Below are 576,716 nucleotides of genomic sequence, written 5' to 3' on the forward strand. Positions count from 1 at the left end.
AGCAAACGGCACCAGCTATTCCTTTCTGTAAGTTTCGTAATACAAGTCGATGTGGCTCTGCAAGTTTAGACAATTCGTCTTGTGGAGCTTCTTCAATTTTGAAACTCCTTATAGCTTCTGATGGTGTCTCCAGCATTAGAAGACGAAATGTTAGCACAGAAACATGCAGTGGACCATGGCCTAATACCCACAACAGAAAAATTAATTGGTCGACCGACGTGGCCGTGCGGTTCTAGGCACTACAGCTGGAGCCGAGCGACCGCTACGGTCGCAGGTTCGAATGCTGCCTCGGGCATGGATGTGTGTGATGTCCTTAGGTTAGTTAGGTTTAATTAATTCTAAGTTCTAGACGACTGATGACTTCAGAAGTTAAGTCGCATAGTGCTCAGAGCCATTTGAACCATTTAAACCTTTAAAAAATTAATTACATGAGTTTTTCCTCTTTCTTGTATGTTTAAAATAGTCAGTTATTTAAAAAAAGTCTATATTTCCTGCTACTTCATAAGCTGATACACCTAAATCTTCCTCTTTACTCCACAAATCATTTTTACTGAATGATACATAAAAGTTAGTTCCTGTTACATTCGTGAATGCAGCGATTAAATAATGCCACTCTGCAACCCTAACTGCTTCTGAACGATCTCTATGGAACAGTTACGTAGAGGGCTGAAGAAAATCCTTGGCTTCTACGCTGATAGATGGATATTGGAGTTTTCCAAGCATGTTATAGAGAAATAGAGAGGTGTATGACGTCTTGCCTTAAGTTCTGTCAGTTCAGATTTTTCAACATTTATGTTATCCTCCCGCCAGTCAAACAAGCCCTTGACCACTCACGCCATCACTCACCTATTGTTAGTACTGCCAAATTTCAAAAAGAAACATGACTTTTCTAGAATGTAAGAATTTTTGACACATTGACTGCTATGAGGCCACCAGTGACGCAGCAGAGTCGCCTGCTGCGACCTCCAGCGGCCACAAGGTACCAAACATATTGTCGCAGAAGATGTTCACTCATACAATCACTCTGGTGTATTGGTTATGATACTAGACTCTTATATGGAGAGTCGTGAGTTCAAAACTCACCCAAACTGTAAAATTTTAACTTCTATATTTGGTTCGAAGACATTCTAGAAGTATCCACAAATATCAAGAATCATTGTAACGGAATGTTCTGTGACTGTATATATACCGTATGTAGTCTGGCCATAGGTAGTTCGATCCGCGCTCTTGTATGTGCAAGTGCTGAATAAACGTCCGTTAAGTGAAGTTAGCGTTCGTCATTCATCTAATTACACCTTCTCTACGTGACATTATTCTGGTGGAGACGTTGGGTATTGGAACTTGAGATGCGCACATTATAGACGACACAGTGGCTCCCATCAGGCCACGACAAAGCCGCCGTTTATTAGCGAGAAACGCGAGTTAGAGCCATATTTAACAGATCGAAATCTACCGGAGACAGAAAAGAACAGGACGCTACGATGACAGCAGCCGTGTGCCTCCACATGAGACATCCTTCCGGGTACTCTGGTGAAGATGGCTAAGATCCAAACAAGCGGCTGAATGTATATGAGCTATAGCCAAATTTAACAAATGGGATGACACCGTGGGTTTGGCTAACGTATTTTTCTACTTGGCGGGCACTGCCAAGCAGTGGTATAAGAACAACGAGAAGTTCACAAACTAGGAAGTATACCACGCGGACTGCACAAGTGTTTCGGCGACACACAACAAAAGAAGTGCAAGGCTGAAGATAAATTAAAGTGCAGGGCACAGCGTCCAGAAGAAACTACAGCATTTTACATTCAAGATGTCTTGGAGCTGTGTAAAATAGAGGATCCTAGAATGGAGGAGGAAGATAAGGTTGCACATCTCATGAAGGGTGCTGCTGAGAACATGTATCAAGCCCTACTCCTGAAAAAAAGGAGGTTTAGACAGCAGACGAGTTCATAAAATGGTGCCGGTATATCGAGACAATGCATCAAAAAATAAGTACACGCAAGAAGTTTGGATGGCTTCCAAACGTGGTATCGATGTCGGTGATAGAGTAAGCAACTGATTTCACAAGGTTCTTCGTCAGATAGTGAGAGAGGAAGTTCAGAAGGCACTTGGATTGCACGGCGAGCAAAATACCGAGACGCTTCAAGAGGTCACAAAGGAGGAAGTGAAACAGACATTGAACCCAATCTCTCGTCCTTCATTTTCCTTTAAAACGGTGAAAAATTCGAGACCCAAGCAGAGTTACGTTCCTACAATGCCGCATGAGGAACCTGTTTGGGCACCAAGGAAGACTGATGTCTAGAGGGCCCAGGATAACCAACCAGTATGTTTCCACTGTGGACGACCGGGACATGTGGTACGCTATTGTCGATATAGGCGGCGGATATTTGATGACGCTCGCGCCAGAAGACAGCAGACCAATCTTAGCCGACGCCAACTCCGTGACGACGAAGATGAACAAGAAGATGTGGGTGCAGGACGACGTAGGTCACCGTCGCCGCAAGCTAGCCGCTGGAGAGGATGCTCCCCAACACGCCAATCAAGGTCTCCATCGCCGTTTAGAAGCTCCATCCGATTACTTAGCCGCCACAACCTGGAAAGCTAAAAGGTGCGACCTTCCTTGGGGGACGGGGGGGGGGGGGGAGGGGGGGGAGGCCACTGAAGACAAAAATCCTCCGTCGTCGATCACTACAAAAAGATAGGTAACTACGTCGATATCCTCGTGGATGGTCGACCATCCCAAGCTCTTGTGGACTCTGGAGCATCATATTCAGTCATTTCGGAGAAGTACCGTCGCCAGTTGCAGAAAACCGTATTTGTCAACAACAAAACATCTCTGCTGAAGGTGGCTAATGGAAAATATGTAAAACAAACAGGAAGATGTGTCATTTGTGTGGGTATAAGTGGCTATACACAGCCCTTAGAATTCGTCGTCTTACAAGAGTGTAGTCATGACGTCATTCTCGGATGGGACTTTTTGAAAGCTTCTCAGGGAATTATAGATTGTGGTCGCTCGAAGATTATGCTAGACAAGATGAGATACTGTGGACAGGAAGATGTGCATCCGAGTGTGTGGAGACTATGAGTGCTGGATGAAGTGGTCATTCCTGCAGTCAGCGCTAGGAAGATAACTGTCATGTGTCATACCATGCAACCCATGGATCTTGTAGTGGGATGTAAGAGAAACATACCACTGAAGAATAACTTGGTCATCCCAGCATCTGTCATCTCGTTTAAGAACGGATTCGGTGAATTGAGGGTAGTTAACTGTCTCCGAGAAGCGCAGATCCTTCCAAGACGCATGTGTGTAGCAAATGCTGAGCCGTTAATTGCAGAACAGCTGACGATCATAGAAACCTCCCATGCCGAGTCTGTGGGCGAAATTAGCATACCACTACGAGACAAGATCTTCTATCTAGACTACCGCCAGATCTCACTAGGGAACAACAGAAGAAGCTACTTGCCATTCTTCAAGAGTTCTCTGAATGCTTCAATCTACAGGTGAAGATCAAATTAGACAAATCGACGGTGCAGCACCAGATTAGCACTGGGGACCATCAACCAATAAGCCAGAGAGCATAATGTGTGTGAGCAACAGAAGGTCGAATAAATCGCGACGATGTAGAGAAAATTATGGAGAATGACATCATTCAGCCTTCACAGAGCCCATGGTCGTCACCAGTGGCCCTGGTCAGAGAAGGATGGCAGTTGGCGCTTTTGTGTTGATTACAGGAAGCTTAATAAGATAACTAAAAAGGATGTTTACCCTCTTCCACGAATTGACGATACACTCGATTGTCTGAAGGGGGCTAAGTTTTTCTCAAGCATGGACATGTACTCGGGATACTGGCAAATCTAAGTAGCTGAGGCTGATCGTGAGAAAACTGCATTCATCATCCCTGGGGGCCTGTATGAGTTTAAGGTAATGCCGTTTGGTTTGTGTAATGCACCAGCAACTTTTGAACGGATGATGGATAATCTTCTACGTCACCTGATGTGGACGATGTGTCTTTGTTATTTAGATGACATTATAGTGTTCTCAGAGACATTTGACGAACACGTAAAAAGACTTACAGGTGTTAACCAGAGCTGAGGAAGCTGGGCATTTAGCTCGACTCCGCACGCTGCAGGCTCAAGAAAACGATCGCCTAAGGTATGACGCGAGCCACCGCCGTGTCTACCAGCCTGGTGACCTCGTCTGGATCTTCACTCCTGTTCCGAAGATTGGTCTCTCTGAGAAGCTCCTCAGGCGCTACTTTGTATCTTATAAGGTTGTAAGACAGTTGTCTGATGTTACTTATGAAGTTGAAGATTTCAACCTCGACACAAGACGACGAAAGATCAGAGATACGGTCCACGTCCTTCGAATGAAGCCCTATAAGGATCCTGTAACCCAGGGTAAATTCGAAGCTCCAGCGACAGGCAACAAGCGGAAAGGTGACGAAGAGCACAGCGGCAAAGGAAATTCTAAAAAGATCACCGCCAGGGCGAACATCAGTCATCTGGAGTCGGAGTATGCACGACCTATGACTCGTTCCCAGACTAGGAGGACGTAACACCGAGACGCTGTTCTCTTAAGGAAGGTGCAATATCGCAGGAAAACAAGAATAGCGCTGTCACTGTGGTGTAGCAGTTATGATACTAGACTGTTGTATGGAGGGTCGTGAGTTCAAAGCTCACCTAAACTGTAAAATTTCAATTTCTATATTCGGTTCGAGAACATTCTAGAAGTATCCACAAGTATCAAGAATCATTGTACTGGAATGTTCTGTAACTGTTTATATACCGCATGTGTTCCGGCTGTAGGCAGTTCGCTCCGCACTCTTGTATGTGCAAGTGCTGAATAAACCTTCGTTAAGTGAAGTTAGTGTTCATCATTCATCTAATTACACCCTCTCTTCGTGACATTATTAAAAAGTATTTATAACTTAAGTACTTCACTTTCAAGACATTCGTCACAGGTGGTAAATATGAAAAAAGGTTGAACTGCTGTGTATGCGCTTATAAAATGCACCATTCTTTAAAACGTGGTATTTTACTGTGAATGAAGTCACACTTTCTCCTCCCAAACGCTTTTTCGCTACTTTGACGAGATTGTTATTCAGTTTACGTTATGTTGAAGGTTTTGTCAAGTAGTCTGTCATGTGTGCGTTTGATCCTACGTATTTCTAACAGAATGAGATTGATATGTCATAGTGATGACATTCGATCGTATTCAGGAGGACAGTGATGCAAACCCTCGTCCACTCTAACGATTTGGACGACTAAGAGTGTGTGAAGTGTATGTGCAAACTTGCCACTTCTCTTATACACGTCGACTTACTTGGTGTACACAGCCGATCTTCTTCCCTGGATAGCCGGTTTCTGGAATGTCTATAAACTTCTTCTCCAAAGAATGACGCTTGTTACAGGAACCTTTAAGACTCTTTCTCTCTGCTTGTGGAATAATTAGGTACTCGAAGAATACTTTTCAACAGCTATCGGTATATCTGAGCTTCATAAAGAACAAATGGTTCAAATGGCTCTGAGCACTATGAAACTCAACATCTGAGGTCATCAGTCCCCTAGAACTTAGAACTACTTAAATCTAACTAACCTAAGGACATCACACACATCCATGCCCAAGGCAGGATTCGAACCTGCGACCGTAGAGGTTGCGCGGTTCCAGACTGTAGCGCCTAGAACCGCACGGCCACACAAGCTGGCCATAAAGAACGTTTGACTTCTTGTAAGTCACTCTTATCGTCTCACATTAGAAACAGATTTAAGTACTTTTTAGAAAGGAGTTGGCTTAACAACCATAACTCTATTACAAACAAATCGTAAAAAACGTCTTGCCTCCAGCAAGTCCAAGATAAGAGTTTTTTCAGAATTCCGAATCTCAAATGTTCGTGTTATTTACGACAATGATCACTGATGCGGTTAACACAGAATAACTTAGAAGTTCCATAGTTCTTCCTTGCTCTTTTACTACGACTTCCACGGATCGACCGACAAGTACGTGTCGGTGGCGTTAGGCCGTCGTGCCTACAGTCTTCTCACAACAAACTTCAAACCTGCACACACAAACATACGACGTGCCAAATGCAGGCTATTATCATCCCACTCTCAGATCTAAAATATCGTGTGTTCCAGACGGTAGAAGGCCGAGTGGTTCTAGAATTTACGCCGAAATTCTCGAAACACAACACCACACATCCACACAACCTTCCCCTACACAAGTCTCTAATGAAGATATTGCCGATAGGAACAACTCTTGTCTTCCATCCAGCACTGTTCCTAGAAAGTCAATTATAGCTGCATCATCCATACTCAGACTCAAGGTCTTAGGTGCTGCATTAATTCTTCTAGTGCTTTATACTGCATCTGAAAGAGGTAAGATCATGTTTCTAAGAGTTTGCTATATTTTATTTGTTATATTTCTTACTCTTACGAACTGTGTTCGTCAGAGCCCTAAGAACGTCCATGAACGCAAGTGTAACATTTCTTAGCTACCAGCCCAATGTATTGGTTTTGGTGTCTGTCGTGTTACAAGTTTTTTAAATACTACCACCATAACAGGCTGAAACACAAATGTAGACCCAGACCTGGACCCAGATCTGCAAAAACATCCTTTGTCTCAGGCATCGAAGTGCCAGTATTCCGGAACCTGGATTCTGACATCATAGAACCTGTCGCAGTATCTCAAGTCTGGACCTGTATGCAAGAATTCTGCACTGCTATAAATAGTCCAACAGCTCTGAGCTGGATTACAACATCAAAGGGCAAGCACCAGTATTTCATCTTTGGGCCAGTATGCCACACTATCTGAAGTCTGGGACCGTATGCCGAAATTCTGCACTGTTGTAATTAGAAGTCTGACCTGGAATGTGATGTCATAGAGCTGCTCGGCATGTTCGATCGGCGTCCTACATTCCAGGTCAGCCACCTTGGATTCTTATGTCATAGTTAGGCTGCCACTCGTATTCCAAGCCACAGATTCTGACGCCGTAGAGTCTGTCCCACTGTTCCAAGTCAGCCTTCATGACAATGCAGCACTTTGAATTTCCCGTTAATGTATACTTAGGATGACAAAGAGAACAGTGAGAAACTTAACATCAGTATTGATTGTCACAAAGTAGATGAAGTTAAGGAATTCTACTACCTAGGCAGCAAAATAACCAACGATGGATGGAATGAGAAGGACATCAAAAGCAAAATAGCACTGGCAAAGAGGACATTCCTGGCCAAGAGAAGTCTACTAGAATATAACATAGGCCTTAATTTGAGGAAGAACTCTCTGAGAATGTACGTTTGGAGCATAGCATTATATGGTAGTGAAGCATGGACTTTAGGAAAATCAGAACAGAAGACAATCGAAGCATTTGAGATGTGGTGCTACAGATGAATGTTGAAAATTAGGTGGACTGAGAAGATAACAAATGAGTAGATTCTGTTCAGAATCGGAGATGAAAGGAATACACTAAACTCTTGCTAATCCGACCCTCAGTACTACGGCATCTCAGTAATCCGGCCCACGTTCAGCCTCTAGTCACTCAAGCATAAAAGACGCATACAATAGTGAATTCTCGCATGCAGAAATGTAGTTAGTTAACTATAATGTTAAACGGTGCTATATGTGTTTGAAATTGTGGCTTTCTTTACAGTTTGGTATCATGGCTTCTAAAAGGAAACAATTTATGCTAGATTTCAAGCAGAAACTCGAAATTAGACATTGCTACAGGGTACAATGCTTGAGGAGCATCAATTTATGATCAAACTTTAACAGGCAAAGAGATAATCAAAAGCGCACAGGAAAGTTAAGAGATGAAGAAGAGTACAAAGGAGGAGAGAACATGAAGATATTTCACACTGCTGGTGCTCAAGCTGCAGACATCTTCCAGAAGTACATTATGCATCAATCATAAACAAGTAGTACCAACATAATGCTTCTAAAGCTGTTGTGTGATGCAACATAGTATCATCACATATCGTCATTTCGAAAACTAAAAATTTGGGAAGTCTTCTGTAGTGAGTGATACTAATGTATATGTACTGATTCAAGGACTAAGTTTGTCATGAAAATGAATGTACCATGGGGTTTAATAAAATATCATCCTTATGTGTTTATACTAAATTTAAGACACTGAAAGTTATCCTGATATGGGATACCACAATGAAAGTTAGCCTGTCGTGCAGACTATTTGTAATGATTGAGAATGTAATAAAATTTATTGACAACATTTATTTTTTAAAAGAAAAACAGACAAAAATTATAGTTATTGATCGAATACTGTGAACAACAAACGGTTGTGTTAAGAGATCAATGGACAAGGATCCTGGGAGGCATAAGTGAGTGAAGTACTCTGGTCCTAAAAGGTGGATAACGCAATCTGAACTGATCTGACGCTGAGCAGACTTTGAGTGATCAAATCTACTGAAGTTTATATAGGTGCAGATGAGAGCAAGTGGCTATTGAGATCTGTACACTCTGACAAGGCCGGAGCAGCAGTATATTACCCTGATTGCTTTGTGTGGTGATGTAAATTGAAGATGGCAAGAAGTGTGCGGTGGTGGCGAGACGTGGAGCCAGCACTTGTGAACCGACCGCCGCCAAGAAAGAAATGCAGAAATCTCACGGTGTAGTGATCAGGCAGACGGATCTCAATTCATTCTCTACCAGAGCCCTAAAATCACAGTAGATTTCAGTGTGTGACACACCTGTTCAGATGTTGTACCAACGACCAATTTGGGTCACTTATATGACAGAGCACACAAGGATACCAAACGTTGAGACTGGTAAACCAAAAACGAATAAGTGTGCTTTCAGCAAATGAGTAGTCAAAGACGTTTGAAGTCACACTGTCAGTACAGTAAGAACTTCACCACAGGCTCTCCAGTCTAACTACTTGCAAGTGAAGTCAGTCTCAGGACAGGTCCCAAGCACCAACCACACATGTCAGAGCTTCAACCAGAAGATGCTTCCAGACATAAGTCCAGAACACAAGAGCCTCACACCTCACCAGTTAAAAAATTCCTTTTTTCTGTACAATGCACGAATGACAGCGCCTTCACCTTGTCTTGAACCAATCACAGGGCTTTAGAGGCGCTACATGACAGCACAAACTCATGTCGAACCAGAACAAGAGTTAAGAAACATGTGTCTCTGGAAAAAAAAGAAAGCGCCAATTACTGTTTTTTTTTAAGTTTTTGCGGAGGAAGAAGATGTTTTTCTCTGAAGTCGTGTTGCTTCCCTCAGCAAAAAGCGAACAGATACAATCTTAAAGACCTTTATCTAAATCGCCCATGCCTTGGAGCTTGTTAGTCCTAGCTATAAGGTGTAATAAAAATTCTATTTATAAATGTTTCTCAGACACCAGAGTTTCTTATACAACCGAGACAGCCATTAGAAGTGAGTCATAGGCATATCTGCAGTATTGGCAAACACGAAAACTTGTGAATTTTTGTTCAACTTGGCTCTGCACACAATGCCTGATTTATGACTCCACTGTGTAGATGCGTCTCTTCAGTCCATAGACCCCAGCCCAGCCTTCAGCTGGTGCCAATGCAGGTATAGATGCATTGTCCTGCTAGACACCTATCTCAACTAGGGGCTGCTCTGTCTGCCCTGTACAGCTGTGGGCCTGTCTGGCAAGATTCACTGAGGGATGCTTTCAAATTCCAACATGTCATTTCTACGAACTAAGAACCATAAAAATACCTCATGCTTTTAGCGCCCTACCAGGCTCCATCAACATCTGCTCAGGCCGTTAACTTTCTAGAGTCTCGCTCAAGGTGCATAAGGTTGTAATAAAATCTTTAATAGTTTTCCATATATGAAAAATAGGTGAGAGAGTAACTTGTCCTCTCTCAATACTCTCCATAATCTGGCACTTTCGCTAATCTGGCACCAATACGCACAAGGAATGGCCGGATTAGCAAGAGTCTAGTGTATGTGGAAAACACTGACAAGGAGAAGGGACCGGATGATAGGACATCTGTTAAGACATCAGGGAATGACTTCCATAGTACTAGAGGGAGCTGTAGAGGGCAAAAACTACAGAGGAAGACAGAGATTGGAATACATCCAGTAAATAATTCAGAATGTATGTTGCAAGTGCTGCTTTGAGATGAAGAGATTACCACAGGAGAGGAATTCGTGGCAGGTCGCATCAAACTAGCCAAAAGACTGTTGAATCAAAAAAAAAAAAAAGAAGGATAAGAGCCTTGCTTCCTTAGGAAACACAATAGCAGAATTGGGTTATTTTTTGAATGTCACACCAAAATTTGAGTTTTCCCCAATATTTGTATTTCCCATCATTTGAAACATAGAGCAATTGGCCTTTGTCAGAAGGGGCTGGGATGGGGGATGGGGAAACCCCATGACTTATCAATAATCGCATGAGGCGGCAACATCCTTTGCTGGGCTCGTTCTCTTCTTACTATACTACTTTTGAGTAGCATTACTCTCACATGGTGTGATTTGATACCTAGACTGTGTGACATTCGAAATCGAATCATAACTAGAAATTGTGTGGATTGTAATGAGCAGAACAGCGTCAAACTTGGGTAAAAAAACTAGTGATTTTGGCTTCATATTACAAACATAGTGCAGCAAATGACGGAAAAGAACAAATATGAAAGAGAACACTTGGTTTGAGACTTGTAAACTGACAATACAGCAGAGCATCATCTGATTTCCTGCTGGATTAAAGATAACACATTAGAAAACACAGCATGAGAAACTGTATTGCCAATTAATACTGTTTTTGATTATTACAGTTTATGTCGAAAAATATGTTACAAACTTGTGACCGATTGGTGGTCTCAAGAAGATTGCAGAAATAGATGATTCCACACAACAACTTGGAAATCGAAAAAGAACGACTTCTCAAGAACGAAGCTGAACAGATTTGGGTATTTGGATGTACAGAAAGAAAATCTAGGAAATATTTCATCGTTAAAATACATTCCAGGACTAAACGAACTTTAATGGCTGTTATTAAGAACTTCGTCTTTGGCAGATAGAAATCGTGCAATACTTCGAAGAAACAAGGGTTTCCCCAAGAGTCTGTCAACCATTCTGTGGAATTCATGTCTTCTGAGGATACGTCTGTGCACACTCAGAACATCAAGCAATTATGGGAATTCTCAGATTCTCTATCGAAAGAGAAGGACAACCATGATATCGAGATGGATTGTGTATTTTCCACTACATGTACTTCCACAATTTGAATTTATTTGGTATAACACTTCCCTGTGAGACTTTGTCAATTTTCTTAAGAGATATTGCTATCTGGCTATAGAAAGAAAGAACTGCTGGCGACATACACATCACACGGAATTATACAGGACGAAAATATCGTTGCACAGCAAGGTCCATATTGTTCATCTTATGTCGATATAGTCGCCATTGTTGTGAACAAATCGATATTGTTAGAAGCATTGTGAGCTGAAACTGGCAGATGACTTGCTTTCTTGATGCTGCACATTTTGGTGATTTTAATCGAGATAAACTTATGCTGCAGTGTTATTTTTTGGCACTCCAGTGTAGAAGTGTGCACAGAATCAACTAAGTGAAAAATCCGTGCAATACGCACGTTTATTTACATATAAAACCCGTCTTATGAATTTTCCTTTCTGTGAGACCGCGATTTAAAGTTCTAGATTCGCATATTTTACTGTTCGCGTCTTTTGTGTGTAATCTTTTATCTGATTGCATCAATACCAGTTTGTATTATGATATATTGTGAAATTTCGGACATTCGCGAGTGCCGCGATAAGTTTATAATGTTATCGTTAACTGTAGGCTTAAACTTAATGGTGCTCTCTTAAAATTTTTGAGAACAGTAGGCCTGTACTCGTTCAAAACAATCGTTCTCTAGTTTCATTGTGCAAATACGTGAGATAAAGGTTATTTTGAGAATTTTCGGACACCACAAAACTATGGTTCCGTAAATTACCGGTAAGGGCGTTTTGGATACGTAATCTATTTCATAGCAAATCAGCGTTTGCGGTTCACGGTTATGCCAGATAATATATCAACGCTGAACTTCATTGTACATAAGCGCAAATAAACGTGCGTTTTTGAGAATTCTTTGCGTAACATACAAGCAATTTATAGCGAATTGGCGTTTGTGAATTAGTAACTGTAGCAGGTTTCATTACTAACGTATTGCAGTATACCCAGTTTTTCCTTAAAGAGGAGCAGCCCTATATATTATCTCCCTTTATCATAAACTAGCTGCAGTACCCAGCTTCGTTCAAGGAGCTGGATGAGATTGTGTGGTAGTCGGAATAAAAGGATAAACTGTAAGGTATAAGAGGTAAAAAAATTATTGAAATCATATTGTAACTATTTTCAATACTTGTTTGTAAACAAAAGTTTTCTTTTTTTATCCGAGGTACCTATGTACAAATTTTTCAAACTTCCTACTCGAGAGCAAGCTACTATAATTGACCTTGAGAGAAGCAGGAGTCTTTGAGGTTGATGTTGCAATATTTAAAAGTTTCTCCTAGCGCTTTGTTAATTGTAAAACTGTAGATTGATTTGATTGAAAATTGCAGTCTTTTAAATTGGAATGGCTGTTCAGTAGATATCAGTGGTATTCTGGGGATAAATAGTGTGTGTTCCTTGTACTGCCCAGTCATAAGTTTGGCTTTGATGATGCTATTTCATAGCTGTTTGGTGATCATCTTTGTTCCATTACATAGTTTTGGTTAGTTGATTAGTATGATTGGAGATCCAATTTTAAGTCAAATGCAGTGTAATGGCGTTCCTGATACTTTCAAAGAGTTCAGATATTCTGTAGGGGAGTTCACATTTTCTTCAATGTTTACCATCATGTAAGTCGATTTGTATATTCTCTCTACATTGGTAATTTTCTTTTGAATATTAAATTTGGTATCATCGACAATATTATTTTTAGTTCCTATAATTGTCTTTTCAGACAGCCAATCAAGATTGGTATAGTTGTGAAAAATGTTTTGATAAATTTGGTTGATGAGTTTGTTTTCAGCAATGGCTATGTTGCAGAAATCACTATTGAGTTTAATGAGGCTGGCCATATGGCCATTAGGATATGTGTCTTCGCCTATTTGTAAAAGTCGTTTAACAAAATGTGCTGTTACTTCAGCTTTCGGTAGTTCAGCTCACATACCTATCTGTATGTGTGGCCAGAGATGTGATTATTTAAAAGGATGCATTGATCTCATCTGCTGGTGTTGACTTGGAGATAATGGGAATTGTTTTCCGAAAATCTACTGAGAGTATGAGTAGAGTTCTTCCTCTCACTTCAGGGTTTCCTCACAAGTCTTGTAATGTTCTGTCCATGGCTTCAAGTGTTTTTTATGTGCTTCATCTCAGTAGATAATTTTAGCTTGGTTTACAAGTTCGCCCCGTTTAGATGATCTTGAGATCTTACATACCAGGAATTGTTCTTCGGTTATACTAAATGGTAGTTGTAAGACGGAATGGGTAATTCTTCCTCCTTCCATAAGTGTGGCTGCAATACCGGATGATGCTAGTGTAAGTGCAAGGTGTTGTTTAGCATGTACTTCTGGCAGCAGTTGATTTATTAGAAACGTTCTCCTTAGTGCTGCCTGGTGCATCCAAGTAAATAATTCCGCCATTGCCGTCGTCGATCTGATTCATGACAATGTTGTGAATTTCCTTTTGATTGTCGCTGAGGAGTGTTTTGTTGTGAGCAATGTATTCAAGTGGTCCGTTGATGTTGTAGCTTATTTTCCATTGAAATTTCCAAGGATGGTACACTGATAGCATCCTTTAAAGGTGCTTGCATCCCAACTTGTACTACGATCTGGCTTTTATTACTTAAGATTTCTCTTCTAGAAGAAAGAGTGTTTCATTGAAGATGTCATCACTGAATTCGCTGGTCAGTTCAGGATGAGCTTGTCGTATGTGGTACAGAATGTCATCAATCATACTCCCTTTGAAGCAGTCCCATAGCTGTGTTGGATTCGATGGGCTACATATTGTTAGAATTATGGTGAATAACTAGCCATCTGTTCAGCTGAGGCTGTGAGTTAGGCTTCTTGTAGTGTTAATTCCCAATGGCTGTCGTTTTCCAGTAGTACTAAGCGTTGACACACTTCTCTGTACATCTGACATAGGTAACCATCAACGGTCTTGAGATCTGTGAAACTTGTTGTCCCCCGTATTTCGCGTAGCAACATCTGGAGATAGAAACATTCTTTTCATCATTCCTAGATGATTTTCCACTGGAATTTCTTATTTTCATCGTTGACAGCTTTTTCTTGCTGTGTTCTGTATATAATAGGTGGGATGTCGACTTTTGTAACGTTTTTTGAATGGATCCGTTTGCCACTGTTGGTAAATAACTGCTAATGTTATGTTCTGAGCTGGTTCGCTTACAATTTTTCTGGCGCTGTTATTGTAAAGTAATCTCTGTCTATTCTCCAAATGTATTGCTACATGTAGCACAGCCATGCGGAGTGGCCGCGTGGTTTGAGGCTGATGAAAAATATTATTTAAAGGCAAGAAAACATTTTATTAGCTTTGTAATTACACCCTGGATACGAAAAAAACAATTTACTGTAAGAAAATACACAGAAGTTACACACATGCCAAGAATAAAGATATTGACAGCAGAGTCATGGAGCAGCACATAAATATAGACGTCAAGGAATTTTTTCTTTTCTTTTAACACTTCCTCCAAAAGAAAAAATCATGAAATTATTGCTTTGTCTCTTGCATTCCAATTTCTGAACATAGAAAATTAAATCGAACTCGTCAAGAGGTTTCGTCAAAATATCTGCCAACTGGTTGTGTCCATCAATGTGTTCCAAGAAAATCTCACCGTTCAGATATCTTTCACGAACTTAGAAATGTCGGACCTCTATATGTTTAAAACGTCGATGATATTCTGAATTTTTTGCCAACTTCAATGCACTAGCATTGTCAATGTAAAGAACTGGAGGCTGCCCCGACATTTCCACTAATTCTGATAGCAGACGACGTAACCAAACTAACTCTTTTGCTCCTTCACTAGCTGCAATTATTTCCGCCTCGGTTGTGGTTGTGGCCACTACTTTCTGCAACTGACTTGTCCATGACACTGCACCACCTGAGTACTTTGCAAGAATTCCAGTTGTTGAGCGCCTTGTTCGGTTATCACCTGCGAAATCTGCATCAGCGTAAATCTTTAACTCTTCTTTTTTATTATATACAATTCCAAAATTTAAGGTCCCTTTCAAATACCGGAAAATGCGCTTTACTCTATTCCAGTCTTCAGTGGTTGGTTTCTCCATAGCTCGAGCAGCTTTATTGACTGCAAAAGTGATGTGTGGACGAGTTACTGTTGAAAGGTACATGAGACAACCGACTGCTTCACGGTAGGGTACAGATGACGAAACTTCTTCGTTTTGATTATTGTCCTCACGTCCAATAGGAGTTGAGATTGTATTGCATTCTGCCATTCGAAATCTTTGTAGAATTTCTTCTGTGTATTTCTCTTGACTTATCATTATTGCTCCATCTTCATATTGCTTTATTTTTATGCCAAGAAAATTGTCAAGACTGCCAGTTGTTATTTCGAATTCATGTTGTGAAACATCCATAAAAACAGCAATTTCTTTCTTGTTACTGCCGACAATCAGGCCATCATCAACGTAGATTGCCACATAAAGGCTATTTCCATTTTGTCTACGATAAAATAGGCATGGGTCTGCATCACTGTTTGAAAAACCAGCTTTCTTCATCAACTCAACAAAACGTTTGTTCCAGCAACGTGGCGCTTGCTTCAACCCATAAAGACCTTTTTTTAAGAAACATACTCGGCCAGTACCATCTTCGAAACCTTCTGGTAGTTCCATATATACTTCATCTTCAAGTATTCCATTCAAAAAAGCTGTCTTTACATCGAATTGTTCTAGCAGCATTTTCTTTGAAGCAGCTACAGCCAACAGAGTTCGTATGGTGTCATAACGTGCCACAGGGCTAAAGGCGTCGTCATAATCAATTCCTGCTTTCTGAATACAGCCTTTTGCAACCAATCTGGCTTTAAAGCGAGTACCTCCATTGACTGCGACCTTTCGCCGTAGAACCCAGCGGTTTTGCAATACTTTGGCATTCTTCGGACGGTCAACCAGCACCCAGGTATTGTTTTCCTTAAGTGATTGAAGTTCTTCACAAATAGCTTGCATCCATTCTTCCTTCTCGTTTGACTGCAATATTTCTGAAAAACAGTTTGGATCTTTGTATCCAAGTGCATCAACTTTTGTTGCCATACAAAATTCACCACTTTCCATCCAGGTTGGTTTTCTTCGTTGTCTTTTATTCTTCCGTTTCTCTTCATTAGAAGATTCAGCAGCTTCTGCTTTTAGAAATTCTCATAATTCTTTATTTTCTTCAGATTCACTCGACTCTTGACTTTCTCTAGAATCGAGAGTGCCAATTTTTTCTTGAGTTTGGCTTCCTCCAGAAGTGTACAGCCTAGGAGATTTACATTGGTCATCTTTAGATGAATTCGGATCATTAAATTCTTCCCGAGGGACTTCAAATTCAACATGATCACTATGTAAATCACAAACAATTTCTGGCTTGAATTTTACATCGTGACTCAACACCACTTTTCTTTTATTGCTGTCACGAATGTTCTGTGGACACTCTGCTGCCCAGTGACGTAATTGTTTGCATTTATTACACGGAAACTTCTGTTTTAATTGTGACTTCGTCATCTTTACTTGCTGATTACTTGTTTGCCGTTTTCTTGTTTTAGAAACGACAAAAGCTGCACTTCCATTAACGTCTTGTTCACGCAGTTCAATAGTGCAGAGTTTTTCAATCAATAAATTAAAGCTTTGCTTTTCTGTCGGTATCGTATCCCAGAGATCCTTAAAATTGTCGTAGTATTTTCCCAGTGTAGACAAAATTCGACCATTTAAGATTCTTTCAGATAGCGTCCATTTAAGATTCTTTCAGATAGCGTATTTTCTTCATGTTTTGATAATTCATCGTTCAGGTCCACAAATAACTTTTGCAGTTTGGCCACATGTGCACTAATATCTTCCGATTCATCACGTTTAACACGGAAAAATGTTTCAATCAACATATTCAAACGCTGAGTACTGCTACGGGCGCGTAATTTGTCCCAGATTTCTTTAGCATTCTTGCACGTTAAGACGAGTTCTGCAACAGGTTTACTTAGCGCACTTGCTATAAGACTTGCTGCCTTTGCGTCGTCCTTGTGCCATTCCACATACGCTTCTTTTTGTTCACTTGTCGCATCTTGCGGCACCTCTACACGTTCACGTGTACCGTTAATAATATCTTCTAGTCCATATGAACGTAGCACCATAGAAATATGCCATTTCCATTTGGCCCAGTCGTCAGGTCCTTCAAGCTTATCAATGCTGACCTTATAATCGCCGCTAGCAGTCATGTTTCTTTACAGACATACGCTCATTTCAAATATTGTTTTAATTAAACTGTGTTGTTTGCCTTTACACGTGTACTGGGCCCATAACCTGATGAAAAATATTATTTAAAGGCAAGAAAACATTTTATTAGCTTTGTAATTACACCCTGGATACGAAAAAAACAATTTACTGTAAGAAAATACACAGAAGTTACACACACGCCAAGAATAAAGATATTGACAGCAGAGTCATGGAGCAGCACATAAATATAGACGTCAAGGAATTTTTTCTTTTCTTTTAACAGAGGCGCCATGACATGGACTGCGCGGTCCCTCCTGCCAGAGGTTCGAGTCCTCCCTTGGGCGTGGGTGTATTTCTTGTTCCTAATATAAGTTAGTTTAAGTAGTTGGGACTGATGACCTCAGCAATTTGTTCACTTAGGAACGTTTGAACATTTTTGAACATGTTGCACAGTTGGTTTGCATTCATGTATTGGAAAACGGAAATGCCATGCCATTCCGTTACTGTTGACGTATCTTATCATTCGGTACATGAGGATCTCGTCGTTTCTGTTTTCTTGTTCGCTGTTTTCAGCTATTTCAGATACTGCCTGCCACTGCCTTTGTTCACATACTTACAGACATATTTGATGTTTCGCTGAACTGCAGCATTCTACGTTTATGTGTTCTGTGTTCTTGTAACATTTAAGAAAGTAGTGTGTTATTTGGTAATACCCACTGATTATGTATTTCCAGTTCGTTGCTGCCTCGGATTCGTATTTTTGCTGTGAAGCCACCATTTTTGATCCATCGTGTTCCGTATTTGCGATAGCCATCAACTATGGCTTTTGTGTCGTCCAAGTATGATTTTTGTGCACATTTTCCATCACTCACACCAGTACACAGTGAATTGATATTTAATGGGCCGAATGGTCCGTGAATCATGGTTTCCACTACTATGTCATGCATTTTGGGATCATATTGTTGATTGGAAAATCCAGTTTGGATGATTTTGTCGATATTTCTAGGATGAATTCTGTCGTGTAGCCATATGAGATTGTGTGAGTGAGGCAGTCCTCGTTTTTGCCATTCGACTTTGTGCATCCAGCATCTAACGGTTCCAAAGACCTGGTAATTGGGGATGACTTTAATGAATCTCATATGTTTTGTGTAATACATAAACAATTAGCTATAATAATTATTACAAAAATACAAAGAACACCTAAAACAAGCAGAAAGTTATATGTGTTCAGCAAACTAGATAAAAATTAGTAGTGTCATATCTCAATTAGGAAACTGAAACTTTCAGCACAGGACAGGAGCAAGCAGAGGAACTATGGCTCACGTTTAATAGAATAGTTGACCATGCACTGGACAGATATGCACCCAGTAGAAGAGTTCATAGTGGGAGGAGACCTCCATGGTATACAGTCATTCTAAAGAAACAGAGATTACTGCATAATAGGTGTATAACAAAGCATAAGGCTATGTATAGAGAGATAACTGAATGAAACACGTTTGGCTGTCAAGAGAGTAATGCGTGATGCCTTCAATGACTGCTGTAGCAGAATATATTCAAGTGATCTTTCACAGAATCCAAAGAAATTCTGGTCATATGCAAAAGCTATTAGTGGCACCAAAGTTAGTGTCCAGTCCCTAGCAAAAGAGACAGAAACTATAATTGATGATGGAAAAATGAAATGATCATATGGCATTGTTGGCTGGGATGTCCCATTTGGGTTCAGTCACCAAGTGCAAGTCTCATTTCATTCGGCGCCACATTGGGCGACTTGTAGCTGATGATGATAGGGACACCGCAACCCCCAGTCCCTGAGTGGAGAAAATCTCCGACCCGGCCGGGAATCAAACTCGGACCCAGTGCATGGGAGGCAAGTTCGTAACCACTCAGCTAAGCAGGCAGATGAGGGTGGTAAAGCAAAAGCTGAAACGCTTTACTGCGTTTCGACTTTCCATTACGAAGAAAATGTAGGAGAATTGCCACAGTGTAAATCCTGTACCATTGAAAAGATTAATGAAATAAATATTAGTGTGAGCAGTGTTGAGAAATAGCTGAAATTGTCAAAATTGAACAAAGCAACAGTGTCCAATGGAAGCCATGTCAGATTCTATACTGAATTTGCAGCTGAGTTAGCCCCTCTTTTAACTATAATCTGTCTTGAACATAAAACAATGCCCAGGTCAAGGAAAAAGAGCACAGATCACACCCATCTACACAAAGGGTAGTGGAAGTGGTCGACATAACTATAGACCAATATTCTTTATATCGATTTGTTGTAGAATCTTGCGACATATTCTGAACTCAAACATAATGAGGTACCTTGAACAGAATGACCTCCTTAATGCCAACCAGCATGTATTTCGAATGCATCGATCATGTGAATCCCAACTCACACTTTTCTCACACGACATACTGAAAGATAGCATAGTATTTCTTGATTTCCAAAAAGTAGAGATATAAAATGGATTGACCACATGGGCTCACCTGCGGGTAAAGTAGGTGGTATATTTCGGTTTATTGGTAGTATGTTGGAGAAGTGCAATCAATCTACAAAGGAGACTGAATAGAAACTGGTTCTAGAATATTGCTCAAGTGTGTGGGAGCCGTACCAAATGGGACAAACTGGGGATATTGAACGTTTACAGAGAAGGGCTGCACAAATGGTCACAGGTTTATTTAATCTGTGGGAGAGTGAGTAACACCGAAAATGCAGATGAAATACTTTCTGAACCATCCAAAAATATGTCGTTTAATATCTATTGATAACCTGAGTATTGGAACAAGGGGAATGCTACCCCAAAGTACCGCTATCCAAGATAGTGGCGATGACGTCTTCCAAGATGGCGGATTTTGATGGGAAGAAGGTCAATTGTGCTACCTCCACTAATCTAACACCCCCCCAGGAAATGGCAGGAAATTCAAATTCCAACATAATAATGCGTCATACCTATGAAAATGGCGGGAAAAACGGACTTGTCTTTATTACTTAATCAATTTCAAGCAGATGTGTTCTCCACTGGGTTTGGACTCCAATTGACGTAGTACACAGCGCTATCGCTAGAGGACGCCACTGGTTTAGTTCATATTCTCGCCAGCAGAGGGTGCCACCTTTACGTCAGAACATGACGCATGTACCATTATTCAAGTGTATCAACCACGTGGTGTAAGATTGTACACTTGGCGTGCCTCCACTATCCTAACCCCCTCCCCAATAAAAATTGCGTGAAGTTCAAATTCCAGCGCGATAATAGTGGGAAAAACAGACTTCTCTTTATTACGTAACCAATTTCAAGCATGTGTGTTCGCCATGAGGTCCGGACTCCAACTGGTTTAGTTAATATTCTCGCCAGCAGAGGGTGCCACCTTTACGTCAGAACATGACGCATGTACCATTATTCAAGATGGCTGCACCCACTGTGTCCACCACAACGAGGTACAGAGCTCAAGTGGCTTAGTTCATATCGTGAACCCCAGTGGACCCTACCGTGCTGTCGCGTGGTGACACATGATCGTCTGCTCTCTCTCGCGCGCGCTTTTTACCGGCCACGCGCTGTGCTGCCGGCCCATGGGCGTCTGACCGCTTACGTCACACACCCTCGGCCGCCACCTCCTTACACGCCCCAGACATAAGTCTTCTTCTGTAAATATATAACACCCACATCGCGCATATAACCTAACAATTACCTAAGTACTTAACTGCATTTCAGTTTTAATCATACTAAATAATTCAATTTACAATTTCATATAGGTATGAAAAGGTGTTCAACTATCTAATTTCAACTAATTTTCAAGGTTAAGACCGCCACCTCTTCCTAGGAACCGGCACCGAGTTTGAATTCTGGCAGTAATGGAAGGTCACTTGCGCTTTCCCTACCAACCTAAGAAAACTGTGGAAGAGAAGGACACTTGTACTAAACCTAGCCACCCGACCGCCACTTCCTCCCAGGAACCGGCGCCAAGTTTCAATTCTGCCAGTAAACAAAGCTCACTTGCGTTTTCGCTACCAACATAAGAAAATTGCTGCAAACGAAGCTCACCACCACCACTAACGTAAGTCGCCAGACCGCCACCTCTTCCTAGGAGGGGGTGGTAAAAGGACTCAGCCCACACTAGGCTGATTGAGAGAGAAAGGAGTGTACTTTATTTATTTGGGGGCAATTTATTTAGGGATGGAGTATATGTATCACAGAACACATGCTCTGACATGCCCCACAGCATACTGACCTGCAAACTACTCCTACATAACTCTTGTATAAGGCTCTACACACACTCTTGATCATTGTAAACTGTCAAAAATAACAGATTGCACAACCTATTAACATGACTGACATCACAAAGTGCAGCTTAAAACAAGAAAGAACACATTAAAATAGTAATCCCCATGTACAATTGTGCGTATTGGGTCTCAGTGTTGTTAGAAGAAGGAGAAGAAGAAGAAGACGACTATAAAGAATTACTGCTACCCAAGTATCTGCTCCACGATGACTGGCGACATCCCCAGAAACTATTTGTCTGGAGAATGGGCTGCTAATATGTGTCAGCACATTTGCCCAGCATTCATCATCATCGAATAGGCAGAAACCTGTGACACTAGTAATGCAAGCATTCAGACAGGTATGTGTGTTCAATGATAGTATTGTTAGAAGAATAAAAAGAACTGCTACTCATGTATGCATTCCTCAATGACTGGCGTCATTACCATTCAAATCACTGTAGAGAATAGTGTTGGCTCTACTACTACAGCACTCTCCTACACATCATCCTGATCATCATCAGTGGTAATTGCTATGGGAGACTGCATTGGCGTTGCTTGATTGGTTATGGGGCTCAGCTGGGCACCAGATCCATCCTCAAAAAATGGTTCAAACGGCTCTAAGCACTATGAGACTTAACATCTGAGGTCATCAGTACCGTAGACATAGAACTAATTAAACCTAACTAACCTAAGTATGACCTGCGACCATAGCAGCAGCGCAGTTCTCGACTGAAGCTCCTAGAACTGCGCAGCCACAGCGGCCGGCGATCCATCCTCATACCAACTATGTCACTGAATATTTAACATCAGATGGAAACAGAAAGCATAATGTTAGATAACTGCTTTATTATTCACACACTTAGTGAGGGAGGGATGAAGAGAAACTGGTATTGGAAATCTATATACATATGAGTAAATGTCCACAAAATTTTTGAAATGAACATATGGAATTCAGATGCAAGTACTAACTCAAATAATTTATAGAACTTATAGAACATAAAAAGGATAAATCAGAGATGACATATGCAACAACCAAAGATAATCATGACAAAAAACTTAGTGAAACAATATCGCTGTTCATCTGTATAATCTTTGTAAATATGTAATGTTGTAAGGGCAGAACTGTCAATCTACCACCAAGCCATAATTAATATGTTATTTTCAGTATATTTAAATCATTTTCCATCCAAACAAAACACTGGCAGCTATAAGACAGTTCACTAACGACGTAATGTGGACGTTACATCATTCTAGAAGTGAGTATAATATAGTCACTTTATATAAATGACGCTCACATTTATACATAGTCTCACTTATGTATGCAGGTACTTGACAGTGGCGATAAATGTCGAAATAGTCTGTCGTTACACATCAGTCTAGGTATGAAGGAAGAACAGAGATACAGGAGAGGGAATGCTGGGATTGTTACTACTGAGAAGCACTAGAGAGTTGCGCCAGCCAGTCTATTCAAGAGGGGGTGAAAGGAATGTTTGGATAGCTACTGAGAAGCACCAAAGTGTGACTCTGAACAATCTACTTACTAGCAGAAGGAAGCGAAGTGACTCCCATCTGCGATCAGACTGGAATGACCGTTAGCGCCGAAGCGTTCCCTTTATATAGGCGATAGCCATCTATTTCAGACAATATAACTGCTTAGTCAGCTTCATTCCTATGTGAGTAGGCACTAGTGAATCAGTGGCTGTCTGCTGTCACTCTGCAGCATCCTGTGACCAAAAGAATGGTAATTCCTTCCGTCACTCTGCGGCAGCACTATCATGTTGGTGTTATTGTATTCCAGTGCAAGTGTGCGATACGTCATATTCAAGGTAGTACGTGGGCAGCAGAGCATCCGGCGGTGAATAATCTTCTACCAGCAGTTTACAGGTCTCCCCATTATCAGCCATGTACTCACATGCCGGCAACCACCAATGAAGGTACTGCCACCGCTGCAGTCAGCAGACTCTACCCATGTGAGTGCGATATCATTGGCTTGTTGAGTCCTTTCTGGGCGCTGCTGCTGCTGTCCTGGCCTTGCCTGAGATTTCGCTACTATCTGCTGACTACTACGCATATGACTGCTATATCGCTGATAACCATTGCAAACCCAACTGCTAGTGCTGACCAATCGCTTCGGGCGGCGGAGACACCATGCACTCTCACGTGACACAGCCATCGCAGTGATGGCTAGAAAGAAGATCCAATTTTCAGAAGAAGTGTGTATCTCAGTTAACGTATTAGATCATTGGCTACTTACTGGAACGAAGAGGCTCGGGTTGGCCCTCGGATACAGGCGGATGTGCACAGGTGGCGCTCCTAGAAAGGTATTGAGGAAGCTTCAGGAATTATAGCTCCAGTACACAGTGAACAGCACAGGGAACATATAATGAATATTTGCCTGAGCCCTTTAAGAGTACAAGGAGGAGAAGGAAGATGATGTGAATAAATAAATAAAACAGTTTTTAAAAACGGACGATTTCATTTATTGATAATCCAACTTTAAAGTATTTGTACAATTTTTGAGGCACAAATATAATCACGTAAGTTTCTGTACTTTCTCCTGAATCTCTGAATAGCTGGGCGCTTGTAATCTTCAGGTTTTTGTAAAGTCGCAAAGCCACAAGACCTTTATATGACCTTCGATGTAAACAACGTTGTCCAAAGACATTTTAGATTCAAAGCAATGTCACAATTTCTTCAAACTGCAGTCTTTCTTCATCCCAGTGCTTTGTGTGTTGATTGTGGGTTAACTAAGCTGCTGTCTGGCGGGTTTGTCTCTCGGTACTGTTAAAATCGATTTATCTGAAGCGACGATTTTTGAGAACGTTGTAAATACTCGTTCACTGTTTTCGAATGCATGGAATGCAACATCTTTGAACACAAATAGAGCATTCAGGTTCGAAATTGATGTAGATACGAAAGTTCTGACCGTTGATGTGATTCCAGTGTTTCTTGTGTAGTCGACTTTAACGCCATTAAGATCACATCGTATTTCTTGAAATAAGGACGCATTAAGTGATAGTCATGAAGTTTCTACTGGAACATCTCCATCATTCTTCACAAATGTGCCTTCCATGTATAGGAAACTTTTGCCAGTGATTGATAAATCATCTCTATGCTGATTCAGTATTCGTATCCCACCATTTTTACTGAACATCAACACAGCAAAAGGTTTGCGAATGATGTATTGTTGATGAGTGATTCGTTCAACGTATTGAACTGGTGTTATCATTTCAAGTGACGTCATTGCGAGATTTCAGTCCTATTGAACTGAAGAGCTTGTAATTCTGACGTCTTATCCCCTTGTACTTCCTCTGCAGATCCTACTGGTGTGTGCCCTATTTTTATACTTTATTTCCGTTGCGCTGCTGCTGCTTCAAAAAAAAGTCATATCACGCTTCCCTATCCATGAAAATCAACCATTTTCCTGTTCTGGTCAACGATGCTCAGCTCAAGACTGTCTAATATATGAAAAGTCACCGGGAGATGTACTGGACTCCTGTTCCCTGTGTTAGTATTTGAAAGAACCCGCAGCTGGTATGTATTAATCAGCCACTGATGTATCAATATGTCACGATATTACACTCGATACAGACCGTACTAACATGTAGAATATCCACTGGTTGATCAGACTTGTTAATTTTCTCAGTATTATTAGCCAAAACTTGACTCCTCGAGAAACCATGTATTAAGCCTATTGTGCCATCCCAGCTAAATTCTGTTGTATTTTTTGCGGTTTTATCTCTGTTTTATTTATTTATTTTATTTATGCATTTATTTTACCTGGCAAGATTAGGGCCTTCAGGCCCTCTCTTACACCTAACCAGGCATACTCAGATTCAACAAATTTCAGTTTCTACAGAACATTAAGGGCATATAACATGTTATACAGTATTAATGTTAAAGAAAAAAAATAGAGATTATAAAAGTAGTACAATGATAATTATAACAATCAAAAAATAATTATAACAATCAATAATAATAATAATAATAGTAATGACTATGTATATGAAAGTAAACATATTTTTCTTTTATGAATGTCAGTCCTATTGCTAATTGGGAATTTTCTCGTTACATATTCTTGCAGCTTCTGAGTTATTCTCATCAAGCAGAGACATAAGATGATAGAATGGGGTGAAAGAGATATAGAACAGGTGGATAGGTTAGAGGAAGAGAAATAGAATGGTAAAATTCGAAGCTATGATGGAGAGGAGAAAGAAAGAGATGAGAGGGGCACAACAATGGTGGCTATACCGTCCCTAATATGTAAGTCTTGAGTTCCCTCTTGAATGTTGAGTAGTTCTGGATAAGACGCAGATCACAGGGGAGCGCGTTCCATAGTCGTATGGCTGAGATGGAGAATGACACGGAGAAAGATTTTGTGTTATGTAGAGGTACAGCCAAGATGCTAGACGTATCCAATCTGGTATTGCGGTTGTGGAATGATGATATGTGTTTAATGTGAGAAGATAAGTATTGGGGGCACCAGTGGCTAAGAAATCGATGAAGTAAGCACATCGTGTGGAGATCGCGTGCCTTATGTGGGTGTATCCAACCCAGCTGGGAGTATGAAGGACTGATATGATCATACAACCGTATATTGCACACGTATCTAACACAAGCATTCATCACTAGCTCGAGGCGTCTCTAATTTTCACTATTTGTGCCGTGTTGAACTACATCACAGTAGTAAAGATTAGGCAAGACTAATTTTTGTTTAACATGGGTTGGAGATATTTTTCTAAATTTTTGAATTGCATGTAGGGAGGAGAGCGATTTCCAGCAAGCTGTGACTGTTTGTTCTTCCCAGTTTAGGTGTTCATCCAAGATTATTCCAAGGTCTTTTACTGTTTTTTGGTATGGTAGTTGGGTACCATTAAGGAGTATTTGAGGGACTGTTTTGCAAAAGCACCGACTGATTAACTTTGGATGAGATATAAGTATGACCTGGGATTTCTTGGGGTTTAGTTTCAGACCAAGGTTCTGTGCCCATCGAGAAACAGAGCAAAGATCTGCGTTCATACTCGCTACTGCGTCAGCAATGTTCTTGGGGCTTGCACTTATGTACAGTTGGATGTCGTCAGCATATAGATGGTAGTTGCAGGAGTGAATCACTGAAGAAATATCATTAATGTACAGTGAGAAGAGTAATGGACCAAGGACGGAGCCTTGGGGAACTCCAGAGTGCACGTTTTTCCATGATGACTTTTCCGACCCACAAATGACTTGTTGATTTCTGTTTTTAAGGTAGCTGTCGAACCAGTGTATTGCGCTGTTTGAGAAATTCAGCTTTTTAATTAGTTATATCTCAAAGTCAACTGTATCAAAAGCCTTGCTAAAGTCATGCCGTGTTGGGATGGTAGCTTCACGTCTTTCCATAGCATGTTTAATGTCATCAGTTACTTTGATTAATGTAGTTGCTGTACTATGGTGCTTTCGAAAGCCTGACTGATATTTGTTGTGGATGTTATGAGTTTTGAGGTAATCTGTCAGCTGTTCATGGACGATGTATTCTAGGGCTTTAGATATTGCAGGTAGTATGCTGATCGGCCTGTAGTCACCTGGCGACTTAGGGTTGTCAGTCTTGGGTAAAGGTTGAATTAAACTTTGCTTCCACTCAGTAGGATATGTACCACTGACAAGAGACAAGTTGAAGATGTCTTTGATAACTGGAGTAACAATGTCTACAACGTTCTTAATCATGCCAATGCTCACTCCATCATTTCCTAATGCCTCGGAAGAGATTCTCATAATTGCCTTGTGTACTGTGCCGGTAGTGACATGTTTTAGGAAAAACTTGTCTCTCAAGAGATTGATATCTTGGGGCTGGTAATTTGTCGCTGCGTGGCAGTTTACAGCTGTTGAGAAGAAATCATTTAATTCTTCTGCAGACACTTGATAAACAGCGTCAGATCTTCGCTTCCCTATACCGAAACTGCGCAGCTTTTTCCACAGTGCAGCAGGTTTTGATATGCCGCATACGACAGAGTGGGCATGTCTGATTTTGGCATTCCTCACGCTTTACTTGGTTCTATTTCGGAGTTTCCTATAAGCTTCGTACGCCTCGGGAGTTGGGTTACGCTTGAAGGCCCTATGTGCAGCATCACGTTTATTCATTAACTGGCGTAATGCAGTGGTGAGCCACGGAGCGGGAGCTCTCTTTACCTTGACAGTGCGTTGAGGAGCATGTTTATCATACAGTGCAATAATTTTGCGAAATAATTCCCGAATTTTTCCGTCTAGAGTCGGTTCATTGTTATATCATGCCAAGGGATGTTTGAGCAATCCTTTTGAAGAGCGTCATGGTTAACATTTTTTAGGTTTCTGTAGGTTACCAGGTGAGGTTTTTCTTTGGTAGTATGCACTGAGTAATTTAAGAATATCACGTCATGAGCAAAGAGTCCCGGAGCGGAAGTCTGATAGGCGCGAATTATTTTATCTGGTTGCTTTGTTGCTATTATATCTATGAGAGTATGGCTGTGTGGCGTGTGATGAGTTGGGTCCAGCGGTGTTAAACTCATATCATTGGAGTGGAACAGTCTCCTTAGTTTCTCTGCAGAGGGAGATTTTAACTGTAAGTCGATGTTTGTGTCGCCCATAATGATTATGTGTTCATACAGTGTCACGAGCGAGGACAGGGCAGACTGAAAGGAGGACATAGCACAGACGTTTGGAGGTTTATAGATTACTCCAATTAGCAGTTTCTGATTTGATGTATTTATTTCGAAAAACAAGACTTTTTTTAAATGTATTAACTTCTGAATATAAGTCAGATCCTTTTGAATTTGAGTGTCAACGTTCTAAAAGCCAGATAGAGTTTGAACAACATTCCCACTTCATAGGTGAAGTTTATTGTTCGCCTCAGTGATATTTGGAATGCAGTTATAAGTTTCCAGATCGATCTATGCAGCACTCCACTCACCGTAACTTTGGACTTAATAGAGACGACCACTCTTTTAAAATCAGAGTGTGCGACATGACATCTGGGTTGGTGAACTCGAGACGATCTAATATCTCAATAGTCGCTGGAGATATAGCGGACTGCTGGGAACCTCAACGAGTTTGTGTTCTGGTGCCAGCACAGGAAAGAACCCATAGGTGGCTTATAGTAATCAGGTGTCGATGTAAAAATTCGTACGATTTTACAGTCGACATAGATCGTACTAACGAGTAGAATATCCACTAGTTGATCTGATTCGTAAATTTTCTCAGTATTAGAAGTCAAAACTCGATTCCTCGAGAAACCGAGTATTGATCCTGTGGTTCCTTTCCAGCACATGTTTTCTCTTTCTTTTCTCTATTTTTAATGTATTAACGTTTGCACATCAGTTAGATCCTTTTACAGATCGTTCTACAATTGCATTTAGATCATCAATTTTCTAAAAGCCAGAAGGTATCTACACAACCTTGTCGCTTCCTAGGCGAAGTTTATTGTTCACCCCAGAGATATCTGGAACGCTGTTATAAGTTTTCAGACCAGTCTAGGCAATGTTGTGCTCATCATTGCTTAGTTCTATGGCGGGAGTAATCTGCACTTAATACAGATGAGCTTTTTAAGTCAGGGTGTACAACGTGTATCTGTGGCTCAATTGATGTGGTAATGCGCATGCTGTTTGTTTCTATGCATATGTCGGAAGTAACGTTAACAAATATCTCCAGAGATATGAATAAACGTCTTGGTAGAGTCGAAAACAGTAGACAACACAGCTATTTGGTTTCATTCTTTTGGCAGTTGGAAATAACCCATGTCAGTCAAAGTAGAGCACATTATTCTGTTTTGTTTTAACATACGCAACTCAGAGCACTCCTCTGACTTCTAAACCCAGGGTCCCACATTTCTTGCATTTCCTATTCTCTTCGGCAAAGTATTCCACATAAACACAACATGAAATATTGGGATATCGAGTTTGTAACCTCCCCACCGTAATTTATACTGAATGACAATATTATTTAAGAATGCCAATGGACATTGCGCTAAGTGTAACCTGTCCACTGAAATTTTAAAGACAGAAATAATAAATGAATGGGAGCCAAACGTAACCACCCTGCAATTAAATTTAATGACAATAAAAGTGAGAATCGCAATCTGACTCAAGTATAAGTTCTTCATAAAAAAATTAAAGTCCATTCAGTGATAAGAAAATCTCAGTGACAATAATGATTCAATTAAACCGAAATCTCGGTCTTTGGCCCTGTGCAAAAATCAAAATTAAATTCTTACCTCATTGCAACATCTAGTCAAATTTCTGCTCTTGTTGTTGCGCACCGCTTGGAGGAACTGCATTGCAAATAATAATATTCCCTTTTTTCTGTAATCTAATTGAAAACTGAAACTTTTGTTTAAGGGAAGTGGACCGAAATAGTTACTTCAATTAAATGAAAATTTTATGTAAAATTGCTTTTGAAATCAAAGTTATTATTGGGGGCACTTGTTGAAAATTAGTTACAATAGTTAAACTTTACATTATCCGATGATTATCTTAATCAACAGTATACCTCATTCAGCATCTTGACCAGTGTTGTCGCCAGACCACATCACACAGTCCCACTGGACTGCTACCACTGACCGACCGCTCTGCATGACGACTACTAGCGTACTGCACGCAACGACTACTGACAGAGTACTGCCCTCAACTAGACAGAGCTACAGACTCGCAACGACTGACTGACGGACTGAGAACCGCTCGCAACACTCGCGCGGTCAAGCGCATACTCTCTGGTCACAGATGCTACAATGCCTCGCCATCGCTGCTATGTTACATACATGTTTCATAACCCTCCACTGGGGGGGCAAAAATTTGGCAGCGATGGTGAGTCATTTGGACTTGCCAAGCGCGGCAAAATTTTTCTTTAATTAACAAAATTCTACAACTTACAGAATATTTAAATGTTGTGCACACGCACTAAGTACAAAATATATCAGACAAAGACAAAATGTGAGTACAAAACATAGTAGCAAATCAGAAAAATGTATATACAAATTATTTGACAGATAACAAAGTGCACAGGCACTGAAAAAAATTCTTTAGCATATTCAGAACAAATAAACAGACTGGCAAAATATTATGTTGACAAGTGACATGAGTGCACATGCACTGCAGTTGAGAACATAGCAGTAATTGATGAAATGTATGTACAATTAGTAACAAATGACATAAGTGCATACGCATTAAAGTATTGAATATACAGAATAGTAGAAATCATATTGAAAAATGAGAAAAGTGTACAGGCACTGAAGTTTAGTAGAAAACATATTAACACCTAACAGAAGTGCACATGCACTGTAGTTCAGAAAATAAAATGTATATACAATATAAAAGACAAAAGTGCACATATACTGTACTTCAGAACAAATAAAAAAAAATGTCTTTAGCATTTTGGCAATAAATAAACATAATAGCAAAAAAAATATCATGTCGACCAGTGACATAAGTGTACTCGCACTGGAGTTTAGCGAATCGAAAAAAAATGTATAACCCATGAACATAAATAATGTTAGCAAAAAATGATTTTCACTATGTGACAAGAATTAGGATAGGAAAGGGAAGGATTGCATCATGGTTGTAGCACTTTAGATTGCACACAGCTGTTTTGAAAGTCCATATCTTTCCACAGAAGTACAACACCAAGTGACACAACTTGAAGTTCTTTTCCCCTCAGAATTTATCAGCGTAGCCAAGACACTGAACTGTCGTATTAATGTTTCATGTTTTCATTTTGGCAGTACATTAGGTACACCAAACAGTGGGACCATAATAACGTCTTCATCGCTCACGGTGGTGGACAGCATGTCGTGTCAACACCACGCTCTTACACGGCACATCAACGTAGAATTAGTGCAAAACCAAATATAGTGCTCCATGATCACTAGGATAAACAGGACAAATGGACATCGCAGTAATTCAGGGTAGTTAGCTCATGAGGTGAAGGACATTAAGTCACATAATATTGTCAATTACAGTAGTAGTTTGCGGCATTCATAGCCCAGTTATTGAACATTTCTGTACCATGTATGTAGTATTACAGAAAAATGTTCATTAATTGTTTTACATAGAATCAGTAATCTTCTTTTCCTAGTTACAAAGCATTATTAAATAATCGCATTCTTTTCCAGTTACAAAGTATAGCATAGTTAATTAATCATCTGTCATTCTAATATAGTATTAATCATTAACCTTCTCCTAATTACAAAGCATCATGAAACAATCGCATTCTTTTCCAGTTACAAAGTATGGCATAGTTAATTAATCATTTGTCATTTCAATAGTAATAATCATTAGCTTTTTCCTAATTACAAAGCATTATTAAACAGTCACATTCATTTCCAGTTACAAAGCATAATTAAGAATCATTAGCCTTCTTCTAATTACAGTTAATTAATCATTTGTCATTCCAATATAGTATTAATCATTAACCTTCTCCTAATTACAAAGCATCATGAAACAATCGCATTCTTTTCCAGTTACAAAGTATGGCATAGTTAATTAATCATTTGTCATTTCAATATAGTATTAATCATTAACCTTCTCCTAATTACAAAGCATCATGAAACAATCGCATTCTTTTCCAGTTACAAAGTATGGCATAGTTAATTAATCATTTGTCATTTCAATAGTAATAATCATTAGCTTTTTCCTAATTACAAAGCATTATTAAACAGTCACATTCATTTCCAATTATAAAGCATAGTTAATTAATTAATCATTTGTCATTCCAATAGTAATAATCATTAGCTTTATCCTAATTACAAAGCATTATTAAACAATAATTGAACAGTCGCATTCTTTTCCAATTATAAAGCATAGCATAATTAATTAATCATTTGTCTTCCAATAGTAATAATCATTAGCTTTTTCCTAACCACAAAGCATTATGAAACAATAGCATAGTTAATTAATTATGTGTCATTCCAATCTAGTAAGAATCATTTGCCTTCTTCTAATTACAAAGCATTATTAAACAGTCACATTCATTTCCAATTACAAAGTATGAACATTGAAAACAAGAGCTAATTAATGGCATAATTAATAACAATTCATTAAGTCATTATTAAAAATCAGTTAATTATAGTCATAGCATTAATAATCATGGGGATTATAAGTAGTCTCATTACAATAACAGTGGCAATTACTAGCCAGTTACTAAGCATTATATTATATATATGTGTATTTTTGTTGTCTCATTAATAAGTCATTACTCAAGTGACATACTATTCAGAGCTAATCAGTATTATTCAGAATTTTCTCAAACTGGTATTACTATTTGGGACTGTTAATACATTTTTTTTTGTTAGCAATGCATTGCATTGGGATCGATAATTAATTGCTGAGGCATAACACTTTTTGCTTTTGACCTATTGCTGCAAATGAGGATAGGTAACGTCATTCGTCATGAGTCAGCTGTAGCAAGGTTATGTAACAAGGCAGTATATGTGATTACATTTATAAATGGTAAACACAAATGGGTAAAAAAAATAAAAATGCAAGTACTAGAACAGGTATAATAAGTAACAGTTTTAGTAAGTATCATGACAAGCATCTCCTGGAAAAAATACAAAATGGATTATTGACCTGAAAGAAGAAACGCACACTATGCTGAAAAGTAGTGAACTTCGAATTAACAGGTAGTGAAATGTGTATAAAATGTGTTCCATAGCTGTCCTTTCCAAAACTTTCCGTCATCCTACTATGCAATATAACACCTGCTGTCAAAACAAACTGCAACAAATACTTAAATAACTACATAGCATAAATATAAAACTCCAACATTATCCTCATCTGTAAAGAAAAAAACTTCATTATCAATCACTTCATTATCCATATTATCATAACTTCACTATTATCATCACCTGTAAATAAAAACTTCATTATTCATAATACCATATCGTTCATCATTATTCATCAGTATTCATTATCATCTGCAAAAAATCACTTCATTACTCATTATACAACTATTCCTTATCTCTAGCATATTTCATCACTAAAACTAAGATGTGTAGTTCAGTCTGACAGCCTGCATCAATCACCTTGTATTCTGAAAGAAATAATTAGTTAAGACTGCTATTCTACGATGAGTATAGTATATTCTTGTTAATGCTTGTTAATCCTGATCCATTTACTCTTCCTCATAAAGTTATTGCATCTTCTTTCGTTTATTCCGTAGGTGAAATTCCCATTTCTGTTGAATTTATTTCTTACACGCACCATTTCTTTCTGAAATTGATGAACAGAGATTAATGTCCTGCATTTAAATCATATACCCACTAAATAATGACTGGTTTATGGTAACATAATTAACCATACAGCATAACATGACAGAAAACGTAATATGTCAAAGACATTGACAGTGTTCAAAGCCAAAAAGTACAGAGAATATCACAATGCAGCAGCAAAAATGTAAAACAGTCACGAACTTGAGGTGTCATAGAGCAACAAAAATGTCAAAGTCAACTGGTGTGTGTTATATCTTAACTATTTCACAGTGCATACAAACAAAACTTGAAAACAATCATACACACAAAAAAGTGGAAAATGTGTACGGTCTGATGTGTAACGACAAGAAAAGCGACCTGCTAACCTTACCTTGCCGGGCACTTGCCAAGAAAAAATGCGATAATCATCAGTAATTAGTCAGGTGAAATAATTGCATAAGTAAATGGCATCATAGCATGTTACATCATAAAGTGGTTTCACTCAATAAATGGTTTAATGTTTGAGATATGGTGGTTGCCTTTCGATTTTCTGGTTCTCAAAGTTTCGACGTGTACAACATTGGGGTGAGGGATGCTGCGAATCCGATATGGACCTGCATATAGAAGTTCAAATTTACTGCACTTACCTTTTAATTTACTGGATAAATAGTGTGTACGTACTAATATCTTCTGTCCAACGTGAAAGTCGCGGCGTGTACAAACCTGTTTTTGCTGTCTTCTTCGACGCTCTGCGGCACGTTTGATGTTGTTCAGCGCAATGTCAATTATTTCGTGGTGTCTTAGTCGACGACATTAGGGAAGTTTACTAATTCTTTAATTTTGTTCGGTGGTTCAACGTTTTTGAGTATAACAGACGGAGATAGCATAGTGGATTCATTTGGAATGGAATTAATTACGTCTTGGAATGAGAGTATGTGTGTATCCCAATCAATATGTCTTTTGTGGCAGTATATTCGGCACAGTTTACCAATTTCTTTCATTAACCGTTCACAGGGGTTCGAAGAAGCGTGGTACTTGGATATATAGATCGGAGAAATGTTTCTGGCTCGCAACATGCGTGTCCATACACTACTACGAAATTGTGATCCATTGTCGGAAATTACTTTCATCACATGCCCTACATGAAATAGAAAATGTTTTACAAATGCTTTCGAAACAGTTTTAGCAGTAGCTTTACGTAATGGAGTGAAAGTAACAAATTTTGAAGTGAGCTCAACAGCGACAAAGATGTAGCAAAAACCTCTGTTAGTTCTCGGAATCGGACCAAAAATATCTACAGCGGCCATCTGTCTTAATTTAACAGGTATAATGGGATATAATGGAGGAATATGTGAAGTGGTGTCTGATTTAGCTTCCTGGCAAATTTTACAAGACGCTAAAACTCGTCGTATACGTTTCTCCATGTTAGTAAAATAAGAGTTCTGTCTCAGTATAAGAAAACATTTTCGTGCTCCGTAATGTGCGTAACTTAAATGAGTGTACCAAATTAATTTGTTAACCAGTTCGTCAGGAATGCATAAAAACCAATTGTTGCTGTCAGGATGAGAGCGGCGAAACAGAATGTCATTGCGTACAGTGTAGTGGTTCCTAATCGTAACATTTTTCCTATCTTGCCAAAGGTGTTTAATTTCTTTCCACACATTGTCCTTATTTTGCTCTTTTGCTATGTCCTGTAATGACGATGAAATAAAGTTTTCAAATGCAACTTGCTGAATGTACATGACACTGAAATTTGTTTTGCAGAAGTTGGTTGCTACGTCTTGCTGATTGTTGCCGAGAGAACGCGATAGTGCGTCTGCTATAACATTTTGTGTGCCGGGAATGTGGACAATCGTAAAATTAAATTCTTGTAAATATAGTTTCCATCTACTTAACCTGTCGTGAGTGAATTTAGCCGAAAGTAAAAATTGTATCGCTCTGTGGTCTGTGTAAACGGTGGTATGTCTGCCATAAAGAAAGTGCCTAAATCTCGTAAAAGCCCATACAACACATAATGTTTCCAATTCTGTAACGGAATAATTTCGTTCAGCAGGTGACAGAATGCGGCTTGCAAATGCGATGTTTTTAATAACTGTTGAACCATCTTCAATTTCCTGGAAAATATGTACGCCTAAAGCGGTGTTAGAACTGTCGGTGGCAATGGAAAAATTTCTAGTAAGATCGGGGTGCGATAAAAGTGGAGCATTCAACAAAGCATGCTTCAGGTTCATGAATTCAGAATGTGCTTGCTTATCCCAAGACCAAGTAGTGTTTTTACCTGTTAATTGGCATAGTCTAGGCGTGTCTAAAGCGGAATAATGAATAAATTTACGAAAAAAGTTAATTAAGCCCAAAAAACTGCGTAATTGCTTCTTCGTCGTAGGAACAGTAATGTCACGTAGAGCTTGAAGTTTTTCCGGATCAGGTGCAATGCCTTCTGCTGAAATTACGTGTCCAAGAAATTTTATGGAAGTTTTGCCAAAGTGCGATTTACTAAGATTAACTGTAAGTCCTTGTGCATGGAAAGTTTGTAACAGTTGTTCAAGAATCAGATTGTGTTCAGACCAGTTAGCTTCTGCGATAAGAATGTCGTCTACATACGTCGTAATTCTGTCTTTAATTTCTGTCGGAAGTATTGTGTTCAAACCGCGAATAAAAGCTGCAGAAGAAATAGTTAATCCGAACGGTAATTTGCAAAATTGATAACAGTCGCCAAAACAAAGAAATGCTGTGTATTTTCTACAATTCGGATGAAGTTGAATTTGCCAAAATCCCGATTTCAAATCTAATGTGGAATAAATAGCTGTACCATGAAATTTCTGTAAAAGTTCCTCTAGTGTCTGTGGTCGATCTGTTTCATTAATAATAATGTCATTAATGTGACGTGAATCAAGTACAAGGCGAAGTGAGCCATCTTTTTTCTTAACAATATGTAGCGGGTTTATGTACGGACTAACTGCTGGTTCTATAATTCCTTGATCAAGCATATCCTGCAATTCTTTTTTAACTTGTTCTCTGTGAATATATGGAATGGGATAATGCTTTACTTTAAATGTATCGTGCTGTTTGACTTGAAATTCATACATAAATCCGGACATAGTACCAGGAACATTGTCAAAAACTGGAGCTTGCTGTAAAAGAATTTTGTGTAACTGCGTTCGTTCGTCGTCTGTAGTTGCACTGCTCTCTTTAACCTTATCGGAAATCATTTGCATTACGTCGTAGTCAACTTCATCTGGAGTATTATAGTTGTGCACGTACGTATCTGTGAACAATGTGGGATTACAGGCTATGTTACGTGTTGCGGAAATGACCTCTGTGCGGTTAATTGTTTGTTCTTCCGCAGATAGTGAGTGCTGAAATTCTAAAGCCAATTGTACATTTTCATCCTTTAACATTAAATAAGAATTTTGAAAATCGATAACTGCGTCGTGTTGTACCAGAAAATTCGTACCTAGAATAACGTCTGTTGTCAATAAAGGAACAATCCAAAAATTTGAGTGGAAAGTATGACCTCCAATACAAAATGATAAATGCGTCTGTAATTTAACGTCTACACCTTTACTCGATACTGCTCCTTTTACTTTCGTCTTGCCTAAAGGTAATGTCGGATACGTATTCTCCTTGTTGCACTCGTTGAAAGTCTCCTCATTTATTACAGATATAGGTGAGCCGGAATCAATTACTGCTGAGAATTTCGATGAACCAATTTTAATTTCGTTAACAGGATGTGAAATAGATTTCTGAACAAATGGTCTTTCCTGCAAGAGAGTGTCTCTGATATCGTCAAAAGTAATTACATTTTCGTGAATAACATTTTGCGTGTCAAAGGTAGTGCTTGTGTTATTAGAAGATGCGTCCTGTGCAGTATTTAGTCAGATTCTATCTGACGTATTATTATTATTAGCAGGATTCTGTGGCATTTCGACTATTTGAGCTGTCCTATTACTTCTTCCAGACGTGTTGCGCTCTGGATGGTACCTACTGTCGGGTTCATTCATGAGAATATGTTCTTGCATATGATTTTGCTGTTGGTGAGACCGACTGTTGTTATATGTACGCTGATAATTGTGCTCATCGTTCTTACGTCTGTCGTGAAAGTCATTCCTATACGGTGCATTACGATAGCAATTGAAATACTGTCTTCTTTGTACGTAGTTGTTTCCTTGCTGCCGTACGTTACTATTTGTTGGATCTTGGACTATATGCGCACGCGGCGGAACATTAAAGCCTGATTGACCTTGTGCATTCCATTGTTGGTTAGGTATGCTAACCGGCTGGTTTTGATGTTGTTGTTGTGAAATACCTCTATTGTTACTAAAGTGTGGTTCCTGTTGCTGAAAATTTTGACGATATTGATAATTAGAATTTTGGCTGTTATTAGAGTTTTGGTAGTAGTCGTTCCTAAAGCGTCTGTTATCTTTCCTATTGAAATTACGTGTCTGATCATAATTGCTGTACTTTTGTTGACCTTGGTTATTATACGAAAAGTTTTTGTTTACAAAAGAATAATCAGATTGCTGTACTTCCAAGAGCTGTAAAAGATCTCTGAACGCTGAAATATTTTCTTTTTGCTGACCTGTTAGAAGTGACACTCGTAATGACCGTGGTAATTTGGAAATGCATAATTGTATAAGTGCGGATTCACTGTACGGCTCACTCAGGTATTGGTTTTGTTGTACCATGTGCTCAAAAAATTGCGTCACACTGGGAAAATTTGAGTTCTCGTAATTCGGCAAACTAATTAACTGATCTTTAATTCCGCGCTGTGTCGTCTTCGACCAGTACGCTGACAGAAAAGCATTCTGAAATTCCTCTACTGAGTAGCATTGCCTCGCGATCGGTCTCATACGGGTTGCCGGTTCGCCTTCCAAAAAACTGCAAATAAATTCAAGTTTATGTGTTACAGGCCAAGTCGGTGGAAGAGCAAAGCTAAATTGTTGAATCCAATCCAGTGGGTGAATCTGCGTTCTATCGTTTTTAAAAACTTTAAACTTTCTCACTGACAGAAAATGTTTGTAGTCGAAATTATCATCTCTGTGTAATGGAACAGGTTCAGGATCGTAAGAGAATCTATTGAACTGTGGTTGATCGGAATCTAAGTCCCATACTCTCTGTAGATTACCCAAATTATACGCGCTGCGTGAGTCTGACACATGTTCAGAAAGTGACGTCTGTTGTGGTATGTTATTAACTGAAATGTTTTTCATCTCTGTTACTTCTTGTTGTAAATTTGAGAACTTCCTACGTAACGTGTTGTTAGATGAATCGATCTCATTAATTGTCTGCTGTAAATTTTGAAATTCAGGTGTTTGGTTAAATGAAACCGGTGCAGTATCGTCTGATTTATTGTCATTAGTATTTCCGATAACATCAATACGACTGGCCAATTCATCACATTTTTCAGTCAGTATTTTAACCTGATCGTCGGTTTTAGAATCAGACGCATTAATCTGTTTTTGCAACTTACGCGTAGTTTCGCTCAGTTTTTTAACATCAGCTTTGATGACATCGCAATCCTGTGTTAGTTCTAATTGTTCGAATCTGTCTGTCACTGTTTGAATATTTACTGTGTGTGTATCTGTTTTTGATTTAAGATCAGAAATTTCATCCCTTAATTCCGCGTTCAATTGTTCTATGGTATTAATTTTGTCGGACACTGTAGTAATATTATTGTCTACATACGTCTTCGCTTTCGCGAACATTTTACGTTTGTCTTCTTGTCTCTGTGCTGTGATTGTTTCCATTACTTGTCGTTTTATTTTGTTTTGATCCTGAATAAATTTACGGAACCGCGTATCACTGTTTTGTATGTGAAGATTAAAGCGTTCGTCAATCTGAGTGTTCTGTTGTTCGAATTTCGCGTCGATCTTTTCATCCATTGTGCGCGAAAGTTCTGCTGTCATTGCTTTAAGCTCGTCCCGTAGTTGTGTAGCTTTTTCAGAGCACTGTTTAGCGACTCCGCTAATTTCGTCTCTGAGTGTTTCTGTTGCGGCTGTTTGCATTTCCCTTAATTCTTGCGCAACAGACTTTATTTCTTCGCTATTTTTTTGTGAATAAGCCTCAATTTCCACGCGCAACTGTTCCTTAGTGTCATGGCACTGCGCGGCAACGGCTCTAATTTGTTCACTGAGCTGTCTGGAATTGTCGTCTAATTTTTCATTCTGTTGTCTGACCTGTTCACTAAGTTGTTTGAGATTTTCGTTATCTTGTTTGTTATCTTCCCTAAGTTGTTTGACCTGTTCATTAAGTTGTTGTTTGAGATTTTCGTTATCTTGTTTGTTATCTTCCCTAAGTTGTTTGAAATTGTTGTCTGTTTTCTCACTCTGTTGTTTGATATTTACACCAATATCGTTCTTAAACTGTAACATTATTGTCATAAATTGATCCAAACTTAAAGTAGCTGTTGCATTCTCAGTACTCTGTGATGGAGTACATGCAATTGTCCCGATTTGTGTGACCATTTGGTCATTTTGCAACTTACAAAAAGGATTATCAGTCGGATGTACACTGTCAGACATTATTTCGGAATTAAATGAATCCGTCCTACTTTGTGTGATCTGTTCATCTTCATTAGACAAATTTGTCTGCTCGTCACGTGAATTTACTAAATCGGTTGTGTTAAGCTCGGCAGCACTCATTACTGTAGACCGCTCCGCGTCATCAATTGTCGTCAAATTAACAGACGAGACAATTGAGTTCGTTTGTTCATCATTAAGGTAAAACTCATCATTAGTGGTTGTAATGCACTGATTGTTAGTGAACGCAGGATTGTCATCATTACACTGCGTGTCACATGTCCTATCGGTAAAGTTGTTTAAATCGGTAGTTTCGTTCGTAATACCTCGCGATACACTATTCACAGTCTTTCGCGGCATTTTTACAGTAGTCACAATTATTCAAAAACAAATAAGCACAAATGCAAAAGCAACACACAAATACAATAGAGCAACGAATTGCCGTTGACCTGTAGAAAGAAAGTCACAAGTTAATAAAAGCGTTGCGCCAAATCCTAATTATATCTAAGCAAATAAGAGCAGATATCTGACTGTTGCTCAAAAGACTCTCAACGAAATACGATCCTGGACTGGGTGTCGCCAAGTGTAACCTCCCCACCGTAATTTATACTGAATGACAATATTATTTAAGAATGCCAATGGACATTGCGCTAAGTGTAACCTGTCCACTGAAATTTTAAAGACAGAAATAATAAATGAATGGGAGCCAAACGTAACCTCCCTGCAATTAAATTTAATGACAATAAAAGTGAGAATCGCAATCTGACTCAAGTATAAGTTCTTCATAAAAAAATTAAAGTCCATTCAGTGATAAGAAAATCTCAGTGACAATAATGATTCAATTAAACCGAAATCTCAGTCTTTGGCCCTGTGCAAAAATCAAAATTAAATTCTTACCTCATTGCAACATCTAGTCAAATTTCTGCTCTTGTTGTTGCGCACCGCTTGGAGGAACTGCATTGCAAATAATAATATTCCCTTTTTTTTTTTTTTTTTTGTAATCTAATTGAAAACTGAAACTTTTGTTTAAGGGAAGTGGAACGAAATAGTTACTTCAATTAAATGAAAATTTTATGTAAAATTGCTTTTGAAATCAAAGTTATTATTGGGGGCACTTGTTGAAAATTAGTTACAATAGTTAAACTTTACATTATCCGATGATTATCTTAATTAACAGTATACCTCATTCAGCATCTTGACCAGTGTTGTCGCCAGACCACATCACGCAGTCCCACTGGACTGCTACCACTGACCGACCGCTCTGCATGACGACTACTAGCGTACTGCACGCGACGACTACTGACAGAGTACTGCCCTCAACTAGACAGAGCTACAGACTCGCAACGACTGACTGACGGACTGAGAACCGCTCGCAACACTCGCGCGGTCAAGCGCATACTCTCTGGTCACAGATGCTACAATGCCTCGCCATCGCTGCTATGTTACATACGTGTTTCAAGTTTCTTGGCGAATTTAAACAGATCAGTATCGGTAAATGGTCTGTCGGTTAATCCAGATAGGGAACTTTTTTGGTGTAAAACAGCCCAAAAGCTTTTTATAGGGTTCAAATATAGTTCTTCGCCGATAGTGACGGCCTTCCTCACCCTATCGTGCCTTTTAGGTTCCTGTAATTGCTCCTAATCGTTTTGCACATTCTTCATTGTTCGGGCTATGATGGTAGTTCCACCTGCCAATGACTCAGTGGCCAATAGCCCAGATAACGATGGAATTACGAAAGGGATAATTCCACAAGAAAACTTAATATCGACAGAACCCTAGGCATTTTAACATGACATCTTACTACGACCTTCTTCTTTTTTTCTTCTTCAAGACGCTTTTTTCCACTACCACCACTGATTGCATACATTTTTAAACACCCTGTAAGTTCCTTCTTCTGTAGTGTGCGATAGGCCTTGTTTGTTATTTGTTTGTAATTTATTCTGTCACCCAATAAACGTTTGGTAAGCATTGCTTTATCATCTGTGAATGCTGCTATACATTGTCCTACGCCAATGTGCGTTCTTCGACGTATTTGATTGGCTTTATCGACTAAAATTCCATTTTTGGCTTGACGTTCTGCAAACCTTGATTTTCAGCAGACGCTGGATCATACTTCTAACACCTCATCAAGTAGATAAATCCCCTAACACCATGAACCAGGTCCTTTATTAGTTTCGTTGCAGCTCCAAAGAAATTGTATCCAACAAAACGAACTTCAGCTAACTGTTTATCGAGAATACCACCACAACCTCTGCTGATGCCCTTCATAGCATTCATGGTATGCTACTGCACGGTCTGACGTTTGCTCGCTCTGTTAAATACAAAGCATGAGCATCCACCCAACTGTTTTGTGATGCTGGAAAGCCAGCCACTTCACTAAGCTGCTATTCCCACAATGCCTTTTGACATGCCCTACGAGTAACACGTCCAGTTCCGAACATTTCTGTAAGTTCTCTGCGTAAAAACTCCCTGTGATTTGTTCAACATCACTACCCTTTAATATGTAAGTCCTCGAGGCGTCCCCCCCCCCTCCCCCCGCCTTTGAGACACAATAAGTATGTCTGTCGACCAGTTATTAGGAAGGTACAACTTCTCAAATGCAGTTTTGTATTTCGAAATATGCACAAAACCACCTACACTGAAGTTTTGCTTATGTGGATAATGGTTCAAATGGCTCTGAGCACTATGGGACTTAACATCTGTGGTCATCAGTCCCCTAGAACTTAGAACTACTTAAACCCAACTAACCTAAGGACATCACACACATCCATGCCCGAGGCAGGATTCGAACCTGCGACCATAGAGGTCACGCGGTTGCAGACTGAAGCGCCTAGAACCGCAAGGCCACGCCTTACGTGGATGCACTATGTTAATAACACTTTATGCTATATTTAGAAGCCCATTGTCACATACATCGATTGGCCTCACCTTAATCGTATGATGTTCCGTTCGATTGTACTCCACAATAATTTGTGGGAGAATGTCTAGCCATCAGTATGAACCACAAAGATAAGGTTGCATCCACACATGGGTTTTAATCGTCGTGTTCAAACGCTACACAATACTTGCCCTCATGTGGGAGAATGCTGAAGAGTCGTTTATTCCGTATCTCCCCATTACCGACTTGAAAAACTTGTAAAATTCACCCCTGCAGTCGCCTTGCAGGTTGTTAGGACATTGATTCATACCAACCCGCAAAAATTTTTCAAACGCTTGCACTATAGCCCCTCCTAGTCTTTGCCTTCACAGGAAGTGCCCTGGCGAATTTGGAATATGTACCTGTATCTATGAGCAATTAAACACATTTTAACCATTTACTCAATCGTATGTTCTCATGACCATGAGATCGGCCTGCCATATATCACCTAAACCACGTACTCTGACTCATCTGTCTGCGCTGGAACAATTTGGAAGCAAGCCTGTGGAGTTCGTGGAACACTGTCTTTGTTATTGGTTAATAATGTGTCTTTCTCGAAGCTTCAAAAGAGTGCTATATATATCACTATGTTCACCTCTTAACAATTAACAGTTCTGTCATAATGTTGATGTATTTCCTACTGTTTAGACTTTTTAATTTTTCGTTTGAAGTGTTGTCTCATCTATATGCGTCAGTCATACATAATATTTTGGCATATGATCTCTTCCCATTTGGCTAAAACTTTTAAGGGGTCGATGTTTTTAGGAATATTACTCCACTAAATCAGATGTTTGCTCAAACTCCCTATCTCCAACATCGATGGTGTCCTTTTTTAATGTTATAGGAGGTAGCTTTCCCAGCATGCACGACAAACCTCGAATGAACTCATATGTCTGATGTAATTCGCTAGCACTGTAGAAGTTGGTGAAGTCAGCCATAGAATATCTTTCATCTTCTTCTTTTCTATCTCCATCTGATGCTGCCACCGTGTGTGATCACTGTTAAATAGTTTCTGTTATGGGTCTAAAAATTTCAGAGAGGGACTGTTTACGATCAGTTGTCCAAGTTTCAAGAGTCGCAGTTTGCGACAAATAGCTTTCCATGCCTCTATGACCTTACTGTTTGTTGACATTCTGTCGCATATTGGATGGGATGATTAGTGGAATAGAACAGGCTGTTTCGAAACTTCTAAGGATGCTGCCGAAGAGATTAGGCGTGACAAGTGGCGCACCTTGACTCGAGAGCTCCATCTAAGAAGTCCAACTTAACATCACCTCAACTTAAAGAAATGCTCTACGAGAATTGAGAGGAGACCAAGACATCGTCATCTTACCTGATGACAAAGAAACTGCTTCTGTGCTTCTCTCACGTGCAGAAAATAATAGCAAGATTAACTGCTCGACGACCCTGTACACAGTAAATTAAAAAAATGATCTGACGGGTAGAATCCAGAGAAAGACTTTGGAACTCATCAGGAAGCGCTCGATTCCAGCGCAATTCACTAAGCGTTTGCGTCAACAGGCTGCAGTGCCTCCTAGTCTTTATGGTCTACCCAAGATCCATAAGAATTGCATGCTTCTCCGTCCCACTATAAGTAAAATAGGAGCACCAACTTCTTTTGTTGCCAAATACACTCCTGGAAATGGAAAAAAGAACACATTGACACCGGTGTGTCAGACCCACCATACTTGCTCCGGACACTGCGAGAGGGCTGTACAAGCAATGATCACACGCACGGCACAGCGGACACACCAGGAACCGCGGTGTTGGCCGTCGAATGGCGCTAGCTGCGCAGCATTTGTGCACCGCCGCCGTCAGTGTCAGCCAGTTTGCCTTGGCATACGGAGCTCCATCGCAGTCTTTAACACTGGTAGCATGCCGCGACAGCGTGGACGTGAACCGTATGTGCAGTTGGCGGACTTTGAGCGAGGGAGTATAGTGGGCATGCGGGAGGCCGGGTGGACGTACCGCCGAATTGCTCAACACGTGGGGCGTGAGGTCTCCACAGTACATCGGTGTTGTCGCCAGTGGTCGGCGGAAGGTGCACGTGCCCGTCGACCTGGGACCGGACCGCAGCGACGCACGGATGTACGCCAAAACCGTAGGATCCTACGCAGTGCCGTAGGGGACCGCACCGCCACTTCCCAGCAAATTAGGGACACTGTTGCTCTTGGGGTATCGGCGAGGACCATTCGCAACCGTCTCCATGAAGCTGGGCTACGGTCCCGCACACCATTAGGCCGTCTTCCGCTCACGCCCCAACGTCGTGCAGCCCGCCTCCAGTGGTGTCGCGACAGGCGTGAATGGAGGGACGAATGGAGACGTGTCGTCTTCAGCGATGAGAGTCGCTTCTGCCTTGGTGCCAATGATGGTCGTATGCGTGTTTGGCGCCGTGCAGGTGAGCGCCACAATCAGGACTGCATACGACCGAGGCACACAGGGCCAACACCCGGCATCATGGTTTGGGGAGCGATCTCCTACACTGGCCGTACACTACTGGTGATCGTCGAGGGGACACTGAATAGTGCACGGTACATCCAAACCGTCATCGAACCCATCGTTCTACCATTCCTAGACCGGCAAGGGAACTTGCTGTTCCAACAGGACAATGCACGTCCGCATGTATCCCGTGCCACCCAACGTGCTCTAGAAGGTGTAAGTCAACAACCCTGGCCAGCAAGATCTCCGGATCTGTCCCCCATTGAGCATGTTTGGGACTGGATGAAGCGTCGTCTCACGCGGTCTGCACGTCCAGCACGAACGCTGGTCCAACTGAGGCGCCAGGTGGAAATGGCATGGCAAGCCGTTCCACAGGACTACATCCAGCATCTCTACGATCGTCTCCATGGGAGAATAGCAGCCTGTATTGCTGCGAAAGGTGGATATACACTGTACTAGTGCCGACATTGTGCATGCTCTGTTGCCTGTGTCTATGTGCCTGTGGTTCTGTCAGTGTGATCATGTGATGTATCTGACCCCAGGAATGTGTCAATAAAGTTTCCCCTTCCTGGGACAATGAATTCACGGTGTTCTTATTTCAATTTCCAGGAGTGTCTTTGACAATCACTATTGGGACCTCTCGTAGGCAAGTGCGACCGTCATATTCGAAACTCTGAAGATTTCATAAGTCGTCTGAAAACTCTAAGATTGCAATCGTCGGCTCTCTTAGTAAGTTTTGATGTTATGTCTTTATTTACAAAGGTGCCCTTGCAGGACTCTTTACAACTCATTAGCAACATGTTTGAGGAGGACATAGTGGCATTATTTAAACACGTGCTTACTTCAACATACTTCTTATTTGGTGACCAATGTTTTCAACACGTGAATAGTGTCGCCATGGAAAATCCTCTGTCTCCTGTGGTGACCAGTTATTTTCTGGGGGACTCGGAAGAAAAATCACTACAGTCAGCCACTCTCAAATCATTTTGTTTTCTGCGATATGTCGATGATACATTTGTGATGTGACCACACGGACTTGATACTCTACCTACGTTTCTTCAGCGTTTAAATTCGCTCCATCCGAATATAAACTTCACAATAGAAGTGGAAGAAGATGGTACTTTACTTTTTTTTATGTTTTGGTACGAAGGAAGGCAGATGGAACCTTCGGACACAGCGTCTACCGCAAGCAAACGCACACAGATCTATATTTGCAGGCCACATGCTGCCATCATTCTGCACAATGGAGTAGTGAAATTACGTACGTTTGTTCATAGAGCCCATTTGGTATCTGATCCTGAAAGCCTGTCGAGTGAAATACAACATCTGAAGACAGTGTTCCGACAACACAGTTATTCTGAGAGACAGATACGTAATGCATTCAGGCCCAAGCGAGTTCAACCTATAGAGCAGATTGAAGATACGAAGACACCTGGCACTTTGGCATTTTCGCTGTATTTTGGTACCATGTCGTTAAGAATCGGAAGAATTCTCGGAAGATATTACATTAAGTGTGTTTTTCGACCGTCTGCAAAACCGAGGAACCTGTTGGGTTCGGTTAAGGATGATCTTAGCCTGAGGAAACGAGATGTGTACAAGATTCCTTGTCAATGTGGGGCAGCATATTTAGGCCAGACATGTCGCACAGTACAAGAACGCTGCGATAAACGTCAGCGTCATACACGCCTACGTCAACCGGAAAAGTCGGCAATTGCAGAACACTGTCTAAATAAATGGACATCGCATGATTTATGAAAAGACGGATGTTTTATCCCCGGCATCATCTTTCTGGGACTGCGTCATTAAGGAAGCCGCACAACCGATAATCTCATCAACACGGATGCTGGATTTCAACTGAGCACTGCCTGGAACCTTGCATTAGTTGCTATCACATAACGAAGAGAAAATTAAGTTGTTTTCGATAACACACCCGTCATAAATTTGGTCTAGTATAGTTTCTGGTGAGTGACGTCTGGCTGAATTATTAGTCTAGTATAGTTTTCTGCGAGTGATGTCTGGCCGCATTGTTAGTAAATATAGCGTACAACTCACGCTCGAGAGGGCCGCTCTGCGATTTTTGACAGAGGGCGCTTTAGTATGGCGCCATCTATTTGCAAACCATAGCGCATGCGTCATTTCCATGCCTGCGCATTCTTCGCGCGCGTGTTCTATATACAGCGTATCGACGTGCAGATACCTTCAGTCGCACATAGCCACCAGCAAGACTGAACCACCTGAAAATGTCGGATAGTTGCTCCGAGGAAACATTGTGGAATTTGCACAACATCATCAGGCGACAAAAATGTGAAGACTATTTACAAAATATGCGCTGGGAAAGTTTGAAAAGTCACAATATGCATGTTATATACTCTGGGAGTGGATATTTGTGATGATTCGTAAGTCTTCCATCTCAGATTTAGCTAGATATACTTGTAACGTCGCAAGTTATTACGAGATGACATTCGTTGCAGTAAGGCACTCAGCCGTTTGGTACGTTGGCTGCAGGATGACTGCGTTTTTTTCGCTTTGCTCACAGCACAGCTGACGCTGCCTGCCGTGAGAACTGCATAGAGTAACATTCAGTCGGTACGAAAATTCATATCCTCTACGAATCTGAATAATCCATATTAGTTATTATTCGATTTTGTTCAAATTTGGTACACAGCCTTTTGTCATTAATGGAATGATGCTGTCAAAATTTCAGATTTTTATTTATTATAGTTCTGGAGATAATGAAAATTATCTAAAGTCCTAAAACCGAAGCTTATGTGTTAAAACCCAGTTAGGAACAACAACAAATTGACTTTCATTATCATTTGAAGCCATTACAAAGTCATCCGTGCATAAAATCAATTAATTAGAATTTTCTTTCAAAACGTTTAGTTTCTTTACATTACGTAAAACAAAAATCGCTCAAAATTATTATTTGCTTATAATTTTGCTGTGTGTGTGCATGAGAATGATTGAGAGAGTGTGTGTCGGACATACATTAAAACTTGATATGTCATTTATGTAAAACCTTGTACAAACGAACGAACTGAGGGAAAGTTATGGTACAACCACGAATCAGATGACGTATGTCGGTGTGAGCTTGCTTTTCTATAAAAGCAGCCGGAATGAAAGTTGAAGGCGTAATAAGTTTATTTATCAATTTAGAGAGTATTTTGCACTTCGCTTATTTTGATTAAACAATATACTAGAAATTGAAATTTTAATGGCACTAATTACTATGAGATTAGTGATTGGATAAGACAAGTTTTGCCGCGAGAATGATCTGGAAGGAACATTCTGATTGGTCGTTTAGATCAACAGCCAATTAGAATTAGGCTGTTCCCGCGCGAATATAGTGAGGTGGGCAGAGAGTTGCTTGCTAACCGGCCAACGGATAACACCATGTTAGATAGCTCCGTAAAAATAGTCTGTAAGATGAAGAACTATAGTGCCTGCCCAGACGCGGGAGATTGCTGCGTTGCCAGTTGCACACGACGCACGCGCCAATAGAAGCAGCGCCATAGTATAGCATAGTTCGCAAGCTTACGTGTAGGGGGGAGCGCGCAGTTCATGAAGTAAAGCCACCACGGTCGCATTAACCCTTTCGCTGCTACAAAGACGTGCTCCCTGCATTCCGCGCTGTGCGCGATTTTGTCACTGCACTGCTCGCCTGTGCAGACACGTGTTCTGACTGCTTTGACACTCTTATCAATCGATTCCACAAAAACTATTTGGCCCAAAAATTGGATTTTTACACATCTTCTTGACTGATACCTTCCCCCCATAAATGACTTAATTTTGTTTCGATGTTCAACGCAGTTATTATGCAGCATTAAATATAGTAAACCACAGCAAGAAATTTTGATGAGTTTGCAGAGGTAAAAGTCCATAGAGTATGGTCGATTTTAGTTGCCACAATGTTGAGAATGAAATGTGGACAAGATGCCTAAATTTCATATAAAATTTACTTTATAACAATAGCTCATTTAAGTACCACATAGATGTCGTATATAATATTGAGAAATATTCTGTCTTTCGTGACTGTAACAAAAGTTTTGTTTACACTGAGCACGTTTGGCTTTATTTTAAAGCACTTCAATCAATCAAAAGGAAGTGGACAAAATACATTAAACAAAACTGTGGACTTACAAAAACATTAGGACTTGAATATACCGTCTATCAGTGAAGTGCTCTGAGGTATGTCAAATATAATTTTTGTGTGTGGCACACACGAACATCATTTATTTGCTAAAACACTGATCTGCCAACACAAACGTTGAATATTGTGTTACCGCAGCACAAAACTACGAAAGGTGACTTGGCAATGAAGGAGACAAAATACTGTCCACTGAAGATGCTTCAAAAGAGAGAAACGCGTCTGGTCTAAGTAAGTCCCTTATTACAGTTGCAGAAGAGGAATATATTTCAGTACCATTGGTAAAACTGGGACTGTGAAACAAAAACGAGAAAGAGAACATGAGTACCATTGTGTGTGTGCCATACCTTTCCTTGATTGAAGTGCTTTAAAATAAAGCCAAACGCGTCCGGTGTAAATAATACTTTTATTACAGTCGCGAAAGAAGGAATATTTCTCAATATTACGTACGACACCTATGTCGTACTTAAATTAAATGAGATATTGTTATACAGTAAATTTTATATGAAATTTAGGTATCTTGTCCACATTTCATTCTCATTATTGTGGCAACTAAAATCGACCATACGGAAAGTAAACGCTATGGACTTCTACCTCTGCAAACTCTTCAAAATTTCGTGCAATGGTTTACTACATTTAATGCTGCATAATAACTGCGTTGAACATCGAAACAAAATTAAGTCATTTATGGGGGGAAGGTATCAGTCAAGAAGACGTGTAAAAATCAAATTTTTGGGCCAAATAGTTTTGTGAAATCGAATGATAAGTGTGTCAAAGCAGACACCATGTGTCTGCACAGGCGAGCAGTACAGTGATGACAAAATCGTGCACAGCGCGGAATGCGGGGAGCACGTGTCTGCAGCAGCGAAAGGGTTAATGAAGAGACAAAGCACTAGAAATTTCAAACAATTGCATTCAAACGAATATAATTCGTGAAGTAAGGCACTTCGATATTGTTTTTAAATAATAAAATATTAAGCACCGCATAAGGTTTGAGCTCAAGCCTTTCGCGTAGCAGTTCAACACCTTAACCGTTACGCTAACGCACCTCGTCTGACTACATAACGCCATGAGGACTATAACACGTCACGCAAAATACTGACAAACACTGTTGGTATGGCTATGAATTATTCACGCTTCGTCGAAGTACAATAGGAAATAAACAATTACCGCTGTTCTTTATTGCGAAAAAGCGGTTCGTGAAAGTGATACAAACACCTTTCCTTGCTATCGCCTGAATTAGGAGTCTTATTGCTTGTTTGGTTTAATTAATTAATAGAATATGAAGCAATTGGTATAAAGAATGCTTTTTCCAAACTTTCTATAAAAGAATGTCTGCTATCAAGACATTGCTTTTGTTCTATTACTTTATTTATGACTGAACGTTTCTCAAACTGAAGACACTCGTCCATGCTCTGCACTGCAGTCGAGATGTGGCAACGTCGTTCTCTGTTCATTGGCTGACTGTGACGTCAGATGCGCAGAACGAACCTAAACTCGGCCGCCAACATAAATGACGCGCACTTTAGTGAGTTCATTTCGGCTAGAATGTGTCGGGACTGAAGTGACTGGAGTTACGAACATTTTAATGAAAGTTTGGTGTTTCTAAATTAAATAGTTGGAGATTTATGAGCGTGTGAACTTTCTGGTCGTAGTAACAATTCCCCGTGGCATATTTCGTGCTCTGTGCGGAATAATTTGACGATCACTTCTTAATAAGAGACCATTGAAACGACCGAATGTTTAACTCGCGAAGAGTCGTGGGTCTGTGACTGTTAGATCTTGGATTAGTCGGGCCGGACTTGCAAAAATTCTGGCTGCTTTTCGATTATAATGCTGTTGTACAGACAGTGAATTTTGAAGAATAAAGTTCACCATATTAAATACGGACTTGATAGATATTTCATGAGTTTCCGTATGAATAAAAAAGCAGACTCAATCTAAATTTTAAATGCTTTCTGCAAGCAGACTGCATCTCCCGATGCCCGATGTTTTAAATATGAACTTTCGGGTACTGACTTTCAACTTGAGTTACGCAACGTCTGTGTAGTAGGTAGTTGTTTCATCAACGCTGCTTTACACTGCCTAGCACGTATCTGCTACTACACAGTGAAGGGATCTCAGAAGGGAGGAATGTCGAGGTAGGTGGATTTTCGATAATGGAGAGAGAGAAAGAAGACTACCGACCCCGCCCCGCCGCAGACTCTTTCTACTGTTTCCCCCATCAAGGACACATACAATTCATTTTTCATAACTGTTTCCGTGACAACCCGGTCCAGTACCGTTAATCGTGCATTGACACTTCAGTTGAGTTTCAGTTCTTTCCTCTAATGTGCATCACATCATTGGATTTTATGATTCAACTCTTCAACCTACATAACTCCAGACTTGAGAATGATATACAACTCTATTAATCGTGAGCCGTTTGCTTGCTCACCTCGCCGGATTTTGTCACTCAGTCAGACTTACCTTTCGTACCTGCTGTCTTGATAATGCTATCCAATTCCATTATCCTTGAGTTGACTGCTTGCTCACTTCGCTGAATTTTATGATCCAGCCTGTCACATCCAAAACATTCAACATTTAATAAATTTTAACCAAATATCCATTGACACTATGTTTGTCTAAATTGCTTAAAGCGTTAGTGAGTTATCAATTTTTAAGCATCATTTTACATACAAAACATTTAACATTTGATAAATTTTAAAGCAAGTCTCGTATGGAGGATGCGTCTTCACTCACAACTCGGCTAATTTTTGTCTTTAAAACCGTATGACTGGTATTCTATCACTGGTTTGGTTTAGCTTTTACTTAAAGTTTCTCTTATATTTTCCTTAGTCAGCTAGTTTGGCCACGATGGTTACCCTCTGCAGTGAATTCAGCTGAGATTCAAATTTCCCAGCCCCTGTCTTGGTAGCGCTATCCAATTTCGCTAATTTGTCGATCTATAAGAGTATGTATGGCTTCTACTTCATCCCATCCACGCGAATTTGTCCATAGCCCACAATATACTAACATAGTTATGCTTTGGTACACTGCCTTTTATGCAGAAACTCACTGAAGTTTTGTCTGTATCGGCCTGCATTTAGTTTTTAGTCTTATCAATAACCAGAATACTGCGAGTTATTCCAGCAACCCTCATATACGGTGACGAATTCATTGAATGATGTGTCAGTTCCTACATGAGACTGTTAAATATGCCTCAAATTCAGATTGCCTTCTGGAAAGCTTATAATAAGGTTCACATTATCCTGGTGTCCGCTCCCAGTAGCTGAGTGGTTTGCCGGCACGGTAGCTCAGCGTTTTCGGCCAGAGGGTTAGCTGCCCTCTGTAATAATAATGATAAAACTGAGTGAATGGATCAATAACGAACTTCAACGGGCGTCAGAGGACATCCGCCTCGAACAATTGAAACGAACTTCAACGAACAAAATGAGATTAAAAAAAAAAAAAAAAGGCGTCAGTGCGACAGAATGTCAATCCTAAGGGCCCGGGTTCGGTTCCCGACTGGATCGGATATTTTCTCCTCTCAGGGACTGGGTGTTGTGTTGTCCTAATCGTCATCATTTCATCCCCATCGACGTGCAAGTCGCCGAAGTGGCGTCAAACCGAAAGACTTGCACCCAACGAATGGTCTACCTGACAGTAGGCCCTAGTCACACGACATTTACATTTATTATCTTGGTCCAATTGTTTTGGGATTCTTGAATATGTCTGGCTGAAATTAAATGTATCGACTTTGAGACAGTACATACTGAAAATGAATACGAAAAATTTTAACAACAGACAGGGTCATGCATGTGTATCCTGTTATAACACTGGCAGCCTAGTCTGCATATGTTGTTATAGCCAGGACAGCGTGGTTTGACAGTTGTGGGGTCATGTCAGGTCAGACGAGCTTAGAAGCTTGGTCAATAAGTGATGACAGCCTTTACACACGATGACTGATGGAGCTTGAAGCATGAGAAGTCCTGACTGCAGGTTAGCTAGCCAGATGCTCTGAACACTTGATGAGGAAATCACCACTACAGGAGGTAGCCATCAAGGCCAAACTGACTGACTAAAGAAAATATGAAATACGGGAAACTTTAAATAAAAACTAAACCTGTGCTGGCATAAGGTGTCGCCAACACACCGGTCAGCAAAGATGTATCGTGAAGATCTATAGTAGGCACTGGATCAAGTGCACCTATCACAAGAGAGGCCAGAGACAGACTCACAAGCAACACACCACCAATGCCCTCTCGACCCCATGTACTAAGGCTGACGCCACTGGCTGGTGGGTCTCAGTCACTACCTACTGACAGACTTACTCGACTCATTACTCCAAGTTGGCATCTGTCATTCATTCGCAGATTGGTATTGTTCAGCACAGGCTATGCCAGTACATAGCATCCAGATATGTGTCCATAGCACAATTACCTATATTGCCTGCAAGAGGACTATTACTACTGAGCTTGTAGCACAATGCATAGACTCTATAAAGTTAAGTAGGAGCTATCTGTTCATGTAAATAAAGAACCATGTTAGTCCATGTGTGCATTTATGTTGCAGAAATAGGATACCAGCCACCCATAATAACATCCTCTTCCTTGCTTCCTAAGGTACAAGACAAAATCAGTGATAGAGAAACCAGTCACAGGGTTTTAAAGAAAAAAATGACAAGTTGTGAGTGAAGACGCACCCTTCATACGAGATTTGCTTTAAAATTTATTAAATGTTAAATGTTTTGTATGTAAAATAATGCTTAAAAATTGATACCTCACTAACACTTTAAGCAATTCAGACAGACATAGTGTCAATGGATATGGTTCAGTGAGTATTTTCAAACTGTTCTAATAGATTTTCTGTGAATATTCCGCATTTCAAATTACAGGCTAGAATGTATATTCCGAGTATGGAAAAGTGAATTTTCTGCCAAATAGTAAAAGTACAGGCAGCATTAGTAAACAGAGACAATTAGAGATGTTCGACTGTAAAAAATTTAATTTTTTAATATTTCTAAGTGTTGTAATGACACAAACGAGCGTTCACATAAACAAAAACATCATTAAAATTTCACAAAAACTAAGAGCTCACAGCATTCAACAGCTGATGAAATCTAGTTTCAAATTCATGTATAATATATCTACATAACATTAAATTTCTAGTTAATACACATTTTAGAGAGTCGAAAATGCTTGAGTTGACTCTTGTTCAGTACGAGCCTATACGTTTCGGGAGCAATTTTCGTGCAAGTAGACTGGGATTTTGGCTCTCAGTAGGATTCGAGCTATTGTAGAGACAGGTTGTTAATTGTGGCTGGAAGCCGCCTCATGTGTGTAACCGAAATATTTTCTAAGTGTTCCGTCTCTCAAAAGTTTCGCCTGTGACGATCGCGAGGAACTCTGAAATAATGTTAGCTTGTTCGTACTTACAAGAAATTCACGTCATATGAACGGATGGTTGGGACTTGTAAATATTTCACGAGTATTGATGGAGAAGAGTTCGAAGCATCGTACAGCGTTTCGACTCTGAATAGTACTGACAACTCTGTCTAAACATCTATGAACTGTTCTGCAGTTAACTTTGATGGTGATCTGCAATTTAAAAAAATCGTTAGTTCGCAATAATAGAACTTTTTCTTAGAAGTGTGCTGTATAACTTTGAATAATTTTCTAGGCTTTGCTAAGGGTTAGGCCAAAATGTGATGCTGGACGACCTACTTAGGTTCTCGCACTGACAGATATTATTCCAACAATAAACTGTTTTGAATAGTATAAAAGCATGTTTGTTTTTTATAGATTAAATGCAGTCTTGAAAAGTGAGAAATGAACATTATTCCACCTCCACTTCCAGCCTGCAATTTTAATAAATTTGTGACTTCCATCATTTTACAGTTAAATGTGATGGATGCGTTGGATGGCCCCAGGACGTGGCGAAGACAATATTTTGAGATCCAACTACACATTGGGAAGCTCTATGAATAGTGTCTTTCTTCTTTTATTTAATTTTTCATTCATGCTGAAACACATGAGGCCTCTCGAGTCGAAAATTGTTGAAGCGACAGTTAAAAACATCAATAATCATTTACTTTTTCATTAAGCAGGTAGCAAGAAGAACAGAACATTGTAAAAATAAAACATTTTTTTCTCCCTCAGTGTCGCAACTTGTAAATGACAACAAAGCAAAAACGTTTCCTAACCTCATCCTTGCTTTCCATTGTGAGTTCATCAAATATCAATACCCTGTTTGGCTTTACTTGTTCAGGTGGCTTACTTATTCGCTGAACATCGGATACGGCGCTCCCTAATGCCATACTACTCTCCTGCAATAGCTGATATTTTGGATATATATATATATGCTAGAAGCAGATCCCTCAGAATGACTTTATGGTACTAGAACAAGGTTAGTTCTCCTAAATCTGAAAATCCTATAATTAAAGGACGTATTTTATCGGCAATTAAAGAGCCATTCTTCTTCTTCCTCTACCTTCCATGTTCATAGTTGCAGGACCAGTTCGTTACCACAAGATTCTTCTGAAAGGGTGTTTCGTCCATTCTGCCATGACGACTATTACACACACACACACACACACACACACGCCGCATGAGATTAGCCGAGCGGTCGAGGGCGCTGCAGTCATGGACTGTGCGGCTGGTCCCGGCGGAGGTTCGAGTCCTCCCTCAGGCATGGGTGTGTGTGTTTGTCCTTAGGATAATTTAGGTTAAGTAGTGTGTAAGCTTAGGGACTAATGACCTTATCAGTTAAGTCCCATAAGATTTCACACACACACACACACACACACACACACACACACACACTAGCAAGCAGGGTATTTTGTAAAGAACATACATGTAACTCCTAAACTTTTAAAACACTTATGTAATGCAGAGTATATGGACAGACTTAAGTACAATTGTAATCCTGTGCCTATGTCTGGCAAACTTGGCTCATTCATTTCTAGCAACATGCTGGCACATCATGAATCGTGCAACTGAGCGACGTTTTCTTCCAATGGTCGCGGAGGGTGCGTGAGCAGATTCCACCAGTTTACTTCACAGTGTCTCGTAGAATCGCTGGATATCCGATTACCACCTTGGTCAACAGTCTACATCATACTTAATGACTTGTGTAAATTAGATTCTTTAATTCTCTTCATGCAGATATACACACTCTCTGCAGTTAAATATTTTAATTGTTGCAAGGTTAGAGCTCTGCTGCGACTGTATGATCTCCTGGCATTGCTGACTACGAGTGAATGTTGCTGTGGAACAATACAAAAATATGCATTGACATATCACATAGGCGATAACAATGACCGTCACATAATATAACTTTAGCATCATAAAATCGTGGACTTTTCAAATACAACCACCAAATGGAACTCCCAGTTGGATATCATACCAACGCTGATGTGTTTACTGTCTGTGTTGTTTAAACTGTTGATAATGTTAAACAGCATAAATAAAATGTAATGTGGCTGCTTCAGCTCCGCTGCTGCCATGCACCTCTAATTTGCCCTTTGCCAGTTTGATCATGACTGGGTGAACTATCCATCAATCACTGTTTGTATAAATTACTTGCAGCAGTGCATGTAACTTTCAAAACATAAAATCAGAGTGTAAAAGACGACTACTCCGGAGTTCGTCATCAGGAGGTAGTGATCACTTGGGGAACGACTGTGCTTGTCTTTTACTTATGTGAGGGCAGTGATATTGTACTGGGAGTGAAGTCTGCTTGTGCGCCATTCAAGAGAACTGTGACTTCACGATTCTGGTATATTCAAGAAAACGACATAATGTAGAAGTTCCGAATATTCTTGAATATGTTATAATGATTCAGCTGATGATTAGTAGCTTCCAGGATGACGACGAGTGACTTACTAATACCTATTCCACGTTCAAGTGACTGAAATGACGAAAGAATTATAAAATACTGTTGGATATTAATAGGAAAGTTTCTGAAAGACATAACACTTTGGAGGCTGCCTACTTGGAAGAATATGGCATGGGAAACCGGCCGTTTATGCTGTTATTTAAAGCATTATTGGCACATATGTAATTGATGTATCTTCAAGAGTAATATATACCAGAAAGGACCAAGTTGCAAGATTTATTTTTCAATTTCGAAATAATGATGACAGAAAGCATACTTAATATCCCAAGAAAAAAGTGCTACGTTAGATATGAGAAATCTTGCTCTTGACCTGCAAAAGTTCCTTATTCCATCAACAAACATGACGTATAGAATTACAGCAAGCTTCGAAACCTAACGTGTACACACACAAAATTATACGTCAATGCGATCATTTTGGCTCAGCCCATCGCAGTAGCAGCTGTTAGGTTTGCTAATGTTTCTTACTAAATAGTTGTAGAAATTAACAACAAAAGGCAGCACCAGTCAAGGTGCAGGTAGAGAGAAGTCCCTACACCGTTCTCCTACAAAATGAATCCACTAGTGATGGGCTAAACTGCGATTTTCCGATATTAGTGATTTCCGTGAATGCTACTTTTCAGCATCTGTTATTCTTAACTGTGATTTGTCATAGTTAAGGAAACCAGGTATTGTATCCATCCGCACTCTACCACTGCTATTTCTGCGATTTCTGCTACTTCTGCGATTTCTGTGACTCCTGCGATTGCTGCGACTTTATCACCATATAATTGATAAAGCCAGAACTCCAAAATCAGTGATTGATAGTTTAGAGGCACCTATTTGTATTCGTTGCTTTTTCAAGTCAAATGCAAATTTTAAATGTTCAAGTGTGCAAGAAACTTACCTTAATTCCTTTGGTGTCCCGTAGATATATACAGGGTTGATATAAACAAGCTAGCTGTCATGTCAACAAAGTGAAAGATTAGTGAAATTACGAAGGAAAAGAACTGAATTTAAGCTTGTCAGGTCCATTGTAGTTTACACATGTGCTTTGTTTTTAAATTGTACCTATCAATTGACATTCAGTGTGGCAGATAACAGCAATTTACAGGGTAACACGACAGCTCAGTGATTAATATAATAATCTAAATAGCCTGGACTTGGATAGGGAACTTTGCTTTAACAAATATTGAAAGCTTTAAGTACTTATAATTCAATCACTGTAACAGGCGTTCACCCAGAGAGCTCTTCGCGTTGGATTGATAGGAAATCTAAAGTCAAATCACAGAAATAAAACCATACAATAAAACTTTATAGTGCATCAGAATTTCAAGTATATACACTCCTGGAAATGGAAAAAAGAACACATTGACACCGGTGTGTCAGACCCACCATACTTGCTCCGGACACTGCGAGAGGGCTGTACAAGCAATGATCACACGCACGGCACAGCGGACACACCAGGAACCGCGGTGTTGGCCGTCGAATGGCGCTAGCTGCGCAGCATTTTTGCACCGCCGCCGTCAGTGTCAGCCAGTTTGCCGTGGCATACGGAGCTCCATCGCAGTCTTTAACACTGGTAGCATGCCGCGACAGCGTGGACGTGAACCGTATGTGCAGTTGACGGACTTTGAGCGAGGGCGTATAGTGGGCATGCGGGAGGCCGGGTGGACGTACCGCCGAATTGCTCAACACGTGGGGCGTGAGGTCTCCACAGTACATCGATGTTGTCGCCAGTGGTCGGCGGAAGGTGCACGTGCCCGTCGACCTGGGACCGGACCGCAGCGACGCACGGATGCACGCCAAGGCCGTAGGATCCTAAGCAGTCCCGTAGGGGACCGCACCGCCACTTCCCAGCAAATTAGGGACACTGTTGCTCCTGGGGTATCGGCGAGGACCATTCGCAACTGTCTCCATGAAGCTGGGCTACGGTCCCGCACACCGTTAGGCCGTCTTCCGCTCACGCCCCAACATCGTGCAGCCCGCCTCCAGTGGTGTCGCGACAGGCGTGAATGGAGGGACGAATGGAGACGTGTCGTCTTCAGCGATGAGAGTCGCTTCTGCCTTGGTGCCAATGATGGTCGTATGCGTGTTTGGCGCCGTGCAGGTGAGCGCCACAATCAGGACTGCATACGACCGAGGCACACAGGGCCAACACCCGGCATCATGGTGTGGGGAGCGATCTCCTACACTGGCCGTACACCACTGGTGATCGTCGAGGGTACACTGAATAGTGCACGGTACATCCAAACCATCATCGAACCCATCGTTCTACCATTCCTAGACCGGCAAGGGAACTTGCTGTTCCAACAGGACAATGCACGTCCGCATGTATCCCGTGCCACCCAACGTGCTCTAGAAGGTGTAAGTCAACTACCCTGGCCAGCAAGATCTCCGGATCTGTGCCCCATTGAGCATGTTTGGGACTGGATGAAGCGTCGTCTCACGCGGTCTGCACGTCCAGCACGAACGCTGGTCCAACTGAGGCGCCAGGTGGAAATGGCATGGCAAGCCGTTCCACAGGACTACATCCAGCATCTCTACGATCGTCTCCATGGGAGAATAGCAGCCTGCATTGCTGCGAAAGGTGGATATACACTGTACTAGTGCCGACATTGTGCATGCTCTGTTGCCTGTGTCTATGTGCCTGTGGTTCTGTCAGTGTGATCATGTGATGTATCTGACCCCAGGCATGTGTCAATAAAGTTTCCCCTTCCTGGGACAATGAATTCACGGTGTTCTTATTTCAATTTCCAGGAGTGTATAAGAAAATAGCACTTAAATAAGTCTAATTACGAATGAAATGTATTTTGTTTACACTTTAGACTGCAATCAGAATGATTAGTACACCTGTAGGCGACGCAGCCGGCATTCTTTTTATCAAAACACTTCACGACTACATGGAATGAAACGACCAGAAGCTAATGTTTGGGGGTAGCTAACATGGCGGACCTTCAGTTGGGTAGGCTTCAAGTTTGTGACATCATGACAACTCCTCTTATTTTTACATCCATGGTAGCAACTAAAAAGCGCAGTTAAAAGTGCTATCTGTTGCCCAAAGTTTATACTACGCTCTTTCTCTGCGATACACCTGTCGATTCCGAATGCATTTTCTTTGACAAATTGCAACTAGAAGTCGCAAGAAGTTACCATTCTTTTCCTTGTGCCATCTGTTGACCGACGTTCGTACTTCGTTATAAGAACCTTGTGCTTCACGAGATCAATGTACTGTCTGTGCATATTATATGACGACATTTACATTCAGCACCGGCTATGGTTGGCCAAACACAGATGTGACCCTGAATGTATTATATCAATAAGAAGTAACATTGCATTTTTTTCCTGAAAATATCATTTAGAGACAAGTTTACAAAATATGTGTTTGATTCTCCTTCCAATATGACAGTTGTGGTTAATACTCCACGTGCCTACAGGACTTTGCAGTGTTATCACAGCAGAACTCAGACTTCTGTATAAGTGTGATGAAATGAAAACAATAGTATTAAGTCATGTGAATGACTCACTTCTGTTCCGACACAGTTCAAGACTCTGGAGAAAAATTTTACACCTGGCGTTCTACATGGCAATTGCACACACAAGAACCTTTTGCTGACACTACAACCACCTACATAAGTATGCTTTTCCTTGGTTACCTTCAAGTAACTGCACTTAAACTATTCCTGATTTAACTGGAAGATCTGTACTACCCACTTTCATATCAACAGCCTCAAAATGCATACTCTACACCTTGGGTTATGTTACAGGTCAGTGACACACCAAACTGTGGTGGTGGCGGGGGGGTGGCGGGTGGGGGGGGGCGGGGGGGGGGGGGCGGCGGCAGGTCACTCCCCAACAAGTGTTTACCAATAATTAAATGGCGACAAATTTACGGGTATAGGACGGCTTAACATGTGAAGAATGAGATTTTCATTATTCACTCACTGTATTTAACATTTATCATTCCTTTAAAATCGCATAACAATTTCAATTAAACACAGTTCAATCACTCATTCTGCACACTTATTTCATAATTGTGGCACTTTTAAACTGCAAATCCTCTAAGAGCTGTCTTGAATCTTCACGATTCCCTCTCAAGAGCCTTCATGTGGATAGATACGAACAGCAACCAGCAGTCATAGTTGGAACTGCATCTGTAAAATCACAAGGATCATTAAACATTTTTGCTGTCACTAATTACAAGCAATGTAATTGACAGAGTAGTACTACTAATATTTGCTGTAATGAACATCACTCAACTGGGGAATGTTTCACATTTGCAAGGACGATCTCATTTAAGTAATTAAGATCATTGAAACACTTAGAAACTAACCTCTCGTCTGACGAAGACAGTCTAAAGACGCAGTGGCAATTGCTCCAGATCTGTTGACAATGATATTCTGAATTATCGCTTTACTGAGTGACTCAAATGTAGTTCGGATACCTGTGAACATAACAATACGTGAGAATTCGTTTTCTTAACACAAACTATTACGGTATTGTATGGCTACTTACATATTAATTACACTATTAATATTTTCACAATTGTTTCTTTAATATAAATGTAAAACATACTTACTAATGACAGTTTTGTTGAGATGCAATTTTCTGTGTGAACAAGTGCAACTCGCGCATCGCTAATATTGTGGCCTAATCTATTCTCGGGCATGGTCTTTTTAGCTCAAAATTGTGGCCCAAGCTATGCTACGGCGTGGTACCGTGTTAAATGCTATAGACTGCTAACTGTTTCCTACACAGCTTATACATCTGCTTTGTGACATTTCATATAGATTTAAGTTACTGCCTCAAGTGTTTAAAAATAGTGTGCCTCTGCCTACATATGGGCCTATCTATAAGCATTATGCCTTAATGGTCGATGCCAGATGGCCCTCCTCCTATTAAACTGCATTGTGGTGATTGTAAAATGGAAAATAATAAATGATTTTCTCCTACTCAACGTACTTTTGTAAAAATTAATAGCAGGGTGTAGACACAGCAGTTAGGCAAGTACGTGAGCCACAACTGTTATTTAAATGAGAATCAGTTGGGTCTTGCTCCATTCATTACTGATATATGAGCTATCCCACAGGCGAGTGACAGTCGGTTATCGTGCACCTGATAAGCTGCTAGTTTGTCAATGGGCAGTCAGCATAATTGTATAAAACAATCATTCAGTATTGTTTGACTCAGTGACAGCAGCAGAGAGCAGTAGCCAGCGCGTCTTTCGAGGTAGTGCCGTAGGTAATACAAGGTCTGCACAGTAGGGGGCAGCAGTGGAGGTGGTAGGTTTGGTGCGGCTCCAGGTATGAGGCTGCGCGCGCGCCTGTGTGTGTGTGTGTATTTACATATATTAATAGGTGCTTGGACTGGACATCAGTGGGTAGGTATCCATGAATGAAACAATTCTTTAAGAAACTTCCTGGCAGATTAAAACTGTGTGCCGGACTGACACTCAAGCTCGGGACCTTTGCCTTTCACAGGCAAGTAATTGCTCTATCATCAAAGGTCCCAAGTTCAAGTCTTGGTCGGCACACAGTTTCAATCTGCCAGGAAGTTTCATGTCAGCGCACACCCTGCTGCAGAGTAAAAATTTCATTTTAGAAACATCCCCCAGGCTGTGGCTAAGCCATGTCTCAACAATATCCTTTCTTCCAGGGGTGCTAGCTCTGCAAGGTCTGCAGTAGAGTTTCTGTAAAGTTCGAAAGGTAGGGGACGAGGTACTGGCGGAATTCAAGCTGTGAAGACGGGTTGTGAGTCGTGCTTGGGTAGATCTGGTTGTATAGCACTTGCCCGCAAAAGGCAAAGTCCTGAATTTGAGTCTCAATCTGGCACACAGTTTTAATCTGACAGGAAGTTTCATATCAGTGCACACGCTGCCGCAGGGTGAAAATATCATTCTGCAAACATCCCCCAGGCTGTGGCTAAGCCATGTCTCTGCAATATCCTTTCTTCCAGGAGTGCTAGTTCTACACGGTCTGCAGGAGAGCTTCTGCTAAGTTTGGAAGGTAGGAGACAAAGTACTGGTTGAATTAAAGCTGTGAGGAGAGGTTGTGAGTTGTGCTTGGGTAGCCCTGACAGTAGAGCACTTACCCGTGAAAGGCAAAGGTCCCAAGTTCGAGTCTCAGTCTGGCACACAGTTTTAATGTCACAGGAAGTTTCATATCAGTGCACACGCTGCTGCAGAGTGAAAATTTCATTCTGGAAATTCTTTAGGAAAGCATACAGTGCTTTGCAAATTTTTTATACATGTTTCATTGCAGTGTGGCACCACAAATTTTTGAAAACAGTTCCCTTCTTTAGGCCTTAAACCCAGCCTGTACGGCATTCAAGCCAGTAGGCGACATCACTCACATACGAATTCCCTCTGTGAACTCACCCTCTGCAATCTTTTCAGGTTTCTACAGTTACACATTTTGCCACAAGGGGTGTACAGAAATCTGAACACTGCTTGACTCAATTCACTGTAAAAGTATTTTTGTTCATATATTCTACAAACTCAAAGTAAGCAGCTCTTACATATGGCTGCCGATGGCACAACTGTTCTGTCATGATTGAGACTACACAGCACATATCATCCAATACCCCAACACTTGAATGTTTAAGTATATATTCGGTTCCCATGAACTTAATTCTAACAAGGCCTCACTATACATATCAACTATGATGACTTTATGGTCTAACATTTGAATGTCAATCGATGCACATAAAGGATCATACTCGTCTATCATGTTACTCTATATATAACATATTATACTACTCATATATTACCACTCGTACCATGAATATTAAACTATGAATGAACATGTTGTGCATTTTCTACTTCATTATCCGATTCCAGGTCCACCTTTACTCATTTAGTCCACGTGCAGTAACTTTATATGTGTTGGTGAACAGTAGTATTCTTGATGGGTGACTTGCCTCTGGTTCTGCAAGCTGTGGCAACTCCAATGGTGACATCTGCTGCTGCAGCTGTTGTGGTAGTGGTAAAATATAGCTGAACCACAAAAGATGTGATAAATCAGGAAGCCCAACTGGCGGCTGCAGCTGCTGCGGCAGCGCTGCCAGTAGTATGTGGGTGTCTTTGTTCAACCGTTATGCTACCACCAGTTCAGGCACACATTGTGCTGCTGGAACAATAACAGACCATAAGTGTAATTGAATATATACATATTTGTTAATAACAATATTAACAATTATAATAATTATATTAATATTGTTAGATACTTACTTTCAGAGCTGACAGTCTTATTCCTCTTGCACCTGGAGGCACTAGGTAATCCCTGCTGGTGCTGCTGGTAGTTAATCATCTGATCAGTATGATGATCAGACCTCAGATGAGGGGGGCCTCAGACAGCTAGACTCATGATTCAATAAAAGGAAGGGAGAGTTTGATTCATTTGGTCCAGGAGTTTTGCGCTATTTCATTGTGCTCCCATTTGCTGAGAGAGATAGGGGGGGTTTCCTGCCGGTTTTATTGCACATGAACACTATAAATAACTTGCACAAGTGCCTACGGTGTGTGGAGGTTTCCCCTGCATAACTTAGAACAATTCCCGCTGGTCCCCAGGAGGGTCGTTGGAGAACAGCTTGAATACAAGGAGCTCAAGTGGTTAACATGACACTGGAGGTGCATCCTATCACCAGATGCGATAAGATCGTTATTTCAGGCCAAAATCTCTTTGATAACCAATTGGTATTGGATGCACGTAGAGGAATAGAAGAGCAACAAGAGGGTGAAGATGGATACATGAACACCGTTTTATCAAGTGTCACAGTGCTAGAGAATTACATATGACCTAACATGTCGAGATCATCCTTATATGTTTATAAAGCTACATATACACACAATGAAAACACCATCACATTGGAGACAAGGAGCTTGAGCAGACACCTGTTTCAGTGGCACTAATATTCCTGAAAACATCGAACCTCAAAAGAATCTGCTGAAACAGAAGAGATCATTTGCTGAAATATTACATGATTAACACAAATAGACGAGACAACACTCAAAAATGACATAAAGTCGAAACAGTAGGAAAAACATAAACAGTGGGAGATCGTTGCTAAATGGTGAACACAGCGAAGGCCATGGCGTTGACATTCAGCACAAATAGCTGAACATATTACCTCTACAGTATATAGGCTATACTATGTGTTGTGCCTCGCCGATCTTTCAAAGTGCCGCCGCGCAGTTATGCGCGTCCTCTACATGCGGCGTTGTCTGCCAGCCATGCAGCAGCAGCGCCACCTAAGCGGCCATCCAGCAAGCGTCCGTTAGACTTAGAGACCCTGTTATTATTTGACTGTTAAAGTGTACACACGTCTTACTCTGTTTACTTGATCTGTGACTTTCATGTATTGCGTCTTCCTTGAAATATATTTGTTCAACTTGAAGTTATAACAATTGGCGACGAGATAGTGATTTTTCTTTTCCATCGTAGACCCACATGTTTCCATGGCTACTTTAGAGCAACTATTGCAAGTTCTCATAGAACAGCAAACGCTTCTCACAAATGCGATTCGTGATTTCGTCGCGGCATCAAATGCGTTGTCTCTACCTACTTTTCCCCCTTACGACGAGAAGGCGGAAGACTGGTCTGATTACGAAAAACGTCTTCGACAGCATTTCTTGGCATTTCATGTCGCGGACGAACAAACATGTAAGTCTCTGTTCCTTTCATGGATTTCGCCTCAAATGTATCGGTTGTTATCGCAATTGGCTCCTTTAAAAGATCCTGCATCTTTGTCCTTTGCTGAAATGTGCTCACTTCTGTCCGTCTATTTTCAAAAGCAAACGCATATGGTAGCCTCTCGTGTTGCCTTTTATCCTTGTCAAAAACAACCGAATCAATCCTATCGCGCTTGGTTGCTGAACTTCACGGCCTCAGTAGAAACTGTCAATTTGTTACTGAAGTTCACAAAGAATCCTACGCCGATTCCATGGTACGGGATGCTATTATCCGATCGGCGCCCCGACAAAGAAGTTAGCAACGTGTCCTTCAGTTGGCAAATCTGATATAGATGAAGTCATATCCATCGCTCAGCCTTTTGAAATGTCTCGCGCCGCTGGAGCGCAAATAGAGGCATAGGGCGACGTCGGGGAAATACAACCTCTGTGCGATGTTGACGAAACGTATGGCGTGTCCCCGCCGGCCGACGTGGCCGCAGTACGCTCCCAACCGACGCTCTAGCGACAGCGAAACACAGGTAGTGACGTAGTTCACAGAAGTTACCACCTCCAATTGAAGGTGCTGCGAGTATTATCTTTGAAGACGAAATTTGTGTTTGTTATTGTTTTCGTCGAGAGATGCCTTGTGGAACTTTTGTAGTAACTTAGTAATAGGTTTTGTGGTATTGTGATTTCTAAGAGATGAAAAGCGGAACGCAAAATTATCGGAGAGAAAACAGAAAACGTAACATACAATCGCATTCTGGGAGGCAAACAAGCTGATCGGTTAAAATGATTGTGGTTAGAATATCATATTTTCTCATAGAATATAAATGTATAGCATTTATTTAATACTGTGACGTATGTAGTCAAGCTGCACATGTAGTGTTGTACTCATGAATGTTATAACCGGCAGATTTAGTTTCATAGCTGTGTTGTATGTAACAGTCGTTTAAACATGTTGAGATGTTAATTAATGGAGTTGTTGGACTTTATTGTTAGTCACTGATGTATATAGCGATGAAACTGGCAAAAAACACGAAGAGAAATGCAGCAAAACTGGAGATACTGTGGGAAATTCGCATTTGCAAAATAAGATGCTGAAATAGCAGGTAAGGATTCAAATGAATGTCTCGCTTGACATTCAGAAAATTCGTAAAACAAATAAGTGTCTAGTAAATTCACTCTTCATTATTAATCATAAGGACAATTAGGGATTAAATGGTTTAGGATGTAAGTATTAGAATTTCAATGTTAGAATGGACAATTTTTAGATCTTACGTGCGCTGCTTAGAAAGAAAATGCTGTAGGACAGATTGAATAAAGGTATTCTGTTTGTGGACCAGTACAGTGAGAAAGATATTCTAAGTGCAAAGCAGGCAGTACTCACCTTTTTGGGTTGTTCCAAAAAGATTCAAACTCTGAACAAATGTTCAGACAGTAATTGAGTTTCATTCTTGATAATTTAATCCTGTTTTCTTGTCAATTGGCAGTCATTGCCTCATCACTATTTCGTACACGAGACTAAGGCGAGGTTATTAGCACAAGGTCATGTGCTGATGCTACACCCATCTGCTTTGACCCGTAATGTCATGGTGGCCCTTGATGTTTTTGAGTCTTTGTCTTTGTAGATTGTGTGTTGTAGTATTTGGTGGCCCTCTGTTGTGCTGTATGTTTGTCAGTGAGTAGTTTGACATCAATTTAATGTTTTATGTTGGCATTGAAAGAATTTGTGCTGGCTTTCTGGTGAGATACTTTGAATTTGCATATTTTAGCTGATGGATTCATTTTTATGTTTGGAAATATTATTGCCGTGTGTTTCTTGTGGTCAGAGATTTAATATTTTTCTTTTTTCGTCAGTTGTGAGGAAGATACAGACATTTATGAGTAGCTCATTGCTTGTTGCGATGGGTGAAGTTGTTTGTGTATATTGAGGGTCAACAGAAGCGTCCGATCTTACCCGTCGGCTTTGACCCGTGACGTAAGCGTGCTGTGGTGTGTGACGTCATTACGGCGCGGAGTTTGATTTGCGATTGTGGCGTGTTTGTAGATGTCTTGTTTTTGTTTGTCGTGCTCTCTGGTGGTGTGTTCATGGTTTTCGTTTGTTTCGTGTGGTGGGGTCAGTTTTCTGTTGCTCAGGTGTTGGATTTGAAGCGGAATGCGGCCGCGGCAGCGGCCGCCTATGATTCGAAAATATTGATTTGACACTAATGAACATGTATACGTAATATGAAGCAATTTGATGAACATATTGATCTGTAGCGTAGCCCACTTGAGGTTAGGTTGGGAGTTTTTTTTTTGGAATGCGGCCGCGGCAGCGGCCGCCTATGATTCGAAAATATTGATTTGACACTAATGAACATGTATACGTAATATGAAGCAATTTGATGAACATATTGATCTGTAGCGTAGCCCACTTGAGGTTAGGTTGGGAGTTTTTTTTTGGAATGCGGCCGCGGCAGCGGCCGCCTATGATTCGAAAATATTGATTTGACACTAATGAAGCCTGTGGGGGGATGGGGGGGCACTGCAGACTCCCCCCACCGCATAACGACACATGATGATCAAATTTTGAAAAAAAATGAAAAATTTTTTCCGTACCTGCTAAACTGCATAAGTGCCGATGTATGTAGGTGTAAGGGAAGCTTTCGTTTCTTAGTTTTCTATTGGGGGATGTGATCGGTAGGTTCTGTTGAGCTATATAGGTTAAGGGAAGTGTCCGATTATGGATAGGAATGTGTTTTTTGGTATTTGGTCAGTTTTGTGATGTTGATTTATTTCGTTGTTTTGCGTGGTTTTGAATGGCGGTCGGTGGCTACATTTCTGTATATTTAGTTTCTCCGCACCCAAAAACCCCTAATTTCCCACGCTTGTCCCGTTACAGTCATTAGGCTTCTTGTGAAACTTGTGTATTTCAGTGTTTCCAATACGTATGCGATGTTTTTATATCCGCCACATTGGAATTGTTTATAGTCGTTTCCGCGGTATTTGTGACGTCATGGGTCAAAGCCGACGGGTAAGATCGGACCCTTCTGTATTTCCGTATATTGAAATTGGTGATGGTGTAGGTTTTCATGAATTTTCGGGATTTCCTTGTTAGTGTGTGGTAATTGTTGGAATGTTATTGGTAGGTATCATGGGTACTGATACGATCGTTGTTTAGGATACATTTCTGATATTAGTCATGTGAACATGGTTTGGTTTGTTGTACTTTGTTTTAGATAGAATAAGTGAAAGTGTTGTAGCTAGGGCTTTGCTTGAGCTTTGTGGGTGAAGTGAAATTTGCAACACTATGTTTTAGAGTGGTTGGTTCGTGGTATCGAGAGCTTTGTTGGAGCTTTGTAGCTGAAGTGAAAATTGTGTTGAGTTTTTGAGTTCTGTATGGGTTACTGGTATTGTGGTCTTCATTTGAGATGTATAGGTCACGTGAAATTTACAACACCAATAGTTTTCATTTTCGTAATTTTTTTGTTAAATTTTGAGTATATTGTGTAGGCTACTTGATTTTTTTGGGTGAATACTTGTTTTTCAGTGATGTCATTGCCAATGAGAGGAAGAAATTACTATTCTTTTAAAATTGTGATTGTTTATTTATGTCATGCCACATTAGTAAATGTATATATTGTGAAGGTGCTGTGAGACTGCTTAATGCCTTGAAGATGCACCCACAAAATGACAGTTGTTAAACACTAGCATCTATCTCCAGCTTCTCAATGTGATCAGATTAGCTGGATATGTGCTTCAGCATGTGACAACTTAATATTTGTGCATATGTAGATTATTTTACTCATGGGTACTTCATTGAATGTTCATTTGTATATCATTGGCAACAGAGTGGTGTACTCTACATACAAAATTCATGTTACTAATCAGTACATACTTAATACTTTTCTAATGTGACATGTTGTAATGGTATTCTACTTACGTTTGATCTTTTCTATACTGCCAGGTTCTATCAAAAAGTATCTGATAATTCATTCAGTATACCTTTGATTTATTTTCAGAAACACATCACAAATCCAGTACCACACCAGAACTACAAGATTGTACAACCAAACGTTCTCTGCCACCACCATATATATTTTTGGATGGTTACTAAGGATAGGCCATGGCGTATACTGGAGATCATTGTTTTATATTTTATCATCTGAGCCAAATTAATGTGTCTGTTAATATATTAATGTTATGGCACTGACAATAGTAGTATCACAGATACACTTTAAGAAAATGAAACATGTTACATTCTGCTGTGAAAACCCACTGTCATGTAGTGTTTATAGAAGTGAATGACACTTGTATCTTTTGTGTTGGAGTTACTGCTGCAATGAATGTGATTTTTTTAGTATGACATGTTAAACACAACTGCAGTAAAATAAATTTGTTTATTGCAAAAGGAGTTATGTCTTTTACATATACTGTTTTGTCTCATTTTATATGTGTGTTGTTCACAATCCCTGCTCCCATCCCCACCCATAGAAAGTAATTACAGAATCATTGCATAATGTCATATCATGTGTGCGTATGTCTTGGAAGAGGGTGCGGGAGGGGAGTGCACACACTTTTAAGAAGAGTTTATTGGTCCATCCACTAATGATTATAGGTCCAAGGATAATATTTTTTGACTGAGTTGCTTACATTTCTTCAAAAGCAAAGCTGTGAAAAATATGAAATTAAAATATTTTGTGATTGGCTCTGCATAGAATTTTGCACGTTTTGTTATAATATATTTAATTACTCAACATTTATTCACTTACTGTGAACTGTTAGACATCAGCAGTTTTAGGTACAAAACTATACCTATTGGTGACATGAATATTTCTGCCGGACTGTGAATTGAACCTACATTTCTCTCTTCTTGTGACAAAATATTCCATGAAGTTCTTGGTTTGCAGTCAGATGTTACTGAACAAGTCTTTTGACTGCATAACTTCCAGCAATGGGGTCGACCGAAGCGTCCGATCTCACCCGTTGACTTTGACCCGTGACGTAAGGCTGCTGTGGTGTGTGACATCACGACAGCGCGGAACTTAGTTTGTGAGAGTGGCGTGTTTGTAGGTGTCGTTTTGATGCAATCGGTGGTGCTCTCTGGTGGTGTGTTAGGTGATGTTTTTGGTTTAGTTTGCGAGTGTGGAGTTGTGTGTGAATTTTGGTAAATTGCTTTTTTTATGTCTTTGGTAGGTATGGATATGACTGACAGGGTCAACAGTTTTCGGTTGTCGGCTATGATGGGGGACTGTGCTTTGTATCTAATAAAATTTCTTCAGCTATTCGGATTTTTGGATGATGTCGTGAAGTGTTCAGTATGTCGTGAAGAAAGTAGGCTTACTTAAAGTTCCAGCGTCTCGGACCATGGACGGCTGTATGTGGAGATGTCGTAAGTATAACAGGTCAAGGGAAGTGTTCGATCCCAATGTGTGGCGGTGAATGTTGGTATTGGTATCGGGAGATGTTTTTGAGCTGTATAGGTCAAGGGAAGTGTTAGGTCCTAGTTTATGGGATCGGGAGCTGTTGTTGAGCTATATAGGTCAAGGGTAGTGTCCGATTCCAGATGATATTGTGTTTAGTGGTATTTGGGGAGTTTTGTGATGTTTTTTTTTTGTTGTTGTTTTGCGTGGTTTTGTATGGGGTGGGTGTCTAAATTTGTTTATATTTAGCTTGTCCCCACCCCAAAAACCCTCTATTTCCCGTGCTTGTCCCGTTAGTGTCATTAGGCTTTTTGTGGAACGTGTGTGTTTGTTTTTCGATGTATTTTCATCCTAATAATGTGTACATAACAACTTTATGTGCGCTGTATTGGAATCGTGGTTTATGGTCATTTCCGCCATATTTGTGACATCATGGGTCAAAGCAGACGGCCGGGATCGGACGCTTCCATATTTCCCAGCAATGTGAATGGGATGAAGAAGTACTGAATATTCATCTGTCCTAGAAACCTCAGCAAAGTTCCACTGTATCTATGTTTAGAATAAGGTATAATGAGCCAATTGTAACTCACTCAGCCAATAATACACAGCTTCTTATTGTATGTGTTTCAATAGTGTACACCATGTTGATGGCATTACTGGTCAAAACAGGCAGGTGGAGCCATGACTTTACACCTATCTATCTTTTATAATTGAGAAGTAGATCACTTTATATAAATTGATTTTGTTCTTCGATATAGATTGTGTGTGTTTTGATTAGTTAAAAATAATGTTGTGGTCCAAGGACCATTGGTCTGTTTCTATCAAAATGGTGTAGATTACTTTGGATTTACACTCTGTGTCTTTGTTTATGGCTACATACTGGCTATTTACAGATTACTAGCTAGCTTATTGGCTGAAAAGTAATGATAATGAACATACTGGTCTCTGTCACTGCTCATCTATTTTTAAATAGGACAAGCAATCATTGTAGTCTTTTTATACCACAAGGTTTTTGTTAAATATCCATCTTTAGAGCACAAGTTGCCAGGAGAAGCAATTTCAGTTCAGATTTAAATTTGTGTCAAGGTTTACAGCAGCCAGTTGCCTTTGGTTTTATTCTTCACTTTCTATTTACCAAGGCTGGCTTTAAATTAACAAGCCATTTATCATTAGATGGTACATATTTATTGCATATTTGCAGCATTCTTGTGGCTCATGTAGTTATGGCAAGAGAACGAAACCTATATGCACCGAATGTGGTTAGAAGTATGAGCAATTCACAGCTGCAAAACTCCAACAAAGCTGCAAACATGCAATAAATATGTACCATGATAGTGATTCAAAACTGGTCTTGGTAAATAAAGATTGAAAAATAATACAAAAGGTGGCTGACAGTAATTTCTGGAAAGTTTTAATTTTTTAACTTTTTTTTTTGGCACCTCTCAGATTATATTAGTGGGACAGTAAGAAAAAAACTTTTGTGGCTATTGTTGAACACTTTTGTGAACCTTTGGCAGACTTAGTGTTAAACAGTTATTATGTTTTCTTCTAAATTTTGATTCAAATAACCTCTTGGTTGACAGACAGCTATGGTGGCACAGGGTCATTCGTTATATACATCATTTCACATACTTAGAATGAACAAGAGCTGCACATGCAATGAAAATAGAGCAAAACATACATTCAGATTACTTTTATTGTTGTCATTGTCAGCAGCAGTGGGAAGTACATCAGTGTGGATGGTGGATAGGGGAACAATTGGCTCTCACCTTCCTGTGTATCGTACTGCAGCTGAGAAAGCTGTTTGGTGCCTAAAAAATCAGTCATTATAGCGGGCACATAGGTGTCAAGAAAGAACAGCAGTTGGCTGACTCTTAGTCACTGCCACAATCACAGAGTTATTTTAATCAAGGTGTAGTGTGGTTGTGAAAAAATCAGTTCAAGCTGAAATTTGATCTGCGCTATCAATACAAGACAGAAATATAACTTTTGTGTAAACTTTGCATCCTTAACAAGGATTTAACAAAGTTATGTACTATGGTATGAAGATATCTGAGAAGCTCCCATCTAACATACAAGTAATTAGTTATCTCAGCAAATTCAAAGGAAAATTTAAAACATATCTCATTAGTGACTCCTTCCACTGATTATCTTAGGATTTGATTCCTTCTTTAGATGGATGGCAGGTAGTGTGTTGTAAACTGGCCTATGTAATTACATATTTAGGTTACTGTTTTCTTTGAAAAAATACTTGATTAATGAAGTCAATATTAAGTTTCTTAGAAGACATCCTGCAGCTACCTAATATAACTGAAGTAGCAGGAGCTTTCTTTCTAATTCACTAGGACACATTTAACTGGCATAAACAGAACTGGCATTAAGCAGTATTGTGATAGTTTCTTGTTAATATAGTGTACAGCTTAAGCAATGTTTGGTTGTCTTTTGTTAATGTTTACCTTCACTTGTTAGGTTCACCTTCTTGGTGGTAGAGTAGAAGAAATTTCTATTCTTGTTCACCTTTTTGGTGGGATGTACAGAATATGATGAATGAGTAGAATAAATTTCTGTTCTTTTGAAATTGTGATGGTTTATTTTTGTCAAGCCATGTTAGTAAATGTATATAATGTGAAGGGGCTATTAGAATGCTTAATGCCTTGAACACGCACCTACATAATGACTGTCGGTAAATCCGTAGCATCACTATCTTCAGCTATCCAGTTGCAATGTTAATGCAATACATAATCAGAGTAGCTGATTATATGTTCTACCATTTAACAACTTAATATGTGCTCAAATGTAGGAGTTTTTACACCTTGGTTCTTCATTTGAGATTGATGTGCACCTCACTGGTGCCAGAGTGGTGCACTCTACATACAAAATTCATGTTACTGATCAGTACATACTTGATTCTTTTCTAATTTGGCATGTAGTGATGTTTTTCTAATTTGACATCTAGTGATGTTATTCTACTTATGTTTATTCTTTCCATTACTGCCAGGTTCTAACAAAAAAATATTCAATAATTCATTCAATATCTTTGATTTATTTTCAGAAGCACATTGCAAATCCAGTACCACAACAGAGTGACTACAGGATTGCACAACCAAATGTTCTCTGCCACCACCCTACATTTTCTGGAATAGTTACTAGGGATAGGCAACAGCCAGTACCCAAGATAATTATTTTTATTTTACCGTCTGTTCCAAATTAATGTGTCTGGTAATATATTAATGTTATGCCACTGTAGTAGTATCATAGATACACTTTAAGAAAATGAAATGGTTTACATTACACTGTGAAAACCCACTTTCATAAAATGTTTATTGATGTGGATGACACTTGTATCTCTTGTGTTAGAGTTAGTGTTGCAGTGAATCTGATTTTTTAGTAGGACATGTTAAAAACAACTGCAGTAAAATAAATTTGTTTATTGCAAAAGGAGTTATGTCTTTTACATATGTTGTCCCATTCTATATGTGTGTTGAAAAGTTATGAAATTAAAATACTTTCTGATTGGTTCTGCATGGAATGTTGAATGTTTTGTTATAATATATTCAATTATTCAAAATTTATTCGCTTACTGCGAACTCTTAGACATCAACTGTATTAGGTATATTAGTGACATATGAAAATTTCTGCTGGACTGCAGCTTGAGCCTCGTCAAAGGTTCACTGGGTATATGTTTAGAATAAGGTATAGTGAGCCAGTTGTAACACGTTTGGCCAGTGATACATAGCTTTTTATTTGGCATGTGATCAGTTCTTTTTCTTTGATTCTTTCCACACATTACCTCTCCTCTGCTTGAAACTTCAGATTGATCAGTCTGTGAGAGTACATAATGGGCTATGAAAGTGAACACTTGTTTACTACAGTTTCTTCTAGATATGTTCAGTTTGGTTTGACCTTTTGGATGTGACATGATCTTGAAGAAATAAAACATGTAGAAGTAGTAACAGTTATGACCAGTGCCTGATTTATAAAAAAGAAGAGGTACCAGTACTGTGACTTACCATAGGTATCGGTATGGCATACCATCACAAATCAAGCACTGGTTATAACAAAAGCAGTTGTTGGTTTAAAATAGTGATGCCAGTAACTGTACCTGGATTGCTTTGTCTTCTCACAGTAATGGGAAAGGAAGATTTATGTTTGACAGTATTATGAGGAGGATAGTTGCTACCCACCATATAGTGGAGTTGCTGATTCGCAGATAGGCACAACAAAAAGACTGTCGGACACAGCTTTCGGCTAAACAGGTCTTCATTAGATTTAGACAGCACACAACACAACATACAAATGCAACTTGCGCAGACGTGGCCACAGTCTCTGGCTCACATTCTGGCCTTGGCAGCCAGAGACTGTGGTCAGGTATGTGTGTTTGAGTTGTGTTTACGCACACTGCCACTGCCACTGCCACCCAAAGAAACTGATAAGCAAAATTGGTCTTATGAATTTTTGTGAGATGGAGGGGGGGGGGGGGGGGGTTGGAGGCAGAGGGGAAGGTTTGCACTGCTCACATGAAAAACTCTATCTTAGTATGCGTTAATTAAGAAATCCCAACATAATCATGGATCTGCCATTATAGATTTGTCATTGAGTCAACATAGCAGAATTAAAAAATAATTTGAAAGTGATGAATGAAATCAAAATATTTTGTGATTGGCTCTGCATGGGATCTGAATGCTGTCACATTTGTCTTTTTTTGTTGTAACATATTTGGTTACACTGATGCAAAACTTCTGAAAGGACACACAAGATGAAAGCTCCATGAAAACAAGACTGATGGAAAAAAGTAAGTTAACTGTTTAGTATTTCATAAGTTATCACCATAGCTGTGAATACATTTATGCCCCTGTGAGACAAGATGGTCAGTTGCTTCATGGAAAAATGCGGTGTTCTACAAAACCGTGATTGTACCCATGTGTGCACCTCTTGGTGTGAACCAAACAAATGGCCAAGAATGTTTCTTTAGGGCTCCAAAAATATGGAAATCACATGAGGAAAGATTGGGACTGTATGGAGGTTGTGTGAAGGCTTCCCAGACAAAACTCTGCAGTATAGTTTAAGTAACCTACCAATAAAACACCTGCCAAGGCTGTATAGAGTTCATTGTAGAAGTTTCGCTGGGAAACACATATTCTCCGTAAAGTCCCAATCTCTCCCCGAGTGATTTCCATATTTTTAAACTGTTGAAGAAAGACATTCATGGCTGTACCTTTTGCTTCAGATAAAGAGGTGCGTGCCTGGCAACATTTTTCCACAAAGGTGTTGACCATTGTAAGGCTATTACAGTGGAATAAATGTGTTAACAACTATGGCAAGTACTTCAGTATTAATGAATAGTTTACTTACTTTTTTCCACCTTTTTCGTATTAATTTGACTGTCCTTGTATGCCACTCTCTTAAGTCTGCTTTTGTAGATCTGTGTAATATGTACACAAGTGCTCTATTTTTATTTTACAGTATTTTATTTTTTTAAATACCGTGTTCCCCTCAGGAACTTGCAGCTGTGTACTGGGTTAAAGATATCCCAAATTTGGTAGGTTTTTCATAATCCAGCTAGATTATCTGCAGTGCTAAAGCAATCAACAGTAGCTTCATAAACACTGATTGACATGCACCATTTTGGATTTGAGAACTGTTCACTCACTTTTTTAAGGTGGGGACAGTAGAATACATACTTCTATTGTACAGATGAGGAACTTGAAACTTAGTAAGTTGGAGTAACTCCATTTGCTATAAAGCTACTCCTTAGATAACTTCCTTATTTCTTTTTAATATTTTGCTGGTAGTAGATGTACCACATTTACATAAAGCACCAAAATTCCTATTTAACTGATGTTTCAGTAAAATTCATTATCTATCAGTTTAATTGAGTTCTGCTAATGCCAACACTTTATGTGCTCTTTTAAGAGAAATCTGTAATTTGCTTTATTCATATGCCATATGCTCAGGAACATATTGTGAGCTAACAATTGTTTATTTCCAGAATGACATAAATTATTTGAAAGTCCTCATTTCACTCTAACAGTAAACATTTTATTATTTGTGAAAAGTCATTAACTAAAATGTTATTCATAATTAAAGTTTCCACACCCAGAAAATAATGTTATTATTTGGACCCTTAAGTATGTTTATAAAATCATAGGTGTAGTTATAATTTTCTTGCTGTAATTTTTCTGAACTAGAAAATAGCTTTGGTTATCAGAGTAATTTGACAATTAAGATATGGAGACAACTACTATCCTGTTAAATTTACAAGAGGCTTGGTAAATTCGATGGCAGTGTGCATGATATGAATAAAATTATCCACCCAACTTTTTTTTTATTTCCCAATCATCTGTCACATAGATAAACCAAATTATTAGTTGCTTCCCCATAATGTCATTGCCACTAATTTCAAAATTATTCTCTTTATATAGCAATAGGAATTTAGGTTCTAGTAATTGTTATAGTAACTTCTCCACGACAGAGTCATGACTAGCTATTTTCATCTTAATATCTCAATGTAAAAATCCATAGAGTACCCTCATCCGTTCCACATTTCATTGTCAAATGAGCAGATCTTACTGTTACTGTAACTCAGTGTAATTATTTAATGAACTTGTCTGGAAAATCTGTCTGTAGTCATCCACATTACTTCTCTGTGTTAAGGTGTTAGTAAAGCTTCAGTGACTGAGTTCTTGCAAATGCTATTTTCTGAAGATTTACTTTTTTGTAGACTTGGATGACAACTTTGCCATGGAAAGAACCTGCCACTGTTTAGAGTTCAAGTGTAGTAGCTGACTTGGTCTATTTGACTATAAAAATAGTTACAGCAGAAGTCAATCTTCATCGTTGTGTGTTTTGGCACTAAGAAATGTTAAGTAATCTCAAGTTTAAATCAATGATGTCATGTCCATCACTGAACTAGACTACATCTTCAACCAATTTCAGAGAATGAGACTTCAAAAGTTAGCATTATGAAAGAATACCAGCAATATAACCAGGTCAGTTATGTTACATAGTGTGGTTAGCTTTTCACTGGGCAGCTGTAGAATCCCTAATGATGATGAAAAGCTTCCTAATTATGCACTAAACATAAAATGTGGCTACCCATACAACAAAGTATGAGAGGAGTGCACATTAAAAAAAGCATTTTGTAAGCAACTTCCTTTCCAACTGGAAAAACAGGTTGCCCAAAAGTGCAATACTAAATGCTATACTGTACAGTGCACTCATTGACACTTGAAGTGTTTGTTTCTATTTCATGAAGTAAACAAATCATATGAGGAATGAGTCCATTTTGTAAAGATTTCTATTCTTCATGTACAAGATATGCGTGTAAGAGTTACTGTTAAGTCAATTATGGTTCATCAGGCAAATTTAGGAAAACTAAAATTACAAATGGGGACTAGACACCTATACAAAGTGTTAATATGCACATCTTACAACAAAATTATGGAGTAGTCTACATACTAATGCCATGAGTTTGTTGAGGCGATGAATCCATAAACAATAAACACATTCCACGTACAGGAAACTTTGGCTAAATAGTGTTATACTGCTGAAGGCTAAATGGAGTAAATAAAAAAAGTCCATGAAACCTTTTACTGCATTTGCGTAACTTTCTGGATTAAAATTATCTTTCACAGATGAATAATATTGAATTCAGTTTGTGTTAATCACCAAAATTTTAATTAATTCAGGGAAAAGCATTATAGCTCTTGGATCAAACAATGAAAATCAAAATTATGTGCATTTTATGTACTCATGTACAACTGACAAAAAATATTTGTGTAAACATTTGTGTGTGTGTGTGTGTGCGAAATAAGTTAATTTTCTCCAAGGACTGCCCAAATGCTTCAATATTAGTGTCTGGCATACAGTAAAAAAATAGTTATAATTTTTAACATGGGCTATAACAGTGCAGCAGCTTCCATTGGATTTTTTAGGCTTGCATCATCCACACTAAGGACACTGAATTGCAAAAGTACTGTAAGCCCACCAACCTGATTTATGTAGTCTCTTCTATGATGTCTCTTCGGTAGCACATCATTTTGAAGTCATAAAGTGGAAAATCTTAATGCGTTCAGGATGGTGTTTGCAAAAAAAATGTACACACAGCCACAATTTTGGTTTCACTTTTTCATATATTGTCTTCAAGGTCCCATTGTTGGCTGATGACCAATTTCTTAACGTCATATGAAAAAAAAAAAAAAAAAACTACACAGGATAGACTATAATTATTAACAATGATTTGTTTAGTAAAAAGTGTAGTGATCTAGGACTTTGGAATAGTATATGGAATCATTTTACGCATCTGTATTGGAATTAATCCATTTATGGGGACAAGCGCAATACTGATCATCATGGGAGATTACACAATTTTCATAAGTAATGGCTCAATCAGTTAATGAAGTAAGCCACCATGTGCATAAGAATTGTAGTAACAGAAGTGCTGCACTCAGAGATGAAATCTAATAAGTACAGAGTCAAAATTTGCAATGTAAAATGTGTCTACTTCTGAACTTTAATGATACTTATCTTGTGAGTTAATGTTTTCCACAAAATTTTAACTATGTTAATGAAAAGTAGGAATGCTAGTCTTTACAATGAGTGGTATCATAATGAAAAGTAGGATGACTAGTCTTTACAATGAGTGGTACCATCCTTACCAAATCTATTTATTAGCTCAAAATATTTTCACTGCTATTTACTATAGTAAAATTTTTAATCAGATATAACTTTTAATTATCATGGTTTCAAACAAAACCACTTGTATTTTTGCTGTCAGATACTGAGACTACAACTGTACCAATGAAACCTGAACTAAATAACAAATGGGCACATTTATGCCTACATCACATACAAATAATACTGAAAATCAGAACCAAGACACACCCAGAGACAGAAAAGAGAGAAAAAATTATTGGTAGTAGTTGGGGTGTAATTAGAGCAGGTGGTGGATGCCAGCTTGATATGCCGCAGTATGCCAGGACCATCCTCCATGATGTGTACAGTTGTAGCTTATCTTCACTGAGCCAGTGTTCATTAATACATAATGTAGTCTTCTTGTTTACACCTAACAGAATGCTAAGAATACCAATTTTATTTTTTAATGACCTGGCATTTATATATAAGAGTAATCATGAGTCATCACCACAAAGGGGTAAAGGTGGATTCTTAGGCAGCAGCACATTATTGTCTTCACTTTATACATAGTCTTCTGTTACAAGGACATTGCGTTCATACAACAGCATCGAATCCAGATGCTCCCAGCAAAGTAATTTGCTCAGAACCACCCTTAAAAGAATCACTGTTCTGGCAGACTCCTCATACAATGACTTCTTTGTTTTCATCCAAATTCTGTGTATTTGTTTTTTGCAATGTCCTACTAATATAATTGAGCATTTGTAATACTGTCCTATGAAAGAAATGTAATTGTTTCCTTTTTCATGGATTTGTCTATGCAACCGTAGCAGTAAGAGTGAATATGAAAACATGACCAAAGGATGTAATATTTAAATTTTTAGTCACTGCATGGAATATAAACAAACAGTGATATACTGAAGTCATATAATAATACCAGTTAGATCTTCTCAGCTATTTATCATGAAATAAACTAGAACTATTTATTGTATGTGGTTAAAAGACAGTATGACATTCTCCCTCTGCATTTTTTTGTAGATTACATTCAATGCATGTCATGCACTCATGAGATACTTGTTTGTTATCCTGTATGTGCTTTCTGAATTTACCTTGCAGCTCATTTTTATAACAAAAAGTGCACTAAATATCGCATGAACATAGACATCACACTGCTCTACGATCAATATGTTACATCTAGCTCCAAATAGCTGGGCAGCCACACAGCCCCAGGTGTGTCTACCTTTTTGTTACAAAGGAGTGACCCTCTTAGTATACTGTAATCTGCTGAGCAGTGTGCTTAGTGCACTATCAGCAGTTGCATTAATTGATAATTGGGTGATTTTCTTATTAGCCACTACAGTCAGTTATATTATTACTCATACTGGGGTGAGCTGTCTGTATGATCTTTTGCAGACTCACTAACTGTAGCTTAGGAGTTCTGCTTCATTCATTGAACTGAATCCCCCCTACCAGATAGTGCTCACACACCACTTCCACTGTACCCATCCATACAATACTATCTGCACATGTAAGCGACGATACTTTACTCTTAACACAATGCTTTCACATTCAGCTTGGCCACAAGTAACCAAACTGTCACCTAGCCACCCTAACCTTATCCTCTGCTTACACTACAGATCAGTCATCGCAACAAAATGCCTATTCAATCTTGTTATGTCAGTGTTCATTTATGGTGATAAAGAAGGTGTTTACACAACCTGAAAATTAATTTGCATAAGAATAAAGCGTCTGAAATGTAGTGTTACAGAAGAATGGTGAAGATTATATGGCTATACCAGATAACTAAATAGGTGGTACTGAATAAATTTGGTAAGAAGAGAAATTAATAGCACAAATAAAAAAGAGGACTGACTGTTAGGACACATCCCGAGGCATCAAGGAATCATCAAGTCAATTTGGTAGTGGTGGGAAGCGGGTGTGATAAAAATTACAATGGTGCACCTATGTTTGACTACTGTAAGCAGGTTCAAATGGATGGAAGTTGTGCCTTATAACAAAATGTAATGGAAGCTGTGCCTTATAACAAAATGTATCCAAGTTTCCTGAATAAATTAATTACAGTTACAGCCAATGCTTTTAAGGGGAGTTGGAATGCCCTATCTCGCCAATGTTAAATTTGCTAACTTTGTGTACCTTTTTCTTTGGAACTATTATCTTCAGAACTTTGAAATTCTGGCAGAGGTTTTCAGCATATATTGTGAGCCCACTGAACTAGAACCAATGTTTTCTTTTTGTTGGTATAGTATTTATGAATTTTTTACCATTAAGCCATTTTTTATTGGAAAAAGTATAACATAAACTTCCCTAGTTCAGAGAATAAGCCAGTTCTTGTCATGATTCTAGTTCAGTGGCCTCTTTGAACTGTTTTGCAGCATTTCTGAAAATTTGAATGTTGTTGGTTGAGTGGTTTATGAGATAAAGGTACATGTAACACTAAAAATGTCAAATGCCAGAAAATGCGATTAAAGTAATTTATTATGAAAATTCACAAATACCTTTTATTCTATTATCAAAAGTGTCCAGCAGAGTAATCAGGGTCATCTTCTAGTTCTTCTTCTTCACCTAGAAGCTTTCTTCTCCTTGCTGCCCTTGCTTTTTTTGTATTAAATTCAGCTGCATACTGAGCCTTCCTTACTCGCACGCTGTCCAGAAGCTGAAGACCTCTGATGGTGTTGATACCAGGAGCAATGCCGAGCCTTGCCATGACCTTTAGCCTACCCATATGACCATCATTGAATGAAATAACAGCATCACTGACTCCCCATTTCAATGTTTTTATCCCAACAAATACATTCTTAGGTACACGAGTCCAAATGAGGTTGTTGAACGACTCGTTTTGATTCTGGGTACAACCATGAAGACATTTTCGCAGAAGATCAGGATGCCCCAAGTCTCTATATATTGGTTTAATTACTTCCATAACAGCCAATGGAATATAATTTTTATGGTGATAAGGATCCCCAGTAGCTTGAGATTTTCTATAATTGCACCATGACTGAGGACCATCTGGACAAGCAAAATGTTGAGGATTATCATCAGTTGATGATCGATGTAAATATGTGGCCCATACAGCTTGTCTCATTTCCTGCAAATTATTTGCATTATTTCTTATTGCCATACCATAGTATTGTTGTAATTCATTTATAATTTTATCTGACAGGCGACCTCTAATGGTTTTACCATCTGACAAAATTTTGTCCTTCAGATTCTGTTTCAGTTTCCTTAGACGAGTGCCCATTCGTTTCTGAACATGACCGACACATTCTAGTTTAGTTATTGTCTTATTGACATATGGCATGGATTCTGTAACACTTTTGTATGCCTTGGAGTCCCCATCTCCAAGGAATTTTGTGTAAAATACTCCCCGTTCTTTTTCTGATCTGCTAAACATTTTCACAGCAGCGGCAGCCTCCATGCCTCCACTCGTACCTTCATAATTCTTGCTACATATGTGAGCTGCTTCTATCTTACCAGATGCACAATGGTAACAATGTTTAGTGAGCACTTCATAGTCCAAAACTTTACCGCTGTCCACACTAGTAACAGTAGCAACAGCATTTTTGGATGTGTGACCCCTTTTCTGCCAGGTTCCATCAAAAGCAACAGGGATATCTGGGTTTCCTTCATTTATATATTTTGCTTCACTGGCAGCAGCTTTCATTGATAAATCTGCTACAGACTGAACAGCATCTCCTATCACTTCAGTGTAATTGTCAATTTTAGCAGGTGGAGGTGGAAGATTCATTATGGCACAAAATGTTTGAGCAGCAGTATGTCCTTTACCAATTGCTCTCATTGCATACATTAGCCTGATATTACTCTCAAACAAATTGCTACTGCATGTTTTAGAGCTCCAAAAACAGGTCTCATTTTCACAACTGGCACAAACTATAGCAATTTTGCAGGAAAGTCCTATAGATTTTGTTATGTTCATATCAAAAGAACCTCCACAAAGATTACAACACAAACATTTCTTCATAAACTCAGTAAAAACAGGAAAGTCGACTAAAACATATTGTTCATTAGAAGCTTCATCTGTAATTTCACTTGCACAGTTTGATAACTTCTTTTTTGATGCACTGGTGGGCGTGTCTCCTTCACACATCTCAGCTGTACAAACGTCAGAACTTTCACCAGCATCAACAGGTGCTGAAGCAGAATCACTTGAACAAACGTTATTTGTAAATCTATTACCGCGAAACTTTCGCTTTTTAAATAATGATGCACTCCTAGGCATCGTAGAAACTACGCACTCACCACTGAAAGTCAAAACAAGACAGATAACAAACTCCAAATGAGCGACAAACTAAACTCGAGGCTCAAAACAAACACTCACAGATCAAAAACTGAACAATAAACACAGCTAGTCGTAAAAACAATGGTACCTATGGAAGGATCAAAGATTCTACAACTGAAGAGTGAAATCCACAGCCTTCTATATGTAATGTTTTCGGAAATGCGAAGATTTAAATGTGTACAAATCACAAGATGGGTAACTTTGCTGGGCGCACATGTAATTTTGAAAAATTAAATAAAAATACTTCCAATTGGAATTTCTTAACAAATTTTGCACCATTTTAAGCAGAAAATTTCAAATTAAGTTATAAGGTTAAAAACTGAAAATGTGAATTTTTTCCATTTTCCGGCATTCCAACTCCCCTTAAGTGTGATATCCTCACAGACTTGTGCATCAGTACAAATTGTCAGGATTGCTTCTAAAGGGTATCAAATATACATTTGTATCATTATTATTTTCAATTAACTATTCTCAATTCAAATATTTACTATCAACAAACATTTTATATAAGAGTCAGTGGATGTAGACCCATTTATAACATGGTTGAAGGCCAATGGTACTGACTGGCTGCTGTGTCATCCTTAGTCCTTAGGCATCATCAGGTGTGGATACAGAGGGGCATGTGGATCATTGAATATTTGTGGAATGACTCTATAACTGTAATGTTCAGTCAATTTGTATTCTAAGCATTTTTATAGTAATTGTATCTCAGACTGGGATTCATTCATTGAGTTTCTGCTCTAAATCCTACAGTGAAAATTGGGATTTCTCTGAAGAATCTAGAAAATTGCATACTTCTTGCAAAGTGGCATCGAACTTGGTACCAAGTGTGGCCCCCATTTCAAACAGAGGAGGGATTTTTGACACTGATTTAGCATAGCAGTCTTTATGATAACAGTCTTCTGCAGCTACTGAACACAAAATATTGTTGATATGTTCAGCAACTTTTCTGCAAAAATTATAATTACATTTCTGTGCTTTCTCAGGCAGTGTGTTTTTCAACGTTAATTGTATCATTGCCTTCAATATCTTAGTGAAACTCTTGTGAATGGGGTTCAGTGATCTGGAAAAGTGTCTAACACCAGCAGCCAGATGTGTGTCAAAAGATGTTGCTGAGGTCTTCCATCACAGCACTGTGTAGCAGCAGAGCTATCAGGCAGGCATTGAAACCCTGTGGCTGCATCATGTTTACTGCAACAAATAAACTACAGTGGTGCTATCTTTTTGTTTGGTCATGAGCCTACTCAGTTACGGATATGAGATGACAGTGTAAACTTTCACAAGAGAAACTACACTCCCCCCCCCCCCCCCCAAAAAAAAAAAAAAAAAATCCCCTCACAAAACTCTAGACAGGGCACTCACCAGCCATACACCATGAAGTGAACTGTCATAACCATCTCTCAACCACATCATTTACATTAGCTATGGCTTAAGTCACACAATCAAGTCAGTGCCCCCAACTAGACATTTCCATTTCAATCACAGAAATTTTGTCATTAATATTATCTTGTTAAATACACAGAAACAGAGTCTCTATGAAGAAGTTATTTTTCCCAAACATGTTTGCAGAAATAAGTAAATTATTGCCCAGATCATACTAAAATGATGGATTTATTGCATCAGAAGACCTGAAATTCTCACAACCTTTGCTCCTGAAGCATAAACCAGTTAACTAACATAGCTGTATGATATGTTACATTATTTTAAACTGTATCCATCCAAGACAAAAGAAGTGACTTCATTTTTGTAGGTTTATATCCAAATCAGTTGATGGCCACTGATAAAGAATTTACATCATTGTACTATGCATCTGATAAACAAACGAATTCACAGTCTTAGCAACAACCCTTTTCATCTTCTGTAACTCTCTTACTGTAATGTTACTGGAAACTTATTACCTACAGATGTACTGTCACTGAAGAAACAAATACAACATAACTGACTTTGCTTTTGCATAAATGCAAAAATGTGCACAGGGGCAGGTCATTGTTGTGTGGAGAGCAGCTCTTGTACCAAGACTTCAGCTGATGGAAATTGGAATGATCTCTTCAATGACAAACTGTTGCTCACTAGAAATGGTGCATCAACTTGGAGATCTGCCTTGATAGTTATTCACAGTGCAAGACACTCCACCAATTGTTGATTCTCTGCAAGCCTTCCTGCACTTTGCTGCAGTCTTCCAGCTTCTCGGCCTCCATACAGACAAATAGCCTCACATAACTATTGAAGCTCCAGTTATGCAGTATTTCATTCTTTTGCAGTTACATTGAGTTTCCACATTTTTTACCTTGTTTGACTCAAGCAGTATATTTTCTACCTTTATTTGCAATGTAAAAAAAATGAAAATCCACCATTCTGGCAGAAATAGCTGTGCCACGATAGCAGCTGAAGAAAATCAGGAAAGGAAAGCAGATAAATGGAAATAAATAATAGCCATGAAATCAAACTTAGTATCCTTCAGTTGTAACTAAAATCTTTTATATATATGCATTTAGTTTAGGAATAATTCTCAAACATACTGATGAACAGACACTGTCATGAATTTCAAATAAGAAGAAAACTTCTACTGTGAAGACACTGTGTGTAGTGTAAGCCAACTTTTGGTCAAAGAATCTGTCAATTTAATACCAGTTTCAAGTTAATGCACTGAACAAATTTCCTCTCTGTTTATTTTCTTTACTTATCACTAATTCAGTTTGAGGCAACATTCAGTTGGCTGCTATTCAGACACAGATCTGATGTGAAAAGCTTTGAGGAAGATTGTGTCCATCTTGATGGAGACCACATAGTAAGAGATAAGCTCTGTCTGTTAGTAGAAATCTGATAGTCTGTCCTTACTATTATGGTCAATGGTACATTAAACACTAATCTTCACACAAAGGAAAATCCATTACGTAATAATGACAATGTTATGAAAAGGGTAGTTGCTACTCACCACATAATGGAGATACTGGATATATGTAGTCTAATTGTGATAAATGCCTGTTTGGCTGAAAGCTCTGTTTGACAATCTTTTTGTTGTGCCTAACTGGGACTCAGCATCTCCACTATATAATGGAAAGCACCTATCCTTTTTATATTATTGTCAAACAATCTTCCTTTTTTATTGCTGTGAGATGACAAAGCAATCCAGATACAGTCAGTGTGACTATTTTAAACCACACAATTGCTTGACTTGTGATGGATTACCATACTGATACCTCTGATACAAAACCATTAAAATAATGTTTTAAGACAATAATAAAAAACAGTCCATGGTAGGTCACAGTACTGGTACTACTACTTTTTTACAAATCAAGCACTGGTCATAACAGTAGCTACTTCTGCTTTTTCTATTTCTTCAATATCATGTCACATCCAAAATGACAAACCAAACAATATATCTAGAAGAACTTAGTGTTCATTTTCAGAGCCCATTATGTACTCTCACAGACTGATCAATCTGAAGTTACAAGCAGAGCAGAGGTGATGTGTGGAAACAATCAAAGGAAAAGAACTGAACACACGACAAATAAGAAGCTGTGTACCATTGGCTCATTATACCTTATTCTAAACATATATACAGTGAATCTTTGCTGAGGTTTCTAGGACAGATGAATATTCAGTATTTCTTCATCCCATTCATACTGCTGGAAGTTATGCAGTCAAAAGACTGGTTCAGTAACATCTGACTGCAAACCCAGAACTTCATGGAATATTTCCTCACAACAAGAGAGAAATGTAGGTTCAAGTCGAAATCCGGCAGAAATTTTCATTCTTCTAATAGGTATTACATTTGTACCTAATACTGCTGATGTCTAACAGTTCACAGTAAGCGAATAAATGTTGAGTAATTGAATATATTATAACAAAACATTCAACATTCCATGCAGAGCCAGTCACAAAATATTTTAATTTCATATTTTTCACAGCTTTACTTTTGAAGAAATGTAAGTAACTCAGTCAAAAAATATTATCCTTGGACCTATAATCATTAGTGGATGGACCAATAAACTCTTCTTAAAAGTGTGTGCACTCCCCTCCCGCACCCTCTTCCAAGACATACACACACGATATGACATTATGCAATGATTTTGTAATTACTTTCTATGGGTGGGGATGGGAGCAGGGATTGTGAACAACACACATATAAAATGGGACAAAACAATATATGTAAAATACATAACTCCTTTTGCAATAAACAAATTTATTTTACTGCAGTTGTGTTTAACATGTCATACTAAAAAAATCACATTAATTGCAACAGTAACTCCAACACAAGAGATGCAAGTGTCACCCACTTCTATAAACACTACATGACAGTGGGTTTTCACAGTGGAATGTAAAATGTTTCATTTTATTAAAGTGCATCTGTGATACTTCTATTGACAGTGCCATAACATTAATATATTAACAGACACATTAATTTGGCGCCGATGGTAAAATATAAATAGTAATCTTCGGCATACGCCGTGGCCTATCCTTTGTAACCATCCCAAAAAATATAGGGTGGTGGCAGAGAGCGATTGGTTGTACAATCCTGTAGTTCTGGTGTGGCACTTGATTTGTGATGTGTTTCTGAAAATAAATCAAAGGTATACTGAATGAATTATCAAATACTTTTTGGTAGAACCTGGCAGTATATAAAACATCAAACATAAGTAGAATATCATCACTACATGTCAAATTAGAAAAGTATGAAGTATGTACTGATTGGTAACATGAATTTTGTATGTAGAGTACACCACGCTCTCGCCAGTGAGATACAAATCAACATCCAATGAGGTACCCATGAGTAAAATCTTCTACATCTGAACAAATATTAAGTTGTCAAATGCTGGAGCACATATCCAGCTAATCTGATCACATATTACATCAAACTGTAAGTGAGAAGCCGGAGATAGACACTAGTGTTTAACAACAGTCATTTTGTGGGTGCATCTTCAAGGTATTAAGCATTCTCACAGCACCTCCACAATATATACATTTACTAATATGGCATGACGTGAATAAACAATCACAATTTCAAAAGAATAGTGATTTCTTCCACTCACTGGCAATAATGACATCACTGCAAAACAAGTATTCACCCTAAAATCAAGCTCACAAAATACTCAAAATTTAACAATAAAACATACAAATATGAAAAATATTGGTGTTGTAAATTTCATGTGACCTATATATCTCAAATGAAGACCTCAATACCAGTAACCCATACAGAACTCAAAAACTGAACACAATTTTCACTTGAGCTACACAGCTCCAACAAAGCCCTCGATACCACAAACCAACCACTCTAAAACATGGTGTTTCAAACTTCACTTACTCTATCTAAAACGAGGTCTCAGTACAACAGACCAAACCATGCTCATACGACTAATATCAGAAACTTCCCCATTGTAAAAGCAATGAGCTACTCATAAATATCTATATTTTCTTCACCACAGAAGAAAAATATTAAATCTCCAACCACAACAAATGGCCCTAATATTTCCAAACATAAAAATGAATCCATCAGCTAAAATATGCAAATTCAAAGGAACTCACCAGACAGCCAGCACAAATTATTTCAATACCAACATGAAACATTCAATTCATGTCAAACTACTCACTAACAAACATACAGCACAACAGAGGGCCACCAAATACTACAACACACAATCTACAAATACAAAGACAAAGACTCAAAAATATCAAGGGCCACCATGACATTACGGGTCAAAGCAGATGGGTGTAGCATCAGCACATGACCTTGTACTAATAACCTCGCCTTAGTCTCGTGTAGGAAATAGTGATAAGGCAATGACTGCCAATTGACAAGAAAACAGGATTAAATTATCAAGAATGACACTTAATTACTGTCTGAACATTTGTTCAGAGTTTGCATCTTTTTGGAACAACCCAAAAAGGCCAGTATTGCCTGCTTTGCGCTTAGGAGATCATTCTCACTGTACTGGCTCACAAACAGAATACTTTTATTCAATCTGTCCTACAGCATTTTCTTTCTAAGCAGAGCACCTAAGATCTAAAAATTGTCCATTAACATTGAAATTGTAATACTTACATCCTAAACCATTTACTCCCTAATTGTCCTTATGATTAATAATGAAGAGTGAATTTACTAGACGCTTATTTGATTTACGAATTTTCTGAATGTCAAGCAAGACATTCATTTGAACCCTTACCTACTATTTCAGCATCTTATTTTGCAAATGCGAATTTCCCACAGTATCTCCAATTTTGCTGCATTTCTCTTCCTGTTTTTAGCGAGTTACGTTGCTATTTACTTCAGTGACTAAAAATAAAGTCCAGCAACTCCATTAATTAACATCTCAATATGTTTAAAACAGAGTTACATGCAACACAGCTATGAAACTAAATCTGCCAGTTACAACATTCGTGAGTACAACACTACACGTGCAGCTTGAGTACATACGTCACAGTATTAAATAAATGCTATACATTTATACTCTATCAGAAAATATGATATTCTAACCACAATCATTTTAACCGATGAGCTTGTTTGCCTCCCAGAATGCGAATGTATATTACGTTTCCTGTTTTCTCTCCAACAATTTTGCGTTCCGCTTTTCATCTCTTAGAAATCACAATACCATAAAGCCTATTACTTAGTTACTACAAAAGTTCCACACGGTATCCACCACCTCGATGAAAACAATAAAAAACACAGATCTTTCTGCCCAGTGCCTGCCAAAAATTTCGTCTTCAAAGATAATACTCGCAGCACCTTCAAATGGACGTGGTAACTTCTGTGAACTACGTCACTTCCCGTGTTTCACTGTCGCTAGAGTCTAGTTCCCAAGCACAGCCTCGGCCTAACCGTAAACAAACCTCTAAGAAACTGCAGCAAAACCCATGGCAACTTCCTTCATGTCTGCGGTGTTTTACGAAACATTCACGAGAAGATTGTCCACAACGTTGGGCCGTGTGTCACAAATGCAAAAAAAAGGGTCATGTGTCATCCGTTTGCAAATCCGACCGCATACAAGATGTTCATGAATATGACGCTGATTCTGATTTTGTGTTGTCTGTCAATTGTACTTCTTCCCTTTCAGGGAAGTTATTCCTCACTGTCCAAATACTTGGTCGAGATGTTCACATGCAGGTGGATACTACTGGTTCTGCTGCTACTATCATCAATTCTCAGACGTATCTTCAGTTGGGTTCTCCAATCCTGTCACCTGTCACTAGGCAATTATGGACTTACAATAAACAGAAGATTTCTCTCTTGGGACAATTTGATGCTGAGCTATCTTACAAATCTGTCGTTTGCACTGTTCCCATATTTGTGGTCGACCATAGTAACGCGGAGAATCTTTTTGGTTTCGATGCCTTTCACGTTTTTGGGTTCTCCATAGATGACTCTGTGAATATCGTCTCTGATACTATTCCTTATGCTCAATTGGATTCCTTGTCGACGACATTTTTGTCCCTTTTTTCTCCTGGGTTAGGCCGTGTAAACGACTTTGAAGCTCATATCATGCTCAAACCCACTGCTCGGCCTAAGTTTTTTCGAGCTCGGCCCATTTCTATGGCCCTTCGTGATCAGGTCAAACGGCAGTTGGATCGTCTCACTGCTTCAGGGGTCTTGCTTCCTGTCACTTCCCGTGAGTGGTCCTCTCCTGTCATTGTCGTTGCTAAGCCAAATGGTGATATTTGTCTCTGTGGCGATTTCAAAGCCACTGTAAATGCTCAATGCCTTATCGACACTTACCCTATGCCTCGACCTGAAGAATTGTTCTGGTCCTTAACACACCTTTCGACCTCTATCAATACCAATGATTGCCATTCGGGGTTGCCAGCGCCCCTGCTCTTTTTCAGTGATTCTGGAACAATTATTGCTCACTGTCCCTGGGTGTATAAATTACCAGGATGACATTGTTGTCACTGGCTCCACCACTGACGAACATCTTCAAAATCTCCACACACTTTTTCATGTCTTACAGACTGCCAGTCTTAAGCGTAATCTTCAGAAATCAAAATTTTTTTCAGGCATCTATCATGTACTTGGGGTTTCAACTCTCTCGGGATGGTATTCGTCCACTTCACCAAACTGTCGCTGCGATCGATGCCCTTCCTCGCCCTACATCTGTTAAGGAACTGCAGGCCTTCTTTGGGAAAATAGCATACTATCACAAGTTTTTTCCATCTGCTGCTTCGGTGGCTCAGCCGTTAAATCGTCTGTTGCATAAAAACGTACCTTTTCACTGGTCCGCATCATGCGATGCGGCTTTCCAGAAATTGAAGACTATGCTGAAACAGGGCCCGTGCCTGGCCACTTATCGACCTGGCCAATATCTTGTTGTTGTCACGGATGCCTCTCAATACGGGGTCGGTGCAGTCCTTGCGCACCTTTTTTCTGACGGTTCTGAACAACTCATTGCTGTTCTGAACAACTCATTGCTTATGCCTCCAAAACGCTCACAGATGCCCAACAAAAGCATTCTCAAATTGAAAAAGAAGCTTTAACCATTATTTATGTGCTCTTCATAAGTTTGGTGTTTTTCTCTATGGATCCAAATTTCATCTGATTACGGATCACAAACCACTTGTTTCCTTGTTTCATCCATCAACATCACTTCCCGACAAGGCACCGCCTCCAGCGTTGGGCTCTTTACTTGTCTCGTTTCAATTATGAGATTCATTTCCGGCTGACGGCTCAACATGTGACTGCTGATGCACTATCTCGCCTTCCCATGGGTCCTGATCTGGCATTCGATAGGGACGCACTTTTGTGTTTCCACCTGGATGTTGCCGAGCAGCGGGTTGTGGATGCGTTCCCCGTCACCAGGGACCGGCTGGCGGCTGTAACAGATTCTGACCCTACCCTCTCCCTGGTTTTATGTTGTATTCAGAAGGGTTGGCCAGATCATCCATCCTCTAAGAATTCTGATCCATTGCGGAACTACTACGCTTTGCGTTACCGCCTCACGACTAGGAATGGTATTATCCTCCTTTCTACAGACAATGCTTCGCCGCGTGTTGTGGTACCTGCATCTTTGCGTGCTTCGGTCTTACGCCTCCTTCACCAAGGGCACTGGGGTGCCTCTTGCACAAAATCTCTGGCGTACTGTCATGTGTACTGGGCCGGCATTGACTCCGAAACTGCACATATGGTCGCTGCCTGCGGCCCTTGTGCATCACAGGCCGCCGCCCCGAAGGCATCTTTGTGACTGGGGCCTTGACCGGAGAAGCCCTGGGAGCGTATTCGTGCTGACTTCGCGGGACCTTTTTTAGGTACTTACTGGCTTCTCGTTATTGACGCCTACTCTAACTTTCCTTTCATTGTGCGTTGCACGTCGCCTACCACTGCGGCAACCACCAATGCTCTAGCTCACATTTTCTCTTTGGAAGGCCTTCCCTCTACTCTTGTTACTGATAATGGCCTGCAATTTGCCTCTTCCGATTTTGCGGATTTTTGTGCCCGTCACGGCGTCATGCATGTCACGGCCCCTCCGTTCCATCCACAGTCAAACAGTGAGGCTGAACGACTGGTCCGCACATTTAAGGCTCAGATGAGGAAACTCCCACACGCTACTTCATCTTCTACGGCCTTCCACCTCATGGCCGTGAGTGCCTTCACTTGGCTGGTTCACTGCCGCCGACCTTGTATGGGTACGGGGATATGGCAGGCAGCCAAAATGGAGTTCTGGTCGCATCTTATGACACCGTGGCAAAAGCCTGTATGAAATCCAGACGGACACGGGTGTTGCAGTGCGTCATTCGGACCAGCTTCGGCCTCATGTGCCGGCAACGCCTGTTCCGGATGCCGCTACACCACCTTCGGCTCTACCTGATGCTCGGGATACTGGAATCTCTCATTACTCACAGCGCAGTCCACTCACCATCATATCGGTGTCAGCACAAGAATTGACGCCACCAGGAGACATGCCTAAGCAGGAACCAGATTACCATCATCTGTTGGAGCAACTCCACTCGCCTCCTTCTCCTACGGACGCGGATACGTCGCCCATGGCTCCTGTTATAACAACCGGACTTGCCGCAACGGGCAGATTGGTGCACGGGCCCCCAGCAGATTCAACCCCCATGTCTCCTGTCATCTTGACCTGTTATCATTGGGGACACTTCCATCCGTACGGGAAGCCTACTCCTCAAGACTTTACGGCCAGTCAAAAAACACCTATGGATGTTAGCAATCTACAGGCCACCTCCATCAAGACCTGTGCAAAAAATTCAAAGGGGTGAAAAGTGTTGTGACTCACCAGTCTTTCAAAGTGCCACTGCGCAGTTACGCGCATCCTCTACATGCGGCGCTCTCTGCCAGCCATGCAGCAGCAGCGCCACCTAAGCGGCCAGCCAGCCAGCGGCCACTAGACTTGGCCCCAGTTATGATTTGACTGTTAAAGTGTACACACATCTTACTCTGTTTACTTGATCTGTGACTTTCATGTATTGCATCTTCCTTGAAATATATTTGTTTAATTTGAAGTTATAACACTATGATGATCCTAACAAAGTCATAGACTGACTATAGCTACTAACAGCATTGACACAGTATGGCGTACAGCTCTCACAGATGAAATAATATCAATCATTTCGAAGCTTCAAGACAGACGCATCAATGAATAATAGTAAGGACTATGGCTCTTGAACTACACAGGACTGCTCGCAAAAGATTCTAGTGCAGACAAGTCATGATACATGGTTTGGATGGTTTATGGGAGACTGATCTCGTACATATCAGACGATACGATCGAATAAAGGGTCCAAATATATTTAAAAGATCGTAGATATGTAGGAGGACTGTTACACAGGTGCTGGAACAATTGCAGCACCCCAGTATGAATGGGTGTCGTGACAACAAGGTGACTACAGAGGTAATTTTTACAATAATTATTTCAAGTAGGTAGTGGAACAGGAAGGAAAAATATTTTAGAGGTCAGGTAACCATAGCTAAAATTCCACATAGTGAATACAATCTTATGCACTGGCTGTTAAAATACTTTTACTACAAAGTCACTATCAGTTCCATGTTAGTAGAGATACATCTTGAGGTGATGACTGTTTATAAAACTTGTCACCTGAAGATGTATCTCTACTGATTCAAAACCAAAAGTGACTTTTTAATAAATGTATTTTAGTAGCTAGTATGGAATAAACCACTATTCGATATTCTCCCACATGAAAGCGATATTATGTAGCATCTGAACAGGACCATTGAAAACTGCATGTGCATGCAATTTAATCTTCACAGTTCATACATGCAGTCAGACATTCTACCACAAATTACTGGGGAGTATATTCAAACTGAACACTGTACGATTAAGATGAGTCTATCAATGTATGTGACAACGGGCTCCAAAACAGCCATTGCAGAAGGTTTTATTCAACATGTGGGATTTTGGTTGTGGTTACCCAACCTCTAAAATAATATGATGGCTTACTGTTCCATTACCAACTTGAAAAACTTATTGTAAAAATCACCTCGCCTTGTTGTCAGGACACCCACTCACACCAGACAAGATGATGGATGCATGGAAATTTAGAGAGCCAGCATCTGAGGCTGGCTGCATAACAGTTCTCCAGCCACCAACATATGAGACCAACCAGGGAGTTGCATGAAATCATTCTCCACACCATAACATTGCTGCAGAGTATTTGCTTTGAGACATTCCACACTGTACATGTTGATGGCTGTCTGATGGGGCATAAAATGAGATTCGTCTGAAAAGGCTACCACTGAATTGTCATTGTGGAGAGACTGTTGGTATCCCATTGGTTCATCTGGGTAATCGATTGCCCCAAAGTTGCATTCTATTCACCTCTTCGCTGCCGTCGATCACCCCTGTCATGTATGGCTTATGGTGTACCACAGTTGCTTTGGAGCCAGTTTTGGATAGCGTCATTTTGTCACGCTCAGTATACTTTAGCCATGGTGCCACACAAACAGTTTACAAAATTAACCATTTCAGAAATGCTTCCACCCTTGGCCTGAAAGCCAATGATCATGCCCTTTTGGATGTTAGATACATCACTCCATTTCGGTATATTGACAATGACTGCACTGTTTTCCGCATATCTCAACACATTGCCAGTGCTCGCACCTGCCATTGCAGTGATTATTGAGTGTTGACAGTGAACATAGGTGGTGGTCACATTAATGTGGTTGGACTGTGTACATCCACTGTACTGTATGAGTAGTATACTACAGTGGTAGTAAAATGCAGTTCTATAAAATTCACTAGCAGGTCTTCTGTTAAAAGCTGCTAAAGTGGAGTCTTCCATTAAATGCAAGAAAAGTATGAAAACTGGATGTGAACTAAAATAAAGTAGAATACGGGCAATATACTTTCAGTGCATTTGAACAGAGCAGTTCAAACTCGGGTTTGCAAGCAGGAACAAATTTACATAAACTCACAGAACACTATGTGACGAAACCAGCTACTAATTTATATCAAACAAAAACAAATATGGAGTCATTTACTACACAAAATATTTTGGTAGCTTGCATGAAAATAAGAAGAAGAAGACAAACACTGTTATCCATTGCAATAAATAATGCATTTTTGTATAATCTGACATCGAATTGATTACACAAAATTAAACAGTTTCACAGAACAAAAACTTGTTCATATTCTTACATCATCGCATACACAATATAACATAAAATATCTGCCATGTTGGACAAGGAGATACAAAAGTACTCTCATGAAAGTAAATTACTAAAGCAATAATCTTCTGAAAATGTAAGCTTTACCAAGAACTGTTTCCCCCCAGCCTGAAGACAAGACTTCCACTCTCCTCATGAAAAATGGATGCAATCTCTGGGATGGAATTAATGAAGATGCATAATGTATCCTTTGCTGCATATGCTACTTCTTTTTCATACATCATCACACTTTTTAAGTATCCCCATAAAAAGTAATTTTCTGGATTTACATCTGGAGAGCATACTGGGAATCCACTTTAATCAATCAAATTACTGGCAAAAATAGTGCTAATGTTATGTCTACTTGTCTGCTCCAATGAGCACGAGAACCAGTCTCATGGACCACATATTCAGTCTAGTAGCAATTCAACATATTCGAATAATTTTGGTTAATTTTCCTGACAGTTGAGGTCATAGGATGTTTGGTTCAATTAATTTGTTACCAATAATCACACAGCAGTTGTTCACCGAAAACTGAAATTTCAGTTTTCTTTCTGCCTGTCTGTTTTTACTCGGAGAGTGCAGATCTGAATTTTGCGTGGCTTCAGGTGGTTTTAGTTATAGTAATAAGTATTTTTGAAGCAAGTGATAAGAATTATATCTGGTTTCATTTCTAGGAAATCTTGCAGAGAACTCTTCCATCAGATCCTTGTTATTTTGACAACTACTTCACAATATAAATGGTGTTTCAAAGTTTTTGCATCAGATGGCTACAGGTGTTTCATTGCCCCGTGAGGAACAACTTTTGTTACAGATAATGTGTTCACTGACATTGTCTGGTAATACTAGGCATATTTTTACTGTCAGTTATGCTCCTGAGAAGCAGCAAGAGACTGGCACATTAGAGTATACATATGCACTATGTATTGCCTATAATCCAGTCATCTGCCTGTGGTGGAACCCTGCCCCTACTGCAAAAGGTAGTATCACAACTACTGCAGCTGAAGGCATGTGCACTTCATTACTTAGTATCCCACAATGCAGCTACATCATTGCTGCTGTAAGTTTAAACAGTTGCATACTGATGTTGACTGCACATCATCTACCAGACTAGTCATGAACTTATTATTTCTCGGCACCTAAGGATTTGCCATATGCTGGAGCTAGAGGCACTGGACACTTAGTGTGCATGTGTCTCAGGAATGCTTCCCCAACTGGTTACAGACATATAGTGCGCTGTTCCAGAGGCTGTGCAAGTATGAGATTTTCCACCCACAGCTGGAGTGCATGAACACAGGATGTGTTCATGCACTGTAATTTCAAGAGGAAGTCCTGGACAGAGTTAACGTGAATTTGTCTACAATCACACGAGCGATTGCAAGAGATAGGTTCCACTTGCAAGAGGTGTAGACCCTTGGATCAGCTGACTCTGAGTCCTGTTGGGATACATCCACTTTTACCAGTACCATTCACCATCCGCTGCACTTTCAGAGAGGTATGCTGCAGTGGCTGTCCAAGCAGCTCATTGTCCTGGCACACCAAAATTGTGACTCCTGAGACAGAGCCAACACTCGCTAGCTGCAGAGCTGGAGCTGAAACCAGAGGCTCCAAAATCGCCACTGGTGCGAGTCTATAACACTGGGTGCATGTGCCAATTTAACTCTAGTGCCTATTACACTGTAAACCACCAATGGACTTTATCTATGCCTAAGTCAGCTTCCTAGACTCATTCTTCATCATGCTGTTAACTATTTCATACTGTGTCACCACCCAATATTTGGATATGCTGTGCTGTTGGAGTTCATTTTTGATTACACTATGGACCTGCAGCACTGCACTGGTCAAGAACCATGCTATGATATTGGTACTGTCTTTGGCTGCCACTTTCCTGATTGTATCCTGTGCTATCTTGTCTTTGGTTCCATAAACAGGTTAACTGTCCAGTGTTTGTGTGTGTCACGTGGACCAACATTCATATGCGGTTTTCATACTAGTTTATGCAGCAATACATTGCTGAGCCATTCCTTGCAGCACATGTATCGTTTACACACAAAGCGTGTTTTACAAGGGACAGCTATGAAAATACCGACAACAGCCATGTGTGGGCAGAAGAAAATCAACATGCAATTGTGACCACACATCATTAATATCATTTTTCACTAAATGCATGGACAGGAATCATCGGCGAACATATTACTGGACCTATTAAGTTTCCAGCTCGTCCAGACAGCCGAATGCCTGACAGCCTTCTGACGAATGACCTACTCAAGCTGCCAGAAGGTGTTCAGCTGAATGTATGAGTGAAAATGTGGTTTCAAATTAATGGTGCATCAGCATTTTAACCATTGTGTACGCCAGCACCTCACTCACACTTCTGTGTGAATCTGATTGGGAGAGGCACCCATATGCCATAGCCAACAGTCTCACAACCTACCAGTCGACTTCTTCTTATGAAATCACATCAATAGTAATGTATGCTTATGCGTGTAGAACACTGTGACATTCTCATTGAATGAATACAGGCAGCTTGTAATGCCTCTTAAACTGCTCTTTGGCCAGTACCTTCAACAAAGTTAACAAGGCAATTAATCGGCACTACAAAGTCTGTAAACAGATGGAAGGTTAACACTTAGAGCACCTGCTTTAGGTTAAAGTGACTGTTGTTGTTGGTTTTTTTTTTTTTTTTTTTATGTAACATGACCCAAATAGACCACATTTATGGTTCAAGACTGAATTGTACATTTTGTAAACCAATCGGACACTGCCGTTCTCTTAGTTTATTCAGTTTCACATCTATTTATTTCTTTAAACATTCTGCAGCAAAAAGCTTGGAGTACATAAGCTGAAACAGATTTCAAATATTTTTTCTTTCTTTTTTCCTTTTATCATGATTATTTTCTCTTGGAGCATTACTTGGTTCAGACATGCTTTTTAATACCTAGTCGTAATGAAAAGATGTGTAGTTGCTCGGAAAAGAAGTAGACTGTTGTGATGAAATTGTACTGTCTTACATTGTTTAAAATTCATAATGCACTGAACTAGCAGGGTCTATTAAACAGGTGTGTTGTATCTTCATAATACCTACCCCAGTAAATTGCTAGAGTAATTTTCATCAACAGAAAAAGTGAAGAATGAGTGTCTAAGTAGGGAAAAGATATTTTAGAAGCAAATCAGAAGCTTTAGATTTTCTTGATTTACCTCCTTTCATGCAGAGCAGACAGCTGAAACACCCTGATGCATTAATATCATTCATTAACAATTAACAGTCTGTTTGGGGAGGGGGGGGGGGGGGGGTCACGGACGGATATATATACTAGAACCAAAAAGCGACTCCTACAAAATCTTCAATGGCTTAATAGTGGTACAAAAATGAGGAAAACACATGTTTACACATATTTCACAATATGTTAGATATCTTGTAGGTACTTTAATACTGCTTTATTTCCTCTCTGAGAACTTTCAAGGATGTTTCCTGTAGGGTTTACATTTTTAGCAGTTGTTTTCCTGCATTGTTCCTGATAACTGTGTGAAAGAAGTTCTGGAAGATCTACTAGCCACTGTGTTGTACTATACAAGATTTTGTTTTTATTAGATTCATGTGGATTCTTGACATAAATAAAAAGCAGCAACTGTCCACTATTACATATTCTACTTATTAAAAATGACAGGTTCATTTTCAGATGGTTGGTCACATTTGTATGCTGTCATTTACATAGTGCTAACCATATTATGATGGCAGTTTCCGAATGATGAAAATTTCTTTGGTTGTGGTGCTCTGTAGCAATGATTGAAACTGGAAAAAGTATTTTTTTGTAACAGATCTAACACAAGTTGGAATAATATAGCCAACTTTGCAAGAGGACAAATGTTTTATTTTATGCTACGCACATAAAAAAAACCTGTACTGATGTTTTCTGATTTGGCAAATTGTATAAATAATAGCACTGGGTTCTTTCAGTAAGAGTCCACATGCATTTTTTAACAGCCTCACAAAGGATCAAGATTTTTGTTTCCCCTCACCCATACATCAGGCAGGTCCCTCTCACCCAGGGATCTGAATACCTACTCTTGCTTCCGCAACTTCCAAAACCTATTCCTCCTTCCTCACTGTTGAAGCAACTAACCATTCTGAAAGCTAGGAATACTTTTCTTTTAATTTTATTGAGTCTTCTCAGAAATATATATTGATTTTTTTAGATTAATGTCTAAGAAACAAAAATAACATACTGTACCAGATTGGTTTGGTAATAATAATTGATAATGTAGTCTCTGATGGAAACTAAGACATGGGATAAATAGTTAAGAGGTAGTATGGAAATGAAACAGAAAAAAATATGAATGCTTTATTAGCTTAACATAAAATCATTTGCCATCATTATAAATAAACAAAATTCACAAAAAAGTTATTTACATGAAATATAAACCAACGCATCATCACAATTAGGAACTCCTGTATCAAGTGTTAAAAAATAGTTACAAGCAGACAAAGAAACCCAAATCATACATTGATTTATATAAAACAGTTTTGTTTTTGAAAAATATAGATTGTTCTTCTACATAAAACAAAAAGGCACCAACATCATTCTTAATGAGCTGGTTCACTTAACCTTTGGTGAGGCTTATGTGGTGTACTTGAAACGCTGGATGAAAGGCCACCTGTGAAACATAAATAAAGATTTATTACATGGAAAACTGGAGGTTAAAAACTATTTTTCCAACTTTAATCTGTCTTACATAAAAAAAGAAAGCTTCAGTAATGCACTTTTATGATTCAGTGCTGAATAAAAACTTTTCAGTTACTCTTTCCCTCGAATTAAAGCACAATGAGGTTCAAAGTGTGGGTTCAACTACAGTAGCTGTTAACAGTTTTTGGTCATTTATGTGTTTATTGTGAAAATATCTTTAATTTTCTACTCACCATATAACGGAGATGCTGAATTGAGTTGCAGTTAGGCACAACAAAAAGATAAAAAGTGTGGTTTCAGTTGCCTGAGACTGCAGTTGTGTTTGTGTATTTGACAAAGGCCTTAATGGCTGAAAGCTTTAACTCTGAGTAGTTAGTTGTACCAGTCTATCCTGGATTTTCTATTGTTTGTTTTATCTTTATTTTGCTACATTTCTTCGCACCAATTTAAAACAGCTTTTAATGATATTTGAAATTTTCAGGTCAAACTTGCACATGCTGTGAATATTTACAGCTACATTGTTGTGCATCTTTATTCCCATGACATTTGAAGCAATATGAAGTAACATTATTCTAACATTAATGATGGGCAGTCAGAAATAGGATGTCACAGACATACAATACAACAGACTATTGCAAAGATTCCCTGTGATTATCAATTCAGAGGTCATTAGTTTCTGTCAGTTTCTTACAAACAAACATTTTGTGAATTGCTTTTAGTACTTACTTTGTTTGTTTTCGAGCTATCTGCAAAAAAAAAATAATGACTAATTAAAATCAATATTTCAATAAGAATGCCATAAGGTGCTTTTAGGAGGCATACGTAAATTTTCACTTCTTTCGAAATATATGGTTTCCTCTTTTTCATGTGTGTAAAATTTCCTAGATTTTCATTTATAACATTTACAATATGTTCCAAGGTGTACGTAATGTCAGGTATTGCTGGTTTATTAAAATGTTCAGATGAAATACAAAAACACCCATATGCTCTCTGCAATAGTTGTGAAACCTTATGTAAATATTTTCAGTAAATGTACTCTCTCAGCTACAAATTCAAGTACCTTCAAACTACATTTTAAATTGCTTTGGGGAGAAAAAAGGACTGTGAATATTATAGTAACAGAAACAGGAATGACTGAAAACTAATGTCAGAATATGCCAGAACATAAGCAGCATCTCGTGATGATTCCACACAGCTCTAAATGCATTTCCATTAATAAATGGCTGACATGCGTATGGTATACAGGTCTGTGGATGGAAAAGAACGAGCTACAATGTGAGAGTATCAACAGTGCTTTCTAAACTAATTTTCCGTGCAAGTATGCGTGATACAGGCCGGAATCGAACAGTGCAAACTTCTGTAATGTAGGTTGACATTCTGTGAGATGTTGAAGGCACTCCACATACTAGTACACAATATACTGCACACATCCTTGGTGTCAGACATAATCAACAGCTACATCCTTTCATCTTCAGCACACGGTAGCACTAGCACTGGAGATTTTCCTCTATGAATGCAGTTTGCACAATGTTTTTTACAACAGACTGTCCTGCACCTCTCATTACTGGCCGAGGTTTTATACACTGACAAATCTTTGTTTACTCTTGAAGGCTATTTCAATATTCATAATTCACATGTTTGGGCTCATGTGAATCCACGAGGTACTTGACCTCGTGCTCATCAACAGCGATTAGGTGTTAATGTGTGGGACGGCATTCTCAGTGATAGGTTGACTGGACCATGTGTTCTTCCATTTGGAAGTGGTCGTAGGTATTGCATCTTTGTGGAACATGTGTTGCCAGAACTGCTGGAGGATGTACCTCTGAATGTCAGTCAAAGGATGTACTTCCAGTGCAATTGGGTGCCAGCCCATTTCAGCAATGCTGTGAGGACTCCTCTAAGAGCCACCTTTGCGAATCAATAGATCGGTCGAGGTGGTCATATGGCCCGACCACTCAGGTTACCCGACCTCACGTGTCTAGATTTCTTCCTCTGGGGACCTATGAAGCTGCTGTGTATGAAACTGTTGTGTAAACAAAAGAAGACCTCATCACTAGAACTGTTTTTGCTGTTGGTAACACAGTGGATATGCAAGGAATCTTTGCACAGACATGACAGTCAATGGTGTGAAGATGTACAGCGGACATACAGGCCAATGGCTGCATATTCAAGCAGTTCCTGTTAATTCTACTGTCGTAATTAGCATGCTAAACTATCTTCTGTGTAAAGCGTCTCTAGCACCATAAATTGCCATCAAGGGCCAAATATACCATAGCTAAATATACCTGTTTTGATGGTCTCTACCAGATGTATTAATCTGAATTAACAGTTTTGGAACAACCTGTATACACTACAATGATTCAGTAAAGATTTTACAGCTGCATGCTGAAAAGTAATGCCTCTAAATTTTTATGTGAAAGCCCTCAAATATTTTTTTTTAATTTTTATTTTTTTTATTTAAAAATAACTTTATTAACATTCTACATATTTACTCCTCATGTCTACATACTTTTTCCTCAACAGTCACTCTGGAGACGAACCCAATTATCACAATGAGAGACCAATTTTCTGATACTATCCGTCACTGTAGAGTGTTTGACTTTGTTGACAGAGCCACAACCTCACTTCTACTTGCACTCCTTCATCACTATCAAAGTGAAGTCCTCAAAGGCATTCTTTATGTTTTCAAAATGGATGAAAATCAGATGGGACCAAGTCGGGAATGTAAAGAAGATAATCGATACCAACGAACCCAAGGCATTGAATTGTTGCAGATGCGGCAGTGCTTCTGTGTGGTCTGGCATTGTCGCGTCATGTGGACAGACTCTTCAAATTCGCGCTTTCAGTTTTCTGAGGGTTCTGCAGGCCGAAGCTCCACACGTTGAACATCTCAGAAGACTGTGAGCACGACTGCCTGCTGGTGGCACGGTCTTTAACGTTTTTTTTTGCATCGGTGATCCTTTGTGGTAGAACTTCATTGATAATGTCTTGTTTTCTGGATCAAAATGATGAAACCCGCTTTCATCACATGTCACAATGTTGTTAAGGAACCCATCACACTCTCACTCAAAACGCAAAACAAATTGTTGACAGATGTCCAATCATCTCTGTTTCAGGTCAGGAGTGAGCATTTGAGGAACCACTGTGCACACTGTTTTTTGTATCATGGTTCAGCAATGTATAACTATAGACGTCAGCATTTGTCTGAAAATCTGCAAGGTGAGCCATGATACATATGTCATTTGCAGACTAATAATTATAGCTATCACAGATCATACATTTTTGCATTGGACAGCACCTCCAAGTACATGTGGCAAGAGCAAGCCTTCAATGCTTATTTTCCCCTGGGCAGCAGGTCAAGTGATGATGTATGGACACAAATTGGTTAGTCTAGACTGACAGGGATAGTGTGAGAGCTGCAGTTACAGCTATGCAGAAAAATCGGGTAAAAATGTGCTCCTGTATCTGTTATACAGAATTGTCTCTGTGAAGGATGGTGTGTTATTCGGATAGCCCTCTTCTGTAACTAAAAACATTGATTTAGCTGACAAGTGGTAGAACCCCAAAATATTACTCAGTATGTTTCACAAGACTGAAAGCAGTCAAAATATGCCATCCTGCCTAATAGTAAAATAGGCTAAATTGAGTTTCTGCACATGCTTTATTACACTGCCATTAAAACCTTTGTCTCCATCAACATGAATCCCTAACGATTTTGTAAATGTCTATGGCTTTGTAGACCACCACCAAACCTAGATTTACATTTTGATTTAGTTTCTCAAATTATATTTAATATCTTTTACTTAATTTAATGTCAACCTGTTTGCACTGAATCAAGAGTGGACATATGTACACAGCAATTGCTTTGGCACACTTATTATTACACCAGTATCATCTGCAAATAGCATGACAATGGCTGCAGTATCTGAGATATGAATGCCATTTATATAAACAAGGAATAATGTGGGACCTAGAACACTGTTTGTATTACTCCTACTTCAACTTTTTTTGCCTCTGATACTAAACTGGTTTTTTGGTTGAGTCAGTTGACTTCAGTTCCACAATGTGTGTTCTGTTTTGTAGGTATGATTCAAACCACTTTTTTCATGTCACATGAATACTTAATGCTTCCACTTTTTCTGAAATGATGTTATGATTGACAGTATCAAGTACCTTGGAGAGATCAAAATTTACTACTACTCTGCTATTGCTTTTTTCTAGATTTTTTTATTACATGTTCAATGTAGCACATTTTATTGCTGTTTCTGTGTTTCTACCTGCCTGGAAGCCACGCTGATCTGGTTAGTAACTTACAGCCATTTACCTATTTAGTGATTTGATGCTTTATTAATTTTTCTAAAATTTTGGCGAATATTGGAAGCAGTGATATTGGCCGATGGTTTTCCATCTTATACTTGCCATTTTTTAGAATAATAGCTTCACTTTCGAGATTTTCAGCCTTTCTGGAAACTCTCTTTCACTAAATGATAAGTTGGCTATGTATGCCAAGGAACTTGCAACCCGTAGAGCTGTCTTGATTATGCCAGACACCGACACCTCATCTACTTACAATGGAACAGCATTACTTTACATTCACACTGTGCTGCTGACACCTGAACTGATTGATTAATTCATATGTAATGATTGTACAGAGAGAAATGTGAATAAACCACTGTAAAAGTATATTTGGCTTAGGAACTGCACATTTATTTCATTGTTGTATAATTAAGAATATAAAACACATCAATTTGTAAAGTCAGAAGTCTTCCTTAGAATTTGAGGAATAATTACTAAGAAGAACATAAAATTCTGCTGAGTAACTGAGGAAGCCATTAGGCCAGAAGAGAGCCAAGCTCTTGCCCTTGTCATTCTATTTTGTACACACTTTTTCTATGAAAGAAAATGCACAACAGGCACACCTGATGGACAGTGTCGAGACAAGGTTGACACGGACGTCTTACCATTTTCTGTTTTCGTGAACACCTTTTATGTACGACAAAGTAAGCTATGGACATAATTAACTGTAGAGAGAAGCCTGCCAGTAGTGTTATTACAGTGAGGTCATGTTTTGGTTCACTCTGCAAGGCTTTAAATATTTGTGCTAACATTGGTACAAACTATGGAGAGTCAATAATTAGCATTCCTCCATTAAAAAGTCATCTCATGCAAATCACAGTCATGGAAGCAAGACATTTCCCGGCTAAAATATGGTGCTGCAAGAATTGTGCCACCTTACTTCAAGGATGTTTCTCAAACATTATGGAGACTCATCCATCTAATTAACAGGAGATGTGAAGAACTTGCAGAAGTATTTTTGCACCACATTCTCATCTTTACTGCTTCTGATAAGACAAGCTAATGACATTTTACTTCATTAGTCCTATACAGGAGAGCCAGACTGTGTTAGCATAGACAGAGTTGAAAAATGCTGTGGTTCATTATACTGAAAGTTAATTTACACCAGTTTACTATTTCATTTCAAGTACCTATCATCCTGTTACTTAAATGCTATCTTAAAATTACTGTTTTTTATGTGGAAAAGTAACAACAATGAATGCCTTGCATGTGGTTTATTAAAGTAAGAAAGTGGTCACACAAATTTGATTCATTTAAATTCATTTACTTGAAATCTCAAGATTAAAGTAACTTAAGTCTGATGATAATTGCTAACTTCAGTTTTGTTGTGCAAAGTTTGTGAAGTAATGTTTACGAAAAACAACAGTTAAAAGGCATGTCATTACAGATCTTGGTAGTTTTTTTCTGGTGCAAAAAGCAATGATTAGATTACAGGAATTATAAATTCATTAACTGTTATCTATTATAAATTCATTAACTGTTCTAGGTCAAACAAAGAGACTTACTCTCAAAATACGTTCCTTAAAGACACGGCGAACCAGTATTAGTGAGTAGAATAATCTATTTTCACAAGAGGAAAACTCACAAGGTGTCTGTCACTGTGTTTTAGTGGGAAATATTAATTATCACAATGTATGGTGGTACAACATGCAATGTGTGGTTTTCATGAGCAATAAAAAGGGTGGAAATGATGTTTATGTTGATCTCTATTCCAATTTTCTGTACAGGTTCTGGTACTCTTGGAAATATGAACCATGGACCTTGGCACTGGAGGGTAGGCTTACATTCCTCAGCGAATCAGATAACCGTACCGTAGGTGCAATAACAATGGGGAGGTATCTGTTGAGATGCCACACAAATGTGTGGTTCCTGAAGAGGGGCAGCAGCCTTTTCAGTAGTTGCAGGGGCAACAGTCTGGATGATTGACTCATCTGGCCTTGTAACACTAACCAAAACGGCCATGCTATGCTGGTACTGTGAATGGCTGAAAGCAAGGGGAAACTACAGCTGTAATTTTTCTTGAGGGCATGCAGCTTTACTGTATGGTTAAATGATGATGGCGTCCTCTTTGGTAAAATATTCTGGAGGTAAAATAGTCCCCCATTTGGATCTCCAGGTGGGGACTACTCAGGAGGACATTGTTATCAGGAGAAAGAAATCTGGCATTCTACGGAACGAAGCATGGAACATCAGCTCCCTTAATTGGGCAGGTATGCTACAAAATTTAAAAAGGGAAATGGATAGGTTAAAGTTAGATATAGTGGGAATTAGTGAAGTTCGGTGGCAGGAGGAACAAGACTTCTGGTCAGGTGAATACAGGGTTATAAATACAAAATCAAACAGGGGTAATGCTGGAGTAGGTTTCATAATGAATAAAACAATAGGAGGGTGGGTAAGCCACTACAAACAACACAGTGAATGCATTACTGTGGCCAAGATAGACATGAAGCCCATGCCTACCACAGTAGTACAAGTTTAGGTGTAAGATAGATACTGCCTACAGGAAAATTAAAGAGACCTTTGGAGAAAAGAGAACCACTTGTGTGAATATCAAGACCCCAGGTGGAAACCCAGTTCTAAGCAAGGGAAAGCAGAAAGGTGGAAGGAGTATATAGAGAGTCTATACAAGGGTGATGTACTTCAGTACAGTATTATGGAAATGGAAGAGAATGTAGATGAAGATGAAATGGGAGATAGGATACTGCGTGAAGATTTTGACAGAGCACTGAAAGACCTCAGCTGAAACAAGGCCCCGGGAGTAGACAACATTCCATTAGAACTACTGACAAAACTCTACCATCTGGTGAGCATGATGTATGAGACAGGCGAAATACCCTCAGACTTCAAGAAGAATCCCAAAGAAAGCAGGTGTTGACAGAACTGAAAATTTGACAGATGTGAAAATTACTGAACTATCAGTTTAATAAGTCACAGCTGCAAAATACTGAAGCAAATTCTTTACAGACGAATGGAAAAACTGGTAGAAGCTGACCTCGGGGAAGATCATTTTGGATTCCGTAGAAATGTTGGAACACGTGAGGCAATACTAACCCTATGATTTATTTTATAATATAGATTAAGGAAAGGCAAACCTATGTTTCTAGCATTTGTAGATTTAGAGAAAGCTTTTGACAATGTTGACTGGAATACCCACTTTCAAATTCTGAAGGTGGCAGTGGTAAAATACGGGGAGCAAAAGGCTATTTACGTTTTGTACAGAAACCAGATGGCATGAAAGGGAATTAGGGGTTGGGAAGGGAGTGAGACAGGGTTGTAGCCTACCCCTGGTGTTGTTCAAATCTGTATATTGAGCAAGCAGTAAAGGAAACAAAAGAAAAATTTGGAGTAGGAATTAAAATCCATTGAGAAGAAATAAAAACTTTGAGGTCTGCTGATGACATTGTAATTCTGTCAGAGACAGCAACGGACCTGGAAGAGCAGCTGAACATAATGGACAGTGTCTTGAAAGGAGGATATAAGATGAACATCAACTAAAGCAAAACGAGGATAATGGAATGTAGTTGAATCAAATCAGGTGATGCTGAGGGAATTAGGTTAGGAAATGAGACACTTAAAGTAGTAGATTTGTTTTGCTATTTGGGGAGCAAAGTAACTGATGATTGTTGAAGTAGAGAGGCTATAAAATGTATACTGGCAATGGCAAGGAAAGCATTTCTGAAAAAAGAGGAATTTGTAAACATCAAGTATAGATTTAAGTGTCAGGAAGTCGTTTCTGAAAGTATTTGTATGGAGTGTAGCTATGTATGGAAGTGAAACATGGATGATAAATAGTTTGGACAAGAAGAAAATAGAAGCTTTCAAAATGTGTGGTGCTGCAGAAGAATGCTGAAGATCAGATGGGTAGGTCATGTAACTAATGAGGAGGTATTGAATAGAATTGAGGAGAAAAGAAATTTGTGACACAACTTGACTAGAAGAAGGGATCGGTTGGTAGAACATGTTCTGAGGCATCAAGGGATACCAATTTAGTACTGGAGGGCAGCATGGAGGGTAAAAATCGTAGAGGGAGACCAAGAGATGAATACTATAAGCAGATTCAGAAGGATGTAGGTTGCAGTAAGTACTGGGAGATGAAGAAGCTTGCACAGGATAGAGTAGTATGGAGAGCTGCATCAAACCAGTCTCTGGACTGAAGACAACAACAACAACAGTTGGCGATAGTAGCAACCTTTTTAATAAGCTTGTGAAACTAACTGGGGAGAAACTGGATAAACAAAGTCAGAAGACAGACAGCCAGATTGGGAAATAATTGAAAAACAGTGAGAAATTATGCAAAAAATCAAATAGTTTCAATACAAAGGAGAGGCAGTGTCAAGCACTAAATTGTATCAGAAAAGGTCTAGATGATGACAAAGTCCAGGTAGAGAAAATTGTAGAGATAACTGAGGGGTTAGAAGGGGCTTTAAATAATTTTAAAATGTATGTAAACACAGAGTGTAGTAAGTTTGAAGCTCATATTAGTTCTGCAGAAACTAAAACTGAGAAGGTACAAAACAAACTGATGAATGAGGCAGAGAGCAATGACAAGAACCTAAAATTCTTACATTCTATGATAAAAAATAAGAGTGACAGTATAAATCCCAAATTGATTGAATCAAACAGAATATTTAATGATGCATTAATAATATTTCAAGTGTTACGGCAAAGTTAGATGAAATATAACCAGGAATTTTTGTAGTAACAACAGTAGTACTTTGACTGGTATAAACATGAAGAACTTTCCTGGAGAAAACAAACTCCACCCCAGGACTTTTTTTTTTACCAATGTAGGGATAATGTTACGAACAGTGTATGTCAGACAACTTTAAAATTAAATTTTTAAAGAAATTTTTAAATAGGGAAGCACTGCCGTGGGCTAATCACAATATACATACAGATATGACTTTCACAAAATCCAAAAAAAGTTTTTTTTTTTTTTTTTTTTTTTTTTGAGCAAATTTTGGTCTGAAATCAAACAAGCTATTATTAACTCACAATTCTTTAATGTCTTATGTTTCCAAGAAGGTAGCATCTGCAGGGAAGATTTTGTGAACAACAACTAAAACACCTGTATACTTAGATAAACTGTTAGATGAGGCAATACAAATAGATGCATCTTTGGCATTTGCCACATGCTGTGCAGTGGGGGTTAGTATAAGGGCCAGATGACTCTAGTGAACAATTTTTAAAATATGTTCATAAAAGTAGACATGGAGTGGGAAAGAAATAAGAGACAGAGGGATAGGCAAAGGGAACATGGATAGTATCAGAATGGGAGAGGGTGGGGGATGGCCCAATGATCATCAACAAGACAGACAAAAGGAGAGAGATCAAGAACAATTATATATAACAGTAATAGGATGGATAACTATTGGAATGAAGATGCATAGATGATGACAGGAGAAATAATAGTTAGAGTGATAGACAAAGGGACAATGAAAGGGGTCGTGAGCAAAGAAGTAGGCAACGGGAATGTAATGATGGAAACAGATAACAGGAATTTTGGAAATAGAAGAAAGGGATTGGGAAAACTAAACCGCACCGCCTGTCGGTTTGGGGTGAGAGAAAATAGATATCAGAATCAGGCTAATAATTTTAGGAGAGAAGGGGAAATTTTCAGAGGGTGTTATACAGTAGAGATTACAGTAGTTCACACCAGGTAAATAGGATAGAGTGCTGCAGGAATTTTGGGGAGATGTATCAAAGGAAATGAAAGAGGTAGAAAATAGGAAGAAGAGGGCTGAAGTTGATCGTGAAGATGATACATTGACAAACTTATTTGCTTGTAACTATAACAGGGTTTTGATTAGCAAAATTAGTGATGATAATTGTTATGAGTGAGGTCTTGATAGGTTACTGAGTGATGGAGATACAGAGGGCAGTGGTGAGGTTGAATGTGTTGAGATAGAGGGGTGAGAAAATATCTAAATCGCATGGCAAGTTAAAAAAGAGAGTAAGAGAGAGAGGGAGATATACTGGGGATAGGCAAAATAATATGAACAATGGTAGTAATGGGATGGTTGTGTTTGGCGGTCAACAACACAGGTAAGGCACTTGTTGTGCGGGACTGTGTGTGTTCAGTATGGACTAGGCATCAGTGCAGGTTGTTTACGAGTAGTGCACACTTCATATTTGCATTCAGAGGCCACAGTTGACTTTCAATAAAAGACCTAACAGAGTTCCAAAGAGGGCAGTTTGTGGTGGCCTGATTAGCTGGAGCATCAGTAACCAGGACAGCCAACTTACTGAATGTTTCAAGAGCAACTGTTTCAAGAGTCATGACAGCCTACACAAAACATGGAAAGACATCATAGTGCAAATTTAATAGTAAGAGCAAATCAAAACTGAATGACAGAGATCATTGTATGCTAATAAAAATTGTGTCAAAACAACACAAAACTATGGCAGCTAAAATGACTGCAGAGCTCAATAACCATCTCTGAGACACAGTATCTATTGACAATGTTCGCCAAGAACTCCGTAAAGTGAATGCTCATGAATGAGCTGCTATACCAAAACCATTAGTGACGACTTCCAATGTAAAGAAGTGTAAAACATCCTGGATGGCTGATCAGTGGAAACATGGCATGTGGTTCAACGAGTCAACGTTTTCGTTATTTCCAACGTCAGGCTGGGTTTACATATGGAGAATGCCAAAAGAAGCCTACAATCCTGACTGCTTGATTCCAACAGTTAAGCATAGAGGTGGAAGTGTCATGGTTTGGGCAGTCATTTCATGGTATTCTGTTGGTTCTATCATTACTCTCAAAGGCTGTGTTACAGCCAACAATTATGCGAATATTTTAGGTGATCAGGTGCACCCCGTGATTCAAATGTTGTTCCCCAACAATGATGTCATATTTAGAATGATACTGCACCCTTCACACAGCCAGGACATTACAATCGTGGTATGAGGAGCATGCAACTGAACTGCAGTGCCTTCCCCAGACTTGAACATTATTGAACCCTTACAGGCATTATTAGAGCACAGACTCCAGAGTAGATTTCTGTCTCCCTCGTCACTGCTGGAGTTAGAAGAGGTTCTGACTGAAGATGGCATAACATTCTACTGGAGAGTATACCACCATTATTGCCAATATTCCAAGAGAAATCACAGCTGTACTATGGGCAAAAGGGGATCCAACCCCTTATTAATAAAATGTTTCCAAGTAAGTACAGTGTTCACATTATTTTGCCTAACCCCTGTACAATATGTGCATATTGTAAACCCCTTCCCTTGAAAATTTCTCTCCTTCATATCTCCTCTGGGTTGCCACAGATGACAGTCACTAATATCATTCATACTACAATTGCAGTACACGTGAGGTGCCTATTTGCTTCCACTGCCTTCAGTGGAATGCATAAGTTCTAATTAATGTACACCAACCTGCACTCTTCTGTAGCCGTTGTCACCTGCGCAGAAAATGGCATGTACGCCATGAATCTGTTTTCTTGAGGTTATATATAATAAACTCTATACAAGGCACTGATATTTTATAAATAATTAAATTTCAAATTAGTTTATGTACACAGGATGCCACTTGCTTTTTATAAACAGAATATGTGAAACTGCACGATTATATTCCACTTTATGAATCACAAATAATATCCAATCTTCATACTTTCTTAAAAACAAAACAATGAACTGCATATCTGCGTAACTGCTATCAAATTGTTCTCAATTACATGTCCATATAACCACACACTGCTAATAAAGTCCAAACCTGACGGCAGACAACACATCTGTCTTCCGAGACTGCCAGTACAGCTCTGATCTTGCAGACAAACCGCTTCGCCCACCATCTAAGTTAGGCCTGATCCGAAGAGCTCCATAGTGCTTTGTCTGCCTTTTCATTTACCAACTGTTCACTATTTTGCTGACAATTAACAACTGTGAAATAATTGAATGATAGCGTGCTATTGAGAGATGCTTTAACAATAAATACGTGTAAATAAGCTATTTCGTTTTTCTAACATTAATAACAGAAGATTATCATTTTGCCATGCAACTTCCAAACACAGCAGCCAATCTCAAAGGAGGACCACAATTTAGCTTATCTTTCTCACAATACCCTTATCAAACAAACCATCTGTCATCAGTACCTCACATCACGTTATGTCATCTTCCCATTGCTGCCTTCACAACTGCTCTAAGTAGAGCTTCTTGAAGCTGAATATGATGGCTGTAAAGCCAGAAATATTACAATCTACATCTACATACATACTCTGCAAGCCACCGTACAGTGTGCGGCAAAGTGTACCCTATACCACACCTAGCCATTTCCTTTCCTGTTCCACCAACAGATAGAGCGAGGGAAAAACTACTGTCTATGTACCTCCATATGATCCCTAATTTTTCATATCTTATCTTCGTGGTCCCTACATGAAATATACATTGGTGGCAGTACAATCGTTCTGCAGTCAGTCTCAAATGCTGGTTCTTTAAACTTTCTCAGTAGTGTTCCTTGAAATGAATGTCTTCTTCCTTGCTGGGATTCCCACTTGAGCTGCCGAAGCTTATCTATAGCACTTGCATGCTTATCGAACCTACCGGTAACAGACCTAGTAGCTCGCCTCTGAATTGTTTCTAAGTCTTCTTTCAATCTGGCCTGGTGTAGATCCCAAACATTCCAGCAGTACTCAAGAACAGGTCGCACTAGTGTCTTACACACAGTCTCCTTTACAGATGAACCACACTTTCCTAAAATTCTTTCAATAGACCAAAGTCAACCAATCACCTTCCCTATCACAATCCTCGCAAGCTCATTCCATTTTGTATTGCTTCGGAACATTAAGCACAAATACTTAAACGATATGATTGTGTCACAAAGGACACTACTAATGCTGTAGCCCAATTATGGGTTTGCTACCATTCATCATATCAACTACAAATTTTGTCTAGGTCATCTTGTATCAATGTACCATCACTTATCTTCGACACCTTCCTGTACACCACAGTATCATCAGTGAACATCTGCAGATTGCTGCCCACCCTGTCTGCCAGATCATGTATGCATATAGAAAATAGCAACAGTCCTATTACACTTGTGCGTCCTCTTCTGAACCGGAAGTGCAGCAGCCTTTGCTTTTTCAGCATTTTCCAAATTTCATTATTACACCAGAGCACAATTTACAATCTGGACAGGACCGTTAGTAAGTATAATAATAATAATAATAATAATAATAATAATAATAATAATAATAATAATAAATAATAAATAATAATAATAATTATTATTATTATTATGTTCTTTCCTTTCTCAGACCTTAGGTCTGGTTAAAATTGGAAAGTGACGCGGACCTTCATCAAGCGTAACTTCCTTTTAACTGTACAGTATATGTTACATTGCATATAGGAACTTTCGGGTAATTGAACAAGTGTCAATAATTACAGATTTCTGTAGTTGTATATATAAGTTTGGATGTAGCTGTATTGCATTGATGTACTGGTGGATATTGTGTGGTATGACTCCTGTAGTTGATAGTATAATTGGTATAATGTCAACTTTATCCTGATGCCACATGTCCTTGACTTCCTCAGCCAGTTGGATGTATTTTTCAATTTTCTCTCCTGTTTTCTTTTGTATATTTGTTGTATTGGGTATGGATATTTCGATTAGTTGTGTTAATTTCTTCTTTTTATTGGTGAGTATGATGTCAGGTTTGTTATGTGGTGTTGTTTTATCTGTTATAATGGTTCTGTTCCAGTATAATTTGTATTCATCGTTCTCCAGTAGATTTTGTGGTGCATACTTGTATTTGGGAACATGTTGTTTTATAAGTTTATGTTGTAAGGCAAGCTGTTGATGTATTATTTTTGCTACATTGTCATGTCTTCTGGGGTATTCTGTATTTGCTAGTATTGTACATCCACTTGTGATGTGATCTACTGTTTCTATTTGTTGTTTGCGAAGTCTGCATTTATCTGTTGTGGTATTGGGATCTTTAATAATATGCTTGCTGTAATATCTGGTGTTTATTGTTTGATCCTGTATTGCAATCATGAATCCTTCCATCTCACTGTATATATTGCCTTTTCTTAGCCATGTGTTGGATGCGTCTTGATCGATGTGTGGCTGTGTTAGATGATACGGGTGCTTGCCATGTAGTGTTTTCTTTTTCCAATTTACTTTCTTCGTATCTGTTGATGTTATGTGATCTAAAGGGTTGTAGAAGTGGTTATGAAATTGCAGTGGTGTAGCCGATGTATTTATATGAGTGATTGCTTTGTGTATTTTGCTAGTTTCTGCTCGTTCTATAAAGAATTTTCTTAAATTGTCTACCTGTCCATAATGTAGGTTTTTTATGTCGATAAATCCCCTTCCTCCTTCCTTTCTGCTTAATGTGAATCTTTCAGTTGCTGAATGTATGTCATGTATTCTATATTTGTGGCATTGTGATCGTGTAAGTGTACTGAGTGCTTCTAGGTCTGTGTTACTCCATTTCACTACTCCAAATGAGTAGATCAATATTGGTATGGCATAAGTATTTATAGCATTTGTCTTGTTTCTTGCTGTCAATTCTGTTTTCAGTATTTTTGTTAGTCTTTGTCTATATTTTTCTTTTACTTCTTCTTTAATATTTGTATTATCTATTCCTATTTTTTGTCTGTATCCTAGATATTTATAGGCATCTGTTTTTTCCATCGCTTCTATGCAGTCGCTGTGGTTATCCAATATGTAATCTTCTTGTTTAGTGTGTTTTCCCTTGACTATGCTATTTTTCTTACATTTGTCTGTTCCAAAAGCCATATTTATATCATTGCTGAATACTTCTGTTATCTTTAGTAATTGGTTGAGTTGTTGATTTGTTGCTGCCAGTAGTTTTAGATTATCCATGTATAGCAGATGTGTGATTTTGTGTGGGTATGTTCCAGTAATATTGTATCCATAATTTGTATTATTTAGCATGTTGGATAGTGGGTTCAGAGCAAGGCAGAACCAGAAAGGACTTAATGAGTCTCCTTGATATATTCCACGCTTAATCTGTATTGGCTGTGATGTGATATTATTTGAATTTGTTTGGATATTAAGTGTGGTTTTCCAATTTTTCATTACTATGTTTAGGAACTGTATCAATTTAGGATCTACTTTGTATATTTCCAATATTTGTAGTAACCATGAGTGGGGTACACTATCAAAAGCTTTTTGGTAATCAATGTATGCATAGTGTAGTGACCTTTGTTTAGTTTTAGCTTGATATGTCACCTCTGCATCTATTATCAGTTGCTCTTTACATCCTCGTGCTCCTTTGTAACAGCCTTTTTGTTCTTCATTTATAATTTTGTTCTGTGTTGTATGTATCATTAATTTCTGTGTAATGACTGAAGTTAATATTTTGTATATTGTTGGTAGGCATGTTATGGGGCGATATTTAGCTGGGTTTGCTGTGTCTGCTTGATTTTTAGGTTTCAGATAAGTTATTCCATGTGTAAGTGTATCAGGGAATGTGTATGGGTCTGCAATGTAACTGTTAAATAATTTAGTTAGCTGTGAATGTGTTGAGGTGAATTTCTTTAGCCAGAAATTTGCTATTTTATCTTTTCCAGGGGCTTTCCAATCATGAGAATTAATTGCTTGGGTGACTTCATGTTGCAAAATTATCACTTCAGGCATTTGTGGTATAATCTTGTACATATCTGTTTCTGCTTGTATCCACCGTGCATGCCTGTTATGTTGTACCGGGTTTGACCATATGTTGCTCCAGAAGTGTTCCATGTCTGTTATGTTTGGTGGATTGTCTATTTTAATGTGTGTGTTATCTATTGTCTGGTAAAATTTCTTTTGGTTTGTGTTGAATGTTTGGTTTTGTTTCCTTCTATTTTCACTTTTTTTGTATCTTCTAAGTCGTTTGGCCAATGCTTGTAATTTCTGCTTCTTTTCATCTAATTGCTCTATCACTTCTTGTTGTGAGATTTTACCTAACCTTTTCCGTTTTTTTTTTCTGACATTTCATTTCTTATAAATTGTGTTAGCTGTCCGATGTCTTTTCTCAGTTTTTCTATTCTGATCTGTAGCCTGTGTTGCCATGCTGGTTTTGTGGGTTTCTTCTGTGTGTTGGTTGGTTCTGATCTCTGCCTAGTGTGTATATTTAGTGTAGTGAGTGCTCCTATATAAACCAGTAGTTGTAACTCTTCCATAGTTGTGTTTTCATTTATTTTGTTGTGTATGATTGTGTTGATAGTTTTTATTGTTGTTTCGACTTGTGGGTTATTTGGCAGTCTATGCAAGAATGGTCTAATGTCTGTATTTGTGTCTTTGTATTCTATATATGTCAGCTGAAATTTTTCTTCTACATCTAACATGTGTGTCACTTCGTGTTCTATTTGTGCTTGTTCTGGTGGCTGTCTTAAGATTTCGTTTTCCTCTGACTGTTTAATTGATGCGTGTTGTTCTTTGTTTGTTTGCTCTGGGATGTTTGAGTCCATTACTGTATTTTCTTCTTCTTCTGATTGCACATTATTTTGTTCCAGTATTTGTTGTACTTGTTGTTTGATGTTTTCTAATTCTGACTGGGGTATCCTGTTATTTTTTATTATTATACGGACCTGATCAGCTAGTCATTGTTCTGTTAAAAATTTTAATTCTGGGTATCTGGTAATAAATGCTGTGTATACTTGTGATCTGTATCCAGTTGTGTTGGTTCCTTGGTTTGTTGCTTGGTAATAACAGAACATGAGGTGTCGATTAACTTCATCTGACCATCTCATCCTCTGTCTTTGTTTTCCTTCTAGGGTGGTTGCAGGAAGCATATCCTGCAAAACACCTCTATTTGGATTTAAATCATTTTCCAGTTGGCTAGCAGTGTTGTTACCATTGTGGGCGGGCATGATGGCGCTTGTCCGAGGCTTCTTTAGTTCTGTCCTGAACCAACTAATCACACTAAAAGGGGGGTTAGCCCTATTAGTGGTTTGTTCTTTTCGTCGCCTTTTACGACTGGCAGAACATACCGGAGGCCTATTCTTTTCCCGGGCCTCCATGGGAATTATTATTATTATTATTTTTATTATTATTATTATTAAGGTAACAATGTTGTTGTTGATGTTTCTGATGTTGATGTTATGCTTTGAAAAGAATCAGATGGGATGATTTATGTTGAGATTATAGAGAAAATATTGATGAAAGATTATGACAGAAGCAAAATTGTAGGTCTTAATGATAATTTAGTGAACAATATGTAAGTACACAATGATCTGCTTATATCAGTCAATATCAGTGAAATGGCGTCCACTTGCCCTGATGCCAGCAAGTGAAGTGAGCAGATTAGTGATGAGATACTGAAGGTTACTTGTGATTATTTTGATGTTGTTGATAGTGGTAATGGTAATGAAATGCCTGTTTTGAAGGGAATTTGCCATGAGATGTATCAAAAATGGGGTGGTGATGAATTCCGAGCCTAATGAAGAGCCAATAGATGGCAAAGTTATGTTGGAAAGCTTACAGACTCTGGAAAGTGGAAGATCAGTAGAGAAAGAGAAAGGTTTGGGTTTCAGAGAGATAGAAGAGGATTTGTCATATGAAGATGGAAACGATAATTATTGTGATGTACAGGGGAGTTCACGTATTTGTGTTCAAAATGATAATTGGGGGGGGGATGCTAAAAGTGCCACTGGAAAAAGTAGTTAAGTGATTACCAGAAAAGTTCTGTTATTTTTCAAGATAAATGATGTTTCTTTTGTGTAAAGATGTTTAGTGAATGAGACTCTGAATGAAGGTTTAATACTGGGAATGAATTGGATGTCACGGCTAAAGTTGGTTTTAAACAGGATGAGGTGACATTGTCATTTACTGATCCTAAGAGAGGAATTTCTGGCGAGACAGACATTACAATGATAAATAACAGTAATAGCAATGAACTCAGAGAAAGGAGGGTGTGGGGTGGGGGTGTCTTTAGAGGAATTTGATGATAGAGGATACCATAAGGAAGATAAAGAATTTTGTGACTGGGAAACAACTAATGATTCTTACACTGAACTTGTAGCAAAAAAATAGGGGATGCTGAAGCTTTGAATACAGAGAATAAAGATGAACTAGAATTTTTTTATGGGAATATAATGATATTTTTGATGAGAGACCAGTAAAGTGAAGACGCATCAATGTAAACTAAAGCTGAAACCTCATGAACCGTGTTTCATGTAGTAACCACATGTACGAGAAAGGTTGCTGATAGGGAGTTAACGGAAAATGCAAGAGTGGAGGGTAGTGGATAGAAGTTTTAGATAATATGATAACTCATTTGTGGTAGTTTCTAAATGAGATGGCGGGATTAGGCTAGTTCTGGACTTGAGGCATTGGAACAAGTACTAGGGGCGGCATCGGGAGATCGCCCAGAAAACGTGGATGAGTTACTGAACAAATTTGAGAATGTAAAATACATGACTAGTCTTGACTTTCATCATACTGAATTAGACTCTAGAAAGTATACTGCATTTTTATATTATGGCAAATGTTTCCAGTATTGTGCAATGCCATTTTGGTTGAATGTTTCTGTAGCTGAATTTACTATGGGTTGGATTTTGGTTTGGAAAAGTAATTGTTAGCCAAATTAACTATTAATGTAGATGACATTCTATTATCTATTATACCCCGAGTCACGTAGGATGGCACTTCCGTGCATTGAGGTGGAGTGATAGGGAAATGTGGAAGGGATGAGGTTTGTGCATGTGTGGCAGAAGAGAGTGGGCAAACGAAGTCTGCGTTGCTGAACTATGTTGCTGCGGGCAACAATCTTACTTCACATGTTGAGGTTGTGTCCACTGCTCCATGGCAATCGTCTGAGTGACGTCAGAAGGCAAGAACAACTGATGCCACTTAGAGTGCAATTTTTCTCAAAACGACACGTGCCTACTGACAAGATCATTGAAAAAGGTTGCACTAATTGGCATTTATTGTGATTTGGCCAATATTATAAATAAAAAATATAATACATAACAAAATAAACTTCACAGGCAAACAAAAATCATTAGATTTGTTTGGCAACTGTTTCTAATCTGTACAATTTTTTTAAAATGTGTATAATGCACCTATGAGAGTGTGTTTCATTGCAGTTCAATGTAAATCACTATGCATTAAAAAAGAATTACTGGTGGCAAAGACCAGTGCAACAGACTATCATATAAATTGACAGTATATTATCATATTTCTCACTGTCAATACACATTATGAGTGTAAACTAATTCATTTGATAATATAGTGGGAGAACGCATTTATGATCCATTGAACGAACTAACAATTAACCATTTTCTGTGAATAGCTCAATGGAATGCTGACCGATAATGTCGAAAACCACCGATATCTCGACAGGTAACCCTCGCTTTCATTTTATGGCATTTTCCAGTTCATGTCTTGAAAATGAAAGGGGTTTACATGTCAAAATATTGGAGTTTTTGGTGAATAACCAAGAAAGGTCATTATTTTACTTTGTAATACCATCTGCTATCCAAGTACATGTCACCCCCCTGTCAAAGTCTTATTTCTGAAACTTTTCAGCGTGCTGCACACAGTGTGCCCAGGCTGAAGGGGACACTGTCTATTGCTTCATGTGCAACATTTCAGTGTCTGTTTTCTTGAAAGTTTTGTTTTTTTCCTCACATAGCTTGTAACCTGTGTGCAATTTAATTCTATTGGATTATGCTGATAGCGATATGTGGGTAAACGCAAAACTGTGTGACCACTTCTCATGCGAGAAAGTAAAATTTGTACATTCTGTCACATGACTTTTATAAATTAAAGAGCTGCTGGAGTTCAGCACTAGTCTGTCTTATATTGTCCATAATATTTTTATTTTTCAGCAAGAGCACAACATTCCCTCTTTCCTGGTGCTCATATTTGGTCATTTCTCTGTAACAGCTGAATGATAACTGGCATGGTAATTACAATGACTGACTTGGAAGCAAGGTATGGCAAGAATTGTCCAGTGAACCACTACTTGATAGTGACAGCGGTTATTTCCAAATGGTAGTCAGTATAGTCACTACTGTTTTTCTTACACGAAAATACAAGTTTACTGTCAGGAATAAAATCAGAAGAAGACCCAGTATGCAGAACAAGTACCTGAGAAACTTTCCTATGGGAACTTTAAAACTGCCAGTACCATCACTCATTTTCCAGCAGGTATTTGTGGAATAATTTTGATTCACCCACACGTCATCAATATAATATACTATAGAACTACCTCCTCCTCTTGTATCATGCATCTTCATAAGGGATGTGGTTTGTGCTGCTGCTATATCACTTCTTTCAATTAAAAACTCTCTTCTTAATATATTTGAAACCAACGTTTTTTAAAATTCTTTGCACTGATGAAGCACTACCTTTGAAACCACTTTGTTTAGGCATAACTGCAACAAGCTTTTGTAGTGCTGAGTATTCCCTTCTTATATACATTTCAAAAATGGAGCACTTTAAAATATCATCATCTAAATCATCTATTTGTATTAAAGGTTTCTTGCGATTTCAATGCTTTTCAGGCAACACAAAAACAAATTTTACTGAGGTTTATACAGCTCCAACACTTTTATTTGCTACTATCTATACAGTTATCTTGCCGACATGTGCTTCTGCAGTTTGTTCTCGAGTCTTCAAAATGTCAAAAATAGAAGTATCGCTTTCAGATTCACAGTTGAAAAAGTTATAAATGCAGTACATAAATCTCAACTGCTTGTGAAGCATCGACATCTTCTTCTACACGATTTCTTTGCAATTCACCATTAAGTGTCTGGCAGAGTGTTCATTGAACCAGCTTCAAGCTATTTCTCTATTGTTCCACTCTTGAACAGTGAGTGGGGAACACTTTACTCCTTCCGTGCAAGCTCTAATTTCTCTTATTTTACTGTGATGGTCATTCCTCCCTATGTAGGTGGGTCCCAACAAAGTATTTCCACACTCTGAGGGGAAAGTTGGCGACTGTAATTTCAGGAGAAGATCCTGCCACAAAGAAAAACACTTTTTTCTATGATTGCCAGCCCAATTCATGTATCATATGAATGGCAGTTTCTTCCCTATTTCATGATAATACAAAACCAGCTACCCTTCTTTGAACCTTTTTGATCAATCCTATCAGCTTTGGATCCCACACTGGCAGCAATAATCCAGAAGAGGGTGGAAAAGTGTGGTGTAAGTAGTCTCTTTAATAGACCTCTTGCATTTTCTAAGTGTTCCACAAATAAATTGCAGTCCATGGTTTGCTTCTCACAAAGTGTTACCCAAGTGATCATTGCAATTTAAGTCATTTGTCATTGTAATCCCTAAGTATTTAGTTGAATTTACAGCCTTTAGGTTTGAGTGTTTTATCCTTTAAACTGAAATTTAGTGTATTCCTTGCAGTACTCATTGGTTCTTTTCATTCTTTAGAGTCTGCCACTTTTCTCACCATGCAGACATCTTGTCTAAGTCTTTTTGTAATTTTTTTTAATCATCTGATGACTTTATAAGATCGTAAATCACAGCGTCATCTGCAGACAGTCTAAGAGGGCTGCTCAGATTGTCTCCAAGATCATTTATTAGATCTGGAACAGAGGAGTGCCTATAACACTTCCTTGCAAGAGCCAGATATCACTTCTGTTTTACTCGATGATTTTCCATCAATTACTACATACTATGACCTTCCTCACAGGAAATCATGAATCCAATTGCACAACTAAGACAATACTCCATCGGCACGAAATTTAATTAAAGTTGCTTGTGAGGAACTTCACGTTTATTGCGTCACCTGATATATTCATTTGGAAATCACACTAAATGTTTACAGACACAATTTCACAGCTATACTGCTACAAGAAAGTAACATCGACTTCTAAATGAATAATTCAGTCGCTCTGTGAAAGAAACTGCACTGTCATGAAATACGGCAACAGTACAGCATGCAGGAGAGATATTCTCACGGTGTAGTTTGTAACTCGCAGCTAGCCACTTGGAAAGAGAATGAATCTTACTGGCTGCTAGAAGTTAATGGTGGGGGATGCACAGAACAGCTGAAAATAGGGCCACCGTCCTACACAGCGCAAACTATAACACCTGGAATGATCATACAAGAACTTAAAGGGAAATTGGGGAGAAACTGAGACAGGGAATAACAGAGAAGGGAATTTTGCCTGACAATGAGAAAATTTGAGCCACTGCAAAATTTCCTAAGCCTAAGTGTAAGGGGGAGCCAAAATCATTCTTCAGTCTTGTAGGATTCTACAGAAAGTACATCATAACTCAAGATTCAAATGCGCCTTGGTTAAACAATCTGTTGAAAAAGAATAATATGTAGGAATGGAGAGGGGGAATGCCAATTGCCTTTGATAAGATAAAGAACAACTTGGTAAGAATGAAATTCGACAGAAACCAGATCTTTCTTTGGCATTCTGTTTAATGATGATAGCAGTGATTCAGGCTTGGGTGCCCACTTGTTTCAGGAAAAGGTAGAAAATGGGGTTACAGGTCATCATTCAGTTGCATTCACAAGCAGAACATTACAGAAACATGAGAAGAATTACATCATCACAGAAAAGGATAGTAATAGAATGGGGGTTTAAGAAATTCAGGAATTATTTTCTCATAAAGTTACAGTTTTTCAGAGCATAAAGCCATAAGTTATATTCAAGAATGTAAGCTGTATTATCAGAAGACCTCTCTGGGGGACACCACCTTGACGAAGCACTGTCCATACAGGTGGAGAGGCTTGCGTATCTGAATGAAGCTGAGGGCTATGCCGAAGGTAGAGGACCTACTGCCAGAAAGGCCTCAGCTAATGAATCAGACTAAGAGTGTTCCACAACGTCCCATCTTCCCTATCCACTCCTAGTTCTTACCCAATTCCCTTTCACAATCCAAGGTGTGATGCGATCTGTGCTGAGGGCTGCGTGGCACATGGGAAGATGTGTCGCAAACAGAGCCTCAGGGATACCGGGCGACCTCCCTGAGTAAGTAGCTTTACACTGTGCGGGATATTTGTGGTGTGGACCATGTAGATCCCCAAATCTCATGGTACCAATGTGGACATGACTAAAGAAAATAAATTAAAACAAACTGAGGGGTAAACTGAGACATCAGACACCCAAACATCAGGGTTGGGGCTGATGGAAGATGTTCCCACTACTGAATCAGGGTCTAGATCTGACCCAGAAGTGGGAATTGTAACCGAGAAGTTGGACCAGATCAAGCTTAAAGCCTTTTCTGGGGTCCAGAGGAGGAAACTACGCAGGGAAGAGAAAAAAGGAAGGGAAAGAATGGCTTCCTACAGACAAGTGGAGGGAATTAAAGGGGCTTGAACCTAAGCCTCCCAAGAAAAAACTGTCTCAGGTTGAAGGGGATACGCAGACCCCCACAATGTCAAAGACAGGCAGCAAGAGGATAAGGGAGGAATCTAGGACTCCCTCCTCGCTGGATAAGCAAGCCCGAAAATACCGAGGCAAGAATTAGGGAAACAGACCTATAGTACTGCAGTCTTGGTTTTTAAGATAGCAGTTATCCAGGACAGCTATCCACTGGTAGCAATCACATCACAGTAGGAGGAACTTGTACAGATGGCCCTCTTTGAAAGGACTGGGGGGTTGGGGGAGGGGGGGGGGGGACACTGGTCCAGGACCCAACTTCAGGAGGGTGTAACTAGATCATGGTGCCCTCATTTTTCTTCTGTCAGGGGGTGCACATGATGGAATGGCTTAAGGGCAAGGTGCCCATGATATCCCCGTGGAAAGATGCGAATCTTGCCAGTCAAGATGGCAGCAGAGCTTCTAAGCCCGCAAAGGTATCAATATGGGTACCAAAGATCCTTAAGGATGTCTTCCCTAAGACTCTGTTCAAGAAAATAGGGGCCCAGAACCCAAAAGCCTTGAGAGAAGACTGGAGAGTGATCAACCAGAAGGTTGTGCCAGAAGGACGAAACCTGGTTGTGGAAGTCGGAGAGAAGTCCCTGAAGGCGAAGTGAGAGCAGGACCTAAAATTGTTTTTAGGGTCCTCGCAGGTCACCGTCAGGTGTATCAAAGACCTTGAAGGCAATGATGGCAGCAAGGCGGAGACTGGAGGTGCTGTAGATTAATCTGCAGCACAGTGAAGGGCTTCTGCTGCCGTGAGCCACTGCCTGGGGAGGCAGGAAGTGGACATGGCCTTGATACAAGAACCCTACTTACATAAAGGGGGCATATTGGGCCTCGATGGCACTGGAGATAAGCTGGTTTATGCTAGAAATCTAAGAAACTACAGAACATGCATCTACGTATGAAATGGAATTTCTTTCATGCCAATGATGGCTTTCTGCTCCAGGGACCTAGTGACCATTAGAATGCAGCAATGTGAGGAAGGTATCACAAGGGAAATTGTTTTGGCCTCAGCATACCTTCCTTATGAAGACAGCGCTCCTCCTCCTTTGGATGTGAGGAGACTGGTATCCTTTGGATGTGAGGAGACTGGTAGAAGCTTGCGATCAGCAAGGTGACCAACTGTTTGTGGGATGTGATGCCAACGCCCACAATCTAGTGTGGGGCAGCAAGGACACCAACAGTAAGGGAGTACCTCCTTTAATTTCTTTTAGCTAACAACTTGCAGGTCCTGAATAGGGGCAATGAACCTACATTCAGGAATAGCAGAAGGGAAGAAGTAACTGACATAACCTTTCGTTCCATGATGATGGGCAGCAATGTCAAACAATGGCATGTGGCGTTAGAGCCATCCTCATCGAACCACATGAACATTAAATTCAAGGTTGAAATGGGAAACAGACAGATCATGACCTATAGGAATCCCAGGAAAACAGACTGGGAGACATACAGGACGGACCCTGATTTAGGCTTATCAGAAATTAAAACCTTAATAAGGAATCCTGTGGAATTTGAGGAAGTAGCAGAGGCTGTTACCTCTGCCATAGTGACTTCACATCAGGACAGGTGGGCAATCACCAAGAAATGCACAAATAGGAGTGTGCCTTGGTGGAATAACGACTTGGAAATGCCAAGGAAACAGGTACGGTGACTGTTTAATATTGCGAGACCTAAAGGACAATGGGCAAAGTATCATGAGGCCCTTGTCAACTACAACCTTGCAATCAGACAAGCAAAGGAGGGTTCCTGGAAGTCACTCTGTGAGGAAGTGGAGAGCACAGCTGCTCAAGCCAGACTTCACAGAATCCTCATTGGGTGGTGGGAACATTCCAACCATTCAAGTCACCTGGCCCAGACAGAATCTTTCCAGCTCTCCTGCAACAGGCACGAGAAAATCTCAGAAGAGTCTTATGCAGGTTATTCAGGGTTAGCCTAGCAATGGGAATCATTCCCAATGCTTTGAGTGCAGTGAAGGTTGTCTTCATCCCAAAGACAGGGAGAATTGATCATACCAAGGCCCAGGATATGAGACCAATCAGTCTGTCCTCATCCATTCTCAAAAAATTGGAAAAACTGGTTAATGCATGTGTTGGGGAGAGAAGGCTAATTGAAGCTCCTCTAAATTCAAACCAACACGCATTTCAACCAGGTAAATCATGTGAGACAGCTTTCCATCAACTTTTCGGGAGGGTGGAGAAAGCACTTCACTTCCAAGAAATAGCCCTCTGTATCTTCCTGGACATCAAGAGGGACTTCAGTAACATGACCTTTGATTCAATGGTAAGGGCAGCAGCAGTGCATGACCTAGGGACCAATATATGTAGGTGGACCAGAGACACACTTAGTGGAAGGAAGGTATAGACTACCATGATGAATGAAGAGATGGTAATTAACACCACTAGAGGTTGCCCACAAGGAGGAGTTCTGTCCCCTTTACTGTGGAATCTAGTGGTGAACGAACTCACTAAGGAATTAAATTCCAGACAATGTTTCTGCCAAGGATACGCAGATGACCTTGTCATAATAATACTGTACTTGGCAAATTAACTGACAAAGATAGGAATATGGCACAAGGAGGATTGGACATTGTGCAAGACTGGTGCATTAAACAGGATCTAAGGGTTAATCCTAAGAAGACTTTTGTGGTGCCATTCATGAAGAGGCATATCCAACACTCAAGTTGGAATCTTAAGCTCTTCAATGAAACTCTACCTGTGAAGAGGACAGTGAAATGTCTAGGGGTAACTTTAGATGGAAAATTAACATGGATCCCTAACATTATGAGCATCTGCTCCAAGGCGAAAAGTACTCTAGTGAGTACCAGAAGGGCTTGTGGTAAAAACTGGGGCCTAAGCCCCAGAGGTATGCACTGGATACACACCACAGTGGTTAGACCTGGGATTTCCTACGGGGCCATAGTGTGATGGAAGAAGGTAGAACAGCGAGCTGCAGCTAAGGAGCTTGCTAAGGTGCAGAGACTGGCCTGCATAGCCATAACAGGTGGAATTAGCACCACACCAACTGCTGCGATGGAAGCCGTGCTGGACATGCTTCCACTAAACCTTTGGGTCAAGATGGAGGCAGCAGCTGAGGCATACAAACTTAAAACTGGTAAAAACTAGATCTCAGTGGGATATCCAGAATCACACACTAAGATAGTGAGTGAGGTAAATATAGGAATGGCTGGGGAAATGCCGGGTGACTCCCAACTGCTTCAACAAGCCTTACAATATAATAATTAGAGGCGGGGAGCAGTGGGGAAAAACAGTTTGACACCATATGGGAGACACTGTTTGGTTCACCGATGGGTTGAAATCAGACCAAGGCATTGGGGCAGGGGTGCATGGGGTTCAGCCAAGACTAGAGGGCATCATCTCTCTAGGAAAACTGGCCTCCGTATTCCAAGCCAAAATTACTGCAATCAGGGTATGTGTGGAGGAGAAAATGTGTAGGTGCTAAAGGACTGTAGCATCTGCATCTATTCAGACAGCTGGGCTGCCCTGAAATCACTGGCAGCTCCTGCAACGAGATCTAAGACTGTTGCAGATGCCACAGGGCTCTGGTGGAGCTAGGGAGAAGCAATAGAGTAAACTAATGTGGGTCCCTGGCCATTCAGGGATCTGTGACAATGAACAAGCTGATAGACTGGCCAGGATGGGGGCAACGACTCCATTCATTGGACCGGAACCTGTCCTGACAATCACCAAGGCTATGATCAAACTAGCATTGGACCGGAACCTGTCCTGACAATCACCAAGGCTATAATCAAACTAGAACTACAGAACTGGCTTAGGAAACAGCATGTAGACTATTGGACCAAGGTCCATAAACAAAAGCATGGTAAGGTAATGATGCCCAAGCCATGATTTAAAAGAAGCTCTGTAATCCTGGGATTGAACAGGAAAGAGATCAAACTCATGACTGGACTGATGACCGGCCACGGGAATTTCAAAAAACATCTGCACGCAATGGGTATAACAGAAGACCCTAAATGTAGGACCTGTGATGAGGGTGAAGAAACCACATCACACCTAATCTTTGAATGCATGGCACTGGAGAGCAAAAGATACAGAACCTTCGGGACAAGTAGACCTGAAGAAATTGGGGGAAAAAAAGGGGTAAAGGGAGCGATACCACACAATAAACTTGGTTTTGGTGTGGGCAGTGGCAGGTTAGACCAAAGCTGTTTTAGCTTCCGTGTCAAAATGAAATGAAATCAAATCAAATCAAAATCACAATATCTACAGGTGGGCAGTTTACCTAAAACAGTTTGGTTACACAGTGGAGTATACTAAAGGAAAAGAGAATGTTATTGCTGATCCTACATCTAAGTAACCAGGGGAGGATGGTGCTTAACATGGAAATAGAAATCAAGAGACAAATTTCAAAATTATGTATGTGAAGGGAGTGAAAGACGAGAAAGATAGTAGGAGCATTTGCAATCAATTGAGAAGAAACCAAAATCACAAAGATCATAGGAAATTAGTTAAAAGTTACTTGGGGAAGAAAGGTTATGAGGAAGTGCAAATGTTGTTGTTGTTGTTGTTGTTGTTGTCGTCGTCTTCTTCTTCTTCTTCAGTCCAGACACTGGTTTGATGCAGCTCTACATGATACTCTATCCTGAGCAAGCTTCTTCATCTCGCAGTACCTACTGCAACCTACATCCTTCTGAATCTGCTTAGTGTATTCATCTCTTGGTCTCCCTCTACGATTTTTAGCCTCCACACTACCCTCCAATACTAAATTGGTGATCCCTTGATGCCTCAGAATATGTCCTACCAAGCGATCCATTCTCCTAGTCAAGTTGTGTCACAAATCTCTCTTCTCCCCAATTCTATTCAATACCTCCTCATTAGTTATGTGATCTACCCATCTAATCTTCATTATTCTTCTGTAGCACCATATTTTGAAAGCTTCTATTCTCTTCTTGTCCAAACTATTTATCATCCATGTTTCACTTCCATACAAAGCTACACTCCATACAAATACTTTCAGAAATGACTTCCTGACACTTAAATCTATACTCAATGTTAACAAATTTCTCTTCTTCAGAAATGCTTTCCTTGCCATTGCCAGTCTACATTTTATAGCCTCTCTACTTCGACCATCATCAGTCATTTTGCTCCCCAAATATCAAAAATCATTTACTACTTTAAGCATCTCATTTCCTAATCTAATTTCCTCAGCATCACCTAATTTAATTCGACTGCATTCCATTATCCTCATTTTGCTTTTGTTGATGTTCGTCTTATATCCTCCTTTCAAGACACTGTCCATTATGTTCAGCTGCTCTTCCAGGTCCGTTGCTGTCTCTGACAGAATTACAATGTCATCAGCAGACCTCAAAGTTTTTATTTCTTCTCAATGGATTTTAATTCCTACTCCAAATTTTTCTTTTGTTTCCTTTACTGCTTGCTCAATATACAGATTGAATAACATCAGTGATAGGCTACAACCCTGTCTCACTCCCTTCCCAACCACTGCTTCCCTTTCATGCCCTCGACTATTATAACTGCCATCTGGTTTCTGTACAAATTGTAAATAGCCTTTCGCTCCCTGTATTTGACCCCTGCCACCTTCAGAATTTGAAAGAGAGTATTCCGGTCAACATTGTCAAAAGCTTTCTCTAAGTCTACAAATGCTAGAAACATAGGTTTGCCTTTCCTTAATCTATATTCTAACAAGGGAACCTCCCCATCGCACCCCCCTCAGATTTAGATATAAGTTGGCACACTGGATACGCCTTGAAAAACTGAACACAGATCAATCGAAAAAACAGGAAGAAGTTGTGTGGAACTATGAAAAAGGAAGCAAAATATTCAAACTGAGCTCTAGTAGCCTTGATGTTGCCTATCTTGCACATGGACTACTCAGTAGTCTGTAAAGAATTCGTGTTAGTATTTTGCAGCTGTCTCTTATTAAACTGATAGTTCGGTAATTTTCACATCTGTCAACATCTGCTTTCTTTGGGATTGGAATTATTATTTCTTCTTGAAGTCTGAGGGTATATCGCCTGTCTCATACATCTTGCTCACCAGATGGTAGGGTTTTGTCAGGGCTGGCTCTCCCAAGGCTGTCAGTAGTTCTAATGGAATGTTGTCCACTCCTGGGGCCTTGTTTCGACTTGGGTCTTTCAGTTCTCTGTCAAACTCTTCACGCAGTATCATATCTCCCATTTCATCTTCATCTACATCCTCTTTCATTTCCATAATATTGTCCTCAAGACCATTGCCCTTGTATAGACCCTCTATGTACTACTTCCACCTTTCTTCTTTACCTTCTTTGCTTAGAACTGGGTTTCCATCTGAGCTGTTGATATTCATACAAGTGGTTCTCTTTTCTCCAAAGGTCTCTTTAATTTTCCTGTAGGCAGTTTCTATCTTACCCCCTAGTGAGATACGCCTCTACATCCTTACATTTGCCCTCTAGCTATCCCTGCTTATTATCAAATTTACATAGGTATGTTATTCTACAGATACAGATAGAAGTTAACAACCAAACATGTATAGAGGTTATTTGCAAAGTGGAATTCCTAACAAACAGATGGACCTAGTTGGTATGGATATATATGGTCAATTGCAAGACACAAAAGGAAGATACTGTTATATATTTGTCATGGTAGACTTATTTTCTAAATTCATTTAACATTTTCCTTTGAAGAAAGCTACTGGTGGAAAAAGTATATCCACAATTACACAAGACTATTGTCACACTGTTGGTATTTCCAAAACTATTCTTTCTGATAATAGGAGTCAATCTAAGTCAGAAGTCTGGTAGCATTTTACTGATGATAATTACATAAAACACATACTTATTTCTATTTATTCCTTATCTTGTATTCCTACTAAGAGACATATGAGGGAGATACGCCGTTTGTGCCGAACTTACTGCAGCAAAGAGCGCTCAAAGTGGATAGATTACATTGGTTGCTTTGAATGTGTAATAAAGAGTTTACAACACACCTCAACTGGTTTTTCCCCATATGAAATTTTATATGATAAATCTGCCTACATTATCAATGAATTAGTTGAATTTCTGTCATGTAAGAGTATTTCTGCAGCTGAGAGATAAGACTTAGTTAAGAATACCATGGAACAATACTAAAGTAAAAGAAAACAGAGAGAAACCAGCACAGTTCAAGATTGGAGACCTCATGTTTACTAAGAGCCATGCCATGTCAAAGTTTATAAACAGTGAGATTGAGAAAGTTTTTGACATATACATTGGGCCATTTGAAATTTGGAAAATCCACATCCAAATGCATACAGACTTATCTGTTGAAAATTTAGGAAGCTTTACGAGCTTAGGAATGTAAAACAACTGAAATTATAGAGACAAACAAACTTCACTGATGACTAGTATATACTATTTTGTTTACTTGAAATTTCATGATAAGCTACATTTTGCACTGCTTCAGGGGGATGCACTCGTTGTGCATCATGTATGTGGCAAACAACGGGCCCCAGCCATGTGATACTTGCTTCTGCAGTGACAAATTTCTGTATCACATATTTTCTTAGACTATCCTTTATCTCTAACTTGTACACCTATGTACACATATGCTGAGGGTCTCACCAAGGTCTTCACGGACAGGCACTAGCTCCCAGACCTAGTTGCAAACAGATCTCCCATGCCATTTACCCTCACACCTTCAATACTCCCACCAGCCCCAAGAACCAGCCACAAAGGAGTGTCCCCTTCATCACCCGGTAACACCCTGGACTGGAACAGCTGAACCACCTCCTTCGGCAGGGCTTTGATTACCTATCGTCGCGCCCTGAAATGAGGGACATCCTACCTGAGATACTTCCCACCCCTCCTAAAGTGGTGTTCCTTCATCCACCCACTCTCCACATCATCGTAGTCCATTCCTATGCCACTCCCAATCCCAACCCCTTGCCAGAAGTATCATATCTCTGTGGAAGACCCAAGTGCAAAACCTGCCCATCCACCCATCCCATACTTCCTATTCCAGTCCTGTCACTGGTTCATCCTATTCTATCAGAGGCCGGGCCACCAGTGAAAGCAGCCATGTCATTCACCAGCTCTGCTGTAATGACTGCACAGCTTTCTATATTGGTATGTACCAACCAGCTGCTCACCAGGATGAACGGACACAGATAAACTGAGGCTAAGAGCAGAGTAGACCACCCTGTGGCACAACACACACCTGAACATAACACACTTGATTTAAATGCCTGCTTCACCACCCAAGCAATCTGGATCCTTCACTCCACCACCAGTTTTTCTGAACAATGTGGATGGGAGTTATCCTTACAACAGTCTCCACTCCTGTAACTATCCTGGTCTCAACCCATGCCAACATACTGTCTCCACACCCTCCACCCAACAGTTTCTATCCCCTCTGTCCTGCCATCTCCTCCCCATTCTCATCTACCACTCTGTTTATTTGCATCCCTCTGCCACTGTTGTCACACAGTGATGTACTTCGGGCAAATGAGAGACTGTTTGTTTACTCTTAGGACAATTTATCTTTGACTTGTTGTATTGTATGTTCTGTGACTATGTAATAAAGTGTTGTTAGACTGCTAATCGCTCTCTACTGTGATTCACGAAATAAGAATTTGGTGCCGAAACCCGGGAGGCAATTTCCACGATTGTCGTTGTGAAACACGTATTCTGGACGCACGTCATGCAGCAATACTACGAGGGGGCTTACTGCAACGATTTGTCACACCACGCAACAAGCTCTTCAACGACAACCACCTGCATACACAGTTAAGTTCAATTGAATTATCACGCAACATGTTTTGTAGTGCCATTTGTAAAGGCAACTGACAGCATTATTGCCGCTGTGTACTGCTATTGTCGCTGTTCGATTAGCGCTTTAACGAATTATCAGAACCTATGCTACGCCTGTTGGTTGTTTATTACTAGTGCTGTCATCTAGCGACCATCAATTGAACTACTTCGACTAGCGATCCAAAGATAACGTCTTACTAGGACCAGCTGATCGCTAGCCGACACTGCTTTAAACTTTCGAGTAATCGGACGGAGTGGACATGCAGAACCACAAACCAGAAGCACAATTACACTCTCTAAAGAGAAAACGTATGAGAGAAAGAGCAAACATTACGCGACTCGTAGCGGAAGTTGCAAGGTTGTCAGACACATCGGAAATTGCGGATTATAAATATTACAATAACAGATTGGGAAGTGTTCTGAACCGCCTCGTTAAATTAGATGAGGATATTCACGAGTTGTTAGACGATGACGAATACGAAGAAGATGTTCTTAAATGCGAAGATTATATAGACACCGCGAAACTCACAATTTCTCGATTGTCTCACGAAATAGAGTAACAGCTTGCGAAACCAGTAGCAGACATAAAGATTCCCGACAATCCGCCGGTACAATCTGTAACAATGAGTGTTCCCACAGCTTCAGTAAAAATTCCGCCGATCAAGCTTGAGCCTTTTTGGTTGGTTGGTTGGTTTTGGGGAAGGAGACCAAACAGCGAGGTCATCGGTCTCATCGGATTAGGAAAGGACGGGGAAGGAAGTCGGCCGTGCCCTTTGAAAGGAACCATCCCGGTATTTGCCAGGAGCGATTTAGGGAAATCACGGAAAACCTAAATCAGGATGGCCGGACGCGGGATTGAATCGTCGTCCTCCCGAATGCGAGTACAGTGTCTAACCACTGCGCCACCTCGCTCGGTTGAGCCTTTTTCAGGCGATCTCGAGACATGGGCACGATTCTGGGAGCAGTTTGAGCAGTCGGTTGACAATGATCCGACGGTAACTACAATTAATAAACACATCTTTCTTCGCGGCTATCTCTCGGGAGAACCAAAGCATTTAGTGGACGGTATTGCGGTGACGGCCGAGACGTACGCAGAGACGAAGAGGATTCTCCGAGCGCGTTATGGCAACAAGGATCAAATAATTCAAGCCCATAAAACCAATTCAGCTGTCCACCCCAGAGAGGAACTTAATTCAACATTCATTGAATGCCAGCGACGTATTCAAGCTCTCCGAAAACTTGGGGAAGACGTGAACAGATACGGCCGAATCCTCGCGCCGAAAATTTACGGACTTTTCCGGATGACATATGCCGCCGCTGGATAATTCACACCAAGCGTACGGGAATATCTGAAGGGGACATTTTGCAACTGATGGAGTTTCTGAACGAGGAAGCCGACGGGGTGCTTACCATGCAGAAGATACGTGGTGAATTTTCCAGCACTTCTAGTAACCTTCCCACAGCGTCCACACTTCACGTACACGCGAAATCTAAGAGATCGACTCTGAAGGATACCAGCGTAAAGAAAACACTCTGCGTCTTTTGCGAATCTTGCGATCATTGGGTGCAAGACTGTATGAAGATCGTACACGTTAACGATCGAATAGATAATTTGAAACTAGCAAACAGATGCTTTCTTTGTCTTCAACGTGGGCACAAAGTGTCAAATTGCAAAAAGAAAGAAAAGGCTCAGTGTGTTAACTGTAAAAAACTGCATCATAAGTCCATTTGTGAGGAACGAAAGGATATTATGGGTCCTGCAGGTCAGACAAACGTTACTTCCTAGGGAAAGGTATCTGTCACTCCCCACGGATACACGTACGTTCAGACAGCCCAAGTATGCGTCTCAGGACCTACAGGACTGAGCAGGACAACGCGATGTCTACTGGATGCAGGTAGTCAGTCCAGCTTCATAGCAAAATCGCTGATTGATGATCTGAAACTGCAAACGGTAGACCGACAAGAACTAACCGTTTGTTCCTTTGAATAAAACCCTACACGCCCACACCACCACAGGCTTGTTCAGTTTAATATGAAAGGGCTTTGGCAGAATTCTTCAGTGCCACTTACTGCCTTCGAAAGTACTCACGTTATTTCTCACCAGCCTTCAGTTCCACAACATATAAAGAGTTTACCGGATGCATATAAGATTATGCTAGCAGATCCGAAAACCGATTCAACAGAAGATCTTCCCATGAAGATTCTTGTAGGAGGCGATTTTTATTGAAAGATAGTGAAGCACAATTCGCCCATACGCATCTCTGAAACCTTAGTGTTAGTTCCTTCTCTGTTTGGCTGGATACTTAGTGCTAACAAGTCACAAGCCTGTATGCAAGCAACCATGGTAAATTTTGCTCAGACTGACCGATCTCCTCTGCACTCGCACAATAATTTCAGACTCTTTTGGGACTTGGAAACTATAGGGATTACTGCCGATCAGGATCTACCTGTGAACAACAAGGAGACAAGACTTCTTGAAGAGTTTAGAGCATTTTGCTCTATAAAGGATCATCGAGCAGTGGTTACACTTCCCAAAGGACAACATACAGTGCTTTTGAGTAACAGACCGATCGCGAAAAAACGATTCAAGCACCTTAGGGAGAGATTTCAACGTCAAGAGACCTTTAAGCAAATGTATTTCGATCTTATGCTAGACTACATTACGAAGGGGCAAGTAGAGGTCGCTCCCACCCCACTCTCAGGGAAGGAGATATTTTATCTCCCTCATCATGCAGTGAGGAAGGAAAAATATGGAACCACTAAGAGGAGAATAGTCTTTGACGCCTCATCTCACGAAAACAATGTACCTTCTCTGAATGAGGTATTAGAAGTAGGAGATTCTGGAAATTTTGCTGCGTTTCAGACTACATTCTACAACTATTGTCGTGGACATCACACAAGCTTTCCTTCAATTAACCTTGAACGAAAAGGACAAACACTTGACCAGATTCTTCTGGTTCAAAATTAGCCAGGATCAAACAGGAAATCTTCAAACGATGGACGAACTAACAGAATACCATTTTAACAGACTCCCATTCGGCCTGACGTGCAGCCCAATTTTACTTTCTGCAACACTAAGAGAACTTGCCGACAAGTGTATGACAGCATTTCCCACCATAGCGCCACTTATAAACAATACTGCGTGCATGAACGACTTTGTAATATAAGTAGAAGGTGATAATTTGGTGATAACTATATACTATGAACTTGTAACCCTAATGAAATTGATCAGTCTCCCATTATCAAAATGGGCTACCAACTGTGAACAACTCCACACTATCTGGAGGGCAGAAGGGAAGAACTCCACATCCAGACTCAAGTTTCTGGCATAGACTGGAACACCGCAGGTGACTACTTCTGTATCGATCCTAGCGAAATCATCAGAAGGTCAGAAGAGCCAGCCACCAAACGACTCCTTTTACAATGTACGGCTAAATTTTATGACCGACTCGGACTGTTTTCCCCTGTTTCTCTTGTTGGGAAATTGCTATTCCAGGACACATGGTGCCGAAGAATTGGCTGGGATGAACTTATGCCCTGGGACTTAGGGGCACGATGGCGCACTTGGATATCTAGCTTACCTTCATTGTCACATATACGTGTCCCTAGATTGATAGCTACAGCTCATGGAAGAGACTCTCAGCTGCACGTATTCTGTGACGCCTCGGAAAAGGCATATGGAGCAGCTTTGTACATTCCTACCGTCTTAGATGATGACGTCATAACCCATTTAGTCTGTAGCAAGAACAGACTAAGAAGGTGACATTGCCTCGACTCGAACTTTTAGCGGCAGCGCAACAGACTTTAAAATTGCCCATGCGATATTGTGGACGGATTCTAAAATAACACTAAGTTGGATTCGCTGTGATCCTAACAGATGGAAGACCTTCGTTTGTAATCGGGTAACTGAGATACAAACACACACAACTCCCACGCAATAGAATCAATGCTCAGGACCAGAAAGTCCTGCTGACCACCTCCCACGTGAACTCCTTGGCTATCAAATGAATTTTCTGAATATTTGGTGGCATGGGCCACCTTGGCTTACACGCCCTCCTGAATGCTGGCCAAATGATACTCCAATGATGGTACGACTTCCTCCAGAAGAAAAGAGGAAGAAAACCCAGAGCCAAGTCTTGTCGATATCTACGCCAACCAGCCTTTTGAACTTACTTAAATTCAGCTCATTCTGGAAGCTCATTCGTATCACAGCATGGACTCTCCACTTCCTACACAATGTTCGTCAGAAGAATAAATCTTCAGGAGAACTTACAGCCACCAAATTATCAGCAGCCAAAATGTTTGGATTCGAGTGGGCCAGCGAGTTTCCTTCCCCAGCGAATTAAATGCACTTCAGAATAACTTACCACTACCAAGAGAGTCAAAAATCGCACGATACAATCCTTTCATAGAAGATGGAGTGATACGTCTAGGAGGTCGACTGCAGTGCACTAGCCTAAATAGGGAACAAAAATATCCTGTACTCCTTGACGGTTCTCACCACTTCACACTATTGGTTATTCAAGAGACACACATCCGCCTACATCATTTTGGCGTTCGTTCTGTACTGTCCGAACCACGCGGACTACCCCAAACGATATATACAGATAACGCGAAAACATTCCACCCCACAAATATGGAACTAGCCCAACTTTGGAAGGCACTAACCACCACAAAAACTTATCAGTTCCTTGCCCACCATGGTATTACTTGGAAATTCATTCTCTCCCGGGCGGCTTGGTGAGGAGGATGGTGGGAAAGAATGGTGGGACAATAAAGCGTTGCCTACGGAAGGTATTGGGACTCGCGAACCTCACTGAGGAACAACTGAACACCACCTTGATCAGTATTGAAGCCGCGGTGAACTCCAGGCCCATCACACCAGGAGATGATTGTGATGCACTCACACCTTCCCATTTTTTTTACGGGAGAAAAACGACTATTCCGACGGGACCAGAGCCGTCAGCGAACACCAATTTAACAAAGGAATTCCGACTGAGACAGCAAATCTGTGACAGTTTTTGGACCTGCTGGATTAAAGAATACCTATTGGCACTCCGGACTACCATGAAGTTAAACGCCCATCGGGACGAGTCATCCCCTTTCGCCCTGGCGACATCGTGCTGATCCAAGAGGACCTTCATCCGCGACATATGTGGAAGAAGGCCATGATAGAAAAGGTACTACCAGGAAGAGACGGTAGGATAAGGACGATAATACTCCAGACACCAGATGGTCCCATCATTAGTCGTCCTGTGCAGCTGGCTGTACCTTTGGAGGTCAAACAGGGTGGGGAGAATGTCACAGAGTGATGTACTTCGGGCAAGTGAGAGACTATTTGTTTACTCTTAGGACAATATATCTTTGACTTGTTGTATTGTATGTTCCGTGACTATGTAATAAAGTGTTGTTAGACTGCTAATTGCTCTCTACTGTAATTCACGACAACTGTATCTGTCACATCTTTCCCTCCTCCTCTCCTTTTTTGCACCGTTTTTCCCCACCTCCCTGCTCCACAGCTTCCTGATGCTGCATCTCTTGGCAGTCTAGTCCCTGCAAACTCCACCAGACAGCATTTGTCTCTCTCCCCACCCATACACAACTATCCCTTCCTCTTCCCCTTCCCCTTCCCTTTACCCTTCCCCTTCCCCACCACCACCTCCAGACTGCTGCTTACATCCCACGTGACGTTGCATTCCAGTGTGTGTGTGTGTGTGTGTGTGTGTGTGTGTTTATTGACGAAGGCTGTGGCCGAAAGCTATATAAGAGTTTCTTGATTGTGCCTGGTTGCCTCGTGATGTGTCTTGTGTCTTCTTTACGATAAGTAGCAATCTGTCTTTTCCTATGTTAACATTCCTACCTGGAGTTTCCACTATTTAGTTTTTGCACACCTATGAATATATACATAAATACACTTCTCTATTTGGCTTGTGTACTTTGATATATGCATATACTAGGTAGACAATGGAACTTTCATTGTGAAGATATACTTGGTTTTCCCTACACATATACTTGAAAATGGTTGAAATGGCTCTGAGCAGTATAGGACTCAACATCTGAGGTCATCAGTCCCCTAGAACTTTGAACTACTTAAACCTAGCTAACCCAAGGACATCACACACATCCATGCCCGAGGCAGGATTCGAACCTGCGACCATAGCGGTCGCACAGTTCCAGACTGAAGTGCCTAGAACCACACGGCCAGACCAGCCGGCCTACACATATACTGCTCTTATAATATTTATACTGGCTATAATTATGCCATGTTACGAAGGGAAGGTTTTGCTTATACTATGTCATGGACACATACCTATATCTTTTGTCTACTGAAAGTTTATGATTTATGGGCTAACTGTACTCTGCCAGATGTGTGGCAAACTACTTGGTGCAACCATTTGAGACTTCAACACTTCTTACTTCAATGTTACACAGTATTAGATCAGCAATCAGAAAGAGAGTCTTACTGCATTTGTTTTGATAAGACATGTATTTTCAAATATTTTGGTCCACATACCTAGACAATTAGTTATTTACAACTGAGAAAACTTTAAGTTCAATATATGGAGGGGATTTTACATACACGCCTTGAACACACAGTTACTTATGAGTGGAAGATTTATTTAGGTATGCTGAGCACAGTGATACACTGATGATTATGGATATTGACATCTTGGATATTCGGGAATCCAGCCGGATGTTCTCGTTGTTCTCGCACGATATTTCAACAGCGTGCCTCGCTGTCTTCTTCAGGTGCTACCTGAGACTGGTCCTTGGGTCGATCGAGTCCAGTATTTATGCCTGGGAGGAGCTGGGCATTCCCTAATGGACCCCTCCAGTCGCAGATGTTTCGACTGCCGTCGGCACCCGTTCTGGCAGTCCTCAACAGATGTGGTTATCATCTGAGGTATGTCAGACCCGGTCTGAGATGTTGGGTACTCTATCTCCTGTCTGTTACTATGATTTCCACTTCTGTTTCGTGCCGGGCACTCCCTAATCGGTCCACGCCGCGTCGTGTGTTCCGTCTGAGGTCCGCGCCCGCCAGATGCGGCTACATTGTCCCTCTCTGGTCGCTGGTGTTCCTTCCGCCATCCGCGCCCGGCCTGGCCGTCTTCTGAAGTCGAGTTCATGATCTGGGGTGTATCAGATCTGGTCTCACGGCTGTTCTCTCGGTCTCCACTTCTATTTCTTGTAGAATCCCGGAGTGTCCTGCGTTGAGTTTTCACAAGCTCAAGCGCTGGATTCCAGGCGGTGCTGATTTGATATCCCGAGTCACGGTTGATTAGATTGTCTGTGACCTTAATCTCAACGGCTTCTTTAATGACACTGTCCCAAAATCTTGAGGTCTGTGTCACAATCTTGGTGTCATTGTAATCCATTGAATGACCAAGTTCCAGACAATGCTCTGCTATGGCTGATTTAGTTGCCTGCCTGAGTCTGGTATGTCTCTGGTGTTCTTTACACCTGATGTTCACAGTTCTGGTGGTCTGGCCAATGTATGACATCCCACACTGGCATGGTATGTTGTAAATACCTGGCTTGCGTAGCCCCAGGTCATCTTTTACATTCCCCAGCATAGCCCCAATTTTGGTGGGTGGGCAAAATATGCTCTTGATGTCATATTTCTGGAGAATCCTGCTGATCTTGGCAGAGAGAGGTCTGGCATATGGCAGGTATGCCATCTTCTTTGCCTCTTCTGGTTCTTCTTCTTGATCCTTTGGCCGGTTAGCAGGTTGAAGTGCCTTTTGGATATCTCTAGAGGAGTACCCATTCCTGCTGAACACTGACTGTAAGTGTTCTATTTCTGTGGCCAGACTATCAGGATCTGACAGAGTTTGTGCTCTGTGGACCAGTGTTTTGAGCACTCCATTCTTCTGTGCCGGATGGTGGCAACTGCTGGCTTGAACGTATAAGTCAACGTGCGTAGGTTTGCAGTACACACTGTGTCCAAATGTGCCATCTGCCTTTCTCTTCACCAGAACATCCAAGAACGGAAGTACTCCATCCTTCTCCATTTCCATTGTGAACTGAATGTTCGAATGGCAAGAGTTCAGATGTAGCAGGAACTCATCTAACTTCTCTCTACCATGGGGCCAGATGACAAAGGTATCATCCACATACCGAAAAAAGAACTTGGGCTGATATGTGGCTGAAGAGAGTGCCTCCTCTTCAAACCTTTCCATATATAGGTTGGCCACCACTGGTGATAGAGGGCTGCCCATAGCCCCATATAGGAAGTACGTCGAGGTGAGTACAAGCCTGAATAGATCAAGGAGAGCCCCATCAAACTTCTCTCCAATAAGCTCAAGTGACTCCTTCAGTGGTACCCGTGTGAAGAGAGACACCACATCAAAACTAACCATGATGTCTGTGTCTGTGATGTGTTGCTGGCCCAGTCGTTGCAGGAAATCCTCTGAGTTCCGGATGTGATGTGCACATTTACCCACATGTGGTGTCAACATCATCTTCAGGTATTTCGCAGTAGGGTAAGTTGCTGCGCCAATATTGCTGACAATAGGTTGCAGTGGAACCCCATCCTTATGAACCTTGGAGAGTCCATAAAGTCTAGGTGGTGCTGGCACTTTGGGACGCAGCTTCTTGATGACTTGTTCAGGCAGGCCCGTCTCCTTCAACAGAGCCCTGGTCTTTTTGTCCACTTTCTCTGTAGGGTCGCTTGCTATTGACCTGTATGCAGGATCCTCCAGAAGCTGTTGCACCTTTCTGTCATATTCTGTTTTCTTTAGGATGACTGTGGAGTTCCCCTTGTCTGTGGGCAACACCACAATGCTGTCATCCTCCCGGAGACGCCTCAGTGCCACACTTTCATCACCTGAAATGTTGGATTTGGGTGGCTTGGTCTTGGTGAGCACCCTGCAGGTCTCTCTTCGGATCTCTTTGGCCACACTAGAAGGTAGCGTGTTTGCCACTTGCTCAACTGTACTGATGAAGGCTGTGATAGGCACGTTTCCAGGGGTCACTGCGAAATTGAGGCCCTTGCTAAGTACTTTTAAGGTGGTCTCATTGAGCTGCTTGTCACTTAGATTGACCACCGTGCGTGTGTCCCCAGTCTGTTGCGCCTTGTTGTTGAGGTGCTCAAACTTGGCTAGTTGGCGTGCCATTGACTTCTTGCTGGTGCATTCTGCTAGAGACCAGGAGGCACCGTCAACCTGGTCCTAGTCTTGAGTGGTCAAGGAGGCTGCTATAGTTAGGTGAAGATACAGCAACTCCATGGACACAGTGTGTACCGCAAACCTACGCACACTGACATACCTACAAGCCAGCAGTTGCCACCATCCGGCACAGAAGAATGCAGTGCTCAAAACTGGTCCACAGAGCACAAACTCTGTCAGATCCTAATAGTCTGGCCACAGAAATAGAACACTTACAGTCAGTGTTCAGCAGGAATGGGTACTCCTCTAGAGATATCCAAAAGGCACTTCAACCTGCTAACCGGCCAAAGGATCAAGAAGAAGAACCAGAAGAGGCAAAGAAGATGGCATACCTGCCATATGCCAGACCTCTCTCTGCCAAGATCAGCAGGATTCTCCAGAAATATGACATCAAGAGCATATTTTGCCCACCCACCAAAATTGGGGCTATGCTGGGGAATGTAAAAGATGACCTGGGGCTACGCAAGCCAGGTATTTACAACATACCATGCCAGTGTGGGATGTCATACATTGGCCAGACCACCAGAACTGTGAACACCAGGTGTAAAGAACATCAGAGACATACCAGACTCAGGCAGGCAACTAAATCAGTCATAGCAGAGCATTGTCTGGAACTTGGTCATTCAATGGATTACAATGACACCAAGATTGTGACACAGACCTCAAGATTTTGGGACACTGTCATTAAAGAAGCCATTGCGATTAAGGTCACAGACAATCTAATCAACCGTGACTCGGGATACCAAATCAGCACTGCCTGGAATCCAGCGCTTGAGCTTGTGAAAACTCAACGCAGGACACTCCGGGATTCTACAAGAAATAGATGTAGAGACTGAGAGAACAGCCGTGAGACAAGGTGTCTGACATTGGAGACCAGATCTGGATTCCCGAATATCCAAGATCATGAACTCGACTTCAGAAGACGGCCAGGCCGGGCGCGGATGGCGGAGGGAACATCAGCGATCAGAGAGGGACAATATAGCCGCGTCTGGTGGACATGGACCTCAGACGGAACACACGATGTGGCGCGGACCGATTAGGGAGTGCCCAGCACGAAACAGAAGTGGAAATCATAGTAACTCAGGAGATAGAGTACCCAACATCTCAGACTGGGTCTGACACACCTCAGATGATAACTACATCCATTGAGGACTGCCAGAACGGGCGCCGACGGCAGTCGGAACATCTGCGATTGGAGGGGTCCGTTGAAGCTGAATCTGGCGGGTACGGACCACAGATGGAACACTCGACCCAGCGCAGACCGATTAGGGAACGCCCAGCTCCTCCCAGGCATAAATACTGGACTTGATCGACCCAAGGACCAGTCTCAGGTAGCACCTGAAGAAGACAGCGAGGCACGCTGTTGAAATATCGTGCGAGAACGACGCAAACATCCGGCTGGATTCCCGAATATCCAAGATGTCAACAGATCACCAGGAAAACATGAAGAATTACATTATGGATATTGTTCATTACACTAAGCTATGGTACTTTGATAATAATAAGGAGAAGATATTGCTATTTGTTTGTTCAGATCACTACTGCATCCAGTTTTTGTATTGTCATGTAAGATGCTTGATGAATAGATACACATACAGATGAAGAATGATGACAAGTATTGAAAATATTTTACATTTTGTTTCTGAGGTTATGAGTTATTGTTTATGGCATTAACACAAAGGAGAGATAATGATAATGGATGTGTGAAGTAGTCTGCTGCACTCGGAGAGACATTAGTGACCAATCATATCACTGCACTACTCTGTACTCAACACTGCATTTTGTTGCTGCAGAAACATAGAGACAGTAAATGTAGGCTCTCTTTGTTTTTCACTCATGCTTTTGAAACATTTCTGGACGAATGGAGAGAAGGACAGGTTTACATATGGTTTTAGTTTGAAGTCTGAGCTTTTATTGATTATACAATCATGCAGCTACATCACCAATGTAGTCAACATCACCACATTTAGTAGTAGGCATCATTACCAAAAAATTTACATGTAAGAGGTAATAGTTACTTCTGTTTATATGTACATGCTTGAATTTGAGATTTATGAAATGACTGTTCATTGCCAGACACATGACGTACACATCAACATTACTGTGTGCAAACAGGAATTTTACTTAGGTTTAGGTATGGCAATTGTTGAATTCCAATTTATCAATTATATTTGAAATATGCACTAGCACAAATTGTTAGAACACTACTGATTTACATTACTTATTTTGTATATAAAACTGATATTTGACATCTTATGTGATTGTACAAACAGAGGGAATTTTTATTTGAAACCTGTTTACTTACACATACCGTATGACTGAGATTGAGATCATTCTAGAAGGAATATGCACTATTGATGATTTGCTACATATTGGAAGGAGAGAACTGTTATTTTACTTGAAATGTCTTGTCATAGGAAGGAAGGGAACTTATACTGATATGATCTGTCCAGGAAGAAAAGATGTATTTGGAATGTAAATAATCTACAATGGGCAAATATTGATAGCTATTATATGTGCTTTTAGCAAATGGGAATCTGGGTATCCCGTTACGCTGGCCAATGGTGCGATGTATATAGGGATTACATCAACTACTCTCGCGTCAACTACAGCCTGAAGATGACATATTGAATGGCAGAAACTGGTTACAACAAAATAAATAAAATCATAAGGATGGCTGCAGGCGTTTTATTTTCTCACAATAGTAAATGGCCATCATTCCAAAGACCTCCTGCCAAAAGAATGGATATACAAAAACTTTTATAACTACTGCGTTTACAGACTAGTGATAACAACTGCTGCAGGAACATGAGCATTGGGTTCCGAGTCAAGGCAGCTTTAAGGGGAAATTCTGACAAGCTATAACGTTATATGTTGAGTGAAGGAAGAATCTGAAAGTTAATTGACAGTCTTACAAATAAATTTAAAAACAATTAAAATAATAACTGTCTATACATACCAGACAATGTCAAGTTCTTCAATCTTGACTCCAGTTTTTCGTGGTCTTTAGATTCAATATCTTCATCATCACTGATTTCTGGTTCAAATGAAAGACTCAGGTTCCCCTTTGTGACATGCGGAGGAGATGCCTGCTCTGACCCTGACTGGTCTAACTGCAGCAGCTGAGCAAGTTCAGCTTCCAATTCATCTTCTGATTCAGTACCACCATCAACAGTTTGTCCCAGCGCCGCTTCAACTTCTTTCTGGACATCCAGCATCTGAAATAATTTTTTATAAATTTATCACTTTCGCTCAGTCACTAAAAAATACCTAATGCATTTCTGATATAAGTAGTGAATAAAATGAAATAAATTTTGAAATGAAACTTTACTTTCCTCAAGCACATTCCTAAGAATCTCTTAGTGAGTTTTAGCACAGTAAAAGAGATATAGTAGACTTATTGTAGAAACAACTCTTAGGATATTAATATGTACCTTTTCTTCCTGTCTTTTCTCTTAGAGATGCACTAAAATCATTGTCGAATTTAGAAAGTAGGAGATAGGTAACCAAAAACATAGCTTATTCCACTTGAAAAGTATCAAGTCGATATCTGAGATTTTTGCACCATTCAACGAGTTTTATGCTCCACTCAACAAATTAATCAGCGTTAGTAGAATGTAAATTTTTCAGTTCATTATATGCTGTAGAAAGATGTGGAACACTAGTGCACAGTCTGGTGGTTTGGACTGTATACCACCATCTCTCCTCCCTTACAGTCTGACACTGGAAACACTTTCCACTGTGAAGATTAAGACAAGTTGTATGGTGGCGAAGTGCCACTATATATTCACAAGTTAATACACTGAAGACAGAAGAAGCTCTGTTCACAAATTTCTAAAACAATTTCCTGCTCTCCCTAAATCTATCACTGCTACCTTTCACAAAACTGAACTGCTGTTAGTTTAGTAATGCATTAATTTGCAGACTTTGCCAAATTAGTATATAATGAAGAAATATTATGTTCTTATAGCTCTGTGGAAATTTCCAGCTCTTTACATCTAGTCTGGACACCAGCCGGAGACAAACATAGAACAACGCTAACAAAGCTGATGATTTCTATACTGGTGAAAGTTATGAACCTGTTACCAATATGGTCAAATTTTCAACTGATGTGGAGTCCTAATGACTGTTTTTGTCCCCTTCAACCATATCTCAAAGTATGTGTTTTTGACAGTTCTATCTGCACTTTGGCACTAATCTTGTGTTTCAAATTTTTGTCCAATAAACTACGCACCTAATTCATATTGTTCTGTATCCAGACTACAGAAAATGCTGCTGCTACTCACAAGATAAGAAAACTCACAAGAACTCGGTGCAATACACTCACAAAAATAACATGCACTTTATCAAGCAAACACCACTAACAAGCAAGGGACTTGTTAACAACTGAAAGAAGTGACAATGTTTTGCCCCTTATTTCGTCTAAGCCCTTGTGAAACCCTCACTCAGTGGTGACACATTATGTATTGCAGTGCATTGTAGCAAGACATTTACAAACTTACCTCAACACTACAACATTAATATTAAACATCAATTAATGGTGCATAGAGGAGTTATAGGGGCATGGATCTGAGTGTGAAGGTTCAGCCACTCTGTTGATTCTCCTTCATTGTAAGCAGCAGAACATGAACTCCATGAGAAGGTTTGTATGACCCCATAAGGCTGAATTAACTGACCTTTTGGAAGCTTTTCCCTTGAAGGTATGGAGAACACCTCAGAGAAAACAGACATACTACAATGTAAATGCTCAAGATAAATGAAGATGTAACTCTTAGATCATAAGTAAAGTTTGATATGGTTGGATGTATTGATTGATGTAAAACACACACACACACACACACACACACACACACACACACACACACACACACACACACACAGAATTTGGCACCTTACTGAAGCATGAGAAAACTGTGGTTCTGGAAAGAAGGGTTTCGGTAAAGTTTTTTGGAATTATTTGGAAGAAACACTTTGTTACCAGGCAACTCAAGAATCAACACTGGAAATTATATGAGGGAGCACTCACTGTGTAGTGTCCCAAAAAGCTATCTACCAAAAACGAGTTAGTAACACTGTAGATAATAAGAAGAAATTTTCACAACCAGACAACTGTTGTGAGTATTTATAAATCATTCAAATGACACGCATGTATGTATCAGTTACAACACAGACGAGTTAGTGGTGGGTCTGGTGAGGAAGAGTAGCACGGGATAGCAACAGGTTGATTGCACGACTGCAGTTCAACTTGACACACCGCCTACGGTGGTGCAAGTTTTTATACCACATCACGTCAGCTGCTCATAGCCAGCACAGCAGCTGCCTGCCACAACTTCTCAACATGACACACTACCTTCATCTGTGCAGTCGACGGCAGCATCCAAAGTTTGCTGTTCTAAGCGGAGGGTGAGCTGTGATTCAGCACTTTTCTTTTAGTCTATTGTGGTATGTACCAGAGCTTACAGGATTAGTTACCAACATATGTGAGAGAAGAAACTCAGTGAACATCTAGTTTAGCTGATTAGTTGGGAATTTATTTAGTAGCGTATGCCTCTGTGGGCTAGAAAAATAGCAGCTGAGGCACTGGAAAGCTTTAAGTCATCTGTGGAACAGAACAGTAAAGCTATTGAGGAGAACAATAAAGCATTTAACAAGAAATTATAAGACATGTTAAGATGCTCACAGGAAGCTCTTAAAACTGAACTGGGAGTTACCATTAAGGCTCAAGGAGATGCTACTCTTAAGAAGTTAGAAGAAAGTATCTACTAAAAGTTAGAGGTTACAACTACCGAGTTGGCAGTGATTAAATCACAGGCAGAAGCACTTGCAGAGTAGTTAATGTCTACAATTAACATAGAGGGTAATAAAATTACTGCTTTGGAGAACGAATCAAATGATCTGCCTAGTAAAATACAAATGGATATTAAAAGTGCGCACACAGCCATGGTATAGTGCAGCCAGGAACTAGGTTAACAGGAAGAGGAATATTTTCTATGGTGCAAAAGTAGATAAACTGAATATTTCTATGCTTAGACCTATACCATTTGTGCAAAACCAGTCAGTTACTTTCATAAAAACATCATTTACTATTTTCTGTCTTGATGCTTCATTGCTCGTCTTCACAAAAATGCTTGTATAATCTGCAAAGATGACTAATTCTGTCTCATAATTCAAATGAAATGGCACGTCATTAATATAAAGCAAGAATATTAGTTGGCCAATGATTGAAGCCTATGGGACTCGCACTGCAATTTCTCAACATATAAGTAATGTGCAGTTCCTCTTTGTATTATTTGAACAGCCTAAGGTTATTTTCTGCATCTATTTTCTAAAATAAAAAGTAAACCAGAGATTTGCTGAACTGCGTATTCAATAAAAACTTAACTTCTCTAATGTAATATTGTGACTGACACAAGGAAATGGTTTTGCTAAGTCACAGAAGATCCAGATAAGGAAATTTATCATTCAATGATGTTATTATATGCTCAGCAAATGTGTAAATACATGTATTCTCAAAAATTTTAGAAAATGGTGTAAGGAGTGGCTATGTATGGTAATTACTGACATCTGTAGGGTCACCCTTTATACGAACTTTAACGTTTTGGAGTCATGATGACCTCCTTTATTTTAGATGGGAATGTAGCATTAATTTTTATTACCTAATGTTCTCTGTATTGCTGCTTCTGTGTACTACTTTGCTTTCTCTTTGCACCTATTTCCTCACCTCCTATTTTTTTAAAATTAATTATTAAAATATCTGCTACACATGAACTGTCTTTTATGATGTCCACACTCTCTTTAATAGTAATAGTGTCATCATCTATGGTGTCTTTCCCTGTCTCTCCTTTTTTCAATATTCCTTACCAATTTTATTTTATTATGTGAGCTGCCAGTTTCTGACAAGACGTGCATCCCTCCTGGAATATTTTACAGCTTTTCATAGTATATTAAAGTACTGTTTACAATAAGAGCATATTTCTGGGTCATTATGTGTTCTGACTATTTTGTACAAATCCTTTTGCATTCTGAAGAGGCTGTGATATCCAATGGGTATCCAAGGTTTCTTTAATGACATGCCATTATTATATTTAATTCTCTTTTTAGGAAAATCACTTTGACAATGGATATGAATTCATTAACAAATATGCTGAATTTAGAGTCGGCATTCGGTTTATTGTAAACTTCAGCCCAGTCAATATTTCTTAATCTTTGTTTGAAATCTTTGGTAGTTTTGTCATTAATTAGCCTCACTGTATTGCGAGTTTTCCAAACCGTATGCAGAGCTAATGTGTCTAATATGACTACATATTCAGCCAAAAGCCATTTAACATAGGGTAGGTAGAAGTTTCTTTAACTACTGCTTGTTGAATTAGCAGATTTTTAAGCAGATCAGGTAGGGAAATGACTGATATCAAATTATAAATGGATGAAAGCACCTCTCAATAACTTAATTTACATTAGAAATTAACAGTCCCTTCCTTCTGACAGAAAGTACAATTAATCAAAATTTTTCATGAAAATTTCCTCTTTATCCAATGGAGATGTGTTTACTGCAAAATCACACATATTACATTTCCCAATATAAATTCACAAGCATGTGCTCTGACATACAGATCTATACAGAATGAAATTATTTCTAAATTTTTGTATTCACACCCTTTTTTATGAATGGGTGGCTCCTCTTTTGTCCATACTTGCTCTGTATGAATATGCAGCTCACTTACAACACGCCTTTCTATCATTGCAGTTATATAATTCAGATGCACAAATGACATCAATTTCTTTCCAACACAGTGAACTTGAAAACAAATCAACAACTCAAATTACTTCATTTTTTACTCCCCTAATATTTTGATCCAGGAAGCTGATTTCACCTCTATCTCTATTATTATTAGGTGAATTTTCTTTAATGCTGTCTGTCTGAATTCAGTATTTGTCCTAGTGTTGATGTTCTACACCATAGTGATACACAATTAAACACCAAGAATGAAAGTGGAGCACACAATTAGGACAAGAGCAGTACTATGTGCAATAATAAAATGGCCTTGTCCATGAATCAATATCGAAGCTGCAATAATAATTTTCTTTCTCTTGGGAAATTTCTAGGGAAGAATATTTAAAGAGTATTATTATATATACCTAGACATTCTTAAATAATCCTCAGCTTTCATCTACCTTCAGTGACTGGGCAAGGACTTGCATTTGAGTTCTACAACAGCAAAAAGAAATATTGAAAAAATATGTCAACTTAAAGAGTTTTAAATATCAAGAAGGATATTAAGTGGGGAGAAGATGAAATAGTTCTGCTTGTATTGGGTAAACCCGCCTTTTTCACATTATTCCCTTTAACAAGTCAAACACTGCACTGCATTTTACATGTACTCCTAACAGACCTTGACAATGAACAGTTACACTTCTTGTTTGTTAAGAAAAGGTCACAGTGTACATGGGCAGTGGAGGAAGAGGTAAAGAAAAGAGTCAGGTGTCTGACTGAACTATCACTAGGAGCTACTCAATCAGGAATGCCTACGAAATTTACTTTTTTTGTCTTGAATTATTCATCTCCTCCTCCACCCAAGGACTTCATTCAGAAAGCTGAAGGAAAGTATATTAAAGTCTACTCTGCTACAAGGTTACCAAAAATCTTTTTCTTTTTCATTTGCTATTTACAAATCCTATTAACTTTTGAAGGTCATCAAACTGCACAATCTGCTGTCATCATTTCACTTAGAGTTTAGTAACACAAAATATATGAATGCTGTATCTGAAAGCATGACCAGTCCATGAAAGTCAAGATATATTATACTCACATTATTAAAAGAAAAAGCATCTCCAATTGAGCAATACACAATACATACCTCTTCAATCTCAGACATTGTGTCCGCCACATTGTCTTCTGATAGACCAGATTCCTTGAATCTCATTTTCAAAGCAGTCAATCCTATCTTGTATGACTCCAACACCTTTATAATTAATGATACAGAGTTAGGAACAAGTACAGTATATCTACAACAAAGATACAATAATACAGTAAAGTGCTTGATAAGTTTGCTTCAACTTAAAATCTTCAGTTTTTACTATAGAGTACTGAGGTATAATGATGGTCAGCTGAAGGCAACATGATCCGAATAACGTACACTGTACATCATTGTGTATATGCAGTGAATTAAATCAAATATAAAATTGTGCTCAAAATAGTTGAAGATTCTACAGCAGTAACAGCATTCTTTCTGAAAAAGTTTGTAATGACGTCCACATGAGGTACTCTTAGTGTGACCAGAACGACAGAATTCTGCTTTGATATGGCAAAAGAGGTAATTGTTGAGATATAAAGACCAACTGCTCAGACCTTTGAAATACACACATAAAAATTTCACACACTTTGAAGGCTTACATGCGGTAAATATTGTCAGATAATAACACCAGAACTAAAATAATGTGAAATTTTATCTGAAATATTTCCTACAAACAGTTTCAACCGCTAAAGCCTCACCTGAAGTCAATGCCTTATTACACATAAAATTACTCACCAATGGGCAATGATGATGAACTTATACACAAATCAAAGACTTTTTTGTTGCAAAAAGTATATATAATGTGAAATGGCAAACATTTTAAAAAATATACCTAATATGTCATAAAAGTGAACCGAGAAAATTTTAAGGGCTTGTATTCAAAATTTTTAAGGGCTTGTAATCCAGACAGAATCTACATCTATTCTTCATGCTACACATAATACTCCCCAACAGACTTTGATGACTATTAGACTAATAAATATAATAACTTCACAGAATCTAAGAAACAGTCATTCCTCTTCCCCCCCCCCCCCCCCCCCCCGCCAATTACTACAAAGGAAAGAAACTTTAAAGTATCAAACAGAAAGTGCCCTCTACTACATACTTTACAGTGATTTGCGGAGTACAGATGAGGATTCTCTGCTGTTATTTCATCAAACTGGAGTATGAAGAAATTTGTCAGCGACTAAACAAGACAGACACTAATACTGAGAGACACAGTAATGAGGTGCTTCTAACTCTGCCTAGTCCATTTAATTTCTTTTTCAATTTATATATTTATTACTGGCAATCAGTGTGCTGACTTTAGTGTTCCCTTCATTTATTTAATATTATCCTCAAGTTGTTTCTTTTATGGAATCACTGTAATTGGTTCAGCTCTTTATTTTTCTTGAATTTTGTCCATATTATTGCCCATTCTGTCCAATCTATATAATGCAGTGTCTTACTCTAGATAAGCAACTCACACTAGTCCATTATTCTATGGCAGGCATTACATGACGTGGAATATGTTTTCCTTTCTTGAGAAGGGGCTAGCCACTCCAAACATCTAAGACAAATTAACACCCCACAGTGAGGTCTTACTGCAACTAACTTGAGGAGATCTGTTTCCTTTGGAATAGTTTTAAAAAGATTTTACAAAAGTATGGGTATAACAAAGATGGTTCATACCTTGCTATCGGATTCAGCTTCTCTTATACGTGATAATAATTGCTGGACATTGTCAAGAATTGCAGAGTTTTTTGTTATGGATGTCTCCAGTTGATGCTTCTTTCTCAAACACATTTTTGCCTGCAAAATAATCAGTAAAATATTAAGTCTGGTCATTATTACACAATTTTATCAAAACATTAAATGTGAAGAAACAAATTATTTTTTCTTCAGGTCCACCTGGTTTGAAGAAAAAACATTAGCACAGAGGGATTGAATATCAACAAAAGTCATTAAAGCATTCCCTAAAATAACTGTGGAACTACTAACCACAATAGTCAAGCCTCAGAAGAAGGTTGTTTTTCAGATACTCTGAAGTATGCAGTCTTAGGTCCCATTTTGTTTCAGTTTTACATGCACAATCTACTGTAAATATTAACTATCATTCAATTTCATTTCCTGATGACACATCTGTAACCATTAAAACTAATACTACTGACCAAATTCCCTCAAGCTGTCATAAATATCTTACAAATATTAGATAACTGGTTTGATCTAAACAGATTAAAATCAAACAAAATTAACTAAATCCAGTTAACAAAGTTTAAAACAAAAAAGGTAAGTTAAGTGATGTTCAGATCCATCACAAAAATGTAGTCTTTCAGGAAGCTAGTTGCGTAAAATTCATAGGAATACAAGTTGATAAAATTTATCTTGGGCTTCAAATGTACAGTATCTCAGAAATAACTACATAGCCGGGCATTCACAATGAAGATATTACACAATGCTACCATCTTGAATATCATAGCCATGTCAAATTAGCATTACAGTATGAAATTATATTTTGGGGTAGCTCAAACCATGTCTCAAATATTAACACTTCCAAAAACCATGATTAGAAATATGCACAATGTAAACTGAAGAAAACTCATTTTGCTCACTTCTCAAATATAGGAGTATTTTAAGTGTCCCCCTCACTGTACATCTATGAACCGACTGTCTTTGTAAACAGTCATCCTGATTTACTTGTGGCAAATCAATTTCAACATGATTACCACTACAGGAATCAAAATAATTTGATGTAGCCCACTAGTCCTTTAAAGCTATATACTCAAACACCAGATTATCTGGGTATGAACATTTATATCATAGTAAATCAATAAGAATTACCCAACATTAATTTAAAATCAGTAAAAGCAAAATTATATGGCAAACTGGTACTGCAATGTTATTATTCAATTAAAGAGTTCATGAAGGATGATCTGAAAATTTGAGCAGGAGAGAACAATACTTAGGATTAAAGTATTTTTTTAAGGATCATCAATTGTGTATCCAGGCAATATATTATATCAATGATATTTTAAGAAAATCTATAAACAAATTTGTGTGTTTTGACAAGTCTCCTGTACACTATGTAAATGACTTGAAGTTAAATGTTGGGAGACAATATACTTCTATTAATTACCTTAAGCAATTTATCTGCATTCATACACTGTTCTCAAATGATACACAGTTTTAACAGAATGTTTCATTAGCCACTTTACTAAGAATTAATCTCACATAGCTGAAAAGATTATATGACATCTGACAGCAAATGAAACAACTTGCAATAAGAAAGGCCTCAAGAAAACTTGTTGTTGTTGTTGTTGTTGTTGTGGTCTTCAGTCCTGAGACTGGTTTGATGCAGCTCTCCATGCTACTCTATCCTGTGCAAGCTTCTTCATCTCCCAGGACCTACTGCAACCTACATCCTTCTGAATCTTGCCATATATAAAATGGTTGGCATTGAAGGAAAAGGAACAGTGTAGCCCAATAGTTTACCAAACAAACATTACAAAATGCTTGGATGTACTTCATACACAACTGATATATATTTATGAAGGATGAAATACATTCTTCAAAATGTGGTAAATATCACATTTTCTGCCATTTACCATGTCTTATGCTTCATTATTAGTCTTACTGGGAATTTACAATTACATCCTTTACTCCTGTTCTCAAGCAGGAGATTGCAAAAATTTTATTTAACTGTTACCAGAAATTAGTCAGACATCAGTGTGCAGAGTAGTGTGCTAAATATGAATCTTTAACTTCCTCTAGATACCCAAGGGATATGTTTAAACAACCAAACCACACACTAATCAACAATTATGGGTGTAAAATAAAATAAAAAAGTGCTGGTATTAGTCACAAATCTTCCACCAACAAGAAAGGCGTCACAGTAAACAGGAAATTAATTTAAATCTATAGTTTGGCTGTTTTGCTTTCATAGCCAAGTGACTTTCTCAGAGAGAAATGTAACTGAATGATAATGGCCTGGTAGTAATGCATAAGGAACTCACACAATCAGTTTTTTGCAAGAACAATGGCATCAGTAAAGATATATGCAGAGTGTATGGTAATAGTGGATATATATATATATATATATATATATATATATATATATATATATATATATATCTTTCCTGATGAGGCAACAGTTTGTTGCGAAAGCTTGAATTTTGTGTGTATGTTTGTGTGTCTATCGACCTGCCAGCGCTTTTGTTCGGTAAGTCACCTCATCTTTGTTTATATATATATACACTCCTGGAAATTGAAATAAGAACACCGTGAATTCATTGTCCCAGGAAGGGGAAACTTTATTGACACATTCCTGGGGTCAGATACATCACATGATCACACTGACAGAACCACAGGCACATAGACACAGGCAACAGAGCATGCACAATGTCGGCACTAGCACAGTGTATATCCACCTTTCGCAGCAATGCAGGCTGCTATTCTCCCATGGAGACGATCGTAGAGATGCTGGATGTAGTCCTGTGGAACGGCTTGCCATGCCATTTCCACCTGGCGCCTCAGTTGGACCAGAGTTCGTGCTGGACGTGCAGACCGCGTGAGACGACGCTTCATCCAGTCCCAAACATGCTCAATGGGGGACAGATCCGGAGATCTTGCTGGCCAGGGTAGTTGACTTACACCTTCTAGAGCACGTTGGGTGGCACGGGATACATGCGGACGTACATTGTCATGTTGGAACAGCAAGTTCCCTTGCCGGTCTAGGAATGGTAGAACGATGGGTTCGATGACGGTTTGGATGTACAGTGCACTATTCAGTGTCCCCTCAACGATCACCAGTGGTGTACGGCCAGTGTAGGAGATCGCTCCCCACACCATGATGCCGGGTGTTGGCCCTGTGTGCCTCGGTCGTATGCAGTCCTGATTGTGGCGCTCACCTGCACGGCGCCAAACACGCATACGACCATCATTGGCACCAGGGCAGAAGCGACTCTCATCGCTGAAGACGACACGTCTCCATTCGTCCCTCCATTCACGCCTGTCGCGACACCACTGGAGGCGGGCTGCACGATGTTGGGGCGAGAGCGGAAGACGGCCTAACGGTGTGCAGGACCGTATCCCAGCTTCATGGAGACGGTTGCGAATGGTCCTCGCCGATACCCCAGGTGCAACAGTGTCCCTAATTTGCTGGGAAGTGGCGGTGCGGTCCCCTACGGCACTGCGTAGAATCCTACGGTCTTGGCGTGCATCCATGCGTCGCTGCGGTCCGGTCCCAGGTCGACGGGCACGTGCACCTTCCGCCGACCACTGGCGACAACATCGATGTACTGTGGAGACCTCACGCCCCACGTGTTGAGCAATTCGGCGGTACGTCCACCCGGCCTCCCGCATGCCCACTATACGCCCTTGCTCAAAGTCCGTCAACTGCACATACGGTTCACGTCCACGCTGTCGCGGCATGCTACCAGTGTTAAAGACTGCGATGGAGCTCCGTATGCCACGGCAAACTGGCTGACACTGACGGCGGCGGTGCACAAATGCTGCGCAGCTAGCGCCATTCGACGGCCAACACCGCGGTTCCTGGTGTGTCCGCTGTGCCGTGCGTGTGATCATTGCTTGTACAGCCCTCTCGCAGTGTCCGGAGCAAGTATGGTGGGTCTGACACACCGGTGTCAATGTGTTCTTTTTTCCATTTCCAGGAGTGTATATATATATATATATATATATATATATATATATATATATATATATATATATATATATATATATATAGTTCTTGCAAAACAAACACACAAACACACACACACACACACACGCACACACACACACACACACACACACACACACACGCACACGCGCGCATTTTGATATAAAGGAAGTATGAGATGACAGTTTTCAGCCAATGAACTCAAATGTAGAGACAGTTTTTAATATGTGTAACTGTTAGTAGCCTTCCATAGTTTTTAGTCTCCCACGAGATTTGTGACGATCTAATCATTAAAAATTTGTTTCTGTGTGGGTCCACAGTCTCTAAATATTTAGAAATGAAAACATGATCAGTCATAGGCTGTAGAAGCCAATTTTGATACTGTGTCATTTCCAAACACATGCGCCACATCAGCTTATGTACATCACGTTTTACACTGTGTAACTATAGGTTCATTTTACACATATATGGCTACGGTCATAATACACCAAGTCAAATGATAGTAGCTGCAACTACGAGTACTGCAGTACACACATGTGAATAAAAATGAGCGGTTCTGTAGGCTTTCACTATGTATGAAAACTGATGAACTGTCTTCCTATGTTTTGATTAAATCTGACTTGACAAAGTTTAAAACTTTATGAGTTCAATGCATTTTCAGAAGCTTCTCTGATCCTTATGCTTTGTGGACAATAAATGTGCTTCAAAGACAATGAACCACTTGTTTTTAATGGGACTAGTCTTTGATGCTGTTGTGATGAATTTTCACAGTCAGCAGTTCAAATAGAAGTGATCGACAGATGGGTGTTCGGTTTTCAGACTGGCTATATGGCACACCATGACTTCTTCTTCTGCACCAACCTCTTCATGTCAATGAACCACTTACACTCAAAGTCAGTGATTATTTTTTGGATATTCTTTGGCCTCTGTCTTCCCTTATAGTATTTACCCTTTACAGTTCCCTCTACTACAATGGAAGTTATCCCCTGCTGCCTTAGCACATGTCCTATCATCCTCTCTCTTCTTCTAGTCAATGTTTTCTGAATATTTCCTTCCTTGTTGATTCTATAAAGGAACTTCTCATTTCTATGACTGCCCTTTTTAGGGATGTCCATTGAACTGTTGACTGTGGTATTCATTATTTACAGTTTCAGGGAACTTCAAAAGCATATCATTATTCCTCCACATTTCTCTAGCCATTTCTTTACACAATGATTCTTGTTTTATGATTCTCTTAAATTTCAGTTTACTGGTGGTCATCACCGATCTGAGTCTATACCTGTTTATGGGTCTGCTTTACAATCCAATATCTGAGCTGTCTGTTCTAATGATAAGATTCTGTTTTATAGAGGAGAGGTCGGTGTTTTATAAAGGAGAGGTCTGTGTTGTTTAAGAGAGAGGCCTTCTACAAAAATATGGAGTCATTACATCAAACATTTTGGATTGCCTCTGAAAACCTATCATAACACATATTGGGGAATTCCATTATCAGCTGTCCCATTAATGAAACAGGATGAATAAATAAGGTTATGAAACAAGCCAGCCAGTGAAAACAGCCACGTATTTTTTTGTATCTGTAGTACAGAACCACACATTTAAAAGTATAAGCTAAAATCAACATTAACCGAACAGAATGTTCGTAATGCATCATAGGTTTACGCTTTATGGTTGTTGTTGTTGTTGTTGTTGCTGCTGCTGCTGTTCTTGTACCTGAAGAAGCCAGCATGGATTTTCAGCTGCCCAGTACTGCATGTTATGTAAATTTACATCACCGTCATTTGTGAACGTTGCTTTGTCGGAACAAACATAGTGGTGACTCCCAAACAACGCAGAGCAGAGCAACAAAGTTCAACACAGCTTTTGAAGTCACGTCCTCTGAGTGTTTGATGTAGTTGTTGATGATAAGGGTGGAATCTGTGTCGATGCAAGATATGAATGACACTCTTCTGGCTGATCCCATGTTTCTTGACAATATGTCTCGTGCCACCATTCATTGTATCAAAGTAGCATGTCTAACTTCTCCTTGTTGCTGTACCAGTTTGTGTGCAAGGAATTTTGAAGCAGAAATGACCTGCCGATGGACTACAGAATTCCTGGTAGTTCTGCAGTGCAGGCAAGTAAACAAATTGGTTCAAATGGCTCTGAGCACTATGGGCCTTAACTGCTGAGGTCATCAGTCCCCTAGAACTTAGAACTACGTAAACCTAACTAACCTAAGGACATCACACACATCCATGCCCGAGGCAGGATTCGAATTTGAGACCATAGCGGACGCGCGGTTCCAGACTGTAGCGCCTAGAACTGCTCGGCCACTCGGCAAGTAAACAGTTGAAAGATTTCATACGATGACATAGCCTGGTGCGACAATGTTTCCAACACAATAGCTGATTCCGACTGACTTGCCTTTCAATTTTAGAATATTTCTTTGATTCTTTTGCAGAGAATTTCAGGTGTCAACCTCAACATTAAAAAGTATACCATTCTATTTTAAACATCATACTTGCTTCAGTATCTCGATCGATACACGAGTTAAGACTCTTCATCACACACAGAAGTACATGCACCTTAGCATACTATCGTTTGCTGAAAACCTTGTTTCGATATCTGGGACTGTTCACGAAATACAAGGGGTGTTACGTCTTAAGTGACACGCCATATATTCACGCCGGTACTGAGATTTTGCACTATAATCAGTGTTTTGTGACCATCAAATCTGGCGAAAGTGAGAGAGCATAAACAATATACATACTAACCTGATGACAGAAGGGTTGAAGGTAGGTTGCAAGAAAACACAAATAGGCATTCGTGTCACACAAAATTTAATGAGCTGAATGGTTAATCTGACTCGTCAATTGCGAGCTTCACACTGGAGTCCTTATTTCTGGTAGATAAATATGCTGCGAAAAGTTGCCAATTAGGAATGGGGGAGTGCACAAGTAAACTTCGCAAGTTAGTGGATACAATTTCGTAGATCTTGCTGCAAGTACCTGTCAAACTTGGCAGTTGCTAGACATTTCTCTCAAACATGTAGAAGTTTTGTGTGTTCATTAACGGTACGAAAATTGCAGTGTCGAAAATGAGAATGGTGCAAAGGCATATGGGCCGAAATATATGTTCCGTATCCGCAAATGGCCACCGTCACCCAAGGAAATGCAAAATGAATCTACCAATTACTTTGTTTCACCACCAAGGGACGTAGAATGGCAGTGCAGAAGTCTTAATTTCAGAAGATTTCTTAAATGTTAGAGTCAACATACGTGACTTACATTTGTAATAAAAGTAATAAATATTGTTTGCATGAGGCTATCTCTTGACGATACAGCTTACTGCATTTTTGTATCCTGCTTTGCACAATAAACAAGAGGTGTTCCCAGCATGCGTCCCACATTCTTGGAAAGTTTTTAATCTGAGCAAAGTCCTCTGATTTAGTTCGTTCAACTATGTTTCTTGATAAATATGTAGGCTACGCAATTCTGAACTCAAACATCTCTTTTTTTGAAACTTCCTAGCAAATTAAAACTGTATGCTAGACCAAGACTCTGTGTTTTGAGTCCCGGTCCGGCACACAGTTTTGGTCCGTCAGAAAGTTTCAAATCAGCGCTCATTCCTCTCCAGAGTGAAAGTTCATTCAGGACTTATTTTAAATTTGTTTCTCATTAAGATTTTTCTTTCATAATAACAATGCGACAACGGGAGCGGCTGCTCTGGTTTTAATCATGACACTCAACTTCCGTTTGCTATCACATGACGCGACTTTGTGAGAACACTTCTACAAGTAGTTGCAGCAAGTTCCTGAAATTAACTTGCCCAAGAGACTTGCTGAAGTGTTTACATTAGAACAAAGACTTTCACAAGTTCTTGCAGCAGTTACTTGCTGAAGTGACTTGCTAGTGGACATACACACTTCAAGATCGAGCCCAACCATTTCTGAACGCAATGCCGCGACGCTGCTGAGGGGGAAGGTCTGCAAATTGCAGTCGTCGGAAAACTACAAAAGATGAGTGCGCTTTTGGAAGCAACGAAGATTGCTGTCAGCTGAGGCGGACAAATTGTTTCAGAGACAGCCGAGGACACTAAATGTGAAACACGCAGCGTATTTCATATTTATCTGACGTGTGACTACTGACTCCTCTTGATTATTTTATAAATTAATTACAGTGCCTGCCACTTTCTCTCAAGTGAAAACCGCGTGGCATTCGTCTAGAAAAGGTGGCATTGAGCTACAAGTTTACCGTACACATGACACTACAAGGAAACAACACAAGACATTTCAGTTCAAATGCCTACATGATTCGAAGAACATCGAAAAACTATATCTTGCACGTTGATTTGGACACAGTGGCCAGCCTGTTACCAATCCGAAACCCAAAAATAAAAAAAAGACATGCTATGTACACTGACAATTCAAAGGCACATGAAATATGACAATCCTTAGACCATAGCTAATAGCTGTGGACGTAACGGAGGGCAAAAAAACCAATAACTACGTGCTATGCAAACTGCAGCTGAATATTAGACTTTTTGTCATTTATAGCAGAAATCAAGCATTGATTTTAAGAATTGAATGGCTAGTTTTATTACTACTACAGACGTAGCAATACAATTAACCGTCTTTGCCGGCCGGAGTGACGGTGCGGTTCTAGGCGCTACAGTCTGGAACCGAGCGACCGCTACGGTCGCAGATTCGAATCCTGCCTCGGGCATGGATGTGTGAGATGTCCTTAGGTTAGTTAGGTTTAATTAGTTCTAAGTTCTAGGCGACTGATAACCTCAGAAGTTAACTCGCATAGTGCTCAGAGCCATTTAGTTAACCGTCTTTGTCTGAAATACCCAATATTACTGCGATTCTTATCGTCTTTACGTTTTGCCACGTGAAAACTGAAACACTGTATCGATAGTTCTGCTTACATGCAACTTTCTGTTGCAGTGAATCTTTTCATTCACCACTTCCACAGGAGTAGAAGCAAAATATTAGTTTGGCACATGGAATAGTTTTCTGAGGATTCCACAACAATATGTGTGAAATGTTTAATTGTGGTGTCCAGTATAACATATTTCATTTCAAGACTTTTTTCCATGAGTTCAATCTCTTTAAAAGTCGGTTGAGCTAGATTCTAGATACACTTTCGTGCATAGTTCTAGTATCGTTGTAGCCATTTTCGTTCTACTCGCTATTACGAAATATGAGCAACTTTAAGATTCTCACTTCTGCGATGGATTTTGTTAGGCATTACTTCAGCATTATTATTGCGATGTAGCTATGTGGAATGCATTCTAAGGCGATGAAAGTTCTGCACTAAATAAAAGCCATAGATAAAAAAGTGGTCGCCACGAAATTACAGACACCTCAATATCATACCTGCTGCCTGCAGTCCGCCGGCTGTGATTCGCCCGTCTCATAGCTTTGTCTTCCCATGTACACTGTTAACACTGAAAAACGTTAGTGACAGCTGAGTGTTCTGTATTACTGTGCGATATCGTGTGTTCACGTGTGGTTGCAGGCTTCCGTGGAGCGGTGCATTGGCGTGTGTTTGGTAGTGAGCGAAACGCAGGAGCAAGGGCCTACGTGTAGTGCGACTCCGATCGGTGTGCGCAAAGAGCGAAAAGTCATTCGAAAATAGTCTAAAATTGTGTATCGAATCTACTGAAGATTTTTTATTATCTGGTCGACAGTGAAAACGCCAGGAATAACATAAATTTTGCGCAAGTACATAAAATGACAACAAAACCTTGTGGTATGTCCGAATCGGCTGTATTCCGTATTAACAGTGCAGTAACATCGGCAGAATCTCAAGTGACCATGTATTTTGATTCTCCAAGAAAGGAATGTACAGTAAATGAAAAGCAAAATTACGGAATTTGACGATTTTAACGAAAAGTTAGCACGCAGAACTGTACTTCGACACTATGACACGGGAAAGTATCCGACGGCTAGAGAAATAGAGTTATTTTCGTGAAAAAATTAATTACTCTGGCTCAGAGACCGTTCTTTGTCTTCTCCGCACAACTGATTTTTGATTCAGGAAGTATAATGACGGACCAAAACTTTTAATGGAATGCAGAAACATTGCAGTAGCAAAAATGAATTTTTGTGTAAAGTGCACTTACTGTGTGCTGAGGACAATAGTGCTGTAGTATGCTTCGATAAAAGTTGGGTTTCATAAAACCACACGCAAAAATATATTTTGCTCGATTTCAATGGATATACTGGCCTGAAAGTGCCTACAGTTATTTTTGTATAGCGTATACCGGCGATCTGTGTGATGGGTACAGTGACGGAGGGTCAGAAAGGGTTGCAAAGAAATTTTCGGGTAGTAGGGAATAGATGAGCCTGGCGGCGGCATAGAAGCTCTCGCGCGCTGCCGCGCAGTCTCTGGTAAATAAAATGCGTTCACACATGACACGGAACAATAATTAGTCTCATATGTTGCCAGAGTTAATTTCGTAATTTTCTTCACAAGTTTCTCGCTGGAAGTTCAATAGATCGCAAATTCATCAGCGACTACGTGTTTCGTTGCACAGGCGGAACAGTTTCACACCTCTTACGGATCTTATTTTTTAATCTCGGAATACTTTTATATGGTTTCAAGACAAAATATATATTACATTCATCTATAAAATTTGAGAAGGTCCATATATTATTTTCAGCCCAAATATGTGAATGGTTCTATTTTTTCGACAGGCTGAAGTAAAAAAAAAATATTTTTTTCAAAATCTGTTGTAACTTTTTTTGCTAGCGGCTGGCAAGAATTTCCCTTTGAAAAGTACTCCATGATATTCTACACTAAAAATGGATATGTCTAGTATTTCGTTCGGAATTTTTACTAACATCTGAGATGACCTTGAGGTACCTACTTGCGTGACGGCCACTATATTAACTACAAGTAAATTATTTACTTCTTATCACTGAACTGCTTCCGAAAGAAAAGCAATTATGATTGAAATAAAGGTGATTAACTTAAAATATAAAGTGCTGAGTTTCGTAATATTATCTGGCGAAAGGGGACTAGACTTTCAGAGTCGATATTCAGGCTGTTTTATATTTCGTTGTTCGAGGAATCTGCTGCACGTGTCGATTTTAAAGATTCAAATTATTCAGTTTAACGCCAACAATAAACAGAAAGTTTATCCAATGCTAAAAGCCTGCAGATAAGACGGGAGCTCTTATCGTACTGAATATTAAAACTCGAAATTAAAGTACTATTACAACTACTCTCGTAGCAGTCATGTATTTACAATAATTCCTGGAAAGCGCTATTATACCGTTCCATGTAATGTCCGAGTCGTAAACAAATTAAACATTTCTGTTTTATGAATTTTGCTTAATCGAACACATACACTAAAACAATATCAAGACAGGAAGCTTAACGTATTAGAAAACGTTGATTACAGATATAACTCCTGCAGGAAGTTAAACATTAACACTCTGCAGTCAGTCACAAAATCTTCGTCATTCGACGAGTTTTCGATCCGGCTATGTTATCTATAGGCTAAGCGACAGTCGGTACTGAGATGCAGCTGATAATGGCCTGCCTTCCCCACAAGCGTCGATGTTTTAGCTGACGAAAATTTCATATTGTCTGTATATGAGAGGTTCTCACGCTTAGCATCTACCTTCCGGCGGTCTGAGCTTTTGGACATACTGGGTGGTAGGGCAACAATGCGGCTTTATTCACAAAGTACGTGAAATGATCCGCACTTAGCCAAATCGATCTTCGAATGTTTGCCCAATAGGCAACAGTGTATGCCACAAGATTGAAAAAAAGGTGACACATTAAGCCAATTCGAATGGGGAGGGAGGGCGAATTCATAAAAATCCACGCAAAAACTGTGATAGGGATACATAAATCTGAAACATATTGTACGAACCACTACCGGCAGCGGTCGGCGATGTGGCTACCACACGCTTCTGCAGTGGCGCGTGACTCAGAGACGGCGTGTTTTAATTATAGTGGTTGAAAGATTTTCATTGCCACAATTTGGCAGGCAAGGTAAGGAGAGGAGACGTGGTGGGGGAACAGTTACTGATCACAATAATCTACTCCAAAGTCCTGGCCTGAATTTCAAATCCAGCAGCAGTGACTATGGGGTTAGGGCAAGTCACACACTTGTTGATCGTCTGTCAGTCGAATGAGGACGAAGTTCGGCGGCCCCCTTGATAGTCTATGTCCCGGTTTCGGGTTTCCTCCTCATCATCACATCATCAAGACACTACACACACACACACACACACACACACACACACACACACACACACACACATTCACGCCACCTACACAGGGCAGTTACACTTACAAAAACTAGTATACAAACTGCCCAAGCGGCGTCAATAAGCTTGCGCCGAACGAATTCGTTATCCTCTCAACTACCAACTACCACGAAAGACTTAAGTTGCAGTTAGCTTGGATATGTCATCTGTATCTAGTTGACTTTCCTCTGATTTGATATTTTTGCTGATTTTCAATTCCACGTCACATAACCCAATATCTGTCACTACGGCCACCGCCTCTGTGACGATGTTTGATGACGTTTTCGCAGTTTACTGCGTGATGAGGAGTCTAAACTTCTTCCCCACAACCTAGAGCACATTGCACCATATATTTAAAAGAACAATAACGTTATAGTAAGCAAATTAACGGATCTTCAGCTATTCCTATTCTACTATCAACAAAAAATCTCATCAATCAGCTTCGAGAAATTTTTGCGCCATTCTTCTCATAAAGCTTGTGGGAAAATTCAAGTTTGTTTGTAAAGTTCAGTACAATTATGTTTCCAGGATATTAAAAAAAATAAAATGCTGGAGGAGAAAACTACTCACAGACATCACCTACGAAACAAATTTTTCATTTTGTGCCTTCCCTACAACAGAGTTGCAAGAAAACCACTGAATGTCAACTTTTACACTTCAAACATGACCGCTGGCCGACGCACCGTGGAATGTGGCAGCTGCTTGTGAACACGTGAAGCTGGCAAACGTTTTTCCCGTGCCATCTTGCCGACAAAGGTAGGCACTGTACCAAGGAATAGTGGTTCGATTTCTGTGGTCTCTGAAAGGCCATTAGGAAAGCAACTCAAACACAAAGCCTTCGGACGCTGGCATTCGAGCTAGAAGGAGTAAAAGTAGAAATATAGTTTGCATAAAAGTATCTGAAGATGTCAGAGTAATTCTTGTTAACTTCTTGTAATATTGCTGTACAGTTCTTATAAATATTTTAAAAGGCTTCCTGTTCGCTTTTAGCTGTAACTTCTTTATTGCACTGTGGCATAATATAATAATAAATCTTTTGGTTGAAAATGACAGAACGGTCGAAATCGCAATAACGCAATACACAGCTACAGCTAAAAGCAAAAATGAAGTTATTTAAAAATGGGTAATAATTGTTGGGTGATTCACAGAGAAACGGGGAAAACAAACTTGAAATGATCAACTAAACTGCAAACTGCAGTTTACATTTCTTATATTACACAAGAAGTACTCAAAAGTACTTAAATGTTAAGAAACACCCTAATTTGAGATACAGTATGTGATCAAAAGTATCCAGACACCCTCAAAAACATATGTTTTTCATATTAGGAGCGTTGTGCTGCCACCTACTGCCAGGTACTCCATATCAGCGACCATAGTAGTGATTAGACATCGTGAGAGAGCAGAATGTGGCGCTCCGCGGAACTCACGAACTTCGAACGTGGTCAGGTGATTGGGTGTCACTTGCGTCTTACACGTCTGTACGCGAGACTTCCACACTCCTGAACATCCCTAGGTCCACTGTTTACGATGTGATAGTGAAGTGGAAACGTGAAGGGACACGTACAGCACGAAAGCGTACAGGCCGATCTCGTCTGTTGACTGACAGAGACCGCCGACAGTTGAAGAGGGTCGTAATGTGTAATAGGCATACTTCTATCCAGAGTACCACACAGGAATTCCAAACTGTATCAGGATCCACTGCAAGTACTATGACAGATAGGCGGGAGGTGAGAAAACTTTGATTTCATGGTCAAGCAGATGCTCAATAAGCAACACATCACGCCGGTAAATGCCAAACGACGCATCGCTTGGTGTAAGGAGCGTAAACATTGGACGATTGGCCGGCGGAAAAACGTTGTGTGGAGTGACGAATCACGGTACACAATGTGGCGATCTGATGGCAGGGTGTGGGTACGGGCGAATGCCCGGTAAACGTCATCTGCCAGCGTGTTTAGTGCCAACAATAAAATTCGGAGGCGGTGGTGTTATGGTGTGGTCGTATTTTTCATGGAGGGGATTTGCACCCCTCGTTGTTTTGCGTGGCACTATCACAGCACAGGCCTACATTGATGTTTTAACACTCTGTCGTCCTGCGACACTACAGTGGTGTCGCGCGTGAAATAGCGGTCAACAGCCGGCGACACCACAGTGGTGTCATGGTGTCATGAGCGTGGTACACAGTGGCCGGCGACAGCATATTCGTATCTTTTGCATTCTGTTGTTGTTTTGTTTAGGTAGCAATAAGTTACACACGTCACCAAGTTTTTTTGTTTTTATAAGTTCATGTGCCTTTTCATCAAAGCAGACGAAAGAGACCATACGTCTCATCATGATCCGGTCGACAGACTTTCCGGTCACATACAGTAACACCAACTAATAGGCCTACGTATTTCCGAAACGAAAAACGAAGGATTGCGGACTTATGAGAACTAACAATGAGATTAGTAAAACGTAACAATTTATAATCTCCCGATGATGTCAAGAACGGCCGGCGACAATCCAAATAATCCGAATTAGCGCTGCCGGCGTCAAGCGAATAAATTTGTACGAGACGTGCGGACGGCAAAATGCTACGTACCTTCTTGCTTCCCACTGATGAAGAGCAATTCGGGGATGGCGAATGCATCTTTCAACACGATCGAGCACATGTTCATAATGTACGGCCTGTGGCGGAGTGGTTATACGACAATAATATCTCTGTAATGGACTGGCCTGCATAGAGTCCTGACCTGAATCCTATAGGACACCTTTGGGATGTTTTGGTACGCTGACTTCGTGCCAGGCCTCACTGACCGACATCGTTAACTCTCCTCAGTGCAGCACTCCGAGAAGATTGAGCTGCCAATTCCCTAGAAACCTTCCAGTATCTGATTGAACGTATGCCTGCGAGAGTGGAAGCTGTCATCAAAGCTAAGGGTAGGTCAACACCTTATTGAATTCCAACATTACCGAAGGAGGGCGCCACGAACTTTTAAGTCTTTTCAGCCAGGTGTCCGGATACTTTTGATCTCATAGTGTATACTTTATTAAACATAAATGGTTAACCTTGTGTTCATGTAATTCCCTGTCGAACACTTCAACTGCTGCATAAATGTTAGTGTCGTCGGCTGGAAAGGAAATTTTTAACAAGTGAAACATTTTGAATAAAAGGTGAAATAAAAACAGGACATTGTGCAGTCTACATGAGTAGTTTACACGAATTGTAAATACACATTTTTAATAAAAAATAAATGAGCACCACGAAGGAATTATACGATGGGGACGAAAATCGGTAGACATGTACAGACGAAGAAATGATTGTAATCTCAAGAGTTGGATTAGTTATTCAGGTTGGTTGGTTGGTTGGTTTAAAAGAGGGGGAAAGGGACCAAACTACGAGGTCATCGGTCCCTAGTTCTTCAGGTGAAAAAGCTTCAGAACCTGAGCAAGTCAACGACGCTTTGGTCCAACTCTGGCCCTATGCAAGCAGGTATTTGGCTTGGCATTGTCGGCATTGATTGTTAAAGTTGTTGGATGTCCTCCTGAGAAACATCATGCAAAACTCTCTCCAACTGGCAAGTTATATCATCAAAATCCAGTGATAATTGGAGGGTCCTGCCCATAATGCTCCAAACGTTCTCAGTTGGGGAGAGGTACGGCGACCTAGCTGGCCAAGGTGGAGTTCGGCAAGCACTAAGCCAAGCAGTAGAGACTCTCGCCGAGTGCGTGAGGACATTATCTATCTTGTCATGAAGCGCAACAAAACAGGACGTAGAATATCGTCGACGTACGGCTGTGATGTAAAGGTGCTGCGGATGACAACCAAAGGGGTCCTGCTGTGAACAGAAATTACACCCAGACCTGATGGTCGGATCCTATGGCGGACGGCAGTCAGGTTGGTATCCCACCGATGTCCTGGTCGTCTCCCAACACGTCTTCGCTGGCCACTGGGGCTCAATTCGAAATGCGATTTATCACTGGAGGCAATTATGCTCCAGTCTATGAGATTTCAGGCCGAAGAACGTGATGATACGCCATAGAAATGTTGGCAAAAATGAGTGCATTCGTGACGGCCAAATTTTCGAGCACGTGACGTACCGTTTGTTATTCAAGACGAATCCTCGTTGTAAGTATCCACGCGTTGATTGAAGTTAGAGCACCCTATGAATGAATATTTGTAGCCGTGAAACGACTAGCCCACGAGAACCCACCCACCTCGCGAATGTGATATGGGAAACACATGGATGGCTTAAGAGTTTAAGTGCCAAACTACAAATCCAAATATCCGCAGTTGGACTTCTATTCGGTCTTAGAATATTTCTGTCACTTATCATGTCCGTCACTTCTGCCAATCTCAAAACTGCGAAGTTACACCTGATTCGCAGGGCATCTCGGGGGAATGCGACAACTCTTATTGATAAGTGCCAACCAGAATACGTGCTTGCGTAAGACCCGGAGGTGGACCGATGCCTTACTAACTTGCGTGATTTGTGACGCTCATTCTCTGGAATAAATCATCCTATTTTTCATTTGTTTTTCTGTACATGCACATTACATCTTTCTACATCCGTCCCATTCCGATTTCTTGGTGGTGTGATTCTTTTAAGTGTGTATGGCGCCCTTCGGAATATATTTCCACACGATGTTCGTATAATGTCCCGGCTAACTCTATGAAACTTTAATATTGATTTCTTTTGGAAGCGTATCTGCAGCTTTTCGAGAAAAGTCTGATTCAGTCAATACTTGGGAGAGCGAAGCAGCTATTGCCTTATGTTGCAATTACAATAATTGGTTTCTGTAAATAGCAATTTGCTGGAACGTAATCTGATCACTGACGCCTTTCATACAATAGGTCGACATATTAACATGTTACTTCGTTCAACTTTGCGCGAATGTGTTTATGTGAAAAGATAGGACGAAGTTTCGGAATGGCTACATATGTGGAGACAAAACAAATTTCAAGGCAATAGATCTGATTAGATATCGGGGACCTTTAATGCAACGAGTACGATTAGATAGCGTGTAGCATGACAAACCTAAGAGGATGCCATTCCAACCGAAATACATAACGTTTATAAAGAGCGGCGATGAACGCACGCACAGGAGCCACCGAGCAACAATACGGACGCAATTGTGTAAATTGCTTAAGAAGACATACCAGAAATGGAGTCAATGAACCGCCCCTAAAGCGACAGCACGTATTGCGATGTAATTGCTAAACTCGTCCGTTATTTACCTTATACAAGATTTCGAGAAAAGCCGGTCAGAACACAATCGATATGTCCACGAAACGTTTGTTGGCAGTGGTTGTATCAATGCTGGTTTTGGAACTGGTTGCTAATTTGGTCACATTTGATCGCTTCGTGTTACGCAACTGTTAAGAATGTGGCTGATCCTGATATGACTAAACAGAATTTATTGATTGCGGTTACTGCCGATATAGTCCTCTGAAACGTTATGTCACGAAAAACAATTTTCGCCACGTTTCTGATCACACTGGGACTTCATTTAAGTTGCAGTCTGACCAGCTCGGTATAGTTGCAGAAAACGCAATTCTTCTTCTTCTTCTTTCGATTTCGGCCATCTTTGGACCACGTTCAACAATTCACTTGCCCGGCTTTTTGATCTTTTTTTCTCTCTTCCCAATATTTCCTCATCATTTTCGAGTGGTTCCTCCTCCGCTCTTCCGACCATTTCCTGTTATTATTCTTTAGTTTCGTTTCTTCTGGAAAACACTTAATTTCGTTCACTATTTGTCTAAACTTTTCCCTGTCCCTGATTGACTCACGGGTGACATTAAAATAGGCCAAATCCTTTTTCACCATCTGTATCCATTTATTGTTGGTTTTTTCGTTCCTGTTACTATGTTCAAACACTTTTCTTGTTAGTCTGTTTCCATCCATCCTCGACAGGTGACCATAAAACGTTAGTCTGCGTTTACGCATTGCCTCACTCACTTTCTCAATAGTTTTGTATATTTCCTTATTACTCTTTAGCTTGTACTCTTCTCCAATCTTTCTCGGTCCTAATATTTTTCTCAAAATTTTCCTTTCTTTCTTTTCCATGTTTTCTATTTCCCCCTTTTTGTTAAGAGTTAGGCACTCCGATGCATACAGGCATTCTGGTCTAATGACAGTTTTATAATGTCTTAATTTAGCTTGAATCGAAATGTTTTTTTTGTTATATATGTCTTTGGTTTTTTGAAAAGCAAATTCCATTTTCCTTGCTCTCGCCTGGTTTGCACTCTTGTCTAAACCATTCACTTGAATTATTTCACCTAAATACTTAAATTTTTCTACTCTCTTAATATTGCCGTACTTAGTAATAAGATTTTTCTTGTTATTTCTATGATTAGACATATACACGGTTTTTTCAAATGAAATCTGCAGTCCAGCTCTGGCCGAAACTTCTTGTAGTTTCTCCAGGTAGTTCTGAGCTATTTCTTCGTTTTCTGTAACTATTGCCAGATCGTCTGCAAAAGCTAAACAGTCCACTTCTATTTTTTCTTTTTTTGTTCCAATTCTGATGTCATTCTTGGTGCCTTTTAGTTCTTTTTTCCATATTCTCAATATCTTTTCCAGTACGCAGTTGAAGAGGATTGGGGATAAACCATCACCTTGTCTAACACCTGTTTTAATTTCGAACTTCCTTGAAATTTCACCCATAAATTTAACTTTGGCCTTACTGTTTGTTAGCGTCTGTTTGATAATTTGAATTGTTTTCTTATCGACCCCAAATTCTTCCAATACTTTCAGTAATGTTTCTCTATCTACCGAGTCGTATGCTTTTTTGAAATCTACAAATACTATTGCAAATCTCTGGCCTCTTGAGATTCTGTAACGAATTAGTGTTTTCAGGTTAAATATTTGTTCAACACAGGATCTACCTTGTCTAAAACCTGCTTGATATTCACCTATTTTTTTATCCAGAACTGGCTCCACGATTTGAAGTAATTTCCTTGACAAAATTTTGTATCCTACTGGTAGTAGCGAGATCCCTCTATAATTATTAACATTCATCTTATCCCCCTTTTTGTGTAGTGGGTGTATCAGGGCACACTGCCAGTCTTCAGGAATTCTTTCTTCGTCCCAGATCTTCTTAAACATATGTTCCAAAACTTGTGGGAGGTTGGTATCCATTATTTTTAGGATTTCTGGTACTATGGAGTCTTCACCTGGGGCTTTATTGTTTTTTAGACTGTGTATTATGTGTTTTATTTCTTCAGCGTCTGGAGGTTTTGACTCGGTATTAGTATTTCGGTGGTTTTCAAAACTCATTTTATCTTTGGGTGGTTCACAATTTAGTAGATTCTCGAAATATTTTGCTAATATTTCACAATTAGTCTTGTTTGTCAAACCTAGCTTGTTCTCTTCATCTTTAAAACATAAATTTGGGGATTGGTATTTGGTTAGCTGTTTTCTAAAAGTTTTGTAGAAATCTCTAGAATTATTTCTTTTAAAGTCTTCCTCAATCTGTTCTAGGTTATCCTGAAATTGTCTTCTTTTTTTATTACGGAAAAGCTTGGCTGTTTCTCTTCTCTGGATTTTAAAATTGTCAAGATCTTGAGGATCTTTTGTGGAGTTCCATTTCTGCCACAATTTCTGTCTCTTCTCCAGGTTCTCATCACATTCATTGTCCCACCAATTATTGTTTTACGGCCACTGTACATTTATTTTGTTCTTTTGTTTCTTTTTTCTTCAGATTTTGTGGGACCATATGAGCCTAAGCTACCTGGCCACTAAATAAGTGATCACACGAATACTTGCCAGTGTGCTGAAAAAAAGAAATAGAACTTTTACTTTTGTCTCCTCCCCCCCCCCCCCCCCCCCCCCCCCCCGCGTATTCTCTGCTGCAGTTTCTCTGGAACGAGTTCACATTTACTAAAAATTACACAGTGAAATGTAAAGAAAGTAGTCACTTTTACGTTTTTCAACGTCAATGACACAGAGTAGAACGCTTGGTGAAAACGCCAGCAATCAGATTTTGCACCGTGAACAAGTTGTTGGATTAACTGATTGACGTACTTTAACTTAGCTGTTGTCTAGAACAACAGTACTTAAATCTTTAAGTCATAATGGAGCACATCTATTCACTCAAGTCTTTATTTCAGGTGCAGTGTTTCAGTTCTCTACAGACGTAGCTCGGAATTCTTCTGTGAACTGTTCTGTTACTCATATCTGCATTACAAAAAGCATGCAATGGTCATGTGACAACAGAGTGCACGCAACGTTTATTATATTAAATATTTATTTTGGATGAATAATAAAAACTTGTGATTGCGTCGTTAATCGTAATAAGGCAGGGCAGCTGGAAGTACTGTTCGATTGGGTCTCAAGGAAACACTCTACGTGTGATCTGCGTGACAAAGACTGGCTGAACTCGATGCCGTGCGTCAGAGAGCTTCCGTCGGGATGCGTGTTCAAGTCTGCAGGTTACATTAGCTGCAAAGCCGGAAACTACCCGTGCAAAAGAGTACGGGTTTGCGTTTTTCTATTCACAATAAGCACGCACAGGAAGACAGATGCTGCAGCAATTCAATAGGATGACAAGAGCTGTTTCATCGGCGCACATGACAAGGCATAGGCACGCTTATTAAAAAATGAGAAATAAATGTTGGACTTCCAAAATACATTTCTTTGTTGGGCGCGGACGAAAACGTGCAACTAAATGCACGGTAAGGACAATGGAACATACAAGTAATATAGACGTTATTTGAATATTAAGTAATGAAAAATGAAGAAAAACATTTTGCAGAAATTGAAACTCTGACCGACAAAAAGTTTCCTCAAGGTAAAATATTTGATGTTTCTGTTACAATGACATCCTTGATATTAGCAGGCGTTCTGAATAATCTGTCCATTTATAGCCCACACGTCACTCAATACGGGCACCTGAAGCTGCAGCGCTTTTGGCAGCTTTCAACGGCAAAGTACTGCTGAAAACCGTACGTCTAAACCCGCGGCATCACCGAGGCGTTGTTACAGAAAAATACACAAAACCGTGTTCCCTGATTGGTGAAGGCAACCGCGCGAATCTCGCTTTAATTACCACAATTTCCAGTGGCCGTACAGACTATCCAGAATAACCGCTGTTTGCAACAAACGCAACAACTGGATGAGCTGCAAAGTTCTGATGGGTCTCCGCTTGTTTCTGGCGACATGCTGTCTGCAGTGGTTCTATCAGTTGATTAACAGTGCATGACGAATTAGTCGTATATCAAATATTACAACCGATCTGCTTTTACCGTTGGTTAGTTGGTTAAGATCAAGGACAATTCGAGACATTAATGGAGTACACTGAAATCTTTATTCGGACCTTGTAGCCATTGTCCTCACATATAACTGTGTGACAAAGTATAATAGCTTGCGGCACGTTTCCTCCCATTCATGGGTATACAACTATATACACTGCTTGACAGCCGTTACGGAATAGGGATGTTATTGGACAGGAATAACTGCAGGCAATAATGGACGACATGAAACAGTACATACGTAATAGATATGGAGTGGTATATTTATAATGAAAAAAATGTGTAGATTTCACCACACTGGAAAGCAGGATAACATATAAATAACGTTCATGTTTGGCACAGGTCAGGCTCCCAACAATGAGGTCGATATCGTACTCTCAGTAAGGAACATGAGCCCCCCTCGGGCACTAACGCACATTTTGCACCTCTTATTTGTGCTAGCTACGAAACTGTTGAGAAGTCCTTAGGGGATATTGTCTCACCCTCTCTCAAGACGGTTTTCAGTTCTTGCACGGTTCGGGGAGGAATGTTCGTTTAGAGCATCTCAGGCACGCTCAGTACGCAGGCACATCCATTCGTTCAACATCTTCACTTTCCAGTGTGTCCGACACCTAAGCCGTCCTGTGTGGTCTGGCAGTGTCGTCCATGAGCACAAAGCTGGGAAGTGCAGCACCCTTAAACAGGCGGACATGATCCAGAATAATTTCCCTGCAACAGCGCTGTGCTGTAACGGCACTTCGCGCAAAGATATGCAGTGGTGTTCGGCCATTGTGCACAATTCCTGCCCATATCATGATGCATAGGCCATGCCGATGGCGTCCAAGACCATTTTGTGGTGTGTAACGTGTTCGCCCCCTCCCTCTCAACCACACTAGCTGGTGGCCTGAATTTCTTGCCACAGTGAAGCTAGATTCGGCAGAGGACATCACTATTGACCACAGTTGCTGACCTCGACCAGCATACTCCCTGCACATGAGATCTATCTCGACGACGGTGTGATTGAAGCGGGATGCATTTAAACTTCAGAGCGTACAAATCAGACTGATTTAACTGCCGTGAAATGGTTCTGGCAAAGACACATGTACCGGTAGCGGTTGCAAAGCCTGCAGTGATCTGCCTAGGTCGGAGATGTTCCTTTTCGCCACTAGGGCTACGACCACGCACGCTTTCGCATGGCTTTACCATCTTCAGCGCCCCCCCCCCCCCTCTTTTTTTCTTCACACGCGTTGACACTTTTGTACATACCTATTGTTGTGACACTTTGACCGGCTTCGAGCCGTCCAACTGATCGTCCACGATCTTAAGCATTCAAATGATGTCTTGCAGACATGTTGCCGTACCACACGGAATTTCACACTAATCGGTTCCACAACCACCCTCGTCAAAAATTGTACTCCATGAACCGTCGAATGCGTACAGGGCGCTCATGCACAAGCTTCGCTACAGTTAACACGTTCTGCCCTCTATATGTCCTTTTACTGTCACTGGTCGGGTGTTCCGCAGCAATTGTCGGTAGTTCCCTAACAATTTGCAGTTGTTCTTTAGCAAGTGTTGGTTGTTCCTACGCAGTTGTAAAGATATCTCCAGGTTATTACCGAGTATGAATTAGTAACAAAATCGCTGCAGAGCCCCTTCAACGTGGATTACTGATTTTACAAATAGCTATTATAACGTATTTCAGACTACAGCATTTGTTTTTCCACTTCCGTTTCTCGACGAACAGACGCTCTATGAAACAGGAACTACGCCGCACTGGAACAAGCTACCTACCGCCAATCAGCGGCACTCCACTTTCTACACTTTTGAGCAGATTCAAAAATAGCTCCTGATGGTCGATGTCGAACCAAATTCTCAACTTCGATAAGCTTCTTACCTCAGTTGCGAGAAACGCACATAGATGCTGTTAGTTCTCTTATACGGAGTTACCTCGCCCGTATACATCGCAAGACATACGTCGTGAGATAAGCACTGTAGACGTCACATTAAGGAGGTGATCACAATAATATGAGTCAATACCAAATTAAGCTTTCTCTAACTCCGTATCTCAAAGGCAGAAATCAATCTTCTATCCCCTACAATTCATCACACACTTGTAGCAACGTTTTGCCTCGTTATGAGACAACTGTTCTATTTCATTGCATCGCTGAGAAATTTATTTAAAATGCTCATACTGAACAAAGGATCCACAATTTTGAACTGTCCTATTTTCGCATGAGTCCGTGGAACAGCAAACTCTGCAAATAAAACAGAAACAAATTGTAACATTATTAAACAAAAACAGCGATCCTAACAAGGCAAAGCCGTCTGAATATAACTTACAGAAATTTTGACACTTTTAAATCACTGATCACCAAATTCAATAGTTACTTCCTCAGAGTGGGAGCAAAAATTGCACCCACTAATAAACAACCAAATACAGGTGGATTAGATTTACCTGTGCACACACTGCTTGTCCCGCCAACACACAGTTTCAAAAATACAACCTCTAGGGAGATTACTGGCTATGGTGGTGTTTCTAGCAGAATATTAAAATATTATACCAGCTTGATGTGATTATCCTTGGGCTAATTTTGTAATCAAGCAATGACTTGGGACATATTTCCCGACTGACTTAAATGTGTTGTAGTAACACCTATCTATGAAACTGGATACAGGCAAAACCACTTCGAATTATGGACGTATTTTACTTCAAGTATTTCCAAAAGTGTTGTTGAAATTGGCCTTTATGCCTTATAGGATGCTGACTCATTTAACTGAGCAGAACTTGCTAAATGCCTCTCAGTTTGAAAATTTTATTTGTGAGGCCCACAAGCTTCACGTGTTTTGAGAATGAAAACACGGTCCACGTAAGCTGTATTCTTTTTATTATCTATGCGATTGGCCAGTTTCAACCTTTGGTCTTTTTCAAGCACTTCCAGCTCTCAGCCTGACTTTCTTACATGATTTTTTATAGAGAAAGTAATACAAGATATCATAAATGATGTTCTACCATCGCTAAACAAGAAAAATTAGGCTGCTGATTTTACGATCTCGGCAAAGCACCTATTATGTTGCGGGCTTTCACATAAAATGATGTGGTGTGGTGGCCCTCAACTACGTACCCTCAGACTCAGAGTTGAAATACAGGGTGATTCAAAAAGAATACCACAACTTTAAAAATATGTATTTAATGAAAGAAACATAGTATAACCTTCTGTTATACATCATTACAAAGAGTATTTAAAAAGGTTTTTTTTCACTCAAAAACAAATTCAGAGATGTTCAATATGGCCCCCTCCAGACACACGAGCAATATCAACCCGATACTCCAACTCGTTCCACACTCTCTGTAGCATATCAGGCGTAACAGTTTGGATAGCTGCTGTTATTTCTCGTTTCAAATCATCAATGGTGGCTGGGAGAGGTGGCCGAAAGACCATATCCTTAACATACCCCCATAAGGAAAAATCGCAGGGGGTAAGATCAGGGCTTCTTGGAGGCCAGTGATGAAGTGCTCTGTCACGGGCTGCCTGGCGGCCGATCCATCGTCTCGGGCAGTTGACGTTCAGGTAGTTACGGACAGATAAGTGCCAATGTGGTGGCGCTCCATCCTGCTGAAATATGAATTGTTGTGCTTCTTGTTCGAGCTGAGGGAACAGCCAATTCTCTAACATCTCCAGAAACTGTAGTCCAGTTACAGTAGCACCTTCGAAGAAAAAGGGACCAAAAACTTTATTGGCTGAAATGGCACATAAAACGTTCACCTTAGGCGAGTCACGTTCATACTGAGTTGTTTCCCGCGGATTCTCAGTGCCCCATATACAGACATTGTGACGGTTGACTTTCCCGTTAGTGTGGAAAGTTGCTTCATCACTAAACACAATCTTTGAAACGAAAGATTCATCTGTTTCCATTTGAGCAAGGATAAAATCACAGAAATCGATTCTTTTAATCTTATCAGCTGCAGACAGTGCTTGAACCAATTTCAGACGATAAGGTTTCATAACTAACCTTTTTCGTAGGACTCTCCATACAGTTGATTGTGGAATTTGCAGCTCTCTGCTAGCTCTGCGAGTCGATTTTCCTGGGCTGCGAACAAATGCTTGCTGGATGCGTGCTACATTTTCATCACTCGTTCTCGGCCGTCCAGAACTTTTCCCTTTGCACAAACACCCATTCTCTGTAAACTGTTTATACCAATGTTTAATACACCACCTATCAGGAGGTTTAACACCATACTTCGTTCGAAATGCACGCTGAACAACTGTCGTCGATTCACTTCTGCCGTACTCAATAACACAAAAAGCTTTCTGTTGAGCGGTCGCCATCTTAGCATCAACTGACGCTGACGCCTAGTCAACAGCGTCTCAAGCGAACAAATGTACAACTAAATGAAACTTTATAGCTCCCTTAATTCGCCGACAGATAGTGCTTAGCTCTGCCTTTTGTCGTTGCAGAGTTTTAAATTCCTAAAGTTGTGGTATTCTTTTTGAATCACCCTGTATTAAAAGTTTTTGCTGGTTTCGTTGTCTAGGGGCTAGGATACGTAGTTGCTGCACTCCAAGCCAAATACTGCTGAGTCCTACACTATAAAATATCCATATACACATGAATCGAATGGTCGAAGATTCCTATCACTCGGCAATTGCAAATTTTGAATGTGACAGAGAGATTTATAAATGAAAGATTGCAATTAAATAAAACCTGCAGGTACTATTTTAACGACTTTAAATGATGAGTACGATAGCAGAAGTACATTTAAGAATTCCGTTTACTACTGCAAGCATTTACTGGTGTCGATGGTCCATAAATTAAGTAAAATATAAGTTGAATAACAGGGAAACAATAGATTCCTACTTCACGTAATTAGTTACGAATAACAACATAGCTCGCGAGATATTCACTTCTGAAAGCATACTACGTCTTCACCGCAAAAGCCACGGAAGTCTCGCAAGTGCACAAGTCGGCACTACGAAATATTTCTATCTCCCGCGACCACACGCAAACTGATCTACTCTCCAAGTCTTTCCCTGCGGGACTGCCCCTCGCTGCTTCCCGTCCAGCACCCCACCGTCCAGCACTTCCACCCAGTCTCTCCATTAAGGAGCGCTGTGATTGGCTAGAGCGCTCCCACCACGTCTTCAAGCCAACGCAAACTCACAGACGTATTGAAACACAAACGAAATACAGGATTTACATTTAAATAACTTGAAATTAAATAAATATTCCTACGCCTGGACCATAAACACACTCTAACACACATTATTAAAGACATAAACAAATCAAATAAACATATATCTAAGGAATAGAAACAAAAGGTAGGCCAGTAGCCTAATGTGTCTGTGCTTTCTAAAACACAGTAAATATTTAACCAATTTCTTCATGAATAGCATATATTGGATATAAACAAAGACATAGACGAATAAATATATTTATAAGCATGCTGCCACCGTTTTTTCGTGTAAGTGTGGAGTACTTATGGCCTGACGCAATCAATAGTAATCGGCCACTTTGACCTCCAATAACTCATGTACTATTCAAGTTACATGCTTGTAATTCATACCAATTTAGGTTTACGCTACTAGCTTTCTAAAGATCGGATGAACCGTTTAGATTTTGGAAATTCGTTGCTGGGAGTTACTTGTATAATTTACAGCCAGATACTAAACTTTAAACTAATAAAGATATTGAAAATCTTATTACACCATCAGAATCGTAGTGCAAATAATGGTAATGTACATGTTTCTTTTTAAGGTATCATGAGTCCTCTGGCTATTATTAATTTCTGCGTGAGCTGTGAAATGTCTGCTTTTATGGTTTCACAAAGTCCGCCATCTTTGGCACTCCCGACATACACATCTCCTTCATCGGCACAAAGCACAGTTCTCGACACCGCAACATGGAATTCCCAGCCACGCGGTCGGCCTGGACCACGCGCTGGGGCTGCCCCTCTTGCTGCGGCCGATGCCCGGCACCCCGCGGCCACCGGCGAGCCGCGGCCCGCCGAGAGGCCCCCGCAAGGCCACACCAACTCCGAGCTCACAAGGGAACCTCCCCATCGCACCCCCCTCAGATTTAGTTATAAGTTGGCACAGTGGATAGGCCTTGAAAAACTGAACACAGATCAATCGAGAAAACAGGAAGAAGTTGTGTGGAACTATGAAAAAATAAGCAAAATATACAAACTGAGTAGTCCATACTCAACATATATAATATTAAGGATAGTACTACCGTAGTAGCGCTGTGGTCCTGTGGTTAGCGTGAGCAACTGCAGTAGGGGAGGTCCTTGGATCAAGTCTTCCCTCGAGTGAAAATTTTAATTTTTTACTTTCAGACAATTATTATCTGTCCGTTCGTTCACTGACGTCTCTGTTCACTGTAACAAGTTTAGTGTCTGTGTTTTGCGACCGCACCGCTAAACCGTGTGATTAGCAGACTAAAGGATGTGCCTATCCAATGGGAACCGAAAAAGTTTGATCGCAAGGTCACACGTCAACCGATTCCTCCACAGGAAAATACGTCTGATATATTCTATACGACACTGGTGACGGCATGTGCGTCACATGACAGGAATATGTTGTCGACACACCTAACTTGTACACTTGGCGAATGGGTAAAAAGATTCTTCTACCTTGCCCGATTTAGGTTTTCTTGTGCATGTGATAATCACTCCCAAAAAAGTGATCGCATCGGACGGACAGATAATAATTGTCTGAAAATAAAAAAATTAAAATTTTCACTCGAGGGTAGATTTGAACCAAGGACCTCTGGTACTGCAGCTACTCACGCTAACCACGGGACCACGGCGCTCAGGTGCTTAGAATGTCCTTGATGATGTATATCATTTGCATAGACTATTCAGTTTGTGTATTTTGCTTATTTTTTTCATACTTCCACACAACTTCTTCCTGTTTTCTCGATTGATCTGTGTTCAGTTCTTCAAGGCCTATCCACTGTGCCAACTTATAACTAAATGTGAGGGGGGTGCGATGGGGAGGTTCCCTTGTTAGAATATTTTCAGGGCGCCACAACTCGCCCGTTACCTCACAATGTGAACCACAAAATCCTACTTGGTAAACAAAAGTGTGACGGCAGGAACAGCATTCTTCTTGTAAGGATTGTTTCTTTCCTTCATATGAGAAAGGAGAGAGTCCCATTGACAGATTGTCACACATCACGTGGGGTCCCATAAGAATCTATACTGGGCCCACTCTTGTTCTTAGCTCGTGGTCTTGCGGTAGCGTTCTTGCTTCCTGTGCACCGGGTCCCGGGTTCGATTCCCGGCGGGGTCAGGGATTTTCTCTGCCTCGAGATGAATGGGTATTGTGTGACTTTCATCATCATTGACTCGCAAGTCGCCGAAGTGGCGTCAGCTAAGGACTTGCAATTTCGGCGGCCGAACAACCCCGCATGGGGTCTTCCGGCCAACAATGCCGTACGATCATTTCATTTCTTGTTCTTAATCTGCGTAAATGATCTTCCAGTAATTTTGAAGGGTAATTCATAAAGTGTGAGGTTTGCTGACGACACAGGAGTATCGATGAGGGATCTGAACGCTACTTTACCACATACAGCTCATATGATATCTGATCACATACATACATGGTTCGCAGATAACAGCTTAAGTTTTAATTTCACTAAGACTAAATTTACGCGATTCCAAAGAAGCAAAACTGACCTGCACGTACCAGAAGTGGTCATTAAGCTCATACACTAAACGAAACACCCCGTGTAAAATCCATCAGAATCCAGTCGGACAAGTTAAATGGAGGGAACAGATTGAAAAACTAGTCAGGAAGCTCAGTTCAGTGTGTTTTGCCCTTAGAAAGATCTCTCACTGCGTTGAGCTAAGGCAACAGTGTTGCATTAATTTGCACATTTTCACTTCTTGTTGGCTTCTGGAATTATTTTTCCGAGCGGTGCCGCACCTAAAGTAAATTAAGTGTTTATTAGTCACAAGTGAGCAGTGGGAATATTGTGTAAAGTAGGTAACTGTACATTTTGATAAAGCTTTTTAAAGTATAATGGATTCTTACATTCACTTCCCAATATATTTAATGTTTAATGGTTTCTGTTGCTGACAGTCGAAACCCTTTTCAGCTCAATTGTCATGAACACAATCACAATGCAACAATAAATGTCACATAGATTGTGCCCTCCCGTACAGGGTTCAGAGCAGGGTTAGTACTCTGTTGCAAAGTTTACCCCACAAAAAAAAAAAAAAAACACACACACACACACACACACACACACACACACACAAACCTTACCAACCACTCCCTCCACAAATAATCTGATATTCTGGATCAAAGAATTTAAAATTTCTGTTCTTTACATGGCAAATAGAAGCGTTCGTTGTAAAACTTAATGACACGTAACAACGCACCGTAAATAGGGCTAAGTACTTACAGATGCAGATAAATATTTAATTTAAAAAACGGCATGGTAGCCAATGCATATATTAATCACAAATAACAGATAACCAGCGGCTACCTAGTACAACCGAGGAGAAAGCAACTTTTTGTTCCATCCCTCAGAGTAACAGCTTGTACAAGTGGTGATCCTACACACCATAAAGGCTAAAAGTTTCTGAACACACCTCTGAACTCGATGGAAGAAGTCAGGAATTGCGTACGGTGAAATATAGGTGGTTCTTGGAAATTTGTGATAAGGTCTTATGGGACCAAACTGCTGCGGTCATCGGTCTCTAAGCTTAACGCACTACTTAATCCAACTTAAACTAACTTACGCTAAGGACAACACACACACACACACACACACACACACACACACACACACACACACATGCCCGAGGGAGGACTCGAACCTCCGACGGGGGCAGCCGCGCGGACAATGACAAGGGCGCGGCTATACGGGTGGTCTCGTAATGGGTAACACCATATACCTGTTTTCGGTAATGAGACAAAAACAGAAATGAGTGAGAAATGGATGACTGTTAAGTTCGATTGTATGTCAAGAAGATTTCACAAGAATTGCGTGGGTCCAATTTAAGCGATGTTATTACGACTAGGAAACGTGACAGGCCTCAGAGATTCACAGTTATGAGACCTCGGTACTTTAAGAACCCATCGTCAGACAGAGTTGTCAATTACTGAAGAGGATTTGCTTTGCAGCTCGTGTGCGGACTTTAGTGGATCGCGGTACTTTGTGACAGTGAAATAGGGATCTGTGGACTTGGCAAATGCTGTCGAATGGCATTTACCCGTTTTTGTTGCTGCAAGTGTGTGTTGCGCTTTTTCTCTTATTTTGTTTTCTTTTTTGGGCTCGGACCAGTAGGTTCGGATAATAACCACAGGAGCGCAAGAGTGTATGATCAAATTTCAGCTATCATGTTCCTCACACTGGGGCAACCGTTTGCAATCTGATCCCTTCTCTACCATTATTATAATGTCATCCCACAAACAAAGATCACTGCATCACTGTTCGAAGAAAAGAAAAATTAATTGACTGACCACCTAAAAATCCGTTATGAACTCCTACAAATATCGATGGCGTGAATTAAGGAGTGTCGACAGCTTAAAAATCCACCATTAACCTGCTTCAGGAAGAATGGAAGGAATATCCGCCTTTGTTGAGTCTTAACCTAGTGGAAAGCCTTTCCTGAAAAGTAAACGCTATAACTGCAGTATAAGAGGATAGTGTATGTTGTTAGTTTGGTCTGCAGGACTCGCGAATTTATAAAGAACAACAATGTGTATTGAGATGCTTAAGTCAAACATACCAACAAGAAAGCTGCTCTTGAGCGCTTCTTGCTGTCTCCTAGCTAGCAGTACATCACAATGATCGCTGCGCGAGCAACACTGTGACCTCTGCTTGGCAATTCCAAGGCTGTAACCTTTCAGCATAGTCTCCTGACACGACACAAGAGTTTCGATACTAGCGATCGTTCGGCCTCGATTTTCATATAGTTGCCACTTTTAATTTGTAAAGCTACTTCGTTCTGTTCTACAGATGAGAAATGCGGAATATCCTTGAATTATCTCGCTAACGGCGCATTCGACAAGCAGTGTGTGCAAAGCAGTTCCAATTAATAGATAATTAGGATGCTCTGCTTTATAGGTTATGGGGCTTGACGACTACTTACAACAGGCTTCTAACGGTATGAACTCAATGAATATCTGATGAATGTTCAAGACATCTCCCAGGGTCGTAGTTAACATTAAGAACACTTGAGTGTATGGAGCGGCGTAATCAGTAAGCATTTCATTATTCCCGCTTCCTGCCATCGACGCTACGCACTGACTGAAACATAACACAGGCAGCGTACCGTCGGTGGTAGAATGTACAATGAGTTGGCCAATGGTATCATGTATAACACGTATACACATTTTGCATTAAACTTCTGCATCAAGCACACAACTGCAGATGTCTTTAACTTTGTAGTCCACTCCTGACCTGGCGGATTTAATTACGCTGAGTTACTTTGAATGAGGAGGAGCTTACAATTATGTATGCTGCGCAACTGAAAGTTATTTAACGCTTCCGGTTACATCACCAAAGGGACTCTGCAAACATACAAAAAAAACGCTGTCTTTTTTTTCCATTCATACCCTACGTATGTAATCCCTCGTATAACATGGAAGTTCCGTGACTCGGTGACGTTTCTATGACATAATTCGGTCAACCTGATTACCTAAAGACTGGTGAAATATTTTCAGACGATGCCGACGGAGGTAGTAGTGAAAGCTAGAGGCTGCTTAAGACATGAATGAAGTGTTTATAAATTACTGGACAATCCTTCAAGCTCTAATATCACTAAGACTAAGCATGAATACATCACTTTATCGCCACCTTAAAATATCGGGAGCAGGAGGACAGGTGGCAGCTCTGAATATGCCATATAGCGAGAAACAAGAGTAAATGAGCTGTTTCGTTGTTCTTGTACAACATGGCACTGTTACCGACCGTCTATGGCTAAACAAGCGTGAGTGAAGCAACTGTTATTTGAGGTAAGAAGACCATTTGGATGGCAATATGGAAGTCAAGCTTCTCTCCCACATCAGTCAGGAGGTAGTTTCGCCAAAGTGGATGCTTTTGTTATAAGCAAGCAGACGCGCTAAGAAGCGAAGTGTGGGTGAAGACCATATGGAAACATTTGTGAAAAAAATCGAACATAATTGACAAAAAAATGGCAAAGCGCTAGCCAACTGCTGCATTTAGCAATCCCGACAACGAGAAGAGTTATGCGGACATAGTTGTAGCGTTTTAGGCGGCGACATTCTGGTATAAACCCTTCATGTAATCCCTCGTACAATATGGAAGTTCCGTGACTCGGTGACGTCTCCATGACATAATTCGGTCAACTTGATTACCTAATGGCTATTGAAATATTTCCAGACGGTGACGACGGAGGTAGTCGTCGAAAGCTAGAGGCTGAGAAATCTGACGCAGCAAGAACTCCGCGTAGCGTTTGTTTAACGAAGACATTGTACAAAATCGATCGCACTTATTGTGCACAGACCACTGTTATACCAACTGTTGCTTAATTACGTCCTAGAAAGACAGCTGTTACCCTCGTGTAGTATACCTCAGGTCAGTGGAAGACTCCTTTTCCAAGGGATGGTAAAAAATGCTACTGACCACTATACATTAGCTAAAGATGGCTATCTACAGAACAATTCAAGCTGTTTTGGGGACCAAATGATGCCCTACGCCATGTTAGGCAGTTTCTATTATTTTGTCCAACTCATGTACTTCCCGTGTGAGGCGATAGCCCAACTCAAACATATGCTCAACGCTTATGTTCATTTTTTCAACTGCAATTAATGGGACAAGGCGCACGGAAGAGAACTTCGGATATCCTTTGACAAAAGACCACTTGGTGTCACAATGGTTAGCATGCCAAACAGGAAAACTCGTGATCACACCTACGAGTATGCGATACACGTCACATCCTGTAGCGGTTATTTTCCTCACGGGGAAGATTGAACTTGCCTGTTAAGGCCGCACGCAAGTCTACTGAAAAGCTATGCTTATTATCGACCAGGTACAAGATCAATATCCACAAGTTTGTTGCGCGGCTTTCTGTGTGGGGACTGAGATGGAGATCAATCGTTATTAGCATCAGAATGACGATAAATGCACTGCAAAAATAAGAGATATTTGGAGTTTAACCGCAGATACAGGGCGATAAGCGTGTTATTAGCTGGCAACATACTCTTATCTGTACGAGCACTGCTGATAAGACAGGCGCCTTTACAGATGGTCAACATCCGAGACGTCGAGTTACTGCAGTCCTTATCTCTGTCAACATGGCTGAAAATCGCCTTCTGAGACTTGCACGACAGTACAACTACGCAACACTGTGTGTTAGAAGGCTTCGCACACACAACCTATCCAGAAACCAGTATTTTTAGTGAAATGATTCTTTTTCCATGTGTTTTCGTTTATCTAGGGTTCGGCAGGTCGAAAGTCATTATCAAATACCAGTGTAACGTTTGCATTAGCTCTCGCTAGTTCATTTCTGTTGCTTTTGTCGAGTTTATACTAAGAGCTTATTGCAGACCCTGCTGTATCCCAAACTACGATATTTCCAGTTTGTGTAACTCTTGCCTCTAACTCCCCGCAAACGTCGTAAACATCTAAATCTATATCCATACTCCGCAAGCCACCTGACGTGTGTGGCGGAGGGTACCTTGAGTACCTCTATCGGTTCTCCCTTCTATTCCAGTCTCGTATTGTTCGTGGAAAGAAAGATTGTCGGTATGCCTCTATGTGGGCTCTAATCTCTCTGATTTTATCCTCATGGTCTCTTCGCGAGATATACGTAGGAGGGAGCAATATACTGCTTGACTCCTCGGTGAAGGTATGTTCTCGAAACTTCAACAAAAGCCCGTACCGAGCTACTGAGCGTCTCTCCTGCAGAGTCTTCCACTGGAGTTTTCTATCATCTCCGTAACGCTTCCGCGATTACTAAATGATCCTGTAACGAACCGCGCTGCTCTCCGTTGGATCTTCTCTATCTCTTCTATCAATCCTATCTGGTACGGATCCCACACTGGTGAGCAATATTCAAGCAGTATCCGAACAAGTGTACTGTAACCTACTTCCTTTGTTTTCGCATTACATTTCCTTAGGATTCTTCCAATGAATCTCAGTCTGGCATCTGCTTTACCGACGATCAACTTTATATGATCATTCCATTTTAAATCACTCCTAATGCCTACCCCCAGATAATTTATGGAATTAACTGCTTCCAGTTACTGACCTGCTATATTGTAGCTAAATGATAAAGGATCTTTCTTTCTATGTATTCGCAGCACATTACACTTGTCTACATTGAGATTCAATTGTCCATTCCCTGCACCATGCGTCAATTCGATGCAGATCCTCCTGCATTTCAGTACAATTTTCCATTGTTACAAACTCTCGATATACCACAGCATCATCCGCAAAAAGCCTCAGTGAACTTTCGATATTATCCACAAGGTCATTATGTATATTGTGAATAGCAACAAATAGAAAACAAGAACACGGAAGCACTGACTGAGAATAAATATTTATACCCTGGTCTTTCATCGCACATGACCAAAGAGGGTTATATGTCTGGGGAAAACAATTTCAGAATTTTGTAGTCTAGTTACAATGCAGTCCCCCAATTGTGGATATTTGTAACCGCAAGGTGTCGGATGTCAGCTTAGAAGACAGTGTTCCACGATACTTCCAACAGTTATCACAAATGGGCTAAGAATTGGAAGCCGTCTCTTCACATTCCAAGATGTGGACGTTCAGGGAAGCTGATAGGCATCGTGCGAGGCGAAAAACTTGTGCGCAGGCACTGCCCTCCAGGGTATGCTTAAGTCTCTGTAGTTGCAGAATCGATGACAAACGGCTTGGATGATCTTCAAGATGTATCCTGCACCGTCCAGTTTACCTGAATGAACCCGAAAGATTCGGTCGATGCAGACTATGACTCCCCACACCATAACGCCCGGAGGGCGTTCTGTACATCGTTGTCTGATGCTGTCTGCTAGTTCGCGCGTTCCTGAGCGATGCCGCGCTCCCTAACAACCATAATCTCGTATCACTAAACAGAACTTCGTGCGATTTACCCCTTTACTAGACCATTAGTGAGAGCTGCATTGTGGGAGGTGGTTTGACGAACACAGCTATCGCCCGTAGACCATCTCTCAATAAATGGTTCCCAATGGTGCGAACTGAGGCTGTGAGAGCAACTTGGTTCTCTTTATGACTAGCAATGACTCATCTCCTGATGAAAAAGACTCAAGCACGAATCTGTACGCCACTCCCGTTCGAACGAGTGGCTCCAACACTGATGCTCAACTGACGATTCTTCATAATACATTAAATGAATTCGCATTTGCAAATATGGACATCCAACAGCTGTATAATGGAATGACAATGTAAATTTGTGCCGGAGCGGGACCGGGACCCGAACCCGGATTTCTCGCTTATCGGGAGCGCCCGCCTTACCTTCAGGCTATCCGAGCACGACTCACGGACAGACCCAAACATTATGTTGTCAAATGATGTCTACAATCTGCACTCGTACATTCATTGCATATATTGCCACAGAGGGGAGAAATTTGAATTGCAAGGCGCTTGTCATGTGTCGGCGGATAAATACAATACTGCAGAGCCTGTGTTGTTCAGAAGTACGATGCGAAGTTCCTTGCATTTCCGAAGGAACTTTGTATCGTACTTCTGAACAACACAGGCACTGAAATATCGTATTCTTCATAAAGGTCGACCTGCCTTCCACACTTAACAGCAGGAGCACGCTGAAATTAACTCGTGTAACAAAATTATGTTGGACGGTGCGGTGCTTACAGCTCTAAATATTTGCTAAACCATTACGGTGCTCAAAATTACGGGAAACGCTCTCAGCACGTCAAATACAGTTATTAGGCGCTCAGGGTATTTCTGCTAACAACGTAGTTCGTACTCTATCCACATAATGCTGATATCTGTTTTATGGGCATTAATTATGTCGTGATCCAAGACATAATTATCTGCCTAGCGTTTCGTCTTCCAACACTGGAGACATCATCTGAAGCTTTAACGACTCAGTTTACAGTCTCACAAAAACATCAGCAATAACGTAAATGCTGGTCGCGAAAGCCTGCATTCTACTTCAATTTTTTTTTGCTGTTCTTGATTCTTAGCTGCCGCAAATATGTTACTGCGCTTAATTTTACACGTCTTCCTACCCACAGTTTCCATTCACGTATTATGCATTTCGACATAAGCAAATAATGATTAAGGTTTGACGTCCTGTCAACAACGAATTCATTAGAAATGGAGCACATCATGGGTCTGGGGAAGAACAAGGAAGGAACTTCCTTTTGAGAAGAACTTCCAGGGAATTCCCCTTAAGCGATTTACGAGAACCACAGAAAAGCTTTATCTGGACCACCGGCCTGGGATCTGACCCGCGAGTCGCGTGTCTTTACCACTATGAAATCTCCCAACTGACAGGAATTATTACCAGAAAAAGTTTCCCTGTGCTCCCTTCACTATAAATCTTTATACGTATCAGTGTTGTTAATAGAAGAATCGTTGCCATACTAGTCATAACGATTCAATAATTTTAAAAGGGCTCTGGAACGTTAAATCGTCGTAGAAACCCATTATGTTCATTTGATATGAAGCACACGCTCAAATGGGAAAAAAGCTGGGCGCGGAAATTTGTTGTGATCTTGTTTCCAGAGGAATCGTTAGGGTGTCTGCCTTTATCTACAGAGACAATACAAAACCTACAGCTGGACTGGCCGGAGGAGGTTTTGAACCACATTCCTCCAGAATCCGGGTCTAGTGAGCGAACTACTGCACCACATCACTTGGTGCCTCTCTGGGATTAAGTTGCTTAGTAAGGAGCGGTAGCACCCGACAGCTCCTGGTCATCATACAGTGCAGTTACTTACAAATATCATCTTACGGAGGTGCAGACCCCAGGCCAGTATTTGTCCACAAACACCATGTGAGACTTCCCTAAGAAGCAGATACCCATGGGCTGAAAACATCTGAGAAATGAAACCGCAGAAAAGAGAAATGAAACTGCAGAAAACGCCAAGATTTAGAGTAAAGGATGATTACATCATCCGCGTTTCTTTAATTCAAGGCCGGCCGGGGTGGCCGAGCGGTTCTAGGCGCTTCAGTCTGGAACCGCGCGACCGCTACAGTCGCAGGTTCGAATCCTGCCTCAGGCATGGATGTGTGTGATGTTCTTACGTTAGTTAGGTTTAAGTAGTTTTATGTTTTAGGGGACTGATGACCTCAGATGTAAAGTCCCATAGTGCTCAGGGCCATTTGGACCATTTTTTTAATTCAATGCTTGACGTCGATGTCAACTTGGCGTGAACAAAAGTAGATTCTGACGCCATACGTCACTCCGCGATGCAACAGTAACGTTATGCGAATGTGGACACCTTGTACGATGGTGTCGTAGTAGTTTGGACCGCAGTTGACAAGCGTATTAGTGTCGCACTCCATCTGTGCTGTCACATTAATGGTCTTTGGTTCTGTACTGCTGTAATAGTATTCATTTTACGGATTCAGTTGGTAGACATATCCAGGGTGTGTGTGTGTGTGTGTGTGTGTGTGTGTGTGTGTGTGTGTGTGTGTGTGTGTGTGTGAGAGAGAGAGAGAGAGAGAGAGAGAGAGAGAGAGCGCGCTTGATCATAACCAAAAACAGACAAGAAGAAAAATGGATGTATTGACAATGATGTCAAAACTGCGAAAGGAGGAACTCTAAAAGTAACAGTTTTGCATATTAGTAGTGCTAAAACTGAGAGACTCTGGTCTTTCACAGGTCTCACATCATTCAAAAGCATGCAAATAATCTCCCAGTTAGTAAAGCACATTCGGTGCCGTTTGTTTCTAGTCTGAGTTTTCAGCAAACGAAGATCTCAACTAAGAGCAAAGAATGTAAAACATGTTACATTTAAAGCTAAAGGGAATCAGTCTAGTTAAGACACGAAGTGCGATTTCGAAAAACGTGGAAGAGCACATCGAATAAGCAGGAATTCGTCTGCAAGGAATCCGACCAACGACAAAATTTTAAGGCGCGATTATTATTTCAGTCATCATGTCAGGGATCATTTTGCAGTTTACTCAAATGTTATATGCCAATTTTAACAACCATGAAAGACACCAATGATAAGGTAACTGAAGTGAATATCGAAGTGTTCATCATTTACAGAATAACGAGAAGTGAATAGCAAGTAATTTAATCTATGGGTTCCTACCTACAGTAACATCTTACATGTGATTTTATATTAAGATTACTTATCACATACATGAACACTTGCTCAGACAGTAAGGGAAGTGGGAGGCAAAAATTCCTGGGACTAAGAAAGCGTAGCACAATCACACGCGCACGCGCGCGTAACGCCAAAACGTTGGCGTTTGAAGCAGTTGACGAACCCCTTATGATAAAATTCCATACTCTGGAGATAATAGTGCGTAGAAATGCGGGACTTGGGCAACTGTGGCTTCCAATATGCGTCCGCCACACACACACAAAGGCGGACGCATATTGGAAGCCACAGTTGCCCAAGTCCCGCATTTCTACGCACTACTATCTCCAGAGTATGGAATTTTATCATAAGGGGTTCGTCAACTGCTTCAAACGCCAACGTATCCGCTATTACCGTCCACTGCAAGGCGTCGATTGTGGTTGAGATTAAGTCCCGTGCTGACGGTTACGAAAAGCACGTACGCTTTGGAACAGATACATGTGAATATCTGATGAAAAGATATTATAGTGCGCGCTCCCTGTAAATAAACAATATCCTAGAGAAAGCTACAAATAAACAGGTATTCAATTCGTGGGCAAAGAATGAAGAGTAATCTACTGAATGTTCACTACAATGGGTTCCATTCGCCAGGAACGATATCGAACGCTGTAAAACTTGCTGCTACTCTTGTTAAACGATTAAGTGTATGAACACAATGACCTGACTGAAAAAAAAAAAACAGAAATGGTTATTTAAGAATTAAAAATAAACATTATTTAATTCAGTAACTGCCACTTTATACGTAATACACAAAAAAACAACAGTATGTTAATAAGGAAAATTGCCATCAGGTGAACCTACTCGAAAATTTAGTATTTTTATTTGTTGGTGTCTTGCTGAATGGTCTGCACCAGTTCTTAAACTTTAGACGATGTGCTGTCCCTGCAAACTAAATCACTACAGTAAACTTCAAAAGGCATTCTTCGTCATCTCCTCTGACGTCGCCGACAAAATTCTCCCGCATATGAAGAGTGTGTGGAAGTTTAACACTCTCCAAGTCAGATCCCTGCAAAATCGAAACCGATAAGAAAGGACTGCCAGTTACTCGAAAAATCAAATCGTGACCATGCAACTTCGTAATAGTGTCGGTCCTTTTCTACATATTCGCCCGGATTGCTTGGTAGAGCCTTGGTTGAAGTCTACATTTTGACTGATAAGGAAACGTGCTATCTCGGAAATCATCTCGTCGTCACCGTGCAAATGCCTGCCACGCAATGATTTCTTCACTCGAGGAAAGAGGAAAAAGTTGCTAGGTGTCGTCATATTTCGGTTGAGACAGAGACGGTTTGCCCCCTATGGACATAACCTGTTAGCACAGCACAGCACAGCACAGCACAGCACAGCACAGCACAGTACCACGCCACACGCAATCAAAAACAACACTCAGCATCAGTTTCTCAGATGATGATAGGATATTGCTTTGTTCCACTGTCTTAGGGTCACAGCAACACACCCATCACTTGTTCATCGTGATTACACAGGTGAAGGAGTCCTATGGGTTGGTCTGAGAGAGGATCAGCATTTCCGCTACGGCTTCATTTAGGTGGACGTTTCGAATGGGTGTGAGCAGACGCAAAACGTCGCGCAAGATGTTGAAAACTAATTCATGACTGATTTTCACTTTTCCACCAGCGCCTCCCTTGTGAAACGTCGGTTTTCGAAAATCATGGCTTTCACTTCTCTGGCAATTTTCGGTTCTTTACAGAGAGATAGCCTGACACTTCGTTCTTTGTCATTCAAAATTGTCTGATCACAAGGGAGGCATCTGCGCTGCCTAACCACTGTGTCATATTGTCTTGCTCTAATGCGTACTCGCATTTTTGCCTCCAACAAGGCAGCGAGTACACATAAGAGCAGAACTAGAAGCACCTGAAGACTGTGACTGGATCAGTCGTGGAAATATTGTGCATAAAATGGGAACAACAACTTGGCTGTACGTAAGGACATCAAAACATAAATTTACACCACGCGAACAGCCAGAGAATCTTCATACACCGTTCGCATTTTTGTTTAATTGTTCTAATAACGTAACAGTTAAGAAAATACGAGTGGTGTGTGTGTGTGTGTGTGTGTGTGTGTGTGTGTGTGTGTGTGTGTGAGAGAGAGAGAGAGAGAGAGAGAGAGAGACGAGAGAGATAGAGAGAGAGAGAGAGAGAGAGAGAGTGTGCGCGCGCGCGTCTGTTTTTAATATGTTTATGAATTGCTTTATCACCTTATCACCAAATAGGTTCTCTCTCCAAGCGCAGGGATTTGAACACACAGCACCCGTCCCACATTAAAAAGGTACTAAAAAAACTCGTGGCTTTGCTGCAAGGTAGCCAGCACTCACGCTTCGGCACCAAGGACTGAACCTAAATAACGCCGTGTCCACATCAAAGCTAAATTTGCTGCGTACAGAATACTTCGATAAAAACTATGCCATGTAAGCTTCAGAGTCATACTGTCTGTCTGGTGGTGGCGGTGGTGGTGGTGATGGTGGTACTTCAGGTCTCTTACAATGGAGGTTATCAGTGCCTGCACTAAAACATTCCACGATGCACACTGGTGAAAATATTTGAACATAGCAATTCATACCATAATGTTTTATTACAAGGACACTCACTCCTCCTCATACACGGTCACTATTGGACACACAACGGTTACTCTATTCATAATGTAGCTACTGTTAAAATGCAATTACACTAACACTGTCACATTTGTAGAACGCATTTAATACTTAAAAATTAGGAAACACTTTTATTCTGTGAATGTATATTCACTAATGAGTTACGGAATTATTTTTTGCTGAAACATATGGGTATAATATTTTCAGAAGATACATGCATGTTATATGAATTACATCCGGAGTTAATTCCGGAAAAATTTGGCAGAGATGCTGATAGGAGACTGTAGATAATTTCAAGGGCATTTGCCTAATATTTAGATGTCATGAACGCCTAAGCGCCTGTGTACTGTTCGAAATTACAATCAAGCAGTGTTATCAGAGATGCTGTGTCGCCTGGTGGCTTGCTTGGACCATCTCTGCTTTGCAAGATGCGCGGTCCCTTGTTCCTAGTAAAATAATAACACAAGGGAAAGAAGAAAAGAAAAGAGACGTACAGCACAATAACAGAAGAAAGGAAGAACCAATAGAACGACAGGAGGACAACCAACACTACTATGGACAAAACAGGAAAAGAAAACCAGAGAGAGAAGCAAGAAACAGGTAGAAGGGGTAAAAACGAGGGAGCAGATGACCGTGGCCAGCTGGCCGACCACGAGAATAAAAGGGAAAAGCCAGCCACTCTGCGACACATGAAAACATCCATCCTAAAAGCATAAGAGTGGGGAACACAAAGGGACAAAGGACATGCGATAAAACATATAGAATGATAAAACCCACCGTCACGTATAAAACGTAAAACTAAATTAGCCGATGAGGCGTTGTCAGCTAAAATTAATGGAAACGAATCCGGTAACTGAACAGTCCATCGGAGGGCAGCCAAAGAAGGACAGCACACCAAGATATGGGCCACTGTCAGCCGGGCGCCGCACCGACACAGGTGGGTCATCACGGCGCAGCAGGTGTCACCCAAGCATGGCCAATGCGGAGCCGGAAGAGAACCACAGAGTCCCTGCGAGAGGCCCGCATCGAGGACTGCCACACATTCGTAGTCTCCTTATTGGCACGCAGTTTGTTGTGCGTGCTGAGGTTATGCCATTTCGTCTCCCAAAGCCGGAAAACCTTGCGGCATAGTACTGAACGCAGGTCAGTTGCACAGACGCCGATCTCCATAAGCGGTTTCCGCATAGCCTGTTTGGCCAGCCGGTCGGCAAGTTCGTTGCCTGGGATTCCGACGTGACCTGGGAGCCAGACAAACACCACTGAACGACCGGATCGTTCCAGGGAATAGATGGACTCCTCGATAGTCGCTACCGTAGGATGACGAGGGTAGCAGTGGTCGATAGCTTGTAGGCTGCTCAAGGAGTCAGTACACAGAAGAAACGACTCCCGAGGGCATGAACGGATGTCGTCAAGAGCACGAGATGTAGGCACCAGCTCGGCAGTGAAAACACTGCAGCCATCGGGTAAGGAATGCAGTTCAATATGTCCTCCATGGACATACGCGAAGCCGACGTGACCGTCAGCAATCGAGACGTCGGTGTAAACCACTTCGTGGCCTCAGTAGCTGTCAAGAAACGAGAGGAAGTGGCAGCGGAGAGCCGTGGGGTTAACTGAGTCCTTAGGGCCATGTGAAAGGTCTAGGTGTAACCGCTGCGTAGGTGTACATCATGGAGGTGTACGTGAATGGACCTCAAGTATAGGTGGTAAAGGCAAGGACTTCAGTTCGGAAAGAAGGGATCGGACACGAACTGCAATTGGAAGCCCTGACCTGGGCTGTCGATGCGGGAGATGATCCGCCGTGGGTGGGAAAATAAGACGGTGATTCGGATGTGCAAGAGAACTACTAACGTGTGCACCGGAACTGGCGAGCAATTGTGCACGCCTAACCTGCTATGGAGGGACTCCGGCCTCCCCAAGGACATTAGTCACCGGACTCGTCCTAAAAGCTCCTGTCGCTAGGCGAACGCCACAGTGGTGCACTGGGTCGAGTAAACGCAACGCTGAGGGCGCCGCTGAACCATAAACCAGATTCCCATAGTCAAGGCGGAATTGAACAAGGGGTCTGTAGAGCTGCAGCAGCGTAGAGCGATCTGCACCCCAGTTGGTGTTGCTCAGGCAGCGGAGGGCAGTGAGGTGCTGCCAGCAGTTCCGCTTAAGCTGACGAACGTGAGTAAACCAAGTCAATCGGGTATCAAAAACCAGTCCTAAGAATCGATATGTCTCCACTACAGTGAGTGGATCGTTAAAGTTCTGGATGAACGGTACGACGCCGACAGAAGTGCATAACACACGATTTTGCGGCCGAAAACTTAAAGGAGCAGTACGAAATGCAGAAGTCGTCTCCATACAGAGAGGGTGAGACGGACGGCCCTAAAGCCGCTGCTAGACCATTAATGGCCACTCAAAATAGAGATACAGCCAACAGAGAGCCCTGCGGGACCCCATTCTCCTGGATGTGGGGAGGGGGGGGGGGGGACTACGGGAGGCACCAACTTGGACACAGAAAAACGAAGCGACAGGAAATTGTGGATAAATGTCGGGAGCTGGCTTCGGTACCCCACTCATATATTGTGCCAAGGATATGATATCGCCAGGTGGTGTCGTACACTGTTCATAAATCAAAAAAGATGGCACCAAGATATTGACGTCTGGAAAGGGCTGTTCGGATGGCAGACTTGAAGGATACAAGATTATCAGTGGCAGAGCGGCCTTGGAAGAAGCCGCCCTGACATGGAGCCAGTAGGCCACATGACTCCAAGACCTAACCCAACCGCCGACACACCATATGTTCCAACAGCTTACAAAGAACGTTGGTGAGGCTGATGGGCCGATAGCTGTCCACATCAAGCGGGTTTTAACCGGGTTTGACCACAGGAATGATGGTGCTCTCCCGCCATTGCGATGGAAAGACGTCATCGCACAAGATCCGGTTGAAGATGACGAGGAGATGTCGTTTGTAGTCAGATGAGAGACGTTTAATCATCCGACTATGGATCTGATCTGGCCCAGGAGCTGTGTCGAGGCAATGGTGCAATGATCCCACTCTGTAAATGGGGCGTTATAGGATTCACTGTTGCGTGTAGTGAACGAGAGGGCTTTCACTTCCAGCCGCCGTTTCAGAGTGTGAAAGGCTGGGGGGTAATTCTCCGACGCAGAGGCTCGAGCATAGTGCTCGGCAATCTCGTTTGCGTCCGTAGATAAGTTGTGATAGTAAATTTTCGACATCTCTGCCTCGGCCAGTAATCATGGTGCCACCCCACAATGTGTTATGGGCGTTAAAATCTCCCAAAAGTAAGAAAGGTTTAAGAAGTTGGTCAATCAATGGAGTTAATACATTCAGGGATACTGCACCACCTGGAGAAAGATATACATTGCAGACAGTTATTTCCTGGGTCGTCATTATTCTGACAGCAACAATTTCAAGAGGGGTTTGAAGGGGCACAGTTTCACTGCAGACTGAGTTTTGTACTTAAACGCAAACTCCACCTGATACTCGATTATAGTCGACGGGAACCACGTGTCCTGGAGGGCAATGCATATAACAGGTTTAAAGCTTAACAGTTGCCGTAGCTGAGCCAGGCGGTGGAAAAAACCGCCGCAATTCCACTGGAGGATGGCGTCATCGTGAGACTGGGAAGGCATGGAACATTCAATGAGGCAGTTTACTCCTCAGGGTCACCTGCTGCCACTGACTTTTTGCCTGGGCAGTCTATATCCATTGTGTCTGAAGGTCCGGCGAGATCTAGGTCCTCAGCGGACGCCGTAGTCTCCACCTCATCCGCAGACACAGAGCTTGTAGGTAGCGATGGTGTGGGTGCCACCGCAATTCCCTTGGTCTTGGGGACAATTTTTATTTGATTTCTCTCGCTGCTCCGTCGGTTTCCCGGGCTGGGGAGGTCTCCAGCTCTTCAGCCACTGGCGGGTGTCTTCCTTCCCACTAGCAGAAACCTGGGAAGGGAGTGACCCAAGAGACCCTTCCTAGCGAGAGGAGCCGAAGAAGACTTATGCTTCTCTGGCTCGGATGTGGGGACTGATGTCCCCGATGGTTGGGAGGAGGGTGGTGTGTGGCTCCCAAAGTAGGTGGTGCAGGAGCAACAGGGAGGGAAGAGTCGTCCCCCCCCCCCCCATCAAGGGGGAAGGTGTAGTCTTCTGGATCTGAGAGGCGACAGGAATGCGAAGAACTGGTGGCGCAACAACTTTTCTTGTAGAGGCAGCGTAAGAGGAGGTCATAGCCACAAGATGTAGGTGCTCAAATTTCCTCTTAGCCTCAGTGTAGGTCAGTCGGTCCAGGGTCTTATATTCCATGATTTTCCTTTATTTCTCTAAAATTCTGCAGTCTGGCGTGCAAGGTGAATGATTCTATCCACAGTTGACACAGATGGGAGGTGCAGCACATGGAGTACTGGGATGTGATGGACATCCACAATCTCGACATGTGGTGCTGGAAGTACAGCGGGAAGACGTAAGGCCATACTTTCAGCACTTAAAGCACCTCATTGGGGGAGGGATATATGGCTTGACGTCATAGTGGTAGATTATCACCTTGACCTTCCCGGGCAATGTCACCCTCGAAGGCCAAGATGAAGGCACTGGTGGCAACCTGATTATCCCTCGGACCCTGATGGACGTGCCAGACGAAATGAACTCCTTGTCGCTCTAAGTTGGCGCGCAGCTCATCGTCAGACTGCAAAAGTAGGTCCCTGTGGAATACAATACCCTGGAACATATTTAAGCTCTTATGGGGCGTGATGGTAACAGAAATATCCTTCAACTTGTCACAAGCGAGTGATACTTGTGACTGGGCAGAGGATGCTGTTTTGATCAACACTGACTCAGATCGCATTTTGGACAAGCCCTCCACCTCCCCAAACTTGTCTCCAAACGCTCCACTAAAAACTGAGGCTTCATGGACATGAAAGATTCCCCATCAATTCTCATACATACGAGGTACCGGGGCAAATAAGCTTCACTGCCATCCTTAGCCTGTCGATCCTCCCACGGTGTGGCCTGGCAGAGGAACGATTTGGGGTCATATTTCTTAGCATTGCAATTAGGCTTTGCCTGCTTAGAGACTGCTGGCGGCGCGCCACCAGCAAGAGATGACGTACTACGCTTCATGGCGTGTCATCCACCCTAATGCCACCCACTCCGGCCAGGGGCCCTGCCCACGGGCGCCATCCAGCCTCAGCAAGGGCCACCTGGCAGGATGATCATTGCCGGGAGTCTCGTCGCCCCAGGGAGATGGGCATCTACTCCATGGCATACGTGGAGAGTTAACGGCACAGGCATCAGTAGAGCGATACCTGTGTTGTCAGGGGGCTACAACCAACAGGGCACATGGCGGCCCCACCACAACGGACTGGCTACTGTGCTGGATATGAGGTGCTAAGAAGTCCATGGCCATCGTCGGCGCAGAAAGCGACACTGAATATTTCATGGTGGAAGACGCAACTAGGAAGGTGTTCTCGCCCAGTAGATGGAGAATGAGCGGAACTGCAATGCGACGACGAGAAAGTGGGCTAAAGATCTCAGTGCACTATGGACACGATGCACCAATTGGCTCGCTCTTCAGGAAAAATTTAGAAAGATGGAGGTCAAACCCGACAGGGGACCATCACATAAAGGCTGAAACGTGAGACTCCTTTTAGTCGCATCTTACGACAGACAGGAATACCTTGGGCCTATTCTAACCCCCGGATCTGCAGGGGGCGGATGCGGCGGGGACGAAGCCTCTCCGTCGTTTTTAGGTCCCCAGTTCCATAGAATACAATACAATGTTTGATACTCCTTGGCGCTGAACCTGCTAGACGGATTTGGAAGAAATTTGAAATGGAATTTGGTTATACCCTGAATTAATAGTACAGGTACTTTTAAAAGTGCTTAGCACACGATCTTCATTGATTTGAAGAGTATAACGGGGAATGTGTAACAATAATCACCCTTATAAAAAGCTGTTTACTCTTTGACTTTTGAACTGTATAGTATTTGCGAACATGTTTTTATTGTTTAATATGTACTACATAATACGGTTCAACGTAATGGATAAAACGCTTATATAATCCGAAAAGTGTTTAATTCATACTTCCATGCAAGCCCGTTGCATTTTAGCCGCTGAGCGTCAGATGTGTCTCACAGCTTCTGAGACGGTTGAAGATCCGCATATCATGCTGGCCACCACCAACACCAGCGGAGCGAAAGGAGAGACGGTACTGATATCACGAATTCCTATCATCTCAACAAACTTGCCTTTCCAACTGAAACTCCTGTAATTCTCTTTTGAAAGTGGTCTTCTCGATCACTATAAAGAGCGAAGGACAAATGTTGGAAGTGGCAGGTATTCATCTGGGCACGGAGAGCTCTACATTGGCTGCTCACGTGTATCGAGACCAGAAATCTCTAAATATACGAGGAGAACAAGGTATTTCGTAAAGTTGTTTACAGACACGCATTACAGTAGATTTCTGGCTCTCCACACATAGTAAGGCGATTATGATCTTTTCCGTGCTACGCATGTCGAAGTCTTCAAATTATTTACTCCTTTTCCTGATACATTTTGTAATTCGCTACTCCGCTACAGATTTTCTTTTTTCCCCTTACGTAAACGAGTAAGCTGTGAGCGACATCGGTCAGCTTCTCTATCGTTCATATGTCAGCTTTTCCATCGTCTCAAAATTTGTTGTTGCTTTTCGATATCACGCGGTTTGTTGGGCCGCAAGTGGCTCGCACCACTATAGCTCCAAGAGAGAATTTTAGTTATAGCGCATACGCGTAGATAGTGAGTTTCGGCATTAACATTTGTTTGTAAATAACTGTTTAACCGCGAATAACACTGTTGCACAACACCTCACGCAACTGAAAAGGTATCTTCACACAAGGAGTTGAAATTAAAGGCTGGTTGATTTTTTTTTTGGGGGGGGGGGGGGGGGGGGGGCAAACAGCGCGGTCATCGGTCCCACGGAGTTTGGGAAGGATGGGGGAAGAAAGTCGGCCATGCCCATTCAAAGAAACCATTTGCCTCATGCGATTCAGGAATATCATGGAAAATCCGAATCAGAATGGCCGCCCAAGTGTTTGAACCGTCATCCTCCAGTGTGTTAACCAATTTAAATTCAGTTTATTAGGTTCCATACCTCAATCGGTAAAAACGGATCCCTCACACGATCACTTTGTTGTCCGTCTATCTGTCCGACTGTTACGAACCCTTTTTTTTCAGGAACGTGTGGACGTATCAAGATGAAATTTATGTCACATATTAAAGTCTATGTCCATTGGTAATGTAAAAAATTAAACCTTGTTTCTCGGCCATTTATGTTAGATATTTAAATCCTAGAAAAACCCACTTATCAAAACCAGTAGCGTACTTCACGTTGACCTAGAATCATGGAATTTGGCGGGAAGCAAGGTCCCATAGTACAAGTGATGGAAAAAGTCCGACAACTGTAAATTTGTAATTATGTCACACGAAAACAGAAATCTGTCATTTGTTATTAGACTGTCTGTCCGTCTGTTATACCCCTTTATCTCAGGAACGAGTGGGCATATTGAGTTGGAATTTATGTCAGGTGCTAAGGTCTACGGCCCCTTGCCGATGTAAAATATTTAAGCTTCTACGTCAATGGAGTTAAAGATACTGCCATTTACGCACATATTTTGATACCTCGCCAGTGTAGAAATCGATAACAGGCAAATAGCGCCAAAATTCTCGATTCTAGGGATGGATGAACAGTCTGTATACATAATTAAGTTCGTACGCAAACATCGGTGGGCGAGGGTACTGTACAGCTACACTATTGATGACTAACAGTTGGAGACAATGTCTGCCGTAAAATATTTAGGCGTAACTATATAGACCAACCTTAAGTGGAATGACTATATAAAACAGACAGTGGGAAAAGCAGACACCAGACTCAGATTCATCGGAAGAATCTTAAGGAAATGTAACTCATCCACGAAAGAAGTGGCTTAGAAGGCGCTTGTTCGCCTGATTCTTGAGTATTGTTCATCTTTCTGGGATCCCTATCAGTTAGGACTGATAGAGGGGAGACAGAAGATCCAACGAAGAGCGGCACATTTCGTCACGGGATTGTTTCGCTGCCGACAGAGCGTTGTGGAGATGCTAAACAAACTCCACTGCCAAACGTTACAAGAGAGACGTTGTGCATCACGGAGAGATTTACTATTGAAATTTCGGGACAGCTCTTTTCAGGAGGAGTCGGACAACATATTACTTCCCCCCCACCCCCCACCCCCACCCCACATACATCCATCTCGCGTATTGACCACGAGGAGAAAATTCGAGGCTTACCGACAATCATTCTCCCAAGCACTATTCGCGAGTGGACAGGATGGAGGGATCAGATAGTGGTACCGAAAGTATCCTCCGCCACACACCATTAGGTGGCTTGCGAAGTATGATTTAGATGTAGAGTTTTTCTCGCACTTATGCGGTTTTGACAAACACTGTAATACAATCTTTTTTTCCTGGCCCTATATCGTATTTCCGCGAGATCGACATGTTAACCTGGATTTGGCAATGTTAGTGGTAGAGGGTAGCTGGATGACCTCCCTTCACTGTTTGAACTACGTTACGCTAGTTTTTTCTACTGATTGCGCTCTGATTAAAAGATTCCACTAGCACAATATTCCCTAAAAATTTAAAAACTTTCTAGTAGCGGACAGCTGACAGACATCTGTTTCCGACAAGGAAGGAAATCATCAGAGAATAATGAATCTAAATGCCTTTTCGGCGATCTACCAACTGGATACGAACTACCTGTCTGGGTTAAATATCAAAGTTATTTTGCAACCTTAGTCATGAGTAAATGTTATCATAATTAACACATCTCACGTGAGTTATGTGCGTAAGTGGCTCTCGATCGACTTATCAGTGTATTGTGGATTATATGGGCCGTTTCTCTCAGACCTCTGTGATCCGTCGACAATAATTACTCTTCCGTCGACTTTGATCTTCGGTATCACTAGAACATACTGACCTCTAACCAACAAACAAGCTTTTGATCGCGTATTTAAGACATGCTCTCGTTGAGAAAGCAGATGGAGAAACATCAGAGGCGTGTCGTTTTAATTAAGTTCCTTTGCACCTTATTATAAAATAGAGTTACACAATATTCGAGAGTGAAGTGTGTTTTCTTTTCGATTGTCAGTTCTGACACTAAAATACAGTTGACTATAAGACGTCCATATCCGATTCCCATCCAGTCCTCATCAATGATTATCACTCACAGATGATTTTTTCAGATTGTATATTCTATGACATTTCAAGACCATTTACGTCCTGATAATCTGTACTAATGTTTCTTATAACTTTTGAGAATGCAGAGGATTTTCGTTTTTCAACAGTGATCTAGAACTTCATCTTGCTCCCAACACTAATAAACAATGCTGCACATTTCGTACTTCTAAAAGTGTATTTACTCCATTAGTTCTACTTCCTTTTCTGCATAATGGGCTATATTTGCCTCTATAAACTCATCCAGAGAGATTTTACGTTATTTTTAAACAAAATACTGAAGATATTACACAACGGTAAGTCAATTATTATCCGCAATTTAGTTACATGTTTTTTATTTTGGTAGTACTGTCGTTTTACGTTGATGACGCATGATTTGTTTATTTGTTGTTATATCTTTGCAATTTTCAAGCTGCTAGGTTAGTTTCGTTATCGCTGCAGTGCTGTTAATCAAGGTTGCTCCGCTGTCTATTTGCACCAAAGAAGAGCAACGTTCAGCGATTCGGTTTTTTTTGTCGGAAGGCGAATCAGGGGCCAAAATTCATCGAAGACTTTCGGTACAGTACATGAACAGTGTTTTGCCACAACAGAATGTCTACGAATGGATTGAAAAATTCCGAAATGGTCGCACAAGTGTTATGCACGATGAAAGAGCCGGACGACCATTTACCGCCACAAATGACGAGACCATTGAGCGTTCACGTGAAATGATCCTCTTAGACGATTAACTATTGACGAAGTGGCACATCGTCTGCAAATTAGTTGCGGTTCTGCCTACGAAATCATCCACAAAAGACTTTGGTTTCATAAAGTTTGTGCAAGATGGACCCCAAAACACCTCACACAATTGCATAAACAAACGCGCTTGGACATCTGCAAAAAACATTTGGATCGCTATGATAACAAAGGGGACAACTACTTCGACAGGATCATTACTGGTGACGAAACATGGATCCATCATGACGAGCCGGAGAGTAAACGGCAGAGTATGGAATGGAAACATCCAAATTCGCAATGCAAGAAAAAGTTCAAAGATCCAACCGTCCGCAGGAAAACTAGCGCTTACGGTGTTTTGGGACGCACAAGGTCCAGTACTGGCACATCATCGGGAAAGGAGCACAACAATAAACAGTGTACGTTACAGTGGGATGGTTACTGCCAGGCTAAAGCCTGCAATTTGAACCAAACGCCGAGGAATGCTGCCAAAATGTGTTGTGTTGCACGACAATGCCTGTCCGATTACTGCTGCCCACATTGCTGAAACGCTCCAGAAACTCAAATTTGAAATACTGGATCATCCTCCATATAGCACCGATCTTGCCCCTTCTGAATATCACTTATTTGGTCCACCCAAACAGGCATTAATGGGCCGTCGATTTGCCTCGGACGAAGCAGTGAAAGAAGCGGTGCATTTCTCGCTCGCAGCTGAACCGAGAACCTTCTTCTATGAGAGCATCAAGAAGCTTGTACAACGATGGACCAAGTGCGTTGAAACGCAAGGAGACTATGTCGAAAAATGATGTTCTTGTAAGTTTCCTATTTTATTACAATAAAATTTTATAACTACTTTGCGGATAATAATTGACAAAACTGGCATTTTTATAGGAATGCCCCTATATATTATGCTGTTGGTTATTGAGCACTTTCACTGCTCAAGTCTGACAACGAGGCTGCATTCACAAATATGAACGTTGTGGGCGAAGTAAGTACTTCCTACATACGATGTACGTGCTAATGAGCATCGAGTGCACTATGGTTCACTGGATTATCAAGCAGTAGCGGTGGTGGTGGTTTGTGGTGCTAATAGGCCAGGTCATCAGCGCCCTTGCTTGAAATAAATACAGACGAGGGTGGCGAAAATCTACTAAAAAACAAAGAATTTTAAAACCTTGTTGTATCCCCACACAAGTATTGAAAATACAACTCTGATATCGTGAGATTTATAAAAGACCAACAATAGAAGTCAGACATAACGCAGCATTATTACTGTAAGCAAAGCCAAGCATGAGACACCAGTACCACGGTACAGATGACTTTCGTTTGTGTGGCTACTTAGAAATATTGGGTGACCGAACTAGGCGTGGTGTGGCATATTGCTAGGTGGTAGAAACTATGGAATTACACGCCACAGAATAACTGATGCTTGAACCATACACATTTTTATGACATTGAACGTAGATGTGTGTGAAAGTGATTAATACCAGGGTTGACTTCATTGCTTAAAGTACTTTTGAGATATTCACTTGTCCTGTAAGTTTTAAAGCCGCTGCAAACAACAGCAACAAACTTTAAATTTGCAAAGAACGCGTGTTTTAATATGAATATATTGCCGTAAAGGCATTTTCAGAATATTTTCGTTATTTACCAGGCTATTGGGAAAAATGTGATTTTCTACTACAGATTTTCTTGGCGTGACTGATTAATAGTTTCTTTGGGCATACAGCCGAGTTCTTGATTCCATCTTGTACACAATATTTGGACGGCTGGTCCATTCATCTTCTTCAGAGACTGTGTTGTTAAGTGCACTCGCTGCCTGGACTGCAATGAGAATACACACAATAATGCAGCTTGCAGCAACTCTAGATGATGGCTGGTTCGGTCGTTGAAACAGTGTGCATAAAATGGAAACAGCAACTCGGCTGTATGCCCAAAGAACACCATTAATCTGTAGGTTTGTAAACGAACTGAGAAATTTCAGCGCCGTTTTCAATTACGAACTTTATGAGAGTTGTGTCAAGTTTTGTAACAGTGTCTAGTAAATTTTAGTGTATAGTAACAATATTTATTGAAGCACAGGGATGATATTATTCCAACATTGCTAGGTTGGTTGGTTGGTTAGGGGGAAGGGACCAAAAGCGAGGTCATCGGTCCCCACCAATATTACCAGGAAACGGCTCTCTATCAGAGATAATGAAATATGCTGTTTTAGTAAAATCTCATATGGAAAAGTTACGAACGATTAAATTAGGAACTAGAGGCAGTTTATAGGCATTAGCTGGGTTTGTGGTAAACTTCAGAGAGGAATTCCAATGACTGTCTGTGCCCAGATACATCTACAGTATCACTGAACTTACTGGCCAATGGTTTTCGATTCGTTGTGTTGAAATAAGGAAGATTCATAGCCTTTTAATTCAAAAAGGTGCAAGGCGCTCTTAGAGGTTTCATTTTCTAAGAGCTTCTTTGCACACAGAACGTTTTGATTCAAAATACATTTAAAATGTGTGAATGATAAATCTTATATCACCCAAAAACTTTTAATTAACCTAATGCAGGTTTTAGCTCGATTTCTCTTCAGGTTTCCGAAAAAGGCAGAGATTTCAGCAAGAGGACAGCAGATTGTAGGTAATTGGTTTTAGATTATTTCAAAGTGATCCATATAAGTGTTTTGTTGCCCCTTTGAGAGGGTGGCAAGGCACATTCTTTACGAACATAAGTGGAAACAGCTGCAGATTAATGGAACGGACAGTCCTGAAACCCACAGCCAACTAAAACATTGTGAATTTTAAAATTTTCCCGGCGCATTGACTGTTCAAACAAATTTCGGGCTTGCAGCCGGTCGTCGTTCAATACTTCGCACGATATTTCAACTGGGCACCTGCCAGTCATCTTCAGGTGAGCCGTCGCAGATTGGCGAAAACGTCCTCCGTTCCGCAATATATATACTTACAGTACGCTATATATTGCGGAACGGAGGACGTTTACGCCAGTCTGCGACGGTTCACCTGAAGATGACGGGCAGGTGCCCAGTTGAAATATCGTGCGAAGTATTGAACGACGACCGGCTGCAAGCCCGAAATTTGTTTGAACAACTGAAACATTGTCTCTCAGCAGTGGGGCAGTTGTCGGTGTGCTGAGACAATTGGCTAGTGTGGGTTGCATAAATGCAGGGGCAAACATACATTATGGGACTGAATTGATTGATTTATGACCCCCACCCCTATCCCTTAACGTATTGTTATGCTAAGTGGTTTACAACCCACTGGGGTTGATTTATAACCTCTGGGGATAATTGTCCATCTGAATAACCTCCTGCAACCCTCCCCTCCACGCATTTCGTCACTATAGTTCACGTTTCCTCATTTACTAAACATACTCCGGAAAGACACGAATACTAACCCCTTGCCTACATATCGGTGCTTATATACCGGCAATGGAGTCGCACTACGTTGCATTTACGCTGCAGCAAAGTCCTCAAATGGAAACTTTTTGATCTCCCCTTGTATTTATTTAATAAGATCAGTGCGAACTGCGATGTATGAATAATGACGTATTACTATGTCAAGCGCGTCTAGTTAACTAATGGCTCTGAATGGAATGTGTTTTAAATGAAAACCACGTCTGAAACTAAGGACTGATGTTCTTTCCCATATATTTTATGAACAGTAATCAGTCACAACTGCAACAATAACTACTGTCGAAGAAATTAAGGAGAATGACAGTGACAACTGAGAATAAGTGGTTGACTCAGAATCATCTTTTATTTTCTTCCGACAATAAGCCCAGACAAGGCACAATGTTTGTTTTGTACATAAAAACCGCCTTTTTTCGCTGCAATGTATTTTATTTCTTCTAGAGGTGTTTCGCCTTTTACTTTAAGGCATCCTCAGAAAAATCCAAAACGATACAGTTTTGTTTTGATACGCGATATTTGCAGATTATAAAACAGTTCACGTCGTTTTTTACATATATCGGATATCAAAACACAACTATATTATTCTAGATCCCACTGAAGACACCTTAAAGTAAAAGGCGAAACGCTTCTGGAAGAAATAAAATACAGTATAGCACGACAAAGCGGTTTTTACTTACAAAACAAATATTTCTGTCCTTGCTGCGGATGATGGTCATGAAAAAAAAGTTATAGCAAAATATAGTTACTGGTTTCGACCATCCGGTTTTCATCATGCTATCTCAACACAAATGTTTACTGTAGGGACATAAGGTTTCCGCTGAATCTTTTGAACACACTATCATGTTGACAATGCAACGGAAACCTCAAGTCTTCGCCTCCGTTTAGACAGCCTGACGATGGCCCCTGTGTAGTTTCTGATAGTTTCGCAGAGGAAGCACTGGCAAAATTATTGGAAAGGAGCAATAACAGTCGCACACGTGAAAGGATAACCGAGAAAAGGCGCAATGCTGCACCCCCTATGCCGTGTACGCCGCTATGGTGCATGAAAGCGCAGAATAAGTGAAATACTGTTCGTTTGTTACGAATGCAATCTTAGATGGGAGGTTTATAGCGTCCTCAAATGTGCGTCCGGCGATCACTCGAAGAGATGTGTGTCCACAGTCTATATTGCATGAACGACATCGGAGACAGGCTGAAGCAATCCTCCCACTTCCAGTGAAACGTATGATCTCTAAGGCAGAATAGATTAAAGAAATTCCGTGAATATTTTGGAGTTCATGGAATATTGGAAATAAAAGCCACGCGACACACGAAACTGTGTGCACATGATAAGCGATAAACGAGTTGCTTCAAACAGTGCCGCTCACGGCCGACAGCATGATCCTTCCTCATCCGCATGGCTGGAAACGTGGTGGGGGGTCAGGGAAGGGAGTAGGGAGAGGGGGGATGCAGTGACGAAATGTCTGTGGACATGCAGGTCAAGGGGAAAGAACCAAACGAGAGCGAAAGAAAACGGCATTTCTAAGAAGGCAGGGCGATGTGTCGGTGAGCGCCTTGTCAGCCTATTACCGCACAGCATGCGGCGCAGCCAAGAATAAGCGGGATGTGCACCGGACAGGGGCATGGCGGCGTGCCTCTCCATCACGTGGTGACAGCGCAACGGAGGTCGCCCGTCGTCCACGTGATTACCACTCGATCTAACCGTCGACAGCGATCAGAGTAGCGTCCTGGCAAACAGCTGCAACGCACAAAGCACTGGCAATGAAGTGCGCTGAACGCGCAGAGAAACTGGTACTTAACGGAGCTACAAATTTGCCACCTGACTTCTTCCGCAGAGGAAGCACTGGTAAAATTATTGGAAAGGAGCGTTAACAGTCGCACACGTGGGATAACCGAGAAATGGGGCAATACTGCACACCTATGCCGCGGACGTCGCTATGGTGCATAAAAGCGTAGAATGAGTGAAATACAGTTCGTTTGTTATGAATATAGTCTTAGATATGTGAGGCACTTTAGATAAGCGCAGACGTGCCAACTCTCCCGATTTAAGCGGGAGACTCCCGATTTTTCCTTCTTCCTCTCGATCTCCCGACCATGAAGACCGATCTCCAGATTTTCAGAGCAGTTATAATACTTTCCTTACCATTTGAAAATCCTGCGCCTTCGATATATTGGTGGATGACTAGGTATGGCTGCTACTTGACTATGTTAACTAATATTCTGATTAGCGAAAGTGGACACTTAGATACAGAAGTTGATATTCTCCACTCTCAGTTCTGTAACTTTCAGCTGGAAGAAACCAACTTGGCATCAGAGAAAACTAATGTTCAGTGGGCGTTGGTAGGTCATATGAAATCGGCTGATGAGGTTCTTCAATATGATAAACTTGCAAAGGTGATGCTGGCTATTTTGTCAATTCCACATAGTAATGCGGAATGTGTGAGAATTTTTAACACAGTTACAATGAGCACAACTCGGTTCAGGTCCATGCTTCCAGAAACGTCTTTGGAGAAATTTTCTTTTTTTAAATCAAAAATACAAGTGCTTTGAGCAGAAATTTAGTTCAGGGTTTTTGAAACAGGGTAAGTCAGCTACGGGTGTGCTGAATAAGTAACTACTGCAATCAGACAAATTCAGACTTATAAACTATTCAGATTATTTTCTAAGCCTAACAGGTACATCCTGCATAAAATTGATTTCAATTTGGGAAAGATGTCTTACGGATATAAGATGCGACGCAAATATAGGTAGCATTATGAAATGAAAACGTGTGATCTTTTAACAGTGATTTATTCACGCAAAAGTGTGCTAATGTCAAAACAGAAATCTAATAGACGTTGATTTGTTTTCTCGGATCGTAATTTAGAACTGTAGTTCTCTCGAGAGTGCTTCACTTGAATGTGTGTGAATGCAAAGAAGCCTGCAGAGCTCATCATTCGTGTTGTTCAGAATGTTTAATGATAAATTATACAGTCCGAAGGCTCAGGTATGTCCATTATTTAGTACTTACGTGTAAATAATAAAGCAAATGTAATTGTTACAGGTATTGAATTATTGCAACTTTAATCGTCAGGGATGTGTTGTAATACACAATAGTACACCGCTAAAATTCTCCTGTTTTTTCACTTTTGAAAGTTGGCATATCTGTAAGCGTTACGCATCAATATATACACCCGTAAAGCGACAACTGTAATACACATGGCTTCTATCCTCGAAGATCTAAATTTGTTTGTAATATTAAGCTCCCCAAAATAACAGAAACATGGCCATAAAAGAATAAAAGCTTTTAAGGATAGAATTAAAAGAACTACATAGTAATTCACAAACCAAAACAGGGAAAGAAAGAAGGAAGGAAGGAAGATCGATCACAAAAAAGGATGAAGAATGGTCTCAAGCATCTTAAATGGTGGATCTATATTACTTCAAAATCAAAAACGAATACCTCGTGACGTAGAAGCATAAATGGTTGCAAGACAGTGAAGACAAACTAGTCAAAGCGCCGTCAGATTTCGGGGAGGAACAACATACCTGCCTGATGTTTATCACTTACGTAGATTACAACACCGGCAACATATAAAACGCCAAGGTCACCGTGGCATTTGCTACGCTGAATAACTGCTCTATTGTCTCGAGCCTCCTACTAGGTGAGAAAACATTATTATAGAAGGACGGAGCCGATAAGAACAATTCGTAAAATTAAAAGAATTTCCGTGATGCCGAGCTGGGGGTTTGTGAGAGGTCGGACAGTTCTCTGAAGAATCGCTCAAAATCAACCGACGTGGGGGTGGCGGTTGTTCATCATTGTTTTTAACAATGGTCCATAGAGACCGGAAATTATGGACATGCTGCGCCAGTCGTTATCTAAAGAAGTGAAAAACGAGGATCCAAATCACATTATTTAGAAACCACCGGCACAATAAGCACAAGTTTCTCTACGAGCTTCAGATCATCCACAACAGAAATTTTCTAATGATAAAGACAGATACTTTTCGATAACGTACACGACGATATTTCCCACACGATCGACCAAGCAGCGCTGTGAAACATTTCCACGGCCACTCTTTACCTGAGAAATGTTTTCTGGTGTCTGCAGTCGTTTCGAATAGTTACCCTGTTTAGTTTGTTATGAAATGAGGAAAATACCCTTCGCGACAATTTTATTTTGGACACCCTGTAAACATTTGTCCGAATTACATAAGCAACAAGTGATGTTCACTAGGTGGCCGAAGCATAAATAAGGGGCAATATTGTACCTAGTGTCCGCGACTGTGTGTTGGAAACGAACGCGCTCTGTCATCGAACTGCCTGTCCTCGAGTATCGAAGGAACTCGAGAGATAAATAAAGCTATATTGTATGGTTGGGCATTAATGAAAATGTAAACTGTTACACCAGGAAGCACAAGCCGGAAATTTACGAAACTTTGTAGAGATATTCATCATATAACGGATGTTGAATGATTAAACTTTCATTCTGTTCGAAACTGATGTCTATCCTCAACATCACTATTAGGTGTGACTGGCCCGGACACGAATACACACTTGTCTCGGTTGTGGCATGGAAGTAACCAGGCTCGAATATCATCCTGAGGAATTTCTTGCCGTGTGTGAAACACATTTCGTTTCAGTTCATGAAGAGTGCTGCATATGGTATGAAAGTACGCAGTCGTACTCCCGTCGCATCCCAGACGTACTCTATGGTTGACAAATCAGAGGAAGGATCCGAACATTACTCAAGGCATTTGTGGAGTAATCTGCAGTGTGGGGTCTTGCATTATCGTGCTGGAATATGCTGTTTGGAACCCTGGTCATAAAGGTATGAAAACAGGGTTTACAATCCTTGCCACATACTGGAGAGCATTCGGTTTCCCTTCAACAGTTACAAGATCAGTCCTATTGTCATGTCCAGCAGCTCTCCCATACTGTGATTCCAATTGCTGGAGATACGTGTATCCCAAGAACAGCTGCATGCTGTGACCTTCCACCATGTAGTTTGCAGATATGTTGGCGTCGATATTGTCTGCGGTATCAGCGATAAACGACGCACTGCTACTCGGCAGCTCCACTCTGCCAGTAACTTCTACACGAATTTAAGCCGTTGCCATTCGTCAGAGCCAGTCGAACATCCCGCGATCTTCCGGTACGTTCCCTATACTAATGATTAGACAAAAATGGTTCAAATGGCTCTGAGCACTATGGGACTTAACATCTATGGTTATCAGTCCCCTAGAACTTAGAACTACTAAAATCTAACTAACCTAAGGACATCACACACATCCATGCCCGAGGCAGGATTCGAACCTGCGACCGTATCGGTCACGCGGTTCCACACTGAAGCGCCTAGAACCGCACCGCCACACCGGCCGGCCCAATGATTAGACCTTCCTCAGATACGAGAAACTGCGAAAAGCTGCACGTGCACATTCTCGGGGCATGCTATGCTGCGATCTCCACCTGGAAAGTCGCAGTAACGTCACACACTCAAAGCCATCACATACTCATACCATTCTTCATCCTTTTTTGTGATCGATCTTCCTTCCTTCCTTCCTTCCTTCTTTCTTTCCCTGTTTTGGTTTGTGAATTACTATGTAGTTCTTTTAATTCTATCCTTAAAAGCTTTTATTCTCTTATGGCCATGTTTCTGTTATTTTGGGGAGCTTAATATTATAAACAAATTTAGATCTTCGAGGATAGAAGTCTAGGAACAAACATCTTGATATGAATTAATAATGTACAGAAGGCACCGAATAGATTTTAAATATTACCTTATTTATCTTTCCTTGCAGGTATGTGACGGTAGGCAAAAAATTATTTCTTCCAAACAGTAACATTTGCGCATACCACTGTATCCATACGTTTGTATGTAATGGCAATTTACAGCTGTCATTCATTAAATTACTGCTAACGGCGGACGAATAGGTTTCAATGGTGTGTTATAACATTCTTCGTTCATTGTCTCCGTCTTCGGAAAGAGAAGACATAAGAAGAGGATGCCACAAATGATCTGTGGCCTATGTAATCGTAGGTTGTATTATTTCATTGCTAGTACTATAGCTAGTAGTTTTCTTTATTTCTAAATTATTGAGACGATTAATAATCACGCTGGAGCACGTAAATAAAGAGATATTACAATCTGTAGAAATGACTTTTCTCTGTACCAGTACTAAATACAAACTTGCATAAGAACGAAATTTTAATCAACGTATCCCACAGGCGTGGAAATACTGGCGTATGCGTTTCGTAGCGTGAGACTTTCCATTTCCCTCAGTGTACGATTAGCTTACTATAAAAAAAATCCTGCAAAGTAACCATGGGGAGAGCACTGTGGGCAGGTGGACAGAGTATTTCAAAGAAGAATTGCTCTGCCAGAAGATGAGACAGTAACCATTATTGAAAGCAAGTTTATAAGAAGAAAAGTCGTAATAAAAAAATGCTGTTCTCTATAGGCTCGTATAAATGATTGTGGATATCGGTCCGGCAACTGGCTCTGTTTGCTTCGGAACTACGTAAACGAACAATATGAAAATGAAGAGGCTGAATGGATAGGCGAACGGTGCGAGAATCAATCTGATAGATAAGGTATGTTGTATCGCTAAGCAGTTGAATGAAGCTAACCGGACAGGAAAATCGTCTCATACAAGGAGCAATCGACCTACATAACGGGCACGATCGACTGTTTGTGTCCTAGAGTTCTTGTCATCTCTGTCAAGATGGTATGATAAAATAGCGTTTTCAAGGACATTTATATTGCTTTTTGCTCGGTTGCAGTTCTACGTGATAAAAAACGCGTTTTAGTTGCACTTATACTTTTTTTTTTGTCCGTTGCAATTCTATTAATAAGACAGGGTGCTCCAATACCTTTCACGAATTACACAAGAACGTACAGGTACATTAGTAAATTTCTCTGTATTTTTCTCAGAGGAATCCGTTGTTTAATATGTGTACTTGGAGAAGAACTTCGTTTCACCGTGATCCATCTGGATGCTACAAGCAAGTAACTGAAGGTAGTAGGTAGAACACATCATGAATACTGCTCGGTTTTTGCCTCAGGTCGCAATACCAAGGTTTTTAGCGGCAAATGTACGAGTAATATGCGGAAGGTTTATGGAAATCACGGCCAGTGGGGAAATCCACTGAGATAAGAGACTCTGGAAGACGCCTGAAGGCACTAAAAGGTTATGGCTGATTATGTAATGGTAGGGTAGAGATTTCGAAACAAGATTTTAAACTTTAATCCCGCTGTTCTGTTCACTTTTACTATACTAATGTAATGTTCGGGTCAATATGACCGACAATAAAATGCTGAAAAAAACTTCTACTCTACTATTTTTTGTAGAGTTGTAAGCCATAGACATTGTTATATTAGAGTATACTGTTAATGATCATATTGATGATGATAATAATAATAATATTAATAGTGGTGGTGGTGGTGGTGGTGGTAGTAGTAGTAGCAGTAGCACACAGAACTTCATTAAAGAAAATATTTTAATATGCATACAGAGAATATTACAACTGAGGTTTCCACCAAAAAGTCATTCTCAACAACCATCTGTCCCTCTGTCCATATCACTTACTTTCCTTCTTACTCACTGAAATTTGGTCACAAGCAGGTGGCGTGTGTTTTGCATACATGTTTATTACACCTTCCACACAACATATTTGTTTATATCAAGAATATTATAGATAACTATCATGGGCCATCAACTGGTTTTTCGTTTGCATGTATATTATGTACCTGTTAGCCGGTCGAGTGTGTCTACAGCCCCTTTGATTGAATTATAATCTAAAATCATTTTTGGCTTATCAGTGCTGTCACTTATTTCGCCACCCTGGCGGAGAGTGCTCATTACTGCAATATCCTTATTTCTCTTAGGAATATGACTAACCACCGTAGTGTCCTTTGTGAAGTAAAATGAAGAGCTATGAGCCTCCTCGTTGATCATATTTTGTGGAAGCTCTGACTTATTTTTACGTGTGGTTCCTAACAATGTCAGTTTCCTTTTCAGGAGCAGCTGTCCCAAATTGTATGACGTAAAAAATTGTCACATACTACGTTCTGAGCTAGCAAATCAGGAGCTAAGATTAGCAACTTCTCTCATTCCATGATTTTTTTTCTGGTGCCGCTACACTCTCCTTTCCTGTATAAATTTAGGCTTCAGTACACATGAAGATCTGCTGTCACACAGAGACCTTAATTTGCCGGTTTGCTTGGGATGTACTGCTTTAATGGACAGCGGCTTCTGATTGTTACCAGCTGCTCATAAACGGACACATTTCCCCCTGGATTATACAGTTTAGGAAGGACTTCTAACCACTTCTCTCCGATATTGATAATCAGTACGTCGTCTTTCCTCTCTTGCGGATTTCTTACCAAATCGCAAGACGCGCGATATTTTACAGAATGTTTTTAGGGACAGCGTTACTCAAAATATGTTCCGCTCAATACATTCGCAACGAATATGAGTCCTAGGTATGCGTGAAAAAGAGAATCATCAATGTTTGTCCACTGTTTACCATAAACTCGTTGCCCCTCAATATTTGACACCTATATTATTTCATTCTGAAGTGCTGCAGAACATACTACTTCAAATGAACTTTTTACATCTATTCTGCTGCTTTCATTCCTGGGGTACTCCTGATGACGTTCGAAGCAGGTAAGGCGGTCATGTTGCGCGGGTAGTTTCAACTGCCATTTTATGTTCCCGTTTTTAGAAATAGAAATCTGTACACTACTTTCAACAGGCCGTGAACTGTCGTCACTGTCATCAGAACACTCGCTTTCAGATGTATTACTAATATCATCTTCGAACTCGGAAAGTAATCCTTCATCTATTGAGCTATTTTCTAATTCTTCAAACTCAGCGTCAGTCAATGATGTAATCACCATGATGTCACAATTCAGATTGATCACAAACGATACAGAACACAAACTAAGTAGTAGCAATGGTTAATTCAAACAGTTGGCAAGTCCACTGTTGACTTGTAGAATGCTGAGAGTACGTATGAACAATGAAAGTCCTTACTACTACAAAATATGAGAGAACCGGAAAGTATTTGACTTTAGAGTAATCACATTAATGTCAGGCCACATTGACCAGAACTATTATGGTCTACGACCAGATGACTTACAATATTTTAAATTCTTTTTAACTTGCCTTTGCATTTTCAGACAGTCACCAAATTTCATAAAGTTATTTTGATATTTAAATAATAAGAAACGAATTTTATAACCATTTCGGGTCATGTAGACCCGTACTGTACAGTAAGGTTAAGACATTTCCAAGGGCAAATTATCAGTTATGAACTGGAATTAAAACTTAAGAAATTGCAAAATGGTAAGAAGTTATGAACACTGGATAACTTTAAGGAACCAGTGATTGCTCAGAACTGCAGAAGACAACTTTTCACAGAAACAAGGAAAAGGAATACAACAGTAGACGTTTGGATAGTTTTAAGTGATAAAATAGTGCAAGCGACAAATGATTAAAACAGTAAAAAGACAAGGCGTAGTAGATATCCTCCGATAACATAGAAAATTCTGCAGGATGTCCCAATCGAAAGAGGTCCCACAAACATGTGTAATAATTGGGCTCAAATTGTACCGTGTAATTTATGACGTTTGACGTGGCAGCACTGCAAGCACTGCACTCTGCAACATCGTTTGACACAACAATGTTTCCGCGCGTCGCTGTGCTGGAGCTCAGTGTCCAGTGTTCAGTGACAATGTATCGCCATTCTGTCGAAGAGCGCGTGTTTCTGATGAAACAATATTGGATTACATTGGAAGACATGTCGACGAATGTTTATTCAACGGTTTGGTGATCAGCATATACCGTCCAAATACTGCATGCGAAAGTTAGTGAACAAGATGGAGAGCAGTGGAACGGTGTTGGACCTTCACGTCGGAGGACGATCGCCATTATCGGAAGAAAAAGTGACTGGCGTGAAACGATTGTTGACTTTTCCATGTTTACGTCAGGAATGTGGAATGCAACTAAGCACATGTCACAGAAGAAATCCGGAATGTATCCATATAAGTTTACAGTTGTACAGGAACTGAATGTCAATGACAAACACATTTTGCTGTTCGTTTCAGCAATATATTACTCAAAGGCCACGAATAATGCAATACAAGTGTTTCAGTGATGAGGGGTGATTCCACCCCCCCCTCCCTGGCTATGTCAACTCTCAGAATACACGTTTGTGGTGTAATGAAAGTCCACGTGCACCGGTCGAGCAACCCCTGCATTCACACAAGATTGGAGTGTTCTGAGCAATATCTCAGCGTCGCATTATTGGACCAACTTTTTTCGAGTCTACTGTGACAAGCGCAGTTTACATCTAAATGTTTCGGGAATTTGTGAACCAGTGGACGATAAAGAACTTACTCTCAGCTGGTACCAACAAGATGGCGCTACATCCTATACGTCTCGAGTGACCATGGCTGAGGTCGAATCATTTTTCCTCAGTAGAGTGACTTCTAAAGGACTGTGGCCCGCAAGGTCACCTGATTTACACCACTTGAATTTTCTTCTGGGGTCACCTAAAAGGCAAGGTCTACAGGAGGAAACAACACAACTTGGACGATTTATGAGAGAACATCATCCGTGAAATCCAGGCAGTGACATCAGAGGTTCTGGCAACAACATTCTCGAATTTGCAGCATCGTGTTCAACTGTGTTTACAATCGAGAGCAGTCAAATCCAGCACCTTTTGTGATTCACCTTTATTTCCCCATGAACAAGGTGCGACATGGTCATTTCATTTTTTGATTTTCATTCAAAGTCTTTAAGTGTAATTTAAGCAAATGTATGTTTGTGGGGGCCTCTTTCGAGTGGGATACCCTGTGCATGACTATGCGGGAAGTCTAAGAGACAAATGTGAAACTCAAATTTTTGTACAGTAGTAAGGGTGTATGAAGTGAATAACATACCAAAAATACTGACTGATGGGGTCTGGGCATGTGGGCGGGGCTGTTTAAAGGTCTTATGTTTTTCTTGAATATCTCGAAAATCGCGGCTTCTAGCGAAAACGTTTCCCAGCTCAAAATTAAACTACATTAAACTTCCTAAAAAATAACGTCCCATTTATTTTTTTCTAGGACTTATAGTTTCCACGAACATATGGAAGTCTACATGACATGAAAATCTCCATTAATAAAAGAAACGTTATGACATTCAATGTCGGGTGGCGGGGGCACATATTGGTGTGGTTCCTGTTGATTCTCTCAGTAGGTGGGACTATACCAGGCACGGCCTACATCTCAACAGGAAAGGGAAGGGTAAACTGTCTGGGGTAATAGCAGGAAATTTAGGGGGGGGGGGAGGGGGAGGCACTACCATAAATGGTAAAATACCAGTGGTTACAGGTGTTGGAGCAGCACCTTTTTTAGGATAGGTAAGACAGAAAGATGTCAAGGACTACGAGAGGTCAGGATTGAAACAAATCTTCAGTTTAGGAAAGAAATCAAACAGCACTATTCTAGCACATTGGATCACCAATCACAGCTGTAAATTATAAATTTTCACCAATCACCAGAAATTTTATCTCCACCAAGTTGTATCTCAGTCCTAGGTAATTGCATTGATGAATTAAAGTCACCCAACCCAGTTGACATAATCTGCCTCTCCGAACACCATGTGACCATTGGTATAGGAACAAGGCCTAAGCACAATGAGAAACTCAGACAGAAGAGTACTGCAAATGTAAGAATAAGGAAAGGTTCTTATAAAAGTATAATTAAAAATAATGTAAGTTATTTCATCAAAATATTGGGAGTTTAAAGAATAAAATAGATGAGCTTCTGGTTTGTTTAGAAGATTTAGAAGCTGAGGATGAAACAGATATACTGTGCCTGTCTGAGCATCACATTGTTACTGATATGGATAAGGTAAATGTAAGTGGATATAAGCTCTTAATTAGAGAAAATATGGAGAAAGGAGGAGTTGCCATATATGTCAAAAGTTATCATTGTGCAAAAAGTGTAGAAACAAAAAAGTTTTGTGTAGAGAAACATATAGAAGCATGTGCCTGTGAGCTTAAATTAAATAAAGGCACATTTATAATTGTAACTGTATATAGGTCCCCATCGGGAAATTTTCATCTATTTCTGAAAAATTTGGACTCCTTGTTGTGCTATCTGTCAGAAAGGGGGAAGCAAATTATTATCTGTTGGGACTTCAATGTAGATTCCCTGAAAGAGGGTAATAGGAAAAATGACCTTGAAGTATTACTCGGTTCTTTCAATTTGACACCCATTATTGATTTTCCTACTCGGGTGGTAAAGGATAGCACCTCACTGATAGATAACTTCTTTATAGACCAAGATAAGTTTAACCAGATAAATGCTCAACCTGTTGAGAATGGTCTTTCTGATCATGGTGCACAGCTAGTTACAATATATGACATAGCTCCATTCAGAAGTACTAAACAGTCCTTCAAAGTAGTAGGTTCAGTCAACGATTTAACAATTGCAAATTTCAGGAAAGCCTACAGCAGTTAGACTGGGATGTGGTGTACCGTAAACCTGATGCCAATTTAAAATATAATTTATTTCATGACACTTTTGTAAATGCATTTGAAAACTGCTTCCACAAGAAAATAGTTAAATATACTTGTAAGAAACCATGTAACAAACCATGGCTTACTAAGGGTATAAAAATATATTGTAACTGGAAAAGGGAAATGTATCTGACAGCAAGAAAGAGTAGTGACCCAGAAACTATCAAACATTATATATTAAGAAAAGTTATTAAAAATCCAGAAGTATGTGTATCATGTCTGAAATCAGCAACTCTGATAATAAAATTAAAACAATTTGGAATATTATTAAAAGAGAAACAGGTCAACCAAGAGCACAGGAAGACAGTATTATCATCAAATTGAATGAAAACTTTACGAACAAAAAGTCAGAAGTTGAAAATATTTTTAATAATCATTTTCTAAATGTTGTGGATATAGTAGGATCCAGGTGTTCATTAGAAGATGCTAGGCTGTTAATGGAAGAGGCCATACCTATGCAATTTGATACAGCTGAAATCTAACCCACTTCTCCCTCTGAATTAGGAAAATAATAAACTTGCTTAAAAGCAAAAACTCACATGGAACTGATGGCATTTCCAGCAAAATACTAAAAGCTTGTTCTCAACAGATAAGTAAGATTCTCAGCCACCTGTGTAATAGCTATCTGGAATAGGGCATTTTCCCTGATAGACTGAAACATGCTATTGTTATACCTTTGCATAAAAAAGGGAATAGATCTGATGTCAACAATTACCGTCCAATCTCCCTATTAACAGCTTTATCCAAAATTTTTGAGAAAGTAATGTATTCAAGAGTAGCTTTACATATCTGTAAAAATGAAGTACTAACAAAATGTCAGTTTGGTCTCCAGAAAGGTTTTTCAACAGAAAATGCTTTCACCAATCAAATTTTGAATGGTCTGAATAACCGAAAACCGCCCATTGGGATTTTTTGTGATCTCTCAAAGGCTTTTGACTGTGTAAATCATGAAATTCTGCTAGACAAGCTCAAGTATTGTGGCATGAATGGGACAGTGCACAAATGGTTTAATTCGTACCTAACTGGAAGAGTGCAGAAAGTTGAAATAAGCAGTTAAAAAAAATGGTTCAAATGGCTCTGAGCACTATGGGACTTAACATCGATGGTCATCAGTCCCCTAGAACTTAGAACTACTTAAACCTAACTAACCTAAACACATCACACAACACACAGTCATCACGAGGCAGAGAAAATCCCTGACCCTGCCGGGAATCGAACCCGGGCGTGGGAAGCGAGAACGCTACCCCATGACCACGAGCTGTGGACAATAAGCAGTTCTCATAATATGTAAAGATTACCACATTCCTCAAACTGGGGAACTATCAAGAATGGGGTTCCACAAGGATCGGTCTTGGATCCTTTGTTGTTCTTAATATATATTAATGACTTGCCATTTTATATTCATGAAGAGGCAAAGTTAGTTCTCTTTGCTGATGATACAATATAGTAATCACACCTAACAAACAAGAATTAACTGATGAAATTGTCAATAATGTCTTTCAGAAAATTACTAAGTGGTTCCTTGTAAACGGACTCTCACTGAATTTGGATAAGACACAGTACATACAGTTATGTACAGTAAATGGTATGACGCCATTAATAAATATAGACCTTAATCAGAAGCATATAGCTAAGGTAGAATATTCAAAATTTTTAGGTGTGTCCATTGATGAGAGATTAAATTGGAAGAAACACATGGATGATCTGCTGAAACGTTTGAGTTCAGCTACTTATGCAATAAGGGTCACTGCAAATTTTGGTGATAAACATCTTAATAAATTAGCTTACTACGCCTATTTTCACTCATTGCTTGCATATGGCATCATATTTTGGGGTAATTCATCACTGAGGAATAAAGTATTTATTGCACAAAAGCGTGTAATCAGAATAATAGCTGGAGTTCACCCAAGATCATCCTGCTGACATTTATTTAAGTATCTAGGGATATTCAAAGTAGCATCTCAGTATATATACTCTCTTATGAAATTTGTTATTAACAACCAAACCCAATTCAAAAGTAATAGCAGCGTTCATAACTACAATACTAGGAGAAAGGATGAGAATTATACTGCCACGAAAGTCTTTGGTCACTTCCCAAAAAGTATCAAAAGTCTGACAGATAACCAACAAGTATTTAAGAAGAAATTAAAAGAATTTCTGAATGACAACTCTTCCTACCCCATAGAGGAATTTTTAGATATAAATTAAGAAAAAAAGAAAAAACCAAACAAAAAATTATAAAAAAATTAAAAAAAGAAAAATTAAAAAAGTTGTTACATTAACTTAATTATGTTGTTAAATTAACTCAATTATGTCATGTATTGGAAAATTTGACTCGTTCCATATCATTACGAAATATCGTACTCATGATCCATGCAACTTGTATTAATCTAATCTAATCAATGGAAAATTACCTATGAGATCTAAAATTGTAATAAGTTATGTAGTACTGGAACAGGTAATCCAGTATCTCGGCTGTAACATAGAACGAAACTTCGACAATGAAACTGATAACAAGATCCAAAAAGTTAAGGCAATCAGGATAACGCCGCACAAAGACGCCAAGAAAGAGAGACAGATGAAGTTTTACAATGTCTTAGCAGTACCTACTATGATCTATGGATATAAAACCTAGGTTCCCACACGAAATGATATGAGCAAGTCCTGGCTACGGAAATGAGATTTCTCCATAGTGTTAAAGGGTACACCAGAGAAGGTCCTTTCAGAAATGAAGACATTAGGAATGAACTTAAAGTTGATTGAATACACAAGAAAACAGATCTAAATGGAAACAGATGGTGGGAATACGTAGATAAAATGCCTGAAAGCAGACTTCCAAAGCTAATTCTTGACTAAAAACCACAAGTGACAATACAGAGTGGAAGACAACGGAAGAGATGGCTAGATCGTGTCGACAGGTACAAGTGAAATAACCTAACTCATGAAGGGAGGGAAAGAAGATAAATAGTTTCCGCGTTGCAGGCGATAGATACATCACAGATTATTATAAATAGTAATCAAAATATCCACGGGTGTATTGCCGGTCTACAGTGTCCAACGGGCACAATATTTCGGCGACCATACATGTCGCCATCATCAGGTGAACTGACGGACTGAGCTCCTGTGAACGTGCCGGCACGGAGATCCGTACGCTATGGCTGCTCAGAGGGAACTGGGTTCGGTCAGGCAGCACACTCTAATTTCTTCCTCTGTCTTTAGAGGTTGTTTTCTGCGAAGGTTTTTGTCCTATTGGGACATTTCCTTCAATTTTTTGGTGAGTTTTTGGATGTGCTTGTCTTTCGATTTTTCTATTCTTTAGAGTATCGTGTGTTTCTTTTCTGTCACTTCAGTAGTGACGGTTTTTTTTTTTTTTACGCGACGAGTAATGCTTTTGGTCTTTTGTATCGGTCTGGTACATTGTTGTACCGACCAAGTGAGTTTATTAGATCGTTTGGCGATCTTTCCGCGTTGGCGTAAAACTGCTCCGCCAGGGTACGGAATCGCGTGTTTAATTTTACAATGTCTGCCGCTATGTGGAGGTTTTCCGTCGGGAAGCGCGGCGGTGTGTGCAAGGCTCTTCTGAGCGCTCTGTTTTGAATTTTTTGTAGCCGTTCTACCGTCGATGTAGCAGCGTAACCCCATACCGGGCACGCATACTCCAGTATCGGTCTAATTAGACTTCGGTAGACGGCTACTCCTGTGCTCGGGTCAAGGGAACTTGCACTGTTCAGTATTGGGTAAAGGATCTGCATCCTGCCTAGGGCCTTTTTGCGAAACCTCCTCGATGTGGCACTTCCAAGTCAGACGCTTGTCTAGTGTCGGTCGCGGCGGCGGGCGATTTAAATACCCTCCGCCCGCGGCGCGCTCCATCCGCTGTCCGCGCCCAGCGCCACGGTCGCGCGGTGGAACAGATTACGACGGCGTCTGAGATGACGTCAGAGTGATAGCTCTGTCCGCTGTGGTCGTCACAACTATACGTTTGCTCGATTTACTCTTGATTAACCCAATCGCTGGTTCCCAAGCCTTGCTAAGATTATAGCCACAGTCACGGTTTATGAGGTCGTCATTGGTGCGAATTTCGATGGTCTCTTTAACAACGCTGTCCCAGTATCTTGATGTCTGTACCAGAATCATCGTGCGTTCATACTCCATAGCGTGATTTTCCGACAACGTTCAGCGACCGCCGACTTGCTCCGATACATCAGTCGAGTGTGCCTCTGGTGTTCACGGCATCGATCCTCGACGGTACGCATCGTCCGACCAATATACGACTTGCCACATTGACACGGAATCTGGTACATGCCGGTCTTCCTCAAACCGAGGTCATCTTTGGCGCTCCCCACCAGTGCACGAGTTTTATTCGGAGGTCAAAACACAGTTCCGACCCGGTGTTTCTTCAAAATGCGGGCGATTTTCCCCGAGAGTGCGCCTGTATATGGAATAAACGCAGTGCATACCTCCTCCCTCGTGATTTCATCCATCTCCACAGGTTGTGCTGTAGTGGTTGGGCGGAGAGCACGTTGAATCTGCCACTCTGAGTACCCATTTTTTCGAAATACAGTTCTCAGGTGTTCCAATTCCTGGGGTAGACTCTCTGCGTCAGAGATAGTGCGCGCCCTATGTACTAGAGTTTTAAGTACCCCATTCCTCTGTGAAGGATGGTGGCGGCAGCTGTCTGCGTGCAAATACAGATCAGTGTGCGTTGTCTTCCGATACACCCCATGACCTAGGGTGCCGTCAGCCCTTCTCTTGACCAAGACGTCAAGGAAAGGTAATTTACCCTCCGTTTCAGTCTCCATAGTGAATTTGATGTTTGAGTGTATGGAGTTCAGATGTGTAAGGAAGTCAAGGAGTTTATCCATACAATGTGGCCAGATGACGAACGTGTCGTCTACGTAACGGAAAAAGCAAGTAGGTTTCCATTCAGGCGCACTCTCGGGGAAAATCGCCCGCATTTTGAAGAAACACCGGGTCGGAACTGTGTTTTGACCTCCGAATAAAACTCGTGCACTGGTGGGGAGCGCCAAAGATGACCTCGGTTTGAGGAAGGCCGGTGTGTACCAGATTCCGTGTCAATGTGGCAAGTCGTATATTGGTCAGGCGATGCGTACCGTCGAGGAGCGATGCCGTGAACACCAGAGGCACGCTCGACTGATGTATCTGAGCAAGTCGGCGGTCACTGAACATTGTCGGAAAATCACGCTATAGAGTATGAACGCACGATGATTCTGGTACAGACGTCGAGATACTGGGACAGCGTTGTTAGGGAGGCCATCGAATTTCGCACCAATGACGACCTCATAAACCGTGACTGTGGCTATAATCTTAGCAAGGCTTGGGAACCAGCGATTGGGTTAATCAAGAGTAAATCGAGCAAACGTATAGTTGTGACGACCACGGCGGACAGAGTCATCACTCCGACGTCATCTCAGACGCCGTCGCAATCTGTTCCACCGCGCGACCGTGGCGCCGACAGCGGATGGAGCGCGCCGCGGGCGGAGGGTAATTAAACCGGCCGCCGCCGCGACCGAACCCAGTTCCCTCTGAGCAGCCATAGCTTACGGATCTCCGTGCCGGCACGTTCACAGGAGCTCAGTACGTCAGTTCACCTGATGATGGCGACATGTATGATCGCCGAAATATTGTGCCCGTTGGACACTGTAGACCGGCAGTACACCCGTGGATATTTTGATTATCAAATACGCCGGGAGAAACTCAAGAATCACATTATAAATAGTAGTTTAATGCCATAAAATTCATGTATATTGTTAAATAATGTGCGTTGACAACGAATATTACATGTTTGTACGACATCGTAAGTGCAGTATTAAGTGATAAACTGTGTTCTGTAATAGGACGGAAATACGGGGATACAAGTTGGAAGTTTGAGGGAAGTAGGTCGCTCGATTTCCATGGGTCTCTCAATCGCGGACCTGCATTATGAAGAGCGACCAGGCAACAACTAATTCTCTCTAATGCACTACGTCACAATACGCGATTACGGTTATTTCACAAAGTTATACCGATCCTCCCACGGCTCGCTTTACTAATCACTGGCGACGTTGTGCTAGGGGGGTCTGGGTCGGGGAAGTGGGGGTTACTTTCGACAAAGCGTGTTATCACTACGCTGAATACAGATAAGAGGTGTAATAATACAAATGCAAGAAACGCATATGGACAATTTCTAGGCAAATCTCTGCAGATTGTTCTACACTACAACTGGGAAAATTGATTCTTAGTCATACAGTGCGACAGCTGTAGCTTTCTTCCGGGAAGGCAGCCTCCACTACCACGAGTGCTGCTCGCTCTTCAGTTTAGAGACCACAGCTCCTCAGCATTTACTGTCCAGTTATCTCATGTGAACGGACAGAATAATTTCAGTCAGCTCGTGTTTATTTGATAGTGGAGTTATTTTCAGCTTATTATGTGGGTCCTCGTTTGCAATTGTTACACGAACTATTACGTAAAAAAACTCAATCGCTGGAGCCGTCAATTGTATACTACACTGAATAGCCTGTTCCAAGCGTAAAATTCTGTCAATATAGCGATTTCGTTACCTCCACTATCACAAGCTGGAATACTTTTCACAGTATGAGGGGTATCAAATGGATCACCAAAGCCTCAGTTCCCCCAAAATCTGAAAAGACCCAGAAGCTTAAACTGTCTCCTTCTGCAACACGAGTAGATATTTGAAGCCACATTACAGCAGATTACTGTTTTAGATTAGAACAGGATCAGTCCTGTTCCATCAGATATATTGACACCCATCTAGCACGATATATTGTGGATGTGTGGTAACTGGCTCCACTCAGTGCAGCCCACTCTCAAGTGTTAGAAATTTCTGAATGGAACATGTTTATACTATTTGCTAGTAACACAGTTAATGGTGAGAGAAGTATAGTAACTTTCTGATGATTTATTAGTGACTACAAAGCAATTACACAGCTTTACAATATGCTGTCAATGACAGCAAAAAGATGCCACATTTATAAATCCAATCCCTTCCCCACGAACACCGCAAACATCACTGCACACATCACACTCACAAATTAAGCAATTCCTAACCACTGTTTGTAGGAAATATTTAAGCTCGCTTAACAAATGCAAAGAAGTTCTCACCCAACAAACTGACAACAACTCCACGAGCTCAACAAGGTTATTTTGTCTAGTTACATAAGAGAAATGGACAGGAAATTCTGGGGAGATATAGTCGGTCTGTATTCTCAAAAGTGAGCAGCGCTCGTTGTGGAGGAAGTCACGTTTCCAGAAGAACCTTGCAACTGCCGTACAGGATGACTAAGAATCAATATCTCCTATAGCAAAGCAGAACAGCGCGCAGAGATTTACGCAGATTTGGCCAGATGAGTTTCTTGCGTTTGTGTTATTAGCCTCTCATATCCATATTCAATGTAATGTTAAGATAGTTTGCGGAAGATAAACTTCACCCCGGGGGAAAATATATGTACTGCATCGCCAATGATTCATAAGACAGGCTGCGTAAGGATTGTTATTTTGTGGAAGGCCCCTTAGTCGCTTACTGAGGCGCGGTACGGTACAGAGAATGAGGAGTCGCTTGCTCGCTCTTCACTTTGCAGGCCTATGGAGGAGGGAAATGCATGGGGAATTTTAAAAAAGAAGACTCATGAATCCAGTAACACTTTCAAATGCCTTTATAGTAGGTAGTAGTAATTATTACAGACTTGTACAGGACAGATTAGCACGGAGAGCTGCATGAAACCAACTTTCGACTGAAAACATCAACTCTATACTTTGACAAATGGCAGATTATTACGGCTCAGCTCGGCTTGGCATCTCGCTCTGTAAAAGCAGAAGACAGGCCGCCTAGTGTAGCAGATATGACGACAGAGTAAAATTCTAGTGCAGATACAACTGTTTAGGAGCACAGCGTTCAGTGCACACCGTTGATCGTGCTGACCCAGCGGCATTCTCAAAAAATGGTTCAAATGGCTGTGAGAACTTTTGAGGTCATCAGTCGCCTAGAACTTAGAACTACTTAAACCTAACCAACCTAAGGACATCACACACATCCATGCCCGAGGCAGGATTCGAACCTGCGCCGTAGCGGTCGCGCGGTTCCAGACTGTAGCGCCTAGAACCGCGGCCACCCCGGCCGGCCAGCATCGTCAAGTACGGCTGCAGTGGGCATCGAGATTCGACCGTGGATCAGAGTCCGATGAGTCACGACGTCTATTACATCAGGTCGATGGTCGCGTCTGGTTACGCCGACATTCCAGGGCAACGGCTACCAGAAACATGCACTGCGGCAAGGATGCTATTAAGAACCATTCACCTGAACTTCTGCGGGGCTTCGGTACTATGCCAGTTGACCAACAGGCTAATAAGCAGGTGGTCAGGATGTTTTGGTTGACCAGTGTACGCTTGCTGTAATGAGAGCTTACAGAAGTCGATGTCCCGGCGAATACCTATATTCCGCTATTTCTGCAAACACGATAGGCTTTGCATTGCGAGTGAGCATGCTCCGATTAACTGGATGGAGCCATCAAAAGAGAATTATTACACAGTTGCTACGCACAGTACCAAGTACGAACTCCGACGTTTCTCTCTAGAGTAGGACATTACTATGATGGAACCTATGCCTCGCTGCCGTCCCCAGACTATTTACCATCCCGCAGCATATCAACCCGGGCATCCTGAACACACACAAGAGTGTGTAACAAACCTGGGTTGTTTCCCTCTTTTCTAAATTGAATCGATCCATGCCGGCCTCTCTATATTTATCCAACCGAACCACTTCCCATCGAATTAGCGACAGTCTCTGTTTTACCGGGAAGTTTGGTTTATTAACGTGCTTTTCAGTTATTACCATGTCTCTATCGTTTTTAAAGTTAATGGGAACATTCGGTATTTCTTTATGCAAGAATACAATAACTCTTCAAAAGTTAGTCATCCTAATACTTTTTTTTTACGTCCAGTTCAAAAAATACTAAATAGTGTAATATTTCGTAAAGTAGAGGCAATCCAATGTAACAATTAATACTCAAGTAATAATTTTGGGGTCAACGGAAGCGTCTGATTTCATCTGTCTTGTTTGACCCTTGAGGTAATTGTGGTGTGTGTGACGTCACTACGGGTTTTGTTTGTAGATGTCGTGTTGTATATGGTCGTGCCCTCTGGTGGTGGATATGAACATGCTGAATTTAACGTGTGGTATTGGGTTCATTTGACCTTTGGTTGTCATCGTGCTGGCTCTGGCTCTGAGCACTATGGGACTCAACATCTGAGGTCATCAGTCCCCTAGAACTAAGAACTACTTAAACCTAACTAACCTAAAGACATTACACACATCCATGCCCGAGGCAGGATTCGAACCTGCGACCGTAGCAGTCACGCGGTTCCGGACTGAAGTGCCTAGAACCGGACGGCCACCGCGGCCGGCTGTCGTCGTGCTAACGTGGTTTTGAGTGTAGGTAGTGGGTGCGATAACGTGGGTTGTCGAAGTGTTTTAATGAGTTATTACAGCTTTTTTTGTTTGCGTGTTTGGCGATTTCGTTAGGTTTGATTAGTTTGGTGTTTGTTGTGAGGAAAGAAGTCTGACATTTTTTACTGCTTTTTTGTTAGCTACGGATATGTCAGTGAAGTTCACGAGCGTATCATTACGTTCTGAGATGGGTTTGATATGTTGTCTGACATACAGTTTCTGCAGGTGTTCGGTCTGATTGCTGAATATGTTACGGTGTCACGTTTGTGCCAACAAAATGGGGCTCGCACCAGGGACATGTATATGTGGCGTTGTGATGTGTAACTGTGATGTTGTGTGTTGTAAGTTTATGGTAGTTCGGTTGTGTTTTAATTGATGTAGCGGACATGGGGGTACTTGAGTTTTTGAGTTGTTGAGGTTTTGTTCCCACTTTTCGGAGTTGTAGGTGCTGGTTTTTTGGTCGGCACCTTCCAGAACCTCACTGTCTCTTCCTGTACGTCTCGCAGTGGTCTGTGCTGCAAAACGTAGTTATTTAGGGTTTTAGACACGTGATCGCAATATAGCTGGACAGTGTTGATCTATGACAATTGTCCAGACAAATACGTCCATAAAGGGCTTCCGAAGAAAATCTTATGTTCGTCTGTATTATACTGCTCATTTTCAGAAACCTTTTCTCGCTATTGCCACTCTTAAGTTTGACATCCTCTTCACATGTGCCTTCGTCACTTATTTTTCTGCCAAACTGTGTGTCATTTTCAAATACCATTCTATCACGCCACCTGACGTAATTCGACTAAACTCCGTTCCTCTTGTTTATAACTGTTACTCTTACAACCTCTTTTCCTGAGGTAATCGTTCTTAATTCCTTTACAGCTTCCAACAAGAAGCCCTTCCTACAAACAACAGCATGGCCCGAGCAAGAGTTGAAAAGGTTTATTCCGTTTGAAACGTCGTTTATGTGTATACAGAATATGAGCAACTTTTTTATGCTTAATCTTTGTGTTTCTTATAGATCTGTCATCCAGCAAAATCTGATGAAAACAGTCGATTCGAGGATGAAGACACAATGGGAATTTTTTTCTAAGATTAGCGTCTACTAACTTCAGCGATCACTATTCTAGGTAGAAAAACAGAAATCACTTCAGTACATCTGAAATAAAACAAATGGGATAACTATTAGTTCTGGTTGGTTCTCGTTATTTTTGTGACTAATCTTTCCTTGTTCCTACCGTTCGGGAAGTATGCACACTGCCACATGGCAGTATTATTCATATATTAATATATTTACAATATGTAGCCATATATGAATTGTCTTCATCTCTTATCAGACAGTAGGGTAGAAGGGCTACTTTGTTGTGATTTGCATAATTCACATCTTGTTATATTCAATCCACTTCACCTCGTCAAGTGACGTGATTGTACATTCCGCGCACAGTGTGTTACAAAAATAGCGAACGCTGGCGGATTATCCACATACTGTCTGCACATGCTTCCTAACATGAAAACAGAGGGACTGCAACCATTTTTCTGAAGGAAGACATTATAATTTGATGAAATGGCTGTCACCAGTCATTGCCGATGCAAATGGCGCATTTTATTACTGCATACTGCTGGTGAACGCTAATGTAATGAAGTTAATATGAACTGAATATCGGAGAAAATATCATTGGCCGTTGCTAGACTGAATGTCGCCTTTTGGCGTCGCGGGCACTTGACGACGTAAGGAAAGTGTACAGGGTGCTCTTAAATTCCCCTCGCAAACTTTGACGATTTGTACGGGGGAATGTGTAGATAAATTCTGAATTGGAACCCATGTCCGGAAACGTATTGTTTCCGTGCCGCAACCATTCGAAAACATGAAACTTCATGGAAGTTTAAAACTGTGTGCTGGACCGAGACTCGAACTGGAGACCTTTGCCTTTAGCAGGCAAGTGCTCTACCATCTGAGTTACCCCAGCACGACTCGCGATCCGTCTTCACAGCTTCAAGTCTGCCCATCTCCGAGTCTCGTACCGAGGCAAAGATCCCAAGTTCGACTCTCGGACGGGCACACAGTTTTAATCTGCCACGAAGTTTCATATCAGCGCATGCTCCGTTGCAAAGTGAAAATCTCATTCGAAAACATGTTGGTAACGCGACCGCCTTTACAAGAAATTTATTAGATGTGACCCAGCACATCATCTGTTTTACAATTCCATTCGTTAATAACAGAGGAAACTTAATCAGTTTTCACAAACTATATTTGTTACAGTTCAGCTTACACCGTTTTGTCTTTTTCTTTGGCATTCTGATCACTGTAAGTATGGTTCGATATAGCGACCACCAAGTTCAGTCCACACATTCAACTAACGAATGATAGCGTGGTACACATGCGCCATCACACCCGGTGTGTCTGCAATCTGTCGTGCAGCGACCGCAAGTCGTGCCACCAGATATTCTTCTACCTCTACAGAGTCTCGCAAACAAAACTCTTCATTCGGTCCCAGAGGTACGAGCCCAATGGAATCAAATATGGTGATCGTGAAGGCCATACAATTGGATCACCTCGGCTTAGCCATGTGTGTCCGAACCGTTGTTTCAAATATTCCCGAACATGACACGAAAAGTGAGCGGATGCTCCAACACTCACAAACATGCAAGTGAGGTTCGAACCACGTCAGAGAGATAGGATGGTCATCAAATGAAATCCGCCGAACCGGCTTAGGCATTGCCCCCCCCCCCCTCTCCCACCATAACTACCCTGTTGCATCCGTTTAAGAACATGTGATCCAATTCAAAATATTGTCTACTCAGTCCCCTCCACAAGTCCTAGAAATATGTGAGGGGAATTTTAGAGCACCCTGTATAAGCAGAGCAGAACCGAATGAGTAATCATTCTAATTGATTGATTCACTGAAGCGGGTATGGTACTAAACAGTGAGGTCATCAGTCCCACGAACAGTCACCTGGAACAGAGAGGAACCACTAAAAGTGGAGAGGAGTCAAACTATAAAACGAGAAAGTTAAAAAACACAGAGTAGAAGGTATAAAAGGGTAGTCCAAATCTAAAAACTCGGAAAACAGAGGGACAAAAGAGCGGTCATTTGCAAAGGGGGGAGTGGTCCTGCACCCCGTCCCTGTTTCAGGAGTAAAGCGAAACCTTATATCTAAAAATAAAAACCACTTTCACAGAGGAAACCGAGGACCAGTTCAACCATCTGTGAATCGTCTGCCAATATTAAATTTAAGGCTTCTTGGGATGAAGGGCCAAAATAAGGGGAAATTCCAGCAATATATGGGATACCGTCAGTCTGGCTCCACAATCACATTGTTGGGGTGGTTCATTACGCAAGGGGAAACATGAGTGAGCCTGGTGTGACCAATGCATAGACAGCATAAGACAGTGGACTCCTTCCGCGAGGAATGGAAGGAAGAGCGCTAAACTGCAGTAGACTCATTGGTTGTGCGGAGTTTATTACTGTAAGCAGTAGCGCACTAGATGGTATTCCGCTTTAAGACAAAGAGAGGCTTGACATATTCGCAGCTGGAATTATGAAAGGGAATGCAGGGGGGGGGGGGGGGGTAAGTATCTGCTTCTCTTGCCAAACTGTCTGCCAGTTCATTCCCTCGGATGCCCACATGACATGGGACCCAGACAAAGACAACTGAGCAGGCGACATGGCCAAAGGCAGAGAGAAGGTCATAGACAGCAGAGACCAAAGAGTGACGAAAGTAGCATCAGTCGATAGCCTGCAGGCTGCTTATTGAGTCCGTACAAATTAAAACACTGTGGAGGGCCTGAGAAAGAAAATATAGGGGTCTGTGAATCGCTATAGGCTATGCTGTGAACACACTACATTATCCCGGCAATAAATGGTGCTCTAAGCCTGTAAGAGACGAGAAAGCAAATCGCGCCTAATCTATTGTCTTAGAACCATCTGTCTAGAAGATGGTGGCACCCTGGAGCTCTACAAGGATGGCACATACAAGACGCCAGAGACCTTAGGACCCTGGAATAGGTCCGCCCTAGTCCGTGGTCTTGGCACTGTCCACGGGAGGGTGTGGGAGGAAATACACGGGATACATTCCAGTGAGTGGAGATGGGGATCCCAGCAGAGGGAAGTGAGACGCATTCCAACTGGCAATCTCATCTACGGGTGGTTACCAGGAGGGAGACATCCCCTAATTTGCAAAGGGACAGAGTACAAGGGATGTTCAGGGAATTGGCGAACGGCGATTGCGTAAGAAACCAAGTGTTTGCTTCAGCGTATTTGTAGAGGGGGCATCCCCACTTCTGCGAGGAGACTGTCAACGGGACTAGTGCGAAAGGCACCAATAGCCAGACGCATCCCACAATGGCGAACACGGTCAAGTATTTGCAGAGTGGAAGGAGCCGCTGAGCCATAAACCTGACTACCATAATTCAGTCTGGACAAGACCAGAGTGTGGTAATGATTGAGAAGAGTGGCACAGGTGCACCCCAAGATGTGTGGACCAGGAAGTGGCGAGCATTAAGCTTCCGCATGTATGTAGTCTTTAGGTGACGAATATGGGGCAGCCACATCAGCTTTTTATCAAAAGTAAGGCCCATAAAACGTGGCTGTGCTACAACATCGAGGAGCTGGTCGCCTAAATAAAGTTCTGGATCGGGGTGAACTGTGGATCAACGACAAAAATGCAAAAATTGGAGGGAGAAAACTGGAAGCCATGGGAGATGACCCACACAAAGGCCTGTCGGATGGCGCCTTGGGGTCGGCACTCAGCAGGTGTTACCGAGTGGGAGTTGCACCAGATGCAAAAATCATCACCGTACAATGCCAGGGTGACCACAGGCCTGACCGATGTTACAAGCCCGTTGATGGCTACGAGGAAGAGTGTGACACTTAACACAGAACCCTGTGAGATACCGTTCTCCTGAATCTGAGGGGCGCTGAGTGAAGTGAACCCAGAAGGGCCGATGAGATAAAAACTCGCGGAAATAAATCGTAAGGGGGTCATGGAAGCTCCAGTCATAGAGGGTAACTTAAATGTGATGCGCAAAGCTGTGTCGTATGCCTTATGTAGGTTACAGAAGCTGTTCATACAAAGGTCGGTAAGGGCTGTAAATAAGGAAATCCTCTGATATAAGAGACATTGACAAAGAGCAGACTGTTATGTCCCGGTGCCTGAAAACGAGAATCTCTGAAACGGCGAAACCGATAGGCTATTTGCGTGCTACTACCATGATCATCAATGGAAAGTGCCAGAAGAACAAAGAAACCAGGAGTAGGCGACATGATGTTGGGCGTCGACGCTTCATCGGAGGCTGTACCAGTCAGTAAAGCAGGGCAAGTGGAGATATCTGACGAAAGCTGATGCAGTCACAGGTGATTCGGAGCTCAACGTTCAGCGCTCACTGTTGAACACGGGGCTTTTTATTTTCCTACGTTGACTCGACATCCTCAGTTATGACTGTAGTAAAATGGAACACCTGCAGCCGTCCTTTCGCTGTTGTTTATTATTTAGCTGCCAGTTTCGGTGATTTAGTTTATCTTCTCCAGACCTTAACTGACGGTGAGGTGGTGAATTCCAATCGTATACACCATCCCATCAGTGTCCAACATCTATGAACTGGTTTCTGTAGATTGAAATAGCGATGTCGTGTCAGCAACTATCAACTACCAACTATTGAATCACCGAAACTGGTAGCTACATAATAAGCAACACCGAAAGGACGGCTGCAGGTGTTCCATTTTACTACGTAAGTGAACGGCCGAAGTCCTCAAACCTTAAATCAGGAGGATGGACATACAAAACAATTAGGATTGCAGTGGGCACAGGATCATCGAGACTGCACTCTAGATCAGTGTAAACGTGTTGCCTGGTCGGAAGAATTGTTTTTCTTGTTACACCAGCTCCATGGTCGTGTCCGGATGCGCCGTCATTTGGGCCAACGGCTACTAGAAACAGGCACAGAGTCGCGGACGAAGGCCGATGGAGGGAACGAAACTATGCTGGGCTTCCATGGAACCTGTTGCACTAATCTAAGACACTACGACAGCTGCGGACTACGCGAACATTATTGCGGAACGGCCGGCCGCGGTGGTCTAGCGGTTCACGCGCTCAGTCCGGAACCGCGCGACTACTACGGTCGCAGGTTCGAATCCTGCCTCGGGCATGGATGTGTGTGATGTCCTTATGTTAGTTAGGTTTAACTAGTTCTAAGTTCTAGGGGACTGATGACCTCAGATGTTAAGTCCCATAGTGCTCAGAGCCATTTGAACCATTATTGCGGAACACCTACATCCCTTCCCTGCTTCATCTCTTCCTCAATGGCGATGGCATCTTCCACCAGAATAACCTTCCGAGTCACAAGCGTAGAATCTTGCTACAGCAGTTTAAAGAGCAAGACGTGGTTTGAAGAGAATGACAGTGAATTTCAAGTTTTCTTGGCGACCAGATTCGAACCAAATGGAACACATCTCGGATGCTATCCGGCGTCAGCTCCGAGCCCAAAAGCCATCAACTATACTTGTGTAGCCTGTAATTTACGGGAATTGCATGACCTGTGCGTAGACATCTAGTGCCACATATCACTAGAAACCTGCTGCATTACGTTTCACACAGGGGGGGGGGGGGGGGGGGGGAGGGGGACTGACAAATTATTAAGTAGACAGTCATAGTGTCTCATCAGAGTATGTGGATCCAGATTCGTGGTGAAAGATTTTATACATTCTTCAATGTCTTTTCTGTTTATTTCCCTTTCTGTGCAAACTTTAAACGTTTATGCGAGCTTAATTATGTATTTTAAACTCAAGTATCAAACCTTATAGGCATGCCGTCTGTTTCTTTGCAATTCTGAGTTTGGATTGATGGCTAACAAATTTTCTCAAGTCGAATTTGTAAAATTTTGAACTGTGGAAGTTCATTTTTCACAGGTGTTGTTCGCCCCCGGGGCCAGCCATCGCAGCTGAGTACTACATGTGGCGCGAAAACTCACCAGTAAGAACGTAGACTGTTCTACATTTACACCCACACTCTGCAAACCACTGTGGAATGCGTGGCAGATGGCTATTTCCCACTATGTCGACCTCGTCGAATTCGCGTATGGAACTTCAACGCCCCTGTACACGCTGTGATTAGTCTAATATTTTTTTCACGATCCTCACGGAGTGATAAGTAGAAGTCTGTTGTATATTCCTAGCTTCCTCAATAATAGTTCGTGAAACTTTGAAATTAGGATTCCGCAAATAGTTGGCGTGTACCTTCAAAAGTATGCCAGTTCAGGTTTTCACTCGCGCTGTTGTCCTTTGTGTATTTTCAGCATTTCTTATCTTATTTGGCATGGGTCTCATTTACTTGAGCAATATTTTAGTAAAGGTCACATGGGTGTTTTGCAAGCTATCTCCTTAGTAAACTAACTGCATTTTTCCAGTGTCCAACCAATGAACCGATGTCTGTCATCTGCTTCACCTACGACCCAGCCCATGTGCTCACTCAATTTCATAGCTGCATAAGTGTTACATCCAGGTAGGGGAAGGTTGCTATCCATAAGCTGGCTCCATTTCAATACGTACATGCTTGTGGTCATTCAGTGTACCCTGTGTTGCCAAAGATTCGCCATCTTAGTGGTGAGTTGTTCGATGAAGACACAAATCAACAGTGAAAAACCATTTACACTATATTCTTGTAATCTAATATTATTAATGATTGAAGCGTCGTACTGATATGGTAACAGTGATTAAATTTCTGCAACTATGATTGGAAAGTAAGAGCAGTTCGCACTATTTTGTCATATGCACAATATAAAGTCACCCGTTCTTGGTGGAGACTACGTGTTGTTAAGCAACGAAGCGCGAGTTACCTTCAATGAGCCATCTCAAAGTTTGTCTAATCTTAGGCCTAAGTAGCCACTATAAATAAAATTTTAGTAACGGTTTTCGTTATTTGTTTACTAATAATCTGTGAGTGTTTTGATAATCTATCAAATTTTTTTTCACCACCTTCGAGGACGACATTTTTACTTTTAGTCTCCATGGTTTCGAATGCGTGTTATTCGGTTTCAGATGCCAACAAAAATATACCAATTAAAAATAAGACATTTATCGACACTTACTTACACGTTTGTAATATTTACGACCTATTGCTCTACAGACCGCTCACGGAAATGCCTGGCTCAATGAAAGCTCGTTGATTGCGCCGATGACACTTGTTTTCATTTCCCAAATATTTCGGTATAGTGAATATTTATGGCTTCTTTGTCTACTATGGTGAAACGCAAAAGATGTTTATTACAATATCTGTGGCTTTTAACACACATTTTTCTTAGGTGGCCCGGCGATAGCAGCCCTCCCCCATTTGTGTGAGTCGACTGACTCCGGCTGTGAGTCTATGGGGACTGCATGTTTATTAGGCACTTACGGTATACAGTACCAAACATCCGTGAGAACTGCCAGTTAGTTTGCTCAACGTGTAGAATAAGTTTTAACCGACGTGTCCCTCGTATCATCTAGTCTCTCCAAGCGCACTTACAACATTCGACGTTACATGTTTAGAAACCAGCTGTATGCAATATTCCAGTCTCAACCAAGGACTGTCAGCCGGTTTTCGGGCAGCCACATTAACTGCAGGCAGACGAGTTAACGAACGGAAAGCTTGCCGGAAGCACTTATTTGCTTTCGCTCGTAACGCACAATGCGTTACTGGCCTTGTAATATAATTAAGGGAAATTTGAGATCAATTGTCTGCATGTTTCCCTTAAAGCCCAACAGCGTCACGCAAGGATTTACAACTTAATGCATCGCGATGAGATACTGAAATCAATGACTTCCTCTTGAAACACCAGAAACTTGACTATAGACAGTATAAACAAATAATCCAAACAAGATCGGCTCCTACACTTTCTCTAGTAATGTACAAGCTGCGAGGCGCTATCCTTATAATGAGCAACGCTCGTATTCCAAAGATCATCATCTTAACTATAGATATGGTGAACGTAATCAAATCTGTTTCAAATTAATTTTATCGAACAGCGGTTAACGGGGAAAGACTAACGCTGATTTCTCCCTACGGATTCCTAGATAATTTCTTATCTGTTCATGGCTTATTTGAAAAACAAAGAAAACTCAGTTTTACCTAATATATACAAAGGCAGTGGTACTATTGTCCACGTCAATTGATGGTAAATGGGAGCTTTTATCAAATCAGTTAGCAGCAGCGATGAATCATGAATGCATTATTGGGAACATGACGAAAACCAAATAAACCGACTGTGGCCAATGCTAGCTGGCCAACTGAGGAAACATTCAGATTCTCAAAAAACCCGGAATTATTCCATATAGAGTGATTTGCAGAGTGAAATTCCTACTCATGCTGCCGTTAGTACGTAATAAATGCGACATTAACAAAGCATATCGAAGAGAAAGTTGTGCAAGTTGTGCAGCGACTTTACGATGGGAACTCTTGACGACCGCACGTCAGGAATCGAATTGTGGATTACCTCCCACAGTCCAGTATAAACTGTGTACTACTGTCATCTAATAGGTGTGAGCTCGCACCCTCTTATTTTTTCTAATTCTATAAAGGTAAAGGTCACGAAAGTTCCATTACAGAACTCTATTATTGTTCAAGAAACGTGTTTTATCCCAGAACTAATAACGAATAGCGTTGTGTTTTCGAAGATTGGCAGATATGCCGTATGCGTGGCACTCAAATGAACTAACTGAAAAATATTTTGCAATGCAGCGTAGTAACTATTATAGAAAAAGGATCCGTCTCAGTCTCTCTCTTTCAGTTCTTGTAAACATATGGAACAGATTTCGATTACATCGTGTAACCATTGGTGTTTGTTAATATCGCAACGACGAGAAAGAATTGTCCCGACGACTCCAAATTCCACTGACCTGTAGAACAGGTGATCAAAAGGATTTTGCCGGGAAATTAGTCGTTATACCTGAAAATCACGTTTCAATGGAATCGCCCATAGTCTGGGTCGCAAAAACTGTAGATATATGTGTTGTGTTTTACTGGCCCACCAGGTGTCTCACACATATTTCGATAAAAGTGAGATGAAAAAACTGGTTATCGCGACACTACCAAAGGCGTTTAACGAATAACAATCTGCAGCATGGCTACAGTTCTGTAAGTTGGTGAAAATGGAAGCAAGCTGAGATGAACGGGACATTGGATACTTTTGGTCATAAGCCACCATTCAGGAGTGAAGTCAGTAAAGCTATTACCGATATGTACAAACATCTGACTGACGACAATCTGATGGTGAGATGCTTTGGAGCCTACACACGGACCAACACTGAAGCACTGAATTCATTAATTTGAACATATGCTCCAAAACATATGTATAAAAGTCGTTTAAATTGCTAACAATTGGGCGCGCGTCATTTTGAACGGCGAATTTAAGGATATTCTGCATAAGACGAAAGTCATGGGAGCCGTTATCGGCCCCACGCCTTGTCATTCGCAAAGAACAGTAGGAATGTGTTTCACCTTCTTCTTCCCATGCTTGCCGTTCTTCTCTCTTTTAAGAGAGCAAAATCTCCTGGAGTACATGATCTATGGAATACGAGAGCCCTTGCTTCCTGACAAGGGAAACTCCACGTCGCACCCTCCTCAGATTTAGTGGTAAAGCGAGCCAGTGGACAGTCCGTCAAAAACTGAACACAGATGAAGCACGAAAACAGGAAGAAGGTGTACTGAACTGTAAAATAGAAGCAAAATCGAAACAGTGAACGGTCCAAGCTCAAGATGTGCAACATCGAGCGAATTTGAATAGCCACGGTGTCGTGGTTATGTGGTCACGGTCTTGGACCGCATAGACCGAGATCTGTGTTTAAAATCTCCCTGGTGCCCATGTTTTTTTTCCACAAAATTATGCCTGTCTGACCGGTCATTAACAAGTCTGTTCTCCTTCTATAGTCATGGCTATTGTCACATTATACACTGGTTAAGGAATATGAGTCATGTGGCAAGAATATATTGCGATCGCAAATAATTGTCACTGATGAATACCGAGAGCAAGGGAGATGCCACACCGGCCTCTCACAGAAACGAAATCAACAAATAAACTGGTGTGAACTATGTTATAAGAAAGATTTCAAAGGCCAACACTTATAAAATGGAACACAAGTGTCATAACATGTGGTACATGTGTAGAACAGATGTGAGGTACGTACGTCTCGAGATTCCTTACTTTACTCCTCACTGTTGCAAACGGACGTTACACTACGACACAGACACAAATTTGAATACAGCCAACAGACACGTCAATGACTGGATGAACAGTTCATAATTTTGTGAAATAAATACAGTGCACGAGGGACATTGACCACGGATTTCCCTCTTCGCAGTTCAACACCGTGACCACATAAACACGACGCCGTGGCTATAACAGCAAGGCTGAAAACATTTTTCCGTTAAATGTTGAATACTTTCCTGAAACTGACTGAGTCCAACAGAAGCAGTTTAAGTTTGATTCGCTGAATAACGAAACATCGGAGACAATTGCAAAGTCTTATCTAGACACTTTCAGACAACTACAAATTCCTTTAGATAAATTAACGGAATTTTGTGGAGACAATACCAATGCCAACCTTGTAGGCCTTTGTCCGTAGCTCGTGGTCTAGTTGCTAGCGTTGCTGCCTCTGGATCACGGGGTCCTGGGATCGATTCCCGGCTAGGTTGGGGATTTTTCTCTGCCCCAAGACTGGATGTTTGTGTTATCATCATTATTCGTGGCAGTGCCTAAATTGGATTGCATAAAAATTGGGACTTCGTACGGGCGCAGTTGAGTGCCCCACAAACCAAACACCATCGGAGGCTTTCATCGACGCGGCCAGCGGAATATGTTTCACCAAATTAAGAAGAACTAGGAAAAAATGTACAAGGGATTTGATGCCCTGCCCATATTCTCCACAATACTATATCAAGCATTACCGCAGACATAACTGTCGACATATTGAAAGAGCTCTACTTATACGTTGATGTCAATCATCAGGCTCTTCTACCTCATTGAAAAACAAGATGGCTGTCGTTAGATGCCCGCAGTTGAGTGAATTTTTAAGCTTTGGATTGCATTACAACAATTTTTTGACGCCAAAGACAGGCCACCTAAAATAATTTCAGATTTTTTTTTTCAGTAGCCCGATCTGTGAAATTTACTTCACGTTTCTGCAGTCAAACTTGGCTCTGTTCGAAAAAAATATATAAAAAGCATGGAGAAGAATAAAGTCTCGATAACTGAAATAAGAAATATATTAACAGACACGCAAAGATGTCTGAAGGAAAGGAAGACTGCCGCCAGCTGATTTGCAAACGAAAATTAATTTGAACAAATTAAAGAATGAGAACCCTAACCAAGAAAAAATTAATTTGATTTCGAAATATGAAGAAGAGACAATGGCCTTCTACACCATAGCATTTGATTCGTTTTAGTAATGAGCTATTTCTTTTAATAGATATCAAGATTGGTTGGTTGGTTTAAATGGGGGGGTGGGGGGGTGGGAGGAGGAGGGGGGGGGACCAAACTGCTATGTCATCCGTCCCTTGTTCCGAATAAAACAATGCCACAAGGGTGAGAATAAAACAAGTAAGACTTATAACACAGAATGGAAAGGAAAAACCACAAGAACGACGGAAGTGACGCAAACACTTAATGGAAAAAAGGGGAGAAGAAAACCACAGAAACGCAAGAAAGAGATTAAAATGACAAAACAAAAAATGGCTCTGAGCACTATGGGACTTAACATCTATGGTCATCAGTCCCCCAGAACTTAGAACTACTTAAACCTAACTAACCTAAGGACAGCACACAACACCCAGTCATCACGAGGCAGAGAAAATCCTTGACCGCGCCGGAAATCGAACCCGGGAACCCGCGCGTGGGAAGCGAGAACGCTACCGCACGACCACGAGCTGCGGACATGACAAAACAGATTACCATGGCTGGCTGACCGAGAGAATAAAAAGGAGAAGCCAGCCACTCTGCAACACATTAAAACCTCCATCCTAAAACCACTAGGATCGAGGACACAGAGGGACAAAGAGATCAAATGATAAAAAACCACCCACACGAATAAATCGTAAAACTAAATCAGCCGATGAGGCGTTATCAGATAAACCGGTAACCGAAGATTTCGTCGCAGGGCAGTCAAAGTGGAACAGTGCACCAGAATATATGGGCCACTGTCAACCGAGCGCCGCATCGACACTGAGGCGGGTCTTCACGGCGCAGGAGGTCGCCGTGGATCGCCCAAGCATGGCCAATGCGGAGCTGGCAGAAACCCAGTGTCCCTGCGAGAGGCCCGCATGGAGGACTGTCACACATTCGTAGCCTCCTTAATGGCACCCAGTTTGTTGTGCATACTGAGACTACGCCATCCCGTCTCCCAAAGCCGAAAAACCTGGCGACGTAAAAACGAACGCAGGTCAGTTATTGGAATGTCAATCTCCATAAGCGGTTTCCGTGTAGCCTGTTTGGCCAGTCTGTCAGCAAGTTGGTTCCCTGGGATTCCGACGTGTCCTGGGGTCCAGACAAACACCACTGAACGATTGGACTATTCCAGGGCAAAGATTGACTCCAAGATGGTCGCCACCAAAGGATGACGAGGATAGCACTGGTCGATAGCTTGTAGGCTGCTCAAGGAGTCAGTACACAGAAGAAACCCCCCAGAGCATGAACGGATGTGCTCAAGAGTACGAGATACAGCCACCAGCGCATCAGTGAAACCACTGCAGCCATAGGGCAATGAATGCTGTTCAATATGTCCTCTATGGGCATATGCGAAGCCGACGTGACTATCAGCCATCGAGCCGTAGGTGTAAACCACTTCATGGCCTCGGTACATGTCAAGAAGCGAGATGAAGTGACAGTGGAGAGCCGCGGCATGAACTGACTCCTTTGCGCCATGTGAAAAGTCCAGGCGAAGCCGCGGCCTAGGTGTACACCGTGGAGGTGTACGCGATTGGACTTAGAGTATAGGTGGCAAAGGCAAGGACTCCAGTTCAGATAGGAAGGATCGGACACGAACTGCAATTGGAAGCCCTGACCTGGGCCGCCGATGCGGGAGATGAACCGCCATGTGTGGGAAAAGGAGACGGTAATTCGGATGAGCAGGAGAACTACGAACGTGTGCATGTAACTGGCGAGCAGTTCTGCACGCCTGACCTGCAATGGAGGGACTTCAGCCTCTGCAAGGTCGCTGGTCACCGGACTCGTCCTAAAAGCTCCCGTCGCTAGTCGAACGCCACATTGGTGTACCGGGTCGACTAAACGCAACGCTGAGGACGCCGCCGAACCATAAACCAGACTCCCTTAGTCAAGGCGGGATTGAACAAGGTCTCTGTATAGCTGCAGCAGCTTAGAGCGATCTGCACCGCTATTGGTGTTGCTAAGGCAGCAGACGGCACTGAGATGCTGCCAGCACTTTAAGCTGCCGAAGGTGAGGAAGCCAAGTAAATCGAGCACCGAAAACCAGTCACTACAGTGAGGGGATCATCAGTAACATAAAGTTCTGGTTCCCGATGAACGGTACGACGCCGACAGAAGTGCATAAAACACGACGTTGCGGCCGAAAACTGAAAGTCGTGGGCTAGAGCCCTTGACTGCGCCTTGTTGATGGCTCCCTGTAGGCGCCACTCAGCAACACCAGTACTGGTGGAGCAGTACGAAATGCAGAAGTCGTCTGCATACAGAGGGGGTGAGACGGATGGCCCTATAGCTGCTGCTAGACTGTAAACCGCTTCTAAAAATAGACATTCAATACAGAGCCCTGCAGGACCCCATTCTCCTGGATATGGGGGGAACTATGGGAGGCACCAACTTCGACACAGAAAAACAAAGCGTCAGGAAATTCTGGATAAAAATGGGGAGCAGGCCTCGGATACTCCACTCGTATAATGTGCCAAGGATATATTGTCGCCAGGTGGTGTCATACACTTTTCATAAATCAAAAGAGATGGCAACAAGGTATTGGCGTCTCGAAAAGGCTGTTCGGATAGCAGACTTGACAGACACAAGATTATCAGTGGTAGAGCGACCCAGGTGAAACCCACCCTGGCACGGAGCCAGTAGGCACGTGGCACCAGGATCCAACCCAACTGCCGACACACCATACGTTCCAGCAACTTACAAAGAACGTTGGTGAGACTGATGGGCCGGTAGCTATCGACACCAAGCGGGTCTTTGCCGGGTTTGAGCACTGGTATGATGGTGCTCTCCCGCCAGTGCGATGGAAAGACGCCATCGCACCAGATCCGTTTGAAGATGACGAGGAGATGTCGCTTGTAGTCAGACGAGAGATGTTTAATCATCTGACTGTGAATCTGATCGGGCCCAGGAGCTGTGTCTGGGCAATGTGCTGGGGCACTGAGGAGCTCCCACTCTGTAAATGGGGCGTTATAGGATTCACTGTGGCGTGTAGTGAACGAGAGGGCTTTTACTTCCAGCCCCCGTTTGAGAGTGTGAAAGGCTGGGGGGTAATTCTCCAATGCAGAGGCTCGAGCATAGTGCTCAGCAATCGCGTTTGCGTCGGTAGATAACATGCCATTTATGTTAACAGCGGGTACACATGTTGGGGTCTGGTACCCAAAAACTCGTTTGATATTTGCCCAGACTTGGAAAGGTGACGTATGGCACCTAATGGTCGACACGTACCTCTCCAACACTCCTGTTTCTGCTTTTTGGTAAGCTGGCGAACGTGGGCACGGAGCTGTTTAAAGGCTATGAGGTGCTCCACGGAAGGGTGCCGCTTATGCCGCTGTAGAGCTCGCCGACGCTCCTAAATTGCCTCAGCGACTTACAGCGACCAACAAGGGACTGCCTTTCACCGGGGGCACCCTAAAGAACGAGGGATCGCCCTTTCCGCCGCAGAAACGATCGTTGTAGCTACCTGCTCAACCACCACATTGATGATGTTACCATGTGGGGGGCGGGGGGACGACGACAGAAAAGGTGAAAATGTGAAGGCTTCCCAGTATGCCTTATTTAAAGTCTATCTAGGTAAGCGTCCGTGGGCCTGACGCGGGGGCAGCGACAGGAAGATGAGGAAGTGGTCACTACCACACGAGTCGTCATGTGCTCTCCAGTGGATAGATGGGAGAAGGCCAGGACTGCAAACCGAGAGATCAATGGCTGATTATGTGCCTTGTGCCACACTGAATTGGCGCGGATCTCGTCGTCAGACTGCAAGAGGAGGTCACTATGGAAAATAATCCCCTGGACCTTGTTGAGGCTTTTATGGGGAGTGACGGAAACAGGAATATAACCTAGCTTGTCACAGGCGAGTAACGCTCAGGATTGAGCTGGGGATGCTGTCTGAATCAAGACTGCGCCGTTTCGGATCTTGGACCTCGCTGTCACTTCTCCAAACTTATCCTCAAGATGTTCAACGGAAAACTGAGGCTTCGTAGGTAGAAAAGAGTCCGCATCAATTCTGCTACAGACTGAAAACAGAGGCGAATATGGCTCTCTCCGTTCTGTAGCTCTACATTCCTCTATCTTGCCCTTCTTGGAGACTGCTGGTGCTGTATGGTCACCAGTAAGAGATGACTTAGTCCGCTTCACTACGGGTCATCCGCCGTGATGCCACCCACTCTGATCAGGGGCTCTCCCCACGGGCGCCATCCAGCCACAGCAAAGACCAATTGGCATGATGGCCGTTGCCGGGAGTCCTGATGCCCCAGGAAGACAGGCATCTACTCCTTGGCATATGTGTGGAGTTTACAGTTCAGGCATCAGCAGTGCGATCCCTATGTTGTCACGGGGCTACATCAAATGAGTACATGACGGCCCCACCACAACGGACTGGCTACCATGCTGGATATTGGGTGCAGAGAAATCCAATATTGTCATGGGGGCGAAAGAGGACAGGAGACAATGGAAGAAGATGACATACCCCGGAAAGTGTCCTCGCTCAAATAGTTGAATGCAGGTGGAGATGCAAAACCATGACAAGAGATTCAGAAGAACGAATCTAAGGGCACTCGTGCACCACGTAAGGCGTCCTTCCCCATATGGCCCGCACTTCTGTAGAATTATGAATGTGGCAGGTCAAACCATAGAATGGGACCTGAACTCATAGGCCGAAAACTGTGAGACTCCTTTTAGTCGCCTCTTACGACAGGCAGGAATACCACGGGCCTATTCTAACCCCCAGACCCGTAGGGGGAAGATATCAAGAATTTGATTGGATGACGCAATCTGAAACCCCAGATTGGGTGATGATTGTAAACAGTATTATATACATGACTAAAAATTTTGTAGATTTCAGGCGTCAATTTTTTCAGGATTATAGGTATCTAAAAAGCTTTTTAGACACTAAGCGTGACTCGGAAGAATGGAAGTCTAAACATTCCGTGGAAGAACGCACGTCCAAAAAGTTTCGAGACTTATTTTAGTCGTAACTGTTGCGAAACGCAGAAGGTAATTGTACTCGACACCTGAAAAATAGTTCGGCGAGTTCTTCAAGAACATAGTGACTACTTTTTATGTAAAACCGTTATCATTACATCAGTACCATATAAAAATGAGTGTGCCAATAACTAATAGCAACTATAATTTAAAAAATGATAATGACAAGAATATGAAGAACAGTCTCTTGGTGTTTAACAGGAGACGTTGCTGTGTTGGGCGCAGAAAAAACAAAAGCTGCGCACGAAGTCACAATAAAAGTAAGAAGTTTTTCGGAAATATTCATTTAAGTTTATTGGCGAATATATCAGTGCGGGAACGTTGGCTCTGAGCCAGTAGTGAACACTACAGATAACAGCTAGAAAATGACGCGAAATGTAAAATAATTTAATGCCCGCAGCGGAAGATATAAGCATGGAAGCCGAAATGCCGCTGTCACAAAGTGTGTGAGGGAGCTCGGCGAGGCGACGTGTGTGAGAGAGTTGTGGAACGTGGAAAGGTGGGGCAGAGCGACGCAAGGTCGCGGACAGCGCAGCGGCCGCCTGCCCACGGCGTGCACTGCTGCTAGCCACTCACGCTGATAACTATACGAATATCTCATTTTCGTGCGAGACGAAAGGGCTGACACAACAAATCGTCACTTTAGCGACTTGTAATCGAGATTCAGTACCAGAGTTGTCGATCATTTGTCGTCTAGACGCGTGATCGTCGGTAGCGGTGTCGGCCAATGACATCTTCCGAAAGTGTTGGCACTCTCAGGCCTCTTCTCGGCTTGACACTGTCACTTCTGACAAGCAACCGGTAACAAACATTAGGAAAATCTTCGTGCACACGTCCCCTATACAGGCAGTTTAGTCGAAATCTCAAACTTACCAATTACGTAGCATTCTTCGATCTCATTCTTCATGATGTCAAAACTGTATCACTGATATTCCATTCTAGCCAAATACTGTTCTACAAGGGTTTACCAGTGGATTGATATTACGCACAGACTGCATATTCATTGTGAGTGATTTCGGTTCTTCAATGCGCAAGACACACTGTACAAGCACAAAAAACTAGCACTACCCTATAACACCACCCTTAGCCTATATCAGTGGCTCCCATCCATCCACTCACCATTGCCCCTGTGTGCAATTAGATATTAGCTAGCCCCCCCCCCCCTCCACCCACAACGTTACTCTCACTATTATGAACATTAGCGTCTAAGTGATCCACAAGAGTACGACAAGGAATCCGCAACATTTCGGTTACACGATAAGTTACACAAATCTAAAGGCTGTAAATTCAGCTAAACACTTAGGGATTACTATTACGAATAACTTTTTTTGGAACGATCACGCAGGTAGAGCGACCAACTTTCCCGTATTTCCCGGGATGTCCCGTATTTGAACATATTTTTTCGTAGCCTCCCGGCTCCCGCATTCTCAGGCTCATTAGACGTCCTTCTCCAGTTTTTAACTTTTTTAACGAAATGTACAAAATATTTTTCAAGCATTTAAATTTTGCGCGCTCGATCACAATCCGCTGAAACGTTGGACAGCAGATTACTGACTCTACTAATATATCGACATTATGGCTATCGATTACCTTAGAAAGGCTCAACCGACGCTTGATGGTTACACGTGACTTCGTTTCAACGCCAGTGCTCACTGTGTGTGAATGGTTGTTCAAGATTTTATGATGAGCAACGAGGACGATGCTAAAACGCTACCAAAAAAGAAAACAAAATATATGTGTACATATCTTACGAAGTAGGAAGCTTTATATTCCTGAATTGGACCAGCTTATGCAGCAAACTGCTCAATCTGCAAATGTGAGTTTAGCATCGTACATGGCGACAAGAACGATTGTGTACAGCTCATGAATAATTCAGGTAATAAATTATTACTATGTATTCGAAAATATATATCTCTCACTGTTCAGCGCGTAATAATTAGTAATTGGCAATTTTCTGAGTTAACTTTTTGTATTTGCTTTTAGGTTACAAAAACAAAGCAAATGAGGTCACTACATCATCCCAGGTAACTACTTTCTTCAGCTCTCCTCACCTGAGCAAAGGCCTAACAAACGACGATGTGAAAACCATTGCTGGTAAACTGTCATTAGTCTACCACACAGTACAACACAATCTAAGCTATGGGAGCTTGTACTGTGCGGTCATGGTTTCAATAAACGTGTTCAGTGAATCTAATATGTCCAAAAAATATCTTGCGGGCGAACTAAAGCCGAAATGATCATAATGAACATATTGGCCCTAAGAAGTGTGAACGATTTTTTGGAAGCTTTGAATGACCACAAAAAGTGTAGCATGTTCTTTTCTTTAGCAACTGATGCCTCCAATCACCTAAAGAGAAAAATGTTTCCAGCTGTAATACGATATTTTGACCCCTTTAGTGGAACTGAAAATAAATTGTTGGATTTCATAGAACAGGCAGATGAAACTCCAATGGGTGTCCATAGGTTGTTAAAAAACTCACTGAAGTCACATAATTTGAATGTCACTAATATATCACCATACTGTACTGACAGAGGCAATATAATTTATGGAAAGCACCGCAGAGTCAGGAAATTGTTAAGTAATGAAACTATAAACTAATGAAAATAAAAACATCCTCAAAGCTAGTTGTTTTAACAATGTGCTTCATAACGTCATGCAACATGCATGCAATTGTACACAATATGCATATGTTGAAGTGTTAGAACTGAAACTATATAGTCACTTTTCCTGTTCTGCCAAATGAAGGGAAACGTTAAAATAGTTTTTTGAATTTGTTAATGCTGACTGGGCTGAAATCCTGCGGCATGTAAATGCTAGATGGTTATCTCTTACACTTGCTATAGAAAGGTTTTTAAGAAATTGGGAGCCTATAAAAAGCTATTTTAAAAGCATAGATGATTCATATAGTCCTAAATTTTGAAAAAGTATTTTTGAAATGAAAATACTGAAGTAGACAATTGTTCAAGCTTATATTAATTTCTTTGTGAATACTGGAAATGTTTTCATTCAAAAAGCAAAGTATTTGGAGAATTCTGATCTTAGTATATCTAGAAAGGGAATTAACAGTCAATAACATGCATGAAGTTGTGGAATGTATCAAGCAGGATTGGGTGAATGAAGATTAATTATATGAGGAACTCTGTAGTTCTAATTATGGAATTAAGTGTACTGTCTCTTTAGAGGGTAGCGTTAGCGAGAAATGCAAATTTGAAATCAAATAATATGAATTTTGAAAGCTTGGGTAAGCTGGTAGGGTATGTTATGAGCATACCAGGAAGATATGCTTACAAAGATAGACTATTTTCTCTTATGAATAATAAGTGGACAGATGTAAGGAACTGAAGTAGTACAAACCTAATCAAATCTGAACTGGAAATTGCCATGTATTTTCTTGACTGATGCAGTGAATTCTTTGAATTTGTTAAAAATGATTTAAGACTTCTGACAGAGGCAAAATCTGTTGCACAATATGTGTAAGTATTTGCGATGTGTATTTAAATAGTAATCTTTTACAGACACTGCTTCGAGTTTTGGTGAAATTTTGCCGTGCTTTTAATCTCCCCTATTTTTTGTCAAGTATATAAATATCTCCCTTATTTTCTTTTAAAAAAGTTCGTTGTGAGTAAAGAAAACCAAAGACTACGATTTATTGGCAGAACACAGAAAATGCAACTGGCCTACGAAAGAGACTGCCCACACTACGCTTGTACGTCCTCTCCTGGAGTATTGCTTTGCGGTGTGGGATTCCCATCAGATATGATCGACGGAGCACATCGAAAACGTTCAAACAAGGGCAGCTCATTTTTTACCATTGCGGAATATGGGAGAGAGCGAAACGGATATGATAGGTGAGTTGGAGCGGCAATCATTAAAATAAAGTACTTTTTCGTTGCGGCAGGATCTTCTCGTCAAATTTCTATCATCAACGTTTTCCTCAGAAAGTGAAAATATTTTGATGGCGTTAATCTACTTAGGGATGAATGATCGTCAGAGTAAAGTAGGAGGAATCAGACCTCGCACAGAAAGACTGAAGTGTCCGTTTTTCCCACGCGTTGTTCGAGAGTGGAAATAGCTTGAAGGTGGTTCGATAAACCCTCTGTCTAGCACTAAATTGTGAATTGCAGAGTAATCATGTAGATGTACGTAAATAAACTTTAAAACAGAAAGAATTTTTTTTGAACATATTCATTTAAAAATGACGAAGGATAAATGATATTTAGTTTTTCGTGAGTTTTATTACACCATTGATTAATGAGTCAATGAGACGAAAGGTAATCATTTTAACAACCTTTTTTTTTATATAGAATGATAAAGCAATTTCCGTGCGTTGCTAGTGTTACCTACATCTCTTCTTCAGAAAAGAAAGGTAACTATCCACTTGTTACAAGACATGCTTCCTCTGCACAACTCCTCTCCCTAGCGGCATCTGCTTCACTCACGCCTTTCACCGCTATTTAAAACCAACTAAATTAAAATGTGCACACTACATCTACACCACAAGCCACAGTAAGATGCGTGGCGGAGGGTAGCACTACTAGTCATTCCCTTCCCTGTTCCACTCGCAAATAGATCGAGGAAAAATCGACTATCTATATGCCTCCGTATGAGACCAGTTTTTCGTATGTTATTTTCGTGGTCGTATGCTGGTGGTAGTAGGATCATTCTGTAGCCAACTTCAAATGCAGGTCCTCTAAATTTTCTAAACAGGGATTTCCATTTGCATCCCCGAAACTTTTCCGTGGTACTTGCGTGTTGTTAGAAACTACCGCTAATAAATCTAGCAGCCTTCATCTGAATTGCTTCGAATCTTCGTTTAATCTGACCTGGTGCGGATAACAAACACTTGAGCAGTACTCAAGAATACGTCGCAGTAGCTCCTATTGCCGTCTTCTTTACAGATGAACCACGCTTCCCCAAAATTCTCCCAACAGACCGAAGTCCGCCATTCGCCTTCCCTATCACAGACCTCATATGCTCGTTCCATTCCATATCGCTTTGCAACGTTACGCAAAGCGTAACTTAGGCCTAATGTTTGTAAATAACTTCATCACCCCTGCGCGCGGTTAAATATTACACTCTGTGTTCAAAAGTATCCGGACACCTGGCTGAAAATGACTTACAAGTTCGTGAGGCCCTCCATCGCTAATGCTGGAATTCAATATGGTGTTGGCCCACCCTTAGCCTTCATGACAGCTTCCACTTTCGCAGGCATACGTTCAGTCAGGTGCTCGAAGGTTTCTTGGAGAATGGCAGCCCATTCTTCACGGAGTGCTGCACTGAGGAGAGAGGTATCGATGTCGGTCGGTGAGGCCTGGCACGAAGTCAGCGTTCCGAAACATCCTAAAGGTGTTCTGTAGGATTCAGGTCAGGACTCTATCCAGGCCAGTTCATTACAGGGATGTTGCTGTCGTGTAAACCACTCCGCCACAGCTATGAGCAGGTGCTCAAATGTGTTAAAAAATGCATCGCCATCCCCGAATTGCTCTTCAACAGTGGGAAGCAAGAAGGTGCTTAAAACATCAGTGTAGGCCTGTGCTGTGATAGTGCCGCGCAAAACAACAAGGGGTGCAAACCCCCTCCATGATACAGACGACCACACCATAACACCACCACCTCCGAATTTTACTGTTGGCACCACACTCGCTGACAGATGACGTTCACCGGGCTTTCGCCATACCTACACCCTGCCACCGGATCGCCACATTGTGTACCGTGATCCTTCACTCCATACAATGTTTCTCCACTGTTCAGTCGTCCAATGTTTACGCTCCTTATACCGAGCGAGGCGTCGTTTGGCATTTACCGGCGTGATGGGTGGCTTATTGAGCAGCCGCTCGACCATGAAATCCAAGTTTTCTCACCTTCCGCCTATCTGTCATAGTACTTGCAATGGATCCTGATGCAGTTTGTAATTCCTGTGTGGTAGTCTGGATAGATGTCCGCCTATTATACATTACGACCCTCTTCAACCGTTGGCGGTCTCTGTCAGTCAACAGACGAGGTCGGCCTGTACGCTTTTGTGCTGTACGTGTCCCTTCACGCTTCCACTTGACTATCACAGCGGAAACAGTGGACCTAGGGGTGTTCAAGTGTGTGGAAATCTCGCGTAGAGACGTATATGACACAAGTGACACCCAATCACCTGACCACTTTCGAAGTCCGTAGTTCCGCGGAGCAGCCTATTCTGCTCTCTCACGATGTGTAATGACTACTGAGGTCGCTGATATGGAGTACTTTGCAGTAGGTGGCAGCACAATGCTCCTAATATGAAAAACATATGTTTTGAGCGTGTCTGGATACTTTTGATCACATACTGTAGCTAGTTCGCTCCCCACCCACGCCATATGTCTTTACCCCACCATTATCAACATTAGCGCGTTGACTAAACTTCTGAACTGGCAGACACCTGAAGACTTCAGGCTGTCCACGCTTTGGGTCTGGTCGCGGCCAATAATAAATATAATACAGAGTAGTAGCCATTACACAGTTACTGTTGTTTTGCACTGTTCAATTATTTCGTTTTCTGTTGCAAAGTGATTAATGGAACAATTTATGATCTATTGCCGGAACTACCGACAATGCGTAGAAGGCGTTTTCATGAGGTATCTAAGCATATGTGATGTGTATGTTTCAATTCTACTGTCTTCGATGCATGGTACACAGCACAAAGCAGCTTTGTGTGCAGTGTGCGGACTGTGTGAGGAAAATAATTTTCATACATTCTTTTCACAAGCTGTAATCTCCATCACGTTATGTCACGTGTTAATGCATTATGTCACGTGATAATGCTAGTATCTGGAAAAAAATGATGTAATTATTGGTAACTTATGTACACAGTATTAAAGTCTCACTATAAATAATTTAATTTCATGACAGCAACACAATTGAACGCCCTGGATATTATCCCTCAAAAAATTAAATTTTATCCCTCAGAGAGTAATTATCACAAGTTGGGAACAACTGGCGTAGATAGTCTACCCTCAGTTCAGTGAGGAAGAGAGCCACTAGTTTCTACAGGTATGCCCTATCCAGCTGAAGCCATTCAGTGATGATTAGATTCCACGCTGCAAGCAAATCGTGGGTATGTTTATTGCTACATTTCACCCGTGGTTCCAAATAGTCCCAGACATATTCTATTGGATTACGGTTGAATAATCGAATAATTTAGCAGCCAGTCGAGGTGCGATAGGATGCCTGATTGCTCGTAAAACCAGGAACGTATGCATGCAGCCAGTTCTGTGAGCTTTCCAGTCGTCACAAAGAAATACACGAAAACTTGATAGCTGGTGGCCGAGAATGGTGAAAATTAACATCCTGGTCCATGTTCACGGTAACGTGAACGAAGTACGGAAAACAATCACACAAACATCACAGAACCACTACCGGCCTCAAGTAGACCCTCTGCACACTGGTAGTTACACTTTTTGCAAATCAATACAACCAAATATTTAATGCAGAAGCTAGAGTTAATAAAAAAGATACTTCAAAATTTTGGAGGACGGTTTTCACCTAGTATTAATCTTGAACTAGGAAAAAGAAAATCTAACTTTTTAAACAATCCAGTCCAGCTTAGCGTAATTGCAAGTCGTTCAGAGAAACATATTAGTATTTTACCTTTTTCTTATTTTCATCCAAGTATTTCTAGGAATTATATTCTGGGTTGGATCGCCTTCGCGACATTTAGATTCATTTGCACAAAATTGTGTCAAAAAAAAAAAAAAAAAAAAAAATGCATGTAAACAACTGATTAAGGAGTTAAACAATTGAAAGTCCAGGTTAGATTATGAACATTATGAAGAAAAGGCTAGATTGTTACTCACTGTAAAGATGACACGTTGAGTTGCAGATAGACACAAAGAAAAGACTGTTACGAGGGATGTTTCGTAAATAATGCACAGGTTCATATTACTGTGAATTGTCTGATGCAACTATGAAAATTGCGTCAGATCCAGTTTGGAACTTGAGGAAGACTGTTTGTTTTTGTTTTTTTCGCAGTGTTGTCTAACATAAAATTGGCGATGGGTAGAAATGGACGCTGCAAGGATCTCAAGTACTGTGGTAATTGAAGACCAGAGGTCGTACATCAAGACCGAAACTTCATGCGGCAAAAACTCGACAGAAATTCACAGTGCGCTAAGTAAAGTTTGTGATGAGTTTACAGTGGACCGTAGTACAGTTTCATGTTGGGTTAATCGTTTTCGTGGTGGTCGTGCGACCACAGATGATAATCCAAGACCCAGAACCCCAAACACATCAACAGGTGACGATGTGTGAAACTTTTGAGTTCCTCTCGAAGAAAATCGCAGTGCGACTTGTGAGGAACATTCTGAAGCCACGGGAATTCCTCCACCACCAGTATTCCATATTCTGACAAATGATTCGAAGAGGAGAAAAATTTTTGCGAGATGAGTATCACACTGTTTGCTGAAGAGACGCAGAAATACCTGGATACTGTAACCTTGCTCAAACAAAGATTCGACGGTGAAGGTCAAGGATTCTTGAGTCGAGTTGTTGCTGTTGATGAAACATGGATTAGAGTCTTTGAACCAGAGTTGAAATCACAGTCCAATGAATGGAGAGTTTCATATTCTCTACGCCCAAACAAATTTTGACGCGCTCAATCAAAGCTCAAGCAAATGACGATTTTTGCTTATGATCACCAAGGAATCGTCATGGCTGTTAGAATCCCATGCGGAACAAGTATCACGGCAGTGTAATATCTTAATTTCATGCAAAACCTGTGCACAAAAACGCACAAAACCTGACCTCAGTTGTTCTAGACTGCACCACTCACTCTCCACGACAGTGCTCGGCCGTGTATCGGCAATGTTGTAGCCCAAAACCTACGCGAATACGGATGGGAAGTTTTGCCGTTTCCTCCCTTTTACCTGGCATGACTCCACCAGACCGACTCGTTCCCGAAGTTGAAAAATCCTGTGCGCGGACGTCGTTATCTTTCTCTGCAAGAGCTATCCACCACTGTTGCCAGAGCCATTCGACAGATGAACAGAAGTGGTGTCCTCGATGGAACAAGGAGAGATTCTGAGACGTAACTCAGTCACAGAGAAGCGGGGAGACTATACTGAAGGACTGTAAAGAGATTCTACATCTACATCTACATCTATACTCCGCGAGCCACCTTACGGTGTGTGGCGGAGGGTACTTATTGTACCACTATCTGATCCCCCCTTCCCTGTTCCATTCACGAATTGTGCGTGGGAAGAACGACTGCTTGTAAGTCTCCGTATTTGCTCTAATTTCTCGGATCTTTTCGTTGTGATCATTACGCGAGATATATGTGGGCGGTAGTAATATGTTGCCCATCTCTTCCCGGAATGTGCTCTCTCGTAATTTCGATAATAAACCTCTCCGTAATGCGTAACGCCTTTCTTGAAGTGTCCGCCACTGGAGCTTGTTCAGCATCTCCGTAACGCTCTCGCGCTGACTAAATGTCCCCATGACGAATCGCGCTGCTTTTCGCTGGATCATGTCTATCTCTTCTATTAATCCAACCTGGTAAGGGTCCCATACTGATGAGCAATACTCAAGAATCGGACGAACAAGCGTTTTGTAAGCTACTTCTTTCGTCGATGAGTCACATTTTCTTAGAATTCTTCCTATGAATCTCAACCTGGCGCCTGCTTTTCCCACTATTTGTTTTATGTGATCATTCCACTTCAGATCGCTCCGGATAGTAACTCCTAAGTATTTTACGGTCGTTACCGCTTCCAATGATTTACCACCTATGGCATAATCGTACTGGAATGGATTTCTGCCCCTATGTATGCGCATTATATTACATTTATCTACGTTTAGGGAAAGCTGCCAGCTGTCGCACCATGCATTAATCCTCTGCAGGTCCTCCTGGAGTACGTACGAGTCTTCTGATGTTGCTACTTTCTTGTAGACAACCGTGTCATCTGCAAATAGCCTCACGGAGCTACCGATGTTGTCAACTAAGTCATTTATGTATATTGTAAACAATAAAGGTCCTATCACGCTTCCCTGCGGTACTCCCGAAATTACCTCTACATCTGCAGATTTTGAACCGTTAAGAATGACATGTTGTGTTCTTTCTTCTAGGAAATCCTGAATCCAATCACAAACCTGGTCCGATATTCCGTAAGCTCGTATTTTTTTCACTAAACGTAAGTGCGGAACCGTATCAAATGCCTTCCTGAAGTCCAGGAATACGGCATCAATCTGCTCGCCAGTGTCTACGGCACTGTGAATTTCTTGGGCAAATAGGGCGAGCTGAGTTTCACATGATCTCTGTTTGCGGAATCCATGTTGGTTATGATGAAGGAGATTTGTATTATCTAAGAACGTCATAATACGAGAACACAAAACATGTTCCATTATTCTACAACAGATTGACGTAAGCGAAATAGGCCTATAATTATTCGCATCTGATTTATGACCCTTCTTGAAAATGGGAACGACCTGCGCTTTCTTCCAGTCGCTAGGTACTTTACGTTCCTCCAGCGATCTACGATAAATTGCTGATAGAAAGGGGGCAAGTTCTTTAGCATAATCACTGTAGAATCTTACGGGTATCTCGTCTGGTCCGGATGCTTTTCCGCTACTAAGTGATAGCAGTTGTTTTTCAATTCCGATATCGTTTATTTCAATATTTTCCATTTTGGCGTCCGTGCGACGGCTGAAGTCAGGGACCGTGTTACGATTTTCCGCAGTGAAACAGTTTCGGAACACTGAATTCAGTATTTCTGCCTTTCTTCGGTCGTCCTCTGTTTCGGTGCCATCGTGGTCAACGAGTGACTGAATAGTGCTAAATGTGTAACAGTCTTTTCGCTGAACTGTTTGCAACACAGCGTTCATCTTTAAGATCAGTAGCACTCTATCCTTCTGCTAATATTAATGTTTAAGGAGTTATGTATTTTAAGTACAGCATCACGATGTATATATCCACTCATGAAATCTGTTTAAATAATCCATTACTGTACAGAAGGAACACTGATGAACATAGTTAAAGTACTACAGAAAATAAGTTTCATTGCTCTTTATTAAAATTGGCATTTATTCAGAAAGGCGTGAAGAGTACTGGTGCGATAACCTTTACTCATTTACTTAATGATACACGATTGCAAGACAGCAACAGCTAAATTTGAAACCAAGCCGTAAAAAATTGTTTATTCCACCAAATACTTCAAAATTCCAGAGAATATTTTTCTACAAAAACTTTAAAAGTACAAAGAAATGACACGCTTATTTTACTAAATTATTTATTTACTTTTAAAGGAAGAGTTAATTTAATAGACATTCAACTGCCTCTTTTCTACCTGCAATCTCTCGTACATACAGTCCACGGCCCTTCTCTAAGCCAAGATGGAGCAAGTTTTCGTCTAACATGCAACTGTACAGTAGAAAACTAAAATGGCAATGTCAGAACCGTTATTCGAATTGCAGTTCTTCCTATTACGGAATTCAATTTTAGTCGTTAACTGTAAGGAAGCACGAGTTCTACTAGTCTTTAAAGTATGGTCTGATTTTTAGGACGATGGGCAATTTTTAGGAGAGGTAAAATTAGATAGCTGCAATAATATCGAATAGCAAAATCCGCCTCACCATTGCAGATAACGAAACTTGTGCTCTTTGTGGACAAGTAACAATAGTGCTCTTTGTGGCCAAGTAACAATACGTGTAACTAGTGATTTGAAGTGCTTAGAAAACTTAAAACTGTGAAGCACAGCTATTTATATATCAACAAATACACTGGACTTCCAAATGTAAGGAACAGAATTGCAATCTTCGTAAGAATTTCACCCCTGTATCAGCCAATTCGATGTTTACATTCCTTCTTTAACGACCACGCCGCCTATGGATATTAAACCACATCATTCCCTTCTTTGTCCTTTCAATAACCACGTACTACTTTACGAATTTGGAAAAAAATTGATCACTTCCATTACTGGTACAAACTTCAGTTAACTATGTGTCTAGTCTAAGATCAAATCTGGTCATTGTGATCCATTACAAATGACGAGGTATACTCCTTTGTCTTTATATAGCTGTGTGTGTGTGTGTGTGTGTGTGTGTGTGTGTGTGTGTGTGTGTGTGTGTTGGCCCTCGATTTCATTCATGTGGAGCAGGTTGCTGCTTGCACTTCCAGGTAGAATACTCGTATTTATGTGTAAGACATTTCTTGAAGAGTCACAAGACATTTCTTCAATTATATACATACAATTAAATGTATGTCAAAGCTATTGGAGTGACTATTTTGAAAGGTAACGTGTATTTTTGCAATGTCCTGGGAAACATTTTCTAATATAGGAAATAAACTATAAATTTAGATCCAACGGAAGAAGATTAGCAGGCGACAACTGCATTGTTTCATTCCGATAACAGTCTTCATCAAATGGTTCGAATAGCTCTAAGCACTATGGGACTTAACATCTGAGGTCACCAGTCCCCTAGACTTAGAACTACTTAAACCTAACTAACCTAAGGACATCACACACATCCATGCCCGAGGCAGGATTCGAACCTGCGACCATAGCAGCCGCGTGGTTCCGGACTCAAGCGCCCAGAACCGCTCGGCCACCGCGGCCGGCCACAATCTTCTTCCCTCAATGCATATCCACTAATTGATGACTGCGAACACAAGTTCCACAGTTGCTTGATGAGTATGTATCAGTGGCTGGAGTGGTGCCACCCAATGATTCGCAGCCAAGACATCTTTCTTCCCAGTTTCCTCTGCCATCAAATTCTCCCTCAATTGTCAGCTGGGAGAAGAGATATTTCTCGTTTAACGTGTCACGAAAAATAACAGAAATGGAAAACTGGATATCGTCAACAACTTTCAGAATTCAAATCATATGATGAAAGAATCATCTGCCCATTGCTTTATGGCTGGTGGCTTTAAAGGCATTGCTATTATCTCATCGGCTGTCTTCTGTGGTCAGCATTTTATTATTGTTCTTTATTTGTAATTATTTACAGGCTAGCGATGTTGCCAACGAGTACAATGAGTGGAAATGAACATAACAGAAGGAACTGCAGGAAACTGATGGTGGTGGTGGTGGCCGGTATATGAGGGGGGGGGGGGGGGGAGGGGGGTACTTTGTCACGTTCTGTATTCTGAACTAGAAAGGATGGAAGGAAGATTAGGGTTTAACGTCCTCTCGACATGAAGTTATAAGAGACGGAGCACATGCTTATAATGTTTCAAGGATGGGTAGGAAATTGGCCGTGCGGTTTCACTGGAACCGTCCAGGAATATGCCTGGAGTGATTTAGGAAAATCACTTTTCTGTGATGAGTTCCAGTAGTTCATGTGGGTACAAGACAGTGTTCGTGAGTATGTGCAAACAGAGCGTCGGGAGAAGTACGAGGAATATTGCAGACCACTTGAGTGAGTAAATGTTTCGAAAGCATGCTGCTGCCGCAGTCACTGAAAGAGGATTCCCCGCGAATGTGGTGTGACAGTTTCTCGGTACAGCGCAAACGTCCAGCTTACACTTACTGTCACTAGAGGCGCGCACGTCGCACAACCTCTCATAAAACGCGTTAGCGGCCGATCTGAAGCTCAGTAGTGTGTCCGCCTATCAGGCAGTGCGTAGCTGTTAACCAGTGGACACTACTGGGTAAGTGGAACACTGTTGCCGAAGCAGGCCAAGCGCGGCGATGCGCTTCACGCAGGCCGCTGGCTGCCCATGTTTACTTTGTAACACAGCATTTCAACATTCTGTTGGAAAGCGACGCTTGAGTTTCTGAGCAGCCAGTAACAGAGAGACTGATAACAGGAAGGACACCGATAAAAACCCGTGTTCTCTGCACCAGGGCAAGTAGTATCGCTGCACTACTGTATTACACATACATCACTAAAATTAAAATCTTACGGAACACTGCATTTTCATTTGCATTTGATTTTTCCTCGTACTTCAGATAGAGGCGGAGGAGCCAATGGCGTGAAATAAATACTTTACTCTGCCCATGTGAAGGGAATGGGCTGAAATGCGTGCGTGTCATTAAGCTATGATCGAATGGGTGTTGCCAGTCAGGGGAGGGAAATCTTTGCTGATGTTTCTTCACATGTGACAAAGAAGGAACGAGCGCTAAAGTAACATCACTTCGCGTAAACGTGTAGTTGATAGGAAGCACCAGTACATTTACAGCTGTCGAAATAGTTATGCATCAGACGCTGCCTTGGCAAATACTGCATTAATTCGGGACAGGGCGTGCTGCAAAGTAATGCCTTCGAATTTTTTATGACGAAACTCTTAAAGCTTTTTAAATAAAACAAACGTTATTATAATTCTACATCTTTATTCTTCATATATATATTTCGGCAGCCCTTTGCAGCTAGGGGCTCCGAATTGTAACGTGTAACTCGGCGGGGTGTAACATAACTATGTTGGTGATTGAGAAACAGTGTGCTGTAATAGATTTTAGAATTCGAACAGTTTGTCCACACATGAAGCACCCTCTCCTTCAGCGTGACAATGCCACATTACACACACGCGCTGCGACATCTGCAACAGTCCCACACCTTGGCTTCAATATCATCGATCAGTCTACATAAACGAGTTGATCCCATCCCATTTCATCTGTATCCAAAACTTAAAGAACATCTTCGACGACTTCACTTTGATAGTGATGAAGCGGTGAAAACTGAGGTGAGGTTATGGCTCCGACAACAAAGTCAAACATTTTACAGTAACGGTATCAACAAACTGGTCTCTCGTTGGGACAAATGTGTTCGTGGGAGTGACCGCGTTGCGAAACAAATATGTGGACGCGAAGCATAAATATCTAGAATGTTTAAGTGTGTTTTATTTAAAAAGCTTTAAATGATGATGATGATTTCAGTCCGAAGACTGGTTTGCCGAACCTCTACCGGCTAGTTTATTCACTGAAAGCGTTTTTATCTCTCAACGACTACAGCAACTTACATACTTTTGTACCAACTTAAAGTATTCACGCCTTAGTAACAAGTCGAACTGTACGTCAGGTCAAACGTGAATTCGGATACCAGCTTCCTGCGTACTGAGCGTTACTCTACCATTCTTCAAAATTTATATGTCAAGATTATATTTCAGGTCTACTAAGATTAGTAAACCTGGTAATGAAGGATATCACTGTATACAATTGCAGGCAAAGCCGTAAGCGCAGAAAAAAAAAAAACAACCTGATAATTTTCATCGTTGGCTGCAACAATAATTATATAAGAGAAATGAAAAGACTGTCGAAAGTCGGAACATAAGAAAGAAGAATGATCAAACAATGAGAAAAACATTGTGTACGAAAACACTGCCTCGTGAAAATAGGTACCCCTTAAAAATGAAAAGTATTTGTTGGTGTTTGTGTCATTCCATTAGGTACACTGAATTCAATCTGCTAGAATACAAGCGAAGTCTATGGGCTCATCGATACCAAACATCGCCGTCACTTCTGACTGAAACTAACAGTTATGTAGACAAAAACTACACGAAAGCGATTAACACCAACATTGAGCCGCCTCCTTTTTTGTTTGCAACGGCATGGCGCTTGCTATTTAAAAGGTAAAGCTTTGCAAAATGATCATTACTCGATAATGTGAACTAAAGACCACTTCTTGTCCAACAAGTGTCAACCAACGCCATGAAGTAACACAACGCACAACATGTAAAGGAGCATGGCTCGTAGCTATCGTAAGAATGCGTTAATGAAGACAGGCTATATTTGCAGAAAGCAATTTTAGTTACGGGTTTATTCTTTCGTTTGAACAGCGCTACCGCCCAGTACAGTTTCCAGTGTACAGCGAATGTACACGATCTTCCTGGACTATAGAGACAAAGACAATGGCGAATGTATTACAGCTGCAATTACATGCAGATTATAAGAAACACGGAAGAAAGTAAGGTTAAAGTTTCTCGTGCCATCAAGGTTGAGGTGATTAGAAACACAAAGTACAATCCAGTGCTGCTGACATTAAAACATTAAGGTGGGCGACGCAGTCTGATCGTTCTTGTCATTTCAATTACTTCATTCTTATCTCTGATCTGACATCTCGTATCCTCTACAACTTGATGAACTTCTAATTACAAGTTGCGCAACAGAGTTTTCGTTAATTGTTGCTGTCTCATCATAGCACCGATAACCTACTAAGCCGTAACAATGTCAAAATTTTACACAGCGGTTTGGTTTCGATCCTATGCCCAGACCAGGCTTCTTTATTGCAGTATCCAGTGGTTTCCACAAATTAGTCCAGCCAAATACGGGAATTAATTGCCCATTCCTTCTCTGCTCCCTTCACTCATCTTAACGTCCTCCTCCTACACACAAAAAAATGCAGTAAAGATACATAACAGTATTTCTCTGCAACGACACTCCATCAATCTGTTTTTGTACAGTTGAGAAAATGTCACAACCAAGTACTAAACTACACAATTTTCAGGCTCCTCCTTGCAACTAAAAGAACCGGTTTTCTGTAACTGGCACGTGATATGAAGAACCTGGTTGTGACACGAGGTCAGCTTCGAGATATTTCGCCAAGTGTCCATTTCTCCTCAACAAAGAAGGCGAATGGCAACTAATGGTTTCATTAACCAAATCATTCTTTACTTACACAGCACACGAAAACCCAATCAACTAATTAAACAATGACGGATTTTTATTTGACAAGCTGCGATTTAGCATTAGTATATTGTTCGAATCTTCAAGTTGTGCTGGGTCTTGACGAGCGGTTCATAGCTTTTTCTGTCAACGAACGTAAAGAATTTGCTCGTGAGTAATAGAACCTTAATTAGGAGGTACTTTTCTAATTGTGGAAAAGTAATGCATCTGTATCATGTTGCCGTGTTGTCGCCGTTAGCCGTTGGATGACTGATTCTTTTCGGTACCCGATAGTTCAATATCCATTTTCTTATCTGGTCTCCAATTCTACATCCACATAGATACTCCGCAAGCCACCGTACGATGCGTGGCAGAGGATACTCTGTACCACTACTAGTTATTTCCTTTCCTTTTCCACTCGTAAACAGAGCGAGGGAAAAAACGACTATCCATATGCCTTCTAGTATCTTCGTGGTCCTTACGCGCAATGTACGTTGGCTGCAGTGGAATCGTTCGGCAGTCAGCATCAAATGTCAATTCTCTAAATTTTCTCAATAACGTTTCTCGGAAAGAATGTTGTCTTCCCTTCATGGATTCCCATTTGCGTTCCCGAAGCATCTACGCAGACCTTGCGTGTTTTTCGAACCTACCGGTAACAAATCCGAATTGCTTCCATGTCTTCCTTCAATCCGACCCTGTACGGATCCCAAACACTCGAGCAGTATCCAAGAATAGGTCGCACCAGAGTCCTATATACGGTCTCCTTTACAGGTGAACCATTCTTTCCTAAAATTCTTCCAATAAACCGAAGTCAACCATTCGCCTTCCCTATCACAGTTCTCACATGCTCGTTCCACCTTACATAGCTTTGCAGCGTTAGGCCCAGATACTTAAATGACTTGACTGTGTCAAGCAGGACACTAATACTGTACCCGAATGTTGCAGGTTTGATCTTCCTACTCATCCACATTAACTTACATTTTTCCACATTTAGGGCTAGCTAACATTCATCACACCAACTGGAAATTTTGTCTAAGTCTAACCGCAATTCTGTGGAGGAGCCTTCGTGAAACCCTAAGATTCGTTGGCACACGATAAAAGTTCCTGGGGTAAGCGACAAAGTCTTTAGGGTAATTCAGGGCAACAGTCATAACGACAAATGTCAGGTAAAGATAATTATCAAATTAAAGCCAGATTGTGAAGTAGCAATTAATATATTTCTTCTATGGCACATAGCTTGTACTTTTTTCATTCTCCATGGTTACGGGCGCTATGGAGTCACAGAACGCTAATCTCATAGCTGATATCGGAGCGCAATATATCGGTCCAGCAGACTTCACAAACACGTTATGCACGATAACACGAGAGCCTGAGCCCGGAGAGCGAAAGGACTGTGAGTTGTCGCCCAGAGCGTCATCAGCGTTTAGTGACGTAAGCGGCTCGCTGCTCTCCTCATGACAGCTGACGACGCCTCACAGATTTCCACGTGGCCTCTCGCGCCGGGAGCGGCAACTTAAATCGCTATTGCCGAAACTGAACTTCACCCGTACATTAACAGCGACTTTAATAGAGATTACGTCCGACAGAGAATACCTCCACATTTTTTTCCTGAAGGATTTTCACTGAATAGTTGTAACAAGCATTTCTTGTTGACTATGCTCTTTTTGAGACTTATACGACGGACATGGATTTCTGAATCTGATAATGAAAGACGACTTTTAAGGTCAACAAATTAACTCATGTTCCGCTGTCGGCCCATTACAGGTCAATGCACTGTATCGTAAATTTACTAGCAAAATGACTGTGGGCCTGAAGTGTACTGGCAGATCAGCAATATGCACATCTACTGGACTCAAAAATGTCCACAGTCACAGACTGTTTTCGGCGTCGAATAGCAGAGAGCGCCAGATTGGTGTATCTTCCAACAATTCGATCCAAACACACCACATGATAACTACTTCACATTCGTTTCTGATTAGTATTTAACAAATGCGGCATCTATCATGCATAAAAGCAAAAAAATCTTGCACAAGGGTATCTCCTAAACACCATTTCAGACGTTAAGGTGATGTTCTTTAACAAATTGCGAAACACAATTTCTAATACTTATTTCTTCATATGGAATATACCGCACTTTTTTTCAAGGATGTGCTCCAACGTTGTACAGTTTCGCAGTTTTCATGCGTCTTTCGCGTCGTCTTCAAGAGCTGGACGGCACGCTTAAATGTGCAGCCCAACGACTCAACTAGTGAATATGAAATAACAGACTCATTACGAGTTTTCACCAACATAGAACAAATTTTCGTTTACAATCCAGAATTTCTAATGACAAGAAATTCCGTATTATCTGTTTCAAAGAAAATAAGTGTGTTTAAAGCTCTATAAACAAAAAAACTAAGTTCTTTTGTTACACAAGACATATTCTAGTATAGTCATATCATCATTTCATATTTATAGGTCATATACACAATTCCTAGGAAATGGCTCTAAAAATGGCTCTGAGCACTATGGGACTTAACTACTGTGGTCATCAGTCCCCTAGAACTTAGAACTACTTAAACCTAACTAACCTAAGGACATCACACACATCCATGCCCGAGGCAGGATTCGAACCTGCGACCGTAGCAGTCGCGCTCCTAGGAAATGATGTAGAATGAATCAGTACACTGGCTACGTTGAAATGCATTGTCTGCATGTTGGAATATATGCAATATCCAGAACACTAATTAGCAAAGTCGCATTATTTAATGAATGTGAACATAATAGTTTTGATCCTGCTGAAAACAGCTTTGTCTTATGTATGACGAATGCTACTAGTTTTTTTAACTGAAAATTCGTCCACGGACTACGAGCGGTCCAGTAGAAACGATCTGAAATTAGACTTAAAACCATCTTAGCTGCTTGTCAGACACCGCGTTATTGAAAAAATGATCAATTATTTTCGTGACTGTGTACTTAACACTTCTCAGAAACATGATAAAACTAATGAGTAACTTCTAGTGCTGAAGCTGTGAACATCCCTCTCTAAATTTGTTGGATTATTACTGACGAATTTTTTTATAAAATTACATGTATTTATTCGAGTCAGGAGCACACAAAAAGGAGTCTGTAAAATTAAAATTTCAGGCAAGGAAGAAGAAAGAATTTATACATAGCCGTTTACAATTAAAAATGGTTCAAATGGCTCTGAGTACTATGGTACTTAACATCTGTGGTCATCAGTCCCCAAGAACTTAGTACTACTTAAACCTAACTAACCTAAGCACATCACACACATCCATGCCCGAGGCAGGATTCGAACCTGCGACCGTAGCGATCACGCGGTTCCAGACTGAAGCGCCTAGAACCGCACGGCCACACCGGCCGGCATTTATAATTAAAACATGAATAAGACAGGATGATGGTCTATCACCACTACTCTTCAACTGTGCTCTGCAATACTTGTTGAGAGAATGGTACTAGAAAAATCGCAACAAAATACAAATTCGAACCAAGAAAGGTCAAACAACCTTAACGTTACTAGCTAACAAAATACAAAAATCCAGAAATCAAATAATCAGCAAAACAGACATAAATAAAAAATAAATAAATCAGGACTCCAGATATCATTCGAAAAGAAAGAGATGGTGGTAACAGACTCGCGAGCAATAAAGTACATAACAGTAAACGTCAGAAAAGTACGTAGCTACTACAAAAGCAGCTCGCCCGTGCCTCCTATCTGCGTCGATAAAACCGTCTAAGTAAACAGCTACCACAGCACCTGTTCGGTGAGAAAACGCGAGCCGAGCAAACAATACTGTTCCTTCAACGGCATAAAGCAGCTTTTCTCCTTATGGATATTCAAGCAGGTGCAATGCAGTTACCACCGTAGTCAAAGGGCGTATACATGCGACGTTCGCTCAGTTGTATAAGCAGGTCATAAAATTCGTTATTGAGTCAGTAAGCCTCTCTCTTTCTTGCTAATGCTTAACATGTCTGCGACATTAGTGACAGCATTTGGCTACCTCAGTTTTGTTAAGTTTGGTGGGGTCCACTATTAAGAGCTGGCCACTTTACCGCTGCCTCGCCTTGATCCAAACTCACCAACACAGGGACTCGCAAAAAGCAACACGGCTATCGAGAGAGAAATTGCTCGTGTTGATTGCAAACTACGAATGAGCTTCGTCTGCCCAAGCCTTTGCAGTGCTTTATCCTCACTCTGCACAAAATCAATTGAGTTTCAATGCAAACAACAAGGAGATGGAGAGGAAAATCAAATTGTTAAGGCACATTAGCAATTTTTTTCTCATTTTTTCGACACGCGTTGTATGTTGTTAAAGTTCAGAACTACACGCGAATGAACTCCGATCACTGACTGACTCACCCTTGCTAGGAATTCAGATTTTTCTATTTCTAAACACAGCGGATTGAATCGACTGGTGTCGGTGCGCTATCTGGGAACCATGCAAAGCGACAAAACACATGCGAGATTAGCTGGTTAAGTAGGAAGAGCAGTATCTGCCAGCGGTGCTCAACATAACGACTGGAACACAATTATAATTAACAACTATACCTCTTTTTTATGACAGTGTGATATTCGCGGTTGACGGCTGCGCAGTGCAGACGATAAACGCGGATGTGTGTTTAATTTTTCAACTATTGAATCCGTGAGCTCAACACAATCTTTCGCCGTAATCTCAACACAATTTACAGCCGTCTTGCAACTCACACATGAGGGTAGCAGAAGCAACACGCCGACAACTGATTTGTCCTTTCTGTTTACTTCTGCGTTGGTTGCATGTCGTCCACCCCGCAACGACAAATCTAAGAAAGTAATATTCAAGAAACTACGGGAACTGGAAATCATCGTTGCAGCTGATCCGTCACTTTATACAACTCCTTGCTTGTGCATTAAACCACCGAATTCTTGCGCGCCTAATTTCTTATTGGCCAGATGTACGCCAGGTACGGCGTGCAATGACAGTAACCGATCATTTATTATCTCTTTCTACCCCCGCGAATTTCCCATCTATATCATAAATTTCATTTGTAACAAACGTGAAGTAATTGTTAATACAACTTTTGGGTATGGGACCTCAATGCTTCACTAGACATAGTGTTACTCGGAATGGTACGCAAATTAATTCCTCCACTCGGTGCACCAGCTGGAAGCCAACCACGGCATACCTTCATATATTTGATACAAACAAGGAGGATTCGGGTTTTATATCCCTTCGACGATGAATGCCCGCGAAACGGAACGTAAGTGCGTGCCGCACGTGGATTTGGAGGAAAATCAGTCATGTCTTTTTCAAAGTAGTTATCTTGACATTCGTTTACGCGATTCATGGAAATCACGAAGAATCTAGATCTGAATGCCCAAAAGGAGATTTCATCACGGTTTCCCCCTCTCCTCCCAACTGAGTGATTTCACATAAACAAAAAACTGAAAGAAATTGAGTCCAGGAAAAAGTATTAATACCAATGGAGGATCGAATCCCGAATATTTAAGATAAAAATTTAAAGCTCCTCTATTCAATAGGCAAAATTGTAGATAAATGTGAAACAGTACCTTTCTTTAATTCTTCAATTTTGGCAGAGACTTGACTGGCAGAAATTATAATACGCGTTAAGTACCACCAGCTGGAACACAAACAGATTATACTTACCATGGGTGCCATTACATAAGTCGAGATACATTCATCCGAGACATACCACCAGTCATGGTAAATAAGCGGCAAAAAAATAAGCACGAGCTACTCGTTCTGAACAACATGCTGGAGATATTTTTGCCTCGCATCCTTGTGAGTCAATTGCCGCCTCTTGTGTATCGTCAGGAAGAATCAACATGACAAACAGCAGATATAAATAGTGGCGGACCCAGCACTGCGGTGTGACGCAAAATAGGCAACACGACAGAAAATATTACATAACATTTCAAAGGGATACAGTTCAATAATCAAGTCCCCAATTTATTGCTTTCAGGTACAGCAACATTTCTTTGCAACGCGAATGTTGCAGGTATTACAAAAAAAAAAAAAAAAAAAAAAAAAAAAAAAAAAAAAAAAAAAAAAAAAAAACTTTACTTCGTTTCACGGGAATTTGATACTATATCAAATCGTCACTGAGGAGTCTCAGGTGGTGACAGTTATGGATGCTTATCATCCCTGGTCTTTGCTAAGCAAAGTGCGCCAATCACAGTCGGCCCGTTGATGAAAAACAGGATGCCCAGACTGACAATGGAGTTCTTTCCTGCAGTGGAGGATTCATTCTTGTGTGTCACACTTTGAATAGTATCCCTGGTAGCGAAAATATGCCATTTGGCGGCAAAGTACACCGGGAGAGTATCTCACGTTTTCCTTCCTTACTTGTACCCATGTGTTACAATTCAATGCTGACTGCACTCGGATATGCAGATCATCTCCCACAAGCTACTAACTTCCTCGTGAAGTTTCAGTCGTCAAGAGGAGAATGGTGATATGAGAAATTATCGCATCTTCACGTCGACGTTGGTAACAGTAGTATATGTTCAGTGAGAAAATTAACAGCTGTTACAGAATAGAGTAGGAGTCTGCGACCTTCGTTGTTATTCAGATACTTTGCCAATTTATGTACGACGATAAAATCTGATTGTTATAGTCCATCGTTTACTTGGTTCCTTAACTAGCAAATTAACTAACGCTCTTGCTTTAATTATTGTTGACACGTTTGGGCTACAATAAATAAAGTACTAGTCTACCAAAAGTTATTCTCTTTAGCTGTTTCACTTAAGCGATGTTGATAGTGATGAGAAATTGTGAATGTCTTTCTGATTTCGACTGAGAGATTATTTTACACAAATTCACAACTCTTGGCTGCTCATGGATGGCTAACTGTACAATGATTATATTGTAAACATGCCTGTATGTGACTAAACTAGGCTGTGACTAAACTGTCATCTGCTACCTTTGCAATAATCATACGTTTCAAATCAAGATTTGTGTTAAACCGCGAAGATATGCCACTTTTTATATTGTAGTGAATGCTAACACTAGTACTTTATCGGGAGCCGTTGACGGCTCGGCACCAAAATGCAGCATCTTTGTGGATCGTTGTCCCCAAGGAAGAGCGAGCATTGCGATTAAGAGCAGGATTGGGTACATTCGACAACGGCACATATTAACGTAATGAAAGGAATATGGTCATCCAATTTTTTTCTGCTCTGTGATCTCCCTACAACATAAAGGCTAACGGTGAGATGGTTCCTTTGAAACTGACACGGCCGATTTCCTTCCTCATTCTTATCAAAATCCAGCTTGTCCTCCGTCCATAATGACCTCATCGTCGACGTATCTTTAAACCCTAGCCGTCCGGTTTTCGGCGACCTCAGCTGCCAGGAACCAACGATACTCTCAACAGCAGTAACTGCGTATGGGAAGTAGTAGATGTCAATATCACATTCTAAAGCTCATTCGTATTGTTCTGCCGCCAACAAGTCAATACTTAGACTCTTTCGCTTTACTTCCTCCCTACGCATGCCGATTATAACACGATGAAAGTTCGGGTTGATACCATACATAAAGGAACATATTTTTAAGCACACTACTGTATACTGGAATAACTAATGTAGACCATCTTTAATTACCTATATGATTCAGGGCATCATATAACATCATTTGTTCCACTGGAGTAGCTTAGAAATAGGCACAGTAATCGTTAATGCTGACACTCAAATACAATGTGTGGTCACCGCAAACGGCAAAGACTGAACGCATCATTGCGATGTATTCAAAAGATTGCCGACGAATATCTGAAGACGAGTTCTCCCTTTGCACAAGAAGAGCAAGCTCTAGTTCTAGAACCAATCTGGAAGCTGCTGGTCTTGCTCCCTGCATCTTGTAAGCGAATCGCAGACGTGTTCAGCTGCCTATCCCGATACGTTGTGAGCATCTCTGAATGTTCTAGATCGTGAGTATTCTTGCCCTAATCTTCGAATACCTTCTGGTTCTTTGAAAGAGAGTCCGCAGTCGTGAAGGTCAGCGTTGAAACTGTTGGCAATGGTCACCTCATGATACGATGGAGCCGCTTCCGTTCCACCAACGGCACGTTCGGCCACAGGTTCTGTTAATTCATGGTGCCGAGCTATACTATGCTTACTGCACATGGGCGATTACCTACAGACACCAAGGCCTCCTCGAGCTCCGGCACTTCAGCCGTACAACCATCTAGCCTGTCACAGGGCTAACTGAGTTGTTTAGTCTCTTCCTGCTCCTGAACTAGATAGTTGTACTTAGAGCTGGCTACAACTGAAAACAATTCCCATATTGTATCAGTATATACTGACTGACCTCTTAATTGTTTTGATTATTGTCGTCGACATTTGTCTCTAACATTCGATTAACTAGCAGTAACATTAAAGCACTCATTTTTATGCCGACATTGGTAGAAACCTGCATTGTGGCGAGATCACAAAGTCAAATTTCATGTCAGTTATGTCCTGCAGTTTTAATTAGCTGAATCTTTAATATACATATGTAAAATTTCTTACCTTTCTGAAATAGTAGTATCGATAATTACTCTCTTCGTCGTCCTTCCAGTACGGAAGTTTATGTTTGTGTTTTGTACTCCGCGAAAAATTTGGTGGATTTTATTTTCACGTTTAGTGACACCTAAAAGAGGTTCTGGCAAGATATGTACAAGCAGTACTTGCTAGAACGATGCAATGCACCACGTGATTCGGAGCACCATCCTTAGCTTATACGCAAGACATATTTAACAACACCAAATCTTCATAAACAAAGAAATAACGAACTAAAGTAGTCATATGCATCGGAAAAATTGAAATGTAATTGACACCGACGTTATATTCGACAAAGCTAATAGCTGATGTGCTAGGTCAATATTGGATACTGATAATTTTCTGTCGCACTAGCAGAAGCTTTCGTGCATTTTACACAGTGACATTATCCGGTAAGCTGCCAAAGAACCGTGTAAAATGTAAATGTACCTGTCCCATAAATAAACTGTAAAAGAAGATAACAATGACCTCAGCTTTTAACAAAGCATATCACTACCCGCCTATCACCCACGGACGTCAGCATGACTAGTGACGCACATCACACGGTCAGTATTCCGTATTTCCAAGTAAAATTATACTTCACTCAGTTCGCCAGTAAGACTGAACGTACTAGAAGAAACTGAACACAAAATCTCTTCAGGTCATCAGCAAAGGCTACAACACGGGGAACACACAGAATACCGCGCGTTAGCTTGGAATATTGACACTCTTCCCTCGTCATCACCTCCACGATTTCCTGAAATGGCACCACTGTAGTCTCAGTTGGCTGTGAAGGGCTGTTGGGAAGCCCGGCGCGGGCCAAATTTATCATCGAGATCATCTCGACGAGGAAGCTGCTAAATACTATACGATTCGCTGCGGGTCACATTGCTTGTTGACTGTGAGAAATCTTGGACGATAGCACATTCCATGACTCTTGACTAATCCTCCCGTTGATTTCAGATGCAACTCAAGACCCTTTCCGTTGGCGTTGTGAACCTGCTTTCATTCAATACTTATACCATCGTCTACATACCGACCTATCGGCCGCACATGATGCGCCATGCTCACTGGCTTAGTTTAGGATCAAGATATGCCAACTATCTAGCGCGTACAAATTTTTGTTTCATTTGCGAACCTTCCTTGGAGGTATATTCCACTTTCGCGATTGTTTCCACGAAGATATGACAATAATAGCGAAAGATCCTCCAACACCCAGATCAGATAATTACTGACACACATTGCCCACTAGCGAAAATTTAAAGCGGTCAGCTGATATCGAATCTGGTACGACAGCGTCAACCAGCTGCCAATGGCAACTAAAACACCAAGGAGGCAGTGTAGTAACTAACAAGAGTGCAACGATTGCTAAAAGAACAGTTAAATTATGGTTCAAAATCATCTTTTAGAGATATCGAAAAGGAGAAAACGGATGCGTGACGAGCATCATAAAACGCATTAGCAAAAGTGGCAAAGTATGTTTATGACCGCAGACTTCTAGTAGGAGTCGGCGAGATGCATTCTATGGTAATGCAATGAGAAAGCATCTCTCCGTGCACCCCTAGAATATGGTGGCCTGGCGTAACTGAACATCTGACCGTTATGTGAGTATGCTTTATACGAGTCCAGTGAATGCTACCCTGTGCTCTTGAGGCATTGTCATTATACAACACGATAATACGGGTCTAGAAAAAACTGAAGGAATGCTGTACGACATTCTTCCTCGTTCTGAACATTGTCAACGGTTTTAAGACCTAAGAAATGTGCGACTAGTATCTGAGAAAGAGAAAGCACACGTCAATTGCGTTAATATTTTCTGGTATGTGTGGCAGACTTCTACATTTAATACACTGGACTTCAAAATTGATGAAAAAATATGAGTAGAGAGGTCGGGACTATCTCAGAAGTAAAGCGACGTTTGCAGGTAAACTAAACTTCATTTGTCAATCTAAGGAACCCACATATTTGAAAAGTACACTAACTTCCATAGGCAACAAAATACCACCAATCTCGGAAAACGAAGCAATATTCCAATGTTGAGTTTGCTATGCAGCTCACAAGGCTCCGCCTTCTGGCTCTCCAGTTCAATTGAGCCCAACCGACCGCCGTGTCATCCTCTGACAATGGCATCATTTGATGCGGTATAGGGCATGTGGTCAGCATACAGCTCTATCAGTCGTTGTGGGGTTTCTTGATCTTGGTGCCGCTGCTACTCGGTCAAGTACTTCCTCAGTTGGCCTCACGAGACTAAGGAATAATCCCTGGCAGTATAGGGAATCGAAGCCGGGTTCCCCGTACGGCTGTCAGCCGCTCTGATCACTCAGATGCGGAGGCGGACGCAGCTAACAAGAAACGCACGCAAACCCAGAACACTGCCAACACACGGCCATCAGTTGTATTTATCACGCAACTGTGGGCTAGAGATTATGACTGCACAAAGTGAGAGAAGATGGCTAGGACAGCGAATTTTGTACGACGGCGTCCTGGCTCATATAAACTGAGACGAATGATCACTTGACAATCTGGTCGCAATGGTTACATTTCAGTCTTTGATTATATCAAAAAATTCACATGTGTGGCATCCACAAGCGACTATGACGCGCTATACAAAGCGACTATTTACAGGTGTACGGTTGCACGTATGCCAAAATTTATACTGGGACGCACGTCGATAAGGAAATGTTCTCCTCGCGGATATGAAGCTTGCATAGCGACAGTAAAAGCGTTTTGAAGCCGTACGTAAACTGTCATACATTTACGCGACGTTGGATGTACAAATCAGTTTCCATGTCTTTCCATGTACAACTGTTATTTCGCAGGCCTAGGAGAAGGGACACTGCATGCTTACGCAGGGCGTAAAATAACTATACAATATTTTAGTGTTTGTAGGAGAGAAAAAGTAACACTTCATGTCAGTGGTCGTCAAATTGCGGCCTGAATCATGAGTCCTGTGGCCGCAGTTCTCAGCCTATTTTATAATAATATGCATCTAGCAACTAACAGTCGAATCTAAAATGTCAACTAACACTCTTAAGACTGTAGCTTTCCTGCCCAATAACAAACAAAAACACTAACAGAGACAGTAATGTTTTAAGATATCCTTAATTACAATTGACGATGGTGAATTCGGCCGTGAGAAGTTTGTCGCCTACTTCAAAGGCAAAGGGATACGTAGCACGGCCACTGCAGGGTTAGAAGATGTGACGGGGGGAATGTTTTCTTGGTTGTCTTCCAGTAGCGACAACTTAAAAGTCTTGGGCGGTCGTACTGTTAGTAAACATTTTGTCACGTAAGTAACACAGGATAATGATCATTCGAAACAAAAAAGTCAAGTAAATATGGGGTCTAAAACGCATACCCTAAGAGCTATGAGCAATTCTTGATCTTCGATACTGTGAAACAAATCTCTTTTACTGCAAGCGCTTTGCTTTCCATATTTTGGCAAGTGGTAGTATGGACCAAAACAATAAAAAATGCTCATAAACATGTGGTCGAAAATGCATACCTTAAAAGTTATGAGCACTTGTTCATTAGAACAGTTGTGTTTCAAAATAGCGAAGATGAGCAAGTGCTCATAGCTCTTAAGTTACGTGTTTTAGGGCTCATGTTTATCGGACTTTTTTCTTGTTTTAGCCCGTACTACCACTTCCCAAAATATTGAAATCAAAGAGCTTGCAGTGGAAGACATTTGTTTCACAGTATCGAAGGTCAAGAATTGCTCATAGCTCTTAGGGTATGCTTTTTAGATCCCATGTTTACTTGACTGTTTTGTTTCGAATGATTATTCCTGTCATATTCTTGAATATTGACCATCAGTTCTGAAACACCCTGTAGATCACAAATCTTCAAATGTGATACGTACTTGAAACAAGGAATACGACATTAAGACTATTGTAATACTGTTACTGTTATTAATCATGTATTCACATAGAGAACACGCCACGGCTTAAAATTAGTCATGTAATTACAGTTCCAGAAATGTGGGGTCGCCGAGGGTAGCAGCAATCTAACACAGGTAACATCGATACGAATTGCTTTGAATGTTGACAACTTTTAACGATCAGTACTTGGAATGCGGCCAATTTATCGCGCCCAACTACAGCTAACCCACTGTGGACAATATAATACAGTACTATTAATGTAGAATATGCGGCCCGAGATGCCACCCAACAACTTCAGTATTGGCACTTAGAGAAAAAAAGTTTGATGACCGCTGCTTTGCAGATGCCAGTTGTGCATTAATGAAAACGGACACCATTTTCAGCAACTCTCTAACGCAATATTCACCACACTAAAGTTTTAGTACCGTCTGAACACCACTGGCGTTAAATCTTCCTTTGACTCCTAGTGGCGAAACCTGTTAAGTTTTTGTCGAAAAAATGTGTTTCTTTATATCTCGTCGAAACACTAAAATTTTGAATATGTAGTTTTTTTACACCCCGTATAAGTTCCTATACCGGAGGTGTAGTGATACTTCATTCTAGAAGAGAGAGTGCTCGAACACACAGGACTCGAGTTTTGGGAACATCTGCGAAAAGAGAGACATTCCGTGCGTCAATTCATCATTTCGATATCCCGATCTGCACCCCACAAAGAGTGCACTCAACTCTCCCCCTACCGTTGGCAGTCTTCCTCCCGCTAAGAGCAGCTTAGAATACACAACGGCATTCACGTTTCAGCTCGTTGTTTTCAGTCCGATACTGATTTCACGCTAATCTATCCTGTGCAACCCTCTTCATCTCTGAATAACAACTGTGCCCATAGGCGTCCCCAGAATTTTATTCAAGAGCGTGAAAAATTCTAAAATGAACATTTTTTATATAGATGATTCGGTGAGTTTGAGAACGTGTTGTGCCCCATGGACTAATTTTGATAGAAAATATACAAAGCTAACTGTATCTCGAGTGACTGATGGTTAACCACTCACTACTTCTAAGGTGTATTACTTCGATATTTAAACGGTATGCATGTTTCAATACCGTATTCAATTTTCTGATATTATTAATACGAATATGAATACTACTATTTTCATTCAAGAATCTGAAGTTATATTATGATATAATTACTTCAAAAGTAACCAATGAGTTATGAAATATAGGCAGAAAATATTCACAGAAAATTTATTGCATTCCACACTGGATAACACTGAAATTAAAAATTTGAAATATAAAAATTGTCAACCATTGAGAAAATCCTGATGGATTATAAACAAAGAACGACACTTTAATGTTTCATGAAGCGGAGAAACAATGAATAAACTTTGAAAACACTTATTCAAGTTTGATCACGTCCATAATACAGTTTGCTTACGAAGCTTCACATCTGAACACGTTGGCATTTATTGCTTTACTCCCATGCCTTCTATTTTTAATGTTTTCTGGCATAACTGAAGTTGAATAAAATGTGTTTCGAAAGCTACATTTTTTTGGGTTCGTTGGAAAAAGTGTAACCCAAGGTCAGCATTCGACTGGACGAATCTGGGAAATCTCTCAAAACCGTCCTCAAATTGGCTGCTACAACCGACTTTTAAGAACCTAGGACTGGCAGCCCTCGTTTCTTCAGTTTGTCACATTACTGTGCAGTCACGATTGTGTGTTGCACCTCTAGGGTTTGACAGGACTTCTTTTCTACCTTGAAATTTCACACTTTTTCCCCTCTCTTCTATGGGATAAAAATTATCGTTTTTCGACTGATGTATTTAGATATCAAAATTGAATACAAATGTACACATCCACAGCACAGCATGACCGCGACAACATAGCATGACCGCGTATTCTTTAAAAGCGCTGCAGTATGTGAAACTCGATGTATATTAAACAAATCATCACGGGTCTGCTTTGTCCACAAAAAACGGTGAATTACTGTCGTGATTCCGTTGCGCAATCTGCAGTTCGATCAGGGTTGTATGAAGAAGCGATAGAGAAAAAAAATTGAGGACATTATTTCGGAAGTACTGTAAAGGTTCGCGTTCATCTTGACTACAGAACAGCGCCGAAATAACCGCCACAAACAGGAATCGGGATAATTTCGCATGAACACTGTGACAACCAAAACAATCCATGATATATAACGATTTAAAAAGGTCGCAGTATATCCCACCGGGTCCAGCGGTATTAAACCTGGAATTCAGAAGAGTCGCTGATATAAATGTGTGAAAATTGTGTAATGAATAACAAGCTGTACCCAGATTCCAGAATGGGGAAAATACCTTATGCCTCTTATTGCTTCCCCCCCCCCCCCCTCCATTTGCGGATGCCTATGACTGCAACATATATCCATTTGAAAGTGGTTATTATAGCCAAAGCCTCTGTCTACCTCTCCGTTTTACACCGCCCCCCTAACATATTGAAGATTTGTTGATGTCTCCGGATATGTCCCTCCTTTGCCGGCCGAAGTGGCCGTCCGGTTCTAGGCGCTGCAGTCTGGAACCGCGAAACCGCTACGGTCGCAGGTTCGAATCCTGCCTCGGGCATGGATGTGTGTGATGTCCTTAGGTTAGTTAGGTTTAACTAGTTCTAAGTTCTAGGGGATTAATGACCTCAGAAGTTGAGTCCCATAGTGCTCAGAGCCATTTGAACCATTTGTCCCTCCTTTAATCGAGCTGTGTCATAAATGTATTTTCTCCTCAATTCGATTTAGTACCACCACATTAGTTATCCAATCGACCCATCAAATCTTCAGTATTCTTCACCCTATTCGTGTCTGAACCGTCTATAGCCCACGTTTTACTTCCACACAACGCTACACTCCTGAAAAGACAATTACGTAAATTTATATTCCATATTAAGAAAGTTGTTTTCAGAAATTTTTTCTTTGCTACTGCCAGTCTACATTGTATATCTCGCTACTTCGGCAATTGTCACTTATTTTGCTGCCCAAATAACGAAACGACTCATCCGCTTTTAGCGTCTCCTTTCCTAATCTACTTCCCTTAGCATCGCCTGCTTTAATTCGACTACATAACATTATGCTTCTTTCAATTTTGTTGATACTCATTTTACAAGTTTTTTCATGACACTATCCATTCCGTTCAAATGCTGTGACTGAATTACAATTGGCAGACCTCAAAGTTTATATTTTTACTCTCTGAACTTCAATTCTAGGTCCAGATTTCTTCTTGGTTTCCTTCAGGCTCCATAATTAATAGCACTAAACCTCACCGCACTTGCTGTACTGCTGCCCATGGCAAACCTACACCGCACTAACGTTACTGGTACTGCACGTAGTTCAGCCATCGATTTTGTACGTTCCACAAATCTTTTAATTTCCAACAAAAATGTATATTTTTTTAACCATGATTTTTCTACATCTACATATATACTCTGCTAGCCACCAAGCGGTGTGTGGCGGAGGGCACAATTCGCGCCAAAGTCATATTTCCCCCCTCTGTTCCACTCGCGAATTGCGCGAAGGAAAAACGACTGTTTATTACACGTCATATTTTTCAGACTTTGCGTACGTTTCAACATATTCGATACGTCAGAACAGGTTTTCGGTATTTCATCTGATTAACGGAAACTAGTGTTAAATATCTTGCTAAGCTATAACACGGGATGATTGTGTGCGAGCGTTCAGTAACCCGGGCACACGTGTCGCCAATGTCTGGCAGTGAGGCGACATTCACATACAATAGCGCTAGTCGAAAGCAGACGACCGGAAGTGTTGACACCCACATTACGCTACGTGCTGAGAGCGTTCATGGGGACTCGTTTTATTGAGACAACAGGGGCAGTCCTGTACAAGACCTCCTACTTATCAGATATACGTTTCCGAAAACGCTGTTCATAATATTAATTTACACTACATTAGAAGAATAATTCCCAGGTCTCTTGGATTTTTCCTGAGGAAAGATATCGAAGATGTTCATTTAAGTACGACACAATAGAATAACTAAGTTATCAATATTTGTAATATTGAAGTATAAATGTGAATTATATAATAGTCATTGTTCTTTTATATTTTGTTGTGTGCCTAGATGTTGCATACGATTAGATGACTATGTTCCGACTACGCTGTCACTGAATTAGAAAGCTTTCCTACAAACTTATAATTTACAATTTCAAATTATCTCTCTCTCTCTCTCTCTCTCTCTCTCTCTCTCTCTCTCTCTCTGTGTGTGTGAAGTGGTCAATCCAAGGATTGGTTTGCAACAGCTACAATGGCAGCTTGTCTCCATTCTGTACGTCTTTCAGCTTTTCATTTCTTTATAGGTGTTACATCCCACATCTTTCACGATTTGATCGCCGGCCGAAGTGGCCGTGCGGTTAAAGGCGCTGCAGTCTGGAACCGCAAGACCGCTACGGTCGCAGGTTCGAATCCTGCCTCGGGCATGGATGTTTGTGATGTCCTTAGGTTAGTTAGGTTTAACTAGTTCTAAGTTCTAGGGGACTAATGACCTCAGCAGTTGAGTCCCATAGTGCTCAGAGCCATTTGAATCATTTGAACCACGATTTGATCCATGTACCTCAGCCGTGGTCTTCCTCTTGGTCTTTTTCCCTCGACATATCCCTCTATGATTGTGTTCAGCAGTCCTTTATGTCTTAATAGATGGCCTGTAAATTGCACTCTTCTTTTAACAATGAAACTCCAGAAGCTTCTCTTCTCACCCGCTCTTTCCAGAACCACTTCGTTTGTGACCGTGTCGATACATTTTATTTTGAGCATGCGTCTATAGCACCACATTTCCAAAGAATTTAGCTTCTGGTCTTCCTCTGTCCCGAGAGTCCATATTTCAAATTATACCGACCAAAATTTCAAAGTGGTTTCCCGTTTACAAGCGCAGACATCCGAGCATCTGCTCATCTGATACAAACTGGTCTTATATCTCAGAACCCTGAATCTTGTAGCTACTTTACGTGCATGGTAATCAAGTTTTCAAATACGTTCTTTGTCAGTTGAATAGTCATGTTCATTTTTTTCTGCATATCTCATGATATATCTTAGATGAAGTACGACACATTATTTATAAGTTAAAAACTTCATAACTCACAATAATTAAAATTAGATCGACAAGAAACAATTCACACTTGGCACAAATAAATAATATAATAATGCTTTCTTCTATACTGAGTTTTCCCGCCAATGCTAAGTGCGTTCACTGACGGTATGATGTCCCGAATGGTATTTGTCTTCCGTTTACGGTAAAACAACTAAGAGGTGTGGCTGGGCGTTTTACATGTTCGACTACAGAAACTGAAATACAGAAATGTAGTAGGTTTTCCGCTCTTTAACGTCAAATCACGTGGCCTTTCTATATGGGTAAAAAAAAGGTTTCGCCACTGTTTATATTTTACCCTACACAGTAGGTGCCCCCATGACTGGCTAGATCAGACAGCCCTTATATCGGAGGAAGGCTTCCAAAATATCAACCCCAATAAAAGCAACCTTGATAGCTACTTGACTGAACTGAGAACACAAGCCTGTAGACTAGTGGTACTCAACCAAGTCCCTACCGTTCATTAGTGGGTGTTCCAGTTTTCATGGAGGACGGCAGGCAATAGGGATTTTGAAAACATTTTCTTTGCGTTTTCATAAAATTTTGACAAATTATTTGGCAAGTAGTTGCTGTTATGTGCTTTACCTTGCTGCAACTCATCTTTATAAAAGTTATACAGTAAAGTTACTTCCCTATTTTATAAATTACCATTAAAGTGGAACCGGTGGGCGGTTAGAAAATTTTACTACTAAAAGAGACACAGATGTGGACGGCAGGTAAGAAAGGTTGACCACCGTTGTTGTAGACGATCGCCATCCTTCATAAGAGGAATCATGTACCTCGCCGATCAGAAAGAGATCCTGTTTCTGCTGCTTATCAAGCGAACAGGAAAAAGTTATCTGGACACACACCGAGTCAGATGGGACGACCTATTACTCATTGTTGAAAATAGTACAAGCAACGAGTAACTTTATGTAAGAGGGGGCAATTGGACTACACTCTGAGAGGTAAAAAATCACAAACGCACTTTCAAAAGGCGCAAGACTGCAAATTCAGTTTCCATTTTATTCCAAACACATTATGAAATTATAATACAGATGTAGATGAACGCTGGTTTTCACTACAATCTAAATGAAACGCAAAGCATAATAATGGGAGCAAAGTAGTAAGATCTCGTCCTGGTTGCGAAACACCGTTCTTAGGCAAACAATGTACATTTTTCGACGTAATATTATTTTAGGTCAACGTGTTTTAGTTAATATATTTTAAGAATATTCAATTCAGGACGCACGATTTCTGGTCTCCAAAGGAGCCATCTATAGCTGTTATAAACTCTTCATGGTCTCTAAACATCTTCCAATTTTATTGTTCTCTATGTTAAGACACCTTTAATCGCTGATCGTCCAAAACTATGAGGCAAAAACGGCGATTTCTTTCGGCTCCTCCAGAGGCATGCTGTGGTTTTGTGCTACAAGGGTTTCACTGAGGACATGTATACGCAAAAAAACTAAAATTTTATTGTATAACTGTTGTTCGAGGTGATAATGAAAAACTTTAATGCACTATTCTACGTGCAATGTGCACTCTCTCAATGTTTCCATCTGTGGCTGCAGCGGCGTGATCGTCTTTAACAAAATCGGGGCACACTTCATTTGAGTCGCCTGCTTCTCAAGTGCTGAAAAAGAAGCACACTCTTCCTAGTACGTACTCTTCAACTTTGAATGGATTTAGATAGGAACAAATCGTCCAAAACAACAAGTCTTATGACGCTAATTCAACCTTTTACAAATTCTATTTCATCCATTTGCACGAAACGAACGCGACTACACGACTAGCTTCAGAAGATGTATAAACAAAACAGTTCTACAGATCATGATAACACATGACGTAACATTTCTACATCTGCATCCATAATCTGCAAACAACAGTGAGGTGCATGGCAGACGGCACTTCCCACTGTACCCGTTATTCGCGCTTTTTCCCTGTTTCATTCACGCATGAGTAGGATGAGAAGAAAGATTGCTGCAACGACTTTGTGCACACTGTAATTGGTCTAATTTTGTCTTTGCGATCCCTTAGGGAACGATACGTAAGAGGTTGTAGTGCATTCCTTGATTCTTGAAACATACAAAGAAGGCCTTCACAGAATAGTTTCCGTCTATCGACCACGGCGAGAATTTTTTGACCTCGCTGGACGTCATTGTTGACCGCATCAGGAGCTGTTACACACTATCACGGCCAAGATTCCTTTGCCACGTTGAAAACGTACCAAACTACGATAAAGACATGGACAGTAGCACACGTTTCAGAACTGTCCTCTGCCCAACTCAAGCACCGGCTCCTCCTCGTAACGGAGCTCGTGGGCGGATGTGACCGTGAACTTTGGCACAGCTCACAGAAACGCTTCCTTCGCACTGACGTCAATGTCAAGAGCACTGCCCTGTTCGCTGAGACTACAAGGCTGCAAAACAGTGGAACGGTGCCATTTTACACGCTCCCACACAGGACTGTTGCAGCAGCAGTAGGAGTAGAGTAGTAGTAGTAGTAGTAGTAGTAGTAGTAGTAGGAGTTATCGGGAAGTAAGGGACTTACCTGATTACTCGGTCGGAAAAAGTTGTCAAACAGCCGGGAAAAACCCGAGTAGTGTGCGATAAACAATGTCGGGAAACCACGTCGCGTTGGGATTGTTTGTGTCACGTGTGACGGTACGCCATCGAGATGAAGGACAACATTCTTTAGCATCATCGGCGACGCCACGCTCTGTATGGCTGAATGTACTATCACAGGTCCAAGTCCAAAGGCAAGTAAAAACGAAGAGGTTGGAGATGGCTGGTCAACGGTTAGCTCAGTCACCATCCGGCCAATGTGCCCTCCGCTTCGATCAGAGGAAACGGCTAGTTTTCAAGTGTTACGACGACGAAACACCGATACTGTTCTTCGGTTGCCTCCATTTATCAACACTCGCGTTCAAACAACACAACACGCATATCTTAATATCCAAGGTAAGAAAATAGGTTTCTGAGATTTAAACGACACAAGGCCAACGAATGTTTGTGGACATTTCTCCTTCCGTAATCTGGTCTTACCATTGACGAAAACTTTCGGAATAGCGCACTGTATGACACTGGACGGGTAAATGAAAAAGAAGGCAAATGACAAAGAAGACGTCAGAAGGATACCTATACATACGATATATTCCATCTGAAGAAATACCTACTACAAAGATTTTTGCAAGATAGGTGCCGCATTTGCTGAAAACTGGTCTCCCAACTATCACATCAGCATTTCCAAGAAGACTATTCATTTAGAATTAGGGATAATAAAATTAAAACATTTATTTCAACTGGGTAGCTCTACGAACATCACGTCTTTCTTGCAATTTACTGAGGCTGTGGTGTCAGACTGTAGTAAATAAAACGTTTTCAAAAGACTGCAAGCGGTTTCGTGCACGATTTGTTACTGCAAATGACGTGTTGGTGCACCACTTGACACTAGAAAAACAGCAATCAAAGACCCACGTGATTTCTCATTTTTTCTCGACGTGATTAATTAATAGTGTACTTCTGGGTATTCAGTGGAGTTTGTGTTTCCCTTTTAGCATAAAATTTCGATGACCAACTCAGCTGTCCTCTTCAGGTATTGAGAGCCATAACTTCAAGTTCACATTTATTCCTGATATTTCACTATAACTAAAATGTTTGTAATTATCTCTGACTTCTGTATATTCTATTGAGCGTGCTGTATAGCCTCGTTGACACTGTTCATGTTCTTGCCTACAAAAACGGCCAAAGAGCCGGTGATCGGGCAGATATCCCACTGAAGATAATTAGGGAGCATAATGTCGACTCGACAGTTATAATTAAGATACATGGAAGACTACTTCGGAACAGTTCCTGAGTGACATGACCCAAGGAAAATAAAAATTTCTCTTGTCATCAATTATCAGAGTGCTGTAGAAAATCACCGAATGCAAAGAGTGCGATACTACAGCAAAACGCTGATGAGGGACAAGTTTCAGTTCCACATCATTCCAATCAAATCGTAAACAGTCCTACAGCATACAAAAGCTGCATCACACCACCAGGAATGAGGTACTCGTACAATTGGATGGGCCAAAAGCGCACAGCCTACTGTATGGAAATAAGATCAGTGTCTACCTTGACATTTTCTCACACTTCGTTTCGGTTAAGCAGTGGTACTGTACCGTGCCTCTTGTCGTGTGTCTAAACTGCAACAAAATGACACCACATTACGAATTCATTGAAATGTTGTCGGGCAAATCCCTGATAATTTGGTAACTAATTATACATACAGTAAAATGTAAGTTCCGATTTGTTTTATTACTCGTGTGATTTAGATTTCCTTCCGCTAACATATGAGTGTACGTGAATCCCAGAAATTCGAGATCATACAAATGGTATCGCCTATGTTTTTTTTCCGCGCAGAGTCCACTAATGGGACAGAAAAAGAGGGAAGAGGGCTAATAATGATATACTACACTACTGGCCATTAAAATTGCTACACCACGAAGATGACGTGCTACAGACGCGAAATTTAACCGATAGGAAGAAGGTGCTGTGATATGCAAATGATTTGCTTTTCAGAGCATTCACTTAAGGTTGGCGCCTGTGGCGACACCTACAACGTGCTGACATGATGAAAGTTTCCAACCGATTTCTCATACACAAACAGCAGTTGACCGGCGTTGCCTGATGTAACGTCGTTGTGATGCTCCGTGTAAGGAGGAGAAATGCGTACCATCACGTTTCCGACTTTGATAAAGGTCGGATTGTAGTCTATCGCGATCTGGAGAATGGGTTGGCTAAGGCAGCAGTCGAACATTTTCTATATACAGAAAGGCCCGTACAGGACGTGCAACATGCGGTCGTGCATTATCCTGCTGAAATGTAGGGTTTCGCAGGGATCGAATGTAGGGTAGAGCCACGGCTCGTAACACATCTGAAATGTAACGCCCACTGTTGAAAGTGCCGTCAATGCGGACAAGAGGTGACCGAGTCGTGTAACCTATGTCACCCCAGACCATCACGCCGGGTGATACGCCAGTATGGCGATGACGAATACACGCTTACAATGTGCGTTCACCGCGATGTCCCCAAACACGGATTCGACCATCATGATGCTGTAAACAGAACCTGGATTCATCCGAAAAAATGACGTTCTGCCATTCGTGCACCCAGGTTCGTCGTTGAGTACACCATCGGAGGCGCTCCTGTCTGTGATGCAGCGTCAAGGGTAAACCGCAGCCATGGTCTCCGAGTTGATAGTCCATGCTGCTGCAAACGTCGTCGAACTGTTCGAGCAGATGGTTGTTGTCTTGCAAACGTCCCCATCTGTTGACTCAGGGATCGAGACGTGGCTGCACGATCCGTTACAGCCATGCGGATAAGAAGTCGCCCATTCTCCAGATCTATTACCAATTGTTCGTCCGGTCAATGGTGACAGAGCAACTGGTTCGTCACAATACGCTAGTCACTACTCTTGATGAACTGTGATATCGTGCTGACGCTGCATGGGCAGCTGTACCTGTACATGTCATGCAAGCTCTGTTTAACTCAATGCCCATGCGTATCAATGCCGTTATTACGGCCAGAGGTGGTTGTTCTGCGTACTGATTTATCAGGATCTATGCACCCAAATTACGTGAAGATGTAATCAAATGCCAGTTGTAGTATAATATATTTGTCCAATGTATAACCGTTTATCAACTGCATTTCTTCTTGGTGTTGCAATTTTAATGGCCAGTAGTGTATATACCGTCCCGGTTGCCGAGTATAAGTACACATATATGATTAGAACTTTCTGGCGTTGTGAAAATACGCCGAAAAAAAAATTAAACATTATTTCGCTAGTTTTCTTGTCCACGCATGTTTTTATGCATCTATATCCACCGTCAGTAATGCTTATTTCACTGAAAATCTAAAAATACAAGAGGTCTTAGGACAACAGTTGCTAATAAAAACAGCGTTTCTGACAAAAAATATTATTCGGTTAAATTTTGTACGACCTTTGTTATCTGGTTGAATATCTTGTCCCCTCCAATATTATGTTTTTATGAAGCTGAAAACAGATAACTTTTTGCACTGTAATCTGTCATCCAGTAATATTTGCTGCGTGATTACGAACAGCTGTATGTTGCCTTCTTTTGTGCCTCCATCTTCAAGTGATTAACAGAGGTAAGACTTAACAATTTGTAAGTACTCAAAAATGATTTTCGTTAGTTTTACAAAAACAATTGCGGATGACCAATTATCCGACCAGGTAACCGACAGATTAGTAATTAAGGTAAAGAAAAATCGCAATACGCAAAATAAAATATTTAGGTCATATCTTTCGACACAGCTATTGTATTTTCTTGCATTTTAGATTCTCAGTAAAACAAGGACTCTGATGATGGCACATATGTGCGTAACATGTTCGGGCAGGAAAAATAACGTAAAATGAATTGGTGTTTTACAAAAATGGGTGGAATCTAGTCCTATAATTTTCTCTGCATACATGAGAACATTTGGAGCATCGCAAACGGAGGGATTATAGTACACTTCCCCAATAAATGCCTAACGTGTTAAATGTACGGACACCTTATGAAGCCAATTTGTAGCTCCATCTTCTTTCCCGCTTTTCACTTCATTAAAATTTATAGGTACAGTAACTACACTTGCGCACACGAATCATCTGCATGTAGCCAGTAAATGAGTAGATGGGAAAAAACATTGGAGTTACCATCTCACTAACTATTACATCACTGGAGACTGCTCAATCTCGGACTGGACAAACACATAGCAGAAATTCGGTCGTGCCCTATTCAAAGGAAAGATCTCCGCATTCCCATTTAGTAATTTAAGGAAACGACGGAAAACCTAACTGTGGGTGGACCTGCTCCTATCCAAAGCGAGTTCGTTGCCTCAACCTCTGCAACATGGTCTCAAAGGACAGTTATCCGCATATTCCATAAAATATATACATCGATATAAAGAGGAAGAGCGACAAAACACACAAGTATCACTACATATATATTTTTATAATCTTCAGTTGCCCGAATACGGTTTAATATAATCGATGAGAATATACGGGTTTTAAGGCTTTTAGCATTTATTACATCCTACTTAACAATTGCAAATAACACATCAAATGTAAGAACACTTCAGTTTTTCTTGCAAGCGTTCAAAGTGAGCACCATTCGTCACTCATTGATCACTAATTGTTGACACAATACTGTTTGTAAAGACGGGTGGGTCAGGTAGTAGCGTAGGAACATCGTCCTTTGTGAACCACTAAAGAAAAAGTCGCACGGCGTCACAAATCGTGAGAGAACGAGGTCATGCAAAACAAGTTTTGTCATCCGATCCTTTGCGGCCAATTCAGCAGTCGGGTACATCGTTTAACCAATAGTGCGCTGAGTTGCCAGTGCGGCGGAATACCATCTTGTTGTCAATTATAGTTCTGTGTTCAGCTTCTTCCAATTGAGAAAGAGCCATAGTTCTTGCGCATCAAGATAAGAAATACCAGTTACAGTTGCTTCGCCGAAAAGGAAAAGCCCAAAACTTTCCGCCGGGATATGGCACAGAAGACATTCAACTGATGGAGTCTCGCTGCAACTGTATCATCTCGTGGGGATTTTCTGACCCCTAGAAGCGCACATTATGTATGTTCCCATCTGCACATAGGGGACATGTCTAATCATCACTGAAGACGACAAGAGCCAGAAAATCTTCGTCATCATACAGCAACATTTTGTTTGCAAAGTCGACACGTAAAACGTAGTCTGTACGCTTTAGAGCTTATAACAACTCCAAAAGTCGTAAGCGTCCCTTAAAAGTCTCCACACAATCGTGAATGGACTGGCTAATTCACAGCTAGCGTTCCGAATTAATTTCTTGGGGCTACGCGTGAGACTCACTCGTTCAACACGTTATTCAGTCACTCTTGGTCGCTGCATACTATTTCCACTGCAAAAAGGTATACAAACAAAAACGTTTCATTTTATCTTTGATTTGAGGTATTATTTATAATTGTAAATTTAATTTAACAAATGCTACAAAGCCTTAAAACCGATACATTCATTTTAAATACCCTGTATTTCCTTCAGCTTTTGCTCGTAACGCGACCTCCGCTGAGCTTATTTGTGGGCGACGGTTCTAGTTCACAACTCAACAACCCAAATGAGCAATGACGCCAGTCTAATCGTCAATGATCCATTGCAATTTCTGGGAACTATATAGCAACGAGATTTTGCTGAACGTTCCATCTCATAAAGCTAAGATTGTCCACAATGCGCAACCGCGCCTGTTCCACAAGGTCACAATGATGAGGGAAGAACACCAAATGTGTGTGCTTATCCGAGTGGTCTCACATGAACGTTCTGGCCACGCCAGAGGATGCGTAACTTCGGTGATCTGAGGGGAACCGGTGCGTCCGCCTCGACACGACCGTTGCCATTAGCTCCACTCAGCGCATCCAACTCTACATGTGCCAGCAATTCCTGAATGAAGAAGTTTATACAGTCTACCAGTAACAGAATTAACGGCCAGAGAAGAGCAGCAACTTATCAATACTCCACCAGCAGTAAGATATACTTTCAAAGACAGATAGCAGCAAGGTTCTACGTTTACCAGTCCCACACATTTCCCCACGAACATTACAAAGGTCACTACCACCACCACACTTACAAATTATACGCTTCTCAGTCTCTGTTTATAGGAACGTATGTTACATGACACCTCCCGTAACAACTGCAAATAAGTATTCATTTAATAACCTAAAAATAATTCCACTATATAAACACGAGCGCAGTGAAGTTATTTCGTCTACTCACAAAAGAAAACTGGACAGGAACTGTTGGGGAGATATAGTCTACCTGCAAACTGAAAAGCAAAAGCCGCTCATCGATGGAGAAACTGCCGTTCCCGAAAAAACGCTACAGATGCTGTACGGGATGGCAATAATAAATTTGTCTTCTGACAATGTCGTTCAGTGTGCAGAGACTTAGTAGTCTGTCCATATGGGTTTCTTGAGTTGGTGTTATTAGTAGCTTATATCTGAACTCCATGTAATGATAATGCACTATGTGGAAATTAAAAATTACCAGCTTCTTATAGGGACTCAACTTCTCGCTCTTCAGTTAAGTCTACGAACGAAGGAAGTACATGACCACAAACGTGCGACCTACCGTTCCTCGCACTTCTACCCTCAATGCCAGCCACGTCCACCCTGATACACCCCGGAAGAAAATTTCTATCTTCATAACGCTCTACTGTACTTAGTCGTGACAAATTTAATATTTGTTCTTAACCTACTTCATTTAATAGTGAACAACAACTCAAACATTAATTATTAATTTTATACCATTAAAAACTATTTTTAATAGTATGTGCTTCCCCCCCCCCCCCCCTCCCCCCTACGCGGAAACTATTAGTCCTAGGGGACAAAATAGGACATTGTTTTGTAGGAAATTTAACGTAATTTAATTTTGTGCTGCGAAACATTTCGCTAAACGCCAAGGTTTTTCCAATTATTCGAGAAGATGTAAAGAAGTGACCGCTAAACGCCCGCCTACCCCACCCCAACGTTCACATTGCACAAGTGGGACTTTAAGTATGTTGTTCATGACACTCTCCAACCCCCGCAGCTGTATAAAAATTTACGACTACACGAATTTTTTTCCCCATTCGCCGTTTCTTGGACTTCGCTGACTGGGTTAAGTTTCCACTGTGATGATCAGAGACAGGAACTATGTCAGAATGTCTTACATATCTTAACTTTGAACGTGAATCTGTGCGATTTACATCTTTGTAATTGCAACGCCGCAGTTGACTTTTCTGCCCATTTTTATATAAAAATGCCTTTCTGATTGTCAATTACTTCTTTGTTATAAGAACAACAATAAGTGTGCCTTCATAAGAGGTAAGAGTTGGCTAGGGTTCAGATAATCGCTTGTGTTTACTTGGCTTCCTATAGAATGCCTCCTTCAAATGCAACAATGTTCCAATTTTTTTTTTCCTTTTCTTTTCGCCATGTCTTTGTGCAAAGTAGCCGGTAACATGCCGAAATTCAGTGTTCCTTTACGCAATAAATTGCAAACTTACTTAACACTTTGGCTACGTGTGTGGCCGCATCAATGCACATCAGTCATCAGTGGAAAACAACAAATAACTAAAACTTTTTGGGTCATCAGTCTTCTGAATGGTTTGATGCGGATCGCCACAATTTCTTTCCTCTGCCAGCCTTTTCATCTCAGGGTAGCAATTGCAAACTACTTCCTGAATTATTTGCTGGTTTTATTCCAATCTCTGTCTTCCTCTACAGTGTTTACCCTCTACCGGCTTTCTCTAGTACCATGGAAGATATTCCCTGATTTCTTAACAGATATCGTATCATCCGGTCCCTCCTCCTTCTCAGTGTTTTCCATGTATTTCTCTCCTCGCATTTACGTTATCAGTCCACGTAATTTTCAACATTCTTCTGTAGCACCACATCTCAATTGCTTCGAGTCTCCTCTGTTTCGGTTTTGCCATAGTCCATGTTTGACTACTATACTATGCCGAGCTCCAACCTTACATTCTCAGAAATTTCTCCCTCAAATTAAGGCTCTTATACTAGTAGATATCCATTGGCCAGGAATGCCCTTTTTGCCAGTGCTAGTTTGCTTTTTATTTATTTATTGTGAGTTATTTCGCTGTCTAGGTAGAAAAATTCCTTAACTTCTGATAAGTTTCTCGCTGGTTTTATTTCTGCTACTTCCCATTACTTTCGTCTTTCTTCGAATTACTCTTAATCCACATTCTATATTTATCACACTGTTCATTCCATTTAACAGATCCTCTAATTCCTCATCACTTTCACGGAGAATAGCAATGTCGTCAGCGAATCTGAACTGACATAAAACTGTGCATTTTATAAAAGATCTGAGGAATGCATGCAGTGCTATTCTACTTTAAAAAAACAACTTTTTACCTATTGCAAATTCGTACAGAAGTTACATATCATCTACGGTTAGTCTTTGATTAATAATCACAGTGTCTCGGATCCCGCGTTCGAAAGTTGCCACTGCTTAAATTTTGAGTAAACTCATCAGCTTCGGCGGCCAAAGCCTTCCGGCATAGGAAGCCACCCTCGTTCTGCCAATGATTTAGACGGAGGAGCGGACGGAAGTTCTGGGGCATTCTCTTGCCCTTGTGGTCGAAAACTGCTAGTAAAAGGAGCAAGAATAAGCAATGGAAACCATTTAATTAAAGGTACATAATGTGTATCCGCAGGACATGTGCCCTGTAACTGAAAAAGTGTCATGATGATCTCTGCACTGGTAAAAGATTATGGGCATGAACCCCATTCGGACCTCCGGAAGAGAACTGCCAAGCGGGAAGTGACTATGAGAAAAAGATTTAATAACCAACGAAAGGATAACGTTCTACGAGTCGGGGAGTGGAAAGTCATAAGTTTGAACGTGGTAGGAAAGGTAGAAAATCTGAAAAGGAAAATGCTAAGGCTCAATTTAGATATAGTGGGGATGGGTGAAGTGAAATGGAAAGACGACAAGGATTTCAGATCAGACAAGTATCAGATAACATCAACAGCAGCAGAAAATGGTGTAACGGGAGTCGAATTCGATATGGATACGAAGATAGGGCAGAGAGAGTTGTGAAGTATTCAGTGATAAGATTGCTCTCATCAGAAACAGCACCGACAACAATAATTCAGGTATATCGACGTCGCAAGCAGAGGACTTGGAGGGGGAGGGGTGTTCGGAGGGGGGGAGGAGGTTCAAATGGCTCTGAGCACTATGCGACTTAACTTCGCCTAGAACTTAGAACTAATTAAACCTAACTAACCTGAGGACATCACACACATCCATGCCCGAGGCAGGATTCGAACCTGCGACCGCAGCGGTCGCTCCGCTCCCGACTGTAGCGCCTAGAACCGCACGGCCACTCCGGCCGCAGGGGGGGGGGGGGGGCAGAGAGAGAGAGAGAGAGAGAGAGAGAGAGAGAGAGAGAGAGAGAGAGAGAGAATACGAGGATACGGGTCGGGTAATTCAGTACGCAAAGGGAAATGAAAATCTAATAGTCGTGCGGGACTGGAATGCAGTTGTAGGGGAAGGAGTAGTGGAACGGGTTTACGGGAGAGCGTGGACTCGGTTGCAGGAATGAGACACGAGAAAGAGTGATTGAGTTCTGCAAAAAATTTCATTTAGTAATGGCGAATACTCTGTTCAAGAATCACAAGAGGAGGAGGTATAGTTTAAAAAGTCGGGAGATACGGGAAGATTCCAGTTACATTCCGACATGGTTCGGCAGTGTGTCCGAAATCACATATTCGAATGTAACGCGTACCCAAGAGCAGATATAGACACATTGTCAGACCACAGTTAGTAATGATGAAGAGTTGGCTGAAGTTTAAGAGACTAGTCAGAAAGAATCAATGCACGAAGAAGTGGAATATGTAAGTAGTAAGGGAAGAAGACATATGCTTGAAGTTCTCTGAGGCTACAGATACTGCGATAATGAATAGCTCGGAAGGCACTTCGCTTGAAAAGGAATGGACGTCACTAACAAGGACAACCACAGAAGTTGGAAAGAAAAACGTAGATACAAGGAAGGTAACTGCGAAGAAACCATGGATAACAGAAGAAGTAGTTCAGTTGACAGACTAAAGAAGGAAGGAAGAACAAAAACGTTCGCAGAAATTCAGGGATGCAGAAGTACAAGTCACTTGCGGACGAAACAGGAAGTGCAGGGAAGCTAAAACGAAATAGCTGCATGAAAAATGTGAAGAAATCGAAAAAAAGTAATGACTGTCGGAAGGACTGACTCAGCGTGAAGAGCTGAAACAGCCTTCGGTGTTACCAAGGGCGGGAACATTAAGAGTGCAATGGCAATACCACAGTTAAATGCGGAGGAGAAAGGGGATAAGTGGGAAGAGTACACGAGGGCCTATACGAGTGGAACGACTTGTCTGATGACGTGACTGAAGAAGAAACAGAAGACGACAGTGAAGAGGTAGGAGATCCAGTATAAGAATCAGAATTTAAAAGAGCTTTGGGCGATTTGAGATCAATCAAAGCATAAGAGATAGATAACATTCCAACAGAACTGCTCTCGTTGGTGTGTAGAATGTATGAGACTGTCGATGTACCATAGACTTTCGGAAATACATCATCCACAAAATCCAGAAGATAGCAAGAGCCGACAAGTGCGAGAATTATCGCACAATCAGCTTAACAGCTCATGCATCGAACTTGCTGGCAAGAATAATATACAGAAGAACGGGAAAGAAAATTGAGGATCTAACACAGGGCGATTAGTTTGGTTTTAGAATAAGTAAGGGCACCAGAGAGGCAGTACTAAAATTGTGATTGATAATGGGAGCAAGACAAGAAAAATTAAGACATGTTCATAGGTTTTGTCGACATGGAAAAAGCTTTGACAATGTAAAAATGGTGCAAGATGTTCCAATTTCGGAGAAAAAAGGGGTAAGGTATTGCGAAAGACGGGTAATACACAATGTGTACAAGCACCAAGCGGGAATAATAAGACTGGATTACCAAGAACGAAGTGCTCGGATTGAAAAGGGTTAATGCCGGGATGCAGTCTTTCGCCCCTGCCTGTTCAATTTATACATCGAAGAAGCAATGACAGAAATGAAAGAAAGATTCAGGAGTGGGATTAAAATTCAAGGTGAAAGGATATCGATGATAATATTCGCTGATGACGTTACTATTCTCAGTGAACGTAAAGAAGAATTATAGGATCTGTTAAATAGAATAAAGAAATCTAATGAGCACAGAGTATCGATTGAGAGTAATTCGAAGAGAGACGAAAGTCGCAGAAATGAGAACAGCGCGAAACTTAACAACAGAATTGTGGATGACGAAGTCAGGTAATTCTGCTACATATACAGCAAAATAAAGCATGATGGGTGGAGCAGCGAGGGCATAAAAAGCACAAAAAAGGCATTCCTGGCCAAGGGAAATCTACTAGTATCAAAGAATTGCCTTACATTGAGGACGAAATTCCTGAGAATGTACGTTTGGGGCACTACACTGCATGGTAGTGAAACGGACTAGGACAAAACCAGAACATTTAGAGAATTGAAGTATCTGAGATGTGGTGCTACAGACGAATGTTGAAAATTAGATGGACTGATAGGGTAACGAAAGAGGAGATTCTCTGCAGACTCGGCGAGGAAAGTAATATATGGGAAACACCGACGAGGGTGAGGACCAGGATGGTAGGACATCTGTTAAGAATACAGGGAATAGCTTCCTTGGTACCAGAGAAAAGCTGGTAGATAGTAAACACTGTAGAGGAACACAGAGACTGGAATACAGCCAGCAAACAATTCAGGAAGTAGTTTGCTATTGCTACTTAGAGATGAAAGGGCTCGCACAGCAGAGGAATTCTTTTATTTATACATTCTTTCACACTGATGGATGCTGTGCACTAATGCGGTTACACAAGCAGCTGCATGCTTGACATGCACGCATGCGCAAGCGTGCTTGCCCAAGCACCGACAAATTCGTCGTGCCTCCACACTACTCAAGCATGCTTCTACACGCAGTAGTTCGTTACCATAAAATGTCCAGCTTAGACGGCGCTGTCTTTGGCTTTTCCTTTTACGAAAAAAGAGAAAAAAGGAGGAAACGTAATATGTGAGTAAAGCGTAGTTAAAGATGCGAAAATATTATCCCCATATAAACTGCTCGCGGTAGACACACTCCGGAAACTGTCTCACGGTACTGCTACTTTTCTTCTCTTTTCCTCCGTTTAACATCGTTACAGTACAACCTTTCTACAGAATGTAACTGAACAGGACCAAACATAAAATCATTATTAATGCTGGCACAAGTCTCCCCATTCTTGTTGCCCAAGCTCAGGCATAATCGAAGTTCGATGCAGCATCAAGCTGTTTGTACAATCCTGATGACTGCGCAAATTTATCCTACAAGCGCTCTAGCATGCTCGGATTTAGCACGTTCGCCCATACATTTTTGCAGAGCATGCAGTTATCTGTGTAGACGCCTTTATCCGGGACGTGTATTGTCTACATCTACATACATACTCTGCAAGCCACCTGACGTGTGTGGCGGAGGGTACCTTGAGTACCTCTATCGGTTCTCCCTTCTATTCCAGTCTCGTATTGTTCGTGGAAAGAAAGATTGTCGATTTGCCTCTGTGTTGGCTCTAATCTCTGATTTTATCCTCATGGTCTCTTCGCAAGATATACGAAGGAGGGAGCAATATACTGCTTGACTCCTCAGTGAAGGTATGTTCTCGAAACTTCAACAAAAACCCGTACCGAGCTACTGAGCGTCTCTCTTGCAGAGTCTTCCACTGGAGTTTATCTATCATCTCTGTAACGCTTTCGCTATTACTAAATGATCCTACAACGAAGCGCGCTGCTCTCTGTTGGATCTTCTCTCTTCTCTCTCTCTCTCTCTCTCTCTCTCTCTCTCTCTCTCTCTCTCCCCTATCAACCCTATCTGGTACGGATCTCACACCGGTGAGCAGTATTCAAGCAGTGGGCGAACAAGTGTACCATTAACCTGCTTGCTTTGTTTTCGGACTGCATTTCCTTAGGATTCTTCCAATGAATCTCTGGCATCTGCTTTACCTTTTTTTAAATTTTATATGGTCATTCCATTTTAAATCACTCCTAATGCCTAATCCCAGATAATTTATGGAATTAACTGTTCCAGTTACTGATCTGCTATATTGTAGCTAAATGATAAAGGATCTTTCTTTCTATGTATTCGCAGCACATTACACTTGTCTACGCTGAGAATCCATTGCCATTCCCTGCACCATGCGTCAATTCGTTGTAGATCCTCCTGCATTACAGTACAATTTTCCATTGTTACAACCTCTCGATGTACCACAGCCTCAACCGTAAAACCCTCAGTGAACTTCTGATGTTATCCACAAGGTCATTTATATATAATGTGAACAGCAACGGTCCTACGACACTCCCCTGTGGCACACCTGAAATGACTCTTACTTCGGAAGACTTCTCTCCGTTGAGAATGACATACTGCGTTCTGTTATCTAGGAACTCTTCAATCCAATCACACAATTGGTCTGATAGTCCATATGCTCTTACTTTGTTCATTAAACGACTGGGGGGAACTTTATCAAACGCCTTGCGGAAGTCAAGAAACACGTCATCTACCCTGGGAACGCGTGTCTATGGCCCTCTGAGTTTCGTGGACGAACAGCGCGAGCTGGGTTTCACGCGATCGTCTTTTTCGAAACCCATGCCGATTCCTAGAGAGTAGAGCTCTAGTCTCCAGAAAAGTCATTATACTCGAACATAATACGTATTCCAAAATTCTACAATTGTCGATAGAGGTTATTAAGTTTGCTACGCTAAAAATAGTTTGTTGATGTATCCTTGAATCAAATGACGTACGTCGCTCAGCGAACGAGGCAACATGGATACTCCAACAAAAGTCTGAAACCTCGAGTGAATCACTGTTGTTCAGCCACAGTTTGTGCCTTTACAATACAAAGGGTACTAGGAAAGTTTTCCAATACGACGCAACAGTAAGTCGCAGGAGTCTGATGGTTGCTGTGTTCTGAGAATCCTTCACACTTGCAGTGTAGCCGCTGCGCCAAGTCTATAGACACAGACGTGCTAGCAGCTTTAGTTTGAAGTGTTTGCTGTGGCATCGTGGTCAAAAAGTGAGATTCGGGTAGTTCTGCGGCACAACTCCGCACGTGGTTTAAACATACACCAGTGCTTTGAAGAAATGACTTGCACTCGGTGATGTGTGTCCACATCGTACCACCACATTCAGGTGGTACAGAGAATTCCAAAGAGGAAATTTTAGGTGACGGGAAGGCCACGATAATGAGTTACGGAGGAAAACATTGATGCTAGGAGCAAATAGCTAGACGAAGACAGTCGAGTGATCCATAAGCAGATAGAGGGCACCTTAGGGTTAAATGCAACAGCAATTCTTTCTATTATGCGTGATCATTTGCAAGTAAAGAATCTTTGCTTTCTCTGGGTGCCGCTTAGACTAACGGAAGAGCAGATGACAAGACAGATGTTTAAGAAGTTTTCTAAGGGACATGTGACGAGACTTGACTGTACTATTATGAAGTGCCGACTAAGACTCAAAACGAAGTTTGGGTCTTTGAAGATGACGACACAGCCGTAGCTGTCAGAAAATCCCGATCAGTAAAGAAGAAAATGATAGCTTTTTTCCCCAAATCGAGCGACATTGTGGAGCGTGTTGTTTTGGAAACGCAGGAGACAGTTACAGCTAAGTGGTACACTGAGCAGTGCCTGCCCAAAGTCATCCAATCTTTGAAGAACCTGAGACCGAAGTCAATAATGGATAGTTGGTTCCTCCATCACACAACGCTCACCGCGCCAAAGCACGCACTGAGTATTTGCGTGGTACATGACAAACTTCTTGAGCACCCTCCTTACCGCCCACAATTCATTCCTTGTGACTTTGTACTGTTCCGGAACGTGAAAATGAAGCAGAAAGGAGTGTAGTTTTCAAGTAGGGCTTGGGACAACGAGTGTGCTTCCTACCGAAACTTGGGAGAACTGGTATAGGAATTGGTTTCGGAGGATGGAGAAATGTATTCAATGTGGCGGAAACTACTTCTAAAACATTAAATAAATAAAGCTGTATTTCAAAACTATACTAGTTCGATACATGAACGATGGCGGTTGACGCATGTCGAGGCACGGATGAAGTTTACGTTGACGATTCCAAGCGACAATTGCCGTACCCGCATACGCGTGCTTTCCGCTTGAAGAAAGCAAACATCCTACAAATTTAGTCTCTCCCTTGCTTAAGCGGACTTTTATCACATACCACCAAATTCAGCTACGATAACTCGCAACAAATGGAGTAATAGTTCACTAAAAACTCGCTAAGTAACGTTTCATGCTCACATTAGCTACAGCATTCAGAGCAGAGCACTTAGAACACTACTGAACGCTCACTGGCTGTCCGAGTATGCGTGACGCAGGCACGCAGAACAAGCCTAAAGCCTAGAGGCGTCGCAGTACACCAGTGCTATGAGCCCTGTGCGGTTTTATACCAACCCAGACTGACACTGTTTCCTCCTGAAACACTGTATCAGGAGCAACCGATACCGCATTGAACGGCGGCATTTAACCTTTAACTGGCGAGGTGACTTTCCTGTAACGCATACCACGAGGTGGGGTCTCTGGGACCCCTATGTTTAAACCGAGATTTAAGGCAAAAATCATTTGAAATTTTTAATTTATGCTATATAACATTTATTTTCACAATTATTTAAGTGTTGCTTAAATGTTTCTAGTTTCTTTTATTGCACTAAACAAAGCCTGCAGCATTTTACTATTTATCACACAAATGCACATAATTTTGGATGGTTCTTCTAAATAGTACACAAAAATAGATTGTTAGAGTACTACATTTTACATTCTGAAATATTATATGATCTCTGTAGCAAATAAATTTCCAAATAAAACTAAATTCCAGGGTTTAAATTTGCGCATAAAAATTCCCCCGTATAGGTACAAAAAGAAAGTCTGTCAAGTTGACATTCATTGCTGGGAACTACACTCTTCTAATCACTCAGAACACATCCGATTTTAACACATTGTTTTAAGTATTTCATTGAAGAAACAGACAAATTCCCATCACAACTTTACTGAAGTGTTTCCTCTGAATGATACTCTTGTTCGAAAGCAGAACTGTGATTACTGGTTAATGTAAAATCGTCGTCCTTTTTCGTTTATTTCTTGATCTACACTCCTGGAAATGGAAAAAAGAACACATTGACACCGGTTTGTCAGACCCACCATACTTGCTCCGGACACTGCGAGAGGGCTGTACAAGCAATGATCACACTCACGGCACAGCGGACAAACCAGGAACCGCGGTGTTGGCCGTCGAATGGCGCTAGCTGCGCAGCATTTGTGCACCGCCGCCGTCAGTGTCAGCCAGTTTGCCGTGGCATACGGAGCTCCATCGCAGTCTTTAACACTGGTAGCATGCCGCGACAGCGTGGACGTGAACCGTATGTGCAGTTGACGGATTTTGAGCGAGGGCGTATAGTGGGCATGCGGGAGGCCGGGTGGACGTACCGCCGAATTGCTCAACACGTGGGGCGTGACGTCTCCACAGTACATCGATGTTGTCGCCAGTGGTCGGCGGAAGGTGCACGTGCCCGTCGACCTGGGACCAGACCGTAGCGACGCACGGATGCACGCCAAGACCGTAGGATCCTACGCAGTGCCGTAGGGGACCGCACCGCCACTTCCCAGCAAATTAGGGACACTGTTGCTCCTGGGGTATCGGCGAGGACCATTCGCAACCGTCTCCATGAAGCTGGGCTACGGTCCCGCACACCGTTAGGCCGTCTTCCGCTCACGCCCCAACATCGTGCAGCCCGCCTCCAGTGGTGTCGCGACAGGCGTGAATGGAGGGACGAATGGAGACGTGTCGTCTTCAGCGATGAGAGTCGCTTCTGCCTTGGTGCCAATGATGGTCGTATGCGTGTTTGGCGCCGTGCAGGTGAGCGCCACAATCAGGACTGCATACGACCGCGGCACACAGGGCCAACACCCGGCATCATGGTGTGGGGAGCGATCTCCTACACTGGCCATACACCACTGGTGATCGTCGAGGGGACACTGAATAGTGCACGGTACATCCAAACCGTCATCGAACCCATCGTTCTACCATTCCTAGACCGGCAAGGGAACTTGCTGGTCCAACAGGACAATGCACGTCCGCATGTATCCCGTGCCACCCAACGTGCTCTAGAAGGTGTAAGTCAACTACCCTGGCCAGCAAGATCTCCGGATCTGTCCCCCATTGAGCATGTTTGGGACTGGATGAAGCGTCGTCTCACGCGGTCTGCACGTCCAGCACGAACACTGGTCCAACTGAGGCGCCAGGTGGAAATGGCATGGCAAATCGTTCCACAGGACTACATCCAGCATCTCTACGATCGTCTCCATGGGAGAATAGCAGCCTGCATTGCTGCGAAAGGTGGATATACACTGTACTAGTGCCGACATTGTGCATGCTCTGTTGCCTGTGTCTATGTGCCTGTGGTTCTGTCAGTGTGATCATGTGATGTATCTGACCCCAGGAATGTGTAAATAAAGTTTCCCCTTCCTGGGACAATGAATTCACGGTGTTCTTATTTCAATTTCCAGGAGTGTATATCACTGACACCTTCCTTCATAGACCGACTAACAATGTCATCAAACTCGGGAAATTTAAAAATGACACATTCGTGCCAACAAATTTTGAGCTATACAGTTACACAGGCGCGGTCTAGGAGACTCCAACACCTATCAATAACATGTGTCAACAATAAACACAGAAGGCGATGACGCAACCAACAACAAAACATCGTAGGCTTGGCAATTTAAGGAGGGTAGGGGGAGTATAGAAGCGTTCCACCACAACTGGTCTTGGAGAGCGAGTTCGATAATTTTCGCGCTGTCTGAGAGACCACACATCGTCGGTTGAGGGTTAAACTAATATTACGAGCACGCAGGCACGGCAGCTGGAGCGTGCCTTCAGCGCCATTTATCACGCGTGCGATACGGATACTTGGACGCCTCGGCAGATATCACAGAGACTGAACACGCGGAGGGCCGTGTGCTTAGTAAACACGTTGCGCAGGGACAGCGTCACTATCGATGCCAGGAGAAAGCCGTCAACTACAAGAAAGAATACGTCTGCAGGTCGTTGAGGGTGACCGCTACAACGAAGGCTCATGTCCAAGTTCTCAACGGAGAACGGTACGGACGGCACTAATTAGATGTGAAATTAACGTACTCGCAGGTGCTTTTAAGAAGTGATTAAACCGTTTTATTCCTCCACGTTGAAAACAGAACTGACTGCAAGAAAAGAAAACACGAATGAAAAATTTACACAAAAGCTATGTGACAGCGAAATCAGATGACATGAATAAGACATAATGGGGGGGGGGGGGGGGGGGGGGGGGGGGGGGGGGAGAGATTGGAGAAAGAGTGTGCAAATCCCCTTTCCTCTGGGATTTAGAGAACAGAGATTTTAATTCATTATAGAAATTTCATATACTATGCATAACCACCAGTTCTCTGGGATACAGCAAGCTTTTTGTGTTACATACAAATTTTGGTTCTTGTGGCATAGCATATTTCAAAGCTCGGCAACTCCTTTACATAACAAAATGGGAATTTTTGAACCTTGCCACTTCCCCCCTCCAGATAAATTTCTGAGCCGTCCAAGAACAGCTACAAATAATTAGAAAGGGCAGCTACAAAAAATTAGAAAATTATTATTTGGTCTTGCAGTAATTTCGCATGTGCTTGTGTCAGCCTACATGTAGCAGAATTTATGAAGTCAATAATTCACCAGTAATATGAATATGATAAAAAGACGCAATACAAGCCAGAAAAGGAGCACTTTGATTGAAGATGTTGACATGAATGTCCTTTAAGAGCCTTTCGTTCAGATTTGTGTTTCACTGTGATTACTCAGATGGCAATAATCGCATATGAAATTCCACAGGTGGCACAGATACAGTATCGGCTGATGTGCGTTTCTTTATATCTCTTCATATTCTCAGATGGTAAGGAAAATGAGTCATAGAGGCAGAGGATAGCTTATCCAAACAATGGCATCTTGTAGCATGTGTGAGCATGCAAAGAAGAAAGTTGCTGGTAGACGATGACATGGCACGCTTTGCATGTGGCACAGCTGTAAAATATTGGTGAACAATCTGTGAAGGTAAATTGGGCAGGCTTGTATATCCACGTCCAAGAGTTTATATATTACAGTGGGGCACAATAACTTGCTCATTTGAATCTGGCAGCCTGAAGTGATCGTTGGCCCAGGGATGGTAGGGGATTAGGATTTGCTTGTTTGAATCTGGCATCCTGAAGATATGGTAGCTTGGAGGAGGGTGGGGGTAGGCAGTAGGCACAATTGAGAGGGTGGGGCATAAAGTTGTAGCTTCACTTTGTTTAGTTGCGTTACGGAATGGATGAAGGTGGAGCACGCGCATTCACTCTCATCACATACTTTTCTCACGGTCGCTCAATAACTGCCAAACACGCATTCCATACGCATTTCAATATTGTGCCCCACGGTTGTGTCCTGGCTGGCAGTCAATAGTTTCATGGCTAAACAAAATTCAGGGAAACTGGCAATGTGAAGAAAAAAGAACCTGGGCTTCCACAAACAGCAAAGTCGCCCCAAAACATGGACATGACCTCCAGGAGACACCAATTCAGCAGTGGGAGGTAGAGAAATGAGTCACTGTATCCTGTGTTGCCATGCAAATACATTTCACCCCACATACAAGCTGTATGTGACACAGTACTGCGGGTTACTACACGTGTTGAGGAAGACCCACTGCCCAAAGTCAGTTTTCCAGTGTACTTTCTATCTGTATCTCTGAATCACGTCACCATTGTTTTAAACGCAAGCAATTTCACATTGTCAAACTTTGTTTCATAGCTCTAAGAAACCATGCAACTTACTGACACTAAATGAAGAGCATTATATGACTTAATAGGCACTGGGTATAATGTCCTTTAGAGACCCTACATGTGAGAAAGGCAGCCCCAGATAATACAAGCTGTGGATGAAGTTTTATCCTTAAATGACCAAAGTCTACATCAGGGCCAGCATCAGTTGGGGCAGCATTTCTCTGCGCTCATAGGCTGGCAAATCATCTGCTTCACATAGCCAGTGGAATGATACTTTCCCGTAACCAATGAGAGGCAGGAAAAGAGGCAATGAATTTCTAGTGTCGAATCAGAAACCATTCCCTTCTTTACTGCTATCACAGACATTTAACCTTTCTTCTGAATACATCATGAATTATGATTTTGTGACTGGGTTGGGACGTAACAGCACAGCTTAAATTTTTGCAAGTGAAATGAGCAGCAATTAAATTTATATTATTCATTGTCCAAATAATTTACTTTTTTTTGGGTATGTCGTGAATTACGAAGTTATGGTTACTTTGGAACGTGACAGTTTGGTTGTGAGTTGGTTAAGCCAATGTACAGAACAGCTAAAATACCTGGTTGTGGTGATCGACTTATCTATAGCTTAGCCTGAGGCCTAGGTTAGGTTGTAATACGACAGTTCTACTTGCAAAAAATAAAAGTAATCTTTGTGAAACATACATTTGTTTCTTTCGAATATGCCACGAATTATGAAGTTGTGGTTAAGTTCAGCTTAAATTAAGTTAAAGATCTTTGCTGTCAAAATATTTGCCTGTTTCTTCCAAACGTGTTACAGTTTTGGAGACTGCGATATACCGACATGAGAATGTGGCACTATTCCTTCAACACACATCATCTGTCCACTGTTCTCTCACTGGCAGTGTAGAACCAGTAACACACACACTCTCTACTTCTCTTCATACCTCAAGACGAGCACCGAAAACATTGCTGCACGAGACAAATAAGTACACCAGTGGCCCTCGTCTAGACTTTTACTCCTTAAACATTTTGGATTATATTGTCACGTGGTACACAGTTTGACCATAGTCCTTAATAACAAAAGCTAAGCAGATGAAAAGACTCTAATTTGCAAAAGAATTCACTATAAACAACACTAATTTCTGGGTGCCACGTGATGTTTTTGTATGTGAGAGTTGTATATGAGAGAGATGTACTGAACTTCCAACAGCTTACTATATGTGTACAGCAAACAGAAATCTAAACTGTACACAAAATTTATGGATGCCACTGCCTTTCATGAGAACCAGTTAGCACACACTATCCAAAACTTAATACCCTACACACTGAAGGTACACCCCATGCACAAGGCGTAAGTACTGTGTGGTATCACCTGAAAACACACACAAAACGAGGGCATCATGTAAGTGCTGTAGCATATGTATGGTGTTGTATTTCTTATTGTTGCCCTTAAAACTTTTACCTTTTTCTGTCTTGTTATCTCCAGAATATAACACCTACATAACTTTGCAAGCTCATGATTTTTGCTCTACTGACTTCATGAGCAAAATACGTGAGAGTTAGGTAGAGTCCGCACAGGATACAGCGGCCAATCTGCAGTGACCAACTTTTGTCCAAAGCACTCAGCAAATTCACTTGTTAGTTCAGAAGGAAAGGCTGACAAGTGCTTGGCTCCTCTCAGCAAGTTGGTGAAACACCACAATCTTTCTCAAACAACTTTGCAGAAAATATTCGGTAAAAGAATTTCATTTCTGCAATACTTGTAGCTTTATATGTGATCTCCATGATGATATGCCATAATTTTGTTAATAATCATAGCTGTTGTGATATCTGCATGGAAGTAAGACATTAAGGGAAATCTGAAAAAGTTTGCAATGAAAAAATAGGGATCACTACAATTTTGTGTTTGCTGCATATTACGTAATATGTTGCTGTGTATGAAATTTAGCTAATATATTGACTTTTTCTTTAGATTTGGGTGGATGTCTTTATCTGTCATCAATCTTGAGAAAATTGATCTGACATACCACACTCATTTGCGAATGCTAGCAGCAGTGATAAAGTCAGAGTGAAATATCCACGACATTCCTCATATTTCATTAACGGATTGAGATACTGAAATGAGATTTTGGACAAATGATAGCATGCAAAGAGTATTTTGCCATATGGTAATACGCATAATTTCATTTCTACCATGTTATTCCACTAACATCAGACTTTTTTCGATGAAATAATGTAATTTTTAATGGCCATGGACAGCTGGTGAAGAAAGCTATGAATCAATAACAAACCAGACAAAAATAAATTGCAGCTTTTGTTAACTAACCAAAGCAGAGGTGACACATCTTTTTTTTGAATGATCACTATGCAAGTGTTGGTATGGAGGTGCTCTACATAATACTTACAACAAATGTGAGTGTAGACTTCAGTTTAGATCAGCACTTCCCCTCAAGCACTCGGCATTTACTCTACAACACCTGCTGCCACCCCCACCTCTATCACTCTCCCCACACGTGCCCTGCCAATTGCAATCTACTGGGCACCTTATTCTGCACGGACTCTAGTGTGTGTATATGGAACCTTTGCAACAATGTCTTGCTGTGAATGCGCACATCCAGTTGTCAAATGTGACACACTAAAGAATATTTGTCACAACAGTTCTACTGTTTATGACTTGGATACCTGTTGCTGCAAGGATCTCTTTGGAGGATTTAGACAACGAGATACCACAAGCACTCAGTACCTCAATATCCTGTGATGTAAACCATAACTGATATTGTAGGAAGGCAGACTAGATTTTAATGTCAATGTCAAAACTATTGAAGCTGGAACTTATTTCAGACTGGTCAAGAACGTGGAAGGAAACTGGTTCTGGTGTGGTTTTTAAGGAAACCAAAGAAAAAATAAAGCAATATGTTCCTTCTAAATAACTTAACTATAGCATTACCATTTCACTCCATACCACCACACTGAGAAGATGAATACCTAAAGCTTCCTGTACAAGATCTGATTTCTTTTATTTTACGGCAATGGGCATGTCTCTCTAAGTGAGAGGTAACATAATATTTTGGAATATAAAGGGAAAGTTGTTGACTATCTGTACATGGTAACGTTTTGCTGTGGCTCTATCTGGTTAAATGGAAAAGAAAGCGAAGCACATGTTTTTTAATATATATGGGAATTGGATATATATCCCTAATAGCCTTTTCTCCCCTGTCTCTGTCCACCTCCTTCTCCTTCCCTCTCTCTCTATTACCTCTTCCTCCTCTCTCTGTCCATGTTCTCCTCCCCCACCTCTCTCCATCTCCTCCTGCCACCTCCTTCTGTCCAAATATTCTCCTCTTCCCCCCTCTTTCTGAACTTAAGTCTTCGTTGTTGTTACTGCAAATTCAGATTCTTTAGTAGTGATAAATACAACTTTTCTGTTTGCAAACAATGTTTCACTACTGTACCTTTATACATACATTTAAAAGTATGTCGTCTACATGTGTCTAAACATTTATTACAGCAACATGTAAAAACCTGAAATAATCTGCAACAGTATACGTTGAGATATTTGATAGCAATGTTTTCCCATTATTTGTTACGTATATACAAGATGGCATTCCAGAAGGTATATAAAAACACTTGAGTGATCAAAAGCAACATTTAAAGCAAACCGTGAAGAGCTTTCAGAGAATTTATATTTTGAAGAAATATACATCTACATTGGGACTTATTCAGAAACTGTAAATGCTCATGATCACATATCACCGAAAGTTTTTTTATCGAATTTTGAAACAATGTTGCATTGGAATACAAGCATATTTTAATAGCTTTTATAACTTTAATAATAGGGAATATATAAAGAAACAGGTACCGAAATATGTGCCAGTATTAGAATACAACATTGTGTCAAAATTTGAAAGCAATCGGTCATGAACTTTCAGAAATAAATGATTTTGAACAAACAAGTGTTTACATTTTTATTTACATCAACTGGAATAATTGATCTTTTGTTTCTAGTTGTTTAATGTTTCCACTGCAACTAATATTAAAAAGTATATGTACACATTCCTGGTAATTTCCTTTGTGTGGTGCTAAATAAGTAGTCATTTTTACTAGAACCCACAATCGGAGATGCCAGCACAATTGTGAGTACATAAGAATCACTCCAATGATTATTCCAATTTTACTGTGGCAATTTAAAACTTGTTTTCATGGTAAATTCAACATCTAGCAACACCAGTATGGAAATGTCATTGCTTGATAGTGAGGTTGCTAAGCTAATGTCAGATCTCATGTTCAAACTGTTACCCACTTCCCTGTGTACAGACTTAAAACATACCTTATTTTACAGTTTGAAAAATCAGAGTCGTGTAACATTAAAAAACTGCCAACTGAAGTAAAACTAGGGGACAACATGCCATCTATTTTGCTCAGAGAGAGATGCATGCTACGACCAGAAAGCAAGTAACCACTGATTTTTTAACAGTATATGTCTTCAGTGACTACCAATCAATGTGCATTCTGTACTAGCAGCTAGTCAAGATGTAAGTCTTGATGCAGTGATTTCTATGGTTGACAAAACCGTATGACACCCAGTCACTTTGTATGCAGTGCTGAAACTGCTTCGTCCCTGTCTCAAGATGACAGATGGCTTTCAGAGCTAACGATCCAGACTCAGAAATTATAAACTAGTACATGACCGAGAAGCATATTGAGATTACCGCAGCAGCATGCACAAAAACACCCCATGTGCTGGTATCATTACAAATTCAAACAGAAAATGTAAATGGATACTATGCAAATCACATTTAGATGCCTAGCAGAGGGTACATTGAAATAATAGAGAATTATTGTAAAGGTGGTTCAATCTCTAACAGCGTGAGGAAAAAACGAATACCCCTATCTTCCCTTGTGAGCACTGATTTCCCTTACTTTATTATGATCATTTCTCCCTATATAGGTCGGCATCAATAAAATATTTTCATGTTTGGAGAAGAAAGCCGGTGATTGAAATTTCATGAGAAGATTCCACCGTAGTGAAAAACATCTTTGTTTTAATTATGTTCACCCCAAAACCTGTATCATGACAGTGACACACTCTCCCCTATTTCTAGATAATACAAAATGTGCTGCTCTTCTCTGAACTTTCCCAATGTACTCCGTTAATCCTATCTGGTAAGGACCCTATACCACGCAGCAGCATTCCAAAAGAGGACAGACAAGTGTAATGTAGGCAGTCTCTTTAGTAGATCTGTTGCATCTTCTATGTGTTCTATCAATAAAATGCAGTCTTTGATTCAACTTCCCAACAACATTTTGTGTGTTTCTCCAATTTAAGTTGTTCATAATTGTAATTCTTAGGTATTTAGTTGAACTTATGGCCTTTAGATTTTACTGATTAATCGCTTAACCAAAGTTTAATGCATTCCCTTTAACACACACGTGGATGACCTCACACTCTTCATTATTTAGTGTCAATTGCCAATATTTGCCCAATACAGATATCTTTTCTAAATCATTTCGCAATTTGTTTTGATCTTCTGACGACTTTACTTTACAATAAATGACAACATCATCTGCAAACAACTAAGATGGCTGCTCAGATTGTCTCCTAAATCATTTATATAGATAAGAAACAGCAGATGACCTATAACATTGCCTTAATACTTGGGGAACGAAAGAAATTACTTCGTTTTCCTCGATAACTTTCCGTCAGTTACTACAAACTGTGACACCTCTGACAGGAGATCACGAATCCAGTCACACAACTGAGACAATATTCCACATGCACGCAATTTAACTGCAAGCTGCTTGTGAGGTACAGTGTCAAAAGCCTTCTGGAAGTCCAGAACCTTGAAGAATGCGCACCATGATGTTCATTTATTTCTAAACAATCCAGTGACACTCAGATGGGAAACTAGTATGCTACCAACTTGAGACAGAGCACAGTGAGGAGGCTCCATCATCTTGCCACCTGTCCATTACAGATCACAACTTCCATCTTTTGATTTTTGGTTGGTTCCGGAGCAGACATTTCTGCATTGCCAGTAACAGTATTAGATCAAGAAAACTTTCAGACACACACCCGTATGCGCGCGCATGGTAAATAACTACTGAACCTTGAAATTGGGCCTTTCAAGAAAATTTCCATGGATTGCTTGATCCATTATGGTCCATTGCTTGATGTTAAGTCAAAAAATCACTTGAACAAAACACTTTCATCACTTGTACAGACATCCCCAGTTTAGTGTTTGCAGCTGACCCAAATCACAAATATTGAGGCTTGCTAAAGAGATAGTCAAACATTCTCACAGAGAAACCTAATTTGGATTTTTCTGAAATTGAGCCTGCTTGAGCCAGACACTTGTCACCAGAAAAATCAGCATGAGAAAAACTTTAATATCATGCTTGACATATGTTTTCCTCCTAAAAGCTGCTGGTCCGGTCCTCTCCATCTTATTCTAAAGATGGACAAAACCCGTTGTCCCTTTGGAGATTGTAAAGATTTAAATGCTGTGACAGTGTCAAACTGCTATCCCGTACCTCATTTCCACGAGTTCAACTACCAACTTTCCAACAAAAAGATAGTCTCTAAAACTGACCTCATTCAAGCTTATCACCATATTCCTGTTGTGGTAGTTGATGTGTTGTTATCACACTATCTGGACTTTTAGAATATTTGAAGATGCCCTTTGATCTGTGCAATACAGCACAAACATTCCAGTGATTTATTCATAGCATTTTGAACAGTTTGCCTTTTCTGTATTCTTATACAGATGATGTTCTCATTGCTTCAGCAGGAAATGAAGAACATAATGCATCTGCAACAGCCTCTTGAATGGTTGGACAAATATCACCATAACATTAAAGTGAGAAAATGCAATTTTAGAGAGAGTGGATTATTGTGTCTCCCATGAAAAAGTTAAAATAATCGAAGATTCCTTCCTCTCAAAACAGTAGCAGGACTGTGCTGGTTTTTAGGGATGGCGAATTTATATGAATGTATTTGTTTAACTTGTACAAGAGCACCAAAGCAAAGATAATCACCCTGTCACATGAACCAAAGAAGTAGATGAACTGGTATAAGTTAAAAGAAGAACCAGCTAATGCAACTCAGTTTGCTCATCCCTCACCAGATGTTTCCCTATTTTTGATGATTTGTATTAGGCTACAGGTGTTTCTTTCCACCAATTGTGAAAAGGAGCACCTGAGCCACTTGCATTTTTCTCCATGTCTCTAGACCACAATCCATTAACATTTGCCCTTAAACAGTGTCCAGAAAAAGCAATATCCAGACAATTACACTATCTGGAATTTCTCAGTTAATCACACCAAGTATTCAATATAATCCTGGAAGACAGAATAACACGGCTCATGCATGTTTCAGAGTTGCAGATGTCACATTGTCAGCCAGCATTTCATTGAAGATACTGCACAGGCACAAAGCAGCAACCCAGAATTGCCCAAAGTGAAGGATTCAGGCCCCTGTTCCTTAGTGTTTATCGCAGGTAATTTGTGATAATTCTACAAACAAACTAGGGTCACATGTTCCTCCGTCCTACCACCAACAAGTCTTCCGTGCACTAATGATCTAGTTCTCTCTGGCATCAAATGTACAGTGAACTGGAGCCAACAATGCTTCATTTGGCATTCATTGTAAAAGATGAAAGCTGTGGGCAAAATCATGTGTTTGGGACAAACAGTGCACTTCCCAAAGAAATGTGACATTACCACTGGAGAGGGAATAATATGTGGTTGTAATGGTCACAGTGAAATGTAAACATTGAAAAAATATCGATATACACATAGGAGTACTTGGTCTTTTGTTTTCAGTTGTTAACATTTCCACTGCAACTGATACTAAAAAAATAAATGTTGCATTCATCGTAGTTTCCTTTGCATGGTACTAAATAAATAATTATTTTTATTAGACCCCTCAACAACCACTCCTCTGTCTCAGTGAAACACTAAACGAATCATTCTTCTTTGAACATTTTTACATCTTCTGTCAAATCTGTGTCTAGGAATCCCCACTTCACAGCATTACTACCCTAGAAGAGTGTGAATAGTTATAATGTAGATGTTTTCTTTACTGGATTTGTTGCATCAGCCAAGTTTTCCCATGAAATGCAGTCTTTCATTTATCTCCCTTACAATGTCTTTTATACAAACATTCCACATTAGCTAGTCCCTATCTGTTATTCATAGATATTTAGTCATATTTGTATCATATAGCAGTAACAGAAAGTACACAGAACTTCCATGACAAGAAGAGCTGATATTACAGTAGCTAATACTTCTCGTGTTCAAGAGCCCAACATACTTGTTAATAACTGAAAACTGTGTAGCAAAGTGCTGCAGGCTTAGGAATGAAATATTTCAAATGGCCCTGAGCACTATGGGACTTAACGTCTATGGTCATCAGTCCCCTAGAACTTAGAACTACTTAAACCTAACTAACCTAAGGACAGCACACAACACTCAGTCATCACGAGGCAGAGAAAATCCCTGACCCCGCCGGGAATCGAACCCGGGCATGGGAAGCGAGAACACTACCGCATGACCACGAGCTGCGGACAATGAAATATTTCAAACTGGTCTCAGTACCAGTAACAATTCATAACCTTTCATGTACTTCAATTCAAAGTCAGTTGCTTCTCCTAGCTTCTAACAAAGAACAATATACCATTGACAAACTCCAACAATGGAAAATCCAGGATGGAATGTAACAATATTATGAGAAGGAAAGTTGCTACTCACCATATAGCGGAGATGCTTAGTCGCAGATAGGCTCAACCAAAAGGCTCTCACAATTATAGCTATTGGCTCAGTTGCCTGAGACTGCAAACATGTGTGTGAGTTACATATATATGTTTGACAAATGCCTTAATGGTCAAAAGCTATAATTGTGAGTGTCTTTTTGTTGTGCCTATCTGCAACTCGGTGTCTCCGCTATATGGTGAGTAGCAACTTTCCTCCTCATAATATTGAGAAAATCGATATGATAAAAATATAGTATGCTCAATACGAAACCTTCGTTAAAGAATTAACACTTGCAACAAAGTTTAATGCCTACTAAGATTGCCTGCAGACAAAACATGCAAAAATATAAATCAAAGATATGACAAACTTACCATGTGCTTCATGTCCTTCTGCACATAAGTTCGAGCCTGTACAATGGCCAATTTTTTTTCTTTCTCAAGATCCTCAAGTAAATTCATAAGCACCTTTTCACTGTACTTCAAAGAATACACACTCATGTCCATTTCAGTCACAGTCACTTTCTTTTCCAGTGTACCACCAAATTTTACCAACATTTCACCATTTTTCCGAGAAAATGTCACAGCAACTTTGCCCTGCTGACGTAGCCAATGAATTGCTACTTCCAAATCCTTCAAATGCCCAGTAAATTGACAAATGCAAGCAACTTCTTTCAACTCCAGTAACATTCCTTTCTGACTATCTGTTATAGATGACCACACAAATTCGGCATACGCCTGTAAAATAATTTCATTTCATCATGAAATCTGTCAATAATTTTTTGTCATAAAACACATGATCAATAAATATCACAATGAGAGAAAGAGGACAGCCCACTGATACATTAACTGATGTATACTCCTTATAAACAGTACATATTTCTAGAATGCATCAAAATCTTTCTCCTCAGTTAATCTTTCATGCTGCAGCACCAGACAAAACAAAGATGAAAATCTTGCTCTGTATTTTTACTAGTTGATGTAGAGGGTGCGATCCCAATAAACTGAGTGTCATAGTCTCGTGAATATGTTATTGGGTATATATACTTTATGGTATTGCAGCAGTACATTAATGCTATATAGAAATGTATAAACAATGCTGTGGAAAAAACAAACTCACATGGAGCAACATACTAACACACACAAAAGAAGCAACTGAATCATGAAGGATAACACTGTTCTCAACTTTTCTGCTAGCATCAAACTCAACTTACATAAGCACTTTCTCCATTGACCATCTTACAAAAATAGTGCTGAAATTAATTTTCATGCATACTTTCCAACTTATCTGTTGGTTCCTCATTAACTGTTAACCTACTGCTTCTTCATTTCTTCTGTTCAATGATTTAAAAATTTCCTCTAGGGCTGCTGAGCACAGAATTTCCGTACAGATCCCTGTTTTAATTTTAAAATTTTCCACTACTTGAAGCACTGTAATGCAAGCTGTAAGAATTTCAAATGTTCTTAAGTTTACTAACACAGGTTTATTTAGTGCCTTTTCCCCAGATTTCATTTAAATTGGGTCATAAGCTTTGGCAAAATCTATGGATCCCATCCAAACTGGTAAATGTCATTCACTGTTTGATTCTGTAACTCCATCCACAAATAGCAAGTAGCTGATGATGCAACAACCACTTATACAGTGACCTTGTTCACTTGTTTGGTTAAGATTCAATGTTTTTGCTGTGTGGTTGGTGATATTCACTAAAATTATCTTGTACTTAATGAGGAGGAGGCTGACAGATCTGGAAAATGTTTTATTTTGTCTGTCTTTTATAATTAAAGTACAATACTGCAGCATCACTCCCCTTCTGATGAACCATATTGCTTTACAGACATTATGTGAATAATTTTGCAAAAACATCTACAATCATCTTTCCTTTCTTCATACTTCAAGAGGTTTTACACACCACACCAAGAATTACTTCCAGGATGTCTTTGTCGCCCACATCACTTTTTGCTGATTACTTATGTACTTTTATTAAAAAATTGTCGCTTTTGTCTACGTATGTATATATTTGACACCCGTTATTGATTTTCCTACTCGGGTGGTAAAGGATAGCAGCTCACTGATAGATAACTTCTTTATAGACCAAGATAAGTTTAACCAGATAAATGCTCAGCCTGTTGAGAATGGTCTTTCCGATCATGGTGCACAGCTAGTTACAATATATGACATAGCTCCATTCAGCAATACTAAACAGTCCTCCAAAGTAGTACGTTCAGTAAACAATTTAACAATTGCAAATTTCAGGGAAAGCCTACAGCAGTTAGACTGGGATGTGGTGTACCGTGAACCTGATGCCAATTTAAAATATAATTTATTTCATGACATTTTTGTAAATGCATTTGAAAACTGCTTCCCCAAGAAAATAGTTAAATATACTCGTAAGAAACCTTGTAACAAACCATGGCTTACTAAGGGTATAAAAATATCTTGTAACCGGAAAAGGGAAATGTATCTGACAGCAAGAAAGAGTAGTGACCCAGAAACTATCAAAAATTATAAAAACTACTGTGTTATATTAAGAAAAGTTATTAAAAAATCCAGGAATATGTGTATCATGTCTGAAATCAGCAACTCTGATAATAAAATTAAAACAATTTGGAATATTATTAAAAGAGAAACAGGTCAACCAAGAGCAGAGGAAGACAGTATTACCATCAAATTGAATGAAAACTTTACGAACAAAAAGTCAGAAGTTGAAAATATTTTTAATAATCATTTTCTAAATGTTGTGGATATAGTAGGATCCAGGTGTTCATTAGAAGATGCTAGGCTGTTAATGGAAGAGGCCATACCTATGCAATTTGATACAATTGAAATCTCACCCACTTCTCCCTCTGAAATTAGGAAAATAATAAACTTGCTTAAAAGCAAAAACTCACATGGAATTGATGGCATTTCCAGCAAAATACTAAAAGCTTGTTCTCAACAGATAAGTAAGATTCTCAGCCACCTGTGTAATAGCTCTCTGGAACAGAGCATTTTCCCTGATAGACTGAAATATGCTATTGTTATACCTTTGCATAAAAAGGGGGATAGATCTGATGTCAACAATTACCGTCCAATCTCCCTTCTAACAGCTTTATCCAAAATTTTTGAGAAAGTAATGTATTCAAGAGTAGCTTCACATATCTGTAAAAATGAAGTACTAACAAAATGTCAGTTTGGTTTCCAGAAAGGTTTTTCAACAGAAAATGCCATATATGCTTTCACCAGTCAAATTTTGAATGATCTGAATAACCGAACACCACCCATTGGGATTTTTTGTGATCTCTCAAAGGCTTTTGATTGTGTAAATCATGAAATTCTGCTAGACAAGCTCAAGTATTGTGGCATGAGTGGGACAGTGCACAAATGGTTTAATTCGTACCTAACTGGAAGAGTGCAGAAAGTTGAAATAAGTAGTTCTCGTAACATGCAAAGATCAGCACATTCCTCAAACTGGGGGACTATCAAGAATGGGGTTCCACAAGGGTCAGTCTTGGGTCCTTTGTTGTTCTTATTATATATTAATGACTTGCCATTCTATATTCATGAAGAGGCAAAGTTAGTTCTCTTCGCTGATGATACAAGTATAGTAATCACACCTGAGAAACAAGAATTAACTGATGAAATTGCCAATACTGTCTTTCAGAAAATTACTAAGTGGTTCCTTGTAAACGGACTCTCTCTGAATTTTGATAAGACACAGTACATACAGTTCCGTACAGTGAATGGTATGACGCCATTAATAAATATAGACCTTAACCAGAAGCATATAGCTAAGGTAGAATATTCCAAATTTTTAGGTATGTCCATTGATGAGAGATTAAATTGGAAGAAACACATTGATGATCTGCTGAAACATTTGAGTTCAGCTACTTATGCAATAAGGGTCATTGCAAATTTTGGTGATAAACATCTTAGTAAATTAGCTTACTACGCCTATTTTCACTCATTGCTTTCATATGGCATCATATTTTGGGGTAATTCATCACTGAGGAATAAAGTATTTATTGCACAAAAGCGTGTAATCAGAATAATAGCTGGAGTCCACCCAAGATCTTCCTGCAGACATTTATTTAAGGATCTAGGGATATTCACAGTAGCTTCTCAGTATATATACTCTCTTATGAAATTTGTTATTAACAACCAAACCCAATTCAAAAGTAATAGCAGTGTGCATAACTACAATACTAGGAGAAAGGACGATCTTCACTATTCAAGATTAAATCTAACTTTGGCACAGAAAGGGGTGAATTATACTGGCACTAAAGTCTTTGGTCACTTACCAAATAGTATCAAAAGTCTGACAGATAACCAACAAGTATTTAAGAAGAAATTAAAAGAATTTCTGAATGACAACTCCTTCTACTCCATAGAGGAATTTTTAGATATAAATTAAGAAAAAAAAATATTAAAAAAATAAAAAAAAATAAAAAATAAATAAAAAATAAAGAAAAACAAAAAAACACAAAAAAAATAAAGTTGTTATATTAACTTAAGTATGTTGTTAAATTAACCTAATTATGTCATGCATTGGAAAATTCGACTCGTTCCACATCATTACGAAATATCGTATTCATGATCCATGGAACTAGTATTAATCTAATCTAATCTAATCTACTTTGTGTACTATAATGCTGAACTTTTTGCTTAGCCTCATTTGTTATGCCACCCCCCCCCCCCAAACCAACTGTCATAATTTACATTTCTGAGCTGTTCCCGGATGACCATTTATTTCCAAGACGGTATCAAATTTTACTCTGCTCTCAAAAATCTAGGATCACTTGGTATTCTAATGTAGTCACAGCCTGTACAATTCCTTTATGTTTGGTAAAAAAGATAGTCTGTTCAATTTGTTCAACATCAACTCAATTTTCTATTTGTTTTCTTTAGAAAGAAAGTGTTAAAGCAGACATGCTGACATTGTTAGTACATTCCACAAATACATGACCTCTCATTTCTGGCATCTTATTCAAAAATGTTCCACTGGAGAAATGAGCTTTTATTTTATCCTACTTTTACACTAATATGCTATACCTATAAACCTTTAACCAGATTCCCTACAATACAGAAATTTCTGTAACTCTTCACAAAGGTTTCCGGAATGAATTTTTCACTATGCAGTGGAGTGTGCACAAATTTGAAATTTCATGGCAAATTAAAACTGTATGCTAGCCTAGGAGTCTAAAACAGAACCTCTGCTATTCATTGGCACATGTTCCACCAACTGAGCTATCCAGCTACTTGCCCTCACAACTTTATTTCCACCACTACCTCTCTCTCCTACTTTCTGAACTTCACAGAAGCTCTCTTGTATAACTATTGGGACTGGCACTCTGGAAGAAAGCCATTGTGGATTATATGTCCATCATAGAGGCCTACGTTTTAATTAGACTGTGAGCATGGGGGCAAATTGATGTGAATGAGTTCCATGGAACATCTTTAGTTTATTTTTAAACAAGTCCAGCCATTCTATCAAGGATTCATTCAGTATATCTGTCAAGATGCTTTTAATTTTACAAAAAAACCTACATCTGGATTTCCTTCTTGCCTTTTTTCACATGTCCTGAAATTTCTGATAACCCTACTGTATTTCATTTGATTCTATTTAACTTCTCTTCCAGGTCCAAAAACCTACTTTATATGCCAAATTTCTGTAATCTATTGTCCTTAAATAGAATCTACTATAAACTGATGTGTTTTTTAAGTGCAGATTATTGTGTATTAGGCCTATGTCAAATATCAGAAAATTTTCTTGGCACTTTCTCAACACAGTAGACTATGATTCCGTTGGGTAGTTTTACACTGGGCTATTTTAGTTCTATAGTGTGTTGCTCAAAATTAGTAAAAACCTAGAATAAAAAATTTAAAATAAAATTTAGATATCTTTCCCACACTTTTGATGGAAACTGAAATGAAAACAGACTTTACCTTTGTTGAGGCAACATGAACATAAACTTCCTCCTTAAAGAAAGAAGGCCACACAGACTCTTTAACAGCTTTCAATGTCTTTTCCAAAGGTCTCTTTAGAAGTACATCAGCAGCCCACATTGTCCACGAATCACTTGGAACATATGTGAAATCTGTGTATAACATTAGTTGTTTGTGCCTGCATTAAAAAAAGATAAATGAGAGTAGAGGAAACTGCATGTAATACAACAAAAAAGGGACTACAGGCATATTTCAGCAACAAAAAGTTCCTTGGGGTACATTTCCAAATTTAACAGCTAACAAAAAATGACAGTGAAAAACCATGTGGGTTTCTCTATACAGTCACTACTATTATCTATTATCAGATTAATCTGCTGTCATTAAATCTCTATGTATTTTGATTTGCTCTATATGACAAAATCTAATCAATGGCATTTTTCAAAATAAAATACCTGAGCTATCAAACTTTCTGTAGCCTCTAGCCTTGTTGCATCTGTGAATACACACTCACGTTGCATATAAACTGAATGACAGAAATCCAGTTTTACATTACTCAGGTACAAAACTGGAAGCAACAGTATAAATATTTTCTTTGAAATTAAACATCTTACATACTGTTGTAACTACAGAATTTTGGAGAGCCATTATGCAGTTATCTGCACTAACAGTAACATACCAAAGTAGATTGATTTAAACCATAGTCAAGACTTGCATAACTTGCATTTAACCAACTGTCATTATAACAGAAGTATTTTCTTTAGTGAAAAGTAGTTTAGAGTACTACACATTGTTTACTGAAAGCAGTGAATTACAACATTTAGCCTGCTGCATAAGATGTCATACGAATGGTATGCATACACAGCTACTAGTAGATGAGAGCAGGAGATTAAGGATAAGATATTATTATGTGAACGTATAACCCCTCTGTTATTAGGGCATCATCAAAGGAAATCAGCTGTTATATCATAATTGACAATGAAATAAAAACGTGAGAGAACGCCACGGTATCCCCCATAATAATAATATAACTTTCCAATTACCTCATCATCTCTTCTATTACCGCATCAAAACAGGCTGGGCTTATGCCGTTTCTGAGAAATGCTCTGTTCAATTCGTCCAGTGTAAACGTGTGACGATGATGATGGGAACACCAAGTATCAACAACAGGTTTCCAAAATGAAATTTTATCTATCCGATCCAACGGATTGACATCTTTAGGGCGAATACTTGAGTACAAAGCAGTAATTCTCACATTGTCATTCCAACATTTTGGTAACTTATCAGGCGGCAAAGGAGGTTCGGTTTCCAAGACCATTTTAACGTAACACCACAATCAGCTGACAACACTAGTGTGCAATCTTCAAGCGGTTCAATGACTTTCAACTCTACCGCTCACGAACTAAACAAACACTGCAGCAAACAACAACAACAATCTCTTTGGTAAGCTCAGAGAACGCATATTCTAGTATCCAAAAACAATTGACAGCTGATATCTTACATCACCTATGTTCTTAGTTAGAGCACAGTAATCTTTGGCCAGCGATCTTCATATAAATATAACCTCAGTCGAACACAATTGATAATGTATTAGACAATCGGAATAAAAAGATTTTACCTTCATCTGTTAGACCATATGCCATTAGACTGTGATATCACAATCTATGGCGTGTTCACAGATTTCCTTCAAGCGGCATCAGGACTTGCCGGGCAGTCCGATAGATGCCTCTGCGACGATCGGACTGCTATACAGGCGATTATGGCGGGAAACGCCTCGCCACAGAATGGCTTTGCAATGCTGATTCAGTGGCACAGCAACGACATTGTGTTGCGTCACTCGTTGCGTGGAATGTGTTGCACGCAAATGGTTTCATATTTGACTGTAGACAGGGCGAAGCCAGTATACATTTCAGTTTCGTTGTTTTGTGGCTTTCTGAGCCGTGTCTGGAATGAATGTTATGGCAGCTGCACATCGAAAGAGTTGTGTTGGAGTTAAAGCTTGTTGCGTGGAGTCGCTGCATAAGGAAAAAAAAGAAACGTGTTTCGATTCGCGACTGGATGAAGAAAAGACGTTAGCCTGATTGGTCAGCATTCTTCCTGAAATAATTTGTAATGGAAGACCTAAAAACTTCTTTTAATTATTTTAGAATGTCACCAGAACTGTTAATGTTTCTTCTAAATAGAGTTAATTATGCGATTAGGAATAAAGATATTGTAATGCATTAAGCACTGTCGCCAGAATTGAAATTACATATCACATTGCGTGCATGCTATAAGATGAGGATTCAGTTGGTGATGACGCTTTTTCACTAACACCGATAATTATTAACATTAACATTAATGATTATTATCACTGACAGCAGAAATTATTCGAAGTAGGCGCATTAGGAAGAGAATGGTTTGCAAACTTCTCTCTTGATAGATCTGTAGAGTGGCATTATTTCAAAATTCAAACATATTTGAATGGGGAGCACTGCTGCGACATTTTAAAGAGATGAATAATGAATAAAGAATATAGCTTCTTGTTTTTCGTAGCCTTTCCTCTTGTCAACAATATTCCATAAAAAAAATTTAAAAAAGTGAGTCAACTCGAACGATGTGATTTTAGTCTTGTAGACAAGAGAATTTCTACAGCTAGAATTGCATTTGCTTGTATTTTTCTAAATTCAGTTGTATATGTGCTACTAATTCAATAAATTTTTCCTTGCAGCTCAGATATTGTCAAACTATGTTCTGATCGCACATGAAGGTCTCAGGAGCAGCAATATCTTGCTTATTTTTGTAATCAGCATCACTGAAAATCCACAAACACCTATGCAAAGGATATATATTCAAAAAGCGTACATTATTCTCCTTGCCCAACTTCATATTTCAGTTTGTCTACGTCCTACGAACAAACATAACCTCAAAACCCATGCAACTAGTGTCACCAAAGTTGGAAAACGCCGAAACTGTTTAGTTTCACCGACAAGTTGCACAAACGCGGGCGCCCATGCGCAGTGGCCGGTAGCGAATTTGCCTGCAACCTAGTGTCGTCGTGTAAACTAGGCTTAATAAAACAGTCACGACACTTCGCCTCGATTTCGTTGTTTACTGCGTCAGCAGCGCGCCAAGCGGCCAGTAAGTTAAACTGTTGAGTTCGGCGCGATTGTGAAAGCGAAAACGAATAATAGTTGTTTATTTTGGCTTGTACAATGTTTTTTTACAAATGCAGCAACAACAACAACAAGAAGATAACACAACTGTCTTTTTTAGGTTTCCTAAGGACCTTCAAAGGTACATACCACCATGTAACTAAACTGTATCGTCACGATTCGCTTGCAAATTACTTGTATATTGATGATTAATGTTTCGTTTTAGGAGTAGAAAATGGCTAGTGAATAGCAGAAGAGAAGATCTTATGAGAAAAGACCATGTTTCCCTTTAAAATAATGTTTTTTCCGCTAAAGGTTGAACAAAATCAGTTCATGAATGCAGAGAATAATAAACGGATGTGGAATTCAGTGTATCACATTGTTTGACATTCCAAATACGCCACCTCAACTGACAATGAAGAGGAGACTCCACAAAGGTTCAACAATCCGTCTAAAGCTGTAAAACATTTATATGGCACAGAAGCAGCCAGTTCAACTCTCAATATATGAGTGCCACATTCAACTCAATTGTCAGCACAGACCTGATTTGACGATGAAGTGGTAAAGTTAAGTTCAGTTATTTGTGTTTAGGAAAAGCGTGTGGAATATCAGAATGTGCAGATCGCTAGACTTCTTGCAAAACTGTTATGGGACAAGGAAAGTGCCTATCGTTTTAAGTACAGGCAGCAACAGAAACTGTATCAGAAGGATCAAGTGAAGAAGGACAAACAAATTTTGAAGACTATAGGATCCCGAGGTGCACTCGGCTTGTTGTTAAACCAGATTAGCATGCCATCTGCAAGATGGAAAGACGAAAATAAGCTGTTTGCTCTAAAGTCATTATATTACAGCACTCATGCGTACAGGTTTAGCCAGAACGTTTTCTTTTTCCATCAGACAATACATCACAGAAGTATGTGGAAGAAATACAAATAAAATGTGGGATAAGTAACAATATGTTCCCCCTTTTAAAGCAGAAGGTACAGCATTTCTCTGATACTCATAAACTAGTACATATGTCATTGGATGAAAAGTCTCTAATGGCGATTTTAACATATGACAGCAGTTCTGACAGTGTTATTGGCGTTGAGGACTTGTGGTTTACACTCACCATATATTTATCTCGATATATGGTGGTTGCTTGTCCCACTTAGAATAATATAAAGATGAAGGTCGTACTTGTGCCGAAAGGTGGCAATGACTAAAACATAGTATGCCTATGGAATGACATATGGAGTGACGATCACTTTTGCATGTAGAGGTACATGTCTGTGCTTCTTATGTGTGAATCTATGTGTTGATATTCCGTTGATATCAATGTGGCAAGCTGCAGTTCTATCTAACATCACAAATGATTCTTCAGGAATGTATTGTTACTTGTCACTGGATTCATGAGTATTATCGCTACTTGTGCTTATTTTAGAATCATTTTCAAAAACATCTATATCTTCTGATAACACAAAAATTCTTGGAGGCAAAAAAGTAATTCAAATATTTCGTAAATCACGTAGGAAAGAGATGAAAAACAAACACTGTGCTTATAATGCATCTGAAGTTCTCCTTTCTCGTCGCTTGGAGCGCTAGTGTCGCTCTAACTGTCGAACAGTAACAACTTTTACAGAAGTGAGTGTCACAACTATTATGTTAGACTGTAGTGGCACTTTCTCTTTAGGCTGCGTTGGCTGATGGGTTAACCGACCCGCACACTACGATTTGTCTGTGATCTATTTGAGAGACACCTATCAAAAGACTGGTTGTGTGTTGCTGACAGTTTTGTCCATGATTTTCAAGACTTGACTTGAAGATTGATTCGCACTTGACAGAATGGTATGGAACATCAAAACATTCTACAATACAGGTACATACCAAATGCATGCATTTAGATAGGCCAACAGTGCAATGTGATGGGATGGGACGTAGTTGCCAAAGTTTTGTTGGATGGTTTTGATGTTGTAATTGATGGGAAGAATGGTGTCATCTTCTCCTAAAATGGAAATAAACCTATTTTAACCTCGCTCGCTCGTGTTATACTAGCTTCACGCTCATTTATCCAGGATAGGCCAAAATATTTACGTTTTGGAATATCTCGAACAGAATAAAAAGCTACACAGTATATAAACTTCGGTTCCCATTTGACAGAACAGGACTGAAACGATCGTCCAAACAGTCTACAATGCATTTCAAGAAGCAGTGTTCGAACAGGTTGTGAATGGAATCCAATAGCACTTCAACATCAAGACTTTTGAGGGAAGAAAGTTTTGATGTTAACCTTGCTGAGACAGAGTATGTCGTTGTCTACTAACAAAGTAAATTAATCTATTTTCATTGGGTCACTCACTTTATAATAATGTATTTCGTGTTTCTACACGAATCTTTATTTTGATTATCATGACATGCATCTTTTCTATGTTAAACATCCGTTCCTTAGAAAGACCAAATATCTGAAGGCGAAAAATGATTTACATTTTACAGTAATTCGACTGGGAAAAGCTCTATACTGAGTATACATAAGAACATAATCTGATGAAAAAATTTTATAAAACAACTTACCTTTAAAAGTGGAAAAGTCACTTTTACAGCAGGAGAAAAATACAGTTGTTTATGACGTTATTTGGTGAAAAGAAAGAAAAGAAATACAAAATATGAGGTAAACAGACACTATGTACTACCTTCTAAATATTGTTCGATGTGTTTGTATGTATGGTAGAACTCCACTACAGATACAAGAGGATGTATAAATAAGTCAGTCGACACGATTATGAATAGATAACAATTTCTTAGAGAGAACATATAACAGCCACCTACAAATTACAAAATTGAAAGAAGATTGTCTTTGATCTGCCACTTTGAAGCAGCAGGTCTTTGGTTCCTGACGATGATAGTGCTGTTGTTCCCACAGAGACTTCCCCCCCCCCCCCCCCACCTCTCCTGTAGTACAGAGCTGTAAAGGGAAGAATGACTGACTTGTGTCGACTGTGGTGTGGTGCAGGTTCAGATGCAGTTGTGCATGGCTAGCCATGCCATGGCTGGCTGTAGGGTTGTCTGTGATGTGCTGGAAGGCGCGTATGCTTGATAAAGAACCAGGTGTGCTGGTGGTCATAGTATGTGGCTGACCACAACTGCAGTGGAGCGGTTGGTTTTGGAGGCACTGCTGCAGGGTTAGAGATATTGTTGGTGAAGGGAGTGATGTTGGTGTTGCAGGGTTTGCTGCCTATTAAGCATGCTGCTAGCTGTGTTGACGCTAAGCATGCTGTTTGAAGATAGATGCAATGATAGGGCCACACAGCATTACTTTGTACACTGTCATTTTGTTTCATGCTGCAGATGCGACAGAGAGCTTCAAAGAAGGTCGACTCAAACCAGCATCCACAGTCAGTAGTGGCTGTCTCAGGACAGCCAAAGCAGGAAGCCCATGCATCAAAGAATGGATAGGCGATGAATTCAGCCATGATATCTGTAATAGGTACCGCCTCGAACCAGTGAGGGTTCGAGTCGACCATTGGCAATATGTATTGAAAAGATTATGATTCAGGAAGTGAGTTGATCAGATCCAAATGTACATGCCAGAGTCAGACATGCGATATCTCGAACCGACTGAGAGTTGGTTGTACATGGCGCCTGATCTTTCTACATCAGCATGGTGTTCTCATTTGATATTAGGCATCACAAATCGTTCGGTCGATAGCTGCATCATCCGTCAGAAACTGGGATGAGTCAGGTTGTAAATTTCGTCAAAAAGTGTGCAGCACATGGAGGCTTGTATGAGGGACCTCACTCTCCTGTGTGAGTGGTCGCACACTAAGGAAATGTCAGTACCTGGCATAGTACACTGATGGATATGTAATCTTGAGGTATTGTTGTTGATGAGGTCTGTGATCAATGGGCCGCACACTTGGTCATGAGTGAGGATTGTTTAGTGTATTGTGGAACAAAATGGTGTTAAAGCATGACAAGCAGTCTGCAACAATATTATCAGCTCCTCACAAATATTGAACATCATTAATGTATTGAGAGATCAAGTCCTGGTGACAGAAGTGACAGGTGCTGACGTCCTTGAATGGGTTGTGTATTGCACCTGCAACTGGATTATGGTCCTTGAATATCACTACTTGTCTTCCTTCATTGTTGTCACAGAAATATGTACTGCTTTGTACATGCCATAGAGTCCCTATTCGAATGGAACCATTTCGGCTCTCAGGTTTTACATTTATTCTATGTGTGTGCCCTGCCGTCTACTACTTGCTGAAGGACTAGACTGATATCTGTCTTACTTGATTCCTTCGTGATCTAGAGGGGTGCATCTGGCAGGAGGTGGGTGAGTGCCGCTGCTTTGGCGAGGTCGGCTTTGGCTCAGTCGAATGCGGTTTGCATTTGTGGTGTTCGTACCATTTTCTTCTTGCAATATTTGTTTGGTCTAGCGAGAGTGGTAGTGTGTGGGGCTTGAATTTCCACTGCATGTGACAGGGTTGACAGTAAAAATCGAGAATTTCAAGCAATCATAATAAATTATGATACATTTGCGGAAGCTGTAGCTGACAGATGAATTCAATTCATTCCAGTGTGGATTTAATACTGCTAGCATTTAGGTGTGTGTGTGAGGAATGTTATCTCTGATTCTCACAATTGCAATTTTCCTCTTTTATGATGACTCCAGCCTTTCAGAGGGCAGTGAGAATTAGTTCGATATCGCGCTTGTGGGTTTCATCATTGTAGGAGAGAATTAAGATGTCATCGAGATATGCATAAAAACAGTCTAATTTAAAGAGGATACTGTCAATGAATCTCTTGAACAGTAGCTGAGCATTCATTGTTAACATTGTTAGTCAAACCAATGGATCTCAAGAGGGACTACATTGGGAGAGGCGATATTGGGGCAGAAATCACCATTTTATCAATGTCTTCTGGACGCATTGGTATTTGCAGGTATGCCATTTTGCAGTCTGTCACACTGAAGACTGCCGAACCTGCGAGTGCGAGTGTGAAATTCTGTATGTTGGGTTGGGGTACCTATCATTTGCAGTTAGAGAACTCAGCAGTCTCTTATCACTACAAAGTCAGAGAGCACCATTCTTGGGACGATTTTAATGGGCAACGGCCAAGAGCTGCCAGAGGGGTGAACTATCCCTGACTGATCGCCATCTTGACTGCTGGCAGGAGAACAGGAGCTAACTGGTGTACCTGTTGGTGCCCTTGTGGGGCATGCATACCGACGATGTGATTCATTGTGTTTTTTTGAATGGCGCATTGACGGGCACTCTTGCGTATCATGAAGAAGGTGGAATGCAGGATCGGTGAACTGGAAGGAGAGACCAAAAGCGCCAGACTAATCTGTGTTTACAGTGGTGAATTGTGTTACATCGGCAGCACATCTGCTTGGTGATGATCTGGTGGGATTGGGCAGCCATGAGCATTTTATGTTGCTCTAGGGTGTGTGCACTTGTGAGAGCTCGTGAAACATTGTGAAGATGAAGGCATTGGTCTTCATTACATCTGTGTTCAATCTCTGCTTGTTGATGTGTGTCAAGGTATTGTTGCTGTGTCGTTGTGATCACATCAGTCTCCAGGATAGCCGAGCATTTGTGATAGATGTTGTTAGTTGAACAAGCATCTCCCAAGAGGGTGCGCTGGCAGAGGCAACACTGAGGCAAAAAGCTCGGTGATGAGGTGCTGAGTGTATAGGAGTTACTCATTCGAGCTCAGATGAAAGGTGGAAAAGTGGAAGAAAGTCCATGCCTAATATGGTTTTGTTTATGTTTGTGGTGCGGAAGGTCCATGGGCAGTGAAGATTTTCATACACTGTAACACTAGATCGACCACTGCATGCACTGAGATCACAGACTTGTTGGCAGTTTGGTGTGGTGAGTCATTAGACTTGTCCATGGGGACTGTACTAACATCTGAACCAGCATCAAAAAGTAAGTTGTGCCTGAGTCATGATCAGGAATTTTCAGTCAACCATATGATGGTTTATCCATCATTGACGATGCATGTCCAGCTCAATAAATGTGAAGCTGGCTTATCATCCGTGTGCAGCCCAATGTACTTACCTCAATCCACACTTGGTGTCTGGGTGTGAGCATGGAAGCTGATAGTTGTGTGCCAGGTCGTTGAATTACATGTGGTACCAGCACATCTATGTAGAGTAGTGACGATGGGGTTTAGCATCGCAGTATTGTGAGCTGCCCTGTACAGCTGGCCAGGATATTCTGAGGGTTTTAGGAGTGACATCACTGTCAACCGTTCTTGGGTTCATTTAGGGCGGCTCGGGGAGTGTCATGGGTTTCAGCATTCTAATGTGCTGTGGTGGTACAATGTCTTGAAATTTCATACGGTGCTGATCTTATAGGATCATACACAGGGTTATTACAAATGATTGAAGCGATTTCACAGCTCTACAATAACTTTATTATTTGAGATATTTTCACAATGCTTTGCACATACATACAAAAACTCAAAAAGTTTTTTTAAGCATTCACAAATGTTCGATATGTGCCCCTTTAGTGATTCGGCAGACATCAAGCCGTTAATCAAGTTCCTCCCACACTTGGCGCAGCATGTCCCCATCAATGAGTTCGAAAGCATCGTTGATGCGAGCTCGCAGTTCTGGCACGTTTCTTGGTAGAGGAGGTTTAAAGACTGAATCTTTCACATAACCCCACAGATAGAAATCGCATGGGGTTAAGTCGGGAGTGCGTGGAGGCCATGACATGAATTGCTGATCATGATCTACACCACGACCGATCCATCGGTTTTCCAATCTCCTGTTTAGGAAGTGCAGTGGAGCACCATCCTGTTGAAAGATGAAGTCGGCGCTATCAGTGTCCAGTTGTGGCATGAGCCGATTTTCCAGCATGTCCAGATACACGTGTCCTGTAAAGTTTTTTTCGCAGAAGAAAAAGGGACCGTAAGCTTTAAACCGTGAGATTGCACAAAACACGTTAACTTTTGGTGAATTGCGAATTTGCTGCACGAATGCGTAAGGATTCTCTACCGCCCAGATTCGCACATTGTGTCTGTTCACTTCACCATTAAGAAAAAATGTTGTTTCATCACTGAAAACAAGTTTCGCACTGAACGCATCCTCTTCCATGAGCTGTTGCAACCGCGCCGAAAATTCAAAGCGTTTGACTTTGTCATCGGGTGTCAGGGCTTGTAGCAATTGTAAACGGTAAGGCTTCTGCTTTAGCCTTTTCCGTAAGATTTCCCAAACCGTTGGCTGTGGTACGTTTAGCTCCCTGCTTGCTTTATTCGTCGACTTCCGCGGGCTACGTGTGAAACTTGCCCGCACGCGTTCAACCGTTTCTTCGCTCACTGCAGGCCGTCCCGTTGATTTCCCCTTACAGAGGCATCCAGAAGCTTTAAACTGCGCATACTATCGCCGAATGGAGTTAGCAGTTGGTGGATCTTTGTTGAACTTCGTCCTGAAGTGTCGTTGCACTGTTATGACTGACTGATGTGAGTGCATTTCAAGCACGACATACGCTTTCTCGGCTCCTGTCGCCATTTTGTCTCACTGCGCTCTCGAGCGCTCTGGCGGCAGAAACCTGAAGTGCGGCTTCAGCCGAACAAAACTTTATGAGTTTTTCTACGTATCTGTTGTGTGTCGTGACCATATGTCAATGAATGGAGCTACAGTGAAGTTATGAAATCGCTTCAATCATTTGTAATAGACCTGTATAATCTGTCCAATAGGGCAAGTTTTCTATCAGCTGAATTTTATGTGGAATCAGGATGAGTTGCAGTTGCTGAAAGAGTTTCACAGTCCAGAGCGACCAAAGCCTATCGTCCTGGATGAGATATGTGTCTAGTAGAGGTTGCAGTCAGCGTCACAACTGTGATGGAGTTTTTTCTTGCTACTGCTTGTTATATATGGTCTGTTGTAACTGTTGTTCTTGGGTACATGCCAGTCACTGTGGTAAAGCCTATTTTGCAATGACGTATTTCATGCACAGGTAACGCAAGGATGGCGTCGCTAATTATGTCAGCATGTTGAGAGGGGCGCAGATCAATGTGACGTATTTAGAATTGTCATTCAGTATTCCAAGTGATGCAAACAGACTCTACTGAAGCAAACTACAGGCCTGGTTACTTGGTGAGGAATTGAGGCAGTTTAGGTCAATGAGAAAGTCTTCGAAGGGCAGTTAATGAGTTTGTGAAAGACCATGAGAAATGTAAGACGGAATGATTGTACAAAACACTCACAGCGAGGGTGTGGAACATGTAATGGCATCCAGTAATTGAAACACTGGTGTAGTACAATCCCAATTATGGCTGTGTTTGCAGCTGAAAGATGCTGCATGGTTACACTGTTGTCACGATCTCCTCAGAATTGGTCAAAATATTTGAAGATGAAGCATCAAACCCCATCTGTAACATGAGTGAAGATGGATCATTTTGAAAGTCTAATGATAAGGTGGACAATGGCGGCCTTTGTTGGGGCGAGACGGTTGCAATAGCTTGAGGCTGTGTCATTTGCACACACAAATACAGTCCTGGTGGAATCACTGTTTATCAATTAAAGCAATCACTGCACTAATGAGACACACATCGAGGCTTGATCCATGCAGAGTCTTCTGATGAAGCATTTGATGTGAACAGGACAGCAGGAAATGGCTGCATTGTTAGTGCATACTAGAAAGAAATGAGCGAATTGCAGACTGGCGTGATTGCTGCATTAGTCGAGGGTCACCAGTGTGCTAGATTTCCGCCATGGATATGAGAGGATGTATCAGTAAGTCAGTTGATATGTTTATTAATAGATAACACTTTATTACAAGATAACACTTACAAGACATCTATGCAATACAAAAGTCGAACCCAGACTGTCATTAATCTCCAGCCCCACAGGTATCCCACCTCAGAGCTGCAACTTTTTCGTCCCTGTCATCAATAGTGCTGTTGTCTCACATATGATATGTGTATATTTTCACTAGCAAGTAAATATCGATCCTGATGTGAAAACAACTATCTGCAACTATCTGCAAATCGTCGAACTTTCTTGTGAGATAAAATGCTATCAGATTTCAATCTCTTAAGAACTATGAGATGAATAATGCATAAAAAACGATATTCGCCAGAATGTAGGTGTAAATTCGTATTAAGTTGATAAATACAAAATAATGACATATGCCCTCTCTTATGAATTGTAAATATGTCCAGTTGCTGTTGTTGTGGTCTTCAGTCGAGAGACTGGTTTGATGCAGCTCTCCAAGCTATCCTGTACAAGCTTCTTCATCTCCCAGTACTTACTGCAACCTATATCCTTCTGAATCTGTTTAGTGTATTCATCTCTTGGTCTCCCTCTACGACTTTTACCCTAGACACACTGCCCTCCAATACTAAATTGGTGATCCCTTGATGCCTCAGAATATGCCCTACCAACCGATCTCTTCTTCTAGTCAAGATGCGCCACAAATTTCTCTTCTCTTCAATTCTCTTCAATACCTCCTTATTAGTTATGTGATCTACCCATCTAATCTTCAGCATTCTCCGGTAGCACCACATTTCGAAAGCTTCTATTCTCTTCTTGCCTAAACTATTTATCGTCCACGTTTCACTTCCATACATGGCTACATTCCATACAAATACTTTCAGAAACGACTTCCTGACACTTAAATCTATACTCGATGTTAACAAATTTCTCTTCTTCAGAAGCGCTTTCCTTGCCATTGCCAGTCTACATTTTAAATCCTCTCTACTTCGACCACCATCAGTTATTTTGCTACCCAAATACCAAAACTCATTTAATACTTTAAGCCTCTCATTTCCAAATCTAATTCCTGCAGCATCACCCTATTTAATTCGACTACATTCCATTATCCTTGTTTTGCTTTTGTCGATGTTCATCTTATATCCTCCTTTCAAGACACTGTCCATTCCGTTCAACTGCTCTGCCAGGTCCTTTGCTGTCTCTGACAGAATTACAATGTCATTGGCGAACCTTGAAGTTTTTATTTCTTCTCCATGGATTTTAATTCCTACACCGAATTTATCTTTTGTTTCCTTTACTGCTTCCCCAACATACAGATTGAATAACATTGGGGATAGGCTACAAGCCTGTCTCACTCCCTTCCCAACCACTGCTTCCCTTTCATGTCCCTCGACTCTTATAACTGCCATCTGGTTTCTGTACAAATTGTAAATAGCCTTTCGCTCCCTGTATTTTACCCCTACCACCTTCAGAATTTAAAAGAGAATATTCCAGTCAACACTGTCAATAGCTTTCTCTATGTCTACAAATGCGAGAAACGTAGGTTTGCCTTTCCTTAATCTATTTTCTAAGACAAGTTCCAACATTTCTATGATATCCAGACTGATCTTCCCTGAGGTCGGCTTCTACCAGTTTTTCCATTTGTCTGTAAAGAATTCGTGTTAGTATTTTGCAGCTGTGACTTATTAAACTGATAGTTCGGCAATTTTCACATCTGTCAACATCAGCTTTCTTTGGGATTGGAATTATTATATTCTTCTTGAAGTCTGAGGGTATTTCGCCTGTCTCATACATCTTGCTCACCAGATGGTAGAGTTTTGTCAGGACTGGCTCTCTCAAGGCCGTCAGTAGTTCTAATGGAATGTTGCCTACTCCTGGAGCTTTGTTTCGACTCAGGTCTTTCAGTGCTCTGTCAAACTCTTCACACAGTATCATATCTCCTACTTCATCTTCATCTACATTCACTTCCATTTCTATAATATTGTCCTCAAGTACATCACCCTTGTATAGACACTCTATATACTCCTTCCACCTTACTGCTTTCCCTTCTTTGCTTAGAACTCGGTTTCCGTCTGAGCTCTTGATACTCACACAAGTGGTTCTCTTTTCTCCAAAGGTCTCTTTAATTTTCCTGTAGGCAGTATCTATCTTACCCCTAGTGAGATAAGCCTCTATATCCTTACATTTGTCCTCTAGCCATCCCTGCTTAGCTATTTTAGACTTCCTCTCGATCTCATTTTTGAGACGTTTGTATTCCTTTTTGCCCACTTCATTTATTGCATTTTTGTGTTTTCTCCTTCCATAATTAAATTCAATATCTCTTCTGTTACCCAAAGATTTCTATTAGCCCTCGTCTTTTTACCTACTTGATCTTCTGCTACCTTCATTATTTCATCTCTCAAATGTCAGTCGTTCCCTAATGCTCTCCCTGAAGCTCTCTACAACCTCTGGTACTTTCAGTTTATCCAGGTCCCATCTCTTCAAATTCCTACCTTTTTGCAATTTCTTCAGTTTTAATCTACAGTTCATAACCAATAGATTGTGGTCAGAATCCACATCTGCCCCTGGAAATGTCTTACAATTTAAAACCTGGTTCCTGAATCTCTATCTTACCATTATATAATCTATCTGAGACCTTCCCGTATCACCAGGCTTCTTCCATGTATACAACCTCCTTTTATGATTCTTGAACCAAGTGTTAGCTATGAATAAGTTATGCTCTGTGCAAAATTCTACGAGGCAGCTTCCTCTTTCATTCCATCCTCCCATTTCATATTCACCTACTATGTTTTCTTCTCTTCCTTTGCCTACTATCGTGTTCCAGTCACCCATGACTATTAAATTTTCGTCTCCCTTCACTATCTGAATAATTTCTTTTATTTCATGAGACATTTCATCAATCTCTTCGTCATCTTGTGAGGTAATTGGCATAGGTGTGGGCTTCGTATCTATCTTGGCCACAATAATGCGTCCACTATGCTGTTTGTATTAGCTTACCCATATTCCTATTTTTCTATTCATTATTAAACCTACTCCTTCATTACCCCTATTTGATTTTGCATTTATAACCCTGTATTCATCTTACCAGAAGTCTTGTTCCTCCTGCCACCGAACTTCACTAATTCCCACTAGATGTAACTTTAATCCATCCATTTCCCTTTTTAAATTTTCTAACCTACCTGCCTGATTAAGGGATCGACATTCAATGCTCCGATCCATAGAACGCCAGTTTTCTTTCTCCTGATAACAATGTCTTCCTGAGTAGTCCCCACCTGGAGATCCAAATTGGGGACTATTTTACCTCTGGAATATCTTACCCAAGAGGACGCCATCATCATTTAACCATACAGTAAAGCTGCATGCCCTCAGGAAAAATTACAGCTGTAGTTTCCCCTTGCTTTTAGCCATTTGCAGTACCAGCACAGGAAGGCCATTTGGTTAGTGTTACAAGGCCAAATCAGTCAATCATCCAGACTGTTGCCCCTGCAACAACTGAAAAGGCCGCTGCCCCTCTTCAGGAACCACATGTTTGTCTGGCCTCTCAACAGATACCCCTCCCTTGTAGTTGCACCTGTGGTACAGCTATCTGTATCACTGAGGCACGCAAGCCTCCCCACCAACAGCAAGGTCCATTGTTCATGGGGGGGGATGTCCAATTATAGAAAAAATAACTGTCTGAGAAAAGCTCGCATCGAAAATAATCCAACAAAACTAAAAAGTTCAGTGCTCAGCGAATGTGAGAGGAACAGAAGTATCAAAAAGGAAATGAACAAACGGCACAAAGCAACTATGTAGGTGATCTGTCTGTCGTACAGCAGCCAGGAAAGGCCAAACTATCTATTATGCTACTATGTGTAAAAATTATGATACTTTAATTACAGTGTAACACTAAACGCTTGTTATGATTTTATTCTGATATGATCGTAAAAAATCCGTGGCTTGAACCCAAACTGCACACACAGAAGTTCATTTTGAAATGTTTACGTGTAACTTACCTTTTTTTACTTCTCAGTACTTTACTTTATAAATAACATCCTTTGTGACTTTTGCTTTGACATCAATAAATTTCATGATTGCTAGTTACTTAATTCTAATACTACATTCAGACACCGAGCAAGGTGGCGCAGTGGCTAGCACACTGGACTCGCATTCGCTAAGACGTCAGTTCAATCCTGCGTCCGGCCATCCTGATTTAGGTTTTCCGTGATTTCCCTAAATTGCTCCAGGCAAATGCCGTAATGGTTCCTTTGAAAGGGCATGGAAGACTTCCTTCTCCGTCCTTCCCTAATCCAATGAGCCCGATGACCTCGCTGTCTGCTCTCCTCCCCCAAACAACCCTATATTCAGACATTTTGTACCACAGATGGTAACTCATAACTGTTTGTGTACACTATTGACCACATCCTTGTCAGCCACTCACATTCTTTATTAAAGTACAGTCACTGGGTTTCTTTGTGTCACAGTTGCTTACTACAGTGGTATTAGAGTCAGCTGGTTGAACAGAGCTTCTGTTGAAAGCACTATTGGTCAGTTTCGTAATACATGCCCTGTTGCCAGATGGATTAAATAAAAATTTAACATTTGTAATCAGTGTGGCTCTAAGATAATAGGAATTGCTGCCTATGATGATAGTTGCTTGGTTTTTGTTCATATTATAGCATATAATGATATTAAATTTATCGTTCTGTATTCGATGGTAGCTGCTACTACAATAAAGATTATACATATCATTACAGGATATATTGTTGGTAAATAAATTTATTCTAATAATTCATAGTACTCTGAATATGTCAAAAATCGAACAAAGCAAGATATCTTGGAATAAGTAGTATCTGTGGCTAAATAACTTACGTACTGCCAGTACTGTCTGATATCATCATGAAGGGATTCTGTAGTCTTTACTATATAGGCAATAAAATCTTGGTAGAAACTTTCAATCGATTTTTTTACTCAGATAATCCTTCAAGATTCTGCAGATGGTATAGGAAATTAGCGAGTAATCACACAGTTCAGTTCTTTTATCACTGCGAAAATCTTCGACTATTTTTGTCTCATTCTCATGTGCAGCTGGAAAAAAGACACACAGTTTACTTTTTTGCCCATATCTAATGCCTATTTTGATACCGAAGTTTATGATAAATAAGTTAATTTAATTTGTATTTGCAGAATGGTCTTGAAGGAATTGTGTCAATACATCTAACTGCCTCTGTGTTCATCTATACTGGACCTGCCACACACAAATTCATAGCAGTGCCCAACACAACAGGTAAGAACCATATGGGTAAATAATCCCCGTATCACTTTAGTCATAATATATTATTGTTGCACATCTCCTCTGATTCAACAATATGTTATTAGTGCTTTATTTTTATGAAAGTGTAATGCTGTGCCATCCTTTACAATAGCATTTATAAAGATACAAAAAGATTAAGTAGAGTTTATTCAACTACCCTGATATTAATGCCATATATTACTTTATCAGTATGAGTTACATTGTACAACATATTACTGGAAATCAGTTATATTTATTACCACTCACCCACTTGTTAAGAGCCTCAACTACTGTTATTTTACATGATTTTCTACATCTTAAATGGAAGTATCTGCTATGTACAAAGATATATTGTCATCTGTATGTCAACAGATATATTTACATAAAGAATAAAATGTAAGAGACTGTAGGCTAAAAGAGCATTCATTTGTAATAATCGCCTAAGAGACTCGCTACCATGTTATGAATTTGTTTGGTTACCACACTGTTTTCCAGAAATATTTATATCTTTTTCAACTTTTCTCACTTGTAACATATTGGCCAAGTCTTTCTAACACATTATTTTGAGACATACAATTCCATTTGATTTTATCTAAAACATGTTTGCAAAAAATTAATTTCTGTGGTATTCCACCGTGCATGTAATAAAATTCTATTTTGTTTCTTAGAATATATATCCTTGACGGAACTATGCTGTTTCATTTACACTGGATATGGAATTTATTATTATAAATAATATATTTCTACATTAAAAGATGTAGCTCTAATGCTGTAAAAGCAAAGTACAAACGAATTAAGGACAGTGTTGTTTACATACTACATCTGAAGTCCCAATGCAGTTATTTGATATAGGAGTAGCTTGTTGGTGCCTGTGCCTGTACAAAGGTCTCTTTACATCACGTCTACATAGACAGATTGTTGCGTGTGGTCAGGAGAGTTGTGCAGATGTGAAATGTGCACAAACATGGAAGTTGGAATTGTATGTGTGAAACAAATCCCTCAAAGATGTGAACATCAACGACATCTGTGAAGACATGCATAATGTGTGGTCAGGACATCACCACAAATCTGATGTTTGAAATATGTTGGTGTCAGCTGTTAGTTCAGTCTTGTGTTTCTCGTCTGTGTGCACATGGTCAATTTTAAAAAGGCAGATACACATCAGTGCCGAAAAAAATATATTGCTGAATTTATTTAAATATATAGCAGTCACACATGTTTTTCGAAAATTAAGACCAAGGAATACAGGATTTGAGCTAAGAGGGAAGTTGGCTACAAGCATAGATAGAGAACTTACAAGTGGTGGAACCTATGGCAAACAGGAAAATGACAACAGAAAATAAATTCGCTGCAGACTGTTTACCACAAACAGATGAGCGAAGTAGCGAAATCTATTCGATCTGGCACTCGGGACGTCGAAATATATAAGCCAACTTTGTGGCCTTCTAACCTTCTCTGCTTTCTGAATGATTCCAACAAAGATTGATCATATGAAACATAGTTTAAGGTTTAACTTGTAGATAACAGTAACTATTACTTGTCACTTGCAACTGTATTTACTTATGTGTGAGACAAAAAGCATACAGGTAATAACTGAGGGAGATGTCTGCAGATATTGCCACAGAGCTTTTACTCAAGCCCTATTGTAGTTGCTACTGATAAAAACCATTTCATTAAACTGAGAACTCATTAGCTTGTGGATAACTGAACCAAAATTTTAGCACTGCCTGTTTTTCAGTTATAAATATGTCTCACTATGTTGATCTAGTAAATGCACTCCAAGCATACGTTCACTCAGTATTGTCCTACACCATAAACCCACACAACTCTGTAGCAAAAAAAAGTAACCCTATTTATTCTAAAGAAAAGTGCACTCAGAATCTTGTGTTAAGCTGATAATGGAAGATATTGCAGGGACATAGGTATTCTTACGCTTTATTTATTTCCTAAAGTAATGTATGGCTCACAACAAGAGTAAATTAAAAATGCACTGTAGAATTCACTGCCACAATATTCGAATTAGAACTTTCGAAATGGATTATGAATCAAAATCTGGAGTTAAGAATGAAGTTTTATATTCTAGTGCAAAAGTCTGTAAGAGATTGCTGGTAGACTTCAGGTAGGGAATTAAAAGTCCCAACTTTGAAACAAACTAAACTACAGCTCATTGGCCATGCCTACAATTTCTAAGAATATACAGAGTTTCAAACACATATAAAACTGTAAAAGTATAGTCGCTAACTAATCAGAACTGGTATATTACAAAACTGCGCTCTTTTACTTGCGTTCATGAAATCCTCTTTAATGGCAGCCTTAATAGCTTAGCATGTATTACGTGTGAATTCAGTCAATACTTGTTTCGAAACTGCAGCAGAAATTTCTAGATCCTTGTAGCTTCTTCCTATTGCCAGGAATCATGACGTCGTTTCCAGCCATGTACGTGGAGAAATTGCTTTACTAACAGAAGCACTTTACCATATTACCAGACGAGTTTCGAGCATCAAACGATAATTACATATACAGTGCTGGAAAAAAATAGAACACATCGATTTTGATCTCATGAGACCATATGCCATCTGTGGGATAATAGGTGTACTTCTAATGGTTTCTACATTATCAACCAACAGATAGCCTAGCAGCATAGCAACCAGTGCGCCATCTGTGTCTACCTTGTAATGGGGAACACTCACAGCCAAAAGGCACAGTGTGGTGCAAATGGGCAAAGCAAGCAGACAACCATGCAACAGAGACACACTTGTGCTTCCAAAAGCCAACTGAGAGGGTTTGAAAGGAATCAAATTCTGGTATTCCACGTGGCGAGGCAGTCCTTTCGCAGAACTGCTATACAACTTGGATGTGCTGCGTCAGTGGTAAAACAGTGCCGACGTCAAAGGTGATGTAAACATTCTCGTACGCATAGATGAGGTTCTGGACGTCCATGCAGCACAGACGCCCGCCAATATCGTCGTATTGTAAGGGCAGCAGTGGTAGATTGTACAGATAAGAGGCCTTGAAAGCCCAAGTGTGTCAACATGAACTGTTGTGAACTGCTCATTAGCAGTGGGACTATAGGTATGCACACCTCTAGCGCTTCTTCCACTCCCACCTCAGCACCACTGGTGTTGTCCGAGGATCACGGGGACGATGCATGCTGCGGTCTTCAACAATGACAGCAGATTCTGTCTGCATGCAAGTAATGGTCATTTGCATGAATGACGTAGACCTGATGAGTGCTGTCTCGTAGAGTGCATTTATCCAAGACACATTGGTCCCAATCCAGGCCTACTGTCTGTGCTATGATAAACTAGAACCTTTCTTCCACTTTGGTGTTTCTATAGGGGGAGCTAACCAGTGCTCAGTACATGCAGAATGTTTTAGATCAATCCTTTTGCCGTTTTTGCAATCGTAAGATGATGCGATGTTCCAACATAATAATGCTCACGCACGTACTCTCCGTGCCACTCAACATGTCCTGCAAGATGTACAGCAACTTCCCTGCCCATCATGTTCTCTGGAGTTGTGAGGTATGATGGGTCGAGAAGTGACTTATGTGGCTCGTCTACCAACAACTGTCAACTATGTGAACAGGTCGAGCAGGTATGGAATAACGTATTGGAGGACAGTATACACCATCTCTACAAGCGAATAGATGCCAGAGTCAGCGACTGCATGACTGCCTGTGGAGGCTTCATCATGTACTAGTATGGGTGTTGCAGCATGGGTCGATACTTAGTATCTCAGAACTGCTTGTGCTATTGATCTATGAATTAATCCATATGCAATGTTGCAACAATCAGACTAAAGTGAATTGGAAATCGATAAAAGGGTGTACTAATTTTTTTTCTGGCAGTGTATTTTTGTTTTTGTATTATAAAGGATAATTATGTATATGTTATCAAGTAGATCCTCTAAGAAATACACCTGTTGTCAGGTGTGTTGTGCGACAAATATATGTGTAAAAAACTGCCTTGTCCTAACTGTCTAGACCATTTTGATCAATCTTTCTCTTTCTTCAATTTTGTTTGCATTTTTAGCAATATGTGTTGCAAACTCACTTCATTACCTGTTTCTGAGTAAATGAATTCATCTTCAAGGCTATGAGAGTGTAGTCGCTTGCAGTACTATCTCCCAATGTTAGGTAGTGCTCAAATATGGACGCTGATTTGTTAGCCATTCCAGCCAATATGGGTCACTACTTCTTTTTGGAATGCAGCTGTCTCTTGAAAGAGACAAATACATAGAAAGAAAGATCCCTTAACATTTAACTACAGTATAGCAGGTCAGCAACTGGAAGCAGTTAATTCCATAAATTATATGGGAGTATGCATTAGGAGTGATTTAAAATAGAATGACCATATAAAGTTGATTGTCGGTAAAGCAGATGCCAGACTGAGATTCATTGGAAGAATCCTAAGGAAATGCAATCCAAAAACAAAGGAAGTAGGTTACAGTACACTTGTTCACCCACTGCTTGAATACTGCTCAGCAGTGTGGGATCCGTACCAGATAGGGTTGATAGAAGAGATAGAGAAAATCCAACGTAGAGCAGCGCGCTTCATTACAGGATCATTTAGTAATCGCAAAAGCATTATGGAGATGGTAGATAAAATCCAGTGGAAGACTCTGCAGGAGAGACGCTCAGTACCTCGGTAAGGGCTTTTGCTGAAGTTTCGAGAACATACCTTCACCGAGGGGTCAAGCAGTATATTGCTCCCTCCTACATATATCTCGCGAAGGGACCATGAGGGTAAAATCAGAGAGATCAGAGCCCACACAGAGGCATACCGACAATCCTTCTTTCCACGAACAATACGAGACTGGAATAGAAGGGAGAACCGATAGAGGAACTCAGGGTACCCTCCGCCACACATCGTCAGGTGGCTTGCGGAGTATGGATGTAGATGTAGTTGTAGAAAGATCACATTCATGACATGCTCAGCTTACTCAGAAATGACAACCTTGGTGAACCCAACTGATTTCGTCGTATTTCGTTGTTTTCATATTATAACTTGCATATTATGACAATATGCCATTTTAAGACAATGGCATATTGGAGATTCATCATAAACACATAATCCTTAGTATGATTTCCTATAATTAAATGTCAGTTAATAATGCATCAGTGGATAAAAGCCTTCAGGAGACCCTAAGTTGAATTACAACATCGCTGAGAGTTGCATGTCTTTTCTGTGGTATTGTGGTTAACACTTTCGGGATGGAGCGCGTTTCATCAAAGCGGAGCAATTCGGCGGCACTGTGCGGGTTCCATATCCCTTAGATTTCTTTCATCGCTTACAAAATCTACAGTTTTTGACTTATTGGTGTAAATTTTTTTGTAATGAAGCTTAAAACACGCTATTTACTAGCCAGTAATAATTTCATTATTCCATATCGCGCACTTTTTGACTTGGCGGTGGTGTTAAAATAGAAAAATTTAAAAAACGATTTTTTGTTACTTTTTTAGTTGAGAGGTGAGACATTGAATTCGCCATATTAAAAATAGGTGTATCTTGTTCTTTAAAGTTTTATCTTTAAAATGACATATAAAATACAATTTTATCCCTTATGGGACGTGCATGGGAAGAAAAATAAAAAGTCCATTTTGAAGGATGAAAAATTTAATTTATGTCAATAAACTATAAAATTTCATAAAATTGGCTTAGAACAAACTTTACAGCTTTGGCATATCGATTTTACAAGTCCTTTTGGTACTTTGCTAGTTTGTGATACCTGTTGAAGCACTCAGGCACATGAAGGGAAGGGTTGGACAGACAAGTTTTGCAAAAAAAGGGGAATCGTTTTCGTCCTCCTTGGTTGGAGCGATCACTGCAAACGACACAGTCACCATGTTTTCCGATGTCTATTATCGTGATAGCATGGTACAGGCTGTCCATCCTGTTTGGTCACCATGCTCAGAACGTGGCCTCTTTCTTGATGGGTTAATTGAGCCCTGACGTCGCCCACGAGCACCTTCACGAGACTCTTCCGAAACTGCAAATGACTCTTTGGTGTCTCTCCTCTTTTCTTTGCTATTATGACATATAACAAGAAAGTGGTGACGACCCCCGTCTGAAATTAGCCAGAACAATTACCCTTTTGTCAGGATGCGCCCTGTCCTGTATAGATCATCCAAGCCAGTCCCTAGATACAGTGCTGGGGGTGTGACACAACAATCAGGCCACGTATACGGCCTTGTGTCCCATAGTAACTGCCGCATCAGGCCATGTATACGGACCTTGCATCCTGAAAGGGTTAAGGCTGGACCACACACATCGATCTGCCTGACAGACATCTGCCCAAATGGTGGGACATGGAATAAATCACTGCAAATGTTTTGGGTTCACATGTTACAAACTCCATGTTTCTGCTGACAGCCACCTGTCGGTCTAGAAAAGACATTTCAGTGGAAAGTGACTAAGCTGTTGCGTAATTATTTGTGGATGTGTATGGAAAAATTCAACTATATTTTAACACTCATAACCCCTTGTATAATATAGAAAAATACTTGTATGAGGAGAGCAATTACTGCTCATGAGCAGCTGATGCTGATATTAATATTACTGGTAAAAGGAGGATGCTACAAGAAGCTAGAATTCTCTATTACAGTTTTGAAACACCATGGGATGTTATTTACAAAGTCCTGAAGCAAGATTTAATAATGATGAATAAAGTACTGGTATCTCAATTCTGTAGTATACCAATTCTGACAAATTATAGATAATATCTTAACAGTTTTAGACATGTTTGCAATCTAATCTGTTCTTAGAAGATGTAAGTAAAAATAGTTTAGTTCATTTCTGTGTCGGGATTTTAATTCGCTGTCTGAAGTCTACCAACAACCTATTGTAGACATTCAACCAGAATATAAATCTACATTCTGATCTCATGAGAGACAGGAACTCATAGTCTATCTCGAAAGTTTTACTTCTAGTATTGTGGTATTGAATTTTGTAGTTCACATCTAAATCACTCTTGTAATGAACGATATATTATTTTAGGAAATAAAGAAAGTGTAGAATACCTATATCCCCAAAAACAATTCTGCAAGATCTTTCATTATCAGCTTAACACAAGATTCTGGATGCACTTTTCTTTATAATAAATAGGGCCTCCTTTTGTCTGCTACACTGTCATGTACAATTATGCTGTAGGACGGAGGTGAGTGAAAATACTCTATCAATCCCTTTACTGGGTCAACATAATGAGACAGATTGCTAACTACAAAGCAAGCAGAACTAGAATTTCGGTTCAGTTATCCATGTACTAATGACACATTAGTTTGATGAAACGTTTTCTATCGGTAACATACACAAGAGGGCTTGAGTAAAACTTTGAGTCAATATCTGCAGCCATTTCCCTCAATTATTATGTATATGCTTTTTATCTTACAGATAAGCGAACACAGTTCCAAAAGACAAGCAATAGTTAGTATTAACTATAAGATGAATCTAAAGCTGTGTTTCAGATCATCCATCGTCATTGGAATTCCTGAGAATAGTTTGTCAGCAAACTCATGAGTAAATAGCGGTTTTGGTAGGGAAGTGGCGCTACCAGGAGGGACCCTCCGTCTGCACTAATGGCATACCCAAAATCAGTTGCCTGTTTCCTGTCTGAAAGTGTTGTTCAGTTTGCAGTAATTTACGTTGATTTGTGCAATTTTTGTTAATAGAGTAAGTCAGTTCAGTTTGAATATTTTGTGATACTCTTAGTTATTCAGAAGCGATGGATATGCACATAGATACTGAGAAACTGTGCATAATACAAATAGAGGTATTTTCGAAGTAGAGAGCATTCATTCGTCAATGTAATTACAGCATGTATTGAAGAATTGAATCAAAAAGAGGTGTTGGTTAACGTTGCGAGTCCCAACCAAAGGCCTGAATTTTATACAAAAGTCACGAAAGGATGTATCAGAAAGAAGATGAAAATAAACCACATGGTTTACTCGGATCGCCTAGAATGAGCACTAACACTTTTAGGAGGAAGCCCATCGTTAAAGGCAGCTATAAAATATCCGTAATTCAGGAAACGATGGAGGGCTTTTATATCACTCAAATAAATAAGTAAATCAATAGCGCCAACATTACACAAATTACTTATTCCAATAAAACAAAAAATCCATTTTCCATTGTAGAAAGTTGTTTCGCACAAGACACTGCGTAAAATGGGATTTCTCACAAAGAAATCTGCAACTAAAGGAAAGATTCTGGTAGAAATAACTGATGTAATTGACTGGCTATTCAGATACCTGATATAAGTAAGGAAATTAAAAGAGCAGAAACTTCTTTTATATCGACGAAACTTGGATGGATAACAATATTATCTTTAGAAAATGTTGTTTGGCTCCTGGCATTGATGATATCATGGACAGTGTTAGTGGAAGCAATAGGATTATCGTAGTGAATATTCAATCTAATGCTGGCTTTATTCATTAGTCTGAATCAATGTTATTCCCTTCAAAATATTCACCATTCACTTATGCCAGAGCTTTTTCCAAATTCCGTAACATTTCTGGAACTCAGTCGTTGGGACAGCTTTAGTCCTCTCAATGATGTGCATTTAATCTCATTTATGCTGTAAAAGACTGCCATTTACAGTTTTCTTTATTTTTGGGAACAAATAAAAGTGATATAAACCGAATATTCAAGGAAGAGATTAGTGTTTTAACATTCCATCGATAATGAGGTCATTAGTGACACAGCACAGGCTCAGATTAGGTAAGGATGGCGAAGAAAAGCGACCGTGCCCTTCCGAAGGAACCATCCCGGAATTTGCCTTAAGCGATTTAGGGAAATCACGGAAAACCTAAATCGGGATGATCGGATGCGGATTTGAACCGTCGTCGTCCCGAGTGCAAGTCCTGTGTCCTCATCACTGTGTTACCCTGCTTGGTCCGAATATGGGAGCTAGGGCATCATTACAATATTGTCTTTGGGCAAAAATTCACGAATATGCAACGAAATGTGATGAAATGCAATATTATGGTGCAAGAACCACGAATTTCTCCGCCACATATCCAGACTTTTCTTAACAGATGGTTTTGTGCACAAGATGTCGAACTTGTAAGTAGTACTCCTTATTGTTCGTTTCATGGTTGCACTTGTCGAGCTTTTTTTTTGGATTGGCGATCCAGTTTGCTTCCTCTGGGACGACTGAGCCTCAGATTCAATGTTATGCCCGCTACTTATGTTTCGTCACATATTATGATTCCCTTCAATAGTTCTTTATCGCTATTAACTTCATCAAATAATCCCAAGCAATATGCATTCGCCACTATTTTTATTCAATTTAACAACTTTGTAACAGATTCACCTGAAACAATTCCATTGCATGTGCCAACTGATATGCCACCCTCATCACTGACATCTCTGCTTGCGATTTGGCTATCGTTCACAGTCATTTGTTTCACTTTTTCGGTCAGTTGATGTGCTGGCGAATCAGGACCCTTGGCTTCTTCAGTGTCCTCACAGCCATCTTTGAAACGCTTATACTACTTGTAAAGCCTTATTTTACTCATAGCAGGATCACCAAAAGCAATGTTCAACACTTATAAATTTCTGATGTCTTTATCCCATTCTTATAACAGAATTTAATATAAAGTCTCTAAGCCATTTTTATACAAAATAAATAATCCCTGATACTTCCAAAACACCTGTAACCTTTTTGACACCTGATAACTTACTAAATAGCCTATATATCTAAAGGTATACGGATACTTTTTAGGTGTGGTTAACACCATGACAAAAAAGTGGTGTGAATCGGACTAGTACAACACGCAAAATTACAAATTCCTCCTTAGTTTTTAAACATTCTTCGTTTAGCAAGAATTGTTGCATCTCAGTGAAGCCATTCAAAGAAACCTTCTACCTCTTTGTAGCAAGAATAAGCTTTAAATTCAACAGAATAATTTAACTATATGGTTTTCAAAATTCTGTTGGAATATAACCACTGTTTTAGGAAATACTAGATAAAGATACATTCTAATGAACAGGCATTTAGTTCTCTATTTGTTGTAGATATATACATCCTGACTTCCTACTTATATCAATATAATTGACTCTCTAACATTGTGTTTCAAAAGCATGTAATCATCTTTTATATTCTGTGTGGTGCACTTTATATTAAAGGAAATGTTCCTCAAATGTATGTGTATCTGTACACTTCGTTGCCACAGATTTAAAGCCGATGTACCATGGGAGGGCAGGTACAACTTTGTGAAACAACCAATAGAAGGCAGAGTGGGGACTTTTTCGCTCACACATGAGCTTGCAGATAGAATATACCCCCATTTTAAAATGCACTATGCACCTGCAGATGTGAAACACTAGACAGATGAAACAGCTGGCTAAAACTCATTTTGCAATCCGGATTTACGGCGATATCCTATTTGTACACTACAGTTTGCTGTGCAGATGTGGTTGGTGCCCACAGCTTTGAGCAATTTTGCTCAAACCTCTAACTCCAACTCCCAGGATTGGACACATTTTGTATCTGCGCAAATCTCCTGTTCACATGCAATGATCGGTCTGCACAGAAGTGACGTGTGCAAATATTTGTGCAGACAGATCTTTGCATGTGGACAGGCTATTAGAGACTGATCATGACAATACATGCTACTAGATTTTTTTCATCTCCTCATTTGTAAGAAATTCTTGGACTTCCTTATTAACGTAATACATGTTTGTTCTGCAATATTCGATGTTATTTATATATAAGAGTGTCCTCTGTCAGGAATAAGTTTCTTTGATTTTACGATTTCCGTCTGATCAAAAAACAAGTTAGTTGTGTGTTAGGAAGTCAGTGAATGTGAAAATGAAAACCTAATTGAGATGGCATACTGATCTGTAGCGTACCCCAAAGCCTAGTTTGCACTGGGAGGTGACTGTTTGTAAGTCGCCAAAACAGAATCGAAGGTTCAGTTAACTGTATTTATATTTTTAATGTTGGAAAATAACAAATATAAGAGACAGTTAAATGAAAACGAGGCAGATGGAAGACAGTGATTAAACTGCTTACTATTTCAAAAGTAATCACCATAACTGTTAATATATTTATCGCACTTTGAGAGCAGATGGTCATTATCTTTATGGAAAAATGTTTGTGGTTTGCTATGGAACCACAATTTTAACCAGGTGTTCACCCCTTTGCCCAAATAAATTGAAAGCCATGAATGTCTTCCTTCAGCTCTCCAAAAATATGGAAATCGCACTGGAAGAGATCTTCACTGTATGGAGGATGTGTAAGGGGTCCTGGCGAAAATTCTGCAGTGCAGGCGAAACAACCTTGGCAACAAGTGGGCAGGCATTATCCCGCAACAGAACGAGATAACTGTCAACATTCCTAAGTGTTCGACTTGTTGGTTCACTTTAATTTTTGCCATGTGCCCACCTAGCGTTCTGCATTAATTGTGGCGCTGTTTTTCAGAAACTCAATGAGCAGAGGCGCTTGTAGTCAAGGAAAAAGATCATCATGCTTTTCCTGGAGCAGGTTTACCTGTTGTTTCTACTGCGCTGGGAAATATGGAAGTAACAGCATAAAAACCACAATTTCTCAGTTGATATCATACTATTATTACATGCTAGTTGATTGGAGTGCCAGCATAGTTTCAGCTGTCAAAAAAAAAAAAAAAAGTTCAAATGGCTCTGAGCACTATGGGACTTAACATCTATGGTCATCAGTCCCCTAAAACTTAGAACTACTTAAACCTAACTAACCTAAGGACATCACACAACACCCAGTCATCATGAGGCAGAGAAAATCCCTGACCCCGCCAGGAATCGAACCCGTGAACCCGGGCGCGGTAAGCGAGAATGCTACCACACGACCACGAGCTGTGGACGGTTGTCAAAAGGCTGCATTTTTTTACCCTATAGATTTTCGTAGATTGTTGCACTAGTTCACTGTTCGAGAAGTGCTTGATAAGTATATTGAGCTCAGTGAAGTAGTGGTAAATCTCAGTGTGTTTGATCACCTTCTGTTTTCCCGAGCTGACACTGTAGTTGTTAAGTGACATGTCATAGCCACAGAATAGATGTAGTACAGAAAGAAAAGCAGAACGAAGCTCCTTTGACTTGTAGGAAGTAAACCTTTATGCTTGATGGCATACTGAAATTGAGTAAATGTGAAATGATAACTGCTTACTACTGTGGCTCAAAATGGATATCTTACAAAACAGAACTAATCTGATGAAATGACAACTTTTACAAAATGAAACGCTAACGAAAGAAGTTGTGATAAACACCTACTTAAAAACAAGTCACATAAGGTTTTAAATTCATTACTGTTCACATGTGAAAGCTGTGAACTGCCACTGCTTTTAGCTTCAGATGACAATAATGCTACTTTGTTTTATAAATATTGGTTCTTTCCTTGCAGAAATTTAATTCTTACTTACTTTAATTACCTCTCAATTTTTCTTTTTTGATACTTTGAGCTGATAAACCAACTACACTTCTAACAGAAACAGCTGTTATGGGGCTCACTGCAGGAGTTTTGGTGTTCATATAGTGCCGGAATTTTCATTAATGTTTTCAGCCTGAAAGTAACACATAGGTATTATTTACATTTTTGTTTGAATGAACAGTCATTATTGGTTATTGACAGCCACCTGAAGTTAATTCAGAATAAATTGTCGAGTATGGATATCTAAAGTGGTTAGGGCAACTGCTTTGACAAGAGGGAACTCTGGCTTTGAGTCTCTGTCTGTCACAGATTTTTATATCACTAATAGGTAGTATATCTATAATTAACAAACCTGGCGCCAAGATATTCACATTCAGTGAATTTATTTAGAATTAACATAGGTATTACTTTAAATTAAGAGAGTGGGCTGCATTAAAATTTAATTTATACAAATATTTTAGCATTTTTCTCTACTCTGTCGTTCCTTAGTTGCTTCAAAACTCACAAAGGTATGTTCTGTCTAGGCAACTAATTGAAGGCAGTTTGTTTATTGCCATTCATGTTTTGCTTCTTTTACTTATGAAGCATCTTCAGTGGATGTCTTCTTCATTATTTTCTACCAGGAGTAAATACAAATATACACTGCATCACAAATTTGAGAAACGAGCATCTACTTGCACAAACTATCAGCATCTTAGCTGCAAGCCTGATTGCATGTGGCGCCAAGAGACAGTGTGTACAAATAAAGCAATTTAACTTCTATTTTCTCCATACTGTAGTGAGATGTGGTTTTCTTCCTAACTTCAAAAAGCATTTGGATATATTAACGACATTTAGTACACAGCAATGTATTGCCTAAAATGAACCAAATGTAAAGTAGCTGGGCATTACATTTTTCACTGCAGACCCTTGTAATTTTATGCTGCAGAGTACTAGGACATTAAGTATTACAGTAACTGTGACCAATATCGAGAAGACAAACTGTTCTTGGTCGATCTGTGATATTGAACTATAAGATGCAAAGGAATACAATTTTTTGCTCCATTTTATTTACTTAGAGTCGAATGAGAGGTATTACATACATTAGCAAAGAAATTCACAAATGTGTAGCAAGTCATTTTCAATTTCTTAAGGGAAAAGGATAACCTCTGAAGAAAAACTAATTCTAGGGGGTGATGTAGCTTTGCTTCATTGACATACAGTATTTTTTTTACAGGTTAGTGATCTTTTATTGTTTACAGCAAGAAAATCATAAAGCTCATTTTTCTCATGTACTATTATGAGCTGCTTCATGGGAACTGCTCATTACTTTCCTGTGTGGTCTTTTCTCTTACCACTGCTCATTGTATATTTCTAACTTTGACTGTACATTGAACAGTAGTTTACTTTTAGGTAAGCCCAGTAGTAGAAATGTGCAGTTAATAAAATAAACAAAATAAAAAACTCATTATATTTTCAGTTATACAACAGTGAAAAGAATCAAGCACAATGAGAAGCTCAAACTGGAAGGTATTAAAGATCTTAAAATATCAGAAGAGTCTTACAAAAGTACAATGAAAAATAATATTAGTGTATTGCATCAGCATATTAAGTGATTAAAAAACAAATGGATGAATTTCTTGTTTGTTTAGAAGATAAGAAACAGAGAATGCACTAGGTGTACAATGTCTGTCTGAACATCATATAGTCACAGATATGGAAAAGGTAAATATAAGTGGGTGTGAGCTTTCAGCACATGTAAGCAGAGACAAAATGGAGAAAGGAGAGTTGCCATGTATATTAAAACTTATCGTAGTGTGAAAAATTAAAATAAAAATTGGTAGAGAAACATATAGAAGCATGAAAGCTTAAACTACATACTGGTAATTTTATACTTGTAATTATGTATCCATGCCCATAGGGAAATTCTGAACTGTTTCAGACAGAGGGAAACAAATTATAATTTGTGGGGATTTCAGTGTAGAGTCTGATAGGAAGAATGAGCTTGAAGTATTAGTAAATCCTTTCAATTTGACATCAGTTATTGATTTTCATACTCAGGTAATACAGGAAAGTAGCACACCAATAGAAAATATTTTCATAGTCCAAGATGAATTTAGTCAAATACACATTAGCACTGTTAAGAATGGATTTTCTGACCATGATGCACTGCTAATTACAGTACATGACGGCTCCACACAGTAATGCAAAACATTGCTCCAAAGGGGAGGGTTCAAGTAATGATTTAACGATTGCAAATGTAGATTGCAGCAGTTACCTTACATAATTAAAATATTATATTATTACATGATACTTATATGAGTATTTTTGTAAATAATTTTTTAAGAAATGTAATTGTAAGAAACCATGTAAAAACCATGGCTTACTAAAGGAATAAATATCTTGCAACCAGAAAATGATATCTAACAGCAAAAAAGAGTGATGACAAAGAAACAGTCAAATATTATAAAAACTACTGTACTATTACTAAAGAGATAAAAATGTCTAGCTATCAGAAAATGAAATGCATCTAACAGCAAGAAAGAGCAATGACACAGAAACAGCCAAATATTATAAAAACTACTGTATTATATTAGGAAAAGTTATTAAAAAATCCAGGAGTACGTTTTTACATCTGAGGTTAGCAACCCTGATAATAAAATTAAGACAATTGTGAATATTGTTGAAAGGGAAACAGAGCATCAAAGAGCACAGGAAGACTGTATTACCATCAAACTGAATGAAAATTTTATTAACAGAGTCAGATGTTGAAAATATTTTTAATAATCATTTTTTAAGTGTTGTAGAGAAAATTGGATCCAGGTGTTCATTGCAAAAGTCAAATGTACATATGGAAGAGGCGAATCCCTGCAATTTGATAAAACTGAAATTCTACCACCTCTCTTTCTGAAGTTAGGAAAATAATAAACTCACTCAATAGTAAAAGAATGAATTGAACTGATGGCATCTCCAACAAAGTAATAAAACCTTGTTCCCAACAGATATGTAGGATTCACAGACACATATGTAATAGCTCACTGAAACAGGGTATTTTTCCTGATAGATTGAAATGTACTATTGTTAAACCATTCCATAATAAAGAGGGGGGTAGGTTTGATGTCAACAACTACCATCCAATGCCACAGCTTTGTCCAAAATTATTGAAAAAGTAATGCATTCACATATTTGTAAAAATTAAGTACTACTAGAATGCCAATTTGGTTTTCAGAAAGTATTTTCAACAGAAAATGCATTATATGCTTTCACTGATAAAACAGTAAATACTCTGAATAACCGAACTACACCAGTAGGGATTTCCTGTGATTTCTGAAAGGCTTTTGATTGTGTGAATCATGGAATTTTTCTAGATAAGTTTAGGTATTGTGGCATGAGTGGAGCAGTGCCAAATGATTTAATTATATTTAATTGGAAGCATGCAGAAGGTTGAAATTAACAGTACAGAAAGTCTGCAAAAATCAGCAGAGTGCTCTAACTAGGGAGGTATCAAGAATGATGTCATACAGAATTCAGTCTTGGGTCCCAAATTGTTCTGAATATATATTAATGAATTGCCACCCTATATTCATGAAGATGCAAAACTAGTTACTTTTACCAATAATAAAAGTAATGTAATCACAACCAAAAAAAAAAAAAGAATTATCTGAGGAAATTGAAAACAATGTATTTCAGAAATTTATTAAGTGGTTCTCTGCAAATTGACTCTCATAACACAATATATACAGTTCTGTACAGTAAATAGCACAACACAAATAGTAAATACAGAGTGAACAGAAGTCTGTAACTGAGGCAGCATATTCCAACTTTTTGGGTTTAACCATTTCTGAGAGATTGAACTGGAAGAAACGGATTGATGATCTGTTGAAATCTTTGAGTCCTGCTATTTATGCCATTAGGATTATTGCAAATTTTGGTGATAAACATGTAAGCAAATTAGCTTACAATGCTTATTTTCATTCTCTGCTTTTGTACGACATTTTGGGGTAATTCATCATTAAGAAAAAGGTATTCATTGCACAAAAGTATGTAATCAGAATAATAGCTTGAGCTCTTGCAGACATTTATTTAAGGAACTAGGGTGAATATATATATTCAGTTATGAAATTTGTTGTTAATAACCCATCCCAACTGAAAAGCAATAGCGATATGCAACACTAGGTGAAAGTCTGATTGTAAGTATTTTGGCTTAAATCTTACTTTTGCACAGAAAGGGGCGAATTATGCTGCCACAAAAATGTTTGGTCACTAATCAAATAGCAGCAAAGTCTGACAGATACTAACGAACATTTAAAAACAAATTAAAATAATTTCCGAATAACAACTCCTTCTACCCAATAGATGAATTTTTAGATACAAATCAGTCATCTTGAAACTTATTAAAAAACCTTGAATTATGGCATGCCATGGCCCTGTTGTTAAACTGACACGTTCTACGTCATTATGAAGTGTCATAATCATGATCTATGGACCAAGTATTAAGGCCCGTCCACACGCAACGATCTGCGCAAATGTCTGCGCAAATGTCTGCGCAGATCACTTCTGCGCAGACAGATCGTTGTGTGTGGACAGAAGATTTGCACCAACCTGATGTGTGTGCAAACCTGGAAGTTGGAGTTGGAGGTTTGAGCGAAACCTCTCAAATCTGTGGGTTCAAACCACATCTGCGCAGACAAGTTGGAGCGTGTGGACAGGAGATCGCCGCAAATCTGGCGCGAAACAGCTGTTTGCTCAGTCTAGTGTTTGTGCGCACAGGGCATTAAAATGGCTGATACTCTCAGTGTTCTCGAGAGTTTGTAAGTGAATTCATTGAAATATATAGAAACCACCCATGTTTGTGGAAGATTGAAAGTAAAGAATATAGTAACCGAGACAAAAAGACAGCAGCATTGAAAAATTGCGGGCAGTTGACGCCTCGGCAAACAAAGAAACAGTAATGAAAAAGTAAATTCGTTGCGAACTGTTTTGTAGCCTGGATCAAAAGTTTGTAACAGGTTGCTTCTACACAGTAGCGAACTGAAAATGCCTACTCAGAAACAAAGTAAACCATAGCTCATTGGCCATGTAGGTATATAATCTCTAATAATATAGGCCTACTGTGTTTCAAACACGTCTACAACACCAAAAATATTATCTGTAACTTTACAGACTTAATTTACTTGACTTGCCTTCATGAACTCATCCTTCAGGGCAGCGTAATTAGCTTCACATGTGTTGGGTATTATTTCACTCAACGCTTGTTTCGATATTGCAGTTGAAAATTCCAAATCCGTGTAGCTCCTTCCTGTTGCTAGGAATATTAATGTTACCGCCAGCCGTTCAAGAGGATAAATTGCCCTTCTCATACAAGCATTTTTTCTCATAATATGAGAGGTTACAAGCTTTAAGAGATAATTATAAGTATCGACATCCATCCGCAAATAATTTCGCCAGTCGTTAAGTTCGCCCTGCAGCTCTCGCAGTAAACTTACGTGAGAAAACTGCTTTCGCTTTAGCAGCCACTGTCTACACCATTTTGACCGCTTTCTCTGTTTCCTGCGGTTGGTCTGAATGTTTTTTGCAACACAAGTTGCGAACACAGACCACAACAGAACTTCCTCCATTTCTATATTTCAAAATAAATTTTTGACGTTTACGGGGAGCGTAGTCGCTTGCCACTGATATTTCTTTTCTACACCGACAGATGGCGGGCGAGTAGTAGATTGGGGTTTGCGTCGTGTGAACACGCCTGACACCACATTTGCAGCGATCTTTTTCATGTACAGACATCTGCGCCGATGTCTGTGCAGACAGATCGTTGCGTGTGGACCGGGGTTTAATCTAATGTACTCTAGTGTAATCCGTATCTATTCACCTTTGACTTCAGACTCAGCTGTTAACACAGTTTCAATATGGCAGACCCGCAGAATTTGCGCATGCGCGCTAAATTTCGGCACATGGATTCTGTGTATACACGATTTTGTGCCAGAGCGCTGTTGGCGAGGCATATTGGAAAATAGAATCTGGGAGCACAGGACGCGATGACCTTAGTCCCGAATATATCCTACTGTATTATCAATAATATGTTGTTTAGATTACACGACATAAATGACTCGAAGATCAATAAAGTTGTTCCAAATAAAAATACGAAACCTATATAATGATGCAGTAACGTTTCCTATGACTGTACTTTATAAATTCTGAAGTTTTGCGAAATTGATTATGTATCCGTAAAATCAATTTTCATTGTGTCAGAGCTGATCTCAAATTACATCCCAGTCGATAGAGCATTGATAGTTGACAAACATATCTACCCAGTCAAAACATTGATGTACAGGAAGTTCTAAATAATAAATTCTAGCCGCAGATTCAGAAATGGCACAGGATGATAAATTTTGACATCAATAGTCATTATAGGTTTTTGCGGACACAAGTAGAAAAGATAATTGCCTTACTCTACATAATCTAATATCAACACCATCTTTAACTTGACATTCAGTATATTATATTTTGAAGCCTGCAGCTTGTTGTTCGTGGTAACAATCACCGCATGTTTTGACTTCGCTATTGTGTCGCAAAGGGGCATTAATGGCGAGCGCCTGATGGGTTGGAGGGAGAATGACAAAAGAGCAATGGCGTGTGTCGTAATCTTGTCTTCAGATAGTTTGTTTATGTGCTGTATCACAGAGATGAAAGGCGATAAAATAGGTACGTGACTGTTCAACAGTCTTGTTAACAAAAATTTCTTACGTAATGAAACGTAATGCATCGGAACGCGCATGTTTCATCATTTGTTTTGGAAAGGAATATTGCCCCTTGCACCTAACATGTATGTGCAATGTATGGGTGGGCAAGGGTCAAGGCAGATATATTACATAAATCTATAGTTGTTGCTAATCATTCTGAGGCGGGATGCAGTCTGTTAAATTTATCGGCCTTTTGCCGGACATTCGTAATTCCAGTTGGCCTACAGATGAACGCGAGGTGATAAAACTTGCCTTCGCAATTGGTGAGCGTGGAATTTCAGTTATGGTTTATGCCTTACATTTTTGAGACACGATGCTCTAACGAATCTGTAAAATAAATCTTTTATATCCTACGAATTTCTCGGCATTACAGATAGAATTCTGACTCAGATTACTTCATGTACTAATTTTTTGGGAGTTGTCATTCGTTTGGTTTCTTCTGTCGGCGTAATTAATTTGACACGTTTGAAGGTTCCAGTATTTACAAGCATTACTAAAATCAAAGTTATGGGGTCTGTGTCATTGGTGGATAATAGGAAGATTGAGAACCACTTTTCACGATACTGATTGAGACGGGCGGGTTTTTCATGCCATTTTGTGGTGCCAGTCAACTTTATATTCAAAGATATGTAGTTAGTGGATTTGTTAGGGAATGCAAAACGTATATTAATCAATGGTTATGAACATGTTATGTATACACTTGTTTCTATTGTTTGCTCAACTTATCAATGTGTAACAAATTTAATTTCATAATTAACTACCCAATGATATGTGCATGATAAAGAATTGAGTGGAAACTCCATTCTTGACTGAATGTAGAGTTTTCCTGTTCCTTGGTACACTTTCAAATTCGTTTTGTAGGGAGCAAACAAAATGGAGTCTAGGCCAACATATTCCTCCAGACTTCCACTCACACTTGCACAGAGTGCCAAGTTACGGTGCATACATTGAAGTTCAGTCGTTCCTCTCCACTCCCAATCCAGTTACAATCAATTCCTAATCAAACTGCCTCCCGCCATTAATGCGTACCTCTACACAGTACTTGATTTGTAAAAAAAGAAGAGCTTCTGGTACTGTGACCTTCCAGGGGGTGTTTTTTTTTAATTTAGACTTATTAAAATGTTATTTTAGCACTTTTATATGAATTTTAAAAGTATGAATACATTTGCTTTACATTACTTCAACCACAGCAAAATTACTGTCATTTCACATCTCGAAATCAGTGATGCGGACCATCACAAATCAAGCACTGCTGCTATCCATTCAGTGTCCAAAACTCTTTGTTTGCACATCACACTCCTCCTCCTTCTCCAACCCCAGTCCCACCCTTACATGGCATATACAAAAGGGGGGGGGGGGGGGGCAAATATGGCTAAATAAATGTGTTCCTTACCATTGCACATCTTTATGGTTCCAAAATATTCATTCTCTTTCTTCATGCCTGCACAAACTGCCAAGTTCTTGTGTGTATATGGGAGCTCATTTTTCCTCTCCACTCTAGTTCCAGATGCTGTCAGTTCCTAACTAAACTGCCTCTTGCCATTGATGGATATCCATACCCAGTCAGTGTCCAAAACCCTGTCTACCCATCACATTCCTCTTCACTCCCCCCTCCCCCCCCCCCTCTCCCAAACCCCTACCCACTCTAAAATGGGAGACACAAAAGTAGGGGAAATATAGAATAGCTAAGTAAACATGTTTCTTACCACTTCACAGTTTTATGGTTCAAGAATGATCTTCCACTCTGCAACAGATTGTGCACTGATTTGAAACTTCTTGAAAAATTAGAAATGCATGCCCAACAGGAACTTGAACATGAGACCTTTGCCAATTACTGACAAGTGGAATGGTTACAGTATTTTCAAGTCTTGGCCCTACACACAATTTTAATATACCAGGAAGGTTCAGCTTTATGATTATCCTATACCTTTACTTACTTTTGGGAATCTCATTCATCCCACACCTTTATGTGCTAGCTGACATGTAATGCTAGATAAGATTATTAAACAAGTTTCTTGTAATACAGTTTTTGGCTTTTGACACTACAGACTTGCTTCCATAGTATGTCACCTGAAGACTGCAGCCTATTTCAGTGTTGATAGTAGTCTCTGGTCACTGTGAAGGATGGCCAAGTCTCTATAGGTTTCTCTTTGGCTTGAAGTTGATAGGATTGTTTGGAAAAGAACCAAATTTTTAATAAAAAAAGGATGTGGGGTGTCAGCTGTGGCTAGTAGAAGAAAATGCATATCATAGCTAACTACAACAAGGGCAACAGAAGTGAACCACAAAACTATAATCCAATGTTATTAGCATTTGTCTGTTCCAGAATCATAGAACATACTCTTAACTCCGATGTGATGTGATACCGAAAACAATGTTCATTCGAAACTCGGTTTGCACTTACCTCACAAGATGTCCTGTACACCATGGATCAAGGCAGTTGGGTAGATACAGCATTTATTGATCCCCAGTAAGCAGTTGTCTCAGTTCCACACTAGTGACGTTAATAAAAGTGCAACCATATTGGGTATCAAATGAAATTTGTGAATGGATTGAGGTGTTCTAGGTAGGGAGGGTGCCGTATATTACCTTGGCTGGTGAGTCATTGACAGATTTGGAAGTAACTTCAGGTGTGCCCCAAATGAAAGCTACAAATTTTCTTTGAGACATAGGCCTAACTGATATTTATTAACAGTTATATTGATGAGAGGTGACACAGTCACTTTGAAGATAACAGCAATCCAGAGTTAACAATAAGCACTGTATACAGTGAATGCTACAGACTCAGGAATGTGATCTTTAACATTATGCATGAACCAAAATTGGATAAGTAAAAATGCCATTAAAAAAGAGCTAGACCTTAAAAATGGGTGCACAGTGAAATGTTAGTTCAAATTATAAATGCTAGCTCTCAAATAGGTGTGTGCAACATATGCAGTACACATTAAAGTAAATTGAAAGCAGTTTCTCAGAACATGAAAAAAGCCACAGTCACAATAGGCTCACCACTACTTTTGATGGGTATAACTTGTCATAATGCTAGCAGTCATAAATATCCAAATTCCTTTTAGATCAATCTGAATATGATCATTATGTTTGAAACCAGTCATGGAGTGAAACAAATACTTGTGTTCTTAGACTGTTGTAGTTTATGCAAGTGTACTGATTCTAGCTGGTTCAACTTCTGAAATAAGGACACTTCTTCTCTACTGTACATGGGTTGACATTATTGTTTACCCATTAGAAGTGCAAGAATAATTTTTAGTATCCAGTGAGGGACCAAGGAAAGAGACAGTGTATACAATCCAGTCGCATAAATATGGCAACCACCTATGATTGACATCAGCGTGCGATAACCACTCACAGATGGCAGGTGACGACACTAGCTGTGGAGGGTATATAAGGTGTGTCACATGGATGCAGAAAACAGTGCAGTCATTGCCATAATGCGGAAATGCAGTGATGTACCTGAAGTCCAGAAGAGGAAAGTCATTGGGTTTTGGGCCAATGGTGGAAACCTTTCCGAAACAGCTAAGTTTGTAAACTGTCTGCATGCCACTGTGGTTAAAGCATACTGCGCAGGACAAAATGACGCTATCCGAAACCAGCACCAAGGCCATCATAGTGCACAACAGGCCAAAGCTGACAGAGGTGAATGACAGCTGCGGAGATGTGTACATGTGAAGATGTGCAACTATTTTTGAGCAAACGACCTCCCAGATGAACCAAGGAGCTATCAACAGCATCTCCTCAATGGTGGTTCAGCGTCTGTTTCTATGGACCTCCACTGAGTGGTGATAGGTGGCCTTTTCGGATGTATCACATTTTATGCTACATCAGACAGATAGCTGTTGATGTGTATGGCATGAAACCAAACACTCTGCAGCCAGGAGGGAGTGTTATGGTCTGGGGAATGTTTTTGTGGCATTCCCTGGGTGATTTCATCTTTCTGGAAGGCACAACGGATCAACAAAGTATGCATCTATCCCTTGGGGGGCGGGGGGCCAGCATGTCAACTCATACACACTCTGTATTCCTTCAGCGTGATGGCATCTACCAGCAGTGCAATGAGTCTCACAGCTTACAAAGTACGTGCATGGCTTGAAGAGCTCCAGGGTGGGTTTACTATACTCACCTGGCCCCAGACTTCCTGAATTTAAACCCAATCTAAAATGTGTGGGACCATCTTGACTGGATTTTCAACTGAGGTACCTAGCGCAGTTGGGTACAGCACTTGAGTCAACATGGCTCCACATCCCAGTCGATACCTTGCAGAACCTCATTGGCACTCTTTCTGCACATCTTGTGTCGCAAAAGACTTTTTCAAGGTGATGACATTAATGTGACTGGACATTGTATTTTGGTACTGAATTTGTAACCGTTGGATGTTAATTATTTGTGGGTACATTATATTATGGGCGGTTGTCTTAAATTGCCACCAGAGAGCTTCAACATTTTTGTTTCCTACTGTATTGGAATTAAAGTTGTGCAATAGCCAGCTGACCTGTATGTTGCCTGAGGTTTAGGGTAGTTTGGAATATGATACTGTGATTGTTAATTTGTGAAGCTAATGAATGCAATGTGACAAACTATATTTTGGGAGGATGGTTTTTGTGACAAGCTTATCAGTGGTGTAGTCTGAAATCTGGGTTAGCTTGTAAGGTCATAGGTTGATTGTGAGCTGGCAAAGACAATGAATACTTTGTATTATTTGTATTGTAATTTTGTCCACTAAGTAATTTTATTTGTTATGGCGAATATCCTGTGAACTTTTGGGATTATGTTTACAATGTTTTTCAGATTTTTGTGGTTGTATTCATGTCAGAATTTCACACAATCGCTTCATCTCATCGCTATCAAACATGTCGTCTCCTTTCTGCCCTCCTATTGGATGCTTATATCCAACAGATGACCCACCCCTTTGTTTCCTCATTGCAGCTCATCGCAAGTGCTACCAACATAGATTCTCAAAACACGTAAGTAATGGTGTTGTCCCTGTTCTAGATCATTACCATACCTAATGTTCATTTCATAGGACACACTATCTGAGTTCATTTCGTATGTGTTGTTTTCAAAAAGAAAAAAAAAAGTCCTGTTTTGCATGCTGGATGTACCAAAATTTGCATGTGAATGTTTCAGACACACCTGTAATCCAGACAGAGTTCTTTCCCAGTGTTGTGTCCTTAATCAAAAAAATCTGCTGGTTACATGGGACCACACAGCTGTAAGAACTGCCTGCGTGGCCGTATTATGGCTGATACAAACAAAAGCAAATTTGTAGAAAATGGATTATCTAATGATGTAACACAGAATGGATTTGAGGATATTGATGGAATACCTTGTAAGTCGAGTCTTTTGATTTACTATAGACATTTTTAGTATAACTTCTTCATTGATGATTGTGCTATTATGAAAAGCTGCTATAGTTTATTCGTATCAGTATGCAAAAGATGCCTAAGGGCTTCAGGCAACTTAACTCCCAAATTTCATTGGTGGTTTAGTGTAAATTATTTATCTGATGTATTTCTAAGAATGGATTGCCATATCAGAATGATCAGTTACAGTGATTCTGACACTGTTCACATAGAATTTCCATCACTTCAGCTCAATGGAAGTTTTCTTTGGGGAAACCTAAGAAGGGAATATTATTTTAATTAAAAAATTACCATTGTTAACTTTAAAGATAAATTGTGACTGATGAATAAAACCTTTACGTGAAGCTTCATGTTACATAAATATTTGTCAATAAAGTATGATGCTATTGAGGAAGACATATGCTGGTTCCTTTAAAACTAGTTTTAGCAGATAACTGTTTTTATTATTGTAACTACACTGCTGGGTTGGGGAGTGCACACTGATTTTGTTCCGATGATGGCATATGCCATCTGTGGGATAGTATATGTACTGAATGGTTTCTGCATTGTCCACCAACAGACAGCATAGTGGCATAGCTACCAGAGGCTGCCCATTAATAGGGAATGCTCACAGCCAGAAGGCTCAGTGTGGCACGGACATGTGAAACAAGGAGACAACCTTGCCACAAAGGCGCACTCATGCAACCAACTGAGCAAGTTTGAAAGGGGCCAAATTGTGGCTTCTCAAGTAGCGGGATGGTCCTTTCAAAGAATTCCCACACAATTTGGACATGCTGTGTCAGTTGTGCAACAACATTGGTATCAGTATTCTTGTGAACATTCTCACACCTGTAAACGAGGTTCTGGATTTCTGCACAGCACAGATACATGCCAAGAACATCATATAGTAAGGGCAGCAGTGGCAGATCTTACAACTACCATGGCACAGATAAGAGCCCTTGCGAGCCCAGACATGCCAACATGAACTTTGCAAACCAGTTGTTAATAGTGGGACTAAGAGCACTCACACCTCTAGCCTGTCTTCCACTTATGCCACAGCATCAATGTGCACAGCTCAGCTGATGCCGTCAGAGGATCACTGGTAAAATGAAATAGTGTGCCATAGTCTTTAGTGATGAAATCAGATTCTGCCAGCATGCAGGTGATGGTCGTCTCCGCATACAGCATAGACCTGGTGCGCACTGTCTCTTAGAGTGCATTCATACAAGACACTCTGGCTTTGGCCCTACCCCAGGCCTTATGGTATGGGGTGCAATAAGGTACAACTTTCTTGCAACAGGAAGGTAATGTGTTCTTCCAGCAGGATAATGCTTGCCCACACACTGCCTGTAAAACTCAACATGCTCTCAAAGACATGCAGCAACTTCCCTGTGGGCAGCACAATCTCCAAATAGTCTACAATTGAGCACATGTGGGATATGAGGCGGCAAGGAGTGACTCGTGTGGCTTGCCAATTAAGAACTCTGACAGAACTATGTGAACAGGTCAAGCTAACATGGAGTAACATATCTGAGGACAGTGTTCACCATTGGTACGATCTTCAGGATGATGGAGCCATTGCCTGCATTGCCGCCCGTGGAAGCTGCACCACGCACTAATATGGGTGTTTCAGAATGGGTCAATATTTCGTGCATTAGAACTGCTTGTGCTATTGACCTGTAAATGTAATCATTTAATGTACTCTGTACAAACTGTTGCAACATTAAATATTGAGTCAATTGGAAACCTGTAAAAGAGGGTACTAATTTTTCTTCCGGCAGTGTATTTGATTTACTGTGACTTAGGCTTACCATTGATCATTCATGAATATTTTTCAGAGTGAATGGCAAACCTCTCTCTCCTCTCCATTTCTAGTGTAATATAATCCCATATCGAGTTGCCATTCAATGCGGTTAATAATATCTTCTGTGTCAGTTACTTCTCTTGATATTCTGAATATAAATGAGTTTTTTCAGATGAATGTATCGCTTTTGAGGCAGGTGGCTCACTGCAGACTCAACAAGTGAGGGGGGAGGGTGGATTCAGAGGGCTGCATTAGTTTGTTATTGATATTGTATATTTTGTTTTCTTCTGTAGTCTAGTTGCCAAAACATCATCTACCATAGCATCTTCCTTTTATTTATTTGTGCCCTTTTTTTTGTCAGTGTAGCCCCTCAGCTCTTAACACTTAACAGTTTAGTAACTTTTCTGAAATAAGTAAATAAATAAATACTAAAGAACTTTTGTTACTGTACCTAATTGTCAGTGTTAGATGACTCATTCCTTAGTTACTACTGCATGTCATTCCCAGTGTTTGACATCTCCTACTGCAACTGGAAAGGGGTATACACTGAACTTCATGAGGTGTACTGATACATGCTTTTGTTGGTCCACCATGTCATTTTGTCCTCAAACCAGTGTTTGATTTTGGATTCCTGGTGATGACAGCTTAATACGAAAATTGACATCTGTTCAGATGAAATTTTTTAATTGCTTTTGCTGTGAATTTTGTGTGAAAATGAGATTGATAAGTCTCTTGTGAAAACATGACGTCAATAGTTTGGTAACGATAGTAACGTGAATTTTGATCCGCCTGGATAGCTGCGTTTGGCAACAGAAAGTGCATCCTGCCATCCTGTATCACTAACGTTTTGAAAGAATTTTGTGCTGTTTGACTGTAAATTACTATTCATTTATTTCGCACAGGCATGATTTCAGCTTTACAGCTGTTCTGAAGTTCAACATGAAAAGTCATTTTTGAAATAACATATGACTGGGCATGTAAAGCAGTTGTCATATTACGGGATATGAGTGAATATCAAAGATACCATTTCAGCCTTATTATGTATCTTTAATATTTAGTCTTACACTGTGATATGACGACTGGTTTATAAGACCAGGTATACATTATTTCAATGATGATATGTCATTTAAGCCTGTCGGACTCTAATAACGTTTCCACTTACACTTGAGAAAGGCTATAAAGCTGAATCATGATTGCGTAAAATAAATGAATAGTAATTTATAGTCAAATGGTGGAAATTTCTTTTAAAAAGTTCACGTGACTGTGGTCCCCCATGAAGGAAATATCAGCTCTACACTAAGACCACCAAATGTAAAAATTAACATACTGATTCTGTGAAGATACAAAATTAAGTTCAAGAAAAGAAGACAATAATAATATTGATCTTAATTCTCTTTAAGTGTTCTTTTGGGATAAGTAATTAATTCTGCATGGATTTGTGACAATAAGATGTTGGTACCTGCTGATGAATAGTGAACTATTCAAGTGTAGTGCGCGTTTAATCCATATCAGTGATCTCATTTGCAATCATCATTGAATTCAGAATCTACATTACTTTTCACCGTCAGTAGACAAAATATATGGTCCCATGTCTTGGTGAGATGAAATTTACTATCTTTATTTGCCATATTTGGTCAAATTCTGTTTTGTGAGTTCCGTAAGAAAGAAATCCCAGAAATGTAAGGATTGTTTCTGTCCTCTTAACTTCACTTGTGTGATATTTATTGCTCAAAGTGATGTCTTCCATTTACTGTGTGCTTCTGGGGAAAACACAATTTGCCTAGTCATTTCATGAGCATTAGTTACTTATTATTGAAAAGATTAAGAGAAATGGCATGAGTCAAATGCATAAAAAGTTTGTAGGGTCTTGATGCAGTTTGAACATTGTATTTGTCCCCCTAAGCAAGGATAAAACAGTACTGCACTTACTGTTAATTCAAGACAATTATTTGACATTATGCTGAGTTAGTCTCTTACATCATGAGATTCATTTGTAAGAAACTCTACCATAATGCCAGGACAGTGATGAGGGATAATCACGTTAATTTATTGTAAATGAACCCAGCTGCTCCTCTGAGTTTTCTTTTTTTCTTTGTGTAAGTTCAGGAAGCTAATAATCTCCAGATATTTTTCTTTGATGCCCCTTTACTTTTTTGTTCGTTACTGAACCCATTTCCTGTTCCATTCAAAAGTGGTACTGGGAAGGAAATGTCAATATCTCTCTGTACATGTTTGAATTTTTGTTTTGGATTGGTGCATAAGTTTGTAGCATATTCTTAGCAGATACACATAACAGAGACTTTAGTCATCAATAATGTATTCTTGTTCATTATTTATAACAGTCTGCCAACACTGGAATAACTTTTCGATTCTGTGATTGTAGAAATCACATTGTTTTGAGTGAAGAACTTGTCGAGACACATTCACAGCACATTTTCATCTGCAAAAGAAGTTCCTTGAAGGTTATTCAATAGAGTTCAAAAGGTGAAGATCTGAGGTCACAAGATCAGGTGAATAAGGTTGGTGTGGAATAGCTTCCCAACTCAACTCCTATATAGTGTTTTTTGTCAGTTTAGCAGAATGTGTGGCGGGCATTATTGCATAGTAATATTACTTCTTGCAGTCTTCCTGCTCGTTATTGTTATATTACATCTGCAAGAAATTCATAGTACACTGCACCACAGCTGTTCCACCAGATGCATAATATTATCTTTCGTGGATGCAGGCAGGTCTTTGTATGGAGAGATGTTGCTTTGTTTGGGCTCAACCTGTCCATTGTTTTCCTTACGTTAACATAAAGACTTCATTTCTCATCACTAGTAATGATACAGAAGATCGGTAATGTTCACGAGCCAATTGATGGTGAGCAAGCAGAGCCGCACAGTGGCCACCTGCTAATTTTTGTGATTTTGGCTTAGAGCATGCAGTATCCATACATCAAGTTTTTGGATCTTCTCCATTGCATGAAAATGTTGCATGATGGCAGAATGACCACAGTTGATCACATTTGCCAGTTCTTGAGTACACGGACTTAGATCCTTGCAGATTAATACGACTGAATGATCCTCGTCAAACCTCGAAGGTCTTCCTGAACGTGGAGAGTCACTAATGTCAAAATGGTCCACTTTAAATGAGAAAACCATTTTCTTGCCATGCCCTGTCCAATGACATTATCCTCATACATTGCCAAAATATTTCTGGCTGCCTCTGTTGCTGTCACCCCTCTATTGAATTCAAACAGAACAGTATGTTGGAAATGTTCAGATTTCTCCACTTGGCACTCCATTTTCTAGTGTCCACAGCTCCACTCACTACCTCCAAATGACAAAGTGACAATATGTAAGCTCAAATAGCAAGTGAACCATAAATAAAAAATGACTCTCGACAAATACACATGTAGCAACCAGAATATCAACATGCAAAAGAGAAACGCTACAAACTTATGCACTAGCCTAATATTTTTACTTCCGTGGTCATTACGGGAGATGTAACTTGGAGAAAGTAATATTTATGTTTCCTCTTATTGGAGCATGGATTCTTGGAACCTTGAAATGAGGCTCTTCACAATACACAGTCTCTTTCCTACAGCATCTTTGATTACAACTTGTTGAGAATTGCTGGGATGCTATTGTACTGACTAAACAATCCCATGATGAAAAAGAAAGCTCTTCTATGAATCTTCTCTATTTTATCAGTTAATGCAATTTAATAAATGTGAAGACAAATCTTTATGAACTGATATTTTGTTAAAAGGTCAGGACTTGAGCGGTGCGGTAGGCACAACTTTTCCTGTTGCAATAAAAATTATTGCACATACACTATCCAGTCACATTAATGTGACCAATGCCTATGTTTGATGTCAGTGTGCAATAACTACTCACATATGGCAGGTGGCAGCATTAGTATTCGAGGGTATACAAAGCTTTTTGGGGGATGCGGAATACAGAAAAATTGTCATAATATGGAGACAGAGTGATTTCCCTGACGCTCAAAAGGACATGATCATTGGCTTTTGGACCAAGGGTGAAAGCATTTCTGAAAAAGTTTGTAAACTGTTTGCTTGCTGCCATGGTTAAAGTATATTGTGCACTGCAAAATGGTACTATCCAAAATCAGAGCTGAGGCAGTCGGGCTGCACCATAGGCCATGGATGACAGGGTTGAGTAAAGGCTGCGCAAATGTATAAGGGCAAATAGTCATGCACCTGTTGAGCAGCTGACTGCTCAGATGAAATCAAGGGGCTACCAACAGTGTCTCCTCAACAACCGTTCAATGAACATTGCTGCGCATGGACCTCCACAGCAGATGCCTGGTTAATGTATCAGGGGTGACAAAGGCTAGAATTTGTATGCCAGTGCTGCAACTGGACGTCCATTGGGTGGTGACAGGCGATCTTTTCAGATGAATCACATTTTGTGCTCCAATGGACAAATGGCTGTTGGTTTTTATGGTGTGAAACATGTGAAAGCAAGTGCCCTGCAAGTGTTGTGGTCTGGAGGATGTTTTTGTGGAATTCTGTGGGTGATATCATCCTTCTGGAAGGCACAGTGGATCAACACAAGTATGCATCTATACATGGGGACCATGGCCACCTCTATGTGTATTTTATTCTTCATCACAATGGCACTACCAACAGGAAAATGCAACATGTCACAGAACTTGCAGCATACATGTTTAGTTTGAAGAGCATCAGGATGTGTTTACTGTACTCCCCTGGCCACCAAACTCCCTGGATTTAAACCCAATCGAGGATCTGTAGGACCACCTTGCCCGGGCTCTTATGCTGTGGCTCCTCAACTGAAGAACTAAATGCAGGCTTCACACCCTGTCGATACTTTCCAGAAACTCAGTGACACTCTTCCTGCACTAATTTCAGTGGTCCACACTGCAAAAAGTGGATATTCAGGCTTTTGACAGAGGCCACTTTAATGTGACTGGACAGTATACAATATATGCTGTCATGTGACCAGTTTCAATTTTAATAAGTCATCTTCACTCTGTATGAACAAGTTAATTAAGTAATTTAACTGAATCAGCAATAGCTGTTGTTGCTCTATTTGATACAGGGTCTAAAGCTTCAATTTGTGCTTGCTGATCTCCAGTCAGTGTAAGTTAGATGCAGGCATTGCTCCAAGTAAATGTCATGTAAAAACTGTTTACAATAGAGAGTTGGTGAGCCAGTGTTGTCTTTTCAAACTTTAAGTGATGGGTAGCATAATTGTCATCCTTGTCACCATCTACTCAGCTTTTACGACACTGTTACTTTTTTTTTTTTAATGGCTCTTTGTTTCTTTCTCCCTGCAAAATATTTTCATTACTGGTGGTAGTTTAGATGATATTTGGTACTCATATGTACAAATGAAATAGTGGATGAAATATGTGTGTTTCATAATTTTATCAAACTGCACAAATTTCCACACAAAATAAAATTTGTTTTCTTTGAACAGCAATTTAATGTGCACTGAATTTTATTGTATGGCCCTTATCTACATATTGCTTTTCAGTCCTGGAGATTTTATTGGCAACATAGCAAACAGTTGTTTTGGTAATGTACAGGGTGTGCAAAATAAAACTGGCCCAGAAAATATTTGTGAGACTGATGTGGAACTGACCTTTTTTAATGAACAGGAGAACCGCCCATCAAATAAAATGCTGGGAACCGCGACTTTGATGCACTAAACGCTTGCTGTCTCGAGTCTACACATGTGCATCTCCTTCAGGCTCTGTCCTGAGTTCTTCTTTGCGCCATTACATTTGAGTGTGTGAGAGGAGCAGATGTGTTTACTGACCAGATCAAAGCAATACAAAATTATATTTAGTGACAAAACAGTGTGTGTTTGTTGAGTGTTATACAAAGTACAGTTGGTGAAAAACAAGTGTGGAATTGTTTGTGCAAGAGCTTAAAAATGCAAGTGTTTTGGTAAATCAACCAGCAAAGTTTGCAGTGCAAAACTTAGTGGTAAAATGGCATGAAATGCATTCTGAACCCAATAAAAATCATAATTATCTGAAGAGAGTTCAAACACCAGAAAACATTGCTCAAGTGAAGAAAACCAGGAACACAGTTTGAATCTCAGCACCATTTATTTTTTAAAGTGGTGAATTAAGAGATGGTCATATCAAAACATTATCAGGAAGGATCTGCATCTGTATTCTTACAATTTTCTTGTTGTACACAAGTTAAAGTGTTTTGTTAAATTTTTGAGTGTTGAGCTCTACTGGTAGTTCCCGAGTGAAATGGAATCATTTTTATATTTCTTCAGAATAGGCCTGGTTCAGCCTTTTGGGGTATTTGAACTCACAGAACAAGCACCATTGTGCATCAGAAAATCCCCATATGTACTTTGAAGAGCCTTTGCATAATCTCAAGGTTGGTGTTTGATGTGCGATGTCTATCATCCGCATTGTAACATGATTCTTTCACCAACCTATTAATGGCAACTGCTGTGTGCAGAAACCGTTGAATCTGTTTGTGGATCAACTCATTTAAGATGAATGGCTTTATGGATATTTTCAGCATGACCGAGCAACAGTGAACGTCACCTTGACAACCTTATCACAAGCACATGGGGTGTTCAGTGAGTTGAGTACAAACAGCAGAAGCACTGCAATCTCCTGGCCACCTCAACTGCCTGAGATCTCTCCCTGTAATTTTTATGTGTGAGGCAAATTGAAGAGTCAGGTGTACCCAAATAATCCTTGCACACTGAAAGAGCTACAGCAGAACATTGAAAATGCTGTTGCTAATATCCTCAGGCAGAGCTGCTACACATCTCTCACAGTTTGATAAATTGAACACAGGACTGACATCAGTTATGGCCATTTGCAGCATCTTGTCGCCACTTTTACTTTGGCCAACCTGTATTATTTAATGAATTTCTGTTACAAGATCATTATGAGGTTAAGTTATTTTCATTAACCAATGTTTCCTTGTGAGAAGCATTTCAGATGCTTCATTAAAATCCTAACAGTAATTTACTTTATAATTGCAGTGATAAAAATTAATAGAAATCTTAAAATTTAGTCACTTCTGAGTATACAGATGTTCATGAAGCCACTTATCGTAGACAGTACACTCTGATAAATCTTATTTCCACATGCCCTGTTGCTGTTCTGTAGAAGTTTCAGAATGGCTCTTGCTTATTTTTTCAGATGAAAATAGTAGTTAGAATTTGCAGTTTCATTTTACATTTCATTGACAGTTATGTCAACTATTCACTTTACGTTCTTGTTCAGCAATTATTGTTTTGTTTTTGATTATGTTGCATATTGTATGTGAATGTTTTTTTTAATGTAAATATATGTCGATTGGACAGACACTCATTACATGTCCTGCACTTCTTTTATTTAAGCTATGCCGTGGTTTGGGATGGACATTGGTGGGACACTTTCAAAGTTAGTATATTTTGAGCCAAAGGATATCACACCAGATGAAGCTGATGCCGAAGTTGAAGCATTAAAGAATATCCGAAGATATCTCACTAAGAATTCTGCTTATGGGAAGACTGGGCACAGAGATACCCATTTGCAAGTAAGTACTGCTTTGATCTTCTTTTTTCCGTGTTGAGCTCCTGTGCATTAATATGTTAAAGGAAAGAAATCTCCAAATTCATTGAAGATGCAATATAAATGTTATCATTTATTCCAGAACTCGATTGTCTGTCTTCTGATCATGCTTTGGTGATAACTTCATACACATGCCACATGACACATACAGCATGCCTGGATACTGTCATCAAATATCATATCATTATCAAAATGTCACTTACATCAGATGTCATCCTACGTAAAATGCAGACAAATTCCTAAAATAGCAACTGCAACTTGTATGACAGTCGGACGTCTTTCCAACAGCATGTTGTATTTTCGATTATGCCACCATTTGTGTTATGTCACCTCCCAGTACACTATATAGACAAGTGTACATTGTTTATTCAAGGAATGCCAGCACCGGTTCCCAAAGTAGTATTTGATTGTATATAGTATTTATTATGTATTTCCATTTGTTCTTGTAATATGTTATCCCTGGATGGATGTGATGACTACCATACACAGCACAGTTCTTGTTGGTCATAGGAATTTCTGTATGACTTAACACAAGTTGACAAGTTATATATAGTCAGGCCATTGGAACAACGCCCCTGACACATTACACACGTGAAGTGCATCGTGTGGAGAGGACACTTTGGTGCCAATCTGAGGTGTGGATTGCATAAACATTGCCATGGTGATCGACCCATGTTGTCACCTTTACAGCTTGAGGCCATGCGTGTTTGTCCGATGGTTGTCTGACACAGAACAACAGCAAATAGCCACATAGTAGCATTGAAAACATTGCAACCAGCTGTCTAGGACATTCTTTCAGTGGCTCAACTAGAAGTAAGTTTAGATTAGATGAGATCCAATTTTCGTGTTGTTGATCCAAAACTGGAATGATTCTTGTGGGTGTAGAACATGTCAGAAAGTATAACATGAAACCATTGCATATTTCAATATAATACTCACTTCCCTGATCATTTGTCAGGAGATTGTCAAAACGTGTATAAATTACAGTAAACTGGAACTGTTAATATGACAGAATTAATACATTGTCAGAATGAAATGTAGTCATGCACTATTAATAAATTTATCATTAACAAAATACCTAATCTGACTTGACCAATGTGACCAAGTACTGTCAGAACAGAAGTCTTAACAGACGTTTTTACTTCAGCTGGTCTAACCGTCCCCGTTAAGATATTTGTCTATAGAGTAGGAGGAGTTGCCTACCAAAAATTCTTTCAAACTCTGTTTAAACTGTGCATTATCTAAAATAAAGTTTTTAATGGTTGCTGGCAATTTATTGAAACTGTGTCTTCCTGAACATTAGATCCCTTTTTGGACCAAGGGAGGTGGTTTTATGTTTCTTATTGCTAGTATTGATCCTATGTATTGAGCTATTGTTTGGAAATAGACACACATTACTCACAACAAATTTCATTAAGGAATAAATGTACTGAGATGCATCGGTTAGAACACCCACTGCTGGTAGCACAATAGACACATAGATGTGATTCAGTTAATGTAAATTGTCAGAATGTTTAAAATTAATCACGTACAATATTTAAAGTTCTGAACGTACCATGGCATTATCTTTCTGTGAAGAAGATATTGACTGGCTGCTAAACTAAGCTTCTGAATTATCTTGGGAATTATCTTGGGAATTTGTCACCGTATAGAGTAGGATAAACATAGTCATGTGTAGGGACTGTGGTTGTTGTGAGCGGACGCAAGGAGAATTGGCCACTCTTCGGGGGCAGGTGGAGGCTTTGTCTGTTAGGCTCATCGAGCTCGAGGCGCAGGCGTCGGCTCGTAGTGGCGTTGGGGCAACTGTGGTGAGACCTATGCCTACTTCGGTGGCCTTGGAATCACATGGAACCCCTGATGTCGCTGCGTCTTCCGGCAGTGAGCATCTTACCGGTCAGCCATCACTCCAGGGTGAATGGCGGACAGTGGTGGGCTCGCGCGTGCCTGGCCGAAAGGCGAAGGTGGGATCTGGCCGCGTGGCAGCTGCCTTACCCCTTTCCAACAGGTACGGGGTGCTTCCTAGTGGTGATGACATCGTTTCCGAGCCACCACAGGGTGCCTCGCCTGTTGGGCCAGTGGCCGATTCTCCGGCAAGGTCCCGACAGTCACAGAGGGCGGGCCTATTAGTTATAGGGAGCTCCAATGTTAGGCGGGTTATGGAGCCCCTCAGGAAAATAGCGGGTAGGTCGGGGAAGAATGCCAGTGTGCACTCGGTGTGCTTGCCGGGGGGTCTCGTCCGTAATGTGGAGGAGGCCCTTCCGGCAGCTATTGAACGCACTGGGTGTGACCGGCTGCAGATAGTAGCACATGTCGGAACGAATGACGCCTGCCGCTTGGGTTCTGAGGCCATCCTTGGTTCCTTCCGGCGGCTGGCTGATTTGGTGAAGACAACCAGCATCGCACGCGGAGTGCAAGCTGAGCTTAATATCTGCAGCATAGTGCCCAGAGTCGATCGCGGTCCTCTGGTTTGGAGCCGTGTGGAGGGTCTAAACCAGAGGCTCAGACGACTCTGCGACTATAATGGTTGCAAATTCATCGACCTCCGTTATTGGGTGGAGAACTGTAGGGCCCCCCTAGACAGGTCAGGCGTGCACTACACACCGGAAGCAGCTACTAGGGTAGCAGAGTACGTGTGGCGTGCACATGGGGGTTTTTTAGGTTAGAGGGACCCCCCCTTGGGCGAAACGATAAAATACCTGACGGCTTACCAGAGAGGACATTATCATCGTTGATAAAGAATGTCCGTCCTCAGAGACCAAAAACAGGAAAAGTTAACGTAATATTGGTAAACTGCAGGAGTATCCAGGGCAAGGTTCCTGAATTAGTATCTCTTATTGAAGGAAATAGTGCGCATATAGTATTAGGAACGGAAAGTTGGTTAAAACCGGAAGTGAACAGTAACGAAATCCTAGACACAGAATGGAATATATACCGCAAGGATAGGATAAACGCCAATGGTGGAGGAGTATTTATAGCAGTAAAGAATTCAATAATATCCAGTGAAGTTATTAGCGAATGCGAATGTGAAATAATCTGGGTTAAGTTAAGTATCAAAGGTGGGTCAGATATGATAGTCGGATGCTTCTATAGACCACCTGCATCAGCAACCGTAGTAGTTGAGCGCCTCAGAGAGAACCTGCAGAACGTCGTGAAGAAGTTTTGTGATCATACTATTGTAATAGGGGGAGACTTCAATCTACCAGGTATAGAATGGGATAGTCACACAATCAGAACTGGAGCCAGGGACAGAGACTCTTGTGACATTATCCTGACTGCCTTGTCCGAGAATTACTTCGAGCAGATAGTTAGAGAACCAACTCGTGAAGCTAACGTTTTAGACCTCATAGCAACAAATAGACCGGAACTTTTCGACTCCGTGAATGTAGAAGAGGGTATCAGTGATCATAAGTCAGTGGTTGCATCAATGACTACAAGTGTAATAAGAAATGCCAAGAAAGGAAGGAAAATATATTTGCTTAACAAGAGTGATAGGGCACAAATCGCAGAATATCTGAGTGACCACCATCAAACGTTCATTTCTGAGGAAGAGGATGTGGAACAAAAATGGAAAAAATTCAGAAACATCGTCCAGTACGCCTTAGATAAGTTCGTACCGACTAAGGTCCAAAGCGAGGGGAAAGATCCACCGTGGTATAACAATCATGTACGAAAGGTACTACGGAAACAAAGAAAGCTTCATCATAGGTTTAAGAGTAGTCGAATCATAGCTGATAAGGAAAAGCTGAACGAAGCGAAAAAGAGCGTAAAGAGAGCAATGAGAGAAGCATTCAACGAATTCGAACATAAAACATTGGCAAACAATCTAAACAAGAACCCTAAAAAGTTTTGGTCATATGTAAAATCGGTAAGCGGATCTAAATCCCCTATTCAGTCACTCGTTGACCACGATGGCACCGAAACAGAGGACGACCGAAGAAAGGCAGAAATACTGAATTCAGTGTTCCGAAACTGTTTCACTGCGGAAAATCGTAACACGGTCCCTGACTTCAGCCGTCGCACGGACGCCAAAATGGAAAATATTGAAATAAACGATATCGGAATTGAAAAACAACTGCTATCACTTAGTAGCGGAAAAGCATCCGGACCAGACGAGATACCCTTAAGATTCTACAGTGATTATGCTAAAGAACTTGCCCCCTTTCTATCAGCAATTTATCGTAGATCGCTGGAAGAACGTAAAGTACCTAGAGACTGGAAGAAAGCGCAGGTCATTCCCATTTTCAAGAAGGGTCATAAATCAGATGCGAATAATTATAGGCCTATTTCGCTTACGTCAATCTGTTGTAGAATAATGGAACATGTTTTGTGTTCTCGTATTATGACGTTCTTAGATAATACAAATCTCCTTCATCATAACCAACATGGATTCCGCAAACAGAGATCATGTGAAACTCAGCTCGCCCTATTTGCCCAAGAAATTCACAGTGCCGTAGACACTGGCGAGCAGATTGATGCCGTATTCCTGGACTTCAGGAAGGCATTTGATACGGTTCCGCACTTACGTTTAGTGAAAAAAATACGAGCTTACGGAATATCGGACCAGGTTTGTGATTGGATTCAGGATTTCCTAGAAGATAGAACACAACATGTCATTCTTAACGGTTCAAAATCTGCAGATGTAGAGGTAATTTCGGGAGTACCGCAGGGAAGCGTGATAGGACCTTTATTGTTTACAATATACATAAATGACTTAGTTGACAACATCGGTAGCTCCGTGAGGCTATTTGCAGATGACACGGTTGTCTACAAGAAAGTAGCAACATCAGAAGACTCGTACGTACTCCAGGAGGACCTGCAGAGGATTAATGCATGGTGCGACAGCTGGCAGCTTTCCCTAAACGTAGATAAATGTAATATAATGCGCATACATAGGGGCAGAAATCCATTCCAGTACGATTATGCCATAGGTGGTAAATCATTGGAAGCGGTAACGACCGTAAAATACTTAGGAGTTACTATCCGGAGCGATCTGAAGTGGAATGATCACATAAAACAAATAGTGGGAAAAGCAGGCGCCAGGTTGAGATTCATAGGAAGAATTCTAAGAAAATGTGACTCATCGACGAAAGAAGTAGCTTACAAAACGCTTGTTCGTCCGATTCTTGAGTATTGCTCATCAGTATGGGACCCTTACCAGGTTGGATTAATAGAAGAGATAGACATGATCCAGCGAAAAGCAGCGCGATTCGTCATGGGGACATTTAGTCAGCGCGAGAGCGTTACGGAGATGCTGAACAAGCTCCAGTGGCGGACACTTCAAGAAAGGCGTTACGCAATACGGAGAGGTTTATTATCGAAATTACGAGAGAGCACATTCCGGGAAGAGATGGGAAACATATTACTACCGCCCACATATATCTCGCGTAATGATCACAACGAAAAGATCCGAGAAATTAGAGCAAATACGGAGACTTACAAGCAGTCGTTCTTTCCACGCACAATTCGTGAATGGAACAGGGAAGGGGGGATCAGATAGTGGTACAATAAGTACCCTCCGCCACACACCGTAAGGTGGCTCGCGGAGTATAGATGTAGATGTAGATGAAGATGACAAATTAATTTGTGAAACTGGTAAAGGGCATTGCAGAAGCATCAGATTTCACCCGTTTCCTTTGACCCATGACATTATGAAAATGGCGAAATGGTGGGCGGGAGTGGCTACTTCTAGTGTATACAACATGAAAACAATGAAATCACTACATACACGTGCTAACAAAAATAAAAATGACACAATAATGTCTCACTCCTAAAATAAAATGAAACTAACAGGACAGCTGCGGAAAATTGGGGGTTTAGGACGGGGACAAGCTAAATAGACAACAATAAAAAAACACCACACCATCCCAAAAAAATAATATAAACAAAGAAATTAAATTACAGCATTCTGCTACACCAACAAAACCACAGGAAGCAGACATTTCCTTTGAGCTATATAGCTCTGCCGCAGCTATCAGTACCAAAAAACCAGCACCTTCAACTCCGGAAAGTGGAACCAAATCCCCAACAACTGAAAAACCCAAATACCATGAAAATCCCAACAACTCAAAAACCAAAGACCCCACGTCCACTACATCAATTAAAACACAAGTGACCTACCATAAACATACAACAAATGAAACATTACAATTACCATAGAATAAAACTAAAACAAAAGTTACTTACCAACAAAAACCTGTGGCAAAACCACATAAGTTGTCCACCCCACACACACACACACACGCGCGCACACGCACACACACACACACACACACACACACACACACACACACACACACACACATATATTCACACATGCCAGCAATGCTACATATACATGTCCATGTTGTTGCCACAAACATGACACCTAACATACTCGGCAATAAGATGGCACATCTCCAGAAATTGTATATCGGATGCCTTATCATCACTCATCTCTGAATGTAATGATACACTCATGAACTTCACTGTCATAGCCATACCTAACAAGAAAACAATTTTTAAAAAATAGAAAAATAGACTTTTTGCTACACAACAAACACCAAACTAATCAAACCTAACAAAACTGCAAAAAAAAAAACCTCAATAACTCACTGAAAACACTTCCATAACCAATGTTACCACACCAACTACCAAAACTTGAAACCAAGTTAGCACGATGACAACCAAAACTCAAATGAGACCCAGTACCGCACTTTAAACTCAGAATATCCTCGTCCACTACCAGAGGGCACGATCAGATACAACAGCACAACATCTCAGAATATCCACGTCCACTACCAGAAAGCACGATTAAATACAACAGCACAACATCAACCTACTCAAAAATTCCATGCCTTACGGGTGGAATCGGACGCTTCCATTGACCCCCCTCCCGGTAAAGATAATTAAATTTATTTACAACTGATGACTGAAATTTATCCTGAAAAAGAGCCAATTCCTTGAACAGGTTTCTACATGATGTTTTTGAATTTACACACAAATGAGTCTTATTATATGCTTTTGCACTCTAAAAACTTTTGCTTAGTTTGATGAGTTACTCCATAGTATGATCCCATATGACATAGTAGAATGAAAGTAAGCAAAGTATGCAAGTTTTTTAAATATTTTTGTCTCCTACATCTGACGTCATTAGCATTGCAAATACAGACTTGTTTAAGCGCTTCAGCAGTTGTATGGTATGCCCTTCCCAATTGAATTTATTATGGAATTGTAACCTCAGAAATTTAACATGTCAACTTTTTCGATCTGCGTGTCTTCATATGTTATACACATGCTGGAAGGAAATATTTTACAGGTTGTGAACTGCATATAGTGGGTCTTTTCAGAGTTTAATGCCATTGAATTAGCTTTAAACCATTTATTAATATCAATGAAAATTTGAGGAGGAGGAGGAGATTAGTGTTTAACGTCCCGTCGACAACGAGGTCATTAGAGACGGAGCGCAAGCTCGGACGAGGGAAGGATGGGGAAGGAAATCGGCCGTGCCCTTTCAATGGAACCATCCCGGCATTTGCCTGAAGCGATTTAGGGAAATCACGGAAAACCTAAATCAGGATGGCCGGAGACGGGATTGAACCATCGTCCTCCCGAATGCGAGTCCAGTGTGCTAACCACTGCGCCACCTCGCTCGGTAATGAAAAATTGATTAGCAGCCATTTCGAAATCTGTACTTGACTTGCTATTTGTTGCAGTGTTTGTATCATATGCAAACAAAATTAACATGTTTTAGAATGATGTAATCACATGACTGAGCCTTGTTTGATTATTGTATACCACTCTGTAACTACATAAGTTACTTGTATGTAGGCCTATGCAGCAGCCACCAGTAGATTGAAACTAGTTGGGGAATAGATAATGTTTCAGTTGCCTCTTTAATGGCTTTTAAGATTTCTTTCCTTGAGTAATATTTTGATAATGTCAGGCTCTAAAATCTTTGTACGTAATACACAACAAGTATTAGTAGGCTGGAGATGTAAACTATTTATTCGCTTTTGCAGCATGCCTGTTATAGTTTCTGGGGACTTAGTTTTTTATTTAAATATGGTTGTTATTCTTAGTGCAGAAGATTATTTGACCAGATCACACAAAATACACAATATTTACTAGTTTCAGGGAAATTAAATCACCATATATATATATATATAAAAACAAAGATGATGTGACTTACCAAACAAAAGCACTGGCAGGTCAATAGACACACAAACAAACACAAACGTACACACAAAATTCAAGCTTTCGCAACCAACGGTTGTTTCATCAGGAAAGAGGGAAGGAGAGGGAAAGACGAAAGGATGTGGGTTTTAAGGGAGAGGGTAAGGAGTTATTCCAATCCCGGGAGCGGAAAGACTTACCTTAGGGGGAAAAAAGGACAGGTATACACTCGCGCACACACCCATATCCAACTGCACATACACAGCGGCTGTGTTTTATTTTTTATTATTGTAATGTTAATAGTTTCCCACTTTATGTATCTGGTAATAATGACCATTACACTGATATAAGCCACAGTAATATTATTTAAAAATTTTTTTGACATGTATGTTATATATAAAACTATTATATACCTGGTTTTCCAAACATATACATAAAAAAAAGTATTACAAAAATTGTATTATATGAAGTAGGTTCCACAAGTTTCTGGGCGTACACATGAACTGGCAGCCTGCTACTGGCCTCAGTCAGATGATGACACTTGTTTCAGTAAGATATTGCTTGCTGTGGTGCTACAATGGATAAAATCAAGTATTGTGCAGCAGTAAAGTTCCTGACAAGAGAAGGGCTTGCACCAGCTGAAATCAAATTCTGTTTGGATGGTGTTTGTGGTTTTGCTTCCCCTTCACACTCCACAGTGAAAGAATGGTCTAAACAGTTTTGTCTAAGCAGAGAGAGCATTTCTGATGATGATCCACGTGTTGATTGACCTGTTGAGGTGGCGGCTGAAGAAACCGTCACTATTATTGGACGTGAAGTGCTGAATGACAGGCAGTTGAAATTCAACGAAATTGCAGCAAGGTTAGTGTTATCTAAAACAATCATTTTCCGGATCATGCATGATCATTTACACATGAAAAAGGTCAGTGCAAGATGGGTGCCCAGACTTCTCTCTGCAGTACAGAACGAGCAGCATGTGACTTGTTGCACCAAGTTTTTTGGAGCTGTGCCGTGGCAACCAGAAAAGTACTGCAATCCGTTGTTACTGTGGTTCTACAATGATCATCTGTCCAAATGAGAATCTCTTCAATGGCATAAACCAGGTAAAGCTCCACCGTGAAAGATGAAGGTCATTCAGTCAACAGACATCACGGTTACAATTTTCTGGGATTCCAGAGAAATTCTCTAATTTGATTTCAAAGGAAGGAATGCCAATGTGAACGCATGAAACTATGCTTCACTTATGCACAAATTACGCGACTCCATCAAACTAAAGAGGTGAGGAAGGTTGTCAGATGGTGTCCATCCACAACAATGCACCAGTGCACACGGTGGCAGTTATGAAGGCTGCAGTAAAAGAATGTGGCTTCCAGGAGATTGACTAACCACCCTCTAGTGCAGATCTAGCCCCCAAATGACTACTATCTCTTCTCCACACTGAAGACAGATCTCCTAACATCATTGTTTTATTTTTACAACTTTAAAAATGTAGTCAGGCCGGTAACTTCTGGGACCTACCTTGTGTGTGTGTGTGTGTGTGTGTGTGTGTGTGTGTGTGTGACCTCAAAACATGATTTATTCTGTTGATTGCCTCATAACTGTTTCCTGTCAGATGTCAACAAGGTCACAACATGAAAACATTTTATACACATATCATGTATTTTATTAGTAAATATTGTGCACTGTTTGCACAGCTGTTCTCTTACTGTACGATGAGAGGCAGTACTATGGAACGTCACCTCTATAAGTTATGTTTACTGTAAATTTGTATGCATTTCATGTTAGCTTGATGTTAGAATTTTCCATAATTGTACCTTTATATACGAGGGTTATTCCAAAAGTAAGGTCCGATTGATTGCCAAATTGAAACCACAGTGAACATCAGAAATGTTTTACTTGTAACAATTAGCTACACCTTTCAGCTACTTCTCTACGTAGTCGCCGTTCTGACTTAGACTTTTGTCATAGCGTTGTACCAACTTTTCAATAGCCTCATCATAGAAGGCAGCCGCCAGTGCTTTCCGTCAATTCTCCACGCTGGCCTACACCTCGTTGTCTGTGTCAAAATGTTGTCTTCAAAGACAGCGGTTCATGTGACCAGAGATGAAACTCAGGGGGAGACAATTGCGGACTGTATTGTGGGTAATCTAACATTTCCATTTGAAAACGATGCAGGAGCATCTTCATTGCCCCTGCAGAATGCGGCTGAGAATTGTCGTGAAGACGAAACAGCACGACAGTTATGTAATGTTGGCTGCATAGCTTCAGGCGAAATTTCTCACCAGGCCCTCGTACTTGGCGGCAGACACTATTTTCTAGACATCTTTACGCACTCACTGCGAGCTCAGAAATGAGAAGAGCAACGTGATGCTAACTGGGGTTATACTAGAGACACTACCCAACACATCTGTGCAAAGCTTTATCGGATTTTCATAGTCGTTTCCATTTCGCGACCGATCGGACCTTACTTTTGGAATAACCCTCGTACATTTCTGTTGTATCCAAATAATGTGAACAGTCGACACAATGGATTGGCCATGTAAATTTTTATTCTATACCAGTGATCTCAAGGTGGCAATTTAAGTGTGCTGAAACTAGTAATCATAGTGTATTTTTGTGTGATCTGGGTGAATAAACTTCTGTAATAAGAACAACAATTGTGTTTAGATTCTGAGATCACCTGCAATACAGCTGGCAACGTTAGGTAACCATCATAATTTTTCATTTATTGTATTTACTCTTACTCAACTAAAGAATATCATACTTACTAAGTAATAACAGATTAGAAGCCATCCAGACAACAGCTGTTAGGCTCAAAGAACCTCAAAATACTAATTTATTTTGTCCCAAAAATGAGGGGAAATGTTAATGACAAACTGTTTGACCCATTGAAGACAAATGTCATTTGCAGTGCTATCCACTGCCTACATGTTCACAAGCGAAGTTGTGTATATTGAAAGGAACATATTTCAAGAATGACTTTGATTTTGGTCAAAGAGAGAGAAGTTTCTTAATGTGAACAATTGAAATATTGCATTACAACAATAGAACTTATTATACCTGCGAGTAGCGAGATATCAGCGCACATGTCAGAACCTAGGAGAGAAGCACCTGTAGCCACCTGCGGAAGAGAACATGAGACCAAGCAGTAACCGAGCTAAACACAGTGGACAGGAGACAGACAAGGACAAGACTAAAGCTACCTACATAAACTATGAAGTGCAAAGCAGAAACGTTTACCACAACAATGTCAACAGACAGAGCAAAGAGAGATGCAATCCAAATCACAATGAGAGAGAAAGATCAATTGCTAAGTGAGTTTTTTTTATCTAAAACAAATACAAAACCGATGGCCTTATTTATATTGGCCCTGAGGAACATTATTGTCTGGTGTATTCACGTGGCGAGACAAGTGGCAGGCTCATGAATTGAGCACAGCACTGCAGAGAGACTGTGCCCTCTAATGGCCATCTAGGTCCATTACCTACAGCGGGCATTCAACTTCTGCAGAGCTGGATACCAGAGGATTAGTCTAGACAACCAATGGCCATATTGTAGACACATTTAGCAGTGAATAGTCGTGTAAACATGAACTTCATTCATCATTTTCCTTTGTGGTATCACAATGGTAACCTTTAATGACATATTTCTGTAAACTACAGGTCATCTGACTCCCTTGTATTTGTTGTATTGTGTTGTGTTGTGCTGTGCTGTGGACAGTACCAACACTAATATGCTGTTCACTTACATTATTCTGCACTGGTTTCTTCATCATATATCTTCTGACATTCTGAATATTGTACCATTCATAGTAAAAGACACATGAAGCTAACTAGACTGTACAGTACCAGGCCTCAGCTTTAACATAAGAATGTTAAATTTTGATAAACTGGGATACAAGTGGTACAAAACATTAAATTAACTTTAACAAATTTAAATTAATAAATGTTGTGAGGACGTGGCTGGGCAGCATGTTTGAGGAGAGTGATTGAAAGTGTGCAGTGGTGCTCTTTAGTCTGAATTTCAAAACTTCCTTGTTGTGTTGTCAAGAACGAGTGGTTGCAGTTGAAGATAGATAATGATAAGTGGTTTGTTTTGCGTCTTGGAATTGTTAGTAGTTGTCATGAATATTACAAAGGAATTCAACAACTGCTCGTTGAATGTCACTAAGGGCAATAGTAAGTCCAGCACATTAAGTTTTTGCAACTTTATGGCTTGCTGGCTTAATTTGTATAGTGCCACTTACGTGCCAAGTACATGAAGTTGACTGAAGTTGCTGTTTGTTTTGTTTTATTCTTGTTTATTTTGAAGGAGTGTGTGATTTAATTTGTGTTTAATTTATTTTTATTTTGCGTTGATGACAGGCATTAGTTGGTGAGTGAGTGGGTTGTGGTGGGACTGTTGTGCTTTAGGGATAGATGTTCTATTTTTTAGTTGAGGAATAGTGACTTTTTGTCTAAACTTAAGTATTGGCTTGGTCTGAAGGAAAGTTGACAGTGCTGTAGTGACACATCTTGCAGATTATATATGAACTAGTGGCATAGACCGATGGAAGTAGCACCTCTTTTGGTAAAAGTGTAAACTAGAATGAAAGAAAAGAGTGGTGACTGGCTCATCTGTAGTGTAGTCAAAGGTCTGCTTTAGATTGGAATGTTAACTGGGTTGTGAATGTGAATGGAAGAAATCTGGCTCTCATGCTGGACTGATCTGTAGCGTAGCTGAGCATCTAATTTAGGTTAGGATGAGACCATTTGGTTGTTCACTCACTGCCATCACTTTTAAAATGAATATCTCTGAAACTTGGTGTGATATATTCAGAATGTTCAGATTTTCTAGTTGGTGGTTAGGCAGAAATTTAAGAATACAGCTTAAATTTTAACTTTATATTACAGTATTCTGCACAACAGTATTTTGTTATTCTGCTGCATATTTTCATTCACTCATCATGATGACATTTATCAAACACATTTTCTGATTGATTACACAATGGTTCTGGCATATTGTGTAATCAGTCAACATCTCCTGTCGCCAACTACTACCCCACATTTCATGTGTTTCTCATAATATATAATTTTTGTCTCACTATATGGCAATATTTATAATTTATTTTAGTTGAATTACTTCTTACATACATTTTAGTAACCTTCATATGTCATTGGTTGTAGTTGTATTCTCAAGTTTCATCTGGATTTGTATCTTTTTCTAGTGCAGATTTTTTTGTGTGACTGCGGGTTTTGTTTGGTAACCAAATTTATAATTTTTTGTTTGTTTTGAGAAGTAAGTCATATATCTTTTTTGGTGTAGTGGCTTGTTATTTACTTGTATGTGAAAATGAATGTTAATGAAACTATGTAGGACTTTGTGGGTTGTTTTCTTTAGTTGGTAGATAACAATGTTTACTTATATTTGGTGGCTGTCTCGAAATTTCCTCTAGCTATGTACGTCAGGTGGTGTTTTCAGTACCAATTTGTGCAGTGAGTTTTGGTCTTTTGGTCTCAAGAACTACCTTCTTGCTAAGTAGGATAGTTGAAGTTTCAGATACCAGAATTTGCAGCAAGGTTTGGTTAGTGGATTTTTCAGCACTGTTTTTTACAGATTTACTCGTTCATTGGTATCGTATAGCTTCAGTTTACCAAAATAGGTTTATTGAAGGTGACAATACCAAATTGTGTGGTTTTTTCATGACCTTTATGTAATATTGGCGTTGTTGATTTTTGTGTATATTTTTATTTGAATGCCTATTTTAGGTTAGGAATATCTTTCATTTTGCTTCTCCCTGCTCAGAACCTTCTCTTTCCTGCAGGCATCCTGTTCGCGTGATGTTCTTGTAGTTATTATAATTAAATTTTTGATATGTTGTCATTTCATTAATTGTATTGGATCTGTGATTTTATGGCTGCCATATTGGATAGAGGTGATTTGGATGTCACACTAAATTCACACCACCTGAGGCAAACGTTATGTGATTTTGATGTTGCATGCCGTTTCGAAGATAGCAAGAGCTGTATATCAGCTTTCATGATCAGGAGGTTGGACATTCATGACAGTGACATTCGCCTCAATTAGAGAGAACTGGAAGTTACATGTTTTCTTTACAGCAAGGTACATAATTCGAAGTTATGTTGTTCATAAATGTGTAAAGTTCTGCATTCATGTGGCCTGGGCAGTGGATAAGGGAGCAATTAAAGTGTTTGTGAGAATAAATTCCAAAACTTAATGAAAATGTTGACCTAACAGTTTTTCCTAATATGCTTTCATCAACCTTGAAAGTGCGATGTCTTGTTGATTTATATGCAGAAAATAAGTTGAAGACAGCCAACATTGAATCTGATAATGTTTGTATTCAACAGGGTTTATTAATGTATTTAAACAACATATGTTCATATTTAAAACCTCCAAAAATTACTATGAAAAGGATAATTGCTACTCACTGTATAGCGGAGATAATGAGTCACAGAAAGGCACAACGAAAAGACTGTCGTTAAGTTAGCTTTTGGCCAACAAGGCCTTTCTCAAAAACACACACACACACACACACACACACACACACACACACACACACACACACACACAATCACAGTCTCTGGCAGCTGGAGCTAGGCTATGGGCAGCAGTGCATTATGGGAAAGGCAACTGGGTGGGAATAAGGAGGAGGCTGGCATGGGGAGGGGGAGGGATAGCAGAGTAGGGGTGGGAGACAGTAAAGTACTGCTGAGAGCGTGCCATCTGGATCCTTCTCACTAACACCAGCTTTTTTTAATTGTGCAGGTGGAAACTCTCCCTGCAGTGTATCCTACATTCTCATAACCCTCCTGGCCTCAGCCTTTGTTAGTCATTGTCCTTACCCATCTAGCTCTTTCCCTGTTCCTGCTTCAGCACTACACAGCCCTCTATTCAACCAACGCAACCAGTCTTTTTACTTCTCTCATTTTCTGCTACCCCCTCCTCTCCCCTGCCCTCCCTGTAATCTCCCAACTGCATATAGTTGCCCTACTTTCCACCTCATCCCCTCATGCTCCCAACAGCACTTTACTGTTCCCCAACCCCACCCTGCTATCGCTCCCCCTGCTCGCCCCAGCCTACTTCTTACCCCCACCCAGTTGCTTCCCATAATGCACTGCTGCTCGCAGTCTGGCTCCAGCTGCCAGGGACTGTGGTTTTGTGTGTGTGTGTGTGTGTGTGTGTAGCAAGCAGAGTTAGTTCTTTTTGTGGGTGATGCTTGCTCTGTAATCAATCCTAGCATATGTACAGCAACAGAAGAAATGGAAACTAGTACCCCTAAGTGTCACTGACTGGTTTTCTGCGAATGGTCTCACTCTTAATTACAAAACGACACAACATATTCAGTTCTGTACATCTAGATAATACACTAATGATAAGTGTAACATATGGTGAGGAGGAAAAAATAAATTGTGAGAAAATTTAAACTGGAACTTCTAAAATAATGTAGTTCAGCCACATTTTTGCACTTCGAATTATTGCAAATCTTGGGGAGAGACAAATCAATAAGTTGTCATATGTCGCATTTAATAATGTTCTGGGTAACTCATCTTTAAGAAAGATGTTCTGTAAACATAATATATGGTGCTCACCCATGGTAATCTTGTAGACATGTAGGTATTCTGACTGCTGCTGCATGGTATATTTATTCCCTCTTGAACTCTGTTGAAAATAGTTCACTACAGTTCGAAAGGATCAATGATGTACATAATTACAATACCAGAAGGAAAAATGACAATTATTACTCCACATTAATGTTGTTTTTAGCACAAAAAAGGGGTGCATAATGCTGCAATAAAAATTTTTGTTCACACATCCAGTAATATAAAATGTCTGACAGACAGTAAAGCAAAATTTGAAAACAAATTGAAAAAGTTTCATCTTGACAACTCCTGATATTCCATAGAAGAATTTTTATTATTTTAATGAGTAAAATGTTGTAGGTAGGAATTACCAACACTCATCAGTATGATTAAATATGTATAGAAATGCACACAGCAGGTAGCCATATTCACAAATTGATGGGACTAACAAAACCTTACTAGCAGACAATTTAAGCAGCAGCACATTTATCTTATGTCCTATGAACAAATGCTGTTTCAGAACACAAGCACATCAAGAATCTCTCAAAAATGCATCATTATTGGTAAAATTTGTCATAATAAAATGATGAAAATGGCATATTGGTGCTTAAAGATGTACATTAATCACAGACATCTTGTTTGAAAAAGAAGTGTAGTATAATAAGTAGTTTGTACATTTTCTTTTATGATTTGTAGACAAGTGAGATTAAGTTATCTTTTAATTGTTTTGCTAATGTACCAGTATTTCTATGCATTTTGTTCTGTGTTGTGAAGTGGCACATCACCACAATACAACTGAACTAGTATAGTGTCTGAGACAACTGCACAGATAAGTACAGTAAACAGGTTTATTAGAATACTCAAACAAAGTACAGGACAGTGATCCAACTGAAGACTGATTACACCTCCTGGAACAGCTAATTACCAATAACTAAGCCTGCAACTTGATGAAGTAGAAATCTGATAGTTCTTCTTGCAAGTCTGTATCTGCCAAGTTATATACCAAGATAACTTCCTGGAGGTTCACTTGTGAGGTCCATTGCACTGGCAGTGGTACCGCTGTCTGATGACTGTTTTCGATGTTAGCTCTCTGGCTTCTTTGAGTGGACTCCAACCGTGGACTGGTCGTACTGTGAACTCACTGTGCACTCGCTGTAGATGCAGATGATGCAGTTGTCTGTACCAAAGTAGCAATGCCAGAAGATGGTAAGAATTTGCAGAATGACCTGCAGGGAATTGATGAATGGTGCAGGCTCTGGCAATTGACCCTGAATGTAAATAAATGTAAGATATTGTGCATACATAGGGAAAGAAATCCACTACTGTATAGCTACACTATTGATGAAAAACAGCTGGAGACAGAGTGTGCTGTAAAATATGTAGCCGTATCTATCCAGAGTGACCTTAAGTGGAGTGACCATATAAAACAAAAGGACACACACAGTCTGTGTAATTCACTGCTGCCAGCTGAGATGAGAGGCTACTTGATCATTGGGTCTTCATGTAATGTGATGTCACTTGATGGATGATGTGGCAGTGTATATCTGTCAGCTGTAGTGCCTTCTTGAGTCCACCATCACTGTCAACTTTGCCAAAAAACTGTACGTAATTGTTAAGCTACCGGTGACACTGTGACATACAAATTTATGTGAAAGGACTTAACGGAGTGGTTGTTTGTTTTACTGGGTGAATAACGTGTTTTACTTGCATTTATGTGTTTCATGCTTAATTTGTAAGTTAATGACAATGCAATGACAACTCGCTCCTGAGAGGATATATATAACAGAGGGAAACATTCCACGTGGGAAAAATATATCTAAAAACAAAGATTCTGTAACTTACCAAATGAAAGCGTTCGTAGATAGAAACAATAACAAACACAAACACACACACAAATTTCAAGCTTTCGCAACCCACGGTTGCTTCATCAGGAAAGAGGGAAGGAGAGGGAAAGACAAAAGGATGTGGGTTATAAGGGAGAGGGTAAGGAGTCATTCCAATCCCGGGAGCGGAAAGGCTTACCTTAGGGGGAAAAAAGGACGAGTATACACTCGCGCGCGCGCGCACACACACATATCCATCCGCACATATACAGACACAAGCAGACATATGTAAAGGCAAAGAGTTTGGGCAGAGATGCAAAGAGTTTGGGCAGAGATGTCAGTCGAGGCGGAAGTACAGAGGCAAAGATGTTGTTGAATGACAGGTGAGGTATGAGCGGTGGCAACTTGAAATTAGCGGAGGTTGAGGCCTGGTGGGTAACGGGAAGAGAGGATATATTGAAGGGCAAGTTCCCATCTCCGGAGTTCTGATAGGTTGGTGTTAGTGGGAAGTATCCAGATAACTCGGTGTAACACTGTGCCAGATGTGCTGGCTGTGCACCAAGGCATGTTTAGCCACAGGGTGATCCTCATTACCAACAAACACTGTCTGCCTGTGTCCATTCATGCGAATGGACAGTTTGTTGATGGTCATTCCCACATAGAAAGCTTCACAGCGTAGGCAGGTCAGTTGGTAAATCACGTGGGTGCTTTCATACGTGGCTCTGCCTTTGATCGTGTACACCTTCCGGGTTATGGGGTGCATGGGACAGGTTTTATACCGAGGGCAGTTGCAAGGGTAGGAGCCAGAGTGTAGGGAAGGGGTTTGGGGATTTCATAGGGATGAACCAAGAGGTTACGAAGGTTACGTGGACGGCGGAAAGACACTCTTGGTGGGATGGGGAGGATTTAATGAAGGATGGATATCATTTCAGGGCAGGACTGGAGTAGATTCGTTTGCCACAAAGACCTAGGCTGTAGGGAAGGGACCATTTGATATGGAATGGGTGGCAGCTGTCATAATGGAGGTACTGTTGCTTGTTGGTGGGTTTGATGTGGACGGATGTGTGAAGCTGGCCATTGGACAGATGGGGGTCAGTGTAAAGGAAAGTGGCATGAGATTTGGAGTAGGACCAGGTGAATCTGATGGAACCAAAGGAGTTGAGGTTGGAGAGGAAATTCTGAAGTTCTTCTTCACTGTGAGTCCAGATCATGAAGATGTCATCAATAAATCTGTACCAAACTTTGGCTTGGCAGGCCTGGGTAACCAAGAAGGCTTCCTTTAAGCGACCCATAAATAGGTTGGCATACGAGGGGGCCATCCTGGTACCCATGGCTGTTCCCTTTAATTTTTGGTATGTCTGGCCTTCAAAAGTGAAGAAGTTGTGAGTCAGGATGAAGCTGGCTAAGGTAATGAGGAAAGAGGTTTTAGGTAGGGTGGCAGGTGATCGGTGTGAAAGGAAGTGCTCCATTGTAGCGACGTGCAGAATATTTGTGTATAAGGAAGTGGCATCAATGGTTACAAGGATGGTTTCCGGGGTTAACAGATTGGGTAAGGATTCCAGGCGTTCGAGAAAGTGGTTGGTGTCTTTGATGAAGGATGGGAGACTGCATGTAATGGGTTGAAGGTGTTGATCTACGTAGGGCTTGGTAACCAGCTACAATGGGATGGCTGAGATGATTGGGTTTGTGAATTTTAGGAAGTAGGTAGTAGGTAGGTGTGCAGGGTGTCGGTGGGGGGCCGGCCGCGGTGGTCTAGCGGTTCTGGCGCTGCAGTCCGGAACCGCGGGACTGCTACGGTCGCAGGTTCGAATCCTGCCTCGGGCATGGGTGTGTGTGATGTCCTTAGGTTAGTTAGGTTTAAGTAGTTCTAAGTTCTAGGGGACTTATGACCTAAGATGTTGAGTCCCATAGTGCTCAGAGCCATTTATAGTGCTCAGAGCCATTTGAACCATTTTTTTGTCGGTGGGGTCAGGAGGTTGATGGAGTTGGGTGAAAGGTTTTGTAGGGGGCCGAAGGTTCTGAGGATTCCTTGAAGCCTTGCCTGGACATCAGGAATGAGATTACCTTGGCAAACTTTGTATGTAGTGTTGTCTGAAAGCTGACGCAGTCCCTCAGCCACATACTCCCAACGATCAAGTACTACGGTCGTGGAACCCTTGTCTGCCAGAAGAATGACGATGGATCGGTCAGCCTTCAGATCACGGATAGCCTGGGCTTCAGCAGTGGTGATGTTGGGAGTAGGATTAAGGTTTTTAAGGAAGGATTGAGAGGCAAGGCTGGAAGTGAGAAATTCCTGGAAGGTTTGGAGAGGGTGATTTCGAGGAAAAGGAGGTTGGGTCCCACTGTGATGGAGGATGGAACTGTTCCAGGCAGGGTTCAATTTGGATAGTGTCTTGGGGAGTTGGATCATTAGGAGTAGGATTAGGGTTATTTTTCTTCGTGGCAAAGTGATATTTCCAGCAGAGAGTACGAGTGTAGGACAGTAAATCTTTGACAAGGGCTGTTTGGTTGAATCTGGGAATGGGGCTGAGGGTGAGGCCTTTGGATAGGACAGAGGTTTCGGATTGGGAGAGAGGTTTGGAGGAAAGGTTATCTACTGAATTAAGGTGTTGTGGTTCCAGATTGTGTTGATTAGAATTTTGAGGTTTTGGGGGGAGTGGAGCTGGAAGTGGGAGACTGAGTAGATGGGAGAGACTGGGTCTGTGTGCAGTGAGAGGAGGTTGAGGTTTGCTGGAAAGGTTGTGGAGGGTGAGTGAGTTGCCTTTCCGGAGGTGGGAAACCAGGAGATTGGATAGTTTTTTGAGGTGGAGGGTGGGATGCTGTTCTAATTTGCAGTTGGCCTGTAGGAGGATGCTCTGAACAGCCAGTGTGGATGTGGGAGATGATAGTAGTTGACGGGTGTGTTCATTGGCTGAGTTGATGTGTAGGTGAAGAATTAGGTGGGTGAGGGCTATGGATTGTTCAGTTTGTAACTGGTATAGGGACTGATGGAAAGAAGGGTTACAGCCAGAGATGGGAACTTTAAGTGTGAGGCCTTTGGGGTAATGCCAAATGTCAGACAAGCCTGAGTAAATAAAATATGGGAGTGTAATCTGGCTAGGGCGAACACATGTTTGCGGAGGGAATGTAAATAAAACTTAATGGCGTCGTTGTGGGGATGTTGTGAGGGTGACGTGGTATTAGAAGGTGGAAAGTGTAACATGAGGCTGAAATGAAAATGAAAATAAAAATATATGGGGAGAGATAAAGGTGAACTAGAAAGCAACTGGAGATCTGGTGTGAAAAAAGTCAAAAAAGTGTTGGTTAAAACTGAGCAATGTTGATCCTGTGGTGAACTTGGGTTGGTAAACAGCAATGTGCACAAAGGTTAGGTGGTTGTGTTGCCGCCAAAACATGTTAAAGGGTGGAGAAATTTGGGAAAATTTCGAAAAAACTGCGTGTAAATGTATTAAAAGGAGTGGTTTTGTGGTGGCAGATTATGAAAATGAGACTAAAAATTGTCTGACGAAGAAATAATGATGTTAAAACCTGTGGGAAGTGGCTAAAAATGATCAGTGATTTGGGAAAAACAGAAATAGAAATAAAGCGAAAGTTGTTATAACTAGCTGAAATGGTTGTTTAATAGGTGAAAGGAACTGTTTGTGAACTGGGAACGGTGGATTTTATAGCAGCGGTAGTGTTGAAAGCGGAAAAAAATTTTTTGGTAATGATTTGGAAGTGGGTTACGTATTATTGAGTATATATAGGCAGGATAAAATTGTATGGTAGATTACAGTAAAAAAGAGAAGGTGAATACAAAGTGAAACTACTTGCACAAACAGAAAGAGAAAGTAAGATGACAGAAAAGATTTCGAAATGCAACAGTGACAATAACAAACGTAATTGTTAGGTTCAAATTAATGATATGTATATAATAGAGGGAAACATTCCACGTGGGAAAAATATATCTAAAAACAAAGATGATGTAACTTACCAAACGAAAGCGTTGGTATGTCGATAGACACACAAACACACACACAAAATTCAAGCTTTCGCAACCCACGGTTGCTTCATCAGGAAAGAGGGAAGAAGAGGGAAAGACGAAAGGATGTGGGTTTTAAGGGAGAGGGTAAGGAGTCATTCCAATCCCGGGAGCGGACAAAACCTCAACTCCTTTGGTTCCATCAGATTCACCTGGTCCAACTCCAAATCCCATGCCACTTTCCTTGACGTTGACCTCCATCTGTCCAATGGCCAGCTTCACACATCTGTCCACATCAAACCCACCAACACGCAACAGTACGTCCATTATGACAGCTGCCACCCATTCCATATCAAACGGTCCCTTCCCTACAGCCTAGGTCTTTGTGGCAAACGAATCTGCTCCAGTCCTGAATCCCTGAATCATTACACCAACAACCTGAAAACAGCTTTCGCTTCCCGCAACTACCCTCCCGACCTGGTATAGAAGCAAATAACCAGAGCCACTTCCTCATCCCCTCAAACCCAGAACCTCGCACAGAAGAACCCCAAAAGCATCCCACTTGTGACAGGATACTTTCCGGGACTGGATCAGACTCTGAATGTGGCTCTCCAGCAGGGATGCGACTTCCTCAAATCCTGCCCTGAAATGAGAACCATCCTTCATTAAATCCTCCCCACTCCACCAAGAGTGTCTTTCCGCAGTCCACCTAACCTTTGTAACTTCTTGGTTCATCCCTATGAAATCCCCAAACCATCTTCCCTACCCTCTGGCTCCTACCCTTGCAACTGCCCCCGGTGTAAAACCTGTCCCATGCACCCTCCAACCACCACCACCACCACCACCTACTCCAGTCCTGTAACCCGGAAGGTGTACACGATCAAAGGCAGAGCCACGTGTGAAAGCACCCACGTGATTTACCAACTGACCTGCCTACACTGTGAAGCTTTCTAAGTGGGAATGACCAGCAACAAAATGTCCATTCGCATGAATGGACACAGGCAGACAGTGTTTGTTGGTAATGAGGATCACCCTGTGGCTAAACATGCCTTGGTGCACGGCCAGCACATCTTAGCACAGTGTTACACCATCCGGGTTATCTGGATACTTCCCACTAACACCAACCTATCAGAACTCTGGAGAAGGGAACTTGCCCTAAATATATCCTCTCTTCCCATTACCCACCAGGCCTCAACCTCCGCTAATTTCAAGTTGCCGCCGCTCATACCTCACCTGTCATTCAACATCTTTGTCTCTGTACTTCCGCCTCGACTGACATCTCTGCCCAAACTCTTTGCCTTTACATATGTCTGCTTGTGTCTGTATATGTGCAGATGGATATGTGTGTGTGTGTGCGTGTGTATACCTGTCCTTTTTTCCCCCTAAGGTAAGCCTTTCCGCTCCCGGGATTGGAATGACTCCTTACCCTCTCCCTTAAAATCTACATTCTTTCATCTTTCCCTCTCCTTCCCTCTTTCCTGATGAAGCAACCATGGGCTTGCTAAAGCTTGAATTTTGTGTGTGTGTTTGTGTTTGTTTGTGTGTCCAGGATGCAAACCAGTTACTTTGCTCTTTGTAACTACCTGCTTGTAACTCCTACACCATAGCAAACTTGTGAAACTTTTTACTGTATCCTATACTTTAGATCTTATGAAAACTTTAATTGCCAGTATGTCATTATGTAACATTAAATTACAACAAATCAGATCAAGAATGGTGGTTTTGATATGTCTTCAATGCATTGTTCCTTGGAGCATAGTACTTTCAGAATAGTCAAGTTATAATATGAAAACAGTCGAATACAAGAATTCTTTAATCACCCACATAACATTTTTCATCATCTTATTACAACAAATTGTACCAATATCAATGTGGTTTTGAGAGATCTTCACTGTTTTGGTGTTTTGAAATGGCGTTTATTCGTAGGACATAAGTTATTATATGAAACCTACCAAATATGTGCTTCAATTAAAAATTATAAAATCCAATATGGAGCCACCAATTTCGAGCCTGAAATGAGGGACATTCTATGCAAGGTCCTTCCCACTCCTCATGAAATAGTGTTCTGTCATCCACCCAACTTCCGCAGCATCCTAGTCCACCGAGTGCCGCACCAAACGCCAACCTCAGCCGCTTACCACAGGGATCATATCCCTGTTGCAGACCCAGGCGCAAGCCCTGGCCCAATACACCTACCCATCATTTCCTGTTCCTGTTCTGTCACAGGCTTACCCTACCCCATCAGAGGCTGTGCCACCTATGAAAGCAGCTATGTCATACACCAGCCAGGCTGCGATCATTGCACAGCTTTTTGTATAGGTATGACTTCCAACCATCTCTCCGCCAGGATGAATTGCCACCACCGAACTATGGCCCAGAGCAAAGTGGACTACTCTGTGGCACAACAGACAGCTCAACATTTTAATGGCTGCTTCACACCCCAGGCCATCTGGATCCTCCCTTAAACACCAACTTTTCTGAACTGCACAGAAGGGAGTTATCCTTACAGCACATTTTCCATTCCTGAAATTATCCCAGTCTCAACCTATGATAACATACTGTCTCCACACTCTCCACCAAACAGTTTCTGGCCCCTCTGTTCTATAACCTCCTCCCAATTCACATCCCCTCATCTTCATTGTGCACTGCTCTCTGCCAGTACCCCCGCCAGCCTTTTCCCATCTCTGCTCCCTTTGCACTCCCCACCTCCCCTCCTCCCTCCCCCCTCTCATCAGCCTCCCAACGCTGCCCGTGACAGCCTCTTCCTGCTGCCTTAAGTTCCTGCACGCTCGACCGAACAGTGATCGTCTCTCCACCCTAGGTGTACTCAGCTATCCCTACACCTGCCTGCCCCACTCCTGTCTGCTGCTGCCATTCAACGCAAGATTGCAGTCTAGCCAGAGTGGTCAGATATAGAAGTTGTGTATGCATGAGGTGTGCCTTCTTCTGTGAGTGCATGTGTTTTTTTCCTTTCTTTTCTGAAGAAGGCTTTGGACGAAACCTTAGTGCATTAACAATCTTTTCATTGTACCTGTCTGTAATTCAGTATGTCATCTTTATCCTTTTCATAATTTTAAATATTCAGATTTTGTTATTGGCATGGACTGTTCAAACTCTTTTCCATAGGCGAGGACGTTACAGGTACCTACAGCTCACTTGCCAGAGAGGCACCAGTGGTAGGCTGCCTGTCAAGAAGTCCTCAGTCCTATAATGCACTCAGCCTATCTTACTGATATAACATATTTAAATAACTTTAAGACTACAAGATAATATACAACATGAGTTCTGTTGGCTAGGAAATTCTGAATACATAACTACTCTGATATTCTGTAACATCATATTTTTTTCACTGAGCAGAACTGTATATTGAGTGTCTTGTGGAAACAGAGGACTACTGTGTCAATCTGAGTGCTGGTATCTAAGGTTCTCTGGAATCTCATGGGTAACAGACTAAGCTGAGTTTCCATATGATCTGTGGTTGCAGAATTCCTGTTGATTCTTGTATAGGAGATTTTTGCTCTCCAAACTTAATGAGCAAGCTTAAGACACATTACATAATCCTACAGTAGATTGATGTAAATAGACGTATAATTATGTGTCTCATAATTTTAAACTGCTATGAAACATTTGTGTTCATGCACATTCTGTTAGAGATTGAAAAAGATTCATTCATTTAGTGTGTGTGCTTAGGTAATTAGGAAAACCATATACAAACATTTTTATGATTTTCCACTCACAAAACTTGCTACTCAGTGAGCTCATATGTAAACCTGGAGTATTAAAATTGCAAAAGGAATATTAATCAGTATGGAGTAAAGTGGTAATGAATTCAGTTTGTATCAGCAGAACTTTTAATATGATGATGTATGAAAATTAATGTGCAGATTTCAAATAGCACTTCAACTACCCTCTAGTGTATGGTTTCATTGAATCACTTTAAATTTGTTCCAGGGTGATTAGTAAATGTCTATTTTCTGAAAAGTTTCAGAAATGTGCATATGTATTGTACTTAACACATTATTTTCTATCCACAGATGGATAATGTTATCATCAGGAGGAGGAAAGGAACCTTACATTTCATCAGATTTCCAACCAGTGAAATGGGCAATTTCCTTGCCCTAGCAAAGGCAAAAGGCATGGCAACCTTAGTTACAACAGTTTGCGCCACTGGTGGTGGTGCATACAAATTTGAAAATAATTTCCATCAGGTTTGTTCCTCATAAACTTAAGCAAATATAATAAGACTGAAAAACAGTGTGAAGATGATTGTTGAACATTATGCATTAATAAAAACAATAATATCTCAGAGTAGCCTGATACCGACAGTCTCTGACATTATTGTAATGTGGAAATTGAAGGCACACCTATAATAACTCTGTTTTGTGGATAGGTTTATTTAAGGAAAGTATAGACTGTCAGAGAAGTTATAGAAACAACTGTAATTTTATGCAGTTTCATCAGTACTGTCTCATCAGCATCATAGCAGTTTTTGAAAAATTGATGAGTTGTATCATAGTCTCATTAATGTTCCAACCGTGGGTGACATAGATATGTTCATACAGCTTCTTCTGGACCATTTCGCACGGCCCACAAGTATTGCATTAGACATAATGTCTGCTCTGTTTGCACTTTGGAAGTTGCAATTTTCCTGTTGAATACTTCTCTGTTGCTCTGGCACATTGTGGACTGCTATTTTCCTCCTAAATCTTTTCCTATTGTTCTTGACATCTGAGGTCATTATTTTACCATCTGAAATATCAGGATTTCGCATGAGATTATAGTGGAAGAAAATATGCCGAAACAGTGGAGTACAGCAATACTTTTCCCTATTCATAAGAAATATGACAAAGCTGACAGTGGGAATTATAGAGGAATTGCACTGCTCTATATAGTATATAGAGTATTAGCAAAGATCATGGCTGGGCATAGAAGAGTATCTAGGAGACTACCAGTGTGGTTTCAGAACTATTAGATCCGCTACATATCAGATTTTCACTATCAGACAGATCCTTGAAAAGTGTTATAACATCGATGTCCACCAGCTGTTCATTGATTTCAAACAAGCTTATGATAGTATGAAAAGGGATCGACTTTGGAAGGCAAAGCAAGAGATAGGAGTCCCTAACAAACTGATAAGATTGGTTCAAATGACTTTGAAAAGAACAATATGCAAAGTAAAGATTTAGGGCACTTTATCAAAGGCATTTGAAGTTAACCAAGGACTGTAGCAGGTGATATGCTCTCCACTAATCTGTTTAATGTTGTCTCAGAGAGTGTAATGCAAAAGGCCATGCAACAACCCTGGGGGAACACTGTTTAAAAGAGTGACTCAGGAGCTGGCACGTGCGGATGATAATTGATTTGTTATCAAGGAGGAAACAGGACCTGGAAGAAAAGCTTGAAAAAGTAGAAAGACATGATGCGGAGATGGGGCTGACCATTAATCAATCAAAGACCAAGTATATGTTAACACCTAGGAAAAGATATAGTGAAGGAGAAAGAAGCATGACTTTGAATGGAAAAGAATATGAACGCTGTGAGAGCTTTTAATATCTTGGGTCACTGGTAACTGAGACTAATGATATGAGAGAAGAAATACATGCCAAGGATTGCAGCTGGTAACAGGAGCTACTTTGCACTGGTTAATGTGTTGAAAGCAAGGAGCCTCAGTAGGAACCTGAAGCTGACTGTGTATCACACATTAGTTAGACCTGTGGTGATGTATGTTTTGGAGACCCGTACTATGGTACAAAATGAGTTGTTGCTGAGATGGGAAGGAAGATACTTAGGAAAATCTATGGCCCAGTGAATGATGGGTTTTTTTGGAGAATCAGAAATAATAAGGAAATCGGAGAGTTGTACAACAAACCAGATATTGTGACAGAAATAAAGAGTAACAGACTACTTTGGTTGGGTCATGTGGAAAGAATCGTGGAGAACAGCACAGTCAAGAAAGTTTTCAAAGGGAAACCCGGTAGATGTCATATAAGGGGCAGACCAAGGACCAGATGGCTAGACAACATGGAGGAGGACTTGAGAAGGATGGGAATTAGGAAGATGGAGAGCCAAGGCAGCCAGCAGAGAAGAGTGGGCGTAGATTGTCCGGGAGGCCAAGGCCCTATGAGGGCTGTAGTGCCAAGGAGTAGTAGTAGTAGTAGTAGTAGTAGTAGTAGTAGTAGTAGAAATATCAGGATATGCATTTTTGAAGTTCTCCAGTCTCACTCACATACAGATATACCTTCTCATGGCAGCAGTTTTGTATCCATGTTCCTGAGCTTGTGTATGGAACTTTGCTGTAAGATATACAACACTCAGAAAATTTATCAGTCGGTTTATTCTGCTGTTATAATGTTGAATGTGATTCGTGTGTTTCCCCACATTATTTATGTTAAAAGTCAGTTAAAATCAGTGCTAAAGTAAGTTTATGGTTTTCTTTTTATGTTCCTGTAATTCTACCTTAAAACAAGTCTAATTATTGAATAATAACACCCCATGATTTTTTATGGAAAGATTGGAAAACTGCTCATGGTAAGAGAGTTAAATAGCTGCTTTCAGACAGAATATTTTTCACATGAATGCTGAGGAGTAGGTCCACTACGTAGTATGATTTTTAATGACAGGCAATGCTTTGTTGCGTAACAATTCAGTTGAGGGACTGACTGTTGTGAATGCTTAGAAACTAGATCCTGAAAATTTGGAGGAGGTGAAATTTTTCATCAAAGGAGGTTACCATGCCATAACTCTACTCTCCACACACAATTTGAATGTAGAATAACTGTTTATCTTTGCTCATTTTATCCATTATGTGTGTCTTTCGCAGTGTCATACACTGACGAAATATTTAAATGTTGCTTTGAAGTACACTCATAAGAGCCCATAATTTTCTTAAATAGAAAATTATTTTTATTTATTTTTTTGACAGGAGCTGAACATGAAACTGGCAAAATTTGATGAGTTGGATTCACTTATTAAAGGCATGCTTTACATAGAAGCAAATAATCCTAATGAATGTTACTATTGGGCAAACCCAACTGATGATGAAAAATGTCAGAAACGCTTATTTGATTTCAGTGACCCATATCCATTCATGGTAAGTTATGAGATGTATTGAATAATTTAATTTGTCTTTTTACAAGCTTGGTGAGAGAGTAAACGGAAGTATTACTGATTTTGTATTTAAGTATGATACGTGAGGCATAATGACTTTTTTCCTCTGTGGATTCTTCTCCTTCTTTCTTTCTTTTTAACTTTTTTCTATGCACCACATGGAATATTTTTGTGTGAGCTTTTATGTGATGTGCTAATTTGAATTGAAGATGATCCATGCTGAGATATTTTTCTTGTGAATGCTAGCTTTTATCTAACACTGGTGTCAGTCTATAAAGGCTTTTCCTTTTTAACAGAGTGTTAACCAACAAATCTGTGATTTAAAAATTTGTGGCAGGAGTAGATTTTGAAAGGTGATGTGATGACTAAAACGACATTTTGAAAGATAATGTGATGACTGAAGTGACTTGACTGAGTAAATGTAAGGCTATATAGAGAGAGCTCTTGCACTGTTGTTGTTATTGTTGTTGTTGTTGTTGTGGTCTTCAGTCCAGAAACTGGTTTGATGCAGCTCTCCATGCTACTCTATCCTGTGCAAGCTTTTTCATCTCCCAGTAAGGAGTTTCCAGTTTTTGGAAAATTGTTCTGTTATGCATGGTTTGCTGTGAAATCTTCTGTAGTGTTAACAAAGTTTCTTTCACAAGTGAGATTTATATGAAGAAATGTTGCTGTGGTAAACCTGCATTCATGCGATGCCCATGGTGTTTCGAATTTCTATGTTTTGAATGTTTCTACAGTCAGTGTAATACAGGGGAAAGCATAAAATCTTCGGACTAATAAACACAAGAATATTAAGTATAAGAATTAACAATTGATATAAGAAAATCGTTCTTTCAATTCTGAAAGGATATCATATATCTGGTAAGACCTTAGGTCTCCTTTGCTATAGGGACAGAAGTTCAGGCTTAGAGTAGATTGCAATATCAGACAATCACAGATTAACCTCTTAATATGATTACTATTATTGTTGTTGTTGAGTTTTCATTACAAACAGTTCATTCATGACATTCGTAAGATTACTGTTTTCAACTTTGTCCTGGAAGGAGAATTTAAAACAATTGTAACCCCTGAAAATATCATACACACAAATATATTAAATAATAAATGTATGGCACTTATTGTGAAACCCAGTTGTAATTTTACAATTAATATAACACACTTATATCCCCTAACTTGATAAGAAACATTCATGTAGTAATATTCTATGGACATGAGTATGTTACAAAACACACCAATAATCAGGTTTTAAACATGGCACACAAAAGTGAGAAGCCATGATGCTAGTTACTGGGCCACCAGTTGGGATGAGCTTATCGGTTGCTGAAAGACATCTAAATTACGTCAAAAATTTTTATGATTGTTTTCTCAGAAATGGTAGAGTATCTACATATAAGCCAAAACACGTGTTCATTTATTTTGAATCCTCTTCCACTGAACGAAGTTTCTGTTTCTGGGAAATTGGGTATGCAACCTGCCTGTATCTCCTCGAAGTTGTCTTCCAATAAAGGGTACATCACAGTGTTGTATACCAGTTGTAATCATTTGCAGCATATTGAGCTGTGCATGAAGCGTGTTCCTGTTAAAGTCTGCTTCGTGTACTCCAAGTAACTCTACAAAGCTTTGTGTACACATGGAAGATTTGTTTGGGAGAGCGTAACAAGTATCTCTTCAAGATGGAGTAGCCACCTTAGAACCTTGGTTGAACCTTCAGTCAATTTTATACAGAAAAAGATCAAGAATTTCAAACACATTTTTCTTATCTTTTTGTTCATGAGTCAGTTCTTCAGAAATAAACAGTGTTCCCATGTGTACTTGTCTCTTGGGTATTTTTATTGGCCATAAGATTTTGGGTCTTTTAGTTTTAGGTTCTTAGAATAATTTTTTGCTTTCTCTAACTGCATAGCAAATTCTTCTGCAGTCCTAAGATTCACAAGAGCTACTTTTAGCATGTCTGCAGAGTGTTTCAATCTGACTACATCAATATTTGGATTCTGTAGAGATTTGGCCAGTTCTTTGCATAGTCGAAACACTTCAATAGCTACTGTCGTACAAACAATAGTCTCAAACTCTGTAAGCCGTGTTGCATAGCCCTGCAGGACTGACTGTATTTCTCTTTATTTGAGTTTTGTGCCTTCAATACTTCAGTCACTGTATTATGGAATTGATCAAAGTTTTCTTTCAAACATTTTAGAGATTTTACTCTTACAATGCTTTGAATTAGACACGTGATATTACCCTCCAAACTTTTGAATTTGTATTCATCTCATTGACAGTAGATGGTAACACATCATCTTTGTACAAATTTTTCCTTTTGGAGGATTCCAGAATTATATGTGAAACACTTTTCTCAGCTATTAAAACTTCACACAATGGATAACAGCTTCTTGAAATTTCCTGCTGAGCAAGCCGCACAATGATTATTGCAGTGGATGCAACAGCACTTTGGCTGGCCTTGCAGGAGAGTTTTCTTGAAGCCCTTGTTCCACCCAGACATTTTAGCTGCACCATTTAATAAATGGCTTTTTTTTTATAAAAATTCCATTCCTACCAAGAGTGTTGCAGAAATGTCTTTAATGGTAGTTGCTAGTGTTTGCACCCTGAAGGTCTGCTTCGAGTCAGCCTCGTCCATTATTGAATCTGCTGTAATTAGGGAAAAATAGAGATAATCTAAGACATAATTTTCAGTATTTCACTTCATATCACTGGTATCCAGGTTCTGTGATGCTTCAGTAAGATCCTCATTTCTCATATATCATTCTTCTCCTCATTGAGAATGGTCATGAGCTCTCAATCCTTTATAACATTCGTAATAAAGTTGTTATAGCTTTCTTCTGATCGACAGCAGATTCCATGTGCCTTGTGTGATCACAGGCATGCTATTTTCTTCTGTTGCTAAATAATTGTGACAGTTTATCAAGGAAAAAGACTCTTCTAGTATTTTGTAATTTTTCTGTAGCTTTTTCTAGTGCGAAACTTTTAAGAAAAGCTGTTTCATTCTGTGATCTTCTTGTGTGCACTATGTGGACAGACTTAATGCAGTAATGGCAGAGAACACTGTCACACTTTTCTTTGTAATGTAGACATGGTAAGGGAGAAATCATAGCTTTGCAGAAACAAAGGGCAAGACAGAATATATTTGGAGTTAAAAGATATTTAACATAGTTTGACGGATAGTGTCTTCATGGATGTTACAGTTTGATCCAGTCATAAGCAGAAACTGCTGTCAGCCAAAATAACAATCTTATATTTGCTGACATGCAACATAATTATGTATCACTGACTCTATCTCTAGATCATATACATTTCAAGTGAATTTGGGGATGCAAAAGCCATATCTCAACCCCAGATTAATTTTTACCATGTGTTGTGTTTTGTAGGTGCTGCTTTTTCATAGCTTTTAGTTTCCCTTTGATTGGGTGATGATAGATGCCACACTTGTGTTGCAGTAGCATGTTGTAGAAACTATTACTATTAAAAGTAATTCATTGGCCAAGCTTTTCACCACTGTGAGACATTTCCTTGCAATACTTAATATGGATCTGTTTTACAAAAGCCGCATCAATACTGTAGTAAACCTGCTTCATCAATAACATGGGTTTTATTAAGCACAAACTATTTACAAATGAATCACAGAAAGTAATAGTTCCTGATTGTTCTGGAAATACACTAAATGAAGAGACATTATTCTGGAAGTTTGTTGAATAACTCTCACATTAGTCCACTATTTGTAGGTTTGATAGGGAAGCACCAGACTACAGACCACACTCTCGGTGCCCCCAGTGCCCTAGGTTTCTTCAATGGAAACTCAACGGTCAGTTGAATGGTGAGCGAAGACAGTGCTGCCTTAGGCAGACAGGCAATTTTGTGTGCTACTCAAATGTTAACAGTATGTACCACTAACTCCAAATCACATTCCAGGAGAAAATCGCATAGCGCAGGGTCATTGTCAATAGGTTCACCAGAGAGTTTATGGTATACATTGGCTGGTTGCAGCATTTGAGGCCATGGCGAGTTGGTACAAGTGAGGCCATGGCGAACTGCAACAAGTGAGGCCATGGCGATCTGTGGCAATTGTTAAATCTGCCATAGGTGTTTTGCCATGTGACCTGGTACCTGTGGACATATCCTTCAGTGGAGACACTGTGACCTTGTCAGCTGTATGCATAAATAAGTGGTGGATTTATCCTTCAGCGGTGCGACTTGCAACCCTGCTGGACATATGCATGATTTTATCAATTGATCCATCAATACAAATGGCTGGATTACAAGAATTATAAGTTAAAACACACTGACAGGAGACCGGAGGCACAAGCTGTCCAGGAGAATAATATTGATCTGCTGATGTGGCGTTAGTATTATCATTCTTGTTGCGAATGATTGTGACACATACCGTTATGAGGAACTAAATTGGAGAAAAGCACATAATAATGTAAATGACACCTTGCTTAGGCTTTTGAAGTCTTTTAAGGGTAACTGCAAATGTGCATCCTTGCTTACACACACACACACACACACACACACACACACACACACACACACAGAGAGAGAGAGAGAGAGAGAGAGAGAACAAGAATTTGGAAGTATAACTAAGCATGCAGTTATCTCTACTTTTCAATTCTTGTGAAATGTTTTCTCTATGTAGTAGTGTTGTTTTTTCCTTTGTGGCTGAGTCAGATTTTTTTTCCTTGAAAAGGTAATTCCCTTATGGAGTATTTTAGATATTTCATATCAGTATTTTCTATTGTTGTCTTGGAACTGTAACATGATGCATGTATGGTAAATGCTTGATGAATGGAATGTAAAATAATTCCTTGGTTTTTCGCAGATAGTAAATATTGGATCTGGAGTGAGTGTTCTGGCAGTTTATGGGCCAGATAATTACAAGAGAGTATCAGGAACAAGGTACTAAACCAGAATTTTTTTACTTTCTGTTCTGACCATGCTTTAAAATAAAAAGTGATGCTGTCTTTATAATTTTGAAGCTGTGACTTTTCTTTTACATTGGAAATCTTCACACTTTTCATAAATAATGTCATACTAATTTAAGTTGTTAACATAAAGCAACATTATATTTACACATAAAGTGATGAAAAAGAAAACTTGAATTTTATATGTCCATGGTAAGATTTTCGTGTGTTACATTTTTAGTGATCTCAAGGATCTTTTAAAAATGGGTTCTCCTGTTCATAATGTGGAATTACAAATTCATTATACTTACCAGAAAAATACGGATATGCAAATAATTACAAAAATAGCAATGAAAAGTGAGATGTGAGAAACGTAACAGAAAGAGAGAAGACACTTGGAATGCAAACATTAAGATATTCTTTTCTTAGAGATGGCAAGAAAAGAGCAGTGTACAAAACAAAAAGTTTTACACTAAAAAAAAGTTCTGAAACTTGGAGGGGTGTGGTGGGGCAGGTGGGGGGGACTTCTGCTTATTTTTAATTTTTTTTTAAAATTAAGGGTTCTTAATTTTTTGCAATATTTATTGATGTTCTTCTCCAATTAGCATCATAACATAAGGGTGATAGTCTTTCAGAGTATGTTTTGTAAGAACGGGAAGGTATTTGTAAAAAACGAGGTCTATTCAGAAAGTAAGATCTGATCTGGCACAGAATGGAAACCATAGCAAAAATCTGATGAAGGTTTGGACAGATGTATTGGGCAATGTCTCCAGAATGCCCGTCGATCGTGTCATGTCACTCTTTTCAGTTCAGAGTGCACAGTGAGCTTGTAAAAATGCTCAGATTAATAGCGCCTCCTGCCAAGTATGAGGGCCTGGTGAGAGATTTCACCAGATGTCATGCAACCCACATAACATAACTGTCACATGTTTCCTTCTTCATGACATTTTTCAGCCACAGTCTGCAGGGGAACAAAGATGCTCTTGCAGTGTTTTCAGTGGAAAGTGTTTGATCACCCACAATACAGCCCTTAATTGGCTCCCCCTGAGCTTCATCTTTGCCGACATGGACTGTTGGCTATGAAGACAACATTTTAACACAGACAACGAGCTGCAGAGCAGCATAGAGAATTGACAGAAAGCACAGGTGGCTGCCTTCTGTGACGAGGGTATTGGAAAGTTGGTACAACACTGTGACAGATGTCTAAGTCAGAGTGGCAACTGTATAGAGAAGTAACTGGAAGGTGTAGTTAACTATTGCTTATAACACAGTTTTGATTTTCACATTTGTTTCTATTTTGCAAGTTATCAGACGTTGCTTTCCGAATAGCCCTCGTACTCCACTGAGTACGAGACTGAGTGTAGCTATGTGTCTGTCTGAGGTTACTACACTCATTCCACGTTATTTCCATATTATATGGCTCACCATTTTTTAATATTTAAATTAAAATTTTCTTTCTAAATAACATACTTAAAGTATACTTTTTAGTATAAAATAAAAGCATGTATCCAACAGTTTTAAATGTTAAGCAAGAATTTGTAAGATTTTATTGATTGTGAAATGAATGATAGGATATGCCACCTTTTGTTGGCAGGAGCTTCTTCAAATGAATTTGTTGGAGATGTAATTTGACCTGTTTTAATCCTGTTCTTTTCATTTCAAATTATGCAACAGGAATGTTTATGAACATTGCTACCAAAGTAGGTATAACAAGTAGTAGTAGTTCTTAGTTCAATTTTCCACAGTAATTAAATAGCCTAAGATCATTGGTTTTTCTGTTAAGCACAGCCATTCAACTTATTTTTAAACTGTAGTGGCCATAGGCACCAGTAAACGTGTCACATATTACGCTTTTCAAATGTAGAGTCGTCATTTAAACCGAAAAATGGCATACATCAGTCAGGAATACAAAAGGTGACAAAAATTGAAGTAATTTATAAATAAAGGTTTTCTTCAGAGCTAAAGATCTGCTGATCTCTGACAACATGCTACTAGTTAATAAACCTATGCACTAATGCACCAATAGATGAAACTTTAAAAATGATAAGAAGAAATTTAATAAGCAGCAGCACCATGAGAAAGGGCAAACTAATAAAATTTCTTGAACTGTTTGAATTTAGCCTCAGTTTTAATTACGTACTTTGAATTTGGTGAGAAAGTCTATCAGCAGAAGCATGGTTTGGCAATGGGCAATTGCCTTTCTGGGTTATTAGCAGACACATCTATCAATAATGTAGAGATCAAGACACTTTTGATGCAGAAGATAGTTTTCCCTAAACAGTACAAAATAGCGTTCCTAACAGCAGGTCAATTAAGGTTTAAACTGTGACATAAAATTGTGAAAAATGAAAAAAAAGTATTATGCATTTGGTGTGCGTGGATTGAATTGTGGAACATGTTATTGTTTTTATACAGGCCACACTATTTGGAATTTTGTAACTGGATACAAGGAACATATCATCCCAAACTACAAGACTGCTTTTAGCCATCATTTGTGATTTGGTAAAGCATAATTATCATTAAATTATAAAGCAGTGCAATAATGTCTGAAGCTTTTATCAATACAGTATCTATGTATTTAGTTGTAATGTTATGATCTCTGAGAGACAGAACACATTAACTCATAATAGACAACTGAAGGCCCCTCTCAAATTTTTGTTTGTAAACAGGTAAAGACACATGTCGAATTTTGAATGTACCGATACAATTGTAGTACAGTAAAACAACATTTGTTATATTGATCTGATGTAAAAACAGATATATACAGTGAAATATTACAAATTCAAATACATCATAAAAGATTTATTTCACTGCTGCAATCTTTGTACACAAAATGTTTGAAAATGTTGTGTTTCGTTAATAACACTACCTTCTAATGTAGGTATGTTTGAAACTAGTCACTAACAAAAACATTAATTGCAACTTTGATGGAAACCTTACTCAACAAATTACAAATATATTGAGTTGTTGATGCTGATACCAACAGAATGTTGGAATTACATAAAAATTTAAGCAATAACTTTAGTGGACGTACTTCTGCATTGAGGCTTGTGGGCCAGGTGCAAACATTACAAATTATGTGGCAGAGCAGGTAAAAGTGCAGTTACATGTTTATGAAAATGTATTGTTAATGTAAAAGTGATATGCAACACAGTATTGGAGAATTGAAGTATCTGGAGAAATACTGAGGTATAGCTGCAGATTATGAAATATAAGAAACTTTCAAAGTAAAGTTCTGGAGTCAGAGGAGATGTTCCAGTGATAATCGGGATGTTAAAAGAGCAATCTTAACATTTAGGAAAATGAACAATTAATTATAAGGAATCAAAGTAACTACTGGGTTGGCCACCTTGGTCTACATTGTCCATGCTTTTGTTCGGAATACTCAAGTGGTTACTTCCCATATGCATCATGTGATTTGGTACTGAGTAAGACTAGTGTCCAAACAAATTTCAATTAATCAGTTTTTAGGCGGCAACGGAGAATGAAAAGTGAAGAAAGTGTAACGGTGATTTGTTTCTCTTTGACAAATGAATAAATGTAGTTCCAAAGATGGTATTCAGTGTTTACTTTGATACTAATGTAATTGTTGGTTATGAGCTCAAGAGACCCACAAAAGATAACTTACAACAGGATTAATTCAATAATGGAACATCTTGGCAATACAGAGATGCATTGATGCTAGTGATTTCTTATGTGATAGACATTTTGAATTGGTTCTTTATATAGACATCCATGAACATACATTCAGAGTTCCCAACTAACCACCATGGGCATGTATTCTTAGTTGAAACTGCAACATTTGAATAGCGCATGCATACACATGTGCGTGAGTACAAATGGATGGGTGCGCACCCAACACACACACACACACACACAAAATTTGTGTAATATTAGCAGAATTTCTTTGAGGATCTTATGAATTGTAAGTAGATGGGTGTGAATTACTGAAAGCAGTCATGCATTTTCTGTAGGCTGCATGCAACCAACCCCTGTATGTTTTGTCAGACAAAACACTATCTCTGTCATGTGGATATTAGGCTTTCATTTCATACATATGTGAACGATATGGAATGGAAAAATCATGGCACTGCAGATTGTAATAGTATAAATGACATTCGTGATATGTATGTATGGTAGCTGGAAACATTGGAAATGACAGTGCATTTTGGAAGTCAAATGAGAAAAAAGAACACTCATTGTCTTTCTCCCAATGTGTATCACTTTTTGCTATGGAGCACAATTATTCAGCCTTCCCCAGATGCATTTTCTGATGTTTTTGTTGTAACTCAATTGTGTTTCATATTTTATCTTGCAGGAATCATCTTTTGGAAAATTTCTCCGTTGGATGTATGAAAGTGTTAAGTTCTGTTTTTGGAAAATATTCCTGTTTATTTCTCCCTTCATATGGTCTAAGTTGTTAAATTGGCAGTGTTCGGCATACAATTCATACGTTTTCTTGTTCTCCAGAGTGGGAGCGAGGTACCCACATTGAGGATTATTGCATTGAGTCTAGTGATTAGTTTGATGTGATACAATGTTTGTTGTGTAAACTACTTTTTGTTGTCCAACTGGAGTTCTGATTTGAGCTTTACATTTGTGATCATCAGCTTAACCCCTCATGTACTTTTCTGCAGTGTGCACATGTGTACTATCTATAGATGATAAAACTTAACAAGGGGCCACATGCTAGAGCAGTGCATCCATGTAGTGAACTGGCATGAATGATGTTTAATTCCCATAACTAGCATGCAGTGTGGAAGCATGCAGATGGCTGTTTCCTCACTTGCCATCATGCAGACATGCACTCACTGAGTGTGAGACAACAGGCGAGTGACCCTCCCATGTAGCCAAGGAAACATGGACAAGTTTTGTCACAACATGGTTGCACTAATGGGCCTGTCAAGTGTCTGAATGCACTTAGAATCAGAATTTCTTTTTAGTTGTCACTTTTCCATGCTTTCAATGGAGAAAGTGTATGCTGTATATATGAGATTCACCAAATATTTCCACAGCAACTGAGTATAATTATGTATAATGAAAATTAATGTGAATAATTGAATACTGAATGTTGTTGAGATCATTGCTTTAGCTGTAGAACTATAAATCTGTGGTAAATGAGTAGCTGATGAAATAATGCTATCATTTAATATGTAGTTGAAATTACACTGACAGACATATTTTGGACAGAACAAATGAAAAAGATTTATTTTGAGGACTGTGACAACTGATTATAATTGTCAACTTTTGTAACTAACAAAAAGAACTTAATCCAGCTATACATTAGTCTCTTGTGAGCAAATTGAGCAAACGAACTAATAGGAGTCATTGAAGGTGATAATGTTAACTGTACTGACTGCAAGAAGGGAGGAGATACAAGATGTAGTGCTAATGATGTGCACATTGCAAATTTGGAGCCAATGTGCTAGTGAGTGTGAGCACATGGCATTTTTGGGGCTATGTACAGCACTTACTCGGCTGTGTTGTTAGATGAGGCAGCATCAGTGATCTTTGGGCAACTTCTGCTAAGCCATGCAAAGTGCAGTCACACTCTCCCTCACACATCACAGCCATTTGCAGACCTTCATATGAATCTTGTGCATGTAGGGCCCTACCATTTGTGCTCTAGCTGTGAAGCGTATGTTGAGAACGCCTGTCGTGAACAGTCATGGGAATTTACAATAGTGGAATAGCTGACTTGTTCACAAGTGACATAATTGTGTTTTCACTTTGATCATGGGAGAAATATTAATTATTTAATGTGACAACCAACTTATCACATGAGGTATCAGAGTGTGGTTAAACTGAATTTTTTGGAGGAAAAAATGTTTGTTTGCAGGGGGAGATGGACACAAACGCATAATAAATAATTTAACACTGAGTTTTCATTTGCTGCTTTTGTCGTGTCCTATGTTTCTGTTATTGATATAGTACAGGACTCTAGATGCAAGTAAACAGAAAATCATGAGAAATGAAACTATAAGCTTCCAAGCTAACATAGACCATGGGCTTCACTATATATCAGTCTGTCACTGCAACTAAGGTTTCACTTTGAGACAAAAGCATCAATAATATTTCAACACAGGTACTGCAAAATTGTTTCTATAGTACTAAATGGCTAAAGCAGTCATCCCATCCCAGTTAATTTCTTTCTATCTAATGGCTTCCAGGGGTAACAAAGATTTGATTTTCAGTATTTCATATAATTAATGACCAAATTTAAAAAACTGTCATAATCTACACTTTAAGAGATATAATCATTTGTTACAGATTTAACAGGATTAGTCTAATATTAAAGTTTGAAAGTGTATATGTTTTGAGGCAGCATAACACACTGTGCCCCAATTACCCAGACTATATATGTCCAGTGTTTGAGAATGAGAGTGATTAGTGACTTCCAACAAATTATGCACATAGTTTCAAACCCTTTTGAAACTTGTTCTTGGAAGCACCCCCACAATATAATAAAAGGGAAAAAAGTTTGTTGCTTATTGCAGTTTTGCATCAGGCATGACATTTTAATTTATTTCCTCCTTACTAATAATTTTATTTGCAATTTCATTTTGGAGACAGTGTCCACATATACCGCTGTACACACCTGTCAAATTGTTTCGTTGTATTACACACAGTCCAGGAGGTGTAATGTCATGAACATTGATATGCCTGAAAAACTAGCTTTTCTTAAAATGGAGCACAAATTACCAATATTGGTCTTAACTTTTACATTAGTCTTTGACTGAATAATCCAAACCTAATGAAATGTCTTTGGCTGTGAAGGTTCTACATGCTTCATGTCAGATATTTAACTCATTAACCCATTTGTAAAGTAATGAAACATTTGAAGCTGTTTTACATATGTGAGTTTGATTCTTTAGAAAATCGAAGATGACGGCTTTCTTGTATGTCTGTAAAGGAAACACCTGTAAGCAGCAAAAGCATAAAAAAAATTCGTATAACTTTGTGTCCACAACGAAGATTGGTATTTTGGATGAAGTCATTCATAACATTTCAAGAAAGGTGCAAATATGACATGTGTATCAATAATAGAAATGTCTGTACGTGAAAGAAGCAGAATGTGAAGGAAAGGCTGACCATAAACTGCCATTAATTTTTATGTAAGCAGCATAAACACATATCTAGTTGACAGCTGCCACATATCGTCGTCCAGTTGTTGCCTCCAACATGAAGATGCATGATAGCATGAACAAGCTCATTATGTGCATGGCCCTTTATAATGTTTAGCTCTTTACACTGGCTAAAATAAAAGAAGTATAAGCTATATTGAAAGTTAATTCACCTGTGAGAAGCTGTTTAACTAAAGACCAAACCAGTTTTGATTTAGGAACTTAATTTAATTTTGTGTTGTGTCTCACCTGAAAGCATGGGAAAAAAATAACCTGACTTAAACCACTGTTATTTTGAAATCTTATTCCCTGATAAAATGTATGGTATAACACACAATGATTTTGTATAGTTAGCTGACAATATGCGCTCAAGCAAAAGAAGTAAAGTATAGCTTCTGAAATAGGCAAGCAAGTGAGAGCAGAAACTAGAATGCTGGTCATAATTAAAAAGTTCAGCTTGTTGTCTGAAGAGAGAAGATACCAATATTATACCAATGTTGTTGCAGAGATGTAGTATTTTGATACTTTGAAAATATATTAAATACAGTGGGTGGGACATAAATGCAGTGAGGATGATATACCATTACTGTTTTGCCTTATAATGTAGGCAGTACCATTGTTTTGCTACACATTTTATTTCAGTTTTATATATGGTACCCTTAATGTCAAATCTCAGTGTGTCACTCCAGATTTACTTTTAATTTGTATTTGTGCAAACTCTTTGAAAGAAAAAAGAGGATAAGAAAGACATTGATATAATTTTTGACTAAATGACAATGTTATGAAAACAGTAGATTGCTACTCACCATACAGCAGAGATGTTGAGTCGCAGACAGGCATAATAAAAAGATTGCTAAACAAGTAAGCTTTCAATGAAAAGGCCATCTTTTGAAATAGACAACATGAGTAAAAGTCTTTTGGCCAAAAGCTTACTTGTTTAAAAATCTTTTTGTTTTGCCTGTCTGCGACTCATCTGCACTATATGGTGAGTAGTAATCTATCCTTTTCATAATATAGTCATTATTCTGTCCTGGATTTTCCATTGTTTTTATACTAAAACAGCTGTATGAGCACTGTGACAAAGGTAATGCTACAAGCTGTCCACAACCTTAGTTACAAAAAGATATATATATATATATAGTCTTTAAATATGTCTGCCTGTGTCTGTATGTGTGGATGGATATGTGTGTGTGTGCGAGTGTATACCTGTCCTTTTTTCCCCCTAAGGTAAGTCTTTCCGCTCCCGGGATTGGAATGACTCCTTACCCTCTCCCTTAAAACCCACTTCCTTTCGTCTTCCCCTCTCCTTCCCTCTTTCCTGATGAGGCAACAGTTTGTTGCGAAAGCTTGAATTTTGTGTGTATGTTTGTGTTTGTTTGTGTGTCTATCGACCTGCCAGCGCTTTTGTTCGGTAAGTCACCTCATCTTTGTTTTTATATATAATTTTTCCCACGTGGAATGTTTCCTTCTATTATATTGATATATAGAGGTGACTTACCAAACGAAAGCGCTGGCAGGTCGATAGACACACAAACAAACACAAACACAAACATACACACATGTATGTTTGTTTGTGTGTCTATCGACCTGCCAGCGCTTTCGTTCGGTAAGTCACCTCATCTTTGTTTTTATATATAATTTTTCCCACGTGGAATGTTTCCCTCTATTTTATATATATATATATATATATATATATATATATATATATATATATATATATATATATATATATATATATATTTTCCATGGTTAGAAAGCTTTGGGATAACCATGCCTATAGAATAATCATGAAAAATGTTGTTATGAAATGAGTAAGAAGTCAAAAGGGCATAAAATATGTACTTAAACAGTTTGCCCCAAGCTGCGAAACTCGGTTACAGCTATTATTCAGATCCCTGAAAATTCAGTATTGTTTAATATGATGCCATTGCTGTAATAAGTATTTGGGTTTTGAGTCTAGGCGTCCTTCCCAAAAGAAAAATCATTATCATCTTCTACAGTTTCCAGCCCCTGGCTGGGCTGTTTAGAACATAAGCCACTCCATTTTCTCCTGTCCTTCTGCCACATTTCTCTCTCCACTCTGTCCTAGTCTTCACTTTTCATCACACATTTCATCATTCCAACAATCCGTCTGTCTCTCATTCTTCCTCTATGTCTCTTGCCTCATAGTGTCATTTTGCGGGCCTTTCTTGAATCCTGCAAACTCCCATTCTTATAACATGCCCATACCACCTTAATCTTGTCTTATCAGTGGTCTCTTGCAGAAACTTCTCTTTCCTTATTTCTCTTACTGTCTCCTATCTTACTCTATCCATTCCAGTCAGTCTTATTCTGCTTCTTTGAAATTTCATCCTGCAATCTTGATTCCCACTCACCTGCCTTCTCTTCATTACCACATTTCTGATGCATACGTGAGTAATGGAACATAATACGGTCAGTATAACACTTGCTTGCTTCCTGGAGCTACATACTTGCTCCAGACCTGGCTTCTTACATTCTGCAGAAACCATGGACTTGTCTTCCCCTTTCACTAATCCCCCTATCTTTCCTCCCACTGTCTTCTGTTATGCTACCCAGGTAATTGAAATTTCTACTTTTTTTAGTACTTGCCCTCTAAAGTTTACATCTGTGGCTAACCTCCTCTTCTTTCTTGTTGTCACCATTACTTTTCACTTCTTTGCAAGTAATTTCAACCATACTGTCCCATCACTTCCTTCCATACATCTAACCTTTCTTGTAAACCCCCCCCCCCCCCCTCCTCCTCCTCCTCCTCCAGTTCCTCTTTCTGAAGGTTTTCTCAGAACTTGCTTCTTTTCACACTATAGTACACATTCTCAGTGTCCAGCAACACCATTACTAGATTATTACCATATTTTTAGTATCTCTCTTGGAGCTTTCTTGTGCTAAAAATTAGAGAAAATGTCAACATTCCTATTCTAAACCCATATTGTTCCTCTCTCTACCCTCTTTCTACTGTCTTCACTGTTCTGTTTCCTTGAATCTTCTCAAATACCTTGACATTATGACACATCAAAGTAACTCCCCTGTAATTCTAATGTAGTTTCCTGCAACTCTTCATAAAAAAAATTACACTGTGATTCCATTTTGCAGTCTTCATGTTTCCTTCTTTCTTTTCATACTGCTGTCATGTCCCGGAGGAGCCACTACACTATAACAGTGACAGTTGCCCTGACCATCTCCATACTTACTTCATCCACTCCAGGTGCTTTTCCTTCTTTTGCGATCTTGATCACATCCTCTGCTTCTGTCCAGGTTAGATCCATCGTGATATCTTTTACATTCCCTGGTTCCTCGTTATCCTCTTTTGTGTATCCATTGGTGGTTTAGTAATTTTTCAAAATAGTCTTTCCATATCTCCTTTATTTCCTGTGCAATTCTCAACTTTCTTGCATTCTTTATTGATCATCCTGACATTGCTGATCACGCCTCACTACTTAGCCTTAACCATTACATAAAGGAACTTCTTACTCTACGCTCCCATCCATTTTGGCTTCTATCTGGCTACCAGTCTCTTAGCCACCTTCTCCTCAATTTATTCCTTTCTTGCATCCTCTGTTTTCTCCTTGAAAATGCTTTGATTTTCATTCTACCAGTGTGTCTATTTTCATCTTTTCTTACCAATGTTCTTTTGCATATTTTTTTCTTCTGCTTCCAACATTGTTGTTTTGAACCTTCTCAATTACTACCTTGCTGACTGCATTTCATTCCTTGGTACATAGCTCTTTACTCTTTCCTTCTTTTTTGAATTTTCTCTTCTTTAAACTTCCGTACTTGATATCTTGCCCTTCTGCCCCCTTTTTCTCTGTAATCCGTCTAACCATCACTACTAAAAGATAGTGATCACAATCTGGGGCTTCAGAAGGTATTACATTGCATGGGTGACTCTCTCTTTGTGTTCTGGTCACATATTATGTACTCTGCCACAGATTCACTTGAAAAATAAGGGCCGTACCATGTAGCCTTATGACTTTCTTTTGCCTTAAATTAGATGTTGCCTATGGTTGGTCCAGTCCTTTTGAAAAGTCTAACAATTTTTGTTTTTCTTCATTTCTTGTTCTCACCCTTCCTCTCCCAATACTTTCTCATACCCTCCCCTACCCTTCTCTTTCCTTGCCTACATGTTGACTTAAGTTTCCCGTTATCATAATCTTCTGTCCAATTAGTTGTATCTACATTTGCTCTTCCAAGTCTTCCTTCCCTTAAGCATAACATCCAACTTTCACTCTGACCTTCATTATGCTGTAACTTATTCCTTTCACTTCCTCTTGTAACTACTATGACTCCATGTCTCCTTACTTTCCCATTCCCACTCCAGTACAGCCTATATGCATTCCTCAGTTCCCTACTTCCTTTACGTTTTCACCTTGCATCTGACAATCCTAAAATATCCAGTCTGTTGTTACTCATGTAGTCTGCCATATCCTCCACCTTCCTCATTGCACCACATCTTAGCCCTTGGGAATAGTGGAGTTATCTTTGATTATCTCCATCTTTTCCAAGGCTTGTTCCATATTTGTAAGCATAAATTTTGTTAACTGCTGTCTTACTGGTTCTGTTGTAGCTGCAACTTTTATGGAATTTTCTCTCTGGCTTGTTTAGTCCATGGGAGGTATTTTAAGAAATCCCCAATCCATCACCTGGATACACACTGTCTAGGGTTAAGGCTCCATCCAAAAGGAACATATGTGGTGAAGTGACATACAATGCATAAATAAGAAAAAAAATAGTAATTCGTATGCAGCAACAAGTTAGAGAGAGTGTGTGTGAATGAATAGGTGCTACGAAGTTTTGTATATTTAATATAGTTTAGCTTTAGCTCTGTTGAACAGTTTAGGGCTTTTACACACAGCCATGGAATTTGTCAAATACAATTTATATAATGCTTACACATAGTTTTGCAGGTAGTACTAGTAGTAGTAGTAGTAGTAGTAGTAGTAGTAGTAGTAGTAGTATTTCATGCCCAATTGGTTTTGAACATTGTGTTGGTAAATCATTGTGGTAAATTTATATATACTCAGTAATATGGAACTATAACACTCTAACAGTATTTTTTCATGTATGTAGACGTAACTACTCAAGACAGAGTTGAGGAGTTGAGCTGGCACAAGGCACATGCACAAAATTGAAAACACTGCTGAGCTTCCAGTCAATGCTATTCTTCAGAGATAACTAGCAAAAATACTACTCAAAAATGCTTCGAATGATTGCCATTACTCCTACCATGACTTTTCTGTTATGGTCTGATATGGTTGGTTGGTTGGTTAGTTGATTCGGGGGAAGGGACCGAACAGCTTAGTCATAGGTCCCATCAGATTAGGGGAGGATGGGGAAGGAAGTCAGCTGTGCCCTTTCAACGTAACCATTCCAGCATTTGCCTGAAGCTATTTAAGGAAATCACGGAAAACCTAAATCAGGATGCCCAGATGCGGGTTTGAACCATCATCCTCCTGAATGCGAGTCCAGTGTGCTAACCACTATGCCATCTCACTCAGTCTGGTTGATTGAAGTACACTCTAATGAGCTAAAAAATTCCTGCTAATTAATGATTCATCATTCTCCACATACCAGGGTCGTTCAATAAGTAATGTCCCACTTTTTTTCCTCAGAACTTTTTTATTGGTAGGAGTCAGAATTTGGTGACAATGTATATTAACATGTGTTGTCCATGTCCTATTTTTCTACGTAGTTTCCATCACATTCTATGGCTGTACGCCAATGTTGTGGAAGAGCATGTATTCCCTGCTGTGTAAAAGCTCTTGTCCTGTAGGCTTAGCCATGTTTTCACTGCACGACTGACACTCTCGTCATCTTCAAAGAGTGTTCCCCATAGAAAATCTTTAAGTGGCCCAAAGAGATGGAAATCCGAGAATGCCAGGTCTGGACTGTAGGGTGGATGAGGCTGTGATGTTCAACCCAATTTGGCGATGTGTTCCCGAGTTCTCAGACATTTTGGAGCAAGATTTATGCTGGATTCTTGTCCGATTGAACACATCAAAACAGTTCTCAAGTTTATTCAGAGTCTTCACATATGCCTCTGAAGTGATGATTGACCCTCTTGGTGTCACATCAACGAGAATTACGCCATCACAATCCCAGAAAACTGTCACCTTGACTTTTCCAGCAGAGGGAGTTGTCTCGAATTTCTTCTTTTATGTGTGAATGGGGATGATGCCACTCCATGGACTGCCTTTTTGTTCCCGGTGCAAAATGGTGCACCCAGCTTTCGTCCCCCGTAATGATCTATGACAGAAAGGACTCTCTGTTGGTCTCAAAATGCTCCAACCATTCAGATGAAATGGCCTTTCTTTGAATCTTGTGGTCCGCTGTGTGCATTCTTGGAACCCATCGTGAGCACCTCTTTGAATATCTGAAAGTCTCAATCATTGCAGATGCAATTCCAATGCTGACAGACAACTGTAGAGACATTTGTCGAGTTGTGATGCGCCGGTCGGCACGAATAATGGCATCTGCACGATTCAGCAAGTCCAGAGCAGTGGCTGTGACAGGACGTTCCGAGTGTGGCTGATCATGGAGCTCTGTTTCTGCATTTCCTTAGGCTGTAAGTTTCTTTACTCATCACCCAGCTGTACTCCTATCAACTGCAGCATCACCATGCACTGCACACAATTGATTATGGATGTTCACAACGGTTTCTTTTTTTGCACACAAGAATTAAATAACAGCACACTGCTTGTAATATGAGTCGTATGTAGACGCCATTTTGATGCTGTACTATGGCTCTGCCATCTGCCAGAACGGTTTGAAACTTCACTAGCGCACAGAACAAACATCAAATGTGAAGCACCAACAAGGACATTTGTCTACATATATTAATGGCTTTGTAAAAAAATGTGGGGCATTACTTATTGAACGACCTTTGTACATCCCTCATTTCATTTATTCTCAAACAAATGGAAGTGTTAGTTTGTGAGCCAGGTACACTAATGTGCAAAACTTAAGGATGAAAGTAACTTTCGCGTGGTGTGTCACTACCAAGTCACATAGCTCAGTAAAACTTGGGCAATATGCAGAAAGATCTCCTACAGTTAGTAAAGAAGGCAACTGAAAGAAATAGGCAATGAGATGAACAGAAATTACATTTTATTCAAAGACAATAATTACACTGAGATCGATTCGTGATGGTCCCCTGGATGGGACGTGGTTTATAACAGGGTGTGTGATCACCATGGACTGCAGTGCATGCTCTGCAGTGTGCGGCCATGCTGGCTGCAAGATTAGTAAGGAGTTCTTGTGACAAAATCTTCCATTCCTCCACCAGTATGGTTGATTGCACCTGGACGGTCCTTGTTGCATGTGAATGTGCTGCAATATGTCTATCCAACACATCCCACACATGCTTGAACAGATTTTAGTGAGGACAGTGGTTGCGGCCACACATTGTCATCTATAAAAAGGAAGTCATGGTCAAATGCACACCTGAAACGATGCACATGGAGAAGGAGTACAGTGTCACAATAACTTTGACCAGTGAGTGTACCACAATCAAAGATTTGGAGTCAGTATGCCAATGCAATATATGCCTCCCCATGCCACAATACTTGGACCACCAAAATGATCATGTTCGACAATGCTGGACATATTCATTTATTGCAAGAGGTGGGAATACATAATGCACTCAGGCACATTGTCAAACATGGTCGAAAAATGGAACACCCTGCCACAATAACTCCTTACCAACCTTGTGGCCAACATGGCAGCACACTGCAGAGCATGTATTGCTGTCTGTGATGATCACACACTCTATTAAGAACCATGTCCTGCTATTTGTAATGTGGTGACTTCTAATTATTTTCTTTGAATAAACTTTCATTTCTGTTCATTTGTATATTTCTTTCACTTACCTTCTGTGCTATACGACAGCAGTCTTTTCTATATATGATTGAAGTTTCAACAAGCTATGTTACTAGGCAGTGACACATCATGTGAAAGCTACTTTTGTTCTTAAGTTTTGCACACCAGTGCTTTTTTTGGTCTCTACCCACTGAGACACTCTCTGTTGCAGATTGTTGTTTTCAGTGTATTTTATTGCTTGTAATGAAATATGAACTACAGACAATCTGTGATATCCCATTCTATGATATCATATTCTGTGTTTTCATTTTTGCGTACCCCAATAATCTCTTTTGGTCTTATATATTTCTTCTTGTGTTCTTGCAATTCATTTGATACCTTTGTGTTAGCAAAACAACATGAAAATAGTTGATTGTAGCACAGATTTAATCATTCAAGATGATTAATCCTGTGGCTTACATGTGGGTGTAATAGGTGTCAGTTACTAAAGCACTGAAAATAGAGAGCAGTTAATGCCTGTTACAACAATAGAAGTTTAGTTTTTTTGTGATTGACTCATGAAAAAAGTTCAAAGCCATGGTGTCTATAGCATTCTCAACCTTTTGTATATTCTCTAGAAGCAATTCATTGTTGTATACTTTTTACACTCCCTTTATGACTTGTTGGGGCTTTTAAGCTTTTAAAGAGGTACAGTGTGAACATTAATTAATGTTTACCCAGGTACTAACTTCTGTATGTTAACATCCTACAATTAGATTTATCCCACAGCCACATTTCTATACTCTTATTAGTTGGTGGGCTGTGCTCAATTAAACTTCACTTCTGTCATTGCAAGTTTTTTCTTGTGAGTCTTGAACTGCTACTTCCAATGAGATAACTGGTTACAGCTAGGACCCTGTGGACACCCTCTTTGCCATGTACAAACCAGCACTGTATATGATTCCATGCCAAACAATAACTTGTCATCATTGTCTCATTTATAATCTCCCTTTCAAGAGTGTGCATTATTCTTCTTGAGTTTGTCTGCTTTAGTGTCAGAAAAAAGAGCATTCAATACTGATAATTTTAGAAAATGTGAAAGTTTTTTGAATTATTTTATGGGTGAATGATTTTCAATTTCTATGTTAAAAACTTTTTTGTTTTTTAATAAACAAATGTTAATAGTTTTGACAAAACCAAAGAAATACAAATGTTTCAGCTTAGGTGGTGGTACATTCCTGGGACTTTGCTGCTTACTGACAGGCTGTAATTCTTTTGAGGAAGCCATTGAACTTGCAACTGGTGGAGACAACACACAAGTGGATAAGCTTGTGAGAGATATTTATGGTGGAGATTATGACAGGTTTGGACTCCCTGGAGACCTTGTTGCTAGCAGGTGATTTCAACTGAAGCATAATTGAGCAATTTCTTTCCTTTTTCAAAAAAATTCAGATAGCACATGAGTTCCCAAAAATCTGCTGGGTAAAATGTTTTGACAACTATTTTTTTTTTAGTTTCATTGGGGACCTTGCTGGTATTTGTCTTTCAATCTTTTGTGGAAATGCTGACTGTCACACATGTGAATATATGATCCCTTTGTTTCTATGTAATTGCCTGTGATATTAATGTCACAGCTGTAGTTACTGTATTTCTGTTGTTTTATTGCTTTAAAAATGATCATGTATTTTAAAGTAAATCTTAAATTCCCTTATTTTACATTTTTTAAAATTTCTCTTGTGTAAATCCAGTCAAATTAATGCTGTTGAAAGTACAAAGATTAACATGAGAGTCTGTGTTTTATAGGCTGTGCTTCACTGACTGACTTACCTGAGTATGCCTCATGGCCTAACTCAAATCTTTGATATGCCAGTACTTTGCTTGTAGTTGCTGAATATTCAAAGAATTTTTATTAATAAACTCTCTCGAGGGAAAAGATATGCTGGAGAATAGAGTAACCACAGTTTCTACATTGACATATATCTCCCTCTTTCCTTTGATCTTTGGAGTGAGGAATAAATGACTCTGCAGGCACTCTAACTTCTATCTAATTCTCGTGATACCTACATGATATATTTGATGGAAGCAACTGAATTGTTGCAGTGTAAGTACTGCATCTCTAGAGGGATAATATTGACATCCTTCATAAGATTCTTATTAGAGTTGTTTGAGCATTTCTGCTACACTTTTGTAAGAGCAGTAACAATGTGACGTCGTTGCCTGCTGTCAGGTGTACTTGATACGGGATCCAAGCAATGGAATAGTACTTCAGAACATATTGTACCAAGTTTTGTATATGCTTGTTCCAATGAGTTCACCACACTTACACCAAAACATCCCAACAAACGAAGTCTTCCATTTGCCTTCCCCACTACAGATTTGATATACTCATTTGTAAGCCACATCATCAGGCTCATACTCACCTCTGTTTCTGATCTCTAGTAACGACCAAGAAACATGGATATTTTCCAGTAGAATTTTTTGTGTTTCAGGTTTTTATACAATATATTTGAATAAATTATTGAAATATGCTCAGTGGATCACAAGTTCTCAACTAATTACATCTTTTCTTCCCTCACAAAACATATATGATTCTAGATTTTAGTTCTAGAGTAAATGTTTGTTATCTGCGTAAACCCACTGGATTTTCTGCCAAAGATACAGCTACATGTAAATGATGTAATTTATGTTTTCTTCACAGTTTCGGTCATATGAACTCCAAAGAGAGGCGTGCTAATGTGTCCAAACAGGATCTAGCTCGAGCTACTCTGGTAACAATAACAAATAACATTGGCTCCATTGCTCGTATGTGTGCAGTTAATGAGAAGATAGATAAGGTAATGATATTGGACTCGTACATTATGTAAATCAGACAGAACAAACTAATGATGGAGATCATATATATTGAATTTTTTAATTTCTTTTTTCCAGGTAGTCTTTGTTGGCAATTTCTTGAGGGTAAACCCTATATCTATGAAATTGCTAGCACATGCTATGGATTACTGGTCAAATGGGACTCTAAAAGCACTCTTTCTGGAGCATGAGGTATTCTTATTACAGTATTTACCTTGATCATTTTCTGCTCAGTTTTAGTTTTTCTTTACTGCTACAAAAGATATTATATTAAGATGTTTGCTATTTCCTTCATTGATTGATTGAGACACTATTATACCATTCTTTTTGTGAAATAGGACACTAATGAAGTTGAGCAGCATGCAGACTAGCTTTAGACAAATTATAAAGAATGCACTTTATTTAATTTAAGTGGATGATTTGCCATATACAGTGAAAAAGTATTTATGTAAAATGGTTATACATACACATTGTTGTTTGTGGGATTTACTCAGTCAGCCATTTTCGCTGTAGGACATTTCTGTAAATATAAGTACAATAATATGAATGACTGAATCTCACTGTTGAAATATGCTGGTTTTTTGTGTGGTGCCACTTTCCCACCATACCTTCTCCTAATAGTCCGTATGTGGTTAAAATAACGTAACAAAAACACCACAAATAGTCACTGTGTTGATAATCAAATTTTAGTGGGTTCCAGGCTCAATTCCAGCCACTGCTTAAATTTTGAGCAAAAGGCTTCAGCAATGCAGCCAGAAACTTCTGGTCTGAGGATTCCCCTTTGTTCTTCCAGTGGCCTGATTTAGGGGAGTGGAGGAGTGGGCAGAGATTCAGGGCACCCTCTTGCCCTTGAGATGGGAAACTGCCCCTGAAAGGTTAAAGAATCAGCAGTGTTCAACATCATGAGGATGTGGCCGGTAACTGAAAAAGTGTCATGGTGACCAATCCTAATGGCAAATGGGAGTGAGTTGGGAGAGGGTAACCATGTGAAAAAGATGGAATAACCAATGAAAGAGTCGTAGCGAGGAATGTCAGAAGTCTGGGTGTAGTTGGGAAAATGCAAAGGCTCAGTCTAGATATAGATGGTTCAGTGAAGGGAAATGGAAAAAAGACAAGGATTTCTGATCAGATGAATATAGGATAACATAAACAGCAGCAGAAAATGGGGTGATTGAAGTAGGTTTCATTCGGAGTAGAAAAGTAGAGAAAAGAGTGAGATACTGTGAAAAATTCACTGAGAGCATTATTCCAACAAATAATTGAGGGCATTGGTTTAAGGCTACTCTTGGATGAAAATATTGGTATAAGAGAAGAAATCATGACAGGCCACATAAAAAGCAGTCAGAAAACTGGTGGGGGGGAAAAAAAAAGAAAAGAAATATCACATTGTGTGAATAGGGGGAAGTGTAAAGTGAAAGCAGCTGGTACACAAGTCCTGAGGATTGATGAAATCATTATATTTTTTGTTTTCTTTAGTGTACTTTATGTGCTTTTAATTAAATGGTAGTAATTAAAAAATGACATAATATTATGTTGTATTTTGTTGTTGTTCTGATCATCAATTTTAATATTGGTTTGATGTAGCTCTCCATGCTAGTGCAAAATTTCATTGCCATACAAGGCTGCACTCCAGAAAATACATTTGGAAGAGACTGCAAAACATTTAAGTTTATCGTAGACATTAACAAATTCCTCTTGTTTCAGAAATGTATTTCTTGCTGTTGCCAGTTTTCATTTTGCCTTCCCTACTTTGGCCATCATCAGTTACATTGCTGTCCAAATAAGAAAACTCATCTACTACTTGCAGTGTCTCATTTCCTAATCCAATTCCCTCTCAATCGCCTGATTTGCTTTAATTGCATTCCATTATCCCTATTTTACTGTTATCGATGTTCATCTTATTATCTCTTGTCGAGACCATATCCCCCATTCAACTGCTCTTTTGAGTTCTTAGCCATCTCTGACAGAATTACAGTGTAATCAGCAAACAACAAAAAAATGCAGCACTCTCAAGAACAAGGTCATTTTATTGACAATTGAGATGATAAATAGTGCTTCATTCTGAGAGTATATGATAACAAATTAATACCAAATGAAACACATGTCACAGTAAAGGGTGCCCAGTCGCATTGATACACAGTGTACTGTTCACTGGCAGCAACACAGGTATGTATCCTCAAATGCAAATGATCATAAAAGTGCTAAAGAATATCTTCTGATAGATTGTCCTAAGCATCTCAGCCTTTTGTTGCAATTTAGCAATGGTTCTTACATGCCCTGGAGAACAATTAAGTTCCCGCTTTATCGTGTCCCATACATGTTCTATTGGCAAACGATCTGGTGATCTTGTTGGCCAAGACAGTTACTGTACATCACAAAGAGCATGTTGTATCACAGCAGCAATATATGAATGTGCCGTAAAAAGTACATCACCTTCCTGTTGAAGAAATGGCAATAGCATGGGAATAACAGCTCGGTCAGTGTAGCGGGCACTGGTAACTTAACCCTGTAGAAACACAAATGTAACTGCGATTTATAACTGATGCCCCTCCCTCTCCACACCATGAAGAATTGGGATGGCGCTTTGGTGTCATGTACAAATGCACTCTGGAATAGGCAGCTCACCTGGTGTATGCTATAATGTTTGTGTCCATAACTCATATACAGACAAAATCTACTCTCATCACTGAAGACAAAAGAGTACTCTTACACTCTGCAGACTCTTTAACAACACCAGAGCAGCCATGCTTGGTGGTGTCGTGGTATCAGTGGTATCCTGGCCAGAGGCAGATGTGATATTAATCCTGCTTTAAGCAGGCGGTATCCAGTGGTCCCTGATGGCACAGCAGGTGCAACATGTGCCTGGATTTTGTCTCTGAATTATCAGTCAGCCGTCACTGCACACACAGTGCTATGGTCTTGATATGTTGACATCCAGAGCTTTTGGGGATTTACACAGTGACACAACACTGACACATTGTGCCCAGCATGTGCAGCAATCTGTTGATATGACATTCCAGCTTCCCACAGGCCTACAATGCGACCCTATTCGAATGGCTGAAGCTGTTCAGTAGGAGTATGTACTCTTTTTTTGCAGCATGGTTGTACCCTAGAACGAATGTTGCAACATAGTTCACCTCTAAACTCACCACAGTTACTGCCTGCAGAGTCAAAATAGAGGGTGCACAGATGGCTGTGACAAATAAATCCCTAATACTATGAGGTGTACAACTTTGCTTCTGCCATTTTTCCCCAACATTTGATACTTTAATGAAACAAATTGGTTACACATGTATCATTCAAAGTATTTTCCATCGCTGGCCAGTACTTTCTCCCATATTTTGGGCAGTGTACAAATCCCGTCTCAAAAAAAGTGTTCATCTTATGAATCGATCCAATTTGTGGCTTCTTCATGAGATTGGAAGTGTTGGTCAGCCAGGCCATGCGCCATTGATCTAAACAGGTGATAGTCAGAGGGAGCAATGTCTGGAGAATACGACGGGTGGGGTAGGACTTCTCATTTCAATATTTCGAAGTACATTTTGACCTCTTTTGCAGAGTTGTCGTGCTGCAAAATCACTTTATCGTGCCTCTTGCTGTATTGCGGCAATTTGTCTTTTAATGCTCTGCTCAAATGCATTAATTGCGTTTGATAATGAGCACCTGTGATTGTTTCACTTGTTTTAACACCTCATAGTACACAACGCTGATCTGGTCCCACCAAATGCAGAGCATGATCTTGGAGCCGTGAATATTCGGTTTGGCCGTCGACGTGGAAGCATGGCTGGGATAACCCCACAATTTTTTGCGTTTAGGGTTATTGTAATGAAACCATTTTTCGTCCCTGGTCACAATGCGATGCAGAAATCCCTTCTGTTTTGCCTCTGAAGCAACTGTTCACAAACACACAAACACCATTCAACGTCTCTTGATTTCAGCTCACATGGGACCCAAGTTCCTTCTTTCTGAATCATGCTCATAGTCTCAAAGACATTTTGAAATGGCTTGCTGTGTCACTCCCACTAATTGTGCCAATTCTTCTTGAGTTAGACGCGACTCTTCACTCAGCAGTGTCTCCAATTCTGCATCTTCGAAAACATTCTCTCTTCCACCACTATGCCAGTCTACGATGTTAAAATCACCTTTCTTGAAGCACTGAAACCACTCACGACATGTTCTTTCTCTAATAGCATCCTTACCATACATACTTGAGAGCATTCAATGAGACTCAGCTGCTGTTTTCTTCATATTGAAACAAAAAAGTGACACCTCCTGCAAATGACGACAATTAGGCTCGTAAACTGAGATTTTCAATCAAGAACAACTTTATGACGCAGACACAAATCGACTGATGTCTGAATGAGGTTATGTTGACTGATGTCCAAGCTAACTGCCTGACGTCTGCGATCTGTTTCTTTTGACCACTACTTACTGTTGTCACCACATATCGGCAAACGGCGGAAACAAAATTGTACACCTTTTGCAACCCCTCAGTATGTACATATTATGCCTGGTGACACTGAACACAGTCTTGAGGGTGTGGCATCCCCCTCCCACTCCCCTCCCCTCCCCTCCCCTCCTCCTGGGCAGTGTATTTTTCATTCCTCACTCCTCTCTCAGCCACTCCTTACCTTTCAAGTCCTTCGACTTATAACTGCTGTCTGGCTTTTGTACAAGTTGTAAATAACTTTTTGCTCCCCAAATTTTTTTCCTGCCACCTTCAAAATTTCAAAGAGTGTAGTCCAGTCAATATTGCCAAAAGCTTTTTTTCTAAGTCTACAAATTCTGTAAATTTAGGTTCGCCTTTCTTCAACCTGTCTTTAAGATAAATCGCAGGATCATTATTGCTATTGCCTCAAATATTTGTACATTTTTCCGGAACCCAAACAGATCTTTCCCAAAGTCTTGATCTACCAATCTTGCAATTTTTCTCTAAATAATTCTTGTCAACATTTTGTAACTATGACTTATTAAACAAATGGTTTGGTAGGCTTACACTTGTCAGCACTTACCTTTTTTGGAATTTGAATTATTACATTCTTCCTAAAGTCTGAGGGTATTTTACCTGTGCTACATATCTTGCACACTAGGTGGAATAATTTTGTCATAACTGTCTCTCTCAAGGATCTTGATAATTCTGAGGGAATGCTGTCTACTCCCTGGGCATTGTTTCCACCTATGTCTTTAGTGTTCTGTCAAATTCTTCTGCCAGTATCATGCCTCTTGTTTCATCTTCACTTTCTGTGTTGTCTCTTTCAAGTTTCTCAAGTTTGTTCTCCATATGTAGACCCTCTACATACTCCTTCCGCCTTTCAGATTTCCCTTCATTTCTTGGTACTGGCTTGCCATCAGAGCTCTTGATACTCATACAGTTGTTTATCTTTTCTCAAAAGGTCCCTTTAATCTTTCTATAGGCACCATCTATCTTCCCCTTAGTTATGCGTGCTTCTGTGACCTTGCATTTGCCCCCTAGTCATTCCTTCTTAGCCAATTTGCACTTTCTGTCAATCTCATTTTTTTAGATGCCTGCAGTCTCTTTCACTTGTGTCATTTTCTGCATTTTTATATTTTCTCGCTTCATCATTTAAATTCTTGTGACCTATCCAACGATTTCTGCTATACTGTCGTTCTACCTGTTAATCCTTTGCTGCCTCCACTATTTCATCTTTCGAAGCTACCAGTTCATTTTCAGTCATATTCCTTTTCTCTATTTCAGTCCAACATTGCCTAATGCTCATTTGTGTTGTGAACAAAAAAGTTGCACTGTATAACTTTGTATGTAATTAATTTATTACCTTTTTGTCTTTTTTAGGGTTATTTTGGTGCTGTTGGCTGCCTTCTGCAATTTGACAACAAGATCAGCTGAGCATTGTTTTCTCCTAGGCTAAAAGAAGCACAAGCATTCCTGTGATGTATGGAGACTACACTCCCCCTAAAATATTCCAGAAACTTAGTCTTAAGTTATATAAAATATATGTAAATACCTGATATTATAATTGCCCGAGTGATATGGAGAAACTTGTTATTCTCCTTTACTGCCAGAGTACTTCAGCTTTGTATAATTATTGCACATACAAAATGAACCACGCACTATATTTTTTCAGTGCTAATGTACATTCGATAGTTAAAAATTGGGGTTTTGTAGAACTATATTACCAAAACAATAATAACTGTCTTGTTTATAGTTATCATTGCAGTTTATTCTCATTGCTGTAACAGTGTCCAGAGCACATAACAAAAGCATTTTTTGCATTATGATTGTAGTTTTGTATACCTTATAATACTGTACAATGTCAGTGGAATCCATTGTTCGCATAATTGAACTCCTTAACTTCTCATTTTGAGAATAGAAACACCAGTTGTTGTTGGAAGTTACTACAAATGATAAGCAGTATTTATTTTATCTATGTGACTGTTATTCAGTGAATGCCACATTATTTTTATGGGAGTTAGGGTATTTAAAATATATATATATTGTGGTGATACCATATTTCGAAATATTGTTGCTTTCATGTAATGATGCCGGTTCATATTGTTATTGTACAGTAATAGTGTTTTTACTTGGTGTATTATAAATATCTTGTACAACCTCCCACATAATTTCTCCATTGTTTTTATTCAAAGCCTCTTTTTTAAAATTTTGAGACTTCGAATGTGTACGTTGTAAATGTCTGTTAAACTTTGTCCTATTTATTGATTGTTTATGGGAGATGTATTCAGCATCAAAGTATGCGTTAGAGTGTAACCCAATATATTTGTAAATATTATATGGAATATGAATGGTTTTGTTTATAGTTTTATGTAAAGTTTTGTATAAATCTTTTATTATTGAAATATAATTTATTGTTATTTAAAATTTTTTCCATTTTTTATATGATTCGTGCCATATTAACGCTTTGCACTCTTTAATGCAGACTCAGGACATCTCCATGCCCTCACATTTAAATTGCCACTGCCTGGGTAGCAAACACACCACAGAGAATACGTGAATTTCTTTGTGGAAACAGTGAGGCCACTGACCAACAATTAAGGTAGACATTAAAACAAAAAGTGCACTTCCATTCAAATATATTTACACAAGCATTACATGTAAAACTTTGTGTAACTTTTTTTTTTTTTTTAATTCTTCCAGGTGGGTTGTTTACAGTACCATTTCACTCAAATTCCTTACAAATGAATCACCATCATCAAAATCATTGTCAGTCTTATTTTCACTAAGACATTCCTCTAAAAGAAACATCACTCATTTCCGACTACTGAATGATTATTGGCTGGTGACTGAAGTCACTCAATAGCCAGTGCTGCCACCACAGCACACTAACACACATAAAATGAGCTCCCCTTATAGATTGGTGGAGAGGGGAGCAGCCCACCAGTGCAAAGTATGGGTGAAAGCATTTTGTGAAGTGCTGAAAATATACTTTTCGTGCAAATGATGTACTATGACAGCAATTTCACACGGAAATAGAACAAGAGTTTTGTGATAACACATTTTAACACGTTCACTGCCATCGGCGCACCAGCGCGTCCGGCCGATACTAGTGCATATGCCGTCGACGCGCCTGCGCGGCGAGACACTCAGCTGTTTCTCAGCGCCACAGTTTAGTCGGGCACAGCCATTCGGTGTGGTTCATTGCGCAGGCACTCTAAGAACGTATTGTTTTCAATTTTTGCGGGTGCGGTTCGTGTGTTTTCCCTACAGTTTTTCTCTGTTGTGGGACTGAAAATGGAAGACAATCGTGACACGGCGGGCCCTTCAGAACCTAAGAAACGTAAAACACAGGACACAAGAAACGTACAAAAACTAACGGATGCGGAATTATTACGAATATTAGAAGAAAGCGATTCGGAAACGGAACTGGCCAGTGAGGAGGACGGCGTGGAATCCAGTGAAGAGTCTGACGGAGCCGAGTTTGTTTTAGATGAGACTGTAGAAATGGCTGTGAATCCTAGCGACAGGGAAATGGCAGAAGGAGTGGTAACAAGAGATAACGCAGCTGATACAACTGTTGCGTGGGAAAGAGAGCCAGTTGGAATGATAAATTGCCCATTTATAAAAAATGAGGGACTGCTTATTCAACCGACGGAAAACACTCCCTTAGATTATTTTCGTCTTTTGCTGACGGACGAATTTCTATTGACAGTTGTAGAAGAAACAAATCGAAACGCGATTGAATTATTCCTTTCTGCGGGAACCAAAGGACAATCACGAATAAACTGTTGGAAAGATGTGACTGTTGGCGAATTGTTAGTGTTCTTGGGAGTTTTCCTGCACATGGGAAATGTAAAGATGAGGAATTTGCAGGACTATTGGAAAAAGGACGCTTTATTCAACGTGAAAGGAATTGCCGATAGTATTTCACGAAATCGTTTTCTGCTAATACTACGTGCATTACACTTTTCTGAAAATCCAAAACAGGGCAAACCAACACCATCCGACAGGTTGTATAAAATACGTCCCGTTATCAATTTTTTCAATGAAAGGATGTGCCAAGTTTACTACCCTGGACGGGAACTGTCTCTGGACGAATCAATGATCCTTTGGCGTGGACGATTACTTTTCCGCCAATACATCAAAAACAAAAAGCACAAATATGGCATAAAGCTATATATTTTGACAACTCCCACTGGAATGGTCCTAAAATTCGCGGTATACACTGGCATGCTGGACGATTTAGGAGGAAGAGGCCATGCGCAAAAAATTGTTCTTCATTTACTAGATGAAAAGTTGAATGCTGGTCACCATGTGTACATGGACAATTACTATAACAGCTTCGCATTGGCAAAGCTGCTCCTGGATAAGAAGACCCACTGCACGGGAACTCTGAGGGCGAATAGGAAGGATACACCCAAGGAAATACAGGAAGCAAAACTACGAAAAGGTGAAGCCGTTGCCAGATTTGCGGAAGGAGTTATGATAGGTAAGTGGCGTGATAAGAGGGAGGTTTGCTACATTTCTAATGCATTTACAAATGAAATGGTTGAGGTTGAAACCAAAAGAAAGGAGAAGAAATCTAAGCCCTTGGCCATTGTAAACTACAATAAATTTATGGCGGGAGTTGATCGGCACGATCAGATGTTATCATATTACCTCTCGGAACGCAAAACCATACGCTGGTACAAGAAACTTTTTATCCACGTTGTGGAAATGATACTGACAAACGCACATGCCCTACACAATAAATATTGTGGCACAAAAATGCCCCTCCAAGAATTTAGACTCAGTATTATAAGAGCACTATTGCCACGAAAGCAGGTAGAACGGCCAGTCCGAAATCCCCAACATGTTGTGGTAAAACGAGAATCAAATGGAAAATCAAAAACACCGCGAAAAAAGTGCAGATCATGCGCCAGCCGTGGACAACGAACAGACACGATTTACGAGTGCCTAGATTGCCCAAATAAAGCAGGATATTGTTTGAATTGTTGTGTTATTCACCACCTCTAAAGGCAGATAGCACTTTCGTTGCTCATTTATTTTTCGACAGTTATGTGTCGGTACTATTCGTAAACTTTGTATTTATTTTATTTGTTTGAGAGTGTAATGGATAAAGCTCTAGATTGTATTTTTCTTAGATTTGACATACATTTTATTTCAGAAGTTTCTTCGAGATCTTGTGTTTGTATTTGAATGTTTCTACTATATTTTTTGTCCAATAAATATGTCGTTTGTCAGTAGGATGTTTCGTTTCATTTATGAATATAAAATGAAATTGTAGTAACCTAAACTGTCACACTAACCAGGAACAATACACTAGACGCATTGGCGCGTCCACGGCCACCCGCTACAGAATATGGCCTGATATGCCACTGACGCCTTAGTGCGCCCCAAAACAACTTTGATTCACGAGAGTAAATTTGATTGTGTACTTATAAAATAAATACATGTTATATTACTTTTAGCAATATATTTTCAGATTCTATTAAGAAAAATATTGGTTACGTGGCAAAGCAAGGCCAATTACAGTGGCAGTGAACGTGTTAAAGACTTTCATGTTCAAATCTGACATGATACAGTTGCAACGACTACATATGCTACTTGTGTATATACTTCGCACTGCACACACCATGCATCGTAGATCATAAAGATTGGCAGCTGTGATAGAGGGCATGAAGTGAAATTGTAGCACCTGAGCTTTCTTCCAAATTTACATTTTGCACAATGTATAGAAATTCACTGAGCTGGCTCGTAATAAGCTTGTAATGTCAATTGGGGAAGTAAACTTATTTTTTTCACTTCCCTGCTTCTATCATCAAGCCTAAAATAACACTTTAAGAGTGGTGAGTATGTGAAGTGCGGCTCATAAGCAAAGCATTAAACAATAATGACAATGGTGAGAAAATGTGTCGTTAAGCAGATGTCCTTGTTTATGCTTATAGCTGCCATGATGTTTTCGGTTTAATTCAACATGTTCATCAATTTTTGCTTTTTTTCTGGGTGAGCAAAAAGGATGATTTCTCAAAAACACACATTTTGAAAGTATAATTTGTGTTTATAGCATGTCAGAAAACAGCTCGATTACCTTGTACCCAGATATCAATTTCGATTTTTTTTAATGAATTTTTACTTGCTATTATACAGCTGCTATTTTTTAAAAATCAAATGGAATTCATTACCACAAAATACTGTATAAATATTGTATTGTACATTTAATTTCCTTCACTTACACAGATTTGGAGAGGAGTGCGATTTTTAATCATTTATGCCAATTACATGTGTTTTTGCTCATGTTTAGGGGGGTTTTAACATTTTCCTTGGTTCTGCATTCTCCTCAGTTTTGTCTTTTTTAGTGTCTGGACCACATAAAAATATAAAATAGGGGCTTCACTGTAATTGGAACCTTTCCCTCAAAACAAGTGCTACAGTTCAGCACCAGGTTAACACAAGCTTCCCAGGCTGGTAGTTTGTGCAGCATTGATGCCTAGTTCAGTCAGTTCAAGAATTGAGCTTGTGAGCACTACAGAAAATTGTCTCGAATGAGGCTCGTGATTGGAGTGGGAAACAAAATTTGCAATGTCAAATACCACTTGCCATTATGGTGGAAAAGGTTAAGTATTATAGTGGTTGGGTAGCCTCATGTTATTCATTTTACACAATGCTGTTTCTGATCTTCGTTTTTAACATTGTAAAGAAGAAGTAGAGATACATTGTAAAGAAGAAGTAGAGATACATCCGCATAATGTCTTTCTTCTGTAGAGCTTAGAGCATACATTTACATTTGCAACAACTCAAGTACACAAGTATAGTTGTGCATGCATAATTTGTTTGAATAGGAAGGCCTGCTTCATAGTGCATTGCTGCCTCTTTTTTTGTGAGAATATCATGTGCTATTTATCTGATGACACGTGGCTGGTGCTCATGTGAGTTTGATTGTGTACTGTCTTCTGTTTATGCTTTAAGGTGATTTGCGTATAACAATGTCAGTTGAGTCCAAAGATAGCATGCTGAAATTTATAGATGATTACAAAGAGAAGTGGTGGAAATCTGCTACTAAAGATAAACAAAAACAAAAAAAGCCCAGAGTTTCAAGTGTGGGCTTGTCTTGATGGAAAGTAAAAATAAAGGGATAAAAGTTGCCAGTCGTATTACTGAAAAGAATAATGTAAGTTTCAAAGAGGGAAAATTGGAGGCAGTAGCCTATAAATTTAGGAAAAGTGATGTAAAAACTGTTGACCAATATTCATGCTTTAGCAGCTTAATAACACAACAGTAAAATAGCCTGACATCAGACCAACTGAAAAAGATGTATACTTGGAGCTCCTCAGCAAACCACTAGAAATTAATATGAAGGACATTAAATATACAAAAAAATACAAATTTAGAAAAAAAAAAAACAGCCTGGCCTGTATTGTATTAGATTCTGCAGCCTATGAGATTCTCGCACTTATTGATCTGTGGTTATTAACATACAGCATTTTTTAATAAAGTTGTGAAAACAATTGTCTTTTGTGTTCCATTAAGTATTTCCCAACTTTGGGCATAGTCTCTGAAATGCTTGGTTATGAAATATGTAGCTCAAAATTGCCAGATAACAAAATGATGTTGCCAGCCTTATCCCTGCAGAAATTACAGAAGAAAATCAGGATTGTAACGCTGATATTATTCTGAAATTTGTGAACAAAATTCCATTGTTACTTTGTTATGTAGATACAGTTTTACCAATAGGCACATTAGTGTGTCCTTTTTCTGTTGCATTTTATCACAGTAAAGACAGCACAAATTGCTGAGCAAAGAAGTGGATGCATAGCAGACAGCTTGAACAGTGAGGCAATGTTTGGACTTTTTTTAATTAGAAGTAAAATGTTCACGAGACAAGACTGCATCACACAGATGACAGCAAGATAATGCTAAAGTCATGAGAACTTACCTTTTACATTTGTTGGACTAGAATCAAGTTCTCCTGTTGCGTCTAATCCCTTCAATTGATTAAATACTTGTTATCATTTTGTAAATTACTCTGCAGGCTCAGAAGTTGACTCGGAGACTGGAAAAGTCTGCTGACACAACAGTGTTAATTTTAGTTTCAATGCAGCAGAATGATTCACATGATAATAACTGTGATAATCTGATTTCATAATGAACATTAGATTGTTGGCTTAACCTGTAGAAATGAAAACGCATAAACAATAGCACACTGATGGTGTGCGATCATTACATCACCAAACCAGCCACTTTCAAAGAATTTAATGCTGTGCTGAAACATTAACACAAGCTTTATACATTATTAGTAAAAAGGATCATTCACATTATTGGTAAACAAAAACATAGTTAAGCTCATATCTGTTATTACTCAAGTAAGATTACAGAACAAAAAAGGTATACGATCTTACAGCATGGCAATCACCCAAAAAGGCTTAGCACCAAGAAGGACAATCTGCTTTAAAAAAATACAACTGAAAATCAGTAAAAGGTATTAATTCAATATACAGAGGTAAATTCTATTTCAAGCATACTGGTTTGTTTCTGAAACAGCAAAATATAGTGATTTTCTACACTGCTCCCTAGCCCCCTTGAATGTTGAAGACAATGTCTGTTACACATTTTAGAAGTGGTACAGCATTTAGGGGCTCAGTGTTTGGCATAATGTAACAATATTAGCAATTGTAGCTTTGCTAGATAACTGGTTTGTTTAGATAAAGAATGATTCATGGTAGCAGTTACAGTTGATTCAGGTAAACCATGAGCAAAGTCTGGACTGACTGTTATGCTCAGAACTATTTAGGTGAATATTTGCAGCTCTCCCATTTGGGGTAGTCAACAGAAAACCTGAGAAACTGGGATGGGACCTTCAGATGTTAACACTTCACGGAATTAGAGATGTAATGCACATTTAACAATGTGAACAGCACAGAATATATTACAGGTGCAAATTCTGTCATTGAATATGGGTCTCAAAAAATTTATCATAATGTAGTGCTCAGCAAAATTATCATTCAGTATGCATTTTACAGTTCTGATTTGCACCTCTCAAATTTGTCAAAAAATTTTTATTTGATGTAATTAACAAATATATGTATACAAACTATTAGCTAATGTCATTATTATTATATCTTTTCCGTTGCTTCTCACAGACAGAATTGTATGAACAGCATATAATATGTAGGATAAGCGCAGTGAAATAACATTTACAGATTGTGTTTTATAACAGTGAGTGTCAAAAGTCAGGAGATGCTGATGGTGGTGATGGTTGAATGTTTATGCTGGAGATGACTTGGTATGTTGAATCCAAGGTCATAGTGTAGGCCATGTTGTCAGTCATCTTGGGCATCCATCTCTGTAGTCAGGATACTGACAGAGGTTGATACTGGACAGCAGGAAGGGCACATCATCATATCTTGGGTTGTACCTTACAGTGCCATAAGATGTTCCATTTTTATCAGATTACATGCAACAGTCTTACAATAGAATTACTACTATGTAATGTAATTGTACTAAAAGGAAATTCTTTGTTAACACACAAGTGAAATTTTCATAAAAACAGAAATAACTAAGGATAAATCAACTAATGTTTGATTAACACAGGCAGTGTAGAGCTTGGTAAACAGTTCATTTGAATACACAAGTGTAGGAGAGTTTGATAAAAGTAAATATGAACAGTCACAGTTTTCCCTTGGTAACAAATGTTTTAGTACCAATAGTGCTAACTATAAACTCTGTTTTTAATCCATAAGGATACTGCACCTGCATGTGGCTCAATAACCTTCTCTAAACATCAGTTACTAAGTTAATTGCTAAAACACATTTATTAATTCATGGGTACAGAAGTACTTAATTTAATATATGAATAACATCAACCATCCCTGTAGGTATTTTGACAAAAGCCTTGTTTCACAAGCTGCGACATTGTCACGAATAAAACAGCGACCCATATATAGAATAAATTTCCTTTACTTTACGTCTATGGTCATGAAATTTTTTGTTGACAGATTACCGGTTTTGGTCTATAATAACCATCTTCAGATCTGTTATATGAAAACAATGTCCTACAGTCATAGCGACATCATCAAATGTCAAATGCAAAATCAGCACCAGCATTGTCAAATATATATAAATAACAGCATATGCACGAATCATGTTGTCAGCAGCAGAGTCACATGACTCGTGCATTTAAGAAATTCAAAAGTCTTGTTATCCGAGAGCTACTTGTGACAGTCTTTTTGTTGTGCCTATCTGCAACTCAGCCATGTGGTAAAAAGCGACTTCCCTTTTCATAATATTGTTAGATATTTTTAAGGTCTTCTGGGTGTACAATCCCTTAACTGGTTTGGTTTTAGGATAAGACCTGTGCCTTTGTCATAATTTCTTGTCATAGTAGGCTTTTCTCAAGTGTACCTATTTGCTGAATGTGGCTAAGTTTTATCTTACCTTCTCTTCCCAGCAACATTCTTCTCTCTGAAGATGTGGTAACAGATCCAATCATTCTTCTCTTTTGTCTTGCATAATAGTTCAGCTGGAGTTTGCCCACAGGAAGCTGAGTGGTCAGCGCGACAGAATGTCAATCCTCAGGGTCCGGGTTTGATTCCTGGGTGGGACGGAGATTTTCTCCACTCAGGGACTGGATGTTGTGTTGTCCTAATCATCATCATTTCATCCCCATTGACGTGCAAGTTGCTGAAGTGGTGTCAAATCGAAAGACTTGCGCCCGGTAAACGGCCTACCTGACGGGAGGCTCTAGTCACACAACATTTACATTTTTACAGTTCAGCTGGAGTGTATTGTATTGTGTACAGAGGAAAATTATTTATGATCTGTTCGAGTAACTCTAGATATTCTACCTGACATGTCTGTTGACTGTATAAACATATGCATTCCATAAAATGTTCTTACCATGGGGGTTACGTTCTAGGTGAAATCTTGGTATTAGTATTTATTTAATCTGGTATTCAGTTATAAGTGTTCTCCATACTTGGCAAGAAGTTTGATGTACTGTGTGACAGCGAGGCAGCAGGCTTGCCACCTGTAGGTATGTAATTGTTCACAATTCTGTTAAAGATTGCTTTACATTTTGCAGCATATAACTTAGCATACTTTGTGAAAAATATCACAAAGAACTACTACGTATTGAACCCTGCCTCTTTCATTTGACAAAGGTCCTGCAATATCAATTGAAATGATTTGTAGGGGTTTTGTTGGTATGGCAGGAGGCAATTCCGTGCAACAACTTTTGTCCACTGGTGTTATTTTTTGACTATGAGACACATTTTGAGTGGCTGCTGTATTCATCTCCTCACCTCAGGAAAATAGCAATACAAATTGATCTTTCTTGCACATCTAGTTATGCTTTAATGCCCCATGTACAATGCATGTACAGAATTGATGCATCCTCACATGCGGCTAGAAGGCAAACACACCACGTATCACATCTATAGAATAGTACCTCATTGTATATTTTGAAATGTTTTAATTTTTCAGTAGGATTTGCTTGAAGTACTATTTTAAATTTATGTCAGTACTGGTCAACATTTTGCAAATCAGTCATGTTTTGCACTTATCTAAATAACACTGTATGTAGTTACTGTCTTTCATTAGCAATATACAATAATCAATGGTTTCTGTACTCAGGTAAGAAGTGATAGAGCACTGCCACTGTATTATCTTTTCCAGAAGTATATGCAATTTAAAAACTATACTCTAGTGAAAATAGTGGCCAACATGCCAAGCATGCATGAAGTAGTTTACAGGACATAATAAAGCTTAATGCTCGACAATTAGAGAAGTCTTTGATGTTTTTTCAATAAATATAGTAACTGAACTTCTTAAACATTCAAACTACAGCTACTTTCTGATAGTGTGTGGCTGGCAAAACTTATAACACATCTTTTGCTTACCATGCTCTTCATTAACTTGAAATAAACATGTTCCCAAGCCAGTGAGTGAGGTATTAGTAACAACACAGAAATCCTTGGGTATACCTGGATGACATAAAACATCAGACTTAACTAAAGCATGTTTTATTGAATCAAAATCTTTCAGACAGTTACTTGTCTACACCTGTGGTGCATTTTTCTTTAATAAGAGTAATAAAGCTGTGCTATTCAAAAGTTGATTAGGTATAAAACATCATAAAAATGAGCCATAGGCCAAAAAATGACTTAATCTATTTTTCAGTTCGTGGATAAGGAACATTTTATGTAGTATTGATTTTGTCTGGATCTGTTGTTATTCCTGTGGAAGTGATTATATGACAGAAATTTAACCTTGTCCACTATAAATTTTGACTTATGTAGGTTTGCTTTAACTCCTGTTTCTGAAAATTTACAGTATTCTTTCCAAGAAATTTACATGCTCCAACCATGCAGGGATGGCATAATAGACAATAAATATTTAAAGCTACTTTATCTAGGGAGTCAAGACCTAAGACTGTGTCCAAGGCAGTAATGAATGCAACTGAATTTACATTTACACAAAATTGATAACTCCTTATTCCAAATATGAAAGCAGTATATTTTCTGGATTCCTTTGATAGGCTTATCAGATAGTACGAATATCTCAAAATGATGCTGTTAAGGTACTTAACGCCATGAAATTTTTGCTACTCTTCATCTAAATTCTATAGTCTAGATCATACAGGGAAAATAATTTTGTAGACGTTCTTGCATTTAAAATTAGGTGCACTTTTTTACTGGTCTTTGCCACAGTTAATAGAGGGCTGCAACAGTGTGACATTGAGGCTTCTATAATTCTCCACTTGAGCGTTTACCATATTTCTTTAGTGACCACTGCTCTCTTGCCCCGTTGGATGGAGTAGATATTCTGACAGTATATTTCATGGAGGCTAACTCCGGTTTGATACTGATACATGTTAATAATACCTGTTTTTTTTTTTCTCAAATAATTTACTTACTTAAAAAGCAACTTCTTTAATTCTGCCTGTTGCAAGGAGTCAATGGTTGTAAACTCTATAACCTTATCCTTTATTTGACTTTCACTCTCAATCAGGCTATAGTGTGCAGGTATGCTGCCAGTGTATGTAGTCTTTGTCTTAATGAAATTTACCTTTAAGCCTTGGCAATATTTGCCCTGCTCTGTCTTTGTTATTACCAAGTCAGCTACAATATTTTTACAATCGATGTTTAGAAAGCATTTGCCTGAGGAGAATTTGACCACTGCATCCCTCTCCCTTAGGAATTCAATGCCAAAAATGTGTTCTATAATTAACCCACTTACAATTACAAGTGGGTGGTTTGTAACTCCATTTCCTACTACTACTTCCATCTGCATTTGCATTTTGACATTTGGCAATCTTAAAACTAATACCTCCTATAATTTTTCAATTCTGCACAGGGAACATGGGTACTCTTGTGACTTATGAATACTACTAAATAAACTAGTTGACATAACATTCACCATAGCACCCATATCCAGATAATTGTAGTTGGTATGTTACCTATAACAACACGCACAGTAGCTTGAACAATTTCTTTATTATGATTATGGCATTTCTAGTGGTCAGTTGTTAATTCTTTCCTAGTGTTCATGTCTTTGTTGTAACATAATAGATTTACTGAGTTGCATATATTGCCATGACACTACTCCATGATCAAAATTTGAGGGCATAATGTAGGTCAATTTAATTTGTTGTAGCTGTCATTGTGGGGCATCAAGGTTGTGGGGTATCACTCTTCCGCCACCTCAGTAATGTTTTCTGTTGGATTTTATGTCTGCCAATTGGTATCAATGGGACAATTTTGTACTGGAATTTCTTGCATGTTAGCATTGCTCATGTTTGGTTGGCTGCAGTTTCCATTTGGGGATTGTTGTTGTTCTGCCAGTGCCCTGTCCATTACCATAGTAACCAGGGTGATACCTGTTAACATTTTTTCTCTTCGTGTTAAAATTAGCTGAACTGCAATCAACCAGCTGTGTGTTACACAGTAAGGGTGATGCCAGCTTCATCATAAAGTTGTCTCTCACCCTTCCATGATTGTAAGATTGCATGCACAGTGGAGAGGACTGAGCCGCACTGTTATTGTTATTGGTCAATTTTGAATCTTCACATATCAGATGAAATGAATCTAGCTTACACATGATGTGGTCAAAATGGGTTTGCAGAACATGGACTAATTTTCCCATTAAATCAAGCAGGAATTTTGCTTTTAATATCTGTAAAATGTCCCTGTGTTATATTGGCTTGAACCAATACTGTATCTTATTCAAAAACTTTTTGCTATACTTGTGTAGACTTCCTTGCATATTGTTAAATGGTTCAGGGTTAAATACCTCCTTATGAATTCTTCTTTGTGCACAACTGGACCAGTATTTTGATAAGAATTCATTTTTGAACTGTTTGTAAGTTTGACAGTCTCCACTATCCAAAGGGCTGCTTCTCCCTGAATAACCCAGACCTTGGAAACACAACTTAAATGGCTTGATAATAACAAGATGAGTACCTGTTTTGTGAGGGGTAAGACTTGAATTGTCTGTGCTTTAATTAACTCTCATCTAATAAAACAGATGACAATGGAGGTGTTGCGCCCATCCTGTGCGATACATCGTTAGATGACACACCTGTGTGATTTACATCATTACTCTACCTTCCCTCATATGACACAGGACTAATATTTTCATTGCCTATCCCAACAACAGAGGACAGTGTGTCATTCACTTTCTGCTTAACCACTGACAGTTTCTGTTATATACTGCTGATTTGTGATGTGACTCTATCTCACACTATGGTAAACCTTTGCTTAGTGCAGTTCAAATTCAGCGTAATTCTATATTAATTACTTCCCCCCAAGGCCCTCCCCAAGATAACACTTCAGTAACTGCAAGCTGAATAACAGACAATAATTCTGCATCTTATCTTTCATTTATACTTGTTTCATTACTTGAAATCAACTCAGAAAAATTTTGGAAAAATTTTCTCTTTATGTATCAAATTGAATTTTTATCTCAATCTCTCACTTGGCAGTAAAATGATCTATTTTATATCTAGGTTATGAAAAAGACTCTTTTACTTGTGGCTGTCCAACATATAATTATTATATTGCATCAGGTGTAGCGGAGATGGTGAGTCGCAATAGGCACAATGAAAAGATTCACACAATTATAGCTTTTGGCCATAAAGGTCTTTGTCAGCAGTAGACACACACACACACCACACACACACACACACACACACACACACACACACACACACACACACACACACACGCATGCAAACACAACTTGTTGCACACATGTCTGCAGTCTCAGAGAACTGAGAACTTTGATATGCAGTTTTCAATGCTGTAGTTTCATTTGTCAAGGCATCCCGCCGTGATAACAAATTTGTCAATTCAGACCACATGTTAGTTTGTTGTAGCATTAAATTTGTTATATAAGTTGATGCAGTTATCATTGGTGTAATTTCATTTGTCAAGGCATCCTGCTGTGCCAAAAAATTTGTCAATTTAGACAACATGTCATTTTTGTTGTAGCACTAAATTTGTTGTATAAGTTGACAAAACATTTTGTTTACTAAACATTTTATTTTGTTGTCATGTTAAATTTGATATGTTGGTTGTTAAGTTTGGCAGTTTAGAGGTTATATCATTTTGCATAGCAGACATTTCATTTTGTCTGGATGCCATAACAAATAACTTGTTATGTTATGAAAAGGATAGTTCCTACTCACCATATAGTGGATATGCTAAGATACAGATAGGCACAACAAAGACTATCAGAAAGTGTGCTTTCAGACAACTAGGCCTTTGTGAGAAACAGAGAACATACACACACTTCCACACAAATGCAGCCTACATACACACAACCACAGTCCCTGGCTACTGAAGCCAGATAGTAAGCAGAAGCACCCGATGGGAGAAGCAAACAGGTAGTGGGGGTAAGGAGGAAGCATGGGCAGGGAAGGGGAGGCTGGAGGGACACCAGGGTAGAGGAGCGAGACAGAAAAATGCTGCTTCTGGGAGTGTACAGGGACATGGTGAAGAGAGGGCACGACAGCTAGATGCAGTCAGGAGTTTAGATGGAAGGCAGAGGAAGCGGAAAAGGACCAAAGTTATAAGAATGTGGGTGTGCTGGTGGGTTAGAGGGATGGGTAGTGCTGGAATGGGAATAGGGAATGGGCTAGATGGATAAGTACAATGGCGAATGAAGGTTGAGACCAGGAGGGTGACATGAACAAAGGATATATTGCAGGGAGAGTTCCCACCTGTGCAATTCAGAAAAGCTAATGTTGATGGGAAGGATCCAAATGGAACAAACTGTGAAGCAGTCATTGAAATAAAGCATGTTATGTTGGATGGCATGCTCAGCAATAGGGTGGTTTAGCTGTTTCTTGGGCACAGTTTGTCAGTGGCCATTCATGTCAATAGACAGCTAGTTGGTGGGCATGCCTATATAGAATGAAGTGCAGTGGTTGCAGCTTAGCTCATAGATTGCATGACTGTTTTCATGGATAGCCCTGCCTCTGATGGGACAGGTGATGCTTATGACCAGACTGGAGTAGATGACAATGAGATGTAGTCAAAACCCTGGTGGAGAGTGTGAATCAGTTGCTAATCTGGGTGCCACTGAGTCATAGGGGAATGCTCCTCTGTGGCTGGACTGTAGTACTTTGAGAGGTGGTGGGTGACTGAAGAGATAAGCATGGGAGACGTATTTTTGTATAATATTAGGAGGGTAAATACGATCTGTGAAGGCATCAGTGAGACCCTTGGTATATTTCAAGAGGGACTGCTTGTCACTATAGGTGTGTGAGCCATACGCTTTATGGTAGGGGCTTGTTGGTATGGAATAGGTAGAGACTGTCAGAGTGGATGTATTGTTGATGGTTGGTGGGTTTGATATGGATGGAGGTACTGATGTAGTCATCTTCTGAATTGGACAGGTGGGAACTCTCCCTGCAATATATCCTATGTTTGCGTAACCCTCCTAACCTCAACCTTTGTTAGTCATTGTCCTTACCCATGTAGCCTCTCCCCCATTCCCATTCTAGCAGTACCCATCCCTTTATCTCATCAGCATGTCCATATTCTTTTTACTTCCGTCCTTTTCTGCTACCTCTGCCTTCCATCTAAACTCCCATCGTTAGCAATTGTCCTTACCCAAGTAGCCTCTCCCCCATTCCCGTTCTAGCAGTACCCATCCCTCTATCTCATCAGCATGCCCACATTCTTTTTACTTCAGTCCTTTTCCGCTACCTCTGCTTCCATCCAAACTCCCATCTGCATCTATCTGCCCTACTCTCTCTTCACCTTGTCCTTGTACACTCCCACAAGCAGCATTTTTCTGTCTCCCTCCTCTACCTTGGCGTCTCTCCAGCCTCCCCGTTGCTGCCCATGCCTCCTCCTTACCCCCACCACCTGGTTGCTTCTTCTATCAAGTACTGCTACTTGCTATCTGGTTTCAGTAGCCAGGGACTGTGGTCATATGCATATGGGCTGCATTTGCGGGAAGTGTGTGTATGTTCTCTATTTCCTATGAAGGTCTAGTTGTCTGAAAGCCCACTTTCTGATGGTCTTTTTGTTGTGCCTATCTGTGACTTAGCATCTCCACTACATGATGAGCAGCAACTGTTGTTTTCATAATATTGTTACATTCCATCCTGTATTTTCATTGTTTAACATGCTATATGATGCAGTAAATCGATCTTGCATTGTAGTAACCAGTGGAATAAATACAGGGTGTTTGAAAAAGAGCTCCCTAGTTTTAATGTATCCTAGAATCTGTACAAAGTGACATACACTATTCTAGTTTGTGGTGTTTGATTCATCAACTCTCCAAGTTTGGCTCCCCTGCAGTTGGCAGGCCTGCTTGACCTTTAAACGGTACGAGTGCTACATTTCATGTCAGTGGACAGTCAATTATCATAACTGGAGAAGTTGGGGGGCAAATCACCCACATTAAGTTATTCAGCATGAAAGTGACTCTCCAAAAGCTAATGTCAGGTGCAGTTTGATGGAAGATTGTGTGATTGGATCTTTCATTTTTGTAGAAAAAACAATAAACAGGGATGTTTACTGGGATATGTTGACAGAGTACGTCTTTCCCCAGATGGACAATATTGAGGTGAAAAAGGGGCTTGTGTTTTTCCAACAAGATGGTCCCCCACAGTGGATGGGCAGAGCTGACCCAATACCTTGGCCACCACGAAGCCTAGACTTAACCACACTGGATTTCTTCTTTTGGGGCCACATAAAAAAATTTTGTGTACAGTGAACAGATCAGAGACATCAATCATTTATGGGAAACAATTGTTGCGGCACTTAGGGTAGTTACACCTGAAATGTTCTTTTTCAAACACCCTGTACTTTGCTTTCTGTACATGATCCAATTTCATAAGCTGAAGCTTCCATGTTTTCAATTGATGCATCAGCAAATTTGTTATCACTGTCATTCAGTACTCTTTTGGTCTCTTTTTCAGTTTTCTTTTTTAAGACTTTCTTATTTTTACCATAACATAAAATGTAGCTGAATTCATATGTGTAAAATTATGTATCTGAATTTAATATTGTTGTTGTCGTAGTCTTCAGTCTTGAGACTGGTTTGATGCAGCTCTCCATGCTAATCTATCCTGTGCAAGCTCCTTCATCTCCCAGTACCTCCTGCAACCTACATCCTTCTGAATATGCTTAGTGTATTCATCTCTTGGTCTCCCTCTACGATTTTTACCCTCCACACTGCCCTCCAATGCTAAATTTGTGATCCCTTGATGCCTCAGGGCATGTCCTGCCAACCGATCCCTTCTTCTAGTCAAGTTGTGCCACAAACTTCTCTTCTCCCCAATTCTATTCAATACCTTCTCATTAGTTACGTGATCTACCCACCTAATCTTCAACATTCTTCTGTAGCACCACATTTCGAAAGCTTCTATTCTCTTCTTGTCCAAACTATTTATTGTCCATATTTCACTTCCATACATGGCTACACTCCATACAAATACTTTCAGAAACGAATTCCTGACACTTAAATCTATACTCGATGTTAACAAATTTCTCTTCTTCAGAAACACTTTCCTTGCCATTACCAGTCTCCATTTTATATCCTCTCTACTTCGGCCATCATCAGTTATTTTGCTCCCCAAATAGCAAAACTCCTTTACTACTTTAAGTGTCTCATTTACTAATCTAATTCCCTCAGCATCACCGGACTTAATTCGACTACATTCCATTGTCCTCGTTTTGCTTTTGTTGATGTTCATCTTATATCCACCTTTCAAGACACTGTCCATTCCGTTCAACTGCTCTTCCAAGTCCTTTGCTGTCTCTGACAGAATTACAATGTCATCGGCGAACCTCAAAGTTTTTATTTCTTCTCCCTGGATTTTAATACCTACTCCAAATTTTTCTTTTGTTTCCTTTACTGTTTGCTCAATATACAGATCGAATAACATCAGGGAGAGGCTACAACCCTGTCTTACTCCCTTCCCAACCACTGCTTCCCTTTCATGCCCCTCAACTCTTATAACTGCCATCTGGTTTCTGTACAAATTGTAAATATCCTTTCGCTCCCTGTATTTTACCTCTGCCACCTTCAGAATTTGAAAGAGAGTATTCCAGTCAACATTGTCAAAAGCTTTCTCTAAGTCTACAAATGCTAGAAACATAGGTTTGCCTTTCCTTAATCTTCCTTCTAAGATAAGTCGTAAGGTCAGTATTGCCTCACATGTTCCAACATTTCTACGGAATCCAAACTGATCTTCCCCGAGGTCGGCTTCTACCAGTTTTTCCATTTGTCTGTAAATAATTCGCATTAGTATTTTGCAGCTGTGACTTATTAAACTGATAGTTCAGTAATTTTGACATCTGTCAACACCTGCTTTCTTTGGGATTGGAATTATTATATTCTTCTTGAAGTCTGAGGGTATTTTGCCTGTCTCATACATCTTGCTCACAAGATGGTAGAGTTTTGTCAGGACTGGCTCTCCCAAGGCCATCAGTAGTTCTAATGGAATGTTGTCTAATCCTGGGGCCTTGTTTCAACTCATGTCTTTCAGTGCTCTGTCAAACTCTTCACGCATTATCGTATCTCCCATTTCATCTTCATCTACATCCTCTTCCATTTCCATAATATTGTCCTCAAGTACATCGCCCTTGTATAGACCCTCTATATACTCCTTCCACCTTTCTGCTTTTCCCTCTTTGCTTAGAACTGGGTTTCCATCTGAGCTCTTGATATTCATACAAATGGCTCTCTTTTCTCCAAAGGTCTCTTTAATTTTCCTGTAGGCTGTATCTATCTTACCCCTAGTGAGATAAGCCTCTACATCCTTACATTTGTCCTCTAGCCATGCCTGCTTAGCCATTTTGCACTTGTTGTTGATCTCATTTTTGAGAAGTTTGTATTCCTTTTTGCCTGCTTCATTTACTGCATTTTTATATTTTCTCCTTTCATCAATTAAATTCAATATTTCTTCTGTTACCCAAGGATTTCTACTAGCCCTCGTCTTTTTACCTACTTGATCCTCTGCTGCCTTCACTACTTCATCCCTCAGAGCTACCCATTCGTCTTCTACTGTATTTCTTTCCCCCATTCCTGTCAATTGTTCCCTTATGCTCTCCCTGAAACTCCGTACAACCTCTGGTTTAGTAAGTTTATCCAGGTCCCATCTCCTTAAATTCCCACCTTTTTGCAATTTCTTCAGTTTTAATCTACAGTTCATAATCAATAGATTGTGGTCAGAGTCCACATCTGCCCCTGGAAATGTCCTACAATTTAAAACCTGGTTCCTAAATCTCTGTCTTACCATTATATAATCTATCTGATACCTTTTAGTATCTCCAGGATTCTTCCATGTATACAACCTTCAGTTAAGATTCATGAACCAAGTGTTAGCTATGATTAAGTTATGCTCTGTGCAAAATTCTACCAGATGGCTTCCTCTTTCATTTCTTAGCCCCGATCCATCTTCACCTACTATGTTTCCTTCTCTCCCATTCCCTTTTCCTACTGCTGAATTCCAGTCACCCATGACTATTAAATTTTCGTCTCCCTTCACTACCTGAATAATTTCTTTTATTTCATCATACATTTCTTCAATTTCTTCATCATCTGCAGAGCTAGTTGGCATATAAACTTGTACTACTGTAGTAGGCATGGGCTTCGTGTCTATCTTGGACACAATAATGCATTCACTATGCTGTTTGTAATAGCTTAACTGCACTCTTATTTTTTTATTCATTATTAAACCTACTCCTGCATTACCCCTATTTTATTTTGTATTTATAACCCTGTGTTCACCTGACCAGAAGTCTTGTTCCTCCTGCCACCGAACTTCACTAATTCCCACTATATCTACCTTTAACCTATCCATTTCCCTTTTTAAATTTTCTAACCTACCTGCCCGATTAAGGAATCTCACATTCCACATTCCAATCCGTAGAATGCCAGTTTTCTTTCTCCTGATAACGACGTCCTCCTGAGTAGTCCCCACCTGGAGATCTGAATGGGGGACTATTTTACCTCCAGAATATTTTACCCAAGAGGACGCCATAATCATTTAACCATACAGTAAAGCTGCATGCCCTCAGGAAAAATTATGGCTGTAGTTTCCCCTTGCTTTCAGCCGTTCGCAGTACCACAACAGCAAGGCTGTTTTGGTTAGTGTTACAAGGCCAGACCAATCAATCATCCAGACTGTTGCCCCTACAACTACTGAAAAGGCTGCTGCCCCTCTTCAGGAACCACACGTTTGTCTGGCCTCTCAACAGATACCCCTCCATTGTGGTTGCACCTGCGGTACGGCTATCTATATCGCTGAGGCATGCAAGCCTCCCCACCAACGGCAAGGTCCATGGTTCATGGGGGAGGGGGGGGGGGTGAATTTAATATTATGACACATATGACAATATTGCTGAGCATGAAGATTCTGGAAAGATGACATTAATTAGCTCAAACAATAAAGAAACAGTACGCTGTTTTGTGCTCTTTTGACACGATGTCAGCCGTATTGTACAAACCAAATTCACTATTGTTAAGACTAGTTACAACAAATATTCTAAAATATTCAAATGCCAAACATCACTGCCCCTTAAATGTTTATGCATAATTCTTCTATTTCTGATGTGATGAAATATAATGATTCTCTATGACATGGGACACACACATGCGTACCCTTTTTTTTATTATACAGGGTATTACAAAAAGGTACAGCCAAACTTTCAGGAAACATTCCTCACACACAAAGAAAGAAAATATGTTATGTGGACATGTGTCTGGAAGCACTTACTTTCCATGTTAGAGCTCATTTTATTACTTCTCTTCAAATCACATTAATCATGGAATGGAAACACACAGCAACAGAACATACCAGCGTGATTTCAAACAATTTGTTACAGGAAATGTTCAAAATGTCCTCCGTTAGCGAGGATACATGCATCCACCCTCCGTCACATGGAATCCCTGATGCGCTGATGCAGCCCTGGAGAATGGCGTATTGTATCACAGCCGTCCACAATACGAGCATGAAGAGTCTCTACATTTGGTACCGGGGTTGCGTAGACAAGAGCTTTCAAATGCCCCCATAAATGAAAGTCAAGAGGGTTCAGGTCAGGAGAGCATGGAGGCCATGGTATTGGTCCACCTCTACCAATCCATCAGTCACCGAATCTGTTGCTGAGAAGCGTACAACCACTTCGACTGAAATGTGCAGGAGCTCCATCGTGCGTGAACCACATGTTGTATCGTACTTGTAAAGGCACATGTTCTAGCAACGCAGGTAGAGTATCCCGTATGAAATCATGATAACATGTTCCATTGAGCGTACATACTGACGAAACTAAAATGAGCTCCAACATGGAAATTAAGCATTTCCGGACACATGTCCACATAACATCTTTTCTTTATTTGTGTGTGAGGAATGTTTCCTGAAAGTTTGGCCATACCTTTTTGTAACATCCTGTGTATTACCCTTTTTTTGATTTTGTGTTGAAAGCCCTGTGTTGAGCTGACCAAATGTCCTGTTCTCATCCTGCCACCTCAGTTCACTTAATTGCACAGTTCAATATTACATGAGTATGGTACCTACTTCACTGCTCAAACTTACACTATGGTATATTGCACTCAAAATTTGTGATCCACAGATCTGTTAAGTTTTTCTCATTGAGGCTAATAAACTCTTCCAAACTGTAAAATATCCTTTCCAGGAGAAATTGCTTCAGATGCTCCCCAAAAGAGGAATGGTTATCAACTTTGCTTTTAATGTTTGGAGAGAGGGCATTAAAAGCTTTTGTACCAGAGGACTGCACACCCGTTTGCACAATAGTCTGGTTTCTGCAATCATTGTGGAAATTGTGCTTTCTCCTATTATCATATCCATGGTATTCACGATTCCTTTTATAAAACTCAGTATTTTTGCTGACGTAACTCATAAGAGAAAACATGTTTTGGGAAGTAACAATAAGTATTTTTAGTTTCCAAAACAGGTTTGCACAACTACATCTAAAGTCTACGCTGCTCATTATTCTTACAACACGTTCTTAGGCCAAGAGTATTTTCTTTGAAAGTGTTTGGTTTCCCCAAAAGGTAATACAATATGTTATAAGAGAATGGAAATATCCATAGTACGCTACATTCATTGTGTCTATATTTCTGCTCTTGGAGACAACATGTAGGGCAAAAAGTGACGAGCTGAGTCTCTTTCAAAGATTTATTGTGTGACAAGCCCAGTTTACTCTGGAGTCAATCAGAATACCTATCTTTGAGGTATGATTCTAAACACTTATTTGCTACACCACTTATTTGCTACGCCACTTATTCCTAATAGGTCTGCTTTCTGTAACAGGATTTGGTGGTTCACAGTGTCAAAGGCTTTTGACAAGTCACAAAATAAGCCTGTTGTTACCATTTTGTCATTAATTTAGTCTGAAACTTTATTTGTGAAAGCATAGACTGCTTGTTCAGTTGACAGACCTTTTCGGAAACCAAACTGACTTTTGCTGAGAATGTTATACTTATCTAGATGTTACACATTTGTTGTATACCTAAGCTTTTCCAGAATCTCTGAAAAAGCAGTTAGAAGGGAAACTGGCCTGTAATTTGTGACTTTGGTTTTGCCACCTTTCTTGAAAAGGACTAATACAACAGCATATCTGAGTTTGTCATGCACAGTTCCTTGTTGTAAGGATGCATTGAAAATGTGGCTAAGTATGCTACTGATAGAAGCACAGCCCTATTTTAGTAAGTTATTGAAGATTTTATCTAACCCACTGGAATATGTATTCTTGAGAAAGATGATTGTTCTTTTAATTTCAGATGCTGTGACAGGTCTGATATGAATTTTACCTGTATGTTTAGGTACAGTCTTTTGCATATGACTCAGAACTTCATAACAAAGCCCTTGCAGTCTATTTGTTCTGAAACAGGCAAGAAGCGGTGGACCTGTATGGCTGAGGTTTTGGCATGAAAACAGATGTTATAAAAGCATAACTTAGGAATGCCTGGAATAAGTTGAACCAAATGTGGAATATACACTCTAAGAAGGAGTTATGAAAATGTATTACAAATTTATATTCATATGGGTATGACAGAAAATGCAAAACTATAAACTTCGGCTGTCGATGGATGAAAGTGTGACACTGCAGTGCAATTTAACTGCACAACTGGCAAGGACAATAAAAAGGTGATATGCTGATACCAGGCCGTAAAGTCTTTGCCAGTTCCATTCCACATACTCAAATGGACAGTAACTGTGCCTCACAGAGAGGTGTGCGAAAAATATACAGGTGTTAGCATTGGAAGGAGGTTCTGTAATTGGTCTCAAAGAAGCTGATTGGAATAATCAGTGGATCGCTCAATATTTGAACAGGAGTAATGTCCTATTCAATGATGTTAGCAGAAATGGATGAACCATAGCCAAACACAGCCTCACACAGGAAAAGGTCAACCTAGAGAGATGACAGAGGGTGATGACTGAGCAATTGTCAGAGACACACTTAGAGCCACAGTATAATCATTATCATCAATCCAACATGCAACTAGTACTTCAGTGACCACAAGAACCATTAATAGGTGGCTCACAGAAAAGGGGTTCAACTTGTGGCACCACTGACCTCTCTACACCAACAAGCCTGTTAGCAGTGGTGTTAGGCACATTTGGCCTGGAATCTCATTGACTGGAGAAGAATTGTCTTCAGTGACAAGTAGTGCTTTCCCAAGTGACCAGTGAAGATTTGTCTGGAGATGACCTGGACAGTGGTGGAATACCAACCTGACTGTCATCCACCATATGGCTCGACAGTCAGGAGTGATGGCCTGGGGTATCATTTCATTTCATAGTATGACCTCTTTGCTTGTTACCTGCAGCACCCTTACAGCACAGTGGGATGTCAACAATGTTATATGCCACATTTTGTTGCCCTTCATGGCAAGCCATCCTTTGCTTACATTTCAGAAAGACAGTACCTGCCCGCATACAGCATTAGTTTCTACTGCTTGTATTCATGCTTGCCAAACCATACCTTGTCCTGCAAGGTCACTGATCTCTCCCCAATTAAGAACATTTGGAGCATTATCGGCAGGAATTTCCAATCAGCTTAGGGTTTTGAAGATCTGATGTGCCAATTGGAATTTGGCATGATATCCCTCAGGAAGACATCCAAAAACTCTGTCAGTCAACTGCTTGCATAAGGGCCAGAGGTGGGACAATACATTATTTACTTGTTCAGTTCGGGAAGCTCTTTCTCTTGAATAAATCATCATTTTTTTCTGAAATTGTTATTGTTTGCTTGTCCGTATATGTACATTTCATCTACCGACTTCTGTCTGACTTGGGTAATTCCTTCATGGTGCATTGTTTTTTTGTCTTAGAATGTAAATGACTTCTTATATTTATAAAAATACTGTGGGATTAAGATACCCCTACTACTATTAGGGACTGGGGTGAGGAAGAGAAGGAGTGACATGCTGGGAGCCAATAATTTTACCAGCGAGTTTCAGGGCCACACATCATACCACATAGCTCAGTCCCACAGATACATTTAATATCTTCTTTACAGTCACATGATGTACAATGATGGAGAATTAGACAGTTGCTGGCAGCAGTCTTTCTTCGCAAAACTACAATCAGCAGCTGGCTGAATTATAAATGTTCTTAGTACTCAGGTGAAACTGCAGTTGACCTAGGTTACGATATTTATAAAAATATCTTCTTCAGATGTGGGCCCTAAATAATGTGTGTAAACAGTTACAAACAATTTTTTGTCATTATAACAAAATATTAATAAAGGAAAAATATTTGTGGGATAAGTGTACTCACTTGTTAAATCACATGGTGGTAAATTACACTAGCTGAAGCTGAGCAGCTCTTGTCATACATAAAAGTGATACAAAAACCAGAAACATCACATGCCATGACTTAAGAAGCAGCCAGATTACACTCAACATACATCAGAGTAAATGCACAACTGTATTTGCCCAGTGGTAAAGGCTATTGTCTATGTAAAATTATAACAGGAGTCCAAAGAATAAAATATTTGCATTACATAAGTATTCACCGTGGTTGAGGCAAAGGCCAACTGTTCAAAGGTACAGGTTCAAGCAATAAGGAAGAATCAGGATGTAGAGGGTGCTAAATACATGCACGTAAGGACTATATCTTGCTTGTGTTAAGTAACACCATTTTACATTAAAGTACGTGCTCAGGGGTATGCATTTTGCATGATGTGCATGGTGAGCATGGGTGTCCAAGTTGGGTCTGGCATTGCTTCCACTTACTTTTGCCATGCCCCTCACTTTCATCTATGCTATCTGACTTCTCTTGGTCAATTCTTGTTCTTTTCTGACCCTGATTGTATTACATATGGATGCCTAGGGTGTCTTTCATTTTAATGCCCTTTAATGGTCCTTGTATTTCTTTGGCCAATTTCTTCAATTATTGAAGTGTCGCACCCCTTGTATTTTGAAACTTCCTGGCAGATTAAAACTGTGTGCTGGACCGAGACTTGAACTCAGGACCTTTGTCTTTCACGGGCAAGTGCTCTATCAACTAAACTACCCAAGCATGACTCACACCCCGTCCTCACAGCTTTACATCTGCCAGTACCTTGTCTCTCACCTTCTAAACTTCACAGAAGCTCTCCTGTGAACCTTGCAGAACTAGCACTCATGGAAGAAAGGATATTGCAGAGACATGGCTTAGCCACAGCTTGGGGATGTTTCCCATGAAAGGCAAAGGTCCCGAGTTCGAGTCTCGGTCCTGCACACAGTTTTAATCTGCCAGGAAGTTTCATATCAGTGCACACTCCACTGCAGAGTGAAAATCTTATTCCCTTCTATTTTTTCTGTCTTCGCAATTTCATGTTGTCATCTTTCATCCTTCATCATCACCTTTCGGAATAACATTCAGAATTGTAATTCGTGGATTTATCCTCACACCTTGGTGACACCTTAGACAGTCGACCATGAACAGTCTTTTGAAGAATAATTCCACCGACTGCAACCATAAATTGCAGGAAAGACAGCATTTGGATTCCGTGGGCTGTCATTCAGAAGATAATGATGTATTGGAGCATCCAGAAACTCAACAGTTGGTACAAACCGAAAAACATCAAAGGATTAAACCTAAACAAACCTCATTCTTCTCAACACACAATGTTAACTCCTTGTGCCAAGCTGGAAAATTAAAAATTGTCACTGATATCATGAAGAAACACAAAATTGTAATCATGGCTCTTCAAGAAATCAGAAACAGTGAACAAGACTCTGTGGAATTGCAGGGATACCAACTTCATAAAGTATTTCCTGGAAAAAGAGTCATGAAAAACTGTCCACAATTTGGCAATGGATTTCTTATAGATCTCAAAGTTATCGACTCTATCATAGAATTCAAATCTCAGTCCCCAGACTTGCAACTCTAACTTTGAAATCTGCAAATAAGACATACACAATTATCAATGCACATGTACTCACCAATCAGAAAAATAATACTCTGAGGGGCAAAAAAGAAACACAGAAATTTTGGGATCTCCTGGATCAAGTCTTAATCAGCATTCCTCCATCAAACATAAAAATTCTCCTTGGCGACTTCAGTGATCAACTGGGGCAAGAAAGAAGATACAAAGATATCATTGGAAAATGGCCAGCACATAAATGGACCAACAAAAATGGTAAAAGGTTAATTGAAACTTGTAGAAACCATAATTTGGTCTCAAAATCAATGTGTTTTAAAAGGAAATCTCACAAATTAAAAAACCTGGAAACACCTTGATTTCCAAAAGGGCAAATGGCAACAGGACCATGTTTGTATGGATAAATTTCACCATCATGAAATCTGCAACTTCAGAGTTTTAAGGGATGAAGACTCAGAGTCAGGCCACTATGTTGTGAAGATTAAAATAAAATTAACACCAATGGTACAGAAAAGATCTCAGAAAAAAAACTAGAAATAAATTTGACCCAACCATCTTAACAAAAAATGGGGAATACACTAGGAAATCAGGTGAAGGATCTATCAACTATAATACACTAGAAGAATTAACCACCAAATTAAAATCCTTAGCAGAAGAGTTGGCTCCAAAAAATCCCAGGAAGAAACATGAGTGGCGGAATGAAGAATGTGACCAGGCATTAGAAAGAAGACACCAAGCTTGGATAAAGCATCAAGCCCAAAAGTCTCAAGAACTATCACATCTAGAACTAGTTAAGCAAAGAAAGTCAACCCATAAAATCATCAGACAGACAAAACACAAACACCTTAAAAATACCCTCTAAAAGATAGAAGAGACCTTCCAGAAGAAACAATCAAGAGATTATTACAAAATCTTTGGGAGATATCTTTAAAACTATGAGTCCCCAACATTGATGCTGAGAGATAAGTCAGGAAATTTGGCGCATAGTAATCAAGAAAATGCAGAGATCCTTACAGAGACTTTCAACAAACTTTTAAATATTGATGACCCACTGGAAAAATTTCAAGTAGACACTGAAGCACCTCTTTTAACCACCCCAGACCTAATAGATCCTCTAACTATCAATGAGGTAGAGGTCGCAATTCAGGAACTAAAAAAATTACAAGGCATGTGGTGAAGACCATGTACTTGCAGAAATCTGGAAAAATGCTGGAAAATCTGCGGTTATAAATCTCCACCAACATCTAATTGAAATATGGATCACAGAGAAAATTCTAGAGCACTGGACCTCAGGAATAATCCATCCATTATTTAAAAAAGGAGATTGAACCAACCCAGATAATTACAGAGGAATAACCCTTCTGGACTGCACATACAAAATTTTCTCCAACATAATTTACAATAGGATCAAAAACATGCCGGGACCACAACTAGGAGAATATCAAAGAGGATTCCAATCATACAGAAGCTGCTCAGACCCAGTTCTTAGCCTGAAGCTAATAATGGAATATTACAAGTATAGAAACAAACAGTTATTCATCTCATTCATAGATTAAAAAAAAAAAAAAAAGCATATGATTGTGTTCATAGACCCACACTTCTAAAAATCCTTAGAGCATATGGCCTCCATCCCAAACTGGTAAGACTCATTCAGCTAACTTTAAGTAACACAAATTCAAAGGTCAAGTTTAGAGGAGAAATGTCAAAAGCTTTCACAATAAAAACAGGACTCAGATGATGGATTGTCCTTTTGCTTTTCAATGTGGCCCTCGATTACATCATGAGAATCTATCAAAAAGAAAATCCATGTAAAATCAAAACTGGAGGGACAAGCAATAAGAGCAAACTGCCTTGGGGTTTCTGATGATTTAGCTCTCTTAGCCCTCGACTTGGAAGACGTTCATGCTCAGATCACAAGTCTCCAGAAAATTGCTTCAAAAACAGGATTACAAATTTCCTTTGAGACAACTGAAATCATGCCCATGCAACCTCTTTGCATAGATAAAATCTTCATAAATGATCAAGCAATTAACATAGATCTACAATTTAAATATCTTGGAGAAATTATTTTGCACAACTTGAGTGAGAAAGCAACGTGGATAAATAGAACCAACAAAATGAAAAAAAAGCACAATTTCTAACCAGGTCAACACATAATAAGAAATGTCTGTCAATAGACATTAAGATTCAACATTACAAAACTGTAACTCTCGGAAGCAACTTATGCTTGTGAAACTCTGTTCCAAATTAAAAATGAAAGAAGAACCAATCAACTCCTCAAGACTTTCTGTTGTGAGATTGACCCAATCACCAGCACAATGAAGAAGAAAAGAATCTCATATTTCTTTCATGACTTACAACTGCCTGACAACAAGATTTTAAAACAACTGGTGAAGAGAAATCTCAGAAAGAAGACAGGACAGTGGGTCAAAGAAATTCAGCAAGATATTGATGTAGTTGGACTTACAATTACTGATGCAGAGAATAAAAACAAAATTAACACTGTCCTTATGAATGATAAATTTTCAGCAGAAATGACGCAGAGAAGACTGGTAGAGATTTCAGACGAGTTAAGAAAATTGCATTTGGAATGAATGAAAAAGTACTGGGCTGAGCGCAAGAAGCAAGTAGTCCAATCTTCAAAGAGCAAGTGAACATGGAATGACTCAAGTGGTCCAAAGTGGCCAATCAAGTAAAAAAAAAGTAAGAATGAAAATTTCTTCTACAATGCTACTAATAATGCAAAAAATTTACAGGTAAAAATTACATATAAAATCTCTAATACATTTGCTGAAAGAGTAATACTGTACGTATAATTCAGCATTCAGAAGCTAGATTGCTCAAAATACTTTGAAACGTAACAGCCCATTAAGACCCACTTAAAATGCACATTTTCCAGTCTAATTCAGGATCGCACATGTAAAGAAAATATCTAACTCATCTAGAAAAAATTATGACTGAAAAAATAACTGTTATAATCTCTTTCACTTCAAAGTTTAGAAGCCCTGTAGATGAAGGGAACTGTTGTGAATTTTAAAATTTGATGGGAAGGGAACTATTTCCATGAAAGGAGCCTCTAGTAATTAATAAAAAATGTCATTGTATTATTGTAATTTCTTATTTGAGAATTTATTCTCGAATAAAATAACAGACATGTACTAATATTGTAGTGTACTAGCTGTTCTGGAGTAAATATACAATCAGATATGTATGTTCAATTTTTTTGTATCAGTTTTAATTGTTAATTAATCAAATATTCATTTTAAACAATGCCGAGGATTGTTCGGGATTGTTAAGAAAGTATAAATAGTTACAGCCATGTTGGCAGTGTAGGTTAGTACTTTGAGTGTATTTAGACAGAAAGCATGAAGCTTGTTGACCTTGATTTATTTTATTATTGTAAGTATGTTACAACTTATTTCAGATTTGTCAAGATGCTTTTAATTAATTTGAGATTATAATAAATGTTCAGTGGAAACAAAAAACAGGATTAATTATTTAAAAAATAACTGTATAGTTATTTTTTTTACAGTAACTGACTCCAGAACTTACGCTGCGACAGATTGCCTGATACAATGAGTAAAACAACCCCTAAGAATGTTATAACTTCCTCTTTATTGTTGAGCGATTTACATTTCATATCACTGGGTTCATTTTTCATGGCCTACAGCTGGTATTCCAAAAACTGGTATTTTGCAATATGGTTTGCATTTTTCCTGCATAAGCCTCAGTAGAGTTAAGCAGAAAGTTCTTATTTTTTAGGTTGTGATGTGACTTTATCCATTTTACTCTTTCTTTCACCTTTTTGTAATATAAGTAATTTTTTGTAATAGAATGGTTATCTTCTGCACGCTAAATTTATATGCAGTATCATTCAGCTACATAAATGTTCTACAGATAATTTTACAGTTAATGTATACCTCTAAAATCATTCCATTTATTACTGATCTTCTATAACAGATTGTCATTTTGCCTTAATGAATGTAAAATTACATTACTTAACATCAGCAAGATGCAGTGCTTAAATGCATGTGTATAGAGCCCACTGCATTCCAATTTTTCCTTATCGCTTAAACTTCTGTAGTGTTAAGCTGAATTTTCTATTTTTAGTGACATTGTTTTAACTCATATTTACATTCCCTTCTCCCTGTAGTTGTAACAGCAGTCCCTGCAAAATAGAACTCTAGCATGTGCATGCTGAATTATTCATACAGTATTATTCTGTCAGCAAATGTATTAGAGATTTTAAACATAATGTATACCTGTAAATTTATTGCATTATTAGTAGCCTCGTAGAAGTAATTTTGATTCTTACTTTAATGTAAAATGTGTTACTTAACACAAGCAAGGCGTAATTCATACTTGCATGTGTTTAGCACTCTCTACATCCTGAGTCTTCCTTATTACTTGAGCCTGTACCTTTGTACAGTTGGCCTTTGCTTCAGCCATTTGAATACTTATTTTATGCAAATATTTTATACTTTGGACTTCTGTTATAAATTTACATAGACAAGAGCCTTTACCAGTGGGCAAATTCAATTGTGCATTTATTCTGATGTATATTGAGTGTAATCTGGCTGCTGTCTTAAGCCATGGCATGTGATGTTTTTGGTTTTTGTGTCACTTTTATATACAACCAGAGCTACTCAGCTTTAGCTAGTGTAATTTACCACCATGCAATGTAACAAGAGAGTACACTTGCATCACAAATATTTTTCTATTATTAATATTTTGCTATATATGTAAAAAATATTTGTAACCATTTATACACATTTTTAGATTCCCCTCCTTCCGAAGAAGATAATTTTATAAATATCAAAACTTAGGTAAAGGGATCAATAACTTTTTGGTTTACAACTGGTTGGCTGATTTTTTTCAGCCTCTTCGGATTTATACAGTTGCTGAATTGCAGCCATGTTTAAGATTTTACAAAAATCATTGTCTCTAATATTATGCTCCAGGATACTATCTCTGGCGGACACTAAAATTCGTCCAAATTCTGCCTTCGCAGGTCACTGGAAGACAAACCACATGTCTCAGTGACCAGTAGACTGTCAGCAAGGAGGAAATGCTGAGCAAATTGCAGCGAATATGGAAGCTATCATGGCACAAAGGAAAGTCTGCGAGCGAAGTATAATGACACCATGAAAGGTGACAGATACCATCATACTAGTGACAAAGCAGAGTTTCAGAAGATATGCTGGGTACAATGCAACTTTAAGGATTCAGGTGGTGAGCCCGCAAGAAAGAGCCTCTGAAAGGTGAAGTTGTGAAATTCTGAAGTTACTAGGAGAGCTGACAGTGAGGTAAAACCAGGACACATGATTACATAGCTATCCCTACCACCACAGAGAGCATAAGAAGTGCCAACATTAAATACCCCACCCTTCTTAACATATCTCATTACTGATTGTTGACTGCTGATTGCCGAAGGGGCAGTGTGTAGTCAGAGCCCTTGTATCAGTTGCAGCTATCCAGTGGGAGAGGTGGCTGCACTGCCAACTTGCAAGGCCACACTGATTGGGTGTGGAGGGATCACCCAGCAGGTCTGCTGGAGGCTGGCATGACCTGGACACTATCCATCATCTGCTCATCTCACTCCTGTGGCAGACACGGATGCTGCTGGCTCCTGTTTCCTAAATGGGCACTGAGAGCCAACCCTGCATGCCAGCGAGTACTTCAGGTGGACCTGGGGTGAGACCACTCAGTGCAAATTTTCAGTGTCAATGAGTGGGGTTGCCAGAGTTTGCGGGTCGGTGGCTGCCCCATAACAAAGCATGGGTGGGAAAATTGTAAGTTGCCTTGTGAACTGGACAAATGAAATCAAATTACAAACTTGCATCCTGAAGCCAGAGCTCCTCACTCTTTTGAGTTTAAAAAAATAAAAAATACACTGAGTTGTGACACCCAAAACCAGCTTACTGTTCTTTTCCCCTCATTATGTCTTTTAAGTTGCTCTTGCTACTTCTTCCCTACAGTGCCACTTCATACTAGTGGTGTGTACTATATGTTACAGTTTCACAATACAAATTTTGAACCAGTCAACCAACATAAATAAAACAACTTTCACAATAAATCACTCTCAATTTGGATCAAAAGGATATTGAACACTGTATTTTTAAAGTGGATTGCTTTTCATAAACATTACTTTTACATGTATATTCTGTTGATAACCCTGTTAATCTAAGGCATATGGAATCTGCACATTTTTAATATCAAGTAAGAATGTACATGTTTAGAAATAACGTGAACTACTTCTGCATGCTGTGATGTGCGCGTTAAATGTTTATGGTGAAATATCGACCTGAGTTGTTTGTGACAAGAGCTTCATTTTTCACCAGTGAAAAGGCATCAGTGCCTTGAAGCTAAGCCCTTTGGACTGGGCCTAGCTTCTCTGTTCCTGTACCTGCTTGAACTGCTAAGCATCTGGCCACTCTGAACTGCATACCAGAACCTGTTCAATGCCCTTTCAACATTCTGAACTGGAAATACCTTAATTCTCTTAAATGCTCTGTTTTAAGTGTTCCTCACTGGAATTCTTTAACACATTTACACCAATATTCAGGAGTTCCCCAATAATCATTCATGTGACTGGAAAGTCTGACCAGGCTACTCAGAATGTCATTCTTTGCACTGTAATTACAAGTCCGTTTAAACCAAAATGCAGGTGATCAATAAAGTTAATACTTTTTATTGACCTAATGATTTTTGTGACATCTCTAACAGATAAGCTTCCAAAACTGGTGTCTGGTAGTGGTTTATGCATTAACTGTCGAAGCAAGTTTATTGGATCTGCTTTCAGTTGACAATTTTGTATCTGCTTGTTTTCAGCCACTGTTAAGAAGAATTCATTGACTTCATAGCCAATGATTTTTCTCACTTGCACTGCCATCTGGAAGTTTAGCATTACTTGCCATGCTGAGTTTATTTGTTCCATGTCTAATAATGCTGCAAATGTCCTGCCTTGTTTGTGGAATTTGTAGAATTTTGAATTTTTGTGTGTAGAACATGGCTTTTGCCTCTTTGTTGACATGTTGAAGAATTTTGCAGCACTGCTTCTAAGTCTTTACTGAAGCTGGACCTTTATATGAAATAAAGCTCTCTGTTCCTAGAACAAGATACTTTGAGCGCAAAAGTTTGCTATCCTTTTTCTTGATTTCCACTATAAATGTTGCTGACACCTGAGAAGTGTAGCTGAGTCAGTATTTATGATCCTGCGAAATTTTGCTTTTCCTTTCTTAGTTGAACCTGAGTGCTGGAGACATTTTATTGGTGCCATTTGACCATCATGAACAGATAAACCGTTTATTAAGAAGTTCCCACCTATTTCATGGAAGACAAATGGCTTTAGAAATAAATTATCAATTGCTGTTGCACTATGTCCTCTTCTTGTTGGCAGTGGTAGAGAGGGGGTCAAACCAATTATGGAGATCAATGCTCGCTGCCCTCAAACAGAACTATTCAAGATGAAATCTATAATGAAACCTCATACAAATAACTTGCCAGTTATTTCTATTAAGTTTTAATAATAGCCCTGCTAATTGCTTAATTAATTTTAAACATTTCATGCTGGAGGCCTGTAGAATGTCAGAAATGCTATTTTGTATGTTTCCAAGTCTATAACTGAAGTACAGCACTCAACACGCTGTTTACTGCAGTATTCACTGATATCTATGACATGTGAATTTATTCCACTTAAGTGTGTGTAGCCACTCCCTCTTTCCTCCTATTTCACCCACAATAAAGCGAACACACTGCATTTCACAGCAGTCGCCACATGCTTTTTGGTTACTGAATATGGCTCTGTTTGCGAAAGATCTCATCACACTAGAAAAATACACACATCAAAAAAAGTTTTGCATCACCTCGGTTCCAAGAGTTCTGAAACCTGTACAGAATACTGGAATAGAGATCAACTAAACACCATTTCTGCCCTTTTTATTGCTTATGAAAACCGCACGTTGCATGTTGTACTACCGTACAGCGAGACCTTCAGAGGTGAAGGTCCAGATTGCTGTACACACCACTACCACTAATACCCAGTAGCACATCCTTTTGCATTGATGCATGCCCATATTTGTCATGGCATACTATCCACAAGTTCATCAAGGCACTGTTGGTCCAGATTGTCCCACTCCTTAACAGCCATTCGGCGTAGATCCCTCAGAGTGGCTGGTGGGTCACACCATCCTTAAACAGCCTTTTTCAATCTATCCCAGGCATGTTCGATAGTGTTCATATCTGGAGAACATGCCTGTCACTCTAGTCGAGTGATGCCGTTATCCTGAAGGAAATCATTCACAAGATGTGCATGATGAGGTACGAATTGTCGTCCATGAAGATGAATGCCTTGCCAATATGCTGCCGATATGGTTGCACTGTCAGTAGAGGGATGGCATTCATGTATCATATAGCCATTACGGCGCCTTCCATGACCACCAGTGGCGTACGTTGGCCCCACATAATGCCACCTCAAAACTTCAGGGAGCCTGCACCTTGCTGCACTCACTGGACAGTGTGTCTAAGGCATTCAGCCTGATCGGGTTGCTTTCAAACACATCTCCGACGATTAAGAGAACGTGGTGCCAATCCTGAGTGGTCCTTTCATCATGTTGTTGGGCCAATCTGTACCATGCTGGATGGTGTTGTGATTGCAAAGATGGACCTCGCTATGGACTTCAGAAGTGAAGTTGCGCACAGTTTGAGTCATGACATGACGGCCTGTGGCTGCACAAAAAGCATCATCTTACATGGTGGCATTTCTGTCATGGTTCCTCCAAGCCATAATATGTAGGTAGCAGTCATCCACTACAGTAGTAACCCTTGGGTGGCCTGAGCGAGGCATGTCATCAACATTTCCTGTCTTCCTGTATCTCCTCCATGTCTGAACGACATCGCTATGGTTCACTCCGGGACGTCTGGACACTTGTTGAGAGCTCTCCCTGGCGCAAAGTAACAATGTGGACATGATCAAACCATGGTATTGACTGCCTAGGCATGGTTGAACTACAAACAACACGAGCTGTTTACCTCCTTCTTGGTGGATTGACTGGAACTGATCGGCTGTCGGACCCCCTCCATCTAATAGGCACTGCTCATGCATGGTTGCTTACATCTTTGGGCTGGTTTAGTGACATCTCTGAACAGTCAAAGGGACTGTATCTGTGATACAATATCCACAGTCAACGTCTATCTTCAGGAGTTCTGGGAACTGGGGTGATATAAAACTTTTTTTGATGTGTGTAGATGTGGTCACAAATGATACCTACAAGAAGATAACTGGCTGCCTGAGACCTACTAGAGTAAACCATTTATATTCATTATTGGGTTGTGGGAATTTGGTTGGGTTGTAGCCCAAGGAAAACACACAAGACTCGATATATTTGTATCTTGTGATGGCAGAGATATGTTGTTCGTACTTGTCAACACCACAAGGTATTACCCCACCAAATGCCCAAAAAACCATTCCTGAGCTTGAAAGAAAGGTACAAACAGATGAATGATCAGGGTCACTTGCTACACAGTTATCAATCCATGCCCAAAAGGTGTAAGTTTAAACGAAGCTTCATATGTTCAGTACAACCAACCAAAACTTCCATAAAATCATTATGGCAAGAAGAATATCTAGGAGCCCTTTTCACAGAGGAAGCTCTACCCTAGGGCTCCCACCTAGACTGGAAACACTGGAAAACACTGAACTGACTTCACATAGTTATAGGGTGATCAAAACAACTTATGAAAATATGGAGCTACACAGATACTGAGAAGTGTGAGTGTGATGAAACACAAACTATGGATCATTTTCTAAAATGCCCATTAGTGGATGCAGCCAGATAATGCACTCAAGAGGATATTCTGAATTATACCAAGTCAGCTGCTGCTTACACCAAATTTTGGATGAGCGAAACATGATATATCTTTTTTTTTGTTATGTATTTCTGTATTTGACTAGATTGTTTTTATATAAACATACACATTTTGCATTTTAAATTATGTACTTGGCTTTTTTCAGTTGCTATATGTTTTATGATGTAGTTCATACATGCATAAATAAATAAAAAGTCTACAATAATGTGATGTTAACTTGTATCCAGCTAGATGTATCTGTTCAATCTCTGTGAGTTTCAGATAATGTTCTGTTGCACATAGCACATCTGTAGATATACTTTTAGACTTTTCAGGGTCTTGTATTAGAATTAGAGCTCTTTTTCTTATTGAACAATCTTCTTATGTTTTGATAGAAAAGATGAGGATGAACTTGCAAGGATAATCACCAGATGTACCCAGTCTGACAAAAGCAGTATCCTTCCCATGCCAGTGATTTGTAGTGTCTTACATAGGATTTTTCTTCTTTTTTTTCTAAAGATGGTAAATGCAGACCTACAGAACAGATATACAGGGTGATTATAATTAAAGTTAAACTTTAAAAACAGTGTAGAAATAACACCACTGCTCAGAATGACGTCATATTGCAAAAGAATTTTATCAGAGAAGGGGGAAAACATATGGCAGAAGAAAAAAAATGGTGTGGAAATTGGTCAATAGATGGCAATGTATGTGCCAGAATACATAAATAAAAATACGTGTCTGCAATGTTCTCCATGACTGTCTCAGTGCAGGATCGCTCTCTGCTTGTAAAGCTGTATTACAAGAACGATGACTGTGCACACATCACTCTGCAGTACTTCTGGACACTGAATGGTTTGAAAAAAGGCGTTGGACTGATAAATGCCATGGGTCTGGAGAAAATGATTCAGAAATTTGAAAAGAAGGGTTCTTTTGGTGTGCAACCTGGTAGAGAGAGGAAACGAATTGATTCAACGTCAATGGAAGCAGTGCCCACAGCAGTGCAGGAGGAGACAAGTAGTGGTGTACAAACATGTAGTGCACGGAGAATTGCCCGAACTTTGGTAATATCTGTGAGCATGGTGCGTTAAATCATAGGAAACATCCTTCTTAGTTATCCATTCAAAATTAGCCATGTGCACACACTGCTTCCTGTTGACCTACCAGCAAGAGAGACCTTTGCTTTAGAATTTCTTGCTCGCATGGAAGTGGACAATACCTAGCTGTGGAAGATTTTGTGGGCAGATGAAGCCCACTTCCATCTGAAAGGATATGTCAATACACAGAATTGTCGAATATGGGTAATGGAAAATCCACACACAAATCAACCAGTACCACTTCATCCTCAGAAGGTCACTGTATGCCATCATTTGTCATAGGGCCATATTTTTTCAAAGAGACAGGTGCTTCCGGTCCTGCTACTTGTATTGTCACTGGTAAGCACTATGAGTGTTTTTTGCTCTCCAACAGCGTGTATGTGTGGATGGGATTATTTTTATGCAAGATGGCGCACCTCCACACATTGAAAATCCAGTTAAGCAGCTGGTGAAGCGCCATTTCAGAAATTTTAGAATTATCAGTCACCATTTTCCTACAGCGTGGCTGTCCTGATCACCTGATGTTAATCCGTGTGACTTCTGGCTGTAGGGCAACCTGAAAGATGTTGTGTTCAGTATCCTGACTGCAAACTTAGCTGCATTGAAGGCATGCAATGCGCAACACATTTTGAACGTGACCTTGGAAACACATCAGTCAGTTGTGGAACATGCTGTTTCTCAATTTCAACTTGTTGCAGAAAATGGTGGACAGCAAATTGAACATGTTTTGCGCCAATCACATGGAAATTAATAATCCAATTTGATTCTGATTGATTCTTTTTATGCAGTTTTTCACCTCAGGACAATTAAAAACTGTTGTGATTGATGCTTTTTATGTGGTTTTTGGCCTCAGGACAATTAAAAACCAATTTCTCCCATTCGATGTGATATGAACTTGCCATGGTGGTTGGGCTTATGTAACGAACAGTATCACACCTATACACCCATGCTCACTGAGTAGTACAGTTTTTTTAACGTCAAACATACACCTTGGGCATTGTTGTATGATTCATTTGTCATTTGTAGTTGACCACTATTAAATTATGATGCTTACAGCGTCATCTACTGCTACATTTTGCAACTATTTATTTTTCTTCTGCCGTACATTTTCCCCCATCTCCGATAACATTCTGCTGCAATTTGACGTCATTCTGACCAGTGGTATTATTTTACAGCGGTTTGAAAGTTTAACTTTAGCTATAATCACTCTGTAGCTACACTTGAAACAGCAACTAACAAAACAAAATACTGCTGCTTGGATAAAGCTATGGATGTTACAGAACATACATTTTGCATCTTCCATGAAAACATCAGAAGCCTTGTTACTGAAAAGGATGAACTTCTAATCTCCATACAGGGAAGTGAAAGGGCGGAAAGAATATCAACAGATGTACACTGCCAATCAGAATATCGTATAGATATCACTGAAATTGAACAGAGTCATTTTGAAGGATAAAGTTGATATTGTGCTACCATAGAACTGATAAGAGGAAAGCATAAGGGTTATACATGTAAAGGGTGGAGTTAAGCTGCAGTCTCATCAGACTGATTAATATTGTGCTGGAAAGCTCTTCGATTGCTATGCCACAATAATAGATGAGAAAATGAATAAGCTAATCATACTGGCACTTTACAAACTGCTAGAAACACCTAAATCTTCATAAAGCACTTAAGAGATCCACAGGCCACTGTTCAAACAAATTGTGCGGCATTTTTGCTGAAAGATTTAGCACTCTCCCATGCATACGGTATGTATTTGAAGTAATAATTTACTTTTTCTTTGGACACTTGTAGTGAGTAATGATATCCACTTATTTTCATATTGGTTCTAAGCATCTATTTCTAAGGCTGTGTCATAGGTATTCCATTTGAGGTTTGAAATATTCACATTGATCTAAACTGCACTTTAGATTAGTTTGTTGGAGTTTTGCAAAGAGCAGATGCAGACTGTGAAGGTGTTCAGCTTTTGTACAGCACATGAGAATTACATCATTGAAGTAACTGCCACAACTGGGGTTATAATTGATAAGTTGTATGATGTAGCATTGAGAAATAGCTGTAGCACTAGCAGGACCAAAAGATGAGTGACTGTAGTGATACAAACCAAATGGTGCGCTTATGGTCCTAAGCGAGTGGGACTATTTGTCAAAGGGGATACGCATCATGTGGAGCAATATCATAGAAGATGTGGCCTTATGCAAGTTTGATCAGATGGTGTTGTGGGTGAGGTACAACATATAAATCCACCACAGACTGGGTGCAGACTATGATCTGAAGAGGCAAAGTCAAGATTTGCTGCCACTCGAGACAAAAGGTGCTTATTGGAGGAAATCACAGAGATTTACAGGAGTAGGATGATCACAATACAACTGGGATGTCACTGTGAATTTGAGCATGAGTTCTGCCATATACCCTCTTTTGCACGATCCAGGCCAGCATAACAGAGAGAGGAATATTCATCATATAGTGCCATTTAAGTGTCAAAGGGAATGCACAGTGACATTTTATGGACTTTGGCATTGATCTTAAAGCTGAAAGCCTGAAAGGCTTCTACACCAAAAGTGTTGTGTGCTTGGGCAGAAGCAACAACCAAGAAGAAGAGATGGCATGACTTTTTGTGAATTGCATGTAATCTATGAACATTCTGCATTGGAATATTTTGCTTCTGTAACAGTGGTGCCACTGTGCAGTAGTAGCTGTGCTGGCAGGTGCACCCAGTTTCTCATAAGTAAGTGTGTTGATAAATGAAACAGTGGCATCCTGAGCATTGAGCTGAAAGTGAAGAAGAGTCCCATTAATGACAAACTGGAGGAGTATGTGCATAGGTCTTCTCCTGAATGAGTGGAACTGTGCAAACAACTTGTTGACATGTTTTTGCTGTGGTGTTCACAGCAGTTCCTGCAGAGTGTGGTCTGGCAGCAACTGTGGTGACTGGGGGTATACTGACTACTGAGACATGTGATGAAAAACATCAGCAGTGTGTCTGATTTTGACATAGTGATCCCATTTCGTATTCCAGTAAGGACACGGCATTAAGAATGCTAAATGGAACAGTAACAGCAGTGTAGAACAACGTATGCTGCTCATTGTGTGGAAACTGAATCACCTTACAAAGTATGCATTCTGTGGGCATGGGAGTTTGTATTAACAGAATACTGTGCTACATCAGTATCCATTATCTAGAGTACCTGCCATGTGAAGACTTGAAGCCTGATATGTTGATATCTGATCCCGATCTGTTTTACAGGAATAGTAAGGTTTAGACACTGAGGACACAGTGTGTTCATTGAACAATCAGTGAGCTGACACTGAGACTTCATAAATTTTAGCAAAAGGACTTTGTCAAGCATGGGTTTCATTATTTCAAGACTTGTAAGGCTAGTTCCTGATCAGGAGTGTAATGAATTATGATATCTTACATTAAATTTCCTGCTTTAAGGGCAGAGTTTTCACATTTGTGGTGAACCAGAGAGACCTTTTAAATTTGCCACCAGACTGTGCCACCAGACTTGCCAACAGAAGTTTGTACAGATTTCTTGTGATGTACAAAAAATTCAAGTCTAGTAGTGTCCATGAGATGCTTTTGCTTAAAGTAGGAAGACAAAATGTTGTGAATTTCTGCAAAAGCTAACATTTCAGGTTCAACAAGAGGGCGTATTTTATGAAGGATAGAAGAAACTTGGGACTGTTTGCTAAAAGACAACTGTATTTAGTGACACCATTGGTGATGACATATTCCTGAAAGTACAGGAGAAGTCTGTGGTGGAAGCTGCCCTAGTTTCTTCCTCAGGTCTGAAGGCTGGAATGGTAGGTGGGTGTTGCACCATAGGGACATTCCACTGTGGTAGATCCTCAAAGACTGCTTGTCATATATCTTGCTCCTGTGCATGTTGTTCAGCCCATAGCTTCAGTTGCTGAGCCTGCTGCTGCAGCTGCTCAAATCCAAGAATGCTGTGTTGATGGTGGCACTGACTGCTGCAGGTGTACTGCAACATTTGAGTGCAGCTGATGCACTAACCAAGAGTCCTCACTATCACTGAAATATTTGACACTGAAGCTGATGGGCATACTGATTTACTTGACATAGTGCAACAAGTGAAACAGGTTGTAACCTGTCTATGCCAAGTCAAAATCCACTAGAGCCCAAAATAAAACAATATAGTTTAACCACAACATCAAGGGAGTCAGTTCAGTTGATATAATGGTGACAGCAAAGGACCTGGAAGAGCAGCTGAACGTAATGGACAGTGTCTTGAAACGAGGATATAAGATGAACATCAACAAAAGCAAAATGAGGATACTGGAATGTAGTCGAATTAAATCGGGTGATGCTGCAGGAATTAGATTAGGAAACGAGACGCGTAAAGTAGTAAATGAGTTTTGCTATTTGGGGAGCAAAATAACTAATCATGGTTGAAGTAGAGAGGATATAAAATGTAGACTGGCAATGGCAAGGAAAGTGTTTCTGAAGAAGAGAAATTTGTTAACATCAAGTATAGATTTAAGTGTCAGGAAGTCGTTTCTGGAAGTATTTGTATGGAGTGTAGCCATGTATGGAAGTGAAACATGGACGATAAATAGTTTAGACCAGAAGAGAATAGAAGCTTTCAAAATGTGGTGCTACAGAAGAATGCTAAAGATTAGGTGGGTAGATCACATAACTAATGAGGAGGTATTGATGAGAATTAGAGAGAAGAGAAATTTGTGGCACAACTTGACTAGAAGAAGGGATTGGTTGGTAGGGCATATTCTGAGGCATCAAGGGATCACCAATTTAGTATTGGAGGGCAGCATGGAGGGTAAAAATCGTAGAGGGAGACCAAGAGATGAATACACTAAACAGATTCAGAAGGATGTAGGTTGCAGTAGGTATTGGGAGATGAAGAAGCTTGCACAGGATGCTGTAGTTGAGGGCAACACTTGACATGTAGCAAACACCTCCTACTACAAGCTGCAGTGTAGAGTGATTGCCTCCTAGCTTGGGCCACATGCATGACAGTGGTTATGCTGTGTCAATATCAATACCTGAGTCAGAGCTTGGTTTCCATCAGGCTGGGATACCAGAGTGATGTTCCTATCTGCTACGTTTGGTTGTTCTGAAATGCTAACCATTTGCATGTTCAAGCATGTAGTGCACTTCATGTCAGTTCAACATTTGTTACATGCTGCAGTTGTAATGGCTATCAGCATAGTTAGACTTGGAATGTAAAAACAGTTTGGCATTTGTGAGACACACAAGTTGCTTCCTGAACAGAAATTCACTTTAAGTGTGTGTAAGTTGTCTCAGGACCAAACAGCTATCAAACCTAGAACCTTGGCAGTTATGGTCTAAACCCACTAACCACCAAGAGCCACCAATGAATAACACCTGTCTCTTGCCCACTACAATACAAATTAAATGTAGAATAAAATTTTGTTAGAACTGGCTGGGACAATGCTAAGTGGAACATGTCCTCCGGGCATGCGACGGTGGCATTACCGGCATCAACACTTGGAAGAACTGAAGTACCAACAAAGAGGGAGCTTATTTTCTCAGAGTGCGTGAGAGAGGATGACAGAACCCCTGATTCAGCACTTAGACAATGGTGCAAAGCAGACACGATTCTCTTCAGTAAAGAGGCTACATATAGTAACTCCACCTAGGGATGACACCAGAACTTGATAAAGTAGTGCTGTGGAGCACTGAAGTTAAAAATAGGACAGCCAAGACCGCTGACACGCTCAGAAAATGGGAGAACATTCAATCACTTGTACAGGGGGAATCACATAACTGATTGCTATAAAACCCTCACCTTCCTTCCACTCAGTATCAGAGTTAGGCCATTCCATCTGCTTCATGGACCCCATGGATGGTCAGCTACACTAGTTGCAGGATGCCCTTGTAAATACAGTGAGGTGTTCATTGCCGCTGCCACCTTGGAGGTCACTGCTACAAGGCTGCAGCCATCTGGCTGTGGAGGGAACTTCGACATTGCAAGCTGCACTCCTTCCGGTCACAAGGGTGTCTGACTTAAGATGAGAGCCAAGCCAGTCTTCTGTGAATGAAGAATGGATCTGCCTGTCCGAGAGGTGCTCAACTTGGGAGCAGGGCATCTGTGCTGCAGTACAAGTACCACCTTACTGGTTGTATGCTGGGACTGCCTCTCAGGCTGTCCTCTGTGATGCTACTGTGTTTTCTGCCTATATGGGACATTGACAAGTGACAACAGGGGCATGCAGATTTCTGGGGCTTAGTCTAAGTTCAGTTTCACTAAACGAAAGTGCTGAGGCTCTGGCAGATGTCCACAGTCACACTGGGCTGTGGCGACACTCCGGCCACCAGACTCTCCTATAGGGGGACTGCAGTACTGACCTCTGACAAGACCTGCACCTGTGAATTTCTTGCTGGGTGCTGGTGTGCTACCCTATTCCTTCGTGCAATGGCTGCTTTTAGGTAGCAACAGGAAGAAAACAGAGTGAATATAAAACATTTACTGATAAATTTCTGTAATTGAATTATGTCTCATTAGTGCGGAAGGATCTGCATATGAACTTGAAAGTGTCTTGTATAGTCTACAAGAACCTATAGATCTTTCACAGTTCTGGAGTTCTGGGGTAACTGTAGTGTTGAAGACTTAAAGCCAACTATAGTCTGGGAGACGAGTCTTTGGTATTGACAGCTCGGTAGCGTCTTTCCGTTGCCTAGCGACCGCAGGCAGGCAGCCAATGACGGCCTGACTTTGAGCGGGTAGCAAGGGCCACGTTGCCGCTCTGAAACCCGATCGCGCGCGCTTATGAAACTTACCAGGCGGTGCGGTCATTCGTCCTTTGTCTTAAGTTGAATTCGCAGTTTATTTCGTTTTTGTTGTTTTTAGTGTTTCTTTGTTTATGTTTCGTTGTAAACAATGTCTAGTGCGGCGGGTAGTACCAGCCCAACACAAGAAGTGAAACGGAGGAAGAAAAGTGTGCTACACACCCAGGCCCGTGAATTCGTGTGCTCTGTGAGGGATTACTTTGAGAAAGAAAAGGACAAAGGTGGGCCCTTAATTCCTGTTTTTCAGGTTGTGAAGAGAACTGCAGCAGCATTGAAAATAAGTAAGAACACTGTTGTAAAGATAGGGAAAGAACAGTATAGTGTGGATTGTGACGAGAGTGGCACAACAAAGCTGCACACACCAGGAAAGAAGCGACCGAGAAATAAGCAGGTGACAGCTTTGGACGATTTTCAGAAAGACGCTATTCGTCGTCATATATACAGCTATTACAAGAGAAGGGAACATCCCACTCTATCTAAATTACTGGTGTCGCTTCAGAAAGACGATCTTTTTAAAGGGAGCAAATTTTCATTGCGTACAGTGTTGAAAGACATAGGCTTCAGCTATTCACTGTTTAACGGACGCAAAATATTAATGGAAAGGACAGATGTAGTTGCATGGCGGCGCAGATTTCTGCTCAGGATCATGGGTGTGGAATTCGAAAGTATAGTGTGGTTAGATGCAACTTGGGTCAATGCCAGCCATTCTTTACGTAGAGGCTGGAATGATGGAACGCCCGAGGGGACAATGGCAGCGCCTGTTGGCAAAGGAGGGGCGTATTATTGTCTTACATGCAGGAACATCGAAAGGTTTTGTGCCAAACTGCTTGAAAATGTTTCGGTCAAAAAAACGGGAGATTACCATGAAGAAATGAACAGTGTAGTATTTCAAGAATGGTTCGAGACATCGCTTATGACGAATCTGACAAGTCCATCAGTGATTGTTATGGACAATGCGCCGTATCATTCCGTTGTTCACGATAAGGTACCAACCTTGGAAACAAAAAAAGACGATATCATTCAGTGGTTGAAACGGCGAAAAGTAGATTTCAGAGAAGATTTAAGGAAGGCGGAACTGCTCGAAATTGTGGCACAAAAGAAACCCCAATTTCCAACATATGTAATTGACGAGATCGCTAAAAGGCAGGGGCATGAAATTGTTCGGCTTCCTCCATACCACTGACACTTCAATGCAATTGAAGGAGTGTGGGCGCAGATAAAAAATTACATTGCTGCAAACAATAAAAAATTCACGATCTTTGAAGTGGAAACTCACCTTCCAGCAGCTATCAATAAAGTGACAAGCGAGACGTGGGCTAAAATTGTAAACAGCACTGCAAGTGCCATCAAAGAGGCGGGCAAAACCGAAGGGGTTGTGGAAGAATGCATCGAAAATTTAATTATACATCTGGGAGAGAGCAGTGATAGTTCGAGTAGTGCTGAGGAAGACAATGTCAAATCAGATTCTGACAGTGATGTGAGTGGTGTTTTTCCATTACAGTAACTACAATGTATTCAGGAATGTAAGGAGGGAGTTTGCTATCGATCTACAACCAGATCATCATATTGTGAGTACTTTCTTCAGATTATAACTCTTAATACACTGACCAATTATTCTGTAGCTTGTAGTAGAACAAATTAATAATGCTAATACTTAACAGTGGAAACCAAAACTGCTAATGTTCAACAACTTGCGAAAATAGTTTTCATTTCAGTTGTGAAGTTTAACAAATAACTTTATTATGTTTCAGCATCTTAGATACTTGTACTAAATAGCTCTTATCAGTTTTCGAATTAATATATTTCAAGCATCAACTTTAAATAAATTCACGCGTACCAATACGACTTGTATTTTGTCTCGATTTTATTTCTGCTGCTAGAGAATGCGTGTAGCAGACAGGGCGCCGCGTGCTGTGAGCCACGTTCGGCAACAGCGCCGTCTGCCCGCCGGAACTGTCAGTACCAATCACTCGTCTCACGGACTATAGTTCCAGTATTATAATTTATCAAGGCATGAATTACTGTGTGCTGAGGCAGTATCAATAATGTGTGAAAGTTGTAGAATCATGAATCACAGCAGTGCAGGGAGTGTCACTGGGATCTGATATGTAGAAAAGGTTAAAACAGTTCTTTTTGATTATCGATAATGTGTCGGTATATTAGGTTCCCACTTGTTGTGTATTATAAGTCGAAATGGAGGTAAAACAAAGATGAGGAATACATGCAATAACTTTGACTGAAACCGTTGAAGTTTTGAAACGTCTGGTAGCCGCGTTACTCCAGGATAAAATACAACGAAGCTTGGCTGCTGCAGAAATGCAGAGAGCTACAGAAGCATTACGAGTCATGACTGGGTTGATGCAATTGCAGGGAGGGGACACCAAGGCCATAGTAAACTTATCTGCTCCATCCATTGATCCTATTGCAGCTAGACTCATTATTCCTTTTCCAAGGAAAGGATCTGAGGAAGTATCAGTATTCTTGGGTGATGAGAAGGAAGCAGGTCAATGAAGGAATTGATCCAACGTGACTTATCTGTGTATGGCTAAATTACAGTTATCAGGTGATGCTAAAATGTGAGCTCTATGGGACACAACTGCTGAGGTCATTAGTCCCCTAGAACTTAGAACGTTAAACCTAACTAACCTAAGGACATCACAAACATCCATGCCCGAGGCAGGATTCGAACCTGCGACCGTAGCGGTCTTGCGGTTACAGGCTGCAGCGCCTTTAACCGCAGGGCCACTTCGGCCGGCCCTTGGTAAAAATACAGACATTTAATTATCTGGCAGAAGGAAATACCAAGCAAAAGTACGCCAGATTTTGCAGAGAAAAGTTCGTGGGATTGCACAGAAATGACTCAGTAGAGGCATTCTCCAACAGAATTCGTAATCTAAACCCACAGGCTTGCTAAATGAGGGAGAGTGCAAAAGTGGATAGAGTCTTCTTGCAGGAAGCTGAGACTAGGGCCTTAGACGTATGTGTAAAGGGTATTTCTGTGGATATGTCACAACAGATGAGGTTGGAAAATCCTAGTGATTTGTCCTTAGCTATCAGAATTGCCACACAGCTGGAGGACATTGAAATTGCGTCTCAGAAACGAAGTGATCATGGTGTCTTCTCCTCTGACGTCAAATGTTACAGATATTGATGAGCGTGTCACGTGAAGAAGCAATGTCGTCAGACACAGTGCTTTGAATGTGGTGAGGATGGGCATAAGGTGAGCTCAAGTGCTGTAGAAAGCATGAATTAAATGGAAATGGGTGTGACTTGATCACTGGAGGTCATTCTCAATAACACAGTACACTGCCACGACTTGTGCAGAGAGTAAAGGTTGATTTATTCACAAAATGACATAAATATTATTACAGGTTGCAGCTGCGGTTTCTCAAATATAATTTCTACGGTCGCCGGACAAGGAAACATCAGACAGGACAGAGATTGCTGGTCTGAAAGGACACATATTATGATACGAGACCACTATTAAAATGATACTTAATGGCCACAGTGCTTCATCAATTATCTTCACACTGATTGCTGCGAAATGTTACTATACAAATATAAATTGTTTATGATAGAAGCAATTAGGTTCGGTATACTGTCATTTTAAGTAAAACACCCATACTTTTGAAGGCTTACTTTATCAACAAAATAACTGTACAGCGTCTGGTAGATTACGCTAAGGTGTTCCTCTCAAAACCCTAACAGACAAAACAAAAGAATAACAATAATTGAAAGTTTTTGTCTTTTGTTCAACAAATAAAAATAACCTGAGGTATTATCTCTTATGCCTATCACATGTATATAAATCAATTCCTTGCCACTACTCGGCGTATTTATTTCATACAGAAACGTATAATTGAATTATGTCTCATTAGTGTGGAAGGATCTGCATATGAACTTGAAAGTTATACTTCCCCTAAAATAATGAGGCTGAGTGTCAAACTACAGTCGAACTATTTACTTCTAAGGTTTGTTTACAATATTATTGAAAAACATGCCTATATCAGTTCTCTTTTAAATTTATTTACAGTAATCAAATTTAAATTCTCGTGGCGCGCTTCTTCGCCCATTATTATAGTCTCAGTGTGAACAGATTATGTCATGGGACGATCACATTTCAATAGTCTCTGATATGCACAGAAGCTCGTCGTATGCCAGTCTTTCCACAGTACCGTGTGCATCCGTTTGATACTTCGTCACACTTGGTTAAATATTTGGCTTCTTACATCAAGATCATAAATAGAAGAGGAAATCATACAATTTAACATAGAAATAACAAGATAAATATATAATACATAGTACAATAAATACAATTCGCTTTTTACACACAAACTAAATGTTGCTTATATTTACAAAATATATACTGATATCATCAACTTAATGATTTTTAATGTCTTTACAGACTGTCCATCATCGACAGTGTTTGCTAAGTGGACAGACAAACTTAAAATAGCTCTAAGATTAGTTTTTCTGAAGTTAACTGTTTATCCGACATCGTTTTTAAAACAAACTTTTTCTCACTATTCATGTCGATTCCATGCTTGACACGCAATGTATGTGCCATAACACACTCGTTCTCTGCGGAACCGCGCGGTAGAGTGATAGAACTTACGCGTGGACCCCTGTTTCAGATACTGTAGTTGGCAGGTTGGTTGTCGTCGCATTTCCGAAAACATTTCGCCCATCAAATTCCACACTACTTCTCACACCCGTAGTATTCACTCGTTTATATTTGTTTTTGCTACTTGCCGTACCCTAACAGATGTTTCACTGTACACTATGCACTGTTTACGGTGCCTTATAGCATTCCTGTTATCATTTATACCATTTCGTTCGTTCTTTTAAAAGTTTCCTGTCTAACTTTTCCTATCATTCTAAACATTCTACTCTACAGTTATTTATGCGGCAATTCTAGGTTTCTTTCATGTCACCATAGGAATTCTTTAATTAATACTGAAACCTGAAAGAAAAGATTAGGCCCAGCACAAGCCGCGCAACAACACATGAGGTCGAGCGCAAATTTATGAACCAAATGCTACAGTTGAAGTAAGATTCAAAATTGCTCTAAATCTTGCTACAAGATACAGCACTTGATGTGTTTGTGACCCCCAATCTGTTTCCCTATGCTGTGTAATGATTCGTTCATTTACTTCATTTGTCTGCTTCCTTTGACATTTTCCGTTATCTTCTGAAAGTATGTGGTTCCATTCTGTGTTTTAAAACGTAGTTAGTTTCTAGGAATGATTTCTGTTTGTGTCAGGTTAATATGTGATTAGTCTTCTGTAATTACTATTACAAAGAAAATTCCTGAGTGACTGGCATAACCTTCATTATGCAGCATAATGAATTAAATAAATCATTAATCATATAGAGATCATTTAAATCATAATGAAGTTTTCTTCCACGTATCTCTTCTTTCTTCTTAGCTGCTGACCTGATATAAAATATCTTAGACGATTTTGTATATTTGTAAGCTGTAGACATGGCATTGTGCTTTACATTCATGGCTTGTGATTCACTTATGTGCTTGTCTCTTAGTGACTTTATGCTTTTATATAAATCTTACTTAAATCTCTATGATGGTATAATCCAACTATATAGTTTGCTCTAGGATTCTGTAACAAACACGAACCAGCACGTGGAATGTGGACAGTGATGTATGGACCTTCATAAAGAAGCGACCACTTAGGATTACGTGGCTTCAATGAACAAGATTTTGGGTTAGTACGCAGAAGTACTGCATGCCCACTGTAAATTTCTGAGTTCGTTTTATAGTTTTGTCAAATTCGTGTTACCCGATTCTGGTGTTATTTGTTAGGGTAATGAATACATCTCCTATCTTGTTGTTGTAGGATTCCGGTTGTCCAGAAATCTTCGAAAGGGGATCACACCGTTCGTTACTTTCCTTTACATCGTACATAATTTCTGTTCATGTATAATTAGAGTCATATATTGGCATATTATTGTAAACGTACTCGAAAGAGACAAATAGTTCACCTGCTTGGAATGATTCCCTGATACGTACATTCGCATAAAACTGTTTAGTTCCTTGAATACCCTTTCACACAGATTAGACTGATGGTTAAATGTTGTGATAAGAATAATTTTGATGATATTATCTTTCAAAAACTTCCTCCACTTATAACCTGTGAAATATGATGCGTTGTCTGCAAGGATAGCGACAGGTTTGCCAGCGCTAAAAAGTGTATAGTCTCTACTTACCAGTTTAATGATTGTGTTGGCTGTCGCGCATTTTATGGCATATAGTTTCACATATTTTGAGAAAAAGTCATACAGAGCGAGTACATACTTGACATCTACTTCTAGGATACGGTTCACTTATGTCTTTCGCTATAATTTCTTTATGTTTACTGGGAATAATCGGATGCAATTCTACTTTACAACCCAGGTTCTCAAGCATTGCCTTTTGATAAGTTTGTGAATTTTTGCTCTGCATGAGTGTGAAATAACAGTAAGTGTTTAGTTTCTGCATACATTTATTTGTACTGTAGTGTCCCCAGGTAAAATGGGTATGCCAGATTACATTTGCTTCTGATTCTTGTGGAATACAGATGTACCATTTATTACTGTCTGAATGTCAATGGTAGAATAAGACATCCTAATATAGTTTATAACGCTTTCTAATAGGATGGTCACGGTTGGTTTCTATTATCAATCTTACTTTGCTCCGCCTACTGTCAACCTTCTGCAGTGTTGAAATATTTCTACACAAGTCTAGATAATATTGATGGTAGTGTTTGTCCCGCATCAACATGATGTAATGATCCTTCATATGTTCGAGATCATCTATGTCATGAGATAATCCCTGAGATAGACGTGACAACGTGTCTGCAATTATGTTGTCTTTACCTTTAATGTATACTATTTAGAACGAGTAGTTCTGCAAGGTCATTGCCTATCACGATAATCGTGGATGTACGAGTTTGCATGTCATTAAAAAGGTTAACGCCTGGTGGTGAGTGTATACCTTCACATGTCTTCCAAAAACACAATAGTTAAATTTCTTATAATTCACAAGGCTTCCAACTCTATGGTTGAATAAGTTCATTCACACTCACTTAAGAATTCGAAAAGCAAAACGAATAATTTTTACCTGCTGGATGTCCCCAGTTCCTAATACCTGAAAAAGATATGGTCCAAGCTGTGTGCATGAAGCATCACTTGCAATACAGTAATCTTAATTAAGATCAGGATGACTCAAAATATTTGAGTTTACCGATGCTTCCTTTTTTCTGTTAAAATTCTTGTTTAAAAGTGCCAGAAAGTGTTTGTTGTTGAGTAATTGATTCGGCACGAAATGGCTAAAATTGACGCTAAGCCCAGGAAAGATTTTAATTGTTTTCTAGCACGTGGGTAAGGAAAATTCTGCACTGCATCCAATTTGCTTGAATCTGGCCTAATGCCTTGACAACTGATTATGTGTCCCAAGTACTTAATCTCATTTCGAGCAAACTTTGATTTCTGTAGATTTGCTGTAAAACGAGCTTGTGTGAATTTACATAATATCTTTTCTAAAATTTATATGTGATCTTTCCATGTCTGTGTGGCTACGAGGATATCGTCAACATACATTATTACCGTTTCCAGTAATTCTGTGTCTAGAACTGTGTCTAGAGCAGTAATGAAATATCCAAACTTACATCGACTCTGAATGATAGTACGCAAAATTGGTAACTGCGACCACCGAAAATAAGTGCAGTATACATTATTGACTCGTTGCTTAAAGGTACTTGCCAAAACGAATTTTCTAAGTCCACAGTCGATAAGGACCTTACCGCTAAAAATTAATGCAATTGTTCTTCGAGATTTTCTGCTTTTGTTAGTTCGGACCTCTTGTGTAGAAAGAGACTGCAGTACAAATGATATAGGTTGAAACTTTCTGGCAGATTAAAACTCCTACCTTAGTAATAAGATGGCAAGGAGCAATGGCTGGGGGATATTCAATTTTTTAACAACTTTTGTTCAATCTCGGTTGAGAGTACTTTTATTTTAGATCTCACACAAAAATAACGTGTAAAATTACACGTTTTAGATCTCACACAAAAATAACGTGTAAAATTACACGTTATTTTTGTGTGATATCTAAAATAAAAGTACTCTCAAGCGAGATTGAACATCTTTCGTTCAATCTCGCTTTATATATATATTTGTGAGAATATTTTTATTCATCACGCCAATATTTGTTCACAGACTTTTGCCTGCGATCATAAGAAGAGGAAGTAACAATTTCTTCCATCCTGCAAGACATCTTAAAATATATGTGTGCTAATCATCAAGATATAGCGGATGGACTGTATGATCGGCAACCACAGAAAATTAGAGGTAAATTAATGATGTCAGCGTAACTTAATAGTGACTTCTATTAAATGTATATATGTCTTATAATCGAACAATTGACTTTTTGTTAAGCACTAAGTTTGCTGCGAAATACGGTTTGTGTGATTTAAGTACACTCCTGGAAATTGAAATAAGAACACCGTGAATTCATTGTCCCAGGAAGGGGAAACTTTATTGACACATTCCTGGGGTCAGATACATCACATGATCACACTGACAGAACCACAGGCACATTGACACAGGCAACAGAGCATGCACAATGTCGGCACTAGTACAGTGTATATCCACCTTTCGCAGCAATGCAGGCTGCTATTCTCCCATGGAGACGATCGTAGAGATGCTGGATGTAGTCCTGTGGAACGGCTTGCCATGCCATTTCTACCTGGCGCCTCAGTTGGACCAGCGTTCGTGCTGGACGTGCAGACCGCGTGAGACGACGCTTCATCCAGTCCCAAACATGCTCAATGGGGGACAGATCCGGAGATCTTGCTGGCCAGGGTAGTTGATGTACACCTTCTAGAGCACGTTGGGTGGCACGGGATACATGCGGACGTGCATTGTCCTGTTGGAACAGCAAGTTCCCTTGCCGGTCTAGGAATGGTAGAACGATGGGTTCGATGACGGTTTGGATGTACCGTGCACTATTCAGTGTCCCCTCGACGATCACCAGTGGTGTACGGCCAGTGTAGGAGATCGCTCCCCACACCATGATGCCGGGTGTTGGCCCTGTGTGCCTCGGTCGTATGCAGTCCTGATTGTGGCGCTCACCTGCACGGCGCCAAACACGCATACGACCATCATTGGCACCAAGGCAGAAGCGACTCTCATCGCTGAAGACGACACGTCTCCATTCGTCCCTCCATTCACGCCTGTCGCGACACCACTGGAGGCGGGCTGCACGATGTTGGGGCGTGAGCGGAAGACGGCCTAACCGTGTGCGGGACCGTAGCCCAGCTTCATGGAGACGGTTGCGAATGGTCCTCGCCAATACCCCAGGAGCAACAGTGTCCCTAATTTGCTGGGAAGTGGCGGTGCGGTCCCCTACGGCACTGCGTAGGATCCTACGGTCTTGGCGTGCATCCGTGCGTCGCTGCGGTCCGGTCCCAGGTCGACGGGCACATGCACCTTCCGCCGACCACTGGCGACAACATCGATGTACTGTGGAGACCTCACGCCCCACGTGTTGAGCAATTCGGCGGTACGTCCACCCGGCCTCCCGCATGCCCACTATACGCCCTCGCTCAAAGTCCGTCAACTGCACATACGGTTCACGTTCACGCTGTCGCGGCATGCTACCAGTGTTAAAGACTGCGATGGAGCTCCGTATGCCACGGCAAATTGGCTGACACTGACGGCGGCGGTGCACAAATGCTGCGCAGCTAGCGCCATTCGACGGCCAACACCGCGGTTCCTGGTGTGTCCGCTGTGCCGTGCGTGTGATCATTGCTTGTACAGCCCTCTCGCAGTGTCCGGAGCAAGTATGGTGGGTCTGACACACCGGTGTCAATGTGTTCTTTTTTCCATTTCCAGGAGTGTATTTGTACATTGCATTCTATTTTTCTTACGTTGGGACACGAGAATTAGTCTACTGTGCTTATTTTCATTCGCTTATGTCGTATGTTATTATATTTTGGGGTAACTCTTCCCATTCTAAAAGGATATTTTTGGCTCAGAAATGGGTGGTTCGGGCAATAAGTGGTGTAAGTTCACAAACCTCTTGTCGACACCTGTTCACGGGTCTGGTTATTTTGACATGGGCCTATCAATATACAGGGTATACATAATGTCCACGAACACTTTCAATTATTTATTGCACAATAACCAAATATTGTACAGATACACATATTGCATTTTGAAGAGAAACCCTGAAAGTTTTTTTTTCATGTATACCGCCACAGCATAGTTTAGTAATTTTCCGATAGTCAACGCTAGGCGCAAACATGGCGAGTTCATGTGCTGAGCGAGCTTTCTGTGTGTTGGAGTTCAACAAAAACAAGTGTGCTACAGCTGTTCAACGGATGTTTATAACCAAGTACGGCAAGAAGCCACTAACAAGGAAGGCCATTTACCACTGCCACAACAAATTCGTTACGATGGGTTGCTTGTGCCCTGCAAAGAGAAGCGGACGTCCCAGTGTGAGTGAAGTGAATGTGGAGCACGTACGAGAGACATTCAAAACGAGTCCAAAGAAATCGGTGTGTCGTGCATCCTGTGAACTCGAAATGGTTCCAATGACAGTAGCTGTTTATGAAACCATTCAAATTGGAGCTAGTGCAGAAGCTCAATGACGACAACAAAGACAAGAGTTTTGTTTGCGGTTACAATTGAATGAGGATGGGGATGGCAGTGTTGATAGCTTAATTTTTAATGATGGAGCGACTTTTCACACTAATGGGAAAGTGAACAGGCATAATTGTCGAATCTAGGGTACAAAGCATACCCACAAATGCACTGAATTTGAGCATGATTCCTCAAAGGTAAATGTTTTTTGTGCCTTGTCACTTCGAAAACTGTGCGGGCCATTCTTCTTTGCCGAGAACACGTCACTGGATATTCCTTCTTGGACATGTTGCAGCAATGGCTGATGCCTCAAATGCAATCGGACTCTCCGTTCATCTTTCAGCAGGATGGGGCTCGACCCCATTTTCATCGTGAAGTTCATGGGTACCTGAACACGGAGTTGCCGCATCGGTGAATTGGCCGTCCTACAGAAGGGGACAGCTGTTTCATGAAATCACCAGCTCTCACTCAGTATGACTTTTTTCTGTGGGAACACATTAAAGATCTGCTACAGTCGACGATGCCATGCTGGGACGGATATGGCAAGAATTCGATTACCGTATTGACGTCTACCAGGTCACTCATGGTTTGCGTATCGAATGTTTTTTTTTTAAAAAAAAAAAAAAACCTTCAAAATTTCTCTTCAAAATGCAATATGTATGACATCTAACAATGTTTAGTGCTTGTGTACACCCTGTATATATTCCTTACTGTCATTTCTTGTTAACAATATTAGCTTATTCCCAAGAATAAGCAGCTTTCACTCAGTTAATACTCAGCAGAAATCAGACCCGCATTTGGATCGGAGCTCCTTAACTCTTGTGCAGAAAGGTGTGCAGTATACTGCTGCATCCATTTTCAATAAGCTACCACTCGAATTAAAAAATCTTAGCAGTAATCCAAGCTCTTTCAAATCGAAACTGAAGAGTTTCCTCATGGGTCACTCCTCCTATTCTGTCAATGAGTTCCTTGAAAAATTAAACTGATTCTTATTGTATTGTTGATTGCGTTTACTTAAACTCAAGGATTGACTTTTTTGGGTTCATAAACATTTAATTTTTTCTGTTATTACTTTTATGTTGTAATTTCTTGTACTGACACATTCCATGACCTTGGAGATTTGCTCCACAATTTGGTCCTACAGAACCTGACGCGTAAATAAAATAAAAAATAAAACTGTTCATGGCACCAGTTTAGCTTCAAGAGTTCATGCTTTAATCCCAGTACTGCAAGTAGTAATTATCTCTCATTATGTAAATTTCATGCCGATTCATACTCTTTGTGTTAGCTGTTGGACTGCCTCCCAGTACGGTCATTCCAAAATCGACCAACAGACCTAACATAATTGGTGACCGATTTTCCAGGACGAAGGTATAGCTAAACATGAACAAACTTTTTCTAGCGAAATGTTAAATGAACATACGTACGCAAAAATTTTGCCATTATTGTGTAAAAGAAAAACTAACTTTTGTCTATTTTCTTATTGAATGGTTATGAGTGCAACGAAAGCCATATTATATAAAAAAAAGTAGCAGAGAATTAAAATTACCAATTTATACTTCAACAGCAGATGTGAGTAGGCTGCTTGACTACGCAGAGAAGGTAGGAAATTTGTGCAATAGCTTGCATGATTTTGCTTAGTAGCACCTCTCTTGTCGTATTTAGCTTACTTTCCTTTTTCCTCACCGTTTCCCTTGTAGAAAATTTATTAATCGAAAGGACTCAAAAACCATACCAAACTTTGACTCATCAGTATAGTGCAAATTGTTACGAAAATTTCAATCATTTACGTCGTAATACTTTTCGACAAATTGACAGGAATTTATCGAAAAGCGATTTCACAGGAAATTTCAGGTGCACGATTTATTTGTATATAATTTTTGTACTGATTTTTATTAATTTTTTTGGTAACTGCTAGCGCAGTCAAAATGGCTGACCAAAAATTACCCATTGTTGATCGTAATACAGAAGGTGCAATCGGCTAATATGGCGGTGATTCGCACAAACTGATAAATGAAAACGAAGCGCCAATCGCGCTGCTAGGAGAAAGCCGGCATAAATCAGAGATAAATATCACAGATATAACAAATGACATCACAGATACACAGACAAACTATGACAATTCCATGATGATTATCGATGAGACTGTTTCACGCATCTTCTGAAGCGATATATTGTAGCTGAACGAAACAGAGGAACGTGAAACAGCAATGTATTTTTATAACATAGGACAGACACCGATTATCGGTAATCCGAATACTGACATGCAAAGTACAACTGATAGCTACAATAATAGTACCACCAATGCGCTGTTACAGCAATTACTGACAACTATGACCGCGAAATTCAATGCAGTTACACAACAACTTAGTAAACTGAATACAAAATGTAGCGATTTGTCACAAGGTTTTTCAGATTTCCGAACAGAACAAAAACAACTGTCGAAGTTTTCCAAAACAGTGTCACACACAAATTCAATGATCTGACAGAAAATCTACACACAGAGATATCTGAAAATTCAAAAGAAATGAGAAAACAATTAAAACAGGAGGTTATTTCTGATGTTAAAGAAAGTATTGATGTTTTGAACGAAAAGGTAAGTTCAGTTAGTGACAATCAAGAATACCTAGAAAGTAAATTAAAGGAATTCACGGACGCGGAGGATGGTACAAGAGCAAATCAAAACCAAATGTGTAATACAAGAACTTCAAAGAAAGTGACCACTACTGTCAACAAGCTACACGAGGACTATAACGGTATACCATTGGTCTTAGAGGAGCTAACATTAAGAGTAGAAAGCTAGGAATTAGAGTCTGAATGTGCTAAAAGAGAAAGAACTCAAGTAAGAAAAAAATTGAACGATATAATCAAAAGAACAGAAGCAGAACATTAGTGAAGAAGGAAGTATTTGAATGCAAAGTATGTTTAGATGTGGAAGAAGAGGCCATGAAGAAAAGGGAAACAGAATCATCAAATGAAGCATGTCAGGTTGCTAATATTCAACTATCTGTGCCCAAGGCGGATGTGTGTAATAGTTATCCACATCTTGTCACAGGCCCGATAGCGAGCCTAAGTAAGATTGTAAAATTCGTAATTTACCTGCAGCAGTACCTACAACACATTCGCAATTGCCACACAGTGCCTTGCACACTTGTAACAACACACAGATGTCTGATAATGCCGCATGTATAACGTTTATCTTCGCTGATGAAGGGTTGCTTGAACATAGGCAGCTTCCCATGTACCCAGCAGATGGAAAGCGGAAGAAGCCCTCATGTATTCAACAGATGGAAAGCGAAAGAAGCCGGTAGTTTTTATCAGTGCGTTCTGCAACGTATTTCCACGTAATTGGACAGGGACTCAAAAGACAAGATTTGTTGTTGGTTACACCCAAGATGACGTTCTTTTGTAGGCCACCGAAATGGTAGAACGTTGTCACAGTTACGAGCAATTTGAACATGCTTTCTTAGAGAAGTAATGGTTGGAAGCCATTCAAAAGAGATTAAGACGTGAAGTCTAACCTGGCTCCGTTTAATAGCAAGGTCTGCATCTCGTGGTCTTACGGTAGCGTTCTCGCTTCCCGCGCACGGGGTCCCGGATTCGATTCCTGGCGGGGTAAGGGATTTTCTCTGCCTCGAGATGACCGGGTGTTGCGTGTGTTTCACCATCATTTCATCCTCATTCACTCGCAAGTCGCCGTAGTGGCGTTAAAGAACTTGTGGAGCGGCGGCCGAACCGCCCCGCGAGGGGTCTCCCGGCCACCAATGCCATACGCTCATTATTATTAAAAGCAAGCAAGGAAGCTTGCGGGGTAATTTCGAAAAGTATTTAAATAAGACCAGATATTGGACCAATTTCATATCACAGGTGAATTATTGAAGATATTAAAGAGCTGCCTTCTTCCACACATAAATGAAAAATTAGTACCCACATCAGAACATGACACGGGGTACTTTTTGTCAATTTTGGATTCCACTAACCTGATTCATGAAGAGGTAGTATGGCAACATAAAGCAGCAGGTAGACAAACACCTCAACCTGTCTTTTGTAAACCAACCTGTAAATAATAATTTTACTACACAACAAGCATGGCAACCATATCCGGACCAGTACATACATGGCAATGGAAATGGGACAAGCAAAAGATTTAAACGAGATTACCAGAACAACATGAACAGTTGCTAGATTCTGGAGTTTACCATTTGCAAGATTCTGGCAGTGGTTGCCAATTGTAAGATTCAGTCATTGGTTGCCAATTGTAAGATGGTGCTTGTTTTCGTCAACAGTTGCCAGCTGCATGGAAAATTAATACTTTGAATAAAAATAATACTCTTGCATATTAGTGAAATATCAAAATAGTGTTAATGAGTATATTCAATTTCATTGTGATTGAACCTTGATTTTTGACAAAACCATGACTTTAATAAAATGACAAAGGTAATGTAAATCAGAACACTGGGAGGAGTTGTGGTCTAAATAACAACCGATTTATTCTTTCTTAATACCAAATGACAACTGAGGGCTAAAGAAATGCCACACAAACATTTTATCTGACAATAGCTTTCAATAATACGCGGTCTATGGTTAAGAAAATGATCAACTGGGTATCAATGCATCCACACTAACCAGAACTAATCGCTTTATCTGACTTCATAAATGTCAATCTGCGGTATGGCCCAAAAACTACGCTACTGTCAAGGATCTATACTCACCTATTGCACAAAGAAAAATTATGGTTCGAAAGAACAGGCTGCTGAGAAGCATATATTGGAGCCTTACGCCACAGCAGTGAATATTTTACTCTTCGGCAGATAAGGGCAGCACAGCACGACGCGCTCGCCGAGAGCAGTCGCTGACAGCGGCAATCGGTTATTAACGAAACGCACCCGGAAATATGCAAGTACGAAGTCTCGCATTCGGCTCATTCAGAACGCAGATACTTCCCTAAGAGCTCCTGAAACACCGGTGGATTAAAGTGTGCAGGTGGACTCATTTGCTGGTCTGCCAAACCAGTTTCAATCCATGACACGACTATGCGTGATGGAATATGTCAAACGTTTAGATGGCCGACTCAAAACAAATGAATTCACCCACTCACAACTCGTTGTGTGCGTTATGCAGTTCATATGTGATAGACACACTAACAAAGGATATAAGTCTCACCGTCTAGGTAAAGACCTGCCTTTCTCTACTAGAGAAGTGCCAATACTAGAGAGTTCTTCTCTCTTTTCTACAGCTTTCCTCTGCAGCTCGGTAGCATAGCACATTTGCATGCTTAGACCACACCCACATTAGATCAAGCCAATCACGAGCTAGAGCTCGGCATTCGAAGCTGGGAGACTGTCCTCCTGCTCTACATACACAGATTTGACCAACCAGCGACTGTAAAAATTAATTGGGAGAAAAAGGAAAAAAGATTCAGCTTTGTGCCCTCTTTTCCACAAAAACAAAAAAAAAAAAATGGTTCAAATGGCTCTGAGCACTATGGGACTTAACATCTATGGTCATCAGTCCCCTAGAACTTAGAACTACGTAAACCTAACTAACCTAAGGACATCACACAACACCCAGTTCTTTCCCACACATTTACAGTGTGTCTCTGCTAAAAGCATGACTTGGATGGAAACATAGCGCTCCATAAAAAGATCGCCATCTCCCCTGTTGCGTCCATTTCAAACTTTTTAAAGAACGGCCATAAAGTCGCTAAAAGTCTTGTGCCTTCAAAAATACGTTTTGTAGCAGAGTCTGGATGCCTGGGCGCCACTGCCCTGTCCCACGGAATTCGCAAGACTCTCAGCCGTCTCGTCCGCTTTCTACCTAACAAGGGCCCATACTCTGCTTTGTTTCCGGCCATCGGATCATACAATGTGCAGGTCAAAGCTGCAGCGACTCCTCAGCCCTAGTCAGCCTACCTGGACATGGCCACCGACTGACCGGCGCCACCCTCTGTGTCTGCACAATGAGACTCAGAGATTTGGCTGTCGGCAAACTTTTTCACCCTGGTATGCTCGTCCGTTCCGCTGAAAAAAGTTCCAGTCGGCTCTCAGCCGCCGTACGCTTTTACTGCTGTCAATTAATTTAGCACCCTCTTCCTTCAAACACAGGTAAAGCCTACCGCTATGCCCTCTCTAGAAGAGTGTTAACTACTGCCAACCATTTCATCATATGAATGAAGACAGATCGTATGAAATGTAGAAACCAAGTAATAATTGTCACCTTCCCGATGAACATTAAGCAGCATGACACAGTATCAGTAGTGAGAGTGCCCTGCAGTCTCTCAGAATTACAACTGACAACCGAACTGTGGTCTGCCAGTACAAGGTTATTTGCCACCCTTAAGTGGTAACAGCCGGTCGATGCAGTTGCAAGCAGTTGGCATCAATCAAATGCTGAGTGCTATGCTGCAGTCTATCTTTGGACAATATAATAGCGTGAGCTATAATTTCGCAACTACCAGCATGAATTCGCGCGAAGATAGGTCATGCACAGCCAATGATGCGAATTGGTGTAACACAACACACACTCTACAGCTTGTTGAAATTACTCCAGTTACCAAAGTCAATGCTCCTGGACCGGCGGAAAACTCCAACTGGTCACAGTAAGGTTCTACACTGTTGAACAGGTAGGCAGTGGGGCAATAGACTTATAGACACATCTTTTGTGGGAAACGAAGAACAAGGTGACACGTATGATGATTTATACCGAAATGGGGAGGAAGATCAGGAAAACTTGTACAAAGGGCAGGTACAGGCGGTTATAAAGCCAATGATATTTGACGTGGAAGTACACTTAGTTCTAGACACAGGTCTAACTTAATGTCAACTTAATTTATCTAAGAGTTAAAGAAAAGAGGTAAAATTACCATGTTCCCAGTGAAGAACTATAGAATACAGACGACCACTAGAAACAAATAAAAATTAATGAAGTTACAAGCACTTATTCCATTTCAAATAGGACACTTTATTGTCAAATGTAATTTTCTTATCATTGACAAATTAATAATAAATTGTTTGATTGGTGAGGACACATTTAGAACTTATAAGATGCAAATTGACATAGGGAGTGGTAAATGCTACTTCAGTATAAACGAACGAGTGTTTTCTGTCGGTTTAATAAAGAGGCCAGACAAGAAGGTCAAGTAGAAGGAGGAGTCTGGTGTGACATTTCAATCTCCATTTTCTACTGTATTATTTGTGAACACTCACTATAATGAACAAGTGCTAGAATCAGATGTAAACTATGAAATGGTAGAGCAAAAGGTAAGTGAGTCCAGCACCTTAAATGAACAGGAGCAACAGGAACTTACAGATATGTTATTTAAGTATACATATGTATTTGGAAAACATTCCGGAGTTAACAAGGATTATCAGTACAAAGTGGATGTTTACCCACATTAAACTTTTTGTGTATCATCATATCTCATTCCTTGAATGGAAAGAGAGGCAGTACGAGAAGAAATAAATCAAATGGTTAAATGGAGGGGTCATTCAACATTCCTTTTACCTTATTGTAGCCCCATGTTGCCTGTAAGTAAAACAGATGGGTCTGTAAGATTGGTTCTGGATGCTCGAGGTATTAATAAGATCATAGTACCAGTTTGAGTCAGGCCTGACAGCCTGGACAAACAACTGTTGAAGTCCCATAATACCCAGTTTTATACCATATTGGACCTCTCAATGTCCTACTGGCAAATCAAACTCCACCCAGAAAGTAGAAAGTACACAGCTTTTGTATGCTTTGAATTCTCCATCCTGCCATTTGGCCTGAATATAAGTGCAGGTGTATTTATCACTGCATTAGATAAAGTATTAGGACCAGAGCTACTTAGCAAAGTTACAGTCTATGTTGACGACTTGTTAATCACCACCCCCACTTGGTCAGAACAGATTCAGCTGATTGAGAAAGTTTTACAACGTTTTTCAGAATACAGGGTGCCAGCAAATTTAAAAAAGTTTGATTTTGGCAGGGAGAAGGTAAAATTTCTTGGTCACATTATCTCCAAGCAAGGTATCCTCCCTGATTCTAAGAAACTCGATCCCAAACGCAATTGTTCTGCACTTAGGAACAAGAAACAACTTAAAGCTTATTTAGGATTAGTAACATTCTTCCGTAAGTTCAGACCCAGACAACTGATGAACAGTGACGCCCTGCTTAATTTATTATGCAAAAAACCATGGCTGTGGGGTACAAGTGCCAAGAGGATTTCAATAATATTAAATAGGCCTTAGTGAATGCAAATATACTTGGTTACCCAGATATGGAGAAGGACTTCTGTCTCTACATAGACACCTCCTCGCAGGTCTGGGGGCATGTCTATTCCAGATGAGAGAGGAAGACGATAAGATATTGCCAAAGGTAATTAGTATTGTTAGCTGCACATTAACTGAGGCAGAAAGATCATGCTCTGTATCAGAATTAGAAAGTTTAGCAGTAGTCTGGGCATTCAAAAAACTGATTACTTTTTATGGGGATAAGAGTACAAAAGCAAATTGTGATCACCTGTCCCTCTCATTTTTGTTGACATGCAGATTACTGTACAGGAGATTGACAAGGTGGTGTCTATATCTGCAAGAAATTAACTTTAAAATTATTTATATCAAGGTCAGTCATAACATCATTGCCGACGCTCTATCAAGGTCAACTCAAGGTCTAGATGAATTTAGTGAAATTTGGAACAGAATTCTGAGAAAATAACTCTTCTTATGCAAAGTAAAATACCGAAATCTGACTACAGTAATTTCTGGAAATAAATGAAAACCGTGCAACAGCAGGACCTAAGGTGGAGCAAGGTCAAACAAAAACTAACACAGGAAGGCAACGAACAGGTAAAAACGTGGTACAGGGAATAAAAAGGTGTTTTATTCCATCGCAAACATCCTGACTCAGAACAATGGTGCGTTTGTCTTCCTGAGAAGTACATTGAGGGACACCATGGGGTATGTAAATGTACGCAGAAGATACGTAAACGTTGCTACTTTCCATATTTGAGACGACGAGTACTTCAAGTAATACGAAAATGTATAGTGTGTCAGAAGGCAAAAAATTCTAACTCTTCTAAACATATCGAGCTTCACCCGGTTTTAACTAAGAAACCTCTAGATTTAGTATCTCTGGATGTGGCTGGCCCCTATCCCAGAGGCAAGGATGGAGCAAGACACGTACACTGTATGATATTTTTACAAAGCATATTAAGATGTACACTGTACGTAGTGCAACAGCGACCTCCATTAGGAAAAGGATCTAAGAAGATTAGCTTAAGGAGTATAGGAAATCCACGAGTAATACTTACTGATAATGCCTCATATTTTATAGGACAGAAATGGAAGCAATTTATGACATCACAGGGTATAAAACACATCTTAGTATCAAGATTCCACCCCAAGCCATCTATCGTAGAAAGAATACTCTAGGAATTTAATCGGTTTATAAGAACATACACACTGCACACTCACAAAATGGGTAGAACATGTCACACCTTTCATGCAGGTCATTACAAACTTACAGATTCTTCCACTGGTTTTACACCAAATTAATTAATGTTTTATACCAGATAAAAGGACGAGTAGGAGTCACCCCTGTCAAAAATACCAGAGGTGGAAATGACATTGGAGGAGAAAATGGAACAAGCAGTAATAACACTGGAAAACAGGACTGGATACAGGAAGAAAATCTATGATTGGAAATTGAAGCATTTTACACAGTTTAGTGAAGGCCAACGAGTTCTGTTACGAGCCCATTCTAAGTCAACAAAAATATCCTGGAGCTTATAGACTGATTTACGAGAGGACTGGTCGAGACAAAGTATCTAACCTCACAAGGATTTAAAGGCATTTGTGGTATAAACATTTCTGGGACAAGTATTTTTACTGTTTTACTGAAAATGACTGTAGATATGTACATAACAGTAATTTAATTTCTGTTTTCTTTTGAATACTGCTTTTAAGGAAACATGTTCAGGCATAAGAGATTTTACTTGTATTTTGACATATAAAGTTGCAGGTAAGTGAAATTGCGAAGGATATTAAACGATACTGCGCTTCGCTTGACGCAAAGGGCAGCGAAGGAGAGCAGAACCTGCAACGCACACTGTGGTGTAATCGCAACGGTGAGCTACGCCAGCAGACGAGATGAAAGCAACAAATCGCGCGCATGCGTATGTAAATACTGCCGGAGGAGGTTGCGCATGCGTATGTAAACACTGTCGGAGGAGGTTTAAATATTAGACAGGTGACCTGATAAACGACCGCCAGCTAACGCAATTAAACGCAACTCGCCCACACATATTTGTAAGAATTATATACATATAGGAAGAAAGAAGGAATAACTATATTATGACTAGACACTTAAAGTGTACTATATATATATATATATATATATATATATATATATATATATATATATGTGTGCAATGTGGAACTAAGGAAATGTATAAGAAACTACAGAAAGTGAAACATAAATTTAAGGACATGAACGATAACAGCTAAGATGAAAGCAGAATACAGAGATGAGGAGCACAAGTATCTCACCCTTTACAGAATTTTGTAGATACTTTTCCTTACAGGGTAAAGGTAAGTGAAGCTGGTGATGCACTGGGCAGAACAAGCGAATAAAACGGCTGCATACTGACGCAAAAGAATGACTGAATCAGTGACCATTGAGATACTACACATTTAGTTTTAAGTTAATTTTTAGTTTTTTTTTCTTCTCAGCGACCAGTGCATCGACACGGCGTGAAAGAAGAGATGATAAAGCTTCAAGAGTGGCATGGTACTATACATGTTTAACGGGCCGCACCTCAAGCGCATAAAATTTAGTTGTAAGAAATTTTATATATACAAGTGATGTGAATGAACGATTCAAAGTATATTCAGTAGCAGTCCGGTAAGTGACGTCTTAATGATATAGGTCTGATGCTACTGGACATGTAAGGGACCGACCTACACAAAGGGTACAGTCACTGCTTTAGAAATTCCCAAAACACATTTTTCTCTTTATAATATGTGGTATATGAATATGTATGTGATCACTATAAACAGGATTATTATTTCTACATGTTGAATGACAACAACATTTATGGCAGATAAACACATGTCATGAATACTTAAGTTACACATCGTCTGAAGTAAACAATGTCTATTTCATGTAGTAGGAACATAACAAGAATCTACCATAAACAATGTTGATTGAAGAGCCTCCTTGTAATATAATATATGAGTTATACATCCTTCCCTTGGTAATCCGATGGGCCTGTAGTCAAAGAGATTCCTTCCTTCATTCCTAGAGGCGATGCTAAGCGTAGATAGACAGGCAGCGCATAGCGTATTTGAACTAAATGTTGATGCTTTCCCACCGGCTTCATAAGTAAATAACAAGCTCCCACGAATGATGTGTAAGGAATTATGTATAATGTTTCTTATGTAAAGATTTGCGATATCCAAACATACGGATGTATATATGAATAAAAGGGTGATCGATGTAACTGAGGTTATGCATATTTTTTCTATGATAAGAATGTAAATGAATCTTTTATTTACAAACTAAACTTACATGACAATTTATGAAGTAAGTGTGAGTAGAATGTCAGCAATAATACGTAACATACGAATGTATTAATAATGTAACTTTGTAAATAACAGTTTGTTTAAAGAATAACAGCATAAGAAAGCAGACACTTTATGCAAAATAAGTGATTAATAGAGTTGGACGGCAATTAGGCAACGAACCTGTATAAAAGTTATTTTTTTCAAAAGTGAAGTGTATTGACGCTTAGTAAGCGTGTGTAAAGCTACAAAAATTTTACTAAACTACTCTCAGTTCTGAGTAAATGGAGAATTGTTTCATAAGGAGCTTAACTTTATCGTCGGGTGCTGATCAACGGATTCACTCTCCGCTGCATACGCGCGTTACGACGTGTAAACAATGGGACCCGGGCCATAAAAACGGAGGTCTTCTGTCACAGCATCGAAATTACCACAAGCAAGCACACTGTTTCCAAGAAATGAACAAATATTTGTGGAGGAATCCACGGTGCAACACACGACGACTTCGCTTTTTCACTCCGCGTGAAATGGATACACACGACTTAAAGGTATTCGGCGAGGACACAACCGTTAAAGTCCCAGGCCGTCAATTACTTGCAATGCTCGCGTTAACCTTTTTTGAATATGCACAGTATTTGATATTTGTACCTCTTTTTTTAGCTTGATTTCCTTTTAATTATTTGTATTAGTATTTGCAGATATAATAGGGTAAAGCCGACATCTCCTCTTAACGTAAGTCTACCTAAAAGACGGAGAAATAAAGGGCTTTGCCCCCCCCCCCCCAACACATCGTCAATGGATAGCAACCAATTAATCGTATGATACTGCGTAACACTATACAACTCCATACAATGTCAGCGTACAGTGGGGTGGTGGGGGGGGGGGGGGGGGGCAACTGTGTAATACCAAACAACTAGCTCCCATACCTTTTATTTTTTCTCGTTATTGATTTCGGTGAATGTCTTCTTTTCCACATTAGTAATAAGAAATTTGTACATTGTCACAAAAGATGTCAAGGATAGGCTTTTAAAATTATCTTTGTAACGAAAAGCAATGCCGGGGAATATTCAATTTTTTAACAACTTTCGTTTCAGTCTCGCTTCAGAGTATTTATGTTTTAGATCTCACACAAAAAGGACATGTAATTTTTACTCGTGTGTCAACAATGTGTGTAGTAAATGCAATGTGTGATGCAAGAAAATATATATGTATTGTTAAAAAAATATATTCAAATGTGTGTGAAATCTTATGGGACTTAACTGCTAAGGTCATCAGCCGCACAGTCCATGACTGCAGCGCCTTAGACCGCTGGCTAATCCCACGCGGCTATATATGTATTAAGAGTTATCATAGATGTAAGAATATTCTTATTACGCCAATAGTCGTTCACAAACATAGCTTTTGCCTGCAGTCATAAGAAGAGACAGTAGGCCTAATTTCTTCCAAGCTGCAAGACCTCTTAAAATGTATATGTGCTAATCATCAAGATTTAGTGGATGGACTGTATATTCGGCAACCACAGAAAATTAGAGATAAATTAATATTGCAAGTAGTAATCATCTCGCATTATGTAAATTTCATGCCGATTCATGCTCTTTGCGTTAGCTGTTGGCTGCCTCTCAGCACGGTTATTCCAAAATCGACCAACAGACCTGACACACTGTCCTTCTCCCTTAATAAACCTGCACCAATCAGGCAATTTATGACCAGGTTTTCTACGACAAGGAACGGAGATTCTATAATACCATTCCCTACATCCATAGTCAAAGATATTGGCTAACTTACCCTATTTGATTTGAGTCCAATCGCAGTCAAGATTCGGCATCTTTGAATCGGGAATTGAGGTATCGACCCTAATTCAACCATTTGTTTATAATAATTGTGAGATACGGCGCTAACTGTCGCTCCCCTAGCTCCACTATCAGTCATAAATACTCTTCGGCATACCACCTGCAATATCTTTAGTAGTTGCTAAAACAACCTCTTTTACTGGTGATCGGTGCTGAGTACGATCCTCACGTAGCTCTCGTCTGTTAAATTTACATCGTGATAGTACCATAGAAGTACGTGTGGCTTATTTACATCGCTAGTTATTCTTCCGCTTGTGTACTGTTTTTCATTCGATGCGTTAAACATGTCTGTTATTGCATCATCGTCGCCCACGCATTCCTCGGTCACCACCTGTGGGTGAGTTGTGACCTAATTTAGTTTGTCGAATGTGTGGTTGTTGGAGTGACTTCACTCGCCACCTCCATAATATTTACCCTCGGATATTGTCTGCTCCAGCCACTATTTTGTTGTATTGTTGTATGTGGTGTCGTATTTTGGTTTGTCATTCTATTGTTGCTTGGTTTACCACGATTCATTAAATTACTGTTTAGCTGCGTAACACGTAGTGGCGGTTGCCAGTGACTTTGCTGGTTATTAAAGTGTGAAAAACCACCATGTCCCTTATTGTTCCTGTAATGTTGTGGTTGCGGATTATTTTGACACGGTGAGTTTTATGTGTTTTGTTGACTGTAATTATGATTATTTCCACGTCGATAGGTGTTGTTATAGATACCGGCGTTTCGTTTTTTGTTTGGATTGCCTCCATTTGAATGCGTGCCATTGTTATTATTTTACGCATTCAGATATGGTTGCATGTTTTGTTGTGCCATGTTGTTGACATAATTTTGCGCATGTGGTTTATGTTGGCTAACGTGCGCTGTGCGCATTTCTGACTGAGGCCATCCGTAACTGTAGTTCGGTGCAATCCGCATGTCTTCATTAATGATAATAAGCAAATCTAAGATCGAAAGAAACTGTTCTACATCATTATTTTTGGTACCTGTATTAACATTTCCGTTATACGGAATGGTAGTCGTGTTTTAAATACACGGATTACGTCTCGCGAAGACATGGGATCATCCCAGTAGTGTGTCATGTTCATACACTTTTCAAGGTATCAACGAAGATTACCTTGCCGTGAATTGAACAGTTCTGGTTCGAACACCATTTTCCAAAGCCTCTCCTAAAACGAGGGTGACCAGGATTTGTTCAGAAAAGTTCGCTCGAACTGTTCATAATTTGTACAACGATGAAAATATTAGATGCCCATATGGTTACTTCACTTTGTATGAATCCGATGACATGTTGTTGTTGTTGTGGTCTTCAGTCCTGAGACTGGTTTGATGCAGCTCTCTATGCTACTCTGTCCTGTGCAAGCTTCTTCATCTCCCAGTACCTACTGCAACCTACATCCTTCTGAATTTGCTTAGTGTATTCATCTCTTGGTCTCCCTCTACGATTTTTACCCTCCACACTGCCCTCCAATACTAAATTGGTGATCCCTTGATTCCTCAACACATGTCCTACCAACCGATCCCTTCTTCTAGTCAAGTTGTGCCACAAACTTCTCCCCAATCCTATGATGCCTCAACACATGTCCTACCAACCGATCCCTTCTTCTAGTCAAGTTGTGCCACAAACTTCTCCCCAATCCTATTCAATACTTCCTCATTCGTTACGTGATCCACCCATCTAATCTTCAGCATTCTTCTGTAGCACCACATTTCAAAAGCTTCTATTCTCTTCTTGTCCAAACTATTTATCGTCCATATTTCACTTCCATGCATGGCTACACTCCATACAAATACATTCAGAAATGACTTCCTGACACTTAAATCTATACTCGATGTTAACAAACTTCTCTTCTTCAGAAACGCTTTCCTTGCCATTGCCAGTCTACATTTTATATCCTCTCTACTTCGACCATCGTCAGTTATTTTGCTCCCCAAATAGCAAAATTCCTTTACTACTTTAAGTGTCTCATTTCCTTATCAAATTCCCACAGCATCACCCGACTTGATTCGACTACATTCCATTATCCTCATTTTGCTTTTGTTGATGTTCATCTTATACCCTCCTTTCAAGACACTATCCATTCCATTCAACTGCTCTTCCAAGTCCTTTGCTGTCTCTGACAGAATTACAATGTCATCGGCGAACCTCAAAGTTTTGACTTCTTCTCCATGGATTTTAATACCTACTGCGAATTTTCTTTTGTTTCCTTCACTGCTTGCTCAATATACAGATTGAATAATATATGGGAGAGACTACAACCCTGTCTCACTCCCACCCCAACCACTGCTTCCCTTTCATGTCCCTCGACTCTTATAACTACCATCTGGTTTCTGTACAAATTGTAAATAGCCTTTCGCTCCCTGTATTTTACCTCTGCCACCTTCAGAATTTGAAAGAGCGTATTCCAGTCAACATTGTCAAAAGCTTTCTCTAAGTCTACAAATGCTAGAAACATAGGTTTGCCTTTCCTTAATGTTCCTTCTAAGATAAGTCGTAAGGTCAGTATTGCCTGACGTGTTCCAACATTTCTACGGAATCCAAACTGATCTTCCCCAAGGTCGGCTTCTACCAGTTTTTCCATTCGTCTGTAAATAATTCGCGTTAGTATTTTGAAGCCGTGACTTATTAAACTGATAGTTCAGTAATTTTAAAATTTGACAGCACCTGCTTTCTTTGGGATTGGAATTATTATATTCTTCTTGAAGTCTGAGGGTATTTCGCCTGTCTCATACATCTTGCTACCAGATGGTAGAGTTTCGTCAGGACTGGCTCTCCCAAGGCTGTCAGTAGTTCTAATGGAATGTTGTCTACTCCCGGGGCCTTGTTTCGACTCAGGTCTTTCAGTGCTCTGTCAAACTCTTCAAGCAGTATTATATCTCCCATTTCATCTTCATCTACATTCTCTTCCATTTCCATAATATTGTCCTCAAGTACATCGCCCTTGTATAGACCCTCTATATACTCCTTCCACCTTTCTGCTTTTCCTTCTTTGCTTAGAACTGGGTTTTCATCTGAGCTTTTGATATTCATACAAGTGGTTCTCTTTTCTCGAAAGGTCTCTTTAATTTTCCTGTAGGCTGTATCTATCTTACCCCTAGTGAGATAAGCCTCTACATCCTTACATTTGTCCTCTAGCCATCCCTGCTTAGCCATTTTGCACTTTCTGTCGATGTCATTTTTGAGACGTTTGTATTCCTTCTTGCCAGCTTCATTTATTGCATTTTTATATTTTCTTCTTTCATCAATTAAATTCAATATTTCTTCTGTTACCCAAGGATTTCTACTAACCCTCGTCTTTTTACCTACTTGATCCTCTGCTGCCTTCACTACTTCATCCGTCAAAGCTACCCATTCGTCTTCTACTGTATTTCTTTCCCCCATTCCTGTCAATTGTTCCCTTATGCTCTCCCTGAAAATCTGTACAACCTCTGGTTTAGTCAGTTTATCCAGGTCCCATCTCCTTAAATTCCCACCTTTTTGCAGTTTCTTCAATTTTATGCTACAGGTCATAACCAATAGATTGTGGTCAGAATCCACATCTGCTCCTGGAAATGTCCTACAATTTAAAACCTGGTTCCTAAATCTCTGTCTTACAATTATATAATCTATCTGAAACCTATCAGTGTCTCCAGGCTTTTTCCATGTATACAACCTTCTTTCATGATTCTTGAACGAAGTGTTAGCTATGATTAAGTTATGCTCTGTGCAAAATTCTACCAGACAGCTTCCTCTTTCATTTCTTAGCCGCAATCCACATTCACCTACTATGCTTCCTTCTCTCCCTTTTCCTACTGTCGAATTCCAGTCACCCATGACTATTAAATTTTCGTCTCCCTTCACTACCTTAATAATTTCTTTTATTTCATCATATATTTCTTCAATTTCTTCGTCATCTGCAGAGCTAGTTGGCATATAAACTTGTACTACTGTAGTAGGCGTGGGTTTCGAATCTATCTTGGCCACAATAATGCGTTCACTATGCTGTTTGTAGTAGCTTACCCGCATTCCTATTTTTCTATTCATTATTAAACCTACTCCTGCATTACCCCTATTTGATTTTGTGTTTATAACCCTGTAGTCACCTGACCAGAAGTCTTGTTCCTCCCGCCACCGAACTTCAATAATTCCCACTATATCTAACTTTCACCTATCCATTTCCCTTTTTAAATTTTCTAACCTACCTGCCCGATTAAGGGATCTGACATTCCACGCTCCGATCCGTAGAACGCCAGTTTTCTTTCTCCTGATAATGACATCCTCTTGAGTAGTCCCCGCCCGGAGATTCGATTGGGGGACTATTTTACCTCCGGAATATTTTACCCAAGAGGACGCCATCATCATTTAACCATGACATAACATCCGATGACATAACATATCTTTTGCCCATCTGTCCACGTACAGGGAAAAGCGTTTCCAAAAGCTTTGAGAAAAAGAATTGAATGGACTGTTATCTTTTCAGGGATGAAGACTCGGAATTGTCTGTACTTTAATAAACTTTCATCCTATAACATTTCTGCTAATGCATTTCTCGCCCCCTGATTTAAAATATGCTCGTTTCCCATATACCAAGGATACTAGGAAAGTTTTGCAATATGACGCTACAATAAGTCGCAGGAGGCTGATTGTTGCTGTGTTCTGAGAATATTTCATTCTTGCATTGTAGCCGCTGTGCTAAGTCTGTGAGCGCAGTCGTTCACTAGCACGGTTAGTTCGAAGTACTTGCTATGGCATCGTGGTCAGCAAGTGAGATTCGGGTAGTTTTGCGGTACAAATTTGCACGTGGTTTAAACATAGACTAGTGCTTTTGAAGAAATGACTCTTGCACTCGGTGATGTGTGCCCACATCGTACAACCATAATCAGATGGTACAGAGAATTTCAAAGAGAAAATTGCACTCTGGTGGACGCTGAGAGGACGGGAAGGCCACGATCATCAGTTAAGGAGGAAAACATTGATCCAGCGAGGAAAATGCTAGACGAAGAGAGGCGAGTGACCTATAAGCAGATAGACGATACCTTAGGGCTAAACGAATCATCAATTCGTTAGATTCTGCATGATAATTTGCAAGTAAAGAGTCTTTGTTGTCTCTGGATGTCATATAGACTGACGGAAAAGCAGATGACAGGACGCGTAACTTGGTGCTGGGAGATATTAGAGAAGTTTTCTAAGGGGCCATCTCAGTATGTGAATAACATTGTGACAGGTGGCAAGACTTGGCTGTACTGTTATGACTGCCGACTAAGACTCAAAACAAAGTTTAGGTCTTTGAAGGTGACGACACACCCAAAGCTGTCAGAAAATCCCGATCAGTAAAGAAGAAAATGATGGCTATCTTTTTAAGATCCAGTGTAATTGTGTAGCATATTGCTTTGGACACACAGAAGACAGTCACAGCTAAGTGGTACACTGGGCGATGCCTGCCCGAAGTCATCCAATCTTCGAACAACTTGCGACCAAAGTCAAGAACGGACACTTGGTTCTTCCATCACGTCAACACTTCAGCTCACTGCGCCAAAGCATGCACCGAATATTTGGGGGTACAGGGCTGAAGCTTCTTGAGCGCCCTCCTTACAGTCTAGACCTTGCTCCTTGTGACTTTGTACTGTCCCTGCATGTTAAAATGAAGCTGAAATGAGTGCAGTTTTCAAGTGATGAGGACCTCCTGAGAGCTTGGGACAACGAGTGTGCCTTACTCCCTACAGAAACTTGGGAGAACTGGTTTGGGGACTGGTTTCGCAGGATGGAGAAGTGTATTCAATGTGGCACAAATTACTTAAAAAAATAAATAAAATAAATGATCGTACGGTATGGCTGGCCAGAATCCCCGTCTTGGGAAGTTCGGCTGCCGAATGTGCGAGTCTTATTACAGTTGACACCACATTGGGCGACTTACGTGCCAGTAATGAGGATGAAATGATGATGAGGACATCACAACACCCAGTCTACGAGTGGAGAAATTCACCTCCTCCAATTTGCTGATGACACTGCCTTCCTGGCCCTTTATCCTACCCTTCAATAGTCCCAATGTACCCTTCAAACCCACCTCGACCAGTTCACCACCTGGTGCAACCAGTGGCCTTTCACATTAAACCTTCCAAGAATCAGGCAATCATCATAGGTCGTTCCACATGCTCCTTCCAGCTTCACGATTTTTGCCTCACCATTTATGGTCGTCATATCTGCCTCACTCCTACCATGAAATACCTTGACCTCACTCTCGATCGTCACCTCACCTAGACTCCTCATCTCCATATGATGCAACACAAAGCCCACAATAGACTCCACCTACTGTAACTCCTGTCCGACCCACCATCCTTCATACCTACAAATCCTTGATCCACCCCATCCTTGGTTGTGATAGTGTTGCCTGGATTTCAGCCCCACCCAGATTCTATAAAGACCCAAATACTTGAACGCCATACTCTCCACCTCACCTTCCATACCCACCTCCCATTCCCACATGGATGCTCTAATACCTCATCCCCTTTCCACATTTTCTGCTTTTCCTTGAACACATCTGCAACCTGTACACCATTCACAGACTCGATCGCCTCAACCCCCTTGGGTATTCTACCCTCTCTACCCCAGCCTGCTGCTGTGCCTTCACTGTTGTATCCCGCCCCCTCTCCATCTCCACACCCTCCACCTCCTCTCCCAACACAACTTCCAGTGCCTAACATTCCCACATGATGAGCTTCACCTTGATATCTATCCCTCCTACCAACTCTAACCCGACCTTCCCCCCCTCCTCAGGGCTCCCTCTCCCCTCCTTTTCCCTTCTCCTGAGCGGTTTTTTCCTCCCTCCTACACCCCCTCCCGTTCTAGTGCACCTCTTCCATGTCTCTGCACTCCCTTCGGATTTACCTCCCCTCTCCCTCTCCATCGCCACCCATTTCCTGCCCCTTGGTGTGCCTCTGACCTCCTTTCTTTTCCTCCCCCCCTCTTCAGCCCCATCTCCTCCATTGCCCCCTCCTATCTCTTCTTTTTCTCTCCTCTCAGGTCCCCCCCCCCCCCCCCCCCATCAGCAAGTCCCTCCCGGTAGTTTTTACTCTTCGTCTTATGTGCTCTGTCTCGTGCAGTGGTTTTAAAGTGTTGACATTCTGGTGTGTTTTAATACTGTGGCCAGCTTTTAACCTGTGCATGAGACTTCAGTGTATTTTACAAGCTCCACAAATCGCCAACTATATTTTTTTATCTTTATGTGGACTTTTTTTAAGTGTCCCACATGAACATCTCAATGTAAGTGTATATTTTAACCCACACTGTCTCCCTCTCTTATGTTCTTATGTCCTTTTTATCTCCTTTTATATATATTGCTTTCATTTTTTTACTAAATGTATCACTCGGCTGAAGAGCGGCGGATTGTGCCACTGCCAGCCCTCTCCGGCCCATATGGGGCAGGGGAATGAAATCACAATAAAGGGAAAAAAACTGGCATCAGTTCTCAGTGGGACTCATTAGCAGAAGCAGCATGCTCCTAAAGATGGTGAATAATTGGAACGCCAAAATACTTAATCGAGTTGATTTTAGGGCCTGGCAGCAAATCTGAAGAGACTTTCAAGATTTATTACGCCGGGAAAGCCTATGAAGTCACATTTTATTATACCATTACCAGTTTCGGACCTGACGATGAGATCAGGCCCAAGACTTGTAATGGTATAATAAAATCATTTCAAGAAAACTTGTGGCTAGTGACAGTATTTCCCACAGCCTAATTTAAAAATAATCTCATTGGAGAGGTAACCCAATCAGTAGGAAATTTTTCTAGTGATTGCTATGGTGTAATGAAGCGGCGTTTAAAATTTAATGCTAGTAGAACTAGCAATTTTAGAGAAATAAATCACTTTAAATGGAAAATAGTTTTTTTAGCTCTGTTTACAAAAGGGAAACACGTTAAATCTCCAAAAGTATTAGAACTAGAGCACTGAAATTGTAGCTATAGACACATAATTCAGATCTCTAATAACATCATATAAAACATTGACACAGATATTGAAACTTATGTGAGATAGGTAGATTCAACTAAATTTAGATGTGTACCTAAACATTCAGCAAGCAGTGTATTGATATATTTGACCAACTAAAACAGGAAATATTTTGGTGTAGATCTATCTCCAATATTTGACTCTTTCAGTCGGAAGAAAAGACTGGCAGTGTTGTTTCAAACATTGTGACTGAATCCAGAGGCTATACAGAAGTTGCATCCATACCATTTAACGTGGGAGAGCCTGAGATGAGAGAGAGACACAAGCTTCATTAACTGTTTCAGATGGAGATTCAACTTCCATGCAGATAAAAAAAGGTCTTGATCCCAATGGCACAAATTTACGTAAGAGGAAGGTGAATGAGCGTTGAGGACGAGATGTATCTCCTGCTCGGAAGAAAAAGAAAGAAATGACAGACTGTAACAGTTGTGATGCTAAATGTAACTGGGTTCTCTCTTTTGATGCTAGTCAGTTGTCAGGACGAGCATTACTGCAAAGGGCATTTGATTCTAGTCAGGGTGAAAATACTAAATAAATCAACTTTTCTCTCTTAACAACATGTGGGCAGGGTGGGTTCTTCCTTGGCTCGGGTATGAGGTAGAATGAAACAGCATTTTTACATAAGATAACTTTTATTGAAGATTTGTACTCGATGTTCTGGCTCGGAGAGCGGCAGCTGTGTCGTTTGCGTAGCCTTCTGCTGCGGCAGCGGCGGCGTCTCATTACGCATGGCAGTGTGTATCTCGTGTCGCCGTCTCGCCCTGTTGACTGGAGACGCGCAGCGCGAGGTGGCCCGTTTAATTATTGCGAGCGAATTCGTGCATCGGATGGTGATACCTTGGATGTGGCGTCCCAGTGTTTCTCTTCTCTAAGCGGCCGCGTGCGTTGTGCGTCGGCCAGCGGAGCGGCACGGCGGGAGAAGGCCAGTGTCCCGGACTCGAACAACGGACTCCCGCTTGCCAGTCTTCGGCTGTCAGATCTTCATCCCTGCTCACAGGTGACTGCTGATGTGAGGCCGTCTCCTTCCTGTCCTCACGAGTAACCTGGGTACGTAAAAATCATACTTCAAATACCTTTTAACTTCTGTCTTCTGGCGCCGAGGCTGCTGCTTGCTATTCCATTACAGCAGCGGACTTGGTGCGTCTGTGCATGATGTAATCTCTTCTTGCGTGACGGTCTTCAGCACCGAAACTGACTGAAAACTACTGCTACTCTCCTCTCTTTCTTCCTTCGTCTTCGGGCCCACTGCGTCTCGCGTATTTATTCACTTCCGTTTACTGGAGGTGAACGACTTCACGGTCAGTGCCTCTTCTGTCACGTTGAAAAGCTTCTCGAAGAATCTTCTTAACGTCAGTCATTGGCTCTTGGAATGTAGGCAAGGGCCTTTGATCACATGTGACGACTGAGAAACACGTGAGCCGGTCATTGCCTCTTCTGTCACGTTGAAAAGCTTCTCGAAGAGTCTTCTTAACGTCGGTCATTGGCTCTTGGAATGTAGGCGAGGGTCTTTGCTCACATGTGACAACTGAGAAACACGTGAGCCGGCCGGGCGATGCCCTGACGGTTGATTCGACAGCGTCCGCTTATGTGGAACTTGCTGACTTCATGGTCATTGTATCTTCTGCTCTGCTGTTCTGCCCCCTGTTTGCCAGTGTGTAATTCTTCTAAACTAAACTAAGTTTTTCATTTATATTCTAATTTCTACTTCACTTTGATTTCACTAATTTATTTACTTAAGTACCACTCAACAAGACTGAAAAGGAGAAAAAATTACCAGACTTGGAAATAAAATACACAGAGGCACCTACGAAGGTATATATAAATTTATTTCTACTGAGCATGGGTGTGGGTATGAGGAAACACCCCACCCCAATATTTTAATTGAGTCAAAAGAGCATACGGAAATTAGAAATTAAGTCATGGATATAAAACTAAGAAATGAGAAGTTCAAAACTGTCAGAACAGGCTGATATTGTTTGAGAATGATGATCTTAGGGGCGTGATATATTTCCTTTCAGAATGAAATTAAAGTGTTGTTTAATTATTTATTACATTTTGTAAGTTCCTTAAAAGTAGCTCGCTATTTTAATGAATACAGTTTATATTAAGTTCTTTCTATCTTCGTTGCTTTAAACCTGTCAATGGTGGTAGAGTAAATAAGGGCTTTTATCACAGTGATTCAGTATTTTAGGTTAGCTGCAGAAAAAATGCAACCTGTTCAACCTACATGATACGCAAGAGTGTTAATAAACAGCTATTTTCCAAACGTCTTATGTTTTCACATCAAAGGCGAAATGTGACAGCATGTACCAGGAAGGGGTTCAATTACCATCTGAAAACATTCGTTCTTAATAATAAATGAGGAATTACTTAACGTTCCATGACGTGTTAAGCATTACGAGTTGTTAAACTATTAGAACTGCGACAGAGAGAAAAATTATTTGAATAATTTTAGTCCAAAATTTGTATATTACAGAAGAAAATATGCACTGGGAGGTTTCTTGAACAGGTTGAATTTTTTTCTGCACGGTGCAAAATATGCGGAAACTAATCTAAAATACTTTTAATTAGTTTACTTATGTCTTAAACACGCTTTTATTTTTCATTAACTTCCCGTCATTTTCAAAGGCTACAAAAATACAACATAAAACTGATAGCAGACGATAGGAAAATATGATACATTTCACCATTGATAAGAGACCTATCACAACGACTAGATCGTGGCTTCCTGGTTTACCGTTGCTACCTACGTCAATCATATAGAAACATTAGGTACATTGTATGACGTCAACATTCTCGAGTACGAGATAAGTGCAAACTGCTATCAAGTGAAAATCTTGGAAGCCAAGTGGACTAGAATACCAGGCGGCGCTGGGTACGTGGTAAATGCTGCAATTTGTTTCTGTTTACAGTCACAATTTTCTTCGTTACAACGTATGAAATAATTTCATCAGTCAATATGGGACCTCCAATGTTTTATAAAAGATATTACTTTACAAAACAATGTGTTACAATTTTTTTTCTAATACATTGGAAGAATGCGCTGATTGACGCTGGGGCCAGCTGTCTGTTAACAAACAAGTCTTTTGTTTTATTTACAACTTACGGCACATAAATTACTACCATCAGTAAAAGATCATAAATATTTAATAAAACTTAATTATATAGAATACTAGTGTGTTGTAAGGGCATTGATTAAAGTTGGCACACTTAAGATACCGTACATAAGATCTTTTGTAGTTGTGTGACTATAAAATTATTTTCTGTGAATAACAAACATTGTAGATCGCTAAGTCGCAATTAAGGGAAGGGGGGACGGGTTGAGGGGAATACAGTATTAATGTTAGCCTGTTAAAGAATCCTAAAAAAGAGTTTCTAATACTGTGACTATAAATGTTTATAAAATGACAACTTAAATAAAACGACACGAAAGCGTTGTGAAACAACTATAGCAGCGCTGTTGTCAGTAATTTTCAGCTTGTGCGATGCAGCGTGAGGTGCTATGCAGCCGCATATGAATACCCTAGCGACAGACTTACGATAACGTATATGGTCTTCTCTAATTGTATGACCATAAAACTATTTTTCTGTGAATAACAAGCATTGTAGAACGGCATGACGCAAATTAAAAACTTGGGGAAGGGCTACACAATATTAATCTTAGCATATAAAAAAATCCTATAAAACTGTTAATAATATTGCGACTACAAATGGTTATAAAATGACAACTTTAAGTAAAAAAAAAAAAAAACGTAAATGCGTTATAGAAGCGCTATCGTCCACGGTTTTCAACGAGTGCCATGCAGCGTGAAGAGCTGAGCAATCGCTTATGAATACTCTGTCGGCCTATGACCAATCCGAGCGTATGACACTAAATATTCAGTAGATAGTTAAACTTTTACTCATCTTGTGCACAAAACAAAGCACAAGAAGAAGCCACAGAAGGGTGTATGGTCTTGGGGGCAAAATATAGAATGGCACGCCATTTATCGCAGAAAGAATACTGTGTTGCAGCGAACTATAGGGTGTCGTCCTCTACTGAGGCCCCAGGATGGCGGTAGAACTGTACGTGCTCCGTAAATTGACTGAAAAACCAATTCTTGGTGAAATCTATTTGTTCGTTTACTATTTCTGAGGAAAATTTTATTTTACTCGGAAAAATACTCCTCAAGCGTATTTGATAGGCGTTAAGCAGAACTTTTAAGATTAGTCTGGACTTCGCCTAACGAGTGGTTGTTTCGTACAAGATACCTTTTTATACAGCCTTTATTGCTTTCATATGCATCTTGTTGGTTGGAGTCCAACACCTTTCAAATGGGAAGATTCTGGCAGCCTGGGCTCCATGCAGGACGAAATTGAAGCTCGAACATTTACGGAAAAGAATCGTCGCTGCGGTTGGGACAGCTACACCTGAAATGTTGGCGAATATGTGGCGAGAAATGTCTCGACGTGTGCAGGGCAACAAGTGGATCCCACGTTGAAATCTACTAACATTAAACAAAACTCGAAGAAATTCTCTTTCATGATATATATATCATTGTATAATTTTTCATTAATTTCCTCATTAAATTTATACTTAAAACTAGGAAGTTCTTTATCAAACTACTTTGAAGACATGGTACGTAGAAATACGTAGTTATCAAACCAATACAGTCGACCTGAGCTAATTCGCATTTGTTTAAGAAAGTTACCTACATATTGAGACCTGTAATTTTGGTTGGCAGATGTAAAGATGGTTTAGAAGCATTTCAAACATTATTTCAGGACTTGGAATTAGACAGTGACAACGGTTTAGCGAAGAGACGCAATAACAATTACAAGAGAAACACAAGATGCTTTTGTACCGCATGACAACAAAAACCGCAAACAGTACCGCAGAAAAAATTACATTTGGGAAATCCGACATCGTCCGTATGACGCACAGTTCTCACAACTGAATAATGTATATTGTGATACAAATAATTTTCGGAGCTTTGACTATGATGAAAATGACAGACATCTCAGGAATTACGCTAACAGAAATAGGCGTAATCACAATTACCATAATAATCAAAGTAATCACAGACAATTCTTTAACTTAGATGCAAAGTTTCCTGGGCACAATTCAAGTAGATCAAATTGGCAAAATACATGACACAACAATGATTATGCAAATAACAACCTACACAGTGACAGTAACCAACATCATAATTTATAGAGCCAAAATTCTGGAAGGGAAAGCCCAGCATGACAGATAAAAATGATTGAAGTCAGGTCACCAAATCCGAGATATAATCACCGATGGGGAAAGAATACAAGACAATGACTCGCGACTCCGGGGCCAAACGATAGTGAGGATCACACAAATCACGCGCCGTAGAAACTTTTAATTTGTGTGTTTCGAAGACATTAAAGACATAGTACATCCAACAACAAATAGTAGGTAACACTACTCTTTCCGCTCTCCTGTTTCTGTGGTTAGTGACACTGTATTCCACAAATATGCGACAACAACAGTGTGTCTGACTTTACCTTTAGGTAAGATTAAAATACAAGGACTGATTTCTGGAAGAAGTGTTGACGTGGAGCATCAAACCTGTTTAGACTTTTTGTGTCAAGGCTATAAATTTTCGATGAATTCTTTGACTCTTTCTATGTTGTTCACTGAAATAATATTAGGAGTAAATTTTCTAAACAAAGATAAAACTGCTTGGGCTTTCAATGACGCTGAAGTAGGAATGGAAGTGGAGGGTAAGTCAGTTTCATTAACATTTCAAGACCGAACCTCGAAACAAAAAGAAAAAAATAAACTGTTGACGTATTTTGACTGATAATGATTCGCAAATTCCATCAGGGTACTTTCGTAATGATACAAGTTGTGCATATAACTTTTACGATGAAATGGATCAGGAAATCGATGTACAGAGTCTCATTCAGGAAAATGTAGATAGAGTAGAGCAATGTACAGAAACTGACAGGAAGGACCTTCTTGGCATTTTGCGCACACATTCCATTGTTTTTACACATCGTGCAGGAACTATTAAGGATTTTCGATACAAATTCTAGGTCAAAAGGCACAGTAAGTTTTGTGTTACAGCACATCGTTCCTGCTTGCAACAGAGGAAAGGTGAAGCAGAAATTCAGTCCATGCTTGAATAGGGAATCACGGACTCTGCAGTCAGTTTATATAACAGCTCATATTGCAAAGAAGAAAGGAGGAAAGGTGAAGCAGAAATTCAGTCCATGCTTGAACAGGGAATCACAGACTCTGCAGTCAGTTTATATAAGAGCTCATATTGTAAAGAAGAAAGGTGGCTCGATTGGACTTGTGTTATATTCTAGACAGATTAACACCGTTATTTCAACAGAAGCAGATAGGTTACAAACGTTAGAAGAACTTTTTCAAAATTAATATTGTGTACAAATTTTATCCTCTGTGGATACGCTTATGTCTTTGGTAAGTAGATTAAAAACCTGGATTGTAGAAAATATACTGCTTTCTTATGTTTTAGTGTGTGATACCAGTTTCGTAAATTATCTTTTCGTCTCAACATCTCGACAGCTACCTTTATTCGAGATTTGAACATTATTTTACCTGACAGCTTGAAAAGGCACATAATATCCTATATTGACGATATACTTTCAGCAGAAAAGTCTTGGTCACAGCATAACTGTATTTTGAAAAGCTTATTGCGCATTTTCGAGGATTCGAGAATCACTGTCAACTTATAAAATTCAGGAATTGGGAAAACAGAGTAAAATTTCTTGGTCGTATAATTCCACCAGGAGGCTTTGAAGCAGACCCAGAGAAACTTGAAGCAATTGTGGTACTCCCTCCTCTTTCCACAAAATGTCAGGTTCGAAGTTTCCTTGGTTTCACAAATTTTTACCACCGTTTTTTAAATATGAAAGTTATTGCCACTCCTAAATTGTGTTCACTTACTGAACAAAACACCATATGGCTCTGGGATGGACGAACAGAATTACAGTTTCAAAATATGAAAGGTGCGCTTCTTAATGCTTCAATACTTGCTCGTCTTCATTTATCACGAGACTTTTACTTATCAAATGACTCGTCAAAAATTAGGCTTTGGGCTCATCTCTTCAAAGAATTTGAAGAGAATGGCGTAACTGAGCGGAAAAGTATAGCCTTTGTCAGTGGTGTCTCGTCTGAATCTGAAAGTAATTATTCCTTAACCGAGTTGGAAGCTTTGGCAATTATTTGGGCATTTTCTAAACTCCGATTCTTCTTAGTTGGAAACATACTAAGGCGTATACTAATCATCGAGCACTCCAATATTTAATGTCGTCTAAACTAAACCATGATAGTTTGAAACGATGGGCTTTGTATTTACAAGAGTTTAACTTCACTGTCGTTCACATTCTTGGTACTCAGAACGTTGTAGTGGATAATGTATCCAGTTACTCTTGGTTTGTCAAGAACACTTTTGAAAATGAATTGAAGAAAACTTGGTTTGTTGTATATACGAAAGATAGCCTTTGAAAAATTTATCTCTTCTTCTTTACAAGACATAGGGCGTGAGCAGGATAAGGGTCCCATCTGGAAAGATGTAAAAAGTAAATGGTATCACAAAACAAACACTGCAATACGATAATTTTAGTTGGTACATAAGACATTCTGTTCAAAAGACGTGCAGTCAATGCCTTTCTTTGGGTTGTGTGCATAGCCAATGATTTTGTAAATTAGCTTATTTGGTATACACATCTCAGATAGCTCACTTTGACTCGAGAAAATGCTTTCAGAAACTTTGTACAACTTTTTACTCTAATAACATGCAGAAAAGAATACAGAAAGTGTAAGGTGTCAGGCAAATCCAACACCTTCCTTGAAAACCCTGACATGATAGCAAATCCGACAGTATGTCACATAGCTCCGAATAAATCCTGACATTAAATTAACCAAAGTAATACGATCAACGAGTGAGCAAATGGAATACCACAGACTAACACAAGAACGCCTAAATGCATGTCATACCTTCCCACCGTGAAACAGACGCAGTTCCGAGGGGAGAAACGAGAACAGAAGCCGAGAGCAGAACCGTGTTAAGCTAGAAGGCGGACACGGACATCCACGTCGCCAGTCAACCGCCAAGACCACCCCCAGTCCATGTTAAAAGGTAGAGCCCTCCAGAAGAACAGTATAGATCTTACGATAACACTAAAAGGGCCACACCAGCTGCAAGTTTTAGCATGAGACTTTTTCGCGTCTCTGTTACGTAGCAAACATTAAAAACATTGCCCCACCACGAAAAGTAAAACGTTTCTCATTGGATAGACAGAATTTTTGTAGGCGGAGCTTAAGGTTAACATTGAGACCCTGATTGGTCAGATGAAAACACAGCCAGATAGTTTTTTTAAACCAATTTCGGTAAATTGTAGTAAGGAGAAGTGAGGAGACAGTTGGTTCCGAGACTGCGAGCTGTGTGGAGCTGTACTGCCTGCCGCCCCCTGACGAACACCGACAAGGTAATGAACGCACGTGATGCCGCATAACAGCGCATAATGCTTCACTCAGAACTGCAGAAGTCTCATCTGTTACATCCCCTTTTTACGTAATACTAGTGTCGATCGTCAATTAAATCTCATAGTGTTCACATTTGCTACTTGAAGTAAAAATCTGAAACGCGAAGATTTTTCTGTTATATAATTATTGAGAAGCCACATCAGCCACTGTAATTTACGACAAGTTAGATAAGTAATTAAAGATAATTGAGGGTCACTGTAGACCATTTTGATAGTTTTCTCTTTTATGAAACTTAACTTAAATCTAATTTATAGATGTGATATGGCATAGGTCATCCTTCGATCCATTGTAGAACTTGGAAACCCATTCAGGGAATGTTCGTTCACATTTTTGTTGAAAGCAGTTGGTTTTTATCATCCTGTATTAAAATATTTCCTTCTATCAACAGTGCAATTTATAAACAATGTTTTGTGAGTAGAATAAAATTTCCAATGGTAAACTTAACTGATTTTTCGACGTTATTTTACCAGCTAACTAAAAATAGGAAAGCCTTGAACCCCTTCCACTAAATTTAGTTAGTATTAAGATTCTTTTACAGGGAGTGCAGTGGAGCTGACGCTGAAATCATTAAGCATTTGATTATATCATCGCTAGTCTCACTGAACTCTTCTGAACTCTACATGTCATGTGTGGTCTGGCGTCTCCTTACCAGCAACAGGTCCCAGGTTCAAACTAGTCAATTCCCTAAAAAAACACGCCCAGAGCGTCGTTGCGCGAAAGTGGTAGGGAGACACGACTTAGAACAAATAGACACCACGCAGAATGTTAGAAAACCTGTAGCAAAAACGCAAATTTGTCAGAAAGCCAAACCATCTACCATTACACTTTGTAATTCCTTCTAAACTAAAGGAGTTGGCTGCAGTAGACCTGTTAGGACCTCTTGTCAGATCATTCAGTGGATTCTCATACATTTTTGTTGCTGTTGAATTGACTTCAAAATTCGTTTTATTCAATCCTTTACGTAAAGCTACTGTCAAAACAGTATCCAAAGGTTTTGTCAATAATTTTCTACGAGAAGTTGGTGAAATTGATAAAGTCATTTCGGACAACTGTCCACAATTTCGCTCAAATATTTAGTTATGCTCTTTACAACGTCACAAAATTAGACCTGTTTTTATTTCATTCTATTGGCCTCAATCCAATCCTCAGAACACATTGCGCAAGACATTAACAAGCTGTGCAGAATGTGTGGCTATCGTCAACACCAGTCTTGGAACAAACGCGTTCACACATTCGAAGAGATTCTGAATGAGTTACCACTCGATTCTACATCATTTTCTCCGTTACTAATACTCAAAAATGAACAACTACTAGATCGTATCAGGGAGTTAATACCATATCCAGCTTCGAAAAAATTACGTCAAAAGAAAGTAGTAGATGTAGCTCTAACAACATCACAAAGCCTACAGAAAGAAGAAAGAAATCTCAATGAGGACAGCTAAACATAAAAAAACTACAGGTTGGACTGAAAATTCTGGTTAAATCTCATTTTCTATCTTGTAAAAATAAGTATCTTAGTCACAAATTCTTGCTTGTGTGTAAGGACGTTATACGCATGCGTAGAATTGTACATGACAATGTTGTGCAAATTGAAACTATCCGACACACAAGAGCAAGAGACTTCATCACATTTCGCATATCAAATAATATACAGAATAATTCTATTTACTTAAGTTGTAGCCATATGATGGAACTACATGTCATCTGTTTCTACAATGTTTCTTGCATTATGGCGCACAGCAACAGTTAGCGATAAACAATGCTATTGCACCCCATGCCTGAGCGACTCCCGCCGCGCGGCAGGCAACTTTTGACAAGAATCGGGCGACTTTCACCATGCATATTCTCAAATTTTATAAATATTTTTTAATTACAGTTCTTGAACTCATGTTCTTGTCAAGCTACTTTTCTCTATGTATTTGCAACATGTTTTTTATGTTTAGAATTTTGTCCTTATACCATTCCTATCTGAAATGACCGTCGTAAAAATTTCTATTCAGGCAAGGTGGAGGATATATAAGGTGGACATGTTTTGATTTTTGTATGTTATCGACGTGAACGTCAGAGAGAGAGCGAGCTACGTTACTGTTAACAATCTTTGGTCTTGTCTTGGCACAGTCTTTTTTACTTTGCGCCTTCTGATACATTCTTATTTCATAGTTGAAGTGTGGTAGGTGATGGACATATTCAGTAGTGATGTGTTGACTTGTGATCGTATCTAAGATGGAGAAAGATTTACTGTAAAGGATAGCAAGGACGGATAAGATGTGTACTGGAAAGCGAAGAGAATATAAATTTTGAATAATGTAATTTTTTTTTCAAGGGAAGACGTTTGAGGTAAAGCTGTAACACTGCGAGTCTAATTTGAGTAAATGATTATTGGCAGCTGGTTAACTTTGTTCACTTGCTCAGATGATGATTGATGATGTTTAGGTCGTTGGGCGCTCGACTGCGCGGTCGTACAAAGTCCCAATTTTTAGACGGTGCTATTTTTTCACAGTTTATTGTCGCCACTATCATGAATGATGATGATAATAGTGAAATGATGAGGACAACACAAACACCCAGTCCCTGGGCAGAGAAATTCCCCAACCCAGCCTGGAATCGAACCCGGGAGCTGAAAGAAAGACTCACACATTAACATATCAACTGCTTAAGATGTTTGATTATGTAGAAATTCTCTGTTAACGCTGTACCCTTTTTAAATCATTATTCATTTTGTTAAGTACCGTATAATATTGATCAGACCATTGTTATGTGTGAAGATCACGCGAAGTTTTACTTAGTCTTTTTGAATACATACATCATTCTAAAATCGTTGTCTCTAAATAACATTTCATAGGAATAGTTAATCTCCCCATCCCACTGTTTATCATTACGTGTTACCACATTGCACCATGTGGTATGTAACAGTTTGAATATTTATATAGAAATAGAAATATTTTATAACCGCTGCCTGCTTTTGCTTGCTGTTATGCATTCCTGAAATCTGCAATAAAGCTGCCAAGACGCGAGGTGAGTAGAAATTTTCATTAGGGCCAGATAATTGTTTTACTTTCGTTAGACATTTAATATAAAGACAAGTTGCATTTAGATCAGTCACAGTTCAGTTCAAATTAGTTTATGTTTAGTCAAAAGTTAGCGTACGAGTGTAAGTTTCGTAACAATTTGTGTATACATACAGTGGTTTTGATAAGAAGTAGATTTTTATAGAGTGGGAGGTAAAGTTGTGCTAAATTTCATACCGAAACAAATATAGTGAGGGAAGTTACATATTGTGTGTAATTGATAGTGAGTGTGAAAGCCAATGGTGTTGTGTCATAATATGCATACACAAGGTAGGAATGTGGAGTCTGGGGTGCGATTGTGAACGCTTACTCGAAAGCAGGCACGCAAGTCCGTAGCGCGAATGAGCACATTACAATCGGCAGCGTCTCACTGGTTTTGACAGCACTCGTAAGTGGCGGAGACGGAGCAGTTTCAGCATCTTGCAGGCATAACGTCACGGCAAGTGATGCAGCTTTGTTATAATTTAGTAATATGGGAAGTTCCTGCACACCAACGTGATATGTTAAGAGAGAATGTATATCTTTGATATAATATGTTCAGTCACTAATCAAAACAACAATTAAATAACGGTTGTGTGATAGTCGGCCATTTTATCATTGAGCAGTTCGAATAAACCAACTCCATTTACAGACATGTACAGTTGTCTGTATTGTTAGGAATTACATGTGAATCTCCCTGTTTTTTGGCGAAGATTATTTGAAATAAATGTTCTAGTTAAATTCAGCAATCTCTTCTGTATTCATGTTATCGTCATTAGAATCAACTAGCATGAGTGGACCCAGGTACTTATGTTCTGCAATACTTTGTTGAGATATAACTACCAGGTGAAGTAAAATTCCTCTAACAGAGATTGCCTGTCTGATGCATTTATGGTTAATATTCTGGAGATTTTAGAGTTGAGATAATCTGTTCACATGATAATGTTTTTTGAGTAATTATAATATGCAATGGATCGTAATTTGAATCACTGAATGAGACAACCACAATAATTTTAGGTGAAAGAGGATACAATGTTTTTCTTAGTTTAAAATATGGTTTGTGATCAGAACAGAACCATCATTTAACGTCATTTAGAGTTAACCATAATTTGTGTACATAATAAATCAATAAATTCTATACACAAAAGAGTAATTCTTTGAGTTTCTGGGCATACTTTTAACAGAAATTGACAATATATGGAAAGTAGATAGTTCAATATTTTACCATTTATAGTTAATCTTAGCAGAAGAAGAAATAACTACTGGAAACAAATAAGTAGCGAAACAAATTATCATTATCATAATTGTTATATCTCTCTATTCGTTATTCTGAAAACTTTAAATTCATGTCTTTGAAATAATTCGCTAATATTGTTTCCCGACATTGTTTATAAATAACTATGTACCTGTTCCAAAATGACGAAGTTGTTTTGAATGCCAACTGCTTTCCTACACTGTACTGGGCAGGGTATTGTGTTGTGTTTTTGGACTTTCCATATATTTGTCTACCCGTTGTATATCAATAGGTTGTGTTGTTTTGTTTTGGATGCTCTAGAGGCGTATTACGATACTATGGCAGGGGGATTTCAATCTGTAACAGTAGTACAGGACCTGCAAACAAACAAAATTAATTACATAATTTTATTTTTTCAAGTTCATCATTAAAACTTTACCAGCGCAATATGCTACTATCGGAGCACAAAAAAGGCGAATATGTTCTTCTTTAAAATACTCTGACAGAAAAGTGGGGAACCAGCTGCCTAAATTCTCATTATGCCTTCCTCACCAAAAATTTTGGTATGCAAACATATTCATGATCCTTGAAACACAGAACACTCTAAACCCTTTTTAGCCAGTCCCTCTTTGTGGTTAAGCCTTCATACGCACCTTCTCCGACTGCCACTGTCTATACGTGTCTCTCTCACACTGCCTTCTTTTTCTACTATTGATTTACAGTAGATCCCACTGCCATTGTCTCCACCATACCTCGGCAGCTCAAAAATTTTAGGGGATCCAACTTGTTTATTCCTCTAGACCCATGTGTTTAATATTTTGGCTCAAATGTGCTTTCCTCTCTATCTACATCTCCCCCCCCCCCCCCCCCCCCCCACCTCCAAAGTTTGTCTATGGTCTCCATACATGAGTATTTTTTCATTTCCACTGTCTCCATTCCCTCTTGCTTCCACTGCTTCTATCACCATCCATCTCTCTTTTCCTTTTACTGGCATTTTCTTTCATTGACCATCACTACCTCCTTTCTCCTTGGCTCCACCTGCTGTTGTCTTCATCCATCTTCCTTCTCTTTCACTGTAGCTTTCTCTCTCCCGCCATCACTGTTTCCTCTCTCTTTCTCTCTCACTGGGATGCACTGTCTCCTTTCTCTTACACCATCGTTGTCTCTCCATTATTGTCTTTCAGAATAAAAAGAGGGAATATGTTTACACGCCAAAATTTTTGGAAAGGAAGCCGGAATGAGGACTTAGGCAGCTGGTTTTCCGATTTTCTATCAGAGTATTTTGAAGAACATATTTGCCTTTTTTATGCTCCAACAGGAGCATTTTTTTGGGTGGTTCCCTTCTTTTCTCCGGTACAGTAGGGTGTGCTGCTTATGTAAAACTAATTCTATAGGTCGGTGAAGTTTTGACAGTTTATTTACATACTTCGTCACATTTACACACTTAGAGACATAAACAACAGATAAGTACGCGTATCACAAAAACATTTTCTTTACATTTCTTCTGGACGATTTGCTCATTCATCGCAAATTCACGGCATATGATTTGTATCTTAAAAAAGTAAAAATATTATTAGAAATATTTTACTGAATTTGCAGTCTTTATAGTATACAAATACAGTATATTTTTGAGTTATTTAGTTCTTTACATGCACGTTAAGAGCATTATTAACCCATTGTTTGTCAGTGCAGTATCACTTTGGGCATATTTGTATAGGTGTGAAGTGATCAGTATATAGAGACAGCACGTCATGATGTTTTATGAAATGCAACATAGTTTTGTGACCTCAGGAAACTCGCGATGGTGCTAGAATCCTTTCCATGTATTCACTTGTTACTTGAAGAACATCTACGCTTCAGACCGGATGTTACGTGTATATTTTACGTTAACTTTGAACCTCTCGATCTCGGTAATGATGGGTAATGATATCGAAAACATTTTCAATATTCGCCGAGAACATCATCTTAAGAACATATTGTCAGAATTTCGAAGATTTACCATGAATAGAATAAAATAGAATAGAATAGTAGCACCGTGATCTAGAGATAGCACCTTTGATTAGTAATTAAAACAACCTCGGCCCTACTTTAGATCTCGGCCATCATCAGCAATGGCCACTGAAGACTTCTGGCTTAAGAAGTCATCCTCATTCTGCCAACGGCCTTGTCAAGGAAGGCGGAGGAGTGGACAGAGGTTCAGGGCACTCTCTTGCCCTTGGGAAGGGAAACTGCCCCTAAAATGCCAAAGGATCACCAATCATCAACGGCATGAGGATGCAGAAGGCAATGGAAACCACTGCCTTAAAGATACATAAGTGTATCCACAGGACATGTGATCTGGAATTGGAAAAGTGTCATGATGATCTCTCCACTGGCAAAAGATTCCGGGCTAGTTCCTCATTCGGATAACCTGGAGGGGACTGCCTATGGGGAGGTGACTATGAGAAAAAGAATGAGTAACCAACGAGAGGATAAAGTTCTACGAACCAGTGGAATGTCAGAAGTTCGAACGTGGTAAAGAAGCTAGAATATTTGTAAAGGGAAATGCTAAGGCTCAGTCCAGATATAGTGGGTGTCAGTGGAGTGAAATGGAAGGCAGACAAGGGTTTTGGCCAGACGAGTATAAGGTGATATTAACAGCAGCAGAAAATGGTATCGCGGGAGTTGGATTCGTTGTGAATAGGGAGGTAGGACAGAGAGGGAGTTACTGTGGACAGTTCAGTGATAGGGTTGTTCTCATTAGAATCGATAGCAAATCAACACCAATAACAATAGTTCACGTACTCAAGCCGACGCTACGAGCTGAAGATGAAGAGATAGGGAAAGTTTATTAGCATACTAACGGGTAATTCAGGACGTGAAGGGAGACGAAAATAATCTAATACTCTTGCGGGACTGGAATGCTATTGTAGGAGAAGAAGTAGAAGAAAGTGTTACGGAAGAATATGGTTGGTAGTAAGAATGAAAGAGGAGAAAATTGAGTTCTGCAATAAATTATAACTAGTAATAGCGAATACACTGTTCAAGAATCACAAGAGGAGGAGGTACACTTGGAAACGGCCGGACGGTAAGGAAAGGTTTTAGTTAGATTACATCATGGTCAGGCAGAGATTCCGAAATCAGATATTGGATTGTAGGACGTACCAAGGAGCAGATAAGGAATGAAGAGGTACATTGAAGCTGTCTGAGCTACAGTTACTGAGATTATGAATAGCTCAGTAGGCAGTTAAGTTGAATAGGAATGGACATCTCGTAAAAGAGCAATCACAGAAGTTGGAAAGAAAAACATAGGTACAAAGAACGTGATTGTGAGGCAATTACGGGTAACAGAAGCAATATTTCAGCTGATCAACGAAAGACGGAAGTATAAAAATGTTCAGGGAAATTCAGGAATATCGAAATAGGAGTCACTTAGGAACGAAGTAAGTATGAAGTGCAGAGAAACTGAGGCGAAATGGCTGCATCAAAAATGAAAAGAAATCGAAGAAGAAATGATTGCCCCAAGGACTGAGTCAGCATACAAATAAGTCAAAACTACCTTCGGTGAAATTAAAATCAAGGGCCGTAACATTAAGAGTGCAGTAGGAATTCCACTGACAAAGAGAGAGAGAGCGAATAGGTGAAAAGAATACATTGAAGGCCTCTATGAGGGGGACGCCTTGTCTGATGACGTGACAGAAGAAAAATTGGAGTCCACAGGGAACAGATAGGGAATCCACTTTTAGAATCAGTATTTAAAAGAACTTTGGAAGATTAAGATCAAATAAGGCAGAAGGGATATAAAAATTCCATCGAAATTTCTAAAATCGTTGGGGACTATGGCAACAAACGACTATTCACGTCGGAGTGTAGAATGTGAGAGACTGGCGATACACCAGCAGACTTCTGGAAAATCATCATCCATGCAATTCCGAAAATAGCAAGAGCCGATAAGTGTGACAATTATAGCGTTGTCAGCATAACAGCTCATGCATCCAAGCTGCTGACAATAATAATTTACGGAATGGAAAATAAAACTGAGGGTCTGTTAGGTGACGACCACTTTGGATTTAGAGAGGTAAGGTAAAAACATTACAGAGGCAGTTCTGAAGTTACGGTTGACAACGCAAGACTGAAGAAAAATCTAGACACGTTTACAAGATTTGTCGACCTAGAAAAAGCGTTTGACAATATAAAATGGCAAAAGATGTTCAAAATTCTGGGCAAAAAAGGGGTAAGCTGTAGGGAAAGACGGGTAACGTACAATATATTCAAGATCCAAGAATGGAAATTAAGTGTGGCAGACCAGCAACGAAGCGCTCAGATTAGAAAGGGTGTAAAACAGAGATGTAGTCTTTCGACCTTACTGTCCAATCTATATATTGAAGAAGCAATGGCGGAAATAAAAGAAAGTTTCAATCCTAATTAAAATTCAAGGTCAAAGGATATGAATGATGAGATTCGCTGATGACACTGCTATCCTGAGTGAAAGTGAAGAAGAATTACATGATCTGTTGAATGTAATGATCAGTCTAATGTGTACAGAATATGGATTGAGAGTAAATCGAGGGAAGGTGAAAGTTAATGAGAAGTAGCAGAAATGAGTACAACGAGAAAGGGGATCACGAAATAGACGAAGTTAAGGAATTCTGCTACCTTGGAAGCAAAAATAACCCAAAAATAACGGACGAAGCAAGGAGGACATCAGAAGCAGACTAGCATTGGCAAATAGGGGATTCATGGTAAATGAAACATGGACTGTGGGAAAACTGGGGCACAAAAGTATCGAAGCGTTTGAGATGTGGTTCTACAGAAGAATTTCGAAAATTAGATGGACTGATAAGGCAAGGAGTGAGGAGGTTCTCCGCAGAATCGCCGAAGATAGGAAATATGGAAAACACTGACAAGACGAAGGCACAGGATGATAGGACATCTGTTAAGGCATCAGGGAATAACTTCCATCGTTCTGAAGGGAGCTATGGAGAGTAAAAACTGTAGAAGAAGGGAGAGATTGGAATACATCCAGCAAATAGTTGAGGACGTAGTTTGCAACTGTTACTGTGAGATGAAAAGCTGGACGCAGGAGAGGAATTCGTGGCGGGCCACATCAGATCCGTCAGAAGACTGAAAGAAAAATACTCACTATGCGTGGACGCATTTTGGAGTTTCGATACGCGCATGCAAGACAGGTAAACACTGCTAAATTATAAAAGTAGCCATTCTCACAATTTTTGAGTGTATCTCGGAAACGGATACAGTTTTCTCGAAAACGGGAAAATGTCGTTTCTAGATGAATGTCTGCGGAATGTACAGTTAAAATTGGAACCGGTTGCTTCGCTTTGTTATTTAAATTGTTGTGAGAGACTGTGCAAAACTGGCTACAAACCGGTTTGGGCGGTTTTCTTCGTCAGTATGGTGACGGGCACTGATACCGAAAAAAGTTTCGCAGTTACCGGAGAATATCATCTTGAGAACACGTGGTAAAAATTTCGACGATCTGCCATGAATAGAAGTTATAGAAGTGACTATCCCCTCAATTGATACTTTTTGTACCCAAAAATTATGGATTTCCAGGGTTTTCTCATGAGGCACCCATGTAGGAATGGTACGTTTGTAAGTCACCTAATGTCTATCCTAGACCACATCAAATGTAAAAGAACCGACCGACTTGCTCAATTTCCCTGGGCTGGAGTAAGAGTGGATGTTTTAAGTTTTGACCCTGTAGTATAGGATAGCTACAGTATGCTCTTTCTTCCGACAGGTAGACAAATTGTCGCTAGGCCAAGGCCTATTCAAAACTCTTGAGCCCTTATCTCTGTGATCAATAGAAGAGTTACGGCCTCCTGAAATATCATATTTTTGTGCGATGCTTTTTGGAATATATTTGTATCGTGCACTGTCTTTCATGGTCAGATGACTGCCGGCCACGGTGGCCGAGCGGTTCTAGGCGCTTCAGTCCGGAACCGCGCGACTGCTACGGTCGCAGGTTCGAATCCTGCCCCGGGCATGTATGTGTGTGATGTTCTTAGGTTAGTTAGGTTTAAGTAGTTCTAAGTTCTAGGGGACTGATGACCTCAGATGTTAAGTCCCATAGTGCTCAGAGCTTTTTTCTGACAGATAACTATCCCTATCAGAAAGTAGTTCTTCCTTCAGTATGGAAATCGATTAGGACACAAAATCGATAATATTACTGTGATGTGTCCTCCTCCAGGCACTGTAGAGCGGCTTGCATATAAGTGCAAGGGGCAACACTTTTTCTTCTCGACCAGTTTCGGTTGAAAAATGCAGGATTTGTTGTGGGATATCGTGGAATATTCCTGCTTCAGCTCTTATAATTACATGTTCTGATAGGTGGCGGCGCTGTACATGACCATCAATATGGTGTCTGTAAACTGAGGTGCGTTCCAAGCAGGGAGCTGTCTTTGAGTTACTTTTGGCGGAAAACTAGAGCTTCGCAGTTATTCATAGGCCCTTGCAGAATGTCTACGGAGACATGGCAGTGAATAAAAGCACGGTGAGTCATTGGATGAGTGGTCAGTCATTATCGCAACAAGGTCGCGCAGACCTGTCCTATCTCCTCCATGCCGGCAGGCCGCACATACACTATGTGATCAAAAGTATCGGGACACCTGGCTGAAAATGGCTTATAAGTTCGTGTCGCCCTCCATCGGTAATTATGGAATTCTATATGGCATTGGCCCACCCTTAGCCTTGATGACAGCTTCCATTCTCGCAGGCATACGTTCAACCAGGTGCTGGAAGGTTTCTTGGGGAATGGCAGCCCATTCTTCGCGGAATGCTGCACCGAGGAGAGGTATCGATGTCGGTCGGTGAGGCCTGGCAGGAAGCTGACGTTCCAAAACATCCCAAAGTGTTCTATAGGATTCAGGTAGGACTTTGTGCAGACCAGTCCATTACAAGGATGTTATTGTCGTGTAGCCACTCCGCCACAGGCCGTGCATTGTGAATAGATGCTCGATCGTGTTGAAAGATGCAATCGCCATCCCCGAATTGCTCTTCAACAGTGGGAAGCAAGGAGGTGCTTAAAACATCAATGTAGGCCTGTGCTGTGATAGTGCCAATCAAAACAACAAGGGGTAAGAGCCCCCTGCATGAAAAACACGACCACGCCGTAATACCCCGCCTCCGGATTTTACTGTTTTCTCACCTCCCGCCTACCTGTCATAGTACTTGCAGTGGATCCTGATGCAGTTTGGAATTCCTTTGTGATGGTCAGGATAGATGTCTGCCTATCACACATTACGACCGTCTTCAACTGTTGGGGCTTCAATCCGGAACCGCACCGCTGCTATGGTCACAGGTTCGAATCCTGCCTCGGGCATGAATGCGTGTGATGTCCTTAGGTTAGTTAGGTTTAAGTAGTTGTAAGTCTAGGGGACTGATGACCTCAGCTGTTAAGTTCCATAGTGCTTAGAGCCATTTGAATTTCAACTGTTGGCGGTCTCTGTCAGTCAACAGACGAGGTCTGCCTGTACGCCTGTACGTGTACCCTCACGTTTCCGTTTGACTATCACATCGGAAACAGTGGACCTAGGGATGTTTCGGAGTGTGGAAATCTCGCTTACAGATGTGTTACAGAAGTGACACCCAATCACCTGACCACGTTAGAAGTCCGTGAGTTCCGCGGTGCGCCCCATTCTGCTCTCTCACGATGTCTAATGACTACTGAGGTCGCTGTCATGGAGTACCTGGCAGTGTGTGGCAGCGCAGTGCACCTAATATGAAAAACTTATGTTTTAGGGGGTGTAGGGATATTTTGATCACATAGTGTAGCTGTGAGTGCTGCAATATTGGAACGTGTGGACACGTTAATTAGAGGAGATCGACGGATTTCAATCAAACATCTCTCTGAATAACTCGACGTTTCTGTTGCGAGTGCTGACAGAGTCTTCGACAGTTGCGGTACTGAAAGGTGAGCGCCCGCTGTTTACCAGATATAGACTGGGACACTCAGATGTTTAGGACGGGTGGTAGGGACAGAGCATCGAGTGAATTATACTGAGTGCACTATCCGAAAATTACCTCGAGCAATTAAACAGAGAACCGACTCGTGGAGATAACATCTTGGAGCTACTGATAACAAACAGACCTGAACTTTTCGACTCTTTAAGTGCAGAACAGGGAATCAGTGATCATAAGGCCGTTGCAGCATCCCTGAATATGGAAGTTAATAGGAATATAAAAAAAGGGAGGAAGGTTTATCTGTTTAGCAAGAGTAATAGAAGGCAGGTTTCAGACTACCTAACAGATCAAAACGAAAATTTCTGTTCCGACACTGACAATGTTGAGTGTTTATGGAAAAAGTTCAAGGCAATCGTAAAATGCGTTTTAGACAGGTACGTGCCGAGTAAAACTGTGAGGGACGGGAAAAACCCACCGTGGTACAACAACAAAGTTAGGAAACTACTGCGAAAGCAAAGAGAGCTTCACTCCAAGTTTAAACGCAGCCAAAACCTCTCAGACAAACAGAAGCTAAACGATGTCAAAGTTAGCGTAAGGAGGGCTATGCGTGAAGCGTTCAGTGAATTCGAAAGTAAAATTCTATGTACCGACTTGACAGAAAATCCTAGGAAGTTCTGGTCTTACGTTAAATCAGTAAGTGGCTCGAAACAGCATATCCAGACACTCCGGGATGATGATGGCATTGAAACAGAGGATGACACGCGTAAAGCTGAAATACTAAACACCTTTTTCCAAAGCTGTTTCACAGAGGAAGACCGCACTGCAGTTCCTTCTCTAAATCCTCGCACAAACGAAAAAATGGCTGACATCGAAATAAGTGTCCAAGGAATAGAAAAGCAACTGGAATCACTCAATAGAGGAAAGTCCACTGGACCTGACGGGATACCAATTCGATTTTACACAGAGTACGCGAAAGAACTTGCTCCCCTTCTAACAGCCGTGTACCGCAAGTCTCTAGAGGAACGGAGGGTTCCAAATGATTGGAAAAGAGCACAGGTAGTCCCAGTCTTCAAGAAGGGTCGTCGAGCAGATGCGCAAAACTATAGACCTATATCTCTGACGTCGATCTGTTGTAGAATTTTAGAACATGTTTTTTGCTCGAGTATCAAGTCGTTTTTGGAAACCCAGAATCTATTATGTAGGAATCAACATGGATTCCGGAAACAGCGATCGTGTGAGACCCAACTCGCTTTATTTGTTCATGAGACCCAGAAAATATTAGATACAGGCTCTCAGGTAGATGCTATTTTTCTTGACTTCCGGAAGGCGTTCGATACAGTCCCGCACTGTCGCCTGATAAACAAAGTAAGAGCCTACGGAATATCAGACCAGCTGTGTGGCTGGATTGGAGAGTTTTTAGCAAACAAAACACAGCATGTTGTTATCAATGTAGAGACGTCTACAGACGTTAAAGTAACCTCTGGCGTGCCACATGGGAGTGTTATGGGACCATTGCTTTTCACAATATATATAAATGACCTAGTAGATAGTGTCGAAAGTTCCATGCGGCTTTTCGCGGATGATGCTGTAGTGTACAGAGAAGTTGCAGCATTAGAAAATTGTAGCGAAATGCAGGAAGATCTGCAGCGGATAGGCACTTGGTGCAGGGAGTGGCAACTGTCCCTTAACATAGACAAATGTAATGTATTGCGAATACATAGAAAGAATGATCCTTTATTGTATGATTATATGATAGCGGAACAGACACTGGTAGCAGTTACTTCTGTAAAATATCTGGGAGTATGCGTGCGGAACGATTTGAAGTGGAATGATCATATAAAATTAATTGTTGGTAAGGCGGGTACCAGGTTGAGATTCATTGGGAGAGTGCTTAGAAAATGTAGTCCATCAACAAAGGAGGTGGCTTACAAAACACTCGTTCGACCTATACTTCGTTCGACCTATACTTGAGTATTGCTCATCAGTGTGGGATCCGTACCAGATTGGTTTGACGGAGGAGATAGAGAAGATCCAAAGAAGAGCGGCGCGTTTCGTCACAGGGTTATTTGGTAACCGTGATAGCGTTACGGAGATGTTTAATAAACTCAAGTGGCAGACTCTGCAAGAGAGGCGCTCTGCATCGCGGTGTAGATTGCTCGCCAGGTTTCGAGAGGGTGCGTTTCTGGATGAGGTATCGAATATATTGCTTCCCCCTACTTATACCTCCCGAGGAGATCACGAATGTAAAATTAGAGAGATTAGAGCGCGCACGGAGGCTTTCAGACAGTCGTTCTTCCCGCGGACCATGCGCGACTGGAACAGGAAAGGGAGGTAATGACAGTGGCACGTAAAGTGCCCTCCGCCACACACCGTTGGGTGGCTTGCGGAGTATAAATGTAGATGTAGATGTAGATGTAGAAGCAGCAAGACGTTGGCTCCGATTTCGACCAGTAGACTGGTGCCATCAGGTATACAGCTCCTTCCAGTAAGGTGACGTAAGACCGTCGCATTCTATGGAAATCGGGTTTTTAGCCAAAAGATTGAGGAATAACGTGGTGTATTGAAATCGTGACTAAAAGCAACGTGCTTTCAGAACAAAAGTGTTAGTTACTTGCTGAACGCCCCTCGTACATTAATATGTAGTGTGAAACGTATTACAGCTCTTCAGAGTCCAGTCAAGCTATACGGCGGTATATTTTCCACACACACATGCATCTACGCATTTGCTGTGTTGAAGCTGGCAATTACAAATACGTTTCGTGCGAGTGAACATCATTGTTTCAACAGGTGCACAAGAGAGATTTGAATTGTGTGTGTTAAGGAAGCGCAGTAGATACATGCGGAAACGCTACTGCAGTGGCGGATGAAATGGCTCAAAGGCCAACAGAGAAAATTACACATCGCCGTAACTATTCCGTGTGCGAAAGCAACGCGGGCGGCGTAATTATGTTCCCTTTGTGGCTGCTTCACGCACTGTCTCCTGTCTGGCCCGGGGCGGCTGTGCAGTGTACCCGTACTATGCAGTAACACGGGAACACCAGCTCAGCGAAACCGTGTGGCAGTCATTTTACCGATACTAGCATAGTATTGTAAAAACGTTTCTCACAACTTCTATTAAAAAAAAATTTTTTTTACCAATTTTGATTTTAATTCTCCAAAGTGCGAGAGCTTTGTTAAACTTTACAAGACCAATGAATTTTGTCCAACTTTTTCCACTGAATAGACTCCATCCTTTAAAGGGTCTGCCAAATATCGATATGCCGTTACCACAAGCTCTGTATTTAACTCAGGTCGGTTAACAGCTTCAAATTTCTTTAACAGTTGGGACTACTTGGAAGAAACTAGGGTCAAATGTGATGAATGTACTTCTTACTCCAACTATTCGTACTTCAGATTCTCCCTACAGAAATACCTTTGTAGACTGACGAGTTTTCCCAGAGGAGAAATATTTTTCGTATAAGTTCGTAGTCTTCCACGGCGAGTGCCATATTGAATGAAATACTTTTGGGTATTAGGCCACATCACTGTAAAACACTAAAGTCTTTGTGTTTTATAATGACGCTGTCTGATACCAAAATTATTTTATTCAAAATATTTTTTTTGTTTTCAAACCAGACCTTGTCTCTCTTATTTTTATATCCATTTATTTTAGAAGACTTACATAGTTTCAGTCTCATGTTAATTTACCCTTCACAGGGTAATCAATAAGCAAAATTCCTTTTGCATGCCATAAAACACTGTGCATTACCTTTCCAGCAGATGTAATCGACTTCGCCTTATTTGGTACAGGTGCATGCTTTCAAGCAACTACTTTGGTTCCTACAGTTAAGCGTTCAAGTAAAAGAAAGGATACTTTTTCTTCCTATAAGCTTGTGCCGGCAGGTGCTTCATCAACTTTTAATCGTCGATCGTCAAATGTCACACTGTACAACTTCTGGATGTTTCTACGTATGGCTGGAGTTTTGAAACGTCCTTCGCATGGACCATCTTTCAGAGACATACAATCAAACTGAATTACGCTTCCCATGTCGTTAATCGTTGGAAACTAGATGAATTACATTTGACAATAAACCGCTCAATTCAGTGAATTTCGTGACGCTGAAGGAATTGAGCCTGTCCATTTTAATGGAACGTATACGCAATGACTACTTAAAAAACTGTATAAACAACACTACCTCGCAGATCAAATTACCTCTTGTTTTACGTTATGGTTGCAACACGCATCAAAATAACAATAAATATCGTTGATACGAAACGTCATGTCTGTGCCAGGCCGAGAACTTACCCTTGTATCTATTTTTAAATGAAATACTCTAAAGTGCTCTCAACTTCGTGAAACATTATTTAACTACTTTACGTATTATAATTGTTTCGACTTCTTCAATTGAAGCACCACTTTCTACTTAAAGGCATTGTAGCATATGGGTCTCCCTGTTACTATTTTTACCACGTTTTTATTATTTCGCTTTCTTCTCTTGTTTGTTTTCGTTACTTGGCGTCCTGAGTTTGCGTAGAGTCTTGTACCGCAAGGATGCAAGGAAGCACGTGTGGCCAGTATCCTCTTTCTACAACAAAAATGCACACTTGGATTCATATGGTTCTTTATTTACATGAACTGGAAACTTAACTTGAATGCCGGCCGTTGTGGCCGAGCGGTTCTAGGCACTTCAGTCTGGAACCGCGCAACCGATGTGGTCGCAGGTTCGAATCCTGCCTCGCGCATGGATGTGTGTGTGATGTCCTTAGGTTAGTTCGGTTTAAGTAGTTCTAAGTTCTAGGGGACTGATGACCTCAGATGTTAAGTCCCACAGTGCTCAGAGCCATTTGAATCATTAACTTGAATGGATTCCATGTGTCGTGGTGCATGCTCCTCAGTAATAGTCATCTTGCAGAGTGATGTATAGTCCATCGGTAATCTTGCTATTACTAACTTTAGTCTCGCTGCTGGTAAAGTACAAATCTTGTTATAGTCACTAACCTGGTCGCTATGTGCTGTCATAGCCTGATATGAACTAATTCGCTCTGCGAGTGAATGACAGACGGGAAGCTTGCGTACATGAGCGCATCAGTGTGGCCCTCCGGTCAGTGGTGGCGGCCTATGGGTAAGTACTTGCTGTCGGGAGGACGTTGGTGGTGTGTTGCTTGTCGGTGTGTCTCTGGCCACTCTCGTGATAGTCACACTTGATCCAGCACCTCCTCATCGACCTTCGCTTCGTCTTTGCCGACAGGTGTGCTGGCGACAGCTTATGGCAGCACAGTTTGTACTCTATTTAACCATCGATAATACATGTTTACACAGAATAGATAATTATACAGAGAAAATTAATGTGCATTTACAGAATTGAAAGCTCAAGCCTTCTATTTTTTCACAACAAATGTTTAATTCATAGACTGATAAGTAAAATAGACATATTTATGTTATTTATTCACTCTACTTCTTAAATTTAACAATAAGTGACACAGATAAATGAAAATATGAGTTCTAGTAAGATAAAAGAAAAAAAATTAAATTAAATGTATTTCAATTTTTTCAATTTTAATCTGACAATTATATAAGTATTGTGTTTCATACTAGAATGTTGTGTTCCCAGGTTGGCACAGCTTTGCTACAGGAAACACGAAAGAGGTCGAAGACGTCCATCTTCTGATCGGCTCCTGATCGTTGTCAGAAGGAGGCTGTAAGACGTATGCGTTGCCGGCGATGGGCGAGCCATGGCAGAGTCCCTGACCAGAGAGTAGTATGTAGTTAGTTGTTGCTTGTCGCGAGTCGGCGTCAGTCGGCATTAGTCTTCAGTCCGTGCTAGTAACCAGTAGTCTTGAGTTGTCTGCGTGAGTCGGCAGTAGTCGGCGCGTGCCTGCGCGTGTCGGCAGTCTGCTCTGATTGGAACTCTGGAGGATGAGTATTATTGTAGAAGGTAAAGAAGCAGCCTTGCGCATATCTAGTAATGTATATTAACTGTCATTAATTTCTTTTAAAAAAATGCCCCCAATAATAATTTTTATAATATGAAACGTCCACATAGAAAAATTATACAGGACTGTGCTTAACCTGACACACAATATTTTTTTTTTATGAAACGTCCCCTTAGAAAAATTATACAGGACTGTGCTTAACCTGACACACAATATTTTTAGCGCAACGCAATCTGACTTTCAAAAATCCCTACAAAAGAATGGCCCTGACTAACATTAACCTATACCTTTCACAAATCACTTACCTCACCAAAAATCTTCATTACTCGAACTACTGCAATACAGCGAGCGCCACTACTGCCAGCTAAATAAAAGATTCAAACTACGGAAGGCACTAACTACTGATAGGGATAGTTAGCAAATGAAAGATATTAATAGAGAACAAACAATGTATTTACCTTAATAGTCATAATATACGTAGCAGTTCATGACAAATTACAAAACTCCGCCATCTCTCTCCCCACATCCACCACTGCTGGCGGCTCACCTCCAACTGCGCAATGTTACGCTCTGTTCACAGCCAGCTGCCTAACACTACAATGGCGAGTATTACAACAATGCAAAGCAGCCACAGACTGCACACTGCACAGCCAGTGATTTTCATACAGAGGTGGCGTTACCAATAAAAAAAAACCTAAACAGCCTACTTACATAGCCCCCATGCTCCCCACAAAAAAATTTTACAAATTGGTTTGGGCAGTGGCCAATACAGATTTGAAAAAATTTTTCATAATTACAATAACAAAGAAATCAAATGCACACACTTATTGATACTATGTTGGTCAAAAGCTCAAATTTTCTCACAGTCTATAAAGACAGTCCTGATCGTTCATTACGGTAAAATAGTAGTGTTTTTCTCAAAGTCTGAGCAGTAGAAGAAAATGCACACGGAAGTAGTGGATTTCCATGCAGTCTTGAAGAAGTAGTGTTGTCCTTCCAACGGAAAGACAGTGCTGACTCTCGACATGCAGACAAGTAATGGGTCACAACAGAGCAAACCCACAGCAGAGTCATTCGAAGTTTTGAAGAATATTGGTAGGTAGGTCATCACAGAGCAGACCCACTGTAGTCCTGGTAGAGATTACGGGATTGGTGGGCCACCAGAGGTGCAGACCCACTGCAGTCCTTGTAGAAATAATGGTATTGATGGATCATCAAAGATGTAGACCCACTGTAGTCCTTGTAGAGATAATGGTACTGGTGGGTCATCAAAGATGCAGACCCACTGTAGTCCTTGTAGAGACGCCAGCAGCCATCTGTTGCGACTGTGCAGGTGCACAATCACCATCGAAGAGTCTTGCGGACAATATAGCAAGTCCATAAACCACCACTTGTGCACTCACAAAGATTTTGAAATTGTCCTTAGAACCAGCAATGCTGTTATCCAGTCCCTTGCTGAATTATTAACACACGTGCAAACACTAACAGTCCCAACTTCTCACATACTGTGCATATATTATGGCCAACAGAAATGTGTGCAGTGAAATGATACTTAATTTGAAGAACTGGTAACAATTACAATTTGATAACATAAAAATACAATAACAAAGGTACAAAATACATCATTAAAGAACATAACAATACAGAGAACATTTGTAGTACAGGTTTTACAAAAGAATCAAAATAACATATACGTCAGTGTTCCAGGAATTATGACATGAGTACATACATAAAAGATCAGAATAACTTTCGAAACACCAACATCACACATGAACATTAAGACAGAACAGAATAAATAATGTATAAACATCTTTACAAAGAAAATAACATAGTATTTGAAAAATTCTACAACATAAATCTTATTAGCTAAACACATAAAGACAGGAAAAAGACAAATACACAAGGGTACATAAACATATAGCGGAATAATACAAAAGGAAAGGACAGGGTTTGTTGTACTGCAGTATTTTGCAAACAAAACTTTCTTTACTTCTTGGATATCTCCCTTCATTCATCATTATTCCCAAAAAGTCCTATCTATACCTCTTTTCTGTATTCTAACCATATTTCTTTCAAAATAATTATGGCTCATTGTACAATACTCATTTTGGCCCAAATCGTTTTCATATAACTTCTCAATGCATTCTTTCCCTATTCTCCATAGTTAGGTTCTTATATAGTCTACCCCCTCTTAAGCTAACTTAAATCTACTGAGCTCAGATGCTAAACTAAGGAACGAGGCAATGCAGCAGCACAAAACAATTAATACAAACAGCAATAAAAAAATGGAAATTTGCAAAGCAAGCTACAGTAAATCTAAATTACCAAGCAATTCAACATTACAACTAATATGAGGCAATGCGCAGCAAACAAGAAAAATAAATCTGGCTTAGCAGAGTAACACAAATTGAAATTCAGTAGCACTATGCCTGGCAACCAACAACAGAAAATGAAATAACTTATACCTAAACATGACAAAGCTCAAGCACAAAAAATAGTACACTAAAGACAACAATGCAGACAAGGGAAATGTATATTCACATCTTAATGTCTATGTAATTAAAGTGGTGCACCACAATAAGTTATTCTACCAAAAAGTTACCAAGTACTTGAAAAGAAAATTATGAATGCAGTTCCTGTGAAGGTAAATGTCATTTTGTGCTCCCTCATTTTTTTGAAAAAAATTGTTATTTACTCGATCTGTAGACAGAAAATATTTATATTAGTACATCTATAAAATTCTATTATAGCCAATGCTGCAGTGTAGCTAGAAACTAGATATTAAAAAAAAATAGGCAAAGCAAGGCATCAAACGTCATTCACTAACCATATGGCATTTCATAATGCAGTAAACAATCTTTCAACTAACAAGACAATAGACATAAAATGTTTCTCATCATTTCATTTCAGTAAGTATCATAAATTAAGAACTCTACAGTGTAATCATGTTTTCAAGTTTGAGGGTGTCTTATTTACGATGCTTTCTACAAAGGAATGTCGATAGCGAGGATAATGGCCTCCCCTTTTTTTTTCTACCACCTAATGGCTTTTTCTCAAGGCGGCTGGCACACCTGGTCGCTCACGACGCATTACGTGCAGGTGGTCACTTAACTTTCTTACCGAAATATTTACGACACCAGTTTCCGCTACAGTGACAGTCTCATATAAAAAAATTCACAGGTTAAGAATTTGCGTTACAAATCTGTAGAAACAAAATCCTGTAAATATAACAGAGTCCAAAAAATTTTCGCCAGCATTGTGATACATTCATGCATTTACACACATTTCATAACTCTTAAAGTACGATTCTTGGTTTCCAACAACCTTTTCCACAAATCAGAGTCCCTAAACACTACTCATTATTCCTTACCTCATTATACATATACATATTCATCGACACTTCTTCAATATTTCATCATGAGAAATACGTAGCATAATAAACATTCCTCAACAACATAATACACATCGTCGTCGTAATAATATCATAACACCTCAGTCAAATCTCAAAAACGTCGTAGCTTTCTGAAATAATTTCAAACCCTAAAAAATATTCTCTGCTCATTTCAATAATGTCATCTACGTCAAACATACTTTAAAAATCATGATCTCATACCAAATACATCATTCAAAGCTCTCGTAGTATCACAATGGTTCCGAAAAATATGAGCATTTCTCAAAGTACAGACAAAATACAATTTCGTAAGTGTGAAGTTATCCAACTGTGTAATTACGTAAACATCTGTCACTGATGTAGTAAAAAAAAAATGTTTATCTCTCAGTTAAATGATCAGATAGCTGTGTAATTCTGTGTTAGAGAAATATGGTACCGATGTGTAAAGTTGTATAAGCAAATACCATATTAGCTAGGGCTCCTTGTGCTTGCCAAACACATGATACACAAAGTAAGCGTGTACCCCCCTGAGGATTAATGTAATTATACCCTCAGGTGTTACAGATTACAGCAATGAAATGAAATGTATCACTGAAAACCTTTGTATCATTGTACTTCAAATATATTTAAAAATAAATGTTTTAAGTACAAAATTAATCACTCAAATGCGTGTCCTGTAGCGCTAAATGTGCGTCTTGCTGTAAGATAATTCTGTGGAAGTGTCGTACTTATCGTCCTCCGAAAGTTAAGTTCTGCAGAAGTCAATGTACTTACCTCATGATAAACAAAAGTGAAATGCTTTATGTATAGATATCTTAGTTATTACGCTTATTGCCATGATGAAGAAAGTACTGTGCTGTAATGTATTGTTGTGCTATGGAAAAGGCTGTCTCCTTGTAGCTATACCACAAAAGTTACTACTAAAACATGTTTTACTTTCCAGAATAAAACAGATAACTGTGCAGATATAAAACAGAAACACCGCAAAAGCAACATAGTAAATTGTCACTCATTAGTAGCGTCGTGATGTCATCTGGTATCTCACAGAAAGTACTTTAAATCAAGAATGTATTTTCAAGTAAACCAAAATGTTGCATTAAAATCTCATTAGCAGTACCAGTATGTGTCCTAAGTATGTAAGCCTGATAGTCGTTACGTAATCGTGCAACTAACAAGCAAGAATGTACAAATACAACACTGTGTCGTCTGTTCACTATAACAATGCATTCGTAATTTCTGTTTAAAAATGTTCCCTAGGTTCTAGACTGGATATTTAACTTCAAACATTGTTGCATGTTAACAGATTATAAGTCTGACAAAGAGTACTAGTAATGTGAAGTGAAAAATTTTATAGCAAAGACTAAATTAAAAAAACAAATTATCTCTCAATAAACGGTTTTACATGTGAAATGTGGTGTAAACCTTTACTCTTTCTAGTACACAGAGTTTAAACGAACGCAATTATCATACGGTATACGTCGGTAAATAATACTGGAATTTTTCTCAATGTTAGCGTCTATGTTATTTTTCTCTGAGCCAGCCGGCGCACGTGGCTGCCTGCGGTGCGGGTCATTGTCTGCTATCTCTCTGTTGGCGTGCGTCGTTATTGGGATTAGGAGACCTCACTTCTACAAATTCACCTTGACGAGAAGGCTCTGCCCTGTTTGAAGCTCGCCAGTTCTGATGCAATTCAGGTCTGTCGTGTTGTCAGTAGTTTACATAGTTTCTTGTTTGTCGGTCATGTGGTGGAGAATTTCTCCAGGAATCGTAACTGCGCGCTGAACTGTTGCGTCTGAAGTTATTCTGTCTCCCTTGATAATAATTGTTATTGTTCCCATATTGTCTGTTTATATGGTAATCTCTGTCATATTCATTACTACGGAAATGCGATCTTTCTCTGTAACTATTATTACTCTGCCAGTGGTTGTCATATGGGTGGTGTCTGTTTTGGTCACAATTTGAGTTGTAAGAATAGCCTTGTCGTGTCCAGTTACTATTTCTTTCATCACGGAATTCCGACGTCCCCTTAGAAAAATTATACAGGACTGTGCTTAACCTGACACACAATATTTTTAGCGCAACGCAATCTGCCTTTCAAAAATCCCTACAAAAGAATGGCCCTGACTAACATTAACCTATACCTTTCACAAATCACTTACCTCACCAAAAATCTTCATTACTCGAACTACTGCAATACAGCGAGCGCCACTACTGCCAGCTAAATAAAAGATTCAAACTACGGAAGGCACTAACTACTGATAGGGATAGTTAGCAAATGAAAGATATTAATAGAGAACAAACAATGTATTTACCTTAATAGTCATAATATATGTAGCAGTTCATGACAAATTACAAAACTCCGCCATCTCTCTCCCCACATCCACCACTGCTGGCGGCTCACCTCCAACTGCGCAATGCTACGCGCTGTTCACAGCCAGCTGCCTAACACTACAATGGCGAGTATTACAACAATGCAAAGCAGCCACAGACTGCACACAGCACAGCCAGTGATTTTCATACAGAGGTGGCGTTACCAATAAAAAAAAACCTAAACAGCCTACTTACAAATATAAAGTAATTTTTTTAAGAAAAGCATTCATTTCAATTTAAAGAATATTTCCAATGCATGATCATTCCTTCCAAGAATAAAAAAAAAATATATACGCCAGCATTGCACGAAGCTGTGCCAAAAAAATTTCTACATTAGAGCAGATATATATTCGCAGTTTTTATTGAGGTAAGAATTTTTCCTTTTTTTTAAATTCAGAATACAGGACCGAGGCGCAGCGCTGCTGTCGTCATAAAATTTACCAGGTTACTAATTTTTTTTTATTATTTCCGGATTTAGGAATTGAATTTTGTGGTTACATTAAATGTGAATGCATTTCAGCATAGAGATCATAAATGGGAGCCAATTTTGTTCAGAGGTTACATTTAAATTAATTTTGTTCAGTGGTTACAATAAAAAAATCATTTAATTATTATTTTTGTGGGAGTTTTCATGGTTCATCATTTAATTAATATTTTTTTTTTGTGCAGAGGTTACACTTGGTTCATGGTTCTTGGTTTCATATTAAATATCGTGTGGGGAGGTTACACTTGGCGACATTCGGCCAGGATCGTATTTCTTTGTGAATCTTCTGTTAAGTAGTCATATATCTGCTCTTATTTACTTAAATGTAGTTTGCATCTGGCGCAACGCATTTACTAATTTGTCACTCTCTCTTTCACAGATCATCGGCAGTTTGTTGCTCTTTGTTGTAATTGTGTCTGTTGCATTTTTGCATTGTCCTTGTTTCATTTGTGCTTAATTTTTGATTTGTAAAAAACGCCGCAAAAAACTGTTGACAGTACATCGCGATGTGTAATGAATGAAACAGCCGATTCGAATAATTTGACCGATCATACTAGCGACAGTTTGTGTAATAATGATAGTCCTCCATTTATAGATAATCAGTGCGTATTGATCACTAGTAATGATTTTAATGCTAATGATGAGCAAACAAATTCAATTGTGTCCTCTGTTAATTTAACGACAATTAATGACGCGGGACATTCTGTTTCAATGAACGGTGCCCAGTTCGACACGCCCGATTTGCAAAATTTGAATTGTGAACAGATGAATTTTTCTAACGAAAAAGAACTGTGTAATCAGAATACGTTAAATTTATTTAATTCCGGTGTAGTGACTAACAGTGCACATCCGATTGGCAAACCTTTTCGAGAATCACAGAATAACCAAATGGTTAAAGAAAATGCGTCAAAAGCAGATACGCCATCAAACAGCACAGAGAATAGAGTAGGTAATATTGGCTTGGATCAAATTATGGCAGTATTGCTATAGCGGATGAAATGATAGATAACTATTACAAACAACTTAATGAAAGTTTTGACAACCATTTCAAACGACTTAATGAAAGTTTCGACAACCATTTCAAACAACTTAATGAATCGTGCAAACAATATAATGAAAGTTTTAAACAGCCGAACGAAAAACACGACAACCTTAATGAACAGAAGAAACAACTTAGTGAACAGATTACAGCCATTACCATGCAACGTCATGATACTAAAGAACAATTACGTGACGAAATTAAGGCTTGTGCTAGTAACAGTAGTGAAGAAATTAGATCTGTTGGACAAGAATTGAATAATACACATGCAGCGACAACAGAATCAGTTAGAGATGAAAGTAGTGCAGTCACTGAACAATGTTCTGAAAATGCGACACAGTTACGCGACGAGTTTAATTTAATGTCAGCAGAAGTTTCACACACTCTGGATGCGGAAGTCGGTAAGAAATTTGAACAACAGATTAGCCACATTGACGAACGTATTAAAGTGACAGAAATGAAAAATGTTTCAGTCACTAACACGTCACAGGATACGCCACGTTCCGAACATTTGTCACACTCACACAGCCAGTACAACTTAAGTAATTTACAGAGACCACGTCACTTAGAATACGAAGTGACACAGACAAACAGATTTTTACGCAATCCTGAACCTGTTCACACATTCAGAGACGATATCGTTGATTACGAGCAATTTTTATCTGTAAAAAAATCTAAGGTATTTAATAATGACAGAACACAGTCACGCCTTGGACTGGATACGACAATTTGCTTTTGTATTTTCATCAGCATTGCCTATAATGCAGAAACTAGAATTGGATTTGATACAACAACTTGCTTTTGAATTTTCACCGGCATTGCCTGTAAAACAGAAACTAAAATTTATTTGTAGCGCATAATTGACCTCAGGGGATTCATTACGCTTTAATGAATATGTGCCGTAGCGTGCACAGGGCCCCGAGCCGTAGTAGTGCTGTTTCATCTTTAGTTTTCTGCACTGCTGCCTTCTCTTCTACTATCCTTTATATCTATTAAAACAGCTCTTCACTTATCGATCTACACTCCTGGAAATGGAAAAAAGAACACATTGACACCGGTGTGTCAGACCCACCATACTTGCTCCGGACACTGCGAGAGGGCTGTACAAGCAATGATCACACGCACGGCACAGCGAACACACCAGGAACCGCGGTGTTGGCCGTCGAATGGCGCTAGCTGCGCAGCATTTGTGCACCGCCGCCGTCAGTGTCAGCCAGTTTGCCGTGGCATACGGAGCTCCATCGCAGTCTTTAACACTGGTAGCATGCCGCGACAGCGTGGACGTGAACCATATGTGCAGTTGACGGACTTTGAGCGAGGGCGTATAGTGGGCATGCGGGAGGCCGGGTGGACGTACCGCCGAATTGCTCAACACGTGGGGCGTGAGGTCTCCACAGTACATCGATGTTGTCGCCAGTGGTCGGCGGAAGGTGCATGTGCCCGTCGACCTGGGACCGGACCGCAGCGACGCACGGATGCACGCCAAGACCGTAGGATCCTACGCAGTGCCGTAGGGGACCGCACCGCCACTTCCCAGCAAATTAGGGACACTGTTGCTCCTGGGGTATCGGCGAGGACCATTCGCAACCGTCTCCATGAAGCTGGGCTACGGTCCCGCACACCGTTAGGCCGTCTTCCGCTCACGCCCCAACATCGTGCAGCCCGCCTCCAGTGGTGTCGCGACAGGCGTGAATGGAGGGACGAATGGAGACGTGTCGTCTTCAGCGATGAGAGTCGCTTCTGCCTTGTTGCCAATGATGGTCGTATGCGTGTTTGGCGCCGTGCAGGTGAGCGCCACAATCAGGACTGCATACGACCGAGGCACACACGGCCAACACCCGGCATCATGGTGTGGGGAGCGATCTCCTACACTGGCCGTACACCACTGGTGATCGTCGAGGGGACACTGAATAGTGCACGGTACATCCAAACCGTCATCGAACCCATCGTTCTACCATTCCTAGACCGGCAAGGGAACTTGCTGTTCCAACAGGACAATGCACGTCCGCATGTATCCCGTGCCACCCAACGTGCTCTAGAAGGTGTAAGTCAACTACCCTGGCCAGCAAGATCTCCGGATCTGTCTCCCATTGAGCATGATTGGGACTGGATGAAGCGTCGTCTCACGCGGTCTGCACGTCCTGCACGAACGCTGGTCCAACTGAGGCGCCAGGTGGAAATGGCATGGCAAGCCGTTCCACAGGACTACTTCCAGCATCTCTACGATCGTCTCCATGGGAGAATAGCAGCCTGCATTGCTGCGAAAGGTGGATATACACTGTACTAGTGCCGACATTGTGCATGCTCTGTTGCCTGTGTCTATGTGCCTGTGGTTCTGTCAGTGTAATGGAAATGTCGTGTGGCTAGGGCCTCCCGTCGGGTAGACCGTTCGCCTGGTGCAGGTCTTTCGATTTGACGCCACTTCGGCGACCTACGCGTCGATGGGGATGAAATGATGATGATTAGGACAACACAACACCCAGTCCCTGAGCGGAGAAAATTTCCGACCCAGCCGGGAATCGAACCCGGGCCCTTAGCATTGACAGTCTGTCACGCTGACCACTCAGCTACCGGGGCGGACTCTGTCAGTGTGATCATGTGATGTATCTGACCCCAGGAATGTGTCAATAAAGTTTCCCCTTCCTGGGACAATGAATTCACGGTGTTCTTATTTCAATTTCCAGGAGTGTATATATAATTAAGAATGAGTAAAGAAAACCCGATATGACAAATTTTACCGAAAGTGACAGTTCTCTTTAGACACTCCCGAAATGACAACTACCGCCGTTATTTTAATAACAGATGAAATTGTAATCATCAGTATGTACAACATTTTTAGCAATCGTCAAAATTATCAGCGACCACATTTTGGTAACAATAGAGGTTTTTCACCGCAATAGCAACAAAACCAACCGGTTAGCATACCTAACCAACAATGCAGTCTACAGATGTTATGTCCCATAGTGCTCAGAGCCATTTGAACCAATGCAGTCTACAAGGTCAACCAAGCTTTAATGTTTCGCCGCCTACACGTATAGCGTCGGCTCCACCAAACAGTAACGCACAGCAACAAGGGAATCAGTACGTACAGAAAACACACCATTTCAATTCCTATCGCAATGCACCGTATAGAAATGATTATTATGACAGACGTAAAAGTAATGGGCACAATTTTCAGCGTACGTTTAATAACAGTCGGTCTTACCAGCAGCAAAATCATCCGCTACAACATATTATCATGAATGAACCAGACAGTAGATATTATCCCGAACGTAATACGTCAGGAAGTAATAACAGAACAGTACAAATAGTTGAAATGCCACAGCATCCTCCTGAAAATAATAGCACATCAGATGGAATTTGACTAGATACAGTACAGGTTGCATCTTCCAGTAACGTAAGCAATACTTCAGATACACAGAATCTTGTTTACGAAAATGTTACTTGAAACATGCCTTGTTGAATGCACCCCTTTTATCATACGCAGATGTTAATAGAAATTTTTCCATTGCCACCGACAGTTCTAACACCGCTTTAGGCGTACATATTTTTCAGGAAATTGAAGAAGATGGTTGTACAGTAATTAAAAACATAGCCTTTGAGAGTCGCATTCTGTCACCTGCTGAACGCAATTATTCTGTTACAGAACTTGAAACATTATGTGTTGTATGGGCATTTACGAGATTACGGCATTTTCTTTATGGAAGACATACCACCGTTTACACAGACCATAGAGCTATACAGTTTTTACTTTCGGCTAAATTTACACACGACAGATTAAGTAGATGGAAACTTTATTTACAAGAATTTAATTTTACAATTGTTCACATTCCCGGTACACAAAATATTGTAGCAGACGCACTATCCCATTCTCTTAGCAACAATCAGCAAGACTTCGCAACCAACTTCTGCAAAGCAAATTTCAGCGTCATGTACATTCAACAAGTTGCATTTGAAAATTTCATTTCGTCGTCATTACAAGACATAGCACAAGAGCAGAGTAAAGACAACGTGTGGAAAGAAATTTAACACCATTGGCAAGATAGGAATAATGTTACCATTAGAAACTATTACACTGTACGCAATAATATTCTGTTTCGCCGCTCTCACCCTGACAGCAACAATTGGTTATTATGCATTCCTGACGAACTTGTTAACAAATTAATCTGGTATACTCATTTAAGTTACGCACATTACGGAGCCAGAAAATGTTTTCTTATACTGAGACAGAACTGTTATTTTACCAACATGGAGAAACGTATTCGACGAGTTTTAGCGTCATGTAAAATCTGCCAGAAAGCTAAATCAGACACGACTTCACATATTCCTCCATTACATCCCATTGTACCAGTTAAATTGAGACACATGGCCGCTGTAGACATTTTTGGTCCGATTCCCAGAACTAATAGAGGTTTTTGCTACATCTTTGTCGCTGTTGAACTCACTTCAAAATTTGTTACCTTCACTCCGTTGTGCAAAGCTACTGCTAAAACTGTTTCGAAAGCATTTGTAAAACATCTTCTATTTCATGTAGGGCATGTGTTGAAAGTAATTTCCGACAATGGACCACAGTTTCGATCTGCTATATGGACACGTATGTTACGAGCTAGAAACATTTCTCCGATCTATATATCCAGGTACCATGCTTCTTCGAACCCTTGTGAACGATTAATGAAAGAAATTGGTGAACTGTGTAGAATATACTGATATAAAAAACATATTGATTGGGACACATACATACTCTCATTCCAGGATGTAATTAATTCCATACCAAATGAATCTAATATGCTATCTCCGTCTGTTATACTGAAAAATGTTGAACCATCTAACAAAATTAAAGAATTAGTAACCTTTCCTACATCTCGTCGACTACGACGCCATGAAATAATTGACATTGCGCTGAACAACATCAAACGTGCCGCAGAGCGCCGGAGAAGACAGCAAAAACAGGTTTGTACACGCCGTGACTTTCACATTGGACAGAAGATATTAGTACGTACACACTATTTATCCAACAGAGGAAAGAGTAGATGCAGTAAATTTAAGCTTCTATACGCAGGTCCATGCTGAATTCGCAGCATTCCTCACCCCAATGTAGTACACGTCGAAACTTTGAGAACCAGAAAAAGCAAGGGCAATCACCATGTCTCCAACATCAAACCCTTTATTGAATGAGCATACTTTATGATTTATCACACTGTAATGCTATTTCCTAATTTTTTTTTATGACTGCTTATGCAATTATATTCACATGAACACTTACTGATGATTATCGTATTTTTTCTTGGCAAGTGCCCGGCAAGGTAAGATAAGCAGGTCGCTCTTCTTGTCGTTATATATCAGATCTCGCGTCCGTCGACCGTCGTAATTTAATATATATATTATTATTGTTATTATTATTTTTTGATTGTTGCCGACTTACGTGGTGGGCCTTAATAAAAATGATATTTAAGTTGAACAATGTAATAAACTTTTCATATTAATTTCCTCGGCTAGTCAGTTCACTTTAAAGCAAGATATCTTTAGTTATTAATTAAAATTGCGGCCCACACACGCTCGAGAGTATTTTTCTTACCTCCGTTAACCATTGTATTGTAGTCAGAGTCCTGGCTCTGGGTCTCGGCTATGGTACTGAAAATAAGAATCTTAAAGCGAATACATAGAAAGAAGGATCCTTTATTGTATGATTATATGATAGCGGAACAAACACTGGTAGCAGTTACTTCTGTAAAATATCTGGGAGTATGCGTGCGGAACGATTTGAAGTGGAATGATCATATAAAATTAATTGTTGGTAAGGCGGGTACCAGGTTGAGATTCATTGGGAGAGTGCTTAGAAAATGTAGTCCATCAACAAAGGAGGTGGCTTACAAAACACTCGTTCGACCTATACTTGAGTATTGCTCATCAGTGTGGGATCCATACCAGATCGGTTTGACGGAGGAGATAGAGAAGATCCAAAGAAGAGCGGCGCGTTTCGTTACAGGGTTATTTGGTAACCGTGATAGCGTTACGGAGATGTTTAATAAACTCAAGTGGCAGACTCTGCAAGAGAGGCGCTCTGCATCGCGGTGTAGATTGCTCGCCAGGTTTCGAGAGGGTGCGTTTCTGGATGAGGTATCGAATATATTGCTTCCCCCTACTTATACCTCCCGAGGAGATCACGAATGTAAAATTAGAGAGATTAGAGCGCGCACGGAGGCTTTCAGACAGTCGTTCTTCCCGCGAACCATACGCGACTGGAACAGGAAAGGGAGGTAATGACAGTGGCACGTAAAGTGCCCTCCGCCACCCACCGTTGGGTGGCTTGCGGAGTATAAATGTAGATGTAGATGTAGATGTAGAAAGCTAAGTATTTTCTGCAACTTCGGGCGACTGTGGAGAAAAATTAATATTATGTTAATAGCGGGCGAGTTTTCGCTTCCGCTAATTTTTTCATAAGTTAATATCGCCACGTAATGGCGTCGTTGGCTGCATCGGCCGCTGCGATTGTTGAGCTGTGAATTACTTGAATGCAGGTTAATTCAAGGAAGGCGGACATGAAATCGGGATCACCTCCTACAAATTAAAAGTGCACAATAATATTAAATCAGTATATTATATGCTTAACTCATACAAATATGCTTACATTTGCCAGTACTCGCAAGATGTCCAACTGTCACCATAAAGACAAGTGAAGAAGTAAGGTCGACTAAAAAATTAACAAAAGAGTGTAACTTGTCGTCTCTTTAGATCATTCTGTCATAAATTATTTCTTTGCAATCCAAACCTACACAGAGAAATTATTATTTTACGGCTACATAATAAAAATTTGGCACTGGGGACGCTATACAGACCGTGTATATTTTCCATTTTTCATGTCTGTATGATTGTTTTACTGTTTTGTTTGTATGCACTATGAAATATTTAAGATATAACAAACACCAGTTGACTTTAACATTTTGCCTTATGATATCTCAACATCGTGACTACTTTACTCTTTTTTTTTGCTGCTACATTGTGATACTCTGTGTACATTTTTGCATCTGAACACTGTCTATGTTTTTGACATATTACGTTTTCTGTCATGCTATGCTGTATGCTCAATTATATCACTAGAAACCAGTTTTTATTTAATGGGTATATGATTTAAATGCAAGACATTAATCATTGTTCATCATTTTCAGAAAGCAATAACGTATAAAAGAAATAAATGAAACAAACCACAGTGGATTACTATGAAATGGGAATTTCACCTTTGGAATGAACGAAAGAAGATGCAATACCTCGTTACGAAGAGTAAATGGATCAGAATTAACAAGCATTAACAAGAATATACTAACATGTATATTTAATACACATTTCACTACCTGTTAATTCGAAGTTCACTACTTTTCAGCATAATATGCGTTTCTTCTTTCAGTTTAATAATCCATTTTGTATTTTTTGCAGGAGAAATTATTCATGAAATTAATGTGCTATAAGCAGTCGGCCATTAAACCTGTGTCATTCATGAATGTGATCACATATACTCTATTTGTTTCATAACTTTGCTACAGCTGACTCATGACGAATGACGTTACACATCTTCATTTGCAGCAATAACTCAAAAGCAAATATTGTTATGCCACAGTAATTAATTATCGATCCCAATGCAATGCATTGCTAGCATAAAAAAAATGTATTACCAAACCCAAATAATGCTACCAGTTTAAGAGAGTTCTGAGTAATACTGAATAATGTTTTCTAGTTACAGACCTTGAATAATAGTTACAGTATGTTACATTTTCAATATGTCCTATGTCACTTGAATGATGAGTTCTGAGTAATAGTGAATGATATTTTGTAATAATGCATACATGCTATGCCAATAATTTCTGTAAATAATATTTTTGTTATACTCTATAAATGCTATGCCAATAATTGACTCTCATTTTGAATGATAACTTCTGAATAATACTGAATAAGGTTTTATAAAAATATAAGAATACTTTGTAACTGGCCAATGAGTGCCAATAATTATTTTAAATATGTTGTATGTCACTTGAATGATGAAAAATGTTTTGTACTATTCAATACTTGCTATATGTTTTGTAACTGGCCAATGAGTGCCAATTATTGCTATAACTAAGTGAATTATATTATTACTATGCCGTTCATTAGCTCCTGTTTTGAATGATGACTTCTGATGGTTTGTAACTGGCCAATGAGTGCCAATGTTCACTGTAATCAGATGATTTATGAACATTATTCTGTAATACTTCATACATGGTACAGAAATGTTCAGTAACTGGGCGATGAGTGCCAGCAATTACTCAAATCAGTTGTTAGACTAGTGTAATTCTCAATGAAGACTAGTATGTGACTTAATGTCCTTCACCTTCTGATCTAATTACCAGAAATTACTGCAATATCCGTTTGTCCTGTCTATCCTCATGATCATGGAGCACTATATTTGGTTTTTGCACTAATTCCACGTTGGTGTACCTTACAAGAACTTGGTGTTGACACGACATGCTATCCACCACCTTGAGCGATGGAGATGTTATTATGGTCCCACTGTTTGGTGTACCTAATGTACTACCAAAATGATAACATGCAATATTACTATGACATTTCAGTGTCTTGGCTACACTGATTAATACTTCAAGGAAAAGAACTTCAGATTGTCTCACTTGGTGTTGTGCCTCTGTAGAAAGATATGGACTTTCAGTGCTGCCGCGTGCAACCTAAAGTGCTACAACCATGATGCAATCCTTCCTTTCCTATCCTAGTTCTTGTAAAATAGTAAAAAAAATGTATATACAGTGCGTGTGCACTTTTGTCATTTTATTAACATGATTTGTATTCATTGCATATACATTTTGTGATTTGCTGATATGTTCTGAACTACAGAGCGTGTGCACTTTTGTCATTTGTTAATATGATTTGTACTCATTGCCTATACATTTGTGATTTCCTACAGTGCGTGTGCACTTTATGTCATTTGTTAATATGATATGTACTCATTCCGTGTACACTTTGTGATTTGATGATATGTTCTGTACTACAGTGCGTGTGCACTTTTGTTATTTGTTAATATGATTTGTACTCGTGTATACATTTTGTCTTTGCTTGATATGTTCTGTACTCAGTGCATGTGCACTATATTTTATTTAATGTTCTGCACTTATATATATGTATATATTCTGTGATTGTAAACTTAGTTAATTAAGAAAAATTTGTTGCTCATGGCAAGTCCAATTGCCTCGCCATCACTGCCAAATTTTTGCCCCCCAGTGGAGGCTTATGTAAGACGCATGTGTTGCCGGCGATAGGCGAGCCATGGCAGAGTCTCTGACCAGAGAGTGACCAGAGAGTGGTATGTAGTTAGTTGTTGCTTGTCGCGAGTCGGCGTCAGTCGGCATTAGTCTTCAGTCCGTGCTGGTAAGCAGTAGTCTTGAGTTGTCTGCGTGAGTCGGCGCGTGCCTGCGCGTGTCGGCAGTCTGCTCTGATCGGGACTCTGGAGGATGAGTATTATTGTAGAAGGTAAAGAAGCAGCCTTGCGCATATCTAGTAATGTATATTAACTGTCATTAATTTCTTTAAAAAAATGCCCCCAATAATAATTTTTATAATATAAAGTAATTTTTTTAAGAAAAGCATTCATTTCAATTTAAAGAATATTTCCAATGCATGATCATTCCTTCCAAGAATAAAAAAAAAAAAAATATACGGCAGCATTGCACGAAGCTGTGCCAAAAAAATTTCTACATAAGAGCAGATATATATTCGCAGTTTTTATTGAGGTAAGAATTTTTCCTTTTTTTTTAAATTCAGAATACAGGGCCGAGGCGCAGCGCTGCTGTCGTCATAAAATTTACCAGGTTACTGAATTTTTTTTTATTATTTCCGGATTTAGGAATTGAATTTGTGGTTACATTAAATGTGAATGCATTTCAGCATAGAGATCATAAATGGGAGCCAATTTTGTTCAGAGGTTACATTAAAAATTAATTTTGTTCAGAGGTTACAATAAAAAAAATCATTTAATTATTATTTTTGTGGGAGTTTTCATGGTTCATCATTTAATTAATATTTTTTTTTGTGCAGAGGTTACACTTGGTTCATGGTTCTAGGTTTCATATTAAATATCGTGTGGGGAGGTTACAAGGCTAGTTTTTAATTACACAAAGGCTTCTATTATTTGGAAAAGAACAACCCCGATTCCTTTACGTAATCAGTAATTTTATAATTACGTAAGTGATCTTTAACAATGAACAATAAAAAAGTCATTTGCAAATGAAATCATTAATAAATGGGGCGGCTATGAGTTGTATAGAAAACAAGGAGTGGCCTTCTATCTACGACCAGGATGCCGCATTATTCTCTGCTGAAGTAAAGGCTGTTTGGCATTTATAAAAATAATATGACATGGAGGTAAAAAAAGAAAAGAAAAGAATAGAATAAGAAATCTGGTAAACACTAAATACATTCAAATAATTCTCACTTGAAACAGGGCTTATTTATAAACAGTATAACTTACATAAGTAATTTTCTGACTGTATGGTGCGATCAGATTTCAGCCTGTCCTCTTCTTGGTTCGCTTTTTGTCAAAAATTACAGTTGTTACTTTTCTCCTTCCTTCGAGACAATACTTTCGCCGTTCAACACCTTCATAACAATAACTTGCCGATTTACAGTATCGAGCATAAATTACTTGAATTTTATTAATTAATAACTGTTGTCTGCTCGCTGGCAAGACCGCTCACTTTTATGGTTTAAAGACGACCTTCTTTACGCTTTCACATTACAAGAAGAAGTACGATATAATCTGAAAATCTACACAGGTTTTTACCATCATATTTTTTATTTAGATCGAAGCGAAACGCTCAGTTCAGCTTCTGTTAAAATGTTTCTTTGGCTGCGCAATCGATGTATTAGCGTTCGCGCAAGATGCGCATCTTTCAAAAATGGTTCAAGTGGCTCTGAGCACTATGGGATTTAACTTCTGAGGTCATCAGTTCCCTAGAACTTAGAACTACTTAAACCTAACTAACCTAAGGACATCACACACATCCATGCCCGCGGCAGGATTCGAACCTGCGACCGTAGCGGTCAGGTGGTTCCAGACTGTAGCGTCTAGAACTGCGCATCTTTATAGTTACATAAATTATATAAAACAAATGTATTTCAAAGAATAGGTCTCATCTCGTAAGTTGATCATTTAATACATAGCTAGGTGAATGCTTTTCCAAGGGTATTCAAAGCTTTCATACGACGAAAAGTCCAATAATATTACAGTCTCCTACAGAGTTTTCCCTATACTCTTAAGAAAATTGACAATCAGTTTATACAGGCGAATGTCCTTAAAAATCAAAAGCCACTAATTGAGGGAGGATGTAAGCCATACCCATCAAAGTCTTCAAAAATTCCGATTGTTCCTTGTTAAATTTGGTTCATGAGGTGTTGCTTACGTCATCTTCAGACTCTTAATGACACTCATGTGCACCGGGAATCGTAAATGTTTATTCTCTACACAGTTACAGGAAACGAGGCATGGTTAAAGCGAAGTCGAATGATCGTGGAAATCGTATATCGGTCCAGATGCGTTCTCGTAAACCACTGCCTTGTGGGAATCTGAGGTTGTAATGCCACGTAATATCCTCTTTTCGTTTGTTGGGACACACTCCACATCTTTTACCATTGCTGTTTTCCGTGGCTCTTGACTTCACGTAAGGTAGACTGCAGATGGTAATATCAAACCAAGAACTTCTTGTACATGCAGTTTGCTTCGCTAAGACATCAGCTTCCTCATTATAGCGGATGTCAGCGTGGGAATGCACCCACAGCAGAGTGATAGCTTTCTCTCCCCGTTTGCAGCGAATATATTCCACTACCACATCCAAAATAAGAACACCGTGAATTCATTGTCCCAGGAAGGGGAAACTTTATTGACACATTCCTGGGGTCAGATACATCACATGATCACACTGACAGAACCACAGGCACATAGACACAGGCAACAGAGCATGCACAATGTCGCACTAGTACAGTGTATATCCACCTTTCGCAGCAATGCAGGCTGCTATTCTCCCATGGAGACGATCGTAGAGATGCTGGATGTAGTCCTGTGGAACGGCTTGCCATGCTATTTCCACCTGGCGCTTCAGTTGGACCAGCGTTCGTGCTGGACGTGCAGACCGCGTGAGACGACGCTTCATCCAGTCCCAAACATGCTCAATGGGGGACAGATCCGGAGATCTTGCTGGCCAGGGTAGTTGACTTACACCTTCTAGAGCACGTTGGGTGGCACGGGATACATGCGGACGTGCATTGTCCTGTTGGAACAGCAAGTTCCCTTGCCGGTCTAGGAATGGTAGAACGATGAGTTCGATGACGGTTTGGATGTACCGTGCACTATTCAGTGTCCCCTCGACGATCACCAGTGGTGTACGGCCAGTGTAGGAGATCGCTCCCCACACCATGATGCCGGGTGTTGGCCCTGTGTGCCTCGGTCGTATGCAGTCCTGATTGTGACGCTCACCTGCACGGCGCCAAACACGCATACGACCATCATTGGCAACAAGGCAGAAGCGACTCTCATCGCTGAAGACGACACGTCTCCATTCGTCCCTCCATTCACGCCTGTCGCGACACCACTGGAGGCGGGCTGCACGATGTTGGGGCGTGAGCGGAAGACGGCCTAACGGTGTGCGGGACCGTAGCCCAGCTTCATGGAGACGGTTGCGAATGGTCCTCGCCGATACCCCAGGAGCAACAGTGTCCCTAATTTGCTGGGAAGTGGCGGTGCGGTCCCCTACGGCACTGCGTAGGATCCTACGGTCTTGGCGTGCATCCGTGCGTCGCTGCGGTCCGGTCCCAGGTCGACGGGCACGTGCACCTTCCCCCGACCACTGGCGACAACATCGATGTACTGTGGAGACCTCACGCCCCACGTGTTGAGCAATTCGGCGGTACGTCCACCCGGCCTCCCGCATGCCCACTATACGCCCTCGCTCAAAGTCCGTCAACTGTACATACGGTTCACGTCAACGCTGTCGCGGCATGCTACCAGTGTTAAAGTCTGCGATGGAGCTCCGTATGCCACGGCAAACTGGCTGACACTGACGGCGGCGGTGCACAAATGCTGCGCAGCTAGCGCCATTCGACGGCCAACACCGCGGTTCCTGGTGTGTCCGCTGTGCCGTGCGTGTGATCATTGCTTGAACAGCCCTCTCGCAGTGTCCGGAGCAAGTATGGTGGGTCTGACACACCGGTGTCAATGTGTTCTTTTTTCCATTTCCAGGAGTGTATTTCGTCTCCGTCTATCTGTTCGATCACCTTTAGCCATTTTTGTTGGAAGAGCATCCTTTTAACAAAATAACCTCGTTACCTGATTGTCTGTAACGAGGTCATTCATTACAATTCCCTCTTTGACAGTATATATCGTGTGTATGTGAACTGATAAGGGACCAAACTTCTGAGGTCATCGGTCCATAGACTTACGCACTACTTAAATCAACTTACGCTAACTTATGCTAAGGACACACACACACACACCCATGCCCAAAGGAGGACTCGAACCTACAGCTGGAGGGGCAGCGCAATCCGTGACAAGTATATTTTGTATCTTTGTTATGCATTATACACTCTATCTTTTTCTGTAAAATTGTAGAGACAGGGAGAAGGTTTCTCTTGAAGGGACATCTACAACTGCTATTCATCGTCAATGATAAAATCCGCTACAATTGTAAAAATTATTTACTTCTAAACAGGAAAGTGTTACCCGGATTCAGGACATGTGTCACATCTTCAGGTGCTTTTGCAAAATTTTAAATGCACACAAGATTAAGATAATCAAAGCTAAACAAAACCAACATAAATTTTTAGAAAAAAAGTGAATACACAAAGGATGCACGACTAAGATTAAAATAGGTTAATATTTGTTAAATTAAAGTATCCCTGGTACATGGCATGCAAGAGAAGCTCGTTTCCAATCCTAGGTCTGCTGGAAAGCCTCTAGCAGAGCAGGACAACAGTCCATACTTTGAGGGGCGCAGCACACACAGATGGGCCTAAAGACATATGGGTGGTCTTCTGAACACAGTGCTGCATGGACATCTATCAGACCAAAACGAAGCACATCCCAAATTTGAAATACGGCGGGAACGGCTGTGTACCTGTAACGTTAGCAAGCTGGCTGCTCACGCCCTATGACAATCAAAATTTAGTTTAATGTACCCGTCAACAACTGGGCTAAGAAAACACAAACAGTCATCCGCTGCAGTGAAAGCTAACTTCTGTCAAGTACCAGCAAGGCATTAATTGCAGATTACCGCTTCTGCACGTGAGTATATTTCAACCGATAGTGTCACACCAAAGTAAACTGACGTAATTCCTGCAAAGTTACTCAAGAATTCATACAACACTCTTAGAGAACATACTCTCAAACTGCCACTAATTTGTACATGTAAAATGTTCTGGGACAACTAATAAAAATGGAAGGAAATGTATAAAGCTCTTATAGCCTACCAGCAATTACAGCAGAGGCAACTAAGTTAGAGCACTATTGATCACATTAAGAATAACCATACAATAAAAATCGGAATGAAAAATGTTTTAAGGAACACTGATCACAGCAGTACTGACTGCGTTCCTAAAATCCAAAATAAAAGCAAACTAATATAAATCACTAATAACAATCAAAGTCATAAAACACATAGTAACCTTCAGTAAGGTGCCAAGGCTGCAACCCCCGCCCCCCTCATAAGAACTATTAACTGTAGAACACAATGTAACCATCATGTCAGCATTAGACAAGAGTAAACCCGTGTCGCACCAACAGAGAGCCACGTCGTAAAGAGTCGCAACGTAAGCTTCAAGGACGAAAAAGTTTGTCATAAACAAGACGAAAAAAATTACAAGATATAACTATAAACAGAAATCGTAAAAAGCATCCCCCCCCCCCCTATATTTGTTGGAACACGGAGATTAATTTTTACCGATCTGTAATACCCTTAAAGCATTGGATGTAGTTGTTATGCCCACGCTCTTTAACGCGGCTTGTTCATTAAGTGCCTTCTCAGGATAATTAATTTTACAGTTCATAATCCCAATTTCTTCTAAGACTTTAACTGTCGGGCCTTTAGGCTGTAGATGCAGAATATCTAGATCTTCCCTAACATAACGTAAATTAAGGTTGCTGAGCGCTAGATGAAAAGACAGGGCTGACTTTGATGTTAAAGGTATTCAATTTTACTCTATCAATCAAATCCTATTTTGAATTATAGTCGTTATTGTATGTTTACTAACGGGATTTGACCCATGTATCTGCCCTCACACAGCGGGAACTTAATCTCGTATATCCCTTTACTATCGTAGTGCCTAACCTGCCGTTGTCCATTGTTTTTGGTAATGAAAAAAATGCTCTCAACCACCTGCCTACCTTATCGAAGATTAAACAGTAATAGGGTAACCTACAAAATATTCCCTTCTTACCACCCTCATTCTGTTTGAAAAGCCGTGCTACCCTCTACCCCATTTTTAGTACTACCCTGTGCGTGTCTTCTATTTTCGTCGCTAAGCATCTTAACTGTATAACCATTCACACGAGTAAGATATCCAATGATAACCAAATACTCTCATTTCCACTTACTTACTCAGCGGAGGCAACTTGTTTGTGTGTACTGGGATGTGCAGAAGCATTAGGAATCAACCTATCCGTTGCAGTAAATTTGCGATACATATCGAAAGCAGCTTAAGGGATAGGTTCAAATCCAAATAAGGTAACGTACTTCTCCGCGCGAATTCAAAGGTAAATGCAATGTCAGGATGTTGGCTATTAAGCGCTTCAAACATTTCATCTAGCCGGACATTACTGGCAGCAAAAATCACAATGATATCGTAGATATACTGCCTATAAGCTACAAACCTTGACGCTAAACTGCGGATGTTCATTACAGAATTTTTCTTCGGAATGCGCCATGTCAATGTTGGAGCCCATTGCCAGCCCAGTATTTTGTTTGTACACATGGTCAACAAATTATTCTTCAGGACCATCGACAAAAGTTTCATGAATTCAGTAATGCAGGTAGACTCAACATTATTGAATGTCCGAGGGTTTCCCTCTATGATGCCCAGAACGTCATGCATGGGGATGTTGGAACAAATATTTTCCACATCAAAAAAATAACATATCGTTCCGTCTGGAATATTCAATGCCTGCAAGTGCTCAATAACTTGCATCCAATTTTTAACGATCTTCTATTCAGGAAAGAAGTAATACTGGGTAAGGATGTTGTTAAGATACCTAACCAACTGATTTCCCATACTACCAAAGGCATTAATAATCGGCCTTACGAGAGCAAAATATATATCCTAAGAGTGCCCTTTAAGGTGGGGAATATTGAGTTCATGGGAAAGAGTCTCTTTGGTCTGATACAGATCTAAAATCAATTTGATATGTTCAAAGATTTTCTTAATTTCTGCCGTCTACTTGTAAGCAATATCAAATTCAGCCCGTTCTACGTAATTACCCACAATAAACTCTTTTATACTGAGCCTGAGACAAAATCGCCGTAACTCTTTTCTTATCTGCGCGAATAGCAAGGGCATCATTCTCAGCGAGTGTCTTATTTATATTTACAGTTATCCATTGATCAGCGTAACTACATCTACATCTACGTGGATACTCTGCAAGTCACATTTAAGGGCCTGGAAGAGGGTTCATCGAACCACTTTCACCTTCTCTATTATTCTAATCTCATACAGCGCGCGGGAAAAAACGAACACCTTTTTCTTTCTGTGCGAGCTCAGATTTCCCTTATTTTGTTACGATGATAGTTTCTCCCTATGTCGGTCAGCGTCAACAAAACATTTTCGCATTCGTAGGAGAAAGTTGGTGATTGAAATTTCTTGAGGAGTTTCCGCCGCAACGAAAAACGCCTTTGTTTTAATGATGTCCATCCGAACTCCAGTTTCATTTCAGTGACACTCTCTCCTCTATTACGCGATAACACAAAACGTGCTGCCCTTCTTTGAACTTTCTCGATGTACTCCGTCAATGCCATCTGGCAAGGATCCCACACCGCGCAGCAGTATTGTTAAAGAGGACGGACAAGCGTAGTGTAGGCAGTCTCTTTAGGAAATCTGTTACTTTTTCTAAGTGTCCTGCCAATAAAGCGCAGTCTTCGGTTTGCCTTCCCACAACATTTTGTGTGTGTTCCTTCCAATTTAAGTTGTTCGTAATTGTAATTCCTAGGTATTTAAGAGAATTTACGGCCTTTAGATTTGACTGATTTATCGTGCAGCCGAAGTTTAACGGATTACTTTTAGTACTCGTGTAGATGACCTCTCAGTTTTCGTTATTTAGGGTCAACTGCCAATTTTCGCACCATATAGATATCTTTTTTTAAATCGTTTTGAAATTTGCTTTCATCTCCTGATGACTTTACTAGTCAATAAATGACAGCAGACAGCATCATCTGCAAACAAGGCGGCTGCTCACATTGTCTCCTAAATGGTTTATATAGATAAGGAAAAGCAAAGGGCCTATAACACTACCCTGGGGAACGCCAGACATCACTTCCGTTTTACTCGATGACTTTCCGTCAATTACTACTACTTGTGGAACCCTTATTGTCCTACCCTGATGGAGTATAGCCGTACTAACCACCAGTCCCAGAATTTAGGTTAATTCTTAGCCTCTAGTTCTTCCTGAAACAGCATCATATTGCTAACAATATGCCTATATATAACATCAAAAATTTCTACGCTTACTGCAGCCGCTAATGCAAGATGTGCTACGTATAATCTCCTATTTATGTCATTCTTCTTTCTACACAATTTCCTAATCTTTTTACGAATGTACATTTGTTTAATGTTATTCATACACACCGGCAGATGCTCACTGCCTCGTCTAAACATAGCAGAAATGTACTTCGGTATTACTTCATACCTTTTATCAAAGTTAATACTTGCAGAAGCATTCATTAATTTGCTATGAAAATTAAAATATACACAGTAGGTCCCCATGTCCTTGGTAGTCGTCATTTGACACACGCTTATTTTGACACGACATCCGTAATTCTTATTCATCGTACATGATGAAATCGACTACGTTTATAAAAATTATTATTTCTAAAAAGGAAAGCACTACCAAATTTCAGGACATATGTCCCATCAGGTGCATCTGCAAAATTCATCCACAAGATTGAGATAAAAAAAACAAAGCTAAACAAAAGCAACACGAATTCTTAGAAAAAAACTTCCATTATGCTCATTAAAATGAGAGTCCACAAAGGATGCACGATTAAGGTTAAAGAATTTGAAATATGCTAAAACACTGTATCCCTGGTATATGGCACGCGAGAGAATCTGCTCTTCAATCCTAGGTATGCTGGAAAGCCTCTCGCAGAGGAGGACAACGGTCCGGACTTTGAGGGCGAACCAAACATGTATCCGCTTGAAGACAGATGGGCGGTCTTTCGAACACAGTGCTGTACAGACACCTTCAGACCAGTACCATGCACACTCCAAAGTTGAAATGCGGCGGGAGTTGCTGTGTACCCGCAACGTTAGCGAGGTGATTGCTCAGACTCTCTCAAGTCCAGAATTTGGATTAACGTACCCGCCAACAACAGGTCTAACCCGCCAACAACAGGTCTAAGAAAACACGAACTGTCATTAGTTGCAGTAAAAGCTAACTTCTCTCGTGTACCAGCAACGCGCTAACTATAGATTAGCGCGTCTGGATGTGAATACTTTGCAAACCAACCTTAGACTATGTGGCCCCCTGATCCTTCCCTAGTCAATATACTTGTAACGGCTGATTGTTTGGTTTAATGAATTTTAGTAGGAGATAAAATAAAAAAATAATTTTCAGTATGACTGACTGGAAGCAGCTTTCTGTGCGATACTTCCGGCTCTGCATGATGAGTGCTGCTCATTCCAGAACGGATTCCCGCCCGCCTCAATACCCAGATCTCTAAAGGCTGGGAGCGCAGCGGCTAACGGTTCACAATTCCAAAATATGACTCACGTCAAAGAACTTAATGGGCCTATGATGCAGTTGCCAAGAGGATAGAAAGATAGGATTCATCGGGCATCAATTCGTCCAGGATAGAAGGACTGGAGTAATGATGTAATGCAGAAGGGTGTAACACACTCCTTTGGAGGCTGCAGACAGTTTGTATTAGCACGCTTCACTCACGTCGGCGCGACGTGGAATTTTAATACGAAGCCCGTTAACATCTCAGGGTAGTTCAGCAGGCTATGGGTAGATGGCAGTTGGGGATTATCAACACAGATACGACAGCAAATAAATGGGTCAGGGAACAGACTAAAGCGGAAGATCTTATTATAACCGTAACGGAAATGAAACGGAGATGCAGTCAGACTAATGGATAGCAGGTGCTGTAGAGTTTTTACTACTTCTTCTCCTGCGGGTTTCATTAAAGCTCTAATCTCAATTGGGGTTACAAATTATTTCTCACCTGGGGGGTTGGCAAAGGCAAGGAAAGCGTTTCTGAAGAAGAGAATTTTTTTAACATCGAGTTTAGATTTAAGTGTCAGGAAGTCGTTTCTGAAAGTATTTGTATGGAGTGTAGCCATGTATGGAAGTGAAACGTGGACGATAAATAGTTTAGACAAGAAGATAATAGAAGCTTTCGAAATGTAGTGCTACAGAAGAATGCTGAAAGTTAGACGGGTAGATCAAATAACTAACGAGGAGGTGTAGAATTGGGGAGAAGAGAAATTTGTGGCACAACTTGACTAGAAGAAGGGATCGGTTGGTAGGACATATTCTGAGGCATCAAGAGTCTATTGGAGGGTAAAAATTGTAGAGGGCGACCAAGAGATTAATACACTAAACAGATTCAGAAGGATGTGGGTTGCAGTAGGTACTGAGAGATGAAGAAGCTTGCGCAGGATAGAGTAGCATGGAGAGCTGCATCAAACCAGTCTCTGGACTGAAGACCACAAAAACAGCTGCGGGGTTACAAATCTCTCCCACAGAGGTGTTGGAGAATTTGTCACCTCATTCATGATTAGCGTTTTAAAGATGTAGTACGACTACATCTAATAAATAGTTACGGTTACCGTGACCAGTTAAGTTAGAAGTCAAAGAAAATGTTCTGGTTGTCATTCATTAAAGAATAACTGTAGGATTTTAATAGTTAGCTTTGTCACGTAACGAAAATGAGAGCTAAAATCGTCCTCATAATCAATACAGTGAAATACGTCACTATAAAATAGCATAAAAATGATAAAAGGGCGTCTTCGTGTAACGACTGTCAGCCTGTTAAGAAACACTGCATAAAAAAAACCATGTACGAGGGGTATGCATCCAATTGATTGTAAAATGTTAGCCACGGTGAAAATAAAAAAAATGTTTGCAACTTTTAACTACACCATCCAGCTACTACTCGACATTGTCGCTGCTCCAACTTAGACGTCTGTCGTAGTAGGGTAGCAACTTTACAGTATCCCCATCATAGAAAGCGGCTGCCTGTGCTTTCCATCAATTCTCTATGCTGGTCTGCAGCTCTTTCTCTTTGCCAAAATGCTGTCCTCATAGCCAGCGGTTCACGTGAGCGAAGAGACGAAAATCAGAGGGAGAAAACTCCGCGCTGTATGGCGGATGGTAAAAACACTTCCCACCGAAAACGCTACAGCAGTGACTTCGTTGCACCCGCAGTATGCGGTCGAGAGTTGTTGTGAAGAAGGAAAGGAATGACAGTTAGGTTAAGTGGGCTGCATGAAATCAGGAGAAACACCTCATCTGTAGATCACACTTGTTCTAGACGTCGTTACGCACTCAGTGTGTGCTCTAAGCTGAAAGGTGCGACTTGACGCTACAGGCAGGGATACTATAGAGACAGTGCACAAAGCTTCAATAGATTTTCACTGTGGTTTAAATTTCAGGACCGATCAGAGGTTTGAAGTGAAATAAAATTTCCTCAAAATAATTAAAAATGTAAAACTGACATAGAAGTATGTTGTGTCCACAAAACTGCATGTAGTTTCCGCTGCATTACTCTCTACACATTGAAACGTGGTTCTTCATTTCCCTGTTTTCTAGAAACATCACTTGTTGGCGAAGTAAACGTGGTTATACGTCACTGGAACGTAAAAAAAATTGTTGCTGTACCTACGAGTTGATTTTCAGCTGATGGATTGCTCAGAGATAATGAATGGCATGTGCCGTAAATAGGAAATGGATGTTGTCATAGATTTTGGCGACAGAAAGCAAATTCAGGCGATACACTCAAATGTTCAGAGAATTCCAGAATAATTATAACTGTCTATTTTGAATTACCAAATGAATCACCTGTGGGGATAGTCTTTCACATAAAACTTCACACATTTGTATTGCGATCAAGATAATGAAAGTGTATTCTTCAGTTGTCCAGTCTCATAAACAATGAAGATAGTTAGCACACTGGAATTAGTTTAATGCAAGTGAGTACAAAAGTTCTTTCCACTTCATTGTTTGTACCGTTACTGACTGCCATCACAGCCTATGACTCAATTCTGAAGTTGTGAGAGCGGCATAAAAACAGTAGACGAAACCTTCAATTCGTAGTCCTGCATAAATACGACAGTCCCTTTCGTCCATATTCCAAATAAAACATTTCCGCGTCGTCAACATCTCACCGGAATAGTCGTTATCACTCAATCGCACCACAACCGTCAATCATTCTCTTTAGATCGCAAACTACATAATCTCTCCTAGGCTCTAGCTTTCCTACTACTCCAGCAACAATAGAAATCTTACAGTTCTGAACATGGCTGTTATTCAGCAACCGTATACTAGCTTCAGCATAGGGTTAAACAGTGAACTGCTTGCACAGAAATGGTAGGTACTATATCCTAGGTTTCGACACCTGCCAGGGGTGTCTTCATCAGAATGAAATGTTGCTAAATCCTATAAAATAGCACATACAAATGGCTCTGAGCACTATGCGACTTAACTTCTGAGGTCATCAGTCGCCTAGAACTTAGAACTATTTAAACCGAACTAACTTAAGGACATCACACACATCCATGCCCGAGGCAGGATTCGAACCTGCAACCGTAGCGGTCGCCCGGTTCCAGACTGTAGCGCCTAGAACCGCACGGCCACTTAGGCCGGCTAAAATAGCACATACAAAATTCAGGTATGGCAAAAAAACATATTAACCCAAATGGCAATTTTCATGACGCACAAAGGTTACTTACGTAAAATTACATTGCTAAAAAGCAATAGTCAGAATTTGGATCAGCTTTGCTCAAGTCAAAAGTAAAATGTAACGTTCTGGCCTTTGTCGCATGTGCCCAGAGTGATGTTGCTTCCAGATGGGCACACATGGCAAATGCCAGAGCGTTATATTTTACTTTTGACTTGAGCATAGTGCTCCAAATTCTGACTATTGCTTTTTAGCAGTGTAATCTTACGTAAGAAACCTTTGTGTGTCATAAAAATTGTCGTCTTGGTTAATGTGTTTTTTGTCATACCTGATTGCCTTTGTATCTGATGAAGACACCCTTAGTAGGTGTCAAAACCTAAGTCAATCTACCTCCCTTTTATGTGCAACCGGTGGGCTGTTTGATTCCATGTTGAGACAATACAAATCAGTAATTACCTTGAGTTCCGCACCAGTAAACAAATATACTTTACATTTACAGTATTTTTTACAGAAACAGGACTTAAATTAATTTCTTAATGCTCATGCACAAAACGTAAATACAAATTAAAAAATAATATTTAGTATTAATAGTAATTACCTGTACCTAGGTAGGTCCATAAGACGCTTTGACATTCGTCACTATCAGTGCTAAAGCTCACATATGTCTATTTCTACAGAGGTCCATGAATCTCTGCTTGCTTAATCTCGAGTGTCTACATATCTGCCGGTACTTCTTTCTACCCTGCTTGTCGGTACTACTCAGGTTGAGACAAAAATACGAATTTCCGTCTCCATAGACTGAGGGAAGTGCATCACCAGATTCCAAGCAAAGTCTGCGCAGGATACGGTGGCCGATGCGCTGAGACCATTTGTCGTTCAAAGCGCTGGGCGAGTTCATTCGTTTGTTGGGAAGCGAAGGACGACATTGTTGCTGCCCCCTTTCAGCCAGTCGGCGACGCCGTGCAATCTTTCTCGAACAACTTGACAGAAACTATTCGGCAAAAAAAATCATTTTTTAATAACTTTCAGCTTTATATTGAGTTAGAGCTTCATGACGACGGGCCCATCATTTTGTAAATGGTCGTAAGTTATTGTGATACCTACATTTAAATAATACCCTGTATGAAATTTGAAAAAGTTTGCAATGAAAAGTAGAGGTCCCAACGTTTTTGCGTTTAGTGTATATTACGCAATATGTTGCTGTGTGTGAAATTTATCTAAGATACTGAATTTCTCTTTACACTTGGGTGGATGTCCATCTGTCACCAATCTCGAAAAAATTGATTCGGTGTAGCGCACTCATTGGCGATCACGCGCGCCAGTGATGAAGCCCGATTGAAACATCCACAACGTTCCTCGTATTTCATAAAGGTTTAAGATATCGAAATGAGAATAGCACGCAAAGAGGAGAGTATTTTGCCATATAGTTATTACGCAAAACTTCGTTATCTTTTGTATTATTCCACTAACTACAGACTTTTTCGAAGAAAAAGGGCCATCGATAGCAGTGAAACGAGAAATGATGCAGGTTTTAGAATAGCGTAAGTGAAGACATCCCACGTTTATTTTTGTACCGAAGATGTGCTTTTTCGTAATCTATTGCTCTTACTACTCTTCAGTGCCTCGCTGCATAAACTTAATAAACCACAGTTTCAGAGTGTCCTCGCAATTGCGTCTGTACAACATCTTAGGAAGGTGACATTGTGTAAAATCTGTTTTGTTCTGACAAAAGAAGCAACAAGAGAAATGACGGTTTTACTCAAAATTCGCCACTTATGAGGCTTCTCTAAAACTTAAAAATGGTTAAAAATCCAGGAGAAAATAAATTACTGCTTATGTTACATTTTCAGTGGAATTATTTCTGGAAATTAATCAAAGCAGAGGTGACAGTAGATCTTTTTGAATGGCTACCATGCAAGTGTGGGCTTGGAGGGGCTCTACTTAATACTCACAAAAAATGTGAGCGTAGGCTTCCCCCTCCCCCTCCAGCGCTCGACATTGCCCTTTGCAGGGTCTGCCCCCAACCACCACCACTATCAAGTGTGTCCTGCCGACTACACATACACCGACCGCATGTTGTGTGGACTCTTAACTCGCAAAGACGTTTGACATTATGTGTAGACATTATCAGGACACATAGAGGAGGAACATGACTGCATACAGCTGTATGGAACGAACAGGATAAATCGTGGAAAGAACAGTTACAATGGTACCGTACTTAGTCCGTCCGGTAGGTCGTGCGGTCCAACGCACAGATTTCCGGGCAGAAAGTAGCGCCTGGTCCCCGGCACGAATCCGCCCGGCGGACTTGTGTCAAGGTCTGCTGAGCCGGCCAGTCTGTGGATGGTTTTTAGGCGGTTTTCCATCTGCCACGGCGAATGCTGGCTGGTTCCCCTTATTCTGCCTCAGCTACACTATGTCGGCGATTGCTGCGCAAACAAGTTCTCCACATACGCGTACACCACCATTACTCTACCAGGCAAACATAGGGGTTCCACTCGTCTGGTGTCAGACGTTCCCTGGGGGGGTCCACCGGGGGCCGAACCGCACAATAACCCTGGGTTCGGTGTGGGGCGGCGGAGGGGTGAAGTGGACTGCGGTAGCCGTCGTGGGGTTGTGGACCACTGCTCCTGCGGTGGCGACGGAGCCTCTCCGTCGTTTCTAGGCCCCTGGTTAACATACAGTACAATACAATACCGTACTTTCTCGGTGTTTTTCGGACGCTGATTTCACTTTGGACAATGTTTCCCCGTTAAAAATGGTTCAAATGGCTCTGAGCACTATGGGACTTAACATCTATGGTCATCAGTCCCCTAGAACTTAGAACTACTTAAACCTAACTAACCTAAGGATATCACACAACACCCAGTCATCACGAGACAGAGAAAATCCCTGACCCCGCCGGGAATCGAACCCGGGAACGCCGGCCGCGGTGGCCGTGCGGTTCTAGGCGCTTCAGTCCGGAACGACGTGACTGCTACGGTCGCAGGTTAGAATCCTGCCTCGGGCATGGATGTGTGTGATGTGCTTAGGTTAGTTAGGTTTAAGTAGTTCTAGGGGACTGATGACCTAAGATGTTAAGTCCCATAGTTGCTCAGAGCCATTTGAACCATTTTTTTGAACCCGGGGACCCGGGCGTGGGAAGCGAGAACGCTACCGCACGACCACGAGCTGCGGACTTCCCCGTTAAAAATGACGTACCTAGTTCTTTTTGGTGGGAAGCAAATGTTAACAGCGACCATTCACAGCTTTCGCTCACCTCTCAAAGAAGGTCTTGACGTTCGCTCAGCTCTATCTGAGGTAAGTTTGAAGGCTGTCGCAGCCTTTTCCAACAAGTCTTTTCATGCTGCATCTGTTGGAGTAGCACCAAAAGCACAAATACCTGAAGCGCTTTTAATTCTTAGGAATTTTTATGGCAAATGGTATTACCTCCTCTCAGCCCAAGGGTTGATTTGTACACTAATAATACCAAAATCTTAACTGAATGTCTTTGGTTATTTGTGGCATTACACGGTTAACATGTTTGTGAGCACCAGTCACATTAGTTTGTGGTTTCGTTTCAGTATACGAAATTACTGTATTTTAACATTATACAGGTTTAGCGTGAGCACCTGTCGTTGCAAGCAAATAGGATAGTCGTCCATCATGAATTCTACATTTTATTTATTTCAACTTACAAATTATATACGAATATACTGTTTCGTCATTTGATTATATTCCTTCCTGAAATTCGTTTCATCTGCAGTGTAACTCGAGGAATAATTTCCGGCTAGTGAGCACGGCCCGCGGGTGTAATTCCGCGTCCTGAATCTCCTTTTTGGAGGAAATGCGTCTTTCTATCAGTACAGATGTATATCCCACAATAAAGCTGCATGCGAATGGATAGCATTCATCGGACGACTGTTTCTTTGAAGCCGCGGAATATTAACTGCAGCATTCGCGGTTTTGTACAAAAGAGGGCGAGTTTTGGGAGGAACTAGACCAGCCAAAGGCTGAATACGTATGTACTACTGTTAGTAAATTGTTTGTTAGAAATTCCTTTTTAATTATATTTATGTGATGCCAAATTCTCTGATTTAATATTACTGAAACTACTGTTTTTGAATTAAATCGCGCGTTATAATGAAAGTGTACAGTGCTATCCGACATAGAAAAGATTTGCCTCCTTGGGTACAGTAATTCCTGTTGTATAATAACATACTTAGTTGTTCTTGTCAGAACAGCGGTTTTATGGTGACACAATTTTATTCAATACACTGAAACCGGATACTGATGTAGAAGAGAAGGTCAGTTTGTATAATTAATAGTCAAAAATAGATCCTCATACCCACTTTTGTGATGTTTGCGAAATGAGTGAATGGTTTGTTGTCTGATGACCACAGATAGTGGATGTAGAATCTGTAATTATCTTTGAGACAGTCCTCTCGTCACCTTTGGCAGAATCACAGAAAGGAAGTATTCCAGAGCACTAGAGGGCCTGGAGTGTCGCTGACCAATACGGTAACAGGATCCTCCCCCACTTCTGACGAATCGTGGGGTGGCCTGGTGAACGGCCATGTTACCGACACTCTGTCTCTGGTTCCTGAAGTTGAAACACCTATTTTCAGTGTGCTCCGTAAAACTAAAGAATACGTGAATGGTATGTATGTGGAATATTTAAGAGTAGCTAGAAGTAATGATTTCCCTTTTCAGAATATCGACGAGAACAAAACTTTTTGGTGGGAGATTCATGTGAAGGAAGGCAGGCAAAACTCAAGGGGAACTTAGGATTCTTTGGCAGTGACCAACGGTGACAACGAAACACTGTGTGGTATTTTAAGCTGAGATACTTGCGTGTGCTAATTTTAAGCTGATATTCTTGCGTGTGTAAATTTAAGCTGAGAATATTTAAGAACTGCGTGTGCAGATTTGAATTAGGAACAAGCACTTCCATGTGATGAATACTGACTTTGTCTCAATCTGACCAAGAGACAATGGAAAACAGATCTGCTCGTGCAAACTTTCAGTTGAGGATCCGTGTGTGAGATAATTAAGTAATCATGATACCAAAATTACCGTTATTAATTACATTCGTGTGAAGCAAGTTAAAAGTTTCGTTACTCAGAGAGAAAAAGGCGGGTTAGCCATCTGCTCAGCAACACAATGAGAGTTACATTGCAGTGGGAGAGGAGCATAAGTCCTCCAGAATATGTCGTAGGTCCATAGGAAACGTTACGTGTGAAATTTAATCCGAAAGTCTGTGAATTGTTAATCTGGGTTGAAATTTTGTTGTGGAGAAGATTTGATACGTACTGGCTAAAGTCGGTTGTTCTGTTTTATTTTACATGTTTAATCTGTGTAATTTGAATGTGGTGACTTAGTTACAAGTACTGTACCAAAAAGCAAGAATTTTCTTTCAATAGCCTGACCGCTAGTAAGTTCTCAAGGTTATTAATGAATGAGTTTATGAGTGTGTGTATGTATGTGTGTGTGTGTGTGTGTGTGTGTGTGTGTGTGAGAGAGAGAGAGAGAGAGAGAGAGAGAGAGAGAGAGAGAGAGAGAGAGAGAGAGAGAGAAAAGTAGTGGATATCCGTACCAATGCAGAAAGTGCACTATAGTAATAAGGAAAAACTTAAGGGGCCATAGGGTATTGAAATGTATACGTAATATCATACCCACTGGGCACAGAATTTCTTGTTTCCTTTTATGATTAAATGTATTGGAGGAAATTTTGCATCATTGTAGGAGTAGAATATCAGAAAATAAAAGAGGAGATATAAACAAAATGGTGGTCATGATCATTCAGTAGAGGACAGCCATTTTGCTCAGACATTTTTGACGTAAGCTCCCTATTACTAGAATAGCCAAGCTGTGATTAAAATGAATGCAATGGAATGGGAATGTGGTCTCGCCAAGGTGGAGTGAATCCAACAGAAATGTTTACCGACAGTGCCATATTTAAAATTTATTAGTCAGATGCGTTTAATTTCGTTGCGTTGAGATAATTACAAAGAAAAAATTATAGCAAAACAGTTAGGTGATAGGGCTTTGCTACCATTGTACAGTCGCAGTGGCTTCGATAAGTCATATCAACATTTCCAATGCACAAACATTAAAAGCACTCGCTTGGCAGGCCACACATCTAGTAAACCTGACTGCTAGATGCAACAGGTGGGAGAGTTGCGACCGGAAAAGATAACGGTAGTAGTAGTAGTAGTAGCAGTAGTAGTAGCTTTATACATCCATAGATTTCTTTTTACAGGAATACAGGGCATGTCAAAGTATTTACAAGTTTAGACCAATCTGAAATAAGTTAATTCGTATAACATTTACAGACTTCTAGTTAGTGACAATCATTAGATTTATTTCTGATATACAATACTTGTTTTAGACATAACTTATTAAATAATGTAATGCCACATTGTTCACTCATATCTCACTATCAGTCACTGCACACACTATACACACATTGTTTCATAACACTTCACTCACTACACACACAAACACACACACACTGCTGATCTCTGGGCCATTTTCTGTATCGCAACTTCCCATTTGCTAGCCTGAAAAACTGAGTCAGCATACCTCTGTAATGAGTCAGATGTTGAGCTCAGAAAGAGGAAGAGGTGTTAGTATTGTGCTATGCATAGCTTGGGGTAAGTTTTTCTAGAAAAGGAAAAAAGAAGGAAAAAAAAACAGTGTGAATGTGTTATGCGGAATGTTGGATGTTTTATAATCATTATTACTATTTATTTGTATAACATTTTTTAACAAACCCCTACTCTGTTTTATCTAAGTAATCCTTCAAATGTATTGCATGGCAGGTAATTTTTAGCTGCCTTTTTAAATAAGTGTATTTTTGTAATTTCTTTAATCTCTTTTGGTAATTTATTTGTACAGTTTTATTCCCTGGAAGAAATGCTGTTTTGAGTTTTATGTTTATTTTTTCTTGGTAAATATAAGTTGAGTAGTCCAGCTCTTGTTCCATGGTCATGGACAGAGCTGTTTGTGCAGTAATTACTAATGTTATTTCTGATGAGTACAACTGACTGGTAACTGTATTCACACGGAGCAGTTAAAAGCCCCGTTGTTTTGAACAAATCTTTACTCCTATTTTTGGTTATTATTCTTATGGCTCTTTTCTGGGGTATGAAAATTGTGTACATATTTTGTGCATTTGTTCCTCAATAATTACAAGAAGATGGCGCCTCAGATTCAGGGGTACGCATTGATGTCCCAAGCATAAATGTTTGGGTACAGACTGTTACTGTAATTTTTGGGCCAATAATGTATCCATAATCACAATGCCCTGTGGGAATTAAATGTGTATGCAGCGTGTTTCAAAATTAGACAAACTGCGAGGGAACGTAGAACGTGCTTCAGGAAAAAAATGAGGATGGGAATCTGCGTCCGGGAATGTCATCCAGTGACGCTACAGGGCGTCGAAGTTAGAAGCGCCGGCGCTTGTACATGCATGTATACCCAGGTTGTTTACGTTACGATGCTACAAACGTTCAGAGACGACGCAGAAGGATTAGTGTATCAATTTGAGGTAAGGGACACGAGTCGAAAGTGATAATCGAAAACCATTCTGATACCCTTGACAGTAATACATTCATTGGTACTGTTGTTGGGAACATTAAGAGGGTAGACAAATCTGGAAATTTGTAGTAAGGTCTTATGGGACGAAACTGCTGAGGTCATCGGTCCCTAAGCTTACACACCACTCAATCTAACTTAAACTAACTTACGCCTTACGCTAAGGACAACACATGCACCCATGCCCGAAGGAGGACTCTAAACTCCGGCGGGGGGGGGGGGGGGGGGGGGGAGCCGTCCGGACCCGGACAGTGACAATACGCCTGAGACAGCGCGGTTACCCCGCGTGGCGTAGACAACTTTCAGAGCTGATAGTATGGACCAAAGCAAGGAAAAAATGTCCAGTAAACAGGGGCTTGAGGAACTATGAGGACTCGTTTATCTTCACTACTGTGAAACACATCTCTTCTACTCAACAAGTGCTCAAAACGCCTCAGATAGTCATTTAAGATCCCGTGTTTGCTGGACATTTTTCTCTTTTTTGGTCCATGCTACCACTTCTGAATGTTGCCTACCCAACATTCTTACCAGCAACACTACCGGTACTTGCATTCTAGTGTCAGTGGTATCAGAACAGTTTTCGCTTATAATTTTCGAATCGTTGGTTTCCGGACCACAATCCTTTAGCTCCTATTGATACATTTATCCTTGTCCATCGTCCCTGAAAATTTGTAAAATCATCACGTAATCGCCTAGCATATTCATGCATACACAGGCGGCGGCTCCTGTAACTTCGATGCACTGTAGCGCCGTTGGATGACGTTTCCGGACACAGGTTGCTGTCCTCAGGTTGTTCCTCTAGACACCATCTACATCCTCTTGTAGGCCGTCGGTGAAACAACCTGTACCTTTATGGTTAATTTCTTCAGTTATTGTCTACATGGTTGATAATCAGTCCCATAACGTTAAGTTGGAGGAAAACGTCGACACTGCATTGTGATATCCAAAATGTTATTTCTCGTCCAGACTGCGTTCTCGATATTTTCATAACGATTTTCTTTATTTCCCGTGGTGGGTCTATTTCTGAGAGAAAAGTGTTGAACTGTGTTCATCATGTCGAACAGATATACAGTACATCTTACAGACCTGAACGATAAGTGGCTGGATAATCATGTTATAGAAAGTAAATGAAGAAAATGTTCATAAGCTATGAACGAAAGTATCAAGAAATACATAAGTTTAAATGCCGTGTGATACTATGGGCCCTGACTAAGTGAATCAGTGGAGCTGAGCTGTTAATTTAAGGTTACAGTTACCGAGTACGATGTGCTGTCTATAAACGTTGATAATATTTGTAACACACTGTAGAATATCTATGTGAGGGCAATGGCTTATATCCATGAGTGCGTTGCTTTTTTATCCCTAAACTTGCAGCGATGAATAATAAAATCGGCGACTGCGAACTTTGTACAAGTGCACTTAACGTGAATGAACTTATACAACCTACTTTTGTAGACTGTCGGGTATTTCAGTAGAGTGGACTGTAACGTCTACGAGCTGCAGAGACACGAGTAAAAATTTCTGAATTATTGAAAATGGCGATATCAAGCATCGCCATCTCATCGGAAAGCGGAGGTAGCTGAGGGCTCGGAGACGTCTGTGCGGTAACAGCTTGCAGCCTTGCCAGGCAGGTAGAAAACAAGCGACAACACATTTGGCTGCAAAACAACGTTCTACAGCTTCCTGCTCTGAAGGCAGCGAAAGATGCAGCCACGACTGTCTCCGTCATCTTCTTCCGGCTTCGCTTCATCCTGGATGTTTCGCCGTTACTGTTGCCGGTGACATGATATGATATGTTCTCCTATTAGTCACCGCTTAGTCTCTCAACGCTATCTACATTTATGTTTACATATCAGAACTAATGGATCTTACCACTACCACAGTGCACGCAAACACTTGGGAATGGTGACAGAATATGTTGGCAGGATTATTTATGTTGATTACATCTACCAGGACTTTCTTTTGCTCAAAGATGCCTGCAGTCTTCCTCTGTAACGGTGCAAAAGTGTGGCGCCCAGCAATGTTACCCTCGGGCTCGGTGACACTTCAAACAGCAGGGTGTCGACACAGGAGAAAAAAAGGAAAGAAAGACCACAACTCAGAAGTTCATGCGAGTGAAAGGTAGGTTAATGACGGCACATTGGCACCAAATTTCACCAAAATTATGCCCAACGCCAAAAAGCACATGTCACACGATGGGAAGGCCGTTACAGTCCCTCTTATTCCCATATTACCGCTTCTTTTGACGCCTCAACGAAGGAGGTCAGAACAGCGACAACCAGCATCTAGATCACGCGATTTTCTTACGTGAGACCGAGGAAAACTTTTCAGACACTCCGCCACTCAGGATCAACGTGAAAAGAGCTCAGGGAGCGGCACAAAGGGCGCCAATGAAACCATCTCTTCGTTTGGGGTGTTGATCTCACACATTTCCCACACAGTTCGCACTGCGATGATTAATTCGACACTGTTGCCACTCTCCATTTACTACCCTACTACAAGTACAATGTGGGGCTGAAACCTCATTGAAAATGATCCGACCCCTTTGGAGTGTGGTGCGCCGCAAGTTTGTTCTGCTGTACAGCTTGGAATCCCTAGGGACTGTTAAAAACCATTCGACGAAATCTGAAGGTGATCCGAAGCAACAAAGGGTTCATATGCTTTTTTTATCCCTCCTTTTTCGCGCCTTCCACGCCGTAATCACCGTGAGAGAGGGTTGGTACATTAAAATGTGCGTGAAAAAAACGGCGAGAGTTCCCTATAGGACCCTGCAGTTCGTCAACACCGTCGGTGCCACCCACGCAGCTTAGTTGAGTACGTTACGAATGTACCTGCCAGGAACTTCGGCACACATTCAGCCTTGTGGCTGCTCTACCGCCTGAGGCGTAGACAACCCCATCGACATCTCTCAGGCGGTGTTTGTCTGCATTCAGTTAATTCACGCACATCTTAAAATTGCATCCCCCCCCCCCCCCCCCCCCGGTCAGGACAACATAGCAGGGAGCGAGAAAGAAGGGATGAAAACGTATACGAGCCCTTTACTGCTTCGGACCACCTTCAGATTTCGTCGAATGGTTTTTAACAGTCCTTAGTGATTCCAAGCTTTACAGCAGAGCAAAAATTGCGGCTGCGCTACATTTCAGAGGCGTTTGACCACCGTTCAGTGAGGTTACAGCCCCGCGACGCCATGAAAGAAGGGTTGAAATGCCCACTAATTAGCAGCAGTGTCGAGCGTTGTTGAAGAATATCTTCCCGTTGCTCGCCGCACTGCGAACTGTCGTTTGCGACCGAGAAGTGTGTTTTAATCAACGCCCCACACGAAGATGTGGCTTCATTGACTCACTCTATACCACCCCCTGTGGCCTTTTTGCGGCGATTCTGAGTGACGGTGTGCTTGAAATGATTTTCTTGGCCGCCCTTAAGAACATCGAGTGGTATCAACGCTGGTTGTCGCGATTCTGACTCCTTCCTTGAGGCGTCAAAAGAAGGGGTGAAATGTGAGTAAGAGGGGCTTGACGACCCTCCCTTCGTGTGATACGTGGATGGTGGCGTTGGGGATAATTTTGATTAAATTTGATGCCAACGTGACATCGTTAACCCATCTTACAGCTCACATGAACTTCCGATCTGCGGTCTTTTTTTTTTTTTTTTTTTTTTTTTTTTGCATTTGTCGACACCTTACTGTTGGAAACGTCGCCGAGCCAAAGGGTGAAGCTGCATTTCATTGTATTTCGTATCCTCGTTTGTCGTAATGTCCACTTAATCCTCGAACTTACATTCAGTACTGCTCGTTTCTGTCTATGATTTCTTTTTCTGGCAGTCTTGGTCGTAAGTAAATTGCTACTCAGTGATACGGTTAGTTTTACTGATGATGTGCACGTGGTGTATTGGTTCGATGAAAGCAATGGAAGCGCGGCACAACGCCGTTATGCGGAGATGGTCCCGCAGCGACGACAGACCACACCAGAGTACTTCTGCATTTGTACGTACGGGTCTACGAGAAACAGGAGCCTCCCATGCTATGGAGAGTGCATATTACAGGCTTTTTCCCCTTCTGTGAAGGTATTTTCACAGAAAGAAATGTAATTTTTATAACAAACCGAATTAATCATAATTAAGTCATCACTCAGTAATGAGCAACCGGACACGAGTCAACGCCCTATACGAAACTGCCCTGTATGAAAATACTCAGGAATTATTCCTGAATAACGTCCGCAGTAATGTTGGTGGAGCTCGGGTGCACACTGTACAACTCGAGTGAAGTTTATGTTACGCCGTTACTTGGATTTGCGTTCCAGTTTCAGGCGCAGTTATAGGGGTGTGCGACACCGCCAGAAATCCTCAACCTCCCAGGCTTTTTGAAACCTGCGAGATACGCAGTGTTTAGTATGTATTCACAGAAGTTAGAATCATCTTGTATCTTGCGCTCTGCCGCGCCTCTAGTTGTGTTGGAAATTGTTACGAAAGAAACACCAGGTTAAAGGGGGTAGACCAGGTTGACAATCGATTTTGATATTGGTATTCATAATTTTTTCCAATAAAATAATAAACACGTTGCAAAACTAACTTTATTACACGCTCTTTAGGTTGTGTTATGTATTTTATTTTAGCAAAAAACTGGCACCCAGAGGACGCTACACGACATCGACGGAAGGCCTCGCGGCAACTTTCAATCTCGAAGAAAATTCCTAAAACTGCTTTGAAACTGATGATATTACCTAACATAGCAAGTAGGGATATTCAAAGAAATGGTTTTTAAGAAAATTTTGGCATTCTGAAGTACAAGGATGTTTTTTCGAAAAAAGAAGTTATAAAAATGTGGACCAAAAATCGAAATTAAAATATGTTGCCGAGATCCTACTTACTACGTTAGAAAGAACGCCGACTCGCAAGTTACAAAAAGGTGTAATGCGACTGTGTGTGTATTTCATGAGCTATAGCTCCCGCCAACTCAAAAATGTTGTTTTGACAAAACAAGAGTTTAAAGTTTCAACTTGCCTTCCTGAATACTGAAGGTAACAAATCTTTAATCGACAGTGTCAGCACCGAACAGTTGGCATTTTTTTTCGTCAGTGTCGAAACACACTCATTATAGATGAACCGGCTTGCGCTCACCAGTCGAAGAATTTTTTTTGTTCGATTGGGATTACTTTTCGTACTTATTCTATCCGTATGAATGCGTTTGTTTGTCATTTTCAAGCTCTCACGTTTTGCTTCGTATGAAAAACAAGAGAAATGACAAGTTAAAAAATGGTTCAAATGGCTCTGAGCACTATGCGACTTAACTTCTGAGGTCATCAGTCGCCTAGAACTTAGAACTAATTAAACCTAACTAACCTCAGGACATCACAGACATCCATGCCCGAGGCAGGATTCGAACCTGCGACCGTAGCGGTTGCTCGGCTCCAGACTGTAGCGCCTAGAACCGCACGGCCACTCCGGCAGGCGACTAGTTAAACATGCGCGAGATAAACAAGTGCTTTCAGACTGTTTACCGTAAGCGACTCATGTTACTAGGACAAATCTTATTGAGAACAGTGTTTTAGTTGCTACTAGTGTCCTCTGTAATACTACACGAAACTAACACGATCCCTATTCCGTCAGTAACTATTGTAGTATTACACCGATTGCATTCTAACGCTCGGATGTGCCAGACTCCCAAGCAGTAAATTGCAGTTTTCCACATATTTCAACATTTATGGCACACTTTATACGAATGAATTTTAAAAACAGACTCTCTAAGGAACATTTTAAGCCAATAAAAACTATGATAAAAAAATCTATCCAGGTATAAACCATTTAGGGGATTAGTAGACACAGCTGATTGTTCTTATCTGCTAGTTTTTCCCCTTTTTATGATTAGAAACACTCGCTCACGAAAAAACCCTTGAGTGCGAGGTCGCAAAAGGCCAGTTATGTTTATTGCATTCGACGCCCCACATATTGTCTGTCATGCAACCACAATATTGGCTGCTAATGGCAGCAGGGGGTGGGTTTGATGGTACTCACTGGTGCACACAGCACGAGACCACGGAGCGTTGTTGAGCTGCTTAGCCGACGAGTATCTCACAACAGCACTACAGTGCTAGTGGTGTTGATACAAAGCGGAGAAATGGCAAGGGTAAAGAAAGCACACATTGGATTATTTCTCCAACAACAAATGTCGATGTTGTCATTTCATCAGAAAGAAACCCAAGGATTTCGCTAAGTGAAAAAGAAGTGACAGATGAGATATTAGCGTTTCTGCAAGATGAGTCAGTGGAATGTGAGGTGTCGTATACGCTCGAGTGTACGGAGGACTTACATGAGGAGTACAATGATGACGATACGTGTTTAATAAGCGAAAGTGGTATTGAAACAGGTGTCGGGCGATGTCGCTCATCATCCTTGTCGGAAAGGAAGCCACAAATCCCGTCTCCAGCGAAACGTACTGAAGGATAATCACTGTCCAAGGAACAGGTACTAAATATAATTAGTACGTGTAAGATCATCCGCAGCGTGGTAAAAAATCTATTCTGAACAGCTTCCGAATAAGTCCGCAGCAATAGTGAATAAGGAAAACTACGAATATTCAATGGAGGACAAGGCGCACTTGTTACAAAAACTGGTGCTTGTGCATTTCAAGGATGCTTGATACAATTTGCAGGATGTACTTGATAGTGATCTGCTATGTTACGTGCATCAAATTGCGCGCGACATAGATTACAGTTGTTTCAGAGTAAGCAGTGGATGGTTGCATAATTTCAAACAGTGCTACAGAATTGGAAATTTCAAGTTGACTGGGCACAGGAAACTGCGAAATCGGCCCGAAAAGTTGTAGATAACATAAACAAAATTATCCCACCGTCCAGTAATGAATTTGTTTTCAGGTCCGACAAGTCGGGATTTGAATAGAAAATGCACATGAAAGCAACTGAGGAAATTAAGAGGTACCAAGAGAGTTGCATCAAGATCAGCTAATATTAATGCCTTAACGTATTCGTATACAGTTATGCCGACTGTTAATCTGGATGGTAAATTGGCTGAAAATTTATTTATTGTGCTGCTAGAAGTTGAAGGTGCTCTGCCCCCATGATTCTTTCTCGTGTGCGCGATCTTGCAAGGGCGGTAGGGAATATTTATGTCACAGCAAGCAAGAGTGGGAAAACGAGAGTAAACTACAATTATGGTATGAGCCTTGCTTCTGGTCTATAGCTCGTCAAAATAACTACGTATAAAAATCATACTGCCATAGAGCTAACTATTCCTCCTGAAAGTTGTGTGACATTGCATTTCATACCACCTGGAACCACTGGGCAAATTCAGCCTCTGGATGCTGGTTTCTTCGTACCTATGGAACACATTATCGCACTATCTACAGTTAGGTCTTAAAGGGTAGCCAGTTTCACAATAAAGTCCATGATAGACTGTTCCGCATTCGGTTTCATCCAATCACACTTCATCACTTATCATCACCCCGTTACACGAATATGATTCGACATGCATTCTTTATGGCCGAGCGGTTCTGGGCGCTACAGTCTGGAACCGCGCGACCGCTACGGTCGCAGGTTCCAATCCTGCCTCGGGCATGGATGTGTGTGATGTCTTTAGGTTAGTTAGGTTTAAGTAGTTCTAAGTTCTAGGGGACTTATGACCACAGCAGTTGAGTCCCATAGTGCTCAGAGCCATTTGAACAATTTTTTGCATTCTTTAAAAATGGATACGTAGCTGAACGTCGTGCCTGGTTTGTAGCTTCCAAGGTGTTCGCCTTCAATTTTGGCCGGCCTCTGTGACCGAGCGGCTCTAGGCGCTTCAGTCTGAAACCGCGCGACCGCTACGGTTGCAGGTTCGAATCCTGCCTCGGGCATGGATTTGTGTGATGTCCTTAGGTTAGTTAGGTTTAAGTAGTTCTAAGTTCTAGGGGACTGATGACCTCAGATGTTAAGTCCCATAGTGCTCAGAGCCATTTGAACGTTAGATCTTAATGGTGCGAAACTTTGTAATCACTGTGGCGCGCCGTTTTTCATTCGGTGTTTATGGTGGAAGTTAAGGATTTGTTTTGAATATTTCCTGAATGTCGGCGACCTCTATCTTGTGAAGGGTAATACGTACAACCCATAGAAGGTCGATCTCTGTACCCCCCGGACACTCATTTCCTGGTTCAAATGGCTCTGAGCACTATGGGACTTAACATTTTAGGTCATCAGTCCCCTAGAACTTAGAACTACTTAAACCTAACTAACCTAAGGAATTCACACACATCCATGCCCGAGGCAGGATTCGAACCTGCGACCGTAGCAGTCCTGCGGTTTCGGACTGAAGCGCCTAGAACCACACGGCCACCGCAGCCGGCCTCATTTCCTGTCGTGGCCATGATGGACATAGTGAGTCATCAGCAGCAAACATTTTTTCTGTCATACTTGTTAATGCAACACTTTCAAATGAGACTTAGTAAAGATTGACTTGGTGATCTCGCACTCAACCTAGCACTAAAGAAAGTAGTCCTAACTTGTGGCCACACAGGGATACTTTCGAATGACGTGAGCGTTACACTGCTGACTTTGCAGACGTTAACGCACGGTGAAACTGCGTCGCCGTGAGGAATGGGTGGAGTCTGCGGGCGGCTGCCCGCTGCGGACGCTCTGCGAGCGAGGCCTCTCCGGCTGCCTTAATTGCGGCCATTTCGCACAGCCGCAGTTGCTGCTCTACTCCACGCAGGCCAGAGATGCGAAATTAATATTCGCGATGCGAACCGCTCCTCTCACTGCTCCAAAAGAATGGGAAATAACTAAAAAAAGACAGAATCTTTGTGTTTTCCACGCATTCCAGGAGGGTATCCGCAACTTTGTGCTCAAGGCAATCAACTGTTGCGATCCTCTTCGCAAAGTAGGGGAGGAACGCAGCCAGTTATCAACTTACTTTTTAACGTGAACCCTACATTTCAGCGGAGTACAGGGACCACTAAAGCATATTTCCTCTCTCATTTGGAGACGAAACGTTTTTTTTACGAATGGAAAACAAGATTTTAAGCATTGGGTGGAAATATGGGTTGACAAAGAAGTATTTCCTTAATTACGGACTTTCTTATTTATTCTCCATGCCTCTTCGCTGTCTTTTGAAGAAAGAGCTGTAAAACGGCTATTTTTTGATGATGTTACTGAATGTGTTAATATTTTTATAGGAAAAAGATCTATTTGAAGAAATGTTGTCAGAGAAACAGTTGTTAGGCAACAGTATCTGCGTCTGCGATGGCAGCACTGTGGGGTCGTAGAATCTTTGAGAGTCAGGAGGAAGATTGACGATACAGAACAATGGTTAGATAGCATATGGATATAAAAAAGGCATTGAAATGAAGAACGAGGTATTATTTGATGAGATAAAGAGGTTTTTTTTTTGTAGATGTGTATTATTGGTCTACTATACCCTCGTCCAGTCGAATTTTTGATCATTCTTCCATTGACTGATCTTCTGAGTTAATTTACTGTACCGT

At 40.3% G+C, this 576,716-nt stretch overlaps 2 protein-coding genes and 1 long non-coding RNA gene across 8 annotated transcripts; 1 reads left to right on the forward strand and 2 right to left on the reverse strand.

Annotated features, from left to right (window-relative positions):
- Nucleotides 1-88,962: 88,962 nt before the first annotated feature.
- Nucleotides 88,963-91,464, reverse strand: LOC126457952 (uncharacterized). Its single transcript, XR_007585558.1, has 3 exons — nt 91,212-91,464; nt 90,901-91,010; nt 88,963-89,293 (listed from the first exon to the last, which is right to left on the reverse strand). It is a non-coding gene; the product is annotated as an uncharacterized LOC126457952 (long non-coding RNA).
- A 10,211-nt stretch (nt 91,465-101,675) lies between these two features.
- On the reverse strand, nt 101,676-320,805 carry LOC126477750 (charged multivesicular body protein 7). The gene is made up of 7 exons (XM_050103642.1): nt 320,367-320,805; nt 319,327-319,504; nt 313,779-314,141; nt 154,084-154,203; nt 152,476-152,580; nt 146,580-146,838; nt 101,676-102,002 (listed from the first exon to the last, which is right to left on the reverse strand). The coding sequence occupies exons 1-7, from the start codon at nt 320,639-320,641 to the stop codon at nt 101,932-101,934; spliced, it is 1,371 nt and encodes a 456-aa protein (XP_049959599.1). The 5' UTR covers nt 320,642-320,805; the 3' UTR covers nt 101,676-101,931.
- Nucleotides 261,745-428,458, forward strand: LOC126477766 (pantothenate kinase 3). 6 transcript variants are annotated; one of them, XM_050103643.1, is made up of 11 exons: nt 261,745-261,792; nt 336,334-336,433; nt 360,700-360,901; nt 370,071-370,249; nt 395,837-396,010; nt 398,725-398,892; nt 403,735-403,811; nt 419,972-420,148; nt 421,451-421,586; nt 421,681-421,794; nt 427,415-428,458. In XM_050103643.1, exons 3-11 carry the CDS (start codon nt 360,769-360,771, stop codon nt 427,466-427,468), a joined length of 1,212 nt encoding a protein of 403 aa, XP_049959600.1. In that variant the 5' UTR covers nt 261,745-261,792; nt 336,334-336,433; nt 360,700-360,768; the 3' UTR covers nt 427,469-428,458. The 6 variants fall into 6 exon arrangements, with proteins under 6 accessions (XP_049959600.1, XP_049959606.1, XP_049959605.1 ...); XM_050103647.1 differs by lacking the exons at nt 261,745-261,792; nt 336,334-336,433 and adding exons at nt 355,350-355,522; nt 360,361-360,536; XM_050103649.1 differs by lacking the exon at nt 360,700-360,901.
- The last annotated feature ends 148,258 nt before the right edge of the window (nt 428,459-576,716 follow it).

The sequence above is a fragment of the Schistocerca serialis genome, chromosome 1, assembly GCF_023864345.2.
Source record: "Schistocerca serialis cubense isolate TAMUIC-IGC-003099 chromosome 1, iqSchSeri2.2, whole genome shotgun sequence".
Taxonomy (NCBI): Eukaryota; Metazoa; Arthropoda; class Insecta; order Orthoptera; family Acrididae; genus Schistocerca; species Schistocerca serialis.

What these genes read in the sequence shown, in the direction of transcription:
- LOC126477750 (XM_050103642.1), bottom strand. Translation starts at nt 320,641, where the DNA reads ATGGTCTTGGAAACCGAACCTCCTTTGCCGCCTGATAAGTTACCAAAA. An exon ending in CAATGTCTGAGATTGAAGAG is followed by an intron (nt 146,839 to 152,475) that starts GTATGTATTGTG and finishes AAATTATTTCAG; the next exon opens with ATGCTGGATGTCCAGAAAGA. An exon ending in GAAGAACTTGACATTGTCTG is followed by an intron (nt 102,003 to 146,579) that starts GTATGTATAGAC and finishes TATGTTTCACAG; the next exon opens with GTGGCCTTTCATCCAGCGTT.
- LOC126477766 (XM_050103643.1), top strand. Translation starts at nt 360,769, where the DNA reads ATGGGACCACACAGCTGTAAGAACTGCCTGCGTGGCCGTATTATGGCT. An exon ending in GGATATTGATGGAATACCTT is followed by an intron (nt 360,902 to 370,070) that starts GTAAGTCGAGTC and finishes CTTTTATTTAAG; the next exon opens with CTATGCCGTGGTTTGGGATG. An exon ending in TTAATGAGAAGATAGATAAG is followed by an intron (nt 421,587 to 421,680) that starts GTAATGATATTG and finishes TCTTTTTTCCAG; the next exon opens with GTAGTCTTTGTTGGCAATTT.